General features: G+C 40.2%; 88 protein-coding genes, 37 long non-coding RNA genes and 6 other non-coding genes across 238 annotated transcripts in view; 69 read left to right on the top strand and 62 right to left on the bottom strand.

Moving 5' to 3' along the window:
• LOC124202251 (mucin-17-like) overlaps positions 1 to 34,377 on the bottom strand; it is a 41,710-nt gene extending 7,333 nt beyond the window's left edge. The window contains exons 1-25 of one of the 4 annotated variants that reach the window (XR_006878022.1): positions 34,266 to 34,377; positions 33,105 to 34,041; positions 31,192 to 33,043; positions 30,966 to 31,088; positions 30,652 to 30,841; positions 30,372 to 30,589; positions 30,222 to 30,300; positions 30,037 to 30,147; positions 29,693 to 29,959; positions 28,929 to 28,990; positions 28,655 to 28,800; positions 26,551 to 26,768; positions 26,214 to 26,287; positions 25,870 to 25,967; positions 25,671 to 25,774; positions 25,301 to 25,327; positions 23,256 to 23,447; positions 20,409 to 20,651; positions 20,193 to 20,337; positions 18,983 to 19,149; positions 18,701 to 18,794; positions 16,815 to 18,508; positions 16,611 to 16,711; positions 8,623 to 8,808; positions 7,162 to 8,555 (exon numbers count right to left, since the gene is read on the bottom strand). Coding sequence is in view for 2 of the 4 variants with exons in the window: in XM_046598555.1 (XP_046454511.1) it covers positions 1 to 881; positions 1,124 to 1,318; positions 1,483 to 1,509; positions 3,170 to 3,281 (1,215 nt within the window). In the remaining 2 variants the exon portion in view is untranslated. Of the gene's footprint in view, positions 882 to 1,123; positions 1,319 to 1,482; positions 1,510 to 3,169; positions 3,309 to 5,804; positions 5,810 to 7,161; positions 8,556 to 8,622; positions 8,809 to 16,610; positions 16,712 to 16,814; positions 18,509 to 18,700; positions 18,795 to 18,982; positions 19,150 to 20,192; positions 20,338 to 20,408; positions 20,652 to 23,255; positions 23,448 to 25,300; positions 25,328 to 25,670; positions 25,775 to 25,869; positions 25,968 to 26,213; positions 26,288 to 26,550; positions 26,769 to 28,654; positions 28,801 to 28,928; positions 28,991 to 29,692; positions 29,960 to 30,036; positions 30,148 to 30,221; positions 30,301 to 30,371; positions 30,590 to 30,651; positions 30,842 to 30,965; positions 31,089 to 31,191; positions 33,044 to 33,104; positions 34,193 to 34,265 lie in introns of those variants that run through there. The other 3 variants (XR_006878023.1, XM_046598555.1, XM_046598554.1) reach the window with 3 other exon arrangements.
• A 74-nt stretch (positions 34,378 to 34,451) lies between these two features.
• Positions 34,452 to 36,293, top strand: LOC124202259 (splicing factor ESS-2 homolog). The gene is made up of 4 exons (XM_046598562.1): positions 34,452 to 34,952; positions 35,014 to 35,173; positions 35,245 to 35,764; positions 35,837 to 36,293. The coding sequence occupies exons 1-4, from the start codon at positions 34,452 to 34,454 to the stop codon at positions 36,111 to 36,113; spliced, it is 1,458 nt and encodes a 485-aa protein (XP_046454518.1). The 3' UTR covers positions 36,114 to 36,293.
• Positions 36,294 to 36,373: 80 nt separating this feature from the next.
• LOC124202261 (adhesive plaque matrix protein-like) lies at positions 36,374 to 37,733 on the bottom strand. The gene is made up of 3 exons (XM_046598564.1): positions 37,652 to 37,733; positions 37,423 to 37,578; positions 36,374 to 37,357 (listed from the first exon to the last, which is right to left on the bottom strand). Exons 1-3 carry the CDS (start codon positions 37,655 to 37,657, stop codon positions 36,539 to 36,541), a joined length of 981 nt encoding a protein of 326 aa, XP_046454520.1. The 5' UTR covers positions 37,658 to 37,733; the 3' UTR covers positions 36,374 to 36,538.
• A 523-nt stretch (positions 37,734 to 38,256) lies between these two features.
• Positions 38,257 to 41,863, top strand: LOC124202241 (MFS-type transporter SLC18B1-like). Its single transcript, XM_046598541.1, has 11 exons — positions 38,257 to 39,023; positions 39,094 to 39,554; positions 39,620 to 39,715; positions 39,772 to 39,845; positions 39,908 to 40,055; positions 40,119 to 40,278; positions 40,342 to 40,493; positions 40,562 to 40,752; positions 40,829 to 40,924; positions 41,000 to 41,168; positions 41,243 to 41,863. Exons 1-11 carry the CDS (start codon positions 38,921 to 38,923, stop codon positions 41,510 to 41,512), a joined length of 1,920 nt encoding a protein of 639 aa, XP_046454497.1. The 5' UTR covers positions 38,257 to 38,920; the 3' UTR covers positions 41,513 to 41,863.
• Positions 41,864 to 42,065: 202 nt separating this feature from the next.
• Positions 42,066 to 48,191, top strand: LOC124202245 (carbohydrate sulfotransferase 1-like). Of its 2 annotated transcripts, XM_046598545.1 has the most exons (8): positions 42,066 to 42,167; positions 42,264 to 42,478; positions 44,888 to 45,084; positions 45,675 to 46,006; positions 46,300 to 46,717; positions 46,804 to 46,907; positions 46,980 to 47,270; positions 47,328 to 48,191. In XM_046598545.1, exons 4-8 carry the CDS (start codon positions 45,978 to 45,980, stop codon positions 47,986 to 47,988), a joined length of 1,503 nt encoding a protein of 500 aa, XP_046454501.1. In that variant the 5' UTR covers positions 42,066 to 42,167; positions 42,264 to 42,478; positions 44,888 to 45,084; positions 45,675 to 45,977; the 3' UTR covers positions 47,989 to 48,191. The 2 variants fall into 2 exon arrangements, with proteins under 2 accessions (XP_046454501.1, XP_046454502.1); XM_046598546.1 differs by lacking the exons at positions 42,066 to 42,167; positions 42,264 to 42,478; positions 44,888 to 45,084 and having other exon boundaries at positions 45,528 to 45,753; positions 45,811 to 46,006.
• Positions 48,192 to 48,207: 16 nt separating this feature from the next.
• Positions 48,208 to 49,555, bottom strand: LOC124202247 (intraflagellar transport protein 22 homolog). 2 transcript variants are annotated; one of them, XM_046598549.1, is made up of 4 exons: positions 49,466 to 49,555; positions 49,141 to 49,400; positions 48,429 to 48,634; positions 48,208 to 48,356 (listed from the first exon to the last, which is right to left on the bottom strand). In XM_046598549.1, the coding sequence occupies exons 1-4, from the start codon at positions 49,553 to 49,555 to the stop codon at positions 48,208 to 48,210; spliced, it is 705 nt and encodes a 234-aa protein (XP_046454505.1). The 2 variants fall into 2 exon arrangements, with proteins under 2 accessions (XP_046454505.1, XP_046454506.1); XM_046598550.1 differs by having other exon boundaries at positions 49,141 to 49,337.
• Positions 49,556 to 49,563: 8 nt separating this feature from the next.
• LOC124202240 (carboxypeptidase N subunit 2-like) lies at positions 49,564 to 52,408 on the bottom strand. Its single transcript, XM_046598540.1, has 3 exons — positions 52,003 to 52,408; positions 51,703 to 51,936; positions 49,564 to 51,635 (listed from the first exon to the last, which is right to left on the bottom strand). The coding sequence occupies exons 1-3, from the start codon at positions 52,078 to 52,080 to the stop codon at positions 49,680 to 49,682; spliced, it is 2,268 nt and encodes a 755-aa protein (XP_046454496.1). The 5' UTR covers positions 52,081 to 52,408; the 3' UTR covers positions 49,564 to 49,679.
• Positions 52,409 to 52,453: 45 nt separating this feature from the next.
• LOC124202242 (BRCA1-associated protein-like) lies at positions 52,454 to 55,144 on the top strand. Of its 2 annotated transcripts, none has more exons than XM_046598542.1 (10): positions 52,454 to 52,686; positions 52,749 to 52,918; positions 52,978 to 53,261; positions 53,320 to 53,509; positions 53,575 to 53,849; positions 53,925 to 54,068; positions 54,142 to 54,302; positions 54,367 to 54,509; positions 54,575 to 54,646; positions 54,702 to 55,144. In XM_046598542.1, the coding sequence occupies exons 1-10, from the start codon at positions 52,611 to 52,613 to the stop codon at positions 55,023 to 55,025; spliced, it is 1,839 nt and encodes a 612-aa protein (XP_046454498.1). In that variant the 5' UTR covers positions 52,454 to 52,610; the 3' UTR covers positions 55,026 to 55,144. The 2 variants fall into 2 exon arrangements, with proteins under 2 accessions (XP_046454498.1, XP_046454499.1); XM_046598543.1 differs by having other exon boundaries at positions 52,531 to 52,686; positions 52,757 to 52,918.
• LOC124202246 (2-oxoglutarate and iron-dependent oxygenase domain-containing protein 2-like) lies at positions 55,085 to 56,632 on the bottom strand. 2 transcript variants are annotated; one of them, XM_046598548.1, is made up of 5 exons: positions 56,431 to 56,632; positions 56,203 to 56,366; positions 55,820 to 56,146; positions 55,548 to 55,736; positions 55,085 to 55,481 (listed from the first exon to the last, which is right to left on the bottom strand). In XM_046598548.1, exons 2-5 carry the CDS (start codon positions 56,359 to 56,361, stop codon positions 55,188 to 55,190), a joined length of 969 nt encoding a protein of 322 aa, XP_046454504.1. In that variant the 5' UTR covers positions 56,362 to 56,366; positions 56,431 to 56,632; the 3' UTR covers positions 55,085 to 55,187. The 2 variants fall into 2 exon arrangements, with proteins under 2 accessions (XP_046454504.1, XP_046454503.1); XM_046598547.1 differs by having other exon boundaries at positions 56,203 to 56,632.
• A 15-nt stretch (positions 56,633 to 56,647) lies between these two features.
• Positions 56,648 to 58,974, top strand: LOC124202244 (death domain-associated protein 6-like). The gene is made up of 7 exons (XM_046598544.1): positions 56,648 to 56,972; positions 57,032 to 57,295; positions 57,351 to 57,436; positions 57,496 to 57,587; positions 57,658 to 57,807; positions 57,872 to 58,062; positions 58,124 to 58,974. Exons 1-7 carry the CDS (start codon positions 56,781 to 56,783, stop codon positions 58,673 to 58,675), a joined length of 1,527 nt encoding a protein of 508 aa, XP_046454500.1. The 5' UTR covers positions 56,648 to 56,780; the 3' UTR covers positions 58,676 to 58,974.
• Positions 58,689 to 62,712, bottom strand: LOC124202239 (RNA polymerase II-associated protein 1-like). The gene is made up of 6 exons (XM_046598539.1): positions 61,694 to 62,712; positions 61,282 to 61,634; positions 60,074 to 61,219; positions 59,232 to 60,013; positions 58,999 to 59,164; positions 58,689 to 58,919 (listed from the first exon to the last, which is right to left on the bottom strand). The coding sequence occupies exons 1-6, from the start codon at positions 62,622 to 62,624 to the stop codon at positions 58,728 to 58,730; spliced, it is 3,570 nt and encodes a 1,189-aa protein (XP_046454495.1). The 5' UTR covers positions 62,625 to 62,712; the 3' UTR covers positions 58,689 to 58,727.
• Positions 62,713 to 62,916: 204 nt separating this feature from the next.
• Positions 62,917 to 63,942, top strand: LOC124202249 (endothelial differentiation-related factor 1-like). Its single transcript, XM_046598552.1, has 3 exons — positions 62,917 to 63,166; positions 63,252 to 63,412; positions 63,500 to 63,942. The coding sequence occupies exons 1-3, from the start codon at positions 63,040 to 63,042 to the stop codon at positions 63,677 to 63,679; spliced, it is 468 nt and encodes a 155-aa protein (XP_046454508.1). The 5' UTR covers positions 62,917 to 63,039; the 3' UTR covers positions 63,680 to 63,942.
• A 7-nt stretch (positions 63,943 to 63,949) lies between these two features.
• On the bottom strand, positions 63,950 to 64,999 carry LOC124202248 (proteasome subunit beta type-1-like). Its single transcript, XM_046598551.1, has 4 exons — positions 64,829 to 64,999; positions 64,574 to 64,763; positions 64,333 to 64,514; positions 63,950 to 64,256 (listed from the first exon to the last, which is right to left on the bottom strand). Exons 1-4 carry the CDS (start codon positions 64,906 to 64,908, stop codon positions 64,016 to 64,018), a joined length of 693 nt encoding a protein of 230 aa, XP_046454507.1. The 5' UTR covers positions 64,909 to 64,999; the 3' UTR covers positions 63,950 to 64,015.
• Positions 65,000 to 65,118: 119 nt separating this feature from the next.
• Positions 65,119 to 68,312, top strand: LOC124202250 (U6 snRNA-associated Sm-like protein LSm2). The gene is made up of 5 exons (XM_046598553.1): positions 65,119 to 65,222; positions 67,747 to 67,785; positions 67,852 to 67,919; positions 67,989 to 68,079; positions 68,144 to 68,312. The coding sequence occupies exons 2-5, from the start codon at positions 67,783 to 67,785 to the stop codon at positions 68,267 to 68,269; spliced, it is 288 nt and encodes a 95-aa protein (XP_046454509.1). The 5' UTR covers positions 65,119 to 65,222; positions 67,747 to 67,782; the 3' UTR covers positions 68,270 to 68,312.
• Positions 68,313 to 68,468: 156 nt separating this feature from the next.
• Trnar-ucu lies at positions 68,469 to 68,580 on the top strand. The gene is made up of 2 exons: positions 68,469 to 68,505; positions 68,545 to 68,580. It is a non-coding gene; the product is annotated as a tRNA-Arg (tRNA).
• A 526-nt stretch (positions 68,581 to 69,106) lies between these two features.
• LOC124202237 (phosphate carrier protein, mitochondrial-like) lies at positions 69,107 to 71,069 on the top strand. Of its 2 annotated transcripts, none has more exons than XM_046598531.1 (7): positions 69,107 to 69,222; positions 69,358 to 69,480; positions 69,635 to 69,801; positions 69,859 to 69,933; positions 69,992 to 70,218; positions 70,281 to 70,394; positions 70,459 to 71,069. In XM_046598531.1, the coding sequence occupies exons 2-7, from the start codon at positions 69,360 to 69,362 to the stop codon at positions 70,808 to 70,810; spliced, it is 1,056 nt and encodes a 351-aa protein (XP_046454487.1). In that variant the 5' UTR covers positions 69,107 to 69,222; positions 69,358 to 69,359; the 3' UTR covers positions 70,811 to 71,069. The 2 variants fall into 2 exon arrangements, with proteins under 2 accessions (XP_046454487.1, XP_046454488.1); XM_046598532.1 differs by having other exon boundaries at positions 69,197 to 69,267.
• An 806-nt stretch (positions 71,070 to 71,875) lies between these two features.
• On the top strand, positions 71,876 to 73,731 carry LOC124202238 (rho-related protein racA-like). 6 transcript variants are annotated; one of them, XM_046598538.1, is made up of 4 exons: positions 71,876 to 72,082; positions 72,172 to 73,049; positions 73,116 to 73,293; positions 73,441 to 73,731. In XM_046598538.1, the coding sequence occupies exons 2-3, from the start codon at positions 72,231 to 72,233 to the stop codon at positions 73,269 to 73,271; spliced, it is 975 nt and encodes a 324-aa protein (XP_046454494.1). In that variant the 5' UTR covers positions 71,876 to 72,082; positions 72,172 to 72,230; the 3' UTR covers positions 73,272 to 73,293; positions 73,441 to 73,731. The 6 variants fall into 6 exon arrangements, with proteins under 6 accessions (XP_046454494.1, XP_046454493.1, XP_046454492.1 ...); XM_046598537.1 differs by having other exon boundaries at positions 71,877 to 72,082; positions 72,172 to 73,061; XM_046598536.1 differs by having other exon boundaries at positions 71,877 to 72,082; positions 72,193 to 73,293.
• A 158-nt stretch (positions 73,732 to 73,889) lies between these two features.
• Trnap-agg lies at positions 73,890 to 73,961 on the top strand. The gene has a single exon. It is a non-coding gene; the product is annotated as a tRNA-Pro (tRNA).
• Positions 73,962 to 74,464: 503 nt separating this feature from the next.
• Trnap-cgg lies at positions 74,465 to 74,536 on the top strand. The gene has a single exon. It is a non-coding gene; the product is annotated as a tRNA-Pro (tRNA).
• Positions 74,537 to 75,367: 831 nt separating this feature from the next.
• On the top strand, positions 75,368 to 75,439 carry Trnap-ugg. Its single transcript has one exon. It is a non-coding gene; the product is annotated as a tRNA-Pro (tRNA).
• A 243-nt stretch (positions 75,440 to 75,682) lies between these two features.
• On the top strand, positions 75,683 to 79,782 carry LOC124202236. Of its 2 annotated transcripts, XR_006878019.1 has the most exons (7): positions 75,683 to 75,911; positions 76,079 to 76,208; positions 76,291 to 76,546; positions 77,001 to 78,450; positions 78,510 to 78,621; positions 79,541 to 79,605; positions 79,671 to 79,782. It is a non-coding gene; the product is annotated as an uncharacterized LOC124202236 (long non-coding RNA). The 2 variants fall into 2 exon arrangements; XR_006878018.1 differs by having other exon boundaries at positions 77,001 to 78,621.
• Positions 79,783 to 80,655: 873 nt separating this feature from the next.
• Positions 80,656 to 85,965, bottom strand: LOC124202233. Of its 3 annotated transcripts, XR_006878014.1 has the most exons (12): positions 84,874 to 85,965; positions 84,698 to 84,799; positions 84,523 to 84,631; positions 84,152 to 84,287; positions 83,934 to 84,086; positions 83,582 to 83,669; positions 83,337 to 83,519; positions 82,519 to 83,054; positions 81,834 to 82,202; positions 81,637 to 81,759; positions 81,193 to 81,306; positions 80,656 to 81,129 (listed from the first exon to the last, which is right to left on the bottom strand). It is a non-coding gene; the product is annotated as an uncharacterized LOC124202233 (long non-coding RNA). The 3 variants fall into 3 exon arrangements; XR_006878015.1 differs by lacking the exons at positions 83,934 to 84,086; positions 84,152 to 84,287; positions 84,523 to 84,631; positions 84,698 to 84,799; positions 84,874 to 85,965 and adding an exon at positions 83,759 to 83,908 and having other exon boundaries at positions 80,682 to 81,129; positions 81,834 to 81,900; positions 81,995 to 82,202; positions 83,575 to 83,669; XR_006878013.1 differs by lacking the exons at positions 83,934 to 84,086; positions 84,152 to 84,287; positions 84,523 to 84,631; positions 84,698 to 84,799; positions 84,874 to 85,965 and adding an exon at positions 83,759 to 83,908 and having other exon boundaries at positions 80,682 to 81,129.
• Positions 85,966 to 86,034: 69 nt separating this feature from the next.
• LOC124202234 lies at positions 86,035 to 90,331 on the bottom strand. Its single transcript, XR_006878016.1, has 5 exons — positions 90,267 to 90,331; positions 87,684 to 87,759; positions 87,384 to 87,473; positions 86,903 to 86,973; positions 86,035 to 86,825 (listed from the first exon to the last, which is right to left on the bottom strand). It is a non-coding gene; the product is annotated as an uncharacterized LOC124202234 (long non-coding RNA).
• On the bottom strand, positions 89,583 to 90,175 carry LOC124202235. The gene is made up of 2 exons (XR_006878017.1): positions 90,026 to 90,175; positions 89,583 to 89,878 (listed from the first exon to the last, which is right to left on the bottom strand). It is a non-coding gene; the product is annotated as an uncharacterized LOC124202235 (long non-coding RNA).
• A 454-nt stretch (positions 90,332 to 90,785) lies between the features above and the next one.
• LOC124202232 lies at positions 90,786 to 91,469 on the bottom strand. Its single transcript, XR_006878012.1, has 3 exons — positions 91,269 to 91,469; positions 91,094 to 91,164; positions 90,786 to 91,031 (listed from the first exon to the last, which is right to left on the bottom strand). It is a non-coding gene; the product is annotated as an uncharacterized LOC124202232 (long non-coding RNA).
• Positions 91,470 to 92,683: 1,214 nt separating this feature from the next.
• On the bottom strand, positions 92,684 to 94,633 carry LOC124202231. Its single transcript, XR_006878011.1, has 2 exons — positions 94,028 to 94,633; positions 92,684 to 93,782 (listed from the first exon to the last, which is right to left on the bottom strand). It is a non-coding gene; the product is annotated as an uncharacterized LOC124202231 (long non-coding RNA).
• A 2,230-nt stretch (positions 94,634 to 96,863) lies between these two features.
• Positions 96,864 to 98,448, top strand: LOC124202887 (rhodopsin-like). The gene is made up of 2 exons (XM_046599386.1): positions 96,864 to 97,051; positions 97,143 to 98,448. Exons 1-2 carry the CDS (start codon positions 96,864 to 96,866, stop codon positions 98,446 to 98,448), a joined length of 1,494 nt encoding a protein of 497 aa, XP_046455342.1.
• A 1,990-nt stretch (positions 98,449 to 100,438) lies between these two features.
• On the bottom strand, positions 100,439 to 101,354 carry LOC124202230. Its single transcript, XM_046598530.1, has 3 exons — positions 101,079 to 101,354; positions 100,803 to 100,989; positions 100,439 to 100,709 (listed from the first exon to the last, which is right to left on the bottom strand). Exons 1-3 carry the CDS (start codon positions 101,239 to 101,241, stop codon positions 100,604 to 100,606), a joined length of 456 nt encoding a protein of 151 aa, XP_046454486.1. The 5' UTR covers positions 101,242 to 101,354; the 3' UTR covers positions 100,439 to 100,603.
• Positions 101,355 to 102,208: 854 nt separating this feature from the next.
• On the top strand, positions 102,209 to 119,710 carry LOC124202227 (flotillin-2-like). Its single transcript, XM_046598526.1, has 10 exons — positions 102,209 to 102,728; positions 114,864 to 114,958; positions 115,376 to 115,597; positions 116,493 to 116,592; positions 116,815 to 116,927; positions 117,401 to 117,520; positions 117,695 to 117,909; positions 118,483 to 118,666; positions 118,802 to 118,948; positions 119,041 to 119,710. The coding sequence occupies exons 1-10, from the start codon at positions 102,680 to 102,682 to the stop codon at positions 119,068 to 119,070; spliced, it is 1,275 nt and encodes a 424-aa protein (XP_046454482.1). The 5' UTR covers positions 102,209 to 102,679; the 3' UTR covers positions 119,071 to 119,710.
• On the bottom strand, positions 104,433 to 109,093 carry LOC124202224 (glucose dehydrogenase [FAD, quinone]-like). The gene is made up of 6 exons (XM_046598523.1): positions 108,709 to 109,093; positions 107,012 to 107,284; positions 106,364 to 106,599; positions 105,872 to 106,152; positions 104,584 to 105,719; positions 104,433 to 104,509 (listed from the first exon to the last, which is right to left on the bottom strand). The coding sequence occupies exons 2-6, from the start codon at positions 107,144 to 107,146 to the stop codon at positions 104,438 to 104,440; spliced, it is 1,860 nt and encodes a 619-aa protein (XP_046454479.1). The 5' UTR covers positions 107,147 to 107,284; positions 108,709 to 109,093; the 3' UTR covers positions 104,433 to 104,437.
• Positions 119,711 to 128,701: 8,991 nt separating the features above from the next.
• LOC124202225 lies at positions 128,702 to 146,177 on the top strand. Its single transcript, XM_046598525.1, has 11 exons — positions 128,702 to 128,810; positions 129,959 to 130,097; positions 133,270 to 133,376; positions 134,452 to 134,564; positions 135,027 to 135,146; positions 135,328 to 135,542; positions 143,935 to 144,351; positions 144,424 to 144,547; positions 144,624 to 145,205; positions 145,275 to 145,364; positions 145,429 to 146,177. Exons 5-11 carry the CDS (start codon positions 135,051 to 135,053, stop codon positions 145,531 to 145,533), a joined length of 1,629 nt encoding a protein of 542 aa, XP_046454481.1. The 5' UTR covers positions 128,702 to 128,810; positions 129,959 to 130,097; positions 133,270 to 133,376; positions 134,452 to 134,564; positions 135,027 to 135,050; the 3' UTR covers positions 145,534 to 146,177.
• On the top strand, positions 146,091 to 149,053 carry LOC124202223 (probable chitinase 10). The gene is made up of 5 exons (XM_046598522.1): positions 146,091 to 146,232; positions 146,294 to 146,749; positions 146,818 to 147,459; positions 147,529 to 147,999; positions 148,065 to 149,053. The coding sequence occupies exons 1-5, from the start codon at positions 146,127 to 146,129 to the stop codon at positions 148,937 to 148,939; spliced, it is 2,550 nt and encodes an 849-aa protein (XP_046454478.1). The 5' UTR covers positions 146,091 to 146,126; the 3' UTR covers positions 148,940 to 149,053.
• Positions 149,054 to 149,175: 122 nt separating this feature from the next.
• Positions 149,176 to 151,919, top strand: LOC124202228 (serine/threonine-protein phosphatase 4 catalytic subunit). Its single transcript, XM_046598527.1, has 8 exons — positions 149,176 to 149,266; positions 149,653 to 149,923; positions 150,057 to 150,224; positions 150,285 to 150,437; positions 150,500 to 150,673; positions 150,738 to 150,864; positions 150,933 to 151,125; positions 151,190 to 151,919. The coding sequence occupies exons 3-8, from the start codon at positions 150,075 to 150,077 to the stop codon at positions 151,317 to 151,319; spliced, it is 927 nt and encodes a 308-aa protein (XP_046454483.1). The 5' UTR covers positions 149,176 to 149,266; positions 149,653 to 149,923; positions 150,057 to 150,074; the 3' UTR covers positions 151,320 to 151,919.
• Positions 151,920 to 152,467: 548 nt separating this feature from the next.
• On the top strand, positions 152,468 to 153,820 carry LOC124202229. Its single transcript, XM_046598528.1, has 4 exons — positions 152,468 to 152,772; positions 152,839 to 153,182; positions 153,252 to 153,465; positions 153,545 to 153,820. Exons 1-4 carry the CDS (start codon positions 152,695 to 152,697, stop codon positions 153,665 to 153,667), a joined length of 759 nt encoding a protein of 252 aa, XP_046454484.1. The 5' UTR covers positions 152,468 to 152,694; the 3' UTR covers positions 153,668 to 153,820.
• A 646-nt stretch (positions 153,821 to 154,466) lies between these two features.
• Positions 154,467 to 155,544, bottom strand: LOC124202221 (globin D, coelomic-like). Its single transcript, XM_046598520.1, has 4 exons — positions 155,378 to 155,544; positions 155,041 to 155,303; positions 154,761 to 154,977; positions 154,467 to 154,690 (listed from the first exon to the last, which is right to left on the bottom strand). The coding sequence occupies exons 1-4, from the start codon at positions 155,453 to 155,455 to the stop codon at positions 154,571 to 154,573; spliced, it is 678 nt and encodes a 225-aa protein (XP_046454476.1). The 5' UTR covers positions 155,456 to 155,544; the 3' UTR covers positions 154,467 to 154,570.
• A 2,096-nt stretch (positions 155,545 to 157,640) lies between these two features.
• LOC124202219 (glycoprotein-N-acetylgalactosamine 3-beta-galactosyltransferase 1-like) lies at positions 157,641 to 159,896 on the bottom strand. Its single transcript, XM_046598518.1, has 9 exons — positions 159,532 to 159,896; positions 159,315 to 159,442; positions 159,041 to 159,193; positions 158,846 to 158,984; positions 158,628 to 158,746; positions 158,522 to 158,567; positions 158,388 to 158,446; positions 158,163 to 158,320; positions 157,641 to 158,103 (listed from the first exon to the last, which is right to left on the bottom strand). The coding sequence occupies exons 1-9, from the start codon at positions 159,657 to 159,659 to the stop codon at positions 157,753 to 157,755; spliced, it is 1,281 nt and encodes a 426-aa protein (XP_046454474.1). The 5' UTR covers positions 159,660 to 159,896; the 3' UTR covers positions 157,641 to 157,752.
• A 3,097-nt stretch (positions 159,897 to 162,993) lies between these two features.
• On the bottom strand, positions 162,994 to 164,429 carry LOC124202220. The gene is made up of 4 exons (XM_046598519.1): positions 164,270 to 164,429; positions 164,013 to 164,214; positions 163,706 to 163,957; positions 162,994 to 163,628 (listed from the first exon to the last, which is right to left on the bottom strand). Exons 1-4 carry the CDS (start codon positions 164,315 to 164,317, stop codon positions 163,114 to 163,116), a joined length of 1,017 nt encoding a protein of 338 aa, XP_046454475.1. The 5' UTR covers positions 164,318 to 164,429; the 3' UTR covers positions 162,994 to 163,113.
• Positions 164,430 to 164,495: 66 nt separating this feature from the next.
• On the bottom strand, positions 164,496 to 164,997 carry LOC124202222. Its single transcript, XM_046598521.1, has 2 exons — positions 164,801 to 164,997; positions 164,496 to 164,726 (listed from the first exon to the last, which is right to left on the bottom strand). Exons 1-2 carry the CDS (start codon positions 164,951 to 164,953, stop codon positions 164,565 to 164,567), a joined length of 315 nt encoding a protein of 104 aa, XP_046454477.1. The 5' UTR covers positions 164,954 to 164,997; the 3' UTR covers positions 164,496 to 164,564.
• A 1,578-nt stretch (positions 164,998 to 166,575) lies between these two features.
• Positions 166,576 to 169,779, top strand: LOC124202217. Of its 3 annotated transcripts, none has more exons than XM_046598515.1 (10): positions 166,576 to 166,646; positions 167,207 to 167,715; positions 167,799 to 167,868; positions 167,974 to 168,173; positions 168,273 to 168,350; positions 168,422 to 168,475; positions 168,538 to 168,999; positions 169,068 to 169,166; positions 169,250 to 169,312; positions 169,398 to 169,779. In XM_046598515.1, the coding sequence occupies exons 2-10, from the start codon at positions 167,350 to 167,352 to the stop codon at positions 169,599 to 169,601; spliced, it is 1,596 nt and encodes a 531-aa protein (XP_046454471.1). In that variant the 5' UTR covers positions 166,576 to 166,646; positions 167,207 to 167,349; the 3' UTR covers positions 169,602 to 169,779. The 3 variants fall into 3 exon arrangements, with proteins under 3 accessions (XP_046454471.1, XP_046454473.1, XP_046454472.1); XM_046598517.1 differs by lacking the exon at positions 166,576 to 166,646 and adding an exon at positions 166,667 to 166,816; XM_046598516.1 differs by lacking the exon at positions 166,576 to 166,646 and adding an exon at positions 166,905 to 167,015.
• A 2,781-nt stretch (positions 169,780 to 172,560) lies between these two features.
• On the top strand, positions 172,561 to 175,216 carry LOC124202216. 6 transcript variants are annotated; one of them, XR_006878009.1, is made up of 9 exons: positions 172,561 to 172,620; positions 172,712 to 173,019; positions 173,114 to 173,205; positions 173,271 to 173,415; positions 173,517 to 173,612; positions 173,683 to 173,968; positions 174,089 to 174,650; positions 174,734 to 174,809; positions 174,931 to 175,216. It is a non-coding gene; the product is annotated as an uncharacterized LOC124202216 (long non-coding RNA). The 6 variants fall into 6 exon arrangements; XR_006878006.1 differs by having other exon boundaries at positions 173,114 to 173,415; positions 174,089 to 174,416; positions 174,485 to 174,650; XR_006878008.1 differs by having other exon boundaries at positions 173,114 to 173,415; positions 173,683 to 173,994; positions 174,089 to 174,416; positions 174,485 to 174,650.
• A 2,624-nt stretch (positions 175,217 to 177,840) lies between these two features.
• On the bottom strand, positions 177,841 to 178,242 carry LOC124202215. The gene is made up of 3 exons (XR_006878003.1): positions 178,201 to 178,242; positions 177,941 to 178,135; positions 177,841 to 177,875 (listed from the first exon to the last, which is right to left on the bottom strand). It is a non-coding gene; the product is annotated as an uncharacterized LOC124202215 (long non-coding RNA).
• Positions 178,243 to 178,383: 141 nt separating this feature from the next.
• Positions 178,384 to 178,859, top strand: LOC124202214. Its single transcript, XR_006878002.1, has 3 exons — positions 178,384 to 178,475; positions 178,541 to 178,764; positions 178,830 to 178,859. It is a non-coding gene; the product is annotated as an uncharacterized LOC124202214 (long non-coding RNA).
• A 3,205-nt stretch (positions 178,860 to 182,064) lies between these two features.
• On the bottom strand, positions 182,065 to 184,740 carry LOC124202213. Of its 4 annotated transcripts, XR_006878001.1 has the most exons (9): positions 184,681 to 184,740; positions 184,265 to 184,572; positions 184,079 to 184,170; positions 183,866 to 184,013; positions 183,669 to 183,764; positions 183,313 to 183,598; positions 182,631 to 183,192; positions 182,472 to 182,547; positions 182,065 to 182,350 (listed from the first exon to the last, which is right to left on the bottom strand). It is a non-coding gene; the product is annotated as an uncharacterized LOC124202213 (long non-coding RNA). The 4 variants fall into 4 exon arrangements; XR_006877999.1 differs by having other exon boundaries at positions 183,287 to 183,598; positions 183,866 to 184,170; XR_006877998.1 differs by having other exon boundaries at positions 183,866 to 184,170.
• A 2,345-nt stretch (positions 184,741 to 187,085) lies between these two features.
• LOC124202212 (speckle-type POZ protein-like) lies at positions 187,086 to 188,724 on the bottom strand. The gene is made up of 2 exons (XM_046598513.1): positions 188,574 to 188,724; positions 187,086 to 188,483 (listed from the first exon to the last, which is right to left on the bottom strand). The coding sequence occupies exon 2, from the start codon at positions 188,419 to 188,421 to the stop codon at positions 187,336 to 187,338; it is 1,086 nt and encodes a 361-aa protein (XP_046454469.1). The 5' UTR covers positions 188,422 to 188,483; positions 188,574 to 188,724; the 3' UTR covers positions 187,086 to 187,335.
• Positions 188,725 to 188,771: 47 nt separating this feature from the next.
• Positions 188,772 to 190,971, top strand: LOC124202211 (glucosidase 2 subunit beta-like). Its single transcript, XM_046598512.1, has 7 exons — positions 188,772 to 189,049; positions 189,106 to 189,203; positions 189,259 to 189,470; positions 189,540 to 189,807; positions 189,873 to 190,163; positions 190,223 to 190,340; positions 190,406 to 190,971. Exons 1-7 carry the CDS (start codon positions 188,920 to 188,922, stop codon positions 190,888 to 190,890), a joined length of 1,602 nt encoding a protein of 533 aa, XP_046454468.1. The 5' UTR covers positions 188,772 to 188,919; the 3' UTR covers positions 190,891 to 190,971.
• Positions 190,902 to 193,659, bottom strand: LOC124202209 (intraflagellar transport protein 74 homolog). Its single transcript, XM_046598511.1, has 11 exons — positions 193,383 to 193,659; positions 193,168 to 193,317; positions 193,005 to 193,107; positions 192,798 to 192,941; positions 192,533 to 192,729; positions 192,292 to 192,468; positions 191,998 to 192,225; positions 191,731 to 191,930; positions 191,550 to 191,673; positions 191,265 to 191,489; positions 190,902 to 191,197 (listed from the first exon to the last, which is right to left on the bottom strand). The coding sequence occupies exons 1-11, from the start codon at positions 193,521 to 193,523 to the stop codon at positions 191,000 to 191,002; spliced, it is 1,887 nt and encodes a 628-aa protein (XP_046454467.1). The 5' UTR covers positions 193,524 to 193,659; the 3' UTR covers positions 190,902 to 190,999.
• Positions 193,660 to 193,723: 64 nt separating this feature from the next.
• Positions 193,724 to 202,766, bottom strand: LOC124202208 (protein ELYS-like). Its single transcript, XM_046598510.1, has 9 exons — positions 202,427 to 202,766; positions 202,120 to 202,364; positions 201,794 to 202,056; positions 201,539 to 201,732; positions 201,235 to 201,479; positions 200,676 to 201,173; positions 196,205 to 200,611; positions 194,124 to 196,143; positions 193,724 to 194,051 (listed from the first exon to the last, which is right to left on the bottom strand). Exons 1-9 carry the CDS (start codon positions 202,533 to 202,535, stop codon positions 193,936 to 193,938), a joined length of 8,097 nt encoding a protein of 2,698 aa, XP_046454466.1. The 5' UTR covers positions 202,536 to 202,766; the 3' UTR covers positions 193,724 to 193,935.
• Positions 202,767 to 204,236: 1,470 nt separating this feature from the next.
• On the bottom strand, positions 204,237 to 209,027 carry LOC124202207 (E3 ubiquitin-protein ligase MIB2-like). The gene is made up of 15 exons (XM_046598509.1): positions 208,885 to 209,027; positions 207,938 to 208,094; positions 207,798 to 207,873; positions 207,446 to 207,645; positions 207,241 to 207,343; positions 206,785 to 207,159; positions 206,650 to 206,706; positions 206,494 to 206,586; positions 205,906 to 206,423; positions 205,624 to 205,783; positions 205,392 to 205,552; positions 205,201 to 205,309; positions 204,867 to 205,139; positions 204,516 to 204,768; positions 204,237 to 204,429 (listed from the first exon to the last, which is right to left on the bottom strand). The coding sequence occupies exons 2-15, from the start codon at positions 208,069 to 208,071 to the stop codon at positions 204,323 to 204,325; spliced, it is 2,619 nt and encodes an 872-aa protein (XP_046454465.1). The 5' UTR covers positions 208,072 to 208,094; positions 208,885 to 209,027; the 3' UTR covers positions 204,237 to 204,322.
• Positions 209,028 to 211,166: 2,139 nt separating this feature from the next.
• Positions 211,167 to 213,118, top strand: LOC124202206 (inositol polyphosphate multikinase-like). Of its 4 annotated transcripts, XM_046598506.1 has the most exons (9): positions 211,185 to 211,290; positions 211,416 to 211,463; positions 211,525 to 211,715; positions 211,775 to 211,951; positions 212,020 to 212,144; positions 212,210 to 212,345; positions 212,410 to 212,431; positions 212,495 to 212,827; positions 212,930 to 213,118. In XM_046598506.1, exons 3-8 carry the CDS (start codon positions 211,598 to 211,600, stop codon positions 212,766 to 212,768), a joined length of 852 nt encoding a protein of 283 aa, XP_046454462.1. In that variant the 5' UTR covers positions 211,185 to 211,290; positions 211,416 to 211,463; positions 211,525 to 211,597; the 3' UTR covers positions 212,769 to 212,827; positions 212,930 to 213,118. The 4 variants fall into 4 exon arrangements, with proteins under 4 accessions (XP_046454461.1, XP_046454464.1, XP_046454462.1 ...); XM_046598505.1 differs by having other exon boundaries at positions 211,167 to 211,463; XM_046598507.1 differs by lacking the exon at positions 211,416 to 211,463.
• A 1,772-nt stretch (positions 213,119 to 214,890) lies between these two features.
• Positions 214,891 to 222,996, top strand: LOC124202205 (Ig-like and fibronectin type-III domain-containing protein 1). The gene is made up of 21 exons (XM_046598504.1): positions 214,891 to 215,135; positions 216,880 to 216,949; positions 217,061 to 217,267; positions 217,340 to 217,369; positions 217,443 to 217,553; positions 217,629 to 217,871; positions 217,973 to 218,134; positions 218,240 to 218,484; positions 218,551 to 218,616; positions 218,687 to 218,841; positions 218,914 to 219,785; positions 219,850 to 220,167; positions 220,233 to 220,368; positions 220,438 to 220,877; positions 220,953 to 221,131; positions 221,188 to 221,325; positions 221,396 to 221,549; positions 221,614 to 221,760; positions 221,839 to 221,950; positions 222,051 to 222,253; positions 222,320 to 222,996. The coding sequence occupies exons 2-21, from the start codon at positions 216,901 to 216,903 to the stop codon at positions 222,661 to 222,663; spliced, it is 4,311 nt and encodes a 1,436-aa protein (XP_046454460.1). The 5' UTR covers positions 214,891 to 215,135; positions 216,880 to 216,900; the 3' UTR covers positions 222,664 to 222,996.
• Positions 222,997 to 229,689: 6,693 nt separating this feature from the next.
• Positions 229,690 to 234,301, top strand: LOC124202204. Of its 7 annotated transcripts, none has more exons than XR_006877992.1 (7): positions 232,127 to 232,427; positions 232,484 to 232,560; positions 232,746 to 232,870; positions 232,953 to 233,035; positions 233,105 to 233,187; positions 233,271 to 233,353; positions 233,508 to 234,301. It is a non-coding gene; the product is annotated as an uncharacterized LOC124202204 (long non-coding RNA). The 7 variants fall into 7 exon arrangements; XR_006877996.1 differs by having other exon boundaries at positions 232,953 to 233,044; XR_006877991.1 differs by having other exon boundaries at positions 232,128 to 232,427; positions 233,089 to 233,187.
• Positions 234,302 to 234,763: 462 nt separating this feature from the next.
• Positions 234,764 to 235,666, bottom strand: LOC124202203. Its single transcript, XR_006877990.1, has 3 exons — positions 235,422 to 235,666; positions 235,084 to 235,266; positions 234,764 to 234,987 (listed from the first exon to the last, which is right to left on the bottom strand). It is a non-coding gene; the product is annotated as an uncharacterized LOC124202203 (long non-coding RNA).
• A 3,604-nt stretch (positions 235,667 to 239,270) lies between these two features.
• LOC124202201 lies at positions 239,271 to 241,120 on the bottom strand. 5 transcript variants are annotated; one of them, XR_006877989.1, is made up of 6 exons: positions 240,886 to 241,120; positions 240,548 to 240,730; positions 240,219 to 240,451; positions 240,019 to 240,149; positions 239,758 to 239,979; positions 239,271 to 239,458 (listed from the first exon to the last, which is right to left on the bottom strand). It is a non-coding gene; the product is annotated as an uncharacterized LOC124202201 (long non-coding RNA). The 5 variants fall into 5 exon arrangements; XR_006877988.1 differs by having other exon boundaries at positions 239,758 to 239,963; positions 240,024 to 240,149; positions 240,886 to 241,119; XR_006877987.1 differs by having other exon boundaries at positions 239,758 to 239,952; positions 240,886 to 241,118.
• A 3,546-nt stretch (positions 241,121 to 244,666) lies between these two features.
• Positions 244,667 to 246,581, bottom strand: LOC124202200. Of its 6 annotated transcripts, none has more exons than XR_006877984.1 (6): positions 246,347 to 246,579; positions 246,009 to 246,191; positions 245,673 to 245,912; positions 245,480 to 245,610; positions 245,219 to 245,413; positions 244,667 to 244,919 (listed from the first exon to the last, which is right to left on the bottom strand). It is a non-coding gene; the product is annotated as an uncharacterized LOC124202200 (long non-coding RNA). The 6 variants fall into 6 exon arrangements; XR_006877983.1 differs by having other exon boundaries at positions 244,732 to 244,919; positions 245,219 to 245,440; positions 245,680 to 245,912; positions 246,347 to 246,581; XR_006877982.1 differs by having other exon boundaries at positions 244,732 to 244,919; positions 245,219 to 245,424; positions 245,485 to 245,610; positions 245,680 to 245,912; positions 246,347 to 246,580.
• Positions 246,582 to 250,115: 3,534 nt separating this feature from the next.
• LOC124202199 lies at positions 250,116 to 251,331 on the bottom strand. The gene is made up of 4 exons (XR_006877978.1): positions 251,181 to 251,331; positions 250,987 to 251,118; positions 250,716 to 250,924; positions 250,116 to 250,368 (listed from the first exon to the last, which is right to left on the bottom strand). It is a non-coding gene; the product is annotated as an uncharacterized LOC124202199 (long non-coding RNA).
• Positions 251,332 to 251,459: 128 nt separating this feature from the next.
• On the top strand, positions 251,460 to 252,576 carry LOC124202198. Of its 2 annotated transcripts, none has more exons than XR_006877977.1 (4): positions 251,460 to 251,563; positions 251,633 to 251,763; positions 251,819 to 252,024; positions 252,324 to 252,576. It is a non-coding gene; the product is annotated as an uncharacterized LOC124202198 (long non-coding RNA). The 2 variants fall into 2 exon arrangements; XR_006877976.1 differs by having other exon boundaries at positions 251,460 to 251,570; positions 252,324 to 252,512.
• A 3,538-nt stretch (positions 252,577 to 256,114) lies between these two features.
• LOC124202196 lies at positions 256,115 to 257,976 on the top strand. 5 transcript variants are annotated; one of them, XR_006877973.1, is made up of 6 exons: positions 256,115 to 256,360; positions 256,516 to 256,698; positions 256,795 to 257,027; positions 257,097 to 257,222; positions 257,283 to 257,488; positions 257,788 to 257,976. It is a non-coding gene; the product is annotated as an uncharacterized LOC124202196 (long non-coding RNA). The 5 variants fall into 5 exon arrangements; XR_006877972.1 differs by having other exon boundaries at positions 257,097 to 257,227; positions 257,294 to 257,488; XR_006877970.1 differs by having other exon boundaries at positions 257,097 to 257,227.
• Positions 257,977 to 262,954: 4,978 nt separating this feature from the next.
• Positions 262,955 to 263,855, top strand: LOC124202193. Its single transcript, XR_006877963.1, has 3 exons — positions 262,955 to 263,197; positions 263,353 to 263,535; positions 263,632 to 263,855. It is a non-coding gene; the product is annotated as an uncharacterized LOC124202193 (long non-coding RNA).
• Positions 263,856 to 264,317: 462 nt separating this feature from the next.
• On the bottom strand, positions 264,318 to 266,283 carry LOC124202194. 6 transcript variants are annotated; one of them, XR_006877969.1, is made up of 6 exons: positions 266,192 to 266,283; positions 266,059 to 266,135; positions 265,749 to 265,873; positions 265,432 to 265,666; positions 265,266 to 265,348; positions 264,318 to 265,111 (listed from the first exon to the last, which is right to left on the bottom strand). It is a non-coding gene; the product is annotated as an uncharacterized LOC124202194 (long non-coding RNA). The 6 variants fall into 6 exon arrangements; XR_006877968.1 differs by having other exon boundaries at positions 265,432 to 265,514; positions 265,575 to 265,666; positions 266,059 to 266,228; XR_006877965.1 differs by having other exon boundaries at positions 265,432 to 265,530; positions 265,584 to 265,666; positions 266,059 to 266,228.
• A 338-nt stretch (positions 266,284 to 266,621) lies between these two features.
• On the top strand, positions 266,622 to 269,114 carry LOC124202189 (cytokine receptor-like factor 3). The gene is made up of 9 exons (XM_046598498.1): positions 266,622 to 266,874; positions 266,931 to 267,127; positions 267,198 to 267,536; positions 267,604 to 267,767; positions 267,833 to 268,034; positions 268,105 to 268,290; positions 268,352 to 268,579; positions 268,642 to 268,753; positions 268,811 to 269,114. Exons 1-9 carry the CDS (start codon positions 266,649 to 266,651, stop codon positions 269,050 to 269,052), a joined length of 1,896 nt encoding a protein of 631 aa, XP_046454454.1. The 5' UTR covers positions 266,622 to 266,648; the 3' UTR covers positions 269,053 to 269,114.
• LOC124202192 (protein BUD31 homolog) lies at positions 269,094 to 270,335 on the bottom strand. The gene is made up of 5 exons (XM_046598501.1): positions 270,199 to 270,335; positions 269,944 to 270,046; positions 269,560 to 269,682; positions 269,298 to 269,464; positions 269,094 to 269,239 (listed from the first exon to the last, which is right to left on the bottom strand). The coding sequence occupies exons 2-5, from the start codon at positions 270,035 to 270,037 to the stop codon at positions 269,189 to 269,191; spliced, it is 435 nt and encodes a 144-aa protein (XP_046454457.1). The 5' UTR covers positions 270,038 to 270,046; positions 270,199 to 270,335; the 3' UTR covers positions 269,094 to 269,188.
• A 143-nt stretch (positions 270,336 to 270,478) lies between these two features.
• Positions 270,479 to 272,864, top strand: LOC124202191 (V-type proton ATPase subunit S1-like). The gene is made up of 8 exons (XM_046598500.1): positions 270,479 to 270,694; positions 270,798 to 270,903; positions 270,964 to 271,228; positions 271,290 to 271,375; positions 271,434 to 271,609; positions 271,671 to 271,823; positions 271,888 to 272,175; positions 272,253 to 272,864. Exons 1-8 carry the CDS (start codon positions 270,591 to 270,593, stop codon positions 272,419 to 272,421), a joined length of 1,347 nt encoding a protein of 448 aa, XP_046454456.1. The 5' UTR covers positions 270,479 to 270,590; the 3' UTR covers positions 272,422 to 272,864.
• On the bottom strand, positions 272,691 to 280,480 carry LOC124202186 (myosin-7-like). 3 transcript variants are annotated; one of them, XM_046598492.1, is made up of 20 exons: positions 280,081 to 280,480; positions 279,524 to 279,860; positions 279,331 to 279,467; positions 279,193 to 279,261; positions 278,896 to 279,123; positions 278,635 to 278,825; positions 278,442 to 278,571; positions 278,201 to 278,384; positions 277,414 to 278,138; positions 277,173 to 277,354; positions 276,894 to 277,103; positions 276,697 to 276,831; positions 275,569 to 276,639; positions 275,427 to 275,478; positions 274,656 to 275,338; positions 274,450 to 274,584; positions 273,824 to 274,150; positions 273,605 to 273,746; positions 273,225 to 273,350; positions 272,691 to 273,141 (listed from the first exon to the last, which is right to left on the bottom strand). In XM_046598492.1, the coding sequence occupies exons 1-15, from the start codon at positions 280,339 to 280,341 to the stop codon at positions 275,252 to 275,254; spliced, it is 3,999 nt and encodes a 1,332-aa protein (XP_046454448.1). In that variant the 5' UTR covers positions 280,342 to 280,480; the 3' UTR covers positions 272,691 to 273,141; positions 273,225 to 273,350; positions 273,605 to 273,746; positions 273,824 to 274,150; positions 274,450 to 274,584; positions 274,656 to 275,251. The 3 variants fall into 3 exon arrangements, with proteins under 3 accessions (XP_046454448.1, XP_046454447.1, XP_046454446.1); XM_046598491.1 differs by having other exon boundaries at positions 273,824 to 274,584; positions 274,656 to 274,961; positions 275,069 to 275,338; XM_046598490.1 differs by having other exon boundaries at positions 273,824 to 274,584.
• A 38-nt stretch (positions 280,481 to 280,518) lies between these two features.
• Positions 280,519 to 282,617, top strand: LOC124202190 (GPI mannosyltransferase 4-like). The gene is made up of 2 exons (XM_046598499.1): positions 280,519 to 280,720; positions 280,795 to 282,617. Exons 1-2 carry the CDS (start codon positions 280,606 to 280,608, stop codon positions 282,519 to 282,521), a joined length of 1,842 nt encoding a protein of 613 aa, XP_046454455.1. The 5' UTR covers positions 280,519 to 280,605; the 3' UTR covers positions 282,522 to 282,617.
• On the bottom strand, positions 282,606 to 287,799 carry LOC124202188 (histone deacetylase 6-like). 4 transcript variants are annotated; one of them, XM_046598497.1, is made up of 18 exons: positions 287,713 to 287,799; positions 287,198 to 287,454; positions 286,980 to 287,110; positions 286,624 to 286,905; positions 286,385 to 286,558; positions 286,120 to 286,312; positions 285,819 to 285,878; positions 285,627 to 285,716; positions 285,447 to 285,553; positions 285,145 to 285,389; positions 284,999 to 285,080; positions 284,499 to 284,927; positions 284,254 to 284,443; positions 284,053 to 284,182; positions 283,499 to 283,983; positions 283,270 to 283,437; positions 283,076 to 283,204; positions 282,606 to 283,011 (listed from the first exon to the last, which is right to left on the bottom strand). In XM_046598497.1, exons 2-18 carry the CDS (start codon positions 287,294 to 287,296, stop codon positions 282,937 to 282,939), a joined length of 3,069 nt encoding a protein of 1,022 aa, XP_046454453.1. In that variant the 5' UTR covers positions 287,297 to 287,454; positions 287,713 to 287,799; the 3' UTR covers positions 282,606 to 282,936. The 4 variants fall into 4 exon arrangements, with proteins under 4 accessions (XP_046454453.1, XP_046454451.1, XP_046454450.1 ...); XM_046598495.1 differs by lacking the exon at positions 285,819 to 285,878 and adding an exon at positions 285,947 to 286,006 and having other exon boundaries at positions 287,713 to 287,756; XM_046598494.1 differs by lacking the exon at positions 287,713 to 287,799 and having other exon boundaries at positions 283,499 to 284,182; positions 287,198 to 287,379.
• Positions 287,800 to 288,339: 540 nt separating this feature from the next.
• On the top strand, positions 288,340 to 289,392 carry LOC124202886 (speckle-type POZ protein-like). Its single transcript, XM_046599384.1, has one exon. The coding sequence runs from the start codon at positions 288,340 to 288,342 to the stop codon at positions 289,390 to 289,392; it is 1,053 nt and encodes a 350-aa protein (XP_046455340.1).
• A 389-nt stretch (positions 289,393 to 289,781) lies between these two features.
• On the top strand, positions 289,782 to 292,059 carry LOC124202178 (F-box only protein 9-like). Its single transcript, XM_046598481.1, has 11 exons — positions 289,782 to 289,981; positions 290,069 to 290,150; positions 290,220 to 290,302; positions 290,384 to 290,519; positions 290,586 to 290,758; positions 290,819 to 290,872; positions 290,940 to 290,987; positions 291,047 to 291,108; positions 291,178 to 291,334; positions 291,396 to 291,683; positions 291,761 to 292,059. Exons 1-11 carry the CDS (start codon positions 289,979 to 289,981, stop codon positions 291,950 to 291,952), a joined length of 1,278 nt encoding a protein of 425 aa, XP_046454437.1. The 5' UTR covers positions 289,782 to 289,978; the 3' UTR covers positions 291,953 to 292,059.
• A 191-nt stretch (positions 292,060 to 292,250) lies between these two features.
• LOC124202181 (out at first protein-like) lies at positions 292,251 to 293,889 on the top strand. The gene is made up of 7 exons (XM_046598486.1): positions 292,251 to 292,311; positions 292,374 to 292,516; positions 292,605 to 292,763; positions 292,836 to 292,943; positions 293,015 to 293,161; positions 293,240 to 293,406; positions 293,473 to 293,889. Exons 2-7 carry the CDS (start codon positions 292,388 to 292,390, stop codon positions 293,621 to 293,623), a joined length of 861 nt encoding a protein of 286 aa, XP_046454442.1. The 5' UTR covers positions 292,251 to 292,311; positions 292,374 to 292,387; the 3' UTR covers positions 293,624 to 293,889.
• LOC124202183 (ras-related protein Rab-1A) lies at positions 293,879 to 295,856 on the bottom strand. Its single transcript, XM_046598488.1, has 6 exons — positions 295,655 to 295,856; positions 295,256 to 295,328; positions 295,135 to 295,182; positions 295,022 to 295,069; positions 294,732 to 294,959; positions 293,879 to 294,656 (listed from the first exon to the last, which is right to left on the bottom strand). Exons 1-6 carry the CDS (start codon positions 295,666 to 295,668, stop codon positions 294,456 to 294,458), a joined length of 612 nt encoding a protein of 203 aa, XP_046454444.1. The 5' UTR covers positions 295,669 to 295,856; the 3' UTR covers positions 293,879 to 294,455.
• Positions 295,857 to 296,057: 201 nt separating this feature from the next.
• Positions 296,058 to 297,494, bottom strand: LOC124202182 (transmembrane protein 179-like). The gene is made up of 7 exons (XM_046598487.1): positions 297,223 to 297,494; positions 297,107 to 297,153; positions 296,906 to 297,035; positions 296,717 to 296,845; positions 296,572 to 296,656; positions 296,399 to 296,511; positions 296,058 to 296,324 (listed from the first exon to the last, which is right to left on the bottom strand). Exons 1-7 carry the CDS (start codon positions 297,321 to 297,323, stop codon positions 296,261 to 296,263), a joined length of 669 nt encoding a protein of 222 aa, XP_046454443.1. The 5' UTR covers positions 297,324 to 297,494; the 3' UTR covers positions 296,058 to 296,260.
• A 168-nt stretch (positions 297,495 to 297,662) lies between these two features.
• LOC124202173 lies at positions 297,663 to 304,098 on the top strand. Of its 3 annotated transcripts, XR_006877959.1 has the most exons (8): positions 297,665 to 298,012; positions 298,080 to 298,122; positions 298,180 to 299,943; positions 300,005 to 300,312; positions 300,376 to 300,712; positions 300,774 to 302,019; positions 302,110 to 302,188; positions 302,269 to 304,098. XR_006877959.1 is itself a non-coding variant. In XM_046598477.1 (6 exons), exons 1-6 carry the CDS (start codon positions 297,834 to 297,836, stop codon positions 301,551 to 301,553), a joined length of 3,411 nt encoding a protein of 1,136 aa, XP_046454433.1. In that variant the 5' UTR covers positions 297,665 to 297,833; the 3' UTR covers positions 301,554 to 302,022. The 3 variants fall into 3 exon arrangements, 1 of the variants encoding a protein (XP_046454433.1); XR_006877960.1 differs by having other exon boundaries at positions 297,663 to 298,012; positions 302,110 to 303,065; XM_046598477.1 differs by lacking the exons at positions 302,110 to 302,188; positions 302,269 to 304,098 and having other exon boundaries at positions 300,774 to 302,022.
• Positions 302,977 to 304,281, bottom strand: LOC124202180 (synaptosomal-associated protein 29-like). Its single transcript, XM_046598485.1, has 3 exons — positions 303,842 to 304,281; positions 303,668 to 303,769; positions 302,977 to 303,598 (listed from the first exon to the last, which is right to left on the bottom strand). Exons 1-3 carry the CDS (start codon positions 304,160 to 304,162, stop codon positions 303,173 to 303,175), a joined length of 849 nt encoding a protein of 282 aa, XP_046454441.1. The 5' UTR covers positions 304,163 to 304,281; the 3' UTR covers positions 302,977 to 303,172.
• Positions 304,282 to 304,519: 238 nt separating this feature from the next.
• Positions 304,520 to 307,018, top strand: LOC124202175 (TBC1 domain family member 10A-like). The gene is made up of 8 exons (XM_046598479.1): positions 304,520 to 305,139; positions 305,216 to 305,312; positions 305,383 to 305,597; positions 305,673 to 305,853; positions 305,918 to 305,992; positions 306,069 to 306,183; positions 306,242 to 306,396; positions 306,461 to 307,018. Exons 1-8 carry the CDS (start codon positions 304,658 to 304,660, stop codon positions 306,557 to 306,559), a joined length of 1,419 nt encoding a protein of 472 aa, XP_046454435.1. The 5' UTR covers positions 304,520 to 304,657; the 3' UTR covers positions 306,560 to 307,018.
• On the bottom strand, positions 306,931 to 311,221 carry LOC124202174 (trafficking protein particle complex subunit 11-like). Its single transcript, XM_046598478.1, has 13 exons — positions 310,879 to 311,221; positions 310,640 to 310,809; positions 310,386 to 310,574; positions 309,920 to 310,324; positions 309,525 to 309,852; positions 309,387 to 309,465; positions 309,268 to 309,322; positions 308,789 to 309,202; positions 308,551 to 308,728; positions 307,658 to 308,493; positions 307,356 to 307,593; positions 307,091 to 307,285; positions 306,931 to 307,017 (listed from the first exon to the last, which is right to left on the bottom strand). The coding sequence occupies exons 1-13, from the start codon at positions 311,077 to 311,079 to the stop codon at positions 306,991 to 306,993; spliced, it is 3,315 nt and encodes a 1,104-aa protein (XP_046454434.1). The 5' UTR covers positions 311,080 to 311,221; the 3' UTR covers positions 306,931 to 306,990.
• A 435-nt stretch (positions 311,222 to 311,656) lies between these two features.
• LOC124202179 lies at positions 311,657 to 313,261 on the top strand. 2 transcript variants are annotated; one of them, XM_046598482.1, is made up of 6 exons: positions 311,657 to 311,810; positions 311,873 to 312,137; positions 312,210 to 312,403; positions 312,471 to 312,718; positions 312,798 to 312,941; positions 313,005 to 313,261. In XM_046598482.1, exons 2-6 carry the CDS (start codon positions 311,886 to 311,888, stop codon positions 313,094 to 313,096), a joined length of 930 nt encoding a protein of 309 aa, XP_046454438.1. In that variant the 5' UTR covers positions 311,657 to 311,810; positions 311,873 to 311,885; the 3' UTR covers positions 313,097 to 313,261. The 2 variants fall into 2 exon arrangements, with proteins under 2 accessions (XP_046454438.1, XP_046454439.1); XM_046598483.1 differs by having other exon boundaries at positions 311,686 to 311,810; positions 311,866 to 312,137.
• Positions 313,262 to 313,588: 327 nt separating this feature from the next.
• Positions 313,589 to 315,392, top strand: LOC124202185. 2 transcript variants are annotated; one of them, XR_006877962.1, is made up of 4 exons: positions 313,589 to 313,792; positions 313,854 to 313,944; positions 314,008 to 314,063; positions 314,133 to 315,392. It is a non-coding gene; the product is annotated as an uncharacterized LOC124202185 (long non-coding RNA). The 2 variants fall into 2 exon arrangements; XR_006877961.1 differs by having other exon boundaries at positions 313,590 to 313,944.
• LOC124202184 (ATP synthase subunit O, mitochondrial-like) lies at positions 314,635 to 315,681 on the bottom strand. Its single transcript, XM_046598489.1, has 4 exons — positions 315,479 to 315,681; positions 315,179 to 315,421; positions 315,000 to 315,112; positions 314,635 to 314,934 (listed from the first exon to the last, which is right to left on the bottom strand). Exons 2-4 carry the CDS (start codon positions 315,204 to 315,206, stop codon positions 314,770 to 314,772), a joined length of 306 nt encoding a protein of 101 aa, XP_046454445.1. The 5' UTR covers positions 315,207 to 315,421; positions 315,479 to 315,681; the 3' UTR covers positions 314,635 to 314,769.
• A 210-nt stretch (positions 315,682 to 315,891) lies between these two features.
• On the top strand, positions 315,892 to 318,243 carry LOC124202176 (vacuolar protein sorting-associated protein 4-like). Its single transcript, XM_046598480.1, has 8 exons — positions 315,892 to 316,082; positions 316,145 to 316,256; positions 316,318 to 316,462; positions 316,520 to 316,757; positions 316,820 to 317,163; positions 317,234 to 317,371; positions 317,452 to 317,680; positions 317,760 to 318,243. The coding sequence occupies exons 1-8, from the start codon at positions 316,059 to 316,061 to the stop codon at positions 317,859 to 317,861; spliced, it is 1,332 nt and encodes a 443-aa protein (XP_046454436.1). The 5' UTR covers positions 315,892 to 316,058; the 3' UTR covers positions 317,862 to 318,243.
• Positions 318,244 to 318,470: 227 nt separating this feature from the next.
• Positions 318,471 to 320,881, top strand: LOC124202172. The gene is made up of 4 exons (XM_046598476.1): positions 318,471 to 318,890; positions 318,966 to 319,138; positions 319,218 to 319,378; positions 319,538 to 320,881. Exons 1-4 carry the CDS (start codon positions 318,707 to 318,709, stop codon positions 320,676 to 320,678), a joined length of 1,659 nt encoding a protein of 552 aa, XP_046454432.1. The 5' UTR covers positions 318,471 to 318,706; the 3' UTR covers positions 320,679 to 320,881.
• Positions 320,882 to 321,342: 461 nt separating this feature from the next.
• On the top strand, positions 321,343 to 327,138 carry LOC124202170 (glucose dehydrogenase [FAD, quinone]-like). 5 transcript variants are annotated; one of them, XM_046598472.1, is made up of 11 exons: positions 321,343 to 321,780; positions 322,094 to 322,233; positions 322,320 to 322,421; positions 322,515 to 322,621; positions 323,596 to 323,697; positions 323,767 to 323,839; positions 324,989 to 325,224; positions 325,288 to 325,607; positions 325,676 to 326,055; positions 326,134 to 326,853; positions 326,928 to 327,138. In XM_046598472.1, the coding sequence occupies exons 7-11, from the start codon at positions 325,115 to 325,117 to the stop codon at positions 327,063 to 327,065; spliced, it is 1,668 nt and encodes a 555-aa protein (XP_046454428.1). In that variant the 5' UTR covers positions 321,343 to 321,780; positions 322,094 to 322,233; positions 322,320 to 322,421; positions 322,515 to 322,621; positions 323,596 to 323,697; positions 323,767 to 323,839; positions 324,989 to 325,114; the 3' UTR covers positions 327,066 to 327,138. The 5 variants fall into 5 exon arrangements, with proteins under 5 accessions (XP_046454428.1, XP_046454429.1, XP_046454427.1 ...); XM_046598473.1 differs by having other exon boundaries at positions 322,512 to 322,621; positions 323,644 to 323,697; XM_046598471.1 differs by having other exon boundaries at positions 322,512 to 322,621; positions 323,641 to 323,697.
• A 617-nt stretch (positions 327,139 to 327,755) lies between these two features.
• On the top strand, positions 327,756 to 330,001 carry LOC124202171 (F-box/LRR-repeat protein 4-like). The gene is made up of 4 exons (XM_046598475.1): positions 327,756 to 328,167; positions 328,235 to 328,419; positions 328,487 to 328,653; positions 328,726 to 330,001. The coding sequence occupies exons 1-4, from the start codon at positions 327,975 to 327,977 to the stop codon at positions 329,840 to 329,842; spliced, it is 1,662 nt and encodes a 553-aa protein (XP_046454431.1). The 5' UTR covers positions 327,756 to 327,974; the 3' UTR covers positions 329,843 to 330,001.
• Positions 330,002 to 331,035: 1,034 nt separating this feature from the next.
• LOC124202168 lies at positions 331,036 to 331,584 on the top strand. Its single transcript, XR_006877958.1, has 3 exons — positions 331,036 to 331,094; positions 331,333 to 331,485; positions 331,548 to 331,584. It is a non-coding gene; the product is annotated as an uncharacterized LOC124202168 (long non-coding RNA).
• Positions 331,585 to 331,688: 104 nt separating this feature from the next.
• On the top strand, positions 331,689 to 332,598 carry LOC124202167. Its single transcript, XR_006877957.1, has 4 exons — positions 331,689 to 331,734; positions 331,900 to 331,980; positions 332,187 to 332,337; positions 332,409 to 332,598. It is a non-coding gene; the product is annotated as an uncharacterized LOC124202167 (long non-coding RNA).
• Positions 332,599 to 333,024: 426 nt separating this feature from the next.
• LOC124202166 lies at positions 333,025 to 334,349 on the bottom strand. Its single transcript, XR_006877956.1, has 3 exons — positions 334,092 to 334,349; positions 333,867 to 334,013; positions 333,025 to 333,474 (listed from the first exon to the last, which is right to left on the bottom strand). It is a non-coding gene; the product is annotated as an uncharacterized LOC124202166 (long non-coding RNA).
• A 2,418-nt stretch (positions 334,350 to 336,767) lies between these two features.
• Positions 336,768 to 338,160, bottom strand: LOC124202165. 2 transcript variants are annotated; one of them, XR_006877954.1, is made up of 4 exons: positions 337,946 to 338,160; positions 337,727 to 337,874; positions 337,455 to 337,669; positions 336,768 to 337,050 (listed from the first exon to the last, which is right to left on the bottom strand). It is a non-coding gene; the product is annotated as an uncharacterized LOC124202165 (long non-coding RNA). The 2 variants fall into 2 exon arrangements; XR_006877955.1 differs by having other exon boundaries at positions 337,455 to 337,658; positions 337,946 to 338,157.
• A 956-nt stretch (positions 338,161 to 339,116) lies between these two features.
• Positions 339,117 to 341,385, bottom strand: LOC124202164. 2 transcript variants are annotated; one of them, XM_046598468.1, is made up of 7 exons: positions 340,585 to 341,385; positions 340,360 to 340,517; positions 339,947 to 340,281; positions 339,809 to 339,874; positions 339,625 to 339,747; positions 339,465 to 339,566; positions 339,117 to 339,380 (listed from the first exon to the last, which is right to left on the bottom strand). In XM_046598468.1, the coding sequence occupies exons 1-7, from the start codon at positions 340,630 to 340,632 to the stop codon at positions 339,253 to 339,255; spliced, it is 960 nt and encodes a 319-aa protein (XP_046454424.1). In that variant the 5' UTR covers positions 340,633 to 341,385; the 3' UTR covers positions 339,117 to 339,252. The 2 variants fall into 2 exon arrangements, with proteins under 2 accessions (XP_046454424.1, XP_046454423.1); XM_046598467.1 differs by having other exon boundaries at positions 339,947 to 340,517.
• Positions 341,386 to 342,623: 1,238 nt separating this feature from the next.
• Positions 342,624 to 347,921, bottom strand: LOC124202163 (BTB/POZ domain-containing protein At3g56230-like). Of its 7 annotated transcripts, XR_006877953.1 has the most exons (8): positions 347,762 to 347,909; positions 347,606 to 347,680; positions 347,413 to 347,547; positions 347,087 to 347,197; positions 346,591 to 346,965; positions 346,265 to 346,532; positions 345,940 to 346,198; positions 345,543 to 345,765 (listed from the first exon to the last, which is right to left on the bottom strand). XR_006877953.1 is itself a non-coding variant. In XM_046598460.1 (7 exons), the coding sequence occupies exons 2-7, from the start codon at positions 347,677 to 347,679 to the stop codon at positions 345,995 to 345,997; spliced, it is 1,167 nt and encodes a 388-aa protein (XP_046454416.1). In that variant the 5' UTR covers position 347,680; positions 347,762 to 347,921; the 3' UTR covers positions 345,543 to 345,994. The 7 variants fall into 7 exon arrangements, 6 of the variants coding, with proteins under 6 accessions (XP_046454420.1, XP_046454418.1, XP_046454421.1 ...); XM_046598460.1 differs by having other exon boundaries at positions 345,543 to 346,198; positions 347,762 to 347,921; XM_046598464.1 differs by lacking the exons at positions 345,543 to 345,765; positions 345,940 to 346,198; positions 346,265 to 346,532; ... (3 more) ...; positions 347,606 to 347,680; positions 347,762 to 347,909 and adding exons at positions 342,624 to 343,926; positions 344,044 to 344,153; positions 344,296 to 344,511; positions 344,592 to 344,892.
• Positions 347,922 to 348,044: 123 nt separating this feature from the next.
• On the bottom strand, positions 348,045 to 350,163 carry LOC124202162 (ribonuclease H-like). Of its 4 annotated transcripts, none has more exons than XM_046598457.1 (7): positions 349,984 to 350,163; positions 349,693 to 349,866; positions 349,419 to 349,631; positions 349,019 to 349,354; positions 348,857 to 348,951; positions 348,626 to 348,798; positions 348,045 to 348,561 (listed from the first exon to the last, which is right to left on the bottom strand). In XM_046598457.1, the coding sequence occupies exons 2-7, from the start codon at positions 349,779 to 349,781 to the stop codon at positions 348,382 to 348,384; spliced, it is 1,086 nt and encodes a 361-aa protein (XP_046454413.1). In that variant the 5' UTR covers positions 349,782 to 349,866; positions 349,984 to 350,163; the 3' UTR covers positions 348,045 to 348,381. The 4 variants fall into 4 exon arrangements, with proteins under 4 accessions (XP_046454413.1, XP_046454414.1, XP_046454415.1 ...); XM_046598458.1 differs by having other exon boundaries at positions 349,693 to 349,857; positions 349,984 to 350,150; XM_046598459.1 differs by having other exon boundaries at positions 349,693 to 349,803; positions 349,984 to 350,150.
• A 2,309-nt stretch (positions 350,164 to 352,472) lies between these two features.
• On the top strand, positions 352,473 to 353,175 carry LOC124202161. The gene is made up of 3 exons (XM_046598455.1): positions 352,473 to 352,558; positions 352,638 to 352,920; positions 352,985 to 353,175. Exons 2-3 carry the CDS (start codon positions 352,640 to 352,642, stop codon positions 353,034 to 353,036), a joined length of 333 nt encoding a protein of 110 aa, XP_046454411.1. The 5' UTR covers positions 352,473 to 352,558; positions 352,638 to 352,639; the 3' UTR covers positions 353,037 to 353,175.
• Positions 353,176 to 353,368: 193 nt separating this feature from the next.
• Positions 353,369 to 356,578, bottom strand: LOC124202160 (cell wall protein RTB1-like). Of its 2 annotated transcripts, XM_046598454.1 has the most exons (5): positions 356,444 to 356,578; positions 356,222 to 356,383; positions 354,205 to 356,153; positions 353,998 to 354,132; positions 353,369 to 353,930 (listed from the first exon to the last, which is right to left on the bottom strand). In XM_046598454.1, the coding sequence occupies exons 3-5, from the start codon at positions 354,208 to 354,210 to the stop codon at positions 353,457 to 353,459; spliced, it is 615 nt and encodes a 204-aa protein (XP_046454410.1). In that variant the 5' UTR covers positions 354,211 to 356,153; positions 356,222 to 356,383; positions 356,444 to 356,578; the 3' UTR covers positions 353,369 to 353,456. The 2 variants fall into 2 exon arrangements, with proteins under 2 accessions (XP_046454410.1, XP_046454409.1); XM_046598453.1 differs by lacking the exons at positions 356,222 to 356,383; positions 356,444 to 356,578 and having other exon boundaries at positions 353,995 to 354,132; positions 354,205 to 354,708.
• An 874-nt stretch (positions 356,579 to 357,452) lies between these two features.
• Positions 357,453 to 358,339, top strand: LOC124202159 (repetitive proline-rich cell wall protein 1-like). Its single transcript, XM_046598452.1, has 2 exons — positions 357,453 to 357,710; positions 357,858 to 358,339. The coding sequence occupies exons 1-2, from the start codon at positions 357,525 to 357,527 to the stop codon at positions 358,224 to 358,226; spliced, it is 555 nt and encodes a 184-aa protein (XP_046454408.1). The 5' UTR covers positions 357,453 to 357,524; the 3' UTR covers positions 358,227 to 358,339.
• Positions 358,340 to 358,592: 253 nt separating this feature from the next.
• On the bottom strand, positions 358,593 to 361,543 carry LOC124202156 (methyl farnesoate epoxidase-like). Its single transcript, XM_046598448.1, has 9 exons — positions 361,170 to 361,543; positions 360,854 to 361,096; positions 360,363 to 360,784; positions 360,183 to 360,306; positions 360,034 to 360,102; positions 359,858 to 359,966; positions 359,676 to 359,793; positions 359,461 to 359,605; positions 358,593 to 359,391 (listed from the first exon to the last, which is right to left on the bottom strand). The coding sequence occupies exons 1-9, from the start codon at positions 361,291 to 361,293 to the stop codon at positions 359,195 to 359,197; spliced, it is 1,551 nt and encodes a 516-aa protein (XP_046454404.1). The 5' UTR covers positions 361,294 to 361,543; the 3' UTR covers positions 358,593 to 359,194.
• A 1,176-nt stretch (positions 361,544 to 362,719) lies between these two features.
• Positions 362,720 to 366,745, bottom strand: LOC124202155 (glucose dehydrogenase [FAD, quinone]-like). The gene is made up of 8 exons (XM_046598447.1): positions 366,180 to 366,745; positions 365,914 to 366,120; positions 365,371 to 365,830; positions 364,653 to 364,888; positions 364,273 to 364,592; positions 363,827 to 364,206; positions 363,045 to 363,761; positions 362,720 to 362,966 (listed from the first exon to the last, which is right to left on the bottom strand). Exons 3-8 carry the CDS (start codon positions 365,500 to 365,502, stop codon positions 362,913 to 362,915), a joined length of 1,839 nt encoding a protein of 612 aa, XP_046454403.1. The 5' UTR covers positions 365,503 to 365,830; positions 365,914 to 366,120; positions 366,180 to 366,745; the 3' UTR covers positions 362,720 to 362,912.
• Positions 366,746 to 366,850: 105 nt separating this feature from the next.
• On the bottom strand, positions 366,851 to 370,855 carry LOC124202157 (methyl farnesoate epoxidase-like). Its single transcript, XM_046598449.1, has 10 exons — positions 370,280 to 370,855; positions 369,897 to 370,145; positions 369,402 to 369,826; positions 369,222 to 369,342; positions 369,077 to 369,145; positions 368,899 to 369,007; positions 368,704 to 368,821; positions 368,474 to 368,615; positions 367,883 to 368,407; positions 366,851 to 367,801 (listed from the first exon to the last, which is right to left on the bottom strand). The coding sequence occupies exons 1-9, from the start codon at positions 370,365 to 370,367 to the stop codon at positions 368,223 to 368,225; spliced, it is 1,506 nt and encodes a 501-aa protein (XP_046454405.1). The 5' UTR covers positions 370,368 to 370,855; the 3' UTR covers positions 366,851 to 367,801; positions 367,883 to 368,222.
• A 1,785-nt stretch (positions 370,856 to 372,640) lies between these two features.
• Positions 372,641 to 374,411, top strand: LOC124202158 (threonine-rich protein-like). Of its 2 annotated transcripts, XM_046598450.1 has the most exons (6): positions 372,641 to 372,791; positions 372,902 to 373,018; positions 373,085 to 373,291; positions 373,367 to 373,579; positions 373,667 to 373,870; positions 373,961 to 374,411. In XM_046598450.1, exons 1-6 carry the CDS (start codon positions 372,729 to 372,731, stop codon positions 374,204 to 374,206), a joined length of 1,050 nt encoding a protein of 349 aa, XP_046454406.1. In that variant the 5' UTR covers positions 372,641 to 372,728; the 3' UTR covers positions 374,207 to 374,411. The 2 variants fall into 2 exon arrangements, with proteins under 2 accessions (XP_046454406.1, XP_046454407.1); XM_046598451.1 differs by lacking the exon at positions 373,667 to 373,870.
• Positions 374,412 to 376,865: 2,454 nt separating this feature from the next.
• LOC124202154 lies at positions 376,866 to 381,846 on the top strand. 2 transcript variants are annotated; one of them, XM_046598445.1, is made up of 10 exons: positions 376,866 to 377,282; positions 377,354 to 377,577; positions 377,637 to 378,668; positions 379,055 to 380,095; positions 380,387 to 380,586; positions 380,655 to 380,759; positions 380,828 to 381,010; positions 381,075 to 381,198; positions 381,268 to 381,399; positions 381,469 to 381,846. In XM_046598445.1, the coding sequence occupies exons 1-10, from the start codon at positions 377,069 to 377,071 to the stop codon at positions 381,625 to 381,627; spliced, it is 3,414 nt and encodes a 1,137-aa protein (XP_046454401.1). In that variant the 5' UTR covers positions 376,866 to 377,068; the 3' UTR covers positions 381,628 to 381,846. The 2 variants fall into 2 exon arrangements, with proteins under 2 accessions (XP_046454401.1, XP_046454402.1); XM_046598446.1 differs by having other exon boundaries at positions 376,904 to 377,282; positions 377,363 to 377,577.
• Positions 381,847 to 382,220: 374 nt separating this feature from the next.
• On the top strand, positions 382,221 to 384,807 carry LOC124202153 (homeobox protein HMX3-like). Of its 2 annotated transcripts, none has more exons than XM_046598444.1 (2): positions 382,221 to 384,170; positions 384,235 to 384,807. In XM_046598444.1, exons 1-2 carry the CDS (start codon positions 383,778 to 383,780, stop codon positions 384,379 to 384,381), a joined length of 540 nt encoding a protein of 179 aa, XP_046454400.1. In that variant the 5' UTR covers positions 382,221 to 383,777; the 3' UTR covers positions 384,382 to 384,807. The 2 variants fall into 2 exon arrangements, 1 of the variants encoding a protein (XP_046454400.1); XR_006877949.1 differs by having other exon boundaries at positions 382,227 to 384,170.
• A 2,439-nt stretch (positions 384,808 to 387,246) lies between these two features.
• On the top strand, positions 387,247 to 390,012 carry LOC124202152 (facilitated trehalose transporter Tret1-2 homolog). Its single transcript, XM_046598442.1, has 7 exons — positions 387,247 to 387,411; positions 387,773 to 387,833; positions 387,916 to 387,987; positions 388,060 to 388,283; positions 388,350 to 388,600; positions 388,669 to 388,954; positions 389,019 to 390,012. Exons 1-7 carry the CDS (start codon positions 387,367 to 387,369, stop codon positions 389,727 to 389,729), a joined length of 1,650 nt encoding a protein of 549 aa, XP_046454398.1. The 5' UTR covers positions 387,247 to 387,366; the 3' UTR covers positions 389,730 to 390,012.
• Positions 390,013 to 391,827: 1,815 nt separating this feature from the next.
• On the top strand, positions 391,828 to 395,142 carry LOC124202151 (facilitated trehalose transporter Tret1-2 homolog). The gene is made up of 7 exons (XM_046598441.1): positions 391,828 to 391,994; positions 392,699 to 392,759; positions 392,837 to 392,908; positions 392,975 to 393,198; positions 393,274 to 393,524; positions 393,590 to 393,872; positions 393,939 to 395,142. Exons 1-7 carry the CDS (start codon positions 391,944 to 391,946, stop codon positions 394,647 to 394,649), a joined length of 1,653 nt encoding a protein of 550 aa, XP_046454397.1. The 5' UTR covers positions 391,828 to 391,943; the 3' UTR covers positions 394,650 to 395,142.
• A 7,173-nt stretch (positions 395,143 to 402,315) lies between these two features.
• Positions 402,316 to 404,041, bottom strand: LOC124202147 (alpha-1A adrenergic receptor-like). Its single transcript, XM_046598440.1, has 2 exons — positions 402,873 to 404,041; positions 402,316 to 402,759 (listed from the first exon to the last, which is right to left on the bottom strand). Exons 1-2 carry the CDS (start codon positions 403,567 to 403,569, stop codon positions 402,323 to 402,325), a joined length of 1,134 nt encoding a protein of 377 aa, XP_046454396.1. The 5' UTR covers positions 403,570 to 404,041; the 3' UTR covers positions 402,316 to 402,322.
• Positions 404,042 to 406,865: 2,824 nt separating this feature from the next.
• Positions 406,866 to 406,937, top strand: Trnap-agg. The gene has a single exon. It is a non-coding gene; the product is annotated as a tRNA-Pro (tRNA).
• A 610-nt stretch (positions 406,938 to 407,547) lies between these two features.
• On the top strand, positions 407,548 to 407,619 carry Trnap-ugg. The gene has a single exon. It is a non-coding gene; the product is annotated as a tRNA-Pro (tRNA).
• A 904-nt stretch (positions 407,620 to 408,523) lies between these two features.
• LOC124202148 lies at positions 408,524 to 410,111 on the top strand. Of its 2 annotated transcripts, none has more exons than XR_006877945.1 (6): positions 408,524 to 408,704; positions 408,784 to 409,089; positions 409,197 to 409,310; positions 409,425 to 409,568; positions 409,726 to 409,894; positions 409,994 to 410,111. It is a non-coding gene; the product is annotated as an uncharacterized LOC124202148 (long non-coding RNA). The 2 variants fall into 2 exon arrangements; XR_006877944.1 differs by having other exon boundaries at positions 408,525 to 408,704; positions 408,800 to 409,089.
• Positions 410,112 to 410,457: 346 nt separating this feature from the next.
• On the top strand, positions 410,458 to 411,864 carry LOC124202149. Its single transcript, XR_006877947.1, has 2 exons — positions 410,458 to 410,964; positions 411,073 to 411,864. It is a non-coding gene; the product is annotated as an uncharacterized LOC124202149 (long non-coding RNA).
• A 233-nt stretch (positions 411,865 to 412,097) lies between these two features.
• Positions 412,098 to 414,257, bottom strand: LOC124202150. The gene is made up of 5 exons (XR_006877948.1): positions 414,143 to 414,257; positions 413,854 to 414,077; positions 413,691 to 413,788; positions 413,423 to 413,630; positions 412,098 to 412,576 (listed from the first exon to the last, which is right to left on the bottom strand). It is a non-coding gene; the product is annotated as an uncharacterized LOC124202150 (long non-coding RNA).
• A 114-nt stretch (positions 414,258 to 414,371) lies between these two features.
• On the top strand, positions 414,372 to 414,769 carry LOC124202146. The gene is made up of 3 exons (XR_006877943.1): positions 414,372 to 414,413; positions 414,479 to 414,673; positions 414,739 to 414,769. It is a non-coding gene; the product is annotated as an uncharacterized LOC124202146 (long non-coding RNA).
• Positions 414,770 to 414,780: 11 nt separating this feature from the next.
• On the top strand, positions 414,781 to 416,003 carry LOC124202145. Its single transcript, XR_006877942.1, has 3 exons — positions 414,781 to 414,836; positions 414,897 to 415,104; positions 415,951 to 416,003. It is a non-coding gene; the product is annotated as an uncharacterized LOC124202145 (long non-coding RNA).
• Positions 416,004 to 416,662: 659 nt separating this feature from the next.
• LOC124202144 lies at positions 416,663 to 420,031 on the bottom strand. The gene is made up of 6 exons (XR_006877941.1): positions 419,895 to 420,031; positions 419,510 to 419,799; positions 419,289 to 419,402; positions 418,705 to 419,174; positions 417,563 to 418,605; positions 416,663 to 417,454 (listed from the first exon to the last, which is right to left on the bottom strand). It is a non-coding gene; the product is annotated as an uncharacterized LOC124202144 (long non-coding RNA).
• A 109-nt stretch (positions 420,032 to 420,140) lies between these two features.
• On the bottom strand, positions 420,141 to 424,384 carry LOC124202143. Its single transcript, XR_006877940.1, has 10 exons — positions 423,953 to 424,384; positions 423,572 to 423,870; positions 423,069 to 423,510; positions 422,683 to 423,015; positions 422,432 to 422,620; positions 420,707 to 420,806; positions 420,578 to 420,647; positions 420,450 to 420,459; positions 420,256 to 420,385; positions 420,141 to 420,180 (listed from the first exon to the last, which is right to left on the bottom strand). It is a non-coding gene; the product is annotated as an uncharacterized LOC124202143 (long non-coding RNA).
• Positions 424,385 to 425,299: 915 nt separating this feature from the next.
• Positions 425,300 to 432,583, bottom strand: LOC124202141. Of its 3 annotated transcripts, none has more exons than XM_046598435.1 (5): positions 432,463 to 432,583; positions 426,349 to 426,508; positions 426,073 to 426,216; positions 425,739 to 425,914; positions 425,300 to 425,671 (listed from the first exon to the last, which is right to left on the bottom strand). In XM_046598435.1, exons 1-5 carry the CDS (start codon positions 432,502 to 432,504, stop codon positions 425,516 to 425,518), a joined length of 678 nt encoding a protein of 225 aa, XP_046454391.1. In that variant the 5' UTR covers positions 432,505 to 432,583; the 3' UTR covers positions 425,300 to 425,515. The 3 variants fall into 3 exon arrangements, with proteins under 3 accessions (XP_046454391.1, XP_046454392.1, XP_046454393.1); XM_046598436.1 differs by lacking the exon at positions 432,463 to 432,583 and adding an exon at positions 426,692 to 426,834; XM_046598437.1 differs by lacking the exons at positions 425,300 to 425,671; positions 425,739 to 425,914; positions 426,073 to 426,216; positions 426,349 to 426,508 and adding exons at positions 431,091 to 431,448; positions 431,530 to 431,702; positions 431,852 to 431,995; positions 432,128 to 432,281 and having other exon boundaries at positions 432,463 to 432,572.
• LOC124202142 lies at positions 427,191 to 430,352 on the bottom strand. Its single transcript, XR_006877939.1, has 5 exons — positions 429,735 to 430,352; positions 429,452 to 429,678; positions 429,165 to 429,364; positions 427,900 to 428,027; positions 427,191 to 427,710 (listed from the first exon to the last, which is right to left on the bottom strand). It is a non-coding gene; the product is annotated as an uncharacterized LOC124202142 (long non-coding RNA).
• A 2,169-nt stretch (positions 432,584 to 434,752) lies between the features above and the next one.
• LOC124202140 (ervatamin-B-like) lies at positions 434,753 to 436,888 on the top strand. Of its 2 annotated transcripts, XM_046598434.1 has the most exons (9): positions 434,753 to 434,920; positions 435,048 to 435,153; positions 435,234 to 435,377; positions 435,451 to 435,558; positions 435,637 to 435,687; positions 435,767 to 435,849; positions 435,992 to 436,115; positions 436,185 to 436,342; positions 436,474 to 436,888. In XM_046598434.1, the coding sequence occupies exons 2-9, from the start codon at positions 435,049 to 435,051 to the stop codon at positions 436,685 to 436,687; spliced, it is 987 nt and encodes a 328-aa protein (XP_046454390.1). In that variant the 5' UTR covers positions 434,753 to 434,920; position 435,048; the 3' UTR covers positions 436,688 to 436,888. The 2 variants fall into 2 exon arrangements, with proteins under 2 accessions (XP_046454390.1, XP_046454389.1); XM_046598433.1 differs by having other exon boundaries at positions 434,811 to 434,920; positions 435,451 to 435,687.
• Positions 436,889 to 437,197: 309 nt separating this feature from the next.
• On the top strand, positions 437,198 to 441,092 carry LOC124202131 (ubiquitin-protein ligase E3A-like). Of its 6 annotated transcripts, none has more exons than XM_046598417.1 (13): positions 437,198 to 437,275; positions 437,349 to 437,615; positions 437,677 to 437,842; positions 437,902 to 438,030; positions 438,096 to 438,872; positions 438,944 to 439,114; positions 439,179 to 439,514; positions 439,593 to 439,646; positions 439,709 to 440,063; positions 440,132 to 440,244; positions 440,310 to 440,590; positions 440,652 to 440,786; positions 440,855 to 441,092. In XM_046598417.1, the coding sequence occupies exons 2-13, from the start codon at positions 437,575 to 437,577 to the stop codon at positions 440,973 to 440,975; spliced, it is 2,679 nt and encodes an 892-aa protein (XP_046454373.1). In that variant the 5' UTR covers positions 437,198 to 437,275; positions 437,349 to 437,574; the 3' UTR covers positions 440,976 to 441,092. The 6 variants fall into 6 exon arrangements, with proteins under 6 accessions (XP_046454373.1, XP_046454371.1, XP_046454370.1 ...); XM_046598415.1 differs by having other exon boundaries at positions 438,093 to 438,872; XM_046598414.1 differs by having other exon boundaries at positions 438,078 to 438,872.
• A 95-nt stretch (positions 441,093 to 441,187) lies between these two features.
• On the top strand, positions 441,188 to 445,316 carry LOC124202135 (Bardet-Biedl syndrome 1 protein-like). 2 transcript variants are annotated; one of them, XM_046598427.1, is made up of 8 exons: positions 441,188 to 441,268; positions 442,631 to 443,012; positions 443,080 to 443,180; positions 443,244 to 443,375; positions 443,433 to 443,666; positions 443,727 to 443,955; positions 444,018 to 444,194; positions 444,265 to 445,316. In XM_046598427.1, exons 2-8 carry the CDS (start codon positions 442,763 to 442,765, stop codon positions 444,726 to 444,728), a joined length of 1,587 nt encoding a protein of 528 aa, XP_046454383.1. In that variant the 5' UTR covers positions 441,188 to 441,268; positions 442,631 to 442,762; the 3' UTR covers positions 444,729 to 445,316. The 2 variants fall into 2 exon arrangements, with proteins under 2 accessions (XP_046454383.1, XP_046454384.1); XM_046598428.1 differs by lacking the exon at positions 444,265 to 445,316 and having other exon boundaries at positions 443,727 to 443,945; positions 444,018 to 444,181.
• On the bottom strand, positions 441,254 to 442,285 carry LOC124202138. The gene is made up of 4 exons (XM_046598432.1): positions 442,131 to 442,285; positions 441,809 to 442,048; positions 441,605 to 441,727; positions 441,254 to 441,534 (listed from the first exon to the last, which is right to left on the bottom strand). The coding sequence occupies exons 1-4, from the start codon at positions 442,183 to 442,185 to the stop codon at positions 441,317 to 441,319; spliced, it is 636 nt and encodes a 211-aa protein (XP_046454388.1). The 5' UTR covers positions 442,186 to 442,285; the 3' UTR covers positions 441,254 to 441,316.
• A 158-nt stretch (positions 445,317 to 445,474) lies between the features above and the next one.
• On the top strand, positions 445,475 to 448,773 carry LOC124202134 (kinetochore protein NDC80 homolog). 2 transcript variants are annotated; one of them, XM_046598426.1, is made up of 18 exons: positions 445,475 to 445,733; positions 445,805 to 445,853; positions 445,925 to 445,985; positions 446,051 to 446,111; positions 446,179 to 446,371; positions 446,436 to 446,559; positions 446,633 to 446,739; positions 446,804 to 446,891; positions 446,964 to 447,070; positions 447,134 to 447,266; positions 447,336 to 447,541; positions 447,614 to 447,691; positions 447,749 to 447,865; positions 447,924 to 448,004; positions 448,063 to 448,172; positions 448,234 to 448,336; positions 448,414 to 448,544; positions 448,609 to 448,773. In XM_046598426.1, the coding sequence occupies exons 1-18, from the start codon at positions 445,624 to 445,626 to the stop codon at positions 448,667 to 448,669; spliced, it is 1,920 nt and encodes a 639-aa protein (XP_046454382.1). In that variant the 5' UTR covers positions 445,475 to 445,623; the 3' UTR covers positions 448,670 to 448,773. The 2 variants fall into 2 exon arrangements, with proteins under 2 accessions (XP_046454382.1, XP_046454381.1); XM_046598425.1 differs by having other exon boundaries at positions 445,478 to 445,733; positions 445,805 to 445,859.
• Positions 448,774 to 448,796: 23 nt separating this feature from the next.
• Positions 448,797 to 452,326, top strand: LOC124202132 (mucin-5AC-like). Of its 4 annotated transcripts, none has more exons than XM_046598422.1 (7): positions 448,797 to 448,933; positions 449,204 to 449,314; positions 449,407 to 449,754; positions 449,822 to 450,919; positions 450,992 to 451,198; positions 451,263 to 451,320; positions 451,403 to 452,326. In XM_046598422.1, the coding sequence occupies exons 1-7, from the start codon at positions 448,850 to 448,852 to the stop codon at positions 451,657 to 451,659; spliced, it is 2,163 nt and encodes a 720-aa protein (XP_046454378.1). In that variant the 5' UTR covers positions 448,797 to 448,849; the 3' UTR covers positions 451,660 to 452,326. The 4 variants fall into 4 exon arrangements, with proteins under 4 accessions (XP_046454378.1, XP_046454377.1, XP_046454376.1 ...); XM_046598421.1 differs by having other exon boundaries at positions 449,204 to 449,326; XM_046598420.1 differs by having other exon boundaries at positions 449,117 to 449,314.
• Positions 451,849 to 466,651, bottom strand: LOC124202130. Of its 4 annotated transcripts, none has more exons than XM_046598409.1 (6): positions 466,452 to 466,651; positions 459,672 to 459,737; positions 459,255 to 459,447; positions 456,982 to 457,146; positions 456,454 to 456,923; positions 451,849 to 455,214 (listed from the first exon to the last, which is right to left on the bottom strand). In XM_046598409.1, the coding sequence occupies exons 3-6, from the start codon at positions 459,304 to 459,306 to the stop codon at positions 452,818 to 452,820; spliced, it is 3,084 nt and encodes a 1,027-aa protein (XP_046454365.1). In that variant the 5' UTR covers positions 459,307 to 459,447; positions 459,672 to 459,737; positions 466,452 to 466,651; the 3' UTR covers positions 451,849 to 452,817. The 4 variants fall into 4 exon arrangements, with proteins under 4 accessions (XP_046454365.1, XP_046454367.1, XP_046454366.1 ...); XM_046598411.1 differs by having other exon boundaries at positions 451,849 to 455,211; XM_046598410.1 differs by lacking the exon at positions 466,452 to 466,651 and adding an exon at positions 460,216 to 460,334.
• LOC124202139 lies at positions 460,826 to 462,368 on the top strand. Its single transcript, XR_006877937.1, has 2 exons — positions 460,826 to 460,929; positions 461,136 to 462,368. It is a non-coding gene; the product is annotated as an uncharacterized LOC124202139 (long non-coding RNA).
• Positions 466,652 to 472,510: 5,859 nt separating the features above from the next.
• LOC124202136 (threonine-rich protein-like) lies at positions 472,511 to 474,323 on the bottom strand. Of its 2 annotated transcripts, XM_046598430.1 has the most exons (7): positions 474,175 to 474,323; positions 473,944 to 474,078; positions 473,637 to 473,843; positions 473,326 to 473,538; positions 473,044 to 473,247; positions 472,848 to 472,979; positions 472,511 to 472,805 (listed from the first exon to the last, which is right to left on the bottom strand). In XM_046598430.1, exons 1-7 carry the CDS (start codon positions 474,235 to 474,237, stop codon positions 472,698 to 472,700), a joined length of 1,062 nt encoding a protein of 353 aa, XP_046454386.1. In that variant the 5' UTR covers positions 474,238 to 474,323; the 3' UTR covers positions 472,511 to 472,697. The 2 variants fall into 2 exon arrangements, with proteins under 2 accessions (XP_046454386.1, XP_046454385.1); XM_046598429.1 differs by having other exon boundaries at positions 472,511 to 472,979.
• LOC124202133 (ionotropic receptor 21a-like) lies at positions 474,288 to 477,789 on the top strand. The gene is made up of 2 exons (XM_046598424.1): positions 474,288 to 474,425; positions 475,111 to 477,789. The coding sequence occupies exon 2, from the start codon at positions 475,359 to 475,361 to the stop codon at positions 477,288 to 477,290; it is 1,932 nt and encodes a 643-aa protein (XP_046454380.1). The 5' UTR covers positions 474,288 to 474,425; positions 475,111 to 475,358; the 3' UTR covers positions 477,291 to 477,789.
• LOC124202137 (nucleoporin NSP1-like) lies at positions 477,650 to 479,283 on the bottom strand. The gene is made up of 6 exons (XM_046598431.1): positions 479,144 to 479,283; positions 478,923 to 479,039; positions 478,650 to 478,856; positions 478,362 to 478,574; positions 478,085 to 478,288; positions 477,650 to 477,992 (listed from the first exon to the last, which is right to left on the bottom strand). Exons 1-6 carry the CDS (start codon positions 479,204 to 479,206, stop codon positions 477,783 to 477,785), a joined length of 1,014 nt encoding a protein of 337 aa, XP_046454387.1. The 5' UTR covers positions 479,207 to 479,283; the 3' UTR covers positions 477,650 to 477,782.
• A 1,626-nt stretch (positions 479,284 to 480,909) lies between these two features.
• LOC124202129 lies at positions 480,910 to 485,107 on the top strand. The gene is made up of 6 exons (XR_006877932.1): positions 480,910 to 481,154; positions 481,350 to 481,436; positions 481,649 to 481,867; positions 484,326 to 484,635; positions 484,702 to 484,834; positions 484,980 to 485,107. It is a non-coding gene; the product is annotated as an uncharacterized LOC124202129 (long non-coding RNA).
• Positions 482,181 to 483,393, bottom strand: LOC124202127 (dr1-associated corepressor homolog). Of its 2 annotated transcripts, XM_046598408.1 has the most exons (5): positions 483,282 to 483,393; positions 483,040 to 483,189; positions 482,873 to 482,956; positions 482,534 to 482,800; positions 482,181 to 482,440 (listed from the first exon to the last, which is right to left on the bottom strand). In XM_046598408.1, exons 1-5 carry the CDS (start codon positions 483,285 to 483,287, stop codon positions 482,336 to 482,338), a joined length of 612 nt encoding a protein of 203 aa, XP_046454364.1. In that variant the 5' UTR covers positions 483,288 to 483,393; the 3' UTR covers positions 482,181 to 482,335. The 2 variants fall into 2 exon arrangements, with proteins under 2 accessions (XP_046454364.1, XP_046454363.1); XM_046598407.1 differs by having other exon boundaries at positions 482,181 to 482,800.
• LOC124202126 (calcium/calmodulin-dependent protein kinase kinase 1-like) lies at positions 483,899 to 485,677 on the bottom strand. Its single transcript, XM_046598406.1, has 6 exons — positions 485,538 to 485,677; positions 485,309 to 485,460; positions 485,189 to 485,242; positions 484,882 to 485,104; positions 484,697 to 484,810; positions 483,899 to 484,609 (listed from the first exon to the last, which is right to left on the bottom strand). The coding sequence occupies exons 1-6, from the start codon at positions 485,623 to 485,625 to the stop codon at positions 483,975 to 483,977; spliced, it is 1,266 nt and encodes a 421-aa protein (XP_046454362.1). The 5' UTR covers positions 485,626 to 485,677; the 3' UTR covers positions 483,899 to 483,974.
• LOC124202128 lies at positions 485,180 to 488,571 on the top strand. Of its 2 annotated transcripts, XR_006877930.1 has the most exons (7): positions 485,180 to 485,348; positions 485,511 to 485,681; positions 486,450 to 486,622; positions 486,790 to 487,456; positions 487,519 to 487,654; positions 487,712 to 487,936; positions 488,338 to 488,571. It is a non-coding gene; the product is annotated as an uncharacterized LOC124202128 (long non-coding RNA). The 2 variants fall into 2 exon arrangements; XR_006877931.1 differs by lacking the exon at positions 486,450 to 486,622 and having other exon boundaries at positions 485,182 to 485,348.
• A 2,418-nt stretch (positions 488,572 to 490,989) lies between these two features.
• LOC124202125 lies at positions 490,990 to 492,089 on the top strand. 3 transcript variants are annotated; one of them, XR_006877929.1, is made up of 4 exons: positions 490,990 to 491,086; positions 491,179 to 491,273; positions 491,352 to 491,498; positions 491,891 to 492,089. It is a non-coding gene; the product is annotated as an uncharacterized LOC124202125 (long non-coding RNA). The 3 variants fall into 3 exon arrangements; XR_006877928.1 differs by having other exon boundaries at positions 491,019 to 491,071; XR_006877927.1 differs by lacking the exon at positions 490,990 to 491,086 and having other exon boundaries at positions 491,114 to 491,273.
• A 286-nt stretch (positions 492,090 to 492,375) lies between these two features.
• LOC124202124 lies at positions 492,376 to 494,524 on the bottom strand. Its single transcript, XR_006877926.1, has 6 exons — positions 494,377 to 494,524; positions 494,001 to 494,263; positions 493,648 to 493,933; positions 493,335 to 493,580; positions 493,069 to 493,251; positions 492,376 to 492,997 (listed from the first exon to the last, which is right to left on the bottom strand). It is a non-coding gene; the product is annotated as an uncharacterized LOC124202124 (long non-coding RNA).
• Positions 494,525 to 495,115: 591 nt separating this feature from the next.
• LOC124202121 (C3 and PZP-like alpha-2-macroglobulin domain-containing protein 8) lies at positions 495,116 to 513,449 on the bottom strand. Of its 4 annotated transcripts, none has more exons than XM_046598401.1 (23): positions 513,312 to 513,449; positions 504,711 to 504,874; positions 504,247 to 504,635; positions 503,583 to 504,040; positions 503,345 to 503,509; positions 499,936 to 500,088; positions 499,637 to 499,845; positions 499,434 to 499,557; positions 499,098 to 499,357; positions 498,804 to 499,032; positions 498,400 to 498,721; positions 498,099 to 498,314; positions 497,937 to 498,032; positions 497,584 to 497,871; positions 497,294 to 497,510; positions 497,018 to 497,228; positions 496,748 to 496,940; positions 496,557 to 496,675; positions 496,356 to 496,487; positions 496,067 to 496,279; positions 495,867 to 496,003; positions 495,657 to 495,804; positions 495,116 to 495,592 (listed from the first exon to the last, which is right to left on the bottom strand). In XM_046598401.1, exons 2-23 carry the CDS (start codon positions 504,845 to 504,847, stop codon positions 495,365 to 495,367), a joined length of 4,644 nt encoding a protein of 1,547 aa, XP_046454357.1. In that variant the 5' UTR covers positions 504,848 to 504,874; positions 513,312 to 513,449; the 3' UTR covers positions 495,116 to 495,364. The 4 variants fall into 4 exon arrangements, with proteins under 4 accessions (XP_046454357.1, XP_046454356.1, XP_046454359.1 ...); XM_046598400.1 differs by lacking the exon at positions 513,312 to 513,449 and adding an exon at positions 511,526 to 511,954; XM_046598403.1 differs by lacking the exon at positions 513,312 to 513,449 and adding an exon at positions 511,526 to 511,954 and having other exon boundaries at positions 504,714 to 504,874.
• Positions 513,450 to 513,571: 122 nt separating this feature from the next.
• Positions 513,572 to 516,137, bottom strand: LOC124202123 (putative ammonium transporter 1). Its single transcript, XM_046598404.1, has 9 exons — positions 515,780 to 516,137; positions 515,626 to 515,715; positions 515,449 to 515,557; positions 515,265 to 515,383; positions 514,970 to 515,190; positions 514,570 to 514,915; positions 514,378 to 514,496; positions 514,024 to 514,303; positions 513,572 to 513,955 (listed from the first exon to the last, which is right to left on the bottom strand). The coding sequence occupies exons 1-9, from the start codon at positions 516,030 to 516,032 to the stop codon at positions 513,786 to 513,788; spliced, it is 1,707 nt and encodes a 568-aa protein (XP_046454360.1). The 5' UTR covers positions 516,033 to 516,137; the 3' UTR covers positions 513,572 to 513,785.
• A 911-nt stretch (positions 516,138 to 517,048) lies between these two features.
• On the bottom strand, positions 517,049 to 518,637 carry LOC124202876 (putative ammonium transporter 1). The gene is made up of 6 exons (XM_046599366.1): positions 518,541 to 518,637; positions 518,246 to 518,463; positions 517,931 to 518,167; positions 517,747 to 517,858; positions 517,559 to 517,677; positions 517,049 to 517,426 (listed from the first exon to the last, which is right to left on the bottom strand). The coding sequence occupies exons 1-6, from the start codon at positions 518,635 to 518,637 to the stop codon at positions 517,049 to 517,051; spliced, it is 1,161 nt and encodes a 386-aa protein (XP_046455322.1).
• Positions 518,638 to 518,847: the final 210 nt, after the last annotated feature.

Below are 518,847 nucleotides of genomic sequence, written 5' to 3'. Positions count from 1 at the left end.
TTCAGCCACCGCTGGAGTGGATGGGCCTTGTTCGGGAGCTGCAGCGCTAGAACCATCCGTGGCGGATGTGGTTGATGAACCTTCTGCGGCGGTTGTAGTTGAACCTTCTGAGGTGGATGTGGTTGAACCCTGAGTGCTGGATGCGGCTGAACCCTCTTGAACTCCGCTCTCCGTGGCGGAAGACAAAGTGGTCACTTCCTCCTCCAATCCGGGCAGAGTGGGCACGACCGTGATGGCCGGTGGGGCTCCGCACTCGTAAGTCGGGCAGCATTGAGTCGGGCTGGTCTTGGGCACCTGCTTGCACGTGTTGGAGAAGAATTCCAGCGGATGGGCGCAATCCTGGACGGCGCAGACTATGTCGCCGTGCATGCAGTAGCAATAGTCGCAGGGGTTGCTGGATGGGACAAAGTCGCCGTCGCTGTACGACTGGCCGTCTAGTACGCAGCCAAACTGTCCGCCGCTGGGGATGGGCGTCGTCGAGCTGGTCAAGTTGGTAGCGTCGCAGTCGTAGCGGACCGGGCAGCAGACGCCGTCCAGCAAGACGGGCGAGCAGCCTTCAACCTGGAGGACGCACTCCTGCATGACGCAGGCTGTGTGGTTGCGGATGCAGTAGCAGAGGTCGCAAGGCTTGGCCGGATCGGATGGGACCTGGGCTCCGTCGCCGTAAAATTGGCCGTCAATCAGACAGCCCTCCGTGTCGGCCAGGTTGACGCTTCCGGATGGCGTCACCACCGTTTGCGGAGGTCGAAATGTCGTCGTCACGGCCGTTGCGATGCCGCCGCCAGAAGGCGATGATGACGGGGCGGATGAACCGCTGCCGCCGCCGGAGATGCTGCCCATTCCCGGCAAGGTCATGTTCATGCTCATAATGGGCACCGGAACTATTCAAAGAGAAAAAAACGAAACAAGAAAATAAGAGTCAAGATCAAGGATGTCTACAACAACTTTTTGTTCTTTTTGGCCAGCAGAAATTCTTCATCTCTGACATCACCATTCCATTTATTATTAAAATGGCGGAATCAAAGAAGATTCCATCTTCTTCTTTTTATTTTCAACCCCATTGAAAAAAGGAAAAAAAGGAATAAAAAAGACGAGATGATTTTGGCAATGGGCCAGCATTTACGTTCTGGGCAGGTAATGATGGGGCAGCACTGATCGGGCCGCTTTTCGATCTGGCAGTCCTGGCCGATGGGCTTGGCGAACGGGCAGACCTTGAGGAAGCACATGAGCATCGAGTCGTGACAGGTGCAGTTGAGGCAAGGCTCGTTGGTGATGATACGGTCACCTTCGCTGTAGTGCTGGAACATGTAGTAACATCCTGTATGGCGTTGCCCGGCCAAAATGCGAAACACACAAAAAAACGAGAATCAAGAATTGGACATTTAAAAATGGCGGCGAGCGCGCCATTTTTCGAGCCGAAAGAAGATGAATCATCATTTGGCAGGACTAGAGGGTAGGGTGATTATTATTGATGATTTATACCTGATTCCGGTTCCGATTCCCATGGAGCTGTAGATGCCGGTAAAGAAAAACATGGAAAGAAAAAAATAATAATTGAGGCCAATTAGTCAAAAAAGTGATAAGACACGCACCGTCAAAGATCCGCAACATTTTCTTATCAAATCGAATTTTTTTTATTTTTAGAGAGAAAAAGGTTGTGCCCAGTCATTCGTGGGATAGTCAAAGAACAAGGTGTTCTCTATGGTAAGAAAATAAAAAATGTTTTGTCCAAACTTTGTGACTGGAATTCTTTCGAGCGGCAAAGGAAAACAGAATTTTTTTTTTCTCCAAAGTAGCCGTGAAAATAAAAAGGAGAATTTTCCCGAAATTTGAAATGGATCAAACACACAAATTCAGTCGAGAAAAAAAAAAGGAAATTTGGATAAAAACACGTGGGGGACCGACAACATTTGGAAAGCGAATGCAAATCGCAAACGGGGTGAAACTAAAACGATAATACGTGTGAATTTTTTGGGGGAAAAAATAAAATCAAAAGGGCCCTTGGCGTGTGACATTAAATTTATGATTTGATTCGATTTGAAGCGAAATGACAGGAAGCCAATTACGTTCGGTTCAGAATTTGTTTTTTTTTTGTCGTCGAATAATTTCAAGTGAAAACTACTTTTTCAAGGATTTTTGGGACTTGTGTTAGTTTTTTCCTACACTTTCGGCAAAGGAAATTGTCTTGGAGCGGATCGGTGAACATCCGGAATGTTGTTGTTGTTGTAGGTAGCGGAATGACTAAAGAATGCGATTGCCATCTGGCGAGTATCAGACACATGTGGGTGTGCAAGTTTAATTTGCGGAACGGCAAACAAAAAATTCTAAACGCCAGTCGAATTCAAATCGAGCGCCAGAAATCAACAAACAACAACATAAAAAATAATTATTTTAAATGTTTTATTATTTGTTTGATTTTTGTGACTTGATTCGTGACTCATGGCCGCCGTAAAAGAAGAAAAAAGAAATTAAGTGTCATCTTTTTTTCGTGTTGGAGTCGTAAAAAGAAAATTTTAAAATCTTGAAGAAGAAGAAGAAGAAATTGGTCGACCGTGAAATTGTCAGTTCAATTCGGTGGGAAAAAGAAAAAGTCCATTGGCGTTTTTCTAAAAAAAGAAAATTCCAATTTTCACGCCGACCTTTTTTTGGCTTCTTCTCCTGGCGGCCGTACCGTGTTTTTTCATGGCCGTTTACGACTTGTTATTACACAGGGAAAATACGGGCGAGAGATGATGATGATGACGATGATAAGAGCAATTGTTTGCAATTGTCTACCTGTGTGTCCTCCCCCATTTTTCACGCGTTCGAGTTGCGTGACAAGGAGCTCCCCCCCATCTCCTCCCAAAGAAAAACATCTGCCCAATAATCCCAAGCCTAACTCCGAAGGATGCGCGCAACTTTTTTGTGCGTGTTTGTAGCATAATCACACGGGAAACCCAACAACAACAACAACAACTAGTCAAAAAAAATAAGTTGGGAGGTGAGAGAAACCACCAGGAAGAGAGCAACAAATAACAATCAGGTGTCGTCCTCCAACTGATTGCCATTGGTCCATACGAAAAAAGAAATGAATATTTGTCTTCTTTATTTCTACACAGTCATCGTGGTAAATCCCCAATTCAGACGATGTGATGAAAAAGATTCACGAAATGTAATCAATGGCACTTACCGGCAGTGACTGTGTAATGGGTCAGTCCAGCCAGGAGCATCAGGGCTACCAGGGCCGCAAGCGTCGTTCCTCTTCCTGTTCCTCCACCGACTCCTCCTTCTCGGCGAATCATCCTGCTAATTGGCTTTTTTTTCTTTCTAGAAAATAAAATAAAATAAAATAAAATAAAATAAAATTTCAAATTTTAAATAATTATTTTTTTCGGAGAAAATTTCAACATTTATTTCGTGAAGGCGGAAATTGGGGGAAAAAAAAAGAAAAGCGGATTGCGCAGGGCAATGTACACACGTACGTGAACAGAAAACCCGTTTGTCTCAGCGTGAAGTCGCTCGGGACGGATCCCGCGAGGAAAAATTATATCCCACCCTCAAGTTCAAGTTCACGCACTTCCCACACACACACACACGAACAGCCGCACAATTTTTTTTTTTTTTTTTTCGTGCGGGATAAAAAACAAAAAGTGAGGCTAAAAGGAGGAGTTGTGTGAAAGTGCGCACAGTCCTTTTTTCTCACTTTTGTTATTTTTTGTTTTATCCCGCACGAAAAAAAAAATTCTTCTCTCACGACCGGAAAACGTCCGGAATTATTTTTCCTTCGATATTCCTCATCCAAAAAAAAAGGTCAGTTACCCCTCGATTTATTTATTATGTATGGGAGGAAACGAATAAAAGGTGTCAAATAATTGTTGGTGAGTTTTGGTGAACTTTGAACGTTAGGGTCTTGTTGTTGTGTTAAGAATCGGCCGGATCGGAAGAAGAAAAGGAAGAAGAGACGTCGTGACCAGATAGTCACGCACGATCAAAATTAACATTTTTTTTTTTACGTTGTATTATTATTATTATTTCAAATGTTACTTGGGCTTTGCCAACTGGACAGCAACCATGAAGTTGTTGGACCAGTCCCAACAACAACAACAACTACAATCCAGCCAAGCCTGGGCAATAACATAATAAGATAATAATAATATTCTTTCATTTTTCTTGCGAGGGATGAAATCGAAAGTGCCACGTCATCTTTTTCTACTTTTTGTAGGAAAAAAAAAAAAATGGTGTGCACGCGTTTCATTATATTCGACACAAATTCAAAATAATAACATTTGAAAAAAAGGCGACGCCCAGAAGCGGATAACTATGAAAATTGGCCTCATTTCCCTAAACTATCAAATGTTTGTTGTGATGTATTATTATATTCACTTACTTCCTCGGTCAAAAGCCCACCGCGAACATTTGAATCGAATTTGGGTAACTCGGCGTGACAATTGGCCGCGAACCCGTTCGGTCAGTCGGGACCGGACGGAACCGTTAGGCGCCAACGAATTCAGGGAACGAAAGTAAATCAAACAAAGTTCTTTTTTTCTTTTATTTTATTTCTTTTTAAATAAAATAAAAATCGCCCAGCTAAAAAAACAAACGGTAACGCCTGACCACGTCCACACACATTTCGTGCTGGGTCAAATTCCCGACCGTCTGGGAAAATCCCCAACGGCCCCTCCCCATTAGAATTAGCATAACATCCAATTTCCTATTTAGGACACAAAAACTAATGACGTCATCATTATGAATGAAAAAAGAGGTTTTAAGAAGCTTGAAATAATTCCAAAGGATGTGAGGACGGACGACCCCCGGACAATAAAATTGAATTTATAAAAACCGGTTGTGCCGGATCACGTGGCCTTTTACGGATCTGACAGCTAGCTACTAGACTACGCGATGAATGAACGACACTTATTTATTAGCTACTTCTCAAGTCTTATCTTGCGCATTTGTTGGCGAAACAAAATTCCCGTCTGCGAAATAGGGAAAACCTAGTAGAGAATTCAAAACAAATGAACGCGAAATATTTCCAAGGAATTTCAAGGAGCGTCATCCATTTGAATTACGCGGTCCCGCCACTTTATCTCGTGAGAAGTAAAAAGAGACCAGACGACAGTAGTCTACATGAAAAAGAAAAGAAGTCCTACGTCTGAGGGGTTTTTGGCCCGGCTGGCCGACGTCGTGAGGTCCGTCCTTGGGAAAAAAATACAGGAGGGTTTGGAGGAAAAGGCAACGCACCGTGCACACTCGGCCGAATCTTGTGCGTGCAACAAATACAAGAAGAAGAAGAAAAAAAAAGTTGTTTTCTTCTTTTTCGTCCCAATGTCGTTGAACTGATCCTCTTCTTCTTTCATTTTCCAAACATTCTTCAAAGATATTCAAGTGAAACCTCTTTTTTCTTATTTTTCGTTCGGCGCCATTTCCTTTCCATCTTTTTTTTCCAAGTTCCAAAAAGTTTCTTGTCCATCTTTTTTTTTAAAAAGAATTTATTTCGATGCGCTGAGGTTGACGGGCGAATTTAAAAAAAAGAGGCGATGACTTGGCTACAATTTATTCCTGATAATACAACAACAACAGTAGTAGTTGTTGTTGTTGCAGCAGCAACTATCAAACTCTAATTGACCCATTCTAGGATGACGATCGCTTATTTTATCATCTGGAAAATGTTTTTAAAAAATAAAAGAGCTGCTCGACAACCAAAATTCAATTATTATTGGAAAAAGAAATACATTTTTGGGACAAAAGAATGATATAAAATGGATGATCGTTGATCCAGCGCGATCACTTCAACCAAGGTCGCTCGTGGTTCTTTTATTTTCTTCTTCTTCTTGTTCGATCTATACACACCCGGGCCGGATTGAAACCATCTGGAACCGGCGTGAAAAGTCATCGACTTGTAATTCTATTTTTATTTGCCCCGCTGGGTAACATTATCCTTTTTTTTTTCTTTTAATTATTTTTAATTGCTCTAAGCGACCGGGAAAAAAACAAAATACTAATCCCCCCCCCCTTGTACGTAATGGAATTTTAAAAAATCATTTGCATGCAGATTTTTCCCGTGTGTGTGTGTGAGCTGTTGTTCCCGGGATATTCAAAACGGTGACTTCATCGATAGGAGCGTCCTTTTTATACACAAGTCCATATAGACACACAATACGATCCGCCGGAGTTGTGTGTGTACTACCTCCAGGGGGGGGACGCTTCCGTTTCTTTTCGGCCCCAAAAATAAAAAAATTTCGGTTTCTCTCTACCTCCCCCTCAAGACACTTAACACACGAAAAAAAAAAGATCCAGCCTCTCCAGTCAAGGCCGCAGACGTCGGCTGTTCCCGCAAGTCAATGTCGCCCCCCACCACCAGACCACCACCACCACCAAAGAAGAAGAAGATGGCGCAAAAAGGATAGAAAAAATGGCCAAATCGTGACACTATGAAAATAAATTTATACAAAACTATTCAAATCTTTTTTTTTCTTTTTTTAAGAGAGAAAAAAAAATATTAAAAAAAACAAGACAGACGAATCAACAAATTATTGAAGGGCTTTGGCAGCGTGGGCGATGAAATATTTTATTCTTTTGAATAAAAGAAAAGAAAAGAAAAAAGAAGAACTTATTTTTGGCTATTCCCAAGGCCGTCGTGGTTTCACGCCGACCCGAGAATAACATGCGAAGATAAAAAGAAGAAAAACTTTTGGGTTTTTTGAATGAAATTTTGGAAAAAAAGATCCTTGGATGTTACGAAATAAGTCAACAAAATTCAGTTTTTCTAGAAAAACAAAAAAGGTTCACTGTTCGTTCGTTCAAATCTCCTCTGCTGCGCAGGTGATTACACACTGTGCGTGCATATCGACGCCTCCGCGATAAACGAATATTTTTTTTCACACAAAACCAAATTGGAAATAACCAAAAGGATAAAAAAGGCGCAAAAAATTTTTCGCCCAAGATGAGAGGTAGGGGAATAAATTAACGAAAAAACCTGAATAATTATTTTTCTTTTTTTCTTTGGTGATAAGCCAAAAATAAAAAAAAAAATTAAAATATAAGGAAAACCGGATTTGAGCTAAAAGTAGACACCCTTCCATCTCCTATATACAAGACCATCTCGCAATAATAGTAGCGGAAGAGTTCAAGAACCTGCGATCCGGATAAAAACACAAAACGGAGAATATATAATGGACTTACCTTGTTTGTTTGTTTGTGTGTGTGTTAATTCAACTTTTGCTTGTGTGGTTCTCTCCTTCGTTTTTTAAAGTTGATTTGGGTCGTTGATCCGCACTTTAGTTGGGGGGTTGTTTCCGGACAACGGGACGATTTTCAAATTCAAATTTGTTTCTCTCACACGAAATTTTTCTAAAAAATTTTGATAAAATTTCAACTTTGGAAAATAAAACCGTCCGATGATTTTCAGAGTTCGAGTTCGTTCGTTTAGAAATTTTGTTTTTCGGAGGGAGGAAATGTATTCGACTGGTTCCGGCCGATGTTGATGGAGAATTCACGCTGGTCGGCAGCCGGAGATCTGCGTTAAATAGCCGAGCGGGGGCTATGCGGAGGGGGGCCCGGTGGGGTGGGGTGGGAGGGACTTGCTGAGGTCTCCTGGCGGGTTGTGGTGGTGGTGAAAAAATTATAAGAAAAAATAAGACGAAAAAAAAATAAAAAAAAATAAAATAAAATGTGGCGGCGGCGGTGGGTGGGTGGTGCACAGTCGGGTTGGGAGGCGGGAGCCAATGTCGGAGTAGTCAAGGAAAGAAAGAAAGAAGAAGAAGATGATGATAATATCCCTCCCTACCCCCCTCTCCACTAAAGAACTTGAAGAGCGCGCGTGGCACAAGACAAGTCAAACATGTGATGATAACAATTCCAGTAGAATTTGACAAACGCAATTTTCAAAGAAAAAAAAAATTATAAATCAATAAAATATAAATCAGGTAAAATAGATAATAGAAAAATGGTGAAAAACCTGAATTGACGGAATTGAAATTTTTAGATAATTTTCTTTTCTTTTTAATTCGAAATGAATAAATAAATTTAAAAAAAAAAAAAACTAAATCGATTTTTATGATCAAAGTACTTGGTAAGTTAGTGGCCGTGCTACTCTTACCACCCACCAGCGCTCACCCACCCACCCCAACCATGAAGAAGAAGAGTTGAAGGAAAGAGGGGGACGGACCGAGTCTCCGCCCAGGCGGCGCCGGGACAACCCCCTGGCAGCAGCAGCAGCAGCAGCAACAAGAGAGGTCATATCCTAAAATTAAAAGAAATAACCAACAAATTTCATAGAAAAGAAATTCAAATTCAAATCTAACATAAAAATTCCAGATTATTTAAAATGCGATGGAACCGATTAAGGGTGTATCTAAAATTTTCTTATTTTAATCATTTCCCTTAAAATAAAATAAAATGAAATAAAAGCATAGCCGGATAAAAACGACTTAAAGCACACACACACACGTACACCTCCAAGCGATGGATTCAAGTAGCGGAAAAGGCCAGCAAACTGTTTCTTCTTTTTATTTTCTTCTTCTTCTTCCTTCTTTTCGTGAGAGGCCCAAAAGTGGATAGAGGAACCGAAGGAAACGCTATAAAAGAATACAACAACTTGTATAGTATAGTAGTGCCAGTAGTGGATTATCTTAGCATTTTCACCTGGTTTTCTTCTTCTTTCTTTTATTTTCGGAGGCGCCATCATCATCAAAATCATCCCATCAAACATCCGCGCCGACACGGTCACCGGTCACAGCCCGTCACGTCTAATATTGCCAAGTCGGGCTCCTGTACAAGACACTGGAGCAGCGACGTCATTTTTCAGAGTGTGTGTGTGTAGGGAAAAAACTAGGAACAACCAAAAAGAAATAGAGGAATAAATCATTATACGATGACCAGAGAACGAAATAACAAAAAACACCAAATAACATTTTTCCCACAACCGAATCACGAAAAATTCAGACAAACATTTTGATTTTTTTGTTTTTCCCGAACCGTTCGTTCGTGTCAATTTGATTTACAGTGCGTGCTCCAATCCCGCCAAAGGGCGGACGCAATAATTAGGACAACAAACGGGTCGATCGGTCGATCCGGCGTCGAAATAAAAAAACAAAAATGTCAAAAATAAATTTTTACGACTCGTACGACTTGAAGGAAAATAGTTGGAAGTTTGTCTGTTTGATCTTTCACATCTGACGGAAGGTGGTGGCGCAAAAAGAAAATAAATTTAAAATCAAAAGGAATTCACCACGGCAGTGAACGACCTTCCTTCGGTACTCGATATGGTGGTCCATCCATTTTTGTTTTTAAATCTTTCCCTACCGACATGTCAACTGTGCCGTGATGGGAAGAGGCAAATGACCTAATCAAATTCCTGGCCGATTTGATTTTTATATTTTTGTCATTTTTCACGTGAAAAAGAAAAAATGGCGAGAGAGTGCAACGGTGAAATGTAAAATAAAATAAGAAACAGTTTTCTCGATTGCAACCGGATGGTACCTACCTCTCTGCGGTACCTAACGTTTTAATAAAATATTAAAAAAGACGGAAAATACAAATACTGAATTCTTGCGTGAAAATTTCACCGACGTCGGGTTGGAATTGGAAATAATAAAATAAAAAGAACATTCCGCGGATTGAGCGGAATTTCAGAGGTCAGCCAAAAAAGGAAGGGGGGGCTGAAATAAAATACTTTAATCGAATTTATTTTTTTACGTAACGACAAGTGAGTGATCCCGAGAGTTCATTGTCTCTTTCAAATTTGTTTGCTTATTTTATTTTTCCTGGTTTTTGTCAACTTTTTCGTCATCCGCGGACGATCTGTGGGCGCGATTGCGTTGCACCGATGCATCCGATGAATTCCAGCGCTCCAGCCACAAAATAAATAAATAAATAAATAATAATAATAATGATTCGTCAAATAATTCGAAAATTCGCGTCACTTCAATTTCTTCGGTTTTTTTTTGACGTCATAATTATTTCAATTATTTACATTCATTAATTCCATCCGGGTAGGCTCTTGGAATTCAACCCCCTCTCTTACTGTACTCGTGTGTGTAAATTTGTGTGAAAAAGAGATTGCGGCGCGCGGCTATCAAAGTTGGCGCCAATCAACCGGTTTCTTGGCTTCTTCTTTTTTATCGGGAAAACACAAAAAAAAATTATGTTTTATTTTATTTTTTTCCGTGTGTGTTTGTCCGCCCATCAATCCGCTACTTTTACTACAACGCGCATTTTTTAACAAGACAGAGCTAGAGAGAGAACAAGATAGGAGGAAATCAGAGGGAAAACAACTAAAGGTCGCGTCGTCTAGACCGTGATTACCCAAATTTATCGGCCAAAGTAAAAAAATAAAAAAACAAATATTTATTCAAAAAAAGGCGGGAGTGAACCGTTACTCATAATCTGTCAACACCGGAACAATCGCAATCATTATTATTTCTCCGCTAAATTCAAATAAAACCATCAAAAAATCAAAGAGGTTCATTCGAGGTTCGCTGTTGTTTGTCAATTTCAAGTGGTTCTGCAATCGTGTAGGGGAAATCCGGCCGCGCCAAGTTCAAACACAACAAAAAAACAATAAATTTAAGAAATGAGGGAAAAAAGAAAAATGGATGACGTATTAGAAGAAGGAGGGAAACGGCCTTGCTGGACGGACGATGATGGTACCGACACTGATAGCCCAGCGGTGACAAAGAGGAATGCGTCGAGCTTCCGGCCTGTGCACCTGAGTGTGTGTGAGGGTGGGAAAAAAAAAAATGAAACAACCTTAAGACTTCTTGGGTCTCTTGTCTGTTAGATCATTGCGGAACCCGGCGGCGTCCATTTCTTTAATTTCCATTGTCTTTTTTTATAAAAATAAAACCGGGCGACATTTTTTGTTTCCCTTTTGATTGATTAAAATCACGTTACTTGTTACAATTTGGCAATCTACACTCCATTGTGTATATATGCCCGACTGAGAAAAAAGTGACGCAACGAAACCGTTTGTAGTAGTACGGACTTTTGTGGGGCGCACCCAGATACAAGGTGCGGCAACCGCCACATATTACGCACGAACGAAAAGAAGAAAAAAAAAATAACCGGACTGGACAATAGAAGAAGAACATTTGATTGCTTCAGTAGTAGCTGCATCTACTACACTCTGTCACCTGCAATTGCGTCAATTTTTTTCTTCCCGGCAACTGAAAAAAAAATGTCACGTGTCCACCGGTCAACCGGAAAACGATCTGGTGAAAGATCAGATAATAAACAAATCAAAATGGCCAATCCCCCCCTCCTTTACTAAACAAAAATAAAAAAAGTAAAGTCGTTTGTCAACTAGTTGTGGACGACAATTTGTGATAAGACACAAAGAACAAGATGTTTCGTGAAATGCGATGCGTATAAATTTAAATCGCGCCAACATGTCGCCAAAAAAGTAGAGGGGGGATCCGGGATTATCGATCATCTTTCGGGCTTTCTTGTTCAACGTCTCATTATTTTATTTTGCGGAGACTCAACTCGAGCGTCTCGTTCGTTCGTTCATTCGTTAAAAAAACAAAAAATGGCCATGGCGCGTTTATTTCGTGTTCAAGAACAAAAGGGCAATCCCTTCCTCACTTTTCACGCTTCGTTTAAGTCGCCGATTGCCACTGGACTCTACACACATTTTCACGGATGAACCGAACACAAATTTTTCAGCTCAAAAAAATTCTAAACTGGTTAGAAGAAGTTATTTATTCAAATATTCAAATTTTTCTTTTTTTTTTTACCTAACCCGAACCGGAAGAGTTTTTTTAAAAAAAACCATAACACATATACGGGAGTGTCTCTAGAACCTTCATCATCATCTTTCCCCAGTTTAGTATCTTCTTTTTTATTTCAAATTTTCGCGCGCTAGCCCGCGGGGGGCATTCAAATTGCGCAAACGACTTCCGCCCGGGCTATTTCTTTTTACTACCCCGGTGTAGTGGAGAGTGCCCTTCTTGTATTATTCATCTCTTATCTCTCTCTCTCTCTTGAAAAATTTATTTCTTAATGTACTACAACTACTCACTACTATACCACTCACGTAAACGTCACCCGGGATACTTGGTCGTTGGCGGGTATACTGGGAAAACATTAGCCAACCCGAAAAAAAGAAAAAGAAAAAAGTATTGCGCGCGTTGGCAACTGAGCCCCCGAGGAAACTGAAATTCCCGCTGTTGTTGTCATCGTCGTATATAATATGTGTGTGTGTTCGCTCGCTCTCTAAGCTACAATACCAAGTGGTGATGGCCAGCGGCAAGGATATAGGAAGCAGCAGCAAAGTTACGACAAATAATAACAATAATCCAATAATAGTAATAATAAACAAAAAGCAGCACAGAAGAATGATAGAAAATGGGAGCCCCTTTTATTCTTCTTCTTTGATTTCGTGAACTTGTCGCCCGACTTCCTGGCATAGATAAAACACCCCAGCCGGCCATGTGTGTGTGTGTGTGTGTGAGGGCCGTGACTAACAAGAAAACGGGCTAGACCCGCTCACATTCACACAATAAGAAGAAATATTTCCCTTTTATTTCCTCTTTTTTCGCCTGGACTTTGTGGTTATTTGATTATGATTTCCTGTTGGCCTTGTTCTTCTTCTTCTTCTTCTTCTTTGGATATAAACTCGTACATGTACCTCGATTGTTGCGTTCGCTGAATAATTGATCGAGAAGACAACAAAACCAACTGGACACCATCCCATAAGGAAAAGAAGATCCCGGCACAAAACACAACAAAAACCTCATTTTGTTCGTTATTATTCAGTGGCGAAAAAAGAAACACAAATTCCCTCCTGCAGAGTTGTGACAGTGAACCAGATCCTGTGGTGCACCACCAGCACCCAACCAAACGGATTTTTGTCTCGAAAGAAAACCCCAATTTTCTTTTGATTCGGAAAAAAAAGAACAAAAAATTTCTGGTCAAAAGTTCAACTTTGAATGAACTTCAATTGGGCCGCCTACGATATTTACTTAATGACATCATTGTTTCCAAGGGAGGAAAAGACAATCAACGATGTGCGACGACACATTGACGATTCCATTGAAAAATTGTAAAAGAAGTTGAGAGACAAACAAGCAAAACTAGGCACCCGCCTCGGCGGTAAATGGGCACCGAATGACGTCACAAATTATCAAACAACGTGTACCAAAGTGATTCCGTTATTTCCTTCTTCTTTTATTTTATTTTTTCTTTTTTTCATTGTTGAAAAATGAAATAAAATTCCAATTTATTAATTGTCTACCTACAGTATAACGGGGCACTTGCCTTAATTTTCAATTTTCAAACGAAAATTTCGTACAAAGTTAACAATAAGTTGGGGAATTTCATTTGGCAACAAGGATGACCTAGAGAGCCAATATTGCGCACAGGGCAAGGCCAAATATTCCCCAAGGTAAATGATTAACTTGATTTCCTGTTTTTATATCCAATTTTTGATTGTTCACGCGGATGTCATTCGGTGCGCATTACGAGTCTGGGTAGGTAGAGGGGCAATACGTGACAATCTCTGCATGACGGTGCTTTAGTTCAACCTCATGGATATCAAACAGCACCTTGGATCGACGAGTGTGTGGCTGGACATTTCGATGAGTTACCCACTCGAAACGTCCTTAGAAATATTTCCTTTTGGCCATACAGACACTTGTTAGTGTCTGTCTGGCTCGTACTATAAAAATATGAAATTTAACCGAAAAATGTTCAAATTTAGTTTTTAAAAAAAATTACTATTTTTACTATTTCCAAAATTCAATTGCGTAATAATAAAAATATTATTATTGAATTATTTGGATGAAACAAGAAAAAAGAATCACGATCGCTCGGTTTCGAAATCATTTATCTCTTCTTCAGATATTTTTCAAAAAAAGATAAAAAAATATTTTGTGAGCTGGCGTCGCAAGTTGACGTCAGACTCCATCAAGGTCGCGGTTTGTCTTCTTCTTTTCGTTTATTTCGAGGAGAATGACTTCATCGTTTGTAATTTTTTTTTCTCTCTTCTTCTTTTACGCAAAAAGGAATTCCACCTTCATTAGTTAATGCGCAGAGAGTCGAATCATTGGGTTCCAAACTGGAAACAAGCTCAAAAAAGACGAGTTGGCCGTGTGTCTAAATATAAGCACCGGCTGTCACACTGTACTCTTCTCATCGGACATTACGACAACAAACAACTAGAGGAGAGTGAGAGCCTGTCGTCATCTTCCATCGTGACACGAACTGGCACCCCCCAAAGAAACAAAAAAACAAAAAAAACAATCGTACGATCACGTGACTTCAATGTTAACGACCATTTTGTTTCTTGTTCGTCTCAATTAATTCAAAGTTGCACAACGAAAAATGTTGTGCAGCTTCAAATAAAATAAAAAAACAAGCGGCCTCTAAATAAAAATACAGCAGGTCGCTTCCATCGTTAAGCAAAAGGCCAATGGATGATCTCATCCGGCCGGATAACAACAACCTACCCCCGGAGGTTGGCACAGCGTCGACGCGGTACCTTGAAAAATGAAAAATCGAAATTTCATGGAAAAATCTTGAAAAAAACCTTTTTTTTAAGAGTTTCGTTTTGTTTGTCACCGAAACATCGTTTCGTATTTCGAAGGGCGAATCTCTTAATAGACCGGCTGGTTAACACGTGTGGTGGCTGTTTAGTCAAACAACAAACGAGGCGTGTATGTAACCAGGAGAAAGTTGTTTGCTGTTGTCTGTATTTTTTTTTCAAGCGAAGGTATTGGAACAACAAACGCGAAAGAAGGTGACGTCAATTGACGATCGACTCACGAAAAAATCTTCCCCACCGACCGACCGAAGGTTTCGCGCTGACAACAATTTTCGTGTTTTGAATGGTGGACCTTGGCGGGAATTTGTACACCAAAGTCAATAATCGATTTTGTGCAATTTTTCAGCTAAATCATCTTTCTTGTTCTTTTGTCGTGACGTCGTTGTAATTCCGGCCAAGGGTTTCCTCTGTGTGTGTGTGTGAGAATTTGAATGAGGAGAAGTTCAATTAGCGGACACACACAGGTGGAAAGAAAAAAAGAACCACTACGGCCATCAGTCCCGCCAAGGACTGCGTGCCGACACACCGGCCACAAAAGAATAATTTTTTTCTTCTTCTTCTTCCCATTTCCGCACGACCCATTTCCCGATATTTAAAAAAAAGAAAAGATCCGACATTTTGTTATTGTTCTTGTAACCTGCTGTTCTTTACCGAATGATATCATCCAGTTAGAACAATTATATCGGAACAATTTCTTTGGTGGTGGTGGCGGGGCACACCGTCGGCCCGGCTTAAATGGAGGACAAGCGAACCCCCGAACAGAAACAAACAACCGTATGTTCCGTTCCTTCTTCCCTGGTTGGTTCCGCTACATCCACACAGTCAATTAAACTACACAACATCCAGGGAAAGAAGAGGAGGAGGAGGATGGATGGAGATCCAGTCGGGAGGAAACTCAGCAAAGTGCATCCACTGCCTTCAGGTAAAGTAGTTGAGGAGGAATCAGGCCAAGACAAGAAAATAATCCTGTTAGTATTGCAACAGCTAAGGTGTACTACACGAGTAGTCTGTGAGAGGAAAGATAAATGTACACACAGGAAGGATTCGGGTCAGGGTCACGTCAATGTCCAAAAATTGACTTTTTCGATGGCAGTTTAAGTATTTTAAAAAGAAGAAGAAGACACCGGTATCTTTTCTTTCGTCTTGCTCCACATGTCTCGCCAGAGGAAAATAATAATAATAATAATAAATAATAAACGGCGATTGTTGTTTGGCAAAGCGATACATTTTTTACTGTTAGGAAAAAATGATCATCGAGGCGCCATCATCTTTTCTTCTTAGTTCAAATGATTTAGACACAGTAGCTGTCAGCTACCGTCCATCATAGATCGTAGTTAGTCTAACCTGTTAATTAACTTGTTTTAACCCTCGAGGCGTGAGTTGAACGACACGTCGGAATTCATTTTTCACGAAAACAAAAAGTAAAAATTGAAAAAAAAAGGTTTTGGGCGATGGGAAAAGTCGACAGGTGCTATTGGACACCTTTTATGTAGAGCGGCCATTTTGACAGGTGTGATGAGATCGACAAGATTTCAAAATTGCTGACGATTTTTCATTTCCGTTTCGTTTTTTTTCTTTTTATCAATTCTTATCAATGAAATAAATAAAAAAAGAAAAGATTCTTTTTTTACACGGCTGCTGTTTAAAAGAGGAAAGATTCCACACCACCAACGGTCGGGATATATATCATCAGTGGCTTTCATCGGAATCAACCAACCGCTCAGTTAAAAGAAAAAAGAAATGGGAGAAGAATAGAGTCAACAGCCTCGTCCATCACGTTTCAAACGATTCTCTTCTTCTTCTTCTTCCATCAGAAAAGACGTCAGACAAGTTAAAATGGGAAGAAGAAGAAGAAGAGACCATATGGTATATAGTTTGTTTGCTGTGTTAAGAGATCTGGAATAGCGTGAGCTCCGTCAGCCATGACACCCCGACCAAAACTCTCAACCGAGTTGAAGGTCAATCAAAACGACCAGACAATTTTAAACATGGCAACGGCCGTTAAATACCCATCACTCACAATTGCTGATGTATGTATATCGAAATTCGATTGAAAAGAAAAAAGAGAGAATAGAATAGATCATCTTACTTTTTGAAAGAATTCCGGCAGCCATCTTCCTTCGACGAGATATGCCATGGCGGTACGGTACGCACACACACAAACAACGTGCTCTTATGACAGGTCTCTCCCTGTGTAAAAGATTGATGACTGCTGTTTAGTATTCAATAAACGTTCATTCAACACATGGCGTGAGTAGAGAAATATCCTTAAAGGAAAAATATGCCGACTTACCTTATTTTTGTTCCACACCATAGGCACTGAGAATCGGGTAGAAAGTGATGGGGGGTCACCGGCTGCAGACTAAAGTGTTTGGCGGGTTAATTCCCCCCACCCCTCCTCTTTCCTTCGCCTCCATCTTTAATTTCCAAAATAATTTCGATTTCGATCGATTCTCCCGGCAGGAAATAACATAAATTGAAAATAAAAATTTTTCAAGTTGGAGGGGAAAAAGAAGGGCTCTGAAATAATCGGTTAATGATTTTTCTTAGGTTTTATACGACCATTAACGGATCGGCAACAGTGTGGACTCTTGAAAAAGAAAACAACCAAACGGTTTGAAAAATCCCGTCGTCTGTAGGCGACCCATTAGTGGTTCACCTGCGTGTGTGGTTTTCCAATTTTCGCTATCGGCCTCGTGAGTTTCCTCAATCAGCCAACACATTCCTGAGCACAGCTCGAAACAGTATTTTAACAGTTGTTTTATACCTCAAGACATTTCCCCTCTCTCTTTCAACTGTGTGTAATCAAGGCAGCTCTCTTTTTCTTTCTTGTTCAAATGAATACAGTGTTTTCTTTTTTAATTTCATCGACGGCCGGATTTAGATACGAATATGATTAATTTCATTAGAAATCATCAAGCTGTGTGGTTTCTGGTTTGTGTGTATTTGGGCAGACCGTGTGTCAGATGTAAAAGGAAAAAAAAAAAATCGAGGGTCCACAACATTTTTTGTTTTGTTTTTTTGAGACCAAAAGGAGACACAACATGAAAATGAAATTTTAAAAAAGAAAAAGGAAATTATCATCTGGCTTTTAGAAGATAAGGAAAAGAGGAAAGTAATGGTTGGAATTGGGAAAAAGAAATACAAAATGGAAGGGAGTTTCAAAGCAACATGTGTTTCGTAAAGTTAAGTTTGAAGAAGACTGGTAGAGGCAGCGTGGGCCATCCAACATTGAAATGTGAACACCAAAATGTCAACTAAATTGTTTTCGTCAATCTGGAGGAGGTCTGAGGGAAGTTTTTTTTTAGATGATCTGCGAGTGGTTGGGTGGTCCACCCCTTCAATAAATTGTATCAGTCATCATCAAAGATTTGTCACTTTTAAAGAACTTTTGTTTTTTTTTTCTGAAAGGAGGGAATATAATAAACCAACAAAGTGTGGGTGGCGGATGACGAGTTAAAGAGAAAATGATTCAAGAGGATCCCCACAAGGTCGCCGGTAATAATTCTCTCCCCCCCACCATTTGCTCCAACACACACACACACACAAGTACAACGTATTACACGGGAGAAAAAAAAAATTTAAACCAAAAAAGAATTGAAATTTCGATCAATCAATCAGCAAATTACAAGACATACACAAACACGAAATCTGCCATTTTTTGAATTCGATAATTTTGAAAATGAAAAAAAAAGAGTTTGTTGAATTATAATTAGAAGAAATCGGGAGAAAAGAAAAAAAAGGTAGTACTGTAATGGAGGTGGGTGTAATAAAAGGTAGTATTGTAGTTTCTCTCACTCGACTTCTTTTTCTGTCTTATTTCTCAGTTGACCGACGAAGAAGAAGAAGAAGCAGCGGCAGCTGATGAAGACCAAGCGAGAAAGGCCGGCAGGTCACGGACGGGCACGTCGCGCGAAAGCGCTTTGACTCGTAAATTGCGGTCGTCCGTGAGTAGAACGACTTCGCGCCGCAATCGCCTCACTCCGTCTATGTGTGTGCAGCAACAGCCAAAGAATGCGAAAAGAAGAAAAAAGAAAAAAAACGGACATGAAATAAATGGCGCGAAATTGTCTGAAATTCAATCGCCCAATCAAAAAGGCAACGGGACGCTGCTGCCCAGCTCGCAAAGTCGTAAAAATCGTCTCGACACACCGAAAAAAGAAAATTCTCTTCGTGTACCTGAGCAAGTGTCTTCCTCTGCGGTGGATGAGGCCAGTCTGTCCTTGAAGAGACCTAGACAACACTGGAGGATGCGGTCATCATTGGTCAGACCCTACAGAAAAGAAAACAGGACACCCATCACGATCACGACATTTCTATTTTGAAATTTTTAAGACTGGAGCAGATTGGGAGGCAACAACCAAGTTGCCGAAAAGAGAAGCGCCAAAATGACGGATGAGGTCATCACACATCGATCCATCCCCGGCTGAAAAAAGGCCCCAGAGGTGTTAAGGGACTCACCTGGTCGTCGTTCTCTTCGCTCATGGTGCAGGCGGCAAAGTTGGGCAGCGGCGCACCTTTGGAGGTGACGTAGCGGATCTGCGGGTTCCTCTCGCGCAGGAAATCCAACGCCGCCCGCGATTCGACGGCCAACCTCGACCGGCACAACCCGTCCAGTTCATTCAACACTGTGAAACAACAACAACAATGGAAATTAGCATTTACCGATGATTATTCCAATAAAACAATAATGTCGATCCCCAGAAGCCATTTCATCGACATCCTTTATTCTTTCATTTTTCCAAAAGTTTGTTCCAGCTCGACTCGATGCATCAACGACATCCGGAAGAGAAAAGGAGAGGGGGGAATGTCGTCATAAAAGAAAAATTTCGTGAGAATCTTTTTTTGACTTTCATCAGATATTTTTCGTTACTCATCATTCAAAATCTCAGAAAAATAGGGGAGAGAGAGAGTGAATTATCTAACACAACCCCAGTGGGGCTGGAAAAGAAAAATGTTTTCATAATAAGTCGAGGGGTTGGAATAAAAAGTAAATCTGATGGGGTAGAACGCCGATCGTTCGGTCATTTCCCTTTCCAGGAGAAAATTGTCGGGGAATAACAACAACGGAAAGTGAAGTACACGGACGAAAAGTTGAGAGCTGGGGTTCATGAAAAATAACATCTCCAACTTCTACCCAGAAGATGAGATAACGACCCTCATTGTTATGTGTGTGTGTTTTGTTTAGCTCCTTTCCGTCGAAAGATAAAAAGGGGGGTGTAAAGAGAGACCCCTCGTCGAGAGAGGGAGAGTAGTGCTGCTGCTACACCTGTTGGAAAATTCTAACGAAATGAAAATCATCTCTCCCTTCTTCAGGTAATAATAATAATAATCATAATAATCTACCGGTGCAGACGACCTTATATATATATATACAGACGGGATGGAAAACACTTGAACTTGAACTTGAAAATGTGTTCAATCCCCCCCCCCCTGGGAATGTCTGTCCCTTCTCTTTTTTGACTTGACTTTCCGACTCACGATCACGACGACCCCGACTCCCCCCTTTTTTTTTGACTTTGATTTGAAGGATCAAAGTTGAGATTTGACATGAAAAGGAGAGTGCCATTTTCATTTTCTTATCAGATCGGTGGGCAAATGGCATTTCCTGGACGGATCGAAAGTGGTTGGCCCTCCCAGGCTTAGCTGCACTATTTTTGGGAAAACTTACCGACAAGTGGGGCGACGATCGTGTAATGTTTTTCGCGAGCCAGACGGACCAGGGCGTTGAGGTGATCAATGTAGCAGTTGGTGTCGGCCACCAGGTACTTTGGTCTCACCTCCAATTCCACTTGGACTCGCTCGCGTAGGATCGCCTGCCAAAATCAGATAATAAATCTAATGGAACAAGAAATAAAATACAAGAATCAAAAAAATTGACTACCACCTTGAGCTGTTGCTTTCGACGTTGCTGGTCCAGGTGTTTCTGAGTCAATTCGTCCTTGCGCTGCCTCAATTGTTGCAGATCATCGGTCGGCTGGAGCTCGTGATGGCCACCGCCGCCCTGCTCCACGACAACATCGTCGTCGTCTTCTGCCCGCTCCTCGTCGCCCATCACTTCCTCCTCCAGTTCCAGTTCGCCGACCAGACCTTCCTCGTAATCATCTTCGTCCTCGGCCGCATCATTCTTCTAATCGGCACCAAAAAGAAAATAAAGAAACGGTCGATTGAATTGGACAAATAGAAAAGGGAAAAAACGTCGTCGTCATCATTCCAGTTAAAAAATGGCCAATTATATTCCGACTGACGATTCATTCATCCGTCGGCTCTCACCAAATAACAAAACCGTCCGAAACTTGAAGAGAAATTGGCGCGGGGGTGCACAAATTTGAACGCGCGCGCGCAACAGTGTCGTAAGACGGCCTTGCTCAATTGCAAAACCAAGACATCCGACAGGTGGGCAAGGTTGTTCAAGTCGTTAACAACAACAACAACCAAAAAATTTTCTAGTTCGCCATTGTCGTTCGCACTCCGTAGAGGAACTCTTATTTTTTGTTCATTTCCGACTTTATCTTAAAAAATTTGCCGGCGCATCCGTAATATAATAATCGGCGTGAAGGGTAGTTTAACAACAAGAATTAAAGCCCCACAAGGTCATTGAGAAGAAGAAGATGCGACAAGGACGAGTTTGAGAAAAAAATATGAAAATCTGAAAAAAAAAAGACAATCAAAAGAAATCAGGAAAAAGAAAAAACCGCGGGAAAATTCAAAAAAAAAGAAAAGTGATCAGTTTTAACGACGCGCTCCACTGCGCCCGCTGATGACTGATAATAAGGGCGTCCGTTGTTGGCGTTGGCGTCGTCGTCCTTGTCCGTCGCTAATATCATCTCCTTTATATTCTCTTTCACTCGACTGGGCTGCGCCATTAAAAAGATATGTTTTCAAAAGACGACTGGTGTGTACTACGTACGTCGTAGTAAGTACTATAGTATATACATGCGGGAGACAACATTAAAACATATCGGCAAAGTTTTGTTCTTTCTTTCTTTTGTTTTCGTGAGTCCCTTTTCACATTAGAAACACGACAGGAGCCGGGGTGAACAAACGGCCAACAATGAAATTGTCTCTTTCTCTAGACCAGCAACTTGACATGACGTCTCTTTTCTCTCGACATGCATAATATGATGAGTAGCGTCTCTTTGTTCGGGCGCCAGCCAGTCCCCGCAAAAGGCAAACACACGTACAGACAAAAAGAATAAAATTGACCAAATGTTGAAATTGTTTGGGGGTTTCCAGAGAAAATGAAATAAATAAAAATATTCAGCGCTTTGATTTAGTATAACAGCACAGCGACAACAACCCAAAAAATACATTAAGGAATTTTTTTTTTGGTAGATTTTTGGCTGCTGTTTGTGATATGACGGGCGTTGGAAAACCTAAGCGGAATTTCCGTTTTGATTTTGGCGATTGATTTTTTTGTAATTTTTGAAATTCAAATTTATTTTTCGGTTGGTGGTGGAATCCAACGGGATGAGTTAAAGGCAATGAGAACCCGCACGCCATGTGGATGCATTTTTTTCTCATTGTCGGGACTGAGGAAGGAGGTGGAATGAACGCAATAAAGAAAGAAAAACAAAAGAAGAAAGCCTTGAACGTCCTTGAAAAAAGGTGGAGCGGCCGAGGAAGCCGAAAAGAACCAACGGCCATCCTTGACAAAATGTCGTGAACGCGGCCAAACTAACCAGAAGAAGAAGAAAAAGAAAAAAACGGACGGGGGCAAATGAACTCGGCCAACAACTCGCAACGACGACCAAAAATATAAAAATTGTGTTTCTTCACATCTTCTAAAAATAAAAAAAATGACGAAATTTTCATATCATTTCAAGGAAATTGAAATTTTTCCCGCTCACATTTTCCAATTAAAAATTCCCACCCTTTAGAAAAAGAGAAAATTATAGAAAATGAAAGCGAATGAAAAACACAAAAAATCAGATAACACCGAAATTTCAGTTTTCAGCTTTTTTTAAAAAAATTATTCGATTCTTCTTCTATTTCACTCCCGGCCGGAAAACTATTTTTCAACACGGAAAATTGGAAAAACCGCAAAGTTATTTTCTTTTTTTTCTTTTCCTTTTTCGATGGAATAAATAAAAAAATTTTTAAAATAAAAATAAATAAAATAAAGAAGAAGAAGGCGCATTCCAGTGGTTTTTCTTCTTGGCTGCCGCGTCTCTATATACTTTTGCTCAAATTGTCGGTTAGGGGTTTTGTTGTTATATATATATTTCTCTTCTTTTCCTTTTTTTTTGTTTTTTTTTTTCGTGCAAGGTTTCCCGTGAGCGACAGTCCTCATCGAGAGAGAGAGGGGGGAGAGGAGGAGGGGGAAAGGAGGATTTGCGCGAGTTATTGCCGACTCTGCCGTTCAACCGCAAAAAGATGGAAGGAGAAAAAAACGAAACAGACAAGACAACACACGACCGCCGTGTCCCGTAAATCAGCCGGCGTTCCATTCCATCACAAAATGGAGGGGAAGGAGAAAAAATATGGACGACTTCAACTCTGCTCCATCATTTTCTTATTCTTTTTTTTTTCCCTCAACGTTTGAGTTGCTTTTTGGCATATTTCGTGGAAATTATTATTTAGTCAACCTCTACTTCATGGTGCGGAGGGGTGGGAAAAATAAAGTGGGCGAAGGCCGGCCAGAAAAACCCGGACGAGTCAAATTGTGCGAATAAATTTGAGTGGAGAATGAAGAAAGAAATGATAGAAATAATTTGGAGGGTTGAAAACTTACGAGTAGATGAGGTGGTCCGTTTTTGGCGGAGGTGGAACATGAAGCGGACGAAGAAGAGTCGACGACGGAAACGTATTCGGACAGCGACGGGCCCGAGAACTTGAGCTTGAGGACGGGCGGGTCGAGGCCGCAGAGAAAGTCGCGTCCGAAGTAGAGCATCCGTTCAATCCGCACGCAATCGGCTGCCATATCCTACCAAAATTAAATTTTTTTAAAGAATAATTCAAATTAAAATAAATAAATGAACAAAATTCAAACAATTCAACTAATAAATACAAATGATGCAATCTCAAAAAAATTAACAATTCAATTCAAATTTTTAACAAAAATAATAGTAATTAATTAATAGTAAAATAATACTTAACAAATATTACAAAAGAATAATTCGAATCAAAAATTTAAAAAAAATTCAAATAAATAAAAAAGTGATGCAATCTCAAAAAAATTAAATTCTAAATTCAAAAAATAAAACAAAATCTTTTAAAATAAATCTACAAAAAAATTGTTCAACTGATAATTTCAACTGAAAAAAAAAAATAAAAATTCAAACATCCAGATGACAGGGTTGTTCACCCCAGAGAAGAGATCGTGTGCCCGCGTTCGCCCGTCAATTTTTTTTTTTTTTTAAATAACTATCCACCTCTCCACCTCTTCCATCCCCTCCAGCCAAAGAGATTCATTTTTCCTTTCAACTTCTATTTTGCTTTTGCTTTTGTTGTTACATTTTTTCTTTTTTTCTTTTTTTAGAATAAAGTCTCTCCTTTCTCCTTGTGGTGTTTCGTTGTCGCCATCGTCGTCGCCGTCGTTTGTTTATTATTATGATTACAACACACACACACAAGAGGTTAGGAAGAGGTTTTTATGTCGAGTTTATGTTCCTTTGATTTTCTTCCCTTTTTTCTGAAAAGGAAAAAAAGGCGAACGAAACTGCCCGCCGGCCAAAAGATTTCAACGAAATATATAAAAGTGGAGGATGTTGTGTAATTGTCCTTTTAACACGGGGCGACAAACGCGCACGGCAGAGGAGACTGACCGACACCCCACCACCACCACCACCACCACCCCGCTAGACAAAAACAATATGAAAACAATAAAATCCCATTACTCTTTTTCTTTCTTTCAGAGTTTTTTTTTTAAATATCCCAAATAAAATTCCTGGAACAAAAATAAATAATAATTCTTTCAAGTGCGTGATACTCTCCCCCTCCCATAACAACAACAACAACAACAACAACAAGACACGTGAGAAAAAGGATCATGACAGATCCACCCCACCCCTACTAAACCCCCCCACGTACACAATCTTGTGTGTGTGTGTGTGTATGAGCCTGGTCGAAGGGTTTACGGTCAGTTCGTGAGTTTTTCCAGACAAAAATGTGGGAGGACGAGGTCCCAGGGAGGGTTGAACGGGGTCCAAGAAAGAAATGATGATGATGATGATATTTCATGAGCTACATCAACATAAATCATCAAAGAAAAGTGCACGGGTGTAGTATACGCATAGAGAGACACCCCCCAAAAGAAAAACAGTTGGTCCAGTCGCCCTGGAGCCAAAATGTCCCTGGGCCCCTGTGAGTTCTTCTTTTTTAAAAAAACAACTTGTGGTGGCTTCTGTTGTTGTTGATGGGGGCGACCGAAACAGTAAACAATCGAGTCAAAAGAAGTAAGAAAAATGAAAAGGAAGGAAGGAAGAACCGGCGTGGGGATGAACCTTGTCAAGGTCGTCGTCGTTCGGGCCAGCGGCCGCTTAAGTTTCAATTCGCCCGCCATCACCACCACCACCTCCCCCCTTCCTCCCCCCCCCCACTTCGTACCTTACAAAGGACGTTCATTCGTTCATGTGAGCCCGAGAAAGAAAAAAAATTAATCATCTTGGACCAAACAACAACAACAAACTAAACAAGAAAAAACAAAAAAACTGAAATTTGAATGTTGGCGCGCAAAAATAAAAAAAATAAATCAAAAATCAAAACGGGATGCGCTTTGTTTTCTCAATTAATTTCGTTAAGTTGCAAAGAGTTTGCAAAAAAAACAAACTCTCTCACCATTTGCTGGCGACGATCCCTTCCATCCTGCCGCATTTCATCAACAGACAAACAAAAAAGATAGACAGATGGAGACAAGAGCGCATCAATCAAAACGACTACATCATTTCTTTCCTTATTTTTTGTTTTCACGACGTTTGGGGGAAAAAAAAAACATTTTTCGACTCGAATAAAAAATTGCGCATTCGCATAGCCGGAGAATTTAAAATAAAATAAAAAATGTACAAAAATTTGAACTTGTACAACAACAACAAGTGAGGGGGGTCGTCGTGATTGTCGTGTCGTGCGAGTAAATATAAATTTTTGTTTTCTTCTTTCTTTTGGTTATTTTTTCTTAAAAGAGATAAGAAGATGATGATGGAATTCTTACCGTGTCGGATGATTTCGGCGTGTAGCGCGGCTCTTGGATGTTGAGCATCAGCGGCGTGAAACCGCAAAGAGTGACATCTTCGGGCAGTTTGACAGCTTCGTAACCTGTTTGAATTGGTTGGGTTTTTTTCCCACCCGCGAAATGAAACAGATGAAGAGCGAATTTCAAATGGGAAAACGGTGAAAAATGTTATCCGTACCATCCAGTTGCTTGTTGCTAATTTCGACTTGACGCGTGTCGAAGCGACTCAAAAGGTTAATCAACGTGGCCAAACGTGTCCAGGGTGTTCCAGGCGGTCTAAAGTAAAGAAAATATTTAAAGAATTCAACATAAATAAAATTTAAAAAAAAATAGCGCGAAAAAATAATTTTTTTAAATTAAAAAAATTTCCAAGTTTATGAAAAAATGTGTCAAAAGAAAAATGGCAGGTGGACGGGCGATTCATCACGACACGGGCGGTGTGTGTGTGTGTGTGTGTGTGAATGTGGCGTGCAAAAGTAAAATATTTGTGAAAGAGGAGGCGGTTTGGTAAGATGATCATACCCGACGTGGTAGTCACGGGAGGTGGGCGGTGGATTCCAGACGGAACTGTGGCACAGAAGCCAATCGCACCACACCTGGACACAAGAAATAAAAAACAAAACAAAACGAAAATAAAAACGAATAAACCATAAAAATCGGGTATAAATAAATAATAACGAAAGATCGAGTGGGACCGGACCCAGTCCAATAAATAATCAAGCGCCCAGTCGGAGATGGCCAGCATTGCACATCCTTTATGGGCGGGCGGCTCTAATCTCACGATCTGCAAAATGTTTAGCATTTCTTCCCCCCAACCGAAAAAAACCCCAAGAAAATCCAAACATGTTTATTGAAATACCTTAATGGCCGGCAAGATGATTTGTAGGTCCTCGCCCAGCAGTCGACTACTGGCCAGGCTTGTCGTTCCTCCGGGGTTGTTGTTACTGTGGCTCCCCGTTTCCAGCTGCTCCTTGAGCATTGCGTTGCAACGTTCCAGCAGGATGTTGAACATTTCCAGGGAAACGACCAGGGCGCATTCCTGCCAGGCCGAACGACACCCGCCAGCCATCCGGGCATCTGAAAAATAAAATCAAATCAAAAAATCACCATTCCATCTGCAAGTGCACAAGCAAATTCGGTTGACACTAAAAAAAATAAAAAAACAACCGATTGTACATGTTCAATGACCTTCTTTCTTTCTTTTCTTTTTTTCCATCCCAAAGTTTTGAAATAAAAAAGGACAACAATGGCGAATTTCTGTTTGTTTCTTTCGACAATTGTTTCAACAGCCATGGAAAATGACTCCCTGGGAGTCAGCATCATCCAGACCGCAAAAGGGGTTCAGATACATTACCAAACGCATTCCCAGAAGGTCAAGGACGGAATGGCCATTTTGATTTCAATTCCCCCCTCCCAAATAAAAAAGGAAATGAAATGGTCAAGAAATAGAATGGCAATAAATAGAAATAGCCTCCGCCTGGCACTCCTGGAACGGTACATTTCGTTATTATTAATACACGAACGGGGCCATATATATTCTCTGGCATTCCTGGGTGAGAAAGAAAGAATTTCAAAATGATGCGACTAATTGCATCAGCTCCTTCATAGAAAATAAAAATAAAAAGGGGAACCCAGGAACCTACAGCTTTGATTAAAGCCTTTTGTGCGCATGTTGCGGAATAACCCCGGACCGGAGAAGGTCTCCAACTGCCAAAGGGCGAGAAGAAGAAGAAGAAAGTCAAAAGGGTCGGCGTCGGTAAAAAAAAAAGTAAAAAAAAAATGAGTGGCGTCGTCCATGAAAAAAGATAAAAATCACGAGGTGAAACACACACAGAAAGATATCCTGATGATAAGCGCCTACCTCCCGAAAACCACTACACCGCAATCCCACCCGTAGATTAGCCTCTTATCTATTTCCAGTACACAATGTCGTTCCGTGATGTCGGAATCCTTGGCTATCAAAAGAAGATACAGTGTTGGGCATGACGCAATCATCAACTCGAATAATAATCGGTAATGACCGAAAGAAAGAAGAGAAAAACAAGAACGTCAAACTCGGCGACTCTCGGGACAATTCCGGGGGCCGGCCCGCATTTTGGCGGGGATTATTAAGTCCTGTGTGGAATGCTTGCTCGTTACGTGCCGTGATTACGATCCATTAGAGAGCGAAACAAAATATTTCCCCATTTTTCTTCTTTTTTTTCTTCTCCGGCAGGCGGGGTCCTGGGAAGCTTGCGAACCCGTTAGTTAGTAACAAGTAATCAAGCTGGCAAAGCCCACAACGAGTTATCGACGACGAACGACGCCATTGCCGCCGCCGTCGCCAGTAAATGCGCCGGCCACAAACGACCTTGCCTCATCCTTTTTTTGCTCCCTTTTGAAATTCTTCTTCTTCTTCTTTGTGTGTCCACTTAAATATATATCTTTTCTTTCTCTCCCTGGAATTTTTTCTTTGGTCGGGTGCAACGACCTTCGTCTGAGCCACTCCGCCCCATTTTGCTCGACTTCGTTGCACCCTCAACCAAACTCGGCCGTCCCGTGTCCGATTATTACAACGTCAGCCCAAGCGAACGAGAAATGTTTTCTTTTTCCTTTTCAAAACAAACTATGCCGTACGTGTGTCTATGTAATCATGTAATAAAGCCTTGGCTCCTGATGTGTCTAGTAGACCCTGCCCTCCATTGGCCCATCTCCTGGTGGCAAACATTCCTGACCAAGAGAGTCCCACAATCCACCGTCCATCCACCGAGTCCGTGTTTTTTGGCGTGACCATATTTATTTGGTTTTTCTTTCCTCTTTTCTTGTTTCTTTCCAGAGCTAACGGTTTCCCAAGGGCTTCGAACAATCGGTCAAGGACTCGTGAACACTCGCTAGGTAATTTAGATAAATTTCTAGGGTGGGGTTGGGAGGAGGAAGTTTTTCTTCTGGGATCAATTTCTGTTTTGTTTTGTTTTTGTTTTTACCTTTGAGTTGAGTGTTGGATACGGCGAACATGTTGAGCGCCAATAATTGCAGCAAACGGGTTTGGTTGACGGGCAACGGCGTCTGCTGGAGGAGGGCCCGGAATTCGCGCAGCATTTGGACTCCGCACTCTTGAAACGTTTCCATCCTGTTGCCAAACAGTTGGCAATCATCAGAAAACGATTAGCATTTGATGGATGGCATCGAACCAAAGAAAAATAAAAGAATAATAAGGCCAATTACGCCAACCGTTAATGTACGTTTGAATTGTCTTACCCGATCTTTGTGTACAATTTGCCCTGGACGTTCAGGTAACTGGTGACGAATCTCTTGTTGACCTGCGAAGTAAAACAAAACAAAAGATTAGAACAACAAAAGACAAGAACACAAAATGAGATGTCACTGGACGTCGTCATTGGAAAGACGCCGGGGGGCGAGGTCGTGGGATCGAAGCTCAAAGAAAAAACGAAATTTTTTCTTCTTCTAACGGATTTCTGATCTTTTTGAGATTTTCTTTTGTTCGTCTAACCTTTTTCTACCCCCAGTGAGAAGTACGAAATGACATGTCCATTTCCTCCGTTCCTTTCGGTTTTGTTTTTTTCCCGGCCGTGCAGGTTCAACATTTTTATTAGGCAGTCACGAACTGCACACGCCACGTACAAACAGGTTGGTTGTTTCATCTTTTTTAAATCTTCTTTTTTTTTTCTGCGAGAATACGCAACTTTTTTGTTTTTGTTTCCAGTGTCGCCACGCCACCCGTGATGGCTTCGTGAAGTCACGAAGAGCCCATCATCAACAACCAGAAGAAGAAGAAAGAACTCGGTTGTTTTTTGTCGTCTTTCATCTTTCTAACTTTTTTTTACTACCCCCCGTCGATGTAAAAGCCCGTTGTTACTACACCCCGGGGTTCTGCGGTCATCTGAAAAGCATCTTAACAGCTCTCTGATGCTTCTTTCGCTCATAGTACCTAATACCACTTGAATACATCGATAGTAATAACCATAATCCTAAACACAAAAATGTGTGTTTAGGATACACACCTCGATGCTGGGCAGCTGGGCCAGCTCTTCGTCGTCGCTGTTGAGGCCATTAGAGTCGGAAGCACCGTTGGTGCCGGTGCTGGTGGTCCGGCGGGTACGGCGCCCATCCAGCGGATGGATCCAAATTTCTCGTCTCAATTCCAGACGGTCGATTTTGGCAGCGTCGGAAACAACGCCCGACGATAAAGAAGAAGAAGCTGCAGACTCTTTGCGGCGGTTGCTGCTGGCCTCCTTGGCTTCACGCCGTTTACGCTCCTGTTGTTCGTACTGGGAAATTAAAAAAAAAAAAAAAAATTATTCAAACGTTTGATGGACGCGGGTCACGAAAGGCGATTGCAAAATACCTTTTTACGATTCTCGTCGAATAGGGAGACGAGGCTCTCCCTGGCCGATTGGAAAGGATTGGAGGCCATTAAACTGCGCATGTAAAGGTAAACAGCATCCAGCTTGCGTCTCTGTTACGAATCGATAATTGAAAGAATTGTTGTTTTGGTTTTTTTAAAGCTGCCAGTGTATACAATGTACATACCGCGTAGAGTGCCAAAATGGCCAGTTGATTGTACGGTCGGCCGTTTTTCGGGTTAGTCAAATTAGCTTTAGTGTACCAACTGTCAGAATGAGAAAAAACACGCAATTACGGCGTTAGAAGTTGTATACAAAAGATATTTCAAAAGAAAACCTTTTGGCTTTGCCGTAGTTGGAAGTTTCGGACGTCATTTCACGATAACGGGCTAAATCGCCGAGGAAGATGAGGATCTTTTGACACGAGATGATGGCCAGGCCAACGTAGCCCAGTCCCGAGAGCAAAGGGTAAGGCTGCGGCTCGAGGTACGTTTCCAGGTTGAATTTGTGCGACTCTTGCAGCGTCTCCAACAGCATCTCGAAATAGGCGGTTCCCTGGACAAATGAAAATGCGTGTTTAAACAAGCGAAATGATGTAATGATCCAAACAATTATACCTCGTCAATGACGTTGAACAGGAGCGACCTGTATTCCTCTTTGGCTTCGGGTTCTTCGGCCGTGGCCTTGCGCAATGCTTCAATGACATTGTGGAATGCCACCTTCCACATGTGCTGCTCAACGTTCTCCATAGCGCAGAAGCGCAAATCATTGGCCAACATGATCCGCAAGCTGTTCTGGAAGAATTTCCTGTTGCAATGACGGAACCAATCAAATCAAAAAAACAAAAGAAAATGTTAAAAATACCTGGACCGAATTTAATGAGGCCAACAATTGTGAAATGTCGTCATCCGTAAAAAAAAATTTTACAAACCTGTTCATCTGGATGCGGCCGAACCGCTGGTGGAGACCTTGACCGTGAAGCAACCACGACAACTCCATGTCGCAACGGGCCATGTCCATAAGGAGGTGCGGATGACTTTTGCTGCTCCGGAAACTGGAGGAGACAACAACGAAATTACCAAGTGACGTCAATGAAATGAGCAAATAGAAAATACTCGGAAGAATAAGAAACGAGTTAATTTATTCCTTGTAATTACTTTTCAGACTGTGGGTCGTACCACGCTGGCCTTGCAGAAGAATTGACGTTGCTTTGATCAGCCGGAAGAGTCAGGAAAGTCATTTCCGGGCAACCTAGCGACGATGCGGCCGTCGATTGTTGGCTATTCGGTCCGTCATCGGCTCTGGTGGCCACCACAATCGGCTTGTGCGGATTGGCAGGATCAAACAGGGTGCGCTGCTGCACTGGGCCAGTTTTGCGAGGATAGGAACGATTGGCCACGTCACCACCACCACGGTTATGATCCTGCTGACGAGGAATGGACGATCTGTCGTACGAGGAGGCCGAAGGAGCCGTGAAATCACTTCGCCTGGGCGAAGAGGAAAGGCGCGATTGTTCCATCGACGGTGGAGGACCTATTGGCAGCTGGATCAACCCTGGAACGGACATTCGCGGTGGTCCGCTCTTACCCGCTTCCTGCCTACGACCCTGGCCCAGGAGAGGTCGCCCAGTCATCGGTGGAGGGGTAGGTCCAGTCTGTCGGTCGACATCCACTCCGTTGGTGGAAGAAGCTGCCGATGGGAGGACGATGTATCCTTGAATGGGTTTATTCTTGTAACGAATATCCGTACAGGCAAAGACGATCTCCGGAACTTTTTCCGGAAGTCTGGCCGGTGGAGCTTGTCGGTATCCAGCTAGGCTTCTCTTGTCTTCTTCTTCCATTTCTTCGCTCCAATCCAGCGACGTCTGAGTGGCCGTCACTTCCTCCAGTCGTCGAAGAGTGCCACGCAGGTGGGACTGCAAGCCGGAACTGCTGTCGACGTTGGACAAAGGCGTCGAGCTCCTAGAGTCCGTCACCGATGTTTTGCGTTCCCGATCGGAGAACGACATGGAATCTTGACTGCGAGGTCGTACAGGAACATGAACAGGATCGGAATCTTCCGCCTGATCAGACAATGGCATTGTTTTGGCAGCGAATCCTGTGGCTTGCTGATACCGCCCTTGGCCTCGGATCGCTTTGCCACCTCCACCAGACCCTGGTCGATGATGTTGTTGGGGTGGATGGTGCGGCCGGATGCTGGGGACATGAGGCAATGATTGCGGGAAAGGATGAGGCAACGATGGTCGAACTGCCGGGGCTCCGGAAATGTTGACAAAAGTACAAGAACCGCCATCCCATTCGGTTTCGACTGGACTCGGATGGACGGCCGTTTGAGGAACCCGGTCAGGTTGCGATTGATGCAGGCGATCCTCTTCGTATTTCTTCTTGAAACGAGGTGGAAGCGAATCGTATTTGTTGGGCAGCGAAGGGCGTTCGTTCTTAGAGTATCCACCACGGCCGGATGGGGGTCTTCCGTCGGACCGGTAAGAGTCCTGAGATCTCTCATCAAAGAGTCCTTCCCTTCTCTGGTCTCGCCCAGAATTCTTCTGCGCTTGGCCTTGGAATTTAGGGTTGCCGGGCGGTTCTGAACTCTGACGATAACCAGGTGACGGTGATGGCGATGGCGAGGTGATCGATGGCGGGCGACGTGAAGTGCTCGTTGGAGACACTGCGTTGGCAACGGGATTCTCCTCTGCAATCATCCCGTTCCTGCTGTTGCTGCTTTGAGGGCTGGATGTGTGGCGGCTTCGACTGGAACCAGTGGCCTGGTAGTATCCACCACTTCCTCCAGCTCTCTTCGTAAGTTTATCTTCGTCCACCAGAAGAACGAACCGAGTTGGCGTAGTCGACTGGTAATAGTTGTAATCGTCTGGTCTGGAAGTGCTACTTGTGCCTCTGACATCACGATCGGGAACCGGGGTTCCAGCTTCACTAGAAAAAGATCCTCGTCGACTGCCTCCAGGACCGCGATTGTTTCGTTTCTTCCTACCACTGCCACTGCGTCCACTTCCTTCAATACAAACAATTCCGTTAGAAAATAATAACCGTTTAAATCGTCAATTTTAACTTACCGTCTCGTTTGTCTTTACTATTGTTCTTGCTTCTCTCTGAATCGTTCCAACTACCACTTGTAGCCGTCTTCTCTTCAAAAGTTTTGGATGAGGGCGGTTTCGTAGCTGCTGCTGAAGAATTGTTGTTAGTTAAAGAAGCAAGGTGTCCATCGGAAAACGAATTCTCCACTCGAGGTTTGCGATCGTTTCGGCGTCTGCCTGAACTTCTTTTATCACTCTGCCTTGAGAGCAGGGACGAATCAATGGATGCAGATTTTGAAACGTTATTCGGTGGGAAAGGGTCGCTAGGCTGGCTTGCCCTCGCTTCTTCTTTTGGCTTGACTGGCTGTCTTTCTTGACGGTTGTCATTCTTCTGTTTGCCATTTGAAGGCTGATTTGGAGTTGGACTGCTTTCGTGGTGACCAGTTGCTGGGGATTCATTGCTTCTCTGCTGCTGTTTCTCTAGAAGAAGCTGTCGAAGGTCTTGATTTGATCCTGCATCCACATTGTCTTGGTAGTACAGCTGCCTCTTCCCTTGATTACTCGGGACAGGGGGTTCCTTGAATTCTTCTTTCTTTTTTTTGGTGTGCTGTTGGTGGTGATTTTCTGTTCGTGGCTTATCAGAATTTCTATCTTGTCTCTGGTTGTTGGTCCTTCTCGTTTTGGATTCTTGAGTGTGAACCTCACCACCCCGATCTTTAGATTTGTTGCTCTCATCGTTTAAATTGACATTCCTAAAATTTGATTCAAGACCAGTGTCAATGTCTGCTCTTCCAGTGCCTTGCAGGCTGCTGCCTGGCTGTATGTTTTCAACATTGCTGCTTGACTTTTTCAGAGGTCCTGATCCAGGACGGTAAACAGCAACTTCAGGCCTTGGTCTTCGCGACGAACGCGAATGGTCAATATCAGCATTCATTGATGAAAGTCAAGACATTAAAACAATTGTGCCTTGTAAAACCTATTTCGTTTCAAAAACAAAAAGAGACGCATTAGAAAGCTACACACAAGTTTGGAGCAGCGCCATTTCCATAAGGCCTAGAGCCACAAATTAAGATTGTCAAAAGAAAAGCTTTAGTAATTTGTGATCCTCGATGGCAATTCGTTTTAACGGACAATTGACACAAGATAAAGCATTACATTAAGTATCAAAATTTAAGATTGGAAAGAGAGTGAATCACGTACCAATCGTCTCAAACACAAAGGGACTTGTCTAGGCAACGTGAAGTTGAATTGGTTCACCACAAATATGTGGCATTTGCCTTTTGTCTGCTGTCTTTCGCTCGCGACGTTTCACAATCAATTTTTCTCTCTGGGGGAAAGTTGACTTGTTTTCTTATTACAGTGTAGTTTCTACTGTAATTATTAAAAATGGCTGAGCTTAAAAAAGGAGAAAATTTAGCATTGCAACAAGTTAAGAAAGAAGTGACGCTTTTTAAAGTCCCTTCGGCAGCTCAAGCCCCGAGAAAAAAGAAGAAAGTCCTTGATGAAGACAGCTTCGTTCACAAACTGGAATCTATTATTCAACGCGATTTTTTCCCTGATTTGACCAAGTTGCAAGTGCAGGCCGCCTATTTAGAAGCTATGGAAACAAATGATATAGTCAAGCTAAGGGAAATTTATGAAAAATACAGTGTTGGTCCTGGTGTTCACGATTCACGTAGAGGACACGCCACCCCATCAACATTTGAAACACCTACAAGGGATTTTCAAGATTATATGTCTGTTCACAGTGCCTCTAGCACCACATCCAAAAGAACGGCAATAGATGATCAAGAAAGTCTCGATGAATTTCTATTCAAAAATACAAGTGAAGACAATGAAAGCTTTGAGGAAATGATGGATGAAGCCAAGCGGAAGCACAGACTAAAGGTATGATTTCTAAAAACAAAATTTAAAAAAATTTATTCCTAATGTTATTATTTGATTTCAGTATTCCTGGTTATATGATGTTGAAGACAACAGCACGTCAAAGCAAGATTCGACTTTGGCCCTTCCATCTATTGAAAAGCAGGCAATTGAGGATTCAAAGCCAGCATTGATTGAAACCTGGAAATACAGAGTCAAAAACTCCATTATGTATGTTCCTGAAGGTAAAGTACATAAATGAATTGCTTCTTGATAAAAAAAACTTATCTGAACATGCAATCTTCTTCTTCAATAGGAGCCCCATATACTCTGGAAGAAAGAGTGAAATATGCCCTTGACAAAGATCATATTCAGTACGCCAATACGCATTACCAGTCGAACCCTTTCGACGAATCCCGAAACAGAGAAGCGTTGCATAAAGCAGCTCAATTACAGACCAATACGAGACAGGGTCATGTGGACGTTGATGGCAAGGAAATAAAGTCCAACGCGCCACCCACAGTTAACGGGTTCGACTTCATGAAAACACCTTCGCCAGTACCGGGTGTTGGTGAATCACCCCTAATGACTTGGGGAGAAATTGAGGGAACCCCGTTTCGCTTAGATGGTTCAGACACTCCTCTTCCGTCTTCCTCAGTTGGAGTTGGCGCCTTCCAGCTGCAGCCCGTGTCCGAGCGGGACAGAATTGGCCACAAATTGGCGGAAAAAGTCGGCCAAGGTTACCGAGATCGCCGTGGAAGAAATCGATCCTCCGCTACTCCAATGGCTTCACCCCGTTCTAGTAGCGGAACACCTAAAACCGCCGGAACTTTGAGGTAAATGAAACTTATCGCCTTACGCTTTTAATTGCCCCTTACACATAATTTTTTTTCTTATCCATTAACTAGCCAAAGAATTGCGCTCATGTCCCCTGCTGCTCGACGGTTGGCGACTTCAAAACTTGGCATCCGCCTCAGCACCGATCCAGCTTTGCAAGCATCGTATACTCCGCGCCGTCGATCGGGAGATGAGACACCAACACCAATTCATGGACGGACACCTTCCACTCCATCTTATGGAACGCCACGATCCTCACCGCTTGTTCGAGCTCGAGGTTCTGGCGCCGCTAATCTGACCGACAATCTTCTCCAGTTACCCAAACGCAAGGCTCAAGATTTCTTTTAAAATCATTCACTTAAATTAGCATTGAATATTTGATAGCCCCTTTACACCTGGTTGAAGTGTTGAGGGGCAGACTGTTGATAGACCTGAATGAAATGGCTGATAAGCTTGAAGCGAATACAAATGAGGTTGGCGAAAAGACTATTTGTCTTTTCGTTGATTTCCTCTTAATAATTGAAAGAATCACATCCATTGATTATTCGATTATTAACTGACCATCCGTCTGTGTTGCCAATCTTTGCCATGTTTGACCAATTTTAATATTCATTCAATTTTTTTATTTTACTAGGTACAGAAGTTACTACATTAAATAAGTAATTCAGAAAATGATGTTAATCATTGTAAGCTCAAATTAAAAGATCTTGGGGACGACAAGCTTCATTAACTTGTAGACGGTCGACAATTCGTGGAGATTGTAGGGGGTTGGATTATTTTCTGGGCATTTCTTGGGAACTTAATAGTTGCCCGTTAGAGTAAGTGGTAGGATGAATGTCATGGTACTTTGCAGTTTTGAGAGTTCCATGGTTATAGCTACCCTTGGGGTACTGGGTGTAGGGTACTGGGTGGTTGCTGTGGCTTTTAACGTAAGGAGTTTGGTAATTCTCGCTGGCTTTAGGGTAAGAAGTAGAATAATGGTGGGGGTACTTGGGGTGTGGATTGGGATTATACTTGATGGAAGATGCACCATGTTCTTTGACGTAAGGAGCTTGATGATGGTATTGGCCTTTATTGTAGGGAGTTGCGGAATGCGTGTTGTCCTTGGCGTAGGGAGTGTGATGTGTCTCATGGCCTGTATTGTACGGAGTTGAATAAATATCGGGGTACTTGGCGTGGGGAATGTTGGCTTTGACGTAATGAGTTTGGTGATGATACATCTGATGGTCCTTTGTGGGGGTAGTAGAATAAGTGTCGTGGTACTTTTCCGTCGTAGTTGAAGGATAATGATTCACGGGATAGTTGTGTTGGGGATTTTCGTCATTTTTTCCATCCTTCTTGGCGTAAATAGTAGGATAAGATCCAACGCTATAGGGAGTCTCATCGTTTTTGGCCTCTCCTTCGTACTGGATGTCAGCGACGTAACCATTCTCGTCGGCATGGTAGGTAACTTTTTGCTTACGACCATCCGGAAGCATGACGTGATAGCTTCCAGAGACAGCTCCTTTGCCGTTACTAGTTTCTTGCTTGCCGTAGTCAACGCTGGAATGCGCATCTTTTACATTGAAATTGTAGTTGTATGTTCCATGTTCCTGGTTAATGTAATTCGTTAAGATAACGTCTATAACCAAATTAATAATTTAGAAATTATGCTTACGTCGTAGGGTTCAGAGTGATGGTGACCACCTTGATGTTCATTTTCTGGTTTCTTATAAACAGGAGTGTTATGATAAGGATCGGTATCATACCAAACTTGATTAGCTGCTGCAGAATCAGCCAGGCAAGTAAATGCCAAAGCAAGAAGAACAAAAACCTGCAAAATATTTAAATCGCCAATTAACTATTATGTTTTTATTTTTAACTAGAAGTTATTTAAGTGTTATTACCTTCATTTTGGAACAATAATTGAAGCTGAATCAACCAAGGAGAAGGACTGATGCTTTCTTGGAACTTGGACCTCCTTTATATACTGAAACTGTCATGACATTATAGAAAGTCCACTTCAATCATTCAAAATCGGTTGACGAAATAAAGAGAATGCGGTGTTGCAATTAATTGCTGTGATGCTATTTTTAAAATGTACATTTTGCTCTTCTTATTATTAGCGTAGCCAAAATAAATTGATGTCCTAGAACTTTCTCGTTTTATTTCTTCGGTGTTGAGAGATGACCTCGATTGATAAAAACTTGTCTTCCATTATTAGATTTTTTTTTAAACTGACACCTGACACCAGCAAGTCTTTTGTAATGATTGTTAATTGGAATTTTATCATTCCAATTATTTAGCTTCTATATTTGCTAATCGCACCTGCCTCAGAAGGATTTGAATTATTAAAATAATTTACATTTTTCTTGGTGAAATGGCAATGGCACACATTTTGGGGACTTTTGAAATTTGGAGGGAAAAATCGAAATTAAGAATTAAGTATCGATATTAACTATCGATATACTAAGGCAAGGCCAAACTATTGGCGGGAATATGACGTCACTTTGGCGAAAGGAAGGGGGAAAGAAAGTTCACTGCTCCCAACCTTTACCTTTTTGTTATTTAGTGCTACATTTACTTCTTTACAGTTTGAACCAAGGTTTAAACAAGTCGTGCAGGTTTTTCAGTATTTTACTGATAATATTTAATTTATCTTCATCTGATTTATTTCCCCGACAACGCTTCGAAATTTTCAAACTTGTTTTCCGGTGCCTTAATTATTTTCTAAACTCTTTTCATTCAGTTCGAACCTAGCACGGATCAACCTTTGGCAGGGGCGGTTAAATTGATATTAAAAAATCGGCATAATTTGCTTACTTGAGAAAGAAAACGCCAGCAGGCGGCCATGAAATTGGAGGGTGGGTCAATCTCTCAATCAGGTCATTGGGGGCGTAAGTAGTCGAGCAGGCGATATCGTTCCTGTCACAGCATCTACATTGTTGTACCGAGGGAAACTCGCGTTCCATTACTGAGCCTATTTAAGAGGAAATTGGAATTCATTGTATTCTCAAGAAAAAGATAAACCAACAAGTATATCAACGACTGATCTGAACTGTGCAGCAAAAGACAGGACGAGTGTGTGGATCGAAGAGCCTCCACGTGGTCGGTCAGTGTCTCGCTTGTCTATCGCGTAAATTCCCATTTTTCATCTTAGAGTAGATTTTGTTGGAATGCCACAGTCTACGATCTCTCCCATCCGAATGACTGATGCCCATTCAGCTACTTCAGTTGGATCAGCTAGCAGCCTTTTAGTTTCTTCAGAAAGTGAATCGGGTAATTACAATTTGTATTTCTTGTCACATGTCATTAAGTCTTACGCCATTACCTATTTCATTTATAATAGCTAAGGAAAAGTTAGATAGCACAAGCAGTTTAAAGAATGGGTATGTTGGATCATTCACAACCCTGGCGCAGCCTTGTCTGCCTTATCCACCCTACCCAGAAACTGAGCAAAAGAATAGGGCAGTTTCGATGGCTGAAACATCACCAGTGCTTCGGCATGTCCAGGAGCAGAAAACGGCAGAAAAGACTGAATCTACCCTTATAACTCCCAAAGGTGAGGAGTTAAGCATCAAAGATGATGCTTTGAAGAAAGATAGATGCTTGTCGACAGCATCTTCAGAAAGTAGTGGTGGAGGTTGTGGAGGGCTTAAGAAGAAAACATATAGACGTTTTGGAGAAGTAGATAAAGAAGAAAAGAAGAAAATGACACCCAGACAATGGCTCCTCCTGACTGTTCTTTCTTTGGCTACCCTCACATCATCTTTTGCTATTTGCCTTTTCCCCCCATTCTTTCCCAAAATTGTAAGTATTCCTGCCACATGTTCTTGAATAAGTGAAGAAGTTTTACTAATTATTTTATTTCCCAGGCTGAAGAAAAAGGTGCTACAGTATCTATATATGGCTTTATCATTGGTACCAACTGCCTGACATCTTTTCTTATCACTCCTTTTATTGGAAAAAATGTAACAGATAATCAGCTTCGTTTAAAAACATCATTGTAATTAATTTCTTTTAATAGCTCAAAGTTATCGGCGTGCGATTCGCTTTTGTTTCTGGTGTTTTCATCGGAGGTGTCTGCTGCTTGTTGTCAGGGTAAATAATTTTTTGGGCAAGAAACAAAGATAATTTTATTTTTTCTGTTTAATGTTTCACAGATTTTTAGAGTACTTTCCTGAAGGAATGTCATTCATCGTAATATCTATATTAATTCGTGTTATCCACGCGGCTGGAAATGCGGGCACGATTACATCAACATTTACCTACACTGCAGTGGAATTCCCCAATTCTGTTGCCAAAATCTTTGTAAGATTTGAAGTTCAAGTCATTTCTTTCTTAAAACCTAATTTTAATTTTATTGATTTGCAGAGTCTAACGCGAACCATGATGAACATTGCCCAGCTCGCCGGACCGATTGTCGGCGGTGCCTTGTATGAAGTCGGCGGTTTTAAGACTCCCTTCATCCTCATGGGGGGAATTCAAACTATTATGGCGTTTATTGCATTACCTTTCCTTCCGGATTATGATGGTGGGTTCAATCAATTCTACTCTGCTCTATCAACGTCTTAATTTAGTTTCTCCGCTCCTTTAGTGTCACAGTATGACGAGGGATCTGGTAAAAAGCAATCCCCTATGGCCATTTTGTGCATCCCGTCAATTTGGATCCCATTCTTCACTTTCATCGTATCGACTATGTCGAACGGGTTTCTCTCGATTAACCTAGAACCGCAAGTGTTGCGAACGGTATGCTCTCACGTTGTCTTATCCTTGTGTAGCCGAATTATTTATAGCTTTTTTTATTGGATTTTCAGTTTAACTTGACACCATTTTACGTGGGAATCTTCTTCGGTCTGAAAGACGGTGCCAACAGCATTGCCAGTCCTATTTGGGGATACCTGTGTGATCGCCGTGGATCCGTGAAACTTTGCCTTCTATCCAGCACTCTGATTGGAGCTTTGTCCATATTTTTGCTAGGACCCTTCCCTTTCGTTCCTATTGATCGGTAATCCCCACATCTGACTTTTTTTCTTGGCAAAGTGCATCTCAAACTAATGGCTGTTTTACTTTTTTTTTTCTAGAAACCTAGTTGTAGTTGGAATCGCATTGGCACTAAGTGGAGTTGCGTTTTCTGGACAACAAGTATCTGGAGTAGTCGACGCCATGAGGGAGGCTGTGTAAGTTATAATTGGATTTGATTTTGTAATTTGTTTCAAAATAACTTTCCCCTATTGCAACATCAACAAAAATAGCCACGCTGGGTATCCGGATAATCCAAGCACTCACGGACTCGTTGCCGGTATCTGGTCGTCACTTAGCGGTGCTGGACGTTTTGTGTCTCGCGCCGGCACTGGCATCTTAGTGGATCACATTGGATTTCAAATGACGGCTGTCGTGGTCTTCTCTGTCCAAATTATAGTCGTAAGTGATTTATAATTCGATTTATTTGGGAGAAAGTGACAGCTGGATTGACGGTTGCATTTCGGCTTTCATAGGGCATGGCTACCATCGTATTCATGCTGCCCAAGTGCAGGAAAAATGACGGCAAAAAAGGTGATGACACGGTGGTGGATGCTATTTCCACTCGCACCACATCATTCACTTACTCAGTCGTTGATGTTGGCGAATTCCCACGATTAACTATTTCCCAACCAGAATCGCCGGCCGAGTCGGTTACGTGCAAATCGGTGTCGATCCCGTTGCCTCGGGACTGTGCCATCATTCGTCGCATGCGCGCTGAAACGTATGCTGGATTCTCCGGCTGAAAAAGTAGCCAAAAATTACATCCTACTACCACGCTTTACCTCCCCCAACTTGCGCTTCATACCAGGTCTCTAGCCTTTATTTCCATGTATTTCTTGTTCTTCCTTTAATTCCTTTGGGTGGGTCGGCTTTATATATTTTTTATGATGGATCATGTCCGGCCCACCCACGCTCAACTATCAAATCTCTAATCAATTCTTAATCTTAAAAAAAAAAAGAAAAATATTTGTTATTTAGCGTAATCTCAATTTTGTTTGTTCTGGCTAGCTCATTGTTTATATAACGTGTTGTTATTAAAAAAAGAAGAATATAGAATTATCATGGCTGCCACTATCACACGCCATAAAAATTCAGTTTCTTTTTTGTTATAGTTGATAATTGTTTAGACGTTTAGTGAAAGATTTTACTCCATTAGTGCATCAAATTTGAAGCCAAATATTGTTGAAGATTTAACTTTTTTTAAGGTTAGTAGTCTTAAGTAGAGTAGACAAAACTTTTAATCCTATTGTTTTTTATTTTAAACATGATTTGGCTTCCCCATTTCTTTTTTGACAGCAAAGATTGGATTAGGAATGGAGTGAAAATCGACCGAGTCACGAAGCCCTCCCACTCGAATCGATATTGAACTTTAGTTTCTTTCGAATTTGGGTTAAAAATGTACGGTAGTTAATGAAAGACTAATGGGTTTTTATAACTGTTTTAGTCGCCACTGCACTTTTTCAACAAATAAATTATCGATTTTTCTTTTTTCAGTTGCTGACGTTGGTTGCTTGCGTGCCCATCAGAGCATCCACTCCCGTCTGATGCAATCAGGAACCCGTTTGCACACGTCGAAAATGTTAAGCCAAAACGGGACCCATTCGGGCATGCATCCGAGCGGAGGAAGGAACCTCGACAACGGTTGAATGGGTTTGCAGACAGAGTCAGATGTTGAGCTTTGATGTACTACTACACCATTAGATAGACAGGTAAGAGGAATACATCTCCACTAAGTTATTTTGGAAAAACCCGGGGCGAAATAATGTTCGCCAACCGTTATAGCGCGATACACTTCTCTTTATTATTATCATTACCGAAGGCTTTTTCCCGAAAGAAAAGAAGCCTTTGAAATTTTGAACAGGAAGGAAGAAAAAACCTGTGCACTTCACTTTAGCTTTTAACTGTGAACGGAATGAGAAACCAAACACGGAGAAAATTAGGCACTCCGTCTTTTGAATAGTAGCTATATTCCTATAACTGTAAAGAGAAGAAAAGTGTATCCATTTCTCGATAGCTCGGAGCAATTGAGCCCCTTTCCTTTTTTTCTTCATCGGCGTCAAATTCATTTTCCGATTGATTAATTTTACTCATGGAGGTTTTCTTTTATTTCGCAATATCGTCTTTTACACTTGGGCGCAATCAACCGTGCAAGTATATGGAATACCGTGTGAAATTCTTTTCTTTTGGTGTTTTGATTGTACATGACGGCACGGGAGAACGTCTAACGCAATCAGCCAATGTACCGTGATATCTAAGAACCGCCTGTCGGACTAGATGTAAAACACCCCACGTGCTTATGGTGGTGGGTACATCATTGTAACGGGAAATTCCATCTCGTAGTATACTGGAACAGCATTTTCAGTTCATCGAGCTTGTTCGAAATAATTCAATTTTAAGAAATGGCAAAATAGTGCACGGAAGACTTTGGTCACGCGGTCTGACGTGGGTGACTGGATAATCTTCGTTTGACGATGCACTGAAAAGTCATCCAACGTCATAATCCATTAATTAATGAAAAAGAAAGGGATTTTTTATTTTATATGCGACTCCCCCTGCAGTTAATTAAATTTGGGACGTCAAAAACCTTGTGGTGGATGAGAAAATTGTGTGACCTTACTGCATCCTTGTAGAGAATTTCTATTTGAGTTTTTCACTCGTATCGACTTTTATCTTTGTTATAAAAAGCAGAAGAGGGGCATTTTACGACTGGCTAAACATTGGTGGGTGGGCGGGAGACGCAACCAGAGAATATATAATGTAATAAAAGTTCATGGAATCATGGCAGTATAAAAGCCCAAAGGCAAATTTAGTTGTTGTTTTTTCCTCGCGTTCCCCTCTAATTATTGGGATATATTTTGTACGTGTTTAGTGCTATCAAAAATAGGCGCTCACATTCTATTGTGCAGACACAACCACCACAAAGGAATCCTTGACCATTTCCTGAGCTCGTAAAAGTTTCCGTGAGGAAACGAACTAAAAAATAAAACAACAACATTTCTTTAAGGTCAAATCAGTAAAATTCAATGGAATCGTCCGTACATTTTTTGAATTTTAGTATCAAGGTGACATTCAGCATTATTTGTAAATGTTATTCGATCTATTCGACTATATAACGGGTGTGGCTTTAATACGCATATTCGTACGTGTAATTACGGTCCAAACCGGACGTCCATTATAGACACCGTCAAAACGTAATACTTACAAGGATAAAAACAGAAATAGACGAATTTGGGAGAAAGAAAAAAATGTCATTTAACGGGATAGGGTTCGTGATGGATTATTAGCTTGATGGATGGACGCCTTTGCGGTCGATTCCATTTGACGTTTTTTGTTTCCCTTTTGAGACACGTCAAGACAAAGGGAAATGTGAGACCGTTGACCGACTCACGAATATATATTGGCCGCTCACGCACACTTTCTCTGCTCCAACCACAAGACGACAAGAAGGAAATGCTTCGTTACTTGCTCTTATATCCGTATAGTATCCGAGTTATCGAACTGCTTCCAAGCGGACAGAATGTGTGCGGTATGCTTTTATATATGACAGTCGTCCTTTTTCGTCGATGGTTTATGATTACGCGCGTCGTGTGTAGAGTCAAACAAGTTTATTGAATTTCCCGAGCTCTGCACATGTCGTGTTGAGGAGGAATAGTCATTCCAACCTTTTCTTCCGTTCGTCCTGCTGATAACATAAAACGACCGTAATCATTTGAAAACTAAATTTTGTTCACTTTCATCCGTAGGTGGGAGTCTGAACGCATATAAAAGCCACTCTATCGGATGAGAAAGACTGTTATCAATTCACTGCTTGGGAGAAGAAGAAGAATATCGTTGACGATATCATTTCCCTTTTTCTCAATTCGGATGTTATCCGATATTCCCTAGAGAGATGTTCCGACTGTATTTCCCCGACATGCATACACACACACATATAGATACAGTTACGCAGAGAAAGTGGAGAGACTCTACTATAAGCATTTTCCAACTTGTTACATAAAAACTTTGCACGACCAACTCTATATCGATTTGCACGCGTCTCTTGTTTTTTATTATTATTACGTTCCACTTCGGGAAACAATGTAAGAAAAAAAATAAAAGATTTGTTTTATTTTATTTAGACCCTCGGCTCCTGCACAGATGCCGCCCAATGAAGATTGACTATGACACCGGTCAATTTGTATTTCTTAGAAATGGGACCTGGACGCCAGATATTCCGCCGGATTATGTCTGGAGCTTAGAAAAAAAGAAGTCGTTCATTTCCTATACACAGAACCCGATGTGTATCGGTTTCGTACATGTAAAAAGAGTGATGATGGTAAGAATAAAACTTTTTTTTTCGATATTATAGGCTCTGGCTGGAGGCCGTGTAGAGATCAAAGTATATACTCACGCTAAGGTTTTCCTTTTTTCTCCCTCCCCTTTGGGGGTGGTGTTATTGATCTTTCGTGTGTGTCTATACGATTTTCGTATGGTACACAGTTCAAAAAAAAGGGGGAGGGGAAAAAAATTACTTTTTCGTTCTTTCAAAACTTTTCTATTTCGTTGGTTGTTTTTCTTTCTCCCGAATCTTTTGCCGGCGTGATAAAAAAATAAGAAAATTCAATTGAATTTCTTTTCCGTCTACCCCGCCCTTCAAGAAGAAAAACTTTAGCCACAACAACAATATTTACCCCGTTTGTTCTTATATTTATTCTTTTTGATTGCATTTCCCTCGTGCTTGTCCCGCCGTGAAGAATGACGCGGCCAGAAAAAAATAAAAGAAATCCCTTCTTTTTATTTCGGGGTTCCTGTTGTACACCAATTTCCTGCTTTTATTTTCTTGGCGTTGAAAAGATGTAACAGTGATCACTTCCTGGAATTTTCTCTTGTCTCGTTACATTTTTATTTCTCTCCCGAAAAAAATAGTAGAAGAAGAAGCCGTCGATTCGGTTGGGGACCGCCACATTCAATCGTGCGCGTAGCAACCGCCGGCGTGCACACACAGGTATCCACCTCCTCTTTTCCAACCCCCGCCTTGTTACTCTCCCGCACGACGTTATAGGCAAAGAGTTTGGTGTCCGCGCGGGCCAGTCTGCGGGCCGCTGCAATCCGGTACGCACCTGCAACTATTCCCGCTAACCAGTGATATATACAGTAATGCTCAAGAGTGTATCAGATTTCTGATCAAAAAAAGTGCATCATCATTTTTCTGCGGGAAAAATTTAAAAAATGAGGAGAACCAAAATCTCGGCGCTAAGGTAAGAAATGGAATTTTTCTCTTTTCAATTCACGTAACGGCTGTCGGAAAAAAAAAATCGGGACGACTCACGATGAGAGATGCGATCAAGGTTTCATTTTAAACGGTCAGCAGAGCGTGCCAAAGTTGTTAGCCTTCGGTCTCACGCTCCAGTCAAGTCTCTTTTTTTCTTTTCTCTCAGCCTAATCTTTGAAGAAAAATGGGACTATTTTGTTTGTCGGGATTTTTTCTCATTCGCACGTTGTGTTAAAGACTGGACGTAGTCGTAATAATGGATTTATTGTTGTTGTTTAGTTGGCCGTTAATGTTACGCCCTCATCATCTTCGAGCTCTGGCGATTTTGGTCACGTTGGTCAGCCTGTCGCTTCTCTTTTCCACGTTCTCGATGCGTTCCGGAGAGAACCGGATGTGGATGATGGATTCAGCCGGTCGTCAACAACAGTACACTGGCGGCAGAGTAGTCATGTCGGCCGTCGATCCGACGGCTTCCAGCGCCACATCAGAAACAGCAGCAGCACTTAGTAAAGGCCCAATAACTGCTGAAGAAACCAGCAGCAGTTCTTCTTCCTCGTCTTTGGCCAGTTTCACTTTGACGACGGCGTCTTCAGCACGGCCCAGCAGCCAAAGTAATTACAAATTCGGCGTCGGCGAAGTCTATCAAATAACCAGGAAATCACTCAAGCCCCGCAATCCAGCAGCTGCTGTTGCCAAGGTGATTTGTTGCTCCCATTTCTTTCAACGGATTGGAATTTTTTTTATTTTTGACAATTGCGATTTTAAATAATAAATCTTTCGCAGAATCAAATCAAATCCAACGGATTTATTATGCCGGCAGTTCCATCTGCACTTCTCAAAACCAGAAACTTGTTCCACAATCGGACCGTGACTCAAGAAGACATCAAGTAGAGTGTAGAGATTTACTTAATTGAGTTAACTGGTTTGAATTAATTGATTTTATTTTTAAAAATAAAAAGCAACACTTTGGCGTTGCTGAGTCGGAGATTGGAGGAAACCAAACAGGAACTGAGTGCGGAAGTCGGTGCGGAACAACACGTTGGCTACTGGAACGTGACACACCCCAGGCGTTTATTGATAGTCACTTCATGGCGATCGGGATCGACTTTTCTCGGCCAAATTCTCTCGGAACATCCCGGAGTTTATAACCATTACGAGCCGCTCATGCACGTCGGATTGGAGCAGATACGCCCAGGCGATGTCAGAGCCGATTCCGCCGTCCGGCACTTGCAGGATCTCCTTCGCTGCAAGTAATAATCTTAAATCAATCAATCAAAAGTGTCGTAATCATTTATCGATTGTTTCAGATATTCCAACGAGGATTTCCTGAAGAAGATCCAGGAGAGCATGCAGGACATGTTGAGTCACAATGCCCAGGTGTGGCAGGCCTGCGTCCTGGGACCCAATCGCAACGTTTGCAGCGTCAGCAACTTCCTGGAAGAATCCTGCCATCGTTTCCCGACCTTGACGATGAAAATGGTCCGTCTCCGATTGAACCTGACCCGCCAGTTGCTGGACGATCCGTCGGTGAAGGTTCTTTATTTGGTAAGGGATCCTCGTGCTACAATGAATTCGCGGCTATCGAGTGTCAAGTGGTGCAGCCAATCGATCGACTGCATCGATCCTGGCCGTCTCTGCGCCGATATCCAAAACGATTTGGAAGCGTTCGAGTCGCTTTCAGCCGAGTTTCCAGACCGATTAGCTTTGATCAAATACGAAACCATGGCCAAAAGTCCCCACGCCACTTTCCGGGCTATTTTCGACTTTGCCGGATTATTTTACACTCGAAAAATCCGCGATGAAGTCGAGAAACACACGTCGAGAGACGAGAACCATCCGTGGAGCACGGTACGCAAATCGGCCGAGCGTGTCGATCTCTGGCGTCAGAAACTTGACAATAAAAGCATTTCTGACATCCAATCGGTCTGTTCCAATGTCCTGGTTAGACTGGGCTACTCCCAACTGTGATCTTCATCGTAATTCTGTTTTTTAATTTTTAAGATATAAATGATACAACATCGTACAATGAAAAATGTTTCTCGTTTTGTTTTATGTTCCTATGACTCTCCACCCCGTCTTATTGTTATTATATTTGTATTTAAGATTTCAAAGCGAATTCAGCTGTATTAACACAAATAAAATGAATAAAAATGCCGTGTGAAAAGTGATAATCTAAAAATTTTCTTTTTACTGTTTAAGGATCGTTATTTCTTCCTCTTCGCGTTTACGGCGAATGTCGAGCAGAACTGAGGACATGAAAGACCTGAATTCATTTTGAACTCGATGTCCGTCCGAGTCAATGTCCCATTCGACTCTAGACAGCCGGGCCAGAGTACCTGTTAAATCGGTCGTTAAACATTCAATTCCATTTTCTTTTTTTAACTTTTTTTTTTCTAGCCTAAATGTACCCATCTTGATGGTACGTTTTCGGTTAGGTTGACCGTCACCCCATTTGCGAGCCACAATCAAGTAGCGGGACGGACTTAATTCGAGGTAGTTGTTCCACACGTTGTAGAGTTCTTCCAGTTCAGTTGTGTGGTCGTCAGCTGTGATGTCGTAAACCAACAAGACGCCAGCAGCATCATTTGCAATAGCTGGCAAACAGTTGCTGACGCTGTCCGAGTTAATGGGTACACAATTACTATGCAACTCATTTTAGACAGCAGCTACTACAATTAGCGACTTTAACAGTAAATGACTAAATGCAGTCAAAAGAATACGGTGGATTTATTTTTTAAAACATAATTGAAATACTTTTCCAACAGATTTGCTTTTATTAGTACAGTTTTAAAAATCGTCGAGGGTTTTTTTTTAGAAGGAAAAACGAAATCAGCTTACGGTTTCTACAAGGTTTTATTGTTACGGTTTCGACAATTTCCCCAAAACGGGTAAATATTTTCACCTACTTTCGATCTTTTGCTTCAATAGTTATTAATTACCTAACTGATTTTAACCGGATAATCAATTTCGTTGTTTTAAAAATAAAGGAAAGATTTTTCAAGTGTATAAAACCGCAATAATAATAAGTGTTAATTAGTAACTGATGATACGGTTTGAAGCGCATCAACAGTTTCAGCAACCAATTAACGGAAGGCCGGATCGATTTTATTAGTCACCTACTTTCTATCCGCACTGCAATCCCACAACTGGATTTCACTATTGTTTGTGTTATTGTTGTTTGTTCTCGACGAACTGTGATGGGCCAGCTGGGACGATTCGATTTGGAATTCCAAAATTCGACAGCCGACAGTCGGACGGTACTGGCCAATGGCGTCTTTGGCATCCGACAAGAAGTTGGCCAGCGTGGTTTTTCCACTCTGCGTCATATCGGGCGGGAAAATAGTATATGCCCAGCAAAAGTCAAACAATTTCAATTTCCGCTATGTGCATATATGTATGCACGTACAGAGAATTTAGCGCAAATAGTTTTGTAACTGTGTTTTACCTTTGCTGGACCGAGAAGTAAAACTTTGGTCGGATTGCTGCTCGCCATGATTCCTCGCTCGTGTTTACTTATACGATTTGGGGTTGCCATGGTGACCGTCTCCGTATATGTTTAGTGTATTTTGAGACAGTTTTCACTATAAAAACTAGAGACTAAGTTGGATAACAATGCGAGTGGAATTGATTGAAAAAATTAACATAATGTGTTCTTATTTTTAAAGATTGGCTGACAATTTCTTCTTGGCGAGACTTTTCATCATTTCTTGCTCCATCCGCAATTTCATCGATTTCTTTGACAGGGTGACTGTGACTGGCAAGTAGCTCTTTTTCACTGGTACAACTCGATCCTCTGGGAAATTGTTTATGGATTCCGGCAAGACATCGTTGTTGTTGGTCTGTTTGACGACGACTAAAGTTGTAGCCTCGAGCGGAATTGCCGTGGTGTGATTTTCGACAACTTCTTCTCCGTGATCGATGATGTCTTCTTCGTTGGCGTGATCCTGTTTTCCTTCCGGATTAACAACTGTGAGCTGCTGAGAAGAGTCTAAAGAGAGTGGATGAAGCTCTTCTTCCGTCGCTTCCGGCCCGTGGTCTACCGTCTCATCGTCTTCCAGCAACTGCGGTCGGTCTACGTCATTTCCATAGATGGCCATCAGCGTAGCTTTATTGTTGATGTTGCTGCCCCCGGCAAGTTTTTCCACTTTGTTGCATCTCAATGGTTTTCGGATGACGTCAAAGACGGATGCTCCTTTGAGCGCTTCCGGCGAAGCGCATAATGGGGCCACTCTCCTATCGTACTGATATCCAGTCCGGTTGGTCAGCGAATCCAAGATTTTGATCTTGTTAACTGCCGTCGCTCTCAACTGATCCAGCTGACAAGTGCAGTGCCAAGGATTGTCTTCCAGCCGGATCAATTTAGTCGTCGTTAGGGCGGCGAAAATGTCAGCCGGAACAGTCGTCAACTTGTTGCCGTTGAGCCACAATTCTTTTAACGAGACGACAGGGTCGAACAGGCCCGGCGGAAGCTGGACCAGTTGGTTGGACGACAGATCTAGAAGGCGCAATTTGCGTAACGATTGGAAAGCGTCGACGCTCAAGCGGCGGAGTTGACAGTTTTTCAAGTCGAGATGTTGAAGACGTCGGTTGGCCGTGAACGTGTCGGCCTCGATCGATACCATCCGCCCGCGTAGATGCAACTCGGAAATGGAAAGCAAATCTTTAAAGTAGTTTGAATCGAGGCTTTTATTTCCTTCCGGGTGGCCCTGACTGATCCAGAGCTCCTGCAATTTCACCAATCCGTTGAAACTGTCAGGTCCAAACTCCATGGAAACGACCTGCATGCCTTCCAAGGGCTCTCGGTTGACGACGATTTCGCCTTCCTTCCAGCGATAAGATCCGAGTAAAAGGCGGCGGATGGATGAGACGTTGGTGAAAGTGTTTGGGTAGAGAGTCGAAAGCGGATTGCCGCTCAAATCCAGCGATTCCAAATCGGGCAGGAAAGGGAAAGAGTTTTCGGTGAGGTGAGTCAACTGATTGCCGGACAGATCGAGATGCTGGAGTGCGCCCATTCCTTGCAGGTCGCCCGGCTTGATCTCCAGCAACTCGTTGTCCGCCAGCGAAAGGGATTCCAATTCCATTAAATCGCCCGGTTCCATTTCCAGCCGCACTCGCAGTTGACTCGTGCGGATGGTCAACTCTTTCAGATGACTCAGACTCGTGAACGCACCAGAGTGACCCGTGCTAAAAGCTTCCGGCAACTGGCAACCGACGATCAGCAAGTACTCGAGTTGGGTCAACATTGAAAAGCCATTCCACGGAACGCTTAGTTCCATTTGTTGGTGCAACTTTTTGAACTCTTCGTAAGGCAGGATTTCTTCGGGAATGTCATACGTCAACTTTTGTGAAGGGGCTGATTGTTCGTCGGCTATTTCGACCACCGTGACCGGTTCCGGCGAAGGCTGATCCAGCAATTCCAAGTTGACAAGACTCAAATATTGAAGTTGAATCAAAGATTTGAGGCTATCCGAATGTAAAATGATTGATGGCGCACTACTAGACTCCTGTTGTTCAGATCCTTCGAGACCCAGCGCTCTCAAGTTGATAAATTTCGACAAATGAGTGGCCGTCAAGCGGATTTCCGGTGCGTCAGATGCTTGGATGATCTTCATGGCCTATTAAGAATTCATTTCAAATTCATTAGACACGGTTATTGAAGGATATTTAGGTATTCCAACGAACCTCGGTTTGAAACGGCAAGCGGGCCAATAGGGTTTCAATTTCCGTGTCATGTTGTTGGACACAAATTACGGCACGGAATAATAGGTCATTAGGGGCGCTACTATTGGGGCTGGCGGATGAATCCGGCTGCATTTTATTGAGTGGATGCCATTCGTCGACTATGCTGGCCAAGTAGGATTCGTGACACCAGCATTCGTGAGGACAAGACGGAGACCACGGCGCTGATTGGATACCCTTGTTTGATTTCAATTCACATTTTTGACGACAGACAAAATATAATAATAATCAATCGATTTTTACCTGAAGGAAGAGAAGAAGACTAACGACTAGGATTTTCATGATTTGGGAAATTTTACATTCACCCACGGTGGAATGCATCCGTAAAACTACTAACGAATTTTTCCAAAGGGTTCGCTAGACCGGAGAAGCATCATTATCTCTTGGAAGAGGAAGCAGATTCAACATTAAAACAAAAAAGACAAGGGATATCCTCTGGCGATATTGTCTTGTAAAATGTTCTTTTATAACGATACACGAGTAACATTGTTTTGACTAACAATGTTACTTACAGCGCCTGCATCAAATGATAAGGATTATTTATAAAATATAGTTATTTTTAAACATTGTAGGCGTCTAGGCGATTTAAATTAGTTTCATTATTTATCTTTTATTTCAATTTTTTATTATTTGATTTTTCCGTCTATTCGACTTGACTGTTGTAGATGTCTACATTTTTCACGCTAGATGTCACTATTTTCCGTTTGTTTTCTTTTGTCAATCAGTCCATCAGTCATTCGTCATCTCCTAGAAACTGTGTCGATTTTTCCTGGTCCTCTACAAGAATTTGATTCATAGTTACAAAGCAATTAATTGTAATTTTATGCATATCTAAATATCATGTTAATGATATGTCCGTTTCTCTGTGCGCTTTCCGTCTCGAACTAGGAGGTGATTCCATTGTCCCCAAGGAGCTCACCTATTTAGGTACGTGGGTCTGTCTTGCCATCTCGATTGTATTTTGTTATTATTATATTTTTAATCATCAGCCCCTCAGTTTTTGGCAATGGAAGGTAGTTCAAAAGAAAAGCCAGAAGAGAGGCTGCCCGAAGCAGAAACCTGGGAAAGAGAAAGAGCTGGTAAGGGCAGAGGTAAAAGAGAACTGCAAACAATTGAAATGGAAACTTATGAGAATGACAACACAGAGATCGGACCCTGGGTAATCATTTATCAACATGTTCATATATTTGTTGATTTTACCACAATTTGTCCATTTAGGAAATGACAAAAGGGAAAAATAGGAAATCTTCAGAGGCCAGTAAAGTAAGAACCTTGTCCAACAACAGTTCGTTTGACCAAGAATTGCCGAGTACAAGCAAAGAACCTTCTCCTGCACTGTCGACAGCCACTGGTGATGGTGAGACCGGATCTGCCTCTGGAAGTTCTCATTCAGAATTATCAGATCGTAAAAAGGCCATCACTGCCAAGGATCAATTAAGTTTCTTCTCTGGCAATCCATTTGTGGAGAAAGTTCAGGGTATTCTGCATTTCTACAAAGAAAAGTAAGTTTTCCAAATGTGTGATGGAATCAACTGAACTCATTTGTCTTCATTTTCTTAGTCACATGACTTCATTGGAAATGGATGTGCCTCGTAGCCAAATGATATGCATGCTGGCCATCCCTGCTTGGCTGAGCTGCCACGACTTACTCAATTTCCTTGCACCCTGTTGCCCTGGCATCAGAAGAGTGCGAATCATTCGAGATAAAACCCCCAACCAGTACATGGCCTTGGTACTTTTCCGTAGTCAGGTAAAAAATGAGATATTGATCGAATTGCAAATGAATTCTCTTCATCGTCGATTTCTTGAATTCAGGAAGAGGCTGACGAGTGTTACAAGACATTCAATGGTACGCCTTACAATTCGATTGAATCGGAACATTGCCACATTGTCTATGTTGCAAAAGTTGATATTTGCGGAGACACTACTGTGGGTGGAGGTGGTTTCGGTCCGCCAATGACCGGAATGACTGAGCTACCCATTTGCACGGTTTGTTTGGAACGGATGGACGAATCAGTAGATGGCATTCTGACCATTTTATGTAACCATAGCTTTCACGGAGCATGCCTTGCCAAATGGGGAGACACGACGTAAAAAAAAACGCTTATTGGCTTATGTTTCCGAAATATTGATCATAATCTCTGGCGGTATTGATTTCTTTTTAGATGTCCTGTGTGCCGATACCTGCAATCTCCTGAAATGGCTGCCGAAAGTTGCTGTTCTGAGTGCAAATCCAACGAGTCACTCTGGATTTGTTTGATTTGCGGTCATGTGGGCTGCGGGAGATACGTGGAAGGCCACGCATATCAGTAAGATTATCATAATTTGTAGCTTAAGTGGCATAATTAATGAATGATAATTGATCCCCTCTTATTATGTTAGCCATTTCTTGGAAACGCAGCATTGCTACGCGATGCAGTTGGGTAATACTCGTGTTTGGGACTATGTTGGCGATAACTTTGTCCATCGTTTGCTCCAGAACAACGAAGATGGAAAATTAGTTGAAGTCGAAGGCAACAGCAGTGGTCGGAGGCAGCAGTCTGGTAAACAACACATGCAAATCGTGTTTACTGTTTTATCGATTCAACTCTTTTGGTCGCTATTCAGGCAAAGGGAACAACATGGAACATGAAGAAAAGTTGGACTCTGTCCAATTAGAGTACTTGTATCTTCTTCAGAGTCAACTTGCTTCACAGAAAATTCACTTTGAAGGAATAATTGATCGTCTCGAACAGCAACATCGACAAGAGGTACAATTATCAATTTGTTATTATTATGTTTTCTACTTAGTCAAATACTTCCTATCACTTCCTAGCGGGAGGAAATTAAGGAAAAGGTGAAATCGACAGTCAAGGAAAATGAACGACTCAAAGTGAAAGAGAAAAAGGTAACCCAAATTTCCTTCCAATCATGGCATCCCAGTTTAAATCAATATTTTGTAGATGGCAGCCAAATTAACCAAGGCGATCGCTGATTTGCAAGAAGAAAAAGAGTTGAATCGGTCGCTCACTCATAATCAATCATCATGGCATCAGCGAGTCGCCCAATTGGAGACTCAAGTACAGAAAATTCGCGATGAAAAGGAGACTAGTGTCCGCGAGTTGCAGGAACAGCTCCAAGACGTGATGCTCTATTTCGAAGCGCAAGAGAAATTTAAAAATACTGAACTGGAGGGCGGACAAGTCGTCCTGGGTATGCCCCAATCACCATCGCGCTCCTCGCTGGATGGTAGCAAAGGTGCCAGGAATAAGAAACGTGGCAAGTGAACCACCAAGTCACCCCCACAATCATCCTTTCGTTCAACAAATGACAATGTCTTTTAAAATACGTATTCGCTTATGTTTAATAACACGGTAATACAACATACAAAAAAGTATAGATTTAATCCGCCGGAACCATATTGAAACATTTCATTTTTCCAACAATTTCTAACTTTTGATAGTAAATCCTTCTCCCCATCCTTTATCAACAGGTTCTAAAGTAGGTGTTTTCCCGCACATTGGACATTTCAAATTACGAACCGATGAAGAGCGCATCCACATGACCAGGTTTAGGCGGCGACCCGTCACTAACGGCAGAACGCAGTGAAAAGCTGATCCCCGGTGTATCACACCTCGTCCTTGCTCATGTACGTAACCAAATCCTTTATCACAGTCATTAGGAGCGCCAAAAAATAATTCTCCGCCTTCACAATCCGCCAAAAGGCAAATATTAACCGTCATCTGCAATTGCTGGCAAACAGGTGGTTAGCCCTTAGTGTTAGATTATATCCCTAATGAAAGTTTTACCTCAGCGTTGTCGAAGTGAAAACCAAGATCCGTATCTTTATTCTCTTCATAATCAACAGTGAATGCTTTATGTGAGTCAAAGGCCTTAATGTTTTCATGCGGGAAGAGAAACCGGGTTAAAGGTTCCAGATATTTCGTCCTTAAAGGTGTCAGCAAACGTTCATTGAAGCCCAATTCATCTAGGAGGACCTGTATGATGGTAACAAGTTGACTCTTTTATATTCCTCAATCCAAAAGGAAAAAGATTTGACCAAGCAAAAGTTATCACTTACACCATAGTTGTTCATACTGTTGGGCCGTCCTTTCGGCATAGAAGTTTTATTGAAATGATTGATTTCAGCAATGAATTTGGTGCAAAATTCAACACTAAAAATAGGGAATGAGAAGACTTCAACTCCATGATTCTTGTACAGTGTAGCTGCCTTATCCATTAATCCATGGTTGAAATAATTCAACATTCCCAAGAGATCAGGGTGCAGGAAATTTTCCTGAAGTTCAAAAATATCTTGATGGAGGGGCTTATAATTTGACTTAATGTAATCAGCCCTATCAATGGAATCCTGGGGTATTCTCCTCCGCCTTTTGAGTTCCGCTTTTATCTAAAGTGTAAAATAAAATAATGCTATTTTCAAATAATCAAAAGAATAATTTTTACTTCTTTCACGACTGGCCCGAGATCGGTACAACCCATTTCCGACAACGTTTTCCCATAACTGTTGTAAAATTGCTCTTCTGTTTTGAATGCAACATGCAAGCCGAAATTTTTAATGTAGACGTTCGATTCGAGGAAACATAAACACCTGGCGAAATTCATTTTGCCTATGATCCAGTATACTTTATTAACTCGGTTAAAAATTTAATAACAAATATTTTTAGCTAATATCTCGTAAATTAGCGCATGAAGTTATTATAGGGCGCAATCGGAATGTTGACAAAGTGTTGGCACCTAAAAATGTTCTTTCTTAATATTTTTCCCAAATATGATACTCTAAACTACTTTTTCCCGGAAGGAATCATATTCTGAACATGATCGCTAAACAAATAAAACACAGAAACAGAAACACAACACCGACAACAAACTCCAGACCGTTGGGGGTGGTGGCGTCCTCTACCAGAGGCTATTGTCGTCTGCTCCATACGGTATGTTGGACTTCTTTTGAATTCAACACACTATCTGTTGGTGTGAGGAGGCAAAGTGCAAACATTTTTTAAAAGTTCAAATTTTGATAGAGAATGGAAGATCCATCACCTAATGTGAATGAAAGTAAAGTTTGTTTTGTTGAACTTGTTGAAGCATGTGTTGAACAGAAGTCGACAAACACGACTGAAATCTTTAGTGAAAACGCATCCTCTAGTGCAAACGGAGCACCAGAAACTAACACGAATGGAAATAGTGATGCATGTGAATCACTATTGTTGGAACAGGTATCTTTTACTCATGATGTGTTCTTTTCATAAAAGGCTTTATATGCATCTTCGTATAGTTTATTACAGCATGCACACCTCATTTGAAAATTCCTGGCGATGAGCCAATCATTGAAAAGCTTAAAAAACACTATGGTAAAGTTGAGAAAGAGTGCCGGAAAACAAAAAAATTTACCTCTGAAATGAGCAGATTGTCTTCACAAATAAACAACAGCGATATATACATCATCATTCAAGAGCTACTGAGTTATTTTAAAAGCTGTAGTGCTAAAACAGCTAGTAAGAAACAAGCTCACATAAAAAAACTGGAAAGCTATCTAGAGGTAACGAAAAAGTAAACATTTATCAAAGCAGCCCTCAATAATTTGGTTTTAATAGAAACTAGATGAAAAAATAAAGGAACTGACATCACAAGATGTTGATTTGGATGCTGAAGAAAATTCAAATTATGTGCTGGAATGCAGGTTCTTCATTTAAACTTCCTTGTAATATAACTTATACTTACAAATTTTCAAAATTCAAGGTACAAAAAACGGTTTGCCTTTGTGTACGGAAAGCTCTGTGATATTGTCGGATACAACAAGAACGACCCCAAACCAAAAATAGAATATCAAGGTTGGTTACATTTTGTAATTACGTACATTAAATTCGTAAGTTATTAATTTATCTGAATGACTTCTGGCAGGTACTAGGTATCCAGAGATCAACCGAAATATATCGAGATATCTGAGAAAAACCGACGAATTTCCCGATTTTAAGGATATTCTTGAAATCATTTCCGAAACCAATGAACAAGCCGGTCTGCATATGTCTGAAGAAAATGTCTCGAGAATGAGTATGATATCGTACATGCCCACAACATTATCGAAATTTTAGTAACACAATTTTTCAATAATCAGCAAGGGAGGTTTTCGAGGAGGTTGGCGGTAAGCTGAAAAAACGACGCATTGAAGATTTTGAATCAACTTTTGGTTGCCATCTTACCGACGACATCGATGTAGACGAAGCCAATGATCCGGCCGCTATGGACCCTGATTTGAGTGAAAAGCTTGCAAACAATCAGAAGTTAGCCTCAAAGCGTCTTGATGAAGTAAGTTTAATTTTAAGAGCTTTTTGAAGTCTTAATAATCTACAATTTGTGTATATTTCAGTTGATGGAAAGCTATGTTTTAAAACAAGAAACGCGTGGTGAAGAAGAGAGCAAGGACTCTAATGATGATGACGACGATGGCGATGACGAAGAAGAAGAAGACGAAGAAATGGGAGACTTGGACGACGACGACAATTTGCTTATTGAAATTGAAGATTCCAAGAGTTCTTTATTACCGTCAGGAGCTGAGGATTCTGAAATCGACCAACTCGCTTGCCCATTGACAAATAGTACAAAAACTCCCTTGTCGGAACCGGACGTAGTTCAGAAAATCGAACTTTCAGAACCTTCAAAAAATGGTTTTTTGACTGAACTTGAACTGGACGTGAAACCAAAGGTTGAGCTCTTGACATCATCCCCCGAAAGCAATCCCTCGAGTGAGACCATTCAAGTTACTACAGTTACTAATCGTGAATCTATTGTAAGCGGTCGCAATCCATTGCTGCGAGCTCTAAAACGAAAAGGTCCTGAAACCATTGTCAAATTATCGCCTAAACGAAGAGCTCCTATTAAGCCCTACGACGATGATGATGTCATCGTTTTATCAGATTGAAACATTTATGGAGTTCCTGTGCCGTCATTTTCTGTATTATTCCACCAAATTTTCAAAAATTAAATTTATCGAGAGCGACTGGATTTCGTTCAACATAATGTTTGATGTGATGAGTTGCTATTTTGAAAAGAACGGAGTTCCTCTCGCTGGTTATTAAACCAGATCTTATGGAAGACGCATACTTCAGTAGCAATACTTCATCTGTTTCAATAGGGTATTTCCATCGGTCCAACGAATCCAACATCTGCACCACGAAAAAGATAAAATGAAATCAATAAAATTCATGTTTGTTTGCACAATTGTATCCTTCTCCCGAAAAATACCTGTTGATCGTCCAATGTAAGGATGCGGAGAGCGTTTGAATGTTCACACCAAAGTTTCGTGCGAAAACGGACAGGCTGCTGCTGTTGTATTGGCAATAGAACGAAAGCGGCAAAGAGTGGACTACCGTAAGAAACTGCTTCAAACTGATTGATCAAGCGATCGTATCTGAAAACGAGATTCCAATCCATTTATGCTCATTTAAAAAAAATTGTTTTTTAACGAGAATACTTACAGGTCTATAAAATCATCCACCCCAGCAACGGGACGACTGAAATCCAAGTGTTGAACAGCCAGTTTCCGTAAGATAGGCCACATGTAATCACAGATGCTTTTTTCTAGGAAAAGGTCATTCCCTGCCATAAAAGTGCAGGCCAATCGCGCATAATGCTCTGCCGGTTGAATGCGGAAGAACCAAGTAGGTCGAAGAGACAGAAGAACGTAAACGGCTTGCAACGAATACAAGGCCGTTTGTGAAACCAATCCATTGTCTTCCAGTGGCTTTTCGAGATCTTTTTGGTACAGCATCACCAAAGGTAAGTAGATCCAATCAGCTGGAAGGACTTGACGATGTTCAAGCGTCAACGCGGTAGAAGAATCTCCGGTTAATGTTCCGGGAAACAGATGACTGCTGTAAAACTTTGCCACCTGACTTAATTCGTTTACGGTTTTCGATAGCAAAGATTTTGTGGTCTCGTTGATCTGTAGCTGTTCTAAATTTGTCTCCAGGTCACAACCTCGTTGAATAAACTCGGGATGAAATATCAGACGACTAATCCAATTCACAACAATGGCTTCCGCTCCAGGACCGAGACTTGTTATTGCGGTTAAGGCTACTTGGTGTGCGACTTGTGCTTGATCGGGAGTAAATACAGCCCACTCAGCTCCGATCATCAAGAATTCATGAAGGAAATGAAGTTCGTAACGTGTGAACCAGTTACCAGACAAGGCGGACGGTGATCGATTCAATTTCTCCAGGTAATCGAAATACGAGTTGGGTAACTTCAAATCAATAGTCTGAGATGTTGAAAAGAATTATTAGTATTGTGTACCTTTAACAAGCAATAGCTTACTAACCTGGGTAGATGAACTTTTAACCTTCCAAATCCTCAGGATCCGAAAAATGGACGCGATCAAAGGAAACGGACTAGAGGAGGCCATTATCGGGATCAATTCTCCTCCAAGTGCTGTGGCATTGACGGATGGGAGAGATTCTGGATATCTTGAGCAGGACTCTAGAGTGGATGCAAGATTGCTATGATTAACTAGCGATTTGGCAAGCTCTTGCATTGGTCCTGAATGAAGCAGAGGAAGGATGTGATTCGAACAGAGTTTATCCAGTAAAAGCGGAGCTTGAGGGTCGATCCAGTGTGTGTAAAAGGTAGCTAAGAGATGAATTCCAGCGGCTAGTAGACATCCGGCTGAATCTGGAACAGGATATGTAAGTTTGCGTAGCTGCCAGGCCCATTTGGCGACGCACATCTCTACAGCTTCTCTTAAACCGCCAATCTCTTTGATGTGCAAATGCTTATGGTTCCCCGAGCAGTTCCCGGAGCAGCTTCCTGAATTACAGCATGTGCTCAAAAGTGCTTCCATCAAAAGTAGCATGGATGCGCCCAAATGATGACTGAAGCGGGCGTTGCTATTGTTGCTGGTTCCAGAATCCATCGAGATTGAAGACTGATAATATTGCAGTTGAGGAAACCAAACCGGATAAAACTCCAGGAAGGATTGCATGCCGATGCCCTGTTGAAGGAGAGTGCGCCAAGTGTGATAGCAATCCAAAACCAGCAGAAGAGCTTCCTGGGACGGCAACTTCAGTTCAATCGTGTCCATCGCCACGTAGATTTTTATCGACTCCAAAATTGAATATTTAGTGACGAGTGTGATGGCAAGTTCTGGATTCCACGATGCAATCACGCGAGCCAGGCGAAGTACTTGGCGGACAGGTGAACCATACAAGTTATCTATTTCTTCCGTTTGGTCTTGACTCGTATTGAGCGATGCCCAATCTTTAGGTAAGAAGCAACGGAAGATTGTGTCCATTAAACGAGGGCAATCGAGGATAGACTGAGCAACAGCAGGAGAATGCCGGGCCATTCTAGTAAGAATCTCGAGCGCAGCAACCACAGCACGTGCTTCTGGACGAATTTCTTCCAAAATGTAACGAATCCTCCAAGGTACATCCATTCGTAAGCAAGCTTTGATTACATCTACTCGAATCTTGGAGAAAACAATAATTAGTATGAGAAAACCTACATTAAATAGAAAACAGTTTAAGCTACCATTTCGTTGTCTTTCATTTCAGGTTCTTGCTCCTGGTCTGTAGGATCCATTTCGATGCGACTACACAAATTTGGTTGCTTTTCCCCACCGTGCCAAATGTTGCAGCGTTCAAGGCAGGTTTCGTCAAACGGGCTAGAAAGCAAACGCGAAAAAGCGACCAGGGATGCGACGACAACTGATGGGGCGCTGTCATCCATACAAAACCGTAATAACAGCAAGATCCCATTGTCCAGCAAAGTAGGGATTAGGGGAGATTCAAAACATGAGTCATACAGTCCTAATCGAGTGTTTTCCAACACACTGGCGATAGTATTCAACGCTAATACTCTTTGTTGCATTTTGCTGCTACGACCTACAATTTAAAAAGTTGGTTGAGTTTCCAATTTTGTCAAGTATTGCTGCTCATCATACTTAGCAGCATTAGTTCATTGATGGAATATCCAGCTCTCTCAGGTTCCTCGCCATGGTGGTGGAGGGCTGAAGTAACCGGAAAATCAACATTGGCTGGAAGGAGATGGCCTTGAAAGTCGAATCGGGCTTGAAAGCTTTCTCCGGAAATCTCTTTGATGGGAGGTAAAGATGACATCCACCGAACCTTTTCCTTCTCTACACGATCCATGTGTACCCATTTTGAATTTTTTAACTCTTGAACTTCTTCTACTTCAGGTTCAACTTCTTCCATAGTTTGGTCTACTGGTTTTGCCTCTACAACAACTTGTTTTGAATTGAGAGCTGCTTGCTTTTTGTTCTTCAAAAGTGCAACAAGTTTTGGGTCCAAATTTTGTAACAACTGCTGTTGCTCTCTGAGAATATCTTCCTTAGTCATGGATGATAGTTTTTGTAGATTTTCCTGGTGGATTTTTGTTGCCTCGGTTTCTCCTAAAACGGCTTGTGCAATTGTGCTGCTTTGATTTGGAAAGGGTGGCAATTTAACAGGAGGATTTTCTGCAGCTTCTTCTCTTACCATTTTTGCTTTCCTCAGTTGTTGGGCAAAGATACTTCCAGATCCTGAAGCTTTAAGGGATTTTGTTCTTTGAAAAACTTCAGGAAAGGGATTTTCTCTTTTGAGATCTTCTACTTTCCTCTCTTGAATTTCACATTTTTCAACTACATCCCTTAATACCTGTACTTTTGGAAGTTGAAAATGAAATTGTTTTTCCTTCATTTTATCAGCCATTTCTCGTCTTTGGGCAAACATGGACTTCTTCTCCTCATTTGAATTAGCTCTAGGTGCCTTAATGATTTCCGATGTACTAGAGTTTTCCAGTCTTCCCGATCTAAATGCCTCCTGCATCTCCATCAGCTCGTCTTCTTCACAAGTTAACTTTGGTCTTGCCGTCATTCTTTATGGATGTAAGTCAAACACATATGATAAATCTACGGTGTCCAAAATAATCACAACTTTTAAACTTTTTAAGCAGACAACCCTAAAGAAGGCGGAGCTAGGATAAATCGATTATTAGCTTTTTTAACGAAATTGATTTATTTTCGAAAAAATACATTTGCATATTTTAGTAAATTTTTTTTATTTTAAAAATTATAGAAAAAATAATTTAATAATTTTAAACAAAATATTTGAGTTGATGTTTTATGTTCTTTCTGATCTGGATCAAGCTCCTCCCATTTGTTATTCTGCTTCAGATTTCTCTAGAAATCGGAAGGCTCACGTCAACCATACCCTCGTGGATGCGCAGGCATTGAGTAGTAAACTATACGTCTTGTTTGAATCCAGTAGTGTAAAATTGCACTTTACCAAAATGAGTGATAATCAATGGGAGCCCGTCATTATTAAGAAAAGGGTACCAAAGGGAGCCTCAGCTACATCTGATAAGGTCGTGAATGCGGCAAGGCGACAAGGACTTGAAGTGGAAACAGTCACTAAATGTAAATACTTTTTACCCATCAGACATAGATCTATCATGGAACTGTGTTATTTTGAATTGTTATTTATTTATCATTGGTTTTCTAGATGGGGCAGCTACGAATAAGCATACTGGAACAACCCTCAACACAGCCAAGCTGGATCAAGAAAGTGAAGAATTGAAGCATGCCTCACTGTCTATGGATGTAGCAAAGTTGATTCAGAAAGGACGTCAAGATAAGGGTTTCACCCAGAAAGATCTTGCTACTGTATGCATATTTCTCTTTTCATTTATATGTTACTTTTCTGTTTTCAGTTTTCATATTATTATTAATTCATTATTATTTTTATTCCAGAAAATCAATGAGAAACCTCAAGTAATAACAGATTATGAAGCAGGACGTGGAATCCCCAATCAACAAATTCTTGGGAAAATTGAGAGAGCTATTGGAATTAAACTTCGGGGCAAGGACAAGGGGCAACCACTAGAACCTCCTGCTCCCAAGGTAGCAGCTGCTCCTGCCAAGAAGAAATAAAAGCCAGTATGATTCTGTGAGACCATTTTTCAAATTTTGTTTTTTCTTTTGAAGCAAGAGAATCTTTTGTGGGGAGGGATAATATGGTTAATATGGATTATTTTTGACAAAAATGAACAGACAAACCCCCTAAGCAGTTAAGTCTTGATACTGCACTGCAGTTATGCATCTCACAGACCATTGTTCTATGGTTGGATCACAACTTCTGTCTGTTACATAACTGATTTCTATGTCAAAATAATACACCAGTTCTTTGCAAGTAACAAAATGGAAAGTATAATGAATGTATTGGATCTCCAGAGCAACAAGAGCAAAATCCTTACAAAATTTCCCCAATTAATCTTTACGCAATGGGAAGTGCATCACTTCAATTCCCGCTTTAGTGATAATATTGATGATGACACCGTCACCGGTGGAAGTATCACGCTCAGCAGCGGAAATGAATGAATCCTTAATGACCATGAGTGCTTTTTCCTTGGTAATATTGGGAAGCAATTCTCCTTTCATGTTCTTCAAGCCAACTTGATTGTCAAGAAGTGGCTGAAGCATTGCACCAGCTGCTCCACCAGCCCGATACCTTTGTTATAAACACACACACACACAAAATACATTATCCATTATCTTTTAAGTTAAATAATAAAAATGAAAAATACCTGTTTTTTTCACAATGTCCAACAGGATCATACGAGTACAAGGTACCCTTTCCATCTTGATCAAGGCCAGCAACAATATTGGAAACATAGTAGGGGAAAAAGCGCTTGTGGTATAGCATAGTAGAGACCAACTGAGCTACAGCTGGAGTGGACATGGGCTTCAGATGTTCATGGAGGTACATCTAAAAATATATTTTTAAGCAATTAAAACTTCCTTGTAATGTGTGTCAATGAAATTCACCTTCATGCGAGCCTCAAGCGTTCTAGTAAATGTGAGTACGTCACACCAGCATCCAGAGACTCCAAGAACTGTTTGTTCTGACAACTTAAAGAGCTTTGTTTGTTCTCGGGATAGGATCGAGTAGCCTTGAATCAGACGAGTATCCGAAGCTATGATGGCAAAATCTTCTCCGGCTACGGCCACAATAGTTCTGTTGACGACGTCAAATGGCAAAAGTTAGTCCAAATAATAGTTTCCAATGATAAAAGTCTTTACCCTCCATTGTCTGTGTAAGGGCTCCAATGATGTTGCTTAGCTCCAGGAAGATCATCATTGAGAATTACTTGTCCAAACATAATGCTGTATTACAATTGAATCTTTTAACTTGACAGTCGCTTGTCGATGACTTGCAACGCTCGCATAGACGAATGACTTCGAAATACACTGTTCGGCTGCTGATGTACGGTTGCCTTTTTTTGTACTTAATCGTGAAATTAATTTTAGAAAATGTATTCTGACACAAAGATTAGTCTAATTATTTATTTTTTAATTCAATTATAATGTTAACGTATGGTGAAAACAAACATTTTTTCCCGAAATATTTATGAATCTTGCAACGTATTCCGGCATAGGTTCGTACAACGGCCGTCTGCTTCATTGATCTTCTTAAATTGTCGGTAAATTCGTTCGACATTGACTGTGTGCGACCTCTATATTTCAGCTGCTTCTCAGCAAACAAAAGAACAACAAAAACGGGGGATAGGTGAGAGATGGCGCTCAGGTGGGCGGACCTTTCCCTTAGACACATCAGATCTCTTTTCGCTCTCGTTGTGCAAACATCATGTCGGATCCCGAACAGTCAAGCGATTCTAGCTCAAATTCTAGTAGTTCAGGCTCCGACTCATCAAGAAGAGGAGGCGTAAAGAAATTTCGTCTCTCAAGTGAAAAGTCAGCTAGTTTGGCCGACTGGGTCGTATCGGGTTTAGATGACACTCGAGCGAAAAGTGCTAGAGAGGCCTTTAGACCCAAGCTAAAGAAGAACGCCGACCTGCTGATCAACCCCAATCTAGATGATGCATTCTACATCCGGCTGAAGGCAGTTAAGTCATCTTCGGCAGCCAAGGTCAACATCGACCCAATCGAGAAAATCTACAGAAATCAAACCTTCAAGATCCTTGACTTAGTCAAGCCCATCATGTTTCTAGCAAGTCGGCTCAAGAAAAAGAAGAAATCCCGAGCCGACGCCAAGGCGGTCAAAACAGCTCTGAAGCTCTGGGCGGTGGTGTACCACGACATCACGAACGCGCGACGCCGCAACATTCTGGCCCAAATCTACCCGCAGAATATTGGACTGCTAGACGACAAAGCTGTCCTGCCAACGGGTGGAGAACACCTCTTCGGTCCGAAGTTCACCCAGGCCCTGGTCGAGCAAGTGAAAACTCTGAACGCTCTCGAAAACGCGGGAGCCCCTCGCGCGCCCGGATCTAAAGGTGGTCATGATCAACGCCAATCGAGTCGCGATTTCAGCCACCCCCCTTCATCTTCAGGCGGTCGCTATTCCAATTTTAAAGGATCTCGGCCTTTTGAAATTCCTTCAGTTTAAATGGGGGCGTTTTCTTCGAATTCGTGCCCCCCCCCTCCTTCGTTTTAAACTCAATGTGATGGGCGTTCACCAGACTAGCAAGGGGAGTGGTAACCTTCCTGCGGAAGAACGACCTTCGCCTCGAACTTTATTGGGATGAGATTTTAATCTCGGCGCACGGGTATAGAATTGCCCCAGCACACTTCCGTGCTCTTCGGATCCCCTTAGATTCCAAACCGGATGATCATCTGATCAGGTCAAGAGAGCAATTTACGCTTTCGGCACGTTTACAAGAGGCTCTTAGAAATCCTTCTTGGGTGGTTTCAAAGGCAGATTTTACATCTGGCCGTCCGCTCAGTTTTCCCGACGACGGATTTGTCCAGGGCGTCGGATGCATCCTTTTTAAAGAAGGGAGGGGGGCAGTATGAAACGAATAAGGACTAGGAAACTAGCCGAGATTGCCCTAGCAACACCACTGACCTCCCGTCCCTGATAGAGCTAGCAACGGAAATTCCGCTCCTTCTCTTCCCATCCAAGTAGGCTGATCTCCCCGTTGGGGGAGGGTCATCCATTGACAGGAACGAATCCATCTGTTTTATCGCTCGGTGGTTCTCCGGAGTTGTCTGGAAGAACGAACCTTTCCGAAGGAAATTATCGAGCTCATACTGGGAGCAATTCGATCGAATACGCACCCTGCATACCAGTCCGCTGAGGTCGCTTGGAGCAGTTGGTGTAAGCAACGGAACCACAACTCTCTGTTGTCTGGCGTCAAGGAGGTATTAGCTTTTCCTTGTTAATTTTCATTCCAGCAAGAGCTGCAGCACGGTGGGAAGGAACCCTCCGACAACTATTCGTATGAAAGAGTATTGACGCCTTTTTAGACGAAATGCCGATTTGGTGGCGCATCCATGTTACACAGTCCAGCAGGGCTCCCACGAGCTCCAATTTTCAATCAGGCGTTGGTAACTGTCGACCATCAGGGGGTCTTATCTTATATCTTATTATATCTGATTATATCTTGCTTTAAAGACACAGTCAATGTCGAACGAATTTACCGACAATTTGTAAATTGTTCGAGCGAGCTTTAGCTCGCGATGAGCAATTTGGATTGTTGGGGGAATGGAGTGAAGACATTGACTGTCTTCTAACCACCCATCCCGCCCACTTCATTCCCGTTATCATTATATTATTTAACTTGAATTAGGTGCAGCATCTGATTATTGACGGCCCACTAATTCCTCTTTCCTTCTATCTTTTTGCTAGATACAACAATGATAGCCGCAGATCCAATTTCGACCGTGGCTCACCCAATCCCGCCAATAAAGGCGATCAGAACAACAACAACAAATAGGCCATTTGAACCATGGATCACCTTACACATTTTCCGTTAAGCCAGATCCACAGTTTGTTTTTGCTTCCAATTCTGATGTGTCTAAGGGAAAGGTCCGCCCACCTGAGCGCCATCTCTCACCTATCCCCCGTTTTTGTTGTTCTTTTGTTTGCTGAGAAGCAGCTGAAATATAGAGGTCGCACACAGTCAATGTCTTCACTCCATTCCCCCAACAATCCAAATTGCTCATCGCGAGCTAAAGCTCGCTCGAACAATTTACAAATTAAATTCCAAGTTTTTTTTGGTGTTGATAATAAAATGGTAAAATTTGTAAATACTGTATTTATAATAACGCAATAACCTTGCAGCTTTGTTTACAATTTTTAGTTGTTCTACTCGTTTTTCAAATCGCTGGTTGGCAAAGATGTAGTCGTCGAACTTAAAAATGATTTGAGGTATGAGATAACATTTTATTAGATGATTCTATTCTCATGAAAAAGACTAATGGTTTGTTACAATTTCAGCATATGTGGAACTTTGCATTCTGTAGACCAATACCTCAACATTAAACTGACAGACATCAGCATAACTGACCCTGATAAATATCCTCATATGGTAAGAAATCATAAAAAAGTTTACATGATTGATACTGATATATAGGTATATTTTCAATTTAAAGCTTTCAGTGAAAAACTGTTTCATTCGTGGCTCTGTAGTGAGATACGTTCAACTACCACCTGAAGAAGTTGATCACCAGCTTTTGCAAGATGCTGCCCGAAAGGAATCCCAGCACTCAAAACACTAAATTGTCAGATTTTGATATGTAATACATGTGTTTTTTTCCATAATCTCTTCTGGTTGGTGAAATATTTTATTAATCAATTGCTTAAATGCACACAGTTCAAAGGCAAATAATTAATTGAGATTGAAAGATGGTGTATATGTGGATATAGAAAATATTAAAATTCAAGGTGTACAAGTTCCATCAATTCTGTTTTGCAACCGGTCGTGTGGCCTAATGGATAAGGCGCTGGACTTCTATGATGTGGTATTTTAAAGGAACAATGGATCACGGTAGCTATCCAGAGATTGCGAGTTCGAGTCTCGCCACGATCACAACTTTTTCGTACAATTTTCTGATCAAATTTCAATAATAGAATTTACATATTAGTAAAAATGCAATTTTGGAGTTAAAAAATGGGACTTTTGGCGAGGAACGGAGGGTAATAATTGCGACGCAATTGCAAATCACGTGACTTCCCGCTTGTGGGAAACTGTTGCTGATTGGCCGAGAGCCAAATTTCAATTTAATCCGTTTAGGAGTTATTGACAAAAAATGTAGTCAATACTTTTTGAAAAATATTCTCTCGTCCGTCCAATCTAGGTTTTTTATAGGTGAGCAAACCGCTATCCCCTTGTTATGGAAATCATAATTAGTTGTTTGTGTTTTTGATGTTTTGGTGCCAAAAAATATGACGTATTTTCGTCCGGCAGGCAAGTAAGTTATCATGGGCGAAATAATGATTAGTATTTTCCACAATTTTGGTTCTATCATTTTGCATATTCATTTTTTCAATATTGGTTTTGACTTTTGAGTGAAGAGAAATTCTTTTTGGTTTAACTTTTTTCCTCATCAGCTGATCAAGATTGTCAGCTGAGAAAAACCGGCAACCGGCTGCTTTATCTCGTGCTAGACGGCAACGTAGCACTAGTCGGCCCTTCTCGTCCTCTTCATCACGACCGCCATTAAAGTCGGAGGTGAGTTTTCTTTCTCTCTACCGGTTTTTGTACAATTCTTACTTTGTAGGTCACCGATCTATAAGATATTTTGTGTTAGATTCACAATTTATTAAAATTTTAACTGTTTTATTGTTTATTGGCGTTTGTTTCTAGCAATGAATTCTCTGTGGGAAGCCGCAAAGAAAAGTCCTTTCCTTACCAGTGCTAATTGCGAGGCAAAGATGACTACCGATAACCAGTTGGTAGCCAACAGGACCATTGCTGCCGCTGCTGCAGGTAAATTCCCTTTTTTTTTTTTCACTCTTAAACTAAGCCGTAATTCTATGTGCTGTATAAGTGTATATTTGTGAGTGAAAGTGCAGCTAAGTTGCACTTTCGGTCACATAGAAAATTTATTAGTTATGATGAGTAAAAATTCCTTTTTATCTAGAAACCTACAGCTGTGAATATGGTAGTTCCAAATACTACGCCCTGTGTGGTGTTGGAGGACTTTTGTCCTGTGGTATCACACACACATTGGTCACTCCTTTGGACATGGTGAAGTGCAGAATTCAGACCAACCCAGCAAAGTACAAGTCAATCGTTACTGGATTCAAGGTATTTACATTTTATTTCCCACGTCTGAAGAAATTCTTAATGTGGAATGTTCTGCAGGTCTCTGTTGCTGAGGAGGGCATGAGAGGGCTTGTCCGAGGCTGGGCCCCAACTGCTATTGGTTATTCAGCTCAGGTAATCCAATTTTGCAAGCCCAGTTTAAGCAGCTTTCAAAAAACTTAATTTTTATTAGGGAGTCTGCAAGTTTGGATTTTATGAAGCTTTCAAGATCGTCTATGCCAATGCTTTGGGAGAAGAAAATGCTTATGTCTACAGAACTGGTCTGTACTTGGCTGCATCTGCCTCCGCTGAGTTCTTTGCTGATATTGCTTTGAGCCCAATGGAAGCTTGCAAAGTGCGAATTCAGACCATGCCTGGTTTCCCTGCCACATTGAGGGCTGGTGCACCTCTTATCTACCAGTAAGTCACTATTAAATGACCATTTTTAGTTGTGTTTTAATTCAACTTTATGAATATTTCAGACAAGAGGGACTGAATGGATTTTACAAGAGTCTTGTCCCCCTATGGATGCGACAGATCCCTTACACCATGATGAAGTTTGCTTGCTTTGAGAAGACTGTTGAGCTTCTGTACAAGTAAGAGTAAAATAGTTGTTTTCTTCCATTTTTGATTATTAATCAAGTTTCTTTTCAATCTTAGACATGTTGTTCCCAAGCCCCGTGATCAGTGCACTAAGGGTGAACAGCTTGTGGTCACTTTTGCTGCAGGTTACATTGCTGGTGTTTTCTGCGCTATTGTGTCCCACCCTGCTGATACTGTAGTATCAAAGATGAATGCCGCCAAGGGTTCCACTGCCGGCGAGACCTTGAAGAAGCTTGGCCTCATGGGAGTTTGGCAAGGATTGACGCCCAGGATCATTATGATTGGTACACTTACCGCTGCCCAATGGTTCATCTATGATGCTGTGAAAGTCTGGCTCGGTCTTCCCCGCCCACCCCCACCAGAGATGCCAGAATCCTTGAAAGCAAAATTAGCTGCAGCCCAGCATTAGAAGAACTGTGTATCTTAAATTCACATTATTTTTATTTGACGGTTCAACATCCCACCGTTCGTACAAGCCCACATTAAATAGTTTTGCCATCAGTTAAAAATTGATTGGTCCTGATTATTTTTCCGTTTTTGGATGAGAAATATCATTTTACCAACCAGGGCATTCGGCAATGTAGCTCTCCGGTGTAAGGCATCGTCGATAAACGTGAAGCGACGATTGGCTGCAGTGCAACGATAATAAATATCTGTAGATTACGAAATACTGCGTTTTTAGCTGCCTTATTGCAATTTAAGTTTAATACTACATTTCGTTATTTGGTCAAGCATACTATAGTTAAGACTAAAGTATTAGAAATTCGTCAAGATGCAGCGTGGCAAGTAGGTTCGAGATTAACGTAAGATAATGATAAGTTAAAAACAGTTACTCTCTTCTTAATGTCACATGTTCTACACGGTTTACAATTTATCTGGTAGGTTTATTAGGTAGGTAGGTAGGTAGGTAATTAAGCAGTAAACCCTGTGATAGTTCCAGGATGTCGGTTGAGCTTTTGATCTATTTAATATCTAAGAATGGCGAGAACTTAATAGCATAACTGGATATAATCAAAGCAGCTTATTAACTAAACGTTGTCGACGGTATGCATCACTTACCCAATTGAATTGATAGTAAGTCATGTCTTTTTGCTTTTTTTTTTCATTTTGCGCATCTTAGCTACGTAAACTGAAAAGCGATATTCTTGCATGTCCAAGCTAGGATATAGTCTTGAGCTCTTTGTGGTCACTGGTATCAAATCGGTTTGCCTTCGATGTTAATGTCAGCGTTAATCGATAAGCATTTCTAGGACAGCAATTGTAAAATTAAATGTTTTTTGTCAGACAAAATCGCCATTTCACAAAAAAAAAAAAAAACTCGCGGGAACACAGTTGCTGGATGGTAATTCGTGGAAAGGAATACCGTGGAATTAACGATTTTCTCTTACGTAAATATTTACTAAGTCACACATGTCATACACGCTAATGGATTAATTCCACGGTATTTCATCTCACGAAGTAAACTTTATTGAACTAAACGCTAGCCATTTGCCAAACCAACTAGCGGACTTCCAAGTTCCACGCGAGTTAGCTCCCCTTTTTAGGGGCGGAGTTAGTGATTCCGCAGTTTCCACGATTCACCAGTAGCAGCCAACCCAGTAGTTCACTGTTGACGTGGTCAGTAGAGTAGAATCACTGAAGCAGTCAAGGTTCGTTATATTTCGTGCAACGGGGTTTTAAGGTTAGTAAAATTGATAAGTACTCAAAGTAGTGATTGGTGAGCAAGCATTGAAAACCAATTAAACTATCAAATTTTTCTCTTACGTGTAGTAGCCTTTATATGTTTTATAGTTGCTGACTGGGTCGTTGAACACGTGGTGGATACAGTCATGGCATCGTCTGTTGAAGTGCGAGAAGTTCGCAATGGATTTTTCCGCGTTCGCTTTATATTTGATGACTCAACTACAACGAAGGATGAAGATGGCTTCTTTCACATAGCATTTCAACTTTGTGGATCTCAATCAAGCCGAAAATTCTTCTTCTGTTACAAATTCTTTTTCATCAAAACTAATTCCGAGCCCAACATAGCAACAACTGCTATTTATGTCAGAGAGATCCCTTCCAATGAAAATAGTGAACACGATAATGATAGTGAATCGAGTGAAGTGAACTCATCAAAGCGTCAAAAGCTGGATTCCAGTGTGTCGGAAACAGGCTTTAATAGTCCTCACCACATGTGGATCGATTACAACAACACTTTGGAAGAAACAATTCTTTTCAAGAAAAGTCAGGGCGTTTGGTTTCGTATGTTCCCTTTACCCTCTAACGTAAAAAGATATGACACTATCACGTTATCGATGGATTTCGGGAACATTTCCGGTGGACTAGCCAAGTTGTTTCTATCTCAACAGTTATGTGACGTCGAATTCAAATTCAAATGTGGACAGTCAATTGGTGCCCACGTTGCAATTTTATCTGCTGGCAGCCCTGTGTTCTCAGTCATGTTCTCTTCGGGATTCTTGGAATCGACAATGAGAAAAGTGGCTATCGACGATATTGAAATTGACATCTTTAAACAGCTGCTTCACTATTTGTATTCTGGAGGTAGTCCCGAACTAAAGGTCGGTTTGATGGAGAACATCATTCATTATCAACATCTTTTTGCGGCTGCCGATAAGTATGACGTCGAGGCTCTAAAAACAGTGTGTGTAGGTGTAATGGTAATCCTGCACAAGACATTCGAAAGTGCCACTAGTAACCTAATATTTTCTCAGTTACACTCGATCCCGAAACTGTTTGAAGATTCCATGGATTATTTTGTTAAACATAGCCGCAAGGTTTGTTATCAGCCGGAGTGGTTAGATTTCATGAAGGCTCACCCTGAATTGTGCATGCTGGTTACCCAACGTATCGCCGGACCGCGCATTTAATCTGATTTCAAACAACACCAAGGTATGGAAATTTCCTGTTTATCTGTTTTCTATTAAAGTTTTATGGTTTTCCTTTTTTTTAAATTTTGTTTCAAGTTAATCAAAGCCATCTGTACACTGTAAGAAGTAATGACTTATCGTGTAATTTTTATTTTATTTTATTTTATAGACCTATTGAACAATTAAATCGTGAGTTTCTTTGGAACCCAGGACTATGGAATTGTATTCGTTTGATTATACTGGTAATGGAAACCGTTTTCAGTTTGTTTATGATAATTTTAAATGGTCTGATGTAAACAAGCAACGTCGTGGTAAAATTTCTTCAAGTGATGAGAAATTCTATCAAAATGAGAATTTTCAGTACCAAGGAAAGTTGTCCTCTTTTTATTTATCCTGACGGTCAGCACAGGTGTAAACAATGAGAATTACAAGAGAATGAAAGATCAACTTTACTTTTTGATGTACTGATTTTTACTGAATCTGATATAGATCAATAACTGTTAAAATTTCGCGGATTTTATGTGGCGTCATTCAACGCTCTTTGTCAAGTTCGATCATCATTGCTTTTATCTTATTAATCATTTGTTTTTAAAGCGATTTTTTCCATCATTTTCCATCGGCTCGATGGTCTAGGGGTATGATTCTCGCTTAGGGTGCGAGAGGTCCCGGGTTCAAATCCCGGTCGAGCCCGAAGTTCCTTTTTTTTTTCTTTTTAATGTAACCGTTGATTATCAAACTCGTTTTTTTAGTTTTTTTTTTTTTTTTTTTAATTCAGTCATGTTAGCTGGGTTATTTGACTTGATCGATGAAGGACCGAACAAAGTAACCGGCTGTAGAAAGTGTATATCGTGTCTACTTACAGCCAGGGGCCTTTCTTTCATTTGATATCGCCATCCCCAACTGACGACTGTTACGAATTGGGAGGAGAAATTAAAGCACTTGGCAAAACTTGATGCATTTGTAAGGTCTTCGACCTGTTTTGTATGACATCTTCGGGACATAAGCACATTCACTTACATTTGAATTAGTTTTGTTGTTGTTGTTGCTATTTCTATTTTCACTGCTTTCTTTCAAAAATGCGATGAGAACGTAACACTAAACAATCATAACCACCTGTGTATGGTTCACTCTTACATAAAAATTTTACTTATTTTTATCTTTATTATTAAAATCGATAATTTTAAAAAAAGTAAGGCTCGATGGTCTAGGGGTATGATTCTCGCTTCGGGTGCGAGAGGTCCCGGGTTCAAATCCCGGTCGAGCCCATCTGATATTAATTTTTAATAATTTGAAATCGTTGATTTTTCCTAAATGATGCTGCAATTTTTTAATGACCTTGGCTCTTAACAGTCCTTTGACCCAACGCTGCTTCTAAATCATGTTGCTGAAATTCTGCTTCATACCTGGTTATTTATATGACAGCTGACAGTGTGCAGATTAAATTGGTTCGGACTTTCTTTTTTAAACATTAGCCTTTAACAATGGATTGAAGCCTCAATCCAAACAATGATCTTCAAATTGCGATTCCTTGCTACCTTGTCGATTAGATTTGCCAAGGGTGTGGTCACGGATTCAAACGCCACTAGACTTATTCGATTCGTATTGATCAATAAAGTTTCCCAAAACAGATTTCGAAAATATTGGCACGTTTTGTTGACGCAAAGCTTTGAAATTAGAAAAACTCCGCTTGACTGTATTACGATTTAAAATGAATAAAGTGCCCGTTTAAAAAGTTGGACAATACTCACTTTGATTAGATTTTAAAAAGTAAGGATAATATACGAAGATTCACTAAAATTGGTGAATTGTCAACTAGGCCATATGTGGTTACAATTATAAATCGTACTCGCAGTTGCTATCTTCCAATTTTTTCTGTATCAAATGTAGAAAAAATTGCGTGAATCGACGTTAACGTTTGCGTTATTGCGGCATTATTGTAATCTTAATAGAGTTAGTTGTCTACATTTTGTTATTCATCTCCCAAAAAATAATCCGTTCTTAAGCACAGTAGGTCATCACTCATAATACATAATCATTTACTTAGTGTAAAATCAATTTTAAACGATGTAATCCACTACTTTTGTCCTCCGAATGTCGGCTCAATGGTCTAGGGGTATGATTCTCGCTTTGGGTGCGAGAGGTCCCGGGTTCAAATCCCGGTTGAGCCCTAATAATTATCTATTAATTCTAGTTCCTTTCCTTTTTTTTGATTTGTTTCTCACTGTCCTAATAAATGGATCATCATAATTTGATTCCTTCCAACATTTTAAACTTTTTCCAGTGGTGGAAGTACCAGTAGCAACAATTTCGTACTGCACTGCGCTTTTGGAATCAATAATGAATCAATCATGATTGATTATGCCTTGATTGCTTCAGTAATCAATTGCCGTCTGCTTCATTGTCGCGTGGCTTTCGTTGTTGTTAGCAAGGCTCGCTAGGCTGGGCAAACTAAAGTTTGCTTAGATCTTCGTATGATTGTGTTTTGGATCTTTTGTTATTTAGACTAAAGGAGAAATGACACAGACAAACAGTAATTTTATTGTTTAAGATTAAATTATGTTGGTGTGGGGCAGGTGGTGGTGGTGCATCAACAAATTTCTGAGAAAACAGCAAGTTTTTGTGTTGGATGTTATTAGTGAGGTATGTGGTGGTTCATAACTGCAACTATTACCTCAAATGACCAATAACTGTGACAGAATCAGTTTATTTCTATGCACATTCACAATTCACTGCTTCGTAAAAATGTGTTAATCCTAATCATTGTAAATAGTTTTCATTTATCTGTTAACCTCTTCATTTATTCACAGATTACCAAGGGTAAATAAATATAGAATGCACCACATTACCGTTATGCAAATATTTTAAAACAGGATGTTGAACCTGGGCAAGTTCAACTCTTGAAAGGAATGCTGCATCAGTTTTGTTCAACCTCACAAAGTCACACTGTTTTACTTCATTTATCGTCATTACAGTTTCAGTATCATGAGCTTACTTTGGAGCTAAAGCTATCTTTTTGTAGGACTGAACATCTCAGATTTACCAATCCTCCAACTGAATGACCATCAACAGGCAATGAGACAGTGCAGTCAGTTCGGCCACAATGTCTGCGCACATCAGTGTAACCTATGGGAGTTGAGTGACTACATTTGAGTTGTTGCTCATTGTTTCCCCTTCAGGTCAACATCAAGACCAGACATGGAATAACTTTACCTCTCGTTCCATTTGGATGCGGGAATTGATCTGAATCAACGACCAAAGCACTACCGTTAATTAAGGTTTGATTCCCTCGAGGTATTTTCTATCTTAAGTCTGTTTAAAGGCCTTTGTTGAGGCTTTTGTAAAGTATTCAATGTAGGAGAAGGTGCATTCAATCATTGGTAGTTCAGTTTGCAAAATGGATCCTTTGGCGCAGTCTTGGAACCTTTTGTCACTTTCAAACTGAATTAAATTAGGCTATTTACGAAAAGCTTGAAGTAGTTGTAACATCAGAATTCAAAATTTTACTATTTTCAGAGCTACCTTACTTACCAGTCGTATTCAAATGTTGAATTTTGTCCGTCTGTCGGTCAGTGCTCCTGTGTTTTTATGTACTAATTAAATTAAAATTTCTTGGGTTTTGAGGGAAACTACAATAATCCACAATTTGTTAAAATGTAAAATTGTAAAGTAACTTGTAAGTAAAACTTTTCTCAGGACTAATCTAATATTGTAACTTTCCATTTACTACAGAATAATTAGAAACAACCGGTGTTGGACCATGTTGGGCAATGGGCATCCATTCGACAAACAGCTCGATGACCATTTCGGTATCCAGCGATGAAAACTTACTCCTCAGCTGAATTTTCCTATGTCGTACTAAATGAGATGGTTGTCCACCATTCGACATCGGATGCCACTGCTTCCAGTCAATCTGCTGGACAGTATTTCCGGCTTAAAAGATTCATTTCTCAGATTGTGTGATTGTTTGAATTTGCGGTGAACTTATTTGTTTGTTATTTTGTTTGTTTTCTGCTCTTCGTCTTGTTGTGGAGCGTCTAGAGTAGCAAATCAATGTCAAACAGTGCGCGTATTGGCCCAGCCGAAGCCACTGGATAAAGTCTGATTGGCGGCGATCGTGCGTCCACGGCCAGATTTAGTGATGGTAAGTCAGAGAACGCTGCCGTAATTGTTGTCATAAAAGTGGTGATTTATGACTCCGGCCCCTCTAGTTAAATTTCGTCGTCAGAAACAAATAGGTTTTCCATTCAGGGTTCCCCATCTCTCATACCGGTCTGCAACAGCAGCAGTCAACGGCGTATGCAACGAATAATTTTTATATCAAGGTTTTTTATTTAAATGCTACAGGGCATTAATGTTAGTAGTTTTGTGAGTAAGAGTTGATTGGGGAAGTATTGGGTTAGTACATGCATGGTTTTATATATTATAAGAACAGACATGGGAAACATGGGGAGGCAATCAATCAAAATTCAATCAAAAAATCAAAAGGCAAAGGCCATGTGGAAGGAGTAGGAAATGAACCTGGGGCCTTTCTTATCATCACTAGGGGCCGCAACCATTACACAGTGGTCCTACATCCAATTTGATAAATCTCCGGAATTTCATCTGATCCTTTAAAGGGTTGGTTGAGAATGCTGTGGAATGTTTCATTTTAGGCTACACAGGAGGTAGCCATTGGTTATAGCTCCAAATCGTCACGAGTTACGTGTTTGAATCTTGTCGGGAAAATGTAGGACTAAGAGGGTAGGAAGCAGAAATGCAGAGAACTCTGTTGCATCGTCCAGAAAAATGCGAATATATAACAAAAAAGAAACGTATTAAGTTAAAATTTTATTTTTCAACGGGATATTTACATCCATTGGCATGATTTCATTTATAGCTGATATGTTAGCAAAGTTACTATAAATGCGTATCGAAGAGGACGTTACATAGAGTGTTTAAGGATTGATCTATAGTAGTGTTGGTAGTTCTAAGGGGATGGGCACAATACACGTGACTATTTCAGTCTTCATTCTGTAGTGTTGTGTTGGCAATGGAGGAGTTTGTTTGTCTGATGTGTGTTCTGGTCATCTCTGTGGACTAGTTGGTTGAACTGAGTGTTTGCTTGTCAAGGTTGTTTTTAGTCCCTGATGCGCTGAACTCTTGCTTTTATACGACAGTATAAAACTAAATCAATAAATGTGTAATTAAAAATAACTTGTGCCTAGTGTCTGTTTTGTTTTTAATTTCCTGGTGTTGCAGGATGCAGACATTGTGGATTGATCACCGTTTGGAGTAAAGTATTTGGCTGTTAGTGATGTGTTGGCGGTTTTTTTATGGTGTGAAGATGATTATTTAGTGAAGACCATATTACGTAAGCATCGATTTCTCGTATTTCTTTGTTATTTTAATGAGTGTCGATTACTTAAAGCGGGAATTATTTCCAATTATTTTAAACCTTGCCTTTGCCTTTTTTTCTGCAGTTATTTTCATTTACTTTACACGTCTCTGAAACATTTATCGGCATTAGCTGAGATGCGATTTTTAGTGATGACTAACATTTATTGAATCAGCAACAAAGCTCACTTGTTAGATTTTTGAAAAATTGATTTTTTTTCTACTTCCGGTTTTCTCATTTCAGTCAGTAGTTCAGTAAATATTCATCTGACGCACAATAGAACCACATATTCGTGATCCTCGTCAAATTTGTGGTAAAGTTCATGTTTTGTTTTGTACGTTTTCGTACTTCCGGTTTTGAAAATTTTCCTGAACTATAGTTCAGGAAAATTCTCGATTTTGGCCAAATTATGGATTTCGTTTAAATTACACTCAATCGACCCCAAATTTCACGTAGATCACGAATATTTGGTTTATTTGGTCGGTAGCTCAACGGTTGAGGCGCTATCGCTTACTTCCGGTATACTTCCGGAATATTTGCAAAAAAATAGCAAGTGAGCTTTGTTCTCTGCACAATTCTAAAGACTCCTTGCCAGTTTAAACAAACAGAAATGGTCTTTTTGATTACTTTTGTGACTTTTGTGACTATCTAAAGCCGGTCCTTTAGATAGTGAGTTTTAGACGTGTCTAATAGATGGCGTGAAGGAATATTGTGTTGTCAGATGTGGGCTTATGGCGGCTCGTTGTCTAAATCTATCTTCAGCTACAGCTATTTTCTTCGAAAGTTACAAATGAACACATAGGTTAATTCGAGTGATTTCGTTAGTACTTTGACGGTGATGTGTTCTATTCCGTGTACATGTTGGATAACCTTAGTGTTTCTCCTCAACTTACAGGATAAAACGTAGCCTACCGTCGACTATTTTGTTCAAAATGTGCCATCAAAATGACACACTTACAGGTAACTACCAACACTAGCTTTATTACAGTTTTGTTAAAACATACAATCTTCTCATCTTTTATTAGGATTCATCATAATTATCTGATGTAAGAATTCGACTGGCTTGATCACCAACCCCATCACGGACCAATCTCTCATTCCATCTTCTAGAGAACCTTGGCTATCTGTTTGGTGGTTTCATGTGTAAGTTCACTTTTGTAAGACGATTTCAACTGCAGTATACTGATTACTGTTTAATTATTCTTTTAGATAGTTTCTTTTCATAGTTGTCTAGCACATTGATGACACAAATTATTAACAAGGTGACTTAATTTTCTTGTTTTTTATTTAGAGTTTTGAAACTATAGGTTTCTAAATTTGCATGACAGACTTCAAGAAAAGTCATGTAGAAGAAAAAGGACTGTGACAGTCAACAAGGTACGCTAACTTGTTTGGTAACCTGTTGGCTACCAAACTACTTTCTTAAGCTTGATTTGAGGTATTGCTTTCTGTTGCTCAAATATTGTTGAAAGTTATTGTCAAACTAATAAATGATTATTCTGTCTACAGGGTAACTCCTTCGCTACTTATCATGGACTTCATCCATTGGTGATGCTATAATTCAAGAGGATGCTGTCATTCAAGAAGCAAGACTAATAAATTGTGTAGTTGTTAGATAAAGCAATTGCATATCTGGGCTCCCTCGGTAACCATTGGCCGGGTAATCTCCCTGGCTGCAGTCAATTAAGGCAGTGTCTCCCGCTGTCTTGATTGACTGTATGTGCGAGTTTCAAAAGCAGTTTATCACCCAAATGAGACAAAAAAAGTATTCCAGTTTGTTTTATTTGGGTATAAATTGTTTTAAAATTTGCACAGAACAACATTTGTCTTGTACCGGACGCTTTGTTTATTGAATTTCAACAATTCTGGTTCATAAATAACTTAATTCATTTAAAATTAATTTAATTAAAGTTAATGTAATTAATTTAATTCAATCAAAATTATTTTAATGTAATTTGGATTATTTTAATTTAATTATTACAAATTATTAGTTTGTATTATTAATAAATGTTTTTAAGATTGAATATTCGGTTTTTTTTTTTATTTAATGCAACATTAAACACTGTAGAAAAAAGTTTCAAATAAAAATTTACAAGAATAACAAAAAATTACAGGTTTGACTTTGTTATACAATTAATAACTAACTCACCTAATTAGGGTTGAGGTAATTTCATCATATGGGATGACCACATTTAACTTTTGTTGCAACATATCATATCAGAGAGTAAAAACACATCAGTTTCTTCAATGTACACAGAATGAAACACAAACACAGATAAAAATATTTCTATCAACATGAATTTCACTGGCACAGCAACATCAGGATGACACCAGCATCAGTTACTGCAAGGGCACCAGCATTAGTTACGGCAAAGACACCAGCATTAGTTACTGCAAGGACACCAGCGCAATCCAGGATAAAAACTTGAACAGAAACCACTGACACTGCCATTTGACACGAAACCGCTGAACATTTTCACCATTCTGTGAGAATAAAAAATAGAATTTTAATCAAATTGACAGGAATGTAAAAAATTTTCTTATTACCATTTCTATGAATATTTTTGCAGGTTTACTTAGAGTCTAGCTTCGACATGGCTGCATGCAGCAAGATGATACATCATTGTCACCAAGGCAGATGCATCACGCTATCACCAAATCCTGTTAGGAAAAAGAAAACATGTACCAGATGTTAAAATAAAACACACAATGGAATACAAGAAAGAAAATAGTCATTGCAAGTTTAAATTGAAATTCAGATCAAATTCAAGCAGGAGCAAAAAATTTTAATCACAAGATGAGGTTGCATCAACATTTGGTAAAAGGAAATGGAATTTCATATTCTATTTGAATAATAAGAAAAATTACAATTCAGCAAAAGCTGAATGCAGGCAGGCAGCTATCTTATCACAAAAACTCTAAACCCACTACAATATTTTAATTCTAATTTGAAACTTCCCCAATTACAACCCAATATCACAACCAAATTACCATTACATGATGCCTTTGTTACTGTTGCATTTCAGGATGACACCAGCAATGTAGACTACTTCCAGAACCTGCAGCTCAATTTGACTTGAATTCCTTTTAACAGCTGGCTGCAACAAAAACCACCTGCGTGACAGTAATGAAGCTCAAAATTTGCCAAATTCTTAATTCTTCAAAGGATAATGAAAGAAATCTTTTACCTAAACATGCACTGCACACCAAATAGCGAAACCATAATAAACTCAAAATCTAACTGACTATGAAAACCTAAACAGCAACAAAACAAAACAACAAAACAAATAAGATTTAGAAATGTGAAAAAAAAAAATTACAAAGACAATAAAAAAATTTAAATGCTAACTTAAGCTTTAAATTGTAAAACAAAAGGTTCAAACTCTTTGTGGTGTTATTCAAACCAGCACAACAGACAGCATGCAGCACTTCCCCAGACCAGCGCCACGCAGCAGCTCATCACACCTGCGCATGGTCTTCATTCAACAGCTGGCTGCAGCAAATCCAATGGACATTGTACTTTCTCGAAGAAGCTCAACTGCGCCAAGTCAATAATTCTACATGAAAAATAAAACCTGTATTACTATTAAAAGACGAAGAATTGTGTGAAAAGCTTAATTAGCTACATCATTCCTATTTCCTAACATCCCAAACAAATAGCAAACAAAACCTACAGGGGAATGACTTTAAATGACAAGAACAGGAAAGTATCACAGGCAAGACACAAAGAAATGTAGGAAATAAAGCCAAACTTCTTTTGCTATTCTTAAAAAAACCCAGTAGGAAATATAATAAAACATATTATAAATTCACAAAAGAATCTGTAAAAATGTTGTACTTTAAGAAACCCTAATGAACTAAAACCAAAGTTACCTTTAAGATATTTGTGAAGAAGAATGTTGAAGTTTACGGCATTAATCACGAACGGAACTGACAGCATCCAAAATAGAAATGGCGTCAGTGGCATGAATGATGAAACGCGTGTCGCGTGCAATGTTGCCAACACCAGGCGCTCTCCGACCTGGTGGACAAACTCTCAACACCAACGCTGCCTTGGTGGTGTAGCTCGGGGCAGAGCGGGGCGTCGGTAGAGTAGCTCGTGGCAGCATAGGCAGTAAAATAGTATTTGGGCGCTTCGGTGAAGTACTCCAGTTATTTGGTAATGTAGCTCAGGACAGACTTGTACTTCGGGATTCGGTGTAATAGCTCGGGTCTTCATAAGTTTTAGATGTAATATTCTGAAGACTCGGTACTAGTGCAGGAACCGGCTGTTGCGTGTGTTAATATTGTGTGGAAAGGTGGCGGCGTTGCAGTTTGCTATCCACCATACCCAGGAGACATCGGTACACTAGTGGTCGACCCAGCCATCAACGATACAGCACCCAACAGCAGCACGACGATATAGTTCACTAAACAATTAACAATTCGAAAGTAATATTAAAAGTGGAAATTAAATTAAAAAATTATCAACTATTATAAAGATAAAATTGATGCACGACTAAAAATAAAATGGGTATTTATCCATGATTGTAAACTAATTTAATGCGATGAAGAAGGATATTGGAGACAAATACTGCAGTTGTTGCCGTGACAGAGATGCCCACTCGACTAATTACCATGGCCTTTTCTCTCTCATTCTATACGATTTTTGTTTTCACATCCTAACCTCTTATGCCTTGCGGCTATTGTACCTGCCTGACAATGATGCAGCACGTCCCGTTCTCGCCCAACCTCTACACCATTGCATTTACGTATTCATCTCCGTGACCTTCGAGCGTGAAGGCCATTCAAACTGGTCTTTCCTTCGGCACGTTGACTTACAGCTATTTTACCCGCTTCATAATGATGAAACACGTCCCGTTCTCACCTAACCTCTATGCCACAAAAAATATAGATAAAACATAAAATAACCACATTTAGAAAACTAACGATTTACGTAATGATCTCCGTGACCTTGGAGTGTAAAGGCCATGCGTACTGTCCTTTCCTTCTACAGGTTGACGTTGCCGGGGATTGGAATGGGTCTACAACAAGCAATAAATAAAAGAACACGATAAATCAATAACTAGAAACGAGATAGAATTAATTCACAACGCAAAATAAAAAAGAATACCCATGACTGAGAACTTTTTTAATACGATGAAGAAGGCAGTTGGTGACAAATAAAGCGCTGCTGTTTTTGCCGTGTCGGAGATGCTCACTCGACTGATTTCTATCGTCTCTTCTCTCTCCTTTTATAGGACTTTTTCTCACCCTGACCCCTGTCTTAAGCATTGCGGCTTTTGTACCTGCTTGATAATGATGTTACACGTGTCGTTCTCACCCAACCTCTCCGCCGTCACATGGCACGTTTTACGAAATGATCTCCGTGACCTTCGAAAATGAAGGAAATGCAAACTGGCCTTTCCTTCTTTATTAGGTTGACGTTGCTGGGGATGGGTCTACAAAAACCAAAATCAAAATGAATACCAAATGGCTGAGCCTTGCGGGCTTGCGGCTTTTGTACCTGCTTGATAATGATGCAGCACGTCCAGTTCTCACCCAACCTCTACACCACCGCATTGACAGTTTTACGTAATGTTCCCCGCGACCTTCATGCGTGAAGGACATGCAAACTGGCCGGCCCGTCTGCAGGTTGAACTCTACAATGGTAATTGAAAAATAATTAATAAACACTGCATCAGTTGGAACATGTTGAAAATATACCAAAATTTAATTTTAGACATTTTAAGCTCTTTCTCCATCATCCACAAAGTAAAAGGAATAAAGCAGACGACGAATGACATTTGTCCGGAAGTACGAATATCTTCTATTAAGTGTCGCTTTACGCGCTACCACTCCTCAATAACTGCAGGAAAAATTAAATTTTACACTTACCCACTATTAAATAAATGGGTAATTTTGACGATGTTAGTAATAAACTCCACAAGTCATTGGTAACGTCTCTCTGTAATCCGGGTCTCAATTATCTGGTAACCAAAGTACACTCCATTGACCACAAAAACAAAATTAATAACCTTTTTTTCTCTCGTTTAATGCGATTTTTTCTCACCCGGATTGCTTTTTTGAGGTTGAATATAGCCACCCGACGGACAACTTCCCAACTCTAAAAACAGGGAAGCGCACACTGTACATTATGTCCGGTTCACGTTTACTATATTAAAGTTGTTAAAGTAAATTTCGTATCATATATAATTCAAATCTCGGGAGGGTGGAGTGAAATATTACCTTGTTACGGCGGAGAGTCGGTCTCCTTACAGTCTGTCGCTGAAGGCGTCCAATCTGGCAGCATCGTCCAAGTACCTATCGGTCGATAAGCGAATTGATGAAGCTGACGCATAAGCGGCATAAGTGTCCGAGTCGGAAAGGAAGTCGCGAAACAACATCGTATTCAGGGACATTCGCATTTTCCTTCAACTAAATATCCAGAATCAGTGTTAGAAATGAGTCAATAAAAAGGCGTGAAAACGGGAGCTGCAACATGTAGCGTAGGTTGTGGTGTAGTTAACTGGAACATCTGTGTAGTATTTCTGTTCAACGTAGGTCGAAGGAGCAGCTTCTGTGTAGCAAGTCGTGGCTGCGTAATACTTGGGCGCATCCGTTGTGGTTGTGTAGATCGGGAAAGAGTAGTTCTTGGGCGCTCCTGTGTAGTATTCGACCGTCTTGGAGGAGTAATTAGCTGAAGCCTCGGTGTAGTAGCTGTGAACAAAGTAGTACTTGGGAGCCTCGGTGTAGTAGGACGGGGCAGCATACGTAGTCGTGTAGTATTTGTGGTGGACCCAGCCATCAACGATACAACACCCAACAGCAGGACAACGCCATAGATAACCAGGACAATTAATAAATTCAAACATTAAAATTATAACTCGCATATTAACAAATAGTCAATAGTAGCGTTACAACAAAACCATATGAAAAAACAACAGAATATATATCCATGATTTCGAACTGATAATACGATGAAGAAAGAAGTTGGTAACTATGGTGCGCTGCAGTTGTTACCGTGTCGGAGATTCTCACTTGACTGATTTTTATCGCCTTTTCTCTCTCCCTTTTGTACGATTTTTTTTTTCTCACCCTAACCTCTTAAGCCTTCGGCTATTGTACCTGCTTGATAATGATGAAACATGTCCCTTTCTCACCCACCCTCTACACCATTTGTGGCACGTTTTACGTATTGATATCCGTTACCTTCGAGTAATCGAGTATGAAGGCCATCTGTAAGTTGACGTTGCTGGGGAATGGGAATACATCTGGAGAATGGGTCTACAACAACCAATATAAAAATGAATACCAAATGGTTATGTACCACATCCCGTTCTCACCCAACCTCTAAACCACTGCACGGTACGTTTTACGTAATGATCTCCGTGACCTTCGAGCGTCAGGGACATGCAAACTGGCTTTTCCTTCTGCAGGTTGACGTTGTTGGGGATGGGCCTGCAACAACAAATATCAAAATAAATACCAAATAGTTATGGATTAAAACTCACTTTATACCAATTGCCAAAATACTCGTTATGTTAAACGATGTCTTCGACGATACGTTTGCAGTTGACATATCGGTGGGCTTTCGATTCAAATCTGAAAGAGTTTGCAATAGGATACAGGAATGGCCAACCCATAAAATTCTTTAAAAAGTCAACAAAACAAATGCACACAAGAAAACTAAACTTCAATCTAAATTGTTCTCCTTACTTTATGAAGTAATAAAAAGTAGCAAAAAGGTTTGACCTTAAATCCAAGAAACAAATGCTTCTTTTAAGTGCAACAGTCTTTTAAGAATGAATTACTGATTGATTGGGCTTCAGTGACCGAAAGAAAGAATGATGCCATTATAAAGTAGAAGAGAATCATAGTAAGAACTCGGTACAGTATAAAACTGTCAAGAATTTATAGAAAAATATAATTGGGAATCCAACGCTTTCAATGTGGACGAAACCCAGACAGTCGAAAAAAAATAGATATTTGGGCTTCATCAACACCGAAAGCGGCAAATAACATGCGAAGAGAACTTATTATTTCGAGAAAATTCTGACGCTAAATAAGTAGATGCATTCGTACGTCGCAAACAAATCCGGAAGTCAACTCAGAGTTTATTCAAACGTGCACCCTAGATCAACTTCCAGATTTGTTTGGTAAACAATTCTTTTTGTTTATAATTACTCTAACTCCTGTAACTTGAAACCAAAGAAAGCTTTGTACATCTTGATTGCAATACATTGACGGCAGAGGCAAGACAAAATCATTGAAATACCTTGTGACTTGTGTTAACATGGCTTTGCCGCCTGTAATGCATAAAAGTAAAATAATATTCACTTCTGCAATCTGTAAATCAATAACATGATGTATGAAGAATGTCTTGTCCAAGTTGTTAACAAAAAATAGTACCGACACAAACTGCAAAGTTACGAGTAAGTAATAGACAAGAACTTTAAACAAAGGCACTATCCACAGTAACTTACAGTTTTACCAGGCTAAGTTTATTAATAACCTTGGTAATACAATAGTATTACTGCAATAGTACAATAGTATTACAGCAGTATCTCAAAGGATATTTCATTTAAAATGTAATAACACCTACATTTAACAGATGACTGCTGGCAATTTCAGTCACATGTCGTTAACCCACAACTCAATTGGTTCTACAGCTTTTAATTAAAATAGACCTTAATCATCACTCAACACAATCCTTGAATAAAAGCATAATAAAATACAATAAAAAAGTCAGGACATACCCCAGGTTATTTTGTGCATACTCATTGATGCAAGAAAAATCCACGAGACGCCACGGCGACAGCCGACAGCGGCCATAGCCTGGAAGCCTACTGAACAAAAGAAAAGAACAAAGATTCAGAGAAAGGCAAGGAAGCATGGAAGGAAATAAGACATGGCTATGTTGCCATTTACGCATCTAAAATTATATACATTTATCAGAAATAGAAATTCTTCTAAAAAAATTAAGGGTCGGTTCGGTAAGAATTCAATATTGATGCTATCGGCAATAAAATAAATTCTGTCAAATTCGTTTACTTTACCAGAGTGATAGATGCTCAGATGGTATGTGTTTTTTAAGTTAACGGCAAGGCTCCAAGGCTTAACAAGAACGGATTCCTTCTTTTTGAACAATCTCAATTAGGGTAGTGTCACTAATTCTGGACACTTTTGTGGCTATGTCATATTTGCGTGCTTGAGATAGGCCAAACGTCTTCCTTAAGTTGGACAACCGTCAAAAATCTTGGACAGTTTGTAAAAATTCTGGACAACCACCAGCGCCATCTATGAGCAGAAACCACAACTTAATAAAACGGGTCTTCTTTGAATGATTCGACTGTGATTGTGATAAAATAAACGCATAAAGTGGCACCATAATAATAACGTTTTCATCAATTCAGTTTTAATTTATACCTCTCTCAGAGTGATCTAAGACCATTTTCATAGTCTATGCTGAAAATATTGGTCAGCATTATGGTTTAAAGTTACCCTTACCATGGAAAATTTTCGATTCACATAGCTAAAGTGGTTAAAGGCTTTCCTGAAGAGTTAAGGTTAACCAAGAGTTCCCAGGTTCGAATCCAAAATTGAATAAAAATATTTTTTCATGAAATTCATTTGAAAATCGCCTCAGGCTGTCCAGAATTTATAACACGCTAGAGATGGCATGGAAATTTATTATTTTGGGAACTTTCATCATTCTTCAAACTATTTCAATATTTGCTTTGTCTAGAAATTACCCATGTAGCTAAAGTGGTTGAGGGCCTGCCTGAGAAGTTGTGGTTAAACTAAAGTTCCTAGGTTCGAATCCAGGATTCAGCAAAAACATTTTTTCATGAAATTCATTTGAAAATCGCCTTAGGCTGTCCAGAATTTATAACACGCTAGAGATGGCTTGGTAATTTTTTCCTTTTTTATCTTTGATCATTCTTCAAATTATTACAACATTTGTCATTCTTTATAACGTGTCATGTAGCTAGAATGGTTAAGTGCTGTCCTGCCAGTAACTTGATTTTATCATCAGTATTTAGGTTCGAATCCAGATTCCGTCAAAACTCTTTTTCATGAAATAAATTTGGAAATCGCCCCAGGCTGTCCAGAATTTATAACACGCTAGAGATGGCTTAGAAAATTATTATTTTTAAAACTTTCATAATTTTTCAAACCATATTAACATCTTTTTCTCTCAATAACAGCCGCTATAGCTCTGTTGGTAGAGTGCATATTTTCCAACGGTCGTCACTATCGGCGCCGTTGTTCAAATCCTACTTCAATTGAAATCAATTTCATGAAAGTAATTTTGAATTCTGGGCGTTCTCCGCTTCATAATATATTTCATGAAAAATATTTGTCGGAATGGGATTTGAACCATGGCCTTAATCGTAATCACAATCAGGAAGTAAGCACTTTCCCGACATAGCTATATAGGTTATCGGAAAATGAAATCGATGTTAATCTGATTTTTAAAATAGTAGAAGTTTTTAAAATAATAAAATTCTAAGCCATCTCTAGCGTGTTATAAATTCTGGACAGCCCTAGGCAATGCCCAAATACTTTATAAAAAGAAAATTCTTGGAGCAAACAGGATTTGAACCTGTGCCCCGAGAAAAGGCCGATCAACAGGTGGACGCTATACCGATACGGCTACGAATGATAATCTACTGCAGAATAGATGTCTATATATTTTGGTTAATGATCTAAGCTTAAAAAAGAATATATTTCCACGCTATCCCTAGCGTGTTATAAATTCTGGACACCCTTAGGCAATTTCCAAATTATTTTCATGAAAAAATTTTTGTTGAGATTTGGATTTGAACCTTGAGACACCCAAAATCCAAAGTATTACCAAAGAAAGCACCTTACCACACAACCGTGGAAGCTTGCTAATTCATGAAATTGTTTAAATCCAATCGCAAAATAAAGCAATTATTTTTTTTTATTATAGTCTATTTTATTGAATGTATAGATAAGACACGAATGAGATCAGTATAAACATAATTGCTTTCAGATGTCAAGAAGCTGAAATTAAAAAGAACGAAGAAATGTGGCGTACACCTCAACTAGCGACACCCTGTGGCTTCTACAGTTGTCCAGATTTAGAAAGGGGGGTGTCCAGCTTTTGTGTAATGGGATTTATCGCCAGCAAGCTTCTACTTAGATTTCTTCCATGAATTTGCAGTTTTGGCGCAGTTTGAAGTACTGAAATGTGAAGAATGAACAAAATTCTTTCGTTTGAGCCCTAAAACAGCAAGAAATGTCATCTAGAAATGTTATTCCAGCTTGATTTATGAGGCCAAGAAACTTCATATTTTCTAAGTTCTTTTCAGAAATTTTATTTTAATAATTTCCTGAGATTTCAGGCATTTAGAGTAAATATTTTGCAAACCCAGATAGAATGGCAAAAATTCTTCATAATGGTATAGTTTTCGCGATATTTGCTCATCATATAGGACTTTTAAACCAAAATTTCTTCGGTTGTCCAAAATTTGTAGCGTTCAGGCCTGTCCAGATTTTGAGACATTACCCTAGTATAAAATTTCAAATGTAACTTTAAAAAAATGTTAATAGCTACAGAATGAAAATTTACATTTAACCGTAAAAAAAAATTATTCAATAAATAATTTTACCTCTTTGAATTTAGATGAATTACTTTCAGTGGAGGTTTAGATTTTTTCTCCTTTACCGATAACTGAATAAAAGAGAGAAACGACTTTATTTCTATTTTCTAATACCAATTCAAAAGAGATGTCACCTTAGTCCCTGTGCCTAACATATGATTAAAACATTGCTTGATGAATCATTAAAACTCCTCATCGCTTGCAATATTTTACCTGTTTTTTGGGTCTTTTAACTAAATTCGACGATGGCAAACACTTGTCGTCATCCTCAACCTCAACCGCGTGGGAAGCCTGAACAAAGGCCAACTCCATTTGTTTCGGATAAGCCAAATCGAAATCAGAACAAACGTCCGGGCGAGAATGAGTATTCCAGAACCTAGTATGATACAGATTAGTTGAAGGAGTTTAAATTCAGTTTCTTTACAACAGGAATATCAAATAGAATTTTGGAACTGACCCAAAATATTAAGGCTAACTTATCTCTGGGTTGAGTATATGTCTGTTAAGAGTTTAAGACTGTTACTTAACAGTTAACACTGTATTTACTCCATTTCCCAACAGTAAACTAACTTGCTGTGGGTATTAAGTATAACAGCTGTCATTCTGTCCAAGAACCATCATCATTTGGTCGTAGAAAGTTTAAACTACATAGCTTCATAGCACTTCTAACCTTCATAGAAAGTCTAAACTCGGGAAATAATATGTGGTATGAGCAATACAAGGTTTACCCCCCTCTGAAGTCGTTATTTCTCATTTTTCACCATTGTTCTGTACCTTTAATTCAAAGGAAATTTCTTTAGTGTTTAAAATACAACACATATCTTCAGATATCTTACCGGAAATCAGATATTCATTTTGTTTTATCTTCCCACACCAAATGGCTTTTCGAAGCACTTCACACACAATTCTATTCCAAAGAATGAGAGATCATTAAAAATGAATTTTTTCAGTGATGTGGAATTATTGTGACATCTCAAGTAAAATCGTATAATTTAACAAAGAAACACTTACTTTACGAGAAACGCAGCTCAAAAAATGAACATGAACACGTGCTCAACAAAACATACCAAGCAGACGACGCTACAACGGTCTACAGAGACATCTACCTGTCACATGTGCACTTTTTAAATCTTGGTGGCAAAATCAAAACATCTTCTTTGTTGTAGACGAGTCAATTTGTCTCCACTCGCTACGTGTTGCTAAAAATTTAAATTATACCGACTGCAGACAGAATACTAATTTGCGCAACATTCTCTTCCACGATAATTCTAAAGGCACCCAGATCTGACTCCCAGCCAACCAGAGGAGGCACCAATATTGGTGATCAGAAGTGAAAGGTGAAAAAAGAGGAGCCCTTCTTCCTATATATTGAGCCTAAAATAGGTATTCGCCTGATTTAGCTGGTGATCTAAAGTCAAACTAGAATAAATATTATCTACAGATTAAGAAAAGCCCTTATTCGGAGTTTGGTTAATGGATTTTTTTTTACCTGAACCTGTTCTGAGACCCCGAGAGTGTTAAACTATCTTTGTTGGAGAGACGATCTTCTACAGATGGTTATAAGGCGACTAAGGAAGCGATTGAAATTGAATGACATTGTACGACGTGTTTCCATGTCTCAGTTGTCATTCAGTCATCAAGAATTGTCTGATGTGTTTGTGTTTCCAGGTTCGTAAGATGACTGGAAGACTGTCGTAATGGTCCTTTGTCTAAACAACCCTGGCCCGTAATACGAACTGATTGGCAGGATTCGTTTATAACGAACGCTGTACCCCTCTTATAGGCAGCTAGGAGCCTATACGATTATCGGTACCTGTAGGCGGCCTAACCGATAAGACGGCCAAACCATCTTTTTACATAAGTCGTTACTATTACCTACCCCCGCGTGTAACAAATTTAATTGAGGAACCTATTTGGGACAGGAAGTAAGATATTTAGTTGGTGCATGTTAGTTTCTTAAAAGACTAACGACGTTACGGCAGTTTGCGTGGTATAAAGCGAAGTCTTTTAGTCTATATCTCATGAGAGAATCACATATAGCACCATCGAATTATTTTGACACGTGATCAGACACTGCGTTAGTCCCAAGCTTCCCACTATTTTCCAAAAAAGGGCTCCGGAAATTGGATAACGTTTATAAATTTTTCAAATACTTTAACATAAACAAAAGTCCTTACCTCCTGCTAATAATAATTACAAGGACACAAAAATGCAATGGATATAATGCATGCGATCACGCGAGCAAAGAGATGTTTTCCAAAAATAGAAAGGAACGAATAATAAAAAGAAAAACCATGCTTGATTAGAAACAGTATCATCACACGTATTATGAGGCAAACAACTTCACAGAATCACGTACGGTACGATCCAATGCCGACAGTAAACATTTAAATATAGTTACGAATAAGCTTCCATTATTAAGCTTGTTCAAACTGCGACAAAGATTTATTGTCACTCAGCAAGCTGTACTACAACACTGAATAATAATCTATTGTGTGATACTACTTATACATACTGCATATTAATGGAAATTTGATGCTAGCCCTGTTGATGCTTCGCCCTTTAGGAAATAATTACGGATAAAGCTACTGCGATTTGTGTTAAAGTGCCAAGAGGATTAGTCAAACAGCAGAAAAGATATGGGAATACTTGAATGCGGCGTGCACAAATTTCAAATAGGTACTGATAATAGGGAAAGATCTTACTTTGCACTTGTACATGTGAGTCAGTGACCTTTAAAACGACCCCCGTGGAACTTCAATGAATAATGAGAAGAGGAAATGGTAAAGAAAATAGTTGATTCTGAAACCAAATTTCAGAAGAAATTTGGATGTGTAAGTCACCTCAATTTCCAGGGTATGTAAACCGTGTGACTCACCAACATTCATATTAATTAAATAGACTTGTTCTCTTAGGGGCAATACAGTTTCTTCCTTTCGTTTGACAAATGAAGAGAAAAAGTGTTGATTTCAAAAGTTTACTATCTTCATGATTCTACGGAGGACTCTGCTACATGAAACTCCCCAGCAAGTTAGGCGCCAGCTAAATTTGTCGACTTCTAGCTCCTATAGCGATAAAACGACAATACGTGTCAGTCACGGCCGTCTGCTGCAGACATCAAAAGATGATCAAGTTCGGGATGAATCTCGTTGTCTTGGAAACCCGGCATTCCCCGCTGTAATTGGAAATGAAGAAAACAAACGTGAGTAAGCACTACGCACTTCACGCACGCAATAACACAGCAATTCGCGCCGCTACAAAAAAAAAACTGTTTCATTGTCATAGTTGAATTGAAGTTCATTTTCAACCGATGCAACTTGACGCGCACATCAGACAGCGCATGCCCTTAACAGGACAACGAAGATAGCTTCACAGACCCGTACCGGGGGATGCGGTGGATTTTACTAGCTGCTAGCAGCAAGCAGTGGGCAATCGCGAAAAAGCGGAACGATTGCGGAGAACCGGCATCAGTAACAAACTCGTGTCCAACCCTAGGAGATCGCGTGCTGAATAGCTCTGCATCGCCTGAAACACAATTAAAAAGAAACAGCATCGTTAAAGGTTAGTATTACAATAATTGTTAGAATAACCGACAAGATCCAATAGTTTTTAATTGCGCGTTAATTGGTATTGTAATTATTTTAATTTTTTTAATTTGAAATAAAAATACGCTCTAGTATATTTGTTCAAAATATGCTTTACCGCATTCGTGAATCTAACTGGATTTCGTATGCAACATCATAAACTAAAATGGAAAGAAATTTTGTTACACGTAACTGACGTAAGCCTCTTCATTTGTGTAAAGGTTCCATGGTAGGAGTGCCGTGCGTAGGCTTTACACAATAGTGATGGATTCGAATGGAGGCTTCGTTCATTCGTGTCGCTCAGAGAGCGTTCAGCTATTACCAGACCTTTTGGGAATGTCACTATTATTACGTGTGGGTTATGGCAGGGATGAATAGCTGTTGCGACCTTAGCATCATCAATCCATCCATAAAAAATCTCTTTTCCGGTGTACTCCTTATCCTTATATGACGCCAGTCTGGTAATCCATCATAGTCTGTTAAACGAGAAATTTCAGGATATCAATATCGGATAATACATTCCTCGAATTCCGCCCTCTTATTGTGCGCAAAGTTTATCCAACCGGATTTAAAGATCGTAGAGCAAGTAGAGCACGCCCTTTCAAATCTAATTTGGTCGTCCTGTGAACTCGCATAGTCGGCACATAGTCTTACTTTTTCTACACAATTACAAACAAGAGACATAATAATGATCAATAACTACATGCTACAATGTAGCTAAGAGGAATGAAGACGTCAGAGATGGAAAAATAAGAAAGTACATTATTGCTTTAAAATGGATAATAATTCGATACTTACTTCCTCTTGTTAATGCTCTATTATGCATGGAATAATGCTGTATGATGCGGGGAAGACGGCTAATGCACTGGCTAGAGTGTCTTCGATAAATATTGTCTGAGTATGTGTGTCGTGTGTAATTCTCTGAAAAATAAGTTTGTCGTATAAATAGTTAACATAATTCTATCCTGTCAAGCGCTTTATCAAACTAGTACGGCTTAAAGCACAAAGATTATAAAAGAGAGCGTGCGCCATCACGTTAGTAAAACGGCAATGATGATGCGAAGCGGGAATAAAAACGTGAACAAACAGTTTTTTTCGTGTGTTATCCCCTGTCCTAGATAGCGACTCTCAACCACACATCTTATAGTGCCAGATCAGAGTTGAAAAGAAAGGGATAGAAAGTAAAGAGTTTTAAAGTATTAAACGCCAAGGGTGTGTTTAAAAATATAGTTTCAAACTAAGAGGATGTTATACATGTTAAGCCCTGGTTTTTCTCGTCTAACTGTTGGTATGGAAAAACTGACCTTTTTACCACTTCAATAAATACGAAAAGGCGATTTGGTGATGCTAAGGACCAAGTTTCGGTTGAAAGCTATTGAGATCCAAACTAAGTATCCCACAGCAACTGTTGCTGATACTACAGTACATTCGTATGGAAATAATGTTATACCTGTTTGAAACGGAAATATTTTTCCGCATCTGATCATCCCTATAAAAAGATTGTCATATTGTACCCGGAATTGTTACTGTACACGAATAGACCAAAAATAGGACAAAATGGGATATAGTTATGGACGTTATAGACTCAACAAGTTGGCACAACCAACGAAGAAGGCTGTAAATATCCCATTTGTAAGCTACAATGGAGTTCATCATCAATCCACCGAGGGATGAACCTACGAAAATGTTTTCCTTCCGCTCTTTCTCCCATCGATCGGTTTTCTATTACGCAAAAGGCCGGAGTGAATCACAGCACCAACAATGAAATTGACAGACACAAGCAGGAAAAGAAAACTGGGGCAGCCATACCGACAAAAAACTTGTTTAAAAATCTTATTTCCCATTAATTGGCTGTACAAAAGCTTGGGGGGAGTTCGTAAATAAAAACACGAATGTATTATGCGTTTTGAAACCCTGCAAACTTTAATTGGCTCACAAGGGATAACCGACGATTGCGAGTGGCTTACATCTAATTTCCCGGTGATACAATAGTTTTTTAAAAAGCAATCGGAATAGTATAAAAGTATGTGATACAGTCTAAGTCAATTTCACTTTAGATAAGGCCTACGGCTGCATCTCTACCCACATGAAAATAATCGATACTCTAGTAGCTCACACATCCGAAAACACTAGGCCCAGGCCTTCTTCAAGTTACTTATCGGATCTCTGGCACTACTTCATATTTCAAGCCGATACAGTATTTAAACTACCCTATACTGCCTTTATTCGCCTCATGATCATTCCGGTGTCGTAAACTTCTCACGTTCAAAACTTTTACTTCATTTCAATATTGACATGTTGAAATCTTTTAATTCAAGCGAAAGATTTGATGGGGATGAATAAAATAAAAGCCATCAAGTATTTGTCTGACATTAAATTTGTATCAGGAATACAATGCATGGCACACAACCAATCTGCTTGAAAATAAAATATTGACAACCCGGCTATTTTTTGCCATCCTCATTCAATAGAAAAAGTAATATAGCAATTTATAAATGTCTTACACGTAACAAGAGATTTCTTATCGGTGCCGAGCACAGTTCAAGCTTGACATTCAAATTTTAATGTTATATCTACCAAGGAAACGATTTCACGCTTTACGGGTTGAACTTTACTAGAGCTAGCCATTAAATTTAAAATGTACACACAACTTCCGCTTCCTTTATAACGCAAAGAATAAAGAAGAGCGTCGGCCGTGATCAACGCAGAGCGTACGCAATTGCCGCACGACCAACCGGCACGAGAAAAGACGATAAATGTGACATCGCCCACGTTTCTCCGCTCCAGTAAATATTACATAACCCAATCGACCTTTCGAGGAGGAAACGATTCAACGATTACTACGCAGTTTCGACGGCTCACGCTGATGCAAATAATTCAGCACAGGTCTAAATCTAGAATACGTATTCTTTTAAGGAAGGAAACGCCTTTTTTTACCTGTTTGGCGCAGCGGACGAACATCGACCGGATGAATTTCAGCAGCGACGACGTAATTAATGGTGCTGACGACGTGGATATAGCGATGGAGATCGATTGTAACGATTCACTGGTGCTCTCGACTTTTAATGAGGATCCGTTCTGGACCAAAGAACAGTTGCTGCTCTTGAAGCATTTCCCTCGAAACGCTTTCCTAATTATGGGATTGATTGTCTCCACTATTGGCATATTTGGACTAGCTGCTAATGGAACAGTCCTCTTCATTTTCTCCAGGTATAATAGATTCCTGATAAATTGAAATGACAGTTAACTCTCACCTCATCAAACACATAACATGGATTTGCTTTTACCTTTCATTTTACAGGTTCAAACGACTCCGATCGCCACCGGCCAATACGTTCATCATAAATTTGGCGTTCAGCGACATGTCGGCATCGATACTTCACTCGATGGCCGCCTATTCGAATTTCAACGGCCGCTGGGCGTTCGGTCGTCTGGGCTGTAAACTCTACGCTATGGGAATCACTTGTTTCGGACTGGTCTCCATTTTAACGTTCAGCGCCATCGCCTGCGAACGATGTCTCGTCATCGGACTGGTGGATAGCCGCTGGAGAGTAAGTCGATTGCAGGCCAAAAAAGCTTGCGGCTTCATTTGGTTGCACTGCGCCATTCTGGTGAGTTTGCCACTGTTCGGATGGTCGTCCTACGTGCCGGAAGGACTGCTGACGACCTGTTCATGGGATTACAAGACAAGGACAATGTCTAACCGGGCGTATTATGTTCTCCTCCTTTCCGCTGGCTTCTTTCTTCCCGTCTTACTCATCTTCGTCAGCTACGGTCGAATTTTGTTCTCGCTCGTGTCCCAAGCTCGTCAGTCGATCTGCACCAACTCACAGAACAACGTCTTGCTCAAATTACGGCGACAGACGGAGATCAGGACGGCCAAAATTGTTGTGTCGCTCATCTTCGTTTATTTGGCGGCTTGGACTCCGTACGCTATAGTGACGCTCATCGGACAATTTGGACCGGAAGATTTAGAGATGTCATGGGTGTTCACTGCTATTCCGGCCTATTTCGCCAAAACGGCCGTCGTCATCGATCCGCTGGTTTTTGGATTTTCTCATCGACATTTCCGCAACTCGCTCAAAAATTACATTTTAAATTTGTGCACCTTACGCAACGTAGAAATCGGTTCCGACATCCGGTCGAATAACTACAGTAGCGGTATACCGAAATGCAGCAGCAAAAGTTGGCCGGGCGGATTGCCAACCAGTTACCAGTCGCGCGGAATGACCATCTATCCGACAAACGCTTGTTGCGCTCTGCGCATCTGCGAGCCTCGCACTTGCACTCGATTTTCTTCTGCGCAAAGCATCACCCCTTCTAACGTCGGCCAGACTAATGGGAAACGCCGCAATGGCCGGATGCTGAGGACCTTCCGCGAGTTGTCTCTCAACGACGTGAATGAAACGAGTTTCTCGACGAATAAAATGGCGGCAGTAACAGGCAGATCTATTGTTGACACGGTTGGATCGAGTCGGGGGTCTCGGCTACGAGCGCATTCCTATTCCAATTTCAAGTACAAAGTTCGTAACGCCGAGTTCTACAGCGAGATCATCGTGCCGACTATTTCAGTAGAGACCGTCGACGAAGCTCAGCAACACGTCTGAAAGTGATAAATATTAGAAAGAACAAATTTATTCATTACACATTAAACTATAACTATATTTTTACTTGTCTACGTGTCATGCTTAATTAATTAAGATTTTCAATCTTTAAATCAGACTATCAGTTTTTACAAGTTTACGTAATCTTATTTATTGATGTTTGAAACTAATAAGGGTGCAATGTTGAAGAATGATTTAAAAATACACAAGGTTTTCAACAGCAACTAGAGTCAGTATCAGTCTTAAGAACTAGCTTATTAGAAGACTTAATTATTTCATTTCAAAACACCTTTGTGCTCCACCCATTCATTATATTTTTAACCTCTTAGAAATGTGAAGATATGGCGAGATGCTCAACTCTACCACTCGACTACCCCTCATGTCATAAAATAACGAAGCCGACAATTACATCCTTAAAAGACGAAAAATCAAAAAGAAAAGAATTCACTAGAAAATTCTTGGAAAAGGCAGAAAGCATCTTACAACAAGACACAAGTATTTTGGGAATCCACTTAATTCAAAAAATTTTATCTGAATTAAAATTAAATTAAGGTGGAACAACAGATCGAAGGATGAAAGCAATAAATGGATTTTACCGTAAAGACCTTGCGTACCTGGTATTGTGTTTATCCATTATGTTAAGTAGGACTAAGCGGGTGGATGAGTCGGATAAGGTGTCGCTGGGCAACTTGGGATCAGAGTTGAATTCCCAGGTGAACGCAGTAGCTCCCAAACAAGGACACGCGCCACTACACGAACAGAAGGCATGATCTAAACGAAAAATTTGGCAGTTTCCCTTACTTAGTGCATCTTTTTCCTAGAAAAGCCCATACACTTATTATACAACAAATACTTACGCGGACTTGCTGATAGTACAGCTGAGAATGGACCATCCAGCTGATGAATTCATGCTGGGGGCAATCCTATAGGGCGTCAATTATCTTCAAGTTGAGTTTCCAGAAATGCTTAAGCTTGGAATTATCTGGCCAACAACAGGATCACCTACAATTAAACAATTCTTTAAAAATTTAGTAGCATCATTACATTCATCAGCTATTTACTCATTATTATGGATTCTTGTTTTTCTCCAGCATTCTCGGGATGATATTTTGAAGCTTGCGACAGCGATGATGGAACGTAAGAAATCGAAATTAGTCCCACCGTAAAGGTCACATACTATCGTTACACAAACTAAAAATTAATTAGGAAAAGATCAACATTTAGGAATAAAAACAAAACTGTTTACACATCACACGTTACGCTACAGGGCACGGGCACTCCACAAAATCTGTAAGAAAATAATTAATTTGTCGACAATATACAACTTTAGATAACACTGCTACTTTAAACTGTTAATTCCATCGTGACTTCTTACATAAAGTTGAAAATTACAACTCAATGAGGTCGCTCCGGAGTACAACAAAACGTAATGTTAAGTCAATCAGGTTGAGAAGCTTACATCCCCACTTAAAATCCAAAGCAAGACCCCCGGAATAACCTCTTGTTAATGCAATGCAGGACACTTGATCATAAACGTTACCGACAGACAGGCCGTTATCAACTGACGATTTACTAGAGGTTTTTCCAAAATTACATTATTGCTTACAAACTGAGTCAAATGGTCACATGTCACTGAGTATGACGTATGATAATAAAGCATGATAACAAAACTAAGGCAAAACAAGTAAATTTGATTAGACCTGCATGCTTGCACCTTGCACCACCTTACAAAATGTAAATTGCATGTGTCTTCTAACAATGAGATCATCATTGCACATATCAAATATGAGTTGACAGCATCTTCCATGAGTAGTCTAGCACCGTGTGACATCAAATGGAACCCATTTTCAATTTTGAGTAATTTGAATTCTTAAAAAAATTTTTTGGTGAAGAAAACTTTGGGGAAGAGTTACTGGTGATGGCTATGTGCTATGAGAGATTAAGTATTAAGTCATTAGTTAGAATGTATCATTAGTAGAAAAATGATAAATAATTTTTGGAAGTGATTCAATTGTTTTACTGATTATAAATCGGGTGTGGACAGATTACAAAAAAAAACTCAATAAAAACTGAACGTTAAAAAAAATTAAGGCTTAACACTTCTTCGGCATCTGTCACACATCTTGAGCTGAATTTCGCAGCTTTGGAAAAACATATTTCACGGAATTCCATAAAAGGCCAAAGCCTTAATATCACTGTCGGTAGCCAATCGAATTTCTCGGCAAACAACAAATAATCCGCATGGCAGAAAGTAGCCACTAACCCTATTCATTTAAATATAAAAAAAACATGCATAACTGCCAAAATTCTAGGCAAACAACACATTGACATTAAACAATATAAAAATGTACACTCACCAAATATTCGTTTCGACAGGTAAAAACGTAGCAAAATCCTTGTTGGTTGTGGTATAAACACATTTTAACACGTCTGGTAGGATTTCGTCATTCCATTTCCAATGGCTGAGATTACGAAGTCGAAAATAGTTTTCTATTTGTCGATTTGCACGATTCTCGATCGATTTGACCTCTCCGTCCAACATTCCTGCGAAAACAAGGAATTGAAGGCTTATTGCAATTGCACTTGTCTAATTTGTGCAATCTGATTGAACATATGAATGGGCCGATCAGTACCAACTGTTTCGTATCTTGTCGGCATATTGGGCTTATTAGGAGACATTTCTTTCAGTAAAGGGTAATTGGGTATGATGCTGATTTTGGCAAAGGCATTTTCAATATCGATATCAAACTGATCAGAAGCACTGCGCTGGCAAGATTGAATAGAAGAGTCTTCCATATTTTAAAACTTAAATTGGAAAGAAGATTGAGAAGCAAGAAAATCGGGAAAAAAGGGACCAATACAGCCTCCAACCTCGCCACGTGAACGATTGCAACTGATTTTAGAGCGACGTCTGCTTATATGCCTTTTAGCCTTTTCCGGGGGTAACTTTTTCGTCACCCTTCCTCTAAATCAAAATCTCGAACGTCATTGGTCAGAGTCGGCCATGATGGATTTTCAGGAAGGGTTGAGAAAGAAGTTTCGGCAACCCTTTATGCAAGGCATTTCCGCAGTAATAAATACTCAAATTTAGCGAAATGATTTATTGCACAATTGTTACAAACTACATTTTCTCACTTTTCTTTACATTTAAAAAAGTGCAGCAGTAGTCTAGGCTTCAAGCCCCAAGCAAATAATGGAACCACATCTTCAAAAAATGTAAGAAAAAAGTCTCAGCTAGCTAGAGGTGATGACGATGATGCAGCAATAAATTTGGGACGATGCCCCTTTTAAAAGAGAAAAAATCTTGTATCTTAAATTCAGCTCTGAATATTTCTCCCCTTTTCTAGATTTTATAGACTCGGCACACAAAATTCAAGCGCTGACATTTTCATTTCACTTAAATAGTGAGCCCACTTTGAGTAAACGTGGTGGGGGGAAATTTATGAAAATCCCAAAAAGGTTGGTACAACTTATTACACGTCACTCATTTCAATGCCTTTAAACCTGCCGTGCGATAGGATGATGGCGCAGTAGGGAGAGAGTCCCTGATTCATGCACACGTGGCAGAAAAATAAATCAAACATTTTCACCCCCCGAAAAAATGTTTTCAGTGAGCCACTTGGTAAGTTTGTCGTCGTGTTATTTGGTGATATAACCGAATGAGTAAACAATTAAACAGTCAGCTGTTTGCTGATATCAAACTTGTGCGATTTTTAAAAAGTTGTGAATATCGAGCGCTAGATGGCGTCTGAAAAACCAAATCAACCACCAGATGTCGTTGCTATTCATTGGCGTCTGTTTAGATCTGCTGCCAGCCTGCCACTGTCAATAAAATGCAAAGAGATAAGTAACAACCAAGCCACGGAACGTATACATACGTGAGAGAAAACGAAAGTGACGAGTGTGTGTGTGTGTGTATGAGTGAAGACAACAGTTATCTCTCTTCTCGTGTGTGTGACACCTGGAAATTGTTGCGCTCTATTTGAAGGAATTGCTGAAATCTCCTCTGCGTCGTCTAATCGTTGCACCATCATGTGCCATCAGTGAAACTATTAAAAACCCTGCAGGACTAAATATATATATATACACGGCATCCTGTGTCTCGCCAAGCACACTCGTTTTCATTCGCCAACTTCCCTTCAAGTGTGTCAAGTGGCCGGTTTGGAAAACTAAAATTGTTCTTTTCTCAACTTGATTCTTCTCCACCCGACTGCTACTAATATCTTTAATCACCATGGGCAACATCCACACGGTTGGACCGAACGAAGCTTTGGTCGTCTCAGGTTAGTTTGTACACATCTCTTCTATTTGCTTTGAGTAGCGACCTTGAAATTCCTAGCCAAAATACGCCTCGCAGCCTTGACTTGTCTATTAATGGACAGCGTCAAATCAAAGAAATTTCGTCTTCTTTAATTCCTACGATCGATTCGCTAGCTCCTATTTTGATGGCCGTTCAATCAAAAATCCCAGTCGAGAACAAAAATCCCGTTGGCTCAATTATAAAAGCATTCATTGTGTGTCTGTATTATATGTGAGCTAGTAGTGGTGGATGTGTATAGGGGGCTGTGTGAATGCGACTGGTGTGTTATTGATCGAACCGGTGCTGGTTGGGGTGGGGCCCCTGTAGAGACACAGCATAATAAGAAGGGGGGGGGAGGACATAGGAATATTATTATGATTGTGTGTCCATACATGGTTTCATCCCCTCCCCCCTTCTTCTTCTTCTTACGATAATGTTAAGGCTAAAGGGAACGGAAAACATTCAAGTGACACACACAGACCAAAATCTTTCTGGACATCCAGACAGTGTAAAAGAGGAACATGTCCGGCTTCCTTTCCATCCATAATAAGCTCTTCCATTCTTTTTATTTTATTTTTTTTTTTAAATTTGTTTACCCCAATATTATTTAAATGCGATAATAATTGTATGGGGGAGGTTGAAAGAAAACAATTAGATGGTAATTTTTTTACAAGGCACAAAATGTATTATAGTTTTGTTGTTGTTGACAATTTTGCAGACGACACGACACTTTTTGGAACATTTCTTTCTTAATTAATTATTAGATTTTGTTTTTTCAAATCATGAGCTCATCAAGAACAGAGAGAAAACGGCCATTGAGGAAACCCATTTTTTTCTTTTTGTTTAAAAAAACAAATCAAAACACTGACACCCTCCCAAGATAAAAAAAAAACGATTCAATTAATTCATTCATTTTTGTTGTTGAATCAAAACAAAAACAAACTCGCTCACACATTCTACAAAAAATAACACAAAAACACGTGGAGTGTGAAATCAAGGGCAAATGACGAATATAATGGCACTCTTATGAAGTTTCGTGTTAATTGGAAAAATTGGATGATGATTTCTAAATTTTGTGAAATTGAAAAAAAAGTTCGAAAAACAAAAATTGGGCGGCAAAACATTTTTAAAAAATTCGAATATTTTTTTTCTTTTTTTTTTACATTTTTTAATAATTAATTCATTTTTTTCTTCCGTGTTATTGGATGATGAGCCAAGTGACTTGACGAGCCTGAGGGTTCAATAAAAACACTCCCAAAAAAACGCGGGGGGAAAACACACACAAAAATTAAAAATTCACCTGTGAGGTGTCCACTTTGAAGCATTTCCACTCAAGTTTGCCAACACACACTGACGGGCACATAACACACACACACAAAACACTTGCTCTTCTTTTTGGGTAAAAATGAATGTTCCATGTGTTTCACGAGTCTCCATGGGCGTCGACACAACACACACACGTAAATTACTGTACAACAAGGGCCCGGGATCAATTCCCCACCATTCTTTTTCTTTTTTTTCTTTCTTACGCTGCAATCAAATAAAATTAAAAGAGATATATAGAGAGAGAGATAAGAGGGTGTAGAGAGGGTGTTTTTTTTTTTGTTCGTCCCGGTTTCAACGAGATTTTAAAAAAGTTGATGAGACTAGGTTGAAAACAGCTTGGCAGGGGAGTCCTGGTCGCTTTTATTTTTATTTTTTCTTGTCTGCGTAATTTAACCAAAAAGATTTGATCAAATCGGCGCCTTTTTCTCCGACCATAATCTGCAAGTTGAAATTTAAAAATTTGAATTTGAAATTGAGCGCGAAATTTAAAAAATTCGAATTTTTATTTTTACCGCTGGAGCGTTGGTGTTGCCGGAAGGCACGTTGGGCATGATGGAACAATCGACGACTCGCAAATTGTGAACACCGTAGACTCTGAGTTCAGGATCGACGACGGCCGTCGGGTCTCCGATAGGACCCATTTTGGCCGTTCCGGTCGGATGGTAAATGGTGGACGAATAGTGGCGGACGAAACAGGCCCAGTAGTCGTCCGTCCACAGTGGCAAATGCTCGCATCCGGGGAATGGCTGGGCCCAGAATTTCGTGCCCAGCTTCTTGAAGGCGGCCGTCTCGCCCAGGGCCAAACCGATTTTGACTCCTTCGACCAGGACCCGGACGTCCTGGTCGTCGACAAAGTAGTTGGGGTAGATGAGCGGCTTGTCGAACGGATCAGCGGATGCCAGCCGGATGTATCCGACCGATTTGGGTCTCAGCAACATGGGCACGACGGACCAAGTGTCTCGGTAGGCGATGGGCGCGAAATAATTGTCCCAAACAAAGTCCGTCACACCGTGAACTCGTCGAATTTGAGCTCCTCCATCAGCGGCCGGCGTTCCGGACACGAAATGAAATTCGATATCCGGCCAGTCGTCGCTGTGATTGGCGTATTTGGTGTTGACCCAGGCCAGTCCCTCGACGCCGCCCAGGGTCGTCAGCGGACCCGAATCGAACATGGCGTAGCGCAAAATGCTGGGCAGGTTCTCGAAGCGGCTCTGGACCAGCGAGACGGGCTGTTCCAGGGTGAAGACCATTCCGCCGGCGGCGATGTGATCCTGCAGGTTGTCGCCGACACGCAAATCGGCGATGACGGGAATGCCCAGCTCTCGCAAGTGCTCGGCCGGCCCGACTCCACTTAACATGAGCAGCTGTGGCGTGTTGACGGATCCGGCCGACACGACAATTTCCTTGGTGGCCTGGATGATGTAGATTTTGCCTTTGCGCTGGAACTTGACGGCGTAGGCCTGGTAGGTCTCGGGATCGATCATGATTTGCATGACGTGCGAGTGCATGGCGATGTGCAGGTTCTTGCGCTTCCGCACCGGACGCAGAAAAGCCTTGGAGGTGGAGCACCTGGATCCGCGCCGGATCGTCCCCTGCGAAATCATGAATCCCGTTTGATAGGCTCCGTTGCCATCGCGATGCTCGTAACCTGATTTTTTTTAAAATAATAATTAATTGAATTAACTTTCAATTTCACTTTGATAAAATTTGTGTGATGACGTAAGAGCGATAAAAGATTTGAAATTATCTGGTCACGTATGGCTACTTTTGATTGACATTTTGTTTGTTGGGTTTTGTTACCTAATTCGACTCCGCCTTCGACAAAGGCGGTGGCCAGTGGCGTTTTATAAGGGGCCTCCTGGACGGTAAGGTAGCCGCCGACTCCGTGGTAGGGCGATTCGGCCAGGTAGGGATTGCGGTTGTCCTCCGACTTGGTGAAGTAGGGCAGGACGTGGTCGTAGCCCCATCCGTAATTTCCCATCTGCTCCCAGCTGTCGTAATCCCGCCGGTTACCACGTACGTACAACATGTAGTTGAGCACCGACGAGCCGCCCAGGACTTTACCGCGCGGCCAGGAACATCTTCAATCGCACAGAAATAATCAAAGATTAGTAGACTGATTAGAGATCAACCCAGTTGTAAATGTTGGGGACAAGGTCGGGAATTAATAGACTGGAAATTCTTTGGAGAAACCGGTTGTCCAGGGATTTAAAACTGGACCGGTTTAAATGCGTAACGTAGTAAGTAGTAGCAATTTGTCCAGCTGATTGATTTGTTGTTTCGTTTTTGTACCTTTTGTCGTTGAAGGCGAGACAGGCCGTCGGTTGGGGTTCGGTTTTGTATTGCCAATCGAGTTCGGAGAGTTGCAAGTAGGCGGCCAAGGCCGGCACGTCTGACGTTTCTGTCTCGTCGCCGCCGGCTTCCAAGAGTAGGACGTTCCAGTCGGGTTGCTCGCTCAGTCGATTAGCCACAACGGCTCCGGCCGATCCGGCCCCGATCACGATAAAGTCGTAATACTTGTAAATCACCTGTCCAACAAATAATCATCATCATCGTTATACCCCAAAAAATAATTACGTAAGAGAGAAAAGTAAAGTCGGGGGGGGGGGGAAAGTAGCTTCACGTTGGGGGTGTTTGGGTGTTATTAGCACACAGACGGATACAGAGTACATATAAGAGAAAGGAGGGCTGGCCAGACGGACCAACAACTTTAAGTGAAACACCTCATCCGCAATGTAACGACCTCCTTTAACAAAAAGGAGATTTTTTTTTATTTTTGCTGTTCACTTGTTAAGGAGGCGAGAGGATGAGATGTTGACTGATGACGTCATTGGGCTGTCGACAAAGTTTAGTTCAGCAAGAAATAGAAAGTCAGCCGTTTTGGAAGACGACAAATGTGTGTGTGATCATCCGCACATAGTTGGGGATGTTGTTATTTACCTTGGTGTCTTTGGGTCGTCCTTCCGGATCTGTTTTGTCGTACTGGTAGAAGGAAACGGCCGCCACGATTAAAGGCACGAACCATAAGGTGGCCGTTGTGGCTGCGGCCGTTGCGGCCGGCACGATCAAACTCATTTTTTTTCTCTTTATTTGTTTTGTTTTTCTTCTTCCGGGCCAAAGAACTTTTTTTTTATTTTCAATTGAGGTCGAGAATGTGTCGCTCTGGAAGTCGGATCACGTAACTGGGCTCTCCCCAAATATTTTTTCCAGGATCTGTCGAAAGAGAAATGTTTGTTTGTTTGTTTTAGTTTAAATATTTGGCGGTTGTCACACATTTCCGGGTCGGAAGTTGGCCGGAAGAAAGAATTTGGTTGGGGTTTTGTTTTTTACTGTAAATGAATGACAACATCATCATCACCACTAGGTCAACAGGTCACATATAGGGATCCTGAATCCGTTGTCTTTTATTTTTATTTCTTATCAGAAAAGCTTTTGTCTCTATTCCCCGTTAGAAACAGACAGGGAAAGGCCATTTGTAAAAGTCCTGAACCCAACGAGCGTGTGCCCGTCGTTTGACCCAGTTTTCAGGGTGGGGATTTGGGTAGGTAGGTAGCGTAGCGGTAGAGAGGTAGAGATGGAGGGCACGGATGGACACGGACAAATAAGGAGAAAAATAATCCAAACGGTCAATTCTCTTTTTCCTCCAAGAAAAGTAGAAAAGAAATGCACTTAAAAAATCAGCAGAGTAAAAATAAATAAAAAGCTTTTTGCCAATTCCATGGGGGGGGGGGGATCGAGGGGATATTAAGTGCCGTATAAAAATGTCTACAACAACAACAACGACGAAATGTCGAAAGAAAAAATGAGGTCAAAAACTTTTGGGACTCGATAGGAGACGAACCAACTAGACACACTAACGGACCCACTGAGAGAAAATAAGGAGGAGGACATATGTATATTATTAGCATGATTGTTTCTCTGTGTGTGTGTGTGAAAGCCGAATGGTCAACCGGCAATCAGAAAAGAAGCTTTCTAAGACTAACGGTGATCTATCGTCACAAATTCTTTCAACTCCCAGCCCTTTTATTTTTTTCTTTTTGAAAATAATTATTAATTATGTGTGAATAGATTTTTCACATTTAATAGAAAACCACCCGGCGCTTTTCACTTTCCTCTTGTGCGGGAGGGAGCGGTTGGTAACCGGTGGTAAATATCTTGGTCGGTGTGTGCACGCGAATTGTGATTGGGCTTTTCCCTGACGGTCGTGTAGTTTTTTTTCGAAAACGGTACAACACTGACAAACAACAACACCTTTCTTTCTTTTAGTTTTCCGTTGGTTGGTTGTCGATTGCAAAAGGGGGCGGCGGTGTATAGACTGACTGACTGCGGAGTTCTGGTCTGCCCCCGTTGATGGATGATTGGGGATGTTGAAACACCAACAACATCAACAACACGGATGGATGAGAAAATCACCGTCTTTCTTGGAGAGGGGAGAATAATTCTTTGATTAAACTTCCGTGAAGTATCTATACGATACTCTGGATTTCTCCCGTGATGGAACAACACAAGTCGATTGAGGTCACTCTCTCCTACTTCAACCCTGATTCCCCCTCCCCCCTTTTTAAATTAATTGGGTGTTGGGTGAATAAGAAGAAACTTGGGGGACTGTTGAACAACTTTTTTTGGGGTTGACTCACCTGTTGGATGGAAACCGTTTTTTTTTATTATTCGCTGTCACAACACAAACACGAAAGCCACGCACCGTTGAGCACTTTTCAGCAGGATGGCGGTGGTGTCGAATGTTTTTTCTTCTTTCCTTTTTTTAAATTGAAATTTTTTCGGTGAAATATTATCCGTTTTATCGAGAGATCACCGCTGGATGAAATTCGACATTTCGATGGAATTTTGTTCGAAATTTTCGTCTGTTTTCCCCTTTTGTGGAATGCCAATGGAACAGGTGATGGAAATCGACAAGTGGAAAATAAAATCTAAGAATTTTAGTTTTTTAAATTTTCCAAAAAGTGACGCGGGTAAAGAAAATGAGCGTGCGAAGGTGGCGGCTGCCGGGGAGCAACTGATGGGACTAGGAGCCCTAAGGAGCCATCCCTTTATATATTTTATTTCTCTCTTTCTCTCTTCTTCTTTCTTTTTCTTCTCTTTCTTCTTTCTCTTTTTTCTTTCTCCGGTACCACCAACCCGCCCGCCACTATCACCAACGAGCAACGCGGAAGTCCTTGCGGCCATTTTTTCCCAACATTGCCCGCCTCCTGGACTCTCTCTCTATTTTGCCCGCTATACTCTATAGACGACACGCCACCGCCGACGACGATGTAGTACATATAGGCAGACCAAAAAACCCCGTGCTCGGGATGCGTGAATATGCCGGGACAGACTGGGGGGCCAGCAATCAGCAGATGAAAAAGAAATAATAACTTTGTTGTAATAAAAGAATTCCGGTTTTGTATTTGGCGATGGTTTTGGTACAAGTTCGGTAGCCGAATAAGAGCCGGTTTTTATTTTGCTATTGGGGAGGGTCTTTTTGATTTGTCCGTCTGTTTGTTAAACGTGTTAATTCGTGGGTGGTGCCGACTATTTGCATATGATGGTCAAGAAGTTCCGACAAATATAATGATAATCATTGAAAGTAGTTTGGTATAACAAGTTGGTAGAGCAAAAAAAATCTTGACTGACTGGATATTCTTAACACACACACACACACCAGTTTTTTATACGTGTGTGTCTGTTTTGATGCCTCAACACTTTTTTGATTTATCGTCCCGAATATCAGACGTAACGATAAGCAAAAAAATGTACAGCAATTGTTTTTTTTTGCAGTTAGCCTGGAGGTTATTGGAATTCCCAATCATTTGCGGATTTTTATTTTTTTATTATATCATCTGGACGTGATATAAAAAACGACACGTGTAAAATTTTGTCTTGTTAGCCAACTGCTTTTTTTTTCCACCCCCCTTGACGCTTATTGACGGAATTTTTTGTCCCCCACTTTCAAAAAATTCGAACGGCGTTGTCAAATATTTTTCAAAACTAAAATTCCGCAGAGTCCTTCCTCAACAAACACAAGAGAACCACTTGAGATTGCCGTTTTCTTTCTTTTCTTTCCCTTTTTTTCTGTTAAATGTAACGGGCCGGCAAGAGATGCTTAATGGTACCCGTGCGATGGGCGCCCAGGGACGGCCTGGGTCCAAACTTTATTCCAAGATTGTGGCAGTTGGACCAAGGGCAGACGGAACAACAGGTGGTACGAGATGGCCAGCGGTTTTTTAGGTGCGTAACGGGTTGTTGTATGTATGTGTGTCCGAAGAAGAAGCCCAAAAAACGAACGGACTTTTCTTCTTCTTCTTTCAAAAAATATTCGGTAATAATCTTTTTTGAACGCCGACGGGCTAGTATATACACACACAAGTCCATATGCAACATAGCTGAACCGTCTGGTACTTTTAATTTTCCCTCCCTTTCAATTTTATTTTATTTTATTTTATTTTTTCTCGGGCGAGTGAATTTTTGGATTTTTGAATTTTCGTGTTCACACATGTTGCGTTTTTTTCACGGTCGCCAGCTGCACAGCTGAGCTGGACGGCCGAAGAAGAGAAAAAGTTAAATAACCGTTTCCCCTTTTGGGCTCAAAACGGAATTGGAATTCATCCATCAAAGCTTCGATAATTAACTTTTTTTTAAAAGAAATATCAACGGCCTTCTCTCCGAATTTTATTTAAAAAGTTTTATTTTATTTTTATTCGATTCCGGGTTGGACTCTCTCGCGTTTGACCTCAATCTCCTAGAGGTAGAACTTTAACAGCAGACATAGTAGACACACAGGCCGGGCCGGGCCGGGCCGACCCCCCTGATTTTTTTTAAAGAAAAGACTCTCAAATAGCTGCCGGCACATTTCCTTTCCATCCAATATGATTCATAAAAAGAAGGAGAAGAAGAATTTTCAAGGGTCAAGTTCTCGATTCCAGCATGGGCACAGGTTGAATTTCGGATGCCCGGCTGGGCTGGTATGCGCCCGAAAGGGACCTGCACACACGGCCTATATGATAGAGAATTCATAGGCCGTTCGTACAGGTGTTCTTCTCTCTTCTTCTTGTTAATGTCTACGTGTTGAACGTCAGGTAGGCGCCGATTTTTATTTTCTTCTTTCCCCTTTTGAATTTCCTCTCTCGGGTTGTGGATATCCAACGAGTTGAGAAATTGGTGACCTAGAACTTGGAAACAAAATCTTACCGTTTTATTTCATTTTTTGTTTTTTTGTTTTCTGCTTGACTTTCTCTACGAAATTCGCCCTGGCCAGACGCCCTGGACCCCCAGCCGTGTGTAGGATATTTATATACACACGCACAACGGAATTTTCCTTATTAAGAACTTTCGTTACGACTAATGAAACACACCAAACCAAAAATGCCGGGGCTATCACAGTGTACTGTGTACCGTGCTAAATCGAGATAATTGGCAGCTCAGTTAAAAGAATTTGAAAAATAATGAAGTTGCTGTATTTTTAATATTTGAACGAGAGTCAGGTGGCACGGAAAGGAGTTGGACGGGCAGCAGATGGATGACGTCGTATAGATCTCAACTGTTCTCTCTACAATTGAACAGATTTGTCTGGGCAGAAATTCTTTGATATTAGTCTATAGATGGTGGTAGGGGCTGTCATCTTCCGGTTTGGCTATTATTATTATTGGTTGAAAAATCTTTTCTATCTGTCTAGAATTTTTCTATTTTTGTTTGTTCTTCTTGGTTTGATCTATCCCGGCTGTTGAATTTTTTCGGCGTGTGAAAACTTTGGTGCAACATTTTAAAAAAGCCGAAGGTATTACGAAAGATCTGAACACACAGAACACAGACAGTAGAGACAGATGTTCCAGAATTGTTACGGTTACAAGTCCCGGTTCGGGGCTGTTCGGTTTCGGAGCGATTATCGCCGTCATCGTTGTCAAGAGTTTTATTCTTTCTTCTTTCGAGAGAAAAAAAATATTGACCACGTCATTTACTTTTTTTTCATCTGTTCCGTCTTCCATGGGTGGCCGGATGCGGATCGCACCGTTCCTTTTTTTAAAAAATTTTTATTTAACCACCAGCCCAAAAGAAGAAGCTAAGAAGTCGAGTGTGGAGTTGCTGGACTGGAACGGAACTCCAAAACTTGTTCTTTTTTTTTAATTTCGCCCGGCAATGACGATGCGTTAACTTGTTTGACGTTAATCGTCCGAGAAGGGAAACTGAAACAGATTTCAAATGGAATAATCATCTTTGAATTTTTTTACTTTTTTCAAATTATTTTTTTCCGAAAAGATGGTGGACGTGTAGAATTTTATTTTTGAATTTTGGAAAAGTCATTCAACCTGAATCGTCGTAACATTTTCCCACCACCACCACCGGCTGCTGCCACCGTATGAATCAGTCGGGCGTCAGAGGGTACATGGCGTAATTATTGTCAAACCCTCCAGGTTCTTTCCTTTTCGCCCCTACTACTCCGCCCACCGGTCTCACCGTACAAGGAAATGATTCGTAATGTCTAGAGTGAGAATGATGTAAGAATCATCGCCTCAATTTTTTTTGAAGTACAAGAAAAAGAGTAGACGGATAATTCCAACAGGAGAAGTGAAGACTTTCTCCAACTGGAAATAATTTGAAATTCAAACTGCCGAGGCAATAGACCGTGTCGTGTCGTATAGTCCCGCTCGTATCGTGTCCAACTGGTTTTTCCTCTTCTTTCCCCTGTGTTGCGTGTCTAGTAAAAATTCCCCATCTCTTTTCTCAAAGTATTTCAGATATTTATTATCTCCGATTCGATTTGTGTAGTCGATAGATTTTTTAAAAAAAGGGGAGGAGGACGACAAGGAGAAAAGATTCTAGTCGTCAGATTCGCTCTGATTCTATTAGCAGAAAACTTTTCACTACGCGAAAGTTGTCGAATCGTAAACTGTCGGCATTCAAATTTGCCGCCCTTGTTTTTCGATTCATTTTTTGCAATTTTTTAAATTTAGCGCCATTGAATTCAGCGCGGGAAAATTTGAAAAGTCGATCGGCCGATTGAAAAGTTGACGGATGTCAAACGAACAATAAAAGTGGCCAACACCCGTAGATTTTCGGGACCGTTTCCACCGGTGGAAATGCGGAGGAGCGTCTTTCTTGTGCCTTGACCGCAATTCTACGGTGGGAGAGAGTCTACCAGTCGATGTAGACATGACGCAAAGTCTTTGAAATAACCAACGTTGTCGTTCGTTTCTTTCCCCGACGAATTATCCCGTTGTTGTTTGAATAGAAGAAGAAGAAGAATCAACACTTTCACGATCTGAAAAATTCCGTTTTTCACGCGGATGACGAAACACGGTGGCGTCTGTCAACCGCTCGTAGACCAGGGATGCGCACGTGACTCCCGGCATGCACGCCAAAAGACCGACCCATTTTTATTCGTGATTTTTATTTACTGTACTTTAATGTATTTGGGTGTTTTAGCTGTGCCTTTCGCCCATTCCATCGCGGTGGGGGTCCGCCGCTCGCTCTCAACTTCTCCGAAAGCCACAAAGTTATTTCTGTCTAGCAAAAAAATAAAAAGAGAATCGAACGTCTTATCTCTTTCAAAACGATATTAAAGCCCCACCCTATTTTTTTCGGTGGAAACTATTCAGAAGAAGACAAAAAAATACACCTGGAATGTAGAGTAAAATAAAAAAAGTCAGAATTTGAAAATCAATTTGAAAAAGGAAAGGAGAAAATCAGAATAGAGAGCGAAGGGAAAGGTGTCAAACAAACGAAAAAAAAGATTCCATTTCCAATCTGCCAAAGGCTCACCAACAAACATTTTTCGCACTGGCCAGACCAACGGTAAAGAAAGGAAAATAAACCTTCCGGGGCTCTTTGGGAGTGGACAAATAATAGAGAGAAATATATAAATCTTATCGGTTGCTGTACATGTACCGTTGTGTTCCTAATACTACTACACATGTCTAGTAGTAGAGAGAGAGCAGCAGCACCCAAAAATACGTCTATACAGAGATGGATGGATGGCAACAATCCGCAACCCATCCGCCCCAATTGATCATCATCAAGAAACCAACCAGAGAAGACCAACCAGAGCGCAGAAAAATTGAGAAAAGATGAAAGAAATAAGATTTTTTTGTCTTTGGGGTTTTTCGACGATTGTCTTTGCCACCAGAACAAGGAGGCTATGCCACCCACCGACCAACCTACCACCACACAACAGGTGGTACCAAAAAAAGGAATATGGTGGATGTGTGGCAGATGCAGAGCGCAGAGCTACTAACAAATTTTTTATTTTCTGACCGTCGGATACGCGCGCAATGTTCCACGACGGGATTTTGTTTAAATGCTCAGCTCTCCAAAGTCTATCCGGCGCTCCTCGATGTTGTGTTGTTCTTATACTGTTGTTTGGTGGTTGTTCCAGTCGTTGCCGGCCACTTTCACGTTGTTAACATCCAAGGACGCGCCCCCGAAAATGAAGAGAGAAAAAAGAGAGACACGAGTGGGGAGAAACATCACGGGCCACGCAATCGAATAATTTCGACGGAAAATTATTTTCCCCCCGCGATGGAGAGAAAACTTTCTCTTTTTTGGCTTATTCTGGATATTGGTGGAGGATTTTGTGTAGATTTGATGAAGGCGCGAAAAAATCTGTTTCAAATGGGAAAACTAGGTCGTGTGTTGTTTGTCTTTTTGATTGAATCGACCGTGGCGAATTTCTTAGTTTGCATTTGCTAATTTTTGGAAAGTTGCCGGGTGATTTTGTTTTAATTGCTGATAATTTCCCTTGATGTTTTATATTTAATTTTCATTCGACTTAATTTTGAATTAAATTGAATAATTATTACAGGCGGCTGCTGTGGTGCCAGTACTAAGACGACCATCGTCGGCGGATGGGCGTGGGCCTGGTGGCTCGTAACGGACGTCCAGCGCATGTCACTCGAGGTAAAACACAAAAATGTTATTTTATTTTCCATTTGGCGCTTCAGCTCAAACAGATAAAATAAATAATTGGCTCCTTCGTGGAAAACATTCGAGTCAAGGGCGCCATTTCCGACAAAATTCAAAAATAAAAACTTTCTCCAAATTTTTTTTGGTAGTTTTTTAGTTTTATTTGTTTCACAATGACGTCACAATTGAAATCCGTTTAGACACCCAAGAAATTGGTGTTGCGGTTTCCGTTATCCGGCGACTTCCGAAGCGGATGAGACGGGAGAGTCTATTGATTCACTTTTTTGTTGTTTTTGTTTTGAAATTACATTTTATTTTATTATTTTTTTCCCAGGCTCCTTATTTATTAAATGGTGAGAAGATAATAATCACCGACTTCCGTTTGGTTGTTTTCTATTTGCTCCTATTCAGGTGATGACGTTGAATCCAATGTGCGAGCACGTCGAGACGGCCCAGGGAGTGCCGCTGACGGTCACCGGAGTGGCCCAGTGCAAGATCATGACGGACAAGGAGCTACTGCGGACGGCCTCTGAGCAATTTCTCGGCAAAACTTCCCAAGAAGTCCAGCTAACGATCCTTCAAACCCTCGAAGGCCACCTGCGCGCCATCCTAGGCACTCTCTCCGTCGAAGAGGTGCATAGTTGTTGTTGCTCTTTTCAAGGTTTCCCGTCTGGTTTGTTTTCTTTTCAAATTCCCGCCGAATTGGCCGTTTAAACCTCCCGCTGAGAGTCCACCGAAAATGTAGAGGGGAAAATGGACATGTCCGTCTGAATAAAGAAAAAAGAAATGCCCAGGGAAAACCGCAAAATCCAGTAATAACGGTGTCTGTTGTTGTTGCTGCAGTCAACTTTGTCTTACACAACAACAACCAGCAGATATCCATAACTATAAAGAAGCCGACTTTAACGAGTTGTTTCTCTGTTTCGTTGGCGAGTTGGTGTAACGATCCCCAATTGACAGATGACGACAATGTAGAACACAAAATGAACTAGTCAAGTCAGTCAGTCAGTCAGTCGAGTCGAGTTGTCCCTTATTCGGTTGGGTTAGGAGGTTAGTACGGTCGACCGAAAATCTAGGAGCCAACACTGCCAACACGATAAAAAGACGTTTGGGATCATCATCAATCACCAGCTGAGGAGTTGACTGGTTTAGATTTTGGTGATTTGGTGTCGGGCGAAATGATCGGCCAACTATTGAATTCAATCACGACCTATAAGGACACATTAAAATTAGACCGCACAGCCACAAAATGGGCAGCACAGCCAGGCTCTCAATCACGGCGAACGAGTCAATGTTAAGGAGGTTGGCGTTTTGTGTCTGACTGTCCCGAATCGTCGTGAACTGGACATGAATCGATGGTGTTCTGATAACCTGGATTTGGCCCATCTAGATATCCCCAGTGTGATTTGCATTTTTGATTTTATTTTTTTTCCCCGAATATGTGTGCATAATTCCCGTTTTCTTTAGACCTTGCGTGGATAGGATATGTGTGTTTCATTCTTTTGATGTGTGTTTGTCCGTGGCGCAGGTGTACCGCGACCGCGACCAATTCGCTTCGCTCGTACGAGAAGTGGCGGCGCCCGATGTCGGCCGGATGGGCATTGAAATCCTTTCCTTCACCATCAAAGGTACAGACGACGACCAGCCAAGAGCCTTATATGTTTGCACAGGCTATGAAATTGATGTCACGTCCAATGGCCCAGTAAAGAAGGAGAAAAAACAAATTGACAATCGCCAACTTCCGATTGAATTTGTTTTTTTTTTCTTTCCAATTTTGGCTCAATGGAATTTCATTCATGTCCATCATATTCTGGTTCAAAGTTTGATTCGACGTTTTTTACTATTATTAGATGTTTACGACGACGTCGAGTATTTGTCATCACTGGGAAAAGCGCAGACGGCCAATGTCAAACGAGACGCGGCTGTGGGCGTCGCCCAGGCTAACAGAGACGCCGGAATTCGGGTGAGAACACGGAAATCAAAATGAAACGAACGAATAATTGTAGGACTCGATCCTACAATTTATTCTACAAGTGTCGACATCAACAACAAGTTTTTTAAAAATAAAAAAAAGTCACGCAAACACCTGGTGCCCCTTTATTCGGCCTTTTCCCCGATTGTTGTAAATTGAATTGCCCCTGAAGTTTCGGCCTGGGCCTGGGCGGGAATAACGTGCACTGCACTTACGTTGTGTATTTGTGTTTGCGCTTGACGCGACGAGTGTCTTTTTGTTATTGTCGGCTGGTGGACGACGTGACTGGCGTTCCAGATGACCCACATTTCCCCCCATCATCTCGTGATGAAAGAAAACGAAACACAAAAATTTATTTCATCGTCTTGTCCCATTTCTTTCCCTTTTTTTATAAATAAAATCACGTCACCGCGTCAACCCGACGACTACAACGACGACATGGTGATCCGTGCGGATGGATGCAGGAAGCGGAATGTGAGAAAGCCTCGATGGACGTCAAGTACAACATGGACACCAAAGTGGAGGACAACACGCGACTCTACAAACTTCAGAAATCCAATTTCGACCGGGAGATTAACACAGCCGTGAGTTCATTCATTAATTCACACGGACGATTAATTATTTGACCCGTCAACTTTTTCCGCAATTTTGACATTTTTAATTTATTTAATTATTCATCGCATTTCATTTTGATGGATGGAATTAATTTTTATTTTCTTCTTTCCTTTCGTTGGTTCGTATGTCGGTCGGACGATTAGAAAGCCGAGGCGCAATTAGCATACGAATTGCAGGCCGCCAAAACTCGCCAAAAGATCCGGACGGAAGAAATGCAAATCACGGTCGTGGAGCGCCGGAAGCAAATTGAAATTGAGGAACAGGAAATTATGCGACGCGAAAAGGAACTCATAGCCACCGTCCGGCTGCCCGCCGAGGCCGAAAGTTTCAAAGTCGAACTCGTCGCCCAGGGCCAAAGGTAGGAGAAAATTTATTTCAAATTTCAAACTCTTTTTTTCTTTTTTCCCCTTTGCCAAAATATTTCCTTTTTCGGCTTTTCTTGTTTTTTCCTTTTTCCTTTTAAAATTTGTTGATGGGGGTCTGAAATCGGAGCAACAATTAAACTCTGTGGCCGTTGTTGCCCTGGAGGTGTCCAGCGAATGCCACGTCCGTCGACTGTTGCATCCAATTTGAATGTTTCGCCATCCGTCCGTCCATTGTATAGACGCTGGCCATATGATTACATATTCAACGGTTCTCCCGTAATGGTTATGAGCGTGATATCCCCTTCGGGTTCTGTGGGGCTGCTCCTTTCGATTTGACTCTACAACAGGAGAAACTCTTGTCAAATCTTTTTTTTTTTTTTTTTTTTGCTTATTCTTTTTTCGTTCCTTTTGTTTCATCGAATTGAAAGAGGATTACGCAATTGCCTTTAAGGACAGCTCGTCTTTTTTTTCCGATTAGTTGCACGTCACCTGTCGGTGGATGTATAAGGAATAGAATTAATTTTTAATCGACGGAATTTTGTTCTGGGCACTTTGCCATCGATCAGGACTCAAGTGGTTGAAAAGGCCCGTGCCGACGCCGAGAAGATCAAACTCATCGGAGCGGCCGAAGCTACGGCCATCGAAAATGTCGGCCGGTCCGAAGCGGAGGCCATGCGACTCAAAGCCGCCGCTTACAAACAATACGGAGAGGCGGCCACACTCTCTCTCGTTTTTGAAGCCCTGCCAAAGGTATAATAACTACGCCCGCGCCTTTTAAACTATTTTTTTAAAATACCGTTCCGACAATTCGGCCCGCCGTGATAATTAAGTCTCAAACGAATTTTCTTCTTTCGCTCGGTTGAAAACGAAATTTGGTTGTTGTAGATCGCGGCCGAAGTAGCCGCTCCTCTTGCCAAGACGGACGAGATCGTGATGCTCAGCGGCTCGTCCAATTTCTCCAACGAAATCAATAAATTCGTTGCCCAGGTGCCGCCCGCCATTCAAGCCCTGACTGGAGTCGATTTATCCGACGTAAAATAATTTTATTCACAAACCAAAATTCATTTGATATTCATTCATTCATTCGTCCGTATTTCCTATTGAATCAAAATCATACAAAAAAGGTCCTACGCAAAATTCCCGGCGCCAAGTGAACGAGGAACAACCTGGAACAACCATAATTCGCCGCATCCTCTTGCTGACTGAATAAGAATTAAAAAAAACTAACTCAAAGTGACCAAAAATTCAAAGAACAATAGTCTTAAAAATTCAAAAGAATTCAAAAACACCTTAAATTAGAAGAGAATTAATTCAACTGGATTTCGCCCCTGCGGTAGCTGCTCTGCGCTTCGTTGCCAGATCAAAAGAAGAAGAAGATTTAAAAAGAAACCTCCCCAACAATTTTTAAAAATAATAATTTTAAACCTCTCTCTATCTTTCAATCTTTCTCTCCTTTTTGCTATCATAACTGCGCCGAGTCTTACATTATACCTGCCTGCCGTGTGTGTTTTTCGACTGTCCGTTTTCATCTCCTTCGTGTCAGTGTGTCAAGGCTTTAGCGTTTAGACTTTACCCCTTGATTCTTTTCGATTTTTATTATTTTTCTTTTTTTATTAGTCGTTTCTCTTTTTTTTTTTTTTTGTTGTTGAGTCGGACGAATTGTGCGTGGCCCGTTCTGAACGGGACCCGCGCGTTTCGTCGCGACTGTCGTTCGCGCCACAGCTCGATGCTGCGTTTATCGTTTTGCGTTCGGGGTCCAAGTTGAGTGCCATATTAAAAACTGTGTGACTCTTTTCTCTCTCTTCTCTTTTTTTTCTTTTTCACCTCGTCAACAGGAAAATGAATTTTCCCCCAAACATGAATTCGAATTTTATGCCAGTCAAACAATTTCGTTTTTAAAATTTATTTTTGGTTTGTAGTGAATTTTTTCGTTCAGCCAGTTTGGAAGAATTAGTTTTTTCGTTCGTTCATTTTTTTTTTCTGTTTGGTTGTTTTCTTCTTTAAAAATGTTTCCAGATTGAAATCGAAAGAAACAAAAAAAAAAAATAAATAATAATACATTTTCATAAGCATTCACGACCGACCGTGCCATTTCGTGAACTTTCTCTCCCGATTCTTTCTAAATTCGTTCGATCGTTTTTTTTTGTTTTCGGCTGGGTCTTTGGACTGAAATGAAATAATCATCCGCACGTGTGGCACTCAACATTTCCACAGGTTCACCGGGGAGAAAAACAAAATCGAAGCTTCTCCCTCGTCTGTTCTATTTTGAAAGAAACCCTGGTGTTTGTTTATCATTCACGTTGCTGTATTTTTATTGGCGGTCTATTCACGATACGGATGTATATCGAGACCGTACAGTCATCCAGCCTACATAATAGATGACGTCTACACACCTAAAAAGAACGAAGTGTTCACGTCTGGTGGGCAAAAAAGTAGGCCGCATATTAACAACTTACTTTTTTTCTTTTATTGGAAAGAAAAATAAAAGAGAAAATGGATAAGGGGAATTTCCTTCCCTTTTTTTTATATATTTTTTTCTAAATAATAAAATTATTTTAAATATTTTTGCATTTTTTCGACCGAGGGATATCGTTTCGAAATGTTCACCAGACTTGAAAGACCTTCCTCTCGCATCTGTCTTTTTGCGTTGGTGAAGACATTTGCGGCTTCTTTTCTTTTTCCCTAGACGTTTGCCATATCCATCATCCAGCAGCAGCAACCAAACAAATTTACTTACAATTCATAAAACTTAATAACATTGAAACAATCGAAAAATGTCTTTAAAATGAAAAAGACAATGTAAAAAGTTTAGCATTTGTAGAGTTTTGATCCATCAATTTTGGTCATTGGAATGATTTCCTCGTATATAATCATCGTAATACTGGGATTAGATAATTGCACACTTTAAATAGTTGCTCGGCCACCTGGGTTCTAACTTATGAGTCCTCAACTACTTACTTCAAAGCTACTTACTAAGTTACTAAGAAGGGGAAATCATCTCAATGATGACATCTTGATGATCAGGTACCATAACCACTGGACCATGCCAGTCTTATCAAATATGATTTTTTTCAACTACACATTTAAGTTTTTTTCACATTTACATTTTATTTGAGAAAAATTGCTGCGCTTAATTTGATAGAATTTTTTGATTACGGAAAAAAAGGGGAAATGGATAGGGAAATTTTTGTATTAAATTCTTTCAAACAAAAGTTTAACGATTCCATCCATCCAGCAGCAGCCGTAAAATTATTTACGATTAATAAAACTTAATAAAATCAAAACAATCGAAAAATTAATTTTTTTTAAATCAGACAGATATTGTAAAAAGTTTAGCATTTGTAGAGTTTTGATCCATCAATTTTGGTCATTGGAATGATTTCCTCGTATATAATCATCGTAATACTGGGATTAGATAATTGCACACTTTAAATAGTTGCTCGGCCACCTGGGTTCTAACTTATGAGTCCTCAACTACTTACTTCAAAGCTACTTACTAAGTTACTAAGAAGGGGAAATCATCTCAATGATGACATCTTGATGATCAGGTACCATAACCACTGGACCATGCCAGTCTTATCAAATATGATTTTTTTCAACTACACATTTAAGTTTTTTTCACATTTACATTTTATTTGAGAAAAATTGCTGCGCTTAATTTGATAGAATTTTTTGATTACGGAAAAAAAGGGGAAATGGATAGGGAAATTTTTGTATTAAATTCTTTCAAACAAAAGTTTAACGATTCCATCCATCCAGCAGCAGCCGTAAAATTATTTACGATTAATAAAACTTAATAAAATCAAAACAATCGAAAAATTAATTTTTTTTAAATCAGACAGATATTGTAAAAAGTTTAGCATTTGTAGAGTTTTGATCCATCAATTTTGGTCATTGGAATGATTTCCTCGTATATAATCATCGTAATACTGGGATTAGATAATTGCACACTTTAAATAGTTGCTCGGCCACCTGGGTTCTAACTTATGAGTCCTCAACTACTTACTTCAAAGCTACTTACTAAGTTACTAAGAAGGGGAAATCATCTCAATGATGACATCTTGATGATCAGGTACCATAACCACTGGACCATGCCAGTCTTATCAAATATGATTTTTTTCAACTACACATTTAAGTTTTTTTCACATTTACATTTTATTTGAGAAAAATTGCTGCGCTTAATTTGATAGAATTTTTTGATTACGGAAAAAAAGGGGAAATGGATAGGGAAATTTTTGTATTAAATTCTTTCAAACAAAAGTTTAACGATTCCATCCATCCAGCAGCAGCCGTAAAATTATTTACGATTAATAAAACTTAATAAAATCAAAACAATCGAAAAATTAATTTTTTTTAAATCAGACAGATATTGTAAAAAGTTTAGCATTTGTAGAGTTTTGATCCATCAATTTTGGTCATTGGAATGATTTCCTCGTATATAATCATCGTAATACTGGGATTAGATAATTGCACACTTTAAATAGTTGCTCGGCCACCTGGGTTCTAACTTATGAGTCCTCAACTACTTACTTCAAAGCTACTTACTAAGTTACTAAGAAGGGGAAATCATCTCAATGATGACATCTTGATGATCAGGTACCATAACCACTGGACCATGCCAGTCTTATCAAATATGATTTTTTTCAACTACACATTTAAGTTTTTTTCACATTTACATTTTATTTGAGAAAAATTGCTGCGCTTAATTTGATAGAATTTTTTGATTACGGAAAAAAAGGGGAAATGGATAGGGAAATTTTTGTATTAAATTCTTTCAAACAAAAGTTTAACGATTCCATCCATCCAGCAGCAGCCGTAAAATTATTTACGATTAATAAAACTTAATAAAATCAAAACAATCGAAAAATTAATTTTTTTTAAATCAGACAGATATTGTAAAAAGTTTAGCATTTGTAGAGTTTTGATCCATCAATTTTGGTCATTGGAATTATTTCCGCCAATGCAATGCAATATCGTAATACACTGTGATTAGTCAATTGCATTGTGGCACTCTGACTAGCGACTCTGCCTTGCGGACTTATGAGTATGACTAATCGTACTTTATTAGGCTAGTAGGACTAGTATTAACAAAGCGGCCAGGGGAAATCACCCCATATGATGACATTATGATGATCGGGTACCATAACCACTGGACCACGCCAGTCTTATCAGGTTTGATTTTCTTCAACAAGACATTTAAGTTTATTTTTCACATTATACATATTTTATTAGACAGAAATTACTGCGTTTAATTGACAGAATCTTTTAAATAACAGAATAAAAGAAAAAGAGGAAATGGACAGGGTAATTTTGGTATAAAATTCTTAAAAAAAAAAAAAGTTTGACGTTTCCATCCATCGTCTTACAGCAACAACCGTCAACCTGCTAAAATGCGCTTTGACTGTATTGCGTCAGCGGTTTGTAGCAACGATGACGTTGCTATAAACTACATTAAAAATTCTTTTCTTTTTCAACCTTGGTCGCATCAACAAGGAGCTCCAAAGAGACAAACGAATTCAACATCCTATCGCATCCCATATAGAAAGCTGCAACAGGATATGGAGAGTATATATAGCTAGAAGAATATCAGATCAAATCGTTAGAATTAATTGAACACGCGCTGATAGGTGTCGGTGAAAGCCGCGTCATTTGGCGGATATGCTAATTTATCAAATATAACCACCAGCGAGTTTGAGGAAATGAGAAAATTGGCGTTTCGTGATAACAATTTTCACGCCGGATGTATACTACTAAAATAGTTAACCCGCCTAACCAGATGCGGTTGTTTGGGCTGTAGGGGTCTTCTTCTTCTTCTTCTGCTGTCACGCCGATTGCCTGTTTTCACGTGGTGCTAAAAACATTTTGATTGATCTGTCAGTGTGTCTGTTTCTTTCTTTCTTTCTTTCTTTTATTGCGGTTGTGTGTGACGTAATTGAGGCATACGCCCTTAATTGAGTCCTAAACTTGAACCGGTCAGGACCGCCTTTCCAGTTTCCCCATTTTATTTTATTTTTAATATTTTTTGGCCAGCACCTTTTGATAGAAGACCTATTCACCGGGAATTGACACAACTCCCGGCTACCTTTTTGGCCTGTTTTTTCTTTCTTTTATCACGATATCACACACTCCGAATCAAACAATTTCATCGTGAGAAAAACTTCCAAATCAAAAACCCCGCCAGATAATTTGTTCCTTTCACCTGATCCACAGACCCCCCTACGCGAGTCCGGCAATAACAGAAAAGCTTTCTCTCACGTATATTTATCTCTCTCTTTCTTTTAGTTGTTGTTTTTGTTGTTGTTGTCATAAAAGTTGGATTGTTTATCAAAGGTTTAAAAGTGCTAATAAGAGGTGACTTTTCCCTGAATTCAATGGAAAAGAACTTGAATTAATTTTTTTTAACATCTCATTTGAATAATGAGCGTCAAAGCCGCAGAACAGCGTGAATGAGTCATGACACAACAGCAACAACCCGTCCAATTTTCTGTGAATGAAAAGCGCCAAAAAAAATTTGTTTCAAAATTTTGGAAACGAGTGAAAATGACACGCAATTGATATCAAAGACGAAACAACAGTGCCGTTTACACGCTCGACTTTCTCTCCCATCGGGAAGAAGCGAAACTCCTTTTTTGGCGATTAGCGAAAAATTTCGTTTCTCTGTTGGCTTATAGTTAACATGTTCCACCACGACTGTATAGGTAGTGCGGTACAAGGGATAGGCTGGACATTATCTGGGCCACGATTGTTTAGATTGTTAGACCGGCAGCCGAAAGAGATAGTTTGCCCTCTTTCTATCGCGGAAATAATATGACAGATCGTGAAAAAGCCCCTCGTGTTTTTATTAGGACCGGAAAAATGTCAAAACCGTTTTTCCTTATAACGCCGTCATTTAGATTTTGTTGAGGCGATGATCTGGGACGATATTTTATATCCCGGATTCGATCAGACTGTCGCTATCGACAATCTTATAATAACAAATTTGCTGTACACACGAAAGTAGGTCCTTGGTCGATATTATCGGGCCGGAATCTTTCCGCACTGAAGTGCGAGAACCAGCGCCCCTCTTTGGCTCCGAGACAAATTTTCTGACAAAGTGTTTCAACACTTGGTAAGGTTTTTTTTATTATATCGAAATGAAATCAGCTGTGCTCCAAGGCAAGTCGTTATTTATTATCGTGACTAGATTAATTATTGGTAGGGAAAATTAATAGCTCGGCAGAATTCTATTTTCGGATTATTATACACTGGAATGGCTACACGAGGGTAGTTCAGCGTCTAATCGTTGAATTATAAAAGATTAGATGATTAATTTGTAATGAACTAGTTTTTTTTTGATCGATTTGTTATAACTGTTGGATTTGTGTTGCCTATCGAATTCTTTTGGTCAGACAATTTCAGAAAATCTACATAGACGAACCGAATTTTTCCCAGGGAAAAGTAACGGACTTTTGGTGCGTGCCCAAAAGTGCGTGATTCCCGCGTACTACTACTAGACTACTACTACTACGGTCAAGGCAATCATTCACTTAGATTCTCATTGCTTATTTTTTTTATTATTCCACTGACACAAAAATCGGGTTGGTTTTTGGCTTATTTTTGATTTTCCATAAAATTTAGAACCATCGGATATGAATAACAAAAAATTGACGGGCTCATATATAAATACGACGATGAAGTAGCACTATTTACAGTGTGAGGTTAAATAGTTCACGACTTTCTAAACTCGGGTGCGTATTATTCCTGTGCTCAAGAATTTTACACGAGATATTTTTTTGCAAAGACATGACGAATATGCCAACGTTTTCTTCTTTCCGCTTCTTTCACCTTTCACTCTACCAACTTTCTTTGCTTAGACAGCACAACCTGGATATTTGCACACAACAAAAACAAAACAAGGAGATAGCACAATAGCACGCCCCTAACTGTTATTGATAGGAGAGTTAACTGCCAAAAAAATATGCAGTTAAGTTGCTTATCCTTCGAACACCCACGCAGTGCAAATATTATATAGGCCACCGACCGAACGAACCGTCAGTGGAACAATTATATTCGGTGCTGTCCGTATTTGACGAGAGAGAAATGAAATGAATAATAAAAATTCCTTCATTTTTTTAAAAATATGTTTCAGGGGGATGTTACACGCCAGAGATGGATAGACTGATCGGTTATAGTTCGTATTTTTTCTTCTTCTTCTTTTTGACCTGCTGTCACGCCATTGCCGGGTTCACTGAATAACCGATTCGTCATCCCACGGAGAAAGAGCCACCCGCTAAATAAAAGATTATGGTAAAAAATAAAATTGACCGCGTTTTCTATCTCCGAACAAACAGAAACTCGCACCGTATAGAGACTCTCGTGACTTTGCGTGTTTTCCAAACCTCTGAGCAGCAGCTATACATCAGATGTAGTTCGGGAATTAATTAATTTATTTTTTAACGTCAGCCATTTTCCATATTGATGCTGCTGGCAGGGGGTATATCATTAGGAATGTTTCACCTACTTTCGTGTAGTGTTTTTTCCTTTATTCAAATCAGCGCGGGGTTCAAATGATTTTTTTTTATTTTTAGATTTTCTGGTATACATTTTTCGGCAAATGGACCAGGTCATTGGGCGTCGTGTTGGCAGTCCATTCCTGAGGTTATGATTAGAACTTATTAAACACAAAAGTTGAATGATGACATTATATTTCACCCAATAACACGGTGCACTGGATTATTTGCATGTTTGGATCAATCAAGACACACGTGCTGTTTTCTAGTTGTGTGCGGCTATTATATAATAAGGTCCATTATTTTCTCTTGACGTGTGTGTGTGGAGTCATAGAAAACCAATTCGATCACGTCGAAGAAGTAGCCACAAATAGAACACCGTGCCACCCGTGGTTTTCGCGGGCCGCTAAATTTTTATGTGATGGTTACTCATACGCGATGATAACCAAATTTTGTTTTTAAATATAAAAATTCACTGATGCTCATCCATTATTTGATTGTGAGCCAGGATGAAATATGAATGATGCCAAAGGAAATTTTCCGGGGATTTACCGCTCATTTTGGAAAGTTTGGCCTGGCGGCTTGTGCCAAAATTTTTTTAATCAGATTGGACTGAGGTGTATTTGTCTGGAATCATAACAGACAGATGTAAGTATAGGTTTAAAATGAATAGAAATGAAAAACGGATTTTTTTTTTCATGTTTGAGTGTAGTGAACGTCGAAATTTGGAATAGCATCTGGACCAATGTCGGTGTAGTTTTCAGGTAAGTCATCCAAAATTCGTCTATTAATTAGTGCCGTCCGGATGCCGTCGAGATTTCGAAAGCAGAGAAATTTTTTCTAATTTAGTTTGATGGAGTATTAACATTTTAACAACCAACGAAAGCTATAGTGGCGACTATTTTCGTTTCCCATAATTAAATTGATGGATTATACGGACTGACACACTGAACGCGCGAATTAGACTGACCAGAGCAGCATATAGCTTATTCCCTGGTGATTGAGACAGTATATATTTTTGATCTATCATCACGTGTGCAAATCGTCCCCACCACTCGACCGCAAAAGTGCATTTGAAATTGTTTGAACTCGGCGGGGGCCACCTATATCTTAGGGGTAATATCAGACAACATGTTATAATCAAGGCTGGCGAGAGTTTGGCCGACTTCAGTCGGTCAGATATACCGACCAAAAATTTTTCCCAGCGATTTACCCTTATGTAATATCTTGCATGCAAATTTCAGAAGAGGTGATGGACGTTGGAGAACTTTGAACAATTGGACGGACGCTTGTCGTTGGTGGAAAAAAACAAACCGCATTTTTCCCACAGGAAACGACTCCAGTGTGAACCCCCTTTTTAAAAATTCAAGCTGTTTTGGTTAGCCAAAGAAATAAATGTATGTCTGACAAATGAGTGACAGAACAAGAACAAGTTTCGTTCGCTAACCAATCTGTCATCGGCCGTCCAGTCCGGCGTTAAAGACAACTTTGAAACATTGTGCTGTGGAAAAAACCTTACCGAGAATTAAGAACAGGATGATTCGCATAAAGTTAAATTTTATACAGCTGATGATTTCGATCCTGCAGGGTATAGAAAAGACTTCAGAAGCACAGATTCCCGTGATATTGTATATCATTACGCTTCTTTTGCAAGGTGGAGCCGACCCCAACGCTATATACCTGGGTAAGTATGGGTCTCTTGCCATTTTAAATGGAACAGTTCTAATTGGGGTACTTTTGACTTACTTTCCAACTTTGCTAGACACACTGGAGGTCGACCAACAGTACCAGAGGCGTCACCGTTCGTGATATTCTAAAAATTAAGCCAAAAGAAACGTGAAATCGTTTTGATCCACATAAATAAAAAAGAGTCGGTGATAGGCCGGAATGTCTTCGCCACCACTGCCAAGTTATTCGCCATCACAATTAAAATCCCATTTGAGAAAATATACTTCCGCATAATATTTCTGTTGGGTTTCCCCCCGTTTGACAAAAATTCAAAGGAACTCTCGCACAAACAACTTGGAACCCACTCGTAAATCATTTCCAAACAATGTAGATTCTGAAGCAGACGAATGAATGTAGCCAACCGTAAACAACCATGTGACATATTAACGGAATTTTAAAATTGTATTCAAATTCTTTTTAAAAAAAGAAATAATACACGCAAATAATATTCGCCATGCTTTTAGTTTATTTTTATTTGTTTACAATCTGTCATCAATTTTTACATTAACTCTGACACCCCTGTAAAAAAAGATTACTCACCCTCCTGCACGTGGAAGAGCAGACGAAATTGTAAAAGATTAAGAGGAGAAAACTGGCAGTTAAGAAATAGAAACCAAGAGATAAAGGACATAGTTTGGGTCGTTGGTGCCGGTCACGAGTGCAGCCAACATGAACAGGTAAATCCCCTTGCTTAATAACAGTGTAACAAGCCAATCGTGCAGAAACTCTAGAAAACTGATTTGCATAACTAGTGCGTGTAAGTCGAGCGTTTGCGTGATGGACAAATTATGATGTTGTTCTACCTCAAAGTAACACGTGTAATCAACCCATCCAGTGCAAGTTTTGTATCACAAATTTAGTCTTCTTTATGGTCTGACATGTGTGTCCGATACCGACTCGCGTGACCCACAAAAATGGCGTGCTTTTTCCTTCGGAGGTGATTCATATTTTATTGCCCCAGTTTATTCAATCACCACCTTGCAGGTATTCGCCATTGAATCAGGTTTCACACACGAGTGATTAGCTTCGACCGGCTTCGACAGCATTCCTTGAAATTATTGATTCATTCAACGGAACGTTGAGCTTGTGTAATTTGTACGCCATTCAGGCATCACATTTCTATACTGCGTGAATTGCTTGTTAATCAAATGGTACAAACCGATTTCCACCTCTCAGTGATATCCCACGTTAATTGGAAACGTGTGTTTGTTTGGGCGGGAATTGTTGCCATTTTCAGACAGGTGGAGGTGTCTAAAAATACGCAAATTGGCAAGACAGATGCCACCATTTTACTATATTCGTGTAACAGGGCGTTTTCTATTACTGAGAGCTTGTATGGGTTATTGATTGCAGTTGTCGACTATCCCATTCCAATTGATTACTCTGTCAGCCACGATTGACCATCACTCAATCACCAGTGTGTGTTACAAATCACATGTTTCAGTGTGGAATTCATCCTCGAGGAAGTATTTCGTTGGGTGGCCTTCGCCATAAAGTAACTGAATCTCAATCTTCAATGTAATATTAGTCGATTGTTTTTTTACTGTCCATGCCGATCAGCAATATTTAATCCCGTATTATTTTCAGAGATGTATAGAATATCAAACTATAGCTCTGCTTTATTGACAACCATACTCAAAGATGCAAATTTGTGTTTACTGTAAATTATCCGGCGATCGAATATCGTTGAAAATGCTTCCCACGTAAGTCAAAAAGAAACGGGAAACCATGTCATATCAGGTGACAGCCGGGGAGCAACTGATGTTAATCTATGCACTATCTTATCCTTAAAGAATAATCATTTATTTTTTTTTATTTTTCCTAGAACAAAAACGCGGAAGTCCTTGAGGCAATTTCCCCCAATTCTTTGTCTTCTGTACGATTACTCAACCGACTCTGATGGATGGGTCTACTGCTCTACGGAAGAAAATGGACGGCCTCATCCGTCAGTTTATTCCAAACCGGTAGGTTTCCCCCCCTTCATTTTCATTCGTCTTCCGCCGACCATACGTAATTTTGTGATGTGGTCTGCAACCTATTTTGAAAGATTTGAAACGTGGACGACCTTACCTTTTTTGATGAGGAAGAGAAATCTCTTTATAAAGTCTTTTGCAACTTTCTCCAAACGAATTTGCCTTCCCCCCTTCTATTGCGTGTAACCTATAATCGAATCTCCGCCTTTATTGTGCACGAAAAAGATGACAAGGTGTCATCGGGAGACACACTCTGTGATTAATCGGTAATTGCAGCGTGTGCAGAGTTATTTGTCGGTTTGAGCGCAAACACAGACACGTAACAATCTAGCGGGTGGTTGACAAGGGATCAGCTGTAATGACGTGACGTAAGGTACGCAATGAATGTCGTGGGTACGGCCATTACGAGGCATTCACGTTTCATCTTCCGGTTGTTTCGTCTATTGTCTCTGGTGGGATCCATGAGGGTTTATCTGACCGTGAAACATTTTTGCCATAACGTGAATGCAACAGATGTTGGAAAATAGTTGGGACTCAACAGTTAGTATTACTGCTTGAGTCCCGGTTCGGATGTTATCTTGGAGTTAACCATTTACGTATTTTTCATCTGTTCCGTCTTTTTTTCTATTTTCCTCCATGCGTGACCGGATGCGGATGACTGTTTTTTACAGTTTTATTTTTTATTGACCGGCAAAAAAAGAAGAAGTTTTTGCTGGACTGGAACTGAACTCGTCCTTTTTATGTTAGTTTTAATTTCGCTCGACAATAACGCTTTAACTGTTGAATTTTTAGTCGACCGCCAAGGGACGATTACGTTTTGGGTTTTTTTGAAAACTAAAAATTCGCAACAGATTTCAAATAGGAAAATAATCTTTGGCTATTTTTTCGGATGGTCAGGTAGCAGGAAAAGTGATTCAGCATGAATTGAACAATTTCCCACCGTCAGCACCGTGTTGAATCAGCCGGATATTAGAATATTTCGGGTATGGCGTAATTATTGTCTAGCTCTCCCCTAGTCTTCTGTATTTTCACCCCTACTCTTCCTCATTGATCTTACCATACAAGGGAATGTTTCAACCTTTCTGAAATTGTAGTCGCCTCATTTTTTCAACACAAAAAATAGGAGACGGATAAATCTGACAGGAGAGTGAAGACTTTCTCCTGAACTGGAAATTATTTTAAAATTCAAACTGCCTAGGCAACAGACCGCGTCGTGTCCCGCTCGTATCGTCCAACCGGTTTTCCTCTCGTAGTAAATTCCACCATCTTTTCTCCAAGAATTTCGTGTATTTATTATATCTCTTGAATTTGTGTAGTCGATAGATTAAAGAAGAAGTAAAAAAAAGGGGAAGGTGAACGAGGAGAGAAAAGATTTCAGTCGTCAGATTCGCTCTGATTCTATCAGAACAGAAAACTTTTACTCTGCGAAAGCTGCCGGAATGTCTAAAGTCAAACTACCGCTTGTTTTATTTGCAAATAGGTTTCATTCCCAAAATTTAAATTTAGCGCCAAAGTAGTTCATCTACAAATTCAGCCGACTGTTTTGCGTCAGCGGTTGATGGAAGAGTTGGCGAAAAGATGAAGTAGGAAATGCTGGCAACTATTTACGATTTTCCATATCCTGTCTGTAGATTTCTGGGCCGTTTCACCACTGGAAATGCGACGGAGGAGAGTCTCTTCTTTTTCCTTGACCGCATTCTATGGTGAGAGAGTGAGACATGACACGTATAGTCTGGGGTTGGTTGATTGTCGAACAGGGTAGATAGCTATCGTCGTGGTGCAATAAAGAGAGAAGATTCAGCACTCTCTCCAGGGAAAACATTATTTCACGCGGATGATGAAACGCATCACGGCTAACTGTAGATTCGGACGAGAGGACGTACACGTGGGGGGGGATGCGCACGTGACTCTCTGCACGCAAGCTCGCAGTGGTTGGCCTTTTTTTTTCACCCGTCATGTTTCAACGAACATCGGTAAACCACCAACGAATAAAATTCCCATAATAATATAAATAATAATTTCATTCGAATGTGTTTTCGATTTTCTTTAGCAAACCCTACCAGAATTTCTCATTTTTTGTAGGGGGAATATTTTTATTAGTATGGTTGTACCTGGGAATCTATCGAATAACGGATCTAAAGAAAAGAGAATGAAATGGAGGAGATTGGAGAAAATAAGAAAAGGAAAGATTCATTTCCAATATTCTAAATGGTGGGATCAATTTTGACGTTCAGGGAAAAACCTATTCAGTTCGACCGGAATTCTTTATCAGCTAATTTTCCTATGAACCTGCATCCTGTTTGATAATGAGCAGACAATAGGCGAGATAGAAAGCGATGAAAGGGTTACCAATTCTATTTTTCCTCTTCGCAGCTGGCAAAGCCAGAAGAAAAAAGATATTGTACACACATATTTGATTTGTTTCGATATTTGTTATTGGAGAAAGCTCTTTATGCCATTGATGCGTTGGGAGAGAGTTATTGGTACAGCACTTGGTGTAAGCATCACGTGTTTTTGGTGGGGATATGTATGAAAGATGTGTGGGTGTAAGCGCAATGTTCCACGACGGGATTTTGTTTAAATGCTCAGCTCTCCAAGTCTATCCGGCGCTTCTCGATGTTGTGTTGTTCTTATACTGTTGTTTGGTGGTTGTTCCAGTCGTTGCCGGCCACTTTCACGTTGTTAACATCCAAGGACGCGCCCCCGAAAATGAAGAGAGAGAAAAGAGAGACACGCGGGGAGAAACATCACGGGCCACGCAATCGAATAATTTCGACGAAAAAATTATTTTCCCCCCGCGATGGAGAGAAAACTTTCTCTTTTTTGGCTTCTTCTTCTGGATATTGGTGGAGGATTTTGTGTAGATTTTATGAAGGCGCGAAAAATCTGTTTCAAATGGGAAAACTAGGTCGTGTGTTGTTTTGTCTTTTTATTGAGTCAGCAACGCCTCGATTTGTGTTTTTTTTTTTTTTTTTTTTCAGACGAGTTGCATACGATTGACCCATTTGGAATGTTGCCCAAGAGATTCTCTTGTGTTGGCCAATGGACAATTAAAATTCCCTTTTTTAAATTTGAATCTGTGATGATTTGGTTAATAGCCAATGTTTCTTCTTGGGTTGTTTTTATTTTCACTCGATTTAATTTAATTGAATAATGATTGCAGGTGGCTGCTGCTGTGGTGCCAGTATACTGAGATAAGACGACCATCGCCGGTGGGTGGGCGTGTACCTGGTAACTCATAATCGACATCCAGCGCTCATTTCAATCGAGGTAAATTTTATTTTTCTAGTCTCTTTCATTTTGGCCAATCTCCCGACCGACCAGCAGATGATAACGAATAATTGGTTTCTGCTGTTATTTTTTCCGGCTGTTTTGAGTCAAGGACGCCATTACCGACAAAATATAACTCCCAAAAAAGATTGGAGAAAGTTCCGAATGACGTCACAATCCAAATCCTTTTAGACGAAAATGTTTGTTGCGGTTTTTTCGTTATCCGGCGACTTTGCAAGTGACGTGAATAACTAGAGAGTATTGATTAATTTTGAAGAAATTTTGCTGTGAAACTGTGAGAACGTACTCGTCGACTCCCCGTTTTCCTTCTTCGTTTGTCTTGTGCGTTTGGCACGACATATCCGGTGTGCCAACAGGTCGAAACAGTACAGCACAAGTCATTCCGCTGCTGAATGTAATTGTTGACAATTTTTCAAGGTTTATACTGGGTTTAACCCTCCAAGTTGGGTTCCCTCTCAATCCCCCGCTGATAATGAACAAACAGATGGAAACAAAAGCGTACTTTCAAAAACCCACCGAAAACCGCAAAATCCTGTAATAACGGTGTCTGGTGTACTCGAGGGACTGGACTGTTTGTCTCTGTCGGGGTAATAAAAAGAAAAAGGCCAGAAACAAGTATGGAGTTAACGATCTCTACTCGAAACGAGTACATATCGTATGGGTCCCCCCACTGTCAAAACCATTTCAAGCTTAACGACATGATTAAACAAATTGTAACGATGACAGATACGATTCCAGCTGACAAAGATACAGGGATGTTATTGTATATACTACACCGCTGTCTACACGGTTTAAAATTTGAAATCCGCACACACACACAATCATGCGCCCTATTACATTAGTGTAATGAGGGAAACCGCCGAGATTTGGTTTCCGTTGCTTTGAGCTGTCGTGAATTGTCGTGAGCTGATCTAGGCACGAATTTATGTTCCTGTTACACCTAGATTTGCATCTGATTCATTGTTATCTTTCGTTCAATCCGTCCATATAACTAAGTTTTATTCATCTTTTAAATTTAACCGACTGTTTTGTGTTTTGATGCTTTTTGTTTCAGATGTTTACAACGACGTCGAGTATTTGTCACTACTGAGAAAAGTACAGACGGCTGATGTCAAACGAGACGCGGCTGTGGGCGTAGCCCAGGCCAACAGAGACGCCGGAATTCGGGTAAGAACACGGAAATCAAAATGAAACGAACGAATAATTGTAGGACTCGATCCTACAATTTATTCTACAAGTGTCGACATCAACAACAAGTTTTTTAAAAATAAAAAAAAGTCACGCAAACACCTGGTGCCCCTTTCTCGGTCTTTTTCCCGATTGTTGTAAATTGAATTGCCCCTGAAGTTTCGGCCTGGGCCTGGGCGGGAATAACGTGCACTGCACTCCTGTTGTGTTTGTGTTTGCGCTTGACGCGACGAGTGTCTTTTTTGTTATCATCGGCCGGTGGACGACGTGACTGGCGTTCCAGATGACCCACATTTCTCCCCATCATCTCGTGATGAAAGAAAACGAAACAAAAATTTATTTCATCGTCTTGTCCCATTTCTTTCCCTTTTTTTTCGTTCAAAATAAAATCACGTCACCGTGTCAACCCGACGACGGGGTGATCCGTGCGGATGGATGCAGGAAGCGGAATGTGAGAAAGCCTCGATGGACGTCAAGTACAACATGGACACCAAAGTGGAGGACAACACGCGACTCTACAAACTTCAGAAATCCAATTTCGACCGGGAGATTAACACAGCCGTGAGTTCATTCATTAATTATTCACACGGACGATTAATTATTTTACCCGCCAACTTTTTCCACAATTTTGACATTTTTAATTTATTTAATTATTCGTCGCATTTCCGTTTGATGGATGGAATTAATTTTTATTTTCTTCTTTCCTTTCGTTCGTTGGTTCGTATGTCGGTCGGACGATTAGAAAGCCGAGGCGCAATTAGCATACGAATTGCAGGCCGCCAAAACGCGCCAAAAGATCCGGACGGAAGAAATGCAAATCACGGTCGTGGAGCGCCGGAAGCAAATCGAAATTGAGGAACAGGAAATTATGCGACGCGAAAAGGAACTCATCGCCACCGTCCGTCTACCCGCCGAGGCCGAAAGTTTCAAAGTCGAACTCGTCGCCCAGGGCCAAAGGTAAGAGAAAATTTATTTCAAATTTCAAACTCTTTTTTTCTTTTTCCCCTTTGCCAAAATATTTCCTTTTTCGGCTTTTCTTATTTTTCCTTTTAAAATTTGTTGATGGGGGTCTGAAATCGGAGCAACAATTAAACTCTGAGGCCGTTGTTGCCCTGGAGGTGTCCAGCGAATGCCACGTCCGTCGACTGTTGCATCCAATTTGAATGTTTCGCCATCCGTCCGTCCATTGTATAGACGCTGGCCATATGATTACATATTCAACGGTTCTCCCGTAATGGTTATGAGCGTGATATCCCCTTTGGGGTCTGTGGGGCTGCTCCTTTCGATTTGACTCTACAACAGGAGAAACTATTTGCATCTCCGTTGTTTTTTTGTGTGGGACTGTTGATTTAACAGCAGGAGGCACTACAGGCCGTTGCTTTATGTCATGTTTGTGTTTGCTTTTTTGTTTCAGTTTTTTTTTTGCCGAGTCAATTGAGGATTGTGCCATTGCCTTTGAGGCCAAAAGCGGAAAAATTAATTCTTAATTGATGGCATTTTGGGAACTTTGCCATCGACCGAAGACTGAGTCGTGTAAAACGCACCTGTCCAAGTCGACAGGATTAAACCCACCGGTGCGGCCGGCTTGGTTAACGACAACGTCGACTGTTCTTATGTCCAAAACTCAGGCAAACTGAAGGTCCGCCTTTAGCCCTCCATAAATTGGTGTGCTTCTGATTGTTTTCCTAACGGTTTTCTTTTTTCCCCCCTTGTTTGAATAATTTGCTGCTTAAAGTACCCGTTGCCTTGCCAAGACGGACATACTAAATGTACTGTCCATTGTTGGCGAGTTTCACAGACCCCGTGACTTTTCCACCTCGACTCAAAGTCAACAACTAAATGGAGTGGCAAAAGAGTTTCCAACGCCATAGTCTTCATTTTGATTGTCTTTCTCCTTTCGTCGAGTTAATTTCGCATAGCGTGGGTTTACTTTTTCAGGTTAATTCTCTTTCTCTCTCTCATATCGTCAATGTCTGATTGTAATTGAAAGTTTTAATTTCATGAGCAATCACGACTTTGTCTGCATGAAAAAGTTTCCAATATCGATTTGATTCGTTTCGCACGCTTGTTTCGCAGCCGTGCCATTTTGTCGTGAATTCTCCGCAGTTGAACTTTCTCCCGTTCACCGAGTCGCTCGATCGTCCCCTTCTTTTCTACCTGGGCTCGTATCGAAATCAATTTGAAAACTAAAATATTCAACCGCACGATTTGAACTCGTTTTCATCAGTTCCAACTAGAAAACAAAATCGAACCGTCTCGTAAATGATATACCCTTACAAATTAATGCCCAAAGTTTTGTTCCGATTGTTTTGATATGCCGGCCCAGGTGTTTGATATTTTGTTGGTATTGCCTTTTATACAAACAGCACCGACAGTAAAGTCTGGAAGAAAAGTAGGCCATGTTTTTTTTAAAGCTTAGATTTTTACAAAAATAATAAAAATGAAATTCTTTTTAGGGGAATTTTCTGTCTTATTGTGTAAATGTGCTGAATATTTCTCCTCATTCTTCAGTCGCTTTTCTTTTCTTTGTCGCTATCCCTTTTTATTTCTGAGATGCCTTCCAGGTCGTTTCGAAATATGTCTAGCCGTAGCTTCCGTCAGATCGCGCATCTTTTAATACGAAATTACTCCGGGGCGCTGCCCGCATAGAATCATCATTGCATAGCAACCCGCATAGGTTAGCACATTAGCAAACACTCTGAGCAGACGTGTGTGTGTGAACCGGACAATCGCTTACGGTTGATTTGTAGGCAGCCTTCAGCAGCAGCTTTGGTCAGGGTTGCTCAACTTTTGTTGGGCACCGGCGCTTATTAGGAAAATCACGATGACGTGGCCGAAAAAAAAGGTGAAAAATTGCTCCCGACGACAACTGTGGAAATGGTTGAGACACCGGGGGGTTGTACTGAGAAGAGAAATGACATGTGACAGGAATGAAGGTGTTTATCATCGCATCTTTATTTTATTTTTTTAATTTTTTTAATTTTTTTAATTTTTAATTCAACATAGTCATCGTGAAAAGTTTAAAAAAATACAAAAGGGACGATTTATTTACGACATTATCCCGGATGTTGAAGATGCGCTATCAGGTAAATTATGAGCTTCAAGAAAGAAACGGGACAGAAATTGCGTTTTGGAGAGGGGCGGTTTGTGTCGCCTGGGTATTTTTTGCGCGCCAAGATTTAAATGATTTTATTTATATTTTAAAAGCGGCAGTAGGAGCGACTTTGCGGCGGTTTATTTGTGCAATTGCCGCTTCCTTTCAGCTTCGAGTTTCTCTCCGCGTGCGCCCGAGTGCGTATATAATAATGGTGTCATTTGAATTGGCCTTGCTCGACTGAGATGCTATTCACGATCACGACAAATGACTGCGACCTCCGCAATTTAGTTTTGCGCTCAACTACACATTTGTCCCGTTTCTTTTGTTGACCCGCTGCTGCTGCTGCCCATCAGGAGAAAGGCAACATAGGACAAATAAGAAATGAAGATGATGATGAGAGATTGCATCGGAATGATGCATGGCTTTTTCATCAGGATGTGTATCAAAGCGGAGCTAATGCATACCTTTCACCTGGGGGATGTTTTATCCCCCCTATCTTATTCTTATAGTGGTTAGTTCATCAGAAGCTTTCTCTCTCTTTATCATGGATGAGATTGGTTAGCAACGGTTAGGTGCTAATGTGATGTGACTTTTCCCTGTTGAAAGAAAAAGTCGAACCACTTTATAATTCAGAGACTTCGTGTCTCTCTCATTCTTCTGTTGAGAAATCGGCGGTGGGGCCAAGACGGTGCCGACATCTCATTTGAATAATGAGCGTCAAAGCCGCAGAACAGCGTGAACGAGTCATGACAACTGCGACCCGGTCCGTTCAAATTATTTTGTTGAAGAAGAAAAACTGTAAAATTTTGGGGGGGAAAATGAATTGACGATGTAAAGCGAATGAAAACAAGTGAAAATGACACGATTTGATAAGACTGAACACAAAAAAGTGCCATTGACACACTACGACTTTCTCTCCCATCGGGAAGAAGCGAAACTTCCCGATGTGCTTCTTCTTTTGTATTTTTCTGTTACGATTCGCTTAAAAACATTTCGGTCGCCTTGCATGCGACAAATGCATCGGACTGGGTAGGTAAAAGTGTCCATTATGTGGGCCACAATTGCCATTGTTGTAACACCGAAAAAACGCGCAAAAGATTCGGGGTTTTGTTATAGCTTATTATTTTTTCGCACGGGGTTACTATTATACAAGTTCGTAAAGTCCGGGAAAATTGAAACCTTTTTATTTAAAATGAACACTGGCTATCATTTATTATTACGATGATCCGTGACGTTTCTTTTTATACCCTCGACTCGATAAATGCCATCCATGGAAAACAACAAGTTATTACATTGGAAAGTAGTAGGTGAAATTCTCTATTGATATCGGCAATTTTGATTTTTGTTTCCACGCTAAAGCGAAATGCCGATCGATCGACACTTGTGGGATTTTCAAAAATTCAACAAGGTGTTAAAACAAAAACCTTTCGGCGAATTTTTTCCTGAAAACAAAATGGAAAATAGGTGCTGGAAGGGGTGGTGGGATGGCTCGGATAGCTGTTAAGGTAATTGTCCGTGACTGATGTGAAGATGATGTGGGTATTGAATAATGCCATAAGACATATTATTTCAACCGCATTACAGCTATACGTAATGAAGCCAGGATTTTGTTGCATAACAGTTATGATTAGATTGTAATTCCAGGGTGCTCTGTAACATCCCTCATCATCATCCTTTTTTTAGTTTTCCCTTTTTTTGGAATGTGCGAAAGCAAATAATCCTGGCCGTGAAGAGTAGACGGGGGTGGATTCACGAGCGCGTGAAATGATGTTATTCCTCTAGGACGCACGCAATCATTCACTTGTTTTGGTTCCCACCAACGCCCTTTTAAAAAATGTGATTTCACGGCGTTATTGGCCACCTTCCCACCTAAAGAAAAAGAAATTGATGTCAAAATGGGAGTTTTTATTTTTGACAATAACTTTTATATGCGCAGCCGTAAAAGAGAGACTACCCCTACTATTTATGTTGTGCAGCTGTTATCAAGTTTGTCGATCAACTTTATTAGCATAATCCTCGACCATATTTGACCCCCTATTTATATGAGATTTGTGCATTTAAGGAGTCATACACTGACGCCCTTCAAGTAGCCCAGATCATCAGCATTGTTGCAATGGCATTCAGGATCTATCCCACGAAAAAGAAATAAAATATTTTTGTAACTATAACGCCTCAAACAGGTTATATCTAGCGGGTTGATATTGTTTTTGCTTTCAGTTATAAAGAAGCTATATAGCGTACTTTCTCCAGACAAATTCTGGCACATGAAATTTTATATGGTTAAGTTGATCGAGTCCCCGATACTCTTAAAAGAAGCCGCTGTAATTCTTTAATATACGGGTATTTGTTTTAAAACTCTTTGAGTATGTGTGTAGCATTCTTTTATCGCTGTGGAATGTTCCTTTCACTCGATCCTTTCTCCGTGGTAAAAAAAATTCTGGTAATCTTCTTATCAAACATCTAGAGAAATAGCGAGGAAATGTTGACCCACAAAACTATGTCCCGCTTAAACCGATTTACTTTTTTTTTTTCGAAACGGAATTCAGCAGATCGATACCGAATGGATTATGCGTGTATCAACTTTCAGGTCAAACCCCCCTTGGAGCTGTGCGTACGGTTGGAAATCAGGTTTTTCTAAATTTTGCTACTGGATGGATAGCCAGTTAGGAATATCTCAAACGCTCCGAGCCATACAAAATACCTGTATGCATGTTGAAACACTAACATTAAATCGCTTATGATTGATCCATTTCTTTTTTGTGTGCGTAGACTCTGTGAACCCTACAGTACATGTAGTACTAGCCAAATGATGGATGGGTAACATCGTTGGATGAATTTTTTTTTCCTTCCATCTTTTGAACTGCGTACAAGAACCTATTCATCTTGCCAGGACTGTAGCAGTTGATTGCTTAATGAAAATTTAGGGGGAAAAAAATGGCCGTATTTCCACTGAACATCTTACATGTCCCTTTTTGCCTCTTGCGTGTTGTTTCAATCGCGAAAGATAAGAAACTTACACAGCGAGCATTTATACAAATGTATATAGTCTAGGCATTGTGAAGAGTCGTAAAGAATTCACCTACTTCTATAAAGACACAGCTGGCATGCCTATAGCCGTGTAAAAAGAAAAACACGAGAGATTTCATTGTCAAGAAAAGCTTTTTCTTTATTTTGTGACGTGAGATCAAATGGACCGGGTCACATATTTAACATTTTCTTTTCTTCTTCTTCTTTCGGAATATGATCAATGGTCACGATATGCGGAGAAAGTTGATGTAGACTGTTGGTTCTGGCAATAACAGATTAATTCCTGTATAGTTTCTGCTCATGTTCACCTTTCTCTCTCCTGAGCGTTACATAAAGGATGGCGGGGTTGGTTTCCAGTCGGTCCAATCACAGTCATATTGTGTGAGAATCAGATCCTCCTTCTCTTGTGTATCGATTGACGTTGTAACACTTATGGTACGAAAGCGGATGATTTGCATTTTCTTTTGATAAATGGAGGCGTGCCGTACGCTTTTTTCTTATCAACAAAAGAGTAGTTTATGATTGCCATGGAATTGCTATGGGAGTGATAGCAGAAGTGTTTTCTTATTTCTCGCCGGAACACGATGTGAAACCCTCCATCACCTTGAGGGCGGACAGAATATGGAACACGGGCGGTGGTTCAACGCCAAAATTTTGTTTCATTTTCGGTATAATATGCCATTCATTTTTATGTTTTAGCTGGTTGCACAATTTTTTCACACTCTTGATGATCTCCTTTCCGTCAAATTAACAATTCAAATCGGAAATGACTTTCAGTCAAGTTTTTATTGCTTCATTATTTAACTAGATGGTGTTGGTTCACTTATGAAATGGAAATGGTTTGTGGACGGATGCAAGTGGCGATTATGGATGGCCTTAATCATTTCGAAACTAATATCGTGCAGTCTCCGGTGAAACCGGGTAAAACATTTGCATAACTGGCGTCTATGTGGGGGGCAACCGTTTGCGTGAGAGATCAATTAGCGCTGTCGGTCATCAACTAACACGTGTGATCAATCAACGAATTCAAATCTATAAAAGAACGCGATGATTTTATTGCCCTTTTTATTCACGCTCGCCACCTCGCGGGTATTTGCATTCGAATCAGGTTTTCCACACGCGATTAATGTCGGTAGCATTCCCTGAATTTTGAACGCTCGAAAACTTGTATCGTGTTCGCCTTTTTTTTTTTTTCATTTTTCGATCGCGTGAATGTCGTGATAATTGGATAGTATTTGAATGTCACACCTTTATCGCCCTATCTGTGGGGAGGGGCAAGGAAGCGTGAATAATAAGGAAAATACAGTTATTTACTGTTGATTACGTAAGTGCAGCACTGATGTACGTATTTGAATGCTATCTTGTTGGATCGACCCGTTATCCACCCAAACCTGTATTTTTAAAATGTTCTATCTATCCCAGGCTGGCTGGCTGGTCCAGCCGCCAAGGTATTCAAATAAATGTTATCTCGTTTGGCTCAATTCTTGATCCGAAATTAAAATTAAAAAAGAAAAAACCTGACAGGACGTAATTTTTCAACGATCTAGTTAGGCCTTTTTATTTAAATAACGATAGAAGAGCCCTGGGAAATCGATAACTACGTCTCATTATAATGATAATCCCACTACAACCAGATGTTCGGACCCTTAGTTCCTTTCTGAAGTGGCTGTTGATCACTCGACGAAGGTTTATTACCGTCACGAATTTTGTGTGTTTGTTTGTAGACGGAAACGAAAGTTGGGAGAGAGTTTGACGTTTTAATTTGGATTTTAAAGATGCTTATGGCGGCATTTACCTTTTGAAGGCCCATCTTCTCTGCAGAAGTCGACATCATTATCAGTTACCACACAGAAGTTTAAAAAAAAATCCCACTGTATTACGTTGTTAGGCTCCGGTACAACGCGATGTAATTCAATGACGAAGCAACATTTTTCACATATGTACGGAGATAAATTTAATCGCCCGCAATTATCTGTTTTTCATTTTTGTCTCCATGGAAACAATGTTATTAGACAGGAAAAGAAAAATTGTATTATTGATTCTTTGATTGCATTGTAATAACAACATTTCTTTTCGTGTTATAATTAATCGAATTACATTCGCGTTCGCAACCGCTGTGAAAAAGCGCAGCACAAAAATTTGAACGACGCAATAAACAATTTTGAATTATTTGGCAACGCCCACACATTTAAAAGCAGATTTGTTGACATTAGTAATTGCTGTGACAATTTTTCTTTTATTCAGGGCATTTTGTTTCGTCGTTCGAATTATACTGTAGAAAATGATTTCAGCTTGATTAAGAGACTACTCAGCAGTGGAAGAATTTTACCGACTTCCGCAAACGTGCCGACACCAATTCAAATGCAAAACAGTAACCCCAATTAGTTTTCTCCGTCACGTCTCCAATAACATGTCGGCATGACACGGCTTTGTTCAGTATGTAATGAACCTATCTAACACAACCATTATATCAATAGTTTGATTGGTTTTACATGTTACAATTTACAGGAATGGAGAAAATGAAGTATCAAAGTCCACATTTCTACAATGTTAGAATTCCAGAGTGCATATGTTTATCTCCCCAAGTTCTCCAAAGAGTTTGAATGATGTGATTTATTAGATTTTTCAGGTATGTGTATTTTTACTTTAAACTTTATTCTGTATGATACACATTTTTTCGCAATTTCAACACATGTTGCTAAGTATTATTGGCACACTTTCCCTATAGCTGGATTATGGCATTTTTAATTGCATGATTGTAAAAGAAAAATTAGGGTTGTGATAATGGCTATTTTGATGATGCGTTGTAGAACATAGTGCTTTCACATTTTACCCTATTAAATTCAAATATTCTCTTTGAGGTTTCACGCCCATCAATTTTCGCTCGATAACAATCATAATGATGTGGGGGAAAGGTAGACTCATCGCGGGAAAGTGTCTTAAAAGTGCAAAACGCGAACTGGTCGTGTGAAAACCATTTGTGGGGAATCGAAAATCCTTTCTCGTCTATTTGATTGATTGATTGAAAAGTCTTTGGACGCAAGTGCTTTCTTTCTAAAGATCACAAATGATGTTGACTGACGTGTCGAGGTTCCTCCCTACTTTTTTGCCAATCGAGCACATCCTTACTTTTCTAGCCTCAATAATTGATTGAATAATGATTGAATAATAGAATAATAATTGATTGAACCTGCACTCGAGTTAATGAAATGCTTTTCGATTTAGGCGACTCCAGTCCTCGCATAGCCGTGAGAACAAGACCTGGTCGCACTCGACAAGGAGGATGGCAATGAACAAGATGTCCAAGGAGGCCTGGGCCGCTAATCCAAGCCTCGGTTACGAGACTAATGACTTGGAAACAATTTTAGGTCCCGTTTTCACGCTTTTCCGATGCTTCGGTATCAATTTTCACGAACCGTCGGACACTAATTGCCGTTTTCTCCATCAAACGGCCCAGATTGGTTGGGTGGTGCTGACATTGGGGACGTGTGGATTTCGTTTACTGGTCTACTTCCCTTTCATTTTAACCAGGACGATTGCCGACGTGGAAAATAGCAAATCCACTATGCACTATTTGATCGAATTTCTCAATTACTGGATCTACATTTTGGCCGTATTTATTGGCTCCTGGTGCATGGCGAGGTAATTTACAGTTTCGTGCGTCATTAATTTTCTGTTTATAAATGTGTTCGTTTGGTTTCAAATCCAATACAGATGGTCGGCTGCTAAATTATGGCGTGCAATAGAAGATATGCTCTTGCACATTCCGTTGTCTCCCGAGGACACGGCTCGCTGCCGCAAGACTTCCGTCCAGTGCATCTTCGGCTGCCTCGTAGCAGTGAGTTTTGACACTTTTTTTTAACACTTTTGAAAATGTTTCTAATAATTTTATTGTTTTTATTTTTCCATTAAAGTTATCGCTGAACTTGATTTTATCCCTGTCGATTGAAATATCGCTTGCTTCTCCGGCCAACAGGATGGCGTTGGCGTTGCTTTCGGTCGTTTACTTTTACTCGTTTGGATCGTGCGCCCTTTTCATCAGTGCCGGCCGCATTATTTCGATTGCGTTTCAAACAGTTAGCAGTCAGCTGGAACTGAATTGCTGTCCTCCTTCAACCAATGCAGCTGTCGTCTGGAATTATCAACGCCAATTTGGCATCGCCTGCCGAGCTGCCGAGAAATTCTGCAGCACGTTTGGCTTCGTCCTCTTTGCCACCGTTTCCTACACGTTCATCGGCTTTGTCAACGCGTCCTACAACCTGCTGAAATCCTACCAGAATTTGCCGCAAGGATCGGATGGCGGTGAAGATCTTTACTTCGTCATCCCCAGAACGATTAAATTGACTTACATGATTGTTGAGCATCTCTTCCGGCTGTGGCTGATTTGTCACACGGCCGATCTGATCCGCTCCAAGGCCCTGTCGCTCGTTCCCGTCCTGCAGAGCATTCGCAACGACCTTTATTCCCGTCAGGGCTGCAACGACGAAAGTCAAGAGGTAAAATTTACATCGCACTCCATGAAAATTAACTAACAATAATGGACAAGTGCATTTTATTATGTAAAGGTGCACACCTTCCTACTGGAGGTGTCTGAAACTTCGCCCACGTTCGGAGTCCTTGGGATGTTTACCTTGACTAAACACATCATCATTTCGGTGAGTTATTGATTAGTTGATTGACTGGATGTCAATAGTTCCTGACATTTGCGTTCGTCGTCAGTTGATAGGAACCACATTAACCTATCTGGTGGTGTTGTGCCAATTCAGTACGGCGGATAATCCCGTTGCCATGACGCCCATCAGTAATGCCTCTCAGTCGTCCTAAATCAACAAAAACGGGAGTTTTTTTTTTTTTTATGTTTACGTAGTACCTTTTGTTTTAGGGGATTATAATTCACCTTGATGAAATCACGACCTTTAGTTATCGTCTGTTTTTCAGTTGTTACGTAACCGCAGTATTCATCGACGTATGTTTTTTTTTGCTGGGCTTTATTTCCCCCTCAGCCGTGAAGCAATTCTTGAATTAATTCAACTTTGATGAGAGATTAAAAATAAAAAACGAACAGTGGTCAACTTCGGTTGTCATAGATAAAGCATAATGGCGACATCTTAGATGGAACGTTCAGGAATAGAGTACAGGTGTGAGATCCGCCTAAACATGCGAGTCAAGAGTCACATTATCACGGCTGACGGAAAACAATGTATTAAACACCCACCTCCCCTCCACTATCGTGGTGTTGATCAATCCTTATCATTTATGGCTACTTCAATTGACCTGTCTCGCTGCAACTGAACAACACGCAGTACCGAGTGAATTGTTGCAAAGAGCGAAAGGAATTCTTTTCTTGTAACTTCTCAAGTTCCTTACTATTACTTACAAAATCTAAATCATAAAAGGCCCCAAAGTCACTGGTGAGGATGAAAATTGTTTTGGCGCTGGCTCTTTTGTCCTGCTGCGCAATTCCATCCGTCGTAGGAACCCGTTTCGTTTGCTACTTTCCTAACTGGACGTATTCCCGAGGAGGTATTTGAATTACATCATATTCTATTCATTGATTGGCATGATTGCTTTAAACGCTTTTCAGGTGACGGAAAGTTTGGAGTGGACAACATCGATCCATTTTTGTGTACCGATTTGGTGTATTCTTTCGCCGTCCTGGATGGAGCTACGTACCAAATAAAAATCGCTGATGAGTGGGGCGACATCGGCAATAATGGCTACGCCAGTTTCGTCGCACTCAAAACTCGCAACTCTCAACTGAAGACAACCATCGCTATTGGAGGCTGGAACGATTCTCACGACGGAACCAACAAGTACTCGAATATGGTGGCCAACCCGGCTAACCGAAAGATGTTTGTTGATTCGGTCGTGGCATTTCTTCAACTTTACAAATTTGATGGACTGGACCTCGATTGGGAATATCCGAGTGGTGAATCCGACAAAGCAGGATTTGCTGAATTACTGAAGGAACTTCGCGTTGCCTTGGGAACTAAATTGATATCTGTCGCTGTAGCGGCAAACTCGACCATAATCGACCTAGGTATAAGTTAAATTTAATTTCCAACAGATTGTTTCATTCAGACTGACACAACACAAATTTATGAATAGGCTACGATGTGGCAGTGATGGCCGAAAAAGCGGATTACATTAACGTAATGGCTTACGACATGCATGGGCCATGGGAGCCTCAAACAGATCACCACGCCCCACTTTACAGAAGATCCTGGGAAACGGTGGATAACAACATCGATTTCATCGTCAACCACTGGATAAGCAAAGGACTTCCTGCGAACAAGATTAACTTGGGAATTCCCCTATACGGCAAAAGTTGGATCCTTGGGGAAAGTGTCGAACCGGAATTTCTTGCTAAGACAAAAGGCGATGGACCAGCTGGTCCACTTACAGGAACACCTGGTTTTCTAGGATATCACGAAATCTGTAACAGCATCCACGCTGAAGGTTGGGAGACTGTTGATGATCCTGAGTACCTTAACGGCCCCTATGCCTTCTCTGCGAGTAACCCAAAGTCATGGGTGAGTTACGACGACACCAAAATGGCTGCCAAGAAGACTCAATACGTCATCGACAATCAACTGGGTGGAGCAATGGTTTGGGATATCAGTACCGACGATTTTCACAACAAATGCGGTGGTGGAGCCAATCCTCTGATGACAACTATTTCAGACAAAGTCATGAATGCCGGATCCCGCTTTATTTGCTATTTCCCAAACTGGGCCTACTATCGTCCAGGTATGTTTGCCTTCACTAGTGTGACGTTATTTTAATAATCTTATCAAATTATTTCTTTGTTAAAATAAGGCGATGGCAAATATGTAGTAGACGACATAAATGCCACACTCTGCACCGACATGGTCTACGCTTTTGCAATCCTGGATGGGAAAACTTACAAGATCAAAGAATTTGAACCTGAAATTGATTTAGGAGAAAATAAATTTTATTCAAAATTCGTCGATCTCAAGAAACAAAACTCGAAATTGAAGACAACCATCGCGATTGGGGGCTGGACAGATTCTCACGACGGAACCACCAAATATTCGGACATGGTGGCCAGCTCGACTAACCGAAGGACTTTTGTCGATTCAGTCTTGGCATTTCTTGACAAGTATAAATTTGATGGACTGGACATCGATTGGGAATATCCGAGTAGTGCGTCCGACAAAGTTGGGCTTGCTGAATTAATGAAGGAACTTCGAGCCGCATTTAATTTACAGACACCGAAATATTCACTCACTATCGCTGTGGGAGTCAATAAAACCATTAGCGACCTCGGTCAGTATTAATCAATAGTGTATATGAAATAAAAAGGTTTTTTTAATACATTTTTTCAACGTTAGGATACGACATACCTGTGTTGGCCACGACAGCTGATTACATCAACATTATGGCTTATGATATGCACGGGCCATGGGAACCTTTAACTGACCATCACGCCCCGCTCTATAAAAGAGATTGGGATACAGATGAAACCAACAATATCGATGCTGTCGTCCAGTACTGGAAAGATAGCGGTATGCCGTCCTCAAAACTCATGCTGGGAATTCCCCTATACGGAAAGTCCTGGACACTCGATTATACTTACACGGAGGATCCCACGCTTCCGGCACCCGGTTTGGGACCTGGAGCTGCAGGACCTTTAACCGGTGAATCGGGAACGTTAGGATACAACGAAATCTGTAATTATGTGAAAAACGAAAATTGGGAGGTGGTGGTCGATCCGACATTCCAAATCGGTCCATACGCTTCCACTCCGAGCGTGCCAAAGACTTGGGTTGGTTACGACGATCCCGTCATGGCCAATGTCAAAAGTCGCTACGTTCTGGAGAGGGGACTAGGCGGAGCCATGGTTTGGGACATGAGTACCGACGACTTTAGGAACACTTGTGGTGATGGACCCAATCCTATTATGACCAACATTTCACGAACTGTTGGGGTGACGACATCGACTACGACGACTTCACCGGCGGCGACCACCAAGACTACTACAGCCAGCACCTCGACGACTACGGGTGAGACAACGACAACAACGCCAACAACACCCCGTCCATCCACTACCAAACTGTCCACTTGGCCAAGAGTCACGACGGAGTCGACACAGGCTACGAGTTCGAAAACGCCATTCATACCAAACAATGGGCACCGAATTGCTGGCAATAGTCAGCAACTTACATTTTTGGCTTTCGGGTTTATTTTAATTAATTTAGTTATCTAGGACGTTAGAATTCAAATTTAACAATTTTTAATCATTTCTAATATTTTAAATCTTATTACTATATATTCAAAATCTGATTGATTCGGCCCGCAATACACACGAGTGATAATTAAATGTTGTTAATTGATATACTCATTGAGTAAGCCAAGAGAACTCTTATTTTTTTGTTGCAAAATTGCGTTAAAAATGAATTAGAAATTTGACAACTCCAATGTCGATTGAGCGAGTGCCGAGTGGCATTGTCAAGTGTCGAAACAGGAAGTGTTTAAATAAGTAATGGGTTAACGGCTACATTGTAAAGACCAGATTTCCAAGGCTTGAATCAAGGTTGGTTGTATTATGAAAGTCTTTATTGCAAACAAGTAAACGACCGTCAGAAGATCTGTGTTTTGACTGAATCAGAAATGAGAAATCAGCCTGAACATGCCCGTCTCAAGCAATCGATTTTTTTTAATCCAAAGGAATTCTGAGAAATAAAATATCAATTGAATGTCAGCGTTAGTTAAGGTCCCGTTTGAATAAACGAAACCCATCGTGACCATGTTTTGGTAGCAAACATCGGGCTGAAGGCCGACTGACGTCAGAGAATATTTCAAAATTGATAAATAATGTATCGAAATATTTTTTTTACTAGCGTGCTAGCGATGTTATCTTTATTTGTAAATTTTTTTTCTTACTAATAATATTACCAGATATTTGTAAATCATTTTCAGAACAATATCGATATTTCAACAAAAAGGAATAAAAAGCGCGCTTGAAATTAAAACTGCGGAGAAACTTGGCAACGCCGAATAATTTAATGGCGTTTAGATTGAAGCCCAGTTTTTTTGTCCGGCAACGTAAGGCAAGCCAAGGAAGTAAGGATAGCTTTGAAGAACGACGAGGACGGATTCAATTCGTGGCTTAACTCTCGATCGTCAACTTATCCAGTCACGAATTCATTCTTCGCCATCACCACTCATATTTCATTAATAACGCAAAGAGGTAAAGCTTTTATCTTATTCTCGTTCTGTGTAATGTCAGTTTCCTCATTTACCAAGTCAATGTGTATGACATCACCGGTCGGCTGTTGCACATACTCAAGGTCGTTATTCTTTATTTCCCTCTCGTCAACTAGGAAACAGACAACGTAAATATGTCAGACTTTAGTGATTTGGATCGACAGATCGAACAACTCAGACGGTGTGATATCATTAAAGAATCAGAAGTCAAAGCCTTGTGTGCCAAAGCACGGGAGATTCTGGTTGAAGAAAGCAATGTTCAGCGTGTTGACTCTCCTGTCACAGTAGGTTTCTCATAAGCTTTTGATTATTGCTCAATAACTAACATTTTTTGCTTGCTTTAGGTTTGTGGTGATATCCATGGCCAGTTTTATGATTTAAAAGAACTTTTTAAAGTGGGTGGGGATGTTCCAGACACAAATTATCTATTCATGGGAGATTTTGTTGATCGAGGATTTTACAGTGTAGAGACCTTTCTTCTCCTATTAGCTTTAAAGGTAGTATACATTTTTGTTAAGCATTTCTTTCTCTTGTTTCTGATTTGAGATTTCTTTCTTAGGTTCGTTATCCAGATCGCATCACTTTGATTAGAGGGAACCATGAATCACGTCAAATTACCCAGGTTTATGGTTTCTATGACGAATGTTTTAGAAAGTATGGTTCAGTCACTGTGTGGCGCTATTGTACTGAAATTTTCGACTACCTGAGTCTTTCAGCCATCATTGACGGCAAAGTATGCTTCCAGTAGTAACATGCATTGATAAAAACTCTAACATGACATGTTTTTCAAATTTTAGATATTCTGTGTGCATGGTGGGCTATCTCCTTCAATTCAGACACTGGATCAAATCCGAATAATTGACAGAAAGCAGGAAGTTCCTCACGATGGACCTATGTGTGATCTCCTTTGGTCTGATCCTGAAGGTAGGAAAATAAATATTGGCTATACTTCTGAAAGTGGTAATTCATTTCTGGGTGTTTGCTTTTGACAGATACACAGCAAGGATGGGGAGTGAGTCCACGCGGTGCCGGTTATCTTTTTGGCTCCGATGTTGTGCAACATTTCAACACCTCAAATGACATCGAAATGATTTGCAGAGCACACCAGCTTGTCATGGAAGGCTACAAATGGCATTTTAACGAAACGGTGCTGACGGTGTGGTCTGCCCCCAACTACTGCTATAGGTTTGTCTTAATTTCCCGCCAGATTTCACCAAGATGATTACTTAAACTTTTAATATTGCAATAGGTGTGGAAATGTAGCTGCCATTTTGGAATTGGACGAAAATCTCCATCGAGAATTCACGATTTTTGAAGCTGCCCCTCAAGAGACTCGTGGCATTCCTTCCAAAAAACCTCAAGCCGATTATTTCCTATAAGAAACGCGAAATGTTGATCGTTGATATATCCCCTGCGATTTTTTACAAAAATAATTATTCGGTAATGCATAAAACAAAAAACACAAAAAAAAAACAGTAACTGATGTGAGATACCCCATCAGTTGAAACAGAGCAAAAGAGCCTGTATCATGTTGGTTGACCATTTACCTTGACCGCCCGGACTAACAAATAGGTTTTTGAAAATTCTGTTCTGTCCAATCCCTTCCTTTTTTTTGGTAAACACAGTCTTGTCCTTTATAATAAAAATATATCTTGATCGTCCAAACAAGTGTTCAGTTTCCCTTTTCAACTTTTTGCTGCAGGATATCACATCTGACTATAAGCTACTCCCACTACTCAGTTTAATGAACAATATCTTTGTGTACGTGCGGTTATGGTATGTTGGGGGCGAATTGTGTGACGTGTGTAATTATTTTTTAACATCAGTGCTAAATATTGATGCAATGGCCATGCTTCCAAAATCTTTTTTTTTTTGTTTGTGTTGCACCCATTTATATTATTATGAATGTGATGCTTGCGATGGCTCTCAACATGCACTGTATACAATTTCTTGAAATAACGATGGACTTGAGACGAAAACATGTTTAGTGTACCTGCATTAGTTTCGAAAACAAGGCTCGATGTTTACTTTCTCAACATTGAGTCATAACGGCTATTCATTTTTACGATCGTTTTTATTATCACCGCTGTCCCGAAACAACATTGCGTGATGAATCAGCTGATAAGGTAATATCGTTGTGACATTCGACTACCGTGTGCGGTTTTGTGATAAGGTTACGTACTATCACAAGGTAATCCACGTTTAATCAACTTTCCCTTTTGTTAATTAATGGTACTATTTGACAACAATCGATTGTTGGATTCGGTTAGAGATTGAAATGGCAGCGAGTTGGCATGACTGAGCAGAAAACGCTCGTCCATAAAAGAAACTTTTGGCGATGCAATTCGAGACGCTATTTTTAGATGACTTTGATTTATTTTCCGCATTGAAATGGCATGTATGTACCGGATGGGTGTTATCTTTTGCCGATCAACGCACTCGGATGACCTAAATTTTTGTTTTAGTTATTTATTGCTCGGATTTTTATTTTTTAAAAAAGAAAACTGCAAGCAAAACATCCCAAACATAGTATCGATGCATTTCACAAATAGAAGTGGTGACCAGCAATTTTTGTTTTTTTAAAAAGATTGCCCATTTTTAGGTTTGTAAAATTGTTGACACAAGTTAAACAGATCCATTTTGCTGAAGTCAACATTAACAACCGACTATATAAACGGCGAGTTTTAAATCATTAAAGGCATCCGAGTAAAATCTTGACTGATTTGCGTCGAACAATTTTCCAATCTCCCGAAAATGACACGGTTGATTTTGGCTCTCTGTGCTCTTCTCTCTCTGGCCGTCGGACAGAGTCCATACAACGATCGATTCTCGGTAAAATTCTTTTTCTTTCTTCAACTATTTCAAAAGATTTAATTGTTAATTATTGTGTTTTAAAAGGGTGGAATAGGTTCCGGATCGTTGTATCGTGGAGGAGGAATGAGCGGCAGCGGAGGTCCGTTTGTAACGACAACTACCGTGACGACAGTTCTAGACTTGAGCACCGGAATGACGAAAACTTTCCACTCGTCCAGCAATCCGAGCAGCGGCGGAAGCAGCGGCGAGAGGTCTTCTTACCCTTACAGTGGCGGCTACGGAGGAGGTGAAAAGAATAAATTTCCGGAAGGAAGCAGCGGAACTAGCCCATTAATGAATATCCTGAGCGAAAACGATATCAGCGTCCTTGTGAATAGCTGGCATATTCTCAAGAAGCGCAGCGATTTCGCCCCCAAAGTGTTCATGAGGTATTTTTTGTTTTAATTATTATTTTAAATCAATTACGTAAATCAATCTTAACCAATTCAATTGCGCAGATATTTCAAAGCCAAACCCGAAGCTCAGAAGCTCTTCTCGGAATTCGCCAACGTGTCCATTACGGATTTGCCAAATAATCACGATTTCCTGAACGCTGCTTATTCTTGTGTGTCCAGTCTGGAATTCATCCTTCCTCATCTCAGATTCCAGCATCCGGAGCGATGCCCCGCCCTAACCGATCTCAAGAATAAATACAGCGTCGTTGATCTCAAGGTAAGGGTTTTAATTTACAAAATTGAACAAGAATTACGGTTTATTTTCTGACGCACATCTTTATTGTTTTTAAAAACAGAGGTTCGTACCCATCTGGATGGCGGCCATGCAAGAAGAGATGGGCAACGCTTACTCCAACGAAGTCCGCGATGTCTGGAAGAAGGCCTTGTCCGCTTTTACCGATTACGCTTCAACCCCATAAGCGAATTTATATTTGTTAAACGATTAATTGTATTTCATTTCGGGGTGTTATTTAGGGGGCGCTTTTTCACAGCTACTGTACAAGCTGTTTTATCTATTTTATTTGTAATATTATAACCAAGCTTTTAGTCAATACAATATTCCACGCAAAATAGCTACGCATTTATTTTTACATTGAATTGATTTTCACGACTTGCGGATGTGAAAAACAGCTGGTTGGATTTCAAGGCCTTTGTCTTTCAATCCAGACACGTGCGAGACTAGTCGTGTCAAGGCTGGTCGCTCTTTAATTTGAAGGTTAGCTTGAACAGTTGTGTGCTTTTCCCAGCCATTGTCTAACGTCTATTGCTGTCAAAAATCTCGTGATTGCGGTTTGTGTTTAATCATTTGACATTGAGTCTCACCACAGTTCGTGATTTTGTTTTTGTCAGTGTCTCTTCAGCCATTTCTCAGGTTACGTAAAATTTCGTGATATTGTAATTTGATCAAGTTTATTGGTAACGGGTTAGTTTTCGGAATATTGCATCTTTTGATTAGTTGTGAAGCATGCCAATAATTGAGTGTAGAGGATTGTGTGACAGCTAGGAATGCAAACATTCTCAGATTCAAATTATTGATAAAACAATTTGAGCAGGACAATTTCCATTCTAGCAATAACCTTTCTCTTTAACTGTAGAGTGGCTATTATTATTTATGGAAGGGCTTATAAAACTTCTGCTGGTTGTAAATTTGTAATTACGCAGAAAAGTTTCTGACGATATGTGAGAATTGAATTAGATTTCTTTGCCAATACGAGATTATTAGTTTTGATTTACTTTTTTATTGATGTCATAATATTTTCTATTTCCACTATATTAGCAATATTGTCGAATTAAATCCTTTTTTAACCACATTAATTGTCATTTTATTTAGAGGCGTATTCGATGACGGCCATGACGGCTTTCTTCCAGACATCACGCACGTCGTTGGTGAAGGCGTTGCCCATCTCCTCTTGCATAGCTGTCATCCAGATGGATCCCAGTTTCTTAAGTAAACAAATTATTGCCAAATAAGTTTCGATTTTAAATTTTTTTAATTTTGATCGTCACCATTACCTTGAGGTCGACGGCGTTGTACTTGTCCTTCAAGTGTTTGGGGAAGGCAGGGCATCTTTCAGGGTGATCGAACTTCAAATAAGGAATGAGGTAATTGAGACTCGTGATGCAGGTATAGGCCGAATTCAGGAATTCGTGATTGGTGGGTAGCTCCGTAATGGGAACATTGGCGAAGGCTGGAAACAGTTTCTGCGACTCTGGTTTCGCTTTGAAATATCTGCAACGAGTAAAATTTCATTCAAAATTATTTTTGGAATTATATAACGTAAAATAATTTTACCTAATAAAAACTTTGGGGGCGAAGTCACCACGTCTCTTCAGAGTGTTCCAAGTGTTGACGATGACATCGACGTCCTTTTGACTAAAGCTTCCGTATTTCTTATCGCCGTAGTAGTAGCTCCTTTCACTGGTGGAAGAGGGTGAACGCATAGACCTGGACATTCCAGCGGGATTGAAGTCGAGGATCGTTGTCACGGTAGTAGTCGTTACGAATGGGCCACTGCCTCTCATCGTTGAATCGCCGTGTCGGGATTCCATTCCGCCCTTTTTTTTAAATAAAAAGAACGAGCGTTGATTGCACAAATTCAATTAATAAAATTTGAAAACTGAAAACTTACCGCAATTCCTTCGTTGAAAGGACTCTGTCCGGCTGACAGAGATAGAATAGAGCAGAAAACTAGAATTAACCAACTCATTTTTTAAATTAGTGTCTAGGAGATATTTGGAAACTGTACTATGCAAATCAACCGTTAGGTAGCCAATTATCTACTCGATGTCCTGATGGAGTTAGTCGCTCGTTTTATACAGTCACTCGGCTTGTAACATCAGCAAAAGGATGGACGTGTGCTCTCCCTTAGTCGACATTTTCCGAAATCTAAAAATGTAACATCTTCATAAATAATTCGTGACTAGAATCTATTTAGGGAATTTAAAATATGGTGTCATCATTTCAAAGGCGGGCCAATTGAAATTGAGGCCAAAATTTTATGTTTTGAAATCAATACGCGTGTTTTTGAAAACCAAGCAGAAATGTTTTAAAAGTAATTTCACTAAAAAAGTCAAATCACGCGGAATTTGGTATCGCTTTAGAGCGCATCCGGTATTTCACGTTGCACAAATTTACTGCGCATATTATCGGCAGTTATGCAACATAATTTATTTTAAATCGAAATTATTAAGTGTATCGTAATCAGTTGGTTTTCCACATAAATTTTTATTAATTCATGGAAACAGGTCATGTTTTCTTAATAATTATCACCATGACTCTGATATCTTCTTAACTTTTTCTTCAAATAAATTTGTTATTAAAAACAGTAAAGAGAAACCCTCGCCTTTATATTTTCCTCTTTTGTATAATTGCGCATTCATCGTCTTGGTTACACAATGGTCTTCATCAAGAAGATGATAAAAGACCCGGTACATTTGAAAAGCATATTCGCAGTTTCCATTTTGTTTTAAAAATGATTGCTATAATCAACAGAAAGTAACATGGATTCCAACAACCGCGAATGATTTATCTCTAGTATCCTATTACCCGCATAGAAACGCGGCAGGTGCCAAGCAAAAAGAAGATTCGGACAAAAACAAATCCTCGTTGAGCTGACCTGGTTATAAATCGTCCGTTGTACCGATTGTCCGCGGTTTCTGCGTTGTTTATACGTTTTCTGGCTATTTACGGTTCTATTTCCAAAAAGGAATGACGGAGACAAATAGCAGGTAAAAGGGTAGAACAAACAAAACAATTTATCGACTCACGCAATATTCCATCGCCGTACTTTGTGAACTCGAGACTCGCATACGTGATTTCGGTTTCGCCTTAATGCCTCATTATTTATTCTGGCATGTTATTTTTTGTACTGTCATTTTACGTAGTTACGAGAGAGAATATTGAAATATTCAATTTTGTGGTGATTTAACTCGTTATTGCAACCTTGCGTACGTTCCCGCCATTTGAAAACGAATTAATCGTCTGTCCCAAGCAGACACGTGTAAAATGTTCAGCTGTGTATTCGACGATGTTCGACAATAAACGACAAGCAATCTTTGTCATGTCTTTGTGACAAAGCTGACAAAGCAAATTCAACAAGAAAATTTAAAAAAAGCTCTGTATGTATAGGTTTAGTTAATTTACCTAGTTTCACCAATTAGTCTAACAACGGTGTTTTGGAATTCTATAGGCAAAATGCAGATGCTACTTTACTGTCGAATTTGGGAAGAAGAATCATGGCGTATGGAGGATTGGGACGAGATGTTGGATTCTGTAGCAGCACTAACAAAACGTGACAAGTCTAACAACTATCTCAGGTATGTAATCTTCAAAATATGTGTTTAATGTAGCATGGTTTCGTACCAAAGATTTTGGAAAGTTGTTTCTTGTGTGCAGTTGAGTGACACAGAGATTCAATTGATGTCTGTTGTCTTATTAGCAGCCTTGCACTTTTTATCACCTATTTAATAAGATGTAAGCCAATAATAGTAAAGCAACAAACCAAATACTGCAACATGTAGCTAGACGTCAGGTTTTTTGTGGATTTTTCCAACTAATTTTTTTTTCCCTGAGGCTGCCAAGTGCTGCCATACCTTTTGATTTGCAACATTCTTTGTCGATATGTGGACATATAGGAACCCTTAATTGTTGCAGCTAGAATTTCCAACCGTTGTGAAATAAGGGCAGATTTCAATGTTTCCAAATTCCTTGATTTCCTTACAAGGAATTGAGTAGCACTAGGCTAACTACCTTGACTGTCACACCATCCGTTATTATTGAAAGGTCAATTTGACTTCTCGTTTTCTTGATCGCAAGTGGGTCGCTCAACTTGCAAATAACTCTTAAATGTCAACGTAAATAACGGAACCAAACTATTTTCTCGAATGACAGCATTTTGAAATCAGTCGAATGAAAACGGGACATTCGGTAAAAATGTATTATCACGGGCAACAGAGATATTTATTTAAAGTGTGTGACGAATCGTATGAAAATAGGATGTGTTGATTACGTTATCTTTAACTTTCTGGCTCTTTCAGTTTGTTTGATGAGTTCGTTTAATCGCTCCGTGTAATTTTTCATCGTGTATCGATTGGTCTTCACGGTAGTGGTAGAGCTGATGGTGGTAGATTCCATCATGTTACCACCAGCTGCTGAATTGCCCTCCAATTGTTTCTCTGTAACAAACCAAGGCATCGCAGTCAGATCTAAATCCGGCGGTGGTTCTGCAGTGGCAGGCCGGTCTTCCGCCCCCAATCCGAACGGCCTGAGCCGATAAATCAGATATTCCAGGAGAAACATTTGCTCAGGTTTGACGTAGTGAAAAGAGATTGCACTGTCTGAACAACATTCCAGTCCCTAAATGGTTGCAAACGTTATGATACGAGTACAACAATGGAGGTTTTATATTATTATACCTCTTTGGCGGGGTAGTAAATGGCTTGCCAGTACCAATAGTCTTTGGTTACTTTCCCAGGAAAGATGTGCTGCTCAGGGAAGAATGGGAAAAATCTGCCTCTACCTTGGGAGTCTCTGGTGTCCATGGCCGAAACGTTGAGTCGACTCATACATTTCCCTGTGTGACAGCAACAGAGATTTTGTCAATTTGATATTCAGACATAAAAATGTTGTACACCGCATACCCATTTCTGCATCTTCGGCTCCTTCGTGATCGTGCCGGCACAGTAATATGTTGTAGTAGCTATAAAAGAGAAAAAAAAGGGAAAGTGATTGGATTGGTTTAACATGTAAAAAAATACTGGAAAGTTTTTCATACCCTTCTTCGACGAACCTTCTAGTAGCTTCTTTACTCAGGACGTATCCTATTTAAATTTGAAAATGAGCGCCCAATCGTTTTCTAAATTTTTGTGGGAATATTATACCTGCGCCACCGCTGAAATAACCTTGCTTGACGATGGTCTTGAATTTATGGCCGAACCATAAAGGCTTTGACGTGTTGTAAGACGACAAGAAATATCGCAAATTTTCCAGAATGGCATACCTGTTTGGAGTAGTTGAATGACCGGTTGAAATTCCAAGAAAATAACTGGAGGAATGAGAATATGTTTTAGGGAACAAATACGTAGGTCGAATTTCATACGTGTCGTCGTCAGCTTTGAAGAACCAATCCGCTTGATCCTTGTAGTTGTTCCATATGTGGCGGAAGGCCTCTCTGGTCTTACCCCAAAGTTGATTCCGCCCTTCGATTACAGGCAATTTGATGGACGGTAGACTAGGATCTTGAATGGGAAATTGTTATTTGAATTTGGTCTTTGTTGTTTTTTTAATTTTATACCATCTTCTGAGCTCATGAAGAGTAAAACGTTGCAACGTTTCCCCCAGGTATTTTTGACTGCCATGGCTCTTTTTTGGTGGTTTTCAGGTGTCGTCAAGATCCAGCACAAGATACGCACTTTATGGAACAGATCGGCTCCGCCAACCCGATTATCTAGACAAACAGGGGAAAATAAAGTTAGATTTCATAGTATTTTGTCTTCTTGTTTCGAATTTTAGAATAGGAAAAAAGAAAACCTGTTATCAAAACTAGAGTGTGCACGTGTATAGCTCACCTGCGATTAGGCTGTTTGACGACGAAACTATCTGGTCTGTTTTGGTTGTCGCCACCACTTTCTCAACTGGAATAGTAGCAGCGTCCAACTCTGTTGCATCCGCCACAAGGCTATTGCTCAGCCGAAAACTGCGCATATTTTCCAATCACAATCAGAATTAGTTTCAACCATTTTTCAAAAATCAAATAAAACAATTGAATAATTTGGCGAGACTGACATTCGGTGGTGTGGCTGGGTGTAAACGAAAGCGTCTTGAAGTAGAAAGCAAACTAAACAGGAAACAAAGATGACAGCGACCAGAATTGCCGAGAAAGAAATCCGTCCAAACGCAACAGCACGGGGCATGGCGGATAGCTAACAGGTGAACTGGGCGAATTTCAAACAAAAACAAAACTACAACTGCTAAGAGAGAAACCCCCTGCCCAACACAAAAGTATCTAGAGCCACCAGTCGATGATAATAATCCCGCAATTAGATGCAACAACGACTGCGACGATGGAGAGAGTGCATTCTTTGCAGTAGAACAACTGGATAGCGACTGTGCTGACTTTCTCTTTGGCAGTCGAGAAAATATTGAACAGCAGTCTCACTATGCGCTGGTAGTAGTGGGCAGGCGGCCAGGAGGATGTATGAAGAAGAGGGGGGGGGGATTGGGGCCGAGGAAGAGTCGTAGAAGAAGAAGTAGTCGCTCGTTTTTTTCTTTTCCCCCTCGCCTCCTATTGGGTGTAACCTTCAACTTAATGGCCTATTTTTGGGGGGTTTTCTTATCTTTTCTTCTAATTTTTTCTTTTTAGTTTGGGTGGCTGGGTGACGAACCCTGTGCTCTCACCTGTACACTTTCCTAAAGCTGAGATTTTACCTTTTTTTTAAAAATTGAGTTTGAATTCACGTTGGATCGGCTGGTAGTTATTGCCGCACAGTCGAGGGCGTTTGATTTGTCATCGACTCCGGTTCTATTGTGGTGTATTGCACGTACAAAAAGATGTCGAAATTTCTAAAAGTATTGTTGGTTGACCGCCAAAAAGCCAGAGAGACTATTCATTCAAGGATGACGATGCACGGTAACATTATCGTATTTTGGCTGTACACCGCGTGCAATTGTTGGATGTACCGGTTGGAAAGCTTCAAAAGCCAAGGGCTATGCGCAACTTCTCCCGGTGGATCAACAGTTAGAAATCAAAAGGAATAGGTCAAAGTGTTTTTTTTGGACACGTCATTTCCCGTCAGCTTTTACTTTTTCCCTTTTAATTTTTTTTTTAGATGTTTTCAAGTACACATTGAAATTTGCAATTCAATCGCTAATTCTTTTTATGACGATCCTTGAATATTTTTTTTTCTTATCTTTACAGACCTTGAATATGGATTTATTTATGCGCGCAGTTTTCTTACGTCTATCTTGCCGAATCAATCTTTTTAAAAAAGAGAACATTGTCTCTAGAGGTTGCTAATGTAATCTCAGCGGAGTCGGTGGGAAATTCCGTCTGAGAAATCCGGATATTTTGTTGCATGTCGCTTTTAAAACGCGATTGTCGCTTTTAAAACAGGCCCCGCATTAAACTAAAGTCGCTTCACCTGTCGATACAATTATTTTTCTTTTTGGGGGGCTTTGTGTGTGGTACAGTTCTTTATCTGTCGGCTGATTAGAAATGTCGCCGAAGCGATTAACGAGAGTCAGGGATTTTGTTGGTTTCGACATGAGGCACGTAAATCGAGATGACTTCAAAAGATGATGGTACGCATAGGTTTTTTTTCTTCTTTTTCCTTATTGTGTTTATCCAAGCGTGTGTCGTGGGAAAAATTCCTTTGATCAAAATCCGACTTCAAATTTATTCAGAAACATTTTGATTTTACTTGTACACCTGCTCGGCAAGCAATACTGGGGATTACTGCGAGGCGCAGCATCTTCATTTGACTAGGATAATGCACTATTTTTAATGGCCATCATTTTGTGGTCGATTTCTATCACACACGGGTGATAAAGGTGATGTGAATGACCGACCATTTAATTTTTAAGTAACAGATAAAATGGTTGAAGCGGAACTGTTCCGTCCAGCGCAACTAATAATAATACCCCTAAAAATGTAGGTAATTAACTAGTGGTGTATTTGTTCGACTGAATAATGTTCTATTTGTTGTTTATTTTTTATCGGTAAATTTTTCATATGCGCACCCGATGCGCACGTTTTTTTTTTTAAATTCAACAACGGCGTTTTATTACGTTGTTAAGATTTACAAAACACCAACGGTTTTTTTTGTTTCTGATCAATTCGAATTAAGAGGAAAGTGAAACGTTTATTTGAATTAGTTGACTCATTTCTGTTGGATACTTTGGTTGAACGAAGTTTACAACTGAAGTTTACCCGCTGTTTTTCCTTTGCGGTTTTTGTAATGGCACGGATAAATTTGCTGGTACCGACACGCTATTAAAGTTTTATGGTTTTTTCCTCATAGTGAGAACAAGTTAAATTGGTTTAACAGTGACTTTATTTATCTTTTTATCTCGGAACGGAAACCATTTGGTTCTTTTTTAAATTTTGGTTGCATCTTCTAATTGTATCAGCTAATCCTGGTGTTACCATCACCCAAACTTTTTTAGTTGAGGAACTATTGTTTGTCTTGGAAAACGTTGATTTCTGTGTTATTATAGATAACCAGAGAATTCTCCGTATTTTCACGTAAACAAGTTGCTGGTGACCAAATCGAATGTTCGCAACTCTGTAATGTCAATGGAGGCTATTTGTCTTTAATAATTGGCTGCATTAGCCTTATCAATTAACGAAATTTCCATCCTTACCTTTATAAAGTCTCAGGTTAGGTTATTTCTACGTCAGGTGGCATAGACTAGCTAACGGCTGGATTCAAAGGATTTCTGAGAAAGTAGCTGAAATCTCTAGTGGCATTTACGACGGATTGGAAGATTAACTTGTCGACGAGTATTGTGCATGGCTTTTGATGTCCTATTGTTTTTCGTAACCAACAGAGACGTGGAGAGAGACAATCAACAAGTCGCCAATTTCGGCATGTATTAAAGTGCCATAATAAATCAACTTTTCCTCCGACTGCCCCAGCGGAATGGGACAGCCTCTTTGATGTTGTTTTGTGCGAAACGGCATTCACCACTGGGATTTAATCAAGCTAAACCACACATTTTAGTTTCTTTGTTATATTTAGCTACGTATTTGTTCTTTCTTCAAAACTATTTCTCTTTTACGTTCTTTTAAGTGAAGACGATTTGGCAACCATAAATTGTTATTTATTTTCCGTTTTCTTTTTCTTTCTAGTATCCGGTTTTGGATGGAGCTCAGCAGCTGTTTTTTTAGTTTTGTTATCCAAGCGCTGCGAATCATTTTTGCGCCTTTTGCTGACTTGAACGATTGCCCAGACATTCAGAAAACTGGCGAGACTCCAGCATTCAAGGTTGGTCATTTCTCATTTTTTTTTAATCGTCTTTTGTCCTATTTTGTATTCGCCAACTCACGATGATCAAAACAGCCTTTAGGAATAGAAATGGAAAATGCAATGCGCGGAATGGGTTAAGGATAGGTCAAGCATAAATCTGTCATTTTTGGTTAGTGAAGTTATTGGTGTAGAAAACCGGGAATAGGAAGCTCGTTGATTAGTTATTGTTAGGTCGCTTCAACGTTCAGCGACAAACTATAGATACAATACAATTGAACGAAACTTATTTATTTTCTTTCACAGGTTTTTAATTTTTAATTGTTTTCACGGAGAAATCTAGAAATTAGAAAGTTGGGATAGGCCTGTCTAAGTCGGGATTAAGATCCTTAATACCGGCATGTTAAAATAAATCGTGTCGCATCGTTTGCATAGCATTCAACGAATTTGAAATATTTTCCTGTAGGAGCCAGCCATTAAAGTGTGTGTAATGATTAATATCGTCATATAGATAGACTCCTGTTGGATCTCCAGTTTTCCAGATCTGTACCCAAACTTGATCTCCCGCTTCCAAATTAAGTGTTGATTGCAGAGAATACGGTTTGAGCTGACTTGCTGTGCTGATCTCAACGGAATAACTTGTTCCGATTCGATTACCGTTCAAATATAGACCTATCCAGAAATTCATTCCAGATGAAGAAGCTGGAATATTTGCCAATCCCGATACGGAGAAAAAGTATGTGCCCGATCGAGCTGCCGTAAATATTCCCGTTTGCAAATCCAAGGCACCTCCGATATTGACTTTTGCTATATCGAAAGGAATTGGAAGGTTTGTTTGATTGAAACTTGAGTTTCTCTGAGCATAAAAATACGCCGGGGATGATTTGACGTCTGCAAATCCAATCCACTTTTCGAAACCTGCAATTTTATTTCAAATATTATTGAAAGTGTAATGCCAGCAGTAAATTAACATTGAATTTTGATTACAGTTTTACCGGTATCGCTAGGAAGTTTATTAAAGTCGCAGTAGACACTTTCGACCATTTCAGCTCCCATCACGGAATACAATCCGCTCATGGTGTGTCCGATCCTCCACAGATCCTCGCACGATGTTGGCATACCGTTAACGACCACTTGACCCGTGCATTCGAATCGACCCAGGGTGTGTACACCGGATGAAGTGTCCAGCTGCGTTCGTCCGAAATTCAGCCGCGTGATAGGTAAAATGCTCTTGTCAGTGATGACGCCTGCTTATTTGTTTATTAGATAACGTTGCATCAGATACTTTAAATTTAAACTTACCGTCATCGGATAGTTGTACTGGTGCAGCAGCGTCACAGTTACATTTGATGTAAGTTTCAACGCAATTTGCATCAATTCCGCATTGACAGGTGTGAGTGTCGGTGTTGCCACCCGACCAGAAATATTTGGAATTTCCGTCCTTGTCATTCCACCAACCAAAGGCGACCTCGTTTAGTTCGAAGGGGGCAAAATTGCAGTCATACTATTCAATTAAACTCGATTAATTTTAGCTTTCTAAAAACAAGGAATTATTTTACTTTAATAGACTGATGACATTCATTTGAGAGTTGAGCCAATGCCGTCATTTGTTTTATGCTTGCGTTGTAGTTCACGGGCCTGGTGTAACATCCAGGATCGGTGCAGTGTCCCACGTTTATAGGCGATTCGCTATCGTGTAGGATAGATGTCGATCCTTGAACGTCAACGCCATCACATTAGTTTTATTATACATTAACAGGTAATTTATTCTTTGTATTTACCTTTAGTCATATCGCAGTAGACGTAAATGGGGCTATCGCCAATTCCTTGGCCATCAGGATCGATCCAGTACATTCAGGAGCTGAGTGTTGGATCACCGAACTGAGCCTCTCTGCATGTTCTTGGGATGGCGGCGTGTACGGGGCTTACAGACGCCCAACTGGAACTGGTTTTTCGTTCGTTCTGCATTTCTTCCAGAACACGTTCCAGCCTATCAAATTTTTCCGCCAACATTTCCTGTTGAGAAAAATTTCAAAAGGTAGGTCGTGATAAAAATTTTATCGTGCAACTTTATTAACGGAAAAGCTTACATGTTGTTGAACTTGAGCCTCAAGTTGATTCACTTTCGTTTGTAGAAGTTGCAGTTGTTCTTCCACCTTTAAAGCAGCTGCATCAGCTGGACAAGCCAATGCTACCAATGCTGCCAATGCTGCGTGGATGAATATCGTCGAGAAGCGAACCATTGTATGTAATGATACAAGTATCTATTAGTTGTTGTGATTTAACTGATAGATTTTTCTCAATTTATAGGGGCTGTCGAGACCTCAATTGTAAGTTTTTTTATCTATTTATCTGCAGGGGAACTCCGAAACCCCGATTCAGTATATTATTTGTCTTGGCATTTTTAATTCATTGTCGAGTGAAATTATGGCAAGACTGATAGAAGTTGAGTTTTCTGTTGTCTAATGATTAACTTGATTGACAGTTTAGTTTAGTCACACGTTGCTTGATTTTGGCCAATATTTACTTTCTAATCTATTGAGGTCAGTTGCAACAACATGAAAAATTATCTGTCGATTTGGTGTCATCATCAACCGCACTAGTGATGAGTTTAATTTAAGATTGCCAATCAAAATCAACTCGATTATCATTCTATCCATTAAACTTTAGGGAATAGGGCATTGTCGTACCTGAAAACAGTTCCTAATTCGAAATCCAACTGCCGATAGTAAAATTTAATTTGAATCTTGTTAGGTTGGCTATATGAGACCGCTTATATAGCTTTGGGCTATAGCGCTATAGCCACGATAGTTCAGTTTTGCTGGTTTGAGAGATCCTTTATTTTCAAAATGTTATGTGTGTCGGTGAAAGTTTCAAGGTTTTAAAGGCTACCCAATAGTATCTAGATGAAGGTTAACGGGGAAACATGAAATGTGTTGGGGTAGGACTAGAAGATTTTTCTTAGTTTGACAGTTTGATGTTATAAGCGAGATAACATCCCCATCCAGGAAGGAAAGCGAACGTGACCTCACTTTGTTTAAAACTGATTTTCAAGGGAAAGGTGGTGATCGCGCTATCCACTGGTCAGTGGCTGTTTTTAAAATGTATTCAGAAAATAAATGTCGGTAAGAAACCGATAAGAGGTATCATTTTTAATCAAGTTTTTAAATAAAAAACCTTTTTTTTTCCTAATCCAATTCCGGGCGTGTTTAGTTTTCCAAACGGAAGAGGCATTTCAATATGATGCCTATACAAATATCGTGCGTCATTAAACTTATAAAGAACCATTCACGTCTGTGGAGTCATACAGGGATTTTTTTTCTATAGCAATTGTTGTCGCCCAACAGCTTTCTCCTTTTTGTGAAATGTCCGTATATGTTTACGTGGGTCACATCAGCTCTGATATTGCGTCTTTTTCTTTCCCGTTTTACATTCTGCAATCTAATGGCGTTTGATCTTTTCTATTCCAATATAATTTACGTGAACTAAACCAGAGCCATAGATGACCACATCTATAACTCTGACTAAACCTTAGCCATCTCATTGTTGCGTAACTGAAGAAAGATCCAATCGGAAAATAAAAGCGGTGCCACTGTTAATGATTATCTGATCGGAATTTTTAAAAAATACCTATCGTCGTTTGTTAAATCTTGAATCCACCCCCTTCAGAAGCATAAATGATAAAGCTATTTTCTGTTGGAATTTGTGCTGATGGAATAATAAAATTTGGCCGTCTACACTTGCATCATTCGCTGTTTAAAAAAAAACAAAAAAAAACACATAGAATGAGTGAATGACAGAAAAAAACAGAAGTTGATTTAATTTTTGCAGAATTTTTAAACGATTTAATTTCTTACTCCTCAACTGACAACCCTGTGACCTTGTTCTTCGTTTACTAGGTTTTTAACCATGGCTGTTCCTGTTACATGTGCTAAGGTAAATATGTATACTAACATTTTTTGAGTTATTTAAATAGAGGACAAGTATTTAGTTTGTTGTTTCGAGAGTCCCAAGCTATAAAATCAAGGCTTTTTATACCTTGCTTTTTAGTGTGTGATTTTGCACATCTGTGGGGCACAGACAACAAAGTAGCCAGCTTTAAGAAAGTGAGCTGCATACTCATTACCAGATTTTTCCTTAGCCTTTAGTATTCTATCTTATTAAGAACATGGTATGGTGTATCTCTTTGCTAGTCAGAGGTAATGATACTGTTGTTTTGTAATGTCATCAATGAAATTCTTCGAAGGAGACATTTTTCTGTTTGCGAAGATTATCTATTTGATCTATTTGGGGGACACAAGAAAGGTATAAATGTAAGCAAAATAGTGTAGGCTACAAATTGAACCAAATTGTACCTTTTCCAAACAAAGACTAATTTAAATAAATTAAATTGCCCTGTCGTTGAATTCAATAATTCTCTATGTGAGCTGGATTTTAATAACTGCTTCTAGCCTTCATTCTCAAAAATTTTTTCTCCTCTTTTTTTTACTTTACAGAATTAAGATATCGTAGAGATTGTTGACAACCCCTTGGGCCATAAGAAAATACCAAAACAGCTTCCCTGGAGAAGAGGCAAAGCTATTGGGATTTTGGAGCTATTGGACCCTATGAAGGCTAAGGAATAGGGATATCTGAAATCATGTCCGGAAATAACTTCCCAACCGGGCAGTCACCTTATTCTATTAACTGGCCATTTGGCTATGCGTCAGACGGGTCAACAAACTTATTCAACTGTATGAACAATCAAGCTGCAGAGTATTGGCCTAATTATCAATTTCAGCCATTCCAACCACCACTTCCACAGTTCCCTCCACCACAACAGCCTCCTCCTCCTCCTCCTTCATTTCCACCACAAGAGAACTGGCCAAATGGTTATTCCAATCAGCAGCAGGGTAGCATCTCTGGATTAACAACCTATCAGACTGGAAATAACATGATGCCATATTATTTCTCCCAATACCAGCCTCAACCAACATACCAGCCAGCATTTTCCACATTCAATCAAGTAATCTTATTTTTAATACTGCCATACTTTAAATGCATCTGTAAGACACTCACATAATAACATAAAATCCACCAAACTTTCAGGTAACTCAGGGTGGATTTTATGTTGACGATCACAATGCTGCTGGATCGAAGAAAGTTAAGGCTCAACAAGGTAACTACCCTTAAATTAATTAATTTCTGCCTACTTAACGTTTCGTTTGATGTGTGTTGCTCTCTTAACGGATAATATCTTCTAAAATTTATTTCCGTTCATCAGGTGAAATTAAACACATGCCCAAAATATCCTGGAACATTGTTTCTGCCTCAGTAACTGGTACAACAGGCGAAATTAATAGCAAAGAAGACGTGATTAATAATGGAGGAGTTGAAAGCTCGGCAATAGAAACTGTTGCTTGTAAAATGTCGAGTTCCAAAGTAGACACAACACACGTCGAAGTAGCCAGCACAAATGGTGATGTACGTAAGAAAAAATATTGCACAGCGGAAAATAGGATTGCTTGTCTGTAACTTGTTCTAACATACTTTTTAACTAATAACACTCGTTTGAAATTCCAGGGTGATGAAAACGGAGTTGAGTCCATTATTAATAAAATTTTGGCCGGTGATAAAGTAGGAAGGATTTTCTGCGCTTACGTAAATTTATTAAAATTTGTGTGTGGTAGTGGTGCCTTGATAATGTTTTTGTTATGTTTTTTTTTTTTTAGTGTAAAACATCGGGACACAAAGCCAGATCATGCCCCATAAAGCCTTGTTTTATAGTAAACAGTTTTATCAGATTTGTTATAGTGTCGTTATAGTAAAATATTTTAAAATATTTCAGTGCGATAAGACCGGACACAGGCCCAAAAATTGTCCAGAAAAGCGGAATACAAGTGGATATGAGCGTCGGAAGAGAAGTGGAAAAAAGCTAGTAACCAGCAACAAGACCGCCACTCATACACATGTGGATTGGAGGAAATTGACATCACAATCAACTATTCCGCTATGTGCAACCGGAGCTAATGCAATCCCCAGAGGGAACGAAAGGCCCATGTCGGTTAACAAACAGTCAGCGCAAAGCCCCTTGATTAGCACAGCTTCAATTGTTGACGATAGTAACCTCTACATTCCCCTGAGCGAGATCCAGAGAAGTAAAGCGAGCAAACAAGATTCAGCTGAAGATGGTTGTTCCAGTCCCCCTTTCAGAAAAACAAGAAGATCCTGTTACTCTTTTTCCATTGAGAAAAATGTTTATGAAAAATGTGTGCCATTGGATAGTACGATCAAAGGTCTTCCACGGAAGGTAAAATTTTGAAGTTTAAAACTTTGTTTTTGGCGACAGATTTGTTAATGATGGTTTCGCTTGTGCAGGAATTAGAACGAATTATAATGGCATATGACGGTATGATGGCTGATATGGAAGAAGAGCTGAATCATTCAAAAGAAAGGGCGGATACCTTAGAACGTGAGGTAATTGGTTTGGATTATATAATCTTAGTCTTTTTGCTAAACGACAACATTTGGAATGTACATTTTGTTTGTTGAAATTGTAGGTGATAAGTCTGAGGGTCAAAAGCGAAAGACGCCAATCTGTTGGCGAACACGTAGACGAGTTGGTAATTAACCATGACAAGCAATATTAGTGTTGTTAATGCTTCTTCAATGATTCAATAGCTGCAAGCTTATTTATTTTCTTACTAGACCAACGACGTTACGGCTGACCGACAGATCAGTTCTGATACTTCTGAACCCACTGCTGTCAAAATCGAACGGATTGAAGGAACTAATAAGGATCGGCCAAAAGAAATTCCTCGTTCACCATCTGCCACTGTTCCTTGCATTTTCGAAATGCCAACAGCAAACATTAACAAGAACAAAGTAGTGGTTAAAACAGAAAAGCTGTAGAAAATTTCTACCCTTGGTTACAACATTTAATTTCAACCTAGTTTAGAAATCCGTTTCCCATTTAATATCAATCTCGGATTGATATCTGTTAAATAATTCAGAAAATGAATGTGTTGTATGAATTTACATGGAATCATCTACTCCTGATTAGATAAAGAAAACATTTTTCCAGGTTCTATTTTTTAATTTTTTTAATTTCATTTATCTTCGCGTCCATCCCTATTACTGAAACCATCAACAATGATAGTGTGTTTCTACCGCCTCTCCCACACGAATTGGTAAATTATCTGCAACATTTCTTTATTCAGTGAGTAAAGAAATCTAAACCCCCAAAATACCTTAGTCGATAGCATCAAATGATACTTTTTTTTTCATACAGAGATACTATCCCAGCTGAAGTTTTCCCGCTCACCATCCGATAACATCGATCGCCTACATCATTTACCACTAAATGCCACTCATCGGATCTGGCATGAATTCCTTTAATGGTGAATATGACAATATTTTGCTAATTTGTTTTATTTGTCATGATTATTAGCACTATTAGTATAAGAGTAGCTGTTTATCGGGTTATTGCATATTGCTTTTCGACCAACTTGAAAAATATCTTAAGAATGGTTGTAAGCCTAAATGCTTTCTAGCTGACGTAAAGCAGAGTTCTTCATGAGAGATGTTATAGGGCAGCGAGTGTCTTCGTCACTCGTTAGTAACAAAAACACAAAATGTCAGCAATATGTTTCCGAGCCACTGACTGAAAATGTATTTCCAATTCTAATATGGTGTCTACATTTTCAGTCATAATCATAAAAATTAATTGGTAATTCTAAAACTTTCGGAGCTTGAGATTTTTAAAATTTACTGAATGTTGCATATTAATATGTGAGTTTACAGGTATAATCTGTAAATTTCTACTTTGCGAAATAATCTAATCACGCGGGACAAAACTGCTGTCCATTTTGCCGAAATGTCTTCTATTGTCACTTGTACGGTGAAAAATATGTCGATGGTGAAGAATAACTTTCTTAACTCATGCTCAAGTAAGGATAAATTCGTAACATTCCAGATTTTCTCTAGTCCATTAGCCTTAAATGATTTAAATTGAACTTTATTCACATGCTTAATCAAAATTTGATGAAATTCTATTTAATCCACTGTTTCCATTCTGAACTAAAAATTATTTTGGTATTTTCTTTGTTTGACTACAACTAGTCTGAGAAATGGCTATGTGGGGGATGGAATCCGGGTGGGGAAATTAACAACAGATTTGGTGACACTAGTTCGTCAGGACTTCAAAGATTACGATCAGTTAAAAAGCGAGTGCGGAGGAATTCAGACTTTATTGTGAAACCATATTTTTGTTGTGCAAAACAAGTGCGTTCGTTTTCGTGCTCCCAAGGAGTTGTCGGTTGAGGAATGGCGAAATCAACAGAAGCAATAGAAGCCTACTAAAGCAACTAAAATTTCCCGCCTGGATACCATTGGTCGCTTATCTTTGGGAAATTTAACTGTGTCATTGGCAACCATCTCTCCACCCATGACTTATGTGTGCTTTTACTGCTTTATCAGTTTGAAGTTTGAATTCTTAAGTCGTAACTTTTTTAGGCGGTTGAGTTGCGCAAATTGGCAACGCTGCTTCAATTTCCACGAAAGTTCGTCTGCTCGCCTATGCTCATCAAATGCAAAAGTCAAAACGGTCAAAACATCAGAATTCTATTGTATCTTGTAAGTCGTAAACTCATAGAGTGTGGTTGTTCGTTGATTACTTTCAACGCGGTTGCAACAGAGAAGTCAAACCAAGGAAATGTGCGATCTACAAATCGGTAGGCGTCTAAGTGTGACAAAAGTATCTGCTTTCCAAGACTAAGAGTGTATGTACGTATCAAGCTTCATTGCGGCTTCCTTCTGAAAACAACTTCAGCTCAAGGTTTTAAAGTAAGTTTTTTGTAACATAATTAAGTCTCATTAATTTATAAACATTTCTCATTTTCCGTATTTGTAAAAATCCGATCATTTCCCTAATATATTCATTCTTTCTGTACTTCTGATGGTTACTAAATGTTTCTCTAACACGGTAACTGTTTATTTTGTATCAAGACGAACCTGATTTTTGAGATCCTCTTTGAATTTCCATTCAGTTTTGTATGTCAATAGAAAAAAATCCCAAGCCAAAATCACCCTTAATCGAAATTTTACCTGGACGTTCCTGACCAGATCCAGATTTTTGCTAGAAACAGTCCATTTCAACCCAAATTTTCCGAATTGAATTTTCTTTTCGTAAACTTCCGACGTGCCGGCTGTTTTGGTTGACGAAGAAAATGTTGAGACTGTGTAGCGTCACTCTATGTACGCTAGAACTAGAAGATGATCTGCGTCCTACTCGTCCTATTGTTGTCAGGCTTGTTTCATGTATTTATTTCGATTTATTTAAACTAAAACGTGTTTATAAATTTCCTTAAAAGAAAGCTGTAAATAATTGAAGACCAGAGAGTAGATTCCTTTGTTTACTTTTGATGTAATTTTACGTAAAATCTTAAGATGTGGTTTTATGTGATTGAAATTTCATCGTTTACCCCTTTTTTTTGGTAATTGGGTAAGCTTGTTTACCCTTAAACTATGAAATCTCTTACATCTTAACAAATTTAAGTAACCGCTTAATTCTACTTTACTCCGTTTATATGGCTCGTAGGCCTAGTGAACAGAAAGTTACCGACGACGATGAGTAAATGTTCGTAAATGTTTCGTTTTTTTCGTGGTTTCGTATCAATTCAACTATTTTTTCTCTATGTGCGTTACTTTATAATATCTTAGGTTAAATTTTGGTATATTTTCAACATTTTCCAACTGATGCAGTGTTTATTAATTATTTTTCAATTACCATTGTAGAGTTCAACCTGCAGACGGGCCGGCCAGTTTGCATGTCCTTAACGCTTGAAGGTCACGAGGAAGATTACGTAAAACTGTCAATGCGGTGGTGTAAAGGTTGGGTGAGAACTGGACGTGTTGCATCATTATCAAGCAGGTACAAAAGCCGCAAGGCTCAGCCATTTGGTTTTCATTTTGATTTTGGTTTTTGTTTGATTTTGGTTTTTGTTTGATTTTGGTTTTTGTAGACCCATCCCCAGCAACATCAACCTAAAGAAGGAAAGCCCAGTTTGCATTTCCTTCACTTTCGAAGGTCACAGAGATCATTACGAAAAACGTGCCATGTGACGGCGGAGAGGTTGGGTGAGAACGACACGTGTAACATCATTATCAAGCAGGTTCAAAAGCCGCAAGGCTTTAGAGGTGGGTCAGGGTGAGAAAAAGTCTTATAAAAGGAGAGAGAAGAGACGATTAAAATCAGTCGAGTGAGGATCTCCGACACGGTAACAACTGCAGCGCTCTTGCATTTTTCAATGTAATTAGTTCGCAATCTCTGGTAAATATTCTGTCACTTGTATTTTTGTATCAAATTTTATTGTTATTTAGTCAGTTATAGTTGCATATTTATGTTCAAATTATTAATTATCTAGTAATCTATGGCGTTGTGCTGCTGCATTGGGTGTTGAATCATTGATGATTGGGTCGACCACTGGTGTACTGATGTCTCCTGGCCCTGTGTAGTGTATGGTTGATATCAAAGCACAACATTGCTGTCTTATTACTCAACATCAACCAATGCTGTTCCAGCTTACACCACCAAGGCTCCAATGTACTACACCACCAAGGCTTTAGAGTATTACAAGTTGCATTAAAGGAGAGAAAAGGCTTTTCCGACCCGACAACAACTGCCGTGCACAATTTGTCACCAACTGCCTTTTCATCGTATAAAGGGGTAAATTTTCAGTTTTCTACATAGAATTGTGAATCAACTCTCCTTTTTTAAAATTATGTCTTTATTATCGCATATTTATGTTCCAATTATTTATTGTATAGTAAACTGTGGCGTCGGATCAAATACTACACCAACGAGGCTTCAAAGTATTACACTACAATTTATGCTGCTTCGAGATGTATCACCAAAGAGCCCGAGTACTACATCGTGATTGCATTCGTTTTAAGCCATAACCATTTGGTATTAATTTGATATTGTTTGGTGTAGACCCATCCCCGGCAACATCAACCTGCAGATGGGCCGACCATTACGTAAAACTGTCAATGCGGTGATGTAGAGGTTGGGCGAGAACGGGAAGTGTTTGCTTCATTATCAAGCAGGTATAATAGCCGTAAGGCTTAAGAGAGGGGTCAGGGTGAGAAAAAGTCGTATAAATGGCAAGAGAAAAGTCGACAGCGATCAGTCGAGTGAGTATCTTCAACACAGCAACAACTGCATCGCAATATTTGTCACCAACTGCCTTCTTCATTGTACAACCAATTCACAATTTTGGGTGAACACTCATCTTTATTTCGAGTCGTGAATCAATTTTGTCTTGTTATCAGTTTATAACTTTATATGTGTAGTTTGAGTTTATATTCGATAATTAATGTTCCAATCGTTTACTGTCTAGGCGCCGTGCTGCTGTTTGGTGTTGTATCGCTAATGGTTGGGTCGACCACGGGTGTACCGATGTCTCCTGGATATGGTGGATACCAAGCAACAGCAGCGAAAGAATACTACACCACGTCGCCGCCTTACTACACAACAACGTCTAGATACGCATCATCTACTAACTACGCCGAGGCCCTCAAGTGCAACACCACCAAGGAACAATAGTTACGCTACAAATTACGCTGCCCCGAGTTGATCACCAAAGCGCCTGAGTACTACATCACCGAGGCTCCCAAGTACTACACCACCGAGTATTCTGTCCCAGCCTACTACACCGCGGTCCCCAAGTACTACACGACTACGAATGCTTCCTCAGCCTACTACACCGAGGCTCGAACTTATTTCAATACCACAGCGGTCGAGTACTACACCGAATCACACAAGTACTACTCTGCCCCGAACTACACAACTACAACTTAGGCGGCGAAGTACTACTTAGCCCAGGCTTACAACACAGCAGCTGCTCCTTCGTACTACATTGAACCGAAATACTACACCGAGTATTACACTACACCCAAAGGGTAACTATTCTGCTGTTACATAGTTTTGTATCAATTTATATATGTTTTTTTTTCTTTATGCCTGTTATTATTGAAAACTAAAGGATTCAAGGCCAACGTTTCATCGAGGCTCCTTAGTATTAAACAGCAACCTACGCTGTTCCATCTTAGGAAACATGGGTAAATGTTTTTTTTTTTTTTGTTTTGTTTTTTCATTGAGTTGTGAATCATTACATATTTTTCGATTGTTAATTTACTAGTTAAAAATTGAGAATTAATGTTAAAATTTTTTTCTGTCTAGTTAACCATGGCTTCGTGCTCCTTGATGGTTGGGTGGACCACTGGTGTACCGATGTCTTCGAGTACGGTGGATACTAAACCGCAACGCCGGCGTCTTACTACACATCAACATACGCAATAACCGGATGCTACACCACCAACACCCTAGAGTGTCACACTGCAACATATGATTCCCCGAACTTCTACACCGAAGCATCAAAGTATAACTATGCCCAAAGTTACAGCACGAAGGCAGCGGAGTAGTACAGCACGAAGGCAGCGGAGTAGCACAGCGCGAAGGCAGCGGAGTAGCACAGCACGAAGGCAGCGGAGTAGCACAGCACGAAGGCAGCGGAGTAGCACAGCACGAAGGCAGCGGAGTAGCACAGCGTGAAGGCAGCGGAGTAGCACAGCGTGAAGGCAGCGGAGTAGCACAGCGTGAAGGCAGCGGAGTAGCACAGCGTGAAGGCAGCGGAGTAGCACAGCACGAAGGCAGCGGAGTAGCACAGCACGAAGGCAGCGGAGTAGCACAGCACGAAGGCAGCGGAGTAGCACAGCGTGAAGGCAGCGGAGTAGCACAGCACGAAGGCAGCGGAGTAGCACAGCACGAAGGCAGCGGAGTAGCACAGCACGAAGGCAGCGGAGTAGCACAGCACGAAGGCAGCGGAGTAGCACAGCACGAAGGCAGCGGAGTAGCACAGCACGAAGGCAGCGGAGTAGCACAGCACGAAGGCAGCGGAGTACTACATTGAACCGGAATACTCAACCGAGGGTCCAGTTTCACTACACTACAACCTGCGCTGCTCCCAGGTACTACACTGAGACTCCCAAGTACTACACCAAGGCAGCCGAATATTACACCACAAACTACGCTTCCGGATCTTACTACAAGGGGATTCCTAACTACTAGAGCCAAAATTTTATTTATATTTGCAGGTTATCTGGTCATTGATCACTGGAAATTAATTGTTCAAATTAAATGAGAAAATAAAATTTCATGCGGGTAATTCTTCTGTAAGACTTTAATTCAAGCCTTTCGTCATTGCGACGGATGTTTTTATTTATGTTGGACATCTTCAAGGCCAGTATGCCGGGTTTTGAATTGTTTGTTTAATGTTTTAGAAGTGACCACTGTCTTAGTCACTCTGCATACGGACATGGTCTTGTATTTTGACGATGATGTTCCAAAGGGTAAGTTACGAAAGAAACTTGTAACTGTTGATTTTTCAAATAAAGTTAATAGGAAAGTGGCTGAACTTTGCATAAATGAAAGACTTTGAGGTTGAGAAAAATATATTGATACAATTCCTAAACAAAACTTGGTATTAATTTAGAGCCAATGAACAAAAAAACTTAGAAAAGAATTGTGTTATATTGTCCCACCTCCACCCACAATTCCACCACATTTTACAATCACATACATACATACATACACTTAAGTTAACCCGTTGGCTGCCACGCCATACAACCCGTAGGTTGTTCTCTACGCGCCATGTCTGAAGGATCCATGACCAAGGTGGGACTTGCCATTGCTGACAAGTCCGGGGTGACAGGGGAAGATGGAATGCACGCTATTAGGAGGCCTCTAGGAAGCCCGTGCTAAGGAGGTAGGGGGGAACAAAGGCGTGGCAGACAATGGGTTAACAAACACAAACATTACCAACAACAAATGATGATCCGCGCTGACATTTTGGAGATACCGGCGACGTTTTGGTGTCCCTCTTCTCGACGTTTCCGCTGCATTACCTAAATAAAGAGAAAACAAATTCTTATTAAGTGACATGCCAATAAAAGTTACACAATACAGATACAATAATCTAATACCTATAAATTTAATCAGAAACAATAATCTGGTTTTTTAGCTCAAAGATTTGAAAATGCAATTTTTTTAACTTAAAACCAAGCTTGCAATATTGAGAACTGTAACCAGAACAAAGCTCACTTGCTAGTTTTTTGAAAATTTTCCGGAAGTATACCGGAAGTAACCACAGCGCCTCAACCATTGAGCTGTAGTCAAATTAAACCACATATTCGTGATCTCCATGAAATTTGGGGTCGATTAGATGTGATTTAAACGAAATCCAAAATTTGGCCAAAATCGAGAATTTTCCTGAACTATAGTTCAGGAAAATTTTCGAAACCGGAAGTACGAAAACGTACAAAACAAAACATGAACTTTACCACAAATTTGACGAGGATCACGAATTTGTGATTCTTTTGTACGTCAGATGAATATTTACTGAACTACTGACTGAAATGAGCAAACCGGAAGTAGAAAAAAAAACACATTATTAAAAATCTAACAAGTGAGCTTTGTTGGGGGAATAGTTATCGTCAGTTATCACTAAATATTTCAACAAAATATCTGCCAATAAATGTTTAAAGAGATGTGCAAAGTTACTGAAACTGACTGTTTTGACAGCTGACAATTATCGAAAAGCCATCTAGCGTTAGAAAAAAGAAACGTCTAAGTAACACTTCAGCGCGCAAGAAGGGCCTGATTTGGGAATTATTACACAGAACAGACAGAGAGTTTAACGCAAATGGATTACTAGTAGATAATCTACGAAAATAAGTCAATTGTCCGGTACCTGGCCATAATCCCGTTGTGACTGACTGCAGGTGTGTCGCAGCAACTGAAGTGAACTAACCCGCCAGTGAAGCAGCAAAGAAGCACTGAAGCAGTGAAGCTGGATGAGCGTACGTCTTGAAAATAAGGATGGAGCAGAACGTTGGTGGAAGTCCCTCTTCTGTCATGGACAAACTCCAGCATTCAATTGCTCAAGGATGTCCGTGGGGATCTTGCATGCTATGTAAAAAAAATGAGTTGCAATGAAAATATAAAAATAAAAAAAGCATATTAATCTTTACATTTTCTAAGAAGCACATTGAAATGTTCATGATGAAAAACCGTAATAATGGAATTACAGCAGCCAACAGCATTACTCCTCGGGTGGGATAAATTTCCTGATGCCAAAGAAATGATCATGAAGTATTGCAGTAGCGTGGTGAAAGGTGATATTGATGCTTACCTTTATCATTTGGGTGATGATTTAGTAAGGCATTTGACGTAGTGTGGTTGGTGTGGTAGCAGTAGTGGGAAAATACCTTATCTCCTCACAGTTGTATTCCACTTTATGTGAACTTCAAACATTAGTTTTAGGCTTTTGACAGCATGATGGGTCAGCGCTAAAAGTCAACTTGTTGGAATGACTGACAGCATGCATCTAGAATTTGAAGAAATAAGTTGGTGCAGTATAAAAATAAAGAAAATAGGTCAAGATAAACCTACATTAGTTACGAAGTTCAATTTGGTATATGAAATCACAGGAATATAAGTATTAACTAGCTACAATTTGTTTCGCCTTTTCGACTCGTTTCACGGAGTAACAATAACAAGGGCGACACTAGCGACATCTAGTAATGAGTTTTGAATCTTTTTGTTCTTGTTGTTCCTATGTCATGAAACGAGACGAATTGCCGGAATTGGGCGAAACAAAACAAATTGTTGCTAATTATATTTATATTCCTGTGATTTAAAATACCAAATGGAACTTGGTATCTTATGTAGGTTTATCTTGACCTAGTTTCCTTATTTTTCTATTATACAAACTTATTTCTTCTAATTTTAGATGCATATTTCAATAGCTACTGTCAATCATTCCAACAAGTTGACTTAGTGCTCAGTCAATTACCATCTATTAGATCCTCATACTGTCAAAAGCCTAAAACTCCTGTTTGAAGCCCACATAAATTGGAATACAACTGTGAGGAGATAAGGTATTTTCCCACTACTGCTACCACACCAACCACACTACGTCAAATGCCTTACTAAATCATCACCCAAATGATAAAGGTAAGCATCAATATCACCTTTCACCACGCTACTGCAATACTTCATGATCATTTCTTTGGCATCAGGAAATTTATCCCACCCGAGGAGTAATGCTGTTGGCTGCTGTAATTCCATTATTACGGTTTTTCATCATGAACATTTCAATGTGCTTCTTAGAAAATGTAAAGATTAATATGCTTTTTTTATTTTTATATTTTCATTGCAACTCATTTTTTTTACAGAGCATGCAAGATCCCCACGGACATCCTTGAGCAATTGAATGCTGGAGTTTGTCCATGACAGAAGAGGGACTTCCACCAACGTTCTGCTCCATCCTTATTTTCAAGACGTACGCTCATCCAGCTTCACTGCTTCAGTGCTTCTTTGCTGCTTCACTGGCGGGTTAGTTCACTTCAGTTGCTGCGACACACCTGCAGTCAGTCACAACGGGATTATGGCCAGGTACCGGACAATTGACTTATTTTCGTAGATTATCTACTAGTAATCCATTTGCGTTAAACTCTCTGTCTGTTCTGTGTAATAATTCCCAAATCAGGCCCTTCTTGCGCGCTGAAGTGTTACTTAGACGTTTCTTTTTTCTAACGCTAGATGGCTTTTCGATAATTGTCAGCTGTCAAAACAGTCAGTTTCAGTAACTTTGCACATCTCTTTAAACATTTATTGGCAGATATTTTGTTGAAATATTTAGTGATAACTGACGATAACTATTCCCCCAACAAAGCTCACTTGTTAGATTTTTAATAATGTGTTTTTTTTTCTACTTCCGGTTTGCTCATTTCAGTCAGTAGTTCAGTAAATATTCATCTGACGTACAAAAGAATCACAAATTCGTGATCCTCGTCAAATTTGTGGTAAAGTTCATGTTTTGTTTTGTACGTTTTCGTACTTCCGGTTTCGAAAATTTTCCTGAACTATAGTTCAGGAAAATTCTCGATTTTGGCCAAATTTTGGATTTCGTTTAAATCACATCTAATCGACCCCAAATTTCATGGAGATCACGAATATGTGGTTTAATTTGACTACAGCTCAATGGTTGAGGCGCTGTGGTTACTTCCGGTATACTTCCGGAAAATTTTCAAAAAACTAGCAAGTGAGCTTTGTTCTGGTTACAGTTCTCAATATTGCAAGCTTGGTTTTAAGTTAAAAAAATTGCATTTTCAAATCTTTGAGCTAAAAAACCAGATTATTGTTTCTGATTAAATTTATAGGTATTAGATTATTGTATCTGTATTGTGTAACTTTTATTGGCATGTCACTTAATAAGAATTTGTTTTCTCTTTATTTAGGTAATGCAGCGGAAACGTCGAGAAGAGGGACACCAAAACGTCGCCGGTATCTCCAAAATGTCAGCGCGGATCATCATTTGTTGTTGGTAATGTTTGTGTTTGTTAACCCATTGTCTGCCACGCCTTTGTTCCCCCCTACCTCCTTAGCACGGGCTTCCTAGAGGCCTCCTAATAGCGTGCATTCCATCTTCCCCTGTCACCCCGGACTTGTCAGCAATGGCAAGTCCCACCTTGGTCATGGATCCTTCAGACATGGCGCGTAGAGAACAACCTACGGGTTGTATGGCGTGGCAGCCAACGGGTTAACTTAAGTGTATGTATGTATGTATGTGATTGTAAAATGTGGTGGAATTGTGGGTGGAGGTGGGACAATATAACACAATTCTTTTCTAAGTTTTTTTGTTCATTGGCTCTAAATTAATACCAAGTTTTGTTTAGGAATTGTATCAATATATTTTTCTCAACCTCAAAGTCTTTCATTTATGCAAAGTTCAGCCACTTTCCTATTAACTTTATTTGAAAAATCAACAGTTACAAGTTTCTTTCGTAACTTACCCTTTGGAACATCATCGTCAAAATACAAGACCATGTCCGTATGCAGAGTGACTAAGACAGTGGTCACTTCTAAAACATTAAACAAACAATTCAAAACCCGGCATACTGGCCTTGAAGATGTCCAACATAAATAAAAACATCCGTCGCAATGACGAAAGGCTTGAATTAAAGTCTTACAGAAGAATTACCCGCATGAAATTTTATTTTCTCATTTAATTTGAACAATTAATTTCCAGTGATCAATGACCAGATAACCTGCAAATATAAATAAAATTTTGGCTCTAGTAGTTAGGAATCCCCTTGTAGTAAGATCCGGAAGCGTAGTTTGTGGTGTAATATTCGGCTGCCTTGGTGTAGTACTTGGGAGTCTCAGTGTAGTACCTGGGAGCAGCGCAGGTTGTAGTGTAGTGAAACTGGACCCTCGGTTGAGTATTCCGGTTCAATGTAGTACTCCGCTGCCTTCGTGCTGTGCTACTCCGCTGCCTTCGTGCTGTGCTACTCCGCTGCCTTCGTGCTGTGCTACTCCGCTGCCTTCGTGCTGTGCTACTCCGCTGCCTTCGTGCTGTGCTACTCCGCTGCCTTCGTGCTGTGCTACTCCGCTGCCTTCGTGCTGTGCTACTCCGCTGCCTTCACGCTGTGCTACTCCGCTGCCTTCGTGCTGTGCTACTCCGCTGCCTTCGTGCTGTGCTACTCCGCTGCCTTCGTGCTGTGCTACTCCGCTGCCTTCACGCTGTGCTACTCCGCTGCCTTCACGCTGTGCTACTCCGCTGCCTTCACGCTGTGCTACTCCGCTGCCTTCACGCTGTGCTACTCCGCTGCCTTCGTGCTGTGCTACTCCGCTGCCTTCGTGCTGTGCTACTCCGCTGCCTTCGTGCTGTGCTACTCCGCTGCCTTCGTGCTGTGCTACTCCGCTGCCTTCGTGCTGTGCTACTCCGCTGCCTTCGTGCTGTGCTACTCCGCTGCCTTCGTGCTGTGCTACTCCGCTGCCTTCGTGCTGTGCTACTCCGCTGCCTTCGTGCTGTGCTACTCCGCTGCCTTCGTGCTGTGCTACTCCGCTGCCTTCCCGCTGTGCTACTCCGCTGCCTTCGTGCTGTGCTACTCCGCTGCCTTCGTGCTGTGCTACTCCGCTGCCTTCGTGCTGTGCTACTCCGCTGCCTTCGTGCTGTGCTACTCCGCTGCCTTCGTGCTGTGCTACTCCGCTGCCTTCGTGCTGTGCTACTCCGCTGCCTTCGTGCTGTGCTACTCCGCTGCCTTCGTGCTGTGCTACTCCGCTGCCTTCGTGCTGTGCTACTCCGCTGCCTTCGTGCTGTGCTACTCCGCTGCCTTCGTGCTGTGCTACTCCGCTGCCTTCGTGCTGTGCTACTCCGCTGCCTTCACGCTGTGCTACTCCGCTGCCTTCGTGCTGTGCTACTCCGCTGCCTTCGTGCTGTGCTACTCCGCTGCCTTCGTGCTGTGCTACTCCGCTGCCTTCGCGCTGTGCTACTCCGCTGCCTTCGTGCTGTACTACTCCGCTGCCTTCGTGCTGTAACTTTGGGCATAGTTATACTTTGATGCTTCGGTGTAGAAGTTCGGGGAATCATATGTTGCAGTGTGACACTCTAGGGTGTTGGTGGTGTAGCATCCGGTTATTGCGTATGTTGATGTGTAGTAAGACGCCGGCGTTGCGGTTTAGTATCCACCGTACTCGAAGACATCGGTACACCAGTGGTCCACCCAACCATCAAGGAGCACGAAGCCATGGTTAACTAGACAGAAAAAAATTTTAACATTAATTCTCAATTTTTAACTAGTAAATTAACAATCGAAAAATATGTAATGATTCACAACTCAATGAAAAAACAAAACAAAAAAAAAAAAAACATTTACCCATGTTTCCTAAGATGGAACAGCGTAGGTTGCTGTTTAATACTAAGGAGCCTCGATGAAACGTTGGCCTTGAATCCTTTAGTTTTCAATAATAACAGGCATAAAGAAAAAAAAACATATATAAATTGATACAAAACTATGTAACAGCAGAATAGTTACCCTTTGGGTGTAGTGTAATACTCGGTGTAGTATTTCGGTTCAATGTAGTACGAAGGAGCAGCTGCTGTGTTGTAAGCCTGGGCTAAGTAGTACTTCGCCGCCTAAGTTGTAGTTGTGTAGTTCGGGGCAGAGTAGTACTTGTGTGATTCGGTGTAGTACTCGACCGCTGTGGTATTGAAATAAGTTAGAGCCTCGGTGTAGTAGGCTGAGGAAGCATTCGTAGTCGTGTAGTACTTGGGGACCGCGGTGTAGTAGGCTGGGACAGAATACTCGGTGGTGTAGTACTTGGGAGCCTCGGTGATGTAGTACTCAGGCGCTTTGGTGATCAACTCGGGGCAGCGTAATTTGTAGCGTAACTATTGTTCCTTGGTGGTGTTGCACTTGAGGGCCTCGGCGTAGTTAGTAGATGATGCGTATCTAGACGTTGTTGTGTAGTAAGGCGGCGACGTGGTGTAGTATTCTTTCGCTGCTGTTGCTTGGTATCCACCATATCCAGGAGACATCGGTACACCCGTGGTCGACCCAACCATTAGCGATACAACACCAAACAGCAGCACGGCGCCTAGACAGTAAACGATTGGAACATTAATTATCGAATATAAACTCAAACTACACATATAAAGTTATAAACTGATAACAAGACAAAATTGATTCACGACTCGAAATAAAGATGAGTGTTCACCCAAAATTGTGAATTGGTTGTACAATGAAGAAGGCAGTTGGTGACAAATATTGCGATGCAGTTGTTGCTGTGTTGAAGATACTCACTCGACTGATCGCTGTCGACTTTTCTCTTGCCATTTATACGACTTTTTCTCACCCTGACCCCTCTCTTAAGCCTTACGGCTATTATACCTGCTTGATAATGAAGCAAACACTTCCCGTTCTCGCCCAACCTCTACATCACCGCATTGACAGTTTTACGTAATGGTCGGCCCATCTGCAGGTTGATGTTGCCGGGGATGGGTCTACACCAAACAATATCAAATTAATACCAAATGGTTATGGCTTAAAACGAATGCAATCACGATGTAGTACTCGGGCTCTTTGGTGATACATCTCGAAGCAGCATAAATTGTAGTGTAATACTTTGAAGCCTCGTTGGTGTAGTATTTGATCCGACGCCACAGTTTACTATACAATAAATAATTGGAACATAAATATGCGATAATAAAGACATAATTTTAAAAAAGGAGAGTTGATTCACAATTCTATGTAGAAAACTGAAAATTTACCCCTTTATACGATGAAAAGGCAGTTGGTGACAAATTGTGCACGGCAGTTGTTGTCGGGTCGGAAAAGCCTTTTTTTCTCCCCTTTAATGCAACTTGTAATACTCTAAAGCCTTGGTGGTGTAGTACATTGGAGCCTTGGTGGTGTAAGCTGGAACAGCATTGGTTGATGTTGAGTAATAAGACAGCAATGTTGTGCTTTGATATCAACCATACACTACACAGGGCCAGGAGACATCAGTACACCAGTGGTCGACCCAATCATCAATGATTCAACACCCAATGCAGCAGCACAACGCCATAGATTACTAGATAATTAATAATTTGAACATAAATATGCAACTATAACTGACTAAATAACAATAAAATTTGATACAAAAATACAAGTGACAGAATATTTACCAGAGATTGCGAACTAATTACATTGAAAAATGCAAGAGCGCTGCAGTTGTTACCGTGTCGGAGATCCTCACTCGACTGATTTTAATCGTCTCTTCTCTCTCCTTTTATAAGACTTTTTCTCACCCTGACCCACCTCTAAAGCCTTGCGGCTTTTGAACCTGCTTGATAATGATGTTACACGTGTCGTTCTCACCCAACCTCTCCGCCGTCACATGGCACGTTTTTCGTAATGATCTCTGTGACCTTCGAAAGTGAAGGAAATGCAAACTGGGCTTTCCTTCTTTAGGTTGATGTTGCTGGGGATGGGTCTACAAAAACCAAAATCAAACAAAAACCAAAATCAAACAAAAACCAAAATCAAACAAAAACCAAAATCAAAATGAAAACCAAATGGCTGAGCCTTGCGGCTTTTGTACCTGCTTGATAATGATGCAACACGTCCAGTTCTCACCCAACCTTTACACCACCGCATTGACAGTTTTACGTAATCTTCCTCGTGACCTTCAAGCGTTAAGGACATGCAAACTGGCCGGCCCGTCTGCAGGTTGAACTCTACAATGGTAATTGAAAAATAATTAATAAACACTGCATCAGTTGGAAAATGTTGAAAATATACCAAAATTTAACCTAAGATATTATAAAGTAACGCACATAGAGAAAAAATAGTTGAATTGATACGAAACCACGAAAAAAACGAAACATTTACGAACATTTACTCATCGTCGTCGGTAACTTTCTGTTCACTAGGCCTACGAGCCATATAAACGGAGTAAAGTAGAATTAAGCGGTTACTTAAATTTGTTAAGATGTAAGAGATTTCATAGTTTAAGGGTAAACAAGCTTACCCAATTACCAAAAAAAAGGGGTAAACGATGAAATTTCAATCACATAAAACCACATCTTAAGATTTTACGTAAAATTACATCAAAAGTAAACAAAGGAATCTACTCTCTGGTCTTCAATTATTTACAGCTTTCTTTTAAGGAAATTTATAAACACGTTTTAGTTTAAATAAATCGAAATAAATACATGAAACAAGCCTGACAACAATAGGACGAGTAGGACGCAGATCATCTTCTAGTTCTAGCGTACATAGAGTGACGCTACACAGTCTCAACATTTTCTTCGTCAACCAAAACAGCCGGCACGTCGGAAGTTTACGAAAAGAAAATTCAATTCGGAAAATTTGGGTTGAAATGGACTGTTTCTAGCAAAAATCTGGATCTGGTCAGGAACGTCCAGGTAAAATTTCGATTAAGGGTGATTTTGGCTTGGGATTTTTTTCTATTGACATACAAAACTGAATGGAAATTCAAAGAGGATCTCAAAAATCAGGTTCGTCTTGATACAAAATAAACAGTTACCGTGTTAGAGAAACATTTAGTAACCATCAGAAGTACAGAAAGAATGAATATATTAGGGAAATGATCGGATTTTTACAAATACGGAAAATGAGAAATGTTTATAAATTAATGAGACTTAATTATGTTACAAAAAACTTACTTTAAAACCTTGAGCTGAAGTTGTTTTCAGAAGGAAGCCGCAATGAAGCTTGATACGTACATACACTCTTAGTCTTGGAAAGCAGATACTTTTGTCACACTTAGACGCCTACCGATTTGTAGATCGCACATTTCCTTGGTTTGACTTCTCTGTTGCAACCGCGTTGAAAGTAATCAACGAACAACCACACTCTATGAGTTTACGACTTACAAGATACAATAGAATTCTGATGTTTTGACCGTTTTGACTTTTGCATTTGATGAGCATAGGCGAGCAGACGAACTTTCGTGGAAATTGAAGCAGCGTTGCCAATTTGCGCAACTCAACCGCCTAAAAAAGTTACGACTTAAGAATTCAAACTTCAAACTGATAAAGCAGTAAAAGCACACATAAGTCATGGGTGGAGAGATGGTTGCCAATGACACAGTTAAATTTCCCAAAGATAAGCGACCAATGGTATCCAGGCGGGAAATTTTAGTTGCTTTAGTAGGCTTCTATGTTCTATTGCTTCTGTTGATTTCGCCATTCCTCAACCGACAACTCCTTGGGAGCACGAAAACGAACGCACTTGTTTTGCACAACAAAAATATGGTTTCACAATAAAGTCTGAATTCCTCCGCACTCGCTTTTTAACTGATCGTAATCTTTGAAGTCCTGATGAACTAGTGTCACCAAATCTGTAAATTTAATTTCCCCACCCCGATTCCATTCCCGGGGAAGTTGGGAGAGTTTAGCAATATGCATTGCAGCTGTTTGTTGCAAGAACCGGATGGTCGTCTTCCAGTTCGAATATGTCAAGCTGATATGCCCTACGTGTTGTTTCACTTTTCAACCACGTTAAAGGGGTGGGACACCCGGGAATAAACCTGGTACTACGAATGTTCTTCCTAGACGAGTTGTCATTTGAAACTTGAAGGTCCTCCTCCTCCTCGTACTTTTTAAGTCTCTTAGCAAAAGAAACAAAATTGTGTATATTATCTTACTTGATTTTAGCTCGACGATTGTCCTCTCCAATCTTCATAACCCTTTGATTATAATTATTTCCCCCCTTTTATCCTTACTATACTAAAACAACACTTCGTTGGAAAAATTTTCGATGCTGCTGAAATTTTGATTAAGAAAGACTGATGTCGAATTTCTGAACAGTTGTGACTTTTAAAATACAAGGAACAGTATGTTAGAGATAATAAAATACGTGAATAAGGATAGAAATAAAGAAAATGTTTTTACCTCCACTAATTTGCAAACGAGGATTTTCTGAAGAACTGAAATAAAAAAGAAAGAATGCAATTCAAAAAAAAAAAACTCGACGAAATAATTTTGTTTTTAAATTATGATGTTTTCACGCGAAATTGCACATGCTCTTTAATACATTAAATGTGAAATTTAAATTTATCTGAAGGATATCAAGACTTTCAAAGATTACAGTTGGCTTCACATTTGCAGATACCTTCTCTTTCAGTTGAACAAATTCGAAGCCAAACATATGCTATTTATCAACGGACACAAACTCGGCAAAAACTCGAGAAAAAAATGAACACAACATATTTTATCAAAGAAAAGAATAGTTACTCTGAATCTTCCGATTCAGTTTTGGGCAGAAGTTCGGCCATTTGTTGGTTAGCACGGAGGCACAAATCAGGGTGATTTTTCATCAGTTCCATCCATTCGGGCTGGACGCAGAGCTTGCGAAAGTTTTTCACCAAGAACTTCATGGCTTTCTGAGAAAGTTCTTCGATTGAGTGAAAATGAGCCCAAACCATCATGTCAATAACGTTTTCAATGTTGAATTGAGTAAGTAACACGTCGACGCACTCATCCTTTAAAGCACCAACACCGTATTTATCAGCCAACTCGAAGAGTAGACGCGTGATGCTTTCCTCCGCTAATCTGGGAGCATTACCAGTGTACAGAAAGATGAGTAACTGTTTAAAGACAGCAATTTCGACGTCGACGATGGTTACTTTACGCGTTTTGGTCTCCAAGAAATCCGACTGAAACATTGCGGCAAATACAGGGCTGCCGGCGGACAGGATGACTATGTGAGCACCAACAGATTGCCCGTCGTTGAACTCGAACTGAACATCACATTGCTTTTGGTTGTGGAACATATCGGCTAGTCCGGTAATGACGTGTTTTTCCTTCACTTCGTTGGTCCCGAAATCCATCCATACAGCGATGTAGGGTTGTATGTTCGGGTTAGTAACTGCCACTTCCCAAATTCCTTCTTCATCTTCCAAAAGTGGCAGCTCATTGGTGGAACTGACATGGCTATCTAACCACACGTAGGTGGGGAACATAGCTGGCAGCATGTTGGATGGCACTGTTGATTTATTTAACTTTTGACGTTTGGACTGTGGTTGTTCTTGTTGAGATTGGGATGTTGATTCTTTTTCTTCCTTTTCAGAATCATTACCATCAGTACACAAGAGATCTTCAATTGTTATTTTGAAGTCGTAAGGTCTATTCTTGCTTGCAACTACTTGGAGTTCAAAATTGAGGTAGAATTCTCTACCCTTCTTCGATCCACACAGTTCAAATTCTTCTTGGTAGACATCTTCTTTTTTCCACATGCTGTTGTCTAACTCCCAGTAAATTCGAAACAAACCGAGACGTATTTCTTCAACCAATATAATGGGGGAATCGACGGACATTTTTATGTCTAGCAAGCAACAAGCCACGGTTTTAGAAACACAAGTGAATCAGAATGAAGTCACTAGAAAAATAAAACTTATAGTTTAGACTCCATCACGTAAAAACATTTCTTATCAATACACCACGAAATATGTTTTCAGAGAAATTTTACCTTATCTTTTTGGAATAAGTTAAATCGGATGTTGAAAAGTTTACTTGAGAATAGTAAGCAGACTAAATCCTTAATAAGATGATCTTTGAATGCTGTGCTGCATTGCTGTAGCCTGTAGGCCTGCGCCTGCCGTCTTGCCGCCTTTGGAAATAATATTACCACAAAATGCCACCAGGGGAACTCTTCAACCGCCAGTCCGCCAACCATTTCCGCATATTAGATTTTCTTTCGTTTACACGTCAGACGTCAGTTTTCTGTGGATAGCCGGTTGCTTAGGCTACCTTAAAAAGGATTCTTTTGACTTTTTCAGCTTAAGAAAAATTATAGAAAACCAGGGTTCTGAAAAATGTTTCATAAAGAATTTCGCGCAATCATTTTTCAAAATGTACTCATTTTGTGTGCGTCAGCAGTTCTCTGGAAACAAACTACGGTTACTGCTACCCAAGTAACACGTCCGCGAGGAGTTTCGTTAGCAAGTAAATATTTTAGTAAAAGTTTTAATTTGTATGGCTGACATTTTTTTCCTTTGCAGGAGCTTCTCTTTATAGCCCAGATGCTGATTTTACTTGCTTAGATGGCAGTGCAACATTCCCTTTTAGATATGTTAATGATGATTACTGTGACTGTCAGGTACATAACTTCAATATATTGTAAATGAAGTGTTTATAATCATTGTCTATTACAGGATGGTAGCGATGAACCAGGGACTTCTGCTTGCCCCAATGGCTCATTTTATTGTCGCAATTTAGGCCATGAAGCAATGATTGTTCCTTCTTCTCGGGTCAATGATGGGATCTGTGACTGTTGTGATGCTGCTGATGAATACCAGTCAGGTGCCAATTGTGTCAACACATGTAAAGAACTTGGTTCAGCAGCCCAGGAAGAAGCCCAAAGAAGGTATAATTCTTTTTGTTATTTGTAGAATGAGTCTATCTAGTGTTTTCTAAATTCATTTTGTTTCTACAGATATGAGTTGGAAAGTCAAGGCTATGCCATCAAGTTGGAGTACATTAATAAGGGAAGACAAGCTAAACTTTCTCAACAAGAGAGGAATATGGCTTTGAAAGCTGAACAAGTGGAGGCAGAAGCCCTGCGTGCTGAAAAGGAAAGGGAGAAACATGAAGCAGAAGAGCCTGAAAGGCAAGCCCTAGATAAATATCGTCAAATTGAACAAGAAGCTGTGAAAGAAAAGGAGGAAATTGAAAGATCCAAGCAAGAAACTGAGGCTTCCAAAGTAATGCCTTATCATATTTATATCCTAGTCTACCCTATTTTAATTACAGTTTTTTTTTCCTATAGGCATTTGATTGGCTAGACAGCAATCAAGATGGTAAGCTTCAAGTCGAGGAACTTCAAACCCACGTAGCGTTTGATCAGAATCAAGACGGCACAGTCACTGTTGATGAAGCCAAATTCTTTTTGCACAACGAAGAAGAAATGGAAAAAAGCGATTTCATCGCTACCGGCTGGCCTTTGATTAAACCCTTTGTCATGAAAGCTCAAGGCTTGGAAAACCCATCTCAACCTGATCAGCAAACTGGAGAAATCCCACTGCCTGATGACCATCAACAAGACGAATCTATGCCAGAAGTAAATCTACAGACTAAAGTTCTACTCAGTATTAAACTAACAGTAAAAATGTTGCACAGACTGAGGGAGAAGAAGAAGAAGACGAGGAACACGAAGAAGAAGCAGAACCGGTGAAACCTTCCCCTGTTACTCCTAATTCAGTGGAATATGATGCCGAGACACAAGAGCTTATCGAAGGTAACTAGCATGTTACAATATTAAATCAAAGTGTTAGTCTAAACATTACCTCTCTATTTTTCAAGCGGCCAATAAAGCCCGTAATTCCTATGATGAAGCTGATCGACGACTGAGAGACCTCGAGCGAGAAATCCGTCAGTTGGAAGAATCCAATTCCAAAGACTACGGCCCGAACGAAGAATACCAGCCGATGGACGGTCAGTGCTACGAGTACAGTGATAGGGAATACACTTACAAATTGTGCCCGTTCGATAACGGGAGTCAACGTCCCAAACATGGCGGCAGTGAGACTCGTCTAGGATCTTGGGATTCTTGGGATGGTCCCGCAGAAAACAAATACGGCGCCATGAAGTACGACAAAGGAGTTCAATGCTGGAACGGTCCCCAGCGGTCTCTCAAGGTTCACTTGTCTTGCGGAATGGAGAATCAACTCCTTTCCGTTTCCGAGCCTAACCGTTGTGAATACGAAATGAAATTCACGACGCCTGCTGCCTGTGGTGAACCCAAGAAACCCGACGATGGTGATTCGGAAATTCACGACGAGTTGTAAAGAGTTCTGAATTACTGTGCAAACAACTTTATTTGCTTTCCAAGCAACATTCCTTTTGCAATACACTTACAAATGAACTTACTTTTTTTTGTGTATAATATTTTTCATCTTATGTGTGTGTCAATTGCAGATTGTCCATGTACTTTCGTACGATTTCCATCGTGGCGTCACGACGTGCCGGGATGTCGTAAGTGGTTTGAATCTCATTGATAAATTTTGACATCGACTCGTTATCTTCCTCGAGCAAACGAAGTTTTTCATCGAAAACATGAAGGGTTACATGTGTCTCGTTCTTATCTAGTTCCACCTGGAAACAACCATTCAACTTACTTACTCGCTTCGCCCAATAGACTTAACTTGATTGTTTTGGTTACCTGTAGGTTATCGCACTGGACTTGTAGTTGATTAACCCGAGCTTGAATTTCGCTTTTCTTATCAGCTAAATCATCCTGTTCCAATAAGAGTCGGTTTCTTTTTTCTTCAGTTTCGTGTCTCAAGTCATCAACGCCAGTGAATTTGATGGAGTTTGTCTGTATGGTTTCCAGCTGATCTTTCAAAGTCTTTAATTCGCCTTGAATTTTATTCTCTAGGTCCTCCATCTAGTTCAATAATCCATACTCTAAATGACGCTCGTAAAACGTGGAAGGATGTGTTTTTACCTTTTGCAAATTGTTTTGCAATCGTTGGTATTCGATGGCGATGCCTTCAACTGTCGCACGAGATTTCTCCAATTCTCCTTCTTTCACCAGGTAGTCTTCCTTGGCCGTCGAGTATTCCGATATGCTACAGATAAGCCAAATTAGTCGTAAATAATAAATGGCAATTACAATGAAACTTTACCTCGGGACCAACTGCATTAGCGACTGCTGTTTGCCAACCTTATTCAAAGTTTGCATGATGAGAGTCTCGAGCTCTCTCAGACGGTCCATTTCACCGGCGTAATTGTCTTCCCACGAGTTCAAAAATTCGTCCATGACTTGCTCCCGTTTCCTCAAGTCTCGGTACTTTTGACCTCGTTCGCTCTGACTCTCTTCGTATGTCTTGAATGGAAAATTAAAAGTTAGTCGAAAAGAAAACTAAAGGAAAATTTAGAAAAATCTGACATACATTGTCAATTTCCTGGAGTTCATTTTGCAATCTTTCCGTCTCGCTCAAAAGTTCCTTGATTTGTTGCTCCATGGCTGCCACTTCGGCATTGTCACTCTTGACACTGGCCACCAGCTGGGCTCGTTCGCCTTCGGGGTCAAGACGTTTAGCGTCTTGTTCTTTCATTTGCTCGTGTTTGAATTCCAATTCGACTACAGTTTTGCGCAATCGAAACATTTCTTCTTTCGCCTGCAATTGGCAATTAAGGGATAAGTCATTAACAAGTTAAGAAATTTAAAGTCAAAACGAACTAACTGGAAACGGACGTAGTTCTTCTTCCAGTTTCCGAGCCCTAGTTTCCAGTGCACTCAATTGGGTGGTTGTATTCTCAACTTCTTTGGCCAGTATGTTCTGTTCAGTCCTCAGTTGAGAGTACTTTTCCTGCTCTCCTGGTGTTAAGGTCGTGATGAATTTCTCAGCTTCGTCGTTTTCCTAAATATAAGACACATTTCAGTTAAGATGACAAATGCTATTTAGTATACACTCAGGAACTCACCATTTGTATTTCTCTTTCTAACGCTGCAATCTTTTCTTTGACTGTTTTGACAACGTCGAAAAGGTCTTCGGCTTCGTGAGCTTCTCGTTCGTTCTGGACAAGTAACGATTGAAGTTCAATCTCCATTTGAGCGGCGTCGCTGCTGATGGCGATCTTCTCTTGGAGTAAATTCAAATCGGCAGCCTGACTCTGCAAATCTACCTCGTCACAATAGAACATGTTTCATTGGATGTTAAACAGAACAGCGAAAATAGGAAAATAATACCTGTAATTTCCGCCGCCATTTCTTTGACCCTCTTTTCCAAAGATGGTAGACTTTGCAATTCCTTGTTATTTTTCTCAATCCCTTTAGTGAGCTTGGCCATTTCGGCATTCACTTCCGTCATTTTGGCTCGCAAAACACCCAGATCTGAAAAGAGAAAGTTTGGTTAGCACAGTTTTCTTTTGATATTTAAATTTTGCTATTTATTACAATAAGACTTGTCTTGTATTTGCCTCTGTGGGAGACCTCTTGAAGCTGTTTTCAATCCTCCAAGTCCTTGCTGGGTTGTTGGTCGTTCAACAGCAGCTGCATTCTATTCAGAAATTTGAAATAATCATATAATGTGATCGTGTAAAATAAAGGGTAATCGTACGTAATTGTAAGCTGTAACTGCCCGCATTGCGTTAGCTCCTGATGCGGCAGTGCCGACGCGAGATCCTGGTCGGTTGACAGTTGAAATCCGCTGTGCAAATCCAGCTGACATAATTCCTGCGGCTGGTTTCTGTACTCCGTATTCATTCGCCTAAGTATTTGAAAAAAATTTTTGGTTAAATTCGTCAAACAGTTTCAAATATGTAAATAAATTACCATTCTCGTCAAGGGTCTAGATGATGAGTTAGTAATTCCGCCGTCTCCACCACCTTGACTGCTGTTGTTGCTCTCTGGTTGTTGCTGCTCCCAAAAGGAACTGGTATCGGAACTTCCACGTCGAGTTTGAGGTCTTTCCATGTCATAAATAAAAAAGCCTTTCGTGCGTCCGTGATTTCAATTCATTGTTCGCAGGCCACCAGACCACTAACAAATACACTCGACTGTTTGGTTCGCTTGAAACCCCCCGTTGTCATGGAGACAGTACTCCGCTCGAAACATGTCCAAAACACACGCAACCACCACCTATCGTTTTACCAGGGAAGCCTTTTTTATATGAATTTCATTACCACATCATTTTATTCACTTTGATGAATGATAAAGCCAATTACATAATATTATGATAACTAAACAGGTAGGCGGAGGAGGGGGGGGGGAATTCGACTTAAAATAATAAAGAAAAAAAAATTAAGTTATCTCTTTTCTGGTTCTCCTATTTTCTTGTTTTATGAGTAATCGATTTATGTTCCTTTTAGTATTGGTGCACCAATTCTTATTTATCCAGTCGCATCGAACGTCGCACAGACGAAGTTCGAGCTTTGATGACCGGATCTCGTTTCGGAAGATTTTTAGGCGGTGGTCGGGATGTGGGAGCGAAACGTAGCTCTTCTACACAATTATGAATAAATTAAGTTAATTAAATTAAAGGAATAATCAATTTAAAAAAAAAGCAAAACTTACCCGGACCTTCTTCTTCCTGTTTATTGGTGGTCTTTCTTTTCTTATTGCGAACCACCCTCTTGGGTTGGGCCGCTTTTTGGCTCGACTCTTCACCTTCGTCTCCCTCTCCTTCCTCAACTGGTTCTTCCTGAGACGGACCAGCTTGTTCTCCTTGGTCTGAGCTTTCTTCTGAACCATCTTCTCGACTTCGCTTGTTGCTGGAAGTCGCCGATTCCGCAGCTGCTGCAGCAGCGGCTTCTTCGGAAATGATGTCCAACTCGGAAGGTCGTACACTAGCACCTCGTCGCAGGTTGTAACGGCCGGACGACACGGACGACACGGACGAAGGTCGGCTGCGAGGTTTCTTCTGTTTCTTGACGCTGCTGCTATCACTTTGGAGAGACATTTCATCGTGACTAATGGACTCGTCCGAGTCCACTGGGGCAACAGAGAGATCCTGATATGACAATCCGGCTTGCATCTTGTGATGAAATTCTTCCGGTAGCTGGAATTCGGTTTCCTTCTCTTCTTCAACAGGGAACAAATTGAGGGCCACCGATTTTTGGGCGCTTCTCAGCAGCAACCCCTTGGCCGGCGTGTGTTTCCTCCGACTGGGTGTCAATTCCCGGCTGGTACTCTGTGGAGGCGGTTCTGACGTCCAACTATCCGTTGGCGAATTGTCTCTGGAAACATTGGACTTTCGACCGGATCGCCGCAAAGGTGAAGCCGTCGTCACATCGGGACCTCCAGGACCAGAACTGTGTCTGCGAATGCGTCCGGCAAGACCAGCTAAAAGTGCATCCGTTGAGGCCGTCGGTTCAGGAGTTCTATCGCGCAAGGCTGATATCCGGGCAGATCGTCGCATTGGAGTACCTGGCGCGCTACTCCTTCCGGAATAGGTACTGTCGGACGGGCTAACTTCGCAACTAGGCGGAGCCGATGATTGTTCGGCCAAACCTGAATACCTCTTGTTGGTAGACTTTTGCGGAGTAGTTTCGAGGGCAGCCATCGCTGTTGAGAAAGCTGCTTCCTCGTTGATAGGAGTGGGAGGAGCTTCGCTAATGGAAGTCGACAGACGGGTGGATCGACGTCGAGTTACAACTTGCGAAGAAACGCTGGGGACGGATGAACTGTTTCTCCTTGTTCTCTTCTTGGTTGTGGCGTCAAGAATATCTTCAAACGTCTGTGGTGGCTCAGAGGTGTAGCCTTCAGGCGAACGATCCCGATCTTCACGGTTATCGCTATCCCAGATGCTCCGTCTCGAGTTAAATGGAAGCAAAACTTGAGTAACGAGTTTTGACGACCTGGGTCGTCCTCTACCCCTTTTCGGGAGGGTCGGTACAGTCGTTTCTTCATCTTCGGAAGACAATGGCTGCAACTGTTCAAAAGTTCTGAGTGATCCGTCTTCCACCTTAGCTACCTCTAAAGTATCTAAATGTGCGTTTGATTCAGAAGGTTCTTCTGTGTTCATTTCGGCTGCCTCTTCTAATGTCTCTGCCTGAGGCTCTTGTGCTTCCTCCTCTTCACCAACAGCATCCAGCGTAGGACTTCTGCCCGATTTGATAAGGGCCGAGGCTACTGATTGGTCTAAGGATCGCTCCTCATCTATCGTCGATAGATGCAATCCTGTGGTGATGATGGTAGTGTTTGGGATGTAAGGAATTTCGACGCTCTCGTGGGCTTGTAAAATATCCCGCAGTTCCTCGTTTTCATCCGTCGTTGAACCTTCGGAACGGCTAGATTCTTCCGAATTTTCAGCTTCAATGCCACCCTCCTCCAGCTGTTCTTCATCAGATTCGTTGGGTTCCACTTTGGATTCAGGTACTTCTTCTTCTGTTTCCTCCTCAACGGGATTCTCACTGGGCTCTTTTTCCATTTCAACCGCAGGAGTTTGTTCCATTTCAACCGCAAGAGTTTGCTCCGTTTCAACCACAGGAGCTTGCTCCGTTTCACTTTCAGCCACATGATGAACCTGCTCTTGGATTTCTTCTTCCTCCTCCTCACTGGATGAAGCCTCACTATCCGTCAGATGAAGTCGACTCTGAATGGAAAAGAAACAAAACTGTTGAAAAAGTTCACAATATTGAAAATGCGATTAATACCTTAAAGACGCTACTCCGTTGGATGCGGAGTTTGCGCTGCCTTTCTTGCTCGGCAATTTCATCCGGGTTAAGTTGGCCACTTTGAGAATCGGAAGTAGGCGTCAATTCCGGTTCGATTACTTGATTTTCTTGTTGGTTTTCTTCTTCCTCTGGGGTAACCTGATTTTCACGTAGACTCTCTTCTTCCTCTGGGATGACTTGATTTTCATGTTGACTTTCTTCTTCCTCGTGGATTGTTTCATTTTCTGCGGGGCTATCTTCGGCGGATGACATGGAAAACCGACGGCGACGGGATGAGCGACGAGTCACATTGGACTTTGGCGTCTCTGTGAGTTGTAACTCAAAATTTTCCTCTTCCTCATCTTCTTGTTCTTCTTCATTCTTCTCGTCATCCGAGTCAACTTCCACGCAACTATCATCGTCTTCCGACGAAGAAGTCGCAGCAGCTCCTTCAGATACGGGACTTTGCGGTGAATCGACTAGATCTGCGCTGAGTTCTGCAGTCGGTTGTTCAACAGTAGCGGCTTCTGGCTGTTCTTCTTCATCTTCAATGACTTCAATGTCTTCCAAATCAGGTTCGACTTGGCTGTAGCCACTGATTTGCGCTGGATCTTGTTGAGTTTCCTCCTCCTCTTCTTCCTCTTCCATTTTGACTGGTTCTTGGTCGACAGGAGTTGCAGCCTCTTCTTCCTCATCGATAATACATTCCAAGTCCGGTTCAACTTGACTGTAGCCGCTGACGACAGGTTTACGAAGGGCAGCCATTTCTTGCTGGCGGAGCTCCTCGTCAGATTCAATGGTTGGTTTTTCTTCTTCTTCCTCCTCCTCTTCGGATGAAGAAGACGAAGACGAAGACATTGTGAATCGCTTCTTGTAAGTGGTGTTAGACATGGTAGTCTGCCCGGCCGATGAATATTTTAGGCTTCTCCCAGTTGCTTCAGATGAGGAAGATGAATCATCGAGTGTTTCGTTTTTGACCTGAGGCTCTTGTTCTTCGTCAGATCCTTCCATACTGTGAGAGTATTCGGAAACGTCGTCCTCTTCATTAGAGTCGATGGATGGGACAAAAGATTCTTCTTGCAAGTCATCTTCTTTAAGATCAGCTTCAGTCGCTTCCCGTTCGGGCTGATGATCTTCTTCAGGGGCATCGGGTACGGTATTCGATTCTTCGTCTTCTGGTTCAGAGATAAATTCCGTACGAGTTTCGGGAACGTTAGGAACATCCTCACAGACTTCTTGTTCATCGCTGTCAGATTGTACGTCGACTTCTTCAATTGACCTTTCGGCAATTGCAATAGGTTCATCCTCCTGGTCTCTCTCTTCTTCTTCTTCGACTTCCTCGTCATCTTTAACTTCTTCCTCTTCGACTTCTTCGTCATCTTGAACTTGTTCGACTTCTTCGTCATCTTGAACTTCTCCTACTTCTCTTTCAGCACCTTCGACTCCTTCATCCTCCTCCTCTTCTTCTTCTTGTTCCTCTTCCTCAATTTCTTCAGAATCTTCTTCCTCTTCTTCGTCTAAGTCTTCACCTTCTACTTGGCCAGTCGCTTCAGCACCAGCTGCTTCCTCGTCACTGCTGGAATCCAGGCAGACAATTTCGCTTTCATCACTATTAGACGATCCACTCGATTCCTGTTGCTGAGGTCTCGATTGCAGTGAGGGAATCGGAAGAGATGACGCAGGTTCTTTCTCGGCGACGGTGATGGGGTCCAAAGTCGTCAACGTCGTTGCTTCTACCCTCTCGAAGTCATCGTCCATCACGACAGTGTGAGACTCGAGAATAGTAAAGAGTTGAGCAGGTTGGATGGATGTAGCCTCTAAGTTCGTCAGTTCCATACCAACATCAGAATGTTCACCATCATCGACATAATCGACATCGTTTACATCATCGACAACATCATCGACAACATCTTCCTCTTCCAGGGCTACTGGAGCAAGGATCTCTTCTTGTGGATGGACGATTTCCTCAGGCACTTCCGCTTGAGCAACTTCCGGAAGAGAAGGTTGAGGAGGAAGAGGTTCGCTGTCTTCTTCGAAACTGAGGAATTGAGACTCTTCCGTCTGTAGATTGGAATGTGTCACTTCTGCTTGGACATCTTCTTCCATCACCACTTCCATGTCATCCTCCACTGCTTCCGGCGCAGAGGGGATTTCAGACATGTCTAATGCCAACGGGGGAGAGGCGATAACTTGTGATTGCGGTAGAGAGAAACGAAGATGTTTGGCCGACGCTGTCGAAATCTCCATTTCCGTCTCTGATTCCGACGGATCGGCATCGCTGATGGGGCGGCCGCCGGCGTCGAACGCTGAAAAGTTCATGAAGCGACGCATCTTATCTTTCAAAATGGACGAAGGTCGACTGCTATTGTTGCCATCTACTTCGGACACTGAAGAATGGAACGCCCTAGATCGGCGGATGGGCGGAGTTTGAAGAACAGACACAACTTCAGCATCTGTTTTGACAGCTGCAATGGCTTTGGGAAACAGAGAGAATCGTGGTCGTTTTCCTTGTTTCGGATGACTGATATCCGCATCCAGTTGGGCAACGGAAGTAATATCCATCGAGGAAGAGTCTGCGTTGGCTTTAGGAGACGGGAAACATAGCGACATGCCCAGGGTGATGTTGCGCTGTGCGGGTTGGACAATGTTGCACAAGAAAGGAGTCGTTTCCAGTTGGGTCTCATCCGGATACGATCCGGCCTCTGGCATGTCAAATTTGCGTTTCCTGGGTCTCAACGGAGTCTGAACCTCTTGGTGAAGTTTCTGTTCAATGAGCCAAGTGGCTCGGGACTGCTCAATCACCGTGCGGAAGAAATTTGACCCAGTCGACTGAATTTTAGAAGTGGCCGGTAAAACGGCGACGGAAAGCGGTCGCGGGAATTTCGAACCTCCGGAAGAAGTCGATGAAGATGTGGGTCGTGAATTTGCGATAGCGGCTAATTTGCAGGTGATGGGAGGTAAGGCGCCGATCAACGTCTGCATCAGCATTTCACGGCGATTGAAACGCTCCCTGGAAATGGCGTCGCGGGCCGGCCACATTTGGTTCAAACGTTGGCTGTAAGCGATGGCGTCGGGGTACTTGCACCGTTGGATGTAAAAGAGGAGCAGAGCTTCCTGGAGGTCGATATTCCTGCTCTGTTTCAAGAAATTCGTAACGTGATCCTCTTCTTCATCGGACAAAGGCAATGTCAGGAGGACGCTGATCTTTCGCATCTCCTGGCATCCGTTGAGGAGGTGCTGCATCAGTTCGACGCTGTTGCGCTGGTTCCTGTTGCGTCTGATGTAACTAAGGGCGTCGCTGATCAATCCGTTGGCGATGAGGATCGTTAGGTGGAGTTGAATGTCTTCTAATTCAGGACAGACTGGCTGGCGCAGAGTGGCGTATTTGAGAGCGTGACGACGCTTATCCTGGTAGAGAAACGAACGAAGGATGGCCCTCTGCTGCGCATTGGTGATGTCCATCGTGTGTACCAAAGGATCCAGCAACATGCTGAGAGCGTCGTCGAAGTTCTGGTGATCCAAATGCCAAAAAGCTTGCGTCACCTTGATCATGCTGGGCTTCAGCGAGTAGGTCGACGGGAACGTCACCAGGTGCTGCAAAATGTTACCGAAATTGGTACGGGGACCGTAAATCCACGTCAGATCCATAAACACGTACTGCACAAGTCGATGTTTCGTTACGTCATCCACATCCGGTCGCAAATAAGCCGAAAGCAGCGCGTACAGTGATGGAGGAGGATAAGTTTGAATTTCTTGTGGATTGACCGTTCCTCTTTCTTCCGCCCACAATGAAACGACGGATGAAGGGACCAGTTGTTCAATCAGCAACACTTCGGCTGCTTTGACAGAAGAGCTGAGACTTTCAATTTCCATCTTTCTGCTCCGGTAGAAATGCTCAAGTTTGCGGCGTGGGTAAGGCAGAGAGTTGGTGCACTCCTCGTCTTCAACGCTATCCTCGTCCACTTCCGGCAAGAGTCCACCATGAAGGAACCAGAGGACAGTCTCCAAATGCAAACTTAGTAGGTAAATAGCTCGTGATTTGTCGCGGAGTTTGTCATTGACACCGGAATTCAAGGCCCGGATGCGCTTGTCCATCACGTCGTAGAGGACTGCCAAATTGTTGAACTGATGCGTCACGTGATAGAGTTGAGTGTGCATCTGTCGCTCAATATCTTGGGTCGAATGGTCGAAAAGGATGTGGCAAAGGTTTTCTCGCAGCGATTTCAAGTTGACCACCTGCTGCCATGCCCATTTCTCCACAAAGTTCAAATTGGCTCCTTCGTCCTTGATGCAGGAAACCAAGAAAGATCTCGAGTTGTTCTCTAGACCAATGTTCAATAAAGCTTCCGTCATTTGGGTTGTGTGGGGCGCGACGGTCTCAGTAGGTGTCAGACCGGCCTTCATCGCCTAAAAGTAAAACAAAATCATGTTAGAAACTTACGACAGAAATTTAAAATTCAAAGTTGTATACCTGAACGTAGAAGCGGTGAGGGTGATTTAGAACTTGAGCACCTGCTTGTGATAACTTTTGGAGAAGGAACGACTGGATGCCCAAGAACAAAACAATTTCCGACTCTTGGGGACAGACGACAACGGCACGGAAACTCAGGGCCGATGGGTAAAAGAATCCTTCGGTGGGTGTGGTGGATGACCGATGAAAGATGGACAGCGTGGACGGTTGAATCCACACTTGTCGGACCGAACGAGCGCTCGCGGATGTTTGGGCCTGGTAGAATCCCATAAAAGGACACATTCGAGACGAATCGTCAAAGATCCATCGAGGAGGCATCTGGGCCTGGTACCATTGGTTCAGGTCAAAGATGGCCAAGTTCACTCCGCTTTTCCAGGTCATGGCGAAATAACAAAGGCCATGACCAGTGGTCGCTCTCGGATTGCCATGGCTACTTGACGAGGCAAGACTTTTGCATGTCAATAATTCGACATTCTCTTCATCGGAATCCTCGGGAAGCTGCAACAATCAAAGAAAAAATGATTATGGATTCAATGATTGATTACATTTGTTGACTTACGATCAAGGGTCCAAAGTTAAGATCCCATCTTAGCGTTATGTACTGCAGATCTTCATATAAAATACGTCCCTCAGAGACTACCTCTTTGATTACGTACGACAACGAGTAAAGCAGGGCGTAAGGGGCAGCATAAGCCTCGCAAGAATTCTGCGCTACGACAGTCAGGTAGCAAAAATGTCGTGGGTCATCTTCGGGCTCCAAAAACACGAAATCCAGAATTCTCCCTAGTTGCTCGCCATTACAACCTAGAAATTGAATCATGAGATAATTTGTATTCTTGAAAAGAATTTCATATTACATCTACCTTGAGCAAAGCCACTAAAATCTAATTCCAATGACTTTAGGCTAAACATTTGAAAAGCTCCTTGAGTATTATAACCAACACATAGGGTTTGATTCTGTGGTATGTATTTAACCACTGTTGCACTAATTTCTTCTTGTCGTACACTCAGCACTGCCTTAGATTCATGCATAGACTCTAGAACAAATTTACCAGCCCTAAAATGATAAAAAAAATTTGAAAAATATATTATAGTAAATATTTTTTTGGTGAATTTACCTGTACATGGAGTCATTAAGAGGAATGGCCAAAACCACTGGAGGTTTGAAAAATACTCGTTTTTGTAAAATGTCATCTGGTGTGACATAGTGAACAAAATTCAAATCTAGTAGATGGGTGCCAGCACAAAACTTGAAATGTTGATCAATGGCCAGTAACATAACATGACCCTCTTCTGTGCCCAGTGCAAATAGAAAGCAGTCAGATTTCAAAAATTGCTTGTAACTCGCATTTGGAATTTCCATGCTACAAATGCAAGTGACCTGTAAATTTAAAAAAAGAGGATTTATAAAAGAATTTGAATTAATTCTTAACTTAAACTATACCTTATGAGCAACACTCCAAGAATTTAAAATCATTGACGTGACATAATTGTAAAGAGCTACAGCACCAGAGCCAGTACTGGAACTCAAACCGACAAGGGCAAGATTTTCATTTGGAATTGATGCTACACAAGTGATTTCAAATTCTCGCCCTAGTGGACATTGGAAATGTCTACTCTGCACTCCGCTGTGTGTTGTTGACACAACATCGAGCCTGTCTCCACAGGCAAACCACGCCAAGTTGGACTCTGAAAACAGAAATAAGAATAATAGTTTTTGGGTTACGTCTGTTAGAAGACATTATCCTTACCAGTAATAGATCCATGAATAATATTTCGACATTCTTCATCTGCCGAGTTCACCAGTGAAGACGAGAATTTCACAGCAGACTTCACATCGACGGGCTCAATCCACTCCATATTCACGAATTAGTTTTTAAAGCCTTTCGATTGCATTCAAACTAGTTACGATTATAGTTTTGAAAACAAGAGAGTGCTCCTAGAATTTCCTTATTAAAATGCCGACGAATATGCCGGTTTAACTTGCGTTTCCCCACGTTTTGTGTACTGATTTTCACAAGGCGCCAAATCGCCAATGGCAAAAAGATGAACTTCTTGGGAGATTGAAAAATGTGGCTGCCCTAATGCCCAAAATGACTGTTCTGCTACTTCGCACTTGTTTTTGAATATTTAAAAAAATAAAAAAATGTTTTTTAAAATTGTAATAATAACTCGGCATCACAGATTCACAGCAAAAAAGGTAAAATAAGGATTAATTTTAACAGCTATTAAAAAATTCAAATAATAAGAATTTCTTATTTATTATAAATTTCTTATCATTCTTATCATTTTATTAATAAGAATTTCTTATTTGCATTTTTTCCCGTTTAACGGGAAAAACTATTGGCCGAGGAATAACCAAGTGGCTTAACAAGTAAATCATTACATTTGACATTTGAGTATAAACGATTAAAGAATACCGACGTTCACATTTTTCGGAATTGACAGGTTGTTGACAGGCTAGCGTTGCATGCAGAAGAAATGACGAACTACATTGACATTTTATTTGATTGTCGTTCACGGCACGCAATGACCAAGGGGGATTTTCCGCAACTTCAGAACCTCCTCGTTTATAATCCTTGAAACCATAAAAATTTGATTAATAAAACTTAAAAACATTATCATAACAATTCTCTTCAGGATGTTTCGTTTTCAATTCATTGTAAATCTAAAGATATAAAAGAGCAATAATTGAAAGAGAACATCAGATATTTTTTCTCAGATCAATTCGTATTTCTTATGCAAATAATATTTACCTTGAAGATTGCAGGGGCAATTTCTTGATTTGGCCAACTAATAAAATTCGTTTCTCCCCTTTTTGTTCCTTTAAAAGTCGTTACCTTTTCTCGGTACAAACGCGCAGCATAATGAAATGAATAAGTATCACCCTTTTTATCTATGGCTTAGAGGTTTGCACCGGCTCCGATCAGGTGTTCAATCAATTCATAGTTAAACAACTCCAAGACAATCATCAACGGTGTCTTTCCTTGGTAGTTTGGTGTATCAATTCCCCAAGGAAGTTTACCGTCTACGATTTTATCCAAGTAAGACACCATTAGCTTGGCGATCTAACGATACAAATTTGAATGCACATCATCAATCAATATTTATTCAAAAAGAACTTGAAACTGAATAAAACTTAACGAGAACAACTCACCTGACTATGTCCATAGCAGCAGGCCTCATTTAGCGGCGTCTGGCTACCACACTCTTCAAACTCCCCCGCCAATTTCATTCCCTCCGGAAAACTCAATAACAACTTTGTCGCTCTAAATTAAATTACCTGTCCATTTTACCACACTGACCGGATTTCATCTTCATGCGTCGTTGTCTGATTTTTTGTGACTCCTCCTCCCGTCTAATAATTCCCCCGAAGCGCAAAACGTGGCGAGTATAGTAATCTACATGAAATCGATACGTATAAAAGATCGAGTTCTTCTAGAAATATTTATGCAATCTCTTCAATGAACAAGATGAAAATAAGTCTAGTGAACTTCTCACTACCAAATCTACTTAATAGAATTGTAAGGGACTCTTTGGGAGAATACAGAAAAACCAATATGAGGGAAAAAGTTTTATGTGTATAATTAGGCCACATAATTAAACATTAAGATTTTTAATTAGAAGGTCAACTGTCATTTTCTGCATTACGTCTTCTTTTTCCTCTTGTTGCTTGTTGATGGAACATCCGATTCTGTGACAGTCGATTGTCTTCCTCTCTTGCTGGGCAAATGCTCTTCGTGAGCATTTCGGACTTTGAACGTAAATTTTTTCAGGAAAATAAATATATTACATTTTTGTTTTTGATTTTAGTAATACATTGCTCTTTTTGCTGCTCACCATTTCTTTCACTCCATCCAGCAGGTTGAGAATATTGCAATTGATTGCCGACGTTTTGCGACATCGAATTAAGTTGATCGGGAAAAAAATTAATAATTTCGTCGCCGTGCAAAAAGTCGTCGCCAACGAGTTTTTTAAATTCTGGAAAGGTAATATTTTGAGGACATCCTCCTTTTGCGACGAGGTAACAGATGACGGCAGCGTGGGGTGACAGGTTTTCACCAGGATGCTTCGTGTTTAATTCATTATACAGCTATTAAAGAAATAAAAGAGTAGTGGTATATTACAGATGTACATACATTTCCGTTATCAATTCATTTTCTATTGCATTAACTGATAACAATTATTTACCTTGAAGATTTCAGGGGAAGTTTCCTGATTTGGCCATTCGAGAGGCCGTTTCTTTTCTCGGTACAAACGCGCAGCGTAATGAAATGGAGCATCGCCCTTTTTATCTGTGGCATGGAGGTTTGCACCGGCCCCGATCAGGTGTTCAATCAATTCGTAGTTGAACTTCTCCACGACTCTCATCAACGGTGTCTTTCCTTGGTAGTTTGGTGTATCAATTCCCCACGGTTTCCCGTTTTCGTCTTTATCCACGTTAGACACTAACAGTTTGGCGATCTAGCGATAAACATAGCGAATGCAAGAGTTTGAAAACTAAATAAAAGAACTGAAAACTCACCTGATTATGACCTTCGTCGCATGCTATGAATAGCGGTGTCTTATCATAATAGTCACACTCACACGCCAATTTCTTTCCTTCCGGACAACTCAATAACAACTTAGCTGCTCTGAATTATTATTTTTAAAAATTTGAAAAGTAAATTTCAAACAGTGAACGATAGCAACATACGATAAAAAGGTTTTTCTTACTCAAAATTTTTATATTCTGCGGCCAAGTGAAGAAGATTTTTCCCCCAATGATCTTTTTCAATTATAATCAACCTGCCGGTGGCGCGGAACAAATTGAACAATTCCACAGATTGAACAGAAGACTCAACGGCCAATTCGAAGGCTGTGTCATCATAACGATCCTATAAATGAAAATCGTTAATTTGACTCGAAATAGATGATGGACCAAAAAGTAATGGCAGTTAATAATTACTTTAATAGCTAGATCACATCGCTCGTCTTCCAGCAATACTCGAACACATTCAACGTATCCTTTCATGGCTGCCAAGTGAAGCGGAGTTCTTTCTTTCCCATTGATTTCGTTAGATGAAGCCCCGTTTCCCAGCAACAGTCGCAATACTTCCGGATGATTTCTATTTTTGTAATATTAGAAAGGGGAAAAATAAAAGTATATCTTTTATACTGCCTAATGCCTATTTATGCAATAACAAAATCTCAATCGCAGTCCGATTTTAATTAAAATTCCGTAACATACCTGATAGCAGCGTGGTGAATGGGCATGCCTTTTTTGTGGGATTCAACGTCATCGTCGCTATCATCGTCACTATCATCGTCTGGTTCGCCACAATATTCGCAACCTTTTTCAACCTTCTCTTTACCTTCTTCATCAGCGATGTCCACCGACGCCTTATGCGTCAACAACAATTTGACCATCTCCACATTTCCCTTCTGGCAGGCGACGCTGAGCGCAGTCGAATTTCTTCCATTGTAACGACTTTGACAATTGATGATATCTGGATAAGTCTTCAGCAGGAATTGAACGGAGAGGATGGACCCTTTCTCTACCTCCGACAAGAGTAACTTGGCCAACTCTTTTCTAATTGATTTTCTAATAGAATCTACTTTTTCGACCACCGACACATCAACGAGTTTGTTTTCCAGTTGATCGACATCGACTGTTTTTATAACATTACCACCGGATGTAAAGAATTCCATATCCACCGTTTTCCCATCGAAATTTACTCGCTTAACGCGTCCAAAAACGCCCGCCATCTATTCATTTGTTTTTCAAAGAAAATGTAATGTAAATTAAAGTTGGATAGAAATAAAAACTGTGTCATACCACGTCTTGTACCATGACCATGCCATTTGAAGGTTTATCAATGACTTGCACCACGGCGCCAACTGGTAGCCACGGAGTTAATCTTCGAATTGCCTTTACGGGAAGCGAAAAACGCTTCGGATCATATAATTTGCTATTTTTATTTGCTAATACCACCTTCGCCGTGTTTTCTTTGTTGTCAATATCCTTAATTATCAAAATCTCATTAGCCACCTGAAATATAGAATTAAACATTAGGCGCCCCTTCCACCGATTGACACACATCGCATATTCAAAAGCAAAGTGCTTTACCTTTTTCATTTTGCCAGCGTTCCAGCCTATCCCGCAATCTACCGACATTTCCCTTAGGTCCTCTAGTCCAACCACAACTTTGACCCTGTCTCCAACGACGAGTGGAGGATCTGCGACGACTTCATTTGTTTTCTCGTTCACCCTCGGCTTTGAGATCTTGAGAACGGGTAGAGTGTCCGGCTGATATTGTCCGCCAACACCAGCCTTGGCCATTTTCAGATCCATTTTGCCACTAAAACCCACACGATAGGGGTAGGATTTATCCAATTCACACGGCCACTGGACCCAAATTTTGCCCGACGTCATCTCACGGCCGGTTGGTGTCGGCACCACTTTACCGATTGGTGGGTTTGCCTCTTTATCTTTCCATCCATCCTGAAATGAAAGAGAGAAAATTTTATTTCGGGATTGAATTAGTTTCATGGTATTATTTACTAACAAGAATTGCAGACTCACCTCGTCACCGTATTTCCAGTCGGCACCTCTTCTCACTAATGCACCAGGGAAAATTCCTTTTAATGGGATCCTTGGCTGGTCAGGATGCAAACGGACAACCATTCTGTGAATCAAATAAGAAAAGCAATTCGTAACAATTTAAGGTTGAATAGGATTAACATTATTCAAATCAAATCAATTCAAGAAAAATGACTACGTCACTTACGGATCAGATAATGGTCGATCGTAACGTTGGAAGATGACGTGAGTTTGTTCGCGTTTTCTATTTGTGAAGCAAAAAGTGCACAAATTGATTGGCATCGGACAATCGAAGCATTGCCAACTCAAACCGGCAATGTCTTTCTGGCCACACCCTCGACATTCGACACCAGGATGTTTCACCCCGACGGTTGAACTGTCCAAAACCTTGAAAGAAAAATACAAAAAGAAAATATTAAACTGGAAAAGTAAAACAATTAGAAGACAAAAGAGATTAATACACTAAAGGTGCAGAAAAACGGAACAAATAAATAATAATTATTAAGTCAATTTATGGTGAGATTGGTGACTGGACTTACGCGCAGATCGTAAGCGTCTTCGGCGCCGATGCGATAAATAAACTCCTGTCCTGAATCCCAACGCACCTTTACCCTCCTATCACAAAGATTCCATTCCAAAGATCCTTTTTGTTTTTTGTTTCATTGATGTGCATATTTACCCGGAATTTTGGATATTTTCAACAACAGTCCCGACGAATCCTTCACCACCGTCCTGTGTGTCCCATTCCCAGTTGGGACCTCGCACGACCCGCAGTCCCACCAGTTCATCTTTGGTGTAACCAATAGATCCCATTTTAATCGAATCGAGCCAATAACCTAGAGAGGTAGACGTTATTGTATTATTGACTAAAAAGTTAATAGTAGGCCTAATAGTAACAATGTTTACTAAAAATAAGTTATTGAAACCCTCTACAGTCTACACTTATTAATATGGAACATTAATGATAAAGTTTCAGTAAAAGATCCTGAAAACGTTAGGTTCGATGGTTAGCGTATATAAACGTACATCAAACACATGTTAGAATCAATCACGTACAGTTCATAGCAGCGACACAACGCCAGCGCAAATAAAAACTAATCAGAATAAATGAAGAAGAACTTCTCTGGAAGACAGATTAAAGGCGACATGTTGAATGTGAACATATACCAAACAACAGTGTAAATAGTTAGAGTAATACGGAAAAGCTTTTAACAACGCGCCTTGACAAGTTGGACCTCACGCTTTGCATCATCCCAATCTGTAACAATTGAATATTTTCGACGGTTCATTTTTTCACCATTTGCAACACAACCTCAAACAGTTCCGACAAATCCTTCACCACCGTCCTGTGTGTCCCATACTCCCATTCCCAGTTCCAACCTCGCACGACTCGCATCAGTCCCGCCAGTTAATCATTGGTGTAACCAACAGGTTTCGCCGCCGCCGATGACGAAAAGACTTGTTAAAAATTAAACTTCTAATCCTATAAAACTATGGCGGTTTGTTTAAACGAAGGACGCGGTAGCGGAATAGCTAACATCGGTAATGCAATATCAATTTAATACACACGCAAAAGTTGAGTAAAGTAATTGTAAACGTAATTTCAAATGAGTTAGGCCCACTCACAGTCTGTGCAGAGAAACAAGGCCAGCAGCGCAGAAAACTTATAGTCAGAATAACGCAGAACAACCGCTCTCGACGAAAAACCAGCAACGACTGCAGACAGAAGCCCGGAAGCCCCCTTCCACAGCCGAGTGGGCGCCAACTCAAAAAAGACAAACAAAAAAGACAAAAAAAGTGAAGGTTAGGTGACAAAAGAAATTTTTTAGGGGGGAGAGGGCAAAAATGGAAATAGCAAACGGGTATATAATAACCATAGCGGCAATAGACATAACTAATAAAATAGCAGACAAATGCATCAACAAAAAAGTAAACAAACCTTTGCGTTTAGCCAAGAAACTGGAAAAAAAAACATATTTCATTTGAAAATTCCTCATTCATCACACCCTTAGGTTTAAATTAATACGTTGGGTTAACTGCTTAATGTATTAAACAGAGAAATTTACATTTGAAACCCATATGCTTTGTTCCAACTAGGAGGCTACTGTGACTGTCTGTCAATGTCTACACGACTACAGACAGTCTAAGTGTCACAGATTACTGACAAATTATCCTGTGATTGTCCAGAGCATAAGTTGAAAAACAAAACAAAATTTGGATTTTCGTGTTTTCTGTAGGTCAATCAACACCAACATGGAAACCTGCAGTAAAACTTCGCAAGGACTTGGAGGAATCCTTTTCCCTTCCCACATTGATAATATGTCATGCCAATCTCGGAGCACACTTCACGAGTTCACACTTAATCAGAAGTTCAAAATAGGTAATCTCTATTTAGATAATCTAATAGACCACCAAACATATATTCTTATTGAAAATTTTTAGAAAAATCCAAAAGTTGTTGCAACACTTCCTTGCAATTCCTTCTTTGCAATGAACAGAAGATAACATTCACCTCTGTTGCTTTCAGTCTCACCATCGAATTTCTTTCACACAAGGAGGCACAACAAAAATTAGATAATGGGAGTAAGTTTTCTAGGTCCCATTAAGAGGTAAAGATTATTGAGATGTCTTAATCAAATTTCTCTCACTACTTCTCCTTCTTTTGCTACTCGTTGTTGATGGAGTTTCCGATTCTATTTCGGTTGATTTTCTAACTCTCTTGCCCGTCGTTGTCAAGGCAATCGTCATCACTGGTCGCCGGGTTGGTGTTGGCTGCTGCATCTCCGGTTGGCGTCACTGTACCTGGAACATCTTCGTTCGGCATGGGTGGAAAAGAGTAAAAAGTGAACTGTTACCGTGGTTGCGGAATCTCCAGTCGCCACTCCGCTCTGAGAAGGCAACGGATCTCGAAGTGACGTCATCACTTGTAACTGGCTCGTTTCCGCTTTCAACTTGCATGCCATAGGATTTCGGGTTTGACCTCTGCCGATCCCAATGCCAATCAAATGTTTTTGCAGGTTTATCACCTAATTTTATTCACTGCTCACGATTTATTTCATTCATTTCAATAGGGTGAGACCAGTGGTGACAGGCTGACAGCCTTGACTGTTCAAGTTCTGAGTTCTATCGAATTAGGATCAGGATAAATTTTGGTTATTTACTCGTAGAGGAAGCTGTCGCCTATGAGTCGTTTTATGTCAGGAAACGTTAAATTTGGGGGAATTCCTCCTTTTGCGACGAGATAAGAGACAATGGTAGCGACGGAACACAGATTCTTGCCAGGATAGTTAATTTTCAGTCCATTGTAGAGCCGGTGAAGTGAAAGCGTAATTGAATGTTATAGACATCATTATCCTAGATAAACTCATATTCGGCTGTTGATCAAAAATATTTATCTTGAAAATAGCAGGGGAACTTTCCTGATTTGGCCATTTCGAAGGCCTTTACTTTTCGCTGAATAAATGCGCAGCATAATGAAATGGAGCATCACCCACCCTTATGGTCGATGGCTTGAAGGTTTGCACCGGCACCGACCAGAAAGTCAATCAATTCGTAGTTTAACTTCCCAACGCTACTCCTAATGGTGTTTTCCTTCGTTGTTTGCTGCATCAATACTCCACGGTTTCAAGTTTTCGTCTTTTTCCACATAAGACACCAACAGTTTGCTTGGCGATCTAGCGATTAAAATTTGAATGCAGGAGTCTGAAAACTGAAAAATAGAACCATTTTATACTAATCATTATTCAAATTATTATTCAAAAGGAGTCTCAAGAAAGGAGTCTTCAACTATACAGACACGAGACACCCAATGGCCCGATGGCCTTTTTAAAATACCGTTTGAACGGCCCTAGTATTTTGCGCGCAAGAAACAATCCGCGCAAAGTGGTCCGCGCAATTTGCGTCGATACGTCAACCTCAACCCGTTGCATTTCACCTCAGTTTGGTTTTTTTGTAGTTTCGTGGTTTTGTTTATCAGTTTTCTTTTCCCGTGCAAACTCGTTCACGTATCAGATTCAGTAGGAAGTAATTTGGGTTGGTGCATTACTTACTTTTGGGCTTTCACTACTAGCTGTCACCGATTTTTCGTCGTTTATTTAGTTAAACTGTAGATGATTTTATTCCATCATCACATCATAATTTACTAAATTACCTTGCAGGGCATGGCAGTTGGCAAGCTTTTGATGATTTGTTATTTTGGTTTTTAGGTGGGTTTTTCCTTTTTCACGTTATACATAAAAAAATATTTCAATTTCTTTTAATTGCCAGGGTTCTTCAAAACGGAATTCAGTTTAAGCAGTTTTCAGTATAAAGTCATCAATATTTCCCTCTTCTGTGCTGCATGCCAAAAAATAGCCTTACTCTTATGATGTCATCTCTATTTGAGTTGCCTGATGAAACTGTTGTGTTGGAGCATCAGATTGCTGGGCACAGGCATGAACACGGAAAGCTTTACACAGGTGCGAAAATACTCTATATTTATCCTACAATGTCTCACTAAATATGTTTTTGTTGTAAGGAATGTTGAAGCACATTGACGGATATGTTATGAAACCAGTCCAAAACAACCAAAGAGGGAAAACAGAAATAGAATTTTATGAGCAAGTATTTCAATCCTCTCATCCAGTCGTCTCTAAACTTAAGCAAATTGTCCCACACTTTTTTGGTCTGCATCAGTTTGTTACTGATACAGCTAGTAAGACTGTCTTAATTGTCAGTGTGCTATGAAAAATAGTTAAACAATAACTTTTCCTATTTTTTCAGCACATTACTTCATTAAGCTGGAAGACGTTGCTGCAGGAATGGCTAAACCGTGCATTGCAGACATAAAAATTGGGCGACAAACTTGGGATCCATATTCTTCCCCGGAGAAGCAACATGCAGAAAATGTGAAACAAATTTAACACATCCAATTTTTTAAAAATAATTAACTCATTTCTATTTGTGTTTATAGATGAAATATAGAGGCACCAAAGATCCACTGGGGTTTTGTATCCCTGGAATGTGTATCTATGATCTGGCATCTGATAAAGTACTAAAATTGGATAAACACTACGGGCGTAGTTTAAACTGTGATTCCGTAAGAGATGGTAACTTCATACCTTTTAAAAAAGAATATTTTGATAGAATTATGCTAATCATTTAAACACTAAGCTTTTTTACTATACTTCAACAGGTAACACATTACAACCAATTTATCTGTATAAATCTTTTGGTAAAATTTGTCTTTATTTTCTAGTACGCAGGTAATAGAAAGGAGACTATTGGCGGAGGTGTTGAACCAATTAAATGCTGTTCGTCTTTGGTTCGAAGAGCAACGCCACTATTTGTTTTACGCGACATCATTGCTTCTCGTCTATGATGCTGACTTGTTAAAAAAAGGGTCCAACATCTTGAACGTTCGAATTCGAATGATTGATTTTGCACACGTTTTCCCGGCTCACGATTCCCAAGACTCTAATTACCTGGAAGGGTTATACAAGTTAATTGAAATAATCAGTTCAATTCAGTAAATTTTTGAAACATGTTACAGGATTGCATCCAACAGAGATTATGCTGCCATCTATTGCTAGTAAGTGTACAGTTGTTGAGGCAGTTGGGCAGGTTTTTACACCTGTTGACTGTATTTTACTGCATTACTGTACTCTATTTTTACTATGTCATCTTTCTATAGATTTACTACCGTTCCAGCTCTGCCATTTCTAAGAACTATTGTCCGGAAGGGAAATGGATTGTTTTCCAACAAAGAAGAACCCCGACTGCCTTTTGATTGATTGTTTGTTGTCTTTCTTTTATCAAAAGTATTTTCTGAACAAAAGTTGTGGAAGCAACCAAATAAAATATACTGGAATTACTGCTTCAATTGAATTCAAAATTGTAATAATTCGTTTGTTGTTCTGTCCCACAGAGAGATTTTAACGGAACGTTTTTCCGCTTGATCAATTTACTTTCAATTCTTGTACGTGTGTGTAAATTTAGGTATCAGTGCCAGGCAGCGAAAATGGTATGTGATAGAAATAACTTTGTATTATCTTTCAGTTATGTTTCAGTATCAGTGTTTTGTTTGACAGTTTGTTAACCCCTGAATCGCTTACTTCTTGTTAGGAGACCCGGAGAACTGTGCCACACCCTTGCACAGGTAAACTTGAGAAGTCGTTGACCTGTGTGGTGCATGTGCGCATACTATTCCTGAACTGGGATCACATTCGTGTCTTTAGAATTGAATAACGTTGTACATTTGGACGTGCAACAATGACCTTGCAGGTAACAAAATTTATTTTTTAAAACTCATTCTCACCACTAAAATTTTTTTTTTAGTTAAAACAAATGTTCCGTAATAATTTCAAGGACAAGTAGAAATAATTCTCATATATACGCTTCGTCCAACAATGGCCCAAGTCCATAACCTTGAAACATTGTTCTGCTCTTCATATTAATTGAACTATTTTATTTTTATTGATTTTCTGAGACACAATTCGAAACTTTCACTGTCGAACTTGAACAATTTGAACACACTTGTCCTCAGCGACCAAAGCCCAAGAAATCTGTCGTCATTTATGTTATTCTAACTTAAAGTCAAGTGTTATAAATTTTATAAGGAAAATTCATACAGGTAATTATAGTCAAAACAAAGAGCGCTTGTTGACCTCGCTTTGTTAATCTGTTTGACTTTTTCAAGGTCAATCTATTTCTTCTAAAAGTTATTTCCCGTCAATATCCATTAACAAGAAAACCAACTACTTGCAGCTCACATTTACTTCGTCTTGACAACGAAGACATTTAGATAATTGATGCGCTTGAACTTTGTTGAACTCGGATTCTATTTACAGTGATATTGATTTTCAGGTAATTTTCACCTATAGTTAATTTAAATAAATTTTTTTTAAAAGTATTATTTGAAAATGTGCGTATTGGCATTGTCCAGCGATATCGCCGATGGAACGAAAATGGTAACAGCAACGCAGCAGCAGCAGCACGCATCCATCTTACACACACACGACCTTGTTGGTTGCAACAAAACACCGACTCTTGTATATTTCTTTTTTTTTTTCGGTGATGATCCAGTATACCAGGGGACGAGTTTCAAGATAGATGAAGGTACGTTGACCTGCCGAATGAATGTATTCTTCGGTTTGCACCTGAAGAAAAGGGAGAGCAGCAGCAGCAGCAGTGTTTTCGTCTGCTGATGGAGTTGGGTGATAAGGAGTGGGTTGACCTTCGTGTTCATCTCTCTCCGGCTACCTCCTCTTTGGTTATATTTATTTCGTGTTTCAAGAGCTGATGCATCTTTTTTGGTCATCTCAGGCTTTATTTTTGCGATTGTAATCCTAATGAGACAAAATATCCACTGGTTTAAAATATAATTGTCGGTTCTTTTAGCCAGTTCATTTTGAATTAAGATTGAATAACGTGCAACAGCAACAAAATCATTATTTGACATCTCATTTGAGGTGGTCAAAAGTGACTTGTGAAATCTAAATCGACACAAAGGTTGCCATACATACCTGTGGCTATAAATGTTGAGTTTTCGATATATATTTATTTCGTATTGTTATTGCCCTCCTGTAGTTCTAACACAGCGCAATTCGCCTTTGATTTTTTGAAAGACCTTGGGACATGACCAGTTCGCGAGGTACTCCCATACTTATCTTGGTTGAATGTTGGAAAACTACCCTCAGTTGGTGGCCAGACTCCACAGACAACGCACGCATCGGCTCAGCACATGCTGTGAACGAATCTTTTTTACTCGAATACATTGTTATTTCATCAAAATATATATCTTTTAACTATAAAGCTTTCTCGCGTCAAGCTTATCAATTCAGAATTGTGATTCCCTTTACTTCATTCACTGGGTGAACTACAGCTGATCTCTGTTTCAGGTAAGTCAGATTATGGAAATGTTATTAGGCTATTATTTGAGTTGATTTTGAAGCGTGATATCGATTAACTTAAAGCGTACAAAAAATTAAAATAAAGAATTTCTTAGAACAAGTCAAAATGCAAATGAAAGCAAATCTATTATTCTCAAGGTCGTATTCATTACAGTACTTGTAAAGACAGATTGACTATGTAACCTTCACTTTTTTCCGCCAAAAAGAATATAATCGCCAGTGTGTACAGCAGAAGAACTAACCAAATCGTGTAGGATCTAATCATCTATGTAAATTATTAATTTTAAATTTCGTAGAAACTGTGCACGTTTGTGGGATTATTAATCAACATAATGGTAGATTTGATTTTGGTTTTCTTCATTATTGGTGGCAACATTGTAGAATTATTACTTAATTAGCATATTCAATTTTATATTCGTCCTTCCAATGCGGTCTTGAGAATAATCAAAAAGCGATCAACATTTATTTGTCGAATTTTTACTTGCCCAAAATATTTCTTTTTTGTTATTCTTTACGGTCATTCCACTTGGAAACTGCGTACAGAAAACCAAGACTTGATGGCACAATCGCCAAATCAAATCGCGTTCTTCCCTTTTTTGTTTTTTTTTCAATTCGTTTTTCTTTTTCACGAACAGGTCCTTGAGGTAATAAAGTCACTGCATGTTTTAAAGAAGAGAAAAAAAAAGAGTTCCGCAAGCTAATGCTAATAGCCTCGCGTCAAGGTCTCGAAAGCCTGCGTAGTAGCCTAGGGCACAAAGAAGTTCTGTGATATTGGCATTGGCTACATCATCTTCAAGTTCTATTGAATATTCACGCAGTAAATCTCAAAGTTTTCGATTGTCCAAAGCTCGAATTACAGAAACATATCGATTCTGGTCGTCCAATGAAAACTGAAAATCATGATGTAATTAAGAAATACTGGCCTTCACTACGACAATCAGCGGAAAAATATAACTTGCGTTCTCATCGCAACAACATAATAAAATCTGTGTTTAACTAGCAATTTATTGATAGTTCGTTTATATTACTTTAGCTTTCGAATGTTCTTGACCCGATTTCTTTGAAAACTAGACTTTGTTGGTTTAACAATCGTTCGATGAGCAATTTTCATATCGAGCCTATTGTTATAAATGATCCATCCGGCCTTCTCCTTGTACGGTACGAAATTGCTTCCAGTCTTTGTCAACCGTTGCGCTGTTTTCATTTGTATAGGTTGTCTGACAGTGTAACTGAAAAACCGCACTGATTCGTTTCTTTATATATTTTAAAAGCACTATGCGCTAAAGGCTCTATGATATTAGGTGCGCCAAAGACCCTGTTTGCTTCTACTTGAAATGTAAATACTTAGAAGTTAAGTCACCTCGAATATTTGTGTGCGATTTACTTTTAATGCCGCCAGACTTGCCGTGAGCTCAATCAAGTTTCGGTCCAATTTAAAATCACGATCAAAGCTTTGATAGCGAAATCAAAACATTCAAAACCGTTGCTTAGTCGTTACGCCATCTAACGGTTAAAAAAGATATCTGTAGACTTAAGCAAGTTTTACCGCCAGATGTCGTGCCATCCCCTCGAGCTCTTTAGCGCCAAAGATTTCGAAATGATTTGATTTGCAGATGATTTGCTATTTTTTAAATCGCTCTAGAACATAGAAAAATTCAGCTTAGACATGAACTGTTTGATTAATATCTTCGCATTGAATTCGATCGACTAATAATGTTTCTTTTTGTTTCAGAATCGAATTACTTTGATCGAAATGGGGCTTCAGCTTTTAGTCGCCATAAGTTTTATCGCACTGACCAGTGGTAAGCATATTTCATTTTACCATTTCTTAACAAATTGTATGCGTGTTTTATACTGTCCAATAACCTAACCTAATTTCTAAAATATTAATCGAAACTTTTACAATTTCGTAGCATTGCCAACCTTGCGAGACAGCATTCGCCAACCCCTCCACGTTTTTGAAGGGGAGGACGCCCTACTGACATGTGTTGTGCGCAATCTTGAAACCAACACTTTATTATGGAAAAGAGAAGATAAGGAGCGCGGAGCTCCTCGTATTCTTACGGCTGGCGAGAACAGAGTCACTTCCGATTCACGTTTCGACATTCTCCACGACTCCGGTAACAAACTCACCGGTTCAAATCGCAATATTTAAATTGGCTTATCTATCTGACCTTTGTTCACATCTTTAGCTCCCAATGTTCCTGGAGGTGTAGCATCTGGTATGAATATAAATTATTTCTTGAGATTTATAATTTTTTCGCATTTTATAATTGTTTGCTTTCTTAAATTTAGGTGGGGACGTGTGGGTTTTGGTCATTAAAAATTCTCGACCAACTGATACTGGCACTTACATCTGTGAAATTAACAGTAATCCAATCCTCCGTTCGTATCATTCCGTTTTTGGTGAGTCGCTCATTGTTTTTTTAGTTTAAATTACGTTAAATTCAGATGCTAATCGTTGTGTCTATTTGGTGATAGTTGTTCCAAGCAATCTTCAACCGCCAACTGATTCGAAACCGGCCCCCAGCAATACAACAGGCGTAACCGATTCCACATCCAGCCAAATCATCGCTCACAACTACACAGAGTGTTGCATCAACTATAACGTCACTTCTGCCTGTATGGGCTTTTGTAATTTGAAAAATATTTTGGACGGCACAACTGGACAAGATCCGGAGCAGTGTGAGGCGGATTTCCCATCCATCGTCAAATGCATGGCTGGTAAGAGAAAAATCCTCTTAACCTACTACAGTGAAACTGCTGTGCCTGATCAGTTTGTAATTTCTTCATTTTGATTTAAAATCATGTTTCTTTTGTGATAGATGGTACGAATCACGTCCCTTGTTGCATTGAAGAAGGAGTACCAGATGTTTGCCAAGACATTTGTCGTGGCGAATACACAATCCCCACTGATGATATTCGAACACACGTCTCTTGCTCAGCTTACACGGAAAAAACTTTGGCTTGTATCGCCGAAGGAATAGGTAAAGCTACTACATTAAGTCTAGTTTGATCAGACATATCTAAATTATCGCTATCAAAATATTTTTCTTGAATTAATTGTTAATGCTATAATTTTTAATTTGCAGAGATTTTACCGAACGCTCCAGAATCCGTGTTGGTAGACATTCTGTCTGACAAGGCCTTGAAGATTTCATGGCAACGTCCTTTAAGGAACTACGACACCATTACTCATTACTATGTCAACATTTCTGCTTTGCCTGGTTTCGATTCGTTGGACACTAAACCAGGGTTTTTCGACGGTGTTGGAAAAGATTCCGCTGGCAAGGGACTCATTGGTTTGCGCAATGAACCTTTCTTCATGCAAATCAAGGTTTGTCCATTTTAAATTACTAGGCTTCAATCTAACTAATCTTTTAAATGTTCTCTTCAACTTTAGGTTCAAGCTGATCAAAACTCGACGACGGTTGACAACTTGAACTCGTTCACCATGTACGAAATCACGGTAAGTTATTTCACATTTATACTTTTACTTAACATTAGCACAGATTATAATACATCAACTACTGTTTTAGGTGACATCGTACAACAACCGCGGAAGCAGTTTGCCTTCACTAAAAGTTCGTTCACTAACCGAAACGGTCCAAAAGAATAAAACACCTGCATTGACGGCGCCATCCCTTCCTGATATTAAGGAATGCTGCACTAAAAAGGGTGTTTACCACAACAGGCATGTATTCCTCCTCAGAATAAAATCTAGCAATGAAAAAACAACCATAAATTATTCTTTTCATTCTGACAGATGTGTAGACAAATTTTGTGATCCAGTCCGTACGGCCGATGTGAGTCTGCCGGATCTAATGATTTGCGCTCCGTGGGCTAGTGACAGTTTCTCATGCTTGGCCAATGGAATCGACCACACGGCCTGTTGCAAGTCTCGTGGTTTACCAGAGCCTTGCATCCAACTGTGTACCGGAAATATTACGCGAGTGGATTATAATCAGTTCCGTTGCATCCAGTACATGAGCGAGCTCAGCAACTGCCTCCTACAAGGATACGGCGTCCTTCCAGGCCCACCAGCTGCCTTCCGGGTTACCAACATCAATCCGACATTCGCTATTTTACGATGGGAGATGCCCAAAATACTAGGCAAAACAGTAATGTCTTACAACATCCGTTATCGACCCACTTCTAGCGACGGCGAATACAAAACTATCAACAGCAAAGCTGTGCCTTACATTCTAGAAAACCTGATGGTTTCCAGTGAATACGAAGTCTATGTCAATGCCATCAACGAACACGGAATCGGCGAACCATCGACGAGAATTCTATTCCGCACTGCCGTCGGTCAAATGGAAGCTGCCTCATCGGAAATGGCTTACAACGTCAGCGCTTGTTGTAACACGGTTGGAATCAGCAGCAAATGTATGCCTCTGTGTGATTACAGCGCCAAACTGAGCGATTTGAGACAGCTGACTCAGACCTGCTCCAAAGAGTTTCCCAAGCTCCTGAGGTGCGGTGCCGGAGGACGTAATCACGTGAAATGTTGTGAACGACGAGGAATTCCACAACCTTGTCTTGGATTCTGCACTGGACATGTAACTGAAGAACTTATTGTCACAGCGGCCGCTTGTCTCCCGTACGTTGGCAATGTCATTCAATGTTTCGAAGAAGGTACGAATTTGAATTCTTTTTAATCATTTGATTCATTTTGGAAATAATTTTGAATTCAAATTAGGCACTGGATTGATACCTGGCCCTATTATTGAACTGCGTGCGACTGCCATCACGGACGACAGCGTGACACTAACTTGGCAGCCACCAGTTGATAGCAACGCCGAGCAATATGTAGTCCATTATTCCATGATTGACGAGTTAGCTTCAAAAGCTGCCAGCACTTCTTTTGAAATGGATCAACAACTTAATGTTACCAAGACTCAAGCAGTTATCACCAACTTACAGTCAAAGCAGCTTTACAATTTCTTTGTACTGGCTGTCAACGATCACGGCACTTCTCTCCCGTCGTCTGTAATAACAATCAACATCACTAAAGAAGGTTGACCCCCTTTTTATTATTCTCGCCAATTTAATGGACATATTATAACCCTTTTATTTGGATAGCTTTATCCAATGGAACTATTTCCGGCGTCCCATCAGCTCCGCAAGGAATTTCAGTCACTAGCCGAAGTGCCGATTACATCATAGTTTCATGGCAGCAACCCGCACTCGTTCACCCCACTGACCGTCTCACCTACAAGTACAACATATTTAATTTAACGCAATTTGAGACGTAAATGTCAGTACGATTTTCTTTATTATTTCACAGTTTCTACTATCGCAAAAGGGACGAAAAATCTTTCAACTCCTCACCCACAAAGATTACTTCGTACCGACTGGATAATTTGACGGCTAGTTCCCAGCATATCTTTTATGTTACTGCTTCAAATGAAAATGGCGAGAGCCGGCCGTCGGAAACTTTGATGGCTTGGACCGATCCGGCGTACGAAGCGGTGGTTGAAGTGCCCACTATCCATCCGATGAACATTGTGCTTGAAGGAGGCAGCATGACTGTCATTTGCGCCGCTATGGGCACGCCAATGCCCATCGTTTCACTTTACATTTCAGGGAAATTAATCAAACAGGAAAAAACTCGACACATGGTTGCTGTTTTATCCAATGTTAGCCGCTCAATGAATCATATTACCTGCTATGCAAATAACGGATACGGCCCATCTTCAGAGGCTTTCAAACGTATCATCATTGGCCGTAAGTAGCTCATACAGTTTTACGATGTGGCTAATGAAGTTAATTCAATTGGTTTCTCTTATTGATCGATTCTAGGTCGACCTAGTATTTCAGGTTCGCTTATTACAATGGCGACACTCGGTGATGACGTAACCCTCGAATGTGAAGTTGATGCTCATCCAACGCCAAAACTGAGTTTCAGCCGAGACTCCAGTGCCATGGACAAAATTGGCAACAGCAGCAAATACGACATCAGAATTCTTCGAGAGAGTCAAGTAAGTAATCACAGTTAGGTTAACAAAAAGGAGCTAAACGTTTCATTCCGTTACAGGAGCCTGACGCCAATTACATAATGCAGCTGACAATTAAGAATATGAACGCCTCCGACTCGGGAGTCTATTACTGCAATGCTCAAAACAATTTTGGAACTTTTGCTCAAGTTATGAAACTTCAAGCGCGTCAAAAAACCGTAAAATTTGCCATTTTTCTACTGGTTAAAAAGGATTTCAGTATTCATATTTGTTTCGTATAATCTCTAGGCGCCTTCGGTTATGAACGTGGCGAAATGCTGTGAAGAACAAAATGTCACTTCTACCTGCTTAGATGCTTGCACTCTATTTTTAGATATTGAGAGTGTCATTGATAGGCCTGAATGTATCGGTGATTTCCACAAACTGATGCGATGTGCAGCTGGTAAATATTAGAAAATTTCAAGTTTGAAGAAAGTTTAGGTTATAATTAATGGCATTCTTAACAGATGGCTCAGATCACCGTGGATGTTGTACTCAATGGGGTGTACCTCGTCGTTGTTTGGATTGGTGCAGAGGAGAAGCGGTGTCCAGCACTGAACTGTGCGCTCTCGCTTACACAAAGCCCATCATTTCGTGTTTCCACGAAGGAAAAGGTACATTAATCGGAAACAAAGGGATCTATTTGATTGAAAGCTAAAATTGATGGTGTTTATTGTTTGAAACATTTATAGAGCGTATTCCTGGACCACCACGTAACGTACGAATTGAACTTGAGAAAGATAACTCGATTAAAGTTCTGTGGGATGCCCCACTTAAGAATCCTGACACAGTCGAACTTTACAGGTAACTAATAACGAATTGTTTTTAATAAAGCTTCAACCAGGTCCAATTATTTCATTTTTCAAATCAAAAATAATCTTGGTATTTCTGTTATTCTCAACAGGGTTTTCTGGAGAATTCAGGGTGTGAAACAAACCGACAAGAACGATACTCGCCTGACCTGGCTAAACCTTGCCGGCTTAAAAGAAAACGTGCCTTACGAACTGGTCGTCAAAGCTGGAAACCGTGACGGAACTAGCACTCTGACGGAACCTCTTTCATTCACTCTAAGTGACAAATATATTATCTCAGCCAGCACTCATTCAAGTAACTTTTATTTTCGTAATTTTTGTAAGTTTTTCTCTCTAACCAAATAAATTGTCAATATTTCAGACAATCCGCACGTTGGAGTTGCCGTAGGAGTAGTGGTCGCACTGATCCTTATTATCTGCGCCGTGGTTGGCGCCGTGTATATTTTGCGGAAAAAGAACATTCTTGGTATCAAGCTTTCAGGATGCTCGCGTTTTGACAATCCTCCTTTCCGCGGAAGCAGTCAGCAACCCAACGATACGTTGCAAATTGTTCAGAATGAAGTCGTTAATGATACAAGTGAAGTGCCTAGCGCAGCTTGGAAGCAGGAGTCCCTTCAGGCAGCTCCTGCCACGGAAGTTGGTCCAACACTTTACGAAGAACTGCGATTGGGAACTGACGGCGCGGGATTCAAGAGGCTAAAATAATTGGTAACAAAACAAAAAAAATATCTGAAATTGGAATCTGTTTCGATGGATTGGGTTCAATGGGTTGGTGGAGTACATAAAAAGTCTTATTGTTTATTTATATCTTGTTAGTAAAACAACTTTGTCACTCAACAACTTTCCATCTTTGTCTAATTAAAAACATATTTACTGTATTTGTGTTAGTTTTACTTATTATTTTCAAATCAACGACGTTTTTTTTAATATGTTTTATTTTGCCGTTGGTATTTGCTAGTAATTCTGAAATCTGTGGAAATGCCCGGAAAATAGCCCTCTTCTTCTTAGTTAATTGTAAATAAACAAGTTTCTAAACAAGTGTGTTCTTTATTTATTTTGAGAAGAATTTTTACTTGCTGACGGCTAAATTTTAAACTTAAATGAAATTGCCTGATTTTGCCATTATAAAATAACGATTAACACCATTTTGAAAAACCCGCAATAATTATTCTTTATTGCCACCTAGTAGAGGAATTTTGAACTGCTCTATCGAATCATGCATGATTGCTTGTTGTCGTCTGGCTTATTTCCACGTGGCGAATTGTTAGACCGAACGGCGAACACCGAAGAAAAGAAATTTTTACATAAATATAACTGAGATTTCTTTGATCTTCTCATAATTATTTTATAGAATTTTGTTTTTAAGACTACATAAAATGGAAAGAATCTAGACAAACAGTAATTTATTGTCTAAGACTAAATTCTGTTGGTTTGGGGCACAAAGCTGCATAAAGCATAAAGAAAATTTTTAAAAAGTTTCTGTGTTAGAAACTGATGGCCTGTTGCAACTATTACCCTTTTCAATCACTAATATCTGCATGATAGAATCAATGTTTTCTTTGCACATGCAATGCTTCGTGTAAAGTTGAGCAATGAGCTATATCGTAATTATTGCAAAATTTTCTGTTTCCCTTAACTCTCACTAAATTTTTCACTTATTTTAACAGATTAGCAAGGGGCATTAAATATGAAATGGACACATGCATGGAAATATTTCAAAACAGGATGTTGACTATTGGGCTAACTATTGAAAGTCCTGAATGCTGAATATGTTTTATTCTAACTTTAAAGAGGTCACATTATTTTACTGCTCATCATCATTTTCATTACTTCACTGTGGAGCTTAAAGCTACCTTTGTTGTAGGTCTGAAGGTCTGAGTGCCATTTCTCATGTAGGAGAAGTGCACACTATCAACGATAGTTCAGTTTGCAAGAGGAAACTTTTGACTGAAATCTTCAAACCTTTTCTTCTTTCAAAAGAAATAAGTAAGCCTATTTATGAAATGCTTGAAATATTTGTTAGACCTAAATTCTTATTTACATTGTTTTTAAAGCTGCCACTCTTTCTACCACCAGCATGATGACCAGCACCAGCAGCACTTTGAGATTAAGACTCTATGAAGTTAAAAAACGACTTCAGCCCAAGTACCAATATTCACATTGGTATTAGGGTTAGTTAAAATTAGTAGTTGGAAGTTGAGGTAAACCAAGAAGAAGATGAAAAAGCCATCACATTCAAAATTTCTTTAAAACTTGTTTTTATATTTTCTTAATCATAGACCAGATGGAGAATCAGTTCTTGTGCAATTACAGTCGAGAATAAAGGGAAAAAAAAACAGATGATGCTAAATTTCCCCAGTTGACTGCCTATATTCAAGTCATCGCCAATCAGGAGCGACAACAAGGTGCAGTAACATCGGCCCGGAGAAGTGACCTTCAATTCAACAGCAGCTGCCAAATGGTCCTTGGATTACGAAGTTTTTCTTAGTTATTCTTCGTTCAAGATTAAAAATTCCGCGAGGTTCATGTAAAAGAATAAGTAATCACATGGAACCGTGGACACATTTCAAAAACAAAACAAAAATGTCTTAAATTCTTCTCTTTATTCAGATGCCAATATTGTCCACCCTTTCATTCGTAACGCCATTCGTGAAATTGTTGGAACATGACTGACTGTATTCTAGGTAATATTATTTGTGCAAATTTTTAAGCTAATAAAACTATCTTTATCTTTTGTGATAACAAATAAGCCAGTTAAGTATTATCTACATTATCTTCAAATAACCTAATTAGGTCAAAATTTTGGCATTAGATCCCCCCCCCTCTCAGCATGCATGAAGCAACATTTGAAATTAACACTTACACTTATTTAAATGAGTTGACTTGCATAAATGTGAGATGATGTTGTCAAGCCAGCGTCATCACAAGGATTAAAGGGGAGGAGAGACAAAAAAACTGTATCAAGGCTGTTCGCTACCAAACGATGTTGAGTTCAAATTGGGTCAATAAAGGTTACTCCCCCCTTCAATTGCTCCATTTTCATCTGACCTCGAATACTGAAAAATACCTCCAGGGGTTTTGCTGCGGGAAATCGGCGTGCCGATGGGCATTCCAGAGACCAAAAAATGCTCAGTAGTCCACGTATTCGCACGGTGTGCACTTGTCTCTAGTTTGCTGCTGTAGTTTTGCATCTTCACGCATCACACCTTTGCACTTGGATTAATTTCGTTTTATGCAATGCCTACACAATTTGTCGTGGTTTCTCTGTAGTGTTTTGTGTCGTAGATTTTGTTTTACTATCTCATCACTATATCAGCACAATTGCATCTGCACTTTGTAGTGTTCGTAGATTGATTCACCTTATTTGTTGTCCACACCAGTAGCTACTTATAATTAGAGTAAGCCAATCTAATTAAGGTTAAAGTTAAGCATAAGTTAACGATATTGTAAGTTAAGCCGTTAAGCTAAGCTAAGGCTATTGTAGGTTAAGCTAAGTTAAGGTTTAAGTTCACGATAGAGTTAGTTGCCAATTTACTGTGGTAGCTCTGTGGTGTAGAAAATTCGTCTTTAGCAATCCCCAACCCTAACGTGTCAACTAATAACCTTTTTTCTTTCAGGAAATTGCAATTTAAATTCAATGTTTTAGCTGTATATATTCTATTTTTGCTTAATTGATTATGGTTTTAAAAAACTATAAAGTTTATCCATCATTTGTCGTTGATGTAATTAGGATCATGGACCGAAGAGGATCGCCGCCGCCACTACAAGATAGGACCCTGGCCCACGGGTCAAAGGTACATTTCATTTGATTTTAAATGCCTTCAACTTCTTTTATTAATGTTTTTGGATTTTCTTTAGACTGGAGAGGATCGCCGCCACCGCCGCCGCCGCCACCACCGGAGCCACTTCAAGATCGCCGCACGCTAGGACCTTCGCCAATGGATCTCAGGTATATTTTTTAATTCTAAGTGTCTAACCATACTTTTTTTATGTACTCTAGATGGGACCCAGGACCAAGGAGGATCGCCGCCGCCACTTCAAGATCGTCGCTTCAAGATAGGACCCTGGCCCACGGGTCGAAGGTACACCTTATTTGATTTTGAATGCCTTAGACTTCTTTTACTAATGTTTTTGGATTTTATTTAGACTGGAGAGGATCGCCGCCACCGCCGCCGCCGCCACCACCGGAGCCACTTCAAGATCGCCGCACGCTAGGACCTTCGCCAATGGATCTCAGGTATATTTTTAAATTCTAAGTGTCTAACCATACTTTTTTTATGTACTCTAGATGGGACCCAGGACCAAGGAGGATCGCCGCCGCCACTACAAGATCGTCGCTTCAAGATAGGACCCTGGCCCACGGGTCGAAGGTACATTTTATTTGATTTTGAATGCCTTAGACTTCTTTTACTAATGTTTTTGGATTTTATTTAGACTGGAGAGGATCGCCGCCACCGCCGCCGCCGCCACCACCGGAGCCACTTCAAGATCGCCGCACGCTAGGACCTTCGCCAATGGATCTCAGGTATATTTTTTAATTCTAAGTGTCTAACCATACTTTTTTTATGTACTCTAGATGGGACCCAGGACCAAGGAGGATCGCCGCCGCCACTACAAGATCGTCGCTTCAAGATAGGACCCTGGCCCACGGGTCGAAGGTACATTTTATTTGATTTTGAATGCCTTAGACTTCTTTTACTAATGTTTTTGGATTTTATTTAGACTGGAGAGGATCGCCGCCACCGCCGCCGCCGCCACCACCGGAGCCACTTCAAGATCGCCGCACGCTAGGACCTTCGCCAATGGATCTCAGGTATATTTTTTAATTCTAAGTGTCTAACCATACTTTTTTTATGTACTCTAGATGGGACCCAGGACCAAGGAGGATCGCCGCCGCCACTACAAGATCGTCGCTTCAAGATAGGACCCTGGCCCACGGGTCGAAGGTACATTTTATTTGATTTTGAATGCCTTAGACTTCTTTTACTAATGTTTTTGGATTTTATTTAGACTGGAGAGGATCGCCGCCACCGCCGCCGCCGCCACCACCGGAGCCACTTCAAGATCGCCGCACGCTAGGACCTTCGCCAATGGATCTCAGGTATATTTTTTAATTCTAAGTGTCTAACCATACTTTTTTTATGTACTCTAGATGGGACCCAGGACCAAGGAGGATCGCCGCCGCCACTACAAGATCGTCGCTTCAAGATAGGACCCTGGCCCACGGGTCGAAGGTACATTTTATTTGATTTTGAATGCCTTAGACTTCTTTTACTAATGTTTTTGGATTTTATTTAGACTGGAGAGGATCGCCGCCACCGCCGCCGCCGCCACTACCGGAGCCACTTCAAGATCGCCGCACGCTAGGACCTTCGCCAATGGATCTCAGGTATATTTTTTAATTCTAAGTGTCTAACCATACTTTTTTTATGTACTCTAGATGGGACCCAGGACCAAGGAGGATCGCCGCCGCCACTACAAGATCGTCGCTTCAAGATAGGACCCTGGCCCACGGGTCGAAGGTACATTTTATTTGATTTTGAATGCCTTAGACTTCTTTTACTAATGTTTTTGGATTTTATTTAGACTGGAGAGGATCGCCGCCACCGCCGCCGCCACCACCGGAGCCACTTCAAGATCGCCGCACGCTAGGACCTTCGCCAATGGATCTCAGGTATATTTTTTAATTCTAAGTGTCTAACCATACTTTTTTTATGTACTCTAGATGGGACCCAGGACCAAGGAGGATCGCCGCCGCCACTACAAGATCGTCGCTTCAAGATAGGACCCTGGCCCACGGGTCGAAGGTACATTTTATTTGATTTTGAATGCCTTAGACTTCTTTTACTAATGTTTTTGGATTTTATTTAGACTGGAGAGGATCGCCGCCACCGCCGCCGCCGCCACCACCGGAGCCACTTCAAGATCGCCGCACGCTAGGACCTTCGCCAATGGATCTCAGGTATATTTTTTAATTCTAAGTGTCTAACCATACTTTTTTTATGTACTCTAGATGGGACCCAGGACCAAGGAGGATCGCCGCCGCCACTTCAAGATCGTCGCTTCAAGATAGGACCCTGGCCCACGGGTCGAAGGTACACTTTATTTGATTTTGAATGCCTTAGACTTCTTTTACTAATGTTTTTGGATTTTATTTAGACTGGAGAGGATCGCCGCCACCGCCGCCGCCGCCACCACCGGAGCCACTTCAAGATCGCCGCACGCTAGGACCTTCGCCAATGGATCTCAGGTATATTTTTTAATTCTAAGTGTCTAACCATACTTTTTTTATGTACTCTAGATGGGACCCAGGACCAAGGAGGATCGCCGCCGCCACTTCAAGATCGTCGCTTCAAGATAGGACCCTGGCCCACGGGTCGAAGGTACATTTTATTTGATTTTGAATGCCTTAGACTTCTTTTACTAATGTTTTTGGATTTTATTTAGACTGGAGAGGATCGCCGCCACCGCCGCCGCCGCCACCACCGGAGCCACTTCAAGATCGCCGCACGCTAGGACCTTCGCCAATGGATCTCAGGTATATTTTTTAATTCTAAGTGTCTAACCATACTTTTTTTATGTACTCTAGATGGGACCCAGGACCAAGGAGGATCGCCGCCGCCACTACAAGATCGTCGCTTCAAGATAGGACCCTGGCCCACGGGTCGAAGGTACATTATATTTGATTTTGAATGCCTTAGACTTCTTTTACTAATGTTTTTGGATTTTATTTAGACTGGAGAGGATCGCCGCCACCGCCGCCGCCGCCACCACCGGAGCCACTTCAAGATCGCCGCACGCTAGGACCTTCGCCAATGGATCTCAGGTATATTTTTTAATTCTAAGTGTCTAACCATACTTTTTTTATGTACTCTAGATGGGACCCAGGACCAAGGAGGATCGCCGCCGCCACTACAAGATCGTCGCTTCAAGATAGGACCCTGGCCCACGGGTCGAAGGTACATTATATTTGATTTTGAATGCCTTAGACTTCTTTTACTAATGTTTTTGGATTTTATTTAGACTGGAGAGGATCGCCGCCACCGCCGCCGCCGCCACCACCGGAGCCACTTCAAGATCGCCGCACGCTAGGACCTTCGCCAATGGATCTCAGGTATATTTTTTAATTCTAAGTGTCTAACCATACTTTTTTTATGTACTCTAGATGGGACCCAGGACCAAGGAGGATCGCCGCCGCCACTACAAGATCGTCGCTTCAAGATAGGACCCTGGCCCACGGGTCGAAGGTACACTTTATTTGATTTTGAATGCCTTAGACTTCTTTTACTAATGTTTTTGGATTTTATTTAGACTGGAGAGGATCGCCGCCGCCACCGCCGCCGCCACCACCGGAGCCACTTCAAGATCGCCGCACGCTAGGACCTTCGCCAATGGATCTCAGGTATATTTTTTAATTCTAAGTGTCTAACCATACTTTTTTTATGTACTCTAGATGGGACCCAGGACCAAGGAGGATCGCCGCCGCCACTACAAGATCGTCGCTTCAAGATAGGACCCTGGCCCACGGGTCGAAGGTACATTTTATTTGATTTTGAATGCCTTAGACTTCTTTTACTAATGTTTTTGGATTTTATTTAGACTGGAGAGGATCGCCGCCACCGCCGCCGCCGCCACCACCGGAGCCACTTCAAGATCGCCGCACGCTAGGACCTTCGCCAATGGATCTCAGGTATATTTTTTAATTCTAAGTGTCTAACCATACTTTTTTTATGTACTCTAGATGGGACCCAGGACCGAGGATCGCCGCCGCCACTACAAGATCGTCCCCGCCACAGCCAAGGACTTCGAAGATCTTTAAATGGTACGGTATAACTTTTTCTTGCCTAAGGTTGTGAATGTTTTATCGTGTTAAATGTGTGTGTGTAAGTATGGATTATTTTGTTAATTCCCTATCCAATATAACCTTACCTTCACAATTACGGTGTATCATTATGGTCTAGAAATAGTAGTCACTCCAATACCATAATCCTATTTTCCATACGCATCACTCTTTTGGTTAGCCAAGGTAAAAATTTAGTTTTGCTGGTCTAGTTTTAGTATAGTTATAGTTTTAGTTTAATATAAGTTTAGTTTTAATTTAGCTTTAGTTTAGTTCAGGTTAAGTTTAGTTTTAGTTTAGTTTTTTTAGTTTTTTAGTCTGTGGTTTAGTTTTATTACAGTAGATTATTGGTAACCATCTAGGTAGTTGATATTGTACTTTGGTTTTAGCTTATCATTATAAATATCAAAGCCGTTATTAAAAGTGGAAATTGGTAAACATTTCACGTTTTCCATTTTGGTGTAAATTCTGGCAATGGTATTCAAGATTCAGCGGCGTTTATGTTCGTTGTTTGATTAACAATCTAGAGAACATTGAGGCATTGAGGCAATTTCGACTACACCGCGCTACACCGCTTACTTTTTTCGTTGAGCCGTGTTAGTCTTTTTGTTTTATTATGTTTTTTTTTTTTAAATCTTTAATGACACATGTTGAATCTGAATTCTAATTATCATAATATTTCATCACATCTGAAGTATTTTTGTTTCGCAACATCATACAAATTGATGGCATGTTCGCATCATTCGTCATTTCGTCGGTGGCGTGGTTTGATCTGATCTGGTCTGTTAGTATGGTTTTTTACAACAACATTGGGAAGAGTGAGTGATTCACGATAGTAGAAGAAAATGCTGCTGATGTAGACGGACGTTGATAATGTTGCACTCATCCCCTGACGGCAGAAGAACAAGAGATCCAAGTCCTCTATTTAATGGCATCACGTATCACCCCATTGATTTCACGTGACTCGAGTCGACACAAATTGCTGAATTTGGTTGACGACTCGTTTTTTCTAAAAAAAATGGACGACTACGCAAGCGGACCTCAGGGGAGAGACGATTTTGAAAAAGGTTTATCCCGACTGCTAATTCAGACGAATCTTGATTTCGAATTTGATAACATTGCTGGACCGTCAAAAGCCTTCCATTAATCCCTGCTGAAGGATGAAACTTTCTTCTGGACCTACGTTAGAAGAATCTTTGCAGATCGATTGCCCAGTGTAATTGTCTAGTGGTCCTTGAGCTTAAATTGATAGTTTCGGATAGTTTAGCAGCCATCGTCGCTTCCGCCCCAATTACAAGAACTCGATTTCTTGGGTTGTCACAATTTCAAATTACGTGCTTGCATCTCTCATCAGAATTTGTATATTTAGAATTACAGGAGAAAAACTGAAGTTTGGCTGAGGCACTGAGGCTCGGACTGCTCTCATTTCTGGCTTTAAGCCATTAGCCCATTACACGTCTTTCTTGGTATCGGCTCGGTGGAGTGGCTCGGTAGAGTGTGATGACATAGATGGCATCATCTAGACATACATCTGGAGAGTGCTGGCTTATTGTTTCACTAATGAAGTCTATGGTCTTGACCTTTTTGCATAGTTGACTTCGTTTCTCCTCTTTCTGACGGCAAATTTCACAGGCTGCTATCTGCAAATTGCAAAAAATGTAATTGTTATCAAATAAGTTATTCTGAAATTTTGGTTTTTTAAGGATATACCCAGTTGACAACATCTTTCACCATTCCACGCCAAAAGAAGAAGCTTTCTATTTTCTCCAGTGTTTTCTTCTGACCCCCATGCCCTCCTTCAGAAGTGCTCCCATGACAATCTTCAAAAACTTGTTTCTTCCCATCTTCGTCCAAGATAACAAGCCTTTTGTCTGTTTTGCTTTTGCCAACATAGTAAAGCTTGTTATCTAAAAAAAAAATGAATATCAAATCACATATTTTTACATGACTGAAGATTATTTACCAATAAGGGCAAAATTGGTAGCAGCTTTTCGTTTTTGATTCAAATTCAAACCAGTCGGGTATTTGTGGGTCGTAATGAAAAATGATATATTTTCAAATGAGGTGACGTTGCTGTTGAAAGAGATTTCATTAGACAATTCTACATTCGATCCGGCTTCGTTTTGTGATACAATGTGATTTATTTGAAAATTAAATTCATCGGTTCTATCCATCGTTTATTCGCTTAAACACCAAACACACAAAAATACTGTTTTACGTTTGAAGCAACTGTCAAGTTGTTTATTCGTTAGTAGTCGTCATTGCCGCTTGTGCGCTGGTGTCACAGAAAACAAACAGACGACACCGCCCCCTCTCTCTAATGTCTATTAGGCCATTTCCATTATCCTTCCTCTTTGCTACCAACATGGCATCCCACCGTCCCACCCTGTACTCAGCGCGTGTTAATCTCTTTAAAAGTGGATGAAAATATGCAAAATTTTACAGAACATAAGGAATTTTAGTTGCCGTTGATATTGTCAAGAGTTTTTTTTTGCATTTATTTAGAGTGGTGTTTGTGTTCGATAATTAAGTGTTCTGATTCTGATATGTGATATTATCACCATGCATATCTCAAAAGCACGCCGAGTTGTATTGCAGACTATTCAGACTCCTCTCTTTTCTCCTTATGGTAAAACAAGATCTAGAAATGTTCCGGTATTATGTAGTTAAACACAATGAACCAAGGCTTGCAGTTATGAATATCAAGTTATGAAGACTGCGTTGATGTATTCACAGAAATCTAGTTTCACGCTCCTTATCAGGTACTGTTCTTAGGCTGTGAGGAATTTTTTAAAAGCTCTTCAAACACATCAACCATATCTCAGTATCTTTGTTTTTATCATTTTATTCAACCAAATATAATTTTAATATGACATGAAAGTAAGTCTGTATTAACCATAGAGTGATCACCATAATTACACACACATCTGTGTTTTACTTTTCCTAGATGTGACTGTTTTACCATCCGCTTATATTTATGGATCATGGGCATTCCCATACCAATCCTAGTTTTCACAAATGACAAATGACTTCTGGATTTTTCCTATAAACCACAACAACTTTATGCAAACGGTTAGTGTAACATGTTTACTTTGCCACCATATCAAGCTCAAAAAATATAAACTAGTAAATTGAATATTTCTTATTTTAACAGATTCTCTCTTGAGTAGTATTTCTGAAAATTCGTTTCCTTATTCCCAACAATAAGCTGTAGCAAACTTCCAATAGCAGACGGAAGTAAAAAATGTGCTGCTAGATTATTTCTTGCCTTAATATGTAATTGAAAACAGTTTTTGGCTATTATAGTGATGTGATTGGCAACCAGCCAACCACCAAAATTCTATTAAATCACCAGTCATCACAGCCACCACCATCAATCATCTGTAACTGTAAGTTATGTTGACATAGAATTTAGAGAATTCAATTCATGTGTTGACAGCAGTTTTGATTATTTTGTTTTGTTTCTTATTAGGTTTTGTGTATTAGACTGAAAGAGAATCAGCATCCTGGTTTTCCTTCCAGGAAAGAGGAAAAGGACAAAGAGATCATAATTAGGTTCTTTGTTTATTAACCTGTTGGCTGATGCTACCCCTTGAATTTCCCTCTTAAGTTCAGACTAAGAATGGGCCGTTCATCTTAATTTTTGTTTACTGACGCTACAATCTTCTTTGAAGATTTTGCTATATAATGACATACATTCTCATTTCAGGTTAATACTGCGCCGCTATTCCCTGGACTTCATCCATTGGTGGAAACTGACAAGAGATCAACGACGACTGACTGGCTGACGTGCTGTGATTCAACAGTACTGCACACTTGCGTGCGTTCCTTCCGTCGCTCCGAGTTGTGCCTGCTCCAGCTACGCGTCCAGCATCATTCGACTACCCAACGGACCACTGGGTGGGTCAACCTTCACTGATTCCTATAACTGTTCTCAACGCAGCATAGAGTTTTAATCTTAAGATTGTTGGATGCATCATTGTTGCTGTGTGTCATGGTGATTTTTTTCGGGACGACGAGCTGATGATTTGGGAGAGGAAACTATTGCGTGAGTATTGAATTTTTGTCTTTTATTTTTGTTCTGTTTGTTGGTTCAATCCTGGTTCAATACTGAAGTATTCAGTTGAGTCAATTACTGAAGTATTCTGCTTTGATCGTTTTAAGCCCATTTTTGTTAATTTTTAGTTTTACTTTGTACATTTCTAATGATCCAATCCAAGCTGCTCACTTGTTAATTAACCACATTGAAATTATGAGTCATTCCCGGTACTGCCAGCCTATTTAATGTTCAGTAAGTTAAAGTGAGCGTCCACTGAACGTCTGATCCTGAATAAATTAAGAATGCAAGTTATCGTTTATATTCCTACATTATTCTTTTTCTGCTTGTAGTGAATTTAAATTTCATACTTGTTTTAATTTTTTTACTTCCATTCCCACATGACGAATATCTATACCCGCTGTTTTTTGGCGTTACCCACATTAAATTTACTCATTGTTTGGCAAGTTTTTCTATTTCATATTCCACATCTAGCAGTTGTACTAAACAAATGCTGGTTGTATTCATTTATTGGTCTATAACTGTCAACACACAACAGGATAATAATGCTGCACATATGTTTATGTGGTTATATGAATTGCTACAACTTTTGACATGGTTTGATTGTAGTAAAACATTGCTGGTGAAAAATAACTTTTAAACTCAAGCTAAAATAAGGATCGATATTCATAATATTACAGATTTGGTCCACCAGCCTTAAAATGATTTGAATTGAACTTTATTCACGAGCTTAATCAAAATTTAAAGAAATTCTATTTATTCCACTATTTCCATTCTGAACTAAATATTATTATGATATTTCCGTTGTTTGACTACAACTAGTTTGAGAAAAAGTTATGATATTAACAGAAAAATTACGCGATAAGAATTTTTTTTATAACCTACTGAATAATTTATTTACATATGAATACTGCTAAGGTTAACTGTACTTCTTCCATGTTATTAAATACAAGAAAAATGTATTCACTAATTTTTAATTGAAATTTCTCATTTAGATTCATAGTTCTGTCTATCAGATCTCTCAGGTGGTGGGTGAATGGTGTGGTGAAATCCATCAGCTTTCCATGCTGACAAATGGTTCATAATGTGTTGGACTGTGTCTTGACTCTTGACCAATTACCTGTAATTATCTCTGGAATTGAAGAATCACACAGTGTTATTATTTGTTTGGCACAGAAAGTTTTTTGTCACAATTGAATCAATCCTAAATCATGTAAGATCAGGTTACCTCAGTTGTATACTGCACAGATGAGATTTGAGTGCCAGATATGGAAGAGATTTGACATGATTGACAAATGAACAAACAACACAATGAAATGTGACACCACAGCAACAGCTTTAAGAACAGCATTCACCATCTCATCAGTCAGCATCTGTACTCCATTAACGGCTGGAACATGGTCATCAAGAGCTACACAAAAGAAAAATTCATCAGAAGGCAAAGTGCAGAATGACAGGAATGAAGTTAAAAGTTTAAAAGGTATCTAGCTGGAATCACGAACAGATGCCATAGACAAGGCACATACACGAATGTCAAACTGCCTTCTCATTGTAGAAACATTATACCTTGGGAATTTCGTCTCTTGTGATATGTGCGATGCTGCAGTGGATTTTTGGTGAAGACGAGTTAGAAATTGGAGGGGAGAATATTACGCGAGTACCAAAGTTATTTGTCTTTGTTTGTTAATTCTTTCAATGAGTGTCAACGAGCTAAAGCGGACATTGTTTACATGTTACTGTTGAACGTTTCTTTTTTCTGACGCTAGACGGCATAGCTTTTAATCAGTTTAGTTACGTATGGCACGCTATTATGGCAGCCATACCCTATGGCACGCCGAAAGAGTCACAAACTTTAAATAAAAAAAAAATCGCCACAACGCTACCTAGCGGTCAAATATAAAACTGCATGCAAAATTCCCTTTTCTTGCCCCAAAACGCGAAATTTGTAACATAGGTGAATCATTTCATCTTATGAGTCAACAATCAACGTTAAGCTAGCTTCGAAAATTACCAATGATTCATAGGTAAACTCGAGTGATTTCGTCTGTAATAACTTGTCGGTGATGTGTGCTATTCCGTTTATATGTTGGATAACCTCAATGTTTCTCATCAACTCACAGTCAGAGTAAACTTGAAAGTCATGCAACCTACCGTGAGCTATATTGTTCAAACTCATTGTGTTCTACTGAATGTGTCATCAAAATGATACAGGTAAAAACCAACACTAGCTTTATTTCATGCTAAAACATATATTCTTCTCATGTTTTATTAGGATTAATCTTAATTATCGGCTGTTTCTATTGAACTTGCTAGATCACCGACTCCAGCATGGAACAATCTCTCATTCCATCTTATAGAGAATCTTGGATAACTGATTTGTGGTTTCATATGTATAAAAGTTCACTTGTCATGTTACTGAACTTTATTAATTGCAGTCTAATATGAATTTTTGTTTTATTTACAGGTTTCTAAATTGGCATGACTGACTATATGAGAAGTTATGTCCTTCCAAGAAAAGGACTTACAGTCAACAAGATTCCTTGTTTGCTAACCCGTTGGCTGCTACCCATGAATCTCCCTATTTTTCAACAACAAAAAAAGAGGTTTAATATTGTGATCATGCTATCATCATTGTAAGTTGTGTTTACATTGAATTTAGAGAAGTTGTCATACTAATAGCAATTTTAACGATTGTTTGGTTTCTTATTTAGATGTTGCCTATAAGACCAAATGTGTGGCATCTGGTTATCCCTCCAAAATAAGGCAATGACCACACGTTCAACGCGGATCATTCGCTTTGTCATCGAACTTGACTCATTCCATTTTCTGGATTGCTTAGGAAAGCTGATTGGTGTTACCTGTGTAACTTCATTGTCATGTCACTGAATTTAAATTTTGTTTACATTTTGTTTCTTGATTTAGCCATTTAGGTAATGACCGAGAAGATGCGGCCTACATGAACATCATTTAGGCGACCAGCATCATTCGACTACCCAACCGGCTTCTACTACCCTGCTCTCAACACAGCACGGAGTTTTACCCTTAGATTTTTGGCTGTTGGCGATGTGTGATGGCGTTTCCTTGGACAAGATGATGATTTGGCGAGAAAAATATTGCGTGAGTAATATACTTAAAACTGTTTGATTATTCTTTTACTTATTATAAAAATGTTTATTTTTATTTTTTCATTTACAGGTTCTAACCTTCAGGTTCCTAAATATGAAAAGTAATGTTCTTTCAAGAAAGTCAACGAGGTCCCTTACTCCCTTGTTTGCTAACCCAAAGGCTGCTATCCTTGAATCTCCCTATTTAGCTCCTTACACAGTCCCTCTTGATTTGAAGTATTGCTTTTTTTCGCTACAATCTTATTGAAAATGATTGTCATCCAATTAAATTTTCATTCTGCTTACAGAGTAATCCTTCGCTACTGATCATGGACTCCATTGGTGAAACTGAAAACCGACGAGAGAATGCTGTAATCCAAGACTGATAAATTGTGTAGTTAGATTAAATTACAAGTGCATTTCTGGGCTCCCTTCTTTTCTGTGGCCCCGTTTCCCTAACTAACCACTAACCAACGCCCGCCGGTGGTCACTCACCCGCTGTGAAACCAGGAGGAGGGGAGGGCTCTGGTTGAACGGGGACTTGGAAGGCGCATGATCCGACGAAAACTTTTAGAGGGTCATGAGTCTAACCCGGAAGCCTATTATGACTAATCGCTCCCCAGTAAAACTTGCCTCGCACTCTTCTCTCTTCTTCCATTTCCAGGTAATCTCCCTGGATCTACGCCGACACTGCATGTGCGAGTTTTAGCAAGCAATCCGTCACCCAATTTGACAAAAAGTGATAGTTTGTTTTCACGGAAATTTCGTCAGACGGTTACAAAATTTCTAATTCAACAATCTCATGTAGAAATTTGCATCTAGTCTACTGGTGCAAATTGTGATTCTTTAAGCTTGATTAATTTAGGTGATGTGTTAAAGAGCAATTGTGGGTAGCTTAACAATAGAACTAATCCACTTTTTCTGAATATTTCGGTTTTAGATCACTTTGTTGTTTTTAGATTTTCTTGTGATCTATCTTCAAAATATTCTAAAAAAGTGAATTAGTTCAATTTATTAGCTACTCACAATTTTTTTAACACATCTCCTAAATAATCAAGCTTAAAGAATCGCAATTTTCACCAATAGACTAGATGCAAATTTCTACATGAGATTGTTGAACTAGAAATTTTTTGACCGTCTGACGCAATTTCCGTGAAAACAAACTATCACTTTTTGTCAAATTGGGTGGCGGATTACTTGCTAAAAAGCCTCGCACAAAAAAAATTGTTTCGAACCGGACGCTCTGTTTAATGAATTGTTTATTTTGTAAGCGTTCCAGAATAAAATTGAGATTTACATATTATATAAATGGTTTATTTATTCAACAATAATAATAATATATTACAGATATTAGTGGGGTAATGGGGGTTTAAGGAATAGGTGTTGGTGGAAGTTATGGGGTTTAAGGAATGGATGTTGGTGGAAGTTACGGGGTTTGAGGATTAGATGTGGTTATATAGATAGGTATATGGATGTGATAGACAAAGGATTTTATTTCTACCTTATTAAAACAAACCACGACTTCTTCTAGTTAATGAAAATCAATTACCCCCCCCCCCCATCTCCTCCTCGCTGGTTTCCCAATCGCGAAGGCATGTTTATTACTTGTTCAACGTAAAAATTCCCCGTACTACTATTTTTTTTCATTATCAACATATAAACGGTTAACTGCATAGACACAAATAACAATTAAAACTGGATGTAACTTTTGTGCACAACACCAGCAGTCCGGCACCAAGGAACAGCAACAGCATAACTCGATGCAAAAAATCTTTCACCAGTATAGGCTGCAACAACATGCCATATTGGACAGCAAAATCACTGCTACGTAAACATAAACCTATGGGCTATGACCAAATGAAAATAATGTTTGATCAATGAAAATTTTGTATAAAATTTAAAAAAAATCACTTCAAATGGAGTTCACCCAAATATTCTATGGCTATCTGATAACTATAGTTTAAACAAAAATTTACATGAAACTAGATTACTCGTTTAAGATTTCATTACAAATTCATTTGAAATTTGTAGTGCTCTGCAGCGAAACCAAAACATTCTTCTACAGTATCTGCCCATCTTGTTAACCAATTCCCCTTAAACAATCCATAACTCAATTTACATATGATCAAAGGAAAGAGCTGTTGACATGATGAAATCCCCAAATGTTAAAATTAAACAATGTAAGCAATTATAGTAGTCCAAGCATGATACTTCCCAAGTTAGAACTTATAATTTTATCAAATTACCATTTCAAGGAGTCTTCTTGCAGTTCTACTAGATGTCCAACATTTCGGCAACCACAATGCAGCATGATCCAGCGTCAACTCAGATATGGCTGATCCCAGAAGACTTGAAGCATGGGACTCTCCCACACTCCAGGACAACATCAGCACCAAAGACCGCATGCAACAGCTCAATTTAATCACACCTTTCACTGGATGACTGCAACGAATCCATGCACATATTAGACTGCAACAAAGAAGCGCAGACTTCACCTGGCTATTGAAAAACAAAAACAAGTTACTAACAAGGAACAGAATCTCATGTGACATAACAAAACAATAGAAGTATGAAGATAAACTATACAATCTCTCAGAATTACCTTGATTAATCTTACAAAGGAATTTGTAGTTGTCAAGTTTTACAATTTGAAAATAACAAATGTAATCTACATTTCCATAATGGTCTTAACTCATAATTGCAACAGAGAAGCAAAGGGGTCTACTCTCTAGTCATTAACTAAATCTGTAGCGATCAACTATCAGTTGAATGCAAAATAAAAAATATAAAAACATTACCAATTCAAGAAGTTTTCCTGTATGGGATAGCACCAGCTCTATAAACTGCAAGCAGAAGCTGCAACTCCACCATGACTCGATCACACCTTTCACCAGTTGGCTGCAACAAAACCACATTTACAGCCATGAAGCTCAGAATTTGTCATGTATTCTAAATTTCTGCAACAGTTGAGCAAAGGGATCTCCATTTCCGACCTGAAAATCAACTAATAAAAGTAAAACCTATTGTATTATTGCAGGGAGATTGATCAACAAAATTACTTCACTAGCTCTGAAGTGTTTCTGCACGAGATGAGACGTACAGCTATCAATGGCCGACATTTCGACAAAATGGACAGCAGAATCGACCCACGTCAGCACATTTGGCCAAGTGAATTTATATGCCAGATTGCCTGTAAATTCATACAGAGACGTCAAAGATTAATTAAATTAAAGAAATCCAAACTAGCATTACCAATTACAAATGGCTAAAAATGTAGATCGACACCAATCAACTTGGAAGACCCTTTCAAGTCACGTCTCCGGAAACAAATGGCGAATATTTCTTCCTCACGAAGACACTCGCGCCACCTGGCGGATGGGGGGACAATCCGCCGTTGTTTTTCATTAAGTTGAGATTATCGCCGCTAGATGCGCTAAAAATTGGGAGAAATTCGAGGGGGCGGAATAGAGTTAGAAGGACCTGTAATTATCTCTGGAATTGAAGAATCACACAGTGTTATTATTTGTTTGGCACAGAAAGTTTTTTGTCACAATTGAATCAATCCTAAATCATGTAAGATCAGGTTACCTCAGTTGTATACTGCACAGATGAGATTTGAGTGCCAGATATGGAAGAGATTTGACATGATTGACAAATGAACAAACAACACAATGAAATGTGACACCACAGCAACAGCTTTAAGAACAGCATTCACCATCTCATCAGTCAGCATCTGTACTCCATTAACGGCTGGAACATGGTCATCAAGAGCTACACAAAAGAAAAATTCATCAGAAGGCAAAGTGCAGAATGACAGGAATGAAGTTAAAAGTTTAAAAGGTATCTAGCTGGAATCACGAACAGATGCCATAGACAAGGCACATACACGAATGTCAAACTGCCTTCTCATTGTAGAAACATTATACCTTGGGAATTTCGTCTCTTGTGATATGTGCGATGCTGCAGTGGATTTTTGGTGAAGACGAGTTAGAAATTGGAGGGGAGAATATTACGCGAGTACCAAAGTTATTTGTCTTTGTTTGTTAATTCTTTCAATGAGTGTCAACGAGCTAAAGCGGACATTGTTTACATGTTACTGTTGAACGTTTCTTTTTTCTGACGCTAGACGGCATAGCTTTTAATCAGTTTAGTTACGTATGGCACGCTATTATGGCAGCCATACGCTATGGCACGCCGAAAGAGTCACAAACTTTAAATAAAAAAAAAATCGCCACAACGCTACCTAGCGGTCAAATATAAAACTGCATGCAAAATTCCCTTTTCTTGCCCCAAAACGCGAAATTTGTAACATAGGTGAATCATTTCATCTTATGAGTCAACAATCAACGTTAAGCTAGCTTCGAAAATTACCAATGATTCATAGGTAAACTCGAGTGATTTCGTCTGTAATAACTTGTCGGTGATGTGTGCTATTCCGTTTATATGTTGGATAACCTCAATGTTTCTCATCAACTCACAGTCAGAGTAAACTTGAAAGTCATGCAACCTACCGTGAGCTATATTGTTCAAACTCATTGTGTTCTACTGAATGTGTCATCAAAATGATACAGGTAAAAACCAACACTAGCTTTATTTCATGCTAAAACATATATTCTTCTCATGTTTTATTAGGATTAATCTTAATTATCGGCTGTTTCTATTGAACTTGCTAGATCACCGACTCCAGCATGGAACAATCTCTCATTCCATCTTATAGAGAATCTTGGATAACTGATTTGTGGTTTCATATGTATAAAAGTTCACTTGTCATGTTACTGAACTTTATTAATTGCAGTCTAATATGAATTTTTGTTTTATTTACAGGTTTCTAAATTGGCATGACTGACTATATGAGAAGTTATGTCCTTCCAAGAAAAGGACTTACAGTCAACAAGATTCCTTGTTTGCTAACCCGTTGGCTGCTACCCATGAATCTCCCTATTTTTCAACAACAAAAAAAGAGGTTTAATATTGTGATCATGCTATCATCATTGTAAGTTGTGTTTACATTGAATTTAGAGAAGTTGTCATACTAATAGCAATTTTAACGATTGTTTGGTTTCTTATTTAGATGTTGCCTATAAGACCAAATGTGTGGCATCTGGTTATCCCTCCAAAATAAGGCAATGACCACACGTTCAACGCGGATCATTCGCTTTGTCATCGAACTTGACTCATTCCATTTTCTGGATTGCTTAGGAAAGCTGATTGGTGTTACCTGTGTAACTTCATTGTCATGTCACTGAATTTAAATTTTGTTTACATTTTGTTTCTTGATTTAGCCATTTAGGTAATGACCGAGAAGATGCGGCCTACATGAACATCATTTAGGCGACCAGCATCATTCGACTACCCAACCGGCTTCTACTACCCTGCTCTCAACACAGCACGGAGTTTTACCCTTAGATTTTTGGCTGTTGGCGATGTGTGATGGCGTTTCCTTGGACAAGATGATGATTTGGCGAGAAAAATATTGCGTGAGTAATATACTTAAAACTGTTTGATTATTCTTTTACTTATTATAAAAATGTTTATTTTTATTTTTTCATTTACAGGTTCTAACCTTCAGGTTCCTAAATATGAAAAGTAATGTTCTTTCAAGAAAGTCAACGAGGTCCCTTACTCCCTTGTTTGCTAACCCAAAGGCTGCTATCCTTGAATCTCCCTATTTAGCTCCTTACACAGTCCCTCTTGATTTGAAGTATTGCTTTTTTTCGCTACAATCTTATTGAAAATGATTGTCATCCAATTAAATTTTCATTCTGCTTACAGAGTAATCCTTCGCTACTGATCATGGACTCCATTGGTGAAACTGAAAACCGACGAGAGAATGCTGTAATCCAAGACTGATAAATTGTGTAGTTAGATTAAATTACAAGTGCATTTCTGGGCTCCCTTCTTTTCTGTGGCCCCGTTTCCCTAACTAACCACTAACCAACGCCCGCCGGTGGTCACTCACCCGCTGTGAAACCAGGAGGAGGGGAGGGCTCTGGTTGAACGGGGACTTGGAAGGCGCATGATCCGACGAAAACTTTTAGAGGGTCATGAGTCTAACCCGGAAGCCTATTATGACTAATCGCTCCCCAGTAAAACTTGCCTCGCACTCTTCTCTCTTCTTCCATTTCCAGGTAATCTCCCTGGATCTACGCCGACACTGCATGTGCGAGTTTTAGCAAGCAATCCGTCACCCAATTTGACAAAAAGTGATAGTTTGTTTTCACGGAAATTTCGTCAGACGGTTACAAAATTTCTAATTCAACAATCTCATGTAGAAATTTGCATCTAGTCTACTGGTGCAAATTGTGATTCTTTAAGCTTGATTAATTTAGGTGATGTGTTAAAGAGCAATTGTGGGTAGCTTAACAATAGAACTAATCCACTTTTTCTGAATATTTCGGTTTTAGATCACTTTGTTGTTTTTAGATTTTCTTGTGATCTATCTTCAAAATATTCTAAAAAAGTGAATTAGTTCAATTTATTAGCTACTCACAATTTTTTTAACACATCTCCTAAATAATCAAGCTTAAAGAATCGCAATTTTCACCAATAGACTAGATGCAAATTTCTACATGAGATTGTTGAACTAGAAATTTTTTGACCGTCTGACGCAATTTCCGTGAAAACAAACTATCACTTTTTGTCAAATTGGGTGGCGGATTACTTGCTAAAAAGCCTCGCACAAAAAAAATTGTTTCGAACCGGACGCTCTGTTTAATGAATTGTTTATTTTGTAAGCGTTCCAGAATAAAATTGAGATTTACATATTATATAAATGGTTTATTTATTCAACAATAATAATAATATATTACAGATATTAGTGGGGTAATGGGGGTTTAAGGAATAGGTGTTGGTGGAAGTTATGGGGTTTAAGGAATGGATGTTGGTGGAAGTTACGGGGTTTGAGGATTAGATGTGGTTATATAGATAGGTATATGGATGTGATAGACAAAGGATTTTATTTCTACCTTATTAAAACAAACCACGACTTCTTCTAGTTAATGAAAATCAATTACCCCCCCCCATCTCCTCCTCGCTGGTTTCCCAATCGCGAAGGCATGTTTATTACTTGTTCAACGTAAAAATTCCCCGTACTACTATTTTTTTTCATTATCAACATATAAACGGTTAACTGCATAGACACAAATAACAATTAAAACTGGATGTAACTTTTGTGCACAACACCAGCAGTCCGGCACCAAGGAACAGCAACAGCATAACTCGATGCAAAAAATCTTTCACCAGTATAGGCTGCAACAACATGCCATATTGGACAGCAAAATCACTGCTACGTAAACATAAACCTATGGGCTATGACCAAATGAAAATAATGTTTGATCAATGAAAATTTTGTATAAAATTTAAAAAAAATCACTTCAAATGGAGTTCACCCAAATATTCTATGGCTATCTGATAACTATAGTTTAAACAAAAATTTACATGAAACTAGATTACTCGTTTAAGATTTCATTACAAATTCATTTGAAATTTGTAGTGCTCTGCAGCGAAACCAAAACATTCTTCTACAGTATCTGCCCATCTTGTTAACCAATTCCCCTTAAACAATCCATAACTCAATTTACATATGATCAAAGGAAAGAGCTGTTGACATGATGAAATCCCCAAATGTTAAAATTAAACAATGTAAGCAATTATAGTAGTCCAAGCATGATACTTCCCAAGTTAGAACTTATAATTTTATCAAATTACCATTTCAAGGAGTCTTCTTGCAGTTCTACTAGATGTCCAACATTTCGGCAACCACAATGCAGCATGATCCAGCGTCAACTCAGATATGGCTGATCCCAGAAGACTTGAAGCATGGGACTCTCCCACACTCCAGGACAACATCAGCACCAAAGACCGCATGCAACAGCTCAATTTAATCACACCTTTCACTGGATGACTGCAACGAATCCATGCACATATTAGACTGCAACAAAGAAGCGCAGACTTCACCTGGCTATTGAAAAACAAAAACAAGTTACTAACAAGGAACAGAATCTCATGTGACATAACAAAACAATAGAAGTATGAAGATAAACTATACAATCTCTCAGAATTACCTTGATTAATCTTACAAAGGAATTTGTAGTTGTCAAGTTTTACAATTTGAAAATAACAAATGTAATCTACATTTCCATAATGGTCTTAACTCATAATTGCAACAGAGAAGCAAAGGGGTCTACTCTCTAGTCATTAACTAAATCTGTAGCGATCAACTATCAGTTGAATGCAAAATAAAAAATATAAAAACATTACCAATTCAAGAAGTTTTCCTGTATGGGATAGCACCAGCTCTATAAACTGCAAGCAGAAGCTGCAACTCCACCATGACTCGATCACACCTTTCACCAGTTGGCTGCAACAAAACCACATTTACAGCCATGAAGCTCAGAATTTGTCATGTATTCTAAATTTCTGCAACAGTTGAGCAAAGGGATCTCCATTTCCGACCTGAAAATCAACTAATAAAAGTAAAACCTATTGTATTATTGCAGGGAGATTGATCAACAAAATTACTTCACTAGCTCTGAAGTGTTTCTGCACGAGATGAGACGTACAGCTATCAATGGCCGACATTTCGACAAAATGGACAGCAGAATCGACCCACGTCAGCACATTTGGCCAAGTGAATTTATATGCCAGATTGCCTGTAAATTCATACAGAGACGTCAAAGATTAATTAAATTAAAGAAATCCAAACTAGCATTACCAATTACAAATGGCTAAAAATGTAGATCGACACCAATCAACTTGGAAGACCCTTTCAAGTCACGTCTCCGGAAACAAATGGCGAATATTTCTTCCTCACGAAGACACTCGCGCCACCTGGCGGATGGGGGGACAATCCGCCGTTGTTTTTCATTAAGTTGAGATTATCGCCGCTAGATGCGCTAAAAATTGGGAGAAATTCGAGGGGGCGGAATAGAGTTAGAAGGACCTGTAATTATCTCTGGAATTGAAGAATCACACAGTGTTATTATTTGTTTGGCACAGAAAGTTTTTTGTCACAATTGAATCAATCCTAAATCATGTAAGATCAGGTTACCTCAGTTGTATACTGCACAGATGAGATTTGAGTGCCAGATATGGAAGAGATTTGACATGATTGACAAATGAACAAACAACACAATGAAATGTGACACCACAGCAACAGCTTTAAGAACAGCATTCACCATCTCATCAGTCAGCATCTGTACTCCATTAACGGCTGGAACATGGTCATCAAGAGCTACACAAAAGAAAAATTCATCAGAAGGCAAAGTGCAGAATGACAGGAATGAAGTTAAAAGTTTAAAAGGTATCTAGCTGGAATCACGAACAGATGCCATAGACAAGGCACATACACGAATGTCAAACTGCCTTCTCATTGTAGAAACATTATACCTTGGGAATTTCGTCTCTTGTGATATGTGCGATGCTGCAGTGGATTTTTGGTGAAGACGAGTTAGAAATTGGAGGGGAGAATATTACGCGAGTACCAAAGTTATTTGTCTTTGTTTGTTAATTCTTTCAATGAGTGTCAACGAGCTAAAGCGGACATTGTTTACATGTTACTGTTGAACGTTTCTTTTTTCTGACGCTAGACGGCATAGCTTTTAATCAGTTTAGTTACGTATGGCACGCTATTATGGCAGCCATACGCTATGGCACGCCGAAAGAGTCACAAACTTTAAATAAAAAAAAAATCGCCACAACGCTACCTAGCGGTCAAATATAAAACTGCATGCAAAATTCCCTTTTCTTGCCCCAAAACGCGAAATTTGTAACATAGGTGAATCATTTCATCTTATGAGTCAACAATCAACGTTAAGCTAGCTTCGAAAATTACCAATGATTCATAGGTAAACTCGAGTGATTTCGTCTGTAATAACTTGTCGGTGATGTGTGCTATTCCGTTTATATGTTGGATAACCTCAATGTTTCTCATCAACTCACAGTCAGAGTAAACTTGAAAGTCATGCAACCTACCGTGAGCTATATTGTTCAAACTCATTGTGTTCTACTGAATGTGTCATCAAAATGATACAGGTAAAAACCAACACTAGCTTTATTTCATGCTAAAACATATATTCTTCTCATGTTTTATTAGGATTAATCTTAATTATCGGCTGTTTCTATTGAACTTGCTAGATCACCGACTCCAGCATGGAACAATCTCTCATTCCATCTTATAGAGAATCTTGGATAACTGATTTGTGGTTTCATATGTATAAAAGTTCACTTGTCATGTTACTGAACTTTATTAATTGCAGTCTAATATGAATTTTTGTTTTATTTACAGGTTTCTAAATTGGCATGACTGACTATATGAGAAGTTATGTCCTTCCAAGAAAAGGACTTACAGTCAACAAGATTCCTTGTTTGCTAACCCGTTGGCTGCTACCCATGAATCTCCCTATTTTTCAACAACAAAAAAAGAGGTTTAATATTGTGATCATGCTATCATCATTGTAAGTTGTGTTTACATTGAATTTAGAGAAGTTGTCATACTAATAGCAATTTTAACGATTGTTTGGTTTCTTATTTAGATGTTGCCTATAAGACCAAATGTGTGGCATCTGGTTATCCCTCCAAAATAAGGCAATGACCACACGTTCAACGCGGATCATTCGCTTTGTCATCGAACTTGACTCATTCCATTTTCTGGATTGCTTAGGAAAGCTGATTGGTGTTACCTGTGTAACTTCATTGTCATGTCACTGAATTTAAATTTTGTTTACATTTTGTTTCTTGATTTAGCCATTTAGGTAATGACCGAGAAGATGCGGCCTACATGAACATCATTTAGGCGACCAGCATCATTCGACTACCCAACCGGCTTCTACTACCCTGCTCTCAACACAGCACGGAGTTTTACCCTTAGATTTTTGGCTGTTGGCGATGTGTGATGGCGTTTCCTTGGACAAGATGATGATTTGGCGAGAAAAATATTGCGTGAGTAATATACTTAAAACTGTTTGATTATTCTTTTACTTATTATAAAAATGTTTATTTTTATTTTTTCATTTACAGGTTCTAACCTTCAGGTTCCTAAATATGAAAAGTAATGTTCTTTCAAGAAAGTCAACGAGGTCCCTTACTCCCTTGTTTGCTAACCCAAAGGCTGCTATCCTTGAATCTCCCTATTTAGCTCCTTACACAGTCCCTCTTGATTTGAAGTATTGCTTTTTTTCGCTACAATCTTATTGAAAATGATTGTCATCCAATTAAATTTTCATTCTGCTTACAGAGTAATCCTTCGCTACTGATCATGGACTCCATTGGTGAAACTGAAAACCGACGAGAGAATGCTGTAATCCAAGACTGATAAATTGTGTAGTTAGATTAAATTACAAGTGCATTTCTGGGCTCCCTTCTTTTCTGTGGCCCCGTTTCCCTAACTAACCACTAACCAACGCCCGCCGGTGGTCACTCACCCGCTGTGAAACCAGGAGGAGGGGAGGGCTCTGGTTGAACGGGGACTTGGAAGGCGCATGATCCGACGAAAACTTTTAGAGGGTCATGAGTCTAACCCGGAAGCCTATTATGACTAATCGCTCCCCAGTAAAACTTGCCTCGCACTCTTCTCTCTTCTTCCATTTCCAGGTAATCTCCCTGGATCTACGCCGACACTGCATGTGCGAGTTTTAGCAAGCAATCCGTCACCCAATTTGACAAAAAGTGATAGTTTGTTTTCACGGAAATTTCGTCAGACGGTTACAAAATTTCTAATTCAACAATCTCATGTAGAAATTTGCATCTAGTCTACTGGTGCAAATTGTGATTCTTTAAGCTTGATTAATTTAGGTGATGTGTTAAAGAGCAATTGTGGGTAGCTTAACAATAGAACTAATCCACTTTTTCTGAATATTTCGGTTTTAGATCACTTTGTTGTTTTTAGATTTTCTTGTGATCTATCTTCAAAATATTCTAAAAAAGTGAATTAGTTCAATTTATTAGCTACTCACAATTTTTTTAACACATCTCCTAAATAATCAAGCTTAAAGAATCGCAATTTTCACCAATAGACTAGATGCAAATTTCTACATGAGATTGTTGAACTAGAAATTTTTTGACCGTCTGACGCAATTTCCGTGAAAACAAACTATCACTTTTTGTCAAATTGGGTGGCGTATTACTTGCTAAAAAGCCTCGCACAAAAAAAATTGTTTCGAACCGGACGCTCTGTTTAATGAATTGTTTATTTTGTAAGCGTTCCAGAATTACATATTATATAAATGGTTTATTTATTCAACAATAATAATAATATATTACAGATATTAGTGGGGTAATGGGGGTTTAAGGAATAGGTGTTGGTGGAAGTTATGGGGTTTAAGGAATGGATGTTGGTGGAAGTTACGGGGTTTGAGGATTAGATGTGGTTATATAGATAGGTATATGGATGTGATAGACAAAGGATTTTATTTCTACCTTATTAAAACAAACCACGACTTCTTCTAGTTAATGAAAATCAATTACCCCCCCCCATCTCCTCCTCGCTGGTTTCCCAATCGCGAAGGCATGTTTATTACTTGTTCAACGTAAAAATTCCCCGTACTACTATTTTTTTTCATTATCAACATATAAACGGTTAACTGCATAGACACAAATAACAATTAAAACTGGATGTAACTTTTGTGCACAACACCAGCAGTCCGGCACCAAGGAACAGCAACAGCATAACTCGATGCAAAAAATCTTTCACCAGTATAGGCTGCAACAACATGCCATATTGGACAGCAAAATCACTGCTACGTAAACATAAACCTATGGGCTATGACCAAATGAAAATAATGTTTGATCAATGAAAATTTTGTATAAAATTTAAAAAAAATCACTTCAAATGGAGTTCACCCAAATATTCTATGGCTATCTGATAACTATAGTTTAAACAAAAATTTACATGAAACTAGATTACTCGTTTAAGATTTCATTACAAATTCATTTGAAATTTGTAGTGCTCTGCAGCGAAACCAAAACATTCTTCTACAGTATCTGCCCATCTTGTTAACCAATTCCCCTTAAACAATCCATAACTCAATTTACATATGATCAAAGGAAAGAGCTGTTGACATGATGAAATCCCCAAATGTTAAAATTAAACAATGTAAGCAATTATAGTAGTCCAAGCATGATACTTCCCAAGTTAGAACTTATAATTTTATCAAATTACCATTTCAAGGAGTCTTCTTGCAGTTCTACTAGATGTCCAACATTTCGGCAACCACAATGCAGCATGATCCAGCGTCAACTCAGATATGGCTGATCCCAGAAGACTTGAAGCATGGGACTCTCCCACACTCCAGGACAACATCAGCACCAAAGACCGCATGCAACAGCTCAATTTAATCACACCTTTCACTGGATGACTGCAACGAATCCATGCACATATTAGACTGCAACAAAGAAGCGCAGACTTCACCTGGCTATTGAAAAACAAAAACAAGTTACTAACAAGGAACAGAATCTCATGTGACATAACAAAACAATAGAAGTATGAAGATAAACTATACAATCTCTCAGAATTACCTTGATTAATCTTACAAAGGAATTTGTAGTTGTCAAGTTTTACAATTTGAAAATAACAAATGTAATCTACATTTCCATAATGGTCTTAACTCATAATTGCAACAGAGAAGCAAAGGGGTCTACTCTATAGTCATTAACTAAATCTGTAGCAATCAACTATCAGCGACTATCAGTTGAAAACAAACAAAAAAAAAACAAAAAACAAGATTTCCCAAGTTACAACCAATAATATCAATCAAATTACCAATTCAAGAAGTTTTCCTGCAGTTACACTTGGGATAGCACCAGCTCGATAAACTGCATACAGAAGCTGCAACTCAACCATGACTCCATCACACCTTTCACCAGCTGGCTGCAACAAAACCACATTAATGATACTACAGCCATGAAGCTCAGACTTTGCTGTGTTCTAAATTTCTGCAACAGTTGAGTAAAGGGATCTCCATCTCCGACCTGAAAATCAATGAATAAAAGTAAAACCTATTGCATTATTGCAGGGAGATTGATCAACTTACTTTACTAGCTCCGAAGTGTTTCTGCACGAGATGAGACGTACAGCTAACAATGGCCGACATTTCGACAAAATGGACAGCAGTTTTCGACCCGCATCATCACATTTGGCCAAGTGAAATTATATGCCAGATTGCCTGTAAATTCAGACAGAGACGTCAAAGATTAATTAAATTGAAGAAATCCAAACTAGCATTACCAATTACAAATGGCTAAAAATGTAGATCGACACCAATCAACTTGGAAGACCCTTTCAAGTCACGTCTCCGGAAACAAATGGCGAATATTTCTTCCTCACGAAGACACTCGCGCCACCTGGCGGATGGGGGGACAATCCGCCGTTGTTTTTCATTAAGTTGAGATTATCGCCGCTAGATGCGCTAAAAAATTAGCGCAAAAAATTAGCGCATCTAGCGGCGATAATCTCAACTTAATGAAAAACAACGGCGGAGTGTCCCCCCATCCGCCAGGTGGCGCGAGTGTCTTCGTGAGGAAGAAATATTCGCCATTTGTTTCCGGAGACGTGACTTGAAAGGGTCTTCCAATTTGATTGGTGTCGATCTACATTTTTAGCCATTAAATGTAATTGGTAATGCTAGTTTGGATTTCTTTAATTTAATTAATCTTTGACGTCTCTGTATGAATTTACAGGCAATCTGGCATATAAATTCACTTGGCCAAATGTGCTGACGTGGGTCGATTCTGCTGTCCATTTTGTCGAAATGTCGGCCATTGATAGCTGTACGTCTCATCTCGTGCAGAAACACTTCAGAGCTAGTGAAGTAATTTTGTTGATCAATCTCCCTGCAATAATACAATAGGTTTTACTTTTATTAGTTGATTTTCAGGTCGGAAATGGAGATCCCTTTGCTCAACTGTTGCAGAAATTTAGAATACATGACAAATTCTGAGCTTCATGGCTGTAAATGTGGTTTTGTTGCAGCCAACTGGTGAAAGGTGTGATCGAGTCATGGTGGAGTTGCAGCTTCTGCATGCAGTTTATAGAGCTGGTGCTATCCCATACAGGAAAACTTCTTGAATTGGTAATGTTTTTATATTTTTTATTTTGCATTCAACTGATAGTTGATCGCTACAGATTTAGTTAATGACTAGAGAGTAGACCCCTTTGCTTCTCTGTTGCAATTATGAGTTAAGACCATTATGGAAATGTGGATTACATTTGTTATTTTCAAGTTGTAAAACTTGACAAATACAAATTCCTTTGTAAGATTAATCAAGGTAATTCTGAGAGATTGTATAGTTTAACTTCATACTTCTGTTGTTTTGTTATGTCACATGAGATTCTGTTCCTTGTTAGTAACTTGTTTTTGTTTTTCAATAGCCAGGTGAAGTCTGCGCTTCTTTGTTGCAGTCTAATATGTGCATGGATTCGTTGCAGTCATCCAGTGAAAGGTGTGATTAAATTGAGCTGTTGCATGCGGTCTTTGGTGCTGATGTTGTCCTGGAGTGTGGGAGAGTCCCATGCTTCAAGTCTTCTGGGATCAGCCATATCTGAGTTGACGCTGGATCATGCTGCATTGTGGTTGCCGAAATGTTGGACATCTAGTAGAACTGCAAGAAGACTCCTTGAAATGGTAATTTGATAAAATTATAAGTTCTAACTTGGGAAGTATCATGCTTGGACTACTATAATTGCTTACATTGTTTAATTTTAACATTTGGGGATTTCATCATGTCAACAGCTCTTTCCTTTGATCATATGTAAATTGAGTTATGGATTGTTTAAGGGGAATTGGTTAACAAGATAGGCAGATACTGTAGAAGAATGTTTTGGTTTCGCTGCAGAGCACTACAAATTTCAAATGAATTTGTAATGAAATCTTAAACGAGTAATCTAGTTTCATGTAAATTTTTGTTTAAACTATAGTTATCAGATAGCCATAGAATATTTGGGTGAACTCCATTTGAAGTGATTTTTTTTAAAATTTTATACAAAATTTTCATTGATCAAACATTATTTTCATTTGGTCATAGCCCATAGGTTTATGTTTACGTAGCAGTGATTTTGCTGTCCAATATGGCATGTTGTTGCAGCCTATACTGGTGAAAGATTTTTTGCATCGAGTTATGCTGTTGCTGTTCCTTGGTGCCGGACTGCTGGTGTTGTGCACAAAAGTTACATCCAGTTTTAATTGTTATTTGTGTCTATGCAGTTAACCGTTTATATGTTGATAATGAAAAAAAATAGTAGTACGGGGAATTTTTACGTTGAACAAGTAATAAACATGCCTTCGCGATTGGGAAACCAGCGAGGAGGAGATGGGGGGGGGGGTAATTGATTTTCATTAACTAGAAGAAGTCGTGGTTTGTTTTAATAAGGTAGAAATAAAATCCTTTGTCTATCACATCCATATACCTATCTATATAACCACATCTAATCCTCAAACCCCGTAACTTCCACCAACATCCATTCCTTAAACCCCATAACTTCCACCAACACCTATTCCTTAAACCCCCATTACCCCACTAATATCTGTAATATATTATTATTATTGTTGAATAAATAAACCATTTATATAATATGTAAATCTCAATTTTATTCTGGAACGCTTACAAAATAAACAATTCATTAAACAGAGCGTCCGGTTCGAAACAATTTTTTTTGTGCGAGGCTTTTTAGCAAGTAATCCGCCACCCAATTTGACAAAAAGTGATAGTTTGTTTTCACGGAAATTGCGTCAGACGGTCAAAAAATTTCTAGTTCAACAATCTCATGTAGAAATTTGCATCTAGTCTATTGGTGAAAATTGCGATTCTTTAAGCTTGATTATTTAGGAGATGTGTTAAAAAAATTGTGAGTAGCTAATAAATTGAACTAATTCACTTTTTTAGAATATTTTGAAGATAGATCACAAGAAAATCTAAAAACAACAAAGTGATCTAAAACCGAAATATTCAGAAAAAGTGGATTAGTTCTATTGTTAAGCTACCCACAATTGCTCTTTAACACATCACCTAAATTAATCAAGCTTAAAGAATCACAATTTGCACCAGTAGACTAGATGCAAATTTCTACATGAGATTGTTGAATTAGAAATTTTGTAACCGTCTGACGAAATTTCCGTGAAAACAAACTATCACTTTTTGTCAAATTGGGTGACGGATTGCTTGCTAAAACTCGCACATGCAGTGTCGGCGTAGATCCAGGGAGATTACCTGGAAATGGAAGAAGAGAGAAGAGTGCGAGGCAAGTTTTACTGGGGAGCGATTAGTCATAATAGGCTTCCGGGTTAGACTCATGACCCTCTAAAAGTTTTCGTCGGATCATGCGCCTTCCAAGTCCCCGTTCAACCAGAGCCCTCCCCTCCTCCTGGTTTCACAGCGGGTGAGTGACCACCGGCGGGCGTTGGTTAGTGGTTAGTTAGGGAAACGGGGCCACAGAAAAGAAGGGAGCCCAGAAATGCACTTGTAATTTAATCTAACTACACAATTTATCAGTCTTGGATTACAGCATTCTCTCGTCGGTTTTCAGTTTCACCAATGGAGTCCATGATCAGTAGCGAAGGATTACTCTGTAAGCAGAATGAAAATTTAATTGGATGACAATCATTTTCAATAAGATTGTAGCGAAAAAAAGCAATACTTCAAATCAAGAGGGACTGTGTAAGGAGCTAAATAGGGAGATTCAAGGATAGCAGCCTTTGGGTTAGCAAACAAGGGAGTAAGGGACCTCGTTGACTTTCTTGAAAGAACATTACTTTTCATATTTAGGAACCTGAAGGTTAGAACCTGTAAATGAAAAAATAAAAATAAACATTTTTATAATAAGTAAAAGAATAATCAAACAGTTTTAAGTATATTACTCACGCAATATTTTTCTCGCCAAATCATCATCTTGTCCAAGGAAACGCCATCACACATCGCCAACAGCCAAAAATCTAAGGGTAAAACTCCGTGCTGTGTTGAGAGCAGGGTAGTAGAAGCCGGTTGGGTAGTCGAATGATGCTGGTCGCCTAAATGATGTTCATGTAGGCCGCATCTTCTCGGTCATTACCTAAATGGCTAAATCAAGAAACAAAATGTAAACAAAATTTAAATTCAGTGACATGACAATGAAGTTACACAGGTAACACCAATCAGCTTTCCTAAGCAATCCAGAAAATGGAATGAGTCAAGTTCGATGACAAAGCGAATGATCCGCGTTGAACGTGTGGTCATTGCCTTATTTTGGAGGGATAACCAGATGCCACACATTTGGTCTTATAGGCAACATCTAAATAAGAAACCAAACAATCGTTAAAATTGCTATTAGTATGACAACTTCTCTAAATTCAATGTAAACACAACTTACAATGATGATAGCATGATCACAATATTAAACCTCTTTTTTTGTTGTTGAAAAATAGGGAGATTCATGGGTAGCAGCCAACGGGTTAGCAAACAAGGAATCTTGTTGACTGTAAGTCCTTTTCTTGGAAGGACATAACTTCTCATATAGTCAGTCATGCCAATTTAGAAACCTGTAAATAAAACAAAAATTCATATTAGACTGCAATTAATAAAGTTCAGTAACATGACAAGTGAACTTTTATACATATGAAACCACAAATCAGTTATCCAAGATTCTCTATAAGATGGAATGAGAGATTGTTCCATGCTGGAGTCGGTGATCTAGCAAGTTCAATAGAAACAGCCGATAATTAAGATTAATCCTAATAAAACATGAGAAGAATATATGTTTTAGCATGAAATAAAGCTAGTGTTGGTTTTTACCTGTATCATTTTGATGACACATTCAGTAGAACACAATGAGTTTGAACAATATAGCTCACGGTAGGTTGCATGACTTTCAAGTTTACTCTGACTGTGAGTTGATGAGAAACATTGAGGTTATCCAACATATAAACGGAATAGCACACATCACCGACAAGTTATTACAGACGAAATCACTCGAGTTTACCTATGAATCATTGGTAATTTTCGAAGCTAGCTTAACGTTGATTGTTGACTCATAAGATGAAATGATTCACCTATGTTACAAATTTCGCGTTTTGGGGCAAGAAAAGGGAATTTTGCATGCAGTTTTATATTTGACCGCTAGGTAGCGTTGTGGCGATTTTTTTTTTATTTAAAGTTTGTGACTCTTTCGGCGTGCCATAGGGTATGGCTGCCATAATAGCGTGCCATACGTAACTAAACTGATTAAAAGCTATGCCGTCTAGCGTCAGAAAAAAGAAACGTTCAACAGTAACATGTAAACAATGTCCGCTTTAGCTCGTTGACACTCATTGAAAGAATTAACAAACAAAGACAAATAACTTTGGTACTCGCGTAATATTCTCCCCTCCAATTTCTAACTCGTCTTCACCAAAAATCCACTGCAGCATCGCACATATCACAAGAGACGAAATTCCCAAGGTATAATGTTTCTACAATGAGAAGGCAGTTTGACATTCGTGTATGTGCCTTGTCTATGGCATCTGTTCGTGATTCCAGCTAGATACCTTTTAAACTTTTAACTTCATTCCTGTCATTCTGCACTTTGCCTTCTGATGAATTTTTCTTTTGTGTAGCTCTTGATGACCATGTTCCAGCCGTTAATGGAGTACAGATGCTGACTGATGAGATGGTGAATGCTGTTCTTAAAGCTGTTGCTGTGGTGTCACATTTCATTGTGTTGTTTGTTCATTTGTCAATCATGTCAAATCTCTTCCATATCTGGCACTCAAATCTCATCTGTGCAGTATACAACTGAGGTAACCTGATCTTACATGATTTAGGATTGATTCAATTGTGACAAAAAACTTTCTGTGCCAAACAAATAATAACACTGTGTGATTCTTCAATTCCAGAGATAATTACAGGTCCTTCTAACTCTATTCCGCCCCCTCGAATTTCTCCCAATTTTTAGCGCATCTAGCGGCGATAATCTCAACTTAATGAAAAACAACGGCGGATTGTCCCCCCATCCGCCAGGTGGCGCGAGTGTCTTCGTGAGGAAGAAATATTCGCCATTTGTTTCCGGAGACGTGACTTGAAAGGGTCTTCCAAGTTGATTGGTGTCGATCTACATTTTTAGCCATTTGTAATTGGTAATGCTAGTTTGGATTTCTTTAATTTAATTAATCTTTGACGTCTCTGTATGAATTTACAGGCAATCTGGCATATAAATTCACTTGGCCAAATGTGCTGACGTGGGTCGATTCTGCTGTCCATTTTGTCGAAATGTCGGCCATTGATAGCTGTACGTCTCATCTCGTGCAGAAACACTTCAGAGCTAGTGAAGTAATTTTGTTGATCAATCTCCCTGCAATAATACAATAGGTTTTACTTTTATTAGTTGATTTTCAGGTCGGAAATGGAGATCCCTTTGCTCAACTGTTGCAGAAATTTAGAATACATGACAAATTCTGAGCTTCATGGCTGTAAATGTGGTTTTGTTGCAGCCAACTGGTGAAAGGTGTGATCGAGTCATGGTGGAGTTGCAGCTTCTGCATGCAGTTTATAGAGCTGGTGCTATCCCATACAGGAAAACTTCTTGAATTGGTAATGTTTTTATATTTTTTATTTTGCATTCAACTGATAGTTGATCGCTACAGATTTAGTTAATGACTAGAGAGTAGACCCCTTTGCTTCTCTGTTGCAATTATGAGTTAAGACCATTATGGAAATGTAGATTACATTTGTTATTTTCAAATTGTAAAACTTGACAACTACAAATTCCTTTGTAAGATTAATCAAGGTAATTCTGAGAGATTGTATAGTTTATCTTCATACTTCTATTGTTTTGTTATGTCACATGAGATTCTGTTCCTTGTTAGTAACTTGTTTTTGTTTTTCAATAGCCAGGTGAAGTCTGCGCTTCTTTGTTGCAGTCTAATATGTGCATGGATTCGTTGCAGTCATCCAGTGAAAGGTGTGATTAAATTGAGCTGTTGCATGCGGTCTTTGGTGCTGATGTTGTCCTGGAGTGTGGGAGAGTCCCATGCTTCAAGTCTTCTGGGATCAGCCATATCTGAGTTGACGCTGGATCATGCTGCATTGTGGTTGCCGAAATGTTGGACATCTAGTAGAACTGCAAGAAGACTCCTTGAAATGGTAATTTGATAAAATTATAAGTTCTAACTTGGGAAGTATCATGCTTGGACTACTATAATTGCTTACATTGTTTAATTTTAACATTTGGGGATTTCATCATGTCAACAGCTCTTTCCTTTGATCATATGTAAATTGAGTTATGGATTGTTTAAGGGGAATTGGTTAACAAGATGGGCAGATACTGTAGAAGAATGTTTTGGTTTCGCTGCAGAGCACTACAAATTTCAAATGAATTTGTAATGAAATCTTAAACGAGTAATCTAGTTTCATGTAAATTTTTGTTTAAACTATAGTTATCAGATAGCCATAGAATATTTGGGTGAACTCCATTTGAAGTGATTTTTTTTAAATTTTATACAAAATTTTCATTGATCAAACATTATTTTCATTTGGTCATAGCCCATAGGTTTATGTTTACGTAGCAGTGATTTTGCTGTCCAATATGGCATGTTGTTGCAGCCTATACTGGTGAAAGATTTTTTGCATCGAGTTATGCTGTTGCTGTTCCTTGGTGCCGGACTGCTGGTGTTGTGCACAAAAGTTACATCCAGTTTTAATTGTTATTTGTGTCTATGCAGTTAACCGTTTATATGTTGATAATGAAAAAAAATAGTAGTACGGGGAATTTTTACGTTGAACAAGTAATAAACATGCCTTCGCGATTGGGAAACCAGCGAGGAGGAGATGGGGGGGGGGGTAATTGATTTTCATTAACTAGAAGAAGTCGTGGTTTGTTTTAATAAGGTAGAAATAAAATCCTTTGTCTATCACATCCATATACCTATCTATATAACCACATCTAATCCTCAAACCCCGTAACTTCCACCAACATCCATTCCTTAAACCCCATAACTTCCACCAACACCTATTCCTTAAACCCCCATTACCCCACTAATATCTGTAATATATTATTATTATTGTTGAATAAATAAACCATTTATATAATATGTAAATCTCAATTTTATTCTGGAACGCTTACAAAATAAACAATTCATTAAACAGAGCGTCCGGTTCGAAACAATTTTTTTTGTGCGAGGCTTTTTAGCAAGTAATCCGCCACCCAATTTGACAAAAAGTGATAGTTTGTTTTCACGGAAATTGCGTCAGACGGTCAAAAAATTTCTAGTTCAACAATCTCATGTAGAAATTTGCATCTAGTCTATTGGTGAAAATTGCGATTCTTTAAGCTTGATTATTTAGGAGATGTGTTAAAAAAATTGTGAGTAGCTAATAAATTGAACTAATTCACTTTTTTAGAATATTTTGAAGATAGATCACAAGAAAATCTAAAAACAACAAAGTGATCTAAAACCGAAATATTCAGAAAAAGTGGATTAGTTCTATTGTTAAGCTACCCACAATTGCTCTTTAACACATCACCTAAATTAATCAAGCTTAAAGAATCACAATTTGCACCAGTAGACTAGATGCAAATTTCTACATGAGATTGTTGAATTAGAAATTTTGTAACCGTCTGACGAAATTTCCGTGAAAACAAACTATCACTTTTTGTCAAATTGGGTGACGGATTGCTTGCTAAAACTCGCACATGCAGTGTCGGCGTAGATCCAGGGAGATTACCTGGAAATGGAAGAAGAGAGAAGAGTGCGAGGCAAGTTTTACTGGGGAGCGATTAGTCATAATAGGCTTCCGGGTTAGACTCATGACCCTCTAAAAGTTTTCGTCGGATCATGCGCCTTCCAAGTCCCCGTTCAACCAGAGCCCTCCCCTCCTCCTGGTTTCACAGCGGGTGAGTGACCACCGGCGGGCGTTGGTTAGTGGTTAGTTAGGGAAACGGGGCCACAGAAAAGAAGGGAGCCCAGAAATGCACTTGTAATTTAATCTAACTACACAATTTATCAGTCTTGGATTACAGCATTCTCTCGTCGGTTTTCAGTTTCACCAATGGAGTCCATGATCAGTAGCGAAGGATTACTCTGTAAGCAGAATGAAAATTTAATTGGATGACAATCATTTTCAATAAGATTGTAGCGAAAAAAAGCAATACTTCAAATCAAGAGGGACTGTGTAAGGAGCTAAATAGGGAGATTCAAGGATAGCAGCCTTTGGGTTAGCAAACAAGGGAGTAAGGGACCTCGTTGACTTTCTTGAAAGAACATTACTTTTCATATTTAGGAACCTGAAGGTTAGAACCTGTAAATGAAAAAATAAAAATAAACATTTTTATAATAAGTAAAAGAATAATCAAACAGTTTTAAGTATATTACTCACGCAATATTTTTCTCGCCAAATCATCATCTTGTCCAAGGAAACGCCATCACACATCGCCAACAGCCAAAAATCTAAGGGTAAAACTCCGTGCTGTGTTGAGAGCAGGGTAGTAGAAGCCGGTTGGGTAGTCGAATGATGCTGGTCGCCTAAATGATGTTCATGTAGGCCGCATCTTCTCGGTCATTACCTAAATGGCTAAATCAAGAAACAAAATGTAAACAAAATTTAAATTCAGTGACATGACAATGAAGTTACACAGGTAACACCAATCAGCTTTCCTAAGCAATCCAGAAAATGGAATGAGTCAAGTTCGATGACAAAGCGAATGATCCGCGTTGAACGTGTGGTCATTGCCTTATTTTGGAGGGATAACCAGATGCCACACATTTGGTCTTATAGGCAACATCTAAATAAGAAACCAAACAATCGTTAAAATTGCTATTAGTATGACAACTTCTCTAAATTCAATGTAAACACAACTTACAATGATGATAGCATGATCACAATATTAAACCTCTTTTTTTGTTGTTGAAAAATAGGGAGATTCATGGGTAGCAGCCAACGGGTTAGCAAACAAGGAATCTTGTTGACTGTAAGTCCTTTTCTTGGAAGGACATAACTTCTCATATAGTCAGTCATGCCAATTTAGAAACCTGTAAATAAAACAAAAATTCATATTAGACTGCAATTAATAAAGTTCAGTAACATGACAAGTGAACTTTTATACATATGAAACCACAAATCAGTTATCCAAGATTCTCTATAAGATGGAATGAGAGATTGTTCCATGCTGGAGTCGGTGATCTAGCAAGTTCAATAGAAACAGCCGATAATTAAGATTAATCCTAATAAAACATGAGAAGAATATATGTTTTAGCATGAAATAAAGCTAGTGTTGGTTTTTACCTGTATCATTTTGATGACACATTCAGTAGAACACAATGAGTTTGAACAATATAGCTCACGGTAGGTTGCATGACTTTCAAGTTTACTCTGACTGTGAGTTGATGAGAAACATTGAGGTTATCCAACATATAAACGGAATAGCACACATCACCGACAAGTTATTACAGACGAAATCACTCGAGTTTACCTATGAATCATTGGTAATTTTCGAAGCTAGCTTAACGTTGATTGTTGACTCATAAGATGAAATGATTCACCTATGTTACAAATTTCGCGTTTTGGGGCAAGAAAAGGGAATTTTGCATGCAGTTTTATATTTGACCGCTAGGTAGCGTTGTGGCGATTTTTTTTTTATTTAAAGTTTGTGACTCTTTCGGCGTGTATGGCACGCCGAAACCGACACAAAAAAAAAATGTTAAAAAAAAAAGAAAAAAAGAATCGACTAGCGCCATCTAGCGGCCAAAAAAACAACTACGTGCAAATTTAGCGCTCTTCACACAATTCACTCTGTGTAATCACTATCTGAGTATCTGTAACACCTTTATTGGTGATTGTTTCACATTTCATACGTGTCTTGCTTGTCGTACAAAATTTCTTTTTCAGCTATATAAATGAAGTAAAATGGTTAAGCAGATTACCCGGGAGGAATTACAAAATCTTTTAGGTAAATAAATAATGTAGGCTCCTAGGTAGTGTTTAGTGTCACCTTACCAATCCTATTACGAAGTTAAAGAAGAAGAAACCTACAACAGGCATTAGGGTTAGCCAATAGTTACGTGGCGCTAAATTGATAGACGACTAATTAAGTAGTAAGCGTTGGATGGTTCCAATAAATTTGTTGTTGCGGATGTTGAAAGTCAGCTCCATTCGTAACAAAATAAGCCCCGTAAAGTTCACGATGCTGGAAAGATTGCGATGCCGAAAGATTAGCCTGTGCCAATTAATGACGACAGTTCAGTATGGCTAGACTAGAAGACAGCTTGTCTGAGTCAGATAGCGCTTAATAATTTAAACTTGAGAGAATAACGTGATATGCATCCTCACATTTCTTGGGGCCCATCATCATGCGTCGGTAAACTAAGCTACTCTGTAATTTACTTGGTCTAAAAAGTAGAAAATTGATCGTTCCAACAGACTGGAGTAGCATTTTTTGTGTGAGTTCTGGCTGTCACGAACGTAGAAAGCAAATAAGGGTGACATCTAAATAACGTTTATGAGTTCAAAAGTTTAGATTGTAAAGTTAATCACAAACACAAGTCGTGTTTTAAGTAAATAACGACACGCGCGATTGCACTTGATAAAAGACCGTCCTTCTGTTCATTCTGTTCATATTACAGAACCGATCTGGCAAGGGACGAATGGCCATCGTAATATATCTGGCTATCAGGGCTCAGATTCAATAACGAAGCGTGAGGTTGAGCAATCGATGAAGACCTCCTTGTTCCCGTTCCAGACGGCCCAGTTACCTGAATGCCAGGATTTAATTTCTTAAATCTTGATTCGTATCTAGATTGTTTTTCAAGAAGCTGGATTAAAAGAAATTTTGTACGGCAAGCAAGACACGTATAAAATGTGAAACAATCACCAATAAAGGTGTTACAGATACTCAGATAGTGATTACACAGAGTGAATTGTGTGAAGAGCGCTAAATTTGCACTAGTTGTTTTTTTTGGCCGCTAGATGGCGCTAGTAAATTTTTTTTTTTTTTTTTTAAACATTTTTTTTTTGTGTCGGTTTCGGCGTGCCATAGGCGTGCCATAGGGTATGGCTGCCATAATAGCGTGCCATACGTAACTAAACTGATTAAAAGCTATGCCGTCTAGCGTCAGAAAAAAGAAACGTTCAACAGTAACATGTAAACAATGTCCGCTTTAGCTCGTTGACACTCATTGAAAGAATTAACAAACAAAGACAAATAACTTTGGTACTCGCGTAATATTCTCCCCTCCAATTTCTAACTCGTCTTCACCAAAAATCCACTGCAGCATCGCACATATCACAAGAGACGAAATTCCCAAGGTATAATGTTTCTACAATGAGAAGGCAGTTTGACATTCGTGTATGTGCCTTGTCTATGGCATCTGTTCGTGATTCCAGCTAGATACCTTTTAAACTTTTAACTTCATTCCTGTCATTCTGCACTTTGCCTTCTGATGAATTTTTCTTTTGTGTAGCTCTTGATGACCATGTTCCAGCCGTTAATGGAGTACAGATGCTGACTGATGAGATGGTGAATGCTGTTCTTAAAGCTGTTGCTGTGGTGTCACATTTCATTGTGTTGTTTGTTCATTTGTCAATCATGTCAAATCTCTTCCATATCTGGCACTCAAATCTCATCTGTGCAGTATACAACTGAGGTAACCTGATCTTACATGATTTAGGATTGATTCAATTGTGACAAAAAACTTTCTGTGCCAAACAAATAATAACACTGTGTGATTCTTCAATTCCAGAGATAATTACAGGTAATTGGTCAAGAGTCAAGACACAGTCCAACACATTATGAACCATTTGTCAGCATGGAAAGCTGATGGATTTCACCACACCATTCACCCACCACCTGAGAGATCTGATAGACAGAACTATGAATCTAAATGAGAAATTTCAATTAAAAATTAGTGAATACATTTTTCTTGTATTTAATAACATGGAAGAAGTACAGTTAACCTTAGCAGTATTCATATGTAAATAAATTATTCAGTAGGTTATAAAAAAAATTCTTATCGCGTAATTTTTCTGTTAATATCATAACTTTTTCTCAAACTAGTTGTAGTCAAACAACGGAAATATCATAATAATATTTAGTTCAGAATGGAAATAGTGGAATAAATAGAATTTCTTTAAATTTTGATTAAGCTCGTGAATAAAGTTCAATTCAAATCATTTTAAGGCTGGTGGACCAAATCTGTAATATTATGAATATCGATCCTTATTTTAGCTTGAGTTTAAAAGTTATTTTTCACCAGCAATGTTTTACTACAATCAAACCATGTCAAAAGTTGTAGCAATTCATATAACCACATAAACATATGTGCAGCATTATTATCCTGTTGTGTGTTGACAGTTATAGACCAATAAATGAATACAACCAGCATTTGTTTAGTACAACTGCTAGATGTGGAATATGAAATAGAAAAACTTGCCAAACAATGAGTAAATTTAATGTGGGTAACGCCAAAAAACAGCGGGTATAGATATTCGTCATGTGGGAATGGAAGTAAAAAAATTAAAACAAGTATGAAATTTAAATTCACTACAAGCAGAAAAAGAATAATGTAGGAATATAAACGATAACTTGCATTCTTAATTTATTCAGGATCAGACGTTCAGTGGACGCTCACTTTAACTTACTGAACATTAAATAGGCTGGCAGTACCGGGAATGACTCATAATTTCAATGTGGTTAATTAACAAGTGAGCAGCTTGGATTGGATCATTAGAAATGTACAAAGTAAAACTAAAAATTAACAAAAATGGGCTTAAAACGATCAAAGCAGAATACTTCAGTAATTGACTCAACTGAATACTTCAGTATTGAACCAGGATTGAACCAACAAACAGAACAAAAATAAAAGACAAAAATTCAATACTCACGCAATAGTTTCCTCTCCCAAATCATCAGCTCGTCGTCCCGAAAAAAATCACCATGACACACAGCAACAATGATGCATCCAACAATCTTAAGATTAAAACTCTATGCTGCGTTGAGAACAGTTATAGGAATCAGTGAAGGTTGACCCACCCAGTGGTCCGTTGGGTAGTCGAATGATGCTGGACGCGTAGCTGGAGCAGGCACAACTCGGAGCGACGGAAGGAACGCACGCAAGTGTGCAGTACTGTTGAATCACAGCACGTCAGCCAGTCAGTCGTCGTTGATCTCTTGTCAGTTTCCACCAATGGATGAAGTCCAGGGAATAGCGGCGCAGTATTAACCTGAAATGAGAATGTATGTCATTATATAGCAAAATCTTCAAAGAAGATTGTAGCGTCAGTAAACAAAAATTAAGATGAACGGCCCATTCTTAGTCTGAACTTAAGAGGGAAATTCAAGGGGTAGCATCAGCCAACAGGTTAATAAACAAAGAACCTAATTATGATCTCTTTGTCCTTTTCCTCTTTCCTGGAAGGAAAACCAGGATGCTGATTCTCTTTCAGTCTAATACACAAAACCTAATAAGAAACAAAACAAAATAATCAAAACTGCTGTCAACACATGAATTGAATTCTCTAAATTCTATGTCAACATAACTTACAGTTACAGATGATTGATGGTGGTGGCTGTGATGACTGGTGATTTAATAGAATTTTGGTGGTTGGCTGGTTGCCAATCACATCACTATAATAGCCAAAAACTGTTTTCAATTACATATTAAGGCAAGAAATAATCTAGCAGCACATTTTTTACTTCCGTCTGCTATTGGAAGTTTGCTACAGCTTATTGTTGGGAATAAGGAAACGAATTTTCAGAAATACTACTCAAGAGAGAATCTGTTAAAATAAGAAATATTCAATTTACTAGTTTATATTTTTTGAGCTTGATATGGTGGCAAAGTAAACATGTTACACTAACCGTTTGCATAAAGTTGTTGTGGTTTATAGGAAAAATCCAGAAGTCATTTGTCATTTGTGAAAACTAGGATTGGTATGGGAATGCCCATGATCCATAAATATAAGCGGATGGTAAAACAGTCACATCTAGGAAAAGTAAAACACAGATGTGTGTGTAATTATGGTGATCACTCTATGGTTAATACAGACTTACTTTCATGTCATATTAAAATTATATTTGGTTGAATAAAATGATAAAAACAAAGATACTGAGATATGGTTGATGTGTTTGAAGAGCTTTTAAAAAATTCCTCACAGCCTAAGAACAGTACCTGATAAGGAGCGTGAAACTAGATTTCTGTGAATACATCAACGCAGTCTTCATAACTTGATATTCATAACTGCAAGCCTTGATTCATTGTGTTTAACTACATAATACCGGAACATTTCTAGATCTTGTTTTACCATAAGGAGAAAAGAGAGGAGTCTGAATAGTCTGCAATACAACTCGGCGTGCTTTTGAGATATGCATGGTGATAATATCACATATCAGAATCAGAACACTTAATTATCGAACACAAACACCACTCTAAATAAATGCAAAAAAAAACTCTTGACAATATCAACGGCAACTAAAATTCCTTATGTTCTGTAAAATTTTGCATATTTTCATCCACTTTTAAAGAGATTAACACGCGCTGAGTACAGGGTGGGACGGTGGGATGCCATGTTGGTAGCAAAGAGGAAGGATAATGGAAATGGCCTAATAGAGACATTAGAGAGAGGGGGCGGTGTCGTCTGTTTGTTTTCTGTGACACCAGCGCACAAGCGGCAATGACGACTACTAACGAATAAACAACTTGACAGTTGCTTCAAACGTAAAACAGTATTTTTGTGTGTTTGGTGTTTAAGCGAATAAACGATGGATAGAAGTAGAACCGATGAATTTAATTTTCAAATAAATCACATTGTATCACAAAACGAAGCCGGATCGAATGTAGAATTGTCTAATGAAATCTCTTTCAACAGCAACGTCACCTCATTTGAAAATATATCATTTTTCATTACGACCCACAAATACCCGACTGGTTTGAATTTGAATCAAAAACGAACTCTGAGAAAAGCTGCTACCAATTTTGCCCTTATTGGTAAATAATCTTCAGTCATGTAAAAATATGTGATTTGATATTCATTTTTTTTTTAGATAACAAGCTTTACTATGTTGGCAAAAGCAAAACAGACAAAAGGCTTGTTATCTTGGACGAAGATGGGAAGAAACAAGTTTTTGAAGATTGTCATGGGAGCACTTCTGAAGGAGGGCATGGGGGTCAGAAGAAAACACTGGAGAAAATAGAAAGCTTCTTCTTTTGGCGTGGAATGGTGAAAGATGTTGTCAACTGGGTATATCCTTAAAAAACCAAAATTTCAGAATAACTTATTTGATAACAATTACATTTTTTGCAATTTGCAGATAGCAGCCTGTGAAATTTGCCGTCAGAAAGAGGAGAAACGAAGTCAACTATGCAAAAAGGTCAAGACCATAGACTTCATTAGTGAAACAATAAGCCAGCACTCTCCAGATGTATGTCTAGATGATGCCATCACATGTAGTGAAACTGATGATCTTTATGATACAGCCAAGCAGAACATGGAACAAATCCAATCCTCCCTAAAAAAAATTCAACACTATGAGAAGGAAATTGTAAACATGGCCAAAAAGGCTGATCTGGATATTGACGATGTACTGGACTTCCTCTTGGCTAAAATCGTGAAACTAATCAGTAGGAAAAAACGCGAAATGAAAGCACAAGTAATGAATAATTCTTGTTTAACCAATAATGCAAAGAGATACCAAACATTTCTTTACTTAAAAACAGGTTGAAGAACAGAAAAATAGATCTCTAAATTTACTCAAAACGTCTCGTAAGCAACTAGAAGGAAGATTCAAGACGACAAGAAAATTCGTGTTAGATGTGGAGAAATCTGCTAAAGATAATCAGCCGTGGGAAACACCGCTTAATAAATCAGCGATAACCGCGAAGTATTAAACTATATTAAGTCGTTCACCCCAGGAAATTTAATCAAGTCGTCCTGTTGAATTGTTAGTTTACCTGAAGTACCGCTAAAAGAAAACCTTGGTGGAATATGGAGTGTCTTTCATGCTGACGAAGCTCACACAGAAATCGAAAAAATTGTCATGTCCTGTGGCAGTATTTGCGAACAATCTCCGTATGAAATATCCAACGTTTTGCAACTACCAGCTTCACTACGCCTTACCATTAGCAACGTCCAGTCCCAACACCATCCCGTGAGATTTACTTCCTTATATTATAAATGAATACATAAGTTTAACTTATTAAAAAAAGAGAATTCTTAAGTTATTTAGAGAAACCCATGAATCCCCGAGTTTTGTTCCAACTAGGAGTCTACGACTTTATCACTGTCTTCACAATCCTGACGTTGTTACAGACGATGACTTTGTACTCCATGAAAATCAAATTCAATCCATTGATTGTCTCAGTGGAGATACTGAAGTCTTCCTCAACTGTCTCCAAACTCGTCAGGTACCTTTTTGGTATTTTTTTTCTAAATTCAAAATTTCCAACGAATTTTTAAACGATTTAGGTTTACGCCATTTACATCAGCTACCGCGAAGAAGGGTCATCCGAGTGGTCACCATGGAGCTTTCAATTTCTTACCAGTACAATAATTCCTGGTTTTTCGTGGGAAGTAGGCAGTAGCGATTGGCAAATGTCTTCCGATCACAGAGTCACTACTAAAATCATAGATTCCCCCACGCCGATTTACTCGTCATCTGCGCAATATTTTCCAGGATGTCGCATCAGCTTCACTGTGAGTTCTAAATATTTTTACAAAATTATTTATTTATTTAATTCCATGTTCATCAAATTAAGTTGGAGGAAGTACCTAACATTTTACACGCTGACGATGGGTTCGCTTTGATTGATCAGTGGGTGCAAGGAGGTACTCTAAATCAGGAGGGGACTCTCTTTGTAAATGTTGAAGGTATTAACAATCAAATACCCATAATCTATTAACTTATTATTCGTATTTTTTTTAAAGGGAAAATCTTTGTCGATGGAAAATTCATTGATGAATTCGATCCTCTTTCACTTGTAAATTCTACCCTGACATTGGTTTGCCATCCACAAATTGAGAAGGTTGCCGATGGGATCAGAATGGAACTAACGATCTCCTGCCACAAAAAATCTCACTTAATTTACTGGAGCGTTAGGAACCACATTACCAACGTATACTTTGCCGCAAGGTTTCATCAGCCGGGAGCCCGTGTAACAATTGGTTGAAAGAAATTTTAAATTTAAAGAATGTAAATAGTTGAATTAAATAAACGCCGAACTTACGTTTACTGTTCATTTTATCAAAAAACAAAGTTTTGTCATAATTGTAGTATTAAAAAAATGGATCTCGTATTCGTAAACTTCATCCTGAGCAGCCACGGCAACCGCAATGGACACATTCGACAATTTTGCCCTAATTAAAGACAGCAGATTAGTATTTATTTAGAAGAATTTTAAAGATGTAGATGTACCTCTTCCATTTTAGCTTTGGGCACGCGGCAGATGCAGTTCGTACCAAAGTTTGTGTCTCTTGTTTGAATGCACCGGAGGCAGCACAAGTTTTCGTAACCTTGCTTTTTCCATTTTGCGATGAGACTGGAATCGGCGATGTGCTCTTTTAAGCAATAGTCGTACAATTCTTAATTTCAAAAAATGAAATAAAATTGTTAAGCCATGGAGTACGGAGCATGTGGAATGTGAATAAGCTGCTACATGATTGATTTGAATATTTACCTCGCGAAATAGCTTTACGCTTGTAAAAGAGATCAAAGATGTAACGGGAGCGCTGATGGTGAATTTTAAAAATGGGCCACAATGCTTCAACCTTTCGTTTGCCTTCATGGGGATCAGTTTCAGCTATTTAAAATGGAAAAAATATTCAAGCAAAGTTTATTAACTGACCAATCAGGAAAAATAAGATAAGAAGCATTCATCATCATTTAAACTTTTTAATAAAGATTTAAATGCTTCATAATTTTTTTTGAATATTAACACAGGAATATAAATTATGGAACATTTTTTCATGTATAAATCTCTATGATTAACTTCAGACATATAGAAGCAGTCCCCGTTAAAATGAATATCATATTAGCAATACAAATGGATAGTCATTCTTACCTTCTCTCATTTTTGCTTCCAATTCTTCTAATGTGGGTTCAATCAACTCCCATCCTTCTGGAGGGGGCTTCTTACTTCTCTTTACTTTGGGCATTGTGTAAAACTAAGTAAATAAAATGAAACAAAATGAAATTATGATCAAGCAGATGTGTGCCACCAGAACTGATGTAACAGAACCAGTAGATGACAAGCTGAAATTAAATGCTGTATAACAGATTCACTACAATTTATTAATGAGATCACGGAAATTCAAACCTTGGAATCTGAGGTACGCCTTTAATTTTTAGAAAAAAAAAAGATATAAAGATCTTGGCAGACAAAGTGACAATTCAACAGCGGTAACACAAGCAGACTACACTTGTTCGAAACGGAACGCTCTCAACGACATAGATGCCATATGATAACATAATTTAAAATAATTTAATTCGCACTACCTTAAAATTGTTTTTAAAGCATTAAAATATTTTAAGAACTTAAATAAGTGACACTTGGTAATTTTTGTAGCAAAACGTAATCTAGAAATAAAAAGCAGAGTTGCACCGTCTGTGTCATGTGATGAAAATTTTTTTTCGACTCCCGATTGACAGCTCGTGACTAGTCTAAGTAAACTTGCAAGCCGACGGTCGCCGACGACATTCGCTTGAAAAATGATTCCTTTAACTGGAATCATCTCTTTGGTTATATTTACTCTATTTTCTAGTGCTTCGTGCTTTGAAAACAATGTACCCGTTTATATGTGGAACATCGACACGTAAGTCTTGAACGTATTGATTAAACGTATCTGGGTTGATATCATTCTCTTACATCACTGGTTATTAATTTCTCTTAAAATACCTGGTTATTCATCTATGTAGAGATGCCGTGGTAAATCCATTACATTCATTGAACGCAGAAGAACTTGTGGGTAAAGTCTCTCTGTCTTTGGAACGGAAGCTTATTGCATTGTTTATGCAAGACGAGGTAATACAAACTCCTTAATATGTTTAGTCAGCTAATTTGCTAACCAATCTTCTTTTACAGCTGAGTGTAGAGGATTTCAAGTCAAATGATCTTGTTGCCTTGAAGTCTTTGGCTGAGATGGACAATGACGGTACATTCTATGCTCCCTCTGTCACCAAGACTAACAAGTTGCCTGAAGTTTTGGCAGCTGCTGGATATGGTGTTGTACATGTCAAGTCTCACCAAGATTTGCCTGCATCTCCACTTCCTGGAAAGACAGTCTTGGTTGTTGACTTGCCAGCCACTCAGCTTGGTGATACCCGCAAGGAGAATTTACAGCTCAACAGTACTCCATTCCTTTATTTAATTGAAAATTTTTTCTTCTATCTGTTAATTTCATTTGTTAGGTAATGCCATCAGTGAAGTTTATGAAACTTTGAAATCCCAACAACCAGATGTTATTGGAATTTTCACTGCCAAGAAGAATTCCCAGGTATTTTCTGTGCTGATTTACAGGCTCAATAAGCTCTAACGTTTCTATGGATCTACAGCTCCAGATGGAAGAGTCTAGGAGGCGTATTACCCGTAACGCCCCAGAAAAGAGCGGGCATGTTAAGGAAGATGCATACGCGGACAAGTTTTTCAACATCACTCAGGATACAGGCAAATTGTTTCTCTTTTTTGAAAAGGCTCCCGTTTTGAAGATCAAGGACGAGAAAAAGAACGAGTAAATTATCATTTGTTTTGTATTTGTAAAACATCATCTGAAGCTTTATTTGTATTTTCAGATGGGCTAACTTTACCCTGAACGTGGATCCTGACACTACCGGAACTTTTGTTAACGAAACTGGCCATACAGGCAAACTTGTCTTGACTTACAAAGGATTGTCTCCATCTGGCCCGGCTAACGAAACCGGAAAGTTGAATAAAGCTTCAATCACGTGCGTAAATTTCAGTCTGGAACAAAATGTGCATAATTATGATCATTGAAATGTATTCGTTCAGTTTCCACTTTTCCACCAAACGAGGCTACTGGTACGTGAAAGAAACCGCCATCGATTTTGATGTCAAAATCAACGATGCGACGTTTGTGGAGAACAATTTGATTTTGGTCACTACCGACATCTCTACTCCCCTTCGACGATCGTGGCACTGCTCTCCCGCGTCGCGTTTAGCCAGTTACGGCTTCACTTACAACGGCACTGTGATGAATTACACCAACAAGGTCATTTTGAACACTGATGGCTTCCAATTGCAGCCGTTCAAGGTGTCTAATGACAAATTCGGCGATGGGTATGTTGATTTTATTTTTTTACCATTGTTTTTCAATTAAAACGATAAATTAACTCGTAATCTTGCGTTCATTATAGCTACGACTGCGTTGGATTTTTCACCGAAGGAATTTGGGCCGCCATCATCTTGGGCCTGATTATCGCCATGATGCTTGCCTGGGCCATTTCTATGGTGGCCGACATTAAGACTCCTGATCGTTACGACGATCCCAAAGGAAAAACTATTACTGTCACAGCAACAGATTAAACAAAAACACAACCCAATTTTCTTTTCAATTTTTCTGGCTCCCACTTTCTTCCCCAATCCACTGAAGACATTAACGTGTTTTCAATCCGCCAATATTTTCTCTCTCTATCCCTCTCTACCGTTTTTTTAAATTTCAGTCTTCAACAAAAATCGGCTACACAACAAGAGCCTGTATAGAATGTCTATTAGAATAATACTTATAATTAATTCCTAGTGAATTTTTTTTTTTGGTCTGGTGAGCAACAGAAAATTAAGCAAAAAATAACAAGAATGCAGAATGATGATTTATTTGTTTTTTCGTCCTTTTTTTTCTTTTTAATTTTTTTTTTGTGCGTGAAACACGTCCGTTAGTTGTTTTTGGCTCCGCTTTTTCTTCTTTGTCTTTTACATGTACATTTGCATAATTTTGCATTCCATAAAATAAATGTTGTTTAGTGTGTTAAGACCGTGTACAAAAAGAAAAAAACATTTATTTAGCGATTACGTTTTCTCCGAGAATTGAATGCGCCGCACGGCGGGTGAAATTATTACATTTGCAAATATGTTGAGGGGGATAAAAAAAGAGCAAGTAAACAAAAAAAATATAGGAATGAGATAAAAGTGTGACGGGGTAGAAAATTAGCAAGGCACATGTTTCCTTTGCCTACAGCAGAGACGTTCGGGTTTTCTGAGTCCAGTGTCGTTCCAATCGCTACCGCAGTACGCGAAATAGAAACCCATCTGAAAGGAATTAATGGACATGTCACGAATGGGAAACCCCAACAAGAAAGAAAAGAAAGGTGGAAAACCAGAAAATCACTCACCTCGAGACCAGGGGCTTTGATGTCGCGCGGAATGGGTCCGCACAAATCGTCTCCGATGGTGTGGCCCGACTGCTTGCGGATGCGACTTGGGTTCTCGAAATTCCACTCTTTAAGTCCCTTCCTCATCTAAATAAAAAGGGGGAAAGAAAAAAGAAAATCAATCAACGGAAATGGAAAGAAAAGGAGAGAGGGGGAATTTCGCAGCGATGTCGGTGAGCTGCATAATTGTATAGCTCAGAAAACTTTCTAAAACAGCTGCTAGACGGCGGTGGTTTTTTTTTTTTTATCTACACACGAGCTCGTTTCGTCATTATGCCAAATCAAGTGGTCGCAAAGGGAAAATTTCCCTGTCATTAAACACGAAGAAAATTTTTACTAACCACTTCGTAGCAAGTGCCGTTGTAAGTATCGACCCGCGGTGCGTTACAGTCGGCAGGAAATTTCTTGGGCAGGACGAAAATTTTGGCTCGCGGTGAAGTGCCTGGATTGCCAGCGAAAAAGATTCCGCATCTCCAAGTGTCACTAATTTAAAAAAAAAATTTAATTAAAATCAGTAAAATAATTCTAAAAATAATTTTGACAAATTATGTAACACTTACGCTGAATCTGAATTACTGGCCGTTAGGAAAGGAAGAGCGAGGATGAAGATGGAAACGACGATCTTGAGAGCCATGGTCATCCGGAATTCGTGGAGGATGAATGAATTTCAATCAGTTAAAATAAAACTGGTTATTCTTATTCTCACTGAGAAACAAACAAACAAACTTGCACTCGTTCAAATAGTTTGGGGGGGAGCTTTTTCTTTCTCTTCGGTTCAAGTCTGAATGATTTCCAGTGACAGCAAGTGTCTGAAATATATATAGCCACGCGGAGAAAGGGAAAAGTGGGAGGAGTCTGGCTTGTTTTTTCCCAATGGGGGCGGTTCGCTGCGGGGCGCCCGTGTTGTTTTGTTAAAAAAGAAATAAGAGGAAGTCTATAATACAAGCACACGCATGAAGGAGAGGGGGCATTTTCTTCTTCTTCTTTTAAAAGCCCATTGAAAATTGGTAGGTAAGTCGTCCCTCCTTATCGCCATCTACTTATCTAGTGAAAGTTGCAAAACTTCCCTCCTGGTGCAAGTTTTGCTTTTTATTTTTTTTTTTTGTTTCTCTTCCGATTGAATCTGACTGGTTTTTTTCTTTGGAAAACTTGAAAAACTTATTTTCTCCAATTCTTCTGTTCCTACCAGTTTGTTTTTCTTCTAATTCCATTGAAGAGTTCCGAGTTCCGTTTCCCAGAAGCTCCTGTTTCTCCTAAATTCGGATGAATTTCAACGTCGAATGTTACGAAAATGTGAAGGACGGAATTCAAGGTCCAGAATCTGAAACGAAAACAAAAAGATTAAGAAAGAATTAACAACCAAAATAATCTTTTATAGAAAGTAAAAATTACCTCCCTTTTGCGGATGAATTTCGCTGGATTAAAAAAAAGTCTCCATCCGACATTTCAAGGACACAAGACAATCTTTTGTTTTTTTCACCAAAATAATTCTTAGGTGTTCGTCATGGACATGGGCCATTCCATTGGTGAAAACGAAATCGAGATTGAACAAAAGCAAGTTTCTCCGTCCGGAAGGCGGATGTCCATCAGAGCTCGCATGCACAGAAGGAAAGAAGAAGAAGAAAAACGGGCCCCAAAAGAGCCGACCATCAAGATGAGCTCGTGCGTGATGTGTTGTGACCTACTTTCTCCAGCCGACTTTACATAACATAAAAAGAAACAACAAAAGGAAGGGGGTAGAGTGGAAAAAGTGGCTGGAACAAAAAAAAAGAAAGAAATAAAGACAAAATATATAACCAACTCACACGGGAGTAACACATTTTCATCGATAAATGCTGTCGAGAAGAAGAGAAAGAATGAAAAATATATATTTATATATTTTCGTTATTTCCGCGAAGAGAAAGAAACACACACGCAGGGAAGGCAGACAGTGGGGGAGGTAAAATAGAAAGTGTGTGTGTGTGGTTGTGTGTGTGACGGCGAAGGGTTCACGATACGTCGTCATCATTCAATTGGCAGACGAGTTGCTGCAAAGTTTTGACGGTTCGCCGGATGTCTGCCATCGGAGGTCCCTCCTTTTTTCGGTTTTATAGGGAAAAAATAATTTGCCATCAATCAAAATGTATAAAAAGAAAGGAAAACAATTGGTTTCAATGTATATACCTGAAAGCTGATGCGTTTCTCTCCGTTGGGCCGTCTCGGAATTTGAACCAAACTGCGCAATCAAAGAGAAGTCACGTAGGAGCAACAAATAATGAAATCACCAAACACATAACCCAAATAAATCAATAAAAAGAAAACTCACTTGACTAGACGTTGCAGGTTCTCCTGCAGTTTCATGTTGACGTTACTAATTTTAGACATGAATTCCTCGCTCCTCGCCTGATTGGCCGGCGACTTGGGACGAGCATTCAACTGCATTTCAACAATTTGCTGCTCCTGTTTCCTGCAACGCTCCTGCAGGACGGAAATCTGCAGTCGATGGCGGTCCGTGTTGGTTTCCTCTTCGGATATTTCCCTCAGCTGATGCTCCAATCCTTCGAATCGTATCCGCCATTGGGTGTTCTCCTCCACCAGTCGATGGATGCGCTCGTTGTCGTTGGCTTTGAATTTCAATTTATCCTCCAGGACTCGTTTCTCGTTCACTAAACGGTTCACCGTTTTGCGAAGGTTTTCCTTTTGTCGCTCATCTTCCTGGATCCGATCCTGCAATTCCTTTAATTTCATCTTCAATTGATCGATGACTGTTTGAAGTTTCTTGCGCTCCTTCCACTGATCCATGGCCAAATTCTTGACCATCATGTTCGTCGGGTCTTCCATTGCCACTGGTTTCTCCGCCGTGTGGAACATGTTCAACTGTCCTTCCAGCTCCTTGATGCGTCTCAGTAAGCGGCAAACTCCTTCGTCCGGAGGTGATTGGGCGGCCGCCTTCTCGGTCGACATTCGAGTCACCCGATTGCGTAGCGACACCATCTGTCGACTAAGATTGCCTTTCTCCGTCTGAAGTTTCTCCACCAGAGACGTCTGGTCTTTCACTTGGCGCCGCAACGAGTCCACTTGCTTCCGCTGGCCCTCGGATGTCTTTTGAAGTTGAGTGTACTGCAATTCCAGGTCGGCTAAACTGATCGTACTGCTACTGGAACCGATCAGCATTTCCTTCATGGGAGGACTGGATTCGATCAGTGCAGGACTGGGCAAAGGGATTGAGATGGGAGCCGGAACAGGAGTGCTGGTGACTAATGGCGGATGATTACCGGAGCTTTCCAGTTTAGAATGCATCTCTTCGGCTAGTTGCTTGAGAAAATCCATTTGCTTTTCTTTCTTGTCCAATTCCGTCTTCAGTTTGGCCACCAACACTTGGAGCAGTGTACTCCGCCTATTATAAATAAATGTTAAGTAGATTTAAATTAAATTAAATGAATTTGAATTGTACTGTTTGTCAAAGCGCTCCTCGTTAAGTTGATGGGTCAAATCCGTCACTTTTTCGCGCTGTTCTTTTAATTCCAATTGACTCGATTCCCATTGAGATTTCAGTTGATCGACTACAAGTTTGTGGTCAATCACTAAACTGTTGACGTAATAAAATCAGCGTCAGGGACGATTTTAAATGGTGAAATTTTAATTGATTACCTTTCTTTAAATGTTTGCTTCTCTTTGCTGAGGATTTCAGACGCCTGTTTCCACTGGGCAGCTTGCTTGCGCACTGTTTCCAGCTGACTGGATAAATCAGAGATTTGCGAGTGCAATTGATGACTAGAATCGGCTTCCGTCTCCAGATGACGCACTACAGCCCGAGTAGATGCGGCTGAAGCAGCAAATTCCCTTTGTGTTTGTTCAACCCTGTGCGATTTCATCCAAAATAGAAATCGTTTTATTATAAATAAAACAATTTATAATAATTTATAATACCTATGCAAAGCCCTTTGCTGTTCCAGGATAGTATCTTGAAGATTCAACACCTCTTGACTGTGTTCTTCGATCATTTTGAGCTGTTCCAGTCGAACTTCGTCCAGGAACTGTTGAGATCGCTTCAATGTCTGTTCTTTGTGGTCCAGTCGAATCCTGAGAGTCACCAGTTCCTTTTCCATTCGCTAAGGAAATTGAGTTTGGATTAAACAGGATCAAAAATTTAATTAACGAGTAAACTTACGATTTTTATTTCATCCGTTGGCTCGCTGGTAGTCTGTTCGACGCTTGCGGATGCTTTCGCAGCTTGGAGATCATTAATCATTTTCTCTTTTGATCGTAGATCCTGTTGCAGTTCTTCCATTTTGGTCCCATTTGTAGCGACTTGTTCGATCCAGTTGGCTTCACGGCGCTGCCAATCGACGACGGCCGCGTCGTGCTTCTCCGTCAAGTTATGCAACTCGTGTTTCACTTTGCCCAGCTGCAATTCAAGGTCGCAGAGTTTCACCTGGTACTGCTCCATTTGCCCAGTCAATTCGCACTGACTTTCTGCGGCTACCCGTTGCGGCGGTGCGACCATCTCGGGTTCTTTCTTGGGTGGCGTTGAAGGGCGATGAATTTCTACGGGCGGTCGAGTTTCTTCTTCAATGTGAGGATCACATCCCGAATTGGCTAGTTGGACCGAAACTTGAATGTTTTTGTCCATTTTCAACGTCTGGTCGGAGCTGCTACTGCGGCGACTTGAAGGCACCGGAGGCGAACAAACTGGCGGCGGATGTTCGACCGTTATAAAAGTGGCGGTTTTCATTTCTCGGACCCTTTCTCTCATCAATTTGTTCTCGCCGTAGAGTCGACTGTTTTCATTCATAATATCGGCGTAAGCGTCGTAATGGCCGAAAAGTCGCTCGCAATTCAACACCGTCACCAGCCTTTCCAGAATGGGCGATTCAATTTTGACATCGCTTGTGCCTATCAATCCAATATTATTAGCTTATTTTAAAATGATAACATTTTTAATTTATTCAATTCACCATCATGTTGGCGTACGGATTGTAAAATCTCAATCAATCCTTTCCTGAGGACAATCACTTCCGAACAGGCCTTTTGGTAATCCTGAAGGAGTTTATCACTCGGCTGGTGAGAAACGGGAGCGGAAACTACGTCAGGTTTCTCACGCTCACCCCCTCTCAGCAGAGCTCGTTTAATACTCCGGTTCTATTCAATCAATTATTAGATCAATGAATTAAAAATAGGAATTTAAAAAATGTTAACCTCTAATCCTAATTGCATATTGTCTTCTTTAAGTTGCTGAATCTCTTGCTGGTAGGCATCCCGTTGTTGGTTCAACGTCATCCTCTTTAACGGCAAATCAAAAACTTTTGGATCGACGTTGTACTTTTCCCTATTTATTTGAAAATGATTTGTTCAGTTATTTTATCTTGTGATTAATTAAGTGACAAATCACCTGAGATCGCTGTTTTCCAAGGCGAGATCTTCTATCCGCTCTTCTATCGTGTTGAGCTGCTCGATGAGCTTCTCAATATGGTCGTTCCGGATTTGCAACTGGTCCCTGGTTTCCTTTAGTTCCTTGTTGGCTTCAGCCAGACCGTAAGTGCCTGACTCGTAACGGTGTACCGTCCTGATAAGTTCGGCCAACTTGGATAGAAAACGCGAGTTAAATATCTACGTTATTCCCCCAACTTTATTCAATCAATATTGCTGTTACCTGTTCTTCGCGTTCGGAGAGTAGGCGGTCGTTCTCCTTTTGGGCGACTTTCAAAGTTTCGAGTTCCTTGAGTTTTCTTTTGACACTGCTAGTGATGGCTTTTGCGCCGTCGCTCAAATGCAAACCCTGGAATCGCTCCATCAACCTGGCGCTCTCTTCAATCTCTTTCGAGGCAGTGGCCAGCTCGGCTCTCAGACGCTCCACTTCCTTTTCTCTACTCGACAAGCCCTTTTGGAGGTCGAAACGAAATTTGATCATTTATTCAATACACATATTGTTATGAATTATTTTGTTTACCGATGATTCGTAAATGTCAAGTTTGGTCTGAAGTGAATCGATCGTCTTTTCTTTACTTTCAATAATTTCCTGTGTAATTTTTAGTTGTCGAGTTAGTGAAATACAAGTTAACTAATGTGATAGAATATGCAGGTATACTTTGCATTTGTTGATGGTGAGATCTACGGCTTCAGATATTTTGTCTAAATTCTCTTCCGTTTTGTCCTTTTGCCACTGGCACTCGCCCAGTTGGATCCGAGTTTTATCGTTTTCAATTTCTAGTTGACTCATCCGCTCTAAAATAATTCAACGTAATGTTTAAAAAAATAACGGGAAACACACGGAAGGATACCTTTAAAAGTCTCTTCAAGGGTCTCGTAATTGTGAGTAGCCCATTGAAGTTGTTGGGTGCATTCATTCAACTGTTGAGTGAGTTGCTGAATTTCATTGTTGCATTGCTGATTCTCCTGTTCCATCTTGCGACAATCCCGAAGAAGCTGCTCGATGTGGACATTTTTTTCCCGAACAATTTTGTCGTAATCGGCTATCCGAGTTTCCAGTTTTCGACGCTCCCATGGCGGATTATCCGAGTCGGAATTGTTGGACTGTTTCGGGTCACCCTGTTTCTTTACTTTGTCCGCCTGCAGTTGCTTGGTCTCCCTTTTCAGTAGTTTCACCATCTGTTTCAACTGGAATACAATCGACAATGAAAAGATCAATATGGATCAATGGTGATGGTTTTATTACATGTCTCACTTTCCCTCCCACATACAAGTTATTCAGTACCACCCCTGTAAATAATTAAATAACACCCACCCTCCATACTTTGTCATGTTTACCTTAGATTCACTAGGCCTACAACAAAAATGTAGAAATAATGAAGCTTATGTATTGTGAGATCTAACTTACCTTTCTCGAAGCCAGTTTTTCTTCATTGAGTTCTTTGGCTTGATCTTGAATGATTTTCTGGAGTCTGTTGATTTCTTCGTCTTCAGATTCGCCATTACTGTCCAACGAGGTGTTGGTGTTGAACTTTATTGGATTCACTTTCTTTGAATCCTTTGTATTGCTGTTTCTTCTCGACTTGCTGCCACGTGCTGTGGCTTCCTCATCACTTATTCCCGACGAAAGACTCGAATCCGTTTTCCCAATCGAGCGAGAGTCCGTCATCCTTTGGCAACGGTTTGTTGACCACTGATTCAAGCCATGCCCTTACATTTCAAAAAGTTATTTGTGTTGTGAGTCAGAGCCTCAAAGAGTCGATGTAAGGTTTGTATTTTCATGTTGCAACCGTCGCCATAGTAACGCTTGCAGACTGCACGGGCCCGCAGAATCAGCTGATTCTGATGGTATTGACTTTTTCCCTCTTGGTGGAATACCCGCCGGGTGCGGTGGCGAACTGTCATATTCAATTTTCAAATAAAAGACGTAAAAATGCATTGCTGGTCTTATTTCTTACTTTGTTTCGTAAGAATTGCACTCACATTACTACCGCAAACGGGCTATATTCATCCTGATGAATATTTTCAGTCGACTGAAATACTTGCTGGTGAGTTTGCTGCATTTTTTTTGTTCCAATGCAATGATATTCATAATCAATCATTACGCCCAACTGTGTTTTAGGTCGAGTATTCAAGCTGGAAACTTACACACCATGGGAATTTAATACCACCTTACCCATCAGAAGCATGTTTTTACCACTGCTGACTATCGGAGGCCCTTATTCATTAATGCAACTTGCTAAAGACTGGTGGAGCTTTGATGTTTTGCAGCCCTATTTGCTAGTGACCATTCCCAGGATTGTGATGACTGCCCTGTCCTTTCTCTCAGACATGTTCATCTACAAGATTTGCGTAAACAACAACACTAGACCCTGGTCCACTCTCAAGATCTGGGCAAGTTCCCATGTGACTTTGGTGTTTCTTTCTCGGACGTTCTCCAACTCCCTTGAGCTGGTGCTGTTCTCTGCTCTCCTCTACTTTGTCTCTGCCTCCATGAAACTGACTGACAGATACATCAGAAGAGAAATCGAGCTGGAAGATCAATACAAGAAGGCTGCCAATGCTGTGGAGAGAGTCAACATTGTCAAAATGCAGAGGAAGATTCCTCTGCACAAGTACAATCACAGCTTCTGGATCGGTGCTCTGTTTGCTCTAGGAGTGTTCAACAGACCCACCTTCATGTTGTACGCCTTGGTGCCCATGTTCTTTTGGATGCAAAGGGGTATGTTCTTGAGGAAAGTGGGCCTAAACGATTTCCACGATCGCATGTCCAGTTTATTGCCCACCTTCATCGTAATGGCTATCGTGATTGTCGCCTCGGACACCTTGTTCTATCGAGGATGGACTTTGATGACTGTAGGTGAAGTGGTGATGACTCCCTTGAACTTTATCGCTTACAACATGGATCAGAGCAACTTGGCGAGACACGGCCTTCACCCCTGGTACCTCCACTCTGCCGTCAACATCCCCATGTTGTTCAACGTTCTAGGATTGGGAGGATTGTACTTGGTGTCTCGAGCTCTTGTCGTCGTCGTCATTTCACCCTGGACTTCCAAACCTAACTTGTTTGATTTCAACGGATTGCTCATTTTCTCCTTTGCAGTTCCACTGGCGACTTTATCCTTGACTCCGCACCAAGAACCCAGATTCCTCTTGCCTCTTCTGGTTCCTTTAGTTCTACTCCTCGGTCCGTTTCTCCTGAGGCGGCAGGGTCTTTCTGCCAAAGCCTTGCGCTCCTTTTGGTACGCCGGAAACGTCGTCTGTGTTCTCTTTTTCGGATTCTTCCATCAGGGGGGAATTTACGAGACGCAGCACTGGCTGCATCGGCACATTCACCACGAACGGGCCAGAGGAACGCACACCCATCTGCTCTACTTCCACACGTACATGCCTCCAATGTCTTTGCTGGCCCTGCCGCATCGGGCATCGATCGTTAATCACATCAACGGCACTCGATACCAGCGAGGACGGACAGTGTTTTTCGAAGACCTTGGCAGTTCGTCCCAGATGGATGAGCTTCGCCAGCGATGCGTCCGATTGGTGGCCGATGCCCAGTCAAAGTATCAAAGCACAAAATTGATGACTGAAATTTTCGTTGTCTTCCCGGCCACGCTATCGTTCCAAATGGATCGACTTTTGATGCCGTTGCCAACGCTTCGATGGAAGCACGCCCACAAGAGCTATCCGCACCTTTCCATGGAGGATCCGCCCGATTTTGGTGATTTATGCGCAAAGAATTCAACGAGTGCACTGACAGATATTCAATGCAATTCCTTTTTACCTTGGCTAACTAAAAAGTGTAATCAAATGGCTCTAGTCGTCTACCAGTTGCAGTTCCCTCACAGGTGACCCCAGCAATCGATTTAATCAATGCGTTTCCATTTATATATCTGCATCTTTGAATTAATTAAGAAAAATAAAAACCTGAGACGATCTCATTTAAAATTTGCTGTATTTTATGTTCTATTTCATCGGGTTCCTCAATTTTATTTTGGGCTACTAAATGTGGGTTTCTGGCGGAAACAAAACTGGTTTCAAGTTATTTGGCCTTTCAAACAAAAGAAAAATCGACAATTTCTTACTTTTCGATCCATTTTAATTATTTTTCTGGTCAAAAAGCGTTACAAACAAAATTTTAAGGCTTCGTAAATTTCATAGATTGCAATAAAAATGCATTAGTTCGTTTAATTCAACTTTTTAGCTTCGGGGAAGCAGAGCGTCAGTAGAACAAAATTACCAACACCCTCGATATCAAATAGGTAATTCAACCTGAAAACGAAGGTGGCAAGGGTTCGCCGAACTTCTCCACATGTAGTCGGTTCTTGGCTGAATAGAATGCCTGGATAATGACCAAACAAAATAATTTAGATCCAGCATTGCGTTTGATAACCAAAAGTTCATACCCTGTTATCGACGTAGGAATCACATTCGTAACACCAGATTGACAGATCAGAGAAACTGAGAACCAGCGAATGACCACTCTCGTTATGATGTTCCTTCATGTGACCTTTTACGAACCGTCCACAGTTGACCTGAAACAAAGCCGCAAATTATGATAAGTTACATACAGCCAATTCAAGTGATGAACTAGATCTACCTGATAACAAGATAGGCAGACCCAGTTTTCTGACTTATCCTGGCAACATGAGCAAGGAGTTTGCAGGCCCCAAGGATTGGCGACATTATCATCGGGTAGAACGTGTCCTTCTATATGTGGACACCACGATAAAGGAACCACAGAAAACAGCGTACCCTCCTTCATAGCCTGTCGCAGACGCGGTCCAATTAGAAAACTGGCAAAATAAAAGAAGTTTGATTTGATTTACCTCAACATTTTCTGGCAACAGCAAGAATTCCTGAAGTGTTTTAGGAGGAGCAGCCTCAGTCACACCGCAAGCTTCCAGCAGTAGCACAGTACCCTCTACGATAGTTTCTGGCTCCTGACTGGTTGCTCCTGATGACTCGAGTTGGAGTTTCTCCAATTGTTCTTCAATACTGAGCGGCTTTTTCGTAACTTCACAAGGCGGGAGAACATCTCCTTCGGGTAAATCAACGTGGAAACAGAGGCTACTCCAATAAGGAAGCAGATGGCTGACGACCTGCTTGATGGTGCTGATGGCTGCCGGATTGAGTGGTTCGATTCTTGGTGAAGGTAATGGGTCTCCCAGCAAAGCTTTGGCACACATGGTCATCGAGTGCGAAATGGAATCCAAATTGTAGCCGCCTTCGAGTAGGATAGCAACACGTCCTTGAGCAAGTGAACTAAGCATGTTCGTCATTTGTCCGTACCCTTCCGGAGTAATCTTGCAGCCTATGAACGTCGTATAATTAAAAGAAATCCAACGGTAAATGAAAAGGACTTTTTTAAAATTTATTTTACCTCCCAACGGATCCCCCTGGGCCGCATCGAATCCAGCTGCAACAAGAACTAACTGCGGATTGTATTGATAAGCGATAGGCATAATAATCTGCTGGAACGCAGCAAGGTATTCCGTGTCGCCCATCCCTCTCTATAAGAATGAAACAAGTTGGTACAAGTTAAGAAAACAGATGACAATAATTCAGTTTGAATAATAAATACTTTGGGCCAAGCGATGTTGACTGTGTATCCAGCTCCGGATCCGCTTCCTACTACGTTGCAATCAGATTCTTCCGGTTTGAAAGGGAAGATGTCGAAGCGATGCAAGGAAATGTACAATACGCGCGGATCCTCTTCAAACATCCGCTGGATTCCGTTGCCGTGGTGTACATCCCAATCGACGATAAGGATTCTAGATAAAATAAATCGTATTTAATCTAATAAACGAGTTTGAATTGCATCATTACCTTTCTAAATGATGAATCTCGATGGCATATTTGGCTGCCAGCGCCGTGTTGTTGAAGAAACAAAAGCCGTACGCTTCGTCGCATTCCGCGTGGTGCCCCGGTGGCCGGACGACTCCTATTCCACTACGACTCTCACCGCTCAAAATACTTTCAACAATTTGGAGAGACGAGCCGGCTGAGAGCAACGCAGCCTGATAGGTTTCCGGACAGATGAAGATGGATCCGTACTGCCGTTCCAATTGGTTGAGAGTCGATTGCTTTTTACCAGCGGTCGCCGCAATCTCATCGATGTAGTCGGCCTGATGCAACCACAGCAATTCTTCGCGATCGGCATCTCGAGCATCCAGCCGGTGGCAGCGCTCCAACACTCCGAATTCCATCAATTTCTGGTAGATTGAAGTGATTCTAGCAGGTCGCTCCGGATGTCCACTGCAAAAGATATCGTCAAACAATTCCATAAAAATAACAAAGAACTCGAAACAATTTAAAATTCAACTTACGGTTCGTTGATATTACGATGCAAAGCCATTCTTTCATCGTAGATGAAACAAACGCGATGCTTAGGCACTGCCAAGCTCGTTTCTAAAATAATAAACAATTACAGTTAATTAAATTGTTATTTAAAATTTGTAATCATTCATGTCACCTTTAATGAGCTTATCAAGGCGCTGATCCAAGAGGTCAATCGTCTCATTGCTCTGCACTGGGTAGCAGTTTCGAGTGGCAAACAATGTTTGTTTGACGTCAGATCCTTCAAAAGTGACACTGGGTACAAAGTGCTTTCCTTCCTTTTGACTACCCACTTTTGAAGCATCAAAACGGCCCTGGAACTGTAGACATTTCCACATAGGGCGAAGCACATAAATAGCGCTCAAAATACTTTCCTGAATACTACAATAAGAGAAATGATGCAGCCCGCATTATATTCGTCAAAAGAAATCGTTTTACCTTTGACAAGGCTCTTCGACTTTTGCAATGACTGGGCAAGGATCACCAAGCAATGTTCGCAAGGTCAGAGCAGCTCCTTCGGCTAAGGATTTCAAGCAGTACCCTCCCTAAAAATAAACACATAATTAATGACCAGCACTAGGGTTTGGTCAGAGTAATAGATGAGTCAGCGGATTATACTTCGAGAACGACAGCCAGTTTGCCTTGGGCCAGCCCCATGAGTGATGACGTCAAGTGGGAGTAGCACGCGGGAGTGATTTCCATTTCGCCCTAAATTTGACAAAAGGCGTTGACAATATTAGTCACCGCATATCTTCACAATTCCTTCAGAAAAAGGTAGAATATAAAATAAGAAGAGAACAAATGTTGGACCTTCTCGTCGCCTAGTGCCGAATCGAAACCAGAGGAGACGAGAACAAGATCAGGGCGGAACTATTGCCATGCAAATCACAAGAAAAGAAGAAAAACAAAAAGAATAAGTAGGAAGTCTTGTACACTACCTCGAAACAACCCAAGGCAGCGTCATAGCCGGCTGATACAATAATCAACTCTGGTTGAAACTGAACAAGATGAAGCGCGTTTTTAAATTACAAGCGTATTTAACCATAGTATTAATATGCATTGAACGATTTGAATAGATGAAATGAAACATGGTATCAAGATGAGTTATTACTTCATAAGCCAGAGGCAATAGCAGCTGGTGCCAAATGGCCAGATAGTCGGCGTTACCCATTTTCGTTTTATTCAGTGGCACGTTCACGTTAAAGCCTTTGCCAACTCCACTTCCAATGTAGTGAAAATCGCTTTCACGAAGATTGGGCCAAAAAGCTCCGTGCTCATAACGATGAACCGAGAAATATAAGACTCTGAATATTCAATAAAGGTAACCCTCACATAGAATTGATTCAGTGCATGTGATAAACTAGATGCCTTTTTACCTGGGGTCTTCGTAGAACATTTGTTGAGTTGCCTGGCCATGGTGAACATCCCAATCAACAATCAGAATTCTTTCAACACCCTTGTTATCTAATGCATGCTGGGCTGCAACTGCTACATTGTTGAAGAAACAATAGCCACAATATTCACTTTTCATTGCATGGTGCCCTGGCGGTCTAAATAAATCAGTTTTGAATTGAAACAAAAGAGAGGAGTAAAATTTGCAAAGTATGTATATTACCTGATTACAGCCATTCCATTTTGTATCTTTCCATCCAGTATGGCATCAACCATCTCAACTGTTGATCCAGCTGCCAACAATGCTAGCTCATTTGTTGATGGATGAATGTAAATGGCATCATAACCTGAGCTGATAGCTTCTAATGCTTCAGCATCTGGACTGCCATCTGTTCCTTTGAGCAATTCAATTCTGTCTGGTGTGTGAAGTTTCAACAGCTCATCTTGAGTTGCCTTTCTAGGTTGAATTTCTACACAGCGTTGAGCCAACCCATATTCACGGCATCTGCAAGATTTTTTAACCATTATTTCACCATAAGCAGTTTAAATTTCAGACTAGGTATATAACTGATAACTGACCTTTCCAAAACCCGAGTGAATCTCTCTGGACATTCAGGGTAATTGGGATCCCAAAGACACTGGTGTTCAACCATCCGTTCATCATAAACAATTCCTGTTTGGCCACGTATCTTATCTTTAGAATCCCGAGTCTACAAGAACAGAGTGATACATTCATCAACATCTAGCTTCAACATTATCCAAATTAAACAACGTTTAACAGTCTTAACCGTCCTTACATTTTGCAAGTGATCCACAAACACATTTAATTTTTCATTTTTTTTATTCGATGGTGAGCGACCTTTCACGAAATTCGAAAACTTTGTTTGTTTACTCATTTCGACTTGTCTTGTGGGACTGCTAAATTCTTGACTGCAGCCGCTGACAGAACTCAAGTGCAAGTCAACAAACAAGCTCTTGAGTGAGACATCTGGTGAGCGTCGGTTAAAACAAGCTCACACTTATTATACCGATGCACGAACGAAGTTTGAATTGCCTATCGAAATATGAATATACGAGGTAATTCTAAACTACTGCGTTATTTATTTATAACGGTTTCTTATTAAATCAAATTATTAAATTCCAATTTCCAAAGAAACGGGGTTTACCGTTGAAATGTGATTTATGCTATTAAAATTGATTACAACCCCTTTAAGTAAGACTGTGTCAAGTTACACTCATTCACGACCGATATAAAGCTTAATTTTTAATCAGTTCAGATGATTAAATAATTAAGTCAAATCAAACAACATACCGAGTACTCTCCTAGCAGACGAACGGCATGCGTTTGTGGAACGACATCTGAACGACATCCATTTTCGAAGACGAAACAGAACAAACTGAACAAATCATCGCACAATTTCTTCTCTAGAGTTCGTCAAATTAAATAAACGAGACCAAACATAATAGAGAGGAGGACGTTTTTATTTGTCAAGAAAACTTAAGTTATATGTGTGTGGTTAGTCACAGCTTTCTCAGTTTTCAGGCTTTTTTACGGGTTTATGAAAGATGACGCCATATTCAATGATTAACAACATAATCTTTATGGTTGAAAAGTTAATCCCTTTCGTCGGTGGTATTTAGTTGCAATCAATTGGTCAAATTACAATTTCTCTTAGCAACATAAAGTTTTATTCCCTCGGGTTCTCTTCGGCTCTATGAAATTCTATCCCCTCCCACTCTTTCTCACACCCTTTCAAGTTTCGTTTTCTATTCGTTTTCAGCCCCTTACCCTTCACCCTTCAGTCTGCAATTTTGCTGATGCTGGGGTCTGGGAAGTGGGAAGTGACTCAACACTCAAGTGAGAGCTGGCATTCGCATTTCATCTTTGTTGAGAATAACACGTGTTTGTAACAGTCGCCATTTTTCTACGTACTGAGCCATGCAGTCGTCAGCGGACAATGTCTGTCTCTCTGAATTACAAATTTCAAAACTTGATTTAGAATGGAATGTTCAAGTGCCATGTCTAGAAACTGTTGCGGCGTGGATGGAACCTCTGGAATCAACGTTATTTTCAGCTAGAGAAACTCCTGATCGTCTGTGGAAGCTAGTACTGTCTGATGCGGGTACAACATTAACTGTACAACTATTTCTTACAACTCCCGGATTCGCTAACTTCAAGAGCGTCACGGCTGTCGACCCTTTTCGCATGAAATTATCAATCCTAAACGGGAAACGACAGAAAGTTCTCCAGCAAGTATACGGTGTTCAAAAGAATGGCTATTGTAGCATCCATCTGAATTTTCTCAAAGATGCAATCCTAAAATCTGAGTGTCAGCAATTGAACGGAAGTCTCGTCTTCCACTGCGAGATTGAATCGTACGCGAAAAAAGAACCTGTCGCAGGTAAAGCTAATCTAATCCAAGACCAGTCAATTAGTTGCAGTGATCAGCTGATTGACCACTTTGAATATTTGTTCGAAAACATCAAGTACGCTGACGTCACTCTAAACGTCGGTGCTCAAAAATTTCAAGCACACAAAAGTATTTTGGCGTCAAGAAGCAAAGTCTTTGCTGCCATGTTCGAACATCCGACCAAGGAGAAACTGTCCAATCAAGTGGAAATTGAAGACATCAATCCGGATGTATTTCACGAGTTGCTTCGTTTCGTGTACACTGCCCGTTTATCTTCAAAGACCATGGAGAAAATGGCAACTCAACTTTACTTTGCCGCAGACAAATACTTCTTGGACCAGCTGAAGACCGAGTGTGAAGTCCATTTGCTCCATCATATGACTCCCGACAATTGCATGGATTTGCTGCTTCTACTCGGCAATGAACACCAACTGGTGGATGATTTGAAGAATGAAGCCGTCGATTTCTTTCGTATTAATCCAGTTGACGTTATGGCGACTGATGGATGGAAAAAGGCGAAAAAAGATCACCCGAAGTTGTTGTGCGACATTCAAGAAATGGCCCTCCGCCCTGCTGTTTAATGAGCATCTAGCTCATCTGTTTCTCTCAAAGAAGTTGAATCAAAATCAAGTTGAATGAAGAATTTAATTTTTTGTACCAAGAATTTTTTTTTTATCTGTTCAAGTCCTTATTCAAACATTTGTTTATTCAATAACGTGAAAAGGAACATTCAAAATACAACACAGTTGATTGCAAATTGTCTTAACAATTTCATGTTCGCTAGTTACTTTCCTAGAGTCAGTTTTACCGAAGGAAAACCAAGTATAATAGTGATTCCACATACAGCATTCATGAGTAAGTTTATGGATTTATTTTATATTAGAACCATTCGGTTTGTCTGCAAAGCAATCTTTAATTTGCCATAATTTGAATAGGCCGCGTGTTCCATCACCGCTTCTGCTACTAGCAGACGAAATTTTTATTTTTGTCGCGCAGCCACTGACGTATTAACTTGGTCAACATCAATTCGATTGTTTCCATTTTCTTTTACACCAATATTTCGTATATTTGTGCATATGTGGACTTACTGTTCAGTTAAAAAAGTATCGTCCGAAAGTAGGACTGACCATATATCCAGCCGAGAGAGTTTATTATTTTTCATTCCCAATGGTAGGGTTGCTACAGCTTGATTGGATAAGAAACATTTACAATTATATAATCAAAATATTTTTGATTTCATTTTGTCATGCCAAACAGGAGTCCGAGAAAGATCCAGCAACCGAGGAACTACTAGAATCGTTTCGGCGACAATGGGAGACTGAAATTTCTGCTGCCAGATGTATAAATTTATCACTTTGCTCTATCATTGTTAGTGAATGTTGACCAAACTTTAAACATAACATTGCAGTGCAGCAATCTCTGACAAGCAGCAGTAAACCCAAAAATGAGGATCACGAGTCTGGGAGTAAAGAAACTGTTGATGAAGAAGAGGTTTGTATAGCTATGTACCATTCTAAACATATCCACAATCTAGCTTATTTATGTTACTAAACAATTACCCAAATTCTCTAGGCAAAAAGTTTATATCTACGTGGAGTAAAACATGAAAAGTCTGGAGAAGTTGTGGAAGCTATAAAATTTTACAAACGAGCAATGCAGTTGGTCCCTGATATTGAAGAAAGAATATACACATATCCCAAGAACAAAGGTTAGAAAATCAAATTTTATATTTGAAAATTTCTTGTCACTGTTTAAATTTTCTTGGGTGCGACAGAAGGCAGCGAGACTACTTCGGAACCAAAAAGTCACAAAGACTTGAAGGAAGAAGTTCATAACAACAATTCTGATGATGAAGACGATGATGAACTTCCGGTTGATTTGCTAGTTAAGCTTGAACGGCTATTACTACAGGATGGTCTAGTTTGTACCCCACACGATGAACCAAAGGTTTGAAACCATTTTTAATGACTTGTGCGTATCAAACATTCACAGAAAAAATTGTTTTAGGGTACTCATATATCGGATTTACCGCGTGAAATTATTATTTACCTTCTCAAATGGGTATTTTTTAAATGAATGGTCATTACATAAATGTGCAGCGCTAAAATTAACATTTCAATTTCTTCAGGTGGTATCTTCTGACTTGGATCTTCGGTCATTAGAACAAGTTTCATTGGTAAGTAGTATTGTTTTGCTATAATTTCAGGAGCGTCACTTATTTGATCATGTTTCCAGGTTAGCCGTGGTCTCTACGTCTGTTCCCGAGACACCGAAATTTGGAAACTCGCGTGCCTTAGGTATACTTTTATTCCGTATAGATAGTTTTGCTTGTTGGAAATGACGAAAATGTTTGTTTGTGTCTCCAGTGTCTGGAACAGCCCAGCCAGTCCTACAACTCTTGGTTTTACCAACTATAGAGACATGTTCATTTATCGTCCTCGTCTTCATTTTCATGGCTGTTACATAAGTAAAACATCATATGTGCGGCAAGGAGAGAACAGTTTTCAAGATACCAATTATCAGGTAAAATATTGCCGAAAGAAAATGTCTTACCGTGATTTTTCTTCATTCTTTTTTTATTTAGCCGTGGCATTTGGTAAACTACTTTCGATATTTGCGCTTCTATCCTGACCGAACCGCTATAATGTCCACCACTGCGGATATTCCTAGCTTGGTAGTCAGTAAACGTCTAAAAAGAAAAGATCCTTCTTGTTTCCGCGGTTTCTACACGCTCCATGGAAACGTTGTTACGTGTATCTTCAAACGAAAACGGATTCCAGAACGAACTGAACGAATCGATAACAGAAACCGAAGAAGGAATGACGAAGCAAATAATAACGGCAGCACAATGATTGAGCAGATTTTCGAACTGGTAAGTTAACTGACACCTTATAATTGAGCGGTGCAATTAAATCGTTATTTCTCTACTGTCGTCTTTGATGAATGTAGGAATTGGAAATCAAGACTATCAATAAGAAGAAACTTCATTGCGCACTTCATTGGAATCGTTACAGTATTCAGACTGTTTACCAAAATAAGGAATCCACGACTGCCAATTTTGATATAACCGCTACCCGTTTTCCGCCCTTGATCTTCAGCCGTGTGAGGTCCTATAATGCCCAAAGTGAGAAACCACTTTAAAAATCCTGTAAGGAAGTTCGCTTCAATCAGATGCAAACAATTTTAACAATTAATTGTGCCTGTTTATTGTTATGGAATTACAAAAATAAAATGCAATTACAATTTAACGTATCAAGTCTTATACGCAGGTCTATAATATCGGGAATTATTGTCAATCTCTAGTCAATTTCCCTTTGGCTATTTTTGTTTTAACCTTGAAATGTTTTTTTTTGTTTTTTTTTATTGTTTCCCCCTTTAACCCCGCATGCGCGCTTTACCGTCTTTCCGTTTCCGCTATTCAGTTTCCACAAATTAGTGCCCTATAAGTCGTAAATTCGTAATAGCATACTCTGTCTCTCCAAAACAAATCAACATCAAAAGTTGTTTTGATACAGTCTTTTTACCCTTTTTACCAAAAATAATAATGAAGTTCTTTTCAAAGATGTATGACGCCTGATGCCAACAATTTTAATAGTCGACATGAGTAGCCCTATGTTTTGGGGCGTCCATTTGGCTTGTTTAATATTTCTACTGAGTTGTTTCAGCTCCTCAAATCCCCAGCTTGTCATCAACATAAAAAATCAGGTAAACTGCTGTTTGACCATAAAAGCTTGGTATAATTGACTCTTAAATCCCTATTATTACCATAATAAATGTACATTTTATGTAAAAGGGTGGAGATGTGCTGCAGGAAGTGTTAGCTTCTAATGTCAGCGAGGATGTTGTTCAACTTGAGTACCAGAGAGCTGATGGTACAATAGTTACACAGATGCTGGATTTTCGAAAAGAGGTGCAAATCTACCGTCTCTTGATTCTGGCTGAAGAAGAACAGGTATGTTTGCTTTTCATCAAAATGGAAAATCCCTTTTAACAAACATTTCTTATCTTTTAAAATATTATCTAGCTGCCTCTAAAGAGTTTCCAGCCTCCATATTATCAGGCTGTTTGCTTTGCTGCTAAATTGTCTAAACAAGATTTTATTGCTGCAGATGCCATTGCTAAACTTCGCCAGGTATTACAGCACATCTTTAGACCTTTCTTATAATCTCAAAGTAACTAATAAACAATTATTCACAATGGTAGAAAAATCCACATACTGTAAGGTATCCAGAGGAGGATAATGGGCGTGAGAATGCCACATTTGAATACACTTTGGATGTGTCTAGATCTAACATTATATCCAACCAAATTCAACAATTATGTATAAATGCAACAGCAATATATGTCCAGGTAACTGCAATTTGAAAAAAAAAAATGCTTCTTTCTTTAATTAGTTTTATTACATATTTCTTGGATTTCCAAAAAAAGGAGACTGATTTAAGATTATGGGCAGCAATTGGAAATCCAAATGAAGCTTTTATGGTCCTTGATGCTGCCCAGCACATGGTACGGCCAGCTAGCCGTTGCAAAGATATTGCCGTCACAAATTCGAGCTCAATGCCCTGCCAATGCCGGTTAAATTTTTGTGTTCCTTGGTAATTGGCTATTTGAAATCGACAGAATAACTTTTTAGTCCTAATTCACCTGCTATTATCACATAGGTATCCTTGTGGACTGAAATTTTGTCGCGGGCACGATCAGCAAACCGGTAAGGCCCTCAGCTATCGGTGCGGCATCAAAACGTGCAAAAAGTGCCTCGACTATTCATTTCCAGTGAAGAACTTTCTATTTTGTCCGTGGGATGACTATTAACCAAACACTTAAAATTCCTTTTCGGGAAAAATTGAAGTATTGATCAAAGTGCCTCGTGAAGCTTTTTAACTATTTTACAAGATAGAATCAAGAGCCAATTGTGCGTGTTCCAGTCTTCCAGCACTGTCCGTTGATGCACACATGTGTACACTTTCCTATCTGCTTTGTAATTTACTTACTTTTCCCCCATGGTTCCTTTTGCGTTGGAGAGAATATTAATTTGAAAAGCCAATTTTACTGCAAAAATAAAAAAAATTTCAATTCAACTCATTGTGTATAATAATCGCAAATTGATACGAAAATGGATCTAAATGGAATGACGAGCAAAAAAAGAAAAAGAAAATCTTTCTTTCACCGAAACTGAAACTTCTCTTTACAATCGATTCTTGCTTAATTTAGTGTTTTCTTTTTAATTAATCCAATATTTCCCCAAAATAACAGCGACAAACAGGCGCGTACAAGCTGTTTACACGAAGAAGGAGGGAGGAGTTGGCATTTTTTAAAAATAGTGATAGAAAAAAATCAACCCTTTCCAGCTGGAAAAAAATATTTCGGACCTAGATCAAACACGACACTATTTAGATTGTTTTTTTTTTTTTTCTTATTCTCTCGTGGGTGCAAGAATAGATACGGTTGGGGTAACAAATCGATCAATGCAGCTTGAGAGAGATAGGAAAAAAGAAAGAAAATTGGTAAATTTTTTTTTTTGTTTAACTTTTAGACTTTGGTTGGAGGCCAAGAAACGGGAAATAGGGAGAAAAGGGGAGGTTGCGAATTTTGTTGTTATTAAACGTTGGATCTCTTGAATTTTTTTTCCTTTTTTCTTAATCCATTAACAACATCCCGATTTCGACTGTTCCACTGGTCTTGAAGAAGAGTTGATGTTGATTCCGCCAACACCATCCGAAGGAGCGGAAGGAGGACCCATTCGATTCTTGATTTCAGCCGCCATAGTCATGAAGGCCTGTTCAACATTCGTAGCATTCTTTGCCGACGTCTCTAGGAAAGGGATACCTAACTGTTCCGCGTATTCCTTTTACAAAATCAAGAGAACGACGTCAAGTTTTAAATGAAATCTAAACCAGCTTCCTACTGTAAGTTATCTCACTTTGGCTGCGGCGTAATCGACGACCTTTTTGGTGCTCAGGTCACATTTGTTACCAACCAAGAGCTTGTTGACGTTTTCGCATGCATAGCGATCGATTTCCTGGAGCCACTGTTTCACATTGTTGAACGACTCTTGGTCAGTACAGTCGTAGACGACAATGATACCATGGGCACCTCGGTAGTAACTCGACGTAATTGTCCTGAATCGTTCTTGGCCAGCAGTGTCCCACTGTAGTCAAGAATATTTTAGTTACATTTGAAAAGGACCAATGCTATGAATGTGTCACTTACGATCTGTAGTTTGATTGTCTTTCCATCCAAATCTATTGTCCGAATTTTCTGCATATTGCAAATCAAATTAACATTATGGACTGAGTCTGACTGGTATGAGTTAATAAACTTACAAAATCAACACCGATGGTACTGATATAACTCTCTGAATAAGTATCATCCTGTATTAAAAGAGAAACATTGAATAGTAAAACAAATATTAATAAAATAAATGACCACCAGTTTCTGACTTACAGCGAATCGGAGCAAAAGGCAAGATTTGCCAACACCAGAATCACCAATAAGGAGAAGTTTGAAAAGATAATCACTGTAAAGAAAAAAGAAAAATAATACTGTTAAACCACTGATGACACCCAACTATTGTAAGCCATTGTTGGTAGGGTGGTATGGGGCATTTCCTTAACAGTGAAATCAGCCTTGAAAACATGTAGACTATAAAAATTTACAGAAATTACATTTTAAGAATTAAAAAAAAATAACCAAGAGCAAACAGCAAGTTGTTTAAAATGGCTGGAATTTGCATGGGATTAGCACTTACGAAAGCCCCCAAAAAGCTATACGTCATCATACTGAATCGTTCGAACGTTGATCTGAACGACGAAAAGGGTTTGGCACTTGTAACGATGTACTTACTATTCGGGGTTCATTTTGGACGTATATGATCACTTAATGTACTCGATCAAAATGAAATTTTGCGCGGAGATGTAATAGTGAACGAGACTGAATTAACGACGGACAGCAGCCCCTTTTTTCTCTGAATATGACGAACAGCAAACTCCTCTACGCCTCCTTGTGTTAAAAGTTGCTTAACCTAAGCAGTTATAATCGATACCATCCACTATCGATATAGAAGATTATAATCGATTTCGGTATGACTTTCACGTCGCTTTTCACGGAAAAATAAAAAATAATTATTTCGTTCACGATATATCAAGCTTCACGTGATCAGGAAAAAATTAAGTCATAATGAACTGTTGGTTGGGCGGACATCATTTGTAGAGGGAAAGAATCAAAGGTATTATTACGAAAAAAAAAGTGATGTTAATGTGATTTATTTCGCTTTTTCTACAATCGGCGGTGCAGCCGGTGCATATGATATAACAACACGTATTATTATTAATTACGTTTTACGTTGCAAGGGGATATATTCTGATACATTTATTGAGAGGTAAAAAGAAGATTCATAAGCCAATACATAGCTTTGCGAAGGAAACGGACAATGTACAAATTATAAACTTTTTAACCGAGCATCGCTTCGTCGCTAGAGCTTCGCGGTGGAAGTCCATCTGTCAACAAACGTCTCCTAAAAGAAAACAACAACAAAAACATCTCTTTTATAAAAAAATTTCCGAACACGATTAAAATTAATTGACATACCGCTCTTTTGCCATGCTGACTCGAATATTTTCTCGTTGGTGATAACGACATAACTTAAGAACTGCACAGACAGCCAATCCCACCCAACATGCCCAGGAGGCCCAAGCTCCAAACTATAAAATCAACTGATTATTATTATTCATCTCTTTAATGAAAATTAAAGGAAAAAAAACCTGTGCAGTTCCCAACAACAAGTAAAATCCAGAGGTGTTGATATTATCCACTTGGTCGATATTTTCATCTTCAGCATAACTGCATCTGTGATTTTATAAAAGTATGTGGTTGATATTTATTGTTATTATGAGACAAACTCTTTACTCTTCAAATCGTTGGGTTATGTCTCCGCACCAAGTGCCAAATCCAAGAGTGATAATCATGGCAGATGCTAAAGAAAGAAAACAGAGAAAGGCACTGCCAACAGCATCAACAAATGCTGACAAGAAAGAGCTGTAAATAATAAAGAGGTATTTTATTGCAAGTATGATGACCATATTTTAAAAGACTAACCTGTCAAGCCCTCTATAAAGGAAATGGCCAAGTCTGTGAATTTGAATACAACAAGCTGTAAGTGAGATCACTCCAGATATTATAACAAACACACAGTAAGCATTAGGAGCCCATGTGATCACAAACTGGCCTGCAATTCAATTCAAAACAAAAATCATTATAGTTTTGAATTTTTCGCTAATTACATTATTTAAGTTCAACCATCAGTTTCCCTCCAAGTTCCTCTGGAAAACAGCAAACAATGACCCCTGATTAAAAGAAAAACAAAATGTTTTCAGAAAAATCACAAATTATCTGTGTGTGTAATCCAAACGTACTTGAAGTCCTTTTGATGAATAATAACGGGAACGGATATACACAAGGCTAAGACTAGTGCTAAGATGTAAACAGTAATTTGAATGACCAGTAAAACATTCATTTTCACTATTACAGGAAGTGAAATTATCCAAATGAGTAATGGGCGGCAATTCAACTATTTGTCACAACTGCCATAGTACTTAAATGGTAAACATAGGGATGGGGTGCTGTGTCCTGTCACTCCTGTGTCAGTCAGTCGATTTCGATCGAATTGCGTATGACAGTTGAAAGAACGGTGTCGCAATGTACAAAACAAAACAAAATACACAAATTTTTTTACGAAAAAAAATTTGAATTTGTTTATTTAATTTCAAAAAGGTTACTGTTTATTTAAAATTTTTAGAATTTGTGTCTATTGAAAATCAGAAATATATTTTGCAAAGCATGAAAAACACGTGGCAACGCAGTATGCACAGACGCTGTCTGAGCTGGAAGGCGTGTGATATTTCTGTATTAGTTTTCCGTAAAAAAAACCCGGGAACTGAATGAAAACGTAGATAAATGAAATTCTGGTTCGCGAGGTTGATGACTAAACTTATCCAAGTAGATTTCCTTCAAAACAACTGAACTGATGATGGAGACAGATCAAATGGAAGAGGATACCAGCAACACCAATATCGGTGAACAAGAACCGGGAGCAGAGACAGATGAAACGATGCAAATGGAAGAGGGCCAAGTGCACACGACAACCGTGTTAGATGAACAGAGTCTACAGCAACTGATGGATAGTGGAACTGTCAGTGAAGACAGGTATTGCATTTGAATCAAGTCATAGCGAGTGTCCAACCCATAATATTTACTTTTTTGGTACATGCAGCATAATCGCTATAGTTCAAAACGAACATGGAGAACCTCAAACGGTATTTTCATTGAATCTAACCCATACATAATAGTTGTTTAACCACAGCTTTATTTAGGTGGTGCTGAGTCGGCAGGATGCAGAAGCATTAGGCATACAGTTGGATCCTGTTGAGCAGCCTGTAGAAGATGAGCAAGGTCATGTTACTTCCACAGAAGAGTTGGAGGGAATGACGGAACAAGTGGATCAAGAGTCTGACATGCAGCAAACAGAAGACATGACTGAGTATAACGCTGAAAATGTTGAACAGTCTGAATTCCAACAAGAATTGCAGGCTGGAATTCAATCAGATCTTCAATCCCAACTGCACGCTGAATTTCAATCTGAACTACAAAATGATCTGCAAGATGAACTCCAAGATGAACTGCAGCAAAATGAACTGCAGCAAGATGAACTCCAAGATGAACTGCAGCAAGATGAACTCCAAGCTGAACTGCAGCAAGATCTCCAAGAAACCACAAACCAGGGAGAAGAGATCCAACCAGAAATTCCCCCAGAGCTTCAACCTAAAAGTCAAGAACCTTTCCCAGTAACGGATGCCGAATTGGAACCACACGTTGATACGCCGGTTCCAGAAGCCATATCAGTACCTGATGAGAGCGTTCTCCCGATGGAAACGCAAATCCCAGAAGTAAAAACGAAAGAGCAAGTTCCGAAAGAAGATGAAGAAATGCACACGACGACGGTGTCCTTGGATGCGGTTTCGCAACAGCTCGCTGAAGACGCTGGCGATGGTGACAGCTCAGCTAATGATGTTCTATCTAACATCATCCAGTCTTTATTCAATCCCAATGAGCCAAATCAATCAAACGTTTCGATTGTTCCTAGGATGGTGGGTGGCAAGCGCAAATTGTGTCTCAGGCTGCCCGCCAGCACGGCCAGCGCTCTTTTGGCACAAACGGGAAGCCCACTAGCTCATTCCTTCACGGAAGGCGGTATCCCGAAGAAGATCAAGATCGTTATCCCACCCAATTCTCTATCGAATAGTGCCGGCAGTTTCGTCACTAGCCTTGCCAATTCCGCATCCGTTATCCATCAAGAAACGAAAGTCGTGAAAATTTCTACATCGCAACAAATAGCCAACAACAATTCGGGCGGGAAAACTACAGGTCCTGCACGACTCGATCCCGACACTTTACCGAATAGCAGTTCTTTCTCTTTAATGTCCTCTCCCGTTAAAAGCTCGTCGAAACCTTTTCTGGCCTCCCTCTTCAGTACCACGTCGACCACGACTCCGAGTGCCTCGTTAACAGTGACGCCCGTTTCCAACCCACCAAAGAAACCTTTAGGCAGCACCGAAAACCCCATCCAGCTGGTCCAAGAAGGCAACAGCTTCCGTAGTCTTCAGCCGCTCACCCCGGATCAGTTAAAACACATCGCTTCGGTGTTAAAACAAAACCGACAAGCGATCCTGTCTGGCGACGGCAAAGGCGGGAGCGGTACCATCGCCAGCAGCTCAGAAGGCGATGGGGGCAAACGGCGCGTTGTCTACGATGCCAAGTCCAACACGAGGATCGTCTATCGAGTCGTCACTCCTGGCGAATTGAAGAAAACACCTTCAACAGTGGGAGTGACGACTACAGTCACCAATACCACCCATGGTACGATAACCACTCCTATCGCCGTGAAAAGTTCCGTCACCTTAACACCGGCAGCGACTACAACTCCGGCAGTTGTCAGAGGACGTGGAAGAGGTCGAGGTCGACCCCCCGGACGCACAATACCCTTCGTTCCAAAGCGCAAGCCCGCAAGCACAGAAGAATCGGACTCGGAAGATGTGCAGGAAGATGATGCAGTCAGCACCAGCATAGACATGTCTAAGGTAAAATTTTAACATATGATATTGGTAATGACTTGAATAACAAATTTCAATTGGTTTTCAGGAGGAGCGAGAAGGCAAGAAGAAGCTGCTACCGCGAACACGATCTGGTCGAGTGTCTAAACCTCCCCGTCACATGGTCAAGGATTACAAACGACTGCACCATTTAGATTTTGCCCAGCCGGATTTGGATGACTCTGATGGTGGCTATTCAGATTACCGTATCGATCATTTGTCGCCCAACGTGGTGGTTGGGAACGAGGAAAGCAACGAGGATTCTTCGGAAGATTCCAAAGAACCTATCAAAGCCGTCATACCAACTTCCCCGTTCAATTGCGCCACTTGCAAACGCGAATATACAACTCCCCACAGGTATGCCAACACTGGAACCTTATTAAAGTTGAATTGCGAATGATTTATCATATTTATTTGAAGGTTATCGAGACATTTTGAGCAGTTTCCCGACCACAGTAATAATGTGACAACCCGTCGTAGTTCAACTGTTTCGGCATCGGCCATCGAAAAGAAAAACGGGCAGCATGATAGAGAAGAACCAGATGCCGAAGAAGAGTCAGACTCTACTGAAACGGAGAAAGTTGTCAAACGGACTGTCAGGACGTCAACTGCTGCCAGCACTATTAGGGGAAGAGGTGGATGGAGAGGCGGACGCGGTCGTGGTCGAGGAAGGGGACGAGGCCGAGGGGTTGGCCGACCTCCTTTGATTCGCTCGCCGGCTGTACTTTCAGAAAAGAGGAAAATCCGCCTTGCGGAGGTAAAGTGATCTGACTTGATTTTTAAAACACGGTTTGACATCATCTGAATTTCAATTTTAGGCCTTGGAAGTATGCACGGATGAAGAAGTGGTGGATGTTGCCGGCCCTAGACTTTCAGCCGCTATGTCAAGTTGGGAATATTTGTTGTTAAGGGTGCAACAGGAAGACGAAGGCAATAGTAGCGCTCCGCTTATCCCGCGGATTCTCAACGAAGTGACTTCCTTATTTGACCGGGTTTCTAGCATGACTGCCCGCCACTTGCATCCTCATAGTAACGGCGGCGACGGTGGTGGGAATGGAGAAGAACACGAGCCTTACCAGCTGACGAATCCTGAGACGGCCCGGTTGCTTGGCCTCCAGTGTGGCACTTATTTTATCAGCAAAGACGAACGCAAGTTATTGGAGGAAGACGCGGTCAATTCGGCTCATTTGTCTCAGACAGCTTCGTCATTGGTCGACGGAACTTCCGTCCCTCCTGCAACCGCATTAATTGCTGTAATAGAAGATCAGCCGCAGATTCCGGTTGCGGCCGTTGTCGTCCCCCCTCAATCGGAGGACTTGACTCAACAACAAGAAGAGCAGCAGCAAGAAGACGAGGCTCAACTGAAAGCGATCCAGGCGGATTCAGCAGCAGCGGCCGCTTCAAAGTTGTGGGAGGAGCTGGAAGAAGCCGATCACTTGCCACCGACGGCAGGCAGTGAGTCCGGAATTGGCGGAGGACCCGATGGAGACCAAGCAGACGACGATGCCGTCGACAGTGAACTGATGCAAGTGGATGAAATCGTCAATCAAGTGGTTGAAGGCCAAACGGGTGGCTCTCAGGCTCCTTCTCCTCTTTGAAATGTCGACCCCAATGACAACACCCACTACCCCATTTTGATCCCTTATCCAGAAAAAGTGCGAGAGTCATTAAACGCCGACAATGTTAAAAATACAGAAGGAGAAAATGAGAAAAAAGTGCTCTCGCCATATTTTGTCCTCTCCCTATTTTTTTGGTGTCTTTAATTCAGCCAAAACGCGGAGCAACCTGGCAAGTTACGTTTTGTTCAAGTTATAATTAGGTTTTTTTTTCCCTATTCTTCTCTTTTCTTTTCAAATCTTTTTTTCTGCCTGTCAGATTTTTTTTCTTCATTATTTTTCTCAGTACAGTTCCATCTAATTCCTGTTTCCACCTCCGTCTTGTTTGTTTTCCCTTTCTCCCCTATATTGAAAACACACACACACATCTTACGTGGCATTTGACAGTGAGCTGAATACCCCTCCCCCCCATCCCCAATCCAATATGAATACAAACAAAGTCGCAACGGTTCGTTGGAATTTTTCTCTCTTTCATTTCATTTTACATTGAATGATTTTAATTGAGATATTCTTAATAATTTTTTTTTCTGTTGCATAGGAGTTCAATTATCTGACATCTTTTTATTTCCAAATCTTATTTGGATGCTGATGTTATTATTTCGGTTGGTGCAGACGAAGTAATAGCAAGTATTTTGGTTGATTCTTAAAGTTCAAACTTTCCTTGTTCTACTCTTAAATGATAATTTGTTTAATTTAGCCGAATGATAGCAAAGTTCTGATTGTGATATCACGGCTACAAGTAAATTTGGTTGGCCATGTTTGCACATTATCCCCATTATGGCGTTTCCTGCCACCACCACTGAAGCCTCTCTGCAATAATTATCAAAAAATGCCTTTCCACAAGGTTGTTATCTACCATCGAATCCGGAAACATTGGCTAGAAGAGAAGGACTGTGACTGTGATAAATGTGCGGCCAATTCCCCTTTTTCCACATTTCAAGGTGCTACGTTTGCGGTTTGTATGAACTGGAACTCCGACCAATGGTCTTCTGTTGTAAAACGGAAACAGAAAACAGTCGCCAAACGAAGACAATGGCAATTTAGTGTGCGGCTAAAATCAACAAATGAACCGTAATAACAGCTGGTGCAGACATCCGCAAAGACAAGCTGGCCCATCAGGACATTGTGTGGATATGTTCTTGTCAACTAAAACAAGTTTCTCAAAACGAAAAAAAAAATTGCCATTCATACCGTCCGGCTCGTTTCGTTCTCATGATCATCGAATCGTGAAACAGGCAATAACACGATCACCACGTCCGCTCATCTTTCCACAACATCTGCAAAATTCCTTGCGGATGATTAAACACTCTCAGGAAAAAATTTTCATATACTAATAAAATACCTAGTAAACTTATCCCCAATTGAATTCATGCAAATAATCATTTTTTTCTTTCTTTTTATCAGACCGTGTTTCACCTAAATGTATTATTCCATGAATATATAATATATATACACACTGGGAGTGTGCTGGCAATTTACCTTGGTGCGCAAAAAGAGGGGGACAGATTTTCTTATTTAAAACAAAAAGAGTTTTTTTTTCTTCATTCAATTCTAATTCTTTGTGTATCACAAGTTGGAAACAACATGGACTCGTGGGGTTTTCACTTTTTCAGAAGACGTTCCATATCTTTATTTTGACGCTGGATTCTCCAGTCAGCCTTGTCGGCACCAGTCTGCAACCGATCGATCAACGTGTTCTGATCTTCCAGTTCAGTCGACAATCCCTGGGCGAGACCTTTCAGACGGGACAGGGACAAACTCATGTCACCCAGATCTTGCTCTAGCTGCTCGTCGACATTGGAAAGAGGTTTGTGACTAAAATCATTTTCAAGTCCTTTAATCCTCAATGCTGGGTGCTGTTGCTGTGATGGTGAGTCTCGGTCAATCGGTGATGATGTTTGCTCAAGTACCTTGGAAAGATTGCTACTACTACTACTGGAACTAGGCTTTAACAAAGACCCTTCAGAAGAGTTTTTGAGTGGCTCTGAAGGCTTAGAAAAGTAGTTCTTCATACTGCTAAACACACTCTAAAAATCAATGAAATCTGTGTTAAGGAAAAAACAACCAACCAATGCTATAAAATATAGATAGACTACCTTGATATTCTGTATGTGTCTCTCTGAAGTCCTCAATGAATTATTCATTTCATCCAGTCGGCTCCCAGTTCTCTCTAACTGTTCCCTCTGCCTTACCAAGTCCTGGTTGGGTATTTTCAAGGGGAAAATGAATCAAGTTTTAAGTGGTTTTCTAATGTAAGCTTATGTGCAAACCTCAGCGGTGGAGATTCCAATCTGCTCAGTCTCATACAACATTCCTTTAGCTCGCCCTGAAGCCTGCAAAGTACGTTCTTCTATTTTCTGTTTCTCCATAAGAAGTTGTCGTCTACGTTCATCGGCGCTCTGATTTTCTCCTCCGTCCAGAGGTTGGAAACTGTTATTTCCGCCCGACAAACTATTGGCTAATTTTCCTCCAAAGTTATTGAACCTATTGGGTGCCCTTTGTAGAAATTCTTCGTCGTCCACGTCGTCTTCATCGTCAAAAAATGGATTTGAACCTTTAGACTTGACGTAACGCCCACTGGATCCAGCCATAGTTTTTTCGACACTAATACACTTTTCCTTGTATGTATTATTTGTTGCTCACTCACTTTCGCATGCCCTCCGAAGCTGTCAAGGCCTTTAAAGAGACTGCCGAGAGTCGTAACCAAGGTTTGATGTCTTCCCTCTAGCGACGACAAAAGTAATGATTTAATAAAATTGTAAGTAACATAAATCAAATCAATTAAAACATATTATTATTTTTAAGTTCATTTAAAAATTTCAAAAAATAATTCTCTATTATTATTCATTCATATGAATCAGTAATATTTAATAAAATTAGCTAATTTAAGGAATGTTGCGAGGCTTCACCAGGCTGAGGGAACAGCCCACCTCTTTCTCGTCATAGCAGCCCTTCTTACTTACTTCACTTGTTTTCCCGTGATCAAAATATCTACGTGTGAAGTCACGCAACTGTCCTTAGAACGTGTCAGTATCATGAGTGCCTTATTTCCTGATAAAATAATTGCGAAATATTTGAAATAATCAATGGCCACTCGTCACGAGCCATTATCACTTCAAGTGATAACATCTCCGTTCCTTCGCAACGTCGAAACAGCCCATGATGGCAGTGCAACAACTGTGGAAAGACGTACATTTCGAAAAAGTCTTGAAAGACTTGAACGAATCAATATGATTGATTTAGAACCCTTTAGTTCTGAATCAGTCTACCGTCAGCCTTCATGTGAACAGGGTCCTAGTGGAGATAGGAAGCTAGCAAAACGACAAAACAGGCTCAGCAGAGAGATCCTTGGAGTTGATGATGCAGTGTTATCAGCTCCTGACATTGCCCAGTTCCAATCTCAGGAAAGACAGCTTCTTACAAAGAACCAATCAATGAATGGTTCCCTTAATCAAACCGATGTTGATGATGATGTCAGCAGTGTTATTTATGGTGGATCAATAGCATCAACAGTCCCCGACAGATATGGTTTCTTTGGAGGATCTCAGTTCAGTCATGACACTGAAATGTAAGTTTTATTTGTTTCCCTTGAATCCCCTATTAGTTTAACACTATTGTATTTGCTTATTTTGAATTCAATTTAGAAACCCAGCAATGATTGCCATTTTTCGCAAAAGAGAGCTGAAGTGGTTAAACATGTTAGATGATTGGGAAAAGTATATGACATACAAATACAAAAAGGTTTGGCAATATCTTTTATTTTTCTTGTCTTTCATGTTTCTATTAACACCCAATTATTTGTAATCAACAGGTAAGAGACAGGTGTAGGAAAGGAATACCCAGTTCTATCCGTCCCAGAGCGTGGCAATATTTGTGCGGCGGTGGTGTTCTAATGGAAAAGAATAAAGGCGTGTTCGACGATCTACTCGCTCAGCCCGGAGATCCCAAATGGCTGGATGACATCCGAAAAGATTTACATCGACAATTCCCCATGCACGAGATGTTTGCCGATTCCAATGGACCTGGGTAATTAAAGCAATAATGCTTCTCAATTATCGCTATAGTATACATTCTACTATTGTTTTTTTAAATTAAATTTAGTCAGGTGGAATTATTTCGGGTACTAAAAGCCTACACGATTCTCAACCCTGTGGATGGTTACTTTCAAGGGCAGGCTCCTGTTGCAGCTATGCTCGTTATGCACATGCCTGCAGAGGAAGCATTCTGGTGTATGGTTGCAATCTGTGAACGTTATTTACCCGGATATTATAGCCAAGGCCTAGTAATTAGATTTTATTGAATTTCATGCCTAAAATTTATTTTTTTAAATGGAATTTTAACATTAGGAAGCAGTTCAAATCGACGGTGATGTTCTGGTAGCTCTTTTGAGAAAAGTATCACCTTCCATCCATCGCCATTTAGTAATAATTAGCACATGATTCAAGTAAATTTCAGAATTGTCATCTTTTAATTATCTTGTTTGTATTTTTATAAAAGACGAAACAAAAATTAGATCCTGTGCTTTTCATGATGGAATGGTTCATGTGCATCTACACCCGTACGCTTCCCTGGTCCTCTGTACTCCGCGTCTGGGACATGTTCTTCTGCGAAGGTATTTCTAACCGCTGGCATTTTATCCGCCTTTTTTTAAATTTGCAATGTGTCTTTAGGGGTCAAAGTGCTCTTCCGGGTTGGCTTGGTCATCTTGAAGTACAGTTTCATGAAACCCAAGACGATGAAGGAGTGCCCGACAATGTACGAATCGATGGAAGTCTTGCGTCACCTCCATACGAGCGTCACGGAAGAAAACGTTCTTGTTCCTCGCGTAATTTGCATAACCTTTCAACAAAATCTATTTGATTATCTAATTGAATTATTGCGATTGATAGATGTTGAAGCTGCCCATCAACGAAGAAGAGATGGAACGTGTACACAAGAAAGTAGTCGAGCAAAGGAAGAAAGCTGCTTCTTCCCCTCAAGGCAATTAAAAATGCCATGCCTTATTTCCTTTTTGCTTCCTTTTCCCGTTAAAAGACAGAGTATATCATAGAGGGTATTATCTCGTTAAATGTAAGAAAGACCGAACAGACGCGGTTTCATATTTTCGTTTTTCTATCCCGTCAATCAACCAAAGACCTTTTTGGTTATTTTTCTCCCCCTTTTTCTTTTTGTTATTTGCGACGTGTTTGGACCACTTGATTGAATCTTCCCCTCATCCATCCTACTCCCGCCTCTATCCCGCGTTGTGTTTCCAGTCGGTGCTTTATATAAAATAATCCTATGTCGATAGAAAAAAGATAAACCATTTTTGCACTTTTTTGATAGATATTTTGTTATATATTTTGCAATGTGTGTTTTCCCTTTGAAATTTCATTCATTAACAAACGATTTAGTTTTATTTTAGTCGGAACGTAGCACGTTACTTGTTGCCATTCTTCGCCTGCGGCTAAAAAAACGAAAAAAGGAAACGCCAATTGAAGAACAAATTGAAAACGTGATTGAAATCTCCGAAAATTTACCAAAACATAAATGTGGGTAGGGACGTAACGGCTGACCAGCTCATCTAGAACCGTCTGATCCATCTCCGCTACTTGATCGATGGCCGACGTCGTGGTTTTCAACTGGAGTGGAGGCAAAGCCACAAAACCGGACAACAGCGGATACAAGTTGTATTTGAGTTCGTACTCATCTTCTGGATAAATCTGAATCTTAATCTTAAAATGACAAAAACCAGACAATTTAAATTGTGAACATTGTGAACAAAAATGTTTTGGAAAACTTTACTTGTTTGTTTCCAGAAAACATGAAAGCGTCATTGGAACTCATGTAGACATCCAGTTCAACGTAGCTAGTGCCTGGATTGTGAATGATGATAGCCATGTTCATTGACTCTCGAACGTATCCGTGAGCAGGTAGTTTGACTTGAATTCGCAACGGAATGCTCCAGGTTTCCATTTCGGGTAAGTCGAACGAACTGGCCGAGTAAGGAATTTTATATCCTTCCACTTTTGATTGATTCGCCCTAAATTTGCCGTGTTAAGTCAAAAATTTCCAGTGCCAACAACAGTGACTTGAAAGATTAATACCTTTTCCATTTCAAAGAGTAGGATCCTGTCCTTATATGGCGATTGTCCCCATTCGAAAGTGAAAGTACGGCCACATCGTTGGCTTTTTCTCCTTTTTGAAGTGTCAACCCAGATAGCTGACTATTGGGCATGGGTTGATTGGTTAGCAATGGGTCAAATTTCCAAACGCCTTGCTCCAGCAGTAAAGGAAATGGCGACAAGTTGGTCACCGTCATCACAGCGACACAAGGCTCTCCTACGGGGATCTGTCTCAATGGCTGGAACTGGATCGTCTGAAACTGAGCCTCACACTCGACGGGTTGGACCGTTTCCAGCTCGAGCGTTTTGACGTACTGACTCTTGTAAGTGCATTTACTATTGCACACCTCGCTGGTTATTTCGTAATTGACCTGAAACGTGACGTAATGTTTACCAGGCTGCTCCATTTGAGTAAACACGTTCCATTGGCATGTTTGCCCGGTTGCGATTTCTTCGCTCTTCAACTGAACCGACAAATTGCCGTCGATTTTAGGCTGGTCGTGAACTCGGCCGTCAGTGCTGCTAGTCGTCACAGTCACCGTGACGTTGCTAATATCTTCTTTTTCCCGATTGACCAATTCAAGGTGAAGCGGATAACATTCACCACGAAGGGCCGGGGCGTCATGTCGGATCAAAAGCTCAACGTTTGCAGTCCGGGGCAGAATTTCGGCCGTGTTCAATACAAACAAACCGGACAAACCTTTCTCTGTAGCCGAAGGAAATTCAGAACGTGATGACCCAAATTCTTCACTGGAAGATCCTTCGCATCGCAAATAAGCCACAAGGTCATGCCCCATCTCCAACGTGACTGAAACAATCTATGGATGGATGAAATTACTTTCTCTTCTTCAATTGCCAATCAAAGTTAAACCTACTTGAAGTTCCGCACCAATGTCTTGAGATTGCGCAGCAAATTCAAACTCGTAGTGTCGGATCTGATTGGGTTCAAATTCCAACTCTTCCGGATCCTTCACTTGACAAAAGGGCAAATAGGCAGTATTGTTGAGAGCCACGTGTAAACTGGTGAACTGTATCGCCTTTGGACCCGTATAACTATTATGAAATTAAAGTTATTATTAAATTTGTATTTCAAGAGTAATTCCAACTCTTTACCTAACGTGAACTTCGAGTTCGACAACATCTTCGGCAGCAAATTGCTTTTGAGTAAAAGTGGCCTTGACTTCAACGAATGACGAAATCGTGTTGGTAACGATCGTGGTTACGCAGGCGCCGCTGGCCAAACTTGCAAATTGATCAGCCCATAGTTGAGTAGCCAACGAAACCGCGGTAGAGTCGGGAGGCGGCGGTGGTATCCTCTTTTGTAGGATTCCGATGAGATTATCGAATAATTGGCCCTTTTCATCTTGGCTTTTCATCGTCACCCGGGAACACAATTCTACGGCATATGTGAAGTATTCGGCAGGCCGACCGGAAAGAAAAGCACAACGCAAACCCAACTGGAGTAAAGATGTCAGTGGCATCCACCAGAAATCTTTGCGGTAATCCCAGAGCAAAGGTTCGAGCAACCTATACAAAGCGTTAATTTCCATTAATAATAAATTAAAATAAAAGTTGAAGTCAATTTTTATTACGTAAGGGCTTCCGCAAAGTTTTCCGATCGGCAATATTCTTCCGCCATTTGTACCACTAGGAGAAGAAAAATTTTAGTTTGCTCTGATACTGACTTTTAAAAGTGTAAGTGATAAATTACATAAATACTGCTTCATCCGAGGAGATCGGTGATTTTTAAATTGATTTACTGCATTTGTAAGAGCAGCAACGATCATACCCTACACACCAAGTTAAAATCGCTTATCAAAATAGGAAATGTTTTAATAAAAGGCAGTACCGTGAGATCAACTTGATGTCTTTCGCGGATTAACATTGCAGCAATCCCGTCGTTCTCAGCTTTCATATCAGCTGGTTCAAGACTCAACCGACTAGGTCGCCAGGGTCTTTGACCGAAGAATTCCAATTGTGACGATTCGCCGAACGATAATGGAGTCAAGTTATTAATGACAGTTTCGTCGAGAGCATCGTAATCTTGGTAGCAAGCCTTCTTCCTTAGGATGGATTGCTGCGCAGACTGTTGGTAGAAGAAGCCAGGATGTTGAGTCTGGATTGCCGGAAGTCCTAACTCAATCGCATCGTCAAACAAACTGCCAAACGTCGAAAATCTAAACAAAAGAATTCGTAAAATTTAATGAAAAATAATTTTTGAAATAAATTTTATTTTAATTTTACTGGGCAGCCAGCCAGGCGTGATGTTCGAATTTGCTCAAAGGGTTACCAATCCGCAGCCGAAAAAAGTCCATGTGACTCCTGAAATGGGCGATAGCTTCGCGAGGCAGATTGAGCAAGAACGAGAGACGCCAGACCTTGTAGCCGATGTATCCAGCGACAATCTTCACTTCAGTGACATTGGCATCTGTGATGCGAAGCTCTAGCAAATGGGCATACGATTGGCTGTAATGCTTGTGCGCCATGGCAACGTCCTGCTTAAGCTCGTGGTAAAATCCGATTTTAAACTGATGTCTCACAAACAAGTAGCCGTGATTTGTACGGTTCAATTGGTCGCGGTGGGAGCGAACGGCCCTCGATGACAAATGATAACTACTTTGACAAAGTTCGTAAAATGCGCTCTCCAACCTGTTTCGTAGTATAGTGTAACATTATATAACTCACGACTACATTTAAAATAACGTGATACCTCAAGGTGTATCCCTGTAGATGATCGCTACGGCAAGGAAGGACAAAGAGCGATTTAGGTGGTAATTCACACACTTGGCACAAAGCTGCAGCTCTATCTGCTGCCAAAATATCTTCACTGGAAGGTAATGGAGGGCTATTTTGTAAGAGGACTAGGCAGAGCTTACTACCCCTTCCCATAAGCTTCATACTGGATAGAAAAATTATAGTTAATAACAAAATATTTGAGTTCAAGTTTATGACTGAATGATTTACCGAGTTGTTTGGATTAGATGTGCACATTCTGCATGTTTAGCTTTCCATGCAGGATCGTCCCACTCCAAATCATAGAAGAGAACCAAGACACCTGGAATCTGTTTCAGGTGTTTGGACATCCATTTTCTTTTGAGGATGCCTTTAGGAATGTACCATTCATATGACGTTCTCTAAAACAAATGAGTGAAAAACAAACATTTAAAAAAAACTTTGATCTCTCAACCTAAAAGATAAATTACATCAGGTTTCGCCAGGGGGAATGCATGATTAACTCCAAAAAGAACGAAATGGAGGGGAGGTCTCTCGCTTCGATTAGATGACGTGAAAGAGTTCCATATCAGCAGGTGAGTCTGATTCGTTTCAACATTCAGTCCCGTCAGACCGACCAACGCTAACGGTCGATCCACCAACTCTTCGGGTAATTCGAGATCCGAGCTCATTATTTTTCTAACTTCAAGGGCGATGATGAACAATGTGTAAAAACCATGAGAAGCCAAAACAAAACTACGAACAATTTCCACCCTAAAACTCTACCCCGGTAGCAGACGAAATATCAAACATAGAAAAACAAAAAATAATGCTGTATTGCCAGTTTGCCAATTTTCAAAATTTAAGGTAAACTTTCTTTGATATTTTCTTAGTTTGTTTTGTACATACCCTGCACCCAGAACAATGTTAAGACAACGTGGAAGTAATTCGCGGAAATATGCCTTCCTAATTAATTAAGCTTAATTAATTCAATAGGGTTGGAAAACCATTTGAAAACAAACAAAACAGCATGTTGATGGGACATGGGAATGAGTCATGGAACACCCTTTAAAATTCCACGAACTCTTTTATCATTAGGCTTTCGTAGTAATTAACAAATTATTCAAAACAAAATTGTTACTCATCGTACCGATAAGGCTATAACAAAAGAGAACTTCGGACCCCATGCCCCATGCGCAATTAAGAACGGATTCAGAGTTGCCAAATTTTGTCTGACAAATTTAATTTTTATTGAACCCATCCCTTGATTTGCCATAAAGAAAATAATCTTAGTTTATTACTCGCCCCTTGTTACAGATTGCAGTCGAAAAACGCCGCGCTGTAAGAGCGTCGTCACGTGTCACCTTTATTAATTCCAATTGGTACTAGTTTTATCGGTGGTTCTTTTGGCATTTAATTTAAGGTACATCAATTCTTCTCATTACTTTATTTGCAATGTTATTAAATTATTCCACGAGGTGTTAGGTTAACAAGGAAAATGGCTAGACATTTGCAATCGACACCATCAATCGTCGTGGAAGATGTCGACCGAATTCAGACTCGTTTGGAATTTCAGTCTCCACCATCGTATACACTAAAGATCCAAGACAACAACAACTGTCATTCGCCATTGAGTCTGTGTACCAGTTTCGGCATAATCAAACCCGATGTCGACGCTTATGTCACGCCCCTCTCTCTTTGCCAACAACCGTCGACGCCGATTTCACCTTCCGTCCCAGTTTACTTTCCAGTTGAGTTTACTTGTGCAGCAATTTGTTTTGTTGTATTGCTTAAACTAATTGATTGAAAATTGAATCGACAGTCGAGAGAAAAAGTCATTGTGGTGTCTGGTGGTGCGATGCCGCCATGCTTGGCCACGTCAGGATTGGAGAGCAGCTTCACTTCCGTCGATATTGGCGGCCCAAATCATCCAACCGCTAGATCATCTATTGGCGATAATGATTCGAGTTGGAATTCCGATGTTAGCCATCAAACCACTGGTTGCTTCGATCTCAAGTAAATTTTTCTTTCCATAACTTTATGGTATTTTTAGTGTTTTAATTGAAATTTCTTGAACTGATAGATCGGGTCTGATTTGCGTAACACGGGCTATTACTGGTAGTGTCGATCCAACAAGAGAAAAGTGTGATCACCACCGAGTCGACATGAGTGAAAGTCCTTTAGAATTGCATCCAGTCAAATCTGGACGACCATCAGCTGGGGTGCATGGGTCCAAGAAAAGAATGTCGGCGTGTTCCATGATTGGCATTTTCTTCATCTGCCTCGCAGTAGTCGGACTAGTCGCTATTGGAATCGCAATGTACATCGAATGTAAGGGTTTATTTGTTTTTTTACTTTTTGATCTTCGTTACCAAAAAGACAATCGCTTTTATTTCAATTGTTTTTCCAGTCGTGTCGAAGCCGTTGTGGATCGCGAAAAGTAAGTTACCGGTATTGAACGAGACGACGATATGCGACTATTTGCTTGACAGCTGTGATAATAGCACTTTGTTGGCTACCACTGCTGCTGAGCTAACTGCTGGCAATCAAAAAAGTAAATTAAGGAATCATGTTTTTGCAAATTTGAAGGGAAGGCTAATATTTTATTCTGTATTAGATTTCACATTGGAAAGCGGTAGAGTGGAAGCGACATTTAGCAGCAATTTTACCAGCCAAATCTCCAGCAAACTTCCTGCAAAAACAGCATGAATAATCTAGTCCTTTGAGAGACTACTCACGTTTTATTTTAAACACTGAACGAAATTTATGGTGTCGAAAAGAAATTGATATGATTTTAGATTCTTGATTGTTTATTTGCAAATTTTATGTATATGATGAGCGCATTTTATCACACAATACAGTATTAAAATTTTATTTCTCAACATTTTGAAGTTTGAATGCTTTTCATTACAGCTATGTGGCGCCATGTACGGCATTTTCATGAACCATAACTTCCGCATAATGGTAGTAAGATACATGGCCTTCATTTCTATCAGTCTTTACCGAAAGTAAGATTAGCAGAGCCATAGATACCTGGTCGGTTCTCGGCTGTGTTGGCTTCCCTATCCCGGTTTCAGGGTAAACGTATCCCCGATTTTCAGACATTTTAGGGCGGAGCTTGTCAGAAGTTGTGAAGTGGAAAAATGAATCAGCGCCATCTAGTGATAAGACGTTGACTTTCAAATAATACTTTCGGCGGCCATTTTTGTGTAATATGTGAATACGTTCGCCATCATCGTGTATTACGTGAATGAAGCCTAACCATAATTTCTGTAAAAATGGTTGGCAGGCGTGCTGTTCCTGGTTGTAAATCAACATATTTCAAAGGAAATCAAAAAGAAAACGAGGTTACCCTGTTTGCAATTCCTAAAACTTCATTATCAAAATGGCGAGAACTAATTCCATGTAGTAATTTGACGAGTACATATTTGCTCCCATCATTTTAACGAAAGTGACTTTCAAACAGGGATTGAAATTTTGAACGTGTTCCATCCTTACAAACGGTGGACTCTTAATGCTGGAGCAATGCCCTGGAAACCAACATTTTCTGTTAAATGGTAGTAATATTGTATGTTCTGTACAATCTGTAATGCACAGAAACCGAACCATTTTCATTTTAGATACATCTAGTCAACAAGTAATGCAAAATGTTGATGTTTTCAAATGGAGAAATAACGTAAGTGGTATTTTTACATATGTTTATTTTGTTTAATATTAAATAACAATTCTTGAATATATATTGTAGTGGAAGCTCCCTGGATCATGTGTGAGCTAATGCAGTTGATGGTCAATTTGTGGCATGTACTCTATGAAGCTGAGCCAAACTATGCTACGTTTAACAAATACGCCCGAGTATTATGCTCCGTCGCTTCACACATTCACGAATCCAAAAGCATCATTCAAGCAGCTCAGGAGAAGGATTTGAAGACCGTCTGGTTTGTTACCCCTCCCTGCATGCTGAATGTTAAATTGATGCGACAGCTCGTTGAAGTCTCATCCCGCTTTGTGAGTAATCTTCCCGATCTAAAGGATCATTTGGCAGTAGTTGAAAGTTCCAAAAAGAAATCCTCGGCTTGCCCAACAGAACTTAGTCGAAACTGGGAACGAAGACACAGGTATATGCGAGAACTTATGGACCAAGAAGAGACAAATGTTTCAACCAGATATAATGTGCACAAATTATTGTCTTTAGCTGAATGTGGTGTTTGAAATAACAATGACAATTTTGTTTGCATACAAGGAGAACTTCGTGATACGATTTCTTTTATTTTTCATATCCACTACAGCATTTCTTTGCCATTAGATGTACATATTTGTTTCCCACTATAACGCAGCCAACTTAAAATTTCTAGACGGGTTGTTTAAGGAGAGTGGTGTAACGTTCAATCTTTGATGCCAAACTCATGTCGATGTAGCGATCTCCAAGGACAACTACAAGTCCACCAACAATGGAGGGATCCACCTTGGTTGAAATCTTGAGACTGTCCTTTCTGCAAGAATCCAGAAAGAGCGGCAGTAACCTCTTTCAATGTAGCAGCATCCAAGGCCTTGATATAAGAATAGATTTTTTTAAACATGTAATTGTTTAATGTTTTTTAGATTTATATTTTACCTTGGCTGAGGTGACCTCACATACAACTTCACCTCTGAATGCAGCCATCATGTTAAAGAAATGGCCAGTGACAACATCCAATTTGTTAAGTCTTCCATTCTCAGCAAGGAGTTCTGTAATCATAAACATATGAATAACAATTAGAATGAAGTGAAAACCAATAGAAAAGAAAAACTTACCAAGGAAGTTGCCTGTAACAGCACTCATTTTCAATTTCTTGGCAACTGAAATAAGAGCATCTTTCTTAAGTGATCTCTTCAAAGTGGGGTTGGCAATGAATTCTGCCAAACGAGATCTTTGGCAATAGTTGCATGAAAGTCCTTCAACTCGCTCTCAACTTTGTCCAAAGATTTCTGTTTGGAAGCAGCAGAGTAGAGTGCTGAGGCATAGCGACCATACAACCCAAAAACTTGGACTGGAGCCTATAACAATTACACAATTAGGTTAAAATGTACCTGTACCACACTCACATGATTTACCTTCACCAACTGCTGGGATGATGAACTGGTGCTGAAGTTACGAGCCTAATAGTTGGAAAGTAAAAACATTCATTGAAAATAGTACAACATTTTATAAATTACGGCAAATTAATTTAGGATTGTGCGAAAACAACCGGCTATTCAAAATCGAATATAAATTCGGCTTGAAACTTAGAGGTTTGACAGTTGGATATTTCTACCTTTTTATTATTGTTCACTTCATGTAGAAAAGTAAGCTGTGATTGGCCAATGAGTTTTTCATAGACCCTTCCTGATTGGCTGGCTTCACGTAGTAGCTGACACACTCACTAGAGGCGCTCATCATTTTTTCCAAATCGGACCACGTTTACCCTGAAACCGGGATAGGGAAGCCAACACAGCCGAGAACCGACCAGGGATCTATTGCTCTGAGATTAGTGTTGTCCTTTTTATTTCCTCAGGTTGTCCTAATTTTTGGCATCGATTTTTTTGACTGGCGATCATATTGAAAGGTGGAAGCTGTGACAGTTAAATTGTTGTTGCATTACTGCTGAATTTGCTTTAGCTGTCAGTGAAATTTTCATTCTTTATTTGTTTGGCGATGGCGACCAATCCCGCCCTTCAGGTATTACTCATCGAACTTAATTGCACAATATCAACAATAGTCCTAATCAAATATTGTTGCAGAAAGCCATCGATCTCGTGACGAAAGCAACTGAAGAGGATAAAAACAAAAATTATGAAGAAGCACTGCGCCTCTACGAGCATTCAGTTGAATACTTTTTGCATGCCATCAAATGTAAGACTTTTGTGGAATCATTGCAGGATATTGCATAACCTATTTGTTTTTGTTGTTTCAGATGGAACTCAGAGTGAGCGAGCCAGAGAGACAATCAGAGAAAAATGCAAACACTATCTTGAAAGGGCTGAAAAGCTGAAAGAATACCTTAAGAAAGGGAAAGACACAGGAAAGAAACCAGTTAAAGATGGAGCCGCCCCAACAAAGTAAACTAGTTTGTCACTCTTCACATTTGACTTTTGTTACATTCATTCCCTTTTTAGGAAAAACAATGATAAAGACAGCGAATCAGATGAGGATGGTGAGGATCCTGAAAAAAAGAAAATGCAGACCAAACTGGAGGGAGCCATTGTTATGGAGAAGCCAAACGTCAGCTGGTCAGATGTTGCTGGGTTGGAGGGAGCAAAAGAAGCCTTAAAAGAAGCTGTAATTCTGCCCATCAAATTTCCTCAGCTCTTTACTGGCAAAAGAACACCTTGGAAAGGCATCCTTCTCTTTGGGGTAAATCCTGTCTTGAAAATATCCTTGGACTTAAGCTAATTAAATAGGATTCTTTCCATTAGCCACCTGGGACCGGCAAATCATACCTTGCAAAAGCTGTGGCCACCGAGGCGAATAATTCAACCTTCTTTTCTGTTTCATCGTCCGACTTGGTGTCGAAGTGGCTGGGTGAATCAGAAAAACTTGTCCGCAACTTGTTCGAATTGGCTCGCGCCCACAAACCATCGATCGTTTTCATCGACGAGATAGATTCTCTCTGTTCAACTCGCTCAGAGAATGAATCGGAATCTGCCAGAAGAATCAAGACCGAGTTTCTTATTCAAATGCAAGGTGTTGGTAAAGATCAACAGGGAATCCTAGTCTTGGCCGCTACAAACATCCCGTGGGTTCTGGATTCGGCTATCAGGTATATTGAAGTCTAAACTAAAACATTTCCATGCAAATTGGCCTTAAATAATTCGTTAATGCTTCCATAGACGACGCTTTGAAAAACGAATTTACATTCCTCTTCCGGAAGAGCCGGCTAGACTTAATATGTTTAAACTAGCATTTGGAGACACAAAACATAGCCTGACGGAAGAAGACCTCCGACTGCTTTCTAAGAAAACGGAAGGGTAAGTCTTTATTGAAAGATATTTTTGGAATAAAAAAATAATAATAATTTTATTTATTTGTTTCTTTATTTTTGTTGCAGATTCTCTGGAGCTGACATTACGATATTGGTGAGGGACGCTCTGATGCAGCCCGTCAGAAAAGTCCAATTAGCAACTCATTTCCGACGTGTGAGGGGTCCATCAACTGCCGATCCGAATGTTATCGTTGACGATTTACTTACACCTTGTAGTCCCGGATCGCCTGGCGCCATAGAAATGAACTGGATGGATGTACCTGGTGAAAAGCTGTTGGAACCGCCCGTCACAATGGTAATTTTACTTTTATTAAATTGTTGCTGAGATCTAATATCGACATTGAAAATATTTCGCTTTTGTTTTGTTGATATAGAGTGACATGTTACGATCTTTAGCCACTTCTAAGCCGACTGTTAACGAAGAGGATCTAGTTAAATTGCAAAAATTCACAGAAGACTTTGGTCAAGAAGGATAATAACAAACTGAATGACCATGTGAAATAATGCAGTTTTGCTGTGTGGAATGAAGTAAATAAAAACCACTTTTTTATCTCCACTCCTTTAAACCCACTTCTACCCCCCACATTCAAAACCTTTCCACCCCACTACACTGATGTAAATGTGATTCTCTTTATTTCCCTACTGACCGTTTGGGATTGCAGAAATGGTCGGATTATAGGAGAAATTGTTGAATCCGTCAAGCTCCTTCAAAACAAGTCCATTTACATGTTATTTGCATACTTTTTTTTGCTTCTTTTCGCGACCATTAGAAGGTATGAAATGAATGGAAAACTCTCCCATAATCGAAAAGAATTGGTCAGTTATTTGTAAAATTGAAATACATGCTTCTGAAGTCCACATTGATTCCATTTCTAATTTTTAACCAGGCAGCAATCTCTAATTTAATTTACTTTTTCCCAATTTAGCAATTGTAATTTTCTGAAGTAGCTATGTTAAGAAGCTAGAAGCTACTTTTTCTTATTGACTTATTCTCACATGAAAATAAAAATACTTCCTTGCTTAGCAAAATTTATAATAAGAACAATAAACGTTTTTAGATTTTAAAATACAAACAAACAAACTACAAATTAAAATGATCAAATAGCAATTAACAAATAACAAATAAGCAATTTAAAAAAAACTGAACGAATAAATGAAATTTGGCAACGCCAATATTTATATGAAAGCCCGACCTCATGTTCATGCATGTGTTCATTTGTTTCTTGTTTGCTTCTGTTGCCATGCCACCTTGAACTTGCATCGCTTACTGAACAAATCAATTCTCATTTATCTATGAATGTAAATTTATTTACCTTCGATTATGCCTCGTTCAAGAAACGTAAAATCTCTGAAGGAAATATGTACATTGTTTGTCCGAAGTTCATTGACAAATAGGTTCAACGAATTGATTGATGACACTACTGCAAAAAATGCCATTAACTTGTTGGCAAATGGAGAAGATGACGAACTTAACCAAAGTTTCATGCCTTTTTTGGATTTATTACGTAAGCTTTATGGTTATTTAATAAAAGTAAAATAATAGTAACATAATAAATTTGTAATTTGATTATTTTTTTCAGCTTTTACACTTTTGTTGAAACTTCCCCTGCGTCACATCAGACCACTATGCCAAGGAAATAGGATACTGTGGTGTTATCTTAGAATGTTGATAACAAGGGATAGCGCAAGCATTTATATGGAAAAAAAACAAATAGTTTGTGGATTCCTTGACATTGCCTCGAAAAGATTTCCAGTTAAGAAACTAATTGCTATAATTAGCTCTCTATACATTTTTATAATTTTACTAATTCCAACATCTTGGTGAATTACAGAAATTGAAATCTTTGAGAATAGCTGAAGTGAAAGAAGACATTAACTTGCATGTTTCGTCAAACATTCACAGATTTCAGTATTTACAAAAATTATGCTTTTGGCATTCTGATATAGGAGACAGCTGTTTGATCCACATTGGAATTTTTCTTAAAGATTTGAGGTATATTGCTAATAAATTGGACATGGTGACATGATCGAGTACTTTTATAAATACATAGTGAAAATAAAGTATACTGAATAAATGTGTCATAAACTTGAACGAAATGTATCTGATAACATATAGTAACCTATATTTATTTTAATTTGTGTGTGTGTATAGGGACCTGGATGTTGGAGGCTGCCTAAAGGTTACAGATGCTGGAATAGCAGGGTTGTGTGTCAGTGTTGTTAATTCCGGACCGGAAAGTGAACTGTTGGGCAAATGCAAGTCAATTAGAAGGTTAAAGGTTTATGGATCATCCGTTTCTCGGGAAGGCGTCAAACTCGCCCTTAGAAATTTGCCAGCGCTTCAAGAGTTAGATGTACTCACTGTTCATCACTTGGCAGAGATGCATCAAGCAGACTTTATGAGCCAAAAATTGCTGGACAAGCCTAAATATTCCCTGACTGTTTTGGATATTCCTCCTCGTAATGGCTCCTACCTCTACTTGGCTGGCAGCCTAGAGTTGATTGCTTTTCTGTGCCCTGCACTTACTAGGGTAAATGTTGGGTCAATTGGATTAAAAGAAGAACGTGACCTCTTAAGCCTATCGACCCTGGAAAGACTCACCGAACTCAAAATCGTCTGTACGGTATCCGACATCCTCACTTTTTCTGGCGGTTTAGTTCCTCTTTTAAGTGTTAAAGGAAATTCGTTGACGTCACTGGAACTTTTGAATCTGCGCCCAATCCCAAGGTTTTCCACGAACATACCCATTCTTATCAAATTTTGTCCTAACCTTACCTGTCTTAAACTCTGGCGGAATTCTTACACGACAACCAGATGGATGGAAGAAAGGACGGGAATGAATCAACGAAAACGGATCAAGTTGAAAAATTTCAAGTTTAAGAAACTGAAGAAGCTTACATTATGTGGTGAAATTCTATCCACAGACTGGATATGCCTGCTTTCCTCTCCCTCACTTACGGATATTGAAATTCGGAGTTGTGATGCACTCACAGACCATGTCCTTCAAGAGGCAGTCCAATCGAACGAATTCAACCATCTTAAGAAACTAGACTTGTTCGACTGTAATTTTGTGACTGAGAAAGGTATCGAATTGTTCATGACAGAAAGCAACCCTCTCACGGAAATCAATTTGAACTGCTGTAAAAAGCTAACCAAAAAGGATGTTGAAAATTGGCAAAACAAAGCCGTCGAAAAGAATTGGGAATTATCTGTCCTGTTTTTGCCTTGTGAGTCGGATGAAGAAGAAGGAGACCAAGAAGAAAGTGAAGAAGAAGGCGAAATTGAGGTCTGAGAGCAAGAAAAAAAGTTACAATAAGAACGCAAAAGTGAAGATGAAATAACAATTGGATAGTATTAGAGTAATAAGTTTGAAAAAATTGTCGATGCATTTGCTATTCCATGTTTTGTTTATAAAATCCACCTCTGTAATTCTAATGTTCGTTCGTCAAGCAAAATGTAAAAAATTTCCAATAATACGGCAGACCGAAGCGCCAAGGCCGCCAACTACTTCAATATTTTAGGTTCTCTGTAGTTACTTTCATTGCCCATTTAATTTAGTACCCAAAACACAAAGAAATTGAACTTCTAGGAAAATTTCATGTCGATTACGAAGTTCAGGTTATCTATTTATCCGTTTCTCGGGAAGGCTAAAAAAAACTGTCAGCTCGTGAGGGTTGTGGAGTTGTTTTTATTTTAGTTCAATACTTGACGTTAATCGCATCAAGCACATTTCGCTAATTTTTTTTTTTTTTTTCTTTTCTAAGTGAAAAACTAAATATTTACTGACAGCCAATTAGCCGTACTCGTAGTATAACAATAAAAGCGGAACATTTTCAAACACTCGCGGTGAATTTTAGTGCATTATATACCTCATAGGTGGCTTTTTCGATCACGTGACAAATGATAAAAGTATGTCAATGCCGCTTTTGTTTTTTTTAATTTAATGTGCCTGAACTCTGAAGGCAAATTTGACAGTAGAAATCGTAGAATTTAAGAAGAACTGAAAACATTTTTGTTGAATTCTTTAAACCACTTGCTTGAAATGCCTAGAATAACAGGCGTAAAGTCACTCCTAACATTTACTTTGATCTTTGTTGTATGATATTTGGCTAGAAACTATTGGATCTAAAGAAATATCAGAGCCGAATACGAGCAGCATCAATCTCTTAGTTCTAATACCTAACTATAGAAGAGATGTTAAGGGTTGTAAAGAACTTGTTTATTGATCTTTAATTTGAGTAAGTTCTGTCTCAGCATATGATGGAAGAACATCTGCGTCAGCTGTGTTACGTACACATTAGATAATGTGAGCTGTGTATCTGGTCACAAGATCTCCTCATCAGTGCCCAATAGTGCCCCACAACCACTAGAAAGTTGCCAGTACTTTGACTGAGGTAGATTCCTATTTGTTAGAATACCTATTTCAGCTTAGAAGTGAAATCGCTTAAACTTAAGCATCAACCAAAGTCCAAAACAAGTCCTTTTGAACATTCTTTTTGTTTTATTTACTGTGATAGTCAGCTATAGTATACTAGTGTTGAATACCTGTTGATTTACCTTATATTCAATTGAATTTGAGGGAATTAGTGTATTAAGGAAAATTCATAATTTTAAAAGTATTTTTTATTTTCATTAGCCTATTCATCCACTTGTTATGGGGTTTTGAAGCGTAATAATGCCTTTTTTCCGCAATTTTTCACTATCTAGAACGATTCCGCATTGATTATATGGAACCAAATTTCCTTTAACACTCCGAGTGCGAGAAACGAGTGCATTATCTTATCCTCCCACGAGTGTTCGTTTATACTTCATCCAATAAAAAGAACAAACAAGTTATAAATATAAAAGTGGGTAACCATGGACGAGTTTTTTTAACGATCTGTGTAGCCTACTCATGTTTTGTTTCTAATGCTTTTACTTTTTTTTTTTCTAGGCAATAAATGCATAGCGAAACTCGGCAATGAACTGGTTTCTTAGTGGTCTCAAGTCAACTCGAGGAAAGGAGAAAAAAGAAAAAGAAAACATTATGCTCCAGGTTATTTTCGTATCCTATATATGTCTGGGTGCTATTATTTTCCTATTCACTTTTATTAGACAAAACTAAATCTACTGTTTTCTACCCCAGAAGATGTCACCTTCTTACAACTTCACGGCTGTCCACATGTTGTGATCATCAATCTCCACTTCTTTCATCTTTGAATTTTGCTCCTCACTCCTGCCAAGCTTATTTTTCAGGTAATGCATTAGCCGCATTACCCTCCGATTTCAACAACTAAATTATTCTCATTAAAGTAAAGGGTTATCGCATATCTATTAAAGTTTTTCGCAATAAGCGGGAAATACCCAGCATTTATTGGGTTGATGACAATGTTAATGCAATTTGAAACCGTTACAAAGAACCTTTTGGCTTTTTATCCTGTTCTACAGCATACAACAAATGAGTGGGGTAATGTCGGCTTGGAATTATTTTGAGCCAAGGTTGAATGATTGAATCGGACAAATTCCGGTTCTAATGCTGTCGGATCTTGAAGCACCGTCATCGAGAACAGGTTTGAATACTACATGGCGTTCGTATAAAAATAAGAAGACTCGCGTGTTACGTGCCATCGATTGCTCCAGACACAATTTTCTTAGACAAACGCCTAATCCAATAACACTTCGCTTACATTTAAAAAGTTACCTGAAGACGATCGAAAAATTGATTTAGATCTCACCCAATAGACTCATCGTGAAAAATCGAGTTGTTCAAAATAGCTGTGCAAGGAGCCCTTTTAAAGGATTTCAATCAAATGTCAAACAGGATTGACTTTCATCGCGTGATGAGTGAGTTTTTGGATCGTTGTCGGGTAGACTTGCATCAAACAGCTTCGTTGCTGTAGGGTGAATTAGGTAACAGTTGCGTGCGTCTTTTGCGGCGATTCCTTTACTATCTCCAGGCTACAAGAATTTCCTTGGTCGAGTGTGCCAAATATGTTAAGGCATCGCCGTAGACGTTGCCTTTTTTTTCCTTCTGTACCTTTTGCGTGTATACCGTTGGATTGCGATGCATGCCCAGACATTTTTTTATACCAATTTATAGTTATTATTTGACCCCTTGTATTCAAATGGGAAAAATCGCCAACTTAATTAATTTAAACATTTTTAAATCTTAAAATCATTCAATTAGAAGGTTTTGGTTTTAATTGTTTTTTTGTTGCGTCTAATTTTAGGTTTATGTTCTAAATTTCACTGTTTACCTTGATACATTTATCCAGCAGAGCCAACAAATGAGGATCAAAGTCGGATCGTTTCGTTAGAGAAGGGAATAAATGGTAGGTACTTGGATAAGACTAAAGAGATCAAAGCAATGAGATATTAACAGGTCCGTTATTCTTCTGTAGGTTGACCTTCAAATGTTTTAACTTGGCGATGTCCCCGGGTAATCGTCGGTCCGCAAGACGTTAATGCTGCAGGGTAAGCAACACGCCTAATGTGCATTTATTGAAATCATCGACTTGCTTGCAATGGTCATTTTCCCATCAAGATCACGCATACGTGGTCATGTATGGACGTTGTTCCTGCCGAAAATGGCCATCAGCAAGCCAAAACTTCCAGGAAGAGATACATTATGCAATTTTATTGAATTTTCGGTTATGTGGTCATAAGAGGTACATCAAGTGTTCTTGTCTTTGCTGAAATAGTGCAGCTCCCAATCATCGAGATCTGTCCTTGGATCAGGGCCAACAGTTTGAAGCCAAAGTCATGGCCGCATTCATTCTTCAGTTTTTGCTAGCCAAGATTGCTTCTTTTTGTTTTCTACCACCACGACCAGCTCACCATTTGGCTAAGCTCAAAATTTGGGGTCGGAACCTGTTCAGATTTTTTGGCGTTCTAGAATAATCAAGATCAACGAAGGAGTTTGTGTTTTACGTTAAAAACTGGAAAATTTAATATTTACATACCCACGTATGTTCTTTTTTAAAAAATTAGCGGGTTGAACTTAAAAGGGGACCACGTAGCACGTACACAGCGAACCTTAAAGTTCAATTCCATACGCAGTCGACGGTCAGTTGTTGTTTCGAAGTGGACTCGAGTGGATGCTATTTAGAGAACAGCGTTGAATACCCCGTAGCTCGACATGTTATCACAGGTGACCGGGTCCCTGAGTTTGTGGGCATCAATTCCGTCCTTTCTCGCCACCTATCTCTACTACAGCATGTTTGAAAATAGCAACCCGGAAGGATTTGTCACCGATGTTCCCGTAGGCATTTCACAAATTTCTTAGTCATTATTAATTCCCATTGTTTTCAATTGAAAATGTCGTGTTTGAAGATTTTTATCGGTGATCACAGTTCTACCAACGTTTCCATTTTTGTCTTAATTCAATATCACCCGAATAAAGAAATATTAACCTCAAAGAGGTTAACGGCTTCTAGTCACGTAGCTTGCGCGAAGCTTAATTTGGGTAGGAAAAACAGGTTTCTCTGTTATTATTTGGTTTGCAATGAAGAGGTCGACCATTTCTTGTTTCTTTGTATCATCTATCCCTAAAAAACAAAAACAAAAAAAAAACCAGCTGAACCTGTTTGATTACTGTGATCTTTTTTTAATTCCATTTTTCAGACGTTTTTGACGGAATATGATTTCATCGTCATTGGAGCCGGGTCTGCTGGTGCGGTGGTGGCCAACCGGCTCAGCGAAGTGTCGGATTGGAACGTTTTGCTGCTGGAGGCAGGTGGAGATGAGCCAATGGCTGCCGATATTCCTGGAACCGCTGCTTTCCTCCAACGAAGCAACGTTGATTGGAATTACAAGACCGTTCCTCAAACTCAAGCCTGTCTTTCCATCGAAGGCCATAGGTGATGCAAAATGACAATGGTTAAATACAATTCGATAACTAACTCAGTTTGATTTTAAAACAGGTGTTTATGGCCAAGAGGCAAAGTTCTCGGTGGTTCGTCCGTCCTCAATTACATGATGTACATTAGAGGCAACAAAAAAGACTATGACGAATGGAGTAAGGAGAATCCTGGATGGTCCTACGACGATGTATTGCCGTATTTCATCAAGTCGGAAGACAACCGCAACCCGTACGTAGCGGCCAATACAAAATATCACGGAACGGGTGGCTATTTGACAGTCCAAGAGCCACCGTACAAGACGCCATTGGTCACCGCTTTCATTGAAGGAGGCGTCGAGATGGGATACCAACATCTTGATCCTAACGCGCATCAGCAAATAGGTCTGTCTGATATTTTCCCTTGTTTCTTATAGAATGAGTAAAATATCACGTGATTGAAAAGTTTTCAGGTTTCTCCAGTGTGCAAGGAACGATTCGCAGGGGAGCGCGATGCTCAACGGCCAAAGCATTTCTTCGACCGGTGCGCAAACGCTCGAATCTTCACATTTCAATGCATTCGCATGTCCATAAGATCATCATCGACCCGGTAACCAAGCAGACGACTGCTGTCCGCTTCGAAAAGAAAGGCAAAATTTACCAAATCAAAGTTAACAAGGAAGTCGTCGTCTCGGCTGGAGCCATCAACAGTCCGCAAGTGTTGATGTTGAGCGGAGTGGGTCTAGCAGATCATCTGAAATCATTCGGTATTCCTCTGATTGCCGACTTGGCTGTCGGCGACAATCTTCAAGACCACCCTGAAATTATGGGCATGGTCTTTAACGTCGACAAGGTATTAATTATACTCGTGCAACTTAACCCGTATTTAAGTGTTCTATTGTATTGATTTGTCTTTTTTTTTTTTCAAAAGCCTTACGGGATGATGGAAACACGGTACTATAATTTACCAACGATTCTCAATTATACCCTCAACTCCAATGGGCCCATGTCGATGTTGGGCGGATGCGAGGGTCTTGGTTGGATTAAATCCAAATACGCACCAACTGACGACGATGATTGGCCGGATCTCGGACTCACTTTTCTCTCCGGAACTGCCGCATCCGAAAGCGGCGGAATCCTGCGTCACAACTTTGGTTTCACTGATGAAATTTGGGATAGCTATTTCAAGCCGTTAGTCAATACGGACATGTTGCAGTTTCATCTTTGGCTACTTCGCCCTCTGTCGAGGGGAACCATACGGTTGTCTTCATCCGATCCTTACGCTCCTCCTCTGATCGATCCAAAATATTTCAGCGAAACAGCGGATATGGACACTATCATCGAGTCTTTGAAATTCGCCTTAGCTTTGGTCAAAACAACAGCGTTCAAAAAATTGGGGACAAAATTCTACGATAAGATATTCCCAGGCTGTGAAGGCTTCACCCCGTGGACGGATGATTATTGGCGCTGTTTCGTCCGTTACACTTCGTCCACCGGATACCATCCGTCTGGATCGTGCAAGATGGGCCCGTCCACAGATACAAAGGCTGTCGTCGATCATCAATTGAAAGTTCATGGGATCAAGGGTTTGAGAGTGGCTGACTGTTCCATCATGCCAGTGATAGTGTCGGGCAATACTAACGCTCCAGCGGTGAGACTCTTAGTTGTTTTTCTTCCATTGAAATGTTTATTTATTTATTATTTTTTTTTTCTCGCTTATTTTAGATTATGATTGGAGAGAAAGTCTCGGACATGATTAAAAATTCTTGGTTGAAAATAAAAAAGGAAAAGAAGGAAGATGTTTCTCAGCTCAAAGAAGAGACTTTGCTTGTTGAAGAAAATGAAAAAGAGAAGCAACATTAACACTATTTATTTTATGATCGGGTTACCATACATTATCATAAATTATCTCGTAATAAATTATTATAATTTTCTAGTTTTTTTTTTAAATTTTTTGCCTTTCGATTTATCACGTTTTTAACGCAACCTTTAGTCCCTTAATGACGTGTTGCTTTTTTGAGTTTTTCCACTCAGAAAAATTGGTATTCAAATTCAGTCAGCCACATTTTTTTTTTAAATTTGATTAACAAAAACAAAAGTTCACATATTTAATTAAATTTATTACCCCGGAAAATCTACTGATTGTTTTAGTACGTACATGTCCACAGTGTTCCACTTCCCTAGTCTTTAAATAAATACTCTATGGCATTCTTATTAGCCCTATTGCTCAAGTTTTATCATCCCCGACAGTAATTTTTTGATGGAACCCACTGATCGCTGCATCATGGTTGCCTGGTTGGAAACAGAAAACTTGGTGATGATTTAATTGATTTAATCGGTTTCTTAAATGTGCAATAAGTTCTGAAACGCTTTTTATAAACCGTGTTGATTTATTTGCTGATTATCGGCAATCACGCCTTTCATTGTTGCTCTATTTTCGGATTAATCTTACGTTAAGACGTGAACCAAAAATTGTGGGCATTATAAAAATTATTTTTTGCATTGTTTTAATTTGACTTCAATCACTTTATCTATGCTTTATCTTTAATTTGATCCAGACAAAAGATAAGCGACAACTTGAGCTCAAATTCAGTAAGTTTGGCAATCTACAGTTGTCTGTTTTATTAGAGGTTGGGAGGTTGAGTTTAACACAGCAGGATACATAGTACTGAAACAAAACAGCGTGGTGTATGGAACGGGATGGTCGAAGCTCAAAAGGGTTGTTCTAAAAAGAGAATATTTTAAAGTTTCTGAGTATTAACCCAATTCAACATGCCTCGCGCCAGGGAAATGAAATCCCTTAAAGGATTATGTCTAGACGAAGTAGAGAGGGCTGTCGATGACTGGATCAATCGGTTGTTAGTTGAAAAAGTAAGTGATAGTGGGTCTACTGTCATTGATTTACTGGAAAAAGGAGAAGATGATGAGCTTTACAAACGTGTATCGAATTTTTTTGATTTATTGCGTAAGTTTCAAAATGTTACATTTGGTAAACCAAACATTTGATGTGTTGTTTTGATCCCCCTTTTCAGCATCAACACTATTGTTGGATATCACAAAGCTTATTCCTTTCAAATTCCGCCAGAAAGAGAGGTCTAAAGGAAATCAGTTGCTGTGGTGTTACCTGGAAATGCTAATATCTGAAGGAATCGCCATGGTCAACCAAACAGCTGAAAACGTTGATGGGTTTCTTCAAGTTGCTTCGAAAAGATGTCCAGTTAGAAATCAATTTGCACAAGTTACCCTTTTTGTTGTACATCATGACTAAATTTACATTTTTTTAGTTGTTGAAAAATTTGGAAGTCATTCGTTCTCCAGGATGTGATATCTTTCCTTACAACCTGGAACCATACCTCCAGAGATTTCAACAACTCAGAGTATTGAACATTGGAGATGGTGAAATTGGGGACAGTTGTTTGGAAATTCTTGGTGCTTTTTGCAAAGATTTGAGGTTTAGCACTTCTCAACTTGCTTTTCTCACTTAAAATTTGTAATAATTTAAATTCTCTTGTTTTTATTTTAGAGAACTGGATGTTTCATTCTGCTCTAAAGTTACAGATGTTGGATTAGCATCATTGTTTGTCAGTGTTGATCATTTGGGAAACAAAAATGAATCACTGGGTCTATGCAAATCAATTGTTAAACTATGGACCAATGGAACCCAAGTAACCAATAGCGGCATTCAAGTAGCCATTAAAAATTTGCCTGAATTGGAATACTGTGATATGGCCTCAATTCAAATCTTGGCGGAGATGCATCAGCGGGACTTCCGGAGCAAAGAGCAGCTGGAAATTCCCAAGTATTCCTTCGTTGATTTGAAACTCAAGAAAAAGTACTCTTCTCCTTACACTTGGGGTTCACTCAAGATGGTGTTGTCTCTTTGTCCGTCCCTGTTAAAAGTGCACATTACTGCGATAGCTGGATTGAAGAACGCAGACCTTTTATCCCTTATTTCTGTTGAAAGACTATGTGAGCTCATCATCAAAGGATGTGAAGATTCAAGTGAAATTACTTTCGATGATGGCGTTACTCCCCTTCTGGAAGCTAAAGGACGAAATTTGAAGGTACTGAAACTTCAGGATCTTGGCATCCCTATCAATATCAACACCATCTGCGAGCTATGCCCAAATCTTGACGTCCTAGCACTCACGGGTAATCGCAAGTACACTACCTCCACGTGGAATTCCTCTCGACCCAAACGAATCAAATTGGACCTTCCGAAACTAAAGAATCTCGTCAAATTATGCCTTGGATCCTGCTGTGCTAGTTGCCGTGGTCCCAATCCCAACTCTTGTATTCCCTCCGAAAATCTGGCGTTTCTCTTATTATCACCTTTACTTGTTGAAATCGACATACGAAATTGCGATACGCTCACAGATGATGTGTTACTAACAGCTGCACAATCGAATCCTTTCTTGCATCTGGAGGAACTGGTACTAGGTGGTTGCCATTCCATCACCAACAGAAGTGTCAATGTGTTTATGCAAGAAAATGGAATCAAGAAGATCTTGCTAATTGGCTGCAGTAAACTGACGTTGGATAATATTGTCACATGGAAAAACACAGCTATTCAAAACGACTGGAATTTCATGTTTGGCTGTATTGTGTTTCAAGAGATTCCTATACCTGAAAACGATTAAGTCGATCATTTAAGTTACATAATTTGTCCCCCGTTTTTTTGTACGTTTGATAAATATTTCAATTTCAATTCTTTGATAATGTAAGACATTTACTTATCTAAATGTTTTCTCATCCGTGAAATGTTTTGGAAATTGAATACTCAAATCACAAAACCAAAATTTGTTTAAAAAAGTTTGCAGAGGGGCTTTTTAACATTTCTTCTTTAAAATTCCCTAGAATAATTCAGTTGTGTAAGTCACTTCAGTTTGATGTAATTAAGAAAAGTTTTTGGCCGTGTGAAATACTTAGAGAGTCGTATCTCGCTGGCAAAATATGCGACGTTCTAATTGAGCCTAATAACAACCAACTTGTGATTGCGCCTTACCCTTCGCTTGTTTAATAAAGCCCCGTTAAATCCTCCGCGCTTTGGTTTCTTTTTACCATTAAGTTCGAATAATAAGAATTTATGCTGTGATATTATGTTTTGCAAGATGTTGAGCGAAGATGAAGTGGAAGTGAATGCAGTCCGTTCCCTTTTCTTTACTACAAATCAGTCGCTCTGCTTAAAGCCAAGTTAGTATAATCAAGTCCTCCTGAGTCCTGAATCCTGATGAATTTGGTCGTTATTATTATTATTCCTGATTTTTTTATATGGTCATGGCTGGTGCTGAGTGGTTAGTTCATACTTTGACACTGAAAATGCCATCTGGCGGTCAGAGTTATCTTCATTTATTTGGCGCATGCTAGCCCTTTAGCCCCTAATCTTCTTGGTTCTTTCTTCTTTCTTTGACAGTTGAAGTGTGGGTGCTTTGTAAGAATGGGACGCCAATTTTCCTCTGATTAGGGTTTTGATTTTACCTGAATTGTGTGCTGATGGATTATGGATCATATCTTCGAAAATTACCAATGTTAAATTCTAGTAACTTCGTCTGTAACTTGTCGGTGATGTGTTCTATTCCGTGTATATGTTGGATAACCTTATTGTTTTTCTTCAACTTAGAGTCTGGGGAAACGTGAAAGTCGTGCAGCCTACCCTCAACTATTTTGTTCAAACTCATTCTATTCTACTGAATGTGCCATCAAAATGATACAGGTAACAACCAACACTAGCTGTATTACATGCTGAAACCTAAATTCTTCTCATGTTTTATTAGGATTCATCTTAGATGTCCGCTGTTTCTATTGGACTTGCTAGATCACCAACTCCAGCATGGAACAATCTCTCATTCCATCTTCTAGAGAATCTTGGATAACTGATTGGTGGTTTCATGTGTAAGTTCACTTATCATGTTACTTTCTTCGTTCAAAAAGGACAAGGACTTCACAGTCAACAACATTCCTTGTTTGCTAACCTGTTGTCTGCCACCCTTGAATCTCCCTGTTTGTCAACAACCATAAAAGAGGTTCATATTATGATCAAGCTATCATAAATGGAACTTGTGTTTACTTTCAATTTAGAGAAGTTGTCATCCTAATAACAATGTTAACATTTGTTTGGTTTCTTATTTAGATATGGCCTGTAAGACCAAATGTCTGGTTGTCACTCCAAAATAAGGCAATGAGGCCAATGACTACACGTTCAACGCGGATCATTTGTATTGTCATCGAAATTGACTCATTCTAATTTCTGGATTGCTCAGGAAACGTGATTGGCGTTACCTGTGTAACTTCATCTTGTCATGCCACTGAATTTAAATTTCGTTTACATTTTGTTTCTTGATTTAGCCATTTGGGTAATGACCGAGAAGATGAACATCATATAGGCGGCCAGCATCATTCGACTACCCAACCGGCTTCTACTACCCTGCTCTCAACACAGCACGGAGTTTTTACCCTTTAAATTTTTGGCTGTTCGCGATGTGTGATGACGTTTCCTTGGACGAGATGATGATTTTAGAGAGAAAAATATTGCGTGAGTATTTAATATCTGATCTTTATATTGTCTTTTATGTCATTGTTATTTGTGAATTGAATGTCGACGAGGTAGAGCAGGGATGTGTTTGTTTTCAAGTTTACTTTCTGTTCAAGTTTTGCGAGCATTTCAAGGACGTCTACCTAATGTCTATCTAATATTTAGGGGCGATTTCATGCTGCCCTTTACCATGGACCAATCTCTCATTCCATCTTCTAGAGAACCTTGGATAACTGAAGAGAACCTGTAAGTTCACTTGTCATGTTAATGATCTTTCTTCGTTGCAGTCTAATATGTTTTAAAAGTTTTGATCTGCACTTACGTTTATCTAATGTTTAGAGGCAATTTCGATATACCGATAACTGTTTAATTATTCTTTCAGATCATAAACATCAAGCACATTGATGACATAAATTTTAAACAAGGTGACATTTATTTGTTTTTATTTACAGGTTCCAAATTACAGGTTTCTAAATGATAATAGACTTTATCAGAAGAAATGTCCTTTCAAGAAAGAAAACTAGGTCCCTTGTTTGCTAACCTAATGGCTGCTACCCTTGATTCTCCCCTTTTACTTCCTTAAACGGGCCCTCTTGATATGAGGTAATGTTTTCTGTCGCTGAAATGTTATTAAAAATTTTTGTCATCCAAATAAATGTTCGTTTTGCTTACAGGGTAATCCTTCGCTACTTATCGTGGACTTCAACCATTGCTGGAAACCAACCTTGAGAGCATGCTGTTATTCAAGACTGATAAATTGTATTGTTAGTTAAATTACAAGTGCATATCTGGGCTCCCTTCTTTTCTGTGGCCCCGTTTCCCTAACTAACCACTAACCAACGCCCGCCGGTGGTCACTCACCCGCTGTGAAACCAGGAGGAGGGGAGGGCTCTGGTCGAACGGGGACTTGGAAGGCGCATGATCCGATGAAAACTTTTGGAGGGTCATGAGTCTAACCCGGAAGCCTATTATGACTAATCGCTCCCCAGTAAAACTTGCCTCGCACTCTTCTCTCTTCTTCTCGGTCCAGATACATATCTCTGGGGGCCGTAGACAAAACCTATAACAGCATGTGCGAGTTTATAAGAAGCAGCCCACTACCCAATGAAAGAAAAAGCCGTGGATTTGTTTTGCGGACATCTGCGTCAGTCACGCAGATTTCCGTACAAATAGTCTATCGTTTTTTGTCTCATTGCCGCAGCGGTGGTGGCGGGTTTGCAATAAACTCGTACAGTAGAAAAACGTTTTGAACCGGACGCTCTGTTTATTGAATTATTGATTTAAGTTGAATTGAAATATAACTTTTTTATTCATTTTGCATTACATTGTTTTTGGCTTTAACATTGGTTTACGTGGTTTAGGGTATAATTTTGAGGATTAAAAGGTGTATGTTTGTGGGGCTTGAAGAATTGGTAGGGAAAAGTTTGTAGGGTTATAAATTAACTTTTTTATCCAAACTTGAATTACCCCCTCCCTCCAACATCCTCCACTTTCCTTTCCCAATCCCGAAAACATGTTTATTACTTGTTGGACACAAACAATTAAGCATCCGGATATTTCTTTTTTGTTCCTTCTTAACATATTAACTGTGAACTACATTAAATAATTATGTAACTTTGGTAACACGACAGCAGCACTAAGGAACGGCTAATTGAATTTGATGCAGAAAGATCTATCACCAGCATAGGCTGAAACAACGTACCACAGCGGACAGCAAATACGCGAACATACAAGATAAACCTGTAACCGAAATGAAATTAATTAAATCTTCACTATCAATGGAAATGCTGTCTGAAAACACAAATTAATGACTCTAGCTTTAGTGGTTTTAGTTAAACAAAAAAATTCTGAAAACAATATCTGATCATAGCTATTGTTGAAACTTAACAAGATGTGTGATTTAAACTACAACAAAGAAGAAAGAGAAGCTAAGAATTTAACTGGATGTTAATTCTGCTTTAAAAAAATCAATTACTTACAAGCAGTGAATTCTCATGTGACGATAACAAAAATGACACAAGTAGAACTATAGCCTAACTATGAAACCTCAGATGAACCTCAGAGTCAGTTCAAAGCAAGCTTTTTGAATCAGCAATACCTTAATCTATCAATCTTAAATCTGTCAATCTTACCTTGTCCTAAATTAGAACAAAGTGGTGACTGGTGGTAAGTGGTAACCATAAAATTATGAGTAGCAGCATTTTCTTGCTGTTGTCGCAAAATAGATAGCATCAAAGAATTAGATCTGGCGAAGGCATCAATATCTTGAAGATTTACAACTTGAAAGGGAAAAATTAATGTGAGCATTATTGTCTTGAAAAACAGTAATTCAAAATATTTTTGGTAAAATAACTAACCTGCAACAGAAATGATTTTGCTTCAGAAGACATAGGTTGTGAGCTTGCATTTTTGGATTAGACCATTCACCATTTCATTTCTATTGTCACGAGCAGTTGTACCCAGTTGGCCAGGTACATGAAAGTCAAGAAGTAGTATAAGTTAGTCAAGAATGCAGTAAGAATTTTTAGCTAAAAAATGTTTTATCTATAACTTAAAAACAATTAACTAGTTATCCGATCTCCGTTGTTAAACTTTTTAAGTAACTTATGAAGTTACGACGTGTAACGTCATGTCTGTCTGTGATTGACTGTGCAATCAACTTAAGATTCAAAAACTCATTACTAGATGTCGCCAGAGTCGCCGATGTTGATCTTTCATGGTGAAACGAGGCGAAATGAGCGAAACAAATTGTTGCTTATTTATACTTATTCCTGTGATTTCAAATACCAAATTGAACTTCGTATCTTATGTAGGTTTAAATGGTTTATCTTTATTCTTATTTTGTTCTTATTTTTTTATTGTACCAACTTATTTCTTCAATTTCTAGATGCATACTGTTAGTCATTCCAACAAGTTGACTTAGGGCTCAGTCAATTTCCATCCATTAGATCTTCATGCTGTCAAAAGCCTAAAACTCAGATTTGAAGCACACATATAGTGGAATATAAATGTGCTGAGATAAGGTATTTCCCCATTACTGCTACGGTGCTACCAGACCATTACAATTCAGATTCATATAACATAGATATTCTTGCTTATGAACCATAGGATCTTTTCGAAATCTCGCAATTTTGGTGGTGTACCCTTCAACAGCATGTTTGTTGTTATGGCTGTTTTTACTTCAGTTTAGAAGGTAACCCAGCTAAGAGATAGGTAGAGTTTTATTTTGTAATAGGCAAATTTGTGTAAATTGGTAATAACATAGAGAATTTCCTTGTCCCATTTCCACTTAGAGTTTCAGTTACATGAAGAGTGTGAAGTGAACCACCTATCACCACGCTACTGCAATACTTCATGAACTTTCTTTAGCATCATAAAAATTATCTCATAATGCAGAGTAATGCTGTTGGTTGCTGTGAATTCCTTTTTACGGTTTTGTCATCATGAACTTTTCAGAGTGCTTCTTAGAAAAAGTAAAGATTGATAAGTTTTATTCATTTTTATATTTTAATTAATGTAAAATATTTTTTTGTTTTACAGAGCACGCAGTTTCTTTGTGGAATCGTGTGGTCCTGGCACGGATATTCTTGAGCCAACGCTGGCTTTTGTCCATGACCAACGTTCTGCTCCATCCTTATTTTCCCGACGTAAGCTCATCCAGCTTCTGCTTCATCGCTTTGTACACAAAAATACAACTTGTCTTTCCTCACTGACGAGTTGGAACACTTCAGTGGTCGCTTCCTTGCCGCTGTTACACACCCACAATCACTCACCACGGGATCATGCCCAGGTACCCGAAAATTAACTTATTTTCGTAGATTATCTATTCTAATAGTATACTTACTTGTGTCTGTAATAATTCCGAAATCAGGCCCTACTTGCGCGCAAACATATTGTTACTTAGACGTTTTTTTCTAACGCTAGATGGCTTTTCGATAATTGTCAGCTGTCAAAACAGTCAGTTTCAGTTACTTTCAAATCTCTTTAAACATTTATGGGCAGCTGTTGTGTGGAAATTTTTTTGTGAAAACTGACGATAACTATTCCACCAACAAAGCTCACTTGTTAGATTTTTAATAATGTGTTATTTTTTTCTACTTCCGGTTTCCTGATTTCAGTCAGTAGTTTAGTAAATATTCATTTGACGCACAAAAGAACCACAAATTCGTGATCCTCGTCAAATTTGTGATAAAGTTCATGTTTTGTTTTGTACGTTTTCGTACTTCCGGTTTTGAAAATTTTCTTGAACTATAGTTCAGGAAAATTCTCGATTTTGGCAAAATTTTGGATTTCGTTCAAATCACACCTAATCGACCCCAAATTTCATGGAGATCACGAATATGTGGTTTAATTTTATGACAGCTCAGTGGTTGAGGCGCTGTGGTTACTTCCGGTTTACTTCCGGAAATTTTTTCATCAAAGTAGCAAGTGAGCTTTGTTCTGTGTACAGCTCTCTTAATATTGAAAGCTAATTATAAGCAAAATTTCAAGCGCCTATAAAGTTTTGAGCATAAAAACCAGATCAATGTACCTACATGTAATTTAATAATAATTGTTTTGTTTTTATTCAGGTAATGCAGAGGAGACGTCGAGAAGATGGACACCAAAACATCTCCGTTATCTCCAAAATGTCAGCGAGGATCATCATTTGTTGTTGACTTGTTGGTAATATTTGTGTTTGTGTTAGTTAACTCGTTGACTGTCACGCCTTTGTTCCCCCCTACCTCCTTAGCACGGGCCTCCTAGAGGCCTCCTAATGGCGTGCATTCCATCTTCCCCTGTCACCCCGGACTTGTCAGCAATGGCAAGTCCCACCTTGGTCATGGATCCTTCAGACATGGCGCGTAGAGAGTAGAGAACAACCTACGGGTTGTATGGCGTGGCAGCCAACGGGTTAACTTAAGTGTATGTATGTATTTCTGCATGTATGTGATTGTAAAATGTGGTGGAATTGTGGGTGGAGGTGGGACAATAAAGCAATTCCTTTTAAAGTTTTTTGTTTGCTGTGTCTTATAACTTAAAATAAAATCATGTTTAGCACTTGACTGGTATATTTCTTACAACTTTGAAGTTTTACATAAGTTATAGTAAGAAGTGGCTGATCATCTCCAAACTCTTTAAATAAACTTCCATGAGAAACCAAACACAATCTGCAACTCCTGTGGCACAGCAATTTCAGGAGAACACCAGCACAGCTACTTCAGTTTTTTTTCTTCAATTCTGTATCAGCTGCATAATCACATCTCTCAACTGGAAACAGGCGGCAAAACCACTGCACATTGAACTGCACAGGCATAGTTTAAATATCACCAAGTCCTATGGGGAAAAAGGAGTATTATTTTCCATTATCAAACATAAGATGCAAAAGAAATTGTGTAAAACAAATAAAAGACATTTTTACAAGATTCCATTAGAAATGAAATTTTAAATGGAGATTTAATCCCAGGAAAAGAGAATTCTGTACATCTAATTCTGAAGTGTAAGAAAAAGCAAAAATTTTGCAATACAGAGTGGAAATTTGTGTTCAAGTTCGATCAGAAGAAAGTTGTTAACTCAAAGGAAGCTGATTGCTATCTGATATCTTTCCCAGAAACTATTACTTGGAAGCAAGAAATAGCACCACTTATTGTCTACATCAGATCAGAGTTTAATTGTCAGTTGAATTTTTAAAAAAGACGCAAGACTTCCCAAGTTACAACCAATAAATTTAATGAACTTACCATTTCAAAAAGTTTTCCTGCAATGACACTTCAGGATAACACCAGCTCGATAAACTGCATGCAGCAGCTGCAGCTCAACTTGACTCGATCACGTCTTTCACCAGCTGGCTGCAACAAAACCACTGTGGCCATGATGCCAGCCATGGAGCTCAGAATTTGTTGAGTTCTCACATTCTGCAACAGTTAAGCAATGGAATCTCCAACCTGAACACCAACTTATAAAATCTATTGCATCATCGCAGAAAAATTGATAAACAAAATTGCTCTACTACCTCTGTAGTGTTTCTGCGTGAGATTAGACGTGCATCCGAACAAGTACAGCTAACAACGGACGACATTTCGGCAAAACCGCAAAATGGAAAGCAGTTTCAGTCCACGTGATCGATTATTTGGCCAAGTGGAAATTATATGCAAGATTGCCTGTACATTCACACAGCAACGTCTATGATTAATTGAATTTGAGAAATCCAAACTAGAATTTAGTAATTTACCATTAAATTTCAATGCTGAAAATGTAGATCGACACTGCAATTCCGTAACGAATTTGGAATACCTTTTCTTTTGACGTATCGGAACAAAATGGCGAAAATTTCTTCCTCTCAAAGACACTCGCGTCATCTGCTGGCGGCTGGGGGACAACTTGATTTTAGCCACCTACTGACGGAGCCAAAAGATTCCTCCGCGATTACCACGTTTGATGTACGGAAAGGAACAAGGATGGATGGATGGATGGCTTGTCGGAAATTTGAGATATTTAAAATTCAATTGAGTTCTACTGTCGGACATGAAAATAGTTTTAAAATCGTTGTCTATCTATTGTCGGACATTTAAAATATTTTCGAACATTAAAACATTCAATGTAGTTCTATGGTTGATCTTTGCATATGAATCTAGGTCTAGGACTAGGGCAAATCTGTAATATTATGAATATCCTTATTTGAGCTTGAGTTAAGAAAGATATTTTTCAACAAAGCAAGAATAGCAGACTGCATATCACATCTGAAGTGTTACTACAATGATAGAATTTTTAAATATCCAATCAGATAATGAATAGAATTGGCACTGATGATATTTTCTTCACGCAACAATGAGATGGCTTAAGTGTTAGTTGAATTATAAAAACGACTGAAGCCCTTCGATCTTGTCGGATGGTGGAGGTTGGACAACTTCGTCTGGGACTACCGGACTGGGATAGATATAGCGAGTAGCATCTGGCACAAGATTCCTAAACTGAACACTTTTCGAATTCAAAATGGTAATTTAATTTTAGAGATCCTTGGATTCCTCGCCAACAAAATATCAGTATGCCTAAATCGCCCATATCTTTCTTTTTATAAGTTCATCATTAGCCAAGAAAAACAAGTGGGAGACATTTACCGAATTTTTCAAATCCTAACAATCTGTTTTCCATCAGAAAAGGAGATGGAAATTAAATAAATAATAATAAATTCGAAAATTCCATTAAAAACAAATTACAATAAATCTATACTTTATTTTGTTTTTAATTATTTGCATCCTCGATGCATAAGGAGTTAAGGACCAGTTTTACTGGTAGCCAATCAGAATGCAAACACTGTTTGAAGCCTCCTAAATAGTAAATACAGATACTGCGTTTACACGCACCGAGTTCTTTTACAAAAAGTAGTAAAAGTAGTCAACTGATAAAAGGAAAAATTAAGTTTTTTTAATTCAAGATAAAAAATTTTCATTCAGTATAGGCAGCATATTTGAAGAAGCCATATTTACTCGATCAAAGGAAATAATGATAAAGGTTAATGAAAATTTAAGTCCTATGTTTCTACTGTTCTAAACTTGCAATTTTTACCCAAAATGAGTCTGGGATTTCCAAGTAACAGATAGCAGAACTTTTACCGCAGCCAGTGCCAGAACGGAATGGAGAAGTCTTGGCTGATCGACCATCCCTAACTACATGTGAAAGAAATAAAGAAGAATACACCAGTTTTTAAATAAAGACAAATGTAAAAATTTAAGCATAGAACCAAAACTCGCCTTTAGGTGGTGGGGATTCTTCCATAACAAAACTGGATTCTTTTGGCTGGAGCCTCTTCCGGGGCACATCACGTAATCCATTAGAACTAGGACCATTGTTCACTGCAGAAAAGGAGAAAAACTTACTTGTGATCGGTAAGAAATCTAACAAGTATCTCACCTTTCTCTTTTCTAAGCGTAACCGAAGATGATTCACTGTCAGAATCTACAATAATTCGACATTTTCTTTTTCCGCCCTTTAATATTAGTGGTGAATCGTCATCCAAGGAATTACTGTGGTTACCTAATTTAACAAAAGAAAATTCAATAACAAATCAGCAGCAGTAAATTTACCAATAACTTACGTTTAGTAATATTTAAGGTTTCCTTGCAACATTCGAAGCATTTGACCTTACGAGTCCGATTATCAACTACATTTTCAACGATTTGATATAAATTAATTATGCAAAAAATTTAAAAATGTTTAGATTAAATAAACCTACGAGGCAAAGGTGGACCCCAATATTTCACGGATGTCAGCAATAACGATTTCATGGCCTTAACTTTGACCAGGTCAAATTTATCGTAAAAGATTTGACTGTTTTGGTTATCTTTACTTCCAGGTTTTGCCAAACCTATACGACGAGCATGGTTGAGTGATATTCTTAACAAATTCTTCAGCCGTGGTTTAGTGAAAACCAGAGCAAAAGGCCATGTTTGATACATGTTATTGATGATCCAGATATCGTTCACCGTCTTGGCCTTTAAGATCTGCGTCAGTTGGGCTTCCCATTTGAAAACCATTAGCTCCATATTGAATCTGCTGGGCGGGGGATGACTATGACGGCCACCGGAACCGATAAATATGCAACACTTTTCTGTCATGACAAAATCTTTTCCTTTATTACTGCAATACTTTGTGTGGTTTTCCGACATGAACTGCCTGCTGGCACAAAGGTGAGAAACGAAGTTTGATCTTGGATCCACAACTTTCCAGTAAAAATAACCGGTTGGTTTATGAAAGAAAACAGTTCCTCCCTTTTTACCAGGACTTTCTAAACAGTCTTCGTACTTCTAAAGAAGAGAATAAACTTCAAATCAATTTACTTCATTCTTGAACTTCTTTAAATGTATTACCTACCAACTCATCAGGAACATCAGGGTCGTATTCTGTCAACATGTTGTCCATCGCCAACCGTCGATTTCAAACAACACACAAAAGCGATCAACACGGAACGTCCTACTAATCCAAAAATTGCACTACAACTGGTGTGACGCTGAGAAAATTCCTTGTAAACTTCAAAAAAATGATCAAGGTTTTAACCTTGAAAGTTTAAATAAGATAAGGGGATCATCAATAGTGTTTGAAGCATATGGCCTTGGAGGAGCTGATCCGATTCCCAAAAGGAAATCGGAAAATAAGGTGTGGGCAACTACATAATCAGCAATGAATATCGATGGTGTCTTATCAGTCGCTTTCAATATTAGCGAAACCCAAACATAATTTATATAACTTGTATGGACTCCACTAATATTGGATACGATTGAAATACGGGGAGGTCTGTCGAATCATCAACCTGTCCGAGAAATCCAGTTGGCAATCATGATTCCATTAAATTATACACATCCCAGATTACACATCCTGTAAAAAAAATACATTTTAAGAAAATTAAGGCTGCTGCATGCTACACAGTTAAAAATCCAATTAGAGAGCATAAAAGATACGCGATACTTCTCTACCATGATAAAATATTCTCCTTTATAACTGCAATAGGCCTACTTCGTGTGGTTTTCCGACATGAGATATTGAGATGCTAGCAGGCACAACAGTGGGAAGCGAACTTTCTTCTTGGATCCACAACTTTCCACTAAAAATAACCAGTTGGTTAGTGGAGGATACCAGTTCTTCCCTTTATACCAGGACATACTAAACAATCTTCATACTTTTAAATTAAAAAGAATTAGCAACTCATCTGGAACATTAGGATCGTATGTTATCCATCGCTTAACGGACGATTTCAAACAAAATACAAAAGCTATCTTTACCTTTTTCGGATGATCAAGACGTTGGATGATCTGCGCGGAAAATGGGCACAATTTGTTGCCTCTGAATAATCAGTTCTTATCATAGGTTCTTATCAGTTGATTCCCCATCGTCCTTTGGCAGTTTGGCTGAAGAGTTCTAGGAGTAACTTGAAAAGTGAAACAAATAAAAAAATTTATTAGGCTAGTGAACTATAACACACAAATGTAAAATCTAATGTTTAAACTTTTAAAGGGTTGCATGCTATTATTTATCATTTTTGCCAGAATATTAGACTTGGTCTCGAAAACAACAGTATGAATGGGTCAGCGTTCTGGTCAGTGTTAACTAAAATTCCTCATACAAAAAATTTGCTTTATAGCAGCAAAAGCCAGCAACACATAAATTGCACAAATAAGAAATAACACAAGATAATATTCAATTTCACATGGATTTCATTATTAAGATAATATGATTTAAAGAGACGAAATTGGACTTTCCATATGTGATATTTCAAAGAGAATTATCACATTAAATCTATTTGATTTGCTAAGACACTATTAGATAATAACAAATCAGCCGGCGGTACTCTTAAGTTATCGGTAAATGTAAAGGAAAATATAACTTTAGAATTGAAGAAATTTTAAAGCCAGAATCTTTATTCGTGAAGGAAAACCACGTGCGTGGACAGCACAGCAGAACACGAGGAACAAAGCAGACAACGGATTAGAACTTGACAAGATAAACAAGTACATAATTCCAACACTAGGTGGTTATGAAGAAGTACTGGCGGACATTTTAAAATTCGAACAAAAAATGTACAAGATATTTTAGATTTTACAATAACTTAACCAGGCAGGCTATGATCAAACAATAATTTCCAGAAACCGACTATTGTAAAGGCAACCTATCAATAATATTCATAAATGTTTATAGTTAACGTTAAGTCGTTAAGATACAATGAAATGAATGTAGTTGTAGTCATCTCGTTTACCGATCGCGTTCTGTCTTCTGTGGTATTTTCCTTTGAGTTCCGACACTCTTCTTCTGTCAGGCCATAAATTTTTTGGGTTTCATGGTGACGTATCTTCTGTTTATAAGCAATAGTTTAATGCAGATTTAGGGAGTTCCAAAATGGAATCGTAAAGTCACCAAAATACTATCACCAAACAAATCGACTTTCTTTCTATTCACCTAGTTATATCCAACAACTTTCGGACTGAATACCATGGATGTGAATCATGTGATTATCATCAAACAATATTATGGGCGAAACAAATTATTCAGAATCTAGGAAAGCCAAATTTAAGAGTTCATATTTATCATTGGAATGACACTTCTAATGGTAGTGGAAAAATAATACGAAAATAAAAAACAAAAATAACAGTTCATGTAAGATCGCTGATGCGTTGGGTGATGTCGAGACATAGTTCCGGATAGTTCTTCATCAACTCCATCCATTCGGGCTGACGGGAGAGCTTACTGCAATTTATCAACACAAATTTCATAGCTTTTTTTAAGAGCTTTGGAATGGAATGGAAGTGAGCCCAAACCAAAATTGAGATCGCGTTGCTGATTTTCAGTTGAGTTTTCAACACATTAACACATTTATTCTTGAGAGCTTCCACGCCGTATTTATCAGACGCCACGAAGAGCAACTGAGTGATGGATTCCTCTGTCACTTTGGGAGCCATTCCTGTATACAAATAGATGAGCAGTTGCCGGAACACATCAAATTCAATGTCGTCGATGTCCACTATTCGGGATTTTGATTCTAAAAGCCCTGACTGGAACATGGCTGAAAAAACGGGACTTCCGGCCGAAAGGATTACGATGTGGGCACCAACAGATTGTCCGTCTTTAAACTGGAAATGGACGTCACAAAGAGTTTGGGTGACAAACATTCCCTCTAGTCCGTTAATGATTATTTTCTCGTCCATTTCCTTGGTCCCAAAATCCATAAACAATGTAATACCAAACGGTTGTCTTTGACCGAAAAAATAAACTTTCCAGTGATTATCATCCTTGTCGTACTCCAATTCTAAGTCAGTGGTGGTATTAGCCTCTTCAAATTCAAACCACACACGAACTGGAGGTACGTTTTTTCTTTCAGTCTCTGTGGGGAGAAATGAAGTATCGTTAAACTTTTGGCGTTCTGCCTTTTGCTGATATTTCGCAGCAGATTCATTAGTTTCAGCAACGCTGGAATCACAAATGCACGATATCTCTTCGAGTCGAATACCGAAGTTGTAAGGGTAGAGTGCATCAAAATCTTGTGATTCAAATATATAGAAGATGTTGTAAATTCGGCCAGACTGGGATCCATGCAAATGAAGCTTATTTTTGAAGAAACCGCATTTCTTTATTCGCATATTCTTTTCTAAATCCCAGTGCACACGAAACAATCCAATTCGTAATTCTTCTACCTGAACATTGGAACTGGCGTTACACATTTTTCTTCTAGATTATAATAAATAGAAAAATAAATGGTTATTACAATTTGAAACCAAATAGAAAACTGCCACACATGTTATTACTTATTACTATATTATATGGTTAATATTTATTTGATTTTACCAGTTTAACAATACTGTTGACAGGTTAAATTCTGGACGAGTTGGATGATGTTTCTTATAGATGGTGTGAAAGTGGGATTGCAGTCTGTCAGTGATTTGGCTTTACAGACCCTAGTAAATAATGATAAAAATTTTAAGATGACATTGATAAAGTAAAAAATATATAGTTACTATATTAATGATTTTAATGGATACTACACAAAGTACTGAAAGAGAAAGACAATTACAACCATGAATAAATCAGTAAATTTACCATTAGATGATGAGTGACTGCATCATCAACTTTTGAACTACAATTTAGAATTACCAGGTGTGAGCAAAGTTATTGATTAATCTTCCTAGTGAGCTATTGAAGTTTGTATAGTCTATGGTATGATGTGATAAGTTACACTTGAAATGGATTTGGGCAGGTCTTTGATTTAAAAGAAATTTCACGGTGACAAACACATAAATAAGTAGAGAATTTGATCTGAAATACAGAGAAACATGCCAGTGATGCTCCAACTGTTTGATGCTAAATTCATAGTTTTTTTTCATTTTATAGCTTACTGGGTTAACTAAAGTAAATCACACCTTAAATTGTAGACAAGATGTCTTCAAAAATCCAGGGAAGTAACTAAAAATGTGGTGCATTACTTTCAGCACACAACACAGCCAATGTTGTGTTGAGTTTGTTGCCTATCTGTCTGTTATCTGTTATACTTGAAACATTAACTTGAGTACTTGACCGAAAAAAAAAAACTTATTTTCTTTTAAAATAATGGAGAAGGCAATAGTGGAACAGTAAGTAAAAGGGAAAACAACCCGATGGCACTGTCAGTCTGTCACCGCTGTGGCGCATCAAGTGTATCAACATTGACCACCAGAGGCGTGCTATGTATCACTTCCGGGCTTTTGGCAAGTGGCAACGCAGAGATTCAAATATTTAAACGTAAATAATAAAAATGTCTCTCAATGTACTGATGTAGTCACGAATTGCAAAATCTAAAATCCAAAAAGGCACAATAGTTTTGCTAAATAAAATGTCATAGTCTGAATTGTTTACGGCCCTGACGTGTTCTTAATTCTTATCCCATTTGGCACTCGAAAAAGTTTACGTCGAAAGCTGACATGAAGACATGATTTGTCAATCGTGTTTGAAAATTGCACACAGGAAAATTACATTGCGCTTCTGTCAATGTTCCCAATTGCTGTCAAAGGACAATCGTAATATAGCATTCAGCTATTATCTGATCCTTCGGCAGAATGAAAAAAAAAGTTCCGTGAAACTTAGTGTAACTCTACGTGAAGTTTCTGCCCATTTTGTTACAATTTTACAATATCTACCTTTAATAGAGATTTTTGAGGTAGGCGTAGTAAACGTCAATAATATTCTGTTGGTGTTTTACTAATAAGACGGCCAGAAACAAGAAGGCGGAACTTTTAGGACTATATCCCTATAGAAACACTAAATAAATAATAACAGAAAGAAATCTTCAAAAAGAAATCCCAAAAATAAAATTTAATCACAACTGAAAATGTATTTTCCTTTTTTACCTGATAAGGTAATGAAAATTACAGCAATTCCTCTGTTGGGTATTCACGTATTTTTTCAAAAATAATAACAAAAACAATTTCTTGGTTAATATAAACTGTTACCAGACGCTTAATGATTACGAATTAACCAGGATTGGTTAGGCTGGATTTAAATTAGCAAATAATTGTTAACATTGGAGCACACAATGTTAATTACAGCAATTCCTCTGTTGGGTATTCACGTATTTTTTCAAAAATAATAACAAAAACAATTTCTTGGTTAATATAAACTGTTACCAGACGCTTAATGATTACGAATTAACCAGGATTGGTTAGGCTGGATTTAAATTAGCAAATAATTGTTAACATTGGAGCACACAATGTTTCTAAAACGAAGAAACAATTTCGGGCATCCAACGATAACCGAAACACAGAACTTAATACACAATAGGAACAAACCGTCGCTTTTTCGTAACCTCTTCGTTTGAAGTTGATCCTTTAGGTTGCTCATCCTGAACAACGTCCATCTCCATCTCTTCTGCAGTTTTTCTCACTTGTGGTAATTGCAGATCATGAGCCTCCAGTGCAAGATGAGCTGCTTCCAAATTGCCTTCGGCACCCTCGTAGTAGGGGACATAATTCTGGTAACACGAAAAACGTTTAAGAACACAAAGGAAAATACATTTCTAATACGCCGGAATCCTTACCCATTTAATATCAAGAAGTCGTGAAAAGTAGTCTAATTCCAGAATCAGCACTTTGTTCTTGACATGATGTCCTCTCAATGTCATCCAGTCATTCTGCTCCCACTTCAAGATGAAGTAAATCATGAAACGGATTATATTTTCATAATCCGTATTGATCTGCAATTTTTTAATCCCGTGGGCTCCAGCTACTCTAATGGCTTCAATTACTGCAGCAAAACGAGCTGCTTCTTGAGTTCGCCGACCGCGATGAAGACGTTCGCTTACATTCCTGAAGTTTTAATTTCAGAAATTAAAATTATAACAAAATTTTACAAGATATATCTTACGCTTGGTGGTTTGGTCCAAACCAAACTCCGATGGATGCTTTTCCAGTGAAAGGAACTCGACACTCTCCTTGGGTATATGCTTGTACATATCCTTCATCATCAACGTAAAAAGTTTGGCCATCAAATATTTCCGTCTTCAATTCCAACACAGGCACGACGGGAAGCATAGGTAGAGGGAATTCAAACCTCCATGAAGGATCGCCCAAACCATTCTCGTCTAATTCATCGATGCTTAAACCAGTCAGAGCTTCCATGTCAAACCAATCCGCTCCATCATCATCGTCCTCATCTTCACCGCCATTTTCGTTGCCCACAGGTACGTAGCCGTAATCAACGCCGTCATCATTGGTTTCATATTGTGATGTGTCAAAATCCCTAATCAAATGAATTAACAGTGATCAAAAATTATACAAAAAAAGGACCAAATATGATAAATAGGCTAAGTTCATGGAATCAAAACCAAGAAGTCTACAACAAACTTTTTACTGACACTTACGGAAGGGAGTTGGCAAGACTTCCTGCCATGGAGTTTCTGCTCCTGGGAAAGCAAGCATCATTGGTTGTTACCAAATCAGCTACAAAGTACTGAGATTGTACATCAGAGTCCCTTTAAAAATATAGAGACGAAATGTTATTATCAATATTCAGTGAAGCTCTACACCAAATTAATCTGTGGATCTTCAAAATGAAATATATTGAGTAACAGAACACGGCAGAACCTCAAAAGATTTACTAATTCATGCTTACTGCCTCTGAATTTTCAAACCTAGATTTCAAATTTGCTGAACAAAACAATAACAACACATAACTAAAAATACTTACGGAAGAGATGGAGCATATGCACTTCCTGCTGTAGAATTCCTACTCCTGTTGCAGAATGCTTGCAGATCAGCAAATGAGGCATCAGGATGAGGATAGTTGGGAGCATTTGAATCACTATAATAGTCCACTGGAAAACTGAAGTAGATTCACGCATTACAACTATCTTTTTAACAAAAACGTTTACAAAGTTTACCCATAATTAGAAGATGGAGAATATGGATAGTGAGCCATCGAAGGAGAACATGGCGTATATGCTCTGTGCGACATCCTATAAACGTTTCCACGTGTTCACAAAGAAATTTTCAGATTATCGATTAGGTATTAGGCTCTGACTCACAATACCAATTACCTTGATTGTTATAAAAAATAACTTAGTTCTACGAATACTTTTCTCAGAAAATAATGAATTTAAGTTTAATCTTTCACGAACAGTGAGCACACAATGATAAACATTAAACTACCGACTGTTCTATCGAGGCTTCGAGAACAATACTGATTCGTCTGATTGTGAATTCTATCGAGACCCCTAGCGGCAAAATAGTGGTGGCGGCCATTTAAAAATCGATAGTTTAATCCGATTATCCAGCTTTGTTTATAGTTTGATCTCGTGAATCGATTTCACAAACCAGACGCAGGATTTCAAATTTGTAATAAGGCCCATACATATCTGAAGTAAAAAGGATGTCATACATTCATACATATCTTTTAACGGAGAGGCAAAAGAAAACTGCATGTGAACTAGAACACACAGTCTACTAAAGTATAAATTTAATACATAAACAAAAGAGTGTTTGACTGCTTGTTAATAAAACTAAAGACAACAATCGCGAAGTGAAATTTGCAAGCAGTCCAGAGACTGGTAAAATAAAATCAGAAAGAAAACAAGTCGTCTACTCTTGAGATTATAACCAAGCTGGGTGAAGCTCGAAGTGAAGATTTACCCAAGCGTTGAGCGAAACAAAAATTTGTTTAATACGGGCAATATCTCCGCAGCTTTCGGTTATTAATTCGACTGGGCGGATCTTCTGATGTTCGCTTCATTGATAAATTTTGTCTTTTTCCTTTTCCTGCACAAGCGGCAGATGCAATCCGTGCCAGACGGTCCGCTTCGACGTTCCCGTGCACTCCTCCACACGATGGCACATAATTCTAGCAAATAAAAATTTATTAAAAATGCGATGCACCAGAAAGTCAATACGAGCTATTTGTATACCCATTTAATTGTAACCAATTGTGTGTAATGGTACAGTTGGCGAATTAGATTTTGGTTTCGAACAGGAAGTCCTTTAATATTCCGCCATCCATTAGCTTCCCATTTACTGATAAAATATGTCACAAATCTAACAGAATTTTTACTGTCTGTGTTAATTTGAACCTTGTCAACACCTGAAAAGCACAAAAAATCTAGCATCACTATTCACTTAAATGCGTAAAAATACGATACCACAGGAGCAGACAATTTTTATTGCTTCAATGATGGCTTCTAACTCTGCCCCATCACTGTTGTAACCACCGAGTCGAGTGGGCTGGCTGACATTTCTGCAAGATAATATAATAAAAGTTCACAAGATTTTCTTGCAACTAATTTAAACAAAACTAAACCCACAATTTATGATTTGGTCCAAACCAGACTCCAATTGCAGAAACAGAATCGATCAGCTTAAAACGACCGTTAATGTACGATCCGTCTGTGTAGACCTGGATAAAATCTTTATCATCGCAATAGAATTCGTAATCATCCATCAAGGCGACCGTCAATTGTTCGAATGGCACTACAGGTTCTTCGGGCACAGGAAACATTTCAAACCTTGGTTCCGTGATCTGGGAGTCCCCTTCAAGAATTTGAATTTCATCACCAAAATCAAACCAATCAGCTTCTTCTTCATCATAATAACAATGGCCATAAGAATGGGGTTTTGGGAAAGTTGTTATTTTCCGGGGCCTATAAATCATGAATATTAGAAGTGTCTATGTTATTGGTGAAGATGCAGTTAAAAGACACTCACTGAGACTGATGAACTGGTGGACGTGAAAGTGATGCTGTTGCTTGTCTAGTTCTGTTACAGAAGGTTTGTAACTCAGCAAATGACGATTCAGGATGGGGAAAATTAAATCCTCCAGCACGAGGTTTTGTAGAGTGAGCTCTTTCATCAAATGTGGGATGAACACTGCTTTGATTGTGGAATGGGGCAGTAGGATGGTAAGGTAGAGACGGAAGACTGCCAAATAAGCAAAGACTGTGTTTACATAAAGTTTAATGGCTAGATAAATGATTATTACCGTCCATGTTGTATGGGTGGATAAGGGTTGTAATGTTGAGGACCAGGACCATGTTGAAAATAGCGTCCAGATGGATTGACACCCAACATTTTCAGCTCAAGCAAACAGAACCTTTAAACAATAGGCACTAATGTGCTTCTTATGCTCCCTATCCTTTCTTGTAAACTGAGACGGCTTAATTAAGATATGTAATGTAAATAGAATAGTGGAGATGTGTTACAACATATCACATTACTTCAGGTGGAGATCGAAATCGACAAGCATCAAGATGCTTTAAACTGATAAACTTACCGAGTTAACTATTTAAATTTTTGACTGCACGATAGCCCTATAGCTTATGGAAATTGAATTACATTTGTTTTTTAGAATATTTTTTTTAGTTTTCTTTGCAGAAGATATCAAAAATGTACAGAGTATCGACTATCGAGTAAGGCAGTTTAACCAGTTTAACTCATCAAAAATCAAAATCATAACCTGTTTAGATGGGCGTGTTTAAAGATTGACGCCACCGCCACCTATTGGTAAAACCTAAAACATCATGATCAATTTTAAGTGGTTTTTAACTTTTTATTAATCTAGCATTCGTGCAGCTAAAAATTAATCATGATAATAAATATAAAATATTACAGTTATTTAATTACTCACATTATAAAGGTTTGGCAAAGAAAAAAGCGGCAAAATCAAATAATTAATCATTTATAGATAATCCTCAATGTGGACCACAGGACAGGGATAAAATAGCGTGACAACTTTAACTCACAGTGGACCACAGGACAGGATAAAATAGCGTGATTTAACTTCCCCGGATCCCCCACGCCATAGCCATAAGGTCATGGGTTTTCAGATAGGACTAGAAAATAATATGATTAATTTAGCCTTTTGCCCTTCATAAAGTGGATTGACAGAGGCCAGACGCCCAGACCCCTCTAATACTTGTAAAAACCTTTTGGGGAGGGGGCACGTTTAGGGACCCTTATTGGGTCATCAGAAACTAAATTAGACTAAATTAAATTGAATTGGATTACATTCATTAGACTGTACAGAATCCCGTAGAAAAATTTAGAATTTACATGTTGAAACCGATAAACGATATTACCCAACTACCCAACTCGATGCTGCCCAATGGTAGTGGAACCACGCTATTCGAAAACTTAAACTTAGAAGCATCAATAACGAGATTGTAAATTATCAGAAATTTTTGTTTTATTCAATTCCATATCAGGACATAGGTATCATTAAGTTTTGATTCCCCAGGATGAGATTCAATCAGCACTAGCGAACGAATCGGAACAGTAACTGTCGGAATAAAAATCAGGTGTTGCATCCGCGTAGTGGTACATTTGTGTGGCCTGACAATCTCCTGTGCCCGACACACAATAAACGTCAGCACGTCCAGTGTTTTCCATGGAAAAGTCTTGAGGCGGAGTAAGAACACGTGAATCAGGGACGTTGTTACAGTCGCTCACGTTTGGTTGTTGAATTCCTGCGGTCTCGACAAATCCGGATTGATCAGCATTTTTCAAGCCATTTTGGTTTGGTTCAGGGCTCGAAAGTGCAGGCAGCTGTTGGCTCGATGGGGACGACTGTAGTTCATTCAAATAATGATGATGATGGTGCCAATACGAGAAATGCTGATCATTTTGTAGACTTTGTTGCATTCTGGCATTCTGATCGGCAGCTTGGCGGGCGGGCGGTTGTGGACCTGCTGTATCCGGAGCCTTATTTTTCTTACCGGAATGACCGGAACGTATTTTCTCCAACCACTTTTTGTACCACGGCTGGTATTCGGGAACTTGGCTGAGAAAATGATCTTTAGACGCCATGTTTGAAAATGGAGAACTTTTCCTGACACTACATGGATGTTCTGCTTAGGCTTTATATAACAAATGGGCTGGTGCATGAGCACAAACAAGCCAACAAAACCACCGTTTTTCGATTTTCTAATTAATTGAAATAAAAATTAATTGAATATAGTTTCTGATTAGTTTTCATTAGATTATTTCACATATACTTCACATAAAATTAAGTCCTAATAATATGAATATCCTTTTAATTAAATAGGATTTGGCTGAGGATGGCCGTAACTTTGGCGACCATGTCCTTTGGGGTGGCTCAGAGGTGGACATTTAATCACTCAGGTTATTACCTGCAAACAAAAATTTCAAGTAGTTTTCATCAATTAAATTTTAATCACCTTCAAGTTACAATTCAATCTAATTGTGTTCATCGCGAAATTCTGAATGCGTAGTATAAATATAGGCTACCGATTTAAGCCAAAGATATTGAAGCGTAATCTAATAATATTATACTAAAATTTTCTTTCTGTCATTCTATAGAATAAGAAAGAAAAACGACCTTTTTCAATAACAAACCTGACCCTCAAGAAAAAACATGTTGAGGAAGGGTCTGTGTAGGCTATTTTTGTAATAGACCTACCTACCTGCTGTTGCGTTGTGTCCTTTTTCTACCTGCGATTTTCCAACCGATTATTTATTCTAAAATAACTGTTGCGACGAAGACTTGTTCCGGTATGAGGGGAGCGTGGGCTCTAAATATAGTCCAGGTCAGTGATCCCTCCTGACATCCAAACAGTCTAAATAGGCCTACATACTTTACGTAATGGTCGATGAACTCCAAAGGTCGATGCGCCAAATTGATTTCGTAACCAGCAGAGTGACTGTTACTAAATAGCGTAGGTCTCCTAACTCGTGTCCATTCTTCCGGGTTCGAAGAGAAAGTTCTTTGTTGCAGTCCAAACAGAGAGGAACATCTTTGGTATAAAAGGTGAGCGGTGGTCATCTGTTTTCATCACATCTTCTTCAACCGTCTTCAAGCTGCAACTCAAAAGATTCTTCAAAACATTTCGGTAAGTTAACTGTTCTCTTGCCTAGTTAAGTTATTACCTTAAAATTTAAACAATTAAATTGTTATTGTTGTGATGGTAGAAATGATGAAATTGGCCATTCTGATGTTCTTCGTCGCTGCGGCTGCTGCAGGGCCCATCCAGCCGGCCGTTGAATTGGTTCCTACTGATGCCGAAAACGACATGGAAGTAGCGGCCACTCATCATCTTGGCTATGAGAGAAACATTGGCCTGTACGCTGGTGCCTTGCCGGCAGTTTATCCCGGCGGATTCGGAGGTGGTTTCGGTGGTTACCCTTCATCATATTATCCCAGCGCTTATCCTAGCTATCCTAGCTATTCTCCTGGTTACGGTGGTGCCTATGGGTAAGTTAGTTGCATTACCATTAGACAATTTTAGAAAATTCATAAATTTCAATTTGCCAATTAGATACCCTTACCGTCCTTACCCGTCCTACGGAGTCGGTGTGTTCGCAGGCTAATAACTCTTTGTTGGCAGCTGCATCGATTGAAGCTGCAACAAGCTCAACTAACACGATCTTCTCAAGAACAACCGAATGCTCAATTTGTTTTTCATTTCTGAAAATTCACAGTTGGATAGAAATACACACACAAACTGAATTTCCTTTTATAACTCGTCGTCCGCAATAGGGGCCTATTCTTAATTGAACGATGCCCCCATGATGGAATTTCTTGTCTTTCATTAAAAGAACAAAACATAAAATCACTAACAGCATCAGGTACAGTACGACCTGAAAGTATGATTTTTGTTATATGCGAGAAATTGACGCTGGTGTTCAGGATTCTGCTAAGCTTGAATGAAAGATATCTATTATAAATAATTTGTTTTGTAGAAACTATGGTTACAGCAAAGAGCACACAGGATTTAAATAGTAAATAATTTAGTACTGACTTCTTGATCGTAGCCAAAAAGGCAAAAGGGTGCCCGGGGTTACATAGGAAGGAGCGGCCGGAGCGGAGTAATCAGGAGGAGAGTATTCCGGAGGGGAGTATTCCGGGGCAGAGTATTCCGGGGCAGAGTATACCGGGGCAGAGTATACCGGGGCAGAGTATGTCGGGGCAGAATATGCCGGGGCAGAGTATGCCGGGGCAGAATATGCCGGGGCAGAGTAAGCTGGGGTGACGTATGAGACAGTCGTTGATTTAGTCTCTTCGGTTTCATCGTTGAAGTTGGCATCGTATGTGGATTTGGTATCCTCCTGCGTTATGGAACTGGCCTTTTCCGATGACGACTTTTCGGAATCCTTGCTGTTAACTTTTGAATTGTATGAGGTAGCTGTGTCCTTAGTCTCATCCGAAGTGTTATCTTTGACATCTTCATCATCATCGTCGTCGTCTTCATTGTTGCCATCGTACTGATAAGCAATCAGAAAATGTAAAAAACATAGAAAAGGTCTGTCTAGGTTTTCGAGAAATACGTACATGTTTGTCCGATGCGGAGTAAACTGGTGCGGATGAAGCCCCTTCGGAAGAAGCAATTTCAGATGAAGCTGGCTCTGAGTAAGTCGTACCATAGGCAGCGGTAGCAACGGCGAACAATGCAGCAAAAATGATAAACTGAAATGTCAAAAAGATTTGTGAATTAATTAAATTCAAAATTTAAAAAAAGAATATCACTTGGTGTTTTACCTTCATGTTGGCAAGAGTAAATGTAGATGACTGAATACCTCCATCGGAGTTGATTGACGATTTTATAGCATTTGACAGCGATTAGACTGCATAGTCGTGGGAGGTACTTTCTTTGATTAAATGAAAGTAATCGGGTAAGGGCCGGATTGTTAGGGGGAATGCACCGGAGAAGGACAAACCTATTGTTGTCATCGCCCTTTCCACTCTTTTACAGAGAATTCGCCAATACATAATCAGTTGAAGTGTGTCAAATGAACCAGTTTCGCGAGCGGCGACAGTAAAAACACAGGACAGGCTCGGACATTCTCAATGTTTAGACAACCGTTTAAGCACGCGTCACGCGTTCACGATTTCACGACGGGCAAAAGTCCTTGTCTCAGATTCAACATTTTTTCAGAGACATTTTACGAGAATTAGAAAAGAATTTTAAACAAAAAATACTTGAAAAAATAAAAGGTGCGAGCTGCGTACGTACTTGCTTAATGAGAGGTTAATCGAAGATTGATTGCCAATGCCGAAGATTATAATTGGACTATTATTCAATCTGTCTGAGAATCGCAAAAGCGTTGAAACGTAATTAATAAAGTAAAACTCATTCATGTGCACAAGTTTGAACGATGGGAGGGAACAGCTAGACACCAGTTACTGCATGTTCTATCAAAGAAAACTACAAGTTAGAAATGATAACTAAATAAATTGCAAATAATAAATCACTCGCACGGAAAACGACTGTACGGGGTCAACAAACTAAATCAGATGAACGGTGCCAATGCCAATCTCAAAGTATCTTCAATTATGAGTCTATAACGATTAAGATTTCCAAAAATTTCTATTTTCATTTCGACAAACCAGTTTGTTATACTCATTAGAAATTCTGAGGTTTTCCCCGGTTGATCTATTTCGTTTTTTGCTCATATTTTGTGTAGAGTTTGAAGTGAAAAAAATAGTAACTTTCAGAATAAATCCTTTGTCAGGCCTAATGGTACTATGTGCAACTTTTTCAAACAATACTATCAAGAATCGATTGGGTAAATCCAAGAGATAAACAAGAAGGAGACAACCTTCAAAAAACCAGTTTGCTATCAGTGGGGGGAAAGGAACTTGCATTGTCGAAAGAATTCAGAAAAATCAGCCAGACATTCTGCTTACTCACCTGGCCTATATTGCTGCGAGTCAAGGAGTAGCATACCTCTTTGATTATCTTGCCCGATTTAGAAACTAGATAACACCAACAATACAGAGGAGTTACATGAGGTCATCTCTTCTCATCACAAGCCCAGCTTGCAATAGGGAATCGACCAGATGTTCTGGGTATTATCTGCTTGATTAACTCGTCACTCCATCACGCTTCAAGCGACCTTGCACGGGGTGTCCTAAATTAACCGGCTTTGCCAGGGGATATTGAACTATATTATTATCATTATTCTGAATAAAAAAAGCGATGGCCTACTTCCCAATTGACTTGCCAGAGCTGAGTACACACCAGAGTCACATACACTTTTCCACATTGAACGTATAGTCACGCAATGATACTCACGCTTCAAAGCAATCGTACGTTCGTGTTATTCCTGTATTCTGTAGCCGATTAAATGAATGAATTTTTCAGAATCGGCAGTTTTCGTGATGTCAAACTTGAGAGAAAAATTATGCAAGAGCAGACGACGCCTACCTCGTTTTCAAATCGAAATAATAATCACGACATTGCCATTTAAATGTGAATACTTTTTATTTCAAAATTAAAATTTCACAATAAGTTAAAAGGAAAGTGATTAGTATTTGGGGTAAGCAGCTTTGTATGTCGGAGCAGAGTAAGCGGGAGCCTTGTAATAAACAGCTGGAGTGGGGTAAGTTGAAGTGCTGGTGTAAACTGGTGTAATTTCATTGCCATTCGAATTATTATCGTCCTCATCATCTTCGTTATCTTCCTCTTCAACTTCGGATTTGGCAGTCTGAAAATTGTAGTCGTATTAAAAAATTAATCTGAATAAGATCACGAATGCAAAGAGTAGACTTATACCGTGGTGGAGTAAGTAGTGGCGGAATTGACTGAAGATGCGTAACCGGATGGTTCGGAAGAAGCGAGTTCGGCGGAAGCAGTTTCTTCGGAAGACACGGCAACTGCGGGAGTCTTGATGTAGGCTGCGGCAGCGACAGCAAACAGAGCAGCGAAAATAAGGAACTGCATAATCCCCAAATGATATTTAAATCTGAAATGAAATGACAGGTGTATTATTTATACCTTCATCTTGAAAGAGTTGTGAAATGGCTTGGACAGCTGTAGGATAACTGATGTCTCTTGGCCAAAATTTCTTTCATTTTATACCCAAAAATTCCAGGGCTGATGTCAATGAAAATGATCGGCATCCATTCAAGAGATACATTTTCATATGGCAGGTTCAAACGAAAGTAATGAGGTAAGGAGGTTATTAGAATGAATGTAAAAGGCCAATTACAGCGGTATACTATACTATGTTGCTGCTTCCCATTTGAAGTTACAGGGTCATCTGCTTTGGGGGATTGCTTGGCCCATTTTGTTTTTCAATTTTCGAAATGACGCATTATGTCCTTAACACAGTGAACGTTGATTCACGATGTGGATAAACAAGTTATTTCATTCGTTGCCTATTGCGCTATATAGTGTATAATATTCAATTGGCTCAAAAGGTGACCATCGGATCACGTCAGTGTTGCATTCTCTGGCACGAAGGTCGCTCTCATATTTCGCTTCCTGCTGACAGCAGAAACTAATATTTATCACGCTATAGTCACGAACGAATAAGGAAATTAACATCTCGATGACAAAGCAATTCCATCTTTCGACTAGATACAAAATGCGGTAAACAGGTGGAATTGTGTATAACTATTATAATACCCAATCTGTCAAACACGCAAGTCAAATCGGTTTATTTTTTTCCTACGCTATCCATTTCATGCTGGGAGTACTTTTCTAAATATAGAATGCAACAAATGTGAAGTAATCTAGTGAATATCACGATTCATATTGCAGTGCACATATTATTCGTGTTAAGGACGCGAGGTGAGTTTCAGATAGAAAATGAATCGCCTACTTCACCCGTGTCAAATAGTCTGATCCTATATTTATACAATTTCATTTTGGCCTTCTGAATTGGCTTGGTTCGTAACCCCCTTTCGCCAAATCAATCATACATGTATTTATTAATCTGCAAAAAATTCCTGCGTGTGGCCAGCAATAACGAGCTGCTAAATTTGGTATAAATCGTCGATGAACAGCTGCCGAAGGATCAGTTCGATAACTGCTTCAGTCAACAACTAAAATCACTCCGCCATCACAAACCACCATGAAGATCATTTCCAATTTGATTGTGTTGGCCGCTCTGATTGCCGCATCAGTTACCGCATCCTACAACAAGTCATCTTCTACTACCTACGCCGAACCGGATTCTTCCGAGCCAGTTTCATCTGAAATGAATACATATTCCGCATCCAACTACTCTGCTCCGGCTTACCCCGCATCGGAGGAAGAAGTAAATGTCTCATAAGTCAAATAAATTTTTAAAAATACTAAAAGTTAATTCATTTAATTTTAAAAAATTTAAATCAATTAAAATTAATTGAAATTTTAAAATTAATTCAAATTAACTAGAATTTAATTAATTATTTTATTACTATAGTCATTTCACGGGAATGAAGAGAAAGAAAATGATGTTGAGGCCGAATACGAAAGTGAAACCCAATCCGCCAAATACTACAAGGAGCCGGAGTCTACTACTACCATCTCTTACACCAGCAGCACTCCGGCCTATAAGAAGCCGGAATATGTAGCTGCCCCGCCAACAGCATCCTACTCCGCACCGGTTTATTCCGCCCCGGTTTATTCCGCCCCGGTTTATTCCGCCCCAGTTTATTCCGCCCCGGCTGAAGTGGTTCCTTCAACCACCATGGCTGTTCCCATCTACCGATCCCCTGCTGTTTTACCTTACTGGCTGCGCTCGCAACAACCGAACCGTTCGTCCAGCGTCAAGAAAATCGCCACCGTTTAAAACGCCTATTATCATCCTGAACGTCAAACATGTGCTATTTAACTTATATATGACCAAATTATTATTTAAGACATTTTACAGCTAAAATTAAATACAAGAACCATTTATTTAAATTACAATTCGTATAGCTGTTGGCCAACGACTGTTATTGACCCATTTGCGTGTTAAATTCATTCAGATCACATCGATTTGTTGTTGGTGAATGGACGATCGAGATAATTTGATGAATGGGCTCGTTATTCAGCCCCCAGGCTCATCCTTGCCAACAGGACTGATCTACTGCACAATATTAAAGTTTTGCAGCTGTTAGGTTATTCGAAATTTGGAAATGAGTTGTTTCTTTTGCATAATTAATTAGACGGTAGATTCATGATAGAAGATATATATATTATAGACTGATGCAACATAGCCTAAAAAGAAACGAAAAAAGAGAATTAACATAGATATAGCGCGATTACATAAGTAATAATTATAGAAGAGAGAGACTATACTCGTTTTCTCTGTTTAAGAAAATGTACCTCGTCCCAAGATGGAAATAACAAAAGCAAGCTGTGAGAGATAAAGTCAAACAAAAAATCAACTAAAATCAAAACTGGTTTTCCGAGAACGTTAAAGGAATATAGAACGTAAAAGACTAAATATAAAATAAGAACAAACAAAATCAAGGAGTAACAACTCGCTGATTGAGTTGGAAGATCAGCCCCGTGTCCATTGACCCTATAGCTCCAACATTATTTGTTGTTTCGCCAAAAATAGAATCAGCTGTTGGGTTGTTCGGTTAGACAAAAAGAGGTTATATAGATACGGGGGCCGATGAACTTGCATTGCGAACTTTTGGTGGTCTCAAACGACATTTTGATTTTGCAAATTGATAGAATAAAATTTGATTTTCCAACCAAATTCTGAGGTCGTGGTTTTACACAGGTCAGCGATATTATAATGGGTATTTATTATATTTTGGTGGTGAATTAAAAAGTCGGAATTCCGGATCGGGGTTTAGCAACGGCTTTGAATCCATCGTAGGCTGACGTGAAGCCAACAACGGGTTCCAGCGTCGGTAAAGGCTGTCCGGGAATGGCGCTAAAGTCGAACGTCTTGACCAGAGCCGACGTGAACAGGAAGTAACTGTTTCTCGTCAACGGCTCACCCAAACACATCCGCTTGCCTATAATTAATTAAATTATACAATTTTCGTAAAAATTAAGAATTGGGTAATTTGGCTTAGGCTATGTACCAACGCCGAAGGGGATGTGATTTTCATTCTTAACAATTTTGGTCATGTCGACATTCAAATGTCGTTCGGGACGGAAGCAGTGCGGATCCTTCCAGGTGTCGGCATCATTAAGCACCGAGTCGATGTTGATTGACAGTATACTTCCCTATAAACATTAATGATATTAAGATAATTCTGAATGTAATTGTAAACAATTTGAATTTTAAAGTTTTTACTTTGGGGATGTTGTAGCCGAGAAGTTTCGTGTCTTTAGTTGCACGGTGAGGTGCCGTCAGAGGAGCGATGGTGTTCATCCGCTGGACTTCCATTAGAACCGCATCGGTGTAGGGCAAACTATCAAAATGACGTAATTAAAAACATGCCAGTTAAATGCAATTCACAGTTGATTGAATAATACCTGGCCCTAAGAGCCAGAGATGGTAATGCGGTTCCGCAAACTTGATCCAGCTCTTCTTGCATCTTGTGTTGTACTTGAGGGTAATTAATCAGGTAAAGCAAAGTGAATCCTATACGTATAATTAATTCATTTCGTTGATTACAAATTTCATAAAATCTAATTAATTATTTGCTGACCTATGGAGTTGGCAGTTGTTTCGGACCCGCCGGTGATCAGATCTTGAACAGTTGCCACTAATTGTTTATCTTGTAAAAATAAATTTTAAAAACCAAAATTGACATCAGGTGAATCAAATTAAAAACGTCAACCACCAGCAGTGACTCACAGGTGAAAGTTGTCGAAGGATTTTTGGCCGATTGCTGTTTCACCTCGTCGAGGTAGGCGTCGATAAAATCACGGGGAACGTCGGCGTCCAACGACCGGCTTTTTTCGTGTTGTTCCACAGTCTCCTGGACATTAAGAATTAATTATATAATCCAATGAATCAAATTAATTGGCTACCGACTTTGATAAATTTCTGCAGGGGCTCAAACATGTCCGTTTGGACTCCAAAGTAGCTCCTCAATCCTGGGAAAAGTCGGAGCAGGAATACCGGAACTGGGAAATTGGCTCGGACGGGATTGCCCACCCGGAAGAAGAGGTCGATGTCTTCCAGTAGGCGCTTGAATCTGGCGTCGTCGCGCTGGAACCGCTCACCGCCCACGATGGCCCAGAGAATGTTGACGACCGAGACGACGAAGATTCCCTTGAAGTCGACAATAAAATCGTCGTTGGACCGGCCCTGCTTCTTAATTTCGTCAATCAGGTCCCGGATCTCGTCCGTCATTTGGTACTCGACCGACGTCTTGCCGAACCCCATTTCTCTCAGCTGGCGCATGGTGAACCGCCGCTGCTCTCGCCAGAATTCTCCATCGGTGAAAACCACGCCTATTTAATACAGCATCATCATTACATCACACATTTAAAAATGTCAAATTTGTAAGAAATTCTAGGTACCTAATTTCTCGCCAAAGGTCCGGGCGATAATGACCGAGTTGGAGGGTCTGCCGTTCAAATCGTCGTTGTGCAGGGCTTCCTTGACAGCCTGGGGGCCGACCACCGAGATGAAGGGCTGATTGGGTCCCACGTAGAAGCCGGCCACCGGTCCGTAGGTCTTGGCCAGCTTCTTCAGAGTTCGATAGACCGGCTCCCCATTGGACAGAAAAGGTAAATAGCCAAAGAACGGAATACCTTTCGGTCCTGTATGACAACAACATCCAATCAATAAATTTAATTTTAACACTGGGCTAAACTAAATTCTAGAAATTCTTACCAGGTGGGAAATTGCGGGGACGCTGCGACGCCTTGATGATCAAAAATACCAAGACGGTGAGTGAAACGGCTTCGAACAACATCCTGCTGGCCCGGCTCCTATTTGACGACAGACTCACGACCATTTGCCAGCTCCTTCTCCGGCTTATATACTACGCGCATGGCGAAAAATAAACCAAAAACAAACCAAAACCAAAACGCGGTGATGGGCTGCTATGCTATACACTCTGGGACACATGTTGCTGGGTGCGAAATCTTTGTGCGACACTCGGGCGTGACCATGACTCTTTTGCGGATCGGTTAGCTTTTTTCTACGGTGCGCTGGATGATCCTACGTCAAGATTGGATGCTCAGTTAGAGATCAATGCACGGACTGGATGAAAGCAAGAAACAAAAATCGATACCCCAAAAGGGTGAAAGAGAGGTTATCGGTGTGACAGTTTTGATTCTGTACAATTCGTACCCGAATTGACGTCACACGGTCGTGAGGTTTGTTGCCGAGCAGGGTATAGCCGAAAATCCGAGAAAGAAAGCTGCAATAGTTCTCATTTATTTTATTATTAGGAGTCTCTTTTTTCAATTGTGTTTGCGTAGATATAAATAATATGCTTGGGTGAGAGAAACAAATCGATGAAGGTTGCAGATTAGAGTCAAAGGTCGACTCTCTGTCAACTTTGAATTACATTGCCAACAGCACAGCAGCAGCAGCAGTTATACAGCAATAATAAGTCGCCTTGAGCTTTTTCAACTTTTGACCGATCGCCCCCAATTTCTCATTTTTTGTGGGGGGGTTTCTATACGCCCAGATGGATCCGGCGGATTGAAACAAACAGGATGTTGATTTTTCTTTCCCAGCACCGAAAACGAAAAATCATTAATATTTCAGTAATTACAAGTCTTATAATTAAATAAGGATCTTATTAATAATAATAACTGGCGATGTCAGCAAAAACCTTGAAATGTCGTCAACCTTATTCCTGGTAAAGTCAAAAGCCTTTCGTAGAACCGCATCTTTTTTTATTAATAGAAATCGGAAGAAAAAAGGAATAATAAATCACATACATTTGTGCCGATTTTGGTTTTTTTCTAGCGCGTTGACAGCCTTGGAAATGTCGACAACCTTTATACAAACCTTGTGTGAAATATTTGACATCGGGCGATAAAAGTCGATAAAAGTCATCGCGGAGAGAGTTGGGAGAAAATTCGCGGAATATGTTTGAAAAGTCAAAAAACCTTTCAAAGTCGGCTATGCGACGCAGCTAATATGTGTATAGTGATGAGGGTGAAAAGGCTCTCTATTATCGACGTTAACTAAAGTTCTAAACAGATACATGCTCTAAAAATAAATTTGGACTTAGACGGCGATAAATTTCCCAGATACTTGGAAGCGCTTGGCTGGGCATCAATTTGGCCCAGAAAACTAAATTGTTGGTTAGCCTACTTATTCCTAGTATAGTGTGTCGATAGTGGGAAAACTTAAATGTACTGACTCAAACTGGTTTATGCTTTTTCAAAGTATTATTGAGATGGCAATCGCACATGGCCGCAAAATAAAATGAAAGAGGCGTCTGCCGTTTATTGGTTAAGAGAAAACAGTCAATGTATATTCCCAGAAACATTTAATAAATAAGTCAATACTTTACAGAATTTCAATTTTGATAAATGAGTAGATGATCATTCTTGTACGCAATAAATAAATGTTTGAGAATGAATATCAGGTAGCGATTAATTTATATGAAGATTATCATATTAACCACAAGGCTTTGATCATATCAGACACCTTCTCTCCAATCATTATCTAAACAAAACAAAAGCAAATTCCAATTAATTATTTTAAATGATTGCGGAATAATTAAATTTGCTTAGTGACTTATACCGCCGGAACGTTGGTATTGCCGGATACAACATTTGGCATGATGGAACAGTCGGCCACTCTCAGACCACCGATCCCGTGAACTTTCAATTTCGAATCGACGACGGCCTTTGCTGGATCCGATCCCATTTTACAGGTGCCGGTCATGTGGTAAATGGCCGTCGAATAATGGCGGATGAAACAGCCCCAGTAGTCGTCCGTCCACGGAGTGAAGCTCTCGCATCCAGGGAATATCTTATCGTAAAATTTGCTGCCCACTTTCCGGAACGCTTCCGTCTTGCTCAAGGCCAGTGCGAATTTCGTCCCCTCGATCAGAGTTTTGAGGTCCATTCCGGCGTCATCGGTGAAATATTTCGGATCGATCACCGGAGCCGCGTGCGGATCGTTGGAGGCCAGCCGGATGGTACCCCTGGATAATGGGCGGAGTAAAGTCGGGATCAATTGCCACATGTCCGTGTTGACGAGGGGCTGGTAATAGGCGTTCCAGATGTCGTCCCTCACGCCCGTGTTGTAGCGGAAGAACAATCCGCTCTCGGAAGCCGGAGTAGCCGAAACGAAATGATATTGAATGTCCGGCCAATCGCCGTCCGGTGCGTATTTGGTTTTGATCCAGGCCACCCCTTCGGTGCCGCCCAGTGACGTCAGAGGCCCTGCGGCGTTGATGGTGTAATTCAGGATGACCGGAATACTGTAATACCGCGCTTCCGTCACTCCAAATGGCTAAAGAAATTTGTAATTTTTAAAATTTGATTTAAAGTTAATTCAATTAAAAGGTGAGAATTTACTTGATCCATTCTAAAGACCATTCCACCTAGGGCGATATGGTCTTGGAGGTTGTCGCCCACCGGCAGGTCGGCCATCAGCGGAATTCCGAACGAGCCGAGGTGATCCGCATGGCCGATTCCGCTCAGCATCAGCAATTGCGGACTGTTGACGGTTCCGGCTGACACAATAATTTCCTTTTTGGCTTTAATTTGGTAGATTTTCCCGCTCTTCTCGAAGCGGACGGCGGTGGCCCGTTTGGTGGCCGGATCGATGACGATCCTGTGGGCCAGCGAGCGCATCGAAATGGACAAATTGGGCCGTTTGCGGATGGGCCTCAAAAAAGCTTTGGCCGTCGAGCAACGAGCTCCTCTCCGGCTAGTGGCCTGAGGTATCATGAAACCTTATTTTAAAATAAAAATTAATTATAAATTAATTGTATTTAAATTTTAAATGGATTAAATCAAACCAGTTTGTTTTTCCGCATTGCAGTCGCGAATTTCGTAGCCCATTTCGACTCCGCCCTGGATGAAGGCCGCCGCTAGGGGTGTCATGTACGCCGGCTCCTGGACAGTCAGGTAACCACCCGTGCCGTGATATTTCTTGTTGGCGGCAATGTACGGATTCCGGTTGTCTTCCGACTTGATGAAATACGGTAATACATCATCGTAGGACCAACCGGGATTATCCAGCGCCCATTGATCGTAATCGTTCTTGTTGCCACGGGCGTAGACCATGTAATTCAGGACGGACGAACCACCGAGAACTTTGCCCCGGGGCCAAATGCACCTGTCAAAACAAGGAATTAACCTGCTAAATCAACATAAAAAAAACGGATAATGTATTCACTTGTTTTCATTGAAGGCCAGACAGGCTCCGGATTGCGGAATGGTTTTGTAACTCCAGTCGATGTTGGTCCGCTGGAGGTGGTGAGCTAATCCTGGAACGTCGGACACTATCGTTTCATCTCCGCCGGCTTCCAGCAAAAGCACTTTCCAGTCGTTTACTTCGGTGAGCCGATTGGCCACAACCGCTCCAGTCGATCCAGCGCCAATGACGATAAAATCGTATTCGTTCAGAAACGTCTTTTTTTTTAAAATAAAATTGTATAATTTGTTATTATACTGACAGCTAAGAAACCTTGCATATAGAATCATGACAAAACAAAAGAACAACTGGAACGAGATTTTTGCCGCCCTTATTTGAAATGTCCTGTCCATATACGGACATTAAAAAAGAAAGAATGTTGAAGGGCATTTTGTTTCCCAATTTTGGACAATTTGGCGTCAACAACAGTTAGCCAAAAAAAAAAGCCAGACAATATCACTCGTCTGTATCTGGCAAAACCTGATGTTGCTGGCCAGAGTCCAGCAGAACTTTATCCGGGGACTACCCTAGTCTATTCCACGATAAGGTATTTTCTTTGTAGCTCATATTTAACTGTTAAATTGAATTAAACATATTTTTTGGTTAATTTAATCCTTACTTCACTACTAATACTTAAACTACTTTTATTACTTAATTGTTAAATTGAATCAAACCATTTTTTTTTAAATTTAATTCTTACCGTAGTATCCGTGACGCGTCCTTCAGGATCGTTGAACTCGAACGAACTGTAAAACAAATAATAGAGAACAAATGCGGGAAAAGAGGCCCAGACACTCAAATTGCCAAAAATCTGAGCAGGCGGCGGCAGCATATTAGATCACCACGGACACGAGCGTGTCCAAACTGCTTGCTCACAAATGGTCTACTGTCTACTATATGGTCGAAACTGGCCAGACAGTTGATTTTTACATCACTATTTTTTATGGGTGACGAGAGAATGAACTTGCTTAGCTCCCCAATAGTAGATAAACCGGTTTTCCTCCACGAAATAAACGTATAGATCCTTGAGGGCACTCGAATACCAAATGGGTCATTCATCACAAACGCATCCCAGGAAACACTTTTTTTTTTTATTACTTCATCCAGCCTGAAGCTATTTGCCCTTTTTTTTTGGCATAATATTTTAAGAGATGCGGTAACTGTAAAATGGCAGCGATAATTGTTCCAAAATTATTTATTCCTTTGTTTGTTTGTTTGTTTTCTAAATTCGGGCTTATCTTACTAAACTAAATTTCTTTTCTTTGATTCCAAACTCGCGGAATTGCGACGGCTTTGAACGGTTTAGGACTGGATAGAATTCCGGAATTGGGTTCCAACGACGGAAGCGGTTCGTTCGGGACCGACTTGAATTCGAACGTTTTCACGAGACAAGCCACGAAAAGAAAAACCGTATTTCGCGCCAATGGCTCACCCAAACAAATTCGCTTCCCTATACAATAAAATAAAATTCATCATCTGCGACACACTCAACTTTACTCTCAATTTTACCGATGTCAAAAGGAGTGAAAGCCTCGTTTTTGATCACCTTCCCATTTTGATCCAGGTGACGTTCTATTTAAAGCTTCCATAAGGTCCTGTTGAGGCTAGGAGGGTCTTATTGGGGCGATTTAAAAGTAACTATCTATACGGGTTTCGTGCAAATATTTGCCTTTTATCTTGACTGTGGCTTGAGAAAAACTTTTGGATAATGTCATGTCGAGTGCTAGTGAGAATACTGAGAAACCTAGTTTTCTCGTTTGTGATTGGTTTTAATTTAATGGGTGGGGGTCGATTTAATTTATATCGATAATCGATATCTTCAGCTTTTATTTTCAGCGGGAAAATAAGATTAGTGTCGTCTGCTTTCGTTTTATTCACTAGTTTCGATAAAGTCATAAAGACGAGACGAAGTTTAATCGTTTAATAATGAAAAAAAATGGAACAATATCAATAAGTAACTAAGGCTTATGCTTACCTTAGAGTATTAAAAAACAGAATAAAAAATGAAAAGGTTAAAATGACTAAAATGTGGTTGTCGTGTCAACTCTAATCACGTCTTTTGATAGAGAATCACTTCACACTCCATTCTGTTTAGCTGGCGAAAAGAATAGACAAAGAGAATGATTATGTTATCTTAAACAGAAAAATTGCTGCTGCTACAAATTTTTCAAATGTTAGTTCCTGACTGTAGCTTCATCGTGTAAGTAGCCCACCTGTCAATGCATGCCAATTTCTTTGCATCATATAACTTTTTCCCTTGTGCAGATTTGAGGGCAGAGCCATCCATCGGAATCACAAGATATGCCAGTTGTGTTAGTGCTGGTATATGGACATCTCTAACAATGCAGTATCATCATCTCTGGGGTAAAAATTTTCATTAATATCATTCCTTTGATTTGCTAGATACTGTAACGATGCATGACTTGCATGAAAGCAGCAAGGAAGAGTTCAATTCTAATGTTTACTAAAGATTGAGCTGTACCCAATATTTCCTCTTGAATTTTTTTTACTTAAACATTTTTCCTGTCAATAATTCACATATCTCATTTGCTACTTTTATTTAGATAAACAGTATCCTGTTCCAATGGAGAAACTACCGATGTCGGCCAAGTACGTCGTCTACCCCTTTTTTAAAAAAATTCCTTGTGAATGTGGGTGTATTCACGAGGATTTCCTATCCTGCCTCTTGACTGCGGATGGAACACTTGTAGGCTACACTGGGATGCCTGGCCGTTTTTCCCAGGCTTAAAGGTAAGACAAATTTATGACTGTTTTCTCTGCTTGCCCTTTTTTGTTTACACTCAGTAAGGGTCAAGTTCACTCCCCCCCCCCCCTCGTTAAGGCTAGAAACATGCAAACGAAATTACATTTGACGCATCACAAGTTACCTAATCTCTCGCCAAATGTTCGACTCAACAATATTGCACCGGAAGGTCTGCCGTTGAGATCGTTATTTTGTAAGGCTTCTTTGACAGCTTCTGTCCCGACGACGGAGATCATCGGCTGAGTTGGTCCCAAATAAAACCCAGTCACCGGTCCGTACGTCTTAGCCAATTTTTGCATGGCTTTGAAAAGTGGTGACTTTCTGGGCATCAATGGCGCATAGCCAAGCAACGGCACTCCTCTGGGACCTATTCAAGTAGCGTTAGTTTGCAATGTATAGCAACACAAAGAGATTTTGTAGACGTGATCGATTTTACAGATTTTTTTACCTGGTGGGAAATGGGGTGGCCGCTGTGACAATTTGACGAAAAAGTAAATCGCAACAACCGCACAGAATAAAATCACTAAGATAGTCATATTTGAATTTTTGGACAAGAATCAAACTTCTTCGACTGTTTCCGGACTGTTTCTCATGGAAACGTTCTCGCAACTGAAAGTTTCCCAGTTCCCAAGGTTATCTATGTGTACTGTTGGTTTCTCCCAGTGCTGGAGGCTATAAACATGTTGCTTCCTTATCTGAGCTATTTCTTCTCCGAGTCTTCTAAATTTTGGTTCGTGTCGGTTCGTGTGTGTCAACTGACTCACGAAAGTTGCACGAATAGTGAACGACTAATGAGCGCATGGAATGACGACGGCTTTGAATGGCTGGGGGTTTGAAACGAATCCGATGGCGGGTTCCAGCGTCGGCGGTGGCTGGTTTGGCAGAGATTTGAGTTGGAACGTTTTCACGAACGACGCAATGAATAGGAATACCGTGTTTCTAGCCAACGCCTCACCCAAACAGACGCGTTTGCCTGTGATAATTAGACAAATTAATTATTTCGTTATATTTATGGAGTTATTGATGGGCCAAATTTTACCTAGACCAAAAGGAATGAAGGCGTCATTTCTAAATATTTTTCCTTCCTGATCCAAGTGACGCTCTGGCCGGAATATTTCCGGATCGCCCCATGCGATTGGGTCTTTGAAAACCGAATCGAGATTAATGGCAAGAACGCTTCCCTAAAGTCATAACAAATAATTTTAATTTTTTTAAAATTTTTAGAATCATAAAATTTTGCATTCAGCTTTAGCGTTGGAAGCTTTAGACCTTGGGAATGGTGAAACCTTGAAGTTGTGTATCTTTCATGGCACGATGAGGAACAGCCAGTGGGGCGATGGGGGACATTCTCATGACTTCCATTAAAACAGCTTCAGTGTAGGGCAGTCTAATATTAGATTAGATGACATATAAAGTGAGAAGTACGCGAAGTTTTTTAATTTTTTTAATTATTCAAATGCGTGCCTTGGTTGATGTGCTAATGACGGCAGAGAATCGCCACAAATTTCTTCCAGTTCATCACGCACCTTCTGTTGGATTATCGGATAATTAATCATCGAGAGAATAGCAAATACTAAAGAAAGAAAACAAAACTTTAGTTATTGCAACTCAAATTATTGTCAAACCAAAAAATTAAACTTACCAATAGTACTGGAAGAAGTGTGAAAGCCTGCTATGGCAAGGTCCTGAATTATTGCTATCAGCTGTTTCTCTATACGATACATCACCAAATTAATTTTGATCGATTTCACATGTTGAGATATTATCGGGGGAAAGAATTTTTTTACTGCTGTAAGTAGATGAACAATCTTTTTTCAATTGTTCCTCCATTTTGGCCAAGTAGACGTCGATGAAATCACGAGGGGCGTCTTCCTTTATTCTCGTCAATAAATGTTCGTCAATAGTGTCCTAAATGAATAGTGAATTTTCATTTGAAGTCAGTTATCTGTCTATAGCGCTAGTTATACCTGAATGAGTTTTTGTATGGGCATAAACAAATAGGTTTTCATTCCAATCAGTTTTGGTAGATAAGGGAATAGGCGAAGCAGGAACGCTGGAACTGGCAAATTACCCGTCACAAGATCCCCTCCGCTTTCGAGAAATCGACTGATGTTGTACGACAAATTGCCTATCGTTCGGTCGTTTTGAGGATAACTTTTCCCTCCAATAATTGCCCAAATAATGTTAATCACCGATACTGAGAAAATGGATTCGAAATCGACAACGTGATCCGGATGCGATTGAGCCGTTTGAGCCACAATCGACATTAATTCGGTGATCTCGTTCATCATCTGGTTCTCGATCGAGGTTTTCCCGAACCCAAGTTCACGCAATTGGCGATGCGTGAATTTCCGCTGCTTCTTCCAAACGTCGCCTTCCACAAAAGTGATGCCTTGAAGAATTGAAAAGGCGCTGAAAGATTTAGAATGAATAATTATATTTGATTCAATTATTAGTTCTACCTAGTCTCTCCCCAAAGGTCAAAGAATGAAGTTGTAAAGCACCGCAAAGTCTGCCGTCGAGATCCTTGTTTTGCAGGGCTTCTCTGACAGCCTCTGTCCCGACAACCGAAATCAATGGCTGATTGGGTCCCAAATAGAAGCCAGTCACCGGTCCGTACTTCTTAGCTAATTTTTGCATGGCTTTGAAAAATGATTCCTTTTTGGACAGCACAGGCGAAAGATATCCCAGCAACGGCAATCCTCTAGGGCCTGATTTTTTAAAAAAAGGAAAACTGGTTTTAGACGCCGAGGGTGAAACGACGTTACGTGCATGATTATATAACATTACATAATTCAACCGAAATAAAACATTGAGATTTTGTAGACGGCACAATCGATTTTACCTGGTGGGAAATGAGGAGGCCGCTTGGACAATTTGATGAGCGTGTAAAGCACAAGAACCGGGCCGAATAGAATCAGTAAATTAGGCATACTTCTGAATGTCGTAGCAGGCTGCAATTTCAAACAAAAACGATAAGGCAATTCGAGTTAGCTACTGCTCCACACCGAAGCTTTCTGGCAACTAAGAGCTTTCCAAGACCAGTTACGCAGGCTGTCAGGCTGTGTTCTTTTAACAGTTTGTTTGTCTGTACCCGAATGACCACTTATTGGGTACGGCATTTCTTGAAATGAAGGCTAATTTTATAATAATGCGATGAAACTAGCAAAAGGGGATTGAACAGTATCTAAGAGGTTTGAACATCCGAACTAGTATACGCGACATTTCAGCTATCTTGTTGATAATGAAAGATGGTGCGTTACTGTAGAGTCTAAAATTGAAAAGGACGCACGCTTTTAGGTACGAACTATTAGATATACTAAAATAATTCCGATCCATCGAGCGCGGGTGAGAGAACCGCTTTAATGAGCGGTTGGGATTTAGGGGGGTGGGGGTCGATTATTTATACATTTCTATCGATATCTTATTAGGTATAAAAGATTAGTGTCGTCTGCTTTCGTTTCGAGTTTGTCTTCTAGTTGAAATTCGAAAAAAAAAAAGTTCAAGATTACAAAGAAAACGGAAAGATAACTTTTTTTGGAAACGTAAATGGCTGCACGAAAAATAGCAGAACAAATAAAATGATTAAAATGTGGTCGTCGTGTGAACTCTGGTTGAGTCTCTTTAAGTCTTTAGAAAATCGAACTTTGATAAACGCTCCGTTTGGTTTAGTAGGTAAAAAAATAATAAGAATACGAATAGAATGAATATGGGAGGTTCAATAGAAGAGTTAAATCTGTTCCAAATTTGTCAAATGTTATTTATTATAGCTTCATGTAAGGCCCACCCACACCAACGCCTCACCCAAACAGACTCGTTTGCCTATATAATAATCCATTTGCTGAGGGCAGTGATAACTGCGATTCACGAATAAGTGGCCAACGCCCTTCAAGTTGCCGTGTTCTCTTTCACAATAGAAACAGTTAATATCGCGTTAACAAGATTTTGACGACGACGGACGCGTCGATAGTTGGGATTTGACGAATCAATTAGCCCGAATAGATCGTAGTATAGAAATTAATGAGCGTCTAGCGAAGTCATCAAGTTTATGATGGAAGAGGAAAATCTGTCTTGTTTCGATCTCCGATAATTAGATTCCTTGTTGTTTCAAAATTATTGACTGCCGCTGTCTCTCCGATAATTGGAGGAAATCGTTGCTTGTCGTCGATTGAGACTAACAAAGACAGAAACTATTTAATCACGTTTTCATCGATTTCACGAGCTCTGTGGTCGACTTATGAAAGGTAGAACATACTGGGGCCAGGTAAAGAGGAGGCTGAAAGCGGAATCTGCTGTAGAATAGGGAAGATAGCGAAGAAAAGCATAATAAAAATTATCGACTAGAAATTAGAGTAAAAACAATAGCGAAATTATCAAGTCGCATAGTTGAGTTGTCATAGCGATAGATTGCTAACCAGTTGGCCAGAGTTCAAACCTTGCGACAGATATCTGCGGTTGTCCCAACAAACCTCCTCGGGCTGTTGGGGCCTACAGTGGCACGGGAGTTACTAATCATGTAACCTATTCCTAGCCAGATTGCAGTAGATGAGTCTTCACCTTGATTGTGATGAGGACGGTGCCATATTCCATGATTCTGTCGAGCTCCTAGTGGGCGAGGATGGCGTGAGGAGACCATGGCACCGACATTCCTTTTGCAGATTCAAATTGATTAATGCGATTAATGCTTAGTTAAATTTTTGTTGCTCCTCTATGGAACCATGCGGAGTCACCAATGTTAAAATTTAGAATAATAAAACCTAATAAGTCGCTTTCCTGGAATTTTTTTCTTTTTTTAAAAGATAATTTTCACCGCTATAGAAACTTCAATTTGAATTCATGTTTATACCTATCGCTGCCAAATAATGTGCGACATTGACATATTTGTTTTGCGCTTATTTGTGGAATAAATACCGCACCAACCACACGAAAACAGGTAAAAGGCCAATGGACAATGGGGCATGAAACTCGTTGCTGGTCTTTATTTGCATAGTGATAACTTGCAAAACACCGGTACAATAAGATTCGTGTTACCAACGCTTGAAATCTGTGAGTAATATTACCGCATCCAGATGTGCGGTTAGATTTGGACTTTACACAGACGTCAGCCGAATTCATTTTCAAAGAAAATTTTATTTTCCCTTTTTTGCTCATGGAATCTGTTGTGCTGACTGGCCACAGATAATCAATTTAAACTAGAATGACGTGTTCACAAATGATGGGTATATAAGATGGCTGAAATCCGCTAAGTTATCACAATCCTTGTGTAGTATCCAATCGAGATAGACATCTACAAAATGTTCCGCTACGGCCTTTTATTGCTGATCGCTTGCAGCGTCGCTGCAGTTGCTGCGGAAGAGGTAAAATTCCATTTTAATTAGATCTAATATAATTTGATCAAATAAGCTAAATAAGAAAAGAATTTTAAAATATGACATAACAATTTTGTGGAACCCTTTTTAAAATATAGTGGAATGTCGAAGACAGACAACTGGCATGTGCTGGAACTTTGGTCACCAACGCTGATGGAACACGATCATGTGTCACGCAAATCGGTGTCTCTAGCACTGGCTACCCCATCTACAAAGTAATAAATTGTTAGCAAACAATATTTGATATCTAATGCTATTTATTTTTAATATGGAAAATATAGGTTACCAACCAAAACACTGGAGTCACCACTTACGTCACACAGACCGGAGTCAGCCCTACTGGCCAGCCCATCTTCAACACCTCTAACACTTACCCGATGACCAACTACGTCAACACTTGCACCGGCACACTGGTGACAAACAGCGACGGCACTCGATCCTGCGTTACCCAAGTCGGCACATCCAGCCTCGGCTACCCCATTAACACCGTACATAATTTTAAAAGAATTACACACATTATAGTTTTTAATTGCAAATTCAACTTTTTGATCGACACGAAATAGGTGACCAACTTGAACACTGGTGTCACCAGCTACGTCACACAAACCGGCGTGAACGCATCCGGCCAACCGGCTTACAGCGTGACTCCCACCTATCCCGCCAGCACCACCACTGCTGCCACTACCTGCGCTGGTACCACGGTGACCAATAGCGATGGCACTCGATCCTGCGTGACTCAAGTTGGAACATCCAACACCGGCTACCCCATTAACCAAGTAAACTATTGAGATTTTACATCATCTGCAAATGCAATTCACATTTCTAGATAAGTCGCATAATGAATAATAATTTAATCAATACAGGTGACCAACTTGAACACCGGAGCCACCAATTACGTGCAACAGACGGGAGTGAGCCCCACCAATCAACCGACCTACTGCAAACCCGCTACGTACCCTGTCAACACCAACTACGCCTGTGCTGGCACCACGGTGACCAATAGTGACGGCACCAAATCCTGCGTGACTCAAGTTGGAACATCCACCAGTGGCTACCCTATTTCACAAGTATAAAAAAATATTGACTTTTGAGCTAAATTTTTAGTTATCGCGATCCATCAGGTTTTCTAATACATTACATCATGTAAATATAAATAGGTTACCAACTTGAACACCGGCGTCACCAGCTACGTTGAACAGACCGGCATCAGCTCAACTGGCCAGCCAACCTACAGCGTCACTCCTTACTTCCCAACGAATTCTCTTGCTACCACCACGGTTGCTCCTACCACTACCACAGCTGCCCCCACAACAACTGCTGCTCCCGTAACTACGGCTGCTCCTGTAACTACTGTTGCTCCCGTAACTACTGCTGCTCCCGTGCCCAATCCTTTCGTTTACTAAGTACCCGATTATCCCCAGCCTTTAAAGTAATAACAGTTAATAACAAACATACGCCATCGACTTGATGCGATTTACTTGCATCATGCAATCGTGTAGTCCTTTATTGACTTTATTTATACTTGAGGTTTCCCTGCTGTTACGCTGATGGAATAATGGTAAATGGTTTAAATGCTTCTGTTTTTAAATACACAGAGCTATGCAACAATTACGCCTAGTCTTGTTAAATTGTGGAATTTTTAAATGTTATTCAATCGTTTTATCATTTCTTCTCAAAAACATTTTGAGCGCGTCCATCCCGCTCTCGCCCAAGACCTAGAGCCAAGATTTCATTTATTGTCTAGTTAGAAACGTTACCGCTAGATGCGTTTCTTTCAGGCTTCTAGCTCTGTTGGTCCTACATCTGTATTTCATGGTCGCTATGTCACATGTTGTTTACAAAGAAAAGAAGGTAAATGGCATGTAAATGGTAAAACCTGCTGTCAAATTTCGAGATAAATAAAATAATAATGGGTAAAGTTTTTTTTAGTCATGTATAAAAGCTTGTGGACTACAATGATCAAGAATCCAAGATCAGTTTCAGCTGGTTTCAGTTTCCAGAACTTTCAACATTTACTCATCTTATCCATTTGACAGAATTGGTCAAAAATGTCATCCAAGCTTAGATAGGAAATAGTTCTGAAAGCAGAAACTGAAGTAAGTCAGTCCTTTCGATAAACTTTTCTCTGATTTCACGAAATGTTTCTGTTTGCAGCCCCACGTACTTTCAACTTGACTGTTTGATGAATGAATGTGTCTCTTTTACTTTAAAGTCAGATCAATGCTGCCAAGCTTCAAGTACAGCTCATGGAGATCCTGCTGATATCAACTCCACACAATTCTGTAGAACCTGCGTAAGATCTCACTTTCTATGCATTTTCAATAGCTGAAAATCAAATTAACAGCCCACAACTTGACTCCTTGGATAATCGTCCAGAAGAACGCAGTCCCCTTCATGTGTATTTGGTCAAGAAGTTAATAAGGCAGTTTCTCCCTCAAATCTTTCGACAACTTGTGTGAAACGGCCAATCTCAAAGAAGGAGGTATCAACGTACCTACGTGTTACCTGTCTTCACGATGCATACCGGAAGATGCCAATTACCAACACCGTTTTATAGAAGAAATAAGACTGAGCATCGAGCCGAGCACTCGACAAGTTTCAACGCCTTTTGTAACGGTAAGAGCTTGACTTTGCAAAACGACTTTCGCGAGTTTCCAATTTGAAAATGAGAAACCCATTTTGAAAAGGCTTTAATAGACTGTAGCCTCTTGTTAATTTTTCTCTCTGTCTGATGGGTTTATATTTTCGCTTAAACTGAAAGGACTCTATTGGAAATGCTAAGATGTAAATAGTGATTAAGACCTTTTTCATGATGCCTACCTGCTGTGATATTTTAAACACGCGATGTTCTATTTGGTAGCGAACCGGTACTTTACTAATCAATAAACTCATTTTTATAGGACGGCGATAACAAGACCTTGAAAACCAATTTCTCTGCCTCAATACGCTATGAGGGGTTTGCCGCAAACGGAGAAACGAAAACATATGACTGGTGACAACTGAAATCACCACCGGTAAGAAAACACTTGATTATTAAGAAAAAAAAACTAACAAAGGGAATAATAGTAGCGAAAATTTTATTCAAATTCTATTGCAAGGTTCATTAACCTGCTGGCCACTTGGCCAGTGCGTTCTGTTTTTTTAGTGATGCAGTAATGTAGTACGGCAAGAAAAGAAATGTGTCAGCTACAATGAAACAGCTACCAAATATTTAAAAAGAAAAGGAAGTTAGGTAACTCGCAAAATTGAAAATTAATAGCCAGACTCTTGCTTTTAAAAATGCAACTTGACTCATGGTTTTTTTATTTGGCCTCATTCTAATGTTGACACATCGGTCGTTTCAGTTCTGCTTTATAATTTTCTCTTTCAGTTTCTTCTCCATTTTGGCAAAGTTTCAAGAAAGAAAGTGTCGTGTCGTCATCGGTGCATTTGTTAAGAATCAGTCCAAAAGCCCCTTAAAGGCTAAAATTTTCTTTCAAATGAAAGTCATTTCTAATTGCGGAACTTTACAGATTTCAACGTTTCCTTGTTGTAGGTAAGACTAGTGGAAACACGCCAATAAAAAATGGGAATTTTCATCGCCTTTAGGTTAGCACTTCCATTTTAGTTCACGCTGGGTGTTGTTGGTGATGAATCATCAACAAGACCTCCGCCTGATGTGCGGAAGCAAAGAAAAAATCCTCCGGTATCTAATGGAAAGGGAACGGCATTTAAGATCAACTTTGGAAGCGACCGGTTTTTACACATTCCTTATCCGATTCTTTTGCGTCGAATGATTCGAAAAAGAAAGCGGAGAAAACTCGGCGATCTCGTTGTTGTCGATATTACAGGGCGATCACATTAATTCAGAGTCAAAATGAATGAAGACTTAACATTATTACACCGTGGATGGAAGTTCAGAGGAAAACAAAATAACTAGAATAGGTCATTTCAATGTGAAAGTGGCACGGGCACAAAGAAAGCAGTTTCTCTGCAGCATCGCAATCGATTCTTAGCCGGAGCTTTCTCTATTCCCAAAACGGAGAGGTCTTCAGCCCCACAGTCTCTCTCTCTTACCGACACTCCGCCTCTTTTTAGTGACCAACAAATTCTTTAGACATCGTTCAAACGACCAAGACACGGCTTCAGTCGTCTTCTGGGCTTGTTTGACTCCACTCTGTTATCAGAAAAACTCTTGCACTTGACTCACTGACCTTATTTGAATTGTCGTATACTGTTAATTGTATAATTGATTCACATTTTCCTTCAAGGAAATCAAGGCTCAAATGAAATTCAAAATTCTCTGCTTGTGTCTCCTCTTACAAGTGGCCGTTCGGGCAGAAGACGTATGGAAATGGTCCTCTTCGACTCCGCTGGTCTCCACAACGGAAGCTTCTACCACAACCGCCGCCAGCACACAAGAAAGTAGTTTCAGATATGCCGGGTTAACTACTGCGGAAATAGTCGAATCTAATGATTCTTATCATGTTGCAGTCAGCGGTAAAGTACACCTTCAGTTCTTAAAATTTTAAACATCAATTGAAATTTAATTTGTTTTGTTTTGTTTTCAGATGATGCAGGGAAATACTCACCTGCGGCACCAGCCACTAGTCACGAAGTGTTGCCAGAAGTAGACAGTTACATTCCCGTTGATGCTGGAACGGCGTCAGTAAAAGAAACTTACGAAGTCGTTTACGAAGATGTGTCTAGTGAAAAATCTCTTCAAGAGGCCAAAGATAACGAAGCTCGCACTCACCTCAAGGAGAAGCTCTGCAGACTTGGATTGGCCAAAGAGGTACACATCTCAATACTTTCACTTGATTTTTTAAAAATTAATAAAAATTAATTTTGTAGTGTTTCAAATTGGAAGCCAAGTCCTATGGCGTCGGTATCGATCCTTCTGTCGTTTCCTACGTCCAGCCAGTGGCGATTGTTCCGGTTGGAGACCCTGTGCCGGCAGTTCCACTTGGAGTGGGCGTCGGTAAGTTCCGATCAGTTCAACATGGCAAAATCTCAAAAGGCAAATCGAAAGGCCAACCGGCCAGCAGATTTGGAGGTCCTTCACTTCTCCCACTCGGCCCATATGGCGGTAATAGTCTAGGTACTGGTTATGGAGGATTTGGTAGTTTAGGTGGTATTACGTCACTTCCTATACCCGCAAGACTTCCGCCAGCTCCAGTCCAGCATGTCCACCAACATCATCAAGTTGTTTCACCTCCTCAGATCTTAACCGCTCCCTACAGCGCTGCTCCTCCGCCAGTAGTCTACAAATCTCCTCCTTCGTACAATCCTCCGCCCCAAGTTTACCAACCTGCCCAGGCTCCTTCATATAATCCCCCGCCCCAAGTTTACCAACCTGCCCAGGCTCCTTCGTATAATCCCCCGCCCCAAGTCTATCAACCTGCACCTCCAGTTTACCAACCTGCTCAGACTCCTCCTCCACAAGTTTACCAGCCTTCTCCTCCGGCTTACAATCCTCCTTCTCCACCGCGACAAGAATACAACAATCCAGCTCCGGCCCGGCCATACAATCCTCCTCCATCCACGTCATACACCAACGGAGTCAACTCTTACGTCCAGCGAGAACAATGTGTCTGCGTGCCGATTGGGCAGTGTCCCTCTTATGACATTATCGGACGTGAAGCTCGCGACTATCAAATAGATCCTCGATCCAAGTTGAATTTGACTGGCATTATCTCTGATTACGACGAAGAAATTGTCGTTGGCAAAGTGCCGGAAGTACAACCGCAAGTCGCTTCAAGTTCAACGGAAGATTCGATTCGTCCTCGCCGCCAGAATCCTCATCGCAGACAGGCCATTGTCAGAGGCGACATTGATCCTTTAAATGAAGCCGGCGAAATATCTAAGCCAGTTGGCCCTCCAGTCGTAAGTAGATTTACTTGAATCTGAACATTTTTAATTTGATTAGCGTTTGACATGAGAAGTTCTATGATCTTCGTGAAAGCACGTAAGCTAGCGTTTTCCTCTCACTTTCTTATTTATCGTTATTTATACTGATATCTTGTTGGGTCACTAATGCATGCTATTGGTGGTTTGAGGGGACAAATTTTTAAGTATTCCACACCCATTTGCCAACTTATTCCAAGGTAGGATCTGTCATGATTTTGAGCCGGAGGAATTGGAAAATTTGGTGATGGGTAGACAGGATTTCTGACATTTCAATCTGGACAACCATTTGGACACAATTTCGGACTGTCATTGAACAAGAAGGCCAGCAATTAATTGTATAACCATTTCAATATCGAAAACAGGAGAATTCTGAAGATCCTGTCGTAATTACCGGTAAATCGAGGAACTTCAACAGACCGCAGAGGTCAGCCCGAGGGGGGCCGTACGGAGAGGAGGCACCGTTGAACGGACAAGGAATTCAAAGAGTTGGTTTAGCGTTCGAGGACGAAGTTTCCGCCAGAACCCATCATTACGGTTTTGGCAAAGGTTTTAAAAAAGCTTTTGGCAAAGGCTACGGCGTTCCGTTTCCAGTGGCTACACCTGTCGCCGTGCCGCAACCTTACGGAGTACCTTACGCTGTGCCTCAACCTGTACCTGTCCCTCAACCTTACGCTGTACCACAGCCCGTTCCTGTTAGAGTGCCTGTCGTCCAACACGTTCCTGTCCAAGTTCCAGTTCATGTTCCAGTCAGGGTGGAAGTTCCTGTCCATGTTCCAGTTCGTGTAGAAGTCCCTGTCCGAGTTGAAGTCCCTGTACCGGTGGCAGCTCCTTATGCAGTCCCTGTACCGTATGAGCAACCGATCCTGGTCCATCACCACTATCATCGCCAACATTACGCTCCTCCACCGGTGCCTTTTTATCCCCCAAAGGCTTCCGTCTATCATCCAGGGGCTTATCAGCCTCCAGCGTATGGGACTCCCACTCACGGATATAGCGGTCCTGTACCGAGTTACTCCGCTAGCTACGAGCAAGCTGCTTACTATGGAGCAAAGGAAGGATCACCTTCTCCACCAGAAGTCACAGGGCAAACTCAGGGTGTAGGGCAAGTTCACTCGGCAGTGGCAGAAACTAATTCACCTGCGCAATTACAGACAACTGGGTTCGATTCAATCACTGTTCAGGCCGCTCCAAATCGAGGAGCCAGAACTAACGAACAGCAGCCCAGAACTCGAACTAGTGCAGTACGTTTTATTGAATCCCGTTCTGGTCACGCTGAATCCTCCTCCTCTCCTACGGCATCGTCTACCACATCTTCCGCTGTCAAATTCGAATCGGCAAAGAGGAAGCGATCACCTCAGAAGCAATTTGACACTGAAGGAAGCAAACCATCAGAATTCGATGTGGTAAGGTGGCATCCTCCTTTTTGTCCCGTCTGTCGTGAGACACATTACGTGAGACTGCTGTGGTGATGGTAGACAAAGTTCCCTCTTCTTTCTCTCATGTTCCATTCTATACTAATCAGACAACGGTTTTCACTTACAGAAAACTGCTGCGACAAAGTTAAGACACGGAAGGAACGACTATTTGACAACATGACCAACTATATCAACTCATGTTCACATTTTACCTTTTGGCGAAACAGCAAATGACTTGGATTTTAACAAACAGGTTATTGATTTGTACAAAAATTTCAGGATACAGAAGGTCGCCAAGTTGGCGGACAGCAAACTTGTAGCTACTCGCAAGTATGTTGTCGATCTTCGCCGTCATCTAATCGATACTCTGGCGGAGCGCCAGCCGGAACTTGCGGTAAACGAAATCCACAAGGCATCAACGGCCGCATTAAAAGTTTACCCCACTCTGACGGAGAAGCCGAATTTGGCGAATATCCATGGTAATTATTTGAATTGATTTGATTGTTTTTAGATACGATTTTAACGAATTTTTCCTTGTTAATTTCAGGCAAGTTGCTGTTTTGAAGAAAGATCAATACGATAACGTCTACGTTTGTGGAGGAGCTCTAGTCGGACCTTCTCACATCCTCACTGTAGCTCACTGCATAAAAGGGTATTTGCATTATTTAAAATTTTGATTAAATTACAGTCATTTGATTATTTGGTATTTTCCACAAACAGGAATGCTCCTCGTGATTTAAGAATTCGTTTGGGCGAGTGGGATGTCAACCGAGAGTCGGAATTCTATCCGCATATCGAAAGAGACGTTATCTCTGTTATTATCCATCCGGAATACTATCCGGGCAATCTCTACAATGACATTGCCGTCATCAAGTTTGAAGGGGCTGTCGACTTTGGTTACAAGTATACTTAAGTTAAGATGGCGCAATTTCATGTTTCGGTATCTAATTTAAATTTTCTTTTTTAGTCCGCACATTGCTCCGATTTGTGTGCCCCAGAGATATCAAGATTTTGCTGGATCTCGGTGTTGGGTTTCCGGATGGGGAAAAGACGCATTTGAAACTGGAGGAAAATATCAGAATATTCTCAAGGTGAAATAAGGAAATAATTACTAGTTAATGGTCGTAGATATTTAATACAAATATTTTTTAACATTTCAGGAAGTAGACCTAACTGTAGTTGGCAATTCCGAGTGTGAAAACAAATTGCGTCGTACAAGGCTAGGCTACGAATTCAATTTACATTCCGGATTCCTCTGCGCCGGAGGTGAAGAGGGAAAAGATGCCTGCAAGGTATAAAATAGCTGTTATTTAGTTTAACTTTAGTGAAATACCCTCAATAACATTTATTGTATTTTTAAGGGCGATGGTGGAGGCCCGTTGGTGTGCGAGAATCGTGGTAGCTGGTTCCTGGCAGGCCTCGTTAGCTGGGGCATCGGTTGCGGTCAATACGACACTCCCGGTGTTTACACGAAAGTGTCCGAATTCTCCGATTGGGTCCAAAAGACGGTCGTCTTTTGATTTGATCCGTCAACTCATCACTAACTGTATAGTATGTTTAAGAGAAAGGTTTTAATGCAAGTTTTATAAAGACAAATTTGAATGATACTGTTATACATTTTAATTGGATGAAATAATTTTTTTACGACGATGTTTGTCGTTTGTGTGTTAACACAGCTTGTAAGCGGCTGAGCCGCAGTTCAAATTTGAAATTGGGTAATACACATGATCACGATTGTTCGATCTCTTAATTTGTACTTACGCTAGAATTAGTAACATCATTATCCTTATCAAATAAAACATTGTTCTTATATTATTCGTAGTTCATCATTCTTCCCAGTTGTTTATTATTTATTCTTATTCTCTAAACCGGGTGGGTTTAAGTATAATTATTTGCCTTAATTTATCACTTATTTAAAATTGAATAATGTGGGTGTTGCCAAATTGCTGAATACAAATATGAAGTAAAAAACAAGCGATTTATATCATTATATTTTCATGTTATTAATTAAAATAGTAAAAGGAAATAAACAAACTAGAGGAAATATTACTTCCAGAAAAAAAGCATGAAAATTCAATTTAGATTTTCGCTGCGCCGCTGCAACTGCAACAGTGAGTCTCACTTGATTTTGCATTCTCAAAGGGAGGTATCATTCTTTCGTGTGTGCGTTTTTTAACAAATTTAATCTTGTTCATTTGTTCCTGTAAAATGAATGCACTGAACTGTATTAAGGCAAAAGATGTGCCAAAAACTATCACGGTACCAAGAACCGACACTGACAACCCGATTTTAAGTCATTGGTGCAATTCCACGTGTGAGGCTGTTAAACTTTATTTCGAGTGGACGATTCAACATTTTAAACGAGTGAAATATGAAGAAATTGTATCAGATAGTTTTGCAGCAAAAGAAACCCCCTATCTACAGTGGAATCTGCATTTCTTGTCCCATCGACATTTCAAACTCGTGTTGAAGAATGAGGAATCTAATCTTCAAAACGTTGCTCATCCAGTTACATTCGAATATAATTTGTTTATTATAAACACAAAAGGTGATCGAGTTATCTGGAGTAAAGGACTTCATTCGTTTCCCAACAGTGGTAACTTATATATTGAAACGGGCATGCACATGAAAGACTATGACGGTTATCTGACTGATGAAGCTCATTTTACCATGCACTGTCAAATCTTAACTTGGATTAATCGAAAAACCACAACAGGAGAATTTTCACGTGAATTGCCTGTACTTCCTAATAATGACGAACTGATCAACGATTTGAGTGGACTATTCGGAAATGAAAAGCATAGCGATGTTGTTTTCGGTATTCGTGGCCAACAATTCAAGGCCCACAAGAACATCTTATCTGCTAGAAGTTCAGTCTTTTCGGAAATGTTTCAACATGAAGGATTGGAGGCGTCGCATCAGGTCAATATCCAAGACATTGATCCCGAAGTGTTCCAGGAAGTGCTTCGTTTCATTTACACCGGCCATGTGCCATTAACCAAAATGGATGCTTTGGGGCTAAGACTTTTGGCTGCTGGCGAAAAATACCTTCTCAAAAACCTCAAAAACGCTTGCGAAAAACACTTGGTGAATTCGTTATCAGCAGAAAACTGTGTGGAATTTCTCATGGTAGCCAAAAGCCATTCTGCAGATTATTTGAAGAAGAATGCCTTGGATTTTCTTCGTCGTTTCTCTCGTGAAGTGAAGGCGACCAACGCATGGAATAAAGCTCACCCCATTTTCTTGCGTAATATCCATGAGATAGATTTGGCTACTCCACCAGCTTGCAAGAAAAGAAAATAAATCTAAAATCTCCCTCGCAAAACGTTATCCAAATCCAGAAAATATTTTGTATTGTTTTTCACTTAAATTGCATCATCAAAATACCTATCAAAAAGGTTTCTCGCAATCTGGACGATTCCAGACATGTCCTCCATCTTGTTTTTCGCTGTAAGCCCTCCCCCCTTCTTCCTATTCCCTTGATGGCATCCTATTGGCTGTTGAAATTTTCCCTCACCCCCTTTCTTCAACTGTGGGAAAATTCGTCACGTTGCTTGCAACACGAGGTCATTCAGTCTTAGTCTTTCTTGATAGAACGTTCTGTTTCGCGTGGTTATAGCTTGTGGTGATTGCAATATTAACTGAAATTGACTAAAAGATTTGTTTCGAAATGGCTCATTATAATCTTGTGAATGTTGGTGAGTCGATTAGTGACGAGCCTCTCGATTTGAGCATGAAAAAAAGTCGACATGAATTGGAATATGTTCGTGGTCCTCTCGTGGTCCAACCGAACACGTTGCAACCACCAAAAGTCGTGGTGGCTCGAATATGGCAGACTAATGTAGTGATACGTTCACTGATAGAATCCCCGCAACAAGTGCAACAACTGCAACATCCCGAGGTACCGAAGGAGAAGCCCATCCCAAAAGCACAACCCAGGAAAAGGTTTCGTTTCAATCATTACCAGATCGGTATCATGGAACGTGTTTTTGAAATTAAAAAATTTCCATCATCCGCCGAGATCATCGAAACTGCTAATCTGCTCGGTGCAAGTGCCACTCAAGTAAGTGGCACCATTTCTATCTCTAATTTGTGGAAATGACTAAATTTGCATTCATGTTTATTAGGTCAGAAATTGGTTTGCCAGGCGTTGCTCTAAATGGAAGAGAGAGTTCATGCGTTCGGCCAAACTCGTAAGGATCGCTCCGGCCCCTGCACAAGAGTCTTCAACATCTTCATCCTTTCATCCATCATCTTCATCATCAACGTTCTAAAGATGCAGAGGAATCAACAAACATCCAGACTCATCATCCACTTTGACCAGGTTGATGTCCATTCCATTTTGATAACTTCTTCTTACTACTGCGAAACCTCAGAAACGCTTACAGAAAAGAAAGAAATTTCAGTCATTTAGTAAATAGTCAGGTGCTATCATCAAGAATAATGTGTCATGGCCTCCTCCCTTCTTATGTTTAAATAGTGTGTCATTACCTAGAGAATACCCTGTGATAATTAGTGTTTGTTGGATCGCAAGTTTACCTCAGGAAGTCTCTGGGGGAAATCGTTTAATTTGCTAAATATCCATTTTAATTTATGACCAGTTTGTTCGAACGTGTTAACCTAGAGAATCCCGCCCTCGTTGGAAACAAGCGAAAGTTACCTTGTTCTACATTGAGTAAATAAATAATTCAGTACCATCATCACCTTTTCGAATATTCTCAATAGCCATGGCTTGATTTGATAGCGTCCGTCAAAATTAGTAAACATATTGAAGGTTTTTTTTTTAAAATTAACTCCTAATATTTGAATTAAAAGAAACAAAAATGTGTTTTGAAAGAGTAATATTGTATTGAATTTTCATCGAAATTGAAATCATTTATTAAGTGTTTTGAATCCTGATGGGTTCCTTTCCGTGCCATATCTTTAATTATTGCCTTTGAGGTTTTCGAGCTGTAGATTTCGGCATCGATTTATCCCAATTTGCATTGCTGGAGTTTGGTTGTTTATGGTTCTCCCACCATGGTTTGTAATTGGTAGGCCGTTTGATGACCAACGTGTCGTCCAACGATACTGGCGAAATCATAGGCTCTTCTGGATTTATTTCAATCGTTAGCTTTCCGCTTAATCCAGTTGGGCATGGACAACAGTCGCACGGACGCTCGCAATTTTCCACTTCCGGCGGAATCGGCGGAGGAGTCCAGATAGCTGGTCTTCGTTCCCACCAACAGGTAGGATCCTCAGCTTCCGGATGATGACGAACAGTTTTAGCTCTCGAACCTTGCGTCCGCTCCGGGATAACACGAGCTGCAGTTTGAATCCCTTCGTATTTCCAACGTGAATCACGAGGTGGCGATGCCTGGTGTCTTATGGCCGCATTGTCGCACTCGCAGTAGTTTTCGTTGTCACTCATTTCACGCTGGAAGAACGATGGCAAGATTTTTCGCTGAGAAGAATGTTTGTGATTAGATGGGGCATCTAATTTGATTTGTAACGCGCATCTCGGGCTTTATATGCACAATGCATGGTAACTTGGTAACGGCAAGTCAAGAAACCGTACAAAATCATTCGAAATATGATTAATTACGTTCGATTTGATTGATTTTGTGAATATTTTCGTTTTCTCTTGAATTTTTCACACATTTTTCGTTTAATTTGACTTATGTAACAGTAGTTTTATCTTATATAAAAGTCGTGTATACTCAGACCAGCTGAGATCTTTGGTGGAGATGTTTAACTATTTTAGTTCAGAGTTTCTCATAGAGTATGTGAGTAAAATTATAATGACCATGTTCGCCGCTAGTGGCCAATTACAAATGCCGCGGAAATTTTTTAAAAAATTCAGAGTCGATATTTATTCATTATGGTCGGTGGACTTGAATGTCAAGTACTAGGAACAACTAATGCCTGTGCTCCATAATAAATAGGATCCATATGAAATGCAGCATATAATGCGGCCCGACCGTGGCGAAATCAAGAACGGTGTAAACCATTCTGGTGTCTGTGTGCGTCACAGTTGGCTCTTCACTATTTGCTTTTTAGTTTTCACTCGTGAGCTCCATAGCAAATTGTTTTTTTCAGACGCTCTATCATGTTGCTTAGCGCTATTGGCCTACTTGCTTCTAGTTTTATAGGACAGGTCAATAATAAAATGGATGTATAATTTGTACATCTTACCTGTTGACTAAACTTTTTGAATGTTAACGAAATTACTGAAAAAGTTAGATGGGGCCCTTTTACGTGAAAAGTCCTTTAATTATCCGCATTTCATTTCGACATTATTGCTTAATTCTTTTATTTGCTTTGATTGCCTGGGTTTTGTTTTTGTGGGAGTATATCTCATTTTAGTGACGCTCGTCTTCCTGCTTGACATTTCCCCTTGACTTAATATTCGCGGTGCTAGCAGAATATAAATTTATGGGATAAATCCAGCGGACGAGACGAAATCCTAAAGAATAGGGGGGCGTATTGTTGTCCCAGTTGTTTATGTAATAGAGCTCAGCTTTCGGTTGGTTATGTTCCTGTTTCTGGCCGTCGTCGTCTTCATTGCTTATTCCGGCTGATACGCCAACGTCCCTTTAATTCTGATGGGCGAATTCTTATTTCTATCCTTCTCGGTAAGGTTTTTGTTGTAGAATTAGTGAATAACCGTGAATAACTCAGTTACAGGTAATGGGCGTGGTACTTGACACAATTAATCAAATGTATCGTGATTAGCTTGTTAAGATTGATTGTTAGAAAGCATTTTCTGGAATCAATCAGTTCTCTACCGACTGGAAAAACAAAAATATTATTTTATTACACAGTCGAATTTCGGACGTTTGTAGATTGTGGGAAAAATTGTCCTGCGAGATCTTTAGTGTGATTAGCACGTACTCAAACGCGGACGTGATCAACAATAATAGAAATATTATTAATGAAAACAAGTTTTAGAAAACAAAACAGAATCGCTCGATGGGCGGTTTGAACGAGTGGGAATTGGCTAGCGTTCCAGTAGAGGGTTTTAACCTTTTAAGTGCGTGTACCATGAGTTAGCATCTATTAGAATTAGTTCTAATGGGAGTACCTCTGACGTAGGAGCACCTTTGTCCGTAACACCTGTATTTTGCCCATCTGGATCTTTATATAAAGGTAGCTACTTGCTAAAGCCAGTGTTTTACGGCGAATGAGATTGTCATCTCGACAAGCATCAGTAACGCTGTGCAACGATCGAAACTTTTTCTCAGAAAACGGTTAGTTAATTCCCACTTGACGTCTTGACAATGTTGAAAAACGTTATGAAAAATCCGCACAAGGTTTTACCTCAAGTAAGTCCCACTGGGTGTCCTAAATAATTGTTTTCTTATTTGGTTCAACCGTGCAAATTAAAAACTAAATTTTATGAATGTCGAACCAGAGCCGATGAACTCCGGAAAGGTTTATTTTTTTCTCTTTCCTTATTATCTCGTACATATCCTGTGGCACTGGATAAGACATGCATTTTGAATAATTATTTGATTATTCAGCTCTATAAAGTCAGTTGCGGTCGATCTGGTGTCATTGGAGTTGACAGTACGCTTAAGTTACTTATTGCTCGCTTCATTTGTTTCAAGTCATTTAATAATTAGGAATTACCCGAGTTATTGTGTTGCCATTTAGCTAGTTGTAATGTGAGTGTCGTGTGCATAGTTACTTGCTGCAGTGGTCGGGTCTTGGGGATTCTTCTGTACGGGAGTTGTACGCGGATGGAGTAGGTTGCCCATTTCCATTCATCAAGCATGCCATTATGCATGCCAGTATCAATTAATTAATCTCCTTACTCTCTTGTATAGGTTCACCTGGGATTCCGTCTCTCAATGCGACCAAGAATTTTGACATCGAGGCGTCAGACATTGCATGGATTGGTAAGATTGAATAATAATCAACTTTCTAACTAGTTAGCACATGGGCATAAATTAACATTGGAATTGTTACAGCCTCCATGCCCCCGTTGTGCGCCCTAGTTGGAGCCTTGCTGATTAGTTACCCTCTCCAACATTTCGGTAGGAGGAAAACTCTCATTGGATTGTGCCCTCCGTTCTTTATCGGCTTCTTGCTGATGGGATTGGCATTTTTCGGACGTCACAAAGCAATGCTCTACGTCGGCCGGTTGATGACCGGCTTAGTCAATGGAGCACTCACTCCATCATCACAGATTTACGTAAGGCATTTGTACAAAGAGAATGAATCATTTACCAATCCTTTACGTTATTTTTGCTCCTTCCAGATTAGCGAATGCTCTTCTCCTCGTATTCGTGGCACTCTCAGCTCTCTGACGGCCAGCGCTTTGGCCATGGGCATCCTGGTGTCCTACATTATTGGTGCCTTTGTCGACTGGTGGATCCTGTCTCTCATATTAACCATCTTTCCCCTGATGTTGCTAACTGGAATGATCTTCGTTCCGGAAACACCAATTTGGCTTATTTCTCATAAGCGGGAGGATGAAGCTCGGTGCGCTCTACAGCGTCTGCGTGGAAAGTAAAAACTTGCTGTTTAGTCATAGTTTGGATTGTTTCTATATTGTATTTTCGTGTTTCTTATTCAAGACGAACGAATATCGATGCCGAATTTCTGAGGATACAGGAAAACCAAGCTAAGAATAAGGATAAAAAGCATAAAATTCAGCCGAAGGAACTGTTGAAAGGATCAGTTTTGAAACCGCTCAGTATTTCTTTGGGTATCATGTTCTTCCAGCAGTTCACCGGCATTAACGCCATGGTATTCTACACGGTGAGCATTTTCAAATCGGCTGGATCCTCAATCGATGGTCGCTACGCCACCATTATCATCGGATTCGTCCAGCTTATCGCCACGGCAGCATCTGGATTTTTTGTAAGCAAATTTAGCATTCGATTTTGTTTGTTTCTTACGACTTTTATCCGATTGCTTTAATTAGGTGGATCGATATGGACGCCGGATTCTTTTACTAGGATCCGCCGCAATCGTGTCATGTTCATTGGCATCCATGGGGGCTTTCTTCTACATGCAAGCACAATGGGGACCCGCTCTGGCCACTGAGAAACTCGGATGGTTGCCGTTGTTGTCCCTCGTTGTCTTTTTCATCGCTTATTCCGGCGGATATTCCAACGTTCCTTTCATTCTGATGGGCGAATTGTTTCCGTCCCGTTATCGCTCCATCCTCGGTCCGCTCAGCTCTTCGTTCAACTTGTGCTGCACCTTCATTGTCGTTCGCAGTTTCCCCGTCATGCAAATTTCGATGGAGAAATACGGCGCCTTTTGGTTCTTCATGTGCTGCACCATGCTGGGCATCGTCTTTGTCTACTTCCTCCTGCCGGAGACCAAAGGCAAAACCCTGGAAGACATTGAGAAAATCTTTTCCAAGAAATACAACGCCGATGGTACGTTGAAGACACCGGAAGTGCAGCCGGACAATTACTCGGATGGGAAAACGGCGTCCATCGGTTCGTCTGGAATTCAAATGAAACCAACTCGTTCGTCTCTCCGTCAGCAGAAAAGCAACTCCAACGACAGTGTTGCTTTGGAAAGCGGCAATGGGATCACGACATTGGCTGTAAATCCAATCATCGATTCAGACGACGAAAAGGAGGACGATGGTTCCCTCGTTACGGCACCTAATGGCCATTAGCTGTGAACCTTAAAAAACACGGCATGACACTTCACAGAATGGACATTGTTTATTGCAGATTGTCGTTTTTTATTTTGTCGACTAAAAGAAGGAAACGTGCCTATTACCATTGTCAATTTATTTGTGTTCACGACTTTGGCACTTGTTGCTTTAAATTATACATAACCCAATTTGTTTTTTAATGTCTTCTAGTTGTTATTGTTTATTTTTCTATAATGGCAAAAATGTATCGTTGAAACAACCCAAACACGAAGACTGTTTGTATAAATTGGTTTTAAATTGATGAAAAATCACTGAACTATCGAAAACTCAGGTTAACTAAGTGCTACTATCGTTTTATGACATTATAGCATATTGATTTTTGGTTTGAATTGTTTGCTTTGAGAGTTATTGTGGCGGGTTGACTGAAGTGTCGTCTGCTTTAGTTTTATTTACAAGTTTCCTAAAAGAGACGAAGTTCAAGATTATAAAGAAAAAGGAACGATTACTGTTTTGTAAACGTACCGTGGCAGCACATAGAATCACTTGATACATTATGCTGTTTGGCAGGTAAATAAAACTATGGGAGCTAAATAGAAGAGTTAAACCTGTTGTAACTTGTTTGTGAAATGTTAGTTAGCAGCTAGCATGTAGGTATAGCTAAGCCCCCTGCGTCGATGCATGACAGTTTGTTGGCACTTAACCTTTTCCTCTGTGCACATTTTAAGCCAGTGCCAGCCATCATTACAAGATATGAGTTTTGCTTGTGCTGGTATTGACTTGTCGTTATCAGCAACAATCTCAGCTTCATCGTTTAAGTAATGATTTTACTTTTATTATCTGTGACCTGCTAGATATTTTAACAATGTATGAGTTGCATAAACACAGTGTATTACATAAGGCAACCTTCAATCCTCATGTTTATTAGGATTTACCACCCACTATCTCATTTTCAACTTTTCTTTATACTTGTTGTTTATTCTCTAAATCTTATTCGTAACCCATTTAATATTTTTTAATTAGATAAAGAGCATCCCGTTTTATTGGAGAAACTATCGATGTCGGTCGAGTTACGGATCTCTTCTTCCCCTTATTTCTTTAAACGTCTTCGTGTACACCCATGTGTGTGTGGGTGTATTCACGAGGACACCCTTTCTTCCATTACACGCCTGAAAAATGTAATTCGACTCTTCAGCGGATGGAGAACTTGTGCATAATGCCTGGCCGTATTTAAGGTAGGAAAATCTCTATTCTTCCTTTTCGACTATTTGGTGGCGTCGGTTATAAATCGTGACATATATTTGTTTTAATCATTTTTTGGTGGGGTGGTGGTTTGTATAGTTCTCATATAAATCGATAGATAACAGTTTACACACTAGTATTGATTTTACTCTAAAAGAAATTGCTAATGCATTTCCCTCGAGTCGAAAAAAGGTGACCATTTCCTGATATTTAATTTCTCTCGTTCTCCCCTCCGTTCGGATGTGGATTTTTCATGATTTCGCTTTTGGTATTCAGGGCACGGACGATTCTGTTTTGTCCAGCGGACAGCAGCAGAACTATGCGAAGTAACTTGACATAGAAAAACTTGGATCGACCTTGATAGGAATTAATTGCTATTATTGATCGAATCAGACCTATCATCTCTCACGCTTCTGTGTTACTCCTCCAGAATATTGATGAATCTTAACTGTAGTTGACATTGGCAATATCCAGCCCAGAATTCTTTGCAACAGGCTACTGGTTTGCATGGATGGATGATTCATTAATCATCGTGATCATATTACCCAAAAAGTTGCCAAACGAAAGTGTGTTGTCTGTCGCAGTGTATATTCATTCATCCGCTAAATTATGACGTCATCGTTGCGTAACGCTTGGCCAATCGTCGCAGGAATTGTCCCGGAGAATCGTTAATAGTCAAATCTGGTTAATAGCAGGTCTAGCCTCTAGGACAAACGTGACTTATACAAATGAGGATTGAGACAAGTCAGTGCGTTTCAGAAAATCCAGTTTGCGACTGAGAACAAGCCAGAGCCGGCTATGCTGGGTGTAGCAGAGTCCAAACGGATCCTTTTACCATGTAATAGGATATCGTATAAAAAGCCAATACGCCCACTGCAATCGACTATATTCGAGGAAGGCAGAGACTGTGATCACGACAGCTGTACAAACGCTCTGTGCAACTGAAACTTGTTTTTTTCCGAACGACAGAAAGAGACTTGTACGATTTGAAAAATGAAGTTGTTGAAACACGTCATGAAAAATCCTCACAAGGTGTTGCCTCAAGTAAGTTTCTTTTAAGTTTTGTTCATTTCTTACTTTCTAAAACGAGAGAGACTTTGTATTGATTTTCTTGTAATGATGGTGTAGTTATTTGTATCTATTTGGGCCGTATACTGATAATAACGATAAACTTACGTAATTTAATCTAATATTTTTAATACATTTCTTTTACACCCACCTCTGAATCTTTTAGCTAAGCGTCAACCCAACCGGATCCTGTCTAATTATCGTCGTAACATATTCTTGTGTTACCAACACAAAACGATACAAATGCGCTCTTAAAATATTCACCGGGGCCCAGCTGAAATCTGATCATTGCTCAATGCTCATTCAAGCGAAATAATTGGCTGTCCATTATTCAAAAGCTGAAACGTTTTATTCATATGGACAACATTTTCGCTAAATCTTAACATATCTCCTGTGGCATTTAGTATGGCGTGCATTCGGAATTTTATTTTTCCGCGATTGAGAAACTTTGCCGCCGATTGAGTGTCATTGGAGTTTATAATGTTGGGTATAGATATAAAGGTTATACCCAATGTTATTAGTTCGACATATTATATCTCCTGCGTCTTGTAAAAGCTTTATCTTATATCATTTACGCACGTATGTTCACGCTTACTTTGAATAGTTGTTGGCTAATTAATTAAATGCATTTGGCGAACGGACGTCATACACTTTCTAATTTACCAAGTTACATTTTTTAGCTGGGCGCAGCGGCTATCGGATCTTGGGGATTCTTCTGCACGGGAACGGTTCGCGGATGGAGTAAGTCCCCATCTATAATATGAAAATTTTAAATCAAAATTAATTACGGAATTTGTTTTATGTTTTATCGTGTATAGGTTCACCGGGAATTCCTTCGCTAAACGCCACCAAGAACTTTGAGATCGATGCGACTGAAATGGCTTGGATTGGTAATTCATTATTAAAGTATACATTTCTAATACATTTAATGGAATGTTAATTGGGCGATTTTACAGCCGCTATGCCGCCATTGTGTGCCCTTGCCGGAGCTTTACTCATCGGCTACCCCATGCAACGATATGGCAGAAGAACGGCACTCATAGGATTGAGTGTTCCATTCTTTTTGGGCTTTATTCTGATGGGTTTCACGTATCTTGTGCAACACAAAGCCATTCTCTTTATCGGTCGTCTCATGTCCGGCTTGATGAACGGAGCAGCGACGCCAGCATCACAGATTTACGTAATAATAGGCGACATTATCCGCTTGAGAGTGACCCTTTTTCATCATCAAAATTTCAATTTTTGCTCCTTACAGATTAGCGAATGCTCTTCTCCTCGTATTCGTGGCACTCTCAGTTCTTTTACGGCCAGCGCTTTGGCTCTGGGCATCCTGGTGGCTTACATCATCGGCGCCTTTGTCGACTGGTGGATCCTGGCGTTCATTCTGAGCATGTTCCCCATGATTTTATTCACTGGTATGATTTTCATGCCAGAGACTCCCGTCTGGCTCATTTCCCACAACCGAGAAGATGACGCCAAAAAGGCACTGCAGCGCCTGCGCGGAAAGTATGTCCATTCCTTTGCAGTTTTACCTGTTCTTCATTCACCTGACTTTGTTTTGTATTCATCAGGCGGACAGACATTGAAGCTGAATTTCAGCGGATGAAAGAAAATCAAGCGAAAAACAGCCAGCAGCAACAGATCCAGCCGAGGGAATTATTGAAAGGATCGGTTTTGAAACCACTCGGAATTTCTATGGGCATCATGTTCTTCCAGCAGTTCACCGGCATCAACGCCATGATCTTCTACACTGTCAGCATCTTCAAATCGGCCGGAACGACACTTGATGGCCGCTACGCCACCATTATCATCGGTTTCGTTCAGCTTTTCGCCACAGCTGGATCAGGATTCTTGGTAAGGCCTTGATAAATCCTTTCTAAAATTCAATCGATAATAACAAAACACTTTAATTCACCTCAGGTGGACCGTTTTGGACGTCGTTTCCTTCTACTTTCATCCGCCACGATTGTTTCGTGTTCATTGGCAGCCATGGGGGCTTTCTTCTACATGCAAGCGCAATGGGGACCCGCTCTGGCCACTGAGAAACTCGGATGGTTGCCGTTATTGTCCCTCGTCGTCTTTTTCATCGCCTATTCCGGCGGATATTCCAACGTTCCTTTCATTCTGATGGGCGAAATGTTTCCGTCCCGTTATCGCTCCATTCTCGGTCCACTCAGCTCTTCGTTCAACTTGTGCTGCACGTTCACCGTCGTTCGCAGTTTCCCCGTCATGCAAATCTCGATGGAGAAATACGGAGCCTTTTGGTTCTTCATGTGCTGCACCTTGCTGGGCATTGTCTTTGTCTACTTTCTCCTTCCGGAGACCAAAGGCAAAACCCTCGAAGACATTGAGAAACTCTTCTCCAAGAAATACAACGCCGATGGTACGTTGAAGATACCGGAAGTGCAGCCGGACAACTACTCGGATGGGAAAACGGCGTCCATCGGTTCGACTGGAATTCAAATGAAACCGAGTCGTTCGTCTCTCCGCCAGCAGAAAGGCGGTCAGAACGGGGGTGCCGCTTTGGAAAATGGTAACGGAATCACGACATTGGCTATAAATCCGATCGTCGATTCAGAGGACGAAGATGAGGAAGATGAATCTCTTGTCGCCGCACCAGGTGGACACTAATCGACAGGTGGCATAATTTGGATCGTATATCGACACTGCAATCGATTAACAATAAGAAAAAATCGCTGAAATCACCCGAAAAATGGGATAACGTGTTCAAATGTTATTAAATTAGCCCGTACTGGCTCAAGACGAAGTTACAATTTACCCCCTACTCGTTCCTATAGCTAAATCTTATTGTATTGTACAAAAATTGATCGCAACGATGTGTTGGCTTTTGAATTTGATTTTGTTGTGTAAGAGTACAAATGTTTTGTTTTTTTTTAAACCAAAATTGATAGCGTAAAATTATTGAATGGGTTCATTGTCTATCAGTCAGTACACGTCTGATTCCCTGATACCAGTATTAACTGTTGCCTAATTAGGCTCTTTAAATTCCTCTCGTCAAACTGTATTCCAATTTCCAACACATGTCGATGGCACATTCAACCTTGTTGATGGCAGTCCAAGATCATTCTGCTTTGTAGCTTCAAATAAACAAATTACCCTTCAATCTTTAAGCGTTACTAAATAGGTAAGCTATTTTACATGGCAAATTACGTTCGCCTGCACGGATACGAATGGGTTTTGTTGATTCCGCAGCTTAAAAGGTTTGTCTTATCTTGGTACCACCTTAAAATCAATTTCGTTTGATTCAGATAGCTCACGCTTTAACTATCTTTTTTATTTTTTTCCCGCAGCAATTTCCTTGAGAGTCCCTCGGAATACGCCTATACATCACCATGACGACAGAGCAAGGATGTGGTACTACGTGACATTCCGTGAACAAGTAATTGATTTTTCTTTCTAATGCTGTTGGGTAGAAAGTTAGTTCACCCATTAAAATGAATGCCAGGAACCATTCTATAATTGAATAGAATAGTATAGACTCAAAAACTTTCTCAACCAGTGTGAGTCTTGAATGTAATAAATGTATTATTACCGTCACTTTGTCTAGTCATATTACTAAATTATATACTTTGTTGGATACCAATTTCGTTTCGATCGCGGAGATCACAGTTTTTTAAAAATGAATAATTAAATTCCTGTGTGACAAGGCCTTTTTTTTTATAAGCTAAAACGGCTCTCCTGTATATCTTTCTATAGATTATTCTCCAAAGACCGGCGGTATCCAATTATTCTTGCAAGCTAATCTCCTACGCCTTTTTTGTAGAAATCAAAGTTCAACTTCAGAGAAAACATATAGGCTTCTTAATATGTTGTCAGCCGTAGGATTTCTTTATTTTTGGTTGACTTGAAATCCTCTTGCTTCCAATCTCGACCCACGCAGGGTCGAGTTTGATGTTTCAAAGCTCTTAAAAAAAAGTTTCCCGGCTCAAAACTAAACTATACATCGTTCAACATATACGGGAGGAGCTATGCGATACCCTATACTGTACTGGTTCATAATTTTGTTTTTGAATCTAAACAAGATACGAGTTTGTTCTCTAAAGGGAGGCTCTGAAACAGGAAAACAATTGAAAGAATAAGCGGTGTGATTAATGCTACATCATCTAGTTTAACAACAGAACGGCAATAAACGCACGTTAGTGAAGCGTTATTTCTTTAAAAAAGCGACGAGACATAACAAGCATAGGTTTGAAACATTTAATGTCGCACGTGTGCCCGATTCATCCTACACATATATAGTCGAAAATCAATGGAGTGTGTAATTGTTTCGCGTTCACTCGGAATTATTTGTAGCTTTACGCGGCATGGTGCACCCGGAGAAGGGCGTCGGCATGAGTTGTAATATAGTAGGTTCGTAATATGGTTGTTTGCGTTGCCAGGAAACAACGGGAATTTTGTGCAGTCAAACACAGACTTCATTATCAGAAGTAGAAACACATTTTTGATAGAATAACATCACCTAATATTTTATCTGCCATCCATAAAGCCGATTGTTCGTGGACCTTCCCTGTTGCTCGTTAAAAAAAATTATTCTTTTTTGCTAATATAATTATTTAACTTCCCTTTTTTTTTTAATTTTAAGACTAGTATGTTTATTAATGTTTTCCAAGTTTCAGGACGCCAAATTTTGCTTGAATTTGAGCTTGGCGCTTGACTGGAGACGCCGGGAGGGAATAGAAGTACATTTGGCAATGGCGCTAATGGCTGCCCGAAAAATAGGATAACATGAGATTATAAAAATTTGTCGCGTCGTCTCACAGAATTGAATTCCTTATGTAATGCTGATTAACAGGTATATAACTTTAAAAATTTGAATACAAATGCAATAATTACGGGAGCTTATACAAGCTCCAAACTTGAAAATGTTCCTACTGACTAGTGACTATATAGTGCAAAGGTAAAAGTCTATTTTACCCGACCAACTTCTTACTTTACTTTACTTATCTAATTCACTTTACTTTACTTAATCTAGAAAAGTAACTAAGCGGGAATGAGCCCGAGCGTAGCGAGGAAATACAGGGGTTTTGGGTGGGTATAATAAAGTATAATAAAGCATCAAACCATACTTCATTATACTTTACTATACTATAACCAAAAACAACTATATTTTTACGGTATGCTCGGGCTTATTCCCGCTTAGTTACTTATCTAGATTAAGTAAAGCAAAGTGAATTAGATAGGTAAAGTAAAAATACCACTTACTTTATTTACTTAAAGGTAATCCAATTGCCGCAATACAAAACGAACTTAACAGCACAACTCTATGTCCCTTATTAAGGAATCAACATGATTTCTTCGTAAAAGCAAATCCCAAATTCTGCAGTTAAGATGGCGAGTTTTTGGTTTCACGAACAATCTGTGATACACTTCTGAGTCGTTATTAGCTACAAAAAGTCTAGTCAAAATACGCCCATCTAATTCCTGAGATGTTGCACTACCACCGTCAAAAATCAAACTAATTCAGGTGTCGTCTGCTACGGAAATTCTCAGACGTTGCATGCATCACAATTTGAGCCATACTTATACTTTGAATATTAAAATTTTATTTGATAAGTTTTACACGCAACACATGATAAACTTAAATATGAAAGTAAATTTTTTATCAATGTGCAGTGTTTGGCAATGAATCGCAGTAAGAATGTTTTTTTGTGGGGGGGAGACCCCCCCAACCCCCCCTTTTTTTTTATTTTTATCCAAATTGTCCCCCAAAAGCCCACCATTTCAACTTACGCTTTTTACGCTAAATGATTTGTTAACGAAAACAGCCAACAAACATCGAAATTTTTCAGCCATATTATACTTATTATAACCTAACCTAACCTAACCTAACCTAACCTAACCTAACCTAACCTACTATACTTTACTTTATCTTATAAGTATACATGAAACGTCAAAATCATAATAAAGTAAAGTAAAGTAAAGTATCTTCATCATGATATAATATAGTAAAGTTCCATGACCTTTATATGAATAATAAAGTATAGTAATATAAAGTAACAACTTGATTGCCACTTACAAGTTGTTATTAATACAGTAAAGTTTATAATGATTTGATGCTACTTTCATCGATCGTGGATTTGAACCACCAACCATTATGTTAGAATTCTAGTGCTATGCCACAGCGCTAATCGACACTTCCTCGATACGCAAAATGTTTTAATAACATTTACAGTTATATCATAATAAAGTGAACTGTAATAATTTGAATAAAGCTGTATTTATATGGCACAATGAACTTCATAATAAAGTAGGATAAAACAATATAACGTTAAAATAAAAAGTAAAGTAAATCTTGATTGACCCTTACTTTAAAATAAAAAAAAATTTAATTTATATATTTCACCTGATCTCGGATTTGAACCACTGTGCCATGAATTTGTAATCCAGTGCTATACCACAGTGCTAACCGACATTGCTTCGATGTGAAAATAAATAAAATAAATAATATTTCACTATTATGTATTAATTATGAATTTTTGGCAACAGTGTTTTAATAATATTGACAGGATGCCAGTCTGCTACACGGTAGGGAAAAGAGAGGTTGTACGTGAAATTTCTCGTATTTAAGTAAAGTGAAGTAAAGTAAAGTGAAGTGAAGTGAAGTAAAGTGTAAATTAAGTGAGTGTGTAGTCATAATTGAGAATTAAGGAAAAAATTAAGTATAATAAAGTAAAAATAAAGTAGAATTAAGTAAGGTTTTGGTCGGCTAAAATAGACTTTAACCAGTGCAAATGCTGTTGATGCATGGCAGCTTTGGCAGAGTTTGTTTGCAATTTAATGAGGTAACCTTTTCCTTTGTGCAGATGTGTGGGCTGAGACAGCCCTCATTACAAGAAATGCATGATTATTTTGTGTGCTAGCATCAACCTGCTATCAGCAACAATCTCAGGAAGCAGGATCATCGCTAGGGTAATTCTTTACTTTTATTTCTGTGTTCTGCTAGATCTTCTAATGACACATGTCTTGCATAGATATAGTGTATTACGTGCAAACCAAATTGTCCTGTTTTTTTAGTGACTGTTAACCCACCATCTCATTCAACTTTTCATGATTTCCATAATATTTTTTCGTAACCCATTTTTTATTTTTATTTAGATATGTCTCCTCTGTCATCGTGTACACCCATGTGAGTGTGGGTGTATTCACGAGGACGCCCTTTTCCCTATTCCGCCTGGTGGATTCATCTCTTCAGCGGCCGGATGAAGAACTTGTGGATGCCTGGCCGTGTTTCCCAGGCTTCAAGGTAGGACAAATGTACCTTTATTCTCCCTTTTTTAGTAGAGTTGATATCCGTTACATCAGCCCACCCCCTGGACTTAAGAAAGTTGTACTTCTGCTAATTGCAGTTTGATGAGTCACCGTTACTCTCAATGTTGAGTTACTCATTATGCTGCCTCGTTTTGAGCATAAATTCATTTATATTGAAACTACACAGTGGAAACTGTAAGACATTTTTTAAATTTGTTCCGACTCTTACGCTGTCTAGAAGAACGGGTAATTTGTTATGATTAAATAACAGGGATAGGCTTGCACAGTTTGAATAACCCCACAAATCTTTTTGCAGCCTACCGCAAGGATTTCAGTTTTAAGCCGGCTCCTGTTCCGCAAAGCTTTTGATATTAGGTATGCGTCACACAAGAAAGGAAACTGTCTAAACATCGTGAGAGTAACTGCGGAGTAGGTGGGAGAAGCTGTCGCTTTAGGCACGAGCTATTCACAACCCACGTGAATGACTTGACTTGAAGTTTTCATTCTTTCTTTTGCCTTGATATAGGAAAGCTTTGAAATAGCAAACGATTTTGATAATGCTGTGTATATGTTGAAAACATAAATTTGCGTATTCGGTAATCCCAAACCAGACAAGATCGTCATTACATATTCATAGATTACACCGTGCTCCGATGCTCAGACATTTTTACAGGAAAGAGAAAGGGCTTTTAATCTATTTGCTGTTGAAACGCATTTTGTTTTCAGTTGCCAGAAGCGACGAATTTAATTATTTCGTTATGAGTGGCAGTTTCAGAGTTTTTATCAATGCTATGATTAAAACTGTGACTTATTTTGCTGGCGGAACTTTTTTCAATCTCACGATAATGTGCACTACACCGAATCATTCAACTGTAATCACGCAATCAAAGCGAAGGATTTTAATATCGGGTTCATCTTTCGGATTAATCTTTATGGTTGTACGTATTAATCTCATGCACAAGTTCTCGTTTCCCAACGCTAGTATTTCAAATTTTGAAAAATTAATCGAGCGGAAATCGCTTTTTCAGTTCACTAACGATTGCTATGCTACGACCCGGCGGCTCCATCCATACGTCTATTTAAAACGTCAAACATGTAAACTGACAGGGTTTGATCGCGTTGAATTTTGCGTAGTTTCGGACAGTTTTGCGAGGCCAATAAATGGTGTACACGGTTCGTTGTCAGCTTCAGACCATACCAAACTCTTATAGTAACTGGTAAAAACTATTGATGACTCGAATTCAGCGGAAAACAACGTAGACATGTGTACAATTGTCAATTAAGCTTAATTTCCACTCTATTAATCTTGTTAGCCTTCCATATACGTGTTTACCATCAGCCCATGCCCGATAAAATTGACAGTCACATCGCTAATTTGATCACTGACTCAACTTTGAAGCTGTTATTCGCTCCCCTATGTATCGTCCATGGTAGAACCGCGTGTTGTGTAATTCAAAAAAATTTTAAAGCTAACAGCTAGCTTGTCTCACCGCTATGCACGCATGACTGCCGAGACTAATTAGTAGGTACGATAATCTTTTCTTAAATTTTGTAATGTCATTCTAGTATACCGCGCCCTTGTGATAAATGCCATTTCTGTGCAAGCGTGTCTCTTAATTGAAACCAGAGACACATCAAACTTTGCATATTGCTTTCCAACAGCGTCAAACTTCGAGTTGAAGCGAGTCCAACAATTTGCGGCTGTTTGCAACATGAGAAATCGATGCGAGGGAAAGTTTCATTAGCATCCGGATAAATTAAATTTCGTGCGATTTACTCATTTTACTGCTTACAAATGTACACCTAAAAAAAGGAAACGTATTTTTCCGTTTCGAAGTCGAAGAGAATAACAAACGTGCCTCTGTAATTATTAACAATAGAGCTACTCTATCAATTAACCAGTTACAGAGAGGCTAGTTGGGCTATGCTCACGCTAAGAATGAACACAATAGAATAGCCAACAGTCTATTTCCTGCTTGAGTAGATTATGTAGTTACGTTGCTGGCGTTGGTGTGGTGTTTTATACATGTATAAATAATTGATGGCGTCGCCCTTTGGCCTTTACCCGCCCTTAACGTTGGTTTACGCAAAAACGATAGATTTTCTGGGTATGTTGGGTGTCAAGTTCGATTAATAAGACCGCGTAAGATGAGATCGTGTAATTGCAATAGTAAAGGTTTTTTAGAGAAAACTAGGCTAATAATGGGTGGGAACGTATTGTACACGCCGGTACACGCCCAATCTTCAACGATTAGAGCAAACGTCGATATTCTTTCGAACAATGGGCCTCCCGATCGTTCAGATGGAGTAAATAGTGTCACAGAGTACATCCTGAATCTTGATCAATCGCATTCCGCATTCTGACGTCACATCTTGAGCGATTTATTTTTTCTTTTTTTTTGAATTTCAAATCCGGCCGGAATTCACGTCTTTCTTGTCTGGTTACAATAAACCAACGGCATCATCGAATCAGACAAGAATTCAGTTATAACATTTATTTTTAACTGCTAAAAGATCAAAAATGTACCCTTTCTATTGTCGATGTTACTCTCTATGTTACCACTGTGCATTATGTCTAAGTTACACTGTAGCTTAGTCACACAGCGTAACCTAGGCTACAGAGTAAAAGTTTGTCGTATTTGTCTCACTCGGGATAAAGAATGGAAACTCCTAGACATAATAAAAGCTGCGGTTGATACTGTATGCGCTTCATCTTACCATGGGCCACCTACGCGATACACTACGACCTTTTTGTTATTATGAGATGTGATTCAAAGGGTAAATCTTTTGGCTGTCGTATGGTAACACACAATCATTAATAATGCATGAGCCGAGCGGCTATATGTGTCTCGAATCAAAGGACAACTCAAAATTCTAGTTTCCTTTTGATCTCCTTAATAAGCTGATGGTTCAAACGTGTATTTGTTATGAATAAGAAGGTGTTTGTATCTTTCATATCCTATTTCAGCACGGTTTCTGTTTCTATTTTTCCACCCCGTTGGCCACAAGTGAACTTTCACGCGTAAAATATTAGATTAGTGTGTATTGCATTTGCATTTCTGTTTTAAATGAGCCAACGCGCGTTTGAATTCTTTGCTGGTGTACATGTACATGAGCGGATTGTAAACAATTTGAATGAGGAACAAGTCGCAAATGAAAGGATTGATTCGGAATAGTGTCGGGCAGTTCTTTTCCAGACGAAAGCACCAGTAAATGGCGATGGCGTTCAACGTGACGGGGAAAGTGCAAAGCCAAACGGGTAAAACGTTAATCGACATACTCAGAGCGGCGCGAATTTCAAGTCGGCTGATTTTGGGGCGGTTGTGTAACCAGGCGAAACATTGCGTAGTATCTGTTTCGTTATTTTGCTGCTCCCGTTCGGCCATCTCGTCAAGTCCATTTGGAATAATGTTGGATGATGCGTGAACCAGAGTTTCCGATCCTTGCAAACGGCTTTCAACGACTTGAACTGCTGAAAATTATTGTCAAAATTAATTTCTTGCCTCTTCCAAAATCTAAAAGCAGTTTTTTGACATATACAAATGAAGCGAAATAATTCATTTTGATATTAATTGTTGGACCTACCATTTGTAACGGGTGCTGAATGAAACTGGAGCGCGATCGAAGCGTCCGCTACATTTGGCCGGGGCTGTAGACGAGCGGCCTTCCGTGATCGGAGGAAAATCTTGATGTGCAATATGACGCAGAGGAAACCCAATAGGAGATCGTAAATCATGACAGAGTGAACGTGGGTCAGATTGACTGTACAATTTTTGATGCTTTTAAAGCCGGTCCAAAACGGGCTGGTAATTGTCGTGTACGTCACGAAACATCCGGCGGATAAAAGATAAATGACACTTCGATTGGTGACTTTGTTCTTGTACCACTCGTAGCGCGTGATGGCCAAGTAGCGATCCAGGGCCGCCAGGGCTAGAAATGTCAAAAAGATCGTGTAATACACACCGGCGTTGAGAACGTAGATCTGACATGCCACTCGGCTGCGGTCCACGAAGGCCACCAATTCCACAAGGGACTGAATTACAGTACATTGATTGACTATCGAAATGCCGACCCAAAATACGTGACGGGGATAGTGCAACTGGCGTGAGCAACGAACCACGGCTATCACGAGAAAATTGAGCAACGTTCCGAAAATGATGATGATGCAGCGATAACTCAGTTGAATTGGCGAGAAAGAGCGGAGTGTCCATGGAACGTCCAGACTGATGGGCAGAGACAACAGCAGTGTAGTATTCGTTGAAGTTTCCGTGGACAAATTCATTTGATTCAAAGGTGTGTGGCGTCGAGGAACGTCGGTGCTGGGACTGAAACGGTATCCTGTCAGACAATGTGTTAAATGCGAGAGTATTACGCTCACGTCATGCGCAGTCGATCCGAGTCGATCTCAGTCATCGGCAGATTTGTGCGGACTATAACTTTTGTCGTGGGTGTTGTAGTCTACCAGTTCGTGTTATTGGTATAATGTCATAAAATAATCTGGAATAATCTGGGACATGGATTGAAGACGAGATGTAGTATAAGAGGATTGACTATGCGGAAAAGTTCTCGGGTCATACAGGCTACCGGGGTACAAGCCTTGTGTTACTTTGCCACACTTTTCGAAAGTTTACACTTTAAGTTTTGGGACTGTGAAGTAGAGATGAAATACGTTAACGTGCTCATAATGCATAGACTTAAAAGTTAGAGCAATCTTACGTACGTCATAATACTGAGGAAATCGGTAGTAACAGTAAAGGTAAAAGTAAAAGCGAGTAAAAGTAAAGCTCACGTGAAGAGATAGCTTACTATTCCGTTCATCGATTCAGTTATCGGGAGTATACCGGACTGTCGGTGTTTTCAACAGATGGCGAAAGGTGGGTTCATGATGTCATTAGCATGTCACCCGTGGATTATTCGTCTGCTGTTTTCCAACATGCGTATGTTGTTTAATAAGCTGGTGTAAAAGTAACACTAATTAACAGTGTCGACTGCGTTGAAGGACTTGAAGCGTTGAGGGCAACTAGTCATTTAGGTTTGTTTCTTTTATTATGTACGACAACACATATAAGTGTTGATAGCTAGCTGTGTGAGTATAGGGACAAGAACATTCCATATTTTCGTCTAGTAAAATGTACAGTCGGGACTCGGGTAGTCGCCCTAGGTCGGTAGACTTTGCTCTTAGACTTTGCCATTGGATCTCTCTGTTTCAAAGTGGGTTGTGGACTTGTTAATTTCCTGAAACTTGTGTTGTCACTTGTCAGTAGGTGAGGTACAAACCAAACCAAATCAAACGCTTGACCTGAGTACCAGACATCTTTAAAACTTCCTGATTGTTTGGTTTTTTAATCAAAGAACAGATTAACAGAAAGATGAACAAAACTTACAGACCATATTAAAAATAATAATAATCTAAAATTGCTAATGCACTGCAATTTCAGGCTCCAGTATGTCAAACCAATTAATTGTTACCTTCACGGATTGACTAAAACAAGTAAAACATCTTCTCTCCACAATTTGACTGAAAAATCATCTAAACTCAGTTGGGTTTCAGAGGCCATGGCAAGGTAAGAGTATACAACATTTAGGAAAATGATAGCATGTTATTGTTTCCTTTTTGAAATTAATTTTTCCTATTTACAATTGAGAACCTTCACTTGGTCTTCACTGCATTAGAGAAAAGTTTTATTTTTTATTTCTAGCAGGTTTATTATTCAAGGTTTACAGATAAACACACATTAGATTTGTTTGTTTTTTAAGAAGTCAATATCCCATTAAAATTCTTTGTCTTTCAGGTTTCAACTTTCAAGTCTTTCTATTCCTTCTAGATTCATGTACATTTATTTTTGTTCCGCAGCAGTCGTTGGATATAACTGTACTTATATTTTATTAGCTTTAAAATTGCTTTTTTATTTGTGCCTGTCTGCTTCATTACATTTTTTATCTTTCAAAGGTCCCAGATCAGCCAGGAACTGTTTGGTGTTGCTGCCCATTGTGCAGAATATTTGAAAGTTCTATAATCTTGAATTGTTCCACTGTGAACTGTGATTGAAGTTGTAATATTTCACTGGTGGCAAGAAGCCGACCGTTTCGGCTCTTTCAAAAGTAAGATCCAGTTAAAATTTGGCTTTTGTTGATGCTTAATCTAATCTTATACGAATACTTTTGTGCAGTGGACGATTTACGGGAGCGTCGCTAGCCAAGCAATTCCTCACGCTATCGAAAGAGATTATTTACGTCTGTTGATTACTAGCCGGCAACCAAACCGGAAGAAGCGGCATGCAACAGGCGGCGAACAAGTCATCATTGAGATCAAATTGGATGAATTAAGAACGGCCAAGAATGAAGACCGTGCCGAGCAATATCTTGAAATCATCCTTCCTCAAAAAAGGTCGAGATATTTAACTTTTGCTTAAAGTTTCGTTTTGATTTTTACGGGGTAACTTGATACGATTTGCATTTTTCAGTTGTTTCGACTGCAGTTACTTGTACGGATGGCCAACTGTAAATCCCAAGTAGCTCATCCCAAGTAGCATTTACTAGAATCCGGTCTGCAGAACATTGAAAGGCAATTAATTTCCTTAACTTCGGTTACATTGAATACGTCCTGCGATACTTATATCGTCAGAACATATCTTGCTCAATCTCAGCTCTGTTCTCCAGAAATGTGCCTCAACCTTTTTTCTTTTTTAGGTTAATTGAATCTCCCACCTCTTGTCCCTTATTATGTCAAAGGCTAGATATCGAAAAGTCTTTCTGTCACTGGCGTGTCGCTGTTGTTGATGATATCGAACGACTAGGAGTGCGCAGATTTCGGCAATTCAAGTATTCGAACTTCGGCGTCATGTCAGGTTAGTTCACTTCGGTTGTTAGTCTAGTTCAGTAATTTCAATTCTTTATTTATAGTTAATGCCGTTAATTTTATTATAAGTTGTATCTTGTTTCCTTTTCTGCTTTGTAGTGATACCTTCCAAGTCGTCCCATACCATGTGGTCGACGTGGGTTCCTCTGGCTGCCTTGATGGTCACCGATAAAACTGCGAAACATAAATTACAACATGTATCACAGGGTAACTAATTGATAAAAATCACTGGCTGTTTTGATAGGAAACTATAAGTCAGATGCTGGAAATATCTGATCATTTCTTAGAATTTGAACCAATTTTGCAAGTAGGTGTCAGATGAACCGTTTGTTATCAACTTCTTTTCGAAGTGGCTGATAAGTATGCCGTCTTGACTCTTTAAACTGCGTGTGTGTGTGTGGCACACCAGCAATCCGACCTCTTCACTCGATTACTGAAGTTTCTCTTTTAAGTGATGAGAAATTTAGGTCGTTTATAGTTTATAGCAAAGACGAGGGAAAGTTGGCCTCTTTTTTTTTTCGAAAGAAAAGTTGCATGCAAGTTAACACTAAACAGTGGGAATCACACAGACCATCGTCGCTACCTCTTTAAATATTTTCATATTACTAGCTACCAGTCTTTGTTGTTTGTTTAAAATGGTTTCACCGAATCTTTGTTTTGATTGTTTTAAAACCTTCATGTAATAGCACTTAAAGTTATTCTGACGGCTGTCTTGCATCGGCTCGATGGTCTAGGGGTATGATTCTCGCTTAGGGTGCGAGAGGTCCCGGGTTCAAATCCCGGTCGAGCCCAAATTAGTGTTTTTTTTTAATCTGTTGACCACCTTTGACCTCAAATTTGAAATCAGCTGTAGTTAGCCGGGTAGTTTAATTAAATCAATGGAGCGCCACACACATTAGTACCGAAGTTGTAAACTAGTCAACGCTTCCCTTGATGAAATGTCAATCTTTCAGGGGCCCTTTCTACCATTTTAAATTATTAGACTGTAATGAACAGTGAATCACTTTTTCAGTTAAAACACAATCCTCAAGGTCTGTGGTTGGTTTATGTTATTTTCAGGATATTTGCCCCCAGTGTTGAAAATTTTCGTCTTTTTTATTTCCGGTTTTCTGTCTAAAAGCTTAGATAGACCTTATATTGCCCCAGAGACTGGGCAAGTGAAAGCATTGTAAGTAGATCACATATCTATGGTTCTATTGTGCATGAAGTCTTAAATTATGCATTTAGTAAAGTTTTCAAACTTTATTACAAGAGCTAATTTAATCCTTACAAAAGGATCGATGGTTTTGGGGTATGATTCTCGCTTTGATTGCGAGAGATCCTGGGCCCCTTCCCTTCATTTACATGTCTCGAATTAATTCGGTATTTTGATATATTCTCCCTATTTCTATAAATTATATCGGCTCAATGGTCTAGGGGTATGATTCTCGCTTTGGGTGCGAGAGGTCCCGGGTTCAAATCCCGGTTGAGCCCTTAAATTTATATTTTTACTTCTGGGTCCTTTTGTAGGTTCGATTTACACTGTCCTGATTAATTGGGTCACCACAATTTGATTGCCCCGTCGTTTAAAATATTCACAACATAAAGTAACGTTCTAGGAAACTTGACATTATTTTGTGTCGTTAGCGGGTTTTAAGCTTATAAGCTTTCCATCCAGAGTGTGAAATGAATAACGGAATAACCTGCAATGTGTATGTACATGTACCAGATCTGTACATGAAAACATATATGTACAATGAGTACAGATACATAATAGGAAACAATTTTATTTTTTAAATCCATATAGCCAATAATCATTTTATTCTTTCCAACAGATCTGCTACCACGAATGTTACGAATTTTGTTTTGTGGTCAACGGAGTTGGCGCTGGTTGCCGTTACTGGCCTTTTGTGACGTCTTGATATCAGTTTGGAATAATAGCTCTGGACTCAGGGGAATCCTCACTCATACTCGAGGTAACTTAACTAACTTTGCAGCCAACACATGTGAGGAGTTTTAGATTCGTTACATTTTTTGCATGTCTTCGTTCTGTTTTTTTCATGCAAGTCAACCTGCATACAGGTCGGCCAGTTTGTCCAGGTAGGATGTCTTTCACGCTTGAAGGTCACGAGAAAAATTACGTAAAACTGTCAATGCGGTGGTGTAGAGGTTGGGTGAGAACTGGACGTTTTGCATCATTATCAAGCAGGTACAAAAACCAAGCAAGGCTCAGCCATTTGGTATTCATTTTGATTTTGGTTTTTGTTTGATTTTGGTTTTTGTTTGATTTTGGTTTTTGTAGACCCATCCCCAGCAACGTCAACCAAAAGAAGGAAAGGCCGGTTTGCATTTCCTACACGCTCGAAGGTCACGGAGATCATAACGTAAAACGTGTCATGCGACGAGGTGGAGGTTGGGTGAGGACGACACGTGTTGCAGGGTGAGAAAAAGTCGTATAAAATGAGAGAGAAAAGGCGTTGTTGGAAATCAGTTGAGAGAGCATCTCCGACACGGCAACAACTGCTGTACACTATTTGTGACCAATTGCATTCTTCAATGCAGTTAGTTCGCATTCATGAGTAAATATTCTGTTACTTGTATTTGTTGTATAAATTTCTATTTTGTTTTAGTCAGTTATTATTGCATATTAATGTTCAGATTATTAATTATCTAGTAATCTATGGCGTCCTGCTGTTGGGTGTTGAATCGTTGATGGTTGGGTCGACCACTGGTGTACCGATGTCTCCTGGGTATGGTGGATATCAAAGCACAACATTACTCAACATCAACCAACATCGCTGCTGACGGTGCTCCAGCTTACTACACCAAGGCTCCAAAGTACTACACCACCAATACTTCAGAGTGTTACAAGTTGCATCAAAGAAGAGAAAAGGCGAAATGAGTGATTATCTCCGACGCGTCAACAACTGCTGTGCACTATTTGTCACTAAATCGCAATCGTGAGTAAGTAATCTGTTACTTGTATTTTTTTTATCAATTTCTATTGATTTCTTATTTCTTAATATGCCGGTTATTAAATATTAATGTTCAAATTGTTTATCATTGTCTAGTTGCGTCAAAGAAGAGAAAAGGCGAAATAATCAGTCGAGTGATTATCTCCGACACGACAACAACTTCCGTGCACTATTTGTTATCAACTGCCTTCTTCATCGTCATTTATATGGGTAAATTTTCAGTTTTCTAAATGGAATTGTGAATCAACTCTTCTGTTTTTTTGTTTTTTTAAATTTATGTCGTTATTATTGCAAATTGTATGTTCCAATTATTTATTTGCATAGCAAACTGTGGCGTCGGTTGTCCTGAAATACTACATCACCGAGGCTTCAAAGTATTACGCTACAACTTATGCTCCCCCGAGCTGCATAACCAAAGAGCCCGAGTACTGCATCGTGATTCCATTCGTTTTAAGCCATAACCATTTGGTATGACCCATCCCCTAGCAACGTCAAAATGCAGAAGGAAAGGCCAGTTTTCATGTCTTTCACTTTTGAAGGTTACGCAGATCATTACGTAAAACTGTCAATGCGGTGGTGTAGAGGTTGGGTGAGAATGGGAAGTGTTTGCTTTATTATCAAGCAGGTATAATAGCCGCAGGGCTTAAGAGGTTAGGGTGAGAAAAAGTCGTATAAAAGGAGAGAGAAAAGGCGTTTGAAATCAGTTGAGTGAGCATCTCCGACACGTCAACAACTGCTGTCCACTATTTGTCACCAACTACCTTCTTCATCGCATTACCAGTTCGCAAACATAGGTAAATATTCATTTTTATTCGAGTCGTGAATCAATTTCATCTTGTTTTCTTTTGATATGACCAGTTATATTCGATAATTAATGTTCAAATCGTTTATAGTTTAGATAACTATGGCGCCGTGCTGCTGTTTGGTGTTGGATCGTTAATGTTTGGGTCGACCACGGGTGTACAGAAGTCTCCTGGACATGATGGATACCAAGCAACAGCAGCGAAAGAATACTACACCACGCCTACGCCTTACTACGCATCTACTTACTACGCCGAGGCCCCCAAGTGCTACACCTCCAAGGCTCAAGAGTTACGCAGAGTTGCATTACCAAAGCGCCTGAGTACTACACCACCGAGGCTCCCAAGTACTACACCACCGAGGCTCCCAAGTACTACACCACCGAGTCTCCCAAGTACTGCACCACCGAGTCTCCCAAGTACTGCACCACCGAGGCTCCCAAGTACTGCACCACCGAGGCTCCCAAGTACTGCACCACCGAGGCTCCCAAGTACTGCACCACCGAGGCTCCCAAGTACTGCACCACCGAGGCTCCCAAGTACTGCACCACCGAGGCTCCCAAGTACTGCACCACCGAGGCTCCCAAGTACTGCACCACCGAGGCTCCCAAGTACTGCACCACCGAGGCTCCCAAGTATTACACGACTACGAATGCTGCCGCAGCCTACTACACCGAGGCTCAAGCTTATTTCAATACCAAAGCGGTCGAGTACTACACCGAACCGCACAAGTACTACTCTGCCCCGAACTACACAACCACAACTGAGGCGGCGGAGTACGTCGTAGTCCAGACTTGCAACACAGCAGCTGCTCCTTCGTACTATGTTGAACTGAAATAATACTCCGAGGCTCCAGTTTACTACGCCGCAACCCACGCTACACCTAGATACTATGACGAAGCCCCCAACTACTACACCGAAGAGGCCACATATTACACAACAACGTACACTGCCCCAGTTTACTAAGCTGAGGATCCGAAAAATTACTTTGCTCCAAGCTACTACCAATCTGATACTCTTGTTTACTACACCGAGGCCACTGGGTATTACACCACAAACAAATGGTAAATTATCTGCTTTAACATGGAGTTTTATATCGCTTTAATATTTTTTTCTTTTGTTAATATGCCAGTTAATATTGAAAATTCGTGTTCAAATTTTTTACCGTCTAGTTAACTATGGTGTCTTGCTGCTGTTGGTTGTGTTATCCTTGATGGCTGGGTCGGCCACTGATGTCTTTTGAGTATGGTGGATACCAAACCGCAACGCCGGCGTCTTACTACACAACAACATACGCAACAACCGAATACCACACCACCAAGGCCCCAGAGTATTACACCGCAACTTATGATATTCCGAACTACTACATCGAAGCCTTAAAGTACTCTGCCGCGAGTTACACCACCAAGGCATCGGGGTACCACCCGACTACGTATGCTGCCCCAGTCTTTTACACCGATGCTCCCAAGTACTTCTCCGTTCCCAGTTACTACACCAAGGCTCCAGCTTATTACGCCACCAAAGCGGTCCACTGTAGCGCCCTAGTACTACTCTGCACCGAATTACTACTCAGCGGCTGCTCCTTCGTACTACGTCGGACCGAAATACTACACTGAGGCTCAAGTTTACTACACTACAATCCACGCTGCCCTCGACTACCATACCGAGGCTCCGCTCCCATACCGATGTTCCCAAGTACTACACAACTAAGGTACCCGAGTATTATATCACTACTTAGGCTGCTCTGACCTGCTGCACCGAAGCTGCGAAGTATTCCACCGCCCCGAGTTACTACACCATCAAGGCACCCCTGGATATTACATCACAACCTGCGCTTCTCCAGTTTACTACAGGGATGCTCTTAAATACTAGAGTCAAAATTTCTGACTTAGTTATTTGTATTCAGATTTGTGGTGTCATATCCTAATAGTTACTAAATGAGAAAATAAATTTGTTTAATGGTATCCATCTTCTGCGACTTCTTAACACCTTCAAGCCTTTTGACATTGCGACTATTTCATATGTTGGAGTCGCTTCTATTGTTGAGTCGCTTTGCATTACGAAAGAGACGTACTGTTTACTCTAAATTTTTGAAGTTAATAGCTCTATTTGAACTAAGTTAGCGTAACAAAAGAGATGCAGATAGTATTTGATTTTTCATAAAAGTTTGGAGTTTGGAAATGATAAATCACTTGTGTAAACTTTAGCAGTTGGATCAATATATTTTCAACTCTAAACATTATTTTGTTACAAGTTATAAGTCACAGCAAACACAACTTCGAATAGGAATTGCTTGTTTGTCCCACCTCCACCCACAATTCCACCACATTTTACAATCACATACATACATACATACACTTAAGTTAACCCGTTGTCTGCCACGCCATACAACCCGTAGGTTGTTCTCTACTCTCTACTCGCCATGTCTGAAGGATCCATGACCAAGGTGGGACTTGCCATTGCTGACAAGTCCGGGGTGACAGGGGAAGATGGAATGCACGCTATTAGGAGGCCTCTAGGAAGCCCGTGCTAAGGAGGTAGGGGGGAACAAAGGCGTGGCAGACAATGGGTTAACAAACACAAACATTACCAACAACAAATGATGATCCGCGCTGACATTTTGGAGATACCGGCGACGTTTTGGTGTCCCTCTTCTCGACGTTTCCGCTGCATTACCTAAATAAAGAGAAAACAAATTCTTATTAAGTGACATGCCAATAAAAGTTACACAATACAGATACAATAATCTAATACCTATAAATTTAATCAGAAACAATAATCTGGTTTTTTAGCTCAAAGATTTGAAGATGCAATTTTTTTAACTTACAATCAAGCTTGAAATATTGAGAACTGTAACCAGAACAAAGCTCACTTGCTAGATTTTTTGAAAATTTTCCGGAAGTATACCGGAAGTAACCACAGCGCCTCAACCATTGAGCTGTAGTCAAATTAAACCACATATTCGTGATCTCCATGAAATTTGGGGTCGATTAGATGTGATTTAAACGAAATCCAAAATTTGGCCAAAATCGAGAATTTTCCTGAACTAGTTCAGGAAAATTTTCGAAACCGGAAGTACGAAAACGTACAAAACAAAACATGAACTTTACCACAAATTTGACGAGGATCACGAATTTGTGATTCTTTTGTACGTCAGATGAATATTTACTGAACTACTGACTGAAATGAGCAAACCGGAAGTAGGAAAAAAAAACTCATTATTAAAAATCTAACAAGTGAGCTTTGTTGGGGGAATAGTTATCGTCAGTTATCACTAAATATTTCAACAAAATAACTGCCAATAAATGTTTAAAGAGATGTGCAAAGTTACTGAAACTGACTGTTTTGACAGCTGACAATTATCGAAAAGCCATCTAGCGTTAGAAAAAGAAACGTCTAAGTAACAAGCTAAGTTGCGCGCAAGAAGGGCCTGATTTTTGAATTATTACACAGACAGAGAGTTTAACGCAAATAGATGATGACTAGTAGATAATCCACGAAAATAAGTAAATTGTCCGGTACCTGGCCATAATCCCGTTGTCAGTGACTGCAGGTGTCAAAGCAACTGAAGTGAACTAACTCGCCAGTGAAGCAGCAAAGAAGAACTGAAGCAGTGAAGCTGGATGAGTGTACGTCTTGAAGATAAGGATGGAGCAGGATGGAAGTCCCTCTTCTGTCATGGACAAAATCCAGCATTAGCTCAAGGATGTCCGTGGGGAACTTGCGTGCTCTGTAAAAAAAATATGTTGCAATGAAAATATAAAATTTTAAAAAGCATATTAATCTTTACCTTTTCTTAGAAGCACATTGAAATGTTCATGATGAAAAAACCGTATAAATGGAATTCACAGCAACCAACAGCATTACTCCTCGGGTGGGATAAATTTCCTGATGCCAAAGAAATGATCATGAAGTATTGCAGTAGCGTGGTGAAAGGTGATATTGATGCTTACCTTTATCATTTGGGTGATGATTTAGTAAGGCATTTGACGTAGTGTGGTTGGTGTGGTAGCAGTAGTGGGAAAATACCTTATCTCCTCACATTTGTATTCCACTTTATGTGAACTTCAAACATTAGTTTTAGGCTTTTGACAGTATGAGGATCAAATAGATGGTAATTGACTGAGCACTAAGTCAACTTGTTGGAATGATTGACAGTAGCTATTGAAATATGCATCTAAAATTAGAAGAAATAAGTTGGTATAATAGAAAAATAAGGAAACTAGGTCAAGATAAACCTACATAAGATACCAAGTTCCATTTGGTATTTTAAATCACAGGAATATAAATATAATTAGCAACAATTTGTTTTGTTTCGCCCAATTCGTCTCGACGCGTTTCATGACATAGGAACAACAAGAACAAAAAGATTCAAAACTCATTACTAGATGTCGCTAGTGTCGCCCTTGTTATTGTTACATCGTGAAACGAGTCGAAAAGGCGAAACAAATTGTAGCTAGTTAATACTTATATTCCTGTGATTTCATATACCAAATTGAACTTCGTAACTAATGTAGGTTTATCTTGACCTATTTTCTTTATTTTTATACTGCACCAACTTATTTCTTCAAATTCTAGATGCATGCTGTCAGTCATTCCAACAAGTTGACTTTTAGCGCTGACCCATCATGCTGTCAAAAGCCTAAAACTAATGTTTGAAGTTCACATAAAGTGGAATACAACTGTGAGGAGATAAGGTATTTTCCCACTACTGCTACCACACCAACCACACTACGTCAAATGCCTTACTAAATCATCACCCAAATGATAAAGGTAAGCATCAATATCACCTTTCACCACGCTACTGCAATACTTCATGATCATTTCTTTGGCATCAGGAAATTTATCCCACCCGAGGAGTAATGCTGTTGGTTGCTGTGAATTCCATTTATACGGTTTTTTCATCATGAACATTTCAATGTGCTTCTAAGAAAAGGTAAAGATTAATATGCTTTTTAAAATTTTATATTTTCATTGCAACATATTTTTTTTACAGAGCACGCAAGTTCCCCACGGACATCCTTGAGCTAATGCTGGATTTTGTCCATGACAGAAGAGGGACTTCCATCCTGCTCCATCCTTATCTTCAAGACGTACACTCATCCAGCTTCACTGCTTCAGTTCTTCTTTGCTGCTTCACTGGCGAGTTAGTTCACTTCAGTTGCTTTGACACCTGCAGTCACTGACAACGGGATTATGGCCAGGTACCGGACAATTTACTTATTTTCGTGGATTATCTACTAGTCATCATCTATTTGCGTTAAACTCTCTGTCTGTGTAATAATTCAAAAATCAGGCCCTTCTTGCGCGCAACTTAGCTTGTTACTTAGACGTTTCTTTTTCTAACGCTAGATGGCTTTTCGATAATTGTCAGCTGTCAAAACAGTCAGTTTCAGTAACTTTGCACATCTCTTTAAACATTTATTGGCAGTTATTTTGTTGAAATATTTAGTGATAACTGACGATAACTATTCCCCCAACAAAGCTCACTTGTTAGATTTTTAATAATGAGTTTTTTTTTCCTACTTCCGGTTTGCTCATTTCAGTCAGTAGTTCAGTAAATATTCATCTGACGTACAAAAGAATCACAAATTCGTGATCCTCGTCAAATTTGTGGTAAAGTTCATGTTTTGTTTTGTACGTTTTCGTACTTCCGGTTTCGAAAATTTTCCTGAACTAGTTCAGGAAAATTCTCGATTTTGGCCAAATTTTGGATTTCGTTTAAATCACATCTAATCGACCCCAAATTTCATGGAGATCACGAATATGTGGTTTAATTTGACTACAGCTCAATGGTTGAGGCGCTGTGGTTACTTCCGGTATACTTCCGGAAAATTTTCAAAAAATCTAGCAAGTGAGCTTTGTTCTGGTTACAGTTCTCAATATTTCAAGCTTGATTGTAAGTTAAAAAAATTGCATCTTCAAATCTTTGAGCTAAAAAACCAGATTATTGTTTCTGATTAAATTTATAGGTATTAGATTATTGTATCTGTATTGTGTAACTTTTATTGGCATGTCACTTAATAAGAATTTGTTTTCTCTTTATTTAGGTAATGCAGCGGAAACGTCGAGAAGAGGGACACCAAAACGTCGCCGGTATCTCCAAAATGTCAGCGCGGATCATCATTTGTTGTTGGTAATGTTTGTGTTTGTTAACCCATTGTCTGCCACGCCTTTGTTCCCCCCTACCTCCTTAGCACGGGCTTCCTAGAGGCCTCCTAATAGCGTGCATTCCATCTTCCCCTGTCACCCCGGACTTGTCAGCAATGGCAAGTCCCACCTTGGTCATGGATCCTTCAGACATGGCGAGTAGAGAGTAGAGAACAACCTACGGGTTGTATGGCGTGGCAGACAACGGGTTAACTTAAGTGTATGTATGTATGTATGTGATTGTAAAATGTGGTGGAATTGTGGGTGGAGGTGGGACAAACAAGCAATTCCTATTCGAAGTTGTGTTTGCTGTGACTTATAACTTGTAACAAAATAATGTTTAGAGTTGAAAATATATTGATCCAACTGCTAAAGTTTACACAAGTGATTTATCATTTCCAAACTCCAAACTTTTATGAAAAATCAAATACTATCTGCATCTCTTTTGTTACGCTAACTTAGTTCAAATAGAGCTATTAACTTCAAAAATTTAGAGTAAACAGTACGTCTCTTTCGTAATGCAAAGCGACTCAACAATAGAAGCGACTCCAACATATGAAATAGTCGCAATGTCAAAAGGCTTGAAGGTGTTAAGAAGTCGCAGAAGATGGATACCATTAAACAAATTTATTTTCTCATTTAGTAACTATTAGGATATGACACCACAAATCTGAATACAAATAACTAAGTCAGAAATTTTGACTCTAGTATTTAAGAGCATCCCTGTAGTAAACTGGAGAAGCGCAGGTTGTGATGTAATATCCAGGGGTGCCTTGATGGTGTAGTAACTCGGGGCGGTGGAATACTTCGCAGCTTCGGTGCAGCAGGTCAGAGCAGCCTAAGTAGTGATATAATACTCGGGTACCTTAGTTGTGTAGTACTTGGGAACATCGGTATGGGAGCGGAGCCTCGGTATGGTAGTCGAGGGCAGCGTGGATTGTAGTGTAGTAAACTTGAGCCTCAGTGTAGTATTTCGGTCCGACGTAGTACGAAGGAGCAGCCGCTGAGTAGTAATTCGGTGCAGAGTAGTACTAGGGCGCTACAGTGGACCGCTTTGGTGGCGTAATAAGCTGGAGCCTTGGTGTAGTAACTGGGAACGGAGAAGTACTTGGGAGCATCGGTGTAAAAGACTGGGGCAGCATACGTAGTCGGGTGGTACCCCGATGCCTTGGTGGTGTAACTCGCGGCAGAGTACTTTAAGGCTTCGATGTAGTAGTTCGGAATATCATAAGTTGCGGTGTAATACTCTGGGGCCTTGGTGGTGTGGTATTCGGTTGTTGCGTATGTTGTTGTGTAGTAAGACGCCGGCGTTGCGGTTTGGTATCCACCATACTCAAAAGACATCAGTGGCCGACCCAGCCATCAAGGATAACACAACCAACAGCAGCAAGACACCATAGTTAACTAGACGGTAAAAAATTTGAACACGAATTTTCAATATTAACTGGCATATTAACAAAAGAAAAAAATATTAAAGCGATATAAAACTCCATGTTAAAGCAGATAATTTACCATTTGTTTGTGGTGTAATACCCAGTGGCCTCGGTGTAGTAAACAAGAGTATCAGATTGGTAGTAGCTTGGAGCAAAGTAATTTTTCGGATCCTCAGCTTAGTAAACTGGGGCAGTGTACGTTGTTGTGTAATATGTGGCCTCTTCGGTGTAGTAGTTGGGGGCTTCGTCATAGTATCTAGGTGTAGCGTGGGTTGCGGCGTAGTAAACTGGAGCCTCGGAGTATTATTTCAGTTCAACATAGTACGAAGGAGCAGCTGCTGTGTTGCAAGTCTGGACTACGACGTACTCCGCCGCCTCAGTTGTGGTTGTGTAGTTCGGGGCAGAGTAGTACTTGTGCGGTTCGGTGTAGTACTCGACCGCTTTGGTATTGAAATAAGCTTGAGCCTCGGTGTAGTAGGCTGCGGCAGCATTCGTAGTCGTGTAATACTTGGGAGCCTCGGTGGTGCAGTACTTGGGAGCCTCGGTGGTGCAGTACTTGGGAGCCTCGGTGGTGCAGTACTTGGGAGCCTCGGTGGTGCAGTACTTGGGAGCCTCGGTGGTGCAGTACTTGGGAGCCTCGGTGGTGCAGTACTTGGGAGCCTCGGTGGTGCAGTACTTGGGAGCCTCGGTGGTGCAGTACTTGGGAGCCTCGGTGGTGCAGTACTTGGGAGACTCGGTGGTGCAGTACTTGGGAGACTCGGTGGTGTAGTACTTGGGAGACTCGGTGGTGTAGTACTTGGGAGACTCGGTGGTGTAGTACTTGGGAGACTCGGTGGTGTAGTACTTGGGAGCCTCGGTGGTGTAGTACTTGGGAGCCTCGGTGGTGTAGTACTCAGGCGCTTTGGTAATGCAACTCTGCGTAACTCTTGAGCCTTGGAGGTGTAGCACTTGGGGGCCTCGGCGTAGTAAGTAGATGCGTAGTAAGGCGTAGGCGTGGTGTAGTATTCTTTCGCTGCTGTTGCTTGGTATCCATCATGTCCAGGAGACTTCTGTACACCCGTGGTCGACCCAAACATTAACGATCCAACACCAAACAGCAGCACGGCGCCATAGTTATCTAAACTATAAACGATTTGAACATTAATTATCGAATATAACTGGTCATATCAAAAGAAAACAAGATGAAATTGATTCACGACTCGAATAAAAATGAATATTTACCTATGTTTGCGAACTGGTAATGCGATGAAGAAGGTAGTTGGTGACAAATAGTGGACAGCAGTTGTTGACGTGTCGGAGATGCTCACTCAACTGATTTCAAACGCCTTTTCTCTCTCCTTTTATACGACTTTTTCTCACCCTAACCTCTTAAGCCCTGCGGCTATTATACCTGCTTGATAATAAAGCAAACACTTCCCATTCTCACCCAACCTCTACACCACCGCATTGACAGTTTTACGTAATGATCTGCGTAACCTTCAAAAGTGAAAGACATGAAAACTGGCCTTTCCTTCTGCATTTTGACGTTGCTAGGGGATGGGTCATACCAAATGGTTATGGCTTAAAACGAATGGAATCACGATGCAGTACTCGGGCTCTTTGGTTATGCAGCTCGGGGGAGCATAAGTTGTAGCGTAATACTTTGAAGCCTCGGTGATGTAGTATTTCAGGACAACCGACGCCACAGTTTGCTATGCAAATAAATAATTGGAACATACAATTTGCAATAATAACGACATAAATTTAAAAAAACAAAAAAACAGAAGAGTTGATTCACAATTCCATTTAGAAAACTGAAAATTTACCCATATAAATGACGATGAAGAAGGCAGTTGATAACAAATAGTGCACGGAAGTTGTTGTCGTGTCGGAGATAATCACTCGACTGATTATTTCGCCTTTTCTCTTCTTTGACGCAACTAGACAATGATAAACAATTTGAACATTAATATTTAATAACCGGCATATTAAGAAATAAGAAATCAATAGAAATTGATAAAAAAAATACAAGTAACAGATTACTTACTCACGATTGCGATTTAGTGACAAATAGTGCACAGCAGTTGTTGACGCGTCGGAGATAATCACTCATTTCGCCTTTTCTCTTCTTTGATGCAACTTGTAACACTCTGAAGTATTGGTGGTGTAGTACTTTGGAGCCTTGGTGTAGTAAGCTGGAGCACCGTCAGCAGCGATGTTGGTTGATGTTGAGTAATGTTGTGCTTTGATATCCACCATACCCAGGAGACATCGGTACACCAGTGGTCGACCCAACCATCAACGATTCAACACCCAACAGCAGGACGCCATAGATTACTAGATAATTAATAATCTGAACATTAATATGCAATAATAACTGACTAAAACAAAATAGAAATTTATACAACAAATACAAGTAACAGAATATTTACTCATGAATGCGAACTAACTGCATTGAAGAATGCAATTGGTCACAAATAGTGTACAGCAGTTGTTGCCGTGTCGGAGATGCTCTCTCAACTGATTTCCAACAACGCCTTTTCTCTCTCATTTTATACGACTTTTTCTCACCCTGCACTTTTTCTCACACATGTCGTCCTCACCCAACCTCCACCTCGTCGCATGACACGTTTTACGTAATGATCTCCGTGACCTTCGAGCGTGTAGGAAATGCAAACCGACCTTTCCTTCTTTTGGTTGACGTTGCTGGGGATGGGTCTACAAAAAACCAAAATCAAACAAAAACCAAAATCAAAATGAAAACCAAATGGCTGAGCCTTGCGGCTTTTGTACCTGCTTGATAATGATGCTGCAACACGTCCAGTTCTCACCCAGCCTCTACACCACCGCATTGACAGTTTTACGGAATGTTCTCCGCGACCTTCAAGCGTGAAGGACATACAAACTGGACAAACTGGCAACTCTACAATGGTAATTGAAAAATAATTAATTAACACTGCATCAGTTGGAACATGTTGAAAATATACCTAAATTTAACTGCGGACGGTGTTTTTTTTTCCGCAGTACAGATGGTTAACATTTTTGATGCACGATAAAGATTTAACTTTCATTATTGTTATGTTGAACACAAATAAAGTCAAATGATTACACTTACCAGCAGGGGAAAGTTGCTAACCGAGGGGCGTTTCGTGGTCATTTTTTAAAAGTCTCAGTGTTAACTAGTGCTAAGGAGGAAGAAGATTCGAATGATGAAATAATGTGAAAAAGTTGTCTCTATTTATACCTAAAAGCTACAAGAAACAAGGAGTTCTCTTTTCCGCAAACTTCTTATTGGGACAGGACTCCTCTTCGATTCTCCTTGCGTTGGAGCTAAGAATTACAGCCTGTCGTCAAGGAACAACAAAGTATAAAGATTTCAATTCAAACGCTCAGCAGCACATCAAGAATTAAATTTGATCCTAAATTTTATTAGCGCATATTTATGCCAAGATTTGATTTGCTGGAATTACGAAAAATCTGATCCACTGTACGTGCAGTGCCAGCAGCCGTTATAATTCATAAGTGCTTATCGTCCTGTGAAGCTTTAATTATTGCAAATTTTAAATTGAATCATTCTTATTAAAATAAATATTTAGAATTTACGTGTCCTCAATTTAACATTGTCTGAAATGTTTGGTTGTTTTCTAGTCTCGAGGCCTTTTTGAGTTGACTCCGTGCTACCTATGTTTCGAAGACCTGTTTTCTTCTCCGATAACAAACTCACGATGAACGCTTGCAGCCAGCCCTGCATGTCCTTTCTGCCATAACCTTCGTTGATCGATTAAATTTATTTTTAAATACCTGTTTTAATATTGCAAGTCTATTGAGATCAGCGTTCTTTTAATTCATGCGTTTTTTCGGATCGCACGACACCTCACAAACTATTCTGGTGAATTCAGACAACATAAATTTAAATACAATTTTTCGATTCGCTTTGCCTGCTGGCGTGCATGTTTGCGATGTAATTACACAGCAGCGTGAATATCATTGCGAATAGCAGGTTAGAGTTAGTTACGAATCACATTTGTTAGTTTTAGCGCGTTCCTAAAGTACGGAGGAGTTCTAAAGCAGATTATTCTCACTTTTATAGACTGTTGCTAAGTTATCTTGCGAAATGTTGTCAAGGGCAATCAAAGAAAAAAAATAATAATTCCCAGAAAAATATATTGGAATAAAACTTGACTAACATCTGACCGGATCGTATTTGGGCTATATAATTCAATAATGAGCATTGAGCAGACTTCTCCCAACACTTGTTTTCTAGTTAGGAATAATTTAATACTTTCCGACGACATTCCTTTAAGCTCCATTAAATATTTAATTTTTCTACTCATTCCAATAGTACTCTCATTAAATAAACCTAGTAGAAGAACTTTTGTTAATTAATTTTAATCATCAAAAAGTGCATCAACCAAAAGAGGGGGGCGGTGGGGTGCTATGATTGGCAATAATAATGGTTGTGTAATGTGTACCCCCTCCCTCCCCCAATCAATTTCAATTGGACAACAAACAATCTGGTAACCGGAATTACTTTTTACTTTTAAAAACGTCGCAATATTTATAGAATTCACAAGATCGTAATTAAATGTTACACTAGCTGTCATTACAGCTGGTGTGATGATAAGCGACTCTTATCACTTATTCGACGATAACCTTAACAAGATTTTAGGGGAAAGCCATCGGGAAAAACCTTTGGGGAAAACCTTTGGAGAAAACCCAGGCGTGTCTCCATATAAGGACAAGCCATTGCATCTTTAATTTATGCGCTGGTACAAGTTTTTGTTTTTCGCTCAACAGAATGGGAAGTGCCTAGCTCATGGAAGTGGTTTTAAGCATTGAACTTGTAAATTTCTAGAAGAGGAATGTGGGTAGTGAGTTAATGAATACAATCAATAGGGGAAAAAAGATTTAGAGCCGCAACAAATATTTCATTTGTCTTTGTCGAGTGAAGTAAAAATGGAAAATGTACCTTTATTTATGTTGTCCGCAAATAGATGCTGCCATGAGACGTCCACAGTTGCCAACGCAATTTAAGGTAGCCAGCCGCAGCTACAAAGATACCAACGACTTGGTTCCAAAGTGGCATTGGATAGATAGGGAGGATTGTCGACATCGGGTCATCCACGAAATCCAACAATCTCAACAGAGCCGGATTCATCTAAAATGAAGAAAAATGGAAAGTAATTGCAACACAATCACAAGTAGCAGCAATAGATATACTTCAATAGATCATACTTCAACGGAAGTAACTTCCTGCATTAATTTCCTTTAAGAACTCAGGGTATCTGAAGATGCCAATGACGCGAGGGATAAACGAGACACCACAGCCTCCAAAAAGTTTCCAGTTATAGGCATCCGGCCCGCAGCACTGCCCAAAATGTCAGCATCGTTCACGCCCGCCTTGACGAAAGAGGCAGCGCTTACCAGTTATTCAAGAGCAACAGCCACATCAGCAGCCCTGTTCCCACTCGCAGAAAAAGGTCTTACGATACAACTCATTTTCGACAATGGGAATATTTTCAAACGAAGCATAAACCAATCTAGAAAATAAGCCTTAAAAAAACCAATTAATATTAGTTAATCAAACATAGGAAAAGTTATCATACGTCTTTCATTGTTAAGTTGTCATACTTCTTTCATTTCCTGTACGTTTTCGTTTTTGTTTTTAGCGACAGGATCAAGAAGACACCATTGCTGATTTTGTGCTTGAAAATACCTCACGCACCTTCTGTTAACGACGAAGACGAATCGTAGCTGGCGTCGCTTACCTCATCGACTACCTTCCAGGTAATTAAGTTCTTCATTAGTTATGATAGCAAACACTATAAATTTAAAATAAATTTTCAATATTTTTCTGCAAATAGTTTACCTTTCATTTTATTAATTCAATCAAGAATTGATTGCTTTCCAATCGCGTTCGCAAACCACTGGCACAAGCTTATTAAACGAAAGCTAAATTTTATGCTGGTTGCCTGGGCCACCGCGAACAACTTCGTCGACGAAACAGTAGTAAAGACAACTGTCACCAAAACACCCAGTGAATACTAGCTGAACGTGAATCGACTGAAAATGTTGCGGCATTTTGTTATTCAAAACCTCCTTCACTTACCTAGTTCTTCGAGAATTCCCGCAAATTTTGAATTATTTTATGCACCTCATGCTGGTCTGTCAACCGGGAGTCATCTGCCTCATTTACTTGAGCTCGTGACAAGGCGGCTTTTCAAATTCCAATTTGGTTACAACTGCAGCATTCTGCAGTGCTGCACATTCTTCCATGGCAAGACCGCAAGAGTTTCATCACCAAAGCCAATTTTTCCCCCGAATGTCCGTTTTATTGGCAAAGATGTGTTTTGCAATGAATAATCAGCATTCTCTTCGATGTCAGTCGTGACCTGGAGATTCTAGAGTCTAAAAAGAGAAAAAGGAATTTTATTAAAATATCTAGAAATGTTATTGTATTTTCTTTAACAAATAGTTGCTAATGTCTTACTTGGTCTTACTCAGTAATCTTGCAGTTCACATTGTAAGAAACTAGCTGTCGAACATGTTGAATGAGGATTTCAAAATCTCAACTTTCTTTGCTGTTGAACCTGTAACTGCAATCTATGCCAATGTAGACCAGAAATAGGAATTCTTATGATTTCAGACAAACATTTTGTCTAGCAGTTTGTTTGTTTTGTTTCACAAAAAGTGTTTCTGTCACTGAATGTTGGGTGAGTTTGAACACTACATTAAGTACTTGTTTTGTCGCTGGATTCTTCCAGAGCAAAGGTGACTTCAACAGTCACACTGTACTAGAAAAAACTTGCCTTTGTGACATTGGTGCTGGGGTGATCTTGACTCTGACACAGCACAAAATATTTTTTTAGCACTGAATTTTTGGGGTAAAAACAGCAAAGAAATCATCAGAGAGCACAGACAAGTCCTTGCTTCGTGGTAGCGTAGAGTGTAGACAGACGAATTTCCGTGAGTCCGTGACAACAACTGGGAAGACCGGAAGCTGTGACGTTGCCCGAAGTCAGTTACTCGAATGATGAATTAATGATTAATTGATTAGTATATAAAACGTAAGTGAGCTTGATTTTTGTCTTAGTTTAAGGCCATAACTGAGTTATTGAACGTCGTATACGATATTTTGATTTTTAATGAAGCAAAAATCGCACGCTAACACAGAGATGTCAGATGGGTTTTAATTTCTCGTAACGCTTTTTGTACCGCTCAACAGATGGCGGGAAGGTTACGAAATTCGATGAAAACCCGATCCTTTCAACATGCCTTTCATGGATCCAGTGTTTGGCTGTTATAATCATTGTGATTTACCAGAATACCAGATTGTCTAAGCTTTATCATCCTAACCTAACTTTACAGTGTACCATCACATTATCATTAGCTGCAAGTTGCATTCATAACGATTGAGAGGCACTGGATTAATTCGGCAAAGTATCACTAGTTTCTGGACGTGGCTGAATCAATAAGAGATAAAAGAGGTTTCTCGCCTACTTCGTTTTCACCAAAATATTTGTCCGAAGGAAATGAGCATTTTGCTTATACCTTTGGAGTAGCCATCGTGTTTAACAGGTTACTAACACTATCCTCCTGTGTCCTGCCAAGGACACCACGCAAATTCAGAGCCAGCAACAAATAAGATCCATTAAATTATCACGACATATTTCGCATGTCTCCATTTATTCAATTTCGATGTGCTGCTTGCGCTGTGTGCCCCAACTTAACAGTCTCTCCAGAATTAATTCCACCGCCTCCAGCTGAAACCGGCTGAAACAATTATACTTTTAAATCTTAAATGTAACAGCACGATGATGACACAGATTTGTTTTTGCATGTCTTTATTAAATGCTCGGGCTGAAAGAACCGTCATAAAATTGGGAAAATCGCGAATTTGACGCTACAGGCTACATATTGCAATAAATAGTCGAACTATGCAACGATAACGATACAAGAATATTGCATAGTGTTCATTGTACAAAGTTATGTGCGTAAACCTTACAACTGAAGATAAAGTTTCAGTCCTTTTTCACCAACTTTTAAATTCACGTTATTTGTTCTGCACTGTTTCCCATTTACATTCGGCTGTGAGATCTTTAGTGGCGTCAATGGCGTTAGTCACACCCACGAGCAAAAAGCTCCCCTTTGAAACATAGGGTGTGTTGGCTGAACCATATTCCGGAAGTGGACTGGCAAGAGGATATGTCTGAATAAAAAACAATTATTTACATGTACAAAAGTAGTGTTGTTTTTTCATGATTTACGCCACTTACTTTGAATCCTGTGCCGGTTCCCAACGTAGTGCATGTTAGCTGAATTGAGGTATTCGGGTGGTAAGCGGCCAAACCGAATTCACAAACGCTCCAGCTCGGCGTTGTTGATTTGACGCTTAATGAGATGGTTCCATTAGGAGCTGCTGATAGGACTGAGAGTGGTCCTGTGCCGCAAGCTGAATATTAAAAAGTTGCAAAAAGAAAAGAAATTAACCCAGGGAAAATCATGCTTGAATGATGAGGACTTGAAGAATAGACAAATCGGGAAAAAAGTAAAAGTATATTATTATAATTAGCAAACTCTGCGCTAATAAATATCGTGATTGAAACTTACTATTTAGAGTTTCAGCTGGAGGCAGTGGAATTGCTTCTGGACAGACCGTGCAGTTGGGGCAAACAGCACAAGCAGCACAATCTGGGCACGGCTGAGTCAGAAGATTGGGAAAATAACCGAAAAACGGTCCCAAACCTTGTTGTCCTGTAAAGACGACGATACAATTTAACGTGTTATTTAAATACAAATGAATGTTACATGGGGATCACGGGATCACGTTCATTCGTTCAGTGTACGATGGTGAAATATATTTAAAAAATAGCCTTAACAGCTCACCGATCATGGGATTAATTGGCGAATTCGATTGACGGGGACCAGGTCCAAAACGAGATTCCATCACGGGTTGAACGCGGTAAAAAGGAGTAGGAAACAACAACTGTTTCGGCTCTCTGCCGGTGGAGGTGGCAGTTGCTGAGGCCAGCCAAACAGCTGCAATCTAATTGAACATAAATGATCACAGTTACATTTTTAGTAAGCAATGATTTGGTTGACATGAAATGGATTACAGTTTTTGATACAACAGTAAAAGTTTAAGATTCGTTATTGTCTTTCTCTAATACGTTGTATGATAGCATATGCATAGGTTATAAATAACTAGACAAATGATCAACACACTTACCAGCAGGGGAAAGAAGGTAACCAAGCAGCATTTCGCGGTCATTTTCTCTTCTCAGTGCTATTATCTGGTGCTAAAGAAGATGATAGGCAGGAAGAAGATTCGAATGATGAAATAATGAAAAAAAAAGTTCACTATTTATACCCAAAACTACAAGAAACAAGGCGTGGTCTATTTTTTCCGTCAACTTCTTATTGGCCGGGACTTAATGTTGTTGCATTGAGAAAAAAATGTTTGCCTGTCGTCAAACCAACAACCGATTATAAAAAGATTCGAATTAATGGCGATTAATGGGCTAAAAATATAACGCTCGTCAGCATAGCCTTGCATGTTGGAAACGATGTTCAAAACAATAATTCACCTTGATCTTCAATTCAATTAGCGCATCGAATTTCTCAGTGCTATAACTGGTGACAACGAAGTTGATAAGCAGGAAGCAGATTTTCGAATGATGCAATAATGTTGAAGAGTGGTCTATTTATACTAAAAATCTATTTCTATTTTCCGTCAACTTCTTGTTCGGGCATAACATTATTTCATTGAGGAAGCCATGTTTCCTGTCGTCAAGGAGCGATCGAGGACATACATTAAGTGAATAATGCTCAGCTATGCAAGCCGTGAATAGATACCGTGATTTTAAATTCAATTGGCGCATAAGGCTATTTGTGCAAGATTTGAAATGGCTGGCATTACGAAATATCTGATCCACCGCCGTGCAGTGCCGGCGGTTATTTTAATGGCTAATCCACTTTCCTCCTGATGTGGAACTTTTGAATATTACTTTTATACTGAATTATTCTTAAAATAAATGCATTCAGATTTTCATTACTTTCTCAACATTTCTTACCTTCTCCAATCGTTCTCTGTAACCTTGCTATCTGAGATGTTTTGGTAATGTTCTCGTCTGAAGGCCCATTTGGGGTTGGCTCCATGTTTTGAAGACCGGTTTTCTGTCTCCCGCGGTCACGAACTCCTCACGATGAACGCTTCTGGTCAGCCCTGCATGCCTTTTCTGCCGTAACCTTCGTTCACAGACAAGTTTAATTTTAGAATACCTGTTTTTAATAACTGGGGATCAGTGTTCTTTTAATTTAAGCGTTCCTACGGATCGAATGACCGGTAACAAAATATTTTAGTTAACTCAACAGACGACTTGGGCGACAAAAATTGTTAATACAATTAATAATATGCAAGGACGAATTTATAAATACCTGATTGCCACTTTGCCGTGCATGTTGGCGCTAGGATTGATATAATTACACGGCAAAGTGTGACGTTCATTCCGAATAACAGGTTAGAGCTGCTGTCAAAAGAATCCTGTATTAGATTGAGCGCATTCCTGTAAAAGTCGTGAGTGTTAGTGTTTAGTTCTAAAGGTGATAGCCAAATTATTCCAACTCGTTCCCACTGTCGCTATGCCATCTTATGTGAAATGTTGTCAAGGGCAAAGAATCAGAATAAATTACTCGGCTAAATACTTGTCTCGTCTCTGGCCGTATTTGGACTAATTAAAGAATGAGAATTGAGCAGTTTCCTCATCAACGGAAACTTATCTTTTAGTTGGGTTAACATAGTTGAATACTTTCCTACGTATAGCCAATCATGGCATATCAATTATCAGAGGCAACAATGACGGCTGTTGAGCAACAAGTTTGAAACGGCGTCCTTGATGAGCTCACAATAACATTGCTGCCTTCCGTAGTTTGGAAAGTTTTCAACCAACTTGACCATAGATATTAAAGGCGAGTCTTGATTAGGCGCTTCTCAATATAGAAACCTACGCTCAGTCAACGACCCCTGAACAAATAATATAGTAGCCTATCCCCTATCACAAATATTTAAATAACAAATGTAAAGTTCGTCGCAAAATAAACGCAGAGTTAAAATAGCTATAAAATATTATCACATATTTTCTATTGATTTTGATCAATAGTAAATTAAACTTGTGCATCAGGATGAGTCACTGACCTAGAGCGAATTCATAACAAACTTGGACAACAAAGAATCTAGAATTGGGGATAGAAAATTACTTTTAATACAACATCGCAATAATATAACAATTCGCAAGATCGTAACTTAACGTTTAACTGGCTATCAGTACATCTGGTGATGATCGGCGACTCCTACCAATTATTCCACGAAGAACATATTCATTTACCGGGGATATCCCTTTGAGAAAGGCGTGTCTATGTACAAGGACAAGTCATTACATCTTTTAATGTATGCGCTGGCGATACAGGTTTTTTGTACGCTCGACAGAATGGAAAGCGCCTATAGCTCAAGGTTCTAAGCACTGACCTCAACATCCAAAATAGAACTCTGCATTTCCATTTCTAGAAGAAGAGCAATGTGCTGGGTAGTAAGTTAATAAATAAAATAAACAGGGGATCTAAGATTTTAAGGCCCTCCAAATATTTCCTTTGTTTTTAACGACGGGGAACAAAAAAGAAAAATAAATAAAATGCACCTTTTTTACCTTTGGATGTTTGGCTGGATGGCGGAGCATGTTGCTCAATCGCGTCTGATCTCCTTCGCCGGAAGTAAGAAGAGCAAGAGCAAAGATGGCCATTTCAGCTCCACCTGCATTCACAGCCAGTCGGGACGAAACGTAAAAGACCCAGGGAATACCAGCTGGCGGTGGCATTTGGTTCTCCGTCACCCACCTAGTACCTAGTTCTTCGAATTCCCGAAAATGTTTGGATGATTTAATGCACCCCATACTCGTCTGTCAACTGTATCGTGGGAGTAAAAAGGTTTCTTTACCTCATATGGTATAATTCGTGATGAAGGGGCTTTTGAATTTCATTTTTGTTAAACCTGCAGCGACAGTTCATTTGATGGGGGCTTCATTAGTGTCAGATATTAGATTCCTTCACTGCAAGTAATTCATCACCAGAGCCAATTGTTTTCCCCAAATGTCCGTTTTATCGGCAAAGATGCGTTTTACAGCATTCTCGCCGATGTCGGTCGTGACCTGCAGATTCTAGAGTCTGAAAAGAGAATTATTTTAACTTTAACACTTAGTCACAAGTTGCTAATGTCTTACTTGGTCTTGCTCAATAATCTTGCTTTTCACGTAGTAGTAAGAGACTGGCTGTAGAACATGATGAATGAAGAGATCAAATGTTATCAATCTTAACTTTCTTCGCTGGTGAACCTGGAAAAGTAATCCAGGACAATCCCAATGTAGACTATAGGTTGGAATTCTTCTTACTTTGTTAAGTACTTTTTTTGTCATCGGATTCTTCCAGAGCAGAGGTGACTTATATTCTACAGTCACACTGTACTTGAAAAGCCTTGCCGTTGTGACATGCTGTGGAGATTATTAGTGATTTTGACCCAGACACAGCACACAATCTTCTTGTAGCACTGAATTTTTGGGGTAATAAGGGAGACGTAAAATCTAATGCACATGGGCTGTTTTGTTTCCAACATTTTCCTCAATTTGACTGCTTTGTCTCATCCACGTTTACATGGGGTTACGGAAAACCCATGGGTAAGACATGTTAGGCAATCGAGAAACAAAAGGAAACATTGGCGTGAACGGACTCATTAGCCAAATGTTCACTATGTATAATCAAACAATTCAATAATGATGAAAAATTTGCAGCAATATGGTCATGGTTTATAATTACGACAGCCTCAACTGTGCTGTGGAGTGCCTGAAAACTTTGGCACATTAGAATGCAGACGAACTTCCGTGTACGGAAAGCGAGATTGACTACTTGGATTATTTTTTTTCGGCGCGAGTTATGAACGTCATAGGCGAAACACGATATTGGATTTTAAAAATGAAACAAAAATCACAGCTCTTCTCACAGGTGCCTTGCTCTTACTAACGCAGGTAGCTTCAAATCTAAATTTTAATGAATTTGACTTTTCGGACCAACTTCTTTTCTATGGGTGTTCTATAGTCATACAGTTTGAATCGGCTAAATTTCGTGCAATTATATTAATAGAATAATATTTATGTTGTATAGAGAGCGAGATGTGTGAAGGTTAACAATGTGGACGAACATTTATACAAATTCTGCGACTTTTTGAAAGTTTTTTTGAGCTTGGGCAGCTATATAGCTGCTAAGAAAAGACTATTTATGCATCCATCTACATACATTGGTGATGGTATTCAGTTGTGTTTTACAGTGCGTCGTTTCATACTAAATTGCTGCTGGTGACGGTAAATTATGGGGAAAGAAAGTTTGGTCTCGTTTAGTGATCCTATTTACAGTCGATTGATAGTGCCAGTTCTTTATCCCATATCACTATCCCACTCGGAGGTCAAAAGCTACTTTTTAAAAATTTCATAGATAAATTGTTTGTAGTATACATCAAGTTGACGAAGCAAGGCTAATACATAATTAGATTGCCGATTTATAAGAGAAAATGATCGTGAACACAAATGTATCCTGCTGCTATAAATTATATTATTGTCCAATCCAGTATTGAGCGTTAAAGGGGTTATTTCATGGTTACATTATAAAAGAAAATTCAAAGTACGCAACGATAATGATACACGAATTATTGCAGTGTCCATAAATCAAAGTTACGTAAACGTGACATGTAATGAAGATACAGTGCCAGAGAGCTTTCAGACAATCTTCGGGTTTTTATGCCTGTGGTACGTTTTCCCAAACGCATTCGGCTGTGAGATCTTTGTCGGTGCCCAAATTGTTATTGAAATTGAACACCAGAAAGTTCCCCTTTGAAGTGTAAGGTGTGTTGGCCGCACCCACTGTAACTGGCGTAACAAGGGGAATCACCTGCAAAATAAAAAGGCAATTTTTTTTTGCATGAAATAGTTAACATTGTTGTGTTTTTTTTTAAATAACTAGATGTCATACGGAGAGCGTGGTGCTTTCCCCCAACGAGGTGCATGTAAGCTGGACATTGGTTTTGGGGTAATAAGCGACCAAAGCGTACGCGCAAACGATGCTGCTTTTTGTTGCTGTTACGCTAACGGAGATGGTTCCGTTGGGAGATGCTGACGCCACTGAGTCTGGTCCTTCGCCGCAAGCTGAATATTAATAAAACGTTGTAATAATATAAAAGGAAACCGAAAATCAGCATATAGAAAATAATATTTAGATGAACAAATTTTCAAAGTAAAAAAACATACGTAAAAAACAGATTGTAGGTATGCTATATCATCAATTAAGAACTTACTAGTAATAGCTCCGGCTGGAGGAGGTGGAATTACTTCTGGACAGACCGTGCAGTTGGGGCATACATCACAAGCAGCACAAGCCGGGCACGGCTGAGTCAGAAGATTCGGGAAATAACCGAAAAACGGTCCCAAACCTTGTTGTCCTGTAAAGACGACGATACAGTTTAACGTGTTATTTAAATACAAATGAATGTTACATGGGGATCACGGGATCACGTTCATTCGTTCAGTGTACGATGGTGAAATTTATTTAAAAAATAGCCTTAACAGCTCACCGATCATGGGATTAATTGGCGAATTCGACTGACGGGGACCAGGTCCAAAACGAGATTCCATCACGGGTTGAACGCGGTAAAAAGGAGTAGGAAACAACAACTGTTTCGGCTCTCTGCCGGTGGAGGTTGCAGTTGCCAGCCAAACAGCTGCGATCTAATTCAATATATAAATTAACAGTTGCATTAGTATTTACATGGTTAACAGTTAAAAATGGTATAACAGTAAAAGTTTAAGATTCGTTATTGTCATCTATAATACGTTGTATAATTGCATATGTATAGATAAATAATAGTTAAATAAATAGGCAATATAGTTAAATGATCATCAAACTTACCAGCAGGGGAAAGATGGTAACCAAGCAGCATTTCGCGGTCATTTTCTCTTCTCAGTGCTATTATCTGGTGCTAATAAAGAAGATGATAAGCAGGAAGAAGATTCGAATGATGAAATAATGAAAAAAAAGTTCACTATTTATACCCAAAACTACAAGAAACAAGGCGTGGTCTATTTTTTCCGTCAACTTCTTATTGGCCGGGACTTAATGTTGTTGCATTGAGAAAGAAATGTTTGCCTGTCGTCAAGCAACAACCGATTATAAAAAGATTCGAATTAATGGCGATTAATGGGCTAAAAATATAACGGTCGTCAGCATAGCCTTGCATGATGGAAACGATGTTCGAAACAATAATTCACCTTGATCTTCAATTCAATTAGCGCATGTTTGTGCCAAGATTTGAATCTATGGAATTACGAAATATGTGATCCATCTTATAGGCCTACGCACAGCAGTGCCAAATTGCTAATTCATTCTTGTCATGTGGAACTTTTATCCGTTTCAAATTTTACTTTAATTTAATTATTCTTAAAATATTAGCGAATATTAGTTATTCAAATTTTACCTCTAACCTTGCTATCTGAGATGTTTTGGTGATGTTCTAGTCTCAAGGGCGTTTGAGTTGGCTCCATGTTTCGAAGACCGGTTTTCTGTCTTCCGCGGTCACGAACTCACGATGAATGCTAACGACCAGCCCTGGACAACACACATTTAATTATAATTTAGAATATATACAGAAGGACGAAGAGAATATCTGATAGCCAATTTGCCGTGCACATTGGCGACGTAATTACACAGCAGCGGGCGATCATTGCGAATAACAGATTAGACGTTACCAATATCTCGTGTTAGTTTTATAAGTATAGCGCGTTCCTATAAAGTCAGGAGGAGTTCTAAAGCAGATATAGCTATACATATTATTCCCAGTGATTCCCACAGCTGATAAAGACGGTTGCTATGTGATCTTGTGCAAATTAGTTGTCAAGGGCAAAGAAAAAACAGGTCCATCGGAATAAATACTCGAATAAATGAAATGTTCACACTACATCTGAAAGGACCTTATTTGGACTAATTAAAGAATGAAATAGGCATTGAGCAGTTTCCTTCCAACGGGGACTTATTTTCAAGTTGGGTTAGCATAGTTGAATATTTATACTTTCCTCCGTAGAGCTTACATAACCAGTCATATAGCACTAATCACTTATATCAATTAACAGAGCAATGGCGGAAATTGTTCAAGTTATTTATAATAAACGAGTTTAGAAAGTTTTCGACCAACTTGATCATGGTATTAACCGTGAATCTTTATTTGGAATTTCTCAATAAACAAACCTACGCTCAGTCGCTCAGCATTCAACGACCCCGGAACCGAGCCCAGAACAAATAATATAGGAGCCTATCGGAGCCTATATAGCCTATACATCACAAACATTACATTAAGGAATTTTGAGTTCTTCATAAAGCATTAATAAACGCGGTGTTGAAATAAAATCACTAGTCTAGATTTCACAGTAGAAAGCTTTATTAATTCACTTTTTGTTAGTTGAATCGAGTTGAATCGAGTATAGTAGTATTATTGGCATACTACATATTTGTTTCTGCCCACTTGTGACAACTGTTAAAATATCTGTATCAATATAGGCATTCACTGTAATCAGGTGTTGTTTTCAGAAACGTGTTATCGGTATATATTCGAGGCATGGAGACTCTGGCTACCTTTTCCACTGGCTATACCGATTCGAGTCCAAAACGAGTGCTGCTATCCTATTTCGTAATGACAATAACGTTACACTAAAATTACATACACAATAATCGCACGTTACCATTTAAAATTTAAAATATTGAATCACGCTTAGGCCTATCTGACTGACTTCAATTGTCATTTTTTTTTTGTATTCTGTGACCCGGAGCATGATATCTTCACTGCAACAACCTGGTGAACCGATTTTGGGAGATGGATTGTGTGCAGCTATATTTGTGTAGTAGTTAATGGGGTTAATGCTGGGTAAGCGTCATTAATTGACATATGTCTGTCAACTCGGCTTTCTGCCCATGTGTGCCAACTGAGTGTGTGTGCCAGTTAGAATATCCGAGAACATCAGTGAAATAGGATTCAGTGTCGATAGTCGTTTATTTACTTTATAGATAGATTGCTATTGATTTATTGTAGTCATATATACTGGCTGAACGCTTTCGTGGCTATAGTAAATATTGGCATGTTTTTATGAGACTAAATGAGTTAGCTGTTGTTCACCAAAGCAGAATGCGTACGTGCTCTAGATTCTGTAGCATATGGCTGTGCGCAATAGACTGATGCTGAGTAAATTAACAACTGCTTTCCACCATTTAAGTCAACGCGATATCAGTATATAAACTGATCGATTCCAGTTACAAAAGGTACTTCGTACTTCGTCGTTCAATCGAGTCATCATCTCTACTTTTCACTGAAGCTTCAAAGGTAAGTTGGACTAAAACCAGCACACAATTGGTTTTTATACTAAACATTTTAGTTAATAGATGAAATAATTGTTTTCACTGTTGTCTATTTCTGAATTGCACACTTTTTTACTCCTTTACATGATAAGAATGGCGAAAATGGGCTATGTTGCATTGGCTTTAGTTGCAATTTTCTGTATTGTTCACGTCCAGGGACTTTCTGATGATGTAGAAGCTGCATGGGAACAATATCAGGTATAAAAACCGAGATAAAAACATAATGGCCATGATTTGGGACTGTATTATTGCATGGCAAATTGTTTCTTAATTTAAAGGCTCATCATCCGAGTAACACCAAATCCCACACTGACGCTGCAAAGCGCAAAGGAAACTTTGTTAAGACACACGAAATGATCCAGAAGCACAATAAGAACAAGAATGCCGCATACCAACTAGAACACAATGATTTCTCTGTCATGGTTTGTTATTGTTACATATTTTTAATTAAAAAAAAATGGGAAATTATTAGTTCATCAATCTTTTAAAAAATAGGATGAAGCAGAGAAAAAACTTTACACTGGGGCAGTTGCTCCATCAGGTTCGAGATTTCTGATTGCCGATCAGCAGTTGGATGATTCTATGCGCCAGATACCAACTTCCGTAATTATTTCTTTTTTCCAAATCCGTTTTATATCTATAATCATATATATTGAATCAAAATGTATTACATCATTTCAGTTGGACTATAGAACTAACACCTGTTTGGCGCCAGTTAAAAATCAAGGATCGGTAATTTCTACAATCGATAACCATCATTATTAACAAAACTGGTTTCGTAACTATTCACTTCTTTTTAAAATATTTACAGTGCGGAAGCTGTTGGGCTTTCACTGCCATAGCGCCGCTTGAGTTCGCTCAATGCAAAAAGAGTGGTGCAAAAGTTATTTTGAGGTAATTATCATTTGGAGCAATATATTTGAGTCATTTTTCGTGTCAGTGTGGTGTGCGAAGAAAGGTTCGTTTCGATACAGGAATCTTTATAATCGCTGAAAAATGACATTTTGCTCAAATAGTTAACTATTTTCACTATTAGCGAACAACAACTGGTCGACTGCGACCCTAACAATGGTGGTTGTAACGGCGGATGGTATACAACCGCTTGGGAATATCTAAAGAGTGGATCAGCGAGACAGTCGGCCTATTCTTACACTGCTGTTGTAAGTAATTGATTTGTTTGTTTTTTTTTTAATTGAAAAAATCTTCCTATACCTTTTTATTATCTACAGAAAGGAACTTGCAAGTTTTCCACGTCCACGATTGGTTCGAAAGTCGCTACGTACGGTAGCGTTACATCCAAATCACCATCCTCAATGCAAGCGGCTCTCGTGAGATACGGTCCCCTTTCAGTGGCTATCACCGTCATCAACTCCTTTTACTCTTATAAGTAACTATATTTCCAAAAAAAGAAACACTTTTTTTGTTAAATATTTATTTAGCCTATTAATTATCTGTGATGTCGGATGAGAATTTGTTATTCATCTAAATTCTGTTTCTCCAATTCAATTTGTAAAATAGGAGCGGCGTTTACACTGATGCGGCGTGCGACAATAAGGGCGTGAATCACGGTGTGGTTGTCGTAGGATGGGGTAATCTTTCTGGAGTTGATTACTGGATTGTTCGTAACTCATGGGGATCCGGATGGGGAAGCTCGGGCTACATTTTAATGCAGCGGGGTGTTAACAAATGCAGTATCGAAACTTACCCAGCCGCTGTTGCATCCGTCGTCTGAAAACATTAAAAGGTCATCTTTTCTACGTAAACAACCATTGAAGAAACAAGTTCTTTTGGAGATTTTTCTTATTTATGTTTCACTGTCTGCAAATCTGTGTGGGTCACAGACTCACAGCCTTTTAGATGATGAGCGTGTTAATTTTATATAACTACTAGGTAAACTTGGGATACAATACACATAAATCAGCATAGATAAATCGAAATTCTGGCCTATTCTTTTCGCTTCTCCATAAAGAAATGTCTGAAATATGATCCTTCTCGAAAAAACCCCGTTTGAAATTCATTTTGTTTCACCTCAACGACAGGTATCGAAATTCGAGTTGTCTGCGGCGGTCTTAATTAATTCCAAAATATCACACGAACTACTAGTAATTTTAATCCGGATCTTTGAGCGTTAGAATTGTCTTTAGGTTCTGAAGTCTAAACAAGATAGACCTCATGAATTTTTGTTAAACATAGGAACCCCCCAAAAAATTAATTAAATAAAAATTAGTTGCACAAGGTTTTAGTTTTACTATCCGATCATAGAGGGCTTTTGTCGAGCAGCACATTCAGTGCGCGAAGTGTTGTCAAAGAATTTCTCTGCGTAAACGAAATAGCTAATTTTTTTTGCCATATTTGCCCGAATAACGAGAATTCGTTTTCAATATTAATTGCAGGTTTTGAGCTATTTACGTTCCACTGGTCAACGTAATTTCAATCAAAACGCGTTTTCCCAAATCAGGAATCGTACAAAGTTGTAAGCAGATAATGGCTCGAATTCCATTATGCTAGTCATCTGTGTCCCTTTTTCTTTCGGTCGCTTGAAGTTTATCAACTACTCACGGCCTTCCGATTGATTTCATTGACGTAAATTATAATCATTAAGCCAAAAGTAATTGCAACATGGCTGAAAATGGTAAAAATGATGGTGGCAATATCTTGAGGTATTTGGCAATTTTAATATTTAGATGTAACCAATACTAATGTTTGTTTTTGACATGGTAGTGCTGGGGACAGTCAAACACTGGACAAGCGTGTTGCAGCTCGTCAGTTAATCAAACGTTATTATTTCCAGCTGACTGAAGGATGTGGTGACCAAAACTGTAACAATGAACATTGTGCCTCTAGTAAAAAAGTTCAAAATCTTTCTCCAAACCAAGCTGCTGCTCAGGTATCAACATAAAAAATAATTTTAGAAGAAGCCAGTCATTGATTGATTATATTGCATAGGCTCTGGATTTATTTGCCCGCAAAGGAAGGCTTTGTGTTGGCACTGGCAAGAATGAACTACCGAGCACATTGTTTCCTGAAATTACACCTGCTAGTACTAGTGCCATCTCTGATCAGCAATTGCTCAAAGTATTTAACCAATTGTTTCATTTCAGTAGTCTCATTAATCAGGCTAGATTTCCAATTTGAAGCAGGGATTGTGGGTTCCTCCAGCTCTGAGTGTGTCTGGCCATCCTGCAAATGACAAATCAGGCATTTCCAAACCAACCAAGTTGACAGAAACAAATTTTAAGCAGATCGTTGACAATTGCAAAGAATATGGAATCTATTCAAAGCTAGTTCACACATTGGGACATGTCTTTGCCAATCCTGAGCTGTTGGGGAAGAGTTTTATTACGCAAGGAAACAACTCATGTACATCTACATTAGGACATGGCCAGCTAAGTAAAGAACAACTTCGCTCGATGGAGGTGGATTTGGATAAAGATAAAGACAGCCAAGAAGCCGTCGCAGAACCTCGTCTCCAGGACGTTGGCCAAGAAGTCAGCGTTGATATCTGTTGCGTCCGCCGATCATTCGAAGTCTTGAGCTCCATCGAGCCACAAAACTACGAAAGCGCCTTAGTTCACGCCCTCATTCTTCTATGCGAAACTATTGAACTGGATATGAAATTCGGGAGGCAAAAAGCTGAAGTCAATTTGCTCAACGTCTTCGTCATTGTTTTCGAACTACCGTGGCTTGGCACTGGTGACTACTTTGAAAGTGTTTTGCCGACCTTATGCCGCGCCTGCGCTCTTTTACCTCTAACCCAACAAGCCACTCTAGTCCGATTTTGGGCGGCTCACAGTGTCCCCAATCTAAGAAATCTGGTCCAAACACTTCAACAGCTCATTAGTTTTAGAGTGTTATCAGGAGATTTTGGGCGAGACTATGCCATCAATGATGACAATACTATTACTGCTTGTGTCAAGGTATAGTGGTTTAAATATTGTTTTGCAATGCTTACCCCTCTTATTCGTTGATTTTCCAATTTGTCTAACAGGTGATGCGAATACTGTACTGCGTCAACATATTTTCTTGTACCACACCTAGCAGTAAGTTGACTGGTGCATCAGTTGACGCGATGGAAACAGACGATCCTTCTAAAGATTCCTTCGATGTCTTTTCGTTTGGAATCGATCCTTCCCCTAGGTTGGGTTCCAAGCAAAACAAGGTAAGCTTTGACTGACATTTCGAAACAAAATTTGTTTTGATCCATTTTTTACTTTGCTAAATAGACAAGAAAGAATGATCCACTTATGTCGGAACTTGGAGTCAACGTTCTTGACTGTCGACAACCTCCGGTCGCTTTTGCTGACTTCTACAACGAACCGCTAAGTGATGTTGTTGAGATGGATCGTGATTTTGCCTACTTTGCCGCTGCCTCCGAAGCCCCTCCTTCGGCTTCCAACAATGCATTGAAGATTAGTTTCATGAACTTCCCATTCATTCTTACACCGGCCGCCAAAGCCCTCGGTCTCTATTATGATAACCGTATCAGAATGTATAGCGAACGTCGTCAAAGTATTTTCAACAGCGTCATGAACGGACAACCAAGTAATCCATATCTAAAGGTATTTATCCAATAGAGGTTTTCTATTTCTTAAAAAGATTCTAACTAAACTTACTTTTTTCTATCCCTATTTCACTAGTTGAAAATTCGACGTGATCATGTCATCGACGATGCCCTTATTGGTTTGGAAATGGTAAGTTTCAATCAGGGATCTAATTAGGAAACGTCCTTATTGACTAATTACTTACTTAACAGGTAGCCATGGAGAATCCTTCGGATCTCAAGAAGCAATTGGTGGTGGAATTTGAAGGCGAGCAAGGCATTGATGAAGGTGGTCTGTCGAAAGAGTTTTTTCAGTTAGTCATCGACCAAGTTTTCAATCCCGACTACGCCATGTTTGCCTTCAACTCCGACACTCGCAATTTCTGGTTCAACCCTACGTCGTTTGAAAGTGACGCCCAATTTACGTTGATTGGCATCATGCTCGGATTGGCTATTTACAACACGATCATTCTAGACATTCACTTTCCTATGGTTGTCTATCGTAAGCTTCTTGGTCGTAAAGGGACATTCGAAGACCTTCAAGAACTCGATCCAACTCTTTGGAAAGGTAAGTCTAATTTTCCTCTAAACAAGTCTAAGTTTATATTTAAAAGTTTTGTATTTTTGCGTGAAAAGGTCTGACAGAACTTCTGGAATACCCGGATTCTGACATTGAAGAAACACTTATGCAAACGTTTAGCATATCTTACAAAGATGTGTTTGGAGTCGTTTACAATCATGACTTGAAGGTATTTCAATTTTATTTGGCTTGTGAAAAATTTATTTGCTAAAGTCTATTTTTATTGGAAATTAGGAAAATGGCGCAAGTTGCAATGTGAACCTTGAAAACCGACGTGAGTTTGTCGAACTCTACGCAGACTATCTGCTCAACGAGTGTGTCGGTAGGCAGTTTGCAGCCTTTCGTCGCGGTTTTGCTATGGTAACGGAAGAAAGTCCTTTGGGTACGCTCTTCCGGCCGGAAGAAGTCGAACAATTGGTTTGCGGTAGTCATATTTTCGATTTTGAAGAACTCCAAAACGCCACAGAATACGATGGCGGATTTACTGCTCAATCTGAAACCATCAAACATTTTTGGTAACCACGTCAGCAGTGTCCCTTATGTACATTCTTATTGATGTCCTAATTTTGATTACAGGTCAGTCGTCCACGAGCTAAGTGTCGAGGATAAACGACGTTTGCTTCAATTTACTACCGGTTCTGACCGCGTACCTGTCGGAGGATTAGGTCGATTGAAACTAATAATCGCTCGCAATGGAGCCGATTCAGATAGGTAATACAAGATAGATGAATAATTAATTTAATTAATTAAAATGTATGCTATCCGCAAATTTTTACTAGGCTTCCGATGGCTCACACGTGCTATAACGTGCTTCTACTTCCCGAGTACGATAACAAGGAGAAACTAAAGGAGCGTCTGATGAAAGCAATTGATTACTCGAAAGGTTTCGGTATGCTTTAACATAATGAAATCATCTCGTGTGTCGTATTCTGGTTAGCGGTTCATAGGAGCAACAAAAAGGTGTCACTAAAAAGAAATCGTGCTAAATTATTACACTGTTCTTTGTCTTCTTCTTTATCTTGTCTCTAGTTTCGGGATCTTTCTCTGCCGGTGTCCTTTCTCGCCCCGTTTATTTTGTATATACGAAATCCCCCCCCCCCTCTCTTTTGCCGAATAGAAAAGGGTTGGCCAAAAGCCGAAATCATTCCATGGCGACACATTGTTGGAATAATGAAATCTTTTTGAGCGTTCAGGTAAATAGTTTATTATTAAAGAAAAATTTACGCGTATATTTTTACGAATTATCGAAACAAAACAATGGCTGCCATCAATGCAAACATAAAAAAGATAGGGGCTTGCATAGGATTGGCGGAATTGCACAGATTTCCTTGACAGTAATTTACGTCTACAATTAACCCACCGGACATGGTATCTGTAAAACCACCTTGTTTCAAGGGGACGTCGTTCGTCCTGTCTTGGACAGCTCCACAGAAATAGGTAACGTTGACGGCTTGCCCGGCTGCAGAGATAAAAATGAAATATTGTTACACAAATCTAAAAAGTAATTCGAAGAATTTACGACAACTTACCTGAATAGTACGCATAACGAATGCAGGAATTGGTATTAGTCTTGGGACAAGTTACCTTACATCCTCTAGTATCGCAGTAGTCCTTAACAATAGCTGGATCGGGCTCGGGAGATGAGGTGTCGTCTGTGTAGCAATAATTAGAATCCATCTTAATCTTTGGTATGCATAATTTTTAATTCTTTTATTTTTTGAAGGAATATTTACTTGTAAAAACGAAAGGCGTAAAGCAAGGGACATATTTTTTGATCCTGGCACAGTCAGGCACCGTGTTGTTCTCCGATACTCCCGGCCAGGTGAACTGGTAGCATTCTAAAATGGAACTTGTGATTGTACTGTTTGAAGTCGTAGTATCCCTTTTCTCTCGAATGGGTTCGACTGTTTCAACGACTCGATAACCGACGTTTCCGTGACCAAACTGAACTGTTTTATATTCCTGAATAGACGCTAGAAAGAAGCCAAGTATCCATGGAAGGATGGAGGTTGAAAGTAGTTATTTAAATGTCGCTTCAAATTGGAAAACAATTACCTTGTAAGCCCACAACAAAAAGGGCTGCGATGATCACCAACCGTACGAGAAGCATTCTTTCAACTTTCTGCTTCGATTGGTAAACGTTAGCAAATGAAATGGAATCTTGTGTAACACAGACTGCTCTCTCTTATCTGCGTAAAGGTGTCGAGTGTGATAAAACGTTTTGCATGTCGTCATTTATCTACCTAGATTGGGCTAATTTTATGATTGATAAGATCTGACCTTTACGGGGGTTTTGAATCTTGGCTCATTCTTGAACGAGGAAAAATTTCATTTTTGAAAAACAAATAATATTTTCAGGTGCCCATGTTTTCTGTCCTATGATGTCCAGACCGAAATAGGAGAAAAACAAATTGCATTCTCAAAAATTTGAAATCCTTATGACAAAATGAATTTAAGGATTGAAGTCGACTAAAAATTGAGCTTAAGTTACATTCCTTTAAACAGGAGAAACAACAGTTGCGGCTTATAATCAAGTTTTCCTATTTTTATTCTAGCTTTCATAATGCTCCCTCTTCAAAGTCCAGCTCCCATTTGGTGTCCCTGTATACGACGGTTGCCAAGGCAACGCGACGAAATAATCAACACAAGAACAGTCATTGTTTTGCTTCCCATGCGGAGTCCTTCAAATGTCGAAAAATCAACTCTGGCTGGACGCTTTTCACAGTTCTTCACTAAATTTGAAAGCCGAATGCGGCGTAGTGCTACTAGCGGTGGACGACTTGGCCAAAGATGGAACCAATCGTCTTTTGGCGCTCTTGGTGGGCTACGAGTTCAGCTATCTCAAGATACTCAACGGAACCGACTTGCAGTGTGAAATCAGCTTGCCTGAAATGGCTGTCGCTCTCTGCACGTTCAGTATGGATGGATCACTTCCAGGTATTAATAACTGCCAATTAATTTATCATTTTTCTGTTAAATGTATTAAGCTCCGTGAATCTGACAGGTATTGCTGTCGGTGCTGGATCATCCTTGTACATCTACAAAAATTTCAAACCTTATTACAAATACAACATACCAAACGGTGGCCCCACTAATACCGAACAGGTGAAAATGAAATGGAATTCAATTTCAGCCGATAATTGTATTACTATTTGAAAACACATTCAGGCTGAAATTACTCAACTAGCCGCCTTATCACGCTCAACTCCGGACGTTTCTTCTTCATCGCTACTGTTGGTAGGCACCGAACATAATTCCCTGCTGATCATCGATCCGCACACCTTCAACGCAATTAGCAGAGTAAGATTGATGATTCTAATTGAGGCTGAAACTGCAATTTATGTTTAATTACGTCAGATCGAACTTCCGGGTGTACCCACTTCCATCAAATGCAGTGGGTTTTATGACGTGGAAGCTGTTATTTTGATCACTACCCCAGACGGAGGCGTCTACATATTGCGATCCGATCAAAAGCCCATGGAGGCCAAACCTTTTATGTCTCCAAGATCGTCAATAGTGGAAGTGGCTTTCAACGGCGTCACCATTGCCGTTGCAACTAGCGACCGTACGATTAAACATTACACTGTGCAGGTATAAAAGCTCCCATAACATTTTTTAGAAAGGTGATGTGTTATATCTTGACATATTTAGGGACAAGAATTGCGGAAAATTGTTGTCGACGATTTTATTTTGGCCATCACTTGGATTGAAATGGCAAATCAGGAAATTTCTTTGCTGGCCGTTTCACTAGCCAACGGAGAAGTTCAGTTCTACCGTCAAAGCATCCTGATTGAAAAGTTGCGCTTCAACACGGGTATTATCTCGATGACGTGCGGACGATTTGGAAGAGAAGACGGTGTTCTAGTCATGGTATCAAAAGGTTACTTTAAAATATTTCAAACAAAGTGAATTTACTTAACGGATACATACGCTTGCGAGCAGATGGAGATCTCATTGTGAAAATTCTGAATCGCGGATACAAAACGAACAAACCGATTTCAACTGATTTAAATGCAACTAAGGCAGCAACATCTAATAGTACCAAGAAGAAATCCCTTTGGCCAGCCAAGACAAAGTTGTTTGTCGATCAAACAATGAGGGAAAAAGAAGACCCCAAAAGTAAAAATTGAATCAAAGTTTTGAAATTAATCCGTTTTTGATGTGTGCTGATTGAAATTTGGTTTACAAGAAATGTATCGCCAGTTTCAAGAAGGAATATGCCGGTTACATCTTCGAGCTCTACAAGAATGGATGAATGTGTCGTCGAATACCGTAGATAAAACGGATGTAGGACCGCTGGATTCGGTGCCGGACGAAAAACGCTGCGTCCATCTTGTAGCGAAATTACTGGGCTCTGGATCTAGGTTCATGTTACACCTTCTCCTGCAGAATATAAGCGAGACAGTTATCGACAACTTAACAGTTATGCTCCAAGTAACCGACGGCAAACTGTCGTTGGAGCGCTCGTGCGTGAAACTGGCAATGCTTCTGCCCAACACTCAAAATTGGATCAAAATTAGTGTCCGAGACCCAATGAGCCAAGGCGGTCAAGTGATTGTGATGGTAACGAAAGACACGGAGCCGGATTCCGAATCAACTATTCGCGGATTTTTAGTTTCTTCGGCTAAAATATATATTTCTCCAACAATATAAATATCTGCAAAATGTATAGTAATAGTAACGGAATGGCTCTTCCGTTCTTATATGATAACATATACTGTATGTTTGAGAGAAGCTTGTATAACTATCGTAACTATTGATATTCCAAAGATAAACGGTTCGCCATATTACCGGTTGATGGACAGCACATTAGCACACAGTACACTGCGATAAGCCCTGTAAATTCTTAACTAAGGCAGCAGTGGAGTCATTCTTGGATGTCTAGATCTAAAGAGTATCCTCTTGCAAAAAATAATGTGGAAGCTTTTAGGCGCTTTGTACTAGGCTCTATTAGGAGTAGCTATTAGCTTTTACGCAAAGAAAAGAAGGGATTGACTCAGTGATTCTTTAGCAAGCTTCTTTACGACTGTACTGATTGTCAATATTTAATGTCGACTCCTAAAGAGAATGACGCAGATCTTCACATGTCGTTTATTACGGAAGTTAAATTTTGAATTGTTTACTTTGCGGAGTCAGGAATGCTTTTGAGAGTTTAAACCTCGAACCTCCCCGAAATGAAAAATTTACGTTACTGGCTATGTCTATGTGGCTAATCCAAATGAATAAATGATCTCATGTATCTTAATATTATTACGTGCATTAGCCATTAATTATACTCAATCACCAAACGCTTTTGCAAAACATCAGAAAGCAGAATAAATTATAATAAAAATCTGAAAAAAAAATCAATCGATTTGCTGCTTATTCTTCTTAGTGTTGCAACTTGGCAACCTTGCGCTGAAAATGCATTGTTGAAAAATTCACTTTGAAGTTTGAATGATTGGCTTCAGCTGTAACCGTTTGCTGCCTGAAAACCCCTTTTTAATATTTTTCCATTTGTTTCTTTTTAATTTCGTCTTCAAACGAGTACTAATTTTGTTAATCGAAAATGAGACGATCACAAGGACGGCGATCGTCAAACACTTTGCCTATTCGAACACTGTCAGGAGTAGTGGCCAAACAACCAGTAGCTAATCTCTCCACTAGCATGGCCAGCAGGTATTGCAAAATTTAACAACACTTATTCTAAAAAGATTGTATTGTTTATGCTTTGTTATTTTCTCATCTAGTGCCCATAAAAGGTCTTCTTCTATTCCAAGACCATCTGCTTCATCAGCGGTATATGTAATATGTTAAATTGTCAACCTCTGAATGTTTCATAACACTAGGATGTTTTGGTTGTATTTCAGATGAAACCGATGTATGGACAAAGACAAGATCAGAGCTTAGCTGTTGGAGTGACTCCCTCAAGTATATAATTGCACGATATTTTGTAGAGATTAGTTATTCATTTGGTAATTGTGTTTTTGTCTTAGAATCTGGCCCATTACGATTTACAGGTACAACACCTCAAATGGGAGGTACGACACCTCAAAGGTATTTCATCAAATGAATTTTTTCAACCTTGTTTACCTTATTCATGACAATTATTTTTTGTGTAAAGCCGTGGCAATATGACATTAACTGGAGCTGCTAAGCCTTACCTAAAAGAGACGAGAAATCTAAGTGATAAAAACTGTGTTTTGGAAATGGCCAAGAATGTGGCTCGATTCTTAAACGACAGTGGATTTCCTGAAAGTGTGACTCACAAGGAGATTCAAAAAATCGACAAGCAATCCTTTATGAAATACTTTAATGTAACTATTCATTCATTATCATACATTTGAGTATTATGACAGTAAATAATATCTTTTTAAATAGTACATTTACCAGTTCATTGATCACAACTACCAATTAGCCCCTCGTTTCAATGAGGATGAACTGATAAAGAATATGAAGGATCTTGGCTATTGTGGAACCTTGGCGAAGTCTGCTCTTGTCTCTAGTAAGTGTGTTTTATGGTGTGTTTATTTTGCCCTGAGAGATGATTTCCAATTTTATTCGCTTTCCAAATTTAGTCGGCGCATTACATTCGACTTCGCAAATTGCTGGTCTTCTCAGTTGGTTATGTGATCTTATCCGAGTGATTATGTCAGAACAGGACGATGATGAATCGCTAGAAAAGGTAATTGCCTTTGCTCTTTATTTCAATGTTTCCTAACATATGTGAATACTTTTTTTTTTAATAGGCGGAGTTAGTTATCATGACACAGTCATACAACGCTTGGTGTATGGATGTAAATTTTGATTTGTCCGATGAGTTCCGCCGTTTCTATAGTAAATTTACATAAATAAATTTGAAGAAACTTTAAAATTTATAATTATTGTTGAATTGTCATGGATTTATAGTGGAGAAGCATCAAGTCGAAGAGGGCCGCGCAGAAATGCTTGAACAACAGATAAAAGCCATAACCGAAGAATACAAGGCTATCGAGAAAAAAAGCTCTCAGACCGAGGTTACTCGTTAACTTATTATTTTAGTTCTTGTCACTCAAATTTATATGCGTGTACATTTGCAGGAATTAAGAGCTGAGGCGAAAAAAGAAGAGCAAAGGTTGGAAGAGATTTCTGCGAAAGAAGTTCAGATGCAACAGCGCTGCAACGAGCTTCAGAATGAAGAGAGACATCTTGTCCAGCGCCTGGAAGAGATTAGTAAGTTTCTTTCCTCTGTTCCATTACTGCGAACTTAGAAATACTAAATGGAAAATTTAAAAAACCCAGAGGAGAAAACCGCTCTGACACAAAAAGAGATTGTTGCAATTCATACTGCCGCGAAGAATTGTAAAGTCAGCGCCGACGAGGCTCGTCGCATCAAGTCTGCCATCGCTGCCAATAAAAGAGACTACGCTGCTGCTTCAGAGCAGCGCGAACAAGTGGCTAAACTCGTCGAGAAACGTGAAATGCAGCTTGCCAATATCGCGGCCCAGGTAAGATCAAAATTAGAAGTATCGAGAGCTACAAATTATCTAATCAAATTGCGATTTATTAATTTCATCAAGGATATTAAATTTGATCGTGAGTTGAATGTTGATCTGATGGATATGGGAATGACTGTACCGGCAGGCATGGATCCTAAGGTAATTTCCTTCTTTCTGTCGTTCTTTGTTGATATTATACCAACTGAAATCTTACAGAAAGCCCTGAAAAATTTCCTGGAAGCCAAAATAAGCAATTTGTCGGATATCGAGAGTCGCTGCATTGCCTTGAACGAGAGAAAGGAGCGGATTTTGGCGGAAATCTCACAGTTTAAGGTATGAAATGCAAATGCGTTGTTTTCTACACTTTCGATATCCAACGTAATTTTTTTAGATGGAATTGAAACACACCGAACTTGTGAAATCTCGACTAGAAGAAAAACTTCAGTCGGTGAAAGCCGATCGTGATGATATGGTAAGGGCTATTCTTGTTTCCGTTGTTGCATAATCATCTTATAATTTATGGCGTGCAGGAACGACTGTACCTTTCTCAGTTGGCTGAGCTGGAGAGTTTATCCGCTGCTCCGCGTTCCGATCCACTTCAAATGCGTCAGCAGTACGAATTAGAAACGCTTCAACAAAAGTATAGAAACTTTGAATAAGTATAATTTGAAAATGACGTTGCTAATACCTTTTGTTTACAGATTTGCAGAGCAAAAAGCTCAGATGAACAAACAAGAAAAAGAATTGCAAAGTACACTGGCGAAACATGCCCAAGAATTAAAAGATGGCGAAATCGAATTTCAGGTGTGTAGGAGATTTTAATGATGTTAAAGCCCCAATAGTTATAATTGATTGAAATGTTCTTATAATTTTATTTCTAGAAAATTGAAGCTATGGCTGCCGACTACTTTGTCCGCTTAGGTGATGGATTCCGCCAGGTGCTAGAGCAGGTCGAAAACAGTCCCGTCTCACAGGAAATTATCGACGCTCTCATTCCCAAACCTAATTTCAAGTAATTTCAATATTCATGTTTTATAGTAATTGCGAAACTTCGATATAAAAATGATTTTAAACAGATTTTTCTACATCTTTTTCGAAAAAAACTCAAGTAATCGTTCATTCTGTTTTACAAATTAAAAAACAAGCTGGAATGCCAAATTTCCAAAATTATTTTTTTGTAACGTGAAGAAATGCAAATTGTTGTTTTAGCGCGGTAATTTTAATACAAAGAGGAATTCCCATCCCTTTATAATCAGTCATTTGATAGAGACCGTTAAGAATACTTCACGGTCCAACGTGTGGGCATTGTGTTTAGCCATGACTGCCACGATTGGAGTGACATTCGGTGCTGGTTCGGCTGCCAAACGGATTTTACTTTTCGCCATCAATGTCACAGTGCTGGTGAGTGTCAATGTCGAAATCATTTGTTTTATTTTTAGTAAGAACGTAAATTCTCGTAAGTTTCTACATCACCTGTGTCTTGTTTACACTCTTATTCCCCACATGATTGTGCTTCTGTTAGTTAAAAGTGTTTTGTGTTCGTGCTGGGTATGAACTATTTCTGTTGTGTATTGTATTTTGCAGCTACTTGGTCTGACGTGTTCAGTATTGTGTCTGTATCAAGTTAAACTGATGCCTGAAACTTATGAGGTGATCGTTGCTGCCATTCAGGAATCTAATTTGACACTACCAACAGCAGAGCCCGTCACCTCGTTGCCATCCGTGACCATCTCCAAAAACAACAACAACACGACCCGGACTACGAAAAAAGGACGACCCCGGGTTAGTCGATATGTAAGAACGAATTGTTATGCTAATCAGAACTTTGAGTTCTAATGCTTTTCTATCCTTCCTCATTCTGTCAAATTATACAGGTTGGTCCCAAAAATGGCACCTCACGTAATCCACAAATTCCTCCGTTTCCGGTTACCTTGGTGGACAATTTCAGCACAGCTGATGAGGTTCCAACCCTAACAATTTCTTTCGGCACCTTGGATGTCACGAAACCAGTAACCTTGTCTCAAACGACGACAACTACGCCTACAATTGGTTCGACCATGGCGAAGACATCTACGAGCACCAGTAGGCCTAGCAGTTTGAGCTTAGTAACTTCGTCTCCAATCAAAAATAATTCCGATGAAATGGTTAACTTCGGGCAGCTACTGAAGGATCGAATAGCTGAACTTGAAAATGAATTGAGAATAGCCCAATCCTTCAAGAAAGTGAGTAAATTTAACTATTAGCCAAATCATTAAGCGATTAAATAACACGATTAATTTTGTAACGCAGTTACCCATTGCGGAATTTAACTTCTCCAACACCCAAACGTCGTGGACAATGGCAGCAACAACATTGACATCTAGCCGCTCTAGTGAGTCCATTCCAGCAACCTTTGGCCAACAACCTACGCTGCAAACAAACACTACTTCGACGCCGACTACTGCAATCAAGTCAACCGTAGGTCTTGTATCTGTCCTTTTGTCTACTTCTTCAACGGCCAACCCGTCCATCTCTTCAACACCAACAATCGATGGACTATCTTCCGTATCCTCTCAAACTTTGGTCGGAACTTCCCCAACAACTACAACCACAGCGCCAACAGAAAAGTCAACTGGAATTGTTACAACTTCTACCACTGAATGGCCAACAACTTCCACGCCGACCACAATATCTACAACAACAACACCTGTCACGAAATCTACAACAACATCAACTAGATCTGTAACAACTCCTACGCCGGAAACATCTACGACGTCTTCAACAACTGTGACAACATCTTCGACAGAAATCCCTGTGGTTGTTCATTCAACGTCAACACCTGAAACTACTACTACTGCAACTACTTCGCTGGATCCATCTACTACCCCAGTATTTACTCCGTCAACGACCCCGGTGATTCATCAGAGTGTAACCGCCACAACAACACAACCTCCAACAACAACGTTGATATCCTCTCCATCGACGGAAGCGACAACTGCTTCAACGACGACGGTTATGCCCACTACTCCGGTTCAAACAACCACGGCATCCAGCAGTCGGTCTCCGTCAACTACGACACATAAAGCCGCAACCACTTTGATGACCACCGCGACGAAAAGTCCAGTGGGCTTCATCGACCTGACGGATATCATCAACAAATTGGTCGGCCGGCGAGATCTCTCTGCCCGTCCACTGCGCAATAGGAGGGCTTCGGCGACGACCGTTGCTCCGGCCGTCAGTTCGAGTGACACTTTGACAGCTGACCACATTCCGGTCTACTTTGAGCAGGTCTTTTTCCTGGTACAGACGAGCCTCTACGTCTGCACGGCCGCCGGCCTACTTATCTTCTTCTCTTCATTAGTGGGCATTTGCGGTGGCCTATTTCGCATCGACGGCTGCCTGAAATTCGTATGAAGAGAGAAATCTTTTTTTTGTTTCGACTTGTTCTAATTGACTTTGTTTTTTCCCTGGAAATTTCAGAGCGTCGCTGCATTGGTGTTGGTCATCATGGCGGAAATGGCGACGTCCGCTTTCATTTTCTTCGCCCACGACAAGGCCAGCAATCGCAACAAGAACAAAAACTTTGATCGCGATTTGAAACTTCTCTGCGAGTTGGCTTACTTTTGTGTCCAGCCAATGTTGCTCGTCATCACCGGCTCATTCTTGTGCGTCTCGGTTGTACTGCAGGTATTACAATTCCGCACTTTCACTTCGATGGCGTTATTTTATTACAAGTGGTCGTTACTTACAGATTGGTTCCATCACGCTGGCTTGCAATTTGATGGACAATAGGACCGAATCTGATCCAGGTATTGTGTAAATTTTTATCGTCAACTTGACGTTTCCTCTTAATTCTATTTGATTTTATAAAATACGATGGAATTGCATCAGACAAGAAACTTCGCCGGATGATGCGCTCGGGTAGATCCGATTTCCAGTTTGCGTCCGGCAACAGCATGTACAACAATCCGTACACCAATCCCATGCCCATGCCGTGCTGCGGCGGAGGAGGATACGGAGGATACGGAGGTATGGGGGCGGGTCATCATTTACCTTACCCACCGTCCATGATGATGCCCATGCAAAATATGTACCCGCCCGTTTTCACCGGCCCCGGTCAGCGTCCCATCGTCAACATAATCTCGTGATAAAATTGAATCATATTATTCCGCTCAAAAAGGTATGTGATTTTTTCCCCATCAGCCCAATTCATTCAACTAATCTTATTGATATTATTCATTCTTTAAATTGATATTAATTTTTTATTATATAAGTTCCGTGTTCTTATTATAAAAATTGTCTTTTGTGTTTCTGTTGAAATGAAAACCGCCTTCAAGTTAATAACCGATTGATTGTATTTATGTCATCTCTGAATCCAGGCAAATTGGGCGAATAGTAAAATTTGGTGTTTGAAAGAGGAGATGTAGAAAAAGATGGGGGGTATGGGAATTGATAGGAAAATGTTTAGAAAGTTACACACAAACTAAGAGATATGTTTTTTTTTTTCAATTTTTAAAGCTCATCTAAATTCTCAAAACTACTACCTGTATAACTGTTTTTTTATGATATATTTCTTTTTCGGCGTTTCAGTTAAAAATGGCGACGCGGGCGACCAGCGCGCTTTTTCTTTTTGAAAATACTGTATTTTGTCGGGAGAGAGAGGGTGTATAGAAAGAATGATTGCCTACAGATATTGAATCGTCCCTTTTTTTTTTATTTAGATGCACGCTTGACAGCTGCTCTCCTCCCTCTCTTTTTCTCTTTCATTTTGTCATCAAAACTGATCAAAAAAAAAGTCCCTCGTCTTCCAGAAGTTAAATAGAGAAAAAGGAGGAGAAAGTTTTAGCTAAAGGAAAAGAAAAGAAATAACGGCGCCATTTCAAAAAGAGAGATATAATCACGCAACCTGGAATCAACATGCAAGTCGGTACTGGGGGTGGTGGGTGGAGAAAAGAATTAGGGGGGATTCCAGGTGTGTATCCATGTGGAAGACATCGGTATAATTTTTTTCACAAAACACAAGACTTGACATTATAATATGTACACACTCGAGAAACGCTCACGCTCATTTTCAAAAAAAGGAGGGGATGGGGGGGGGGCAGGATTACATCAAAATTCATTTTTATAGGAGGATGATGGCTGGTTAAAAAAATGGTCGAGAAAATTAGACACACGTACACGGAAGGTGAGTTATTAAAGTTGGTCTCGATTTGAATATGCCAAGACACTTATTCCATCATTGTATAAGCTATTTCATAATTATTTTTTTAAAAAATTGTTTCTCTGATTTCGGTGTTGGTGTGGTATTAACCGAAGGCGGCGTATGGATAGGATCCGGGAAATAATCCAGCTGGGAATGCGGTCGGCTGGATGGCCACGGTGCTGGACACATAAGTGGTGACCATGGTCGGGAATACGGTGGTGGAAGTCACGGTGGTGTAGGTGGTCTGAGCCCGGAAGATGATGCGGTAAATGCGGAGCTCAGTGCTGGTGGTGGTCACTTCCGTCACGACCGGACTGCTCACGATCGTGTACTGCTGGCCAGGAAAGAGCGGGTTGAGTGGCGCTGCGATCGTCTGCGTCCCGTACTCGGTTTCCGTCACCACCGTCGTCCCTTTCGTCCGCGTAATGGTGCTGTAAATCGTCGTCACTCCGTTCCAGATGGGCACCGTTTCCGTCCGGATGACGTCCAGCGTCCGCACCACTGGTTTGCTTGTGGTTATCACCTGAGGTTGCCCACCGCCGTTGGCGCCTCCGTAGCCTGGCAGACCGGGATAGCCGAACGGCAGGCCGGCCGCTGCGTACGGATTCATGTAGCGGAACAGGGCCAGCTGTTGCAACTGTTCCGGCGACAGCATGGGCGTCTCTTGGCCGGTGGGGAATTGCTGTGGCACATTGATGGAGGGTTCCAGCTGCTGGAAGCTGTTGGGCAGAGGAGGAGTGCCGGCCCTGGTCGTCAACTCGCCAGCTGGATCAACCAAACTGGGTTCCAAATCAACTTGCGCCGACGGCCGGTCCACCGAAGACAGGTCAAATTCCTGGCCGATGCTGGACAGATCCGAATCGGTTGGATAGTCTTGCGGGGCCGGAACGCGCTTTTCGTTGCGGTGGCCGTCGTCCTCCTGATCCGAGTACTCGTCGTTTTCGCTGAATTCCAGCTCGCCGGGCAAGAGTCGAACGTTGTGCTCGGAGCCGGCCTCCTGCAAATTGGTGCTGATGTCCGTTAGCTTCTTGCTGGGGATGAACTGGTAGAGATCTTCCGGCGGAACGGTTTTGACGGCCACAACGACTCGGGTGATGTAGTACGACTGTGTCAGCGTCATGTGGGACGTCGTGCCGGCCCGCTGGTACGGCAAAATGGACGTCTTTAACATCAACTCAGTCGTGCTGAACGTTTCCGTCACGGTCTGCATTGTGTAGTCGTTTGTCACTTCGGTGGCCGCCACGATGATGGCCGGCAAAGTGGCCGTGTCGCTGGATTCCTTCAAGATTTGTTCGTAGGGGGTCGTCGTCGCCAGGATGTTCTCCGGATCCGGCAGAGGTTGGCTGGGCTCCAGCAGGGCTTCCGGCTCGTATTCCGGCAAACTGTAGTCGCTGTCGTCCATGAGGGTGGCGACGGAAGCCGGAGGTGGCGTCGGCGTGATGAGTCGGGTGTAACTCCGGGTCAGGGTCACGAAGCGAGTGTTCCGGACGGCGCCCAGCCGCATAATGTACGGTGATTTGATGGTGGCAATTTCGTAGTAGAGGTTGCTGTAGCCTTCCGGCGTCACGCTCTGAACGCGGAGGGTGATCACTTCCGTCGGATCGGGCGATTCCGGCTCCTGGTAATTTTGGCTGACGGAGCTGGAAAGCTCTTCCGCTTCGCTGTCCCTCGACGGCTGGCTGTTGGAGCCCGGATTGGCTAATCTTTCCCGGAAGCGCGATCCGGATGCGTTGGATGTTCTCTGGATGGCCACTTTGGGTTTGGGGGTGGGACTGTAGCGCCAGCGCTGCTCATCCGGACGCTGAGGTCGTGGGGTTGCGTCACGTAGTCTGGGCGACGAAGCCAATCCGGCCCGTCTCTCCAAGTTGAGCGAGTTGGAAGGTCTGGGCACCACCGGCGGAGACGAATGGGATTTGTGCTGGACGGCTGGCGGAGTCACTTCCTCCTGGATGGATACGGTCGGAATATTCTGTCTGGAAACTTGCGGTTCCGCTTTGGGGAGCTCCTCTTCCGGTTTGGTTGTGACCGGACCGCTGACAGATTCAAAGAGGGATTCCAGCGACGGAAGCGATGCGAAATGAGCCTTGTCTTCGGCTTCCGTCATCGGTTTGGACGGACCGCTTCCGGGCTTGGTGATTTTGGGTTTGGCAACCGACACCGTCATCGCTTTATCGGTAACGACTTCAACGCTTCCGGATCGACCCGGAGGCAGAGCGTCGACGGTGGCCGTCGGTTCCTGGAACACGGTCGAAGTGCTCTGCACGAAATGGGCGTACTGGCCGTCGATGGTCGTCCCGATGACCGACGTCTCGTGGATGGTCGTCATTCCGTTCTGGATGCGGGTCCCGACCGTTTTGGACACCAAACTCTGTCCGGCCGGCAGTGAGGCGGCCGTTGTAGTCGTTGCGGATTTCTTGGTCGGCGGAGATAAATTCACTTCCATGCGAACTTCCACCTGTTTGGGTAGGAACCTGCTTCCGGCTGAAGATCCACTCACCTGCTGAACCGCCAAAACCCCAAAAAGAAAAAGAAACGACAAAAGAAAATTTGAATAAACGACGTCTAGTCAATGGCGCATTATGCAGGAGAGAATCGTGAATAATTATGTCGTCAAGTCGACAAGCGACTCACGACTTTGACGACATCCTCACGACAACCCCCGAGAGATAAGAGCGAAAGTCACGCTCCCATTTGTTCATTCCGTCTTTCTGTACTGACAATGTTCTCTGTCAATCCGGATGACGTTGAGTTCACCCAACCGGAACGATTTCCCTCCTTGTTACATCTGAGAAATGATTAGGCGGGAAGTTCAAAATGGGTAAAGCACTGCGCGTAGAAAGTGTGTGTGTGCGGATGCTCACGCAAACGAAACTGCGACCCCCGGGGACCAACAAAAAAGGCCAAGGTTTTTGGCGGAAAAAAAAAGGGAAAGGATTCCGTCGACATCCGCAAACGCCTTCGTCTTTTATATGGCGCGTTTCCCCTACCGGGGGGACTGATATTATAAAACCCGCAAAGGAACAACCAAATAGCGCAGAAAAGAGAAACAGAGTCGTCGTAATATGAAAAAAAAAAAAACAATTCCGCCTTTCTTTTTCTTTTTAAATTGTTATCCGCCTGAAGTGTGTACAAGTCATCAACGCCGGGCGGAGTGAAAAGAGAGGCCTATCGTTCGTGCTCTATTGTCCGTGACAAAAGTGTGCAGCTGTCATCCAATAAAATTTGAAAATAAAATAAAAGGGACGGGCCCCCAAAATTGGGTTGATGTGTAATCCGTCATAAAAATTACCGGGGCGGGAAACGCGGAATAGTTTCAAAAAATAAAAAGGAATTTCACCCAATGAGACTTTTACACAGGGCCAATTTTCGTTCCAGTTTTTTTCCCAAGTAGCGTAACCGATCGTCTATTTTGGAAATTGGATCGTATAGTCTAGAAAATTGTTTGCAACTCCGTGTGTGGGTGCCATCGTTTTGTTTCGGTCGGAATGGTGTCACCCGTTCGAAGTGGGTGGGGGGAAATTCCGAATCGATTTTTGACGACTGTTCCAGTAAAGTGAAATAATCGAATTCGGGTTACTAGATTCTTTCGAACAATTTCAAAACTCTCGTAAATTAATCAAATTCAATCGACTGGAATAAACAAATTCAGACCCTAAGGGACCGTGGAGTGGCTATGTAATTAATTGAATTATTCGAAACTTTCACTGACTGAATTTGAAGAAAATTTATTTAGTTTTACCTTGGGCAATCCACCGATGTGAATGTCGACCCTGGAACTAACGTCGACGTGGCTCTTGATGACCGAATAGGACGGAACAACCGGATCGGGACCTTTGCCTTCCAGGGAAATGGTCTGCCGGCGTGGCACTTTCAGCCGCTCCGTCAGGGCGGCCTTCCCGCGCGGAGTCGATTGGCTGCTGCCGGAAGGATCCTCGAAGTTGACCAAACTACCCTCGATGTGGATGTTGGATGGGGTGGTCGTCTGGCGCGGTCTGGACGGCTTGAACCGCCCGTTGCCGCTCCTACCGCGCGATTGCTCATCGTCGTCCCTCTCCTCGCTCAACTGGACAGTGGCCGACGATTCCAGGGCGACGGGCTGGCTGGCCTCCACTTTGGCTCGATGGCCGTTCACGGGTCCTGGTTTGTTGAACTTGTTGAGAACGACGGAAGCCGTCCGTGGAGATGCAAAAGCGTTCCTGGCCTTGTTACCTGGACGAGGGTGGGAAAAATGAATGAATCGTAATAAATCAAAATTGAAGTTAATTACCTCCAGATTTGCTGGGCTTGAAGATCATCATCGTGTCGCTGACGATGGTGGTGAAATCGAGGAAGCCGTAGACGGTCTTGGTGCTGGTGGGCGCGACTTGACGGCCGGCCGAGCCATTGTCGTTGACGATTGCCGCATTGGAAGCCGCTAGCGCCCGCTCCTTACCTGCCGTTTATTAAACATGTTCGATTATTACGTTGGATTTTCTCCTTTTTATTATTTAAACATTTAAAACCCCCCCCCAAACAAAATTTAGTTTCGCTATTTTGCATCGCTGATGATTTGTGCCCAGTCACGTGAAAGAAAAACGACATGCGTGTTGTTGTTGTTGTTGGTGGTTACCGACTCCTATTTATTGTCCGCTTCGTTTTGATGATGATGCAACATCTTTGAAGAAAAGGAAAGAAAAGGGAAAAACGACACGGGGGACCCGCCATTGTGCTGTGTGCTCCAGGTCACGAATAGGTGTGTCTCTTGACCCCCCTCCTCAACAACAACAACAACAGGAGAAAGTTATACACTGCCATTTCCCCCTTTGGTCCACTCAGTGCTCACACGTCCGTCTATTCAAAAAAATTCGCTGGTTACGAAGAGAAAACGCCACTACTATGGGGGGGGAATGCAATTTCCTCGGAGCGCGAAATTCGAAATCCAGTCAGAAAAGAGAAACAAAACAACAAACAAAATTGTGCGTGTTTCTTTTTCATGACTGGGATATTAAACAGAAAAAAAAAGGAAACTGGCCTGGTATAGAGATGGTAGGGTATGTATATACTCTAGCCATAAATTAAATTTGAAAAGAAGAAGACATGACATTGTGTTATTTTTATGTGTTTTAAACTCTTTGGTGCGGGACTGGACTCTTCTACAAGAGAAAACGGAGAGAGTGAATAAGCCTGCCATCCAAATTAGGCAATGCAATGATTGGAATTTTTCTCACGGGAAAGATGCATGGCAAGTGTTTGTTGTTGTGTATGCGGGAAAACTGCTGGTGGTGGTTGTGTGTGTCAATGAAATCGCTCGCAAATCATGCCGACCTCTTGCCGACGACCCTGCTTGACAGCCAGCAGATTGGCTTGTTCTTTCGGTTGGGACTTTCTAACTGACGAAGGTGGCGCGATTTCTAATCGAATCCAGTTGGAAGATTCTCCTCCCGATTTTGAGCGGACTCACTTTCGTTCGTGCTGGAAAGCTGCTCTCGTCTGTACCTCTTGGTAGAGCGTTGGGGGTGACAATGAATAAGTGGCCTCTCGTTTATATTTTCTGCGGCGAAAGTATTTTGAGAAAAACATCGTTTAACGTGCAAACCGCGCCGTTAAGACGAGAGTCAAAAAGGTCGTGTGTCACGAACTGGTCGATTTTCTACCGGGAAAGCGGGAAAGTTAATCTAATTCAAAAATTTTCCTTTTTCTTTTCTCCGCGCTTTTTCTTTGATGAAAAATGTGAGATTGAAGGGGACGTCCCATTCAACATGGAGCGTGATTAGACCATCTCTCTCGGGAGGGGGGCCGGAAGATGTTTCTACCTGTATAAATCTATTGTCGGATAGAATGGGCCGACTCATTTTTCATCCCCGTATTACAATAAAAAGACTGGCGATGGTCGAGTCACGACTTAATCTGCGCACAAAACCGATGATTGCTGCCTCTACGTGCACATGTTATGTGTACATTAAAAGAGTCGTGATTGTTATGTTCATTGTCGAGTGTGTATAGCCCCCCCAACAAAGTAGCTTTGTAGCTGTACATACAGTTAAGTAGTCTACTCCTACTATAGCTGATTCGCACTTGATTTTGACAAACGGCCCGAAACGGAATCGTCGCTTTCACTTCACTCCCCCCCCCTTCCTATTCTGTTATTAGTTATTGCGCAATATTAAGATCGGAGTCAAGAAGAAGAAGAACTCTTTTGAGCGGTTTGCACGAAAAGATCCTGGGCGAAAGTGATGAGAGTTTGTAGTATCTTCAACGAGAGACTAGAGTGGGCTGGGACCTATATGTACGGTGGTAGGAGAAAGTTTTTCCCGAACGAACGAACGAACGGCAGTTAAAAGGATAGACACACCCCAACGGAGGATGATCGGTGTTTTACGGACCATGTTGATTTTTTCGCTTTTCCATCAAATCACGCGCCGTCATCCCGCATTCATATTTCGGAATTCTTTTTCCTTTTCAACTCGGTCACGACGGTGAAACTGGACACCCTGGCCCGTTCATTTAGAAATCGCCGCAGATGGAACAAAAAGAAGAAGATGTCGATAGATCGCGACTCACCGGCTTCGAGAAGAACAGCTGACAAGACGATGATCTGCCAGAAGAGCCTCATTGCGCTCTCTCTCTCGTCTGTGCTCGTCGGCTGTCTGTCTGTTGGTTTGTCTGCTCCCGGGAGTCGGGCGGAATTCACGATAAGTGGGCAGGAGCCTCCTGGTCTGCCTCTTTTCTCTCCTCCTTTCCTTTGTCTTTTTACCTGCAATGATGAGAAAAAAAGAAAAGTTTTCACTAAACATTACCGACACACACACACACGACAAAAGTCGTGAGAGAGCCAAGGAAAAAGAAAGAAAGAAACAAAACGTTTGCAACATTTGCGCTACATTTATCTGTACCGGTTCCGCGCATGCCCGAATAACCGTTTTCTATCCGACATTTTTACACAACGTGAGAGTTTTTTTCTTTCAAGCAGATTCTTACCTGATTGCGTCCTGCCGAGTCTCGCTAAATGACCGTTTGGATTTCGGCGTCGAATATTTTCCAAAACTATTAGGGGAAAAACAAACAAAAATTCAGAAAATTAGTCATCAACGTTCTCCTTGGTTTTTCATGCATCAAATGAGGAGGTTTTAGAAATGGCCTCTTTTCTTGTTGGAATCATGTCAAACACATTCTGTTGTAACCAAAATGGATCAATGCCAATTAGATTTCTTTTGAAATTTGAAAGACTCCCATAATTATAATCGTTACCCACATTATCTTATTCTGTGTACAATCCACAACCTAACAGCACACACAAGATACAAGATGGACTTTACACAGATTCAAACTGGGACCTGGTCAACTATCAGACGAAACAGGTGTTTTGCCTATGATGGGTTTCTCGACGGGAAACAATTTTATCAGTTTTCAGTTGCACAAATCAGTTTACGGGAGGGGGGAGCTGATTCAGAAATGTTCAATAACTGATGGATTCGATTACGGTGTTGAATGTTTTAGCAACAAATTATAACGTTTGATTTACCTGTTGATGACATTTTCTTGTCGCTGTTCTTTGCTATTTCAAAAACCTTTCGTTTCGGATCATATCGTGAAGTTCGTCTCATTTTTGTAAGAACTAATCAACGAAATGACAAAAATAACAACGCAGACGACATTTGTTTTCCCTCCATAATTGATATCGGTAAAAAATCGATACATATTGGCCCCACTTGCAATTGTTTGTGCAATTTTTAATTGTATCGATAGCTTAAATTAAAAACGGCTAATTAGAATATTAGTGTCGTCTGATTTCGTTTCGTTCACCAGTTTCGACAAAGAGATGAAGTTCAAGATTAAATACAGTGGCTGTACGAAAAGAAGCACAGCAGCTAAATTTACATAAACGTGGCCTTCATGCCAACTCTGGTCGTGTCTCTTTATAAAAGAGCTTAATACACACCATTCTGTTAGGTAAATATAACTAAAGTAAGAATACAAATCTAATGATCATGGGAGCATAAATGGAAGAGTTAAAAACCTGTTCCAAATTTGTGAATTGTGATTTCTGAGTTCTGAGTTTTCTAACTAGCATTGATCATGTAAGCCATGGCAAAGCATGGCAATATGTTTGCACGATGTAACCTTTTCCTTCATGTGCAGATTTGAGGCCTGAGCCAGCCATGATATACCAACAAGATATGCAAGTTCTGCATGTTCTGGACCTGCCGTCAGCAACAATCTCAGTGTCAACCCTTGGGTAAGGATTTTCATTACTTTTATTCCTGCGACCTGCTAGATAATTTTAAAATGCATGACTTGCATACATGCAGTGTACTACATGGAAACCTTTGATTCTCCATTTTATCAACAATTAGGGTTTACCCACTGTCTCGTTTTCAACTTTTCCTCACTTGCTATTTCTACAAACATTTTTTCGTAACCCATTTGTAATTTTTTATTTAGATAAACAGCATCTCATTCCACTGGAGAAACTACCGATGTCGTCCGAGTTACGGATCTCTTCTTCCCCCATCTTCAAATGTCCTCGTGTACACCCATGTGAGTGTGGGGGTATTCACGAGGACGCCCTGGCCACCTGATGGATTCAACTTTCCTGCGGATGGATGGAGCGACTGTGGATGCCTGGCCGTATTTCCCAGGCTCAAAGGTAGGGACAAATGTCTCTCTCTATTCTTTGACTAAGAGGGGAATAACGTAACCGACAACAATTTCCACATCACCAAAGATAATTACGTAGTCAAATTTCTACGTTTTGTACGCGTCTCATCTTCGGCTATAAATCCCGTACTGTAATTGTGCCGACACTCTTACGCCAAGTTTTTGTGGGCGAGAAAGAGGCGATTCTTAATCATCAGAGAGGAACCGCAACTGTCGTCGTATAAGATACGATCCATCACGAGAGGGGGGCTCTCTACCCGCGCACTTGAACGGCTATTAACGCCACCACCGCCGAGCTGTTTGTTTCTAGGGGAAAGCGGCCGTCTTGAAAAGTCAATCGACTGTGCAGTAACATAACAAAAGCGGAAGCCTCTCTACTATGGGAACCAGAAAGAAAAAAGAATTCCGCCTGTTGCTTCACAGCAGCCAGAATAAGAAACGTGTTGCCTGGAAAAACGGCGAAAGTTTTTACCTTTTTTATTGTATGCCTTCACGCCGCCGTGCATGATCGATTCTAAAAACAGCCACCAACTCCCTATAGACATTTTCTTTTAAATGTCGAAGACTTTAGGCATCTTTTTTCGTTCAAAATTATATCGTCCGGGCACCGTAGGGCCAGCAACCTCCGACCAAATGATGAAGTTGCTATCCACTCGTTTTTAATTTGTCGTTATTAAAAAAAAGATCCGCCATTTTCTTCAACAGGGAAGTGAGAAAAGCGAAACAATTATTTTACAGTTTCTACTTATAATTCACGCGAGGATATAAGATGAAGATGGTCATTTCCCTTTCGGCCACAGCCGGGCATAGGTGGTCAGTGCCCCCTCTCTCTGTTATAGAGGACAAATTCTCTTATTAATATCAGCTGTTGGATGCGTACAATCTCACACGTTTCAAACTAAAAAAAAAAAAAAAAAAATATTGAAAAAGGGACAGTGGACTCTTGTTTTCGTTCAAAAGTCCAAGAGCGGAAAGCAACGGTGCAATATCCCATTCCGTTTGACAAAGTGGTAACGAGCTCGACCGCAAAAAGAAAAAAAACGAAACAAAATAATAAAAAACGGATGTAACACGCACACATATGTGCGATGCTGTCCAACACCAAACATTTTTCTTTTCCTTCTTTGCCGCCATTATAATCTATATATGGCCGTGGTAATTATCTTTGCCAACGACTGCGGATATCATTAATAGTTTTTTGAAAATAAAAAAAAAAGAACCCCCCCCAAAAAATTGCCAGACCGCTAGACGGACCCTGGAAGTTGAAAATGCGCACCTGGATGGATCATATCATTATTTTCCCTTGTGGCCATAAAAGACGGAAAAGTTTTCAAGCGAAAATAATCATATTGTCTATTTTGTATCTTTGATTGTGAATGCTAAAAGAAACGTATCCATCGATGGCTCAAGGACTATCGACTGTCTGTATGATAATTTCGACCAAATTTCTCGAAATAACTTTGGCTTAGTAAAAAAAAAAACGAGGCATGGTAATGACGATATTATCCAAAGAAACGAGAGAGAAATTTATTCGAAAAAATTGACTGAGACCTTCTGTTGTGTTATTGTTTGTTGTTGGGAATCCACTCTCTCCGTTTTTCTTCTTCCCTTTCTTATATGCGCCCAACTTCAAATATCCCTTGGCTGTGAAATTATATCTCTCGAAACAGGAAAAAAACATTCTCTCTTGTAATAATCTTCTAGACGCACAGCACACACTACTACCGTATATAGCCCGGAGCTAAAGGGAGGGGTTGTGAAGATGTTGGCCTCGAGAATTTATTTTTCAAAGCTGCACACGAGCCTGAAATCTTAAAATCATTTTCCTTTTTTCCTATATCATATTCATCCGGTTAAAAAAGTGGACAGCACGATCGAGAGCGATGTTGATGGTCGATCCATCTTGATTAATCACGTTTCTCTTTTGCTCTTGTCGTCGCTCTTAAGAGTAAATATCGAATTTTAAAAGGAGCTTTGAAAGTGAGCTGAGCTTCTCCACTTGGGGTTCACGTCGTGTTACGTAAAATGGAAAAAAAAAGATAGAAGACGAGTGTGTGATGGTGGTGTGGTAAAAGTAGTTTGGTTTCCGGCGCCATTACATGTAGAGAGAGAGAGAAAGAAAGAAAGGAGAGAGAGAGAGATAGATAAGGTGAAAGGAATTCATCCTATATATTTATTCATCTGCGAGCTTGTGCGACTTGTGTGGAGCTGCTAGAGACTATATCCAGAATAAGAGATTCGACCTAGAAAGCGCTCGAATCGTATAGGAGAGACCTGTGCTCTCGCTCGTACCTCATATCTCGCAGCCATTGACATTGTCTGGGTAAAAGTCAGGAAGGAGATTCACGTTATTGTGTATCCAGATTTCTTATAGGCACGAATTATTAGATAGGAAGAAGAAGAGAGGGTCAAGGCAAAAAAGTAGACTTCCTCGTGTGTGTGTTGAAGGGGAAAGAAGATTCTTGCGCGTATACTAGACACGTTACGGGGGCTGAAGCACTATCAACCTGACGGGAGCCCCTTCGGCTGAACGTGGTGCTCGGGCCATCGGGTCGAATGACCTACATACCTGGTTCTTTTCCTCGACAGCCAAAAGAGAAGGAAAACAAAAATAAAAAAGAACGAGATGGAAGGTGGGGAGGAAGCGGTAGCCACCACACACACGAGCCCAGTGATGTAAAGCGTCGCCGTTATACGTCCATCTTGTACATAGATCCTTTCTCCTGTTTTATTTGTCTGACTGTATAGCATCAAAGGAACAAGTGGCGATCCACCCACCAGATTTTCCCGTTTCATTTGGTTTTATATTGTCAATTCAGGTGCGCAACTGTCATTTGATTGGTTTTCTCCCGTTTTACCTGCTCTAATTATGAAATTACGTTTGTCACCGCTACACCGGCCGATTCCTATGAACCAGACGGGGTGTGGTCTTCTTTTATTTTTCTCTCACTCTTGTTTTTTTCCTCGTTTGTTATTAGTTTTACGTCATTAAAAGAAACGGGGAAAAAATAACAATCTCGGTAGTACTATATACTTTTGAGCTTTAACTGCTTTTTGACTTTCCAACAAGCCAGCAATGAACTGACCACTTTCTTTCAGTTTCCCATCCGGACAGAAAAGAAAAAGAACTTTTTGAGAAATTATCGGAATTTTGAAATAAGTTTTTTTCTTTTTTCTTTTTTAGCCAACCATTTTTCTCTCACGAAAAATCAAAACACACGGACGCTGTGTGTTGTGTAATGAGAAGGGAACTGTAATGCATGTATACAAGAGATATAGGAATAGAGCCAAACCACCGGTCCACCGGTGGTCGATTGTCGTGATTTGCCAGCACTTGTTAATAAGCTTTTTTTTTCCCGCCCCGTATTTCCCATCACGGTCGGAAGGAGTAGCATTATCCGGCATTATAATATCGTCTCTTCCGTATGTTGTGTTGCACATTTTATTTTTGCTCCTGGACTGTCGATGGGAAAACAAATTTTATTTTGTCTTTTTTTTTTGTTTTCCCTTTCGATTTTTCATGCGATCGCTTTTTCAAGTAAAATAAGGGCCGGTGAACTCTCTCTTAAATATTTTTCTGGGCGTCTGTAGAGTTTTGTGGAGAGAGTGTCCCGAGAGAGACTCTGATGCCAGAGAGAGAGAGATATGGCTTGAGGCGAAAAGAGAAAGAAAGCCTCATCTATAATTCAACAAAGTCTAGAAAACCCAGGGGAATGAAACAAATCGGACGGTCCGGGAAAGACACAAAACGCGACGGGATAGGATAATGTGACGTCACCGAGATTCGATACATACAAGAACTTGTTGGCCAAATCTTAAAAAAAAACCTGCCACCTTATATTTTCAAAACTAAGTTGGAATCTGCCGATGAAAGCTGCTGGATGACTTTTCTCCCGACTAAATTTCACTTTTCGTATCGACAACCCAACCGTTTTCTAAACTATTGTCATTTGACATGTTTGAATTTTGCGCCTTTTTTTTCAAATCGATCCTGATTGGCGCCTTTTTTTATTTCTTGGCGGAATTTTCAAAATTAAACAGTTGGCGACACACTGATTAAAGAGAGAGAGAGAGTTTTGGGAAAAGTATCGACTAATGTCGAAGAAGAAGAGGCGAACGACCGACTTTGTGTGTGATTGTCCCCCGCGCGGCCGCCGGCCCCTACGCGCACCGTCTATCGCGTGCCGACGCCATTTCAGACGCGAGGAACGCCGTCGAGCGCAACCGACTCCCGGCCCTTTCTCGGCAGTCAACTGCCATCGGATTCTGATCTAATCAGCAGCAGTGTTATTTATCGTTGCTCGACGTGGCGCAATACCCCCTGATTGACTTCACTGGCAACCGAGCACACAATTGGCGACGATTTTTTTTTCCACCGGTTAACAACTTTCCAACCAAACTTTTTTGGCATGGCACGAAGGTCCAATTTTTTTAAAAAAAGAAAAGAAGATGAGACAAGTAGAAGCCGCAATAACAACAGGCAATCAACAAAAATGACAGCAGCGTCAATCTATACACCCGGGGTCCGTTGTGTGCAGGCTGCTGCTGCGTGCGGTGCCGGTGTGTTTTCTCAGGTGGAACTCCGGGGGGAGAACCTATATGCTAGATGATAACACAGCCAAGCGGTTGCATCATATAATCTAACCAGCAATAAGGAGGGGGGAGATTTCGACTCTTTTTTTTTTCCTTCCTGATGCTTGGTGTGCGCACTGTTCACGACAATTTTCTGTTGATTGATGGCCAGCACAACTCTCCGCCCCGGAGAAGATGGCCGGTCACTCACCTCGCAGGTATATAGTTGTACATTTGTTTTTGTTTTGTTTTTTACACACAGAGAGAATAAACGCTGTTAGCGCTACTGATGTATATCTAGCCTACATCAGATTTCTTCAGTGTGTGTGCATGAGCGTGAAAATGAGGGAATTCCGCGTGATTTATAAATATAGACGATGACCGCACGTACCAACAATTTCAAACCGATGAGCAATGTACTATACCCCCCAGCGGCGTCAATGTATACATAAGAACATCATTCGTTTCTTATTTTTTTTCACGCTGAATGTACAATTCTCCTAAAAATCTTTTGATCTCAACACTTACCTTTTTTGGGTTTTGAAAAGATGGTCGATGAGTTCACTATTGATAATTGAATTGATTTCAAACGGTTTAAAGTTGCTGGCGAAGTTAACTTAAAAACCACTGACTGGATTTTGACCGAAAAATAAAAAATGTTTTCCTTTCGGAACTTGATGACTCTGAGGATGAGCTAGACCAACTGGGACACTAGCAGGAGAAAGGACCTGGCTTTATAACGGAGCCCTCCTCTGAGAGCCAGCGAGAGAGAGAAAAGAAACTCAAGCTCCTCCCCCACCAATGTTGGAAGCATATTTTCTTTTCCCCCGTTGGCTTCATTCTCCGCTTCTCAACGCCGGCCCATCGGGTCTGCTTCTCCTTATTTTCACGTACGTGTTTTGTTCTCCCATTTTATTTTATTTTGAAAACGTTTCTATTCTTCTTTAAGATGCCGCCACCTCAAAGGTATATCATTTTATTTAGCAGCAGTTCAGCTCACCTTTTCGGCTGTTGTGTCATTTTTATTTAGCGACGAACGGGTTGGTTGGTTGGTTGCTGGTGAATTTCATTTGCCATTTCAAATGAACCGCGCCTCTCTCTCTCTCTCTCTTGCATGTCATTCGTCTTGTGTCCGAACGGGACCGAGTGCCCATTAGTATCGATCCGACTGTTATTAACTTGTTCATCAATAAGCGCGTATATATAAAAAAGAGGGGGGTTCACTTTTCAGTTACGCGGTGAGATGGCAACCAGTTTGTGTGTAGAGATTCTTTTATTTTTTATTTCTTTTTGTATTGAGAAGAAATCGAATTGAAATATATGTATGGCGATGGAATCACGCGGAGACAATGACTGAGAGTCTGGTAGTTTGATAGAAGTGAACTGGGCGGGAGTACCGTGCAATTCTATTTTTTTCACGACACAAAAACGTCCAGTTTGTTTTGCAGCAGCACGAAATAAAAAAATGTCTTTTTGTCAAACTAATACACAAAAAGGGAAAAGAAAGAATAAACGGGAAAAGAAAGTGAAGTGATCAGGAATATTGTAATTGCCGTGAACGCAAGAGGTTATAGAACCGCTTGTCCAGCAGCATTTTCTTTGTAGCCCTTCTTAAAAGTCCAAATAACTTTCGCTGAAATCATTCAATTTCAAACGATGTTGATAGAAAATTATCAATAGATGTTTCTATCTTTATTCCGATCTGTCGACCAGCTCCTTACAGCATTTAGTTGGATTACATGTTATTTCAGAGGTGGCGAAACAAGGGCAGCAATGGCGCAGGGGAAAACGGCCGGAACGGCGTGAACGTACGTTTTTCTATAGTGATGAAAATCGTCCACAATAGAAATAATATCTCTCCCCCACACACAAAAATTGCAAAGACCATCAGGGCATGGCGACAAATAAAAACTATAAACGCGGGTAAAAGCTTCAATATAAAAAAAAATAAAAAAATGTAGCCCGGCCGGCGGAGAGAATTCAACACATGTGCAAACGGCTAAAAATGTGTGTGTGTGTCCAACGCCCTAACCTCATTTCAAAAGAGAACAGCCGCCAATGTGCTCCCGTTTTTTCTTTTATTTCATTTTCCGCATCGGGTCCGTTACTGATGAGCACCGCCAATGGATAATCGCCCAGATAAATGTGTACGTAGAGTACAAGAGAGTGAAAGTGAATCATCCGAGGGCCCGTCCGGATCTTTATTGATGCGGAATTTCCGTTTCGCAATCGAAGAGAAAGAGACTCTATGACTCTGGCCATCGATTCCGGGGGGACAATAAAACAATTGAAACCAGACAGTAGTAGTTTTAATTTAGGTCGATTCAAATTGAATTTTCACGTAATAAGACTATTTCTCCGGAACTATTTTTTTAGCGTGTCGTTTTAAAGTTAATGTCCATATTATTGAGGAAACCGGTCCAACTGGCAGTATAATTGGTAATTATCTCAAATAAAATAATCAATTATCAAGGATATTTCTGCGAGTAATTGGTATCAAGGATGATCAATTCCATTATACGACCAAGGTGACATGATTAACTGGAGATCGTGAAATAAATCAAAGTCGTATGGCCTTTAGCGCGGATGACCTCAGTGTGAATGGAAATTTTAAAAAAGTATCGTAACGATTTTGACTATTACGACTCGGGCGGATAACGATTAAAAAACAGCAAATTTGCGTTAAACTGAACTGCGCAGAGTTATTTTCCAACTGGCTCTCCTCCGACTTTCGCTTGTAACGAACTTCATTGAGCCTGGCTCACGTTTTAATCTACGAGGGCCGTGCTATTAAAAAAACTGGTTAAATAACTTCATGATTCTTATGTTATAGTATTACATCAGCTTTTCATTTTTTCGTTTTCGCTTTTCATTCATTTCAGAAGCCAGAGAAGGGGGGGGGGAACTCTTTCTCATTAAAGAGATTAGACTATAATACTCGTTATCTTTCTCGTGATTGAGGTCTAAAATAAGTTTTTCCCTTTTGAATCTCGAAAGTGAAAACAATTGTCCAATTGCCGAGCTGATCAAACAGCCAAAATTTGACGTTGGGTTGACTGACAGCTGCGTGTTGACTTTTCCTTTCCGTGCAACTGTCGAAATGTAGTAGTTTCAGCGGCGTTTATTCGTCACGCCCGAAAGACGCCCACGAATGCGTTCAAATAACCGCGCGCTCGATTTAAAAAAAAAAAAAATAGAAGAATTTCGATTGCGTTAGATGTCACCGCACAATTGACTCTAGTCGTATAAAATAATGTAATTTCCAGTCGATTTGGCCGACTGATAACACGGAGTTGATTTATTTGTCGTTTTCAGATTTGAGTGAGAGTCTGTTGTGCACCGATGCGACGTGAACGATAATCTCCCGCGTGATAAATATTATCGAATATGAATCATAGTTGATTGAGAGTGAAAGTGAATCATCTCTCCCTTTTTTTTTCGTGATGTACGGGTAACATAAAGCAGCGTCAGTGGCGGGAGGAGTGTCAAATATCTTAGAAGGATTATACGATGGCGATGGCGCTTAGTCATCGCGCATAGTTCGCTATATCGCCCCACGCATTTTCTCTTTTCTTATCTTTTTTTCCTTGTGTCTAGTTAATTGTTGTTCCACTATACATCCGCGCATGGTACACTACGATACGTGAATTGGTGTATAGTGCGTTGTACCTTACTGTCTATACAATTTGAAAACATTTCCTTTCATTTTCCACTGTCTCAGCACTGCTGGTTGGATACTTTCGCTATTTTCTCACCTTTACGACCTGCACGATTCGATGTAACTCGCATTTTCGCCGTTGATGACTTGCTGTGCTGGCCGACCCACGTCCAATGACCGAATCTCCGGTCTTTGTTTAAAATTTAGATTTTTATTTTTTAAACTTTGTTCTTGTATTATTTTTTGTTGAACTACAAATTTTCTTATATTTATAAGGTCCGCTTCTTTTCTTTAGATCGTTCCTTTGTTACATTCATCCAGCAAAGTAAAAGTTTGGTCTACTTAATAATAATAATAACTGCGCATATAATTTAGTAGTTGAATGCGAGCTTCATCGTCTATACTATTTCTTATCTTTCGTAGATTCATTTTGACTTCATTAGTTGCCTACTGTTGCCAAAACGCTTTCGATTGGCTCTGCGGGATTTTAGATTGCGCAACCAACAACAACACCGGTGCGCAGAAACATTTAACGCGCGCTTCAGCCGAAAAACGCAATCACAACACTTTTGATACTATCTCAAAAAGGAACGTAGTACTACGTACGCGGGTTATTTGTTGGGTGTCAAAGTAAAATGTCTCTGCAGCATGAGAGGTTGAAAGGAAAAGCTAGTACTATTTTTTTTTTCCCGCTCCTAAATTCAAAAGATGTATAGTAGACAATCGTGAGCGTGCGTTATATAGGCGAAAACCTTGATCTCGGCAGCACAGATTTGCATGTCTACGTGTACACATCGTCCCTTGCTGTGTGAATATGTCGCTGAATCAAACCCGAATGATGACTAATTGCAACCGACGCGGACTTGTGTATAGTCGAGTTGTCTTTTCTTTCTTTTGCTCTTGACAGAGCTTTACATAATTAACGCTCGTGATTTTTTTTTAAATCCCGTATACCAAGGACTTTCACGCGCTCCGGCGAACGAAATAAAACGCGGGTTTTTTTGGGCTGTAACAAATTTTTTCCAGGGACATTATTATTTTTTTGTTTTTTTCCTCCAACCTCTGCGCTTTCATGTGCTGTTATGCTATTACACACGGGTGGAATAGGTGTATAGGATACGTAACAATTTTGACCGAATCAGAAATACATAGCCGGTTCGATGATCGCCCAGCAATTGCGAGCTGGATATAATATCGGAGTCCCGTTATTAATGCGGTTCATCGATTCATTTCGGCGTCTTGGAATAACACATGGAAAAGGAGACAAATTCTCTTTTAAGTCTTAACAGTTTATATACGGATACTGTTCAGTCGTTAATCAAGGTGAGCACGCGCGTGCAGACAGTGAACAATCAGGTAGACAAAGGTTAGGATCTAATATAGAGAGAATGAAGTACGTGAATGACACGATGGATGACGTCCAACTGTACAGAAAAAATGTAAACAAGTCACTTTCTCGTCATTCATCATCGCATTTTTCAGAGCGACAATTGTCAAACGAAAGTAAAGTCTCTGCCCAGGTACATAAATCGAGAACAATGGGAATGGGCGACAGGTAGATAAAAAAATTGGGAATATGCCGTCTTCCGTGAACTATCTGATTGAATAACACAAACAAACAAAATACAATTGAGTTAACGAGGCGTTGTGTATAATGTCACCGTTTTCTGTTGCACAAGTCGGTCAATTTTGTTGTTCAATTCAATTCACCTTGGCACTGATCAACTGACGGAATGTGAGCCAAAACAAATATACGACACCTTTTTTGGTTTAAAACAACATATTTTGTTCAGTTGGACTGCCGAAAGGGTTGGAAGGTATATAGCCTGGAAACTTGTACACAAGCCGGGCGAAAGTGGCTTCTGGGATGGGCCAATAAAATCGCAGCACGTACGGGTAAATATTGATGAACACACACACACCAATCCACTTGTCGGATACTTTTTGTTTTTCTTTTCTCATGGTTTATTACATTACGGTTAAAGTGGTGGTGCCGGCGCGTTACTACTTTCCATCCGTTTTGACGAAACAAAATTCTCATTCCCGCGTTCACCCAGGCGCTGATGGCAGAGACGGGAGCTTTTTGCATGCATATATACGCACACGGTCAAGTGTGTATGTCTACATCAAATAAGGGAGGCGCGTCCACTTATTTATTTTGAAATTTTTTTTTTAGTCTGTGTTAGACATGTAAATTCGCAAAAGCTTGAATCCGGCCCTTTTTGAAATTATTGCGACACGCCATAAGGGTTTGCAGCAGTCTTAAGATTGTATAACCTTGATGAAAATAATAATTGAAACAAAAATTCTAAATCACTATCGAGAATTAAGTCTGGGGGGTCTCTGACAGATGAACAGTTTTACTAACGTGTTATGAGACATCCGCAGTTTTTGGTAATAGCGTGAAAGTTGAAGAAAAGAATCGTAAACCAGAATTTTTCCTGGCGATAGTTCTTCTTTTATTTACAATAATATCAAGTATGGTCATCTACCGGTTATATGTAAAACTACACTGACAATGTTTAGTGATTGTAAGCTTGTATAAGCTGCGTAAGCGCAAGAAACCCGAAGGTCTTATCCTAGGATTTTTGTTTCATTTTGATGAATCAAAATAGCGTGTGACGTTCAATAACTCGCTAATGGCCGCATCGAGACAATACTAACAATAATTCGACGAGATATCATCATTCTAAACCCTAAGCATTAAATTTTTGTGTTCACAGTTATGCGTTTTCCTGTAAACAGTTCCTCCAATTCATTCGTTGATTGGTTAGATCTATTGTTGCGGAAGGATGTCGTGGCGCTTATTAATGGAAGTTGTACAAGGAACGTACCCCCATTTACTATGGCATGACTTATGAGAAGTCAAAAATTCGGATTATGGAACGCTAGACACAAATCAGACGATCATTCGAATGAGTAGTCGTTGTTGCATGATAATTCTGTATATTTTTGCGTTTTAACCATTTATTTCCATCACCTTGACAGCAGGGAACCTCAAAGTATGAAAGTCAATACAGCACGATTTATGCATGATACAAATAAATTGCATCAGGTCGATAGCGCATGTTTGTTATTAACTGTTATTACTTCAAAGGCTGGGGATAATCGGGTACTTAGTAGACGAAAGGATTGGGCACGGGAGCAGCCGTAGTTACGGGAGCAACAGTAGTTATGGGAGCAGCCGTTGTTACGGGAGCAGCCGTTGTTACGGGAGCAGCCGTTGTGGTGGGAGCAGCCGTTGTGGTAGTTGCAGCCGTGGTAGTGGTAGTGGCAACCGTGGTGGTAGCAAGAGAACCAGTGGGGAAGTAAGGAGTGACGCTGTAGACGGGCTGGCCAGTTGAGCTGATGCCGGTCTGTTCAACGTAGCTGGTGACGCCCGTGTTCAAGTTGGTGACCTTTCATTTTTGAATTGACAAATTTTAAATCTAACCCAGAAGGGTGGCAGTTAATAATACTCACTTGGTAAATGGGATAGCCGTTGACAGAGGTTCCAACCTGAGTCACGCACGACTTGGTGCCGTCGCTGTTGGTTACCAAAGTACCTGCGCAGGTGTAGCTGGTGTTGACGGGGTAGACGCTGGTGGTGCTGTAGACGGGCTGTCCAGATGTGTTGGTGCCAACTTGCTGAACGTAAGTGGTAGTTCCAGTGTTGAGGTTGGTGACCTGTTTAATTTGAACGTTAGATTTTTATAGGATTGGGTAGAGAACGGTATGGATAAATGAATTTCCTTTGCTTATTACCTGGTAGATGGGGTAGCCAGTGCTCGAAGTTCCGACTTGGACGACGCAGGATCGAGTGCCATCGCTGTTGGTGACGAGTGTTCCAGAGCAAGTAGTCACGGAGCTGGTGGTTCCGCAAGTATAGGTGGGGGAGGTGCTGTAGACGGCCGTGCCAGTGGAGCTCACGCCAGTCTGTGTCACGTAACTGGTGGTTCCGGTGTTCAAGTTAGTCACCTACGTATTGGATTAATAAAACAAAACAATAGTTTTATTATAAGATCAAATTTTCAAATTAGCTGGAATTTTAAAAAGTTGTAGTTTGGTTCACTTACAGCGTAAATGGGGTAGCCGAGGCTCGAGGTTCCGACTTGGGTCACGCAGGAAGTTGTGCCGTCGCTGTTTGTCACCAAAGTGCCCGTGCAGGTGTTGACGTAGGTGGTCATGGGATAGGTGCTAGTCACGCTGTAAACAGGCTGGCCATAAGCATTGTAGCCGGTCTGTGTCACGTAACTGGTAACGCCAGTGGTCAAGTTGGTGACCTATTCGTGAAACGCGTATAGGAATAGAAATAAAATAGAAATCTGATGGTTATAACTTTTTTCTTGGGACCAAATTTGAAATTATTGTGTATCGATTTACTTTGTAGATGGGATAACCAGTGCTGGAGACTCCAATTTGTGTGACGCAGGATGTGGTTCCATCAGCATTTCTTACCAAAGTGCCGGAGCAAGTGTACTGCCTCTCGCTAACTTCGCTTTCAGCAACAACGTCCCACTGTAAGTATAATTCAAGATGATACATTAAACATTTATTTGCAAGTTTATTCGTAGATCGTAGACACTAAAACATTTATTTGTAATTTTAGTTTACCTCGAATGCAGTGGCGGCAGCAATGCTGCAAGCAATCAATAAGAAAATGCCGTAACGAAACATTTTTACTTTGCTGGACGAGTCGGTGGATTCGGCTACTTCTCGATCAGATCAGACTAGCAACGAACAAGTGTGTGCCGGTTGGAAGATTTGAATTCCCTTATATACGTTGTTCTTGACGCACATGGTGTTCATCAATCGATTCCTTGTGGTTGACCGACCACAGAAGAAAAATATCGGCTGAGCAAAAGGTATCCGAGTAAATCTTTAGAAATTTCAATTCAGGTTTTTGAGTATAAAATACCCCATCCAGTTGAAGGGAACGATATGCTAAGTTGACCCCACTGCGTACAAAGAACAGGGAACGAGAATGACGCACGACATGTTTCTGCATCCCTTTCAATTGCTGCGGTCAGATAAAATTTGGATAGGTAAACGCCCGTGTAAACGGCCAAAAACATCAAAACACCCATTGCGTTAGCGATACAGAGCAGTTAACTGAAATCTAGGCCTATAGCCGATCTTTTTGCCGCGATTTAGTTGGCGACCGAAACTATTTAGACAATTTTTGTTCCTATTTCATTTAAAAATTTGATTGACGGAATAATCACGCCCTTGTCGCCCAAAAAGAACTAAACGAAATGACAGTCCCTGCAAGTCCTTGAGAAACTCCCCCCTATAACTTAATAAATCTTATAGTTAACGTAGTTAACTTTTATCCAGTTTTAGTGACGCCATATATCATGAGCGATTATTTTTTTTAATCTCGTTGCCATCAATTTTGTCCAGTGCTAATTTGCCTGGTGTGTAGACCTAGAAGAGATTGAGATAATTTAGATTATCTTGTTCTCTATAGATGTAGCATGCTTGTGATGGAACTCAAAACTTAGCCAAAGTCCAAAACTCTTAACGCCCTTAATTAATTTTTGATTCTAGTGGACGTCCATCACCGAAATGCTGAAAGGTCGCGCATCATTCCGAGAACAATCGACACACCCAGCAGAATTGTTCGCTTCAAAGGATTCCCAAACAGCGCCGATGATGGAAAACGGTGGGTCGATTACTGAAATTGTTTCAGGTGTGGTTCATTTCAAAATCTATTAACGTCGATATACTGGTGAGATATCGCATCAGTCATTGGTCAGTCTCCACAGCGTCCACTGGCGTATTTTATCGTAAGTGTCATGGAAGGATTTATCCGGCTACTTGTCTTATTATCAGCGTTGCAGTTCAAGTTCTGTACATCTGAGAATCGTCTCGACCGTCACAAACATCTCAAAGTGGAATTCGTTCATCAATTGGCTGATAAGGGTCGATTTCAATGGAAAAGCTTGACAGTCCTCTTTACAAAAGATGACATCGACGACAACAGCGATTGGATTTTTGACGTCAAAGTCCCTAAAGTGATGATGGAACTATCGTCGATCGACGACTCGTTCATTTCAATTGCCCAGCAGCAGCCGACCGACGCTTATCTGATTCTCATCAGCGAACAATCAACCGAGATGTCGGCCATCAATTCCATCCTGAAATTATTCGTTTCCAAGCAACTGGACTCGACCAAAACGTGTTTGATTTTCTCCGCCAAAAGCGCGGCTATTTTGAATTGGAAAAACGATTTGGATCTCATCCTCGTCCAAGACACCGTCTCCTGGAACTCCAACACCGGTCTGGTTAACAAACCGATCCTGAAATTTGTTCGTCATCGTTCGCTGTCTTCGATGGAACCGGAACAACTCACCGGATACTACGACGGCGGCCTTTTGAAAGCCGATCAGAAACGGATCTTGTTTGATCGATCGATCAATTACCGAAATCGCCAGGTCAAAGTCACGACATTCCTCTCACCTCCGACTACCATCCGGTGCAAGGACGGAATAATTAATAACGACCAACAGATTTGCGGCAGGGACCCGAATTTGATCCGGGTCATTGGAGAGGTTCTCCACTTCCGTCCCGTATTCTCATCGCCAGCCCAGCCCGGATCGAAATGGGGAAACAAACTGGAAAATGGCGAATGGACGGGACTCATTGGCGAAGTCTCTCGTGGTGTGACAACCTTGGGAGTGGCCAACGTCTTCATGACCGTGCACTACATCGAACAGGTCGAATTCAGCTATCCTTACGACATTTCCTGTTCGACCTTTCTGACTCCGTCGCCGGAAATCTGGCCGCAATTGTACGCCCTCATCAAGCCCTTTGATCTATCCATCTGGCTGGCCACCGTTTTCTCCCTGGTCATTGGCGGCTTACTCATCCAGATAGTGGCGTTGGTTTACCACAAGATGTTCGGGTCACGCGACCCGTTGCGCTTTTTCGGTGAGGCCATGATCTACAACGCCCAGAGCATCACGGGAACCCGTTCCGGCTCCGACGAGCGATCCTCCTGGCCCGTTCGAGTGTACACATCCAACTGGTGGCTGTTTTGCTTCCTCCTGGGCACCGTCTACCGAACGGGATTGATTTCCTGGCTGGCCAGGAGTCCCATCCTGATGGCGCCGGTCGACACCATCGCCCAGTTGGTGCGCAGCGATCTGACGCCGTACGGCTACAACACGTTCGTCCGGGATTTGGCGCAATATTCAATCGATCCCGACACCATCCAGTTGGGCGACCGGCTGAAATTAGTCCCGCCCAATATGACCGCCCAGGTTCTGATGGGCCAGGAAAATGTCAACGCCATTTTCGAGAACAAACATTACTTGAAGTACTTGTCGGTGATGGTTGTGCCCAGCACGATGGGCAACATCTCCATCAACAGCGTCGACCCACGTCAAAGACTTCACGTCATGCGGGAGTGTCTGCGTTCGTTCCCGGTGGCGATTGCCATGACGCCGGGGACTCCGTTCAAATCGGCCATGACTCAAATTATTCATCAGTTGAACGCAGCTGGAATTATTGATCATTGGCTGGACAGCGTCGTTCACACTGAAGTCGCCTTCACGACCAAACGCTACAAGAAGAAGGAGCCGTTTTCTCTGCACAGCCTGGAAGGAGTGTTTTACCTTTTGCTTATTTGCTATTCGATCGATGTCGTTGCCTTCGTAGCCGAGCTCGTCTATCATCACGTCTCGTGTCGTCGTTTTCTTGCTGACAATGATGCCACATTCGACTAAGATACTATATCTGAATTATGACGTAGTCAAACATAATAGAGGCGATTCTCTGTGCTTAGTCTAATAATGGAAACTTAATCGTCTATTATAATTTGTAGAGCTGTTATTTGTAGATAACTTATATAGACTTGCCGTTGAAATATTAAAATAGTAGGCAATTTTGAGTGTCATCACTACTTTGAGTGAAGAATAGAAATTAAGTTGCAATTCACCTAATTATTAAATGTAAAACACATGTTCTAGAATCCGCTAAATCAGTTAATGAATAGTAGAATCCTAATTGTGCGAATGAAATACAACATTTCATCTAATATATTCAAAAAAAAATTACCATTTAGATCAGTAATTAAATCAACCAATGACCCCAAGCAATTAATATATTTGTGTGCAATAAGATGCACGAAAGTCTCAGAAGAATGCCATTTCGCAAAATGTCTCCATTCTAACCGAATTAACTGTTAGTTTGAAGGTTGGCGAGATAATCGGTTACACTTAGTAGACAAATGGATTGGGTACGGGAGCAGCCGTAGTCACAGGAACAGCTGCTGTAGTCAGGGGAGCAGCCGTGGTAGTGGCAGGAGCCAGCGTGGTAGCAAGAGAATTAGTGGGGAAATAAGGAGTCGTGCTGTAGGTTGGCTGACCGGCACTGTCGACACCGGTTTGTGTCACGTAATTAGTGACTCCAGTGTTCAAGTTGGTAACCTATTTATATTTACATGACAGTAATGTATTAGAAAACCTGATGGATCACGTTGACTAAAAATTTGGTTCAAAAGACAATATTTGTTTATTACTTGGTTAATGGGGTAGCCAGAGGTGGATGTTCCAACTTGAGTCACGCAGGATCGAGTGCCGTCGCTATTAGTCACCGTGGTACCAGTACAGGCGTAGTTGGTGTTGACGGGGTACGTAGCGGGTTTGCAGTAGGTCGGTTGATTGGTGGGACTCACTCCCGTCTGTTGCACGTAATTGGTGGCTCCGGTGTTCAAGTTGGTCACCTTTAATGATTAAATTATTCATTTTACAACTTATTTAGAAATGTGAATTGCAGGTAACATCTCAATGATTTACTTGGTTAATGGGGTAGCCGGTGTTGGAGGTTCCAACTCGAGTCACGCAGGATCGAGTGCCATCGCTGTTGGTCACCGTGGTACCAGCGCAGGTAGTGGCAGCAGTGGTGGTGCTGGCAGGATAGGTAGGAGTCACGCTGTAAGCCGGTTGGCCGGATGCGTTCACGCCGGTTTGTGTGACGTAGCTGGTGACACCAGTGTTCAAGTTGGTCACCTTTTTCGTGTCGATCAAAAAGTTAAATTTGTGAGTAAAAACTATAATGTGTGTAATTCTTTTAAAATTATGTACGGTGTTAATGGGGTAGCCGAGGCTGGATGTGCCGACTTGGGTAACGCAGGATCGAGTGCCGTCGCTATTAGTCACCAGTGTGCCGGTGCAGGTGTTGACGTAGTTGGTCATCGGGTAAGTGTTAGAGGTGTTGAAGATGGGCTGGCCAGTAGGGCTGACTCCGGTCTGTGTGACGTAAGTGGTGACTCCAGTGTTCTGGTTGGTAACCTATATTTTCCATATTAAAAATAAATAGCATTAGATATCAAATATTGTTTGCTAACAATTTATTACTTTGTAGATGGGGTAGCCAGTGCTAGAGACACCGATTTGCGTGACACATGATCGTGTTCCATCAGCGTTGGTGACCAAAGTTCCAGCACATGCCAGTTGTCTGTCTTCGCCATTCCACTATTTTGAAAATGGTTCCACAAGTTATAACATATTTTAAAATTCTTTTCTTATTTAGCTTATTTAATCAAATTATATTAGATCTAATTAAAATGGAATTTTACCTCTTCCGCAGCAACTGCAGCGATGCTGCAAGCGATCAGCAATAAAAGGCCGTAGCGGAACATTTTGTAGATGTCTATATCTCGATTGGATACTACACAAGGATTGTGATAGTTAAGCGGATTTCAGCCGTCTTTTATACCCATCATTTATGAACACGTCATTCTAGTTTAAATTGATTATGTATCTGTGGTCAGTCAGCACAACAGATCCCATGAGCAAAAAAGGGAAAACCAAATTTTCTTTGAAAATGAATTCGGCTGACGTCTGTGTAAAGTCCAAATCTAACCGCACATCTGGATGCGGTAATATTACTCACAGATTTCAAGCGTTGGTAACACGAATCTTATTGTACCTGTATTTTGCTGAGTTATCACTATGCAAATATAGACCAGCAACGAGTTTCATGCCCCATTGTCCATTGGCCTTACCTGTTTTCGTGTGGTTCGTGCGGTATTTATTCCACAAATAAGCGCAAAACAAATATGTCAATGACGCACATTATTGGGCAGCGTCAGGTAAAAATGAATTCAAATTGAAGTTTCTAGCGGTGAAAATTATCTTTTTAAAAAAGCAAAATAATTCCAGGAAAGCGACTTATTTGGTTTTATTATTATAAATTTTAACATTGGTGACTCCGCATGGTTCCGTAGAGGAGCAACAAAAATTTAACTAAGCATTAATCAATTTGAATCTACAAAAGGAATGTCGGTGCCATGGTCTCCTCACGCCATCCTCGCCCACTAGGAGCTCGACAGAATCATGGAATATGGCACCGTCCTCATCACAATCAAGGTGAAGATTCATCTACTGCAATCTGGCTAGGAATAGGTCACATGATTTGTAACTCCCGTGCCACTGTAGGCCCCAACAGCCCGAGGAGGTTTGTTGGGACAACCGCAGATATCTGTCGCAAGGTTTGAACTCTAGCTAACTGGTTAGCAATCTGTCGCTTTGACAACTCAACTATCCGACTTGATAATTCCGTTATTGTTTTTACTTTAATTTCTAGTCGATAATTTTAATTATGCTTTTCTTCGCTATCGTCCCTATTCTACAGCAGATTCCGCTTTCAGCCTCCTCTTTACCTGGCCCCAGTATGCTCTACCTTTCATAAGTCGGCCGCAGAGCTCGTGAAATCGATGAAAACGTGATTATAGTTTCTGTCTTTGTTAGTATCAATCGACGACAAGCAACGATTTCCTCTAATTATCGGAGCAGACAGTGGCAGTAAATATTTTTGATCATTTTGATACAACAAGGAATCTAATTATCGGAGATCGAAACAAGACGGGTGTTTCTCTTCCGTCATAATCTTGATTACTTCGATAGATGTCTATACTACGTTCTATTCGGGCTAATTGATTCGTCACATGCCAACTATCGACGCGTCCGTCGTCGTCAAAATCTTGTTAACGCGATATTAACTGTCTCTATTGTGAAAGAGAACACGGCAACTTGAAGGGCGTTGGCCACTTCATGAATCGCAGTTATCACTAGTATAGAATAGATCCTACCTGCTGGTGAACAAAACTGCTGAAACGAGACTGATGGTGAACAATATTATTAACCATCAGTCGAGAACAATTTGTTGGGAGACGTTACCGTGCAAAAAAAGTAATACATTTAAATGATTTAATTATTGTGCAATACGGATAAAATTCTTCATTCCGCTATTATTATCGTATTTGAGCGATTTGGCGTTTAGGGGAGGAGTCGATTTTTAATTATCGATATTTTAATTCTTAAGCACGGCTAATTAGAATATTAGTGTCGTCTGCTCGTCTGCTTTCGTTTTGTTAAGCACGTTAAAAGTTTCGAAAAAGAGACGAAGATAACAAAGAAAATAGAATAATCTCTCTTTTTGAAAACGTTCCTACGTGGCTGCTCGAAAAATAGCACAGCAAATAAAATTACGAAAATGTGGTCGTCGTTCCTACTCTGGTCGCGTCTCTTATAGAATTGCTTAGCACACACTCCATGCAGAGATCCATATTCCAAGCTCCATAGCAGGTAAATAAAAGATAATAAAAAAAATTCAAGAAATGAAGAATAGAAATAGAACGATTATGAGATCTTAAATAGAAGAGTTACACCTGTTCCAAATTCTTTAAATGTTAGCCCTTGACAAATAGCATTTATCGTCTAAGCCTTTTTTCGATGCATGGCAGTTTATTTGCACTATGTAATTTGTTTCCTTTTGTGCAGATTTGACGCCTGAGCCAGCCATCCTAAGCCACAAGATATGCCAGGCTTGTACTAGACCTGTCATCTGCAACAAATATCATCATTTGGGTAATGATTTTCGATACTTTTATTAACATGTGGTCTACTAGATATTCTCATGATGCATTGCATAACTGCAGTGTATTACATGGAAACCTTTAATTCTCCTGTTTGTTACCAGCTAGGTTTTACTCACTGTCTCATTTTCAACTTTTTCTTACTTGAATACTTGTTATTTCTGTAAATATTTTTCGTAACATATTTTTTTTTTTTAAATTTAGATAAACAGCATCCGGCATCCCTTTTGATTGGAGAAACAACCGATGTCGTCCAAATTACGGATCTCTTCTTATTCCCCTTTCTTTAAGTGTCCTCGTGTACACCCATGTGAGTGTGGGTGTATTCACGAGGACGCCCTTTTCCTTATTCCGCCTGGTGGATTCAACTCTTCAGAGGACGGAGCATCTGTGTATGCCTTGCCGTATTTCCCAGGCTCAAAGGTAGGACGAATTTGTCATCATTCTTCCTTTTCGACTATTTGGGGGCGTTTATTATAAATCGTTAGCTCTGAGTACGATACGATTCCTGAGCTCTGCGTTTGACTGAAACTGTTTTCTCTTGCTATTTTTGCTTATACTCAGTAAGGGTTCGTTAAATATCTTTGTAGAACGACTAGAGATCAGGCCCCATATTTGAACTTCAATTGTCTGATTTAACACTTCAAGCGAAGTGCGACTTGAATTTTTATGACAAAGAGGTACCTGCCACCACACCGGCACCTCCTCTTTGGGCAATATGCAGCAATACGTTACGTCTGGATAAAATTCTTTATTGTTAGCAAAACTGATATATCTCTTTCATTTAGTAGGAATATTACAATTACAATAAGTAGCACAAGATTAGTTTGGCCGTAGGAAATTTAGCGTTCAAATGAAGACGTGTAGACTTTTTCTTCGTTAAAATGAACTCTAGTAATTACGCTGGCGCAGCCAATAAGGCAAGAATTTATCTTTTGCTTCGTAAACCGGAACGGCGGTGGTAGATGGAGTTTGGTAGGCCGGAGTAGAGACAACCACGGCGGGGATGGACGTTGTGCTGTACTTGGGCTCCTTGTAAACCGGAACGGCGGTGGTAGATGGAGTTTGGTAGGCCGGAGTAGAGACAACCACGACGGGGATGGACGTTGTGCTGTACTCGGGCTCCTTGTAAGCCGAGGTAATAACGTGAGTGCTGGCAGTTGTATGCTCATATTCACCACCACCGACGGTCGAAGTAGCGTTTACATTTCCATCACCGTAATCCTCATTGTTTTGGCCATCGGTAGATTCTGATTCATTTTTACTCTCACTATCCTCATCGTCATCATCTTCATTCTCTTCGTCGTGTTCTTCTTCTTCTTCTTCTTCTTCTTCATTTGCACCGGCTTCAGTAGTCTGAAATTATGGCATGCGAAAAAGAGTGACACGTTAAATTACTGTTAGATTTCTCGATTTGTTTGTAGTTACTTCGTAGTCTGCTGGTTCAGAGACGGGCGAAACGTTATCAACCTCAGAATAAGTTAGGACGGGGGTAATCGGCGTGGAATAAACCTACGATTCATGAGAATTGGTTAAATAGGATCTTATTTGTATTTATTAGACGAAAGTATGTAGTCTTGAAATGTTTATCGAACCGTTTCGGTGTTAACCGAGTTAACTGATGTGAGATAATTGGGTGCAGAGTTGGCTGAGTCGGAGTAAGCCAATGAACCAAAGTTAACCGGCGCTTTATTATTATTATAGGACGCGGCAGATACAGCCAACAAAGCAGCGAGGATAACGAACTGAAATTACCAATTTAACAGTTAGACGACGTAATTCAATTGTGTTTTTTCGGTTATACGACTGTATAGGAATAAATTTTATTTAATTTTACCTTCATACTGGAAAATAAGAACTGCGAGTTGGTGAAGATAGTTCAATCGGTTTGACTGTGCATTTGACAGTGACTGTGCCGTCTTTTATACAGAGCCACCCATTATAGTGGGGGGTTCGTTTTTACGATAAAAGGATATTTCACATTCGAAATGAGATTTTTGAGAAAGCGCAATGGTTCTCGTTGTATGACGGGAACCAGTTTGACTTCAGTTGCCCAATAATTCCAAAAGTTCTCTTAAATCGGTGCTTTCAATCTCAGCTCGTCAACGGCAACTGGAGCACCTGGTGAATGGAAGTCGGAACCAGTAAAAGTCACATGGGTGTAAGGGTGAAAGTGTCATTTATGTTGAGCCACATAAATTAGACTGTTGTGGAGGGTGGGTAAAAGAATTTCAAAATTCGTGACTGTATCTTTTGCGCAATTGCAACTTATATTCCAGCTTGTGCTAGTTATGTGTTGATTAATCGGGATCCGAAAGCATTTCTGTCATTTTTTTTAAGGTAAATTCATTGGCTGGCGTACATGCATGAAAACGATTTCTTTTTTATATTTATCTGTTGAATTTGTTTATTCCTTATAAAGAACGAATTTCAATTCCATAATAACACCGAAGCTTCTGTATGTATGTATATTTGTACGATCGATACCCACCAGGAGCAGCGACATCTCTCTAATAGTGGCCATAATGAATTAACTGAATTTGAAAGAGGGAAGATGAAAAGAGTGTTTGAGAAACATTGTTTTCATTAGACGAGTCAGCGAACTGAGGTACGGGATGGAAGGAACAGAGAAAACTGGTGGATACAGCGGAGATTCGTCGATGACAATATTATCAAAACAATCGATATTGCAATTGTTTTCCTCTTCTTGAAACAGCCAGGTCCCGTCACAAGTCACCCACGAATGCTCTTTCATCTCTGATACGGTAATCCTACGGCTCGGATCTTTGTCCAGCATGCGCCTAAGCAAATCCCTCAGTTGGTCAGAGGTGATTAATTCGTCCGGAAATCTTAATTCTTTATGTTGAATTAATTTTTGCAGGGCCGAGATGTTGGAGTCACTGAAGGGCAGAGCTCCGTAGACGAGAAAATAGAGAGTGACCCCCATGGCCCAAACATCCGCTGCCTTGCCGTGAAATTGACCCGAGCCCGCCAGTGCTTCCGGAGCGTGAAAAGCCGGCGTTCCGGCCGCGGTTTCCAGCACAATGTCTTCCGCTCCGTGGAACTCGCAACTGACACCGAAGTCGGCAATGCGCAACCTTCCGTCACAGCCGAGAAGCAAATTGGCTGGCTTGATGTCACGATGGACGACGTGATTGCGGTGCACTGATCATTTGACAAATACAAATTACGTAAGTAACTTTACACAATTTAATTTCAAAATAATTATAATGAACAAATTTGTTTTATTACGGTAGTCAATTCCTAACAACAAATCCCGAAAGTGTATCCTGGCTTGATTTTCTTCCATCGGATTTCCGTTCGGCTCATCCGACACAACTGCTCCCAGATCAAGTAATTCAAAAGCTGCAATTTTTCCAAATGAATAAGGTAATTATAATTTACTCTTAACTTTAAGTGCTTGCCAATACTAATACCCAAGTAAAGATTGTCTTGAACTGGATCGTCCAACACCTCCACTAATTTGACAATGTTAGGATGGCTCAATTTCTTAAGAACGTTGATTTCACGATAGATGCGATCCAGCGGATGAGATGTCGATCCAGTGCTTCCTTTATCAGATTTTTTTCTTTGCGGAGCTAGTCGACCAAAGAAACCGGCCCTTTTCAACATTTTCTTCTTGGAAAGGATTTTCATGGCCTTATTTTAAAAAAAGGTGGAATTTTAATTAATTAATGTCCAGTCAGATTTTCCAATAATTTCACTTGGTGATAAAATCTATACATAGTTTTGGTTGTCGAATTTGTTGTAAGCCAACTGGACGATTCCATAGGATCCCTAGACGATGTAGATAACTGTTAGTTTTATTTTAAATCAAGATTATCTGGAATACAGCGAACTTACCTGGCCGATAAATTCCCTTAGCGAGTATTGGTTGATTTGGGTATGTCTTTCGCTTTTATCAATTTTCACCTTCCGAATATATTTGAGACGGGGGCACGAGTTTGGGTGAATGGTCTTTGACGATTCGTCTCCCTCTGAGGTCTTGCAGCATTCTAGTGGTGTGTAAAATGTGTTACCAAATTAATTTAACTTGTTTCAATAGGTCGAAATACAGAAGAAAAAAATGTACCTGATGCAAAATTTGGTCGTTGCAGCATCGAGAATTTAATCAGGCCGACAATCACCAAGGCACAGGGAAAAACTAACAGGATGACCATTGGTGTTTATGTGTTGCCGAGCCACAAGAAACTTCTCCACTGCACGCGTCTCGCAGGTGAAGTGAATGAACTTCTTTTTGTTTTGGTTGTCGAGCAAAAGGGAACTGACGCAACAGGTTTCTTTAAAAGTAAAAAAAAATCCCCGCAGACACGCACCGCAGAAAATAAAAGATACGGACTTGGGAAGTAAAAGAGATGTAATTTCAAAATCAACCATCACAGGAGCCCCGGGCGGGAATAATCTATCGGCAACTATTATTTTAGGGTGATTTTTAAAATTGTGAAATGAATACTGCATTTGGGGCAGGGGAGGAGCTATTTTTATTTAAGCAGTTTTAAAAATACCTTTGAGTATTTTTAAAATGACAATCTGTAAAAAAAACACGTTTGTAAAAGAAAAAGCACCTGAAGCGTTTACCTGCGTAACGAGCTGAAACACAACACGCATCTATTTAAGACAGGCAATGACCTTCACAATTTCTTGGTGCGTACGTATGTTTCTATTTTCTTTGAAATTTTATTTTAATCAGTCCATGCCCATTTCCCGGAATTTCAGTCAACAACGGAAACTTGTATCAACAAATGTTTCGTCCCCGTTTAACCATCGATAAGGTGTGGTTCAGCACCACTTACAAATTTTATAAGGTTTTGTTTAATGAATAACAAGTAACCAAGTCCAATGCTTCCCCTCACATCTCAATTCAAAGTTCATTTGATAATGACATTTTAAGCTATTCTGTGTTGAACAATCGGAACAAAAATTCAAGAAAAATGGAAACTAAAATCGACTCTCTGTTAATGCAAATAATTTTTCCCATGCGTAGGTTGTGACGTGCGTTGCCGGAAACGGCAGAAGGAAGTGTGGAGCAATCGACCAATCGTTTCTTTTCAAAAATGAAATGGGCTATCAAATTGGTGAACAGCTGACGTTTCCGCTTCCGTTTCGTGTCTTGATTAGTGCTCCGGAAGATAACTAGATAAGCAACGAAGGCAAAAGGTTATCTAGCCGTGTTTTAGTTATCCTTCCTAGTTCCTACCGCACTTATTACCTGCTCGCTCCCTTTCATTAGTTTTATGAAGGTAGAGATAAAACGAAGTTGCGCGGATCTCTAAAAATCAAACGCCTTGGCATTGAAAACTTACTGACTTATATTTTAAATTCAGAAACGCCAGCTGAGGCTAGATACCCTGAATACAAGCCATCGTACTCTTCATATTCGGTCCCGGCCTACCAAGTCCCGTCTGCACCAGTCTACTGGGCACCACCCCGTCCTGCCTACGTCCCTCCTCGTGCTCCTACTTGTGGATTGTTGCAGCGCTTTCCTATCGATATTTACCCAAAAAAAAACTAAATAGGAAAATAATACATTATTTTTAATGAAATTTACTAAGTATTTGTATTCAACTTATTCAAAATACAGGTTACCAATGGAATTAAATTCATTAAGTATATCTCAAACTTAAGTCAGAATTTTTAATTTCCAAACTCAATTTCCAATTATTTTGGCGAGCCAGCAATTGCCAATCACCAATATCGTCCAGCGACACATTTTTACAAAAATGAAAACTGATGCTTTCAAGAGCGTTGTGTTCGTTTTTACTTTTTAGTGTTTTCGATTTTTAGTCAAACGTGGTGATCGCGGAGGAATCTGTTGGCTCGTCAGTAGGTGGCTAAAATCAAGTTGTCCCCCAGCCGCCAGATGACGCGAGTCTCTTTGAGTGAGGACGAAATTTTCGCCACTTTGGTTCCGAAACGCCAAGTGAAAAGGTATTCCAAATTTGTTACGGAATTGCGTTGTCGATCTACATTTTCAGCATTGAAATTTAATGGGTAAATTCTAGTTTGGATTTCTCAATGTAATAAAACCTAGATGTTGCTGTGTGAATTTACAGGCAATCTGGCATATCATTTCCACTTGGCCAAATAAACGATCACGTGGACACTGCTTTCCATTTTGCCGAAACGTTGTCCGTTGTTAGCTGTACCTGTTCGGATGTACGTCTCATCTCACACAGAAACACTACAGAGGTATTAGAGTAATTTTGCTGATCAATTTCCCTGCAATGATGCTATGGATTTTATTAGTTGGTGTTCAGGTTGGAGATCCCGTTGCTTAACTGTTGCAGAATGTGAGAACTCAACAAATTCTGAGCTCCATGGCTGACATGATGGCCACAGTGGTTTTGTTGCAGCCAGCTGGTGAAAGGTGTGATCTAGTCAAGTTGAGCTGCAGCTGCTGCATGCAGTTTATCGAGCTTGTGTTATCCTGAAGTGTCATAAACTGTCATTGCAGGAAGACTTTTTGAAATGGTAAGTTGAAATGGCATTTATTGGTTGCAACTTGGGAAGTCTTGCATCTTTTTTTTTTTTAATTCAACTGACAAGTAAACTCTGATCTGATGTAGACAATAAGTGGTGCTATTTCTTGCTTCCAAATAATAGTTTCCGTGAAAGATATCATATAGTGATCAGCTTCCTTTGAGTTAACAATTTTATTCTGATTAAACTAGAACAAAAATTTCCACTCTGTATTATCAACTTTTTCTAACACTTAAACAGAATTCTCTTTTCATGGGATTTAATCTTCATTTAAAATTTTATTTGCCAATGAATGGAATCTTATCTTGGAAAAAAATCTGTCATTTGTTTTACACAATTTCTTTTGCATCTTAAGTTTGATCATGGAAAATAATATTCCTTTTTCCCCATAGGATTTGGTGATACTTAAACTATGCCTGTGCTGTTCAATCTGCAGTGGTTTTGCAGCCTATTTCCAGTTGAGAGATCTGATTATGCAGCTGATACACGATTGAAGAAAGTAGCTGTGCTGGTGTTCTGAAATGCTGTGCCACAGGAGTTGCAGATAGTCACTCACATCAGTCACTTCTGCCTATAACTTATATAAAACTTTAAAGTTGTAAGAAATATACCAGTCAAGTGCTAAACATGATTTTATTTTAAGTTATAAGACACAGCAAACAAAAAACTTTAAAAGGAATTGCTTTATTGTCCCACCTCCACCCACAATTCCACCACATTTTACAATCACATACATGCATAAATACATACATACACTTAAGTTAACCCGTTGGCTGCCACGCCATACAACCCGTAGGTTGTTCTCTACTCTCTACGCGCCATGTCTGAAGGATCCATGACCAAGGTGGGACTTGCCATTGCTGACAAGTCCGGGGTGATAGGGGAAGATGGAATGCACGCTATTAGAAGGCCTCTAGGAGGCCCGTGCTAAGGAGGTAGGGGGGGGGGACAAAGGCGTGACAGTCAACGAGTTAACTAACACAAACGAAAACATTACCAACAACAAATGATGATCCGCGCTGACATTTTGGAGATAACGAAGATGTTTTGGTGTCCATCATCTCGACGTTTCCTCTGCATTACCTGAATAAAGAGAAAACAATTCTTATTTAGTTACATGCTAATAAAAGTTACTTAATACATGTAGGTACATTGATCTGGTTTTTTTAGCTCAAAGATTTAAAGTTGCATTTTTTAAAATTTTAAATCAAGCTTGCAATATTGAGAACTGTAAACAGAACAAAGCTCAGTTGCTAGTTATTCAAAAAATTTCCGGAAGTATACCGGAAGTAACCACAGCGCCTTAACCATTGAGCTGTCGACAAATTAAACCACATATTCGTGATCTCCATGAAATTTGGGGTCGAATAGGTATCATTTAAACGAAATCAAAAATTTGGCCAAAATCGAGAATTTTCCTGAACTATAGTTCAGGAAAATTTTCAAAACCGGAAGTACGAAAACATACAAAAAAAAAACATGAACTTTATCACAAATTTGACGAGGATCACGAATTTGTGGTTCTTTTGAGCGTCGAATGAATATTTACTTAACTACTGGCTGAAATCAGAAAACCGGAAGTAGAAAAAAAAACACATTATTAAAAATCTAACAAGTGAGCTTTATTGGGGGAATAGTTATCGTCAGTTTTCACAAAAAAAGTTCCACACAACAGCTGCCGATAATTGGTTAAAGAGATTTTAAAGTAACTGAAACTGACTGTCAACAGCTGACAATTATCGAAAAGCCATCTAGCGTTAGAAAAAAGAAACGTCTAAGTAACACTTAAGCGCGCAAGAAGGGCCTGATTTCGGAATTATTACAGACACAAGTAAGTATACTATTAGAATAGATAATCTACGAAAATAAGTAAATTGTCGGGTACCTGGGCATAATCCCGTGGTGAGTGACTGCGGGTGTGTAACAGCGGCACGGAAGCGACCACTGAAGTGTTCCAACTCGTCAGTGAGGAAAGACAAGTTGTATTTTTGTGTACAAAGCGATGAAGCAGAAGCTGGATGAGCTTACGTCGGGAAGATAAGGATGGAGCGTTGGTCATGGACAAAAGCCAGCGTTGGCTCAAGAATACCCGTTAGAGGACCACACGATTCCACAAAGAAACTGCGTGCTCTGTAAAAAAAAATGTTTTACATTAATGAAAATATAAAAATGAATAAAGCATATCAATCTTTACCTTTTCTATGAGCACACTGAAATGTTCATGATGACAAAACCGTATAATTGGAATTTACAGCAACTAACAGCCTTACTCCACATGTTGAGATAAATTTCCTGATGCTAAAGAAAGTGTGATGAAGTATTGCAGTAGGAGGTGATAGGTGGTTCACTTCACACTCTTCATGTCACTGAAACTCTTAAGTGGAAATGGGACAAGGAAATTCTCTATGTTATTTACAAATTTACACAAATTTACCTATAAGAAATTAAACTCTACCTATCTCTTAGCTGGGCTGCCTTCTAAACTGAAGTAAAAACAGCCATAACAACAAACATGCTGTTCCAGGGTACATCACCAAAATTGCGAGATTCAGAAAAAATCCTATGGTTCGTCATAAGCAAGAATACCTATGTTGTATGAAAATCTTAATTGTAATGGTCTGGTAGCAGTAATGGGGAAATACCTTATCTCGGCACATTTGTATTCCACTATGTGTGTGCTTCAAATCTGAGTTTTAGGCTTTTGACAGCATGAAGATCTAATGGATGGAAATTGACTGAGCCCTTAGACAACTTGTTGGAGTTGGAATGACTGTCAGTAATGCATCTAGAATTTGAAGAAATAAGTTGGTACAATATAAAAATAAGAAAACTAGATAAAGATAAACCATGTAAACCTACATAAGATACGAAGTTCAATTTGGTATTTGAAATCACAGGAATAAGTATAATATAAGCAAAAATTTGTTTCGCTCATTTCGCCTCGTTTCACCAGGAACGAACAACATTGGCGACTCTGGCGACATCTAGTAATGAGTTTTGAATCTTAAGATGGTTGCACAGTCAATCACAGACAGACATGAGTCACATGACATTACATTACAGTGATTACACGTCGTAACTTTCATAAGTTACTTAAAAAGTTTAACAACGGAGATCGGATAACAAGTTAACTGTTTTTAAGTAATAGATAAAACATTCTTCAGCTAAAAATTCTTACTGCATTCTTGACTAACTTTTACTACTTCTTGACTTTCATGTACCTGGCCAACTAGGTACAACTGCTCGTGACAATAGAAATGAAATGGTCTAATCCAAAAATGCAAGCTCACAACCTATGTCTTCTGAAGCAAAATCATTTCTGTTGCAGGTTAGTTATTTTACCAAAAATATTTTGAATTACTGTTTTTCAAGACAATAATGTTCACATTAATTTTTCCCTTTCAAGTTGTAAATCTTCAAGATATTGATGCCTTCGCCAGATCTAATTCTTTGATGCTATCTATTTTGCGACAACAGCAAGAAAATGCTGCTACTCATAATTTTATGGTTACCACTTACCACCAGTCACCACTTTGTTCTAATTTAGGACAAGGTAAGATTGACAGATTTAAGATTGATAGATTAAGGTATTGCTGATTCAAAAAGCTTGCTTTGAACTGACTCTGAGGTTCATCTGAGGTTTCATAGTTAGGCTATAGTTCTACTTGTGTAATTTTTGTTATCGTCACATGAGAATTCACTGCTTGTAAGTAATTGATTTTTTAAAAACAGAATTAACATCCCGTTTAAGTTTTAGCTTCTCTTTCTTCTTTGTTGTAGTTTAAATCACACATCTTGTTAAGTTTCAACAATAGCAATGATCAGATATTGTTTTCAGAATTTTTTTGTTTAACTAAAACCACTAAAGCTAGTGTCATTAATTTGTCTTTTCAGACAGCATTTCCATTGATAGTGAAGATTTAATTCATTTCATTTCGGTTACAGGTTTATCTTGTATGTTCGCGTAGTTGCTGTCCGCTGTGGTACGTTGTTTCAGCCTATGCTGGTGATAGATCTTTCTGCATCAAATTCAATTAGCCGTTCCTTAGTGCTGCTGTCGTGTTACCAAAGTTACATAATTATTTAATGTAGTTCACCGTTAATTTGTTAAGAAGGAACAAAAAAGAAATATGGGGATGCTTAATTGTTTATGTCCACAAGTAATAAACATGTTTTCGGGATTGGGAAAGGAAAGTGGAGGATGTTGGAGGGAGGGGGTAATTCAAGTTTGGATAAAAAAGTTAATTTAAAACTACAAACTTTTCCCTACCAATTAATCTCCAAACCCCACAAACTTACACCTTCCAATTCTTCAAGCCCCACAAACATACACCTTTTAATCCTCAAATTTATACCCTAAACCACATAAACCAATGTTTAAGCCAAAAACAATGTAATGTCATAATGAATAAAAAAGTTATATTTCAATACAACTTTTTTTTATTTTTATTTCAATAATTCAATAAACAGAGCGTCCGGTTCAAGACGTTTTTCTACTGTACGAGTTTATTGCAAACCCGCCACCACCGCTGCGGCAATGAGACAAAAAACGATGGACTATTTGTACGGAAATCTGCGTGACTGACGCAGATGTCCGCAAAACAAATCCACGGCTTTTTCTTTCATTGGGTAGTGGGCTGCATCTTATAAACTCGCACATGCTGTTATAGGTTTTGTCTACGGCCCCCAGAGATAGTATCTGGACCGAGAAGAAGAGAGAAGTACGAGGCAAGTTTTTCCGGGGAGATGTAGTCATACTAGGCTTCCGGGTTAGACTCATGACCCTCCAAAAGTTTTCATCGGATCATGCGCCTTCCAAGTCCCCGTTCGACCAGAGCCCTCCCCTCCTCCTGGTTTCACAGCGGGCGAGTGACCACCGGCGGGCGTTGGTTAGTGTTTAGTTAGGGAAACGGGGCCACAGAAAAGAAGGGAGCCCAGATATGCACTAGTAATTTAACTAACAATACAATTTATCATTCTTGAATGACAGCATGCTCTCAAGGTTGGTTTCCAGCAATGGTTGAAGTCCACGATAAGTAGCGAAGGATTACCCTGTAAGCAGAACGAACATTTATTTGGATGAAAAAAATTTTTAATAACATTGTAGCGACAGAAAACATTACCTCATATCAAGAGGGCCCGTTTAAGGAAGTAAAAAGGGAGATTCAAGAGTAGCAGCCATTAGTTGCTAAACAAGGGACCTTGTTGTCTTTCTTAAATGTTGTCTTGTTATCTTTCTTGAAAGGAAAGGTACTTATCATTAAGTCTATCATGCCAATTTAGAAACCTGTAATTTAATTTGGAACCTGTAAATTAAAAAAATAAAAGTCACCTTGTTTATAAGGACTTGTGTACAGGCCTGGACTCAGGAGGACTTGATTATACTAACTTGGCTTTAAGCAGAGCGACTGATTTGTAGAGGAGAAAACGGAAAGGACTGCAGCATTCACTTCCACTTCATTATCGTTCGACATATATTTCAGAGGTAAGCCGCTTCGCGTTGCTGCTGTCCAACATCATTCGCTCGATGGTTTTTTTCGCCGTATCCTGCATGTCAAGTCATATGAAATAGCGGTCTTGGGATGAACTGGATGGGATGACTCGCGATCTCAGGTAAGGCACGTTACAATTACTGCTGTAAAAACGAGTTGGAAATTTAATTTAATTTAAGCTTAAACAAAAATAAGATTTTTGCGTATTACTTAAAGATTTTCGATATTCCGACTGTTCACTGGCAAAAATGCTTACGCAACTAGACCAAATGTTGACCGGAGCCAGCAATACTTGGTAAAATGGGGCACAATTTCAGCTGTAGGACACTCCCTTCTTATTCTGTTAGGATTCTGCAAAATCTGTGATGAATCCGAGAGATTGTTTTTCTTCTCCAAATTTTTGTCATGTGTTTCTCAGAACCAGAATAAACTAACGGTCAATCAGCTACTTCTGCACCAAGTTTCCTTGCAAGATGATTCCTTTTAGTGAAGTATCCTATTTAAAAATCACCCAGTGTAAACAATTAATTAATGACTAGTTAAAATCAGACTGATAACTATACCTCAGCTAATCCAAAGAAGAAGTTCTGATGAAATACAAGTGTCAAGTGCTCATCATTTCAGATCATGTGCAGTTCAACAGAATTCTTCAACTGAGAACTTAGCAGCTGAGAGAAAGTCAGAAAGCCATACGTCAGAACCAGTCAGAACAACTAAACACTCCAGGATAGCATAGGCACCACAGACTCCATGCAACAGCTAAACTGTATTTAACTACACCTTTCACCTGCTTGCTGCAACAAAACCACGAACATGTTCGACAGCACTGAGGAATGAAAAAAAATAAAGATACTAATATAAATTGTCATGGGCATCGCATCATGTCACGACAACATTCGTTGATAATCTGAAATTTATGTAAATAAAAGAGCTGTTTACCTTTTCATTAGATGGTAATGTTGAGCTTCTTCCATTTTCTTTTTTAATCAAAATCAGAATTTCGACGTGGCACATTCACACATATTTGTACAGCCACAGCATCCTGTAGCCAAGCAGGTATCAGCTGCTCTGCCCAAGTGCTCATGCTGTCTCAATCAAGCCACCTTGCGGCCAATTTATCAACCCAGAAAACCCGAATTTAGTAAGCACCGACTTCAAATTGTTCGAATTGAACAATTTTTCATGAACTCGAAAAGGAAAAGGGTAGACTCATGACAGGGGTATGAAGAGAATAATAAATTCAATAAATAATAAAATAAGCCAATAAATTCTTTAATTATTTTCATGTTTGACAATAGAACTTCATTGAATTTTAAATATTTTAAATGTCCAACAATAGAACTCCAACGATTTTAAAAAAAATTTCATGCCCGACAGTAGAACTCAATTGAATTTTAAATCGAGTTCTATTGTCGCGTAGTGGAGTTCTAGTGTCGGGCACTGGAGTTCTGTTGTCGGGTATTTTTAATAATATTTAAAAAAGGAGTTCTTATGTCTTTGGAGTTCTACTGTCAGCAACTCATAATAACTCTAGTACTAAATAAATCCCTCCTCCCCCCCCCAAAAAAAAACACATGTTTTTTCATAAAAATAACTTGCGGGTCGGTCCTAGAGGGTAACATGCACAGGCATCGTTAGTATTGAATAAGAAACACCAATTCTTGTTGCAATCAAATTCTTGAGTTTCGTGAGTCTATGTATTGTCATCTGGGGAGTAGGGAACATTCCACAGTTAGGATATTTCGTATAACAACAAAGAAAATTTATCGATTTGCTTCGCTTTAGGAATATTTCGTCAAAACATGATTCAAAATTTGTTTTGTTTTTTTCGTTCAAGAATTCCAATATGAAACAAGAAAAAGTAACGGGAAAAGCGGAAATAGGAAATCCTTTAAATGATTCAATCCTTCGATTTGATATTATTCCTTTAGCTGCTGCAAGTTTGCGGCTTCGCTGCAAGCCATTTGTTTGAGTGGTCGATTGAAGATCTTGTACCAGCCCACAACGTCGAATTGTCTGGGCCATGTAAAAGCCAGTGATGATGAAATTGTGGGCGATTCTTTTCCCACAGATCAATCCTTCCAGGTTGGATATTTCTTACCAATCCCGTCCGTCCCGCTCTTAATCGAAAGCATCGACCACAATTCGGGTTGACCTGTCACATTAATTGTTATTGAAGAATGAAACATCGTAAGAAGTTTTTAACGTATCCTATCTACCTGGGCAATATCCACGACGACTTCACCGTTTGGTAATTTTTTAAAACCAATCTCACTCGAATTATCTTCGGCATCCAATGACGAAACCACATACGAGGAAAACATTTCTAAGCGAATCTTCAAATCAGTCGAACTTGTTCCGTTCCAACTATACAAATACAAAATGATAATTTTAAAATGCTTTGAAACACCATTGGCAGAAAAACTTACTGGACACAAATTGTAGCGTTCAGCGCCATTGGCGGCTCTTCATTTTCATCCAGTCCGGCACTTTCGACTGAGGTGTAGAGGGAGAGTAAAGATCCATCAACAATAGGTGGCTCCACTGTTTTCCAGTACACTTTAGTCTATAATCAAATTTTTAAAAATGAGTTAACTCTTATTTAATCCGTTAATAAAAAGAGTTTAACCTGAATAATAGCGCATCCAGTTCCGGATAAGGTTACTTCAACGTTCTGCGGGAGACTTGGAATGTCGTACGTAAGCGCCGGAGTGTGCATCCGCACGTTTTGCTGCTCCTCCTGGGACTCTGAACGTGTTTCGTTGTCACTGGTTCCGGCTATGACATTTTCATCGTCGTAATCCATCTGCGGAGGCGTGGAAGCGTTGCCTAACGCCGACTCCTAAAGCGTGAAACATAACCAAAATCAATAAATATGTGAAACAAATTAAAGTAAAAATAATTATAAGCCAACTCACGTTAGACAGATGATGGGATTGGATCAAAGTGACTTCGCCGTTCTGGAATGTTAGTCGCATGTTGAGATTACGCACTGGATCGTTGAGCACCTGGCTGTATTTGCTCCAAGCTTTCATCATTCTCAATTTGTCCTAGTGAGCCCAAAAACATTACATTTTGTTTTAAATTCTATTTTATAATAGATTTTCTTAATTTGTTACCAAAGGATGAAGAATATGCCACGGTGCCGAAACTAAAATCCTGACCATTTCCAAAACTTTGCCGGGCTTGTTCTGATGAGAATAAGCTGTTAGGGCGTACGTCATCTCGTTTAAACATTCTGCGTTTAAAATATAATTAAGTAATCAGCTATTTAATTTGGTTGTTGTAGCTGAGTTTTTGTTATCTTTACGTTTGCGGTCGTTCAAGTAGCAATCGATAAGTTCATCGTAGACGCTATCTAGTTTGGCCAACGTTTCCGGCCAGGCGGAAGAATGTGACACAAGGACGGCCGTCGCAATTGGAACGATCGTCTTCATTTCACGACTGGCCGCCAATTCACGTTCCAAGAAACGCTGGGCGGCCGAACTCACTTGGAACAACACCTGAACGGAATAAAAATGAATCAATAAGTTTTCATCTATAAATCAAATGAATAAAAATGAACTAATAAATCACGTACGATGTCGTCGTGCTGGACGTCTGACAGACACGTTAGAATGAACGCGGTGGTTTCGATCCTTTGACGTTGGGTGACATTCGGTCCGTCGGCGAAACTTCCGTCATCGTTCTGCTGCCCGTGCATCCAAGTCAAGACGGACTTGAGCAAATCAGGATCGGAATATCTCTGCAGGGTGATGGAAGACAGGGCGTGAACTGTCAGCGCCGTTAGTCTAGAAGAAATTGCGGAAATTGTTTCATCATTTCTTTTTTTCCGGCAGATAAATAACCGGAATACCTGAGATCAGACGGCCCGTCGGCATCGTGAAAGGATCCGTCGGCTGACCTGAAGCTCAAAATGTTCTGTAGAATTCCGTTCCAGCTGGTGTCTTCCTTGCCAGCGGGTTTTTTGGCGTACTGATTGTGATGGAAGCGTTCCAGCACGGTGACAAGGGTCGACGGATCGGTGGAGCCAGTGGCGCTCCACATATCGTCTAGACTTGACGCTATTCCACCTTGTGAATTGATAAAAGTAAATTATAAAAAAAAAAAACAATTTCAAATTTCATTTCATTAAACTTGATGAACCTTTGACGGTGATTTCGGCTTGTTCTTCGTTAACACGGCCAGGAACCGGTTTGGGGACGCTCAGAGTCCTGGTCGTCTGATCGATGGCTCCATCAGCACCCCACACTCTGAAAAATCCTCGGAATCCCCAGCTGGTTGAAAATCCAATGTAGCGGAACGGAGTGTCGCCGGCTTCTAGTGGGATTGACGCGAGCGGGCGAACCCCAATATGCGATCCTTTGCCAAACGACAGGAGCCAGCGATTTTGATCGGCAAGTGGGATGGATGGCTTGTTCCTCTTCTTCCTCCCTAATGAATTGAAATGTTACGTTACATCCCAAGTCTAGGCCAATAAATAACCGAATCCAGCTCACCTAATTTGATTTGATCCCAGCTGATCCAGAACGTCTGCAGCCGATCCTGACGCAATATTTTCGGCGTCGCTATTTTAGTTTTAATCTCCGACAAACCTGTCCAGTCAATTAAACAATACATTAAACCTTTAGTTCATGTTTCAATATTCAAAAAAATCCTACCATTCATTTGTTTGGATATCCAAGAGTACATGTTATCCTCGCCGCCCATGACCAGGTGGTAAGAAATGGCTTCGTCATCATCAAATTTGTCTGAACTGCCCAGGACGACTCTCAAATCGGCCGGCGCCGAAGCCTGGAACACGATTGTTTTGACGTGACTTCCCAGTGGCAAGACTTCGTACTTGAAGGACGAAGCGTTCGACACAAAAACGTTTTCTATAATTCAATTAAACAATATCGAATTGAATTCAAATTAAAGTTTAATTAACCACCTTTAAAATAAGAAAAACGGCGTAAATACCTTCCAAGCAAAAGAGGTAACTGTCCGATTGGGAGTGCTGGAATTCGGTGCTGGAAACGCGGACGGATTTGGAGACGGGCAACGTCTCCATTTGCTCGAGATGGACGTCCAGGTTAATGACTTGGCTGGGAGCGCAACAGGCCCCCGAACTGGACCCTTTGAGTTGGACCGTGAGCGTGACGAGCGGACTAAGCTCGTTGACGAGAATGCCGACACGGTAGACGGCCCTCGATTTGGGCGCCAGACAGGCCGGCTGCTGCAGATACTTTTTGCCGTTGGCTACGAAGCCGGCCCCGCCCGTCAGCGCCATTTGCAACTGAGTCTGAGTTTTTGGAATTCAAATATTTTTATTTTAGAGATAATTTGTTTAGTTGTGCCAAAAAATTTAATTTAGGATTTTTTACTTGAGAACAGTTTTGAAAACGATTGGTGAGTGTCACATCGACGACCAGCTCTTCGCCAACACGGACGCTCTCGGGCAACTGGAAATCGATGGTCCAGTCGACGGGTTTGATCGGGATGGTGACGGGACTCGATTGGCGGACTCTTCCGTTTCGATCGACCGTCAGGAGCGTCAACTGCGGATCGGATCCGCTGGCCACCACCAGGTCCATCTCTTTCGTCGTCGATTCGCTGATTTTTTAAGTTGAACATTTACACTTACATCACTCGGGAATATTTAAACAAAAATTCCTTACCTCGGATCAAAGCACTGGACAAACCAAAGTTCGCTGGACTGGCCGAAAAGTTGCCACGGAGTCGGCGGCGCTTGGAACTTTGGCAAGAGTCGCAGGAATCTGTCCGTTTCAATGGATGGGCCCAGCAAGTTTGGACTTTGGACCTCGGCCGAGTTGGCCATTTCCTTATCAGCCCACGAGCCGAAAAGACAATGGTAGGATCCTAGTTTGAGCGTCATGTTCACCCGAACTTTATTGCCTTTCACTCCCACAACTGTCACCTGTTAGCCCCAAACAGAATGTCCTTTCATGAATGAATTAACTTAATTGAATCTTCTTGTCGAAAAAAAAAAGAACCTTGGTTTCAACGTTGTTGTACACTTGGACGTCCAGCGAGCTGGACGCCAAATGCTGGCCGTCGTCGTGCGAGAAAAAGACGGTGACAATGGCACGCGGGATCATCTCGTAAATGACTGGAATGCTGAATTTCAAAAAAATCCCGCCAAAAATTTTAAACGTTCGGAATGATTTTGGAGACATTCTTTATGTATTTTGATTACCTCAGATTCAATTCCGCCGCCCATTTGGATTCGTCGCCGCCTTCGCTCTGGTTTCCAGTTTGAACGATCGATCCCGCAGTCATCGCTACCAAGTACTCTTGGCCCCAGGAGATGACATGGCCCGAGGATCGCGAGATGACGGCGTAGTTGATGCGATTTCCCACCAACTTGCATCCGGAATAGATGCTCAAGTGCAGCGTTTCTCCTTCCTGTCGAGAGTTATCAACCCCCAGAAAAAGGATTTTATATTTCTTTTAAAACTCTTGTCAAAAAATGGAATAAGGAATATCAAAACTGACCATGAATCGATATTTGCCATTTTGGCTGAACAGCTGGACATTACAGTTGCCGCTGCTGTCGCCCGATTCCGGCCAAGTGCTGACACCCAACGAATGGGATGCCAAGACGAATTGGCTATCCAGCGGTTGTCCCTCGATCGATTTCAGAGTGCCCTGCAGAGATGACACACACATTGATTTGTATTTTAAAAAAAGAAATATAAAAGGAAAATAGTTGAGGATCTCTATATAATATTGCGATCACGTCGTTTGTTCACTCGCGGTGATGACAGTGTTATTGGCCTTTCAGGGTTTGCCCAGCATTTTTTTCTTTCCCCCCTCCTTATATTGGACGGCCAATACATTCCCAGTCCTTTTATTATATATCTATCAATACTTGTTGAATCAGCGATCCGGCAATAAAAAGAAATCCGGCCAGAAAAGACGTGAACAACACGATGTAATCTTCTTATCAGAGGCGCTTCTCTCCGCTGTACAGCTACTGTGTTTGTGTTGTGTCGGCTCCTTTTTTCTCTTTCTTCGGCTGGACATTTCTGGATGACCGGCCCATTTTTTTTTTTTCTATAGACACAATGTGCTGCTGGGCTCGAATGGAATCCTCTATCTAACCGGCTTATCTAACCGCTGTGATTGCTTTTTTCCCCCCCGACACAAGCTGAGACTGGGCCTCTATCAATACAGACGTCCATCCAAATCCTGGCGGACAGAGTTGGTGAGAGATGTACAACTTGGATACACGTCTATAAGCACAGCTGGGCAGCACCCAAAAGGAAATGGTTGGTAAGGATTATTACGTATATCTTTGATGCACTTGTCAATGGATATATATTTCCCATCTTCATATTATCGGATGGATGCAATCCGCTTTTTTATTTTTCCGTACGTCATTTACTTTTTTTGATTTATTTCCCGCCCTTGTGAGCTCTGGTCGAAATGCGAGTCTCGTTTCAACTTGGAGTGCGGGGCTTTCAGAGTTTCTTTGAAGTGTGCTGTGCGGATGACATTCCCGCAATCCTGTCCTCCTCCACAGACGTTACAAGATAAAAATACTTGAGCAAGCAAAGTAGAAAATATAACCTCCCCCCGGCAGAAATCTAATATGCGGTCGTATTTCTGTCTATAATATATTAAAACAAATAGTAACATATGTATCCAGCGAGCTGGAAACCCGAAACGGTGGTAATTCAAATAGCCTTTAGATTGAGAAATATGTGCCATCCGTCGTCGTCGTCCTCGTGAAAGATTGACTGCATCCAATTAAAAATTCTTGTTTTTTTTTGTTCCTACGCGATTGCCACCGACCCAAATGTCTGGCACAATATTTACGATCAGCCATCCATTTCAATGGATATATAGTTACGCAAAAACAAAAAGCAAAGATTCAGGTATATAGGGCGGGGGGAGTATAAAATTGGTCTAGTAAGTACCGCGGGACACGTACAGCTCGTTCATCTTTGTCTCAAAGTTGTGCCAGTAATTTCTCCTTGTCAACCAGCGACCCAGAATCCCATATAGTACTTTTTTGAGATTTAGATTGGTATAAATCAATCAGTTTGGCTGCTCCACGGGCAGCTGGGAAAAGAGGAGTTTCGACTGGTTTCCGGGCGGGAGATTGTTGCGCCAGAAAACACCGGAAGAAAAAGACCACCAACATCACAGCATATGGATTTCCTCCTAGTTTTAATTTTCCCTTTTTTATTTAAAAATAAAAAAGTAGGAAATACTGAGAACCCGAACGAAAAAAAAGTTAAGTTGAGAAAGCCGCTTATATTCGTGTAGCTAGCTCTATATAGCTTCTATCTCATTCTGTCAAGTTGTTGTCTAGATGGAAGGAGAAAAAAGGGGCGGAACTACTGCGGGAATGGCTTTCTCTCTCTACGCAGCCGAATGTGTATAAGCTCATTTGTTTCTATCTATCCATCCCCATCTCACTCAGACTCTCCATATATATATACCCGGAGCTACTCTATACGTTTCACGTGTACAAAAGATATATAGAATCCCGAATAAAACTCCAGGGAGGACAGGATGGAAAATGAACAAGGGCACGAAACGAATCTAATAAGAAATAGGATCGGCCAAAAGTTATAATTCCCTATTACGCGCTTCGTGACGGAGTCTAACGAAAAAAGGAATATATAAAGTGCGGCGGGTCTCCTAGACATATATATTCACTACGTGCGGTCCCTGCTGTCGAACTCGAGCAAAAACCAGACCGTCCATACTCTCCGGGGGGATTCGGCATTACTGTGTCGTCTCTATCTTTCTTTTTTCACTCTTTGTGTGTTCGTTCGTTCTTTTCTTTCTTTTCTTTTTGACAGCAAAGTCACACACACAGTTGTTCCGGTTCTGCATGTATACTATATAGGAGACGGGCGGAATTCCCATCAGGACGATGGATATACACATACATACATGTCGCCCGCCGGCAAAAAGGATTCGATCGTTAGACACCGAGAAAACAATCCTTTCCGCTCTCTCCCCCCAACCGCCATCTTTCCTCTACACACATACACTCCTCCTCCTCACATGCTAATGACACTAAAAAGTCCGTCGAGGGGGAAGGAAGTTGTCGACGTTGAAACAAAAGGAGTTCCGATGGAAGGCATCCGCTTTTCTCCATCCTACCCGCAAGGAAAGTCTTAGAGAGAGATGGAAAACTCAAAGCAGCTTAGGCCCATTTGCGCTGGTATACATGCACTGCCGGCCCAGCTCGCTTGAGCGACTTCTGTTTGCTCAGTGTATACACTGAGAAAGAGATGAAAGTTAACCCCCCTAGCCCACAGTTCAACGTTTTCCGGTTGGATGCCGGAATGATTCGGGAAAATCCTTTCGGCCTTTGTCATCATCACGTCTGAGACTATGGGCTACGCAAGAACAAGTTTCTTACGTGTATATCCTCCGACGTCGACTCTCGTTACATTTGAATTGTCCAGCATGGAATTTGACAGCTGGACGGGTAATACGCGCTCCCTTTTTTTAATCCTTAAGATGACGTCCAGCCTCACGTCTGGATGAGATCAAAAACTACCCAACTGTTTTTTAAAAATAAAATGTCGACCGCCAACGGATCGAACTGAAATGGAATTCGACGGAATTCAATTTCAAAGTTTTTCAGCTTTTTTTTTTCCTTCCGGTTTATCTATTTTTAGGGGGGGGGGGCTATGTACAAACAATCTATATACTATAGCTGATGCCTATATTTTCCATTCCATGAATGTATGAACGCCTAATCCTTATAGTTCCGGCCGCCACCGCCGCCGACGGGCTTTTCTCGTTATCAATGATTCAAGTCTGATGCTGGAGGGCATTTAATCCGCACAGGCTTTTTTTTTCGTTAAAAGCCATCAATAATAAGCTGCCGGGCTGACGGATGCTTACATATTCCGTCAAAGAAACATCCCCTTACTTGCAAAGTTGCGTTGCTCGTCAGGTTTGAAAGGGCCGGAACGGTGAAGATTATCGTCGACGTCGTCCGGTTGAAGTGGATCGTTTGGTGGTGGAGCGAAGCTCCGTGCTGGTCCAGCACGTCCAATCCAACCGTGATGCCCCGCTCCGACGTCCCAGCAATCAACTGCAACGATCAAATGACATAAATCAATCAAACACACAATTCCGCCGGAAGCGATGTTGGAATGTATTTTTACTTCTCCGGCGAATGGCGATCCTTGCTGGATTACCGACGCCGTCCTCGGGCTGAAATCCAGCTCGACGAAATGGGACTCGACCATTGGTGAGGGATCGATGGGCTTTTCTTCCGGCTCGGTCGCATTCCTGTCCATCTGCTGGCGGCTTTGATGCTGTCGCCGGATCAAGCGGAAACTCTGGGCGGCCGTCAATCCTCCGGCCGTGGCCCGGATCGTCCACATTCCCGTCTGCTGCGGCAGATCGCTCAGCTGGAAGAGCAAATTCTTGAGACCGGAGCCGACAAGTGAAACGCTCCAGTAGTGGACGATGACATTGTTGGGATCGTGAGCAGCCACCTGGACAGACGAGGCCACGTCATGCATGGCGGCAGCCTGTTCCGTCCTGGACGGCCCGCGCTCCGGGTCGGCCCCGGCGATGATTTGGCCGTGCTGATCCAAACAAGCCAACCAGATAGACACTATAGACAATAACAAAAAACAAATTCCCAAAATGTTTTGTTATTCTTGGGACGGCCCGGAATAGATCCATCAAATGGATCATCTACAAGAAAAAGTTGCGGTTTTTTTCTCTTTTGACAAAAGGAAAAACAATCTCCAAAATGGCGGGCGGAGATATTTAACAAAAAGAGAAAATATAGAAAGTTGTTGAGAAACTATAAATTACCAACATCATCCGGATGATAAACGGTGCGCTCCAGACGCAAACTGAGAGATTGGATCGCCTCTAATGGATGAACGGGGAACTCTTCACTTTGGCAGCCACCACCGCCGACGACGTTGCTTCCATTTCCGCTGCTGCTGGCATTAGCGGGGCTTCCGCAGCCGAGGCGGACCGTCAGCTGGCCGTCGTAACTCATCGGGATGGTCAGCTCAACGGGACTGATTGCCTCGCCGTGATGGAGCGTCAGGGTCTTTTGCTCGTAAGTGCGTCGAGAGTCGGCCAGACGGACCGTCACGATGGCGTTGGTCGTCTGCTGCGATCCTTCCAGATCGATCCACATGACGGTCGTCGATCCCAAGATGACGGCCCTAGGCCAAACGACGTTCCATGTCCTTTTTATGATTAAATAATTCGCTCGATTTAATTCAAATGTTCTTTTTTAAAAGAAAATCAAAAAGGCAACTCACGACGACGATGGCGACGTCGAGTTGGGAGAAAAGGCCGGCGGCTGAGTCAGCGCCGCGGCGTCGAGGAAACGCTCGAGGGTGAGTAGGCCTACGAGGACCGTGACAAATGCCGATTGAAGTAGTAGCGACGCCTTCATTTTGCATTCATCGAATGTCGACTGCAGCTGAAAAAAAGAAAGAAATAAATAAAAAAGGAGGTTGTTAAAAGTGACACGAAAAAAGGGGAGAAATCCTGTACGATTTATATATACGGGGTGGGGTTGTGGGAATCTCGTTACGAAACGACACCAATTTATTCCGTATTTTATAACCGTGTAAATGGCACGCCTATATACATATTGAGATGCTATGTAGTCCGGCGCAAAAGCGAAAAATGTATTTAAATTCGGTTCCAGACTTCCAGGGAAAAACGACGATGAACGAGACGATGGTCCCTGGTGGTCTTAACATTTTCTAGCTGCACTTTGATTTCACAGTGTTCAAAGTTTAAACATTTTTTAAATGTGATAATCATATTCTACCATCATCTGAATTGTGAAGCACAGGTTTAGTCGGAAAATCATTCCAGGGCTGTTCATCCAAAAAAATCAGAGCATTTAAATTTACAAGCAAGACTGTGTTGTTGAAAAATCTGTTGAAGTTACAATGATTGAGAGTTAAGCACGAAGTAGCTTAAAAATAAAATTGCATGGGAAGATGCAAATTTACATGTCTATACCATGTTTTCTAATTTCAACGATTGTTTTTCACTTTTGGGATTTCCTGCAGGAACAGCACTGGATTGATTTTCCCACAAACATATTGCCTTTTTGTATCACATAATTTAGATTCTTGAATGTTTTTACTTTAAACTCGAAAACAAAGGGAAAATAGGAAAATGCTGGGTTCCCCACGTATTTGCATATCAACACGTTTGCTTTCCAGATCGATTGTAAACATAAAAAGACTTTACTAATAAACTATGGAATCATTTTAAATGGTATTTTACCGTCCATTAGTTGAATTTCGAATGTTATCATTCCGTTTTGTTTGTAATCTTAAATTTCGTGTTGTCATTTTTGTAACTTGTAAAACCAACTGAAATGAGCAGACGACACTTTTCTTTTCTTATAAGTCGCCTCTAAGAAATCGATAGCAACCCATTTTAAAATATGCAAATCGTTCAAAAACGATAAAAGCGATTTTCACCCCACGCTCGTACATATTCACTTGGCGGATTATTTTAGTTTTTAAATCGTTCATCTTTAAAATTTAATCTCTACCACAGTCAAGTTTAAAAAGCAAAAATGTGCACCATAAACCTGCAGGAATAACATTATAACTCTGTTATTGTCTCCAGCAGAGTTAAGTGGACAGAATATTTTCCCCAGTTAATCCTATCAAAGTCGATCCACTTTAAATAGCCGCAGGTTTCATCCCCTTGAGCACTTTAGCCGCTGCTGCTTTAATACAGAAAGTGTGGGCGTGTATACTATATTAGTCTATCCAACAAAGTATATAGACGTAGAGTTTCTTCCGACTATAATAATCATAAAAGAAGAAAAGATTGTGCTAAATTGGGTCCATCTCTATACAGTGTATACACACTCGGTGTAATGGACTGTGTGTCCTACTATACTACAACAACACATGTTTTTTTCACCCGCCCAATGGTGCTTGATGAACACAACTTTCTGGGTACACACACACAATATATGTCTGTGTGTGTGTCTAGATAAAAAAACACGTAACAATACACACACGTATAGCTCCTGGGCTCCGCCCGGAGTCGTGTGGTGGTCATCCGGAACGCTTTTGATCCTTTTTGCTGCTGGATTGATATCCATTTTATATAGCTATAATATATATCTAACTTGCTATTTATTTGTATTATTGCCTTTAGCGCAGTTGTATCGTTCGGCCGACATTATCTGAACTGTCGAGTGTGTAACCAACAGGGAATTTTCACAAACTCTTTTTGTCTTTCTTTTTCTTTTATCCGCCCAGTCATTCAATTTTTTTTCCCTTTTATTCTGTCCGTCTTGATATTCCGGCTAATAAGCCACAAACGAGGGAAAAGAAAACTCACATATGCGCCCTTGTTCTACTATATACATTTTTAGAACGAGTCTTATATTATAATATAAGCGCCTAGAAAATATATAAAAGCAGCCCGTCGTCTCGTTGCATTGTGTGTACATACACCGGCGCATATGAGGAGGTTTGGATCGATACTTGATGCGCCAAAAGTTATGATGAGTTCTCCTCTCTCCGAGCCCCTGAGACTCTGGGAAAAACTTTTTTTTTTCTTTTTTCCCCTATTTAGATGTGATGTGTGTACTACTACAACTACAACTACTATGATGCTGTGTGCTGCATCCAAGTTGTGTCTCCCCCCTTGCAGCATTCTTTTTCCCTGGTGGATGCTAATCAGCCACGTTTGTTTTGTCTTTTTTAATACCCCAGTCCTATTCTATATACTCTAGGCGTCTAATCGCTAGCTCCTATAATCATATATTCCTCCTTTCAATCATCTTCTTATAAGACCGAATTTGTTATACCATGTATAGGACGGACTCTGTCGCTATTTCTTCCTTCAAAAAAATATTTTTTTTTTTCAATATCGTTTAGATTTCGCGCGCAATGGCGGATCCAGCCGAGCAGAGCTTATTATAAGACCGTTGGCTTTTTTATTTTATTTTTTTTTTATTATTTGGAACACGACGTCGTCATGGCATCCGCTTATTAATATGCGCTCCCGCATCCCTGGAAGACTTTGTGAAATGTTTTTCTTTTTCTCATTTTTATTGAATTTATTATTTTTTCCATCGGGAAACAAAAGAATGTCGGATGCAATATTGAATAGCGCCTCTCTATAAGGAAAGGGGAAAAAAACAATGGGGTAACTCGCGGTGCGCGTCGCTCGACGTCGTTTCTATTTTGTTTGTTTTTTCACGAAGCGGACGTTGAGCGACTGTTCACGGTCGGTTGGGCCGCTTAAATGGGACGGGGCGACATGAAAAATCGTGTACACGAAAGATTTAAAAAAAAAAAAAAAAAAGCAGTAAATTGAAATTGAAGTTTGCCAGTTTTTGCCGCCATTGAAAAACGAAAAAAAAATGTTATCGCGGGAAATTTAAAAAAAGTAAAAAATTTACTTTTTCTTTATACAACGCAAGCGCTTTGGGATTTTATGAGGCGTGAATCTGGTTACATCATCAGTTTCTTTTCAGCTCCGCCACTTTAGTCCCCTCCCTCCCTCCCCACCCTCGTCTGTAAGTGTTGTTGTTGTTGTTGGGCCTCCCGCGTTCCTGCCTGGGCCGTTGATGGAGTTGTCAACTATTGACACAGTCGCACGTTATTGTGCAGTCGAGACTGGCCTTCTGTGTGTGTGTGTATGCGACAAGGTTTAAATATAGGTCGCCATCAACAACAAACAACATTTTTTCTAGTTCACCCCCCTCCCATTCCCACGACTGTGTGTGGGGGGAGGAGGAGACGAACGTGACTCGGCATACACATTTTTATTTAGACAGGCCAGCCCAGGCTGTTAGGACAGAGCTATAGGTTATATCGATGCCAACAGCAGTCGACCCCATCGTTTATTTTTCCCTGGCTGTATAAGATTATTACGACACGAAAGTCGGTGTATATGTGCTGCGGAATGGCGCAAAACGAAGCCAATGGAAGGTGTAGACGTTGGTGGGGTAACCACAGGCAACGGCCATTTTATCCCGACAATGTCAAAAAGAAGAAGAATTGAAAAAGGGAAAATAACTCTTGAAAGGCGATAGCAGATGACAACCAAACGGCGCATATGTTGTTTTTCTTATTTTTTCGTTGGGGGGTTTCACGGATACGCGCACATCATAATAACCGTAAAAACATGGGTGGTTGCCGCGCTGCGGATTCCACAGCGCGTTTTCCAGCAGCCCGACTCAACTCACGAAAATAGCCCAAGATTTTATCTTTTTAAATTTTCACTAGGAGAGAGAAAATGACAACATTTGTTCGGCGTGTGTTACTATTTAACATGTCGTCTAGTTCATTTCTCTCAAAAGAGTCGACATAGTTCACCTGCTGCTGATGCGTAGGAGCAAAAAAAGAAAAAAAATTCCAATTTAAAAATCGGCCGATCCATCATTTTCAAAAATCCCGCGCTTCCATAAGTAGTTGCATCTTTTTAAAATTAATAACTTTTCAAATAAATAATAGCCCCCTCTTCCCTTTTCTAATTATCTAGTCGACTTACGACTACAATACCCTTCTGGACAGCTCATCTTCTTTCCCCCCTACTAAATAAAAAACGAAAAAACTAAAAAATTCACGACGAAACAGAAATATCATGCCCCTCGGGCTATTAGCTCCTATATAAGTAGCACCGTCTTTCTATTCTTCCTTCAACCTGCTAGTAGTGCCAACAGAGACTTGAACCCGGCCAACGTTCATCTTCTTTCTTTTTTTTTCGTGAGTGGATTCTGTCAATATTATGTGCGCTTGATGAAGCGTTGTCAGTTGTCACTCCCAACACTTCCACCCCCCATCCACCCCACCCTTTTTTCTCTTCTTAAAGTTCCCCCCCACGAGTATATCCAGCGGATAAATGACTTTGAGAAGAAGAAGAAGAAGGAGGGAATAGTACGTGCTGCGCTTCGCTACTAACTTTGATCAGCTAGTTAGTAGCGCCGTCACCCGCACACACACAGCACACCATCTAGTTCCCCCTAGTCGTGAGGGATAGACGGGAGCCAATTGAATTGCCCGCCATACGGACTGGAAGGAAACACAGCACAGGAGCTGCTGCAGCTGCAGTCCCCATTTGTATCTTATATAGCCTGCTGAGCTACTATTCTCTGAATAAATATAGATTTAACGTTATAGAGTAGCTGAGATGGAGAATAAAGTGAACTTGGGTAGGAGGAGTAGGAGCTATACGAAGGCAGCACACATTCAGATCAATGAAGAGTTTCTTATCAGCGAGCACGTCGCTTGTCTACGCGACTGACGACTCTAGTCCCCCCTGCCGCCCGTTGTCATTACGTGCTTTTGAAGTTGCGCAGGTTTTCTTCTTCTTATCTTTTCTTGATTTGGTATAGCTATATAGTCCCTGCTGTATATGTTGTTGGGCCTGTCCAACAACAGCAGACCCCCCCAACTCTAAATGTTACGTAGTTTCTTCTTCTTTATTCGGGACGCGGTCGATTTATTTTCATTACCAGTCCGGCCGTCCATTTCTTTATAGCCGCAAATAAGCGCCGACGGCCGCCACCGACTCTCTAGACGCGATTGTGTTGTTGATGAACCTATTGGCTTTTATTTTCCCACCCAATATAATACCCGCCAAATTCGATTGCCACTGAAATAAGTTGCCATCATCTTTTACACAATTTGATTCTTATTCACCCCCCTCCATTGATGTTCTTCTTATTCCCCAGCTCTTGTTTTTTTAGGGGAATAAGTTCGCCTAATGAAGGGAAAGTGATGCTGTGCTGCTCCTCTCCGTTCCTCACAGTCGACTAATTGAAGCCCTCCGACGTGAGCGTCGGGATCGGGTTAACACGCAAACAAAACCCCCCGCCCCAGCCGCTAGACGACGATATATTCCCGACTTGCATAACCTGAAACAAAGAGCAACGGGGGATGGGTAGGTAGCTATATAGTGTGTGTGTGTCGATTGACAAGTGAATTGATACACCCCCCGCCCATGTTGTTGTTGTGTTTATCTCTCTAGCTCGTCAACGAGGAAACAACCAACATCTTCAAAGCCGGGTTCAATGTGACATTTTTTTTCCCATTTGATTTTTTAAAATTTCCCGCCGTACAATAGGCCTTTAACATTCAATTGATTGGTTGTCAAACGATTTTTTGGGGTTATTTTAAAAAAAAATTTAAACTTTTATTTCGCGCCTTTTTTTTAAATTAAATTGAGACTTGGTTAGACGCTAGGAGTTTGATATGTCTATATAAGTACGGGAGTCTATATGTTTACCCGGGCTGAGTGCTGCTGCCCGGGTAGCAGCAGCTGGTGCCGAGAGAGCGCTAGACTCTTCTTTTCCACCCCATTGTCCGCTGGTTTGAATTATTTGGTCCCTTTTCTTATGTATTCCCGTTATATCAGATTGTGTACAAGATAAATGGGCGAAAATTCTTCTTCCCTGCGCACATACAAATTTCCCATGTGTATCGATGCATTGCCCAACAGACGTACAGTGTCAAAAGTGTGTCTCCATCTATAATCGATGGTTCACTACTCCAAAAAATTCGATGGAAGAACGTGATGTCTCCGATGACCACACAAGGTCCTCCAAACTTCTTTTTTTTTCGTTTCAATTAATTCCAAGAAATTCTACCCAATATATAAATACAAGTGACTTTTTTGCCTGGACGTCTCTATAGTCTATACGCACATATTTGATTTCCATCTGACTGGACCTCTCCAGCAAAATACAATCGAGCTCGCGATCGAGTGGGAATAAAAATCCCGCGGTCGTGTTGTCTTCTTTTTCAACAACAACACCGTGTTGTTGTTGTGGTTGTGTCTACAAGCGTTTTCTATAGGTGCTAACCCCTGTACATCTATCTATCTACAAAAACCCCCTCTGGCAGATAAATCGATTCTTTCTTATTTGCCTGGGCGCTTCTATCAAGTGGAACACACCCCAACTCTATAAATGAGCTGACGGGAGAGTTGGCTGGGTTCTTCTTCTAACACAGAAGAAAAGAAAAGATGTCTAACACATGTAGAGACGCAAACTGGAAAACACAAAAATTCACTGTGCCAACTAGAATAAATAGACAAACACGAGGGACAATATCGACCATATGGCGCCGCTCACCTGGAACTATCGTTGTATAACCTCGGGTCTCTTTTGTCCTGTTGTTGGCGTCGATGTGCGGTTGTACTGTTGCTGTTACGGCTCTTCCACTCGGATGGGCGGATGAAATCAAGCGGAAGCTCAACAAAATAATAATAAAACAGACGACACCACCACCAGTAACAAACGATTTTTTGGTTTCAATTGTCTAAACCCCCGAAATGTTTAATACAGCGAAAAATGTCTGCTGTGTGTACGTCAATTGTTCCTTTCTTGACGTTGCCCGGCTGCCGATTCCGGTTGGAATAAGAGCGTGAAAACAACAAAGGTTGGAAAAACAGACTTGCCGATGGTGAAATGAGAAAAGTACGAAGAGAAAAGAACAACAAGGAATTGAGAAACGACCGTCAGTGATGCTGGTGCGTTCACCAACTGGTGCAGCATCAGGAGCGACAGGAGCATCTCTAGGAGCTCTCCCAACCCCACCCCACTCCACTCCACCTCCCCACCCCACCTTCGCATAACGTGTGCGATGGCGAATGCGCCGTGAAGACCTGCCCGACCAACGGAAAAACCTTTTCTTCTTTCTTCAACCCCCCCGGAGGAGAATGAAACTGTGTGTGTGTTGCACGCGTGAAAACACGTAATAAACACACACACAAGACGACGCCTCGTAATATCTTGATATACATGTTCTGGCGTGTTTTTTAAAAGTAAAAGGGGATGAACTCACGTCCGAGATGGATGACCAACCGAGTCGTAGGTATAAAAAATGTGTGTACCTTGTTTGTTTATGCAAATCTATCGATCCATTTTTTTGGTTCTTATTTGTAGACCGGTCAGTGCACAATAAAGAGGTTTCAACACGAACGCGGACGACGGTATAAAGAGGTTGAAAGGGCGGGAGAAACGCTATAGGCACACACATTTGAAATGTTTTTCATTTTGAGCCGTATATATAATCGCACCGTTTATACTTCTAGACTAGACACTTTTCTTTTTATAGAGAAAGCTTTAGTGTATACATACGGTTGATGTATACAGCCAGAGGCTTTCCGTGTTTAAAAAAAAAAATGTCTATTTATTTCCCGCTCTTTTTTTGAAATTGCAAAAGAACTTTAAAAAAAAAGAGAAAAAATGTACGTCAATACGAAATGGTCTGGTTTTTTCCTCCTTTCTACCCCTGCGCTATTTATACAGTCAGCAAAGCTGTGACTGGCATCAAAACTTTGGAACTTTGCCTTTTGCCATTGAAAATCTCTCGATCCCACCTCTTCTTCTTCTTCTTCTGCGTAATAAAAATAAGAAACTTGCGCGCGCGTGGGCGTCTATATCGCCATGTCAATTTTGGCGACCCGCATTTTTTCTTATTCGAATTCCACCCACGCCCTTCAGAAAAAATGTCGAGGGAAATGGAGAGTGAAAAATCTGGCCGGCCATCGCGACGTCACAGTCGAATCATCGGCGTCAATGGAACAATGCGCCTTTCGTAGTAGTATTGATACACCCACCGAACGGGGGCAATAAATGATAGCCCGGGAGTTTGAAAATGTGCCAAAAATAATAGAAAAAAATTGGATAGAGTAAACACGGGAATCATCAAAGGGTTGGGGGTGGTGGTGGGTGTCGGCGGTGGCAAATGAGACGACGCCGGGCGTCTCGAGTGTTATTATATTCGACGATTTCTTTCCCGACGAGAGGCTCGACGCCACTATTGAGCCAACTAAGGCATGACTCCCTCCCCCTTTGCCATCGGCCGCCAAGGGCCAGCGCCTTAGATTATTTTTCAAAAAAAAAAAAGACTTACGTGAATGGTGGCCCAGTCAGCATCTAGAAAACGGAGCGGAACTGTAAGCCGTGCATGTTCAAATCCTTTTCAGGGCTCCCCTCTAATTGGGTCTGCTGGTTGAACATTTTGCAACCCCTCGGCGCTTTTACGACAGCCACAAAAAGACCAGCCCGTCATCACCACTCGTCGACCCTTAAGGAAAAATCAGAAATTATTCTGTGCGATTAAATTGCAAATCGATTTTTTGAGTCGTCCGAGATAATTTAAAGCCACAATCGTTCGTCGAAAAATAGTGTCCAGTTTATTCTTTCCATGCGCAGACAAAATTTTAAAATATATTAAAAGAAAATTGAATGGATATGCTAATTTGAGCTCTCTTTTTAAAAAGTAGGCGAACGCCGACACGTCACTGATTTATAAAAACATTTTCATTGACTTAATTTCGTTAAAAATAGAATAAAGAAAACCTTTTGGGGAAATTTGGGAATTCCATCAAAGAGCTGTCGACCGTTTGATGGTGGAAACTTTGACCGAGACGTCCAGTCCGGCGTTGTTTTCGCCCAGATTCAACGAGCTGACGGACAGCAAAGAGGCCGGCTCCGATGTGGGTGTCGTGCAAGAAGACGGGCAGGTGGAATCAATGACGTGAGAGTCTCGTCGTCCTGGACAGGAAAAAATTATTCGGTCAAATCATAACCACCAAATTAGGTAAATCTAATTGTTAAATTACTCAGAGTCAAATTGTTGGATAGCGAAGAGAGGCCCTTGGTTTCTCGGGGCATCCAATTATTGCCCAGGATCTTGTTGTCCAGCAAAGCGTGTTGCTCCTCCTTCCATGCAGACGCCGGATAGGCCAATTCGTTGTGCTTGGCAGCGTCCATTCCGGCCAGTTCCATTTCCAGTGGAACTCGCAAAATGCCCAGGCATTTCAGAATGCTAAAAATGGGGTAACACCAAATAACTGCCCAGCAAATAATGACGACAGAGCCCAGCAAACTGCACCCAAATCCCTTTAATCCATCACATGAAATTAAAGCAATTAATTGAATTAATTCCAGATAATTTAAATTAATAACGTTTATACCACAGCTGAGTGAGCGTCCTGTTTGAAAAAGATTCCCTCACGAATGAGAAACGGAGCTGAGAGCAAGCCGGCCAGTCCGCCGCAAAAATGGATGGGAAATCCATCGACAGGATCGTCCACTTTTCCATAAATTTTGTAGAATAATTGGTCAATTAACTTTAAACAACAGGCAATTTGGTTGAATGGTTATACCTTCCAATTTTTCCAGCATCGATCGACCGGCCATGAAGGCCGCTCCTCCCAGAATTCCAGTCACGACGGCCGCCCAGGGTGCCAAGGAATCGCAACCGGCGCAAACGGCGGCCATGCCGGCGACCGAACCGTTGACCATCGTCAGGTAACTCCAATAATTACCCCAGAAAGGTAAAAATCGGTTGAGGAAAAGAGCCGTGAGCGCACCGCCGCTGGCGCCCAGCAAAGTGTTCAAAGTGGCGTAGGTGATGATGATTCCGTCGCCAGGTTTACTCAGCGACAATTGAGACGCCGCGTTGAAACCCAAAAAGCCGAAAATCAACAGCAGAGCCCCCAGACCGACAAACTAAACAATTTCAATTTTTAACAGTTGGAATTGAATTAAATTCTAATTGATTACCGGCAAAGAATGGCCAGGAATGTGCTGGCCGTGTGAGGGTCCTCCTTCTCTTGGAGGGTCAAAACGGCCGGCCCTGGGTCCAATAATGGTAGACGCCACTAGGGCACAAGTTCCAGAAAACATGTGGACCAATCCGGACCCACCAAAGTCCCTGAAGCCCATCAACTTGAGCCATCCGCCATCGTACCAGCCCCATCGACTTAAAGCAGGATAAGCAAATCCTGGAATAACAACAGACTCATTAGCAATTATTAAAACAGATAATTAAACATCGTTAACAACAACAACCACCCACCTGAGAGTAGGAAACCGTAGACAAAGTAGCAGGGCAAATTGAGACGCTCGGCAACGGCTCCGCTAACGATCGTGGCCGCCGTGTTGGTAAAAATCATTTGATAAAAAGCCTCGGAATACCTGGGAATTGTCATACACAAAATTAAATTAATTCAGTTTTACATTGATATTTTTAAATTTTATACTTTTCAGGTGCTAAATTGGCAAAGGCCCAGTGATTCCAGCCGACGAACGAATTGCCCTGGCTCCAGGCAATCGCGTACCCAAACAGCCAATAAGACAAACATCCTACAACTTTTAATTGAAAAATTCCAAAACTAATTAAACATTTGTCTACACATTTTTTGTTAATTAAAACTTACAAGCGTCAATGGTGCTCTTGAGCAGAATGTTGGTCGTATTTTTGGTCCTGACGAGCCCCACTTCCATAAAGGCGAATCCACACTGCATGGCTATCACGACAAAACATTCAAAATGGCGGATTTGATCTTTAATTTTTAATTAGAAAAATCTTACCAAAGGTGATGACGGTGAGAATGACAAAGTAGAAATCATCCAGATTGCGTTGCAGGGCGAACAGTGTCCTCTCCACGTGGCGAAAGTCGGCCATGAGTGCCGCGTTGAATTCCATGAACGTGTTGGACGCAACGTCGTTCGCTGTGATGATGGCGGCCGCTCGACCTGCTACTCGGCTTTCGTTGAAATTGGACACGTTATTACTAACGAGGCTCGACACGTTGTTGACAAGGGCTGACACGGCTGACTCCATTCTCGTCAGGTGGTGGACGGCCGGGCACTGAGCTCTCAACTGACTGGCGACTGTCGAATCTCACCTTTCCTCCCCCTAGTAGTTTCATTTACCTTACCCAACCCCCTCTATTTACACCTACCGGGGAAACTTATCGATTTGATACCCCCACCCCTCCGGGGTATAGGAAAAATTTACATAAAATTCGAAACGAAACCAAATTTGGAATTTGTTGTAGATTTTCTTTTTGGAGGAAAATAATTAAATATCTTTGGATTAATTAGTTTTAAATTAAATTTTGGAAAAAATAAATTAAAGGTAAAATAATGACATCGTCGCTTTGTTACCTAGGTAACATTTTGTAGTAAAAGGGAATTGACCTTTTGGCGCGGGATTGTCGCCCCTCCTCCAATTCTTGTTTGTCAATTGGTGAGAAAATCTGAATTTCCCCGGCGGCTAATAATTAATGGCCGGAAGGACTATGAGCCAGACGCCAGACGTATATAATAAAGGTCATATGGTACGAAAGAATAATTAAATCTAATCAATTTAAAACCCTTTAATTGGGTTTTAAATTGCCGCATTTCAAAGAAAAATAAAATCCCATGACTTTTCTATTTTTATTGTCCAAAAACCAAACCAGAAAAACAATTGAAAACACGCGCGCTGATTATGAAAGTTAACTATAGAGCTCGCCAAGTTATTTGTTTGAGTTGGCCAAAAAACTAAAAATGACAAAAGGCGACCGAAATAAATGTCCGACAAAAAACACACAGCACGCGCTATTCTATATTTATTTCCATCCGCCGCCCGGGGGCAGTCCAACTCATCCAGCAGCACCGGGTCCGGCTGCTGTTGTTGTTGTTAGTTCAAATCCGCAGCTGGATCGACTCGCTTTTCTCTCTAATGTCGAGTATGGAATGGAATGGGTTCTATTCACGGCAGATAAAACACATCCGGATGGATGCCGACCACCGACGAGTACCTCCGCCGGCTGAACAGCGTTGCCCTCCTCCGCCCTAAATGCGCACATTCCATTATTCATCCGTCACACACAAGTTTGGCCATTGTTGTCCGTTGACATTATAACGACAACTGTACATATATACGTCCATACTTATGGCCAGCTGCTGCTGGTCCTTGCAGTCGAGCCGATCCAGCAGCAGTCGGTTAGCTTCTAGTAGCGAATCCTTGGGAATGGAAACACGTCCGGACGTGTCCATGTCCGCGTCCTCCGAGTCTGAGAGATGATAAGCAATTTCGCCGCTGTGCTCCGTCACGTCCAGCCCGCGTGATTCCGTCTCCAAGGGAACCCGCAAGACGCCCAGCTGCTTCAGGCCCAGGAAGAGCGGCAGACACCACACGACGGCCCATCCGGTGATGACTAGGACGCCCAGCAAGTTGACGCCAAGCGTCTAATAAACAATTGAGAACTTGCGCAAATGTTACACACATTTCTCGGCTGCTGATACTGGCCGGACATCAATCTTTTATGGACTGCTGTCGGCTGGATGCTGGATGTATATATATTTATGTTCGACACGAACCTTAGACGAGGCTACGTCCGGTTTAAACAAGAGGCCGTTGGGTACGAGGAAAGGGGCCGTTATGAGTCCCACCAGTCCGGCCGAGTAGTGGAGGGCGAACGAGTCCAGCATATCGTCCACTAAGAGTTATATATAAACAATATTACAACTATTTAAAGAATATGAAAGTATTAAGTATATAGTAATACCCTTGAGTTTATCGACGATGGATCGGCCGCAGAGGAAGGATAAACCGCCCAAGGAGCCGGTCACGAACGCCGCCCAAGGAGCCAAAGATCCGCATCCAGCGCAAACGGCCACCTTTTTTTATAAAAATAATATCGATCCGTTATAATCATCCGCTCCATTTTTTTTTCGGATGAAATGGATTACCATTCCGGCTAGGGATCCGTTGACCAGATTTCCGTAATTCCAGGAGCGATGGCCGAACCATGGCAGAAATCGGGATAAAAGGACGGATGTTATCCCGCCGGAACTGCAGGCTAGAAAACTGTTGAAAGTGGCCTGGGCAACGACGAATCCGTCTCCCGGATGGCTGATGGTCAGCTGAGAAGCGGCATTGAATCCAGCGAAGCCAAAAATCAACAACATGGCGCCAATGTTGACTAACTAATTACATCCAGTTCAAGGAAAATTCATTAATGGATTCCTGGGAAAAATGAAAATCATCAAATAATTGTGTGGTACCGGTAATGAGTGAGCTGGTAAGATGCTGGAGCCTTGAGGATCACCTTGGGCGGAAGGGAAGCGGCCGGAACGAGGTCCAATCACCCAGGCGGATACGAAACCGCAAGCGCCGGAATAAAGGTGGATGACACCCGAGCCGGAGACGTCGCTGTAGCCCATGGCCTTGAGCCATCCTTCCTGGTTCCAGGACCATCGACTCAGGATCGGATAGGCCACTCCTATACGCGTCAATCAAAATGTCAACCGAATTTCCCATCTACCAAATAATTCCGGATTGTTTCTCTTCGTATTATACCCGTTTGCAGGATTCCGTAGGTGAAATAACAGGGGAGGTGCATCCGCTCTGCCATTCCGCCGCCCACGAAAGTGCTGGCCGTGTTGGCGAAAATCATTTGGTACAGGGCGAAAGCCAATCTGTATAGAAAAACAACACAGCCAGCGCTGCCATGTTATCAATTGAATCAAACGGAACTCCCCCCCAAAAAAGAAGAAAATGCGGATGAAAGCGGCTCGCTGCTCGTGTTCAAAAGGTAAACTGACGCATCAATTGATTTTTGTGTACATACTTTTCTCCGGGCAGATGGGCGAAGGCAAAGTGGTTC

This window comes from Daphnia pulex, chromosome 9 (genome assembly GCF_021134715.1).
Source record: "Daphnia pulex isolate KAP4 chromosome 9, ASM2113471v1".
NCBI lineage: Eukaryota > Metazoa > Arthropoda > Branchiopoda > Diplostraca > Daphniidae > Daphnia > Daphnia pulex.
This window is presented reverse-complemented; position numbering and strand designations above follow the sequence as displayed.

What these genes read in the sequence shown, in the direction of transcription:
- LOC124202259 (XM_046598562.1), top strand. Translation starts at nt 34,452, where the DNA reads ATGGCTGAGCTTAAAAAAGGAGAAAATTTAGCATTGCAACAAGTTAAG. An exon ending in CATTATGTATGTTCCTGAAG is followed by an intron (nt 35,174 to 35,244) that starts GTAAAGTACATA and finishes CTTCTTCAATAG; the next exon opens with GAGCCCCATATACTCTGGAA. An exon ending in AAAACCGCCGGAACTTTGAG is followed by an intron (nt 35,765 to 35,836) that starts GTAAATGAAACT and finishes TCCATTAACTAG; the next exon opens with CCAAAGAATTGCGCTCATGT.
- LOC124202261 (XM_046598564.1), bottom strand. An exon ending in ATCACTCTGAACCCTACGAC is followed by an intron (nt 37,358 to 37,422) that starts GTAAGCATAATT and finishes TACATTAACCAG; the next exon opens with GAACATGGAACATACAACTA.
- LOC124202241 (XM_046598541.1), top strand. Translation starts at nt 38,921, where the DNA reads ATGCCACAGTCTACGATCTCTCCCATCCGAATGACTGATGCCCATTCA. An exon ending in CCCCATTCTTTCCCAAAATT is followed by an intron (nt 39,555 to 39,619) that starts GTAAGTATTCCT and finishes TTTATTTCCCAG; the next exon opens with GCTGAAGAAAAAGGTGCTAC. An exon ending in ATTCTGTTGCCAAAATCTTT is followed by an intron (nt 40,056 to 40,118) that starts GTAAGATTTGAA and finishes ATTGATTTGCAG; the next exon opens with AGTCTAACGCGAACCATGAT.
- LOC124202245 (XM_046598545.1), top strand. Translation starts at nt 45,978, where the DNA reads ATGAGGAGAACCAAAATCTCGGCGCTAAG. An exon ending in GTGACTCAAGAAGACATCAA is followed by an intron (nt 46,908 to 46,979) that starts GTAGAGTGTAGA and finishes AAAAATAAAAAG; the next exon opens with CAACACTTTGGCGTTGCTGA. An exon ending in CAGGATCTCCTTCGCTGCAA is followed by an intron (nt 47,271 to 47,327) that starts GTAATAATCTTA and finishes CGATTGTTTCAG; the next exon opens with ATATTCCAACGAGGATTTCC.
- LOC124202247 (XM_046598549.1), bottom strand. Translation starts at nt 49,555, where the DNA reads ATGGCAACCCCAAATCGTATAAGTAAACACGAGCGAGGAATCATGGCG. An exon ending in GATTGCAGTGCGGATAGAAA is followed by an intron (nt 48,635 to 49,140) that starts GTAGGTGACTAA and finishes TAACTCGGACAG; the next exon opens with CGTCAGCAACTGTTTGCCAG. An exon ending in AAAACGTACCATCAAGATGG is followed by an intron (nt 48,357 to 48,428) that starts GTACATTTAGGC and finishes CCGATTTAACAG; the next exon opens with GTACTCTGGCCCGGCTGTCT.
- LOC124202240 (XM_046598540.1), bottom strand. Translation starts at nt 52,080, where the DNA reads ATGCATTCCACCGTGGGTGAATGTAAAATTTCCCAAATCATGAAAATC. An exon ending in GTCTTCTTCTCTTCCTTCAG is followed by an intron (nt 51,937 to 52,002) that starts GTAAAAATCGAT and finishes AAATCAAACAAG; the next exon opens with GGTATCCAATCAGCGCCGTG. An exon ending in GCTTGCCGTTTCAAACCGAG is followed by an intron (nt 51,636 to 51,702) that starts GTTCGTTGGAAT and finishes AATTCTTAATAG; the next exon opens with GCCATGAAGATCATCCAAGC.
- LOC124202242 (XM_046598542.1), top strand. Translation starts at nt 52,611, where the DNA reads ATGTCCGTTTCTCTGTGCGCTTTCCGTCTCGAACTAGGAGGTGATTCC. An exon ending in ACACAGAGATCGGACCCTGG is followed by an intron (nt 52,919 to 52,977) that starts GTAATCATTTAT and finishes TTGTCCATTTAG; the next exon opens with GAAATGACAAAAGGGAAAAA. An exon ending in CTGCATTTCTACAAAGAAAA is followed by an intron (nt 53,262 to 53,319) that starts GTAAGTTTTCCA and finishes TCATTTTCTTAG; the next exon opens with TCACATGACTTCATTGGAAA.
- LOC124202246 (XM_046598547.1), bottom strand. Translation starts at nt 56,361, where the DNA reads ATGAATTTCGCCAGGTGTTTATGTTTCCTCGAATCGAACGTCTACATT. An exon ending in TCGGGCCAGTCGTGAAAGAA is followed by an intron (nt 56,147 to 56,202) that starts GTAAAAATTATT and finishes TTTACACTTTAG; the next exon opens with ATAAAAGCGGAACTCAAAAG. An exon ending in ACAGTATGAACAACTATGGT is followed by an intron (nt 55,737 to 55,819) that starts GTAAGTGATAAC and finishes ACCATCATACAG; the next exon opens with GTCCTCCTAGATGAATTGGG.
- LOC124202244 (XM_046598544.1), top strand. Translation starts at nt 56,781, where the DNA reads ATGGAAGATCCATCACCTAATGTGAATGAAAGTAAAGTTTGTTTTGTT. An exon ending in AGAAAATGTCTCGAGAATGA is followed by an intron (nt 57,808 to 57,871) that starts GTATGATATCGT and finishes TTCAATAATCAG; the next exon opens with CAAGGGAGGTTTTCGAGGAG. An exon ending in CCTCAAAGCGTCTTGATGAA is followed by an intron (nt 58,063 to 58,123) that starts GTAAGTTTAATT and finishes TGTATATTTCAG; the next exon opens with TTGATGGAAAGCTATGTTTT.
- LOC124202239 (XM_046598539.1), bottom strand. Translation starts at nt 62,624, where the DNA reads ATGACGGCAAGACCAAAGTTAACTTGTGAAGAAGACGAGCTGATGGAG. An exon ending in AAATGAAAGACAACGAAATG is followed by an intron (nt 61,220 to 61,281) that starts GTAGCTTAAACT and finishes GTTTTCTCCAAG; the next exon opens with ATTCGAGTAGATGTAATCAA. An exon ending in TTACATTGGACGATCAACAG is followed by an intron (nt 58,920 to 58,998) that starts GTATTTTTCGGG and finishes TTCGTGGTGCAG; the next exon opens with ATGTTGGATTCGTTGGACCG.
- LOC124202249 (XM_046598552.1), top strand. Translation starts at nt 63,040, where the DNA reads ATGAGTGATAATCAATGGGAGCCCGTCATTATTAAGAAAAGGGTACCA. An exon ending in AGTGGAAACAGTCACTAAAT is followed by an intron (nt 63,167 to 63,251) that starts GTAAATACTTTT and finishes TTGGTTTTCTAG; the next exon opens with ATGGGGCAGCTACGAATAAG. An exon ending in CCCAGAAAGATCTTGCTACT is followed by an intron (nt 63,413 to 63,499) that starts GTATGCATATTT and finishes TTTTTATTCCAG; the next exon opens with AAAATCAATGAGAAACCTCA.
- LOC124202248 (XM_046598551.1), bottom strand. Translation starts at nt 64,908, where the DNA reads ATGTTTGGACAAGTAATTCTCAATGATGATCTTCCTGGAGCTAAGCAA. An exon ending in CGCTTGAGGCTCGCATGAAG is followed by an intron (nt 64,515 to 64,573) that starts GTGAATTTCATT and finishes ATATATTTTTAG; the next exon opens with ATGTACCTCCATGAACATCT. An exon ending in GGACATTGTGAAAAAAACAG is followed by an intron (nt 64,257 to 64,332) that starts GTATTTTTCATT and finishes TTTATAACAAAG; the next exon opens with GTATCGGGCTGGTGGAGCAG.
- LOC124202250 (XM_046598553.1), top strand. An exon ending in GAACTTAAAAATGATTTGAG is followed by an intron (nt 67,920 to 67,988) that starts GTATGAGATAAC and finishes TTACAATTTCAG; the next exon opens with CATATGTGGAACTTTGCATT. An exon ending in CTGATAAATATCCTCATATG is followed by an intron (nt 68,080 to 68,143) that starts GTAAGAAATCAT and finishes TTCAATTTAAAG; the next exon opens with CTTTCAGTGAAAAACTGTTT.
- LOC124202237 (XM_046598531.1), top strand. Translation starts at nt 69,360, where the DNA reads ATGAATTCTCTGTGGGAAGCCGCAAAGAAAAGTCCTTTCCTTACCAGT. An exon ending in CATTGCTGCCGCTGCTGCAG is followed by an intron (nt 69,481 to 69,634) that starts GTAAATTCCCTT and finishes CTTTTTATCTAG; the next exon opens with AAACCTACAGCTGTGAATAT. An exon ending in GGTGCACCTCTTATCTACCA is followed by an intron (nt 70,219 to 70,280) that starts GTAAGTCACTAT and finishes TGAATATTTCAG; the next exon opens with ACAAGAGGGACTGAATGGAT.
- LOC124202238 (XM_046598536.1), top strand. Translation starts at nt 72,231, where the DNA reads ATGGCATCGTCTGTTGAAGTGCGAGAAGTTCGCAATGGATTTTTCCGC.
- LOC124202887 (XM_046599386.1), top strand. Translation starts at nt 96,864, where the DNA reads ATGGAGATCGATTGTAACGATTCACTGGTGCTCTCGACTTTTAATGAG. An exon ending in GTCCTCTTCATTTTCTCCAG is followed by an intron (nt 97,052 to 97,142) that starts GTATAATAGATT and finishes TTCATTTTACAG; the next exon opens with GTTCAAACGACTCCGATCGC.
- LOC124202230 (XM_046598530.1), bottom strand. Translation starts at nt 101,241, where the DNA reads ATGGAAGACTCTTCTATTCAATCTTGCCAGCGCAGTGCTTCTGATCAG. An exon ending in GACAAGATACGAAACAGTTG is followed by an intron (nt 100,990 to 101,078) that starts GTACTGATCGGC and finishes TTGTTTTCGCAG; the next exon opens with GAATGTTGGACGGAGAGGTC. An exon ending in CCTGTCGAAACGAATATTTG is followed by an intron (nt 100,710 to 100,802) that starts GTGAGTGTACAT and finishes TTAAATGAATAG; the next exon opens with GGTTAGTGGCTACTTTCTGC.
- LOC124202227 (XM_046598526.1), top strand. Translation starts at nt 102,680, where the DNA reads ATGGGCAACATCCACACGGTTGGACCGAACGAAGCTTTGGTCGTCTCA. An exon ending in TCCAGCGCATGTCACTCGAG is followed by an intron (nt 114,959 to 115,375) that starts GTAAAACACAAA and finishes GCTCCTATTCAG; the next exon opens with GTGATGACGTTGAATCCAAT. An exon ending in CTGGAGTCGATTTATCCGAC is followed by an intron (nt 118,949 to 119,040) that starts GTAAAATAATTT and finishes CATACAAAAAAG; the next exon opens with GTCCTACGCAAAATTCCCGG.
- LOC124202224 (XM_046598523.1), bottom strand. Translation starts at nt 107,146, where the DNA reads ATGAGTTTGATCGTGCCGGCCGCAACGGCCGCAGCCACAACGGCCACC. An exon ending in GACGACCCAAAGACACCAAG is followed by an intron (nt 106,600 to 107,011) that starts GTAAATAACAAC and finishes TTTGTTGGACAG; the next exon opens with GTGATTTACAAGTATTACGA. An exon ending in GCAACACCAACGCTCCAGCG is followed by an intron (nt 104,510 to 104,583) that starts GTAAAAATAAAA and finishes TTCAACTTGCAG; the next exon opens with ATTATGGTCGGAGAAAAAGG.
- LOC124202225 (XM_046598525.1), top strand. Translation starts at nt 135,051, where the DNA reads ATGGACGTCAAGTACAACATGGACACCAAAGTGGAGGACAACACGCGA. An exon ending in GCAACGACGAAAGTCAAGAG is followed by an intron (nt 145,206 to 145,274) that starts GTAAAATTTACA and finishes TATTATGTAAAG; the next exon opens with GTGCACACCTTCCTACTGGA. An exon ending in CTAAACACATCATCATTTCG is followed by an intron (nt 145,365 to 145,428) that starts GTGAGTTATTGA and finishes GTTCGTCGTCAG; the next exon opens with TTGATAGGAACCACATTAAC.
- LOC124202223 (XM_046598522.1), top strand. Translation starts at nt 146,127, where the DNA reads ATGAAAATTGTTTTGGCGCTGGCTCTTTTGTCCTGCTGCGCAATTCCA. An exon ending in CTGGACGTATTCCCGAGGAG is followed by an intron (nt 146,233 to 146,293) that starts GTATTTGAATTA and finishes AACGCTTTTCAG; the next exon opens with GTGACGGAAAGTTTGGAGTG. An exon ending in TAAAACCATTAGCGACCTCG is followed by an intron (nt 148,000 to 148,064) that starts GTCAGTATTAAT and finishes TTTCAACGTTAG; the next exon opens with GATACGACATACCTGTGTTG.
- LOC124202228 (XM_046598527.1), top strand. Translation starts at nt 150,075, where the DNA reads ATGTCAGACTTTAGTGATTTGGATCGACAGATCGAACAACTCAGACGG. An exon ending in GTGTTGACTCTCCTGTCACA is followed by an intron (nt 150,225 to 150,284) that starts GTAGGTTTCTCA and finishes TGCTTGCTTTAG; the next exon opens with GTTTGTGGTGATATCCATGG. An exon ending in TTCTCCTATTAGCTTTAAAG is followed by an intron (nt 150,438 to 150,499) that starts GTAGTATACATT and finishes TTTCTTTCTTAG; the next exon opens with GTTCGTTATCCAGATCGCAT.
- LOC124202229 (XM_046598528.1), top strand. Translation starts at nt 152,695, where the DNA reads ATGACACGGTTGATTTTGGCTCTCTGTGCTCTTCTCTCTCTGGCCGTC. An exon ending in CATACAACGATCGATTCTCG is followed by an intron (nt 152,773 to 152,838) that starts GTAAAATTCTTT and finishes GTGTTTTAAAAG; the next exon opens with GGTGGAATAGGTTCCGGATC. An exon ending in GCCCCCAAAGTGTTCATGAG is followed by an intron (nt 153,183 to 153,251) that starts GTATTTTTTGTT and finishes TCAATTGCGCAG; the next exon opens with ATATTTCAAAGCCAAACCCG.
- LOC124202221 (XM_046598520.1), bottom strand. Translation starts at nt 155,455, where the DNA reads ATGAGTTGGTTAATTCTAGTTTTCTGCTCTATTCTATCTCTGTCAGCC. An exon ending in CTTTCAACGAAGGAATTGCG is followed by an intron (nt 155,304 to 155,377) that starts GTAAGTTTTCAG and finishes TTTAAAAAAAAG; the next exon opens with GGCGGAATGGAATCCCGACA. An exon ending in GCCCCCAAAGTTTTTATTAG is followed by an intron (nt 154,978 to 155,040) that starts GTAAAATTATTT and finishes TACTCGTTGCAG; the next exon opens with ATATTTCAAAGCGAAACCAG.
- LOC124202219 (XM_046598518.1), bottom strand. Translation starts at nt 159,659, where the DNA reads ATGCCCCGTGCTGTTGCGTTTGGACGGATTTCTTTCTCGGCAATTCTG. An exon ending in ACCCAGCCACACCACCGAAT is followed by an intron (nt 159,443 to 159,531) that starts GTCAGTCTCGCC and finishes AAATATGCGCAG; the next exon opens with TTTTCGGCTGAGCAATAGCC. An exon ending in AGAAGGTTCGTCGAAGAAGG is followed by an intron (nt 158,447 to 158,521) that starts GTATGAAAAACT and finishes TCTCTTTTATAG; the next exon opens with CTACTACAACATATTACTGT.
- LOC124202220 (XM_046598519.1), bottom strand. Translation starts at nt 164,317, where the DNA reads ATGACGGCATTGGCTCAACTCTCAAATGAATGTCATCAGTCTATTAAA. An exon ending in AATGTCATCAGTCTATTAAA is followed by an intron (nt 164,215 to 164,269) that starts GTAAAATAATTC and finishes TTAATTGAATAG; the next exon opens with TATGACTGCAATTTTGCCCC. An exon ending in AGTACAACTATCCGATGACG is followed by an intron (nt 163,958 to 164,012) that starts GTAAGTTTAAAT and finishes ACAAATAAGCAG; the next exon opens with GCGTCATCACTGACAAGAGC.
- LOC124202222 (XM_046598521.1), bottom strand. Translation starts at nt 164,953, where the DNA reads ATGGTTCGCTTCTCGACGATATTCATCCACGCAGCATTGGCAGCATTG. An exon ending in AGGCTCAAGTTCAACAACAT is followed by an intron (nt 164,727 to 164,800) that starts GTAAGCTTTTCC and finishes TTTTCTCAACAG; the next exon opens with GAAATGTTGGCGGAAAAATT.
- LOC124202217 (XM_046598515.1), top strand. Translation starts at nt 167,350, where the DNA reads ATGTCCGGAAATAACTTCCCAACCGGGCAGTCACCTTATTCTATTAAC. An exon ending in GAAGGATTTTCTGCGCTTAC is followed by an intron (nt 168,351 to 168,421) that starts GTAAATTTATTA and finishes TTTTTTTTTTAG; the next exon opens with TGTAAAACATCGGGACACAA. An exon ending in TCAAAGGTCTTCCACGGAAG is followed by an intron (nt 169,000 to 169,067) that starts GTAAAATTTTGA and finishes TCGCTTGTGCAG; the next exon opens with GAATTAGAACGAATTATAAT.
- LOC124202212 (XM_046598513.1), bottom strand. Translation starts at nt 188,421, where the DNA reads ATGTCCGTCGATTCCCCCATTATATTGGTTGAAGAAATACGTCTCGGT.
- LOC124202211 (XM_046598512.1), top strand. Translation starts at nt 188,920, where the DNA reads ATGTTTCATAAAGAATTTCGCGCAATCATTTTTCAAAATGTACTCATT. An exon ending in AAGACGAATCTATGCCAGAA is followed by an intron (nt 190,164 to 190,222) that starts GTAAATCTACAG and finishes AATGTTGCACAG; the next exon opens with ACTGAGGGAGAAGAAGAAGA. An exon ending in GACACAAGAGCTTATCGAAG is followed by an intron (nt 190,341 to 190,405) that starts GTAACTAGCATG and finishes CTATTTTTCAAG; the next exon opens with CGGCCAATAAAGCCCGTAAT.
- LOC124202209 (XM_046598511.1), bottom strand. Translation starts at nt 193,523, where the DNA reads ATGGAAAGACCTCAAACTCGACGTGGAAGTTCCGATACCAGTTCCTTT. An exon ending in AAGAACTACGTCCGTTTCCA is followed by an intron (nt 192,226 to 192,291) that starts GTTAGTTCGTTT and finishes TGCCAATTGCAG; the next exon opens with GCGAAAGAAGAAATGTTTCG. An exon ending in TCCAGTGCGATAACCTACAG is followed by an intron (nt 191,198 to 191,264) that starts GTAACCAAAACA and finishes GGTTGTTTCCAG; the next exon opens with GTGGAACTAGATAAGAACGA.
- LOC124202208 (XM_046598510.1), bottom strand. Translation starts at nt 202,535, where the DNA reads ATGGAGTGGATTGAGCCCGTCGATGTGAAGTCTGCTGTGAAATTCTCG. An exon ending in CTTGGAGTGTTGCTCATAAG is followed by an intron (nt 202,057 to 202,119) that starts GTATAGTTTAAG and finishes TTAAATTTACAG; the next exon opens with GTCACTTGCATTTGTAGCAT. An exon ending in TTAACTTTGGACCCTTGATC is followed by an intron (nt 201,174 to 201,234) that starts GTAAGTCAACAA and finishes TGATTGTTGCAG; the next exon opens with CTTCCCGAGGATTCCGATGA.
- LOC124202207 (XM_046598509.1), bottom strand. Translation starts at nt 208,071, where the DNA reads ATGGGATCTATTGGTTACACCAAAGATGAACTGGTGGGACTGCGGGTC. An exon ending in GATCGACCATTATCTGATCC is followed by an intron (nt 207,344 to 207,445) that starts GTAAGTGACGTA and finishes TTTGATTCACAG; the next exon opens with AATGGTTGTCCGTTTGCATC. An exon ending in GCGACGAAGGTCATAATCAG is followed by an intron (nt 205,140 to 205,200) that starts GTGAGTTTTCAG and finishes GTTTATCGCTAG; the next exon opens with ATCGCCAAACTGTTAGTGTC.
- LOC124202206 (XM_046598505.1), top strand. Translation starts at nt 211,598, where the DNA reads ATGCCAAAAAATAGCCTTACTCTTATGATGTCATCTCTATTTGAGTTG. An exon ending in ACACGGAAAGCTTTACACAG is followed by an intron (nt 211,716 to 211,774) that starts GTGCGAAAATAC and finishes TTTTGTTGTAAG; the next exon opens with GAATGTTGAAGCACATTGAC. An exon ending in GTTTGTTACTGATACAGCTA is followed by an intron (nt 211,952 to 212,019) that starts GTAAGACTGTCT and finishes CTATTTTTTCAG; the next exon opens with CACATTACTTCATTAAGCTG.
- LOC124202205 (XM_046598504.1), top strand. Translation starts at nt 216,901, where the DNA reads ATGGGGCTTCAGCTTTTAGTCGCCATAAGTTTTATCGCACTGACCAGT. An exon ending in TTTTATCGCACTGACCAGTG is followed by an intron (nt 216,950 to 217,060) that starts GTAAGCATATTT and finishes ACAATTTCGTAG; the next exon opens with CATTGCCAACCTTGCGAGAC. An exon ending in TTGTATCGCCGAAGGAATAG is followed by an intron (nt 218,135 to 218,239) that starts GTAAAGCTACTA and finishes TTTAATTTGCAG; the next exon opens with AGATTTTACCGAACGCTCCA.
- LOC124202189 (XM_046598498.1), top strand. Translation starts at nt 266,649, where the DNA reads ATGGATAGAAGTAGAACCGATGAATTTAATTTTCAAATAAATCACATT. An exon ending in TACCAATTTTGCCCTTATTG is followed by an intron (nt 266,875 to 266,930) that starts GTAAATAATCTT and finishes TTTTTTTTTTAG; the next exon opens with ATAACAAGCTTTACTATGTT. An exon ending in AACGCGAAATGAAAGCACAA is followed by an intron (nt 267,537 to 267,603) that starts GTAATGAATAAT and finishes ACTTAAAAACAG; the next exon opens with GTTGAAGAACAGAAAAATAG.
- LOC124202192 (XM_046598501.1), bottom strand. Translation starts at nt 270,037, where the DNA reads ATGCCCAAAGTAAAGAGAAGTAAGAAGCCCCCTCCAGAAGGATGGGAG. An exon ending in GCGTAAAGCTATTTCGCGAG is followed by an intron (nt 269,465 to 269,559) that starts GTAAATATTCAA and finishes TTTGAAATTAAG; the next exon opens with AATTGTACGACTATTGCTTA. An exon ending in CCAAAGCTAAAATGGAAGAG is followed by an intron (nt 269,240 to 269,297) that starts GTACATCTACAT and finishes GTCTTTAATTAG; the next exon opens with GGCAAAATTGTCGAATGTGT.
- LOC124202191 (XM_046598500.1), top strand. Translation starts at nt 270,591, where the DNA reads ATGATTCCTTTAACTGGAATCATCTCTTTGGTTATATTTACTCTATTT. An exon ending in CATTGTTTATGCAAGACGAG is followed by an intron (nt 270,904 to 270,963) that starts GTAATACAAACT and finishes CTTCTTTTACAG; the next exon opens with CTGAGTGTAGAGGATTTCAA. An exon ending in AATGACAAATTCGGCGATGG is followed by an intron (nt 272,176 to 272,252) that starts GTATGTTGATTT and finishes CGTTCATTATAG; the next exon opens with CTACGACTGCGTTGGATTTT.
- LOC124202186 (XM_046598490.1), bottom strand. Translation starts at nt 280,341, where the DNA reads ATGACGGACTCTCGCTCGATTGGGAAAACGGATTCGAGTCTTTCGTCG. An exon ending in AAAAACTGGCTTCGAGAAAG is followed by an intron (nt 279,861 to 280,080) that starts GTAAGTTAGATC and finishes ATTGTATTCCAG; the next exon opens with TTGAAACAGATGGTGAAACT. An exon ending in CAGCAAAGGGCTTTGCATAG is followed by an intron (nt 277,104 to 277,172) that starts GTATTATAAATT and finishes GAAATCGCACAG; the next exon opens with GGTTGAACAAACACAAAGGG.
- LOC124202190 (XM_046598499.1), top strand. Translation starts at nt 280,606, where the DNA reads ATGCATTGCTGGTCTTATTTCTTACTTTGTTTCGTAAGAATTGCACTC. An exon ending in GTCGACTGAAATACTTGCTG is followed by an intron (nt 280,721 to 280,794) that starts GTGAGTTTGCTG and finishes ACTGTGTTTTAG; the next exon opens with GTCGAGTATTCAAGCTGGAA.
- LOC124202188 (XM_046598494.1), bottom strand. Translation starts at nt 287,296, where the DNA reads ATGAGTAAACAAACAAAGTTTTCGAATTTCGTGAAAGGTCGCTCACCA. An exon ending in ATGTTCTACGAAGACCCCAG is followed by an intron (nt 286,313 to 286,384) that starts GTAAAAAGGCAT and finishes TTGAATATTCAG; the next exon opens with AGTCTTATATTTCTCGGTTC. An exon ending in ATTCCTACGTCGATAACAGG is followed by an intron (nt 283,012 to 283,075) that starts GTATGAACTTTT and finishes GTCATTATCCAG; the next exon opens with GCATTCTATTCAGCCAAGAA.
- LOC124202886 (XM_046599384.1), top strand. Translation starts at nt 288,340, where the DNA reads ATGCAGTCGTCAGCGGACAATGTCTGTCTCTCTGAATTACAAATTTCA.
- LOC124202178 (XM_046598481.1), top strand. An exon ending in AAACTGTTGATGAAGAAGAG is followed by an intron (nt 290,303 to 290,383) that starts GTTTGTATAGCT and finishes CAAATTCTCTAG; the next exon opens with GCAAAAAGTTTATATCTACG. An exon ending in CACATATCCCAAGAACAAAG is followed by an intron (nt 290,520 to 290,585) that starts GTTAGAAAATCA and finishes TGGGTGCGACAG; the next exon opens with AAGGCAGCGAGACTACTTCG.
- LOC124202181 (XM_046598486.1), top strand. Translation starts at nt 292,388, where the DNA reads ATGCCAACAATTTTAATAGTCGACATGAGTAGCCCTATGTTTTGGGGC. An exon ending in TCATCAACATAAAAAATCAG is followed by an intron (nt 292,517 to 292,604) that starts GTAAACTGCTGT and finishes TTTATGTAAAAG; the next exon opens with GGTGGAGATGTGCTGCAGGA. An exon ending in CCATTGCTAAACTTCGCCAG is followed by an intron (nt 292,944 to 293,014) that starts GTATTACAGCAC and finishes TCACAATGGTAG; the next exon opens with AAAAATCCACATACTGTAAG.
- LOC124202183 (XM_046598488.1), bottom strand. An exon ending in AGACAATCAAACTACAGATC is followed by an intron (nt 294,960 to 295,021) that starts GTAAGTGACACA and finishes TCTTGACTACAG; the next exon opens with TGGGACACTGCTGGCCAAGA. An exon ending in TCGATTACGCCGCAGCCAAA is followed by an intron (nt 294,657 to 294,731) that starts GTGAGATAACTT and finishes ATTTTGTAAAAG; the next exon opens with GAATACGCGGAACAGTTAGG.
- LOC124202182 (XM_046598487.1), bottom strand. Translation starts at nt 297,323, where the DNA reads ATGAATGTTTTACTGGTCATTCAAATTACTGTTTACATCTTAGCACTA. An exon ending in AACTTGGAGGGAAACTGATG is followed by an intron (nt 297,036 to 297,106) that starts GTTGAACTTAAA and finishes ATTGAATTGCAG; the next exon opens with GCCAGTTTGTGATCACATGG. An exon ending in TGTTGTTGGGAACTGCACAG is followed by an intron (nt 296,512 to 296,571) that starts GTTTTTTTTCCT and finishes TTGATTTTATAG; the next exon opens with TTTGGAGCTTGGGCCTCCTG.
- LOC124202173 (XM_046598477.1), top strand. Translation starts at nt 297,834, where the DNA reads ATGATGGAGACAGATCAAATGGAAGAGGATACCAGCAACACCAATATC. An exon ending in GGAACTGTCAGTGAAGACAG is followed by an intron (nt 298,013 to 298,079) that starts GTATTGCATTTG and finishes TGGTACATGCAG; the next exon opens with CATAATCGCTATAGTTCAAA. An exon ending in AACATGGAGAACCTCAAACG is followed by an intron (nt 298,123 to 298,179) that starts GTATTTTCATTG and finishes AGCTTTATTTAG; the next exon opens with GTGGTGCTGAGTCGGCAGGA.
- LOC124202180 (XM_046598485.1), bottom strand. Translation starts at nt 304,162, where the DNA reads ATGGCTGGATCCAGTGGGCGTTACGTCAAGTCTAAAGGTTCAAATCCA. An exon ending in TTGGAATCTCCACCGCTGAG is followed by an intron (nt 303,770 to 303,841) that starts GTTTGCACATAA and finishes ATACCCAACCAG; the next exon opens with GACTTGGTAAGGCAGAGGGA. An exon ending in GACACATACAGAATATCAAG is followed by an intron (nt 303,599 to 303,667) that starts GTAGTCTATCTA and finishes ATTGATTTTTAG; the next exon opens with AGTGTGTTTAGCAGTATGAA.
- LOC124202175 (XM_046598479.1), top strand. Translation starts at nt 304,658, where the DNA reads ATGGCCACTCGTCACGAGCCATTATCACTTCAAGTGATAACATCTCCG. An exon ending in TTCAGTCATGACACTGAAAT is followed by an intron (nt 305,140 to 305,215) that starts GTAAGTTTTATT and finishes AATTCAATTTAG; the next exon opens with AAACCCAGCAATGATTGCCA. An exon ending in TGACATACAAATACAAAAAG is followed by an intron (nt 305,313 to 305,382) that starts GTTTGGCAATAT and finishes TGTAATCAACAG; the next exon opens with GTAAGAGACAGGTGTAGGAA.
- LOC124202174 (XM_046598478.1), bottom strand. Translation starts at nt 311,079, where the DNA reads ATGAGCTCGGATCTCGAATTACCCGAAGAGTTGGTGGATCGACCGTTA. An exon ending in GACATCAAGTTGATCTCACG is followed by an intron (nt 309,466 to 309,524) that starts GTACTGCCTTTT and finishes CTTGGTGTGTAG; the next exon opens with GGTATGATCGTTGCTGCTCT. An exon ending in AACTTTGCGGAAGCCCTTAC is followed by an intron (nt 309,203 to 309,267) that starts GTAATAAAAATT and finishes CGCTTTGTATAG; the next exon opens with GTTGCTCGAACCTTTGCTCT.
- LOC124202179 (XM_046598482.1), top strand. Translation starts at nt 311,886, where the DNA reads ATGGCTAGACATTTGCAATCGACACCATCAATCGTCGTGGAAGATGTC. An exon ending in ACTGGTTGCTTCGATCTCAA is followed by an intron (nt 312,404 to 312,470) that starts GTAAATTTTTCT and finishes TTGAACTGATAG; the next exon opens with ATCGGGTCTGATTTGCGTAA. An exon ending in AATCGCAATGTACATCGAAT is followed by an intron (nt 312,719 to 312,797) that starts GTAAGGGTTTAT and finishes TTGTTTTTCCAG; the next exon opens with TCGTGTCGAAGCCGTTGTGG.
- LOC124202184 (XM_046598489.1), bottom strand. Translation starts at nt 315,206, where the DNA reads ATGAGTGCTGTTACAGGCAACTTCCTTG. An exon ending in TGTTACAGGCAACTTCCTTG is followed by an intron (nt 315,113 to 315,178) that starts GTAAGTTTTTCT and finishes TTATGATTACAG; the next exon opens with AACTCCTTGCTGAGAATGGA. An exon ending in GTGAGGTCACCTCAGCCAAG is followed by an intron (nt 314,935 to 314,999) that starts GTAAAATATAAA and finishes TCTTATATCAAG; the next exon opens with GCCTTGGATGCTGCTACATT.
- LOC124202176 (XM_046598480.1), top strand. Translation starts at nt 316,059, where the DNA reads ATGGCGACCAATCCCGCCCTTCAG. An exon ending in CTTTTTGCATGCCATCAAAT is followed by an intron (nt 316,257 to 316,317) that starts GTAAGACTTTTG and finishes TTGTTGTTTCAG; the next exon opens with ATGGAACTCAGAGTGAGCGA. An exon ending in GTTCTGGATTCGGCTATCAG is followed by an intron (nt 317,164 to 317,233) that starts GTATATTGAAGT and finishes ATGCTTCCATAG; the next exon opens with ACGACGCTTTGAAAAACGAA.
- LOC124202172 (XM_046598476.1), top strand. Translation starts at nt 318,707, where the DNA reads ATGCCTCGTTCAAGAAACGTAAAATCTCTGAAGGAAATATGTACATTG. An exon ending in GCCTTTTTTGGATTTATTAC is followed by an intron (nt 318,891 to 318,965) that starts GTAAGCTTTATG and finishes TATTTTTTTCAG; the next exon opens with CTTTTACACTTTTGTTGAAA. An exon ending in TTGCCTCGAAAAGATTTCCA is followed by an intron (nt 319,139 to 319,217) that starts GTTAAGAAACTA and finishes GGTGAATTACAG; the next exon opens with AAATTGAAATCTTTGAGAAT.
- LOC124202170 (XM_046598469.1), top strand. Translation starts at nt 324,504, where the DNA reads ATGTTATCACAGGTGACCGGGTCCCTGAGTTTGTGGGCATCAATTCCG. An exon ending in TAACGCGCATCAGCAAATAG is followed by an intron (nt 325,608 to 325,675) that starts GTCTGTCTGATA and finishes AAAAGTTTTCAG; the next exon opens with GTTTCTCCAGTGTGCAAGGA. An exon ending in TGGTCTTTAACGTCGACAAG is followed by an intron (nt 326,056 to 326,133) that starts GTATTAATTATA and finishes TTTTTTCAAAAG; the next exon opens with CCTTACGGGATGATGGAAAC.
- LOC124202171 (XM_046598475.1), top strand. Translation starts at nt 327,975, where the DNA reads ATGCCTCGCGCCAGGGAAATGAAATCCCTTAAAGGATTATGTCTAGAC. An exon ending in GAATTTTTTTGATTTATTGC is followed by an intron (nt 328,168 to 328,234) that starts GTAAGTTTCAAA and finishes CCCCCTTTTCAG; the next exon opens with CATCAACACTATTGTTGGAT. An exon ending in GCTTTTTGCAAAGATTTGAG is followed by an intron (nt 328,654 to 328,725) that starts GTTTAGCACTTC and finishes TTTTTATTTTAG; the next exon opens with AGAACTGGATGTTTCATTCT.
- LOC124202164 (XM_046598467.1), bottom strand. Translation starts at nt 340,632, where the DNA reads ATGGACAACATGTTGACAGAATACGACCCTGATGTTCCTGATGAGTTG. An exon ending in TACGCTTAGAAAAGAGAAAG is followed by an intron (nt 339,567 to 339,624) that starts GTGAGATACTTG and finishes CCTTTTCTGCAG; the next exon opens with TGAACAATGGTCCTAGTTCT. An exon ending in AGAATCCCCACCACCTAAAG is followed by an intron (nt 339,381 to 339,464) that starts GCGAGTTTTGGT and finishes TTTCACATGTAG; the next exon opens with TTAGGGATGGTCGATCAGCC.
- LOC124202163 (XM_046598460.1), bottom strand. Translation starts at nt 347,679, where the DNA reads ATGTCGCACAGAGCATATACGCCATGTTCTCCTTCGATGGCTCACTAT. An exon ending in TCTCCATCTTCTAATTATGG is followed by an intron (nt 347,548 to 347,605) that starts GTAAACTTTGTA and finishes AATCTACTTCAG; the next exon opens with TTTTCCAGTGGACTATTATA. An exon ending in TTTGGACCAAACCACCAAGC is followed by an intron (nt 346,533 to 346,590) that starts GTAAGATATATC and finishes TTAAAACTTCAG; the next exon opens with GAATGTAAGCGAACGTCTTC.
- LOC124202162 (XM_046598456.1), bottom strand. Translation starts at nt 349,956, where the DNA reads ATGCTTGTCGATTTCGATCTCCACCTGAA. An exon ending in TTTGGACCAAATCATAAATT is followed by an intron (nt 348,952 to 349,018) that starts GTGGGTTTAGTT and finishes ATTATCTTGCAG; the next exon opens with AAATGTCAGCCAGCCCACTC. An exon ending in AATTGGTTACAATTAAATGG is followed by an intron (nt 348,562 to 348,625) that starts GTATACAAATAG and finishes TTTATTTGCTAG; the next exon opens with AATTATGTGCCATCGTGTGG.
- LOC124202161 (XM_046598455.1), top strand. Translation starts at nt 352,640, where the DNA reads ATGATGAAATTGGCCATTCTGATGTTCTTCGTCGCTGCGGCTGCTGCA. An exon ending in GGTTACGGTGGTGCCTATGG is followed by an intron (nt 352,921 to 352,984) that starts GTAAGTTAGTTG and finishes TTTGCCAATTAG; the next exon opens with ATACCCTTACCGTCCTTACC.
- LOC124202160 (XM_046598453.1), bottom strand. An exon ending in CCGCATCGGACAAACATGTA is followed by an intron (nt 353,931 to 353,994) that starts CGTATTTCTCGA and finishes ATTGCTTATCAG; the next exon opens with TACGATGGCAACAATGAAGA.
- LOC124202159 (XM_046598452.1), top strand. Translation starts at nt 357,525, where the DNA reads ATGAAGATCATTTCCAATTTGATTGTGTTGGCCGCTCTGATTGCCGCA. An exon ending in ACCCCGCATCGGAGGAAGAA is followed by an intron (nt 357,711 to 357,857) that starts GTAAATGTCTCA and finishes TTATTACTATAG; the next exon opens with TCATTTCACGGGAATGAAGA.
- LOC124202156 (XM_046598448.1), bottom strand. Translation starts at nt 361,293, where the DNA reads ATGGTCGTGAGTCTGTCGTCAAATAGGAGCCGGGCCAGCAGGATGTTG. An exon ending in TCCCCGCAATTTCCCACCTG is followed by an intron (nt 361,097 to 361,169) that starts GTAAGAATTTCT and finishes GTTGTCATACAG; the next exon opens with GACCGAAAGGTATTCCGTTC. An exon ending in TCGGCTACAACATCCCCAAA is followed by an intron (nt 359,606 to 359,675) that starts GTAAAAACTTTA and finishes TAATGTTTATAG; the next exon opens with GGAAGTATACTGTCAATCAA.
- LOC124202155 (XM_046598447.1), bottom strand. Translation starts at nt 365,502, where the DNA reads ATGCTGCCGCCGCCTGCTCAGATTTTTGGCAATTTGAGTGTCTGGGCC. An exon ending in CTGGCCTTCAATGAAAACAA is followed by an intron (nt 364,593 to 364,652) that starts GTGAATACATTA and finishes TTGTTTTGACAG; the next exon opens with GTGCATTTGGCCCCGGGGCA. An exon ending in TGGTCTTTAGAATGGATCAA is followed by an intron (nt 363,762 to 363,826) that starts GTAAATTCTCAC and finishes AAATTTCTTTAG; the next exon opens with CCATTTGGAGTGACGGAAGC.
- LOC124202157 (XM_046598449.1), bottom strand. Translation starts at nt 370,367, where the DNA reads ATGCCTAATTTACTGATTCTATTCGGCCCGGTTCTTGTGCTTTACACG. An exon ending in GACCTTTGGGGAGAGACTAG is followed by an intron (nt 369,827 to 369,896) that starts GTAGAACTAATA and finishes CAATTCTTCAAG; the next exon opens with GCATCACTTTTGTGGAAGGC. An exon ending in TCATTAGCACATCAACCAAG is followed by an intron (nt 368,822 to 368,898) that starts GCACGCATTTGA and finishes ATCTAATATTAG; the next exon opens with ACTGCCCTACACTGAAGCTG.
- LOC124202158 (XM_046598450.1), top strand. Translation starts at nt 372,729, where the DNA reads ATGTTCCGCTACGGCCTTTTATTGCTGATCGCTTGCAGCGTCGCTGCA. An exon ending in CTGCAGTTGCTGCGGAAGAG is followed by an intron (nt 372,792 to 372,901) that starts GTAAAATTCCAT and finishes TTTAAAATATAG; the next exon opens with TGGAATGTCGAAGACAGACA. An exon ending in CCGGCTACCCCATTAACCAA is followed by an intron (nt 373,580 to 373,666) that starts GTAAACTATTGA and finishes TAATCAATACAG; the next exon opens with GTGACCAACTTGAACACCGG.
- LOC124202154 (XM_046598445.1), top strand. Translation starts at nt 377,069, where the DNA reads ATGAAATTCAAAATTCTCTGCTTGTGTCTCCTCTTACAAGTGGCCGTT. An exon ending in AACCATCAGAATTCGATGTG is followed by an intron (nt 380,096 to 380,386) that starts GTAAGGTGGCAT and finishes CAAAAATTTCAG; the next exon opens with GATACAGAAGGTCGCCAAGT. An exon ending in AGGGAAAAGATGCCTGCAAG is followed by an intron (nt 381,400 to 381,468) that starts GTATAAAATAGC and finishes TGTATTTTTAAG; the next exon opens with GGCGATGGTGGAGGCCCGTT.
- LOC124202153 (XM_046598444.1), top strand. Translation starts at nt 383,778, where the DNA reads ATGGCTCATTATAATCTTGTGAATGTTGGTGAGTCGATTAGTGACGAG. An exon ending in TCGGTGCAAGTGCCACTCAA is followed by an intron (nt 384,171 to 384,234) that starts GTAAGTGGCACC and finishes CATGTTTATTAG; the next exon opens with GTCAGAAATTGGTTTGCCAG.
- LOC124202152 (XM_046598442.1), top strand. Translation starts at nt 387,367, where the DNA reads ATGTTGAAAAACGTTATGAAAAATCCGCACAAGGTTTTACCTCAA. An exon ending in CGCACAAGGTTTTACCTCAA is followed by an intron (nt 387,412 to 387,772) that starts GTAAGTCCCACT and finishes TCGTGTGCATAG; the next exon opens with TTACTTGCTGCAGTGGTCGG. An exon ending in GTCAGACATTGCATGGATTG is followed by an intron (nt 387,988 to 388,059) that starts GTAAGATTGAAT and finishes GAATTGTTACAG; the next exon opens with CCTCCATGCCCCCGTTGTGC.
- LOC124202151 (XM_046598441.1), top strand. Translation starts at nt 391,944, where the DNA reads ATGAAGTTGTTGAAACACGTCATGAAAAATCCTCACAAGGTGTTGCCT. An exon ending in CTCACAAGGTGTTGCCTCAA is followed by an intron (nt 391,995 to 392,698) that starts GTAAGTTTCTTT and finishes TACATTTTTTAG; the next exon opens with CTGGGCGCAGCGGCTATCGG. An exon ending in GGGAACGGTTCGCGGATGGA is followed by an intron (nt 392,760 to 392,836) that starts GTAAGTCCCCAT and finishes TATCGTGTATAG; the next exon opens with GTTCACCGGGAATTCCTTCG.
- LOC124202147 (XM_046598440.1), bottom strand. Translation starts at nt 403,569, where the DNA reads ATGAATTTGTCCACGGAAACTTCAACGAATACTACACTGCTGTTGTCT. An exon ending in TTCAGCACCCGTTACAAATG is followed by an intron (nt 402,760 to 402,872) that starts GTAGGTCCAACA and finishes AATAATTTTCAG; the next exon opens with CAGTTCAAGTCGTTGAAAGC.
- LOC124202141 (XM_046598435.1), bottom strand. Translation starts at nt 432,504, where the DNA reads ATGACCGCGAAATGCTGCTTGGTTACCATCTTTCCCCTGCTG. An exon ending in GCCAATTAATCCCATGATCG is followed by an intron (nt 426,217 to 426,348) that starts GTGAGCTGTTAA and finishes TCGTCTTTACAG; the next exon opens with GACAACAAGGTTTGGGACCG. An exon ending in TCCAGCTGAAACTCTAAATA is followed by an intron (nt 425,915 to 426,072) that starts GTAAGTTTCAAT and finishes TTTAATATTCAG; the next exon opens with CTTGCGGCACAGGACCACTC.
- LOC124202140 (XM_046598433.1), top strand. Translation starts at nt 435,049, where the DNA reads ATGGCGAAAATGGGCTATGTTGCATTGGCTTTAGTTGCAATTTTCTGT. An exon ending in CTGCATGGGAACAATATCAG is followed by an intron (nt 435,154 to 435,233) that starts GTATAAAAACCG and finishes CTTAATTTAAAG; the next exon opens with GCTCATCATCCGAGTAACAC. An exon ending in AACTCCTTTTACTCTTATAA is followed by an intron (nt 436,343 to 436,473) that starts GTAACTATATTT and finishes TTTGTAAAATAG; the next exon opens with GAGCGGCGTTTACACTGATG.
- LOC124202131 (XM_046598414.1), top strand. Translation starts at nt 437,575, where the DNA reads ATGGCTGAAAATGGTAAAAATGATGGTGGCAATATCTTGAG. An exon ending in GATGGTGGCAATATCTTGAG is followed by an intron (nt 437,616 to 437,676) that starts GTATTTGGCAAT and finishes TTGACATGGTAG; the next exon opens with TGCTGGGGACAGTCAAACAC. An exon ending in CCCTTATTGGTTTGGAAATG is followed by an intron (nt 439,647 to 439,708) that starts GTAAGTTTCAAT and finishes CTTACTTAACAG; the next exon opens with GTAGCCATGGAGAATCCTTC.
- LOC124202138 (XM_046598432.1), bottom strand. Translation starts at nt 442,185, where the DNA reads ATGCTTCTCGTACGGTTGGTGATCATCGCAGCCCTTTTTGTTGTGGGC. An exon ending in TTTTGTTGTGGGCTTACAAG is followed by an intron (nt 442,049 to 442,130) that starts GTAATTGTTTTC and finishes GCTTCTTTCTAG; the next exon opens with CGTCTATTCAGGAATATAAA. An exon ending in TACGCCTTTCGTTTTTACAA is followed by an intron (nt 441,728 to 441,808) that starts GTAAATATTCCT and finishes ATTGCTACACAG; the next exon opens with ACGACACCTCATCTCCCGAG.
- LOC124202135 (XM_046598427.1), top strand. Translation starts at nt 442,763, where the DNA reads ATGTCGAAAAATCAACTCTGGCTGGACGCTTTTCACAGTTCTTCACTA. An exon ending in TATGGATGGATCACTTCCAG is followed by an intron (nt 443,013 to 443,079) that starts GTATTAATAACT and finishes TGAATCTGACAG; the next exon opens with GTATTGCTGTCGGTGCTGGA. An exon ending in TTAAACATTACACTGTGCAG is followed by an intron (nt 443,667 to 443,726) that starts GTATAAAAGCTC and finishes TGACATATTTAG; the next exon opens with GGACAAGAATTGCGGAAAAT.
- LOC124202134 (XM_046598425.1), top strand. Translation starts at nt 445,624, where the DNA reads ATGAGACGATCACAAGGACGGCGATCGTCAAACACTTTGCCTATTCGA. An exon ending in TGTTGGAGTGACTCCCTCAA is followed by an intron (nt 445,986 to 446,050) that starts GTATATAATTGC and finishes TTTTTGTCTTAG; the next exon opens with AATCTGGCCCATTACGATTT. An exon ending in CCTTTATGAAATACTTTAAT is followed by an intron (nt 446,372 to 446,435) that starts GTAACTATTCAT and finishes CTTTTTAAATAG; the next exon opens with TACATTTACCAGTTCATTGA.
- LOC124202132 (XM_046598419.1), top strand. Translation starts at nt 448,850, where the DNA reads ATGACTGCCACGATTGGAGTGACATTCGGTGCTGGTTCGGCTGCCAAA. An exon ending in GACCCCGGGTTAGTCGATAT is followed by an intron (nt 449,327 to 449,406) that starts GTAAGAACGAAT and finishes CAAATTATACAG; the next exon opens with GTTGGTCCCAAAAATGGCAC. An exon ending in TAGCCCAATCCTTCAAGAAA is followed by an intron (nt 449,755 to 449,821) that starts GTGAGTAAATTT and finishes TTTGTAACGCAG; the next exon opens with TTACCCATTGCGGAATTTAA.
- LOC124202130 (XM_046598409.1), bottom strand. Translation starts at nt 459,306, where the DNA reads ATGAGGCTCTTCTGGCAGATCATCGTCTTGTCAGCTGTTCTTCTCGAA. An exon ending in CAAGCCCAGCAAATCTGGAG is followed by an intron (nt 456,924 to 456,981) that starts GTAATTAACTTC and finishes ACCCTCGTCCAG; the next exon opens with GTAACAAGGCCAGGAACGCT. An exon ending in ACATCGGTGGATTGCCCAAG is followed by an intron (nt 455,215 to 456,453) that starts GTAAAACTAAAT and finishes TTGGCGGTTCAG; the next exon opens with CAGGTGAGTGGATCTTCAGC.
- LOC124202136 (XM_046598429.1), bottom strand. Translation starts at nt 474,237, where the DNA reads ATGTTTCGTTACGGCATTTTCTTATTGATTGCTTGCAGCATTGCTGCC. An exon ending in CTGGCTACCCCATCTACCAG is followed by an intron (nt 473,248 to 473,325) that starts GTAATAAGCAAA and finishes CAAATTAAACAG; the next exon opens with GTCACCAACCTCAACACTGG. An exon ending in ACGGCTATCCCATTTACCAA is followed by an intron (nt 472,980 to 473,043) that starts GTGAGTATTATT and finishes CAAAAATGAAAG; the next exon opens with GTCACCAACTTGAACACGGG.
- LOC124202133 (XM_046598424.1), top strand. Translation starts at nt 475,359, where the DNA reads ATGGAAGGATTTATCCGGCTACTTGTCTTATTATCAGCGTTGCAGTTC.
- LOC124202137 (XM_046598431.1), bottom strand. Translation starts at nt 479,206, where the DNA reads ATGTTCCGCTACGGCCTTTTATTGCTGATCGCTTGCAGCATCGCTGCA. An exon ending in CTGGCTACCCCATCTACAAA is followed by an intron (nt 478,857 to 478,922) that starts GTAATAAATTGT and finishes TGGAAAATATAG; the next exon opens with GTTACCAACCAGAACACTGG. An exon ending in CCGGCTACCCCATTAACCAA is followed by an intron (nt 478,289 to 478,361) that starts GTAAATCATTGA and finishes TAATCATTAAAG; the next exon opens with GTGACCAACTTGAACACCGG.
- LOC124202127 (XM_046598407.1), bottom strand. An exon ending in ACTCGGTTAACACCGAAACG is followed by an intron (nt 482,957 to 483,039) that starts GTTCGATAAACA and finishes CATGAATCGTAG; the next exon opens with GTTTATTCCACGCCGATTAC. An exon ending in CTGAACCAGCAGACTACGAA is followed by an intron (nt 482,801 to 482,872) that starts GTAACTACAAAC and finishes CCATAATTTCAG; the next exon opens with ACTACTGAAGCCGGTGCAAA.
- LOC124202126 (XM_046598406.1), bottom strand. Translation starts at nt 485,625, where the DNA reads ATGGTCATCCTGTTAGTTTTTCCCTGTGCCTTGGTGATTGTCGGCCTG. An exon ending in TCAAGACAATCTTTACTTGG is followed by an intron (nt 484,811 to 484,881) that starts GTATTAGTATTG and finishes GAAAAATTGCAG; the next exon opens with CTTTTGAATTACTTGATCTG. An exon ending in GTTGTTAGGAATTGACTACC is followed by an intron (nt 484,610 to 484,696) that starts GTAATAAAACAA and finishes TCAAATGATCAG; the next exon opens with TGCACCGCAATCACGTCGTC.
- LOC124202121 (XM_046598401.1), bottom strand. Translation starts at nt 504,847, where the DNA reads ATGAAGGCGTCGCTACTACTTCAATCGGCATTTGTCACGGTCCTCGTA. An exon ending in ATGGCAAATATCGATTCATG is followed by an intron (nt 499,846 to 499,935) that starts GTCAGTTTTGAT and finishes AACTCTCGACAG; the next exon opens with GAAGGAGAAACGCTGCACTT. An exon ending in TCGTCGTGGATATTGCCCAG is followed by an intron (nt 495,593 to 495,656) that starts GTAGATAGGATA and finishes TTAATGTGACAG; the next exon opens with GTCAACCCGAATTGTGGTCG.
- LOC124202123 (XM_046598404.1), bottom strand. Translation starts at nt 516,032, where the DNA reads ATGGAGTCAGCCGTGTCAGCCCTTGTCAACAACGTGTCGAGCCTCGTT. An exon ending in TTCCTGGCCATTCTTTGCCG is followed by an intron (nt 514,916 to 514,969) that starts GTAATCAATTAG and finishes GAAATTGTTTAG; the next exon opens with TTTGTCGGTCTGGGGGCTCT. An exon ending in ATCCAACAATTTGACTCTGA is followed by an intron (nt 513,956 to 514,023) that starts GTAATTTAACAA and finishes TTTCCTGTCCAG; the next exon opens with GACGACGAGACTCTCACGTC.
- LOC124202876 (XM_046599366.1), bottom strand. Translation starts at nt 518,637, where the DNA reads ATGATTTTCGCCAACACGGCCAGCACTTTCGTGGGCGGCGGAATGGCA. An exon ending in CTACGGAATCCTGCAAACGG is followed by an intron (nt 518,464 to 518,540) that starts GTATAATACGAA and finishes TGACGCGTATAG; the next exon opens with GAGTGGCCTATCCGATCCTG. An exon ending in TACCAGCTCACTCATTACCG is followed by an intron (nt 518,168 to 518,245) that starts GTACCACACAAT and finishes GGATGTAATTAG; the next exon opens with TTAGTCAACATTGGCGCCAT.